General features: G+C 44.4%; 1 protein-coding gene and 2 long non-coding RNA genes across 11 annotated transcripts; 2 read left to right on the top strand and 1 right to left on the bottom strand.

Annotated features, from left to right (window-relative positions):
• Positions 1–33,630: 33,630 nt before the first annotated feature.
• Positions 33,631–307,724, top strand: GRIN2B (glutamate ionotropic receptor NMDA type subunit 2B). 9 transcript variants are annotated; one of them, XM_069001950.1, is made up of 21 exons: positions 33,631–33,786; positions 59,454–59,536; positions 61,426–61,540; positions 69,020–69,223; positions 70,580–70,654; positions 73,056–73,183; positions 84,388–84,531; positions 99,618–99,784; positions 100,582–101,028; positions 136,185–136,613; positions 186,236–186,834; positions 229,685–229,799; positions 274,276–274,484; positions 274,803–274,974; positions 275,644–275,797; positions 277,333–277,458; positions 280,295–280,524; positions 296,525–296,685; positions 299,602–299,789; positions 301,581–301,819; positions 303,689–307,724. In XM_069001950.1, the coding sequence occupies exons 10-21, from the start codon at positions 136,203–136,205 to the stop codon at positions 305,594–305,596; spliced, it is 4,512 nt and encodes a 1,503-aa protein (XP_068858051.1). In that variant the 5' UTR covers positions 33,631–33,786; positions 59,454–59,536; positions 61,426–61,540; positions 69,020–69,223; positions 70,580–70,654; positions 73,056–73,183; positions 84,388–84,531; positions 99,618–99,784; positions 100,582–101,028; positions 136,185–136,202; the 3' UTR covers positions 305,597–307,724. The 9 variants fall into 9 exon arrangements, with proteins under 9 accessions (XP_068858051.1, XP_068858044.1, XP_068858040.1 ...); XM_069001943.1 differs by having other exon boundaries at positions 59,454–60,331; XM_069001939.1 differs by having other exon boundaries at positions 59,454–61,032.
• Positions 307,725–387,767: 80,043 nt separating this feature from the next.
• LOC138104700 (uncharacterized) lies at positions 387,768–393,826 on the top strand. The gene is made up of 3 exons (XR_011148225.1): positions 387,768–388,278; positions 392,584–393,170; positions 393,264–393,826. It is a non-coding gene; the product is annotated as an uncharacterized lncRNA (long non-coding RNA).
• A 24,708-nt stretch (positions 393,827–418,534) lies between these two features.
• On the bottom strand, positions 418,535–420,857 carry LOC138104699 (uncharacterized). The gene is made up of 3 exons (XR_011148224.1): positions 420,709–420,857; positions 420,087–420,121; positions 418,535–418,770 (listed from the first exon to the last, which is right to left on the bottom strand). It is a non-coding gene; the product is annotated as an uncharacterized lncRNA (long non-coding RNA).
• Between the last annotated feature and the right edge of the window lie 15,994 nt (positions 420,858–436,851).

Here is a 436,851-nt window from a genome sequence, read left to right as displayed (position 1 = left end):
CACAGTCAGACCAGGTTTCCTTACTGGTTTGACCCCAAGTTTCCCATAGCAGAGTCTCTGATATCTGAATCCTCAAAATAATTAAATCACGGTGCAGCAACAGAATAAGAGCTCAAGCTGGTGCATTGGAGGAGGCACCCTTAACAAAGGAAGCCCTGGGCTTTTATACCCTCACAGTCTATGTGCACTATAGTCTGAGGTCTTCCAGCTGAATTGTTGGCTCCTGCCATGTCTCAGAGTGTCCCAATCACCTGCCCAATGCCACAGGTTCCTTTGTTTTGCAAAGGGTTGCCACCAGTTCACAGCCTCTTGCCTGGGGCTCCTGCCACCCAGAGCTCAGTCTGCAGCTGCACTGCAGGTACACACTGAGCTACCTGCACTGAAAGTATTCGTCAAAAGATTGAGGGGCAGTATTTTAGGGTTTTGCCATTCCCTATGGTTTGCCTGATCTCTCTGCTGCATGTTTCCATTGCACAGCCAAGATGGAAGAAAGAAATGTATACATGTGCCCATAATTTGAGCAAATACATCTGCAACAGGGCTTTAAGAAGGGGTACTCGCCTGGAACTTGAACTGCTGAAATGGGAACACACAACTTCCTCAGCTGTATTTGCGACAGGCATGACAATTTCTAAGAGGAAGCGTAGCAGAAACCTGTAACCATAATGTCTTAAACTTTCATTGTTGAGCTACAGTGCAATACCGGAGTGTTTTCTCTTGAAAAAGGGATACTTGAATTTGAAGTTGAGTCTTCTGAGCTTTTGTGTACTGTGAGAAGACAAGCCATTTCAGAAGGAAAGTCCAGAACTATCCAGAAATGGACAGTTCCTATTGTTAAACTTGTAAATTCACTTCTGGTGAGCATGCATTTATATGCAGGGTCCTTGCATATAAATCCTTTGGGAGTCAATCATGAGTGAATGTTTTGTGGCTAAAAGATGTGTTTCAAGAAGACTGTGTATGAGTACAGCCGTCTCTTTGAATAACAGTTGGTGTTACTCCAAACTTAATTTCGTATGGAAGCCATTACAGCAATGTAGTTTTGTTCAGTGCAATGCAATTCATGTAGCAAAGGGAGAGTTAAGAAAGAGAGCTGGCACCAACCTCTTCTCTCTGGCAACCAGTGACAGGACCCGAGGGAACAGCATGAAGCGGAGTCAGGGGAGTTGTATTAATGTAGCTGTTCTAGGAAGTAAGTGCCCTGCTATGACATTTCAGATACCAGTAGAGGTAGCAGGATTGTACCCTTAAATCTGAAGTGCAAATAATATTTGAATGACAAGATTAGTAATTTGAGGAAGTGAAAATCCAGATTTTTGTCAACTACTCTTCCTATGACTAGTTATGAATTTGAAAAAGCAATAGCATCAGTTTATATTGCTCAGAATCTTTACAAGGAGAACGTTAAAATAAAAAAATTTAAATACCACAACTTCATCATCTTGTCTCTATTTGCAAAATGTGGGGGTTTTGCTCTAAAAGGAATGTGCAAGCAAACAGTACACTGGAGTTAAATTAAAAAGATATAAAATTTTAACACTATGAAAAAGTAGATATCAGTCTAGTTTCCTGTCTGAGGACTCTGTTAATGTGTTCAAGTATTTTAATGATAAACACAGAGGAAAAAAATGTATTCCTATGCACTTTACAAAAACAATGTTAAAAAAGGAATGTTTTATGTGCAACAGAGAATTTCTTCCTGATTTTCAATTCTCCGATGAACTTAAGGCTTGAAGTCTGCATACAATATTTAATTTTCTTGTTTCTAGGTAGTGTTATAGGACAGCTGCAACCTATGAATGACATACCACTAGAAAGCTGATTACATAATCCTTCTCTCTGTATGTAAAATTGTGTGAGGAGTATGATATTAACACCATGAATATTTTCAAAATATTAACTCTCCCCATATAATTTAATAATTGTTAATGGAGACACTGTAGGGTCACAGTGGGAATGATAAAAGGAAGGAAGGAAAGTGAGGCACAAAAAATGGTGCAGTTCTCAATATGAAAATGTACATTTCATATAAAGACAACTGTTGACTTTTAATAAAAAAAAACCCCAGGATCATAAATATTTAGCAAGAGAGAAAAAGTAATTTTACTGATTTCATTTTAAAATAATAACTGAAAAATGTGTATTTAAAGAGCTCACCTTGCTAAATGGATGACACTTTTGAGCCAGTAAGATTTACATTAATTGGTTTTTGGTAAATCACTAGATTAGTAAGTATTTCTTGCATATTAATTGCCTAATAGGATGAAATGACTACAATGTATCTGATTATAAACAATTCCTACACAGGTCAAAAGAAACACCATAATACCAGAAAATAATTTCACTAACAGAAATATTTCTGGTAAGTAGAAAAGAAATCCTTATCTGACAACCTGATCTGTGATTTGGCAGTGTTAGGTTAATGGTTGGACTCAGTGATCATAAAGGTCTTTTCCAGCCTTAACACTTCTATGATTTCAGTCTTCAAGAATTTCACTAAGAAGGCTTAATATATCACTGATAAAGAAATTGCATGATAACTTTCTGGTGAAGAAGAACAGAAGGCTTTTAAAATTCCTTTTTCATACAAGGGCTTTTTTATTATTATTTTTTAAATACAGAAACCTTAAGCACATCTATGAAATTATGTTAAGATATTTCGGAAATCTTTTAAATATATTAACTTCACAGTGTAAGAACAAAGAGCAGAAACATGGTGAATATAACCAAAATACTTGAGGAAATGTTACTGTAATGAATCAAAGCTAGTTAAGGCATTTGCACTTAGGTTACTTTTCACAGATTAAGTACCTTCCTGCAATGTGAATTTTGTAAAATATGCTATTATTATCTATTATCTTTAAGGCTAATAAGATGATTTGGGGGAACTCCTAAATCTTCTCTATTCCTCTCTGACTTTATGTTAGTTTTAAAAAATAAATTTTACTAATTATGAAGTAAATATTCTCCTGCTCAGCTATTTTGTGATCAAATGTACTTTGTTGTGACTTCGGTGTAGTAAGTAACTAATTTATTTGCTGAGCAGACATACTTAGTTTAAACACGTAGCATTTTCCCCACTAAGTTGTCCTCTCTTCGCTACTTTTCACCTCTGCCATAACAAATTAGATCTAACTTAATTTCTGGTTTTGATCAGAAAATCTTACTTTGTAGCAGCAATATTTGTATAGTTCAGTGGTAAGCGCAGAGTTCAATTAGTGCCAGAAACATGTTTTTACAGCTTGTTAAATTTGTTCTACCAAACGATCAGTCTTTTGAGATACAGGCAAGTATCTGTCAATTCTTACGCTTAACATCTAGTAAAGAGTCTATCAGACTTTGAAAGAAAAAAGTAATTTTAACTACATGTGACCTGAATGACAACTGGAATCTATTAAATGAAGATACTTTCCAAAAGGATCTAAAAGTCAATTCTGAGCACCAATCAGGAACATTTTTTTGAAAGAATATCTTGTGTCCAATTGTCTCATTTGATATGAGAAAATTGTGAAACATAGTTGTAAAAACAGTACCTAATATACAGGATATAATCACTAGGAGTATTCATGGGGTGGCCATGAAATAAGCTGGTTGCCATTAAGTGTGTTGACTGAAACTTAGTTCCTGAACACAGTTCTCTTTCCATTACTTCAGGAAAATTGCTCTAGAAGTAGCCTGGTTTGGAAGATATCTTTCTCCCTCTAAAAATGCAAAGTAATACAAAGTAGTGAGGTAAAGTAACATTGTTATTGCAGCACAGTTTGAGGAATCAGTACTCAGTTTTAACTCCCATAATACTTCTTAGATGCAGGATGCTTTATCTTCAGACGTCACAGTTTTTTGAACATATGTCTCTTAAGTTTTATCTAATATATTTTAAGTATTTTTAGAATCTGCTAAAGAAATGAAAAGAATATTTTATATGATTCCTGCGGAAATATGTTTTGACCTGTTGGAAGGAATCTGTCTGAACATGTCTGGAATGTAATGCATATCGGATGTTTTCAGTAAATAAACTGATCATCTCATCTGCAAATCATCTGAAATGTGTGCACTGACTTTTGTCTATCCTAACTTAGTCTAAATAAATGAAAAATAAATGAAAAATACTGACCTTGAATGTTGAGCAATGGAAATATTTTCTTTAAAAGAAAATGTTGTATACTGGTAAAAAGGCTTACCCTCAGGGCAAATCATTCTTCTCTCAGTTTTCTTATTCTCAGCTCTAGCCTTAGGCTTTTTTCAATGTCACACCTGCTTTAGATCTTTCTAGAAAGTGGAAGACTCATGGGTTAATTAATTGAAGTGGTAATAGATGTACCAAAAGTTTCAATAAATAATGTGTATCTGGAAGAAATTGCCAGTGAAGAATCAGATGCAAAATGATTTAGTAACAACTTAAAAAGGTAAAATACTTGGGCTTAGCACAGTGAACTTTTCAAGATTATGTTAATTACATAAGAACTGGGACTTACAGTATCTCATTATCTTGATTGTATTTTAAAAGGTCTCTTTTCTTTTTTCTTCAATCCCAGTATGATCAACTTTCTACAGACTTGCTGGAGACTTTGTAAATAAAAAATCAGCTGACAGAAGACGGGTGGAATGTAAAAAAGAGCTTGTTTGGATGTATTTACTTACAATTATCAGGTTTGTTACTTCTGTATTTCCTGCTTGGGTTGTATTTTCTCCATGATGTCTTAAAATAGAAATGAAGGGTAACTTAAACCTTACTGTATTTGTACAAACCTAAAAAAGCGATCATATTTTAAAAAAAAACCAAACCAACCCAGCAAGTTGGCGATTATTTTTGCTAAAAGTCATTGTCTTCCTTTAAAGCTTCTTCTTAATTGAAGTTGTCATCTGGTATTTTTTGGCCAGATTCTAAGTACTTTTTCATTACTTCCTCCTGTAGGGTTTTATTATGTGGTAAACAAAGATGAATATTTCTTGTATAAATATAGCTTAGAAAATATCCAACTGTTCTTCCAATACTGAGGCACATAACTAACCAAAACACATGATACTCACTGATACTGATTAAAGTCATCAACAAATGGAGAAGTCAGCACTGCCCATTGACAGTTACCACCCTCTTACCTATCATATGTTTAATTTCCATGACTTAGTAGAATAATTTTAGATGGTTTGTCCAGAACGTTGGTGTACTTGGGGAAGTGAGAAAAGAGGGAAGGAGGGAAGGCAGGCAGGCAAGGGAGGGGAGATGGAAGGAAGGAAGGAAGGAAGGAAGGAAGGAAGGAAGGAAGGAAGGAAGGAAGGAAGGAAGGAAGGAAGGAAGGAAGGAAGGAAGGAAGGAAGGAAGGAAGGAAGGAAGGAAGGAAGGAAGGAAGGGAGGAAGGGAGGAAGGGAGGAAGGGAGGAAGGGAGGGAGGGAGGGAGGGAGGGAGGAAGGGAGGAAGGGAGGAAGGAAGGAAGGGAGGAAGGGAGGAAGGAAGGGAGGAAGGGAGGGAGGGAGGGCCCACTGATGAGAAAAGATGAGAAAACCTAGTTAGAATTTGGCTAGGAGGCTAACATGTACATATAGAAAAATCATATCCCTCTACCACTGGAGCAGAGCCCTCTCACAGAGACATTCCCTATGATACAGGGACCTGAAATCACAGACACTTTTGTCATTAAAATATACATTAGTCCCACATTCTCCACAAACTTCACTTACAACATGAAAAAAAATTCCCCATATCAAAGTTACACCATCATGACACTGGCAAAGGTGAACACTAAACACAGACAGTAAATCTCCACCACTTTTCCCTTCACCACAGCAAAAATTCCCTTCACGAGTATCGAAGCTCCCCCAAATTACTCCACTCCCTGGCAATGTCCAGTTCAAATTTTGTGCATTGCCTCTTCCAATTACTGTCACTAATTGCTTCAGCCACATGTTGGACAACAAAACAGACTGTGGTGGCTTAGCCTTGTTTAACAGTCAGATCCCCACCCAGCTGATCTCTCACTCCCCCTCTTCAACAGGACCAGTTGGAAAAAATAGGGTGGACAAGCTTAGGATAGTCAAGATAGACAGCAAAATCACTTAGCAGTTACTACTACTGGGAAAACAGACTTGACTTGAGGAACATTAATTCATTTCCCATTATAATAGATTAGGGGAATGAGAAGTACAAAAATTAAACCACCATCTTTCTGCCTCCCCTATCTCAAACTAAGAAGAGCCCAAGGTTATTATTGTGTAATAAATCATATATTTCCCTTTATTCTTTGCCTTTTGATAAAAATGCTGAAATGTTAGTTCCTTTTAACACAAGCTGGTACAGGTTCTTGCTTTTTTTCTGTTATTCCACTATAGTCTTTCAAATTGGAATTTTAATGCCTTCTTGACATAGCTCATCATATAAGTCAAACAATTATTAACAAAACCATCTTTTCAAATGTAGCTCATTTGTCTCAAAAGGGGGCGAACAACTTACAAAAATTCAAAACAAAACATTATATATCTCATCATACTCATTATGATTTTTTCATTATGATAGGGTAGGGCCATATTTATAAAGGAGTCTTTTCTGTGGGAAAAAAAATATCCCTGTTGGAGCCAGGGGAAGATAAATAGCTCATGCAAAAACCCCATAGATAGAAGGAAGATGTTATGCTGTCATTCACTTGAGAACATCATTTAGTGGTTTAGTGGTGAACATGGTGGTGGTCCTGGGTTGATGGTTGGTCTTGATCTTAGAGGTCTTTTCCAACCTTAACGCTTCTAGGATTCTGTGATCCAACAGCATGTTCTTGCTTATAACATCTTTGAGCAAATTCACTCTTTATTTTGTATTTTCACCCATCTTTCAGATGCCAATGCTACTCTTTAGAATTTATTTTGAAAGAAAATAATGTTTTACTTTAAGTTGTATTATATTAATACCACTTAATGAAAACTATTTAAAAATGCAGACTTTTTTAACCAATAAACACTCATTGTGTGACCTCAGTTTATCCCGGTCTCTTGTTTCTAAAGAAAAAACATACAGAGATGTCTATAACTTCACACCCTAACCAGAGTTTAATAGCTCACCCTTATGATGCTAGTGCTGAGTTGCCTGAAATTAGAGGAATGCATAATTTTTAATGTATCTGATAGTAACACTGTCAGATACCAAAATAAAACTTTCTGTGTGATAGATGACAGAGAAGTAAATATTTCACAACACTTAACATACCATCCACCCAGTGTTTGATTAACAACAGACCTGGACAACTACAAAAATAATTGTCAGAAATACCACTTGAATACTGGATACATTTTGAAAGAATTTATCTATTAAAACCTGCTTAATGAATGAAAATTATTCAATTATCTTTTCTTTCTTTATATCCTCCTCTTCACAGTCACTCTTCCATTCCCATCACCAAATCTTGACCTACAACAATATGAGATTGTATTGAAACCTGGTCACGAGTCACTGTCAGGGGACAAAGCTCTGAACAAAAGACATGAAACCCTCATGTAAATAGTCATCTCCTTTCAGATTACAGAGGTTTTTAGGTGCATTTCTCTCCAGTCTTCTGTGTAGTTCTGCATTTTGTACTAGTCTCGTGCTAATGCCCAGCCCATTTACTTCTGAGACATGTCCACAAGGCATGTTTCTGTCTCACCTGTTCCAGCAACTCCAGGGTCTGGTATCTTTTTTGCCTTACCCTTTCCCAGTGTGTCCATAGCTTTCCACTTCTGCCAGAAACGTGAAACTGTTCAGGGCTTCTCAGCTGAGAAAAGCACAGGTTCATTCACAGTTTTGGTGACCCAACAGCAAAACCAGTGAGGAACTACATAGCTACCAATTGGCAAACCTGTAAGCTACAGCATTGGAGCAACGGCAGAAAAACAAAATTGTTTTATATATATCTATCAAAACTGTGAGAACTGGAATTACCCTACAATAATACTGAAAAGGAGGTGAAGCTATTTATGCAGGAAAGCCACCTACCTGTTGCAAAGGGGTCATAGGTTTGTGCTGTTTCAGATTTTGCTTGGATGAATAATTTTCTTGTGCTTTGCAGGGTTTTTTTCTTTTTTTTTTTTAGTGGACTTGCTCCCTCTAATTTTAAAGTGGCTTTTTCAAATTACTCAAAAGTAATGTCCATTTGCAAGAAGGTTTTGGGTTTCCCTTATACCATTCTGCTTCTTGCCAAGGATTAGCACCATGGTTTTACTTATTACTTACTTGCTAGTTCACTGGTAGAGTGGTAAGAGTAGTTTTCCTAGAAAAGGGAACCAAATGCTTTTAGGGACTTATTTTCCACTCAAGATGATCTCTTCATGATGGCTCCTTTCTGGCCGTGCACAGGCGTGTGCAAGCACATGCACAAACACCCTTCAACTCTCCTAAGTACCTTTAGAGAAAACTAATTCCACCAACATACAGCGTTCATGGAAGTAAAACAAAACGTCTGCCTGTTGGCTGAACCGCGGCCACAGTGAGGTGCGTGATACTGGGTTGCGCAGCCCACCTGAATGCCCAGGTTCTGCTTTTAGTGAATGAAAGTATGAACAAGATGTTTTCATCGTGTTTTTCAGAGCCATGGAGTGGCCAGTGGCCCCATAACCGTGTAGGGCAACGCAGGGAATGCGGCCTGGGCTTGGCGATCCGGCCTATGGACGGAGCCCCAGCGCCCCACGGCCATGGCAACCTCACAGCGGGACCCATCCCGTGGCAACGCGTGAGGGATTCGGCGTTGCCTGGCAACTGGGGCTCGGGACATGAGGTGCCTCCGGAGAGTTCGGAACGTGGCAGGGAGCGTGGGGGGGGGCGGCGGGAACCTGCCTAGAAAAGAGGCCGCAAACAGGGCAAACAGCAGGATCAAGGATCTGCTGAGGCGGAAGAGGCACAGCCAGTGTCTGTGGGGAGGTGCTGGGTGTGCCCTGGTGCCGTGGGATCTGGCTCCGGGCGTCCCTGGGGATGGCTCCCGGCAGGCACAGCTCGCCCTGCCAGGCTGCTCTGTGCCCTCCTCTCCAACGCACAGACAGGGGAAGCTGAGAGACTGCTGCGATGTGAAAGGGCATTACAGACCATCCCTGCCCCAATTCTGGTTCTCCTGGTGGAGACGGAGATCAGAAGCACCTGATTAAGCGTATCACTCTCAGGCAGTGGAGTTGCTCTCTAAAATCAGGTCACCAGGGTTGTACTTACCTTTTATCAGTAGCATTAGTAATGGCCAACAGGTAAAGTACAGTTCCCTCAACCAGAATGTGTTTACAGAGGCTTGCTGAGATCTAGACTTTGCATTCCAACAAAAGAGGTCACAAAGTGAGAGAGGTCCAGAGGAAGCTAATGGAGAAAGCAAGATGTCTGCATAACGATAGGTAACTTTTTTTGGTTTTCTGTCCTAGATGTTCTGAAAATTCATGCCTGGCTCATGCCAAATGGGTAGAGTGGCTAAGACAAAAAATACAGAATACAAGGGTAAATATTTATGCATGCATATGATGTGTCCCCAGCCAAACTGGGGCACCCCAGTTACAGTTTTATGCAAGGTTCTCATGCCTCTAATCACTAACGCAACACTACTGATTGCTAATCACAGTAAAACTCTGCAAAGCAACTATATTTCTGCAGCATTGTGGCTGCTTGTCTGTTGAGTCACAGACAAAACATCGGTTTTGCTATAGTTACTTATAGGTAAGTAGGCTGAGAGAATTGGGGTTGTTCATCAAGAAAAGGCTACAGGAAGACCATATTGCAGCCTTCCAGTACCTTACCTATAGGAAAGATGGGAAAAGACTTTTAGCAGAGCCTGTTGTGATAGAACAAAGCGTAATGGTTTCAAACTGAAGGAAGGCTGATTTACATTAGATATAAGGAATCAGTATTTTACAGTGAGGGTAGAACATGTTGCCCAGAGAGGTGGTAGGTGTCCCATCCTTGGAAGCATTCAAGGTCAGGTTGGATGGGGCCCTGAGCAGCCTGATTAATTTGAAAGTGTCCTTGGTTATTGCAACAGGTTGAACTAGATGGCCTTTAAAAGTCCCTCCCAACAAAAACCATTCTGTGATTCTATGATTATATTCTCAAAGATAAATAAAAATGTATACACTTTTGATCTTCTTGACTTTTGTTCTACTCTGGGCATTAAACTTGTGTCTTGCATCCACAAGAGAAACCAGTTTTGAGGTTTTTCCCTTACTATCAAACTGTGTAATGGGAAAGTATTTTTTCATTGTTTTGTTAAAATCCCTACATGACAAGCTGAATTTCTGGTACTAGACCTATTCTACAGGACTTCTGTTTAGCATTTTAGAATTGCCATTTTTGTATCAACTTTCCTACTATCTGTGAAGTGGGTATATTAAGGAGCAACTGATGGGGAGCCAGGCTAGAAGCAAGTACCTAGGCAGATTCATTGCCATAGTCTAAAAGTAAATTTGTGAAGCCCCAGATTTAATGCTCCCTCACTCCCCAGTTCCTGTGCTGCGAAAAAGCACTAACTACCCCAAGTTCTTCAGCCATCAGAATTCTACTGTAAGTACAAATCACTGTGAGTACAAGTTCTTTTTATGATTCATGAGCACACTTTATAGCATTTCTAAAGTGCAGAATTTTATTCCTGGTTTTTAGTTGTTGTGATAAATTTCCCTGCCTTTCTGTCTCCTTCTGTATCACTATCATCAGCACCCATTGGTCAAATTATGGTCTTCTGCATTAGAAAAAATGTATACTATTCTTTATAAGATATATGGAAAAGAATAATTCCATCTGTAAGGAGACCTTACTTTACACTCACCTTGAGCTGAAATTGAAAACATGTTTAATATCAAGCACAGAACAGTAACATTTTTATAGTCAACTGTTCTATTTAAAGCACCATATTTTATTTCATATATCCAACTATTGCATGTGCCCTTGTTTGCTATTTAGCAGTGCTAAACAGTTACATATGAAGGTGAGAGTTTCCTCTGCCCCTCACTTTACCATGTGTATTGATATATTGATTTGTTAATATACAATTCTGATTTTGTAAATGATGCCATAAACTTCAGGATAGTGAGACCCTGAAACCCATAAACTTCAGGATAGTGAGACCCTGAAACCCATAAACAGGGTACTGAGAAAGCTGGACTGTAGATCTTTACACTGTTATCTGACATTTGCACTAACAACAGAACATTTTAGGAATAAACAGGCTATGGATCCCTGACTCAGGAAGCTTCAGGTTTACTCAAAATCTTGTGTCGTTTTACATCACCCACAGCTCACATACTGCTGATGCAGTGCTGCTGCCTCCCCTCACTCTGGCACCCAAGATCACTCATGCCTGTCTGCCATGTGGTGAATCAGGAGTGGACAGAGCCATTACTCCATTAGGAGTAATGACAGGCCATGTCCATGACACACGTCTCTCAATGTGCTGTTCTTCCCAAAAGCAGATTCCCTGGCTACAGCCTGGGATGTAACTTGTCCCTTCTCTACTGAGAGAACTTGGCATGGGACAAAATGTAGATCTTCTCCTTTGAACTGGAGGGTTTACTGCAGCTGGCCTTCAGAAGCTGAGATGCCGGTGCTTGAGGAAAACATCGGCTACTGGGGGTTTCAACTAAAGCTGCCATACTGTGCACTAAGACAATTAGCAGTGATGCTCTAGTTTCTGAGCATCCTAAGCTGGGTAGCTCTACTTTATGAATTAAAAGCTGGTTTTACTGTTTGGCTGCAAAATAAATAGGTCATTGCTTAGGGACATATAACTAAAGTAACTGCCTTTCATTCATGTGAAAAGCAACAGTCATACCTCTTTATATTAACTCATAATTTCATTGTATGTTTTGGAAATGCAAGGTTTTGTGGCCAAACACCACGTTAGGGATCTTTTTATTCTGTTCCAGTTTCAAGATAGAATGTGACTTGCATGCATCTACAGTCAAGTGAGAGATGGAAATAATAAATACTGGAATTATATAGATTAAAAGTAAGATATAAAGGGGAAAACATCCTATTACAGTATCTTACAAAGATGTATTACAACAAATGTTGGATTTACTGTAAATCCCTTCAGTAAAAATCAGGTGGGATTTACTAATTCTCAACTCTGCAATTGAAGAAAACGGCTAATTTTCGATGATGTTTTTCTGCCAGACAGATTTCATGTACATGAATTTTTCAGTTGCCCCCAGATTCTTCTTTTTAATCGTTAAAAAAAAAAAAAGTACAGGAAAGGTGTTTGTGTGGGAGACAAAGAGGAAACTTTCATAAATAATTTTCAAGCTCTTTTATGCAATGGTTGCAGTTAAATGTTCTATTGTTGGAATTGTTGAAAATATTTAAGGCTTTACAGTGCACTAACACCTTCATTGTGGAGTGTAAGGAATGCTTTATTTAAAGAGTAAGATAGATGTGAAGGACAAAAAGGATAAAAGTAGAGCAAAACAGTAGCTGTGATGTTTTTGGTTCCATGATTTCTGTCTTGGTTTTTCAATTTCAGGGTGTGCCTTTATATATATGTCTGTCTGCTTTATATGTCAGGGAAAAAAAGGAAGGGCTTAGTTGCAGGAAAAACAAAGAGAATGAGAGTTTGTGAAGGACCACTGGAGATAGGAAGTGCAATGTCAATGAAAGAAGGAAGCGAGAGCTGTAAGGGAAGCAGTCCATCAGACAGGCTCAGGAGAGTTAAGAACAAAGTGCAATGACATCATCACGGCACCCACTGAAATTACTTCCGTGTCTCTCAAACCCGAACTCTGGTGGAGTCCGTACAGGAAAATGCTTAGCCTTCCCCTTAGCTCATATAAACACTGAGTGGTGGTGGCTAAGAAAATGACTGCGTGGAAACTTCATCACTGAATGATCAGGTGTGAAATAATGATTTTTCTCCTACAGCAAGGCTAAACTATAGCTGAGAATAGAATGCAGATAAAAAGAACCTATTTGCCAATGTCCCCACAATTCTACTTCTGCGTATTTTGTAATTAAAGTAGAAATGTGTGGTTAAGTAAGTTAAGATACGCATTTACCAATTCAGGATGCCTTTGCAATGTCACCTCTGTTGTGAAATCCCACTGTTTACAACAGTTCAGTTTTAACAACACGTTCCTCTGACTTCCTCTCCTGAGAGGCAAGAAAGGTAATGCAGTCTTGCACACTGCATACTCTCCTGCATTACATTATTGCATCTGTAAGTGGAAGGTCATATATTCAAATCCCTTTCACAGCTGCATGCCTGCACAGCAGTATTAAATACTTACAATAAGTCTCTCATGAGTGACTTCTGAAGAGACTTACTTTGTAAACTACCAAGTCTAGTCAGTCAATTAACTTCTAAGCCTATGTACTACTGTGCTCACCTTTCCTGCATGCAATAAAATTGGGTTAATATACCTATAAAAACATGTATCTTTGAAGTATCCAAACCAACAAAGGCTTAGCAATATTTGTGATCATTACATCACCATATACCATTACATCACTCATCCATGAACAGACTTGTTTGTTCCTAATTGGACCTTCAGCAGGTGTCTCACATAGGTAATAATTATTGCATGGGTGGTTCTGTTTTATCATGGCATGCCTAAATATGTCATGCTATTGGTATGAACATCATAGACAGCTGAGGAATGTTACAACAAATATGTAACATATCATTTCCACCACAGACCAATTACCACAGTACTTAACTTCTAATGTAGAAAAACTCTCATTCTGTAAGGGAAGCATGTATGAAGTGGGATGGTACTGGACATTCCTGTAATTTTTCCCTTCTAAAAAATACTTCAGGGTCTCTTTTAATCAAAGTTTTTAAAATTAAAAGCATGGAGAAAAAAAATCTAGTCTTTTAACTGAAGCAAATGTGTTTTCCTTGGCAGTTTCCTGTATAGGCATGCTAGCAGGTGAGAACTGATTAACTTGAAACCCAACATAAGATCCTTAAAAATGAACAGTTCACTCTTATAAATATCCAACATCAAGAGGCAGAGAAGAGACAATGTGGAATGCAAAGACCAATTGCACCCTGTCTCCTGGTTCCAGCCAGGACGGGGTTAATTTTTGCAGTAGCTGGGGAAGGGGCACAGCCAGGACCGGGCAGCTATTCTGTGCCACTTCAGTCATTCCTGGGTTGCTGGGGGCAGGGAGGGGGAAGAAATTCTCTTGCTTCCAGGGGAGAAGGGGTTCCCGCTAGTCAAGCAAGCATGATGGCCAGAGCGGTGGGGTAACACTTGTTCTGAGCTGAGGGAGTGGCATGGCGTGGCTGTGGTCAGGTCAAGCTCTGCACTCTCTTTTACACACTTTTGTTATTAATATTATTGTTGTTGCTGTTTATTTTCTTATTTCAGCCTGTGATCTTTGCCTATTGTGCCTCCAATTCTTCTCTCCAATCCACTGCAGCACGGAGGCAGAGAGGAAAGGGGGGGAGTGAACTAGCAGTGTGTGGTTTGGAGTTTCAGTGGGAGCACTATATTGGGGAGTGCCATTCCTGCAACACCACGTTAATACTGGGGTATCCTACCAGTTGATCAGCGGATATAACATTTGCCTTCTGATCTTAAACCAACAGATGACAAGATATTTTTAATTTTGAGACTGCCATATTGAAGGCAAGAAAAAGTGTAAGTCCATATGAGGCAAGATCTGTTTGAGAATTTAGAAATATAGTGATGCTATTTGTATGTGTACCTGAATCCAAGTCACTTTTTCTGGAAATATTTTTTGAGGGGCAAACCACCAGCTTCCTTTCCATATTACAAATGTAATTTGCCTATCTCCTTCCAAAGAGGTGCTTTTCTAGAATTATGTGGTGTTTTCCTTCATGTGTCTTGGTTTCAGCTGGGTTAATTTTCAGCTGGCAGAGTTAATTTTCTTCGTAGTAGTCAATAAGTGCTGTGTTTTGAATTAAGTATGATAAAAATAACATGGTTAAACCATGACACCAGGAAAAAAAATACACAGAAATCAATGAATGTATATGACAGGAGAAAAACCAAAGAAACAAAACCAAAACAAAAAACCAAACCTGGTTCTGGAAGGCAGTGGTAATTATAATGCCCAGGTTCTAACATCAGTGTACACCTCTTAAACTAACATGACTAACAAAGAAAAGGCTTGGAAGACATTTAAAACCAGACCAATGAGCCAAATTGAACGTACCATTGCCTTAGAAGTGTTTCATCTTTTGCCTTAGAGAAAACCAAAGAAAAACTAATGAGTCAGTAGGACTCACATAGTTTCAGGAAATGGCTTTATACCCACTGCCAGATTACATCAAGAGGAGATGATCATTACATCCGAAGACCAACAAAGAAGAGACCTTTGTAACCTTCCTGCTGGTTTCTGGCTTCCCACAGCAACACTGACAGATATATCCAAGAAGCTGGCTCTGAGTCATCTCACCTGTTTCGGTGCAATACACGTGAGAGTCCTGCGCGACACAGGGTCACACTGAATCCATGTATGTTTCAGATAAGCCATTCTGCTGCCTATCACTCTCCATCTGGTATTCCTCCGCACCTGGATAAACTTCTCCATTTACTTGTGTACAGCTTTCTCCTGTTCTCAAATCATATTGACCTGATGTCAACCTCCTGTCTAAACACCAGTGCACCATGCATTACAAGTGTTTGCAGTTACAACTTGTTTACGAGGCTATGCAGAAAAGGGTACAGACCTCCTTAGAGTGGCCACACTTTTCTCTCCTTTTGTGCTTCAATATAGCCCCTGATCCCCCTGACAGATCCCTGTTCTTTTTATGGAGGATCCTTCAATCATTAGGCCTCGCTCAAGCCAGCTGCGAGATAAGCAAGGGGTCCAGCTCATGTTTTTTTCAGCCAGCCTCATCAATTCCTCACCAACTTGGAGCAACACTGCACAATTCTCATCATTTACCACAAGGTCTGAGTGTGCAATTACAATCACAGCTGCAGATTCCTCAGATGCTCTCCAAGTGAATATCAACTCTGTATAAGCTTGATAGTTGTGTAGAAGTGAACTGCAAGTAAAAAAAATATGTTCTTTTCAAGTGCACTTCAAACTGGGAGTAAAAATCATCAAAAAGTGATAAAGAAAAGAAAACATCATCTTTGCTGGTGCTTGGCCTAGTCTTTGGGCAATAAAGATTTGTTCAGTTTTTTTTTTTTATTTCCACCAGCATACCTCTATAGATAGAGGCTGTCACCTGCTGAGTAGCTGATAAAGCTCCAAGGAAGAGAGAGGGATGAAAGATAAACTTGCTAAGCTCATATCTGCATCTCAGCAAAATGGCCAGAAACCTGACAAGAGAAGAAGGCAGGTATTTCACAGCCCTCCTGTTAAGGAAACTTTCCTGTCTGACCATTCAGGAGCACTCTGGCAGGCACACTCTCACCACCAGAGACTTTAACTAATGGGACCGAGGCCCCTTTGCAGTGAGCAACTCCAGTGAGCAGCCTAATGCCCTACACACCTCACTCTCACACAGTCAGACCTGGTTTCCTTACTGGTTCAATCTCAGGGTTCTCAAAGCTCTCAGCTCCTGCTGTGTCAGGCTGTTTTGTGACTTAAATATCAAAGTAAAAAACCCCAACAACCCAGGATCTGGAATACTGGCTGGCAGGCTTACAGGTTAAAGAATTTGTTTTATTCTTTTGGTTTTTTCTGACGGAAATGGTGTTATGATAAGTCTCCCTTGACTATGGAGAATTTTAAAGAAAATAAAATTTAACCATTCTTGAACATCAGGGTTCAAACCTCCTGCCTTTTGTTTCCCCCATGTTTTTTTTTCCTGTACTGTCAGCAGAAACTTGAAGGGGACAAATTTGTGTTATTACATCTGAGGTACATATTTATTCCTGAACTATTAACTGAAGACAATCAGGACATGAACCAATGGAGATTATCTATCAGGATGATGAAGAAATTGTCAAAACCAAAGTCTACAAAATTTCCTGACATGCTCAGGTTCTCAGCTAGCAATGCTAAAACTGAAAAGTGTTCACACAGCACCAGAGCATGACAAGTAAACATCACACTACAATTTCAAGATGTCTTTGGTTGAGATACCCTGCTAATGGAAATTCAGTGGTTCACTAACAGCATAGGAGAAATGGTGCTTAGCAGTTGAAATCTCTTGAAAAGCTGTATGGGTCTATTTTAAAATCTGGGCTAAAGTAATTACATAGGATCCAGAATTCAGAGTATAAAAACCAGATGGAAGCCATTTCCAAGACACAGTGCAGTGAAATCTGTTCCCCACTGAGCACAAGCACAACCCTCAGCGGATGAGGCTGGTTAAGAGAAAGACATGGCTGAAAGGAATTCACTGATCTGATGCCTCTCCTTGACATAACTGTTGAAGAAGAATAAGCCTAACTAGGTGAAGCTGGAAGAGCTGAGATGGATAGTTTTCTCCTAGGACCCCAGCTGAAACCCTTTCTTTGCAGAACAGAGCTCATCTCAGCCTCTTCGTAGTTCATTTGACCCTCTTCAAATCCCTCTCTGTGTGACTTCTCTCCAGTCTGAAGCAAAGAGTCCTAACCCCTCAAATGAGAGAGGTAAAATCTGCCACATTACAAGAGGTCTCCTGACCTTTGTATATGGCTTATGTTTTCCAGGGACATTGTGTGCTTTTGATAAATGGCATTTTCTTACAAAGACACATTTTCAATGCTCCTGCAAGGGAAATATATGGTGTATGTCAAACAAGAATCGGCATACATTTTTTTTTGAGCCCTTCTTTCTCTGTGATTGACATATAAAAGAGTGAAACTAAGTCAGACTTCATCTCTTCCTTGTGCTTCCAACTTTACTTCCATCTTGTAACACTGGAGAAAGATTCAAGGTCTGAAATTTATCCAGCAGTATTTTGTAGTTTTGTTTGCACCAGGAAAGGCAGATAAGATCTGGGTTCCTTGCAGTCTAAGGATTGTTTTAAAACGAATTTCCCTCTGATTCGAAATTACTTCTGACAACCAGTATTCACAGTTCCAGGGTAGATAAATTTGCTGGCACTTCAGGCCTGAATAAATAATAAAAAAGGTAGAATATTTCTGAAATGACCCCAGGAGATCTTAAGGAGCTGAGAGGATAAAGTGTAAGATCACCATAATTAACTGGTGTTCTATTTATTCCCAGCTCAACTGAGAGAGGCTACTGGCAGGGAAATTTATGCATTATGAACCTGTGAACTTACCATTTTATGCACAGTCAGAATCACAGCTTCTAATCAGTATGTGTATTGATGGAAAGACAATCTGAAAAACAGGATAATTTAACTGTCAAAAACTGATACAGTAGAATCATACACTGGAGTGGTACTTGGAAAAAGTAATTTTGAGACTGGCTGCATCAATGTCAGTTTTTTTGTTCTGTTTTAAAGTAGTAACCAGCTTTACATCAGCCCCCATGTCAGCTATCTGCAGAGTCCTCAGAAGTCTATTTAAGTTCCCCAGGCATGACTTGTAGCATGAGGTGGATGTTGGGACTTTCTGGAAATGTAATGGCAAACCAAATTATATTATTTGGGCTCTACAGATCTGAACAAATCATACAACTTTTTTTATCTTCATGGCTAGGCTTCATGCTCTTTTCCATATGAATCATGGCTGATACTGTTGGGAAAGTGTGACTAGTGTTTGGACAGAACTTCTCAACACATACACGTTGTAACTCCATGAATCAAAGATAATTACCTGTCATACAGCAAAGGCATAGAAGAAACAGAAAAAGCTGGACAGTGGAAAAAACTATTTGGTTCACCACACAATTTTATAATTTATTTCGTTTTAATCAGAATTTGCACGTTACCTAAACTTCATGATGTTCTCTAGTTTCTGCCCCTCTAGACAACTTAGCAAAGAGTAATCTGTAACAAAGTAGTTTCTCAAAAAGGATGGCTCCAGATTTTTCCTAGCAGATGTAATTTCTTGCTGCTGGATTTCCCTTCCCCCCCCTAGGACATAGTGTTCCACAAGTACTTTTAGCACTCTTGAATTCTAAATGTGAGCATTCACAATGTGGAATGCATTGCATTGAAGTTTGCAGGACATTCTGTACATGCTCTGTTGACCTACAATGCCTTCTGGGGCTTGCACAAGGACACAAGGCAGCCCTGTTTCCTGCCATGAGTCATCACACAAGAATGATAGTTAAATAGGGGGGAAAAGGAAGGGAAAAAACAACTAACAGATTCTGGAGAAATGCAAGTAGCAGCCTGTCTTTTTTTACAGACAAAATTACAGGGTTTTTCCGTTTTAGTAACCATCCTAGGAAATCCAGTGAAAGTCAGAGCCTTGTGGTTTTTGTTACACTATATCTAGCCTGATGAGTGGAAAGACTGTATTAGAGCATAATGCTGACCTTGTCTAACTGTAGTGAAGTAGTCATTGTCCAGATGTTTGTCTCCTCTAGCATTCCAAAGAGAAATTTTAGGAATGCACACAAACACAATGCCATCTTATCAGTGAAGACAGTATTATCTTAAAAAAGAAACTTTTAGAATCTGGATCAGTTGTGTGATGAGTGTGCAAATTAACCTTTACAAATATCAGGTCACTCAAGTTAAATGGCCAAAAAAGTAAAGTCAGGTGAACACAAGCTCTGTTGGGACAAGGAGAAATATTAAAGAGACTTTTTCTGGGTTAGTTAGCTGAGTTAGTCCACAGGTTGTACCTTCCTCTGAAGCAACTAACACCAACTGCTGTAGGAAAGAGAATACTAGATTAAACCATTCTACTCTACCAAAGTAATGCTTTCCTTGCTGTAGAATGCCCAAAGAAACATCTCGCCAGAACCCAACTTTCCCTAACACTTTCTGCTTTGTTTCTGTCAAAGCATTTTTCTGTCTTACAGGCAAGATAGTTTTCTCTCTAGGGGCCATGGGTTGGCAAATGAAATTACCTACTTCTTTCCAATGTTGTCAAAATTTAATTTTTTTTTTGCTTTGTTTATTTTTTATAATAATTTTTGACAGCAACAGAAAAAAACCCCCAGAGGGAATTATATGATAATTAAGATATGGGGGAAGGGAGGAAAGAAGGTGAAGAACAGCACAGAAAAGAAATCAGACTCAGCTGGCTAAGAAAAATAAATAGAACATGGCAGATGAACAGGAAGAGGTAAAAGGAGCAGTGAAGGGACCTTCTTGTGCTCTTACTGTGAGAAGGCAGGGTGGTGCCACAGGTGTTAAAAAAACTGAACTAAAAAGATTAATAAACCAGAATCTGTCACCCAGGTTTTTCCAGCTGTTCTCAGGCTAGGAGTGACTGAAAAATGACAAAACACAAAGGGATTCATTTGCTTGGTTGTTCTCAGCAGCCTGTAAAAAATGAGCTAGCAGTTGTTTTCTGAGGAAGTCGTGTTCATATCCCTCTGCTTCATGTATTTCTTCTACAACACAGTTCTTGTATTGGCAACCTCTGCTGGAAGGCATATTATGGCAAAACCATGGCAACTAAACTTCTTTTTGCTTTAATAGGGGTCTTCTGGACCTCTCAGAGAAGAACCACAAGGGGAAGGAAAAAGTAGAGTAGGTGTAAAAGTTCATATACTCCTACCCACACTTCACCTCTTCTGAGATTAGACAAAAACTGTCACTGTCACTGTTCTATCCAAGGCTCTCTTTCAAAAACATCTGCAGGAAAAAGTACCTTATTCTACTATTAATAACACTCAACTGGAGGAGGAGGATAGCACCAGCTGCACCATTGCACCACAGGCTGGCTTTGGGGCTGATGATAGCTTAACAGGGATGCAAAGGTCAGCTGCTTGCTCCTACCCCTAGTTGCCTGCCACCCCTTTTCCTGTGCTGATAAACCCTTTATGGGGATGTACTTTACACCAGATAACAGAAATTGTCCATTTGAAATGTAATTTTACAGAGGGGAATATACTTTGGGTTGGTTTTCTTTTTTTTCACCCCCCTCCTCAGTGACCTAATTAACAGTGCAGCTTCACACACCATTGATCTGATTCACTGAGGAGGGATAAATTGCATTAGTGAGGGAGAAGTATGAGGAGGAATAAACACATTGAGGATCGGGTTCTGATGCTGAGAAAACAGTATTTGGAAGAACTGTTTTGGGTCACTTGCTGAAGGGCTGTCTCTCTGTAGGAGCACTGAGAGAAGCTGTGTCAGCTGAGGTTTCGAGGTCCTGAAAAGCTCTTCCCCATGACACCATCCTTGTTCATGGGCCTGGTCACCAACAACTCTACTGTTTTCTTAACAACTGTTTCCATGGCACTGCCATGCAGATAGTATTAGTCATCCTGGCTGGAGAAGATGGTGTACAAAGGTTCACGCTCCAGTGCCAGTCACCTCTTGTGGGGGAGGGCAGCAGAAGGAATCTAGACAGGACTGGTTTGATGAGGGTGTGGCCTCTTCCAAAAGCTTGTAAACACAAGGTCAATGTTCAGCTGCACTGGCTGCTGCTGTATGCATTCAACCCATTCTTTCACGGATAGTTGCAATAGTAACATAGTTTCATTTAAAATGAGATGGCAAGAGCTTAAGCCACAAGCAGTGGTTAGAGGAATTTCTATTGCTCAAAAATCTTTCCCCAGTTTCCTTGGCATTGAAGCCTGAAATCTGGAAAAAAATTTGACTACTTCTTTCATCCACTTTTGGAAGGACATGGCACAAGCAGCACTGCACCTAGGCCTTCCTGCAGTGCAAAACCAGGAGGCCTCCAGAACAGTTCTGGAGTGTAGTAGTGCCTTGGAGCTGATATACTTGTGTAACAGGTTTAGCTGGCTCTTACACAACACTCTTGGAGTTGTCAGCATTTCCAGCACAGTAGCCATCACCTCCTGGAAACTGTGAACTGTCAATATCTTCTTCCCCACTTGAAAAAAAAAAAAAAAAGAGCGTTACAAGGCTCCTCTGTATGCCTTCCTGTACAACAATCTGTGCATGGGATTGTCTGTCTCCACGGGCTGGGGAGAATCCTTCCTTCTAACAATAAAGAGCCAAAAAGATAAAGGCAATGGGAAACCTGTGCACATAAGTCTAGACCTGTGTTCTCTCTGAAACTGTTTTGATCTGCTGAGGCTGGGAGATGGCACTAATGCTGAATATTCTCAAATACATAACGTCAAAAACATTTGTGACTCAATACTTCTAGACCCAGGGCTCATCAACATGTCTGCTCAAGGATCTCTAGCTATGTAGTGCCAAGGAGATCTCTTCTTCATGGTTATCTGCATCCTCAGACCTCTTTTGGTCACAAGAGGAATGGGTCTGGCTTTAAGATGGGCCCAGAGGCAGGGGGAAAAAGAAAGATGGCTTGCAGACCTCCTCTCTGACACCTTACATACGTAATGCACTAATTGAGGTCAGGCATGGCCTGGTTCAGTTTCTTATCCAAAAGCATTGCTTGGATTCAGATTTGTATTTTCTAAGTGGAATGAATAAATATCTGCTCTTTGACTGACAAATTCCGTCACTTAGACTCTAAGTAAATACTTTATTAATACTTGCTTACACATGAAGCTATTGCTGATTAGATCCATGCATCGATATTTTTATTCTAAATAAGGAATATCCATGCGCAGTTATTTAAGAGCAGCCATTGCACTTTTAAATTCATCACCTCTCCCAACTCAACCTAACCTCAAAGTATGGTTAAAACAAACATTGTGAGAGTTTGTCTACCTGCCAATGTAACATTGATAATCAAAAACAGAATATGAGTGCTCTCCATGTTAGTTAAGAAGGGGTGAGAATAGCTGTTGTGCTCTTAAATTTACACCCCAGCTTATTTCACAGTTTTTCATTTTATACAGAGAGCCCTTGACCTTTTTTTTTTTTTTTTTTTTTTTTTTTGCTGTGTCACCCTAAAATGCTGAGCTTTGGTAGGGAAAACTCTCTTCATTCACACTTGCCATGATGACATGACATATCAAATGTTTATTAGACAAAAATGAATATTTCAAGGGAAAAACATATCTGAATGCTTATTTGAATAAAAATTCCCATAGTAGCCAATACCACTGGGCTTAGTTTGTTCATCTGTTTATAGATGTTTAATATTGAGTTTATTATATTGCCATCATGCTGCTCTCTGTCCAGCCATTTTTCCAGGTAATTTCCTTTCATCACACCTAATTCCATGGACAGGTCCTCTTGCAGTTAAACGTAAAACTTACCTGGGAATCAAAATATATTCCAAGCACAGTGTGTACACATTAACACAAATGCTGCAGTTATGGTTGATGATTAGTAGTGAGTGAATATTCATTGCCAAAGAAAAGACGCAGAAGAAGAAAAGCAAAAATATCCTTGGCTTTTATAATACTTTTCTAATACTGAATTTTTAATTTCAGATTTTGGAACTGTTCTTCCCGATTTCTTGGAGTTTGACTGACAAAGCTGAAGAAAATTCAGCCATCCCAGTCTCCATGACTAATGGAGCCACAGGGCCAAAAATTCAAAGAAGAGATGCAGCTATAGTGCAAAGAGGCACTGCTGACGATTTTTGTTCAAAGCAGGGGCAAAAGACCCTCAACTGCTGATAACATATCCACTTGCAGTGTCTGCTGGTAGAAAATGTAACTACTAAATAAACATTTCTTAGTAGAGGCCAGACCTGCTGTTAAATGCCCTGTGCCCAAGGACAACAGCGTAATCTTGGTGCCCTTTTATAAACCTCGCTTTTATTGATTCATGTGTTCTCTTCCTACCAGATGTAAACAGATTGCCTAAATCACATGACAACAACAATCTGGATTTGGCTTTAGGACTTGATTACATGAGAACACATGGACAAGTTAGCTGCCGTGACCTACTCAGCTTTTTGGGAGGAGATGCAGCCTCTTGATCATGATAAAGCCCTCGTGTAGGTGGGCACACATGATGGTTTTTATGAGATTTGCTGTACCAATGAGGAACAGCAAGTTCATCTTTTACATAGAAATCTGCTTTTTCCTGTGGCGAGTGGGGCAGGAGTGGGCAGTTAATGGTTGCGCCTCAGTTTTTCTTTTGAGCAAATAATGCATTCCTCCTGGCAGCTCACAGTCTGCTGGCGACCATCTCAGCTCTGAAATACAAGCTATGGTAGATGAGGGGAGGGAAGGTCAGTCTGGAAGGGTGTGGGAGAGAATTTCCATTCCAGACACAGGCTTTTGGTTAGAGCACTATTGTTCACTTGTGAGTTATTTGAATGATCAATGAGTAAAATTCTCCCTCCTTCCTCCTTTTTTTAGCAATCCTAATGTAAGCGTAAAGGAAAATAAACACTTTTTGATATTTTTCCCTGGTTTCATAGTCCCAATTGCATTAAGTATTTCACAGTAAGACTTCAAAGTACTTCTGCCTTTTCATTTTAGATAAGGAAGTACAGTTCGCTTGAAAATATGTGTCCTGCTCAAATTACATAAAGAAAAATTTGGAACTATGACATACGCCCATTAGCAAGACATAAATTAGTCATATTTCAAAATCTGCTGCAGTGTCTCATCAGTTTTCAGCATTTTTCTCTCACTCTGGGAAAGTTTTTTATATACCTCAGTTGGCATTTGGAAAGTTATTCCCTATGCTATCAAACACTGAACACTTTGTCTAACCTCAGCATTAAAGAAAAAGAACTCACAAACCACGAGAGCAAAACAAGAAATAACTTGTTTTAACAAATGAATTGCTGTGATAAGAGGCACTGTTTAAAAATATCCATGTGAAATCCATGACATTCAGTACATACATTCCTTACTTATAGCCAAGGGATACACAATACAAATATGGGGCAATGTGCGACCCAGAACTGGTACAGTATCTTATATAATTACCCAAGTTATTGCTCAAACTTGGAGAACTGTGATTTACTGCTAGTAGGTTAAAAACGACAATGGAAGCTGGAGGCTCTTTGATCAATTCCACGTCTTCAGAAAAACTGTACACAGTGGTATTGCCAGAAATCAGCAGGAATCTAATAACAGGAGACACTTTCTTAGAAAACCACTGGCAAAATAAATTTCTCCCATACAGATCTAATATTTGCCAATACATGCACATATTTGGTGACAGAAACTATTCTTTGGCACTATAAAAGAGTACAAACTTTTCTAATCTTGGCTGAAACAAGCTATTCGTTGCTTAATTAAAGTGAGATACTCTTCCAGCATAGTGAAAAATTAATGCTGAAAGTTCCTTAGTCCAGTTCAGGAAGAGAAGTATTACAAAGCATGTTCATTAAACACCCACCACCACCACCCATGAGTAAACTATGGAAATCAGAAAAATGTATTCATAAAAACTGTAACTCAGATGAATGCTATTGTCCAATCAATGAATTCCATTAAAAAGGTATCTCCAGGAATATTACATTACTAACCTTATCCTGGCTCTGAGGCAAAGCCCAATAACTAAAGACCAGATGAATCACAATTACTTGGTCATTTCATACCTTAAAGACCTGTAAACTTGGATGTTTATAAACCATAGTCTGCACTGCTGTACCAAGATACATCACGTTTTGTGCTATGAACTCTAAGCTAGACTATGCCAATCAGAATTTTTTAACATTTAGAAGATAAATCTGTGAGAAAAGAAGCAGACCTCATACTGAAGTCTGTGGAGATATTCTAACCTCCGCAGGATTTCTGGAAGTAACACTGCAAATCTACTTGTTCGTTAATTCCTGCTTTTTGTCTGTTTGTTTTATTCTTCATTTAACCTTCTTCCTGGTTTATTCCTTTCCTCTGTCTCAGGGTTAATTTTTTAAAGTATTCTGGAGGGGGCAGTACTAGGACCCAGAGGTTATTCTATACCACCTCATATCATTGCTGGGGCAGGGGAAAGGGACTATCTTCCAGGGACAGAGTTTTCCTTCTGGTTTAGAAAACAGGGCAGAGGGAACCATCCAGTGTTGTCTACTATCATTAATTTTCTGTGAGAATAATTTATTTTCTTATACCCTCTGTCATTAGTATTGTTGCTGTTCCTGTTCATTTTCTTTATCTCATTGCTGTTTCCAGTAAATTGCTCTTATCTCAACCTGTGATCTTTGCCTTTTGTGCCTTCAATTCTCCTCTCTATCTTATCACAGTGGGGAGGGGGAGGGGGAAATGGGGGAGAGAGAGGAGTGGAAGTGTGGTTTGGAGAGTCTCGGTGGGGATGCTGAACTGGGGAGTACAAGTCCTAAACCGCAACACTCTGCCAACCTCCATCACTTATTGTCTTTTTTCAATCTACAATCCTTTTGTTTTTCCTCCTATGCCTTGTGTAATTTTTCCAACCTGTTCTCTTTTCCCATTCTCTTCACCATAATTGCTTCTCTTCTGGTGCTGTCTCACAGGACCTGTCCTCAACTCTTCTAATTTTATGTTTCACTTTGCAAGAAAGGAGACAGACGTAGTTTTGCATTCTTCTCTCCCTCCCTCCTTCCCTCTTTTTGTCAAGTTCTGAGTAATCAAAATACTTCAGACTGTAAAAAAAAAATGCATTCATGACCATGCTGCCATTTAAAATTAGGAAAATACGTAATACCTCGTTAATGTAGATTCTTAATCAAGACATCTACAGAGAAAGAGGTGTTATTAATTCCTCTCTGATCTTCTTCAAGCAACTTTTCAGAGGTAGTCAGGTCTGGATGTGGCCATCATGTGAATGAATCAGGTGGTGTGCAGCAGATCAGGCTTCCCCCTCTCAGGTAACTTAAGAGAGACTGCCAGAGAATACCAATTGTAGGTCAGACAATTAAAGAAAAGACTAATGATCCCCCAAGCCTTTCCAGTAACTATTCTGTTGCAAATAACCACAGGCCAGAAAACACAAACGGAAGTTTTAGAGCATGTGACCTCTGGAGAAAAAAAATCTAAATCCTAACCTTTAAAATTTATTTCGAATCCCCATTATTAGTTAATTGTGATTACTTTTATTTTAACAGACACTTGCTAATACATCATTACTGAGTATTCAGAATAGTTTTAATTACAACAGATTTTTATATATGGGGCTTTTAAAAGTGTTTTTGTGTTTTAGCTGTCCACATTAGGCCTTGAGAATTTTCCATTATTAATTTCAGCTGGAAAGTAATTTTAAATGCTCCAGCAAGATTAACTCGCCTGGATTTTGTTTGTTTTGGTGTTGGCTTTCATTGTTGTTTTGTTGTTTTTCCATCTGACTTACCAGCACAAGAGAATAAAGCATTTTATTCCCTAAATACATTACTTGCCAAGGTTCTCATTGCTGTGATCAAGAACCCAAAGTGGAGAACAATTTCTCTTGCTCTCAAAGATTTGGAGAATTTTGGAGCCACAGTAAACTTGCCCTGCAACCAGACTACTTCTGGTCTCAATTATCCCAAAGGACATAACACTCCCTTTTCCAGTGGGAGGTAATTAGAATTCCCTAAAGCAAGTGAAAAAATGAAAAAGTTTTTACTCTAGCTCCAAAAGAAAGCTAGATTATAATCAAAGAACTACATGTGAAGTTTTAACACAGGTTTTTATCTCTAAACTGCTATAGAAAATGAAGCAAACATAATAACACAGATAAACAATTACTCATTTTAGAAGTATATCCTATTGTCTGTATTTTAATCCTCAACAGTAACAAGGTGCAAAGCATTTCCTAAATGCTACAGTACAAAGAATTTAATTTATTTCGTATGCATAACAAAAATGAAGAAACCTCATTGAATTCTTAAGAAGACAGAGGAAGCAAAGAAAATGTCAAAAAAGTAGTGACAGGATCAGTATGTCCCCAAAGAAGGGGAAACAACATACTGTTCTAGTGTTGTAAAGATAGGAACTATCAAAGAGCCCACATTTCTTTGTGTTAGCAGTAAATTCAAAACTGACCAAACACTAACAGAATGATTCAGGCTTTTTTACAATTAAAACCATCAGAAGCTATTAGCCAAGGCCCAACAAATCTACAGACTTCACAAGGTGTAAACCATTAAAAAACATGAGCAATGCCTAGACTAACGGTGGTGGCCTACCACACAACTGCTATCTCCATCAAAAACCACAAGGCTTTTGTGGCTGTTTCCTATATTGTATAATTTCAATTAATTCTGTATGTTGCACATGGCCAAGATCTTGTGAAAGAAAAGAACATGTATTGGAAGTGTGGGAAAGAAGTACTGGAAAAAACCTCTATGATCTTCAAGTCCAGCCATTAACCCAGCACTGCCAAGTCCACCACTAAATCATGTGTCTAAGTGTTATGTGTACATAACACCTCCAGGGATGGTGACTCCACCACTTTCCTGGGCAGCCTGTCCTGAAGCTTGAAAATCCTTTTCATGAACAATTTTTTCCTAATTATCCCGTCTAAATCTCACCTGGTGCAACTTAAGGGCATTTCTTCTTGTCCTGTTATTGTTACTTGGAGAAAAGACTGACCCCCACTTGCTACAGCCTCCTTTCAGGTAGTTGTAAAGTGAAAAGGTCTCTCCTGAGCCTTCTGTTCTATAGACTAAACATCCCATCTCCCTCAGCCGCTTCTCGTAAGACTTGGGCTCCAGATCCTCCACTTCTGGTTATCCCTAGGAGGTCTGTCTGCATAGTTAAAATTCAGCCAGATTTGGGGGAGAACAAAGTACCTCTGTAACTCTGCAAACACATGCTGTACACCACAGTGGCTTAAATCTTGAGCTGACCAAACGTAATTACACAAACTGAAGCTTGATCAAGATGTTATGTTCAAAAACAAGACAGTGACAAAAAAGAAGATGCTCTAAGATCTTCTGGAAGAATATTTTGTTAGTTCTGTGGTTTTATACTCCATTAAAAACATCACGCAAATTGAGAACGAAATAAATTCCATTTATAAGTATTCAATTTTACTAAGCAGTGCTTTACAGTATGCTTGAATATGTAGAATTTACACTAAAAAGACTGTATTTCTCTTTCGCTTATCTTGCAGGACCCATGTTCAAAGTTTGTTGTTGCCTCGGCAACAGTGGATAAAAAGCAATGAAAGCAAAGTATTTCCCTGAGCATCCTATATGGCTTTAGACACTTGTGGTATTCTTAATTGTGCCTACAGATATGGAATCTTCAATTCTAGTCTTTGCAGATGGGTGAAAAATGACTGCCAATTCAATTTATTTAAAAATGTAAACCCCAGTAATCTGAGAAGAGTAGCAGAGCCTAGCAGTTAGCTGTCAGATGATGGATGTCCAGTGCATGACATGACTTGCAGTGACCTTCAGCAACTCTCCTTGACTCATTCTCATCTTGAGTGAACAAAATTTTTTCAGGCCTACCCTATAAAAAGATCTGTGACAAAGGTGACACACTGTTGTTCCTTTAAAGTTCCAAGACATAAACTCACCATGCAATGCATTAACCACAGCATCTAAAATATGCAAATAATGAAGAATCTACTTCATATTTGACTCATTTATTTGACACTCACTCTTATGGTTACGCCACAGTGCTATAATAAACACTCTGGGGGAGATGTGTGGGATAAAAGAGGAGAGAAAAATGGTCTTTTGTAATTCAGACACATTTTTTTCTAATAAAAATTCAATATACTTCAAACATGACAAAATTAACACAACAAGTCTGATTGAAACAACACATACTCACCAATATTTAAGAGACACAGGCAGGAAACAGCTTATTCATTGAGTCACACTCCTCAAATCAGCGTGGGTAAAAAAATCTGTCTGCAACAGGAGTTTACAGTTCTGCACTGGAGTCATAGATAATCAAGTCTAACTTTCTGAAGTGCAGAAAGGCTTCAAGACACAATATCCATGAAACTAAAGAACAGAAATGTTGGATTTAGTCTCTTTTCTTCCTCTGATGGGCCACAGGTACACATTTTAAAAGAGAAAAAATACTCCAAAGTAGAAGCAGAGCTAGGAGAATAAACTGTCCCATGCATCTCAAAATAATTTTAATTCCACAGCACATGAGGGCACCCATCCTTTGACAGTATGGAGTTTCAGAATAGGACAGCACAGCTAACTTACCTTAACCACCACAATTGACTGCACTGTGGTAACCAATATACATAGTAACAACCTCTCTTGTTTCGTTCATTTTTCTATCATAAGGATCAAAAGTACCTGCTACTAAACTATATTTACTTGTGCATCTTCTTGGAGAGAAAAAAAGGATATAAATAACTGGCAAATCCCTTTTACTAATCCCATTGAGCTGAAATACAAACACCTCTACCCCAGTGACTTTGTCCACAGTTAATGCCTGTAAAATTTGAATTTGTACAAATCAACATATGCTGATTCCTCTGCACTTTTGAAGAACAAAATACACCTCCTATTGCTTCCTACACCCTTAGATTCTGCCTGAGCTAGATTATGTCCTGTGACTGCTTTAGAGTTATCAGAGCAGCTCCACTTCTGGCAAGATCTGTGACAATACTGCTGTGTGGTCACAATTTTTATCAATGACGTCTCTAAATTGATTTACAGAAACTCTAGATGAGTCAAATAACTAAGCAAAAGAGCATGTTGTTTGCATCCCCATTCCAACCTCTGCCACAGCTCTGCCAGCAATGAAAAACTGACATGGTTACACACCAAGGAACAAAAACCACCCCAACGCAAACAATTAGTAAAACCACTGTTAATGATGGACAGGTGGATAGGGAGCAGCACCCATTTATCAGAGTTATCTGGAGAACAGTATAACCCAGTAGGAGAGGCAGAGATGAAAGACTGAAACTAGAGGGAGATCAAACGCTCATGGGGAGATTAAAGACACATGAAGAGATCTGAGCAAATACAAAAAGGGGACGAGGCTGTTTTTTTGCTCCTCAGTATGATGATTAAATGATTTGAATTAGCTATTAAGCTGATACACCACGGGCCAGTGTATATGGCTCTTACCAGCCCAGCGTGATGGAAAAACCTAAAAGAATATAAAGACCAGTAATAGTTTGTTGCCATTCAAGTAATGGGTACAGGTGAAAAGTGTACTATTTGTTAGAAGCTGATGAACTTACAATGCTGTAGATCGCCATTGAAATGGATTTAGAAAATACAATGCAATTAACAGTAACTTAGGCTGAGAAAGAATAAAAAAAAGCACCTTCTACTAGCTTAAGTATTAAAGCGTGAAATTGTTACCCAAAGAAAAGTCAGGAGTCTGTGGCTCAATGCTCCACTGGCAAGACGCTTTATTAATGAGATTGTATCAGCCACGGGAGAAAAACCAGCAAATGTATTTCAGAGGACATTGTTGCTTCCCCTACAAAAGGGTTCAGATGCCATTTTGTACTTTGAAAGGTATAGCAGCAGATCAAATGTAATGTATTTGCAAACACAGTGGAAAAGGAACCTAGAAAACGGGGATTTCAGACCAAAACCCGGCGCCTAAGGGTAACCGAGAAAACCCAAGCTCTTTTCTCCATGCATGACCAGCAATCCAAAGGCTCCCCACCCCACCCCACGATATCTCAGCGGCGCTGCCCCACAGCCTTGTCTTCCCTGCAGCACGCCGGGCACACCCCGGGTCAGGACGGCGCCTTGCTCCCGCCGGGCAGGGGCGAGATGTGCGCAGTGGGACCCGCACTGGCGGCTGCGGGCACCTCCCCAGGGACGGCTGGGCCGTGTCGGGTTGCCCGCGGCAGCGGCCCCTCAGGGCCCGGCCCTGGGGCGCCCTTCCCCCACCGCTCCCCTCCCCCGGTCGCACAACCGGCTCCTCCGGCTGAAACCCGACACCGGGGCCTCCTGCCCCGCCGCCAGTCTGGAGCCGCGCGGGGCGCGGCGGGAAGCCAGGAGCGGATTGCGCCTGGAGGCGGCTCCAGCTCCCGGCTGCGGCGTGGCCTGGCCGGGCCATTCCGCGGCTGCCGGCGGTGGGGCGGTGCCCCGCTCCGAGGGCTTTGGCGATCCGTCCCGGAAAGTAGCGCCCGCCCGGCCTCAGCAGCTGTTGTGTCGTTGCAGCGCCCCAACCGGCTCAAACCGGCTCAAACCGGCGCAAGCCGGATCTGCTTCAGTCTTCCCTAGCAGTCTCCCGCCTCCTCCTCCGTCTCTCCCCCCCTCTCCTTGGCCTCCCTCTCAGAGGCACCGCAAACTTGTGCTCCCTTGTGGCTTCCCCACAGCCCGGCACGGCCCCCTGCCACTGCTCTGTGTCTGTGGGGCTGCTGCTGCTCCTGAATCCGTACGTTCTCTTTCTGCCCTGGCTTCCTAACTCCAGTTCCTTTTCCTCTACAGTCAGGGAAGTCCTGTCTGTTTTGAACATTTGGGGTTTTTCCACTTAGTGGAACAGAAGTGAAGAAATAAGCAGAACAAGCTTTGCCGTTTTTTGTGAAAGCTGCCTAGCTGCAGGGACATGGCTGCACCTGGGGTGCTCCCTGTCCCTTGTTCCCCCACAGTTGTCTGCAGCTTTCCTTCCTGCACGTCCTGTGCTTGGATGCGGCTTTTTGCTTCCCTGGCACAGGACTCCAGCTGCTCTGTTCCCTTTTGTCACAGCCCTAAAAGCAGTGTGGCTCCATTGCCAGCTGCCACCATGGCAAAGAAAGGCCTCCCTGCGTATTTCCATTTTCCTCCATCACCCCCATTAGTAAAGGAGAGGAACCTGGGTGTTACCCTCTCCCTTCTGCTTCACGCAGATACCAGAAAGATAAGCACACTCTATGTCAGCCCATCAGAAAACACTGCTTCTCCTTTTCCTCCTCCCCCCACCAGCACTTCCTCCATTTTTACAGATAAAAGGAAACCAGCCTACTCCATTTTAGAGAAGCTTGTCTGGAGGTGTGACTTGCATTTCCTACAGCAGCATCTGGAGCAGAAGGGAGACAGCACGCCTCACCCTGGAGGTGCTGTGTGATGTCTCAGCTGTTTGGAGGCAGTGGCTAGCACAGCTTCTCTGTGGATAAGTGGTTTTGTCAGGCATGATTTTATGCCGTGCTGGATCGGTATGTGTACCTGAGTTTTAGGCAGCTCTGCCGCACTTTTAGCAGTTTCAGTGCAAACTTCGTTTTCAGACTTCCATGCTTCTGAAGGCATTGAGGCAGCAAGCCTATGCACCTCAGAGGGAAGAGTAGATATATATGAAGGCACTCACTTCCCTGGCTTTGGTTTCATCTTCAGTTGAGTAGATGTAGCAAGCAGCTGCTGCTGAAGATATTCCCCACTTTCACCGGTGCTAGCTCTGGCATTTGTCAGACATCTCATAAGCCAGTTTAGTTCAATGACATTCTAGAGGCTATTTCCATCCTTCAGGGGAAACATTCTGCCAGATCTGTGAGTTTAGCTGGCTCACCAGAGTCCAGCAAAATGCTGCAGCCAACTGTAGAGTAGGCCTGCTAGACAAGTGGGGTGTAGCAAAGGAGTAAACAACCCTGTTTGTGGCACCAAGCAATGGCAAGCAAGGTTAATTTGTTTCACTGTCAGGCTGTTCCTGAACAATTCCTCCTTAAGGAGAAAAGGCAACCATGTGTGCCTGCAGCTGAATCTCTGGAAGTTGAACATTCATCATCCTTAGAGCCATAAAGACTAAGTGTAAAGATTTCTCCCACAGGCCTTTCACAGCCATGTCTGGATGTAAATATATGTTTTAAGGATGGCACAAAACCCAGGCAAAAGTCATCTTCTTGGTATGTTGTGACAAATGTTTGCAAAATGTAGAGATTTGACTAGGAAGTAGAGTTTTTCCTCTCATACTCTGATCCAACTACTCCCATACTCCCCATCCACAGCAGGACGGTAGACAGTGTTGAGCAATACATTCAGTAGCTTAGTGTGTAGCTGCAGTGCAGCTGCTGGTTGAGCTCTGGGTGGCAGGAAATAGCTGGAGCACCAGGCAAGAGGCTGTGAACTGGTGCCAACTGTTTGCACAACACAGGGTACAGGGAACCTATGGCCCAGCCAGGTGACCAGACACTCAGAGACACATGAGGAGCCAAGGTCTCATTTGGAAGACCCCAGACTATCATGCATAGGGTGAGTATGTAAAAATCTCGGGCTTTGTTTGTTTGTGGTCCCTCTTCACAGGACCAGTTGAAGCTGTTTCTGCATTACTGTGCCAGGCAGAGGACTTAGCTTTTTTTTTGGTGAACTTTATGAAGTTTCTGTTGACTTATTTTTCCAGTTTGTCAGGACTACTGCTGAGCGACAGCCCAATCATCAAGCACATTGACCTCTACTATTCCAGTTTTCTGGCCCTAGCATGAGAATTTCCTTCACCAGCTGTGGTGTTTTACAGAAGGCTGTTCAACACACTGTCCTCACTGCCTGCTGAAGGAAATGCCACCACTCACAGCAATGAGAAGTTTATATGTGTGCAAACTTGCACATGTACATGCATTTGTGTGCATGCACACACACACACACACATTACCAAGTTAATGGTAATTTTGAAAAAATTTGAAAAAAGTGGAATTAATGGAATTCATTACACTGTGGTGGCTTGCAGTTATGCTGCATATTTCAAGGACTTCCTGCTCCAGGAGTAGAAGAATGCTGCTTTTCAAAACACGTGGTTCCTGCCTAGCTGTAAAACAGATGATTTAAGAGAAAAAGGGAAAAAATCTCCTGTTATCTCACAGGAGGATGTGTGCAAACAATTGTCTCTGCTAAAAGGGACTAGCCCCTTTGTAGAAAGTACTGCTTCCCCTTTCCCCACCTCATCCATTGCCTTCAGCCTTCATGCCAAAAGAAAATACTTGCATTTTCACTTCTTTTTTTTACAGTTGAAAGTATCCCCTCATTTTCACACCTTATTTATAATTTTCAAATGTTAGCAGACCTGGCTGTCGCTCTGGAAGGCCATTCCAACAAAGGGAAAGTCACTCCTCTACGTCTCTGCCCCGTTCCCTTGCACTTTCTCCCTAGTTTCCTTACAAAAGACAGATCAGAGTGTCTCTGAAAGACTCTAGGGAAGGGGTTTGAGTTTTTATCTGTAACTGCAAGAATAAGACTAGCAAATAAAGTAGAAACCTTCAGGAATTTAAGGAATCAGGAAACCCTTTTGCATTACAACAGAATATGGATTATTTCGTAACAGGCTGCCGGCCTTTTTTGAAACAGGACTTGAAAAAATTTTGTCTAATGCAGTATGTCTCATTTTGGATCAGCACCGACAGTCCTGATTTTGGCTGTTCTCATCTGTCTCTCTCTCCTGGCCAATGGCAGTTATTTTTTTAGTGAGGTTTTGGGTAGGGAAGTCTTTGTTTGGATTTTGTCCAAACACAAAGAACTCAAAGTGAGTATGTGGCTTACCAAAAGATTTTATGTGTACATACTGGTTCCAGTGTATTGAACAGCTAAACAGATACTTAGATATTTACATATTTAAAAACTCATCTCTGCACTCTTGGAATGAAAACATAAATACCACCATATCTCTGAAAATGAGCCAGAGGAAAGGGGGAGTGCTTATTTTCAGTCAAGCTCAGGATGCTGGAATGATGCCAAGAATAGTGGAGCTGAGAGGTGGATGCATTTCTGAAGAGGTGGTGACAGGGAAAAGAGCTAGAGTCAGTCAGTTTAAGGGAATTTGACAGTTTGGGTATAGTTAATTGATTTTTTTTCTGGCTTTTAAAGGCTTAGTATTGACATAATACTCTGCAGACTGCCAATATTTCCCTTTTGCTTTAATCAGTGATATAAAAGAAATGTATATTAAAAAAAAAGAATTCATTTATTGTTGTGTATGATGAAGAGCCTGGGAACAGTCTGAGGAGTACTCAGATAATACGTAATTTTCCTGCTCTAGTTCTGACAGTGCCTGTTACTGAGCAGCAATATTCTTCTGACACTAAGGCAAAAAAAGGAAATGTATGGCCATTGGAAGCAAGATCAGGCGACATGGGAGGACTACAGAGGTGCTGTTTGCTGAATTGGAGTTGAAGCTGGCTAGTACTGTGGGGGGCAATAAAAAGGGCTTTTTAAAAAACGTTAATCACAAAAGGCAGACCAGAAATAACATTGGTCAGTTACTTGATGAGGACAGTCACTTCCCAAACAGGGACATAAACTAGGCAGAGATGTTTAATGATTTTTTTGCCTCAGCTTCTACACTGAAGATGGGCTCTGGGACCACCCTGAGCTGGAGGACCGCAGCTGCAAGCATGATTTTAGATTTTTTATTTTGGTTGTTGTTGGGGTTTTGTTTTTGTTGTTAGTTTTGTTTGTTTGTTTTTGTTTTTCATGCTAGCAATAGTATTGATGCATTCAGGAAAGTAAAGGACAGAACTGTAAAAATGAGTAAGTGTGGGGGTTTAAAACCAGCTGGGAATTAAAGTTCAAATAAGCCACTCCCCTTCTCCTCTCTGGTGAGAAAGGGACGAATGCAACCCCATGGATTGAGATAACAATCTACTGAAAAGAAACAGCAGTGGGATGAAAATATGAACAGTAACAGCAACAATTAACACAAGTATACAAAAGAGAGGGTGATTTACACATACAGAGGTGCTCATCACCATGGCTCAGTTCCACATGGCCTCCTGAGACAAAGACAAGATGGTGGACAGCACCATCAACAGCACCATGTAGTCTTCTGAGACAAAGGGGAAAATGGCAGCCGTTCCTGCAGCCTGGTGTTTGCCTCCCCTGAGCTCAAGAGAACAAAAAACAACTGTGAAAAAATTGCCCAAGCTGGACCATGCTGCTGGACCACACTGCTCCTGAACCACAGTGCCCTGCCCAGACCGACTGCTCCTGAACTGCACTGCATGGTGGACTTGGCTGCATTCAGTAGTATTTGGCTAGGCTTGGCTGTGTTCACCACTTGGAGCTGAATTTCTCCTGAGGGATGGGAAGGAATGGACAGCATGGAAAGAGGGACAGAGTCCACAGTGCTGCTCACTGCCAGCTTCCCTGAAGAAAGAATGGAACAAAATGGTGCACTTGTGGTGTAGGTTCATCTGTTTCTTTCCCCCAAACCCATGCCCCCCAGTGATGACTCTGGGATATAGAATAGCAAGCTAGCCACGCCCACACAGTGCTAGGCTCTGCCCTCTTCCCAACACCTGCAAGTAAAACTAGGACAATAAGGAATGTCAGTCTTTGAGTTATAAGAAAGTAGCCAATTGGAACATTTTTTTTATTTAGAAGGCAAAGGGAAAATTGAATTAACATGAAAGATCAGATTCATATTCACTTCAGAGAATATAGGGTGAAGAAGAAATGTAATAAAATCTCAGACAATTCTGTCCCAGCGTTTCTGTTTAAAAAACAAAGCAAGCATTCAGCAACTGTATTTTTAATGAAGAGTATGCCCATGTGTTTTCTGAATGGACAATATCTATTCCCAGAAAATACAATGTACTGGTAAATCAGAAAAAATCCTTTAGAAAAGCTCGATATAAAATAGTTTTTTAATTGTCCTGGATTGTCTTGTGGTAACTCTTCAACATTTTCAGCTTGTTAAGCTTACTCAGATTTCGTACCCTGACATAACTATGGGATTTTTTTAACATGTGTTTTTTTTCTCCATACTTTTTCATAACTGAATACTTTCCCTTTAGCAACAAATATTCTACTATGGAAATCTAAAAGGAAAGAAATGTTCCTGAAAGAAGCCTCCCTCCTTTGTTCAAAATGGTTTAGACTCTCATTGCACTGCTATTTTAATCTGGCAGAAGTACGGGTTGCTGTTGAAAGCAGCAGGCTGGCTTTCCTTCTCCTGCTGTCTTCTGCCACTTCCCACCACTTCCCGTGTGCCACTCGTATGCCTGTGGCTATGTGATGTCTTGCTTGAGGGTATCAATCCGGTAGAAAGCTAATTTTTCTTTTACTAGCCTACTTTTCGTCACTGTGAGGAGTGCAAACAGTAATGCCAGCCCAAGGGCACCAACAGGAAATAGTGTCTAGAGGCAGGTGGGGAGATGAACAGGATTATTCTTTGGTGTTTGTTTAATGGTCAGTTGAAGCTCAACAGGAATTAGAAAAGTCACTATTTGCTAATTTTACAAAGTACTGATAACTTAATTGAAAACTTGATTTTCAGTTGAATTAATTAATCTGTTTTTTGCACTCACACACCTTTTGTTTTTTAGTAAAAGAAAACTTGCCTGAGAACCACACAATTTCAGTTTGGATAAACAAATAAATTGATACAAATGTTGGGTATATAATCTTGGCAAGCCTCTAAGGATCTGTTGTGATTTAGGAATGGAAACCCCAATTCAGTGCCCCCACCAAGACTTTCCAAACCCACGCACCACTCTCTTGCTCCCCCACTTTTCCCCACCCCCTCCTTCCTGTGGCACAATGGAGAGGAGAATTGGAGGCACAAAAGGCAAAGATTATGGGTTGAAATAAGAACAATTTACTGGAAACAGCAATGAGATAAGAAAACAAACAGTAACAGCATCGATACTAATGACAGAGGATACAAGAGGAGAAACAATCCACACAGAAACCCTCTAACAGTAGACAACACTGGATGGCTACCTCCACCACATTTTCTCAACTGGAAGGAAACCCTTCTCCCCATACAAGAGTCCTTTCCCTCACCCCTGGCAGTGACATGAGGTGACACAGAATAAGCTCCGTGTCCTAGCCATGCTCCCTCCTGGTTATTGTAAAAATAAAAACCCTGTCCTGGCCGGAACCAGGACAGGATCTAATGGAGATCCAGGTAGGCTGTGCCTGCAGGATTCAGAAGTGTCTTGGACTGTATTAGAGATCCATAGGACCTTAATCTTTGGCAGGTGACTTAGAGAGTTTGCCACAGCTTTAGGTCAGAGTGGTTTCATACAAAACTGCAGGACATTCTTGCTGCCAAGGCCACCTCTGCCACTTTGGTTCTGTGTATTTGCCAAAGTTTTAGTTAATGTGTGCATAACAGATGTATAGTTAAAAGAGTAAGAAACTATGAAATGTACTAGTATGTTAAAAATAATAGATTTGAAACCAGTACTCAAATAGGAAAGACTGCAACTTCAAAATTCACATGCGTTAATGTATGTAAAAATTTTGTTTCATACTGATGTGTGAATTTGTCTTTGTTCTTTATTCCTATGCTTTATTTCATCTTGGTTTGATAATTCCATAGCATCTGCCATGATTACAGAAGTTAGAACAGGATTTAAAGTAGGACAGGTATTTGAATCCCTATGTGAAAGTCTGATAATACTCCTGGAAACCTGGATTTAGAGGATAGTGAGAAGTTGGCATGGCATCATTCTGCATCATCTCTTTTTAGATTAGTGATACTGTCATTCTGAAATGTCTTGAAAAATCCTCAAGATGGTCAGTGAAATGTTGGCTGAAAAACATACATAGAAGTGGATGCAGTGCTGCTAAACCGTTTTCCAGCACTGTATTTCAAGTGAAAGAAACATACAATTTTATTCATGAATCTAACTTCATCACAAAAATGTGGATTAAAAATGTAGGGATGAGTATTGGAAAAAGAGAAAGTCTAATTTACTGAGTTTTTTCTGATAAGCTTTCTTGGGGAAGTGTTCAGTTATATTCAGGAAGCTTGGAAGCAGAATAGGTTGATCAGGTGGTGCAAAATAATCTTCAAGAGAGCTGAGAATTGAAAGGGAATGGAAGTTGAGATGCAGGAGAGATGAAAAGGTGAATGAACAGGAGGTAGGGAATTGGAGAAACTGAGTTTGAAATTTTCTCTTGGCAAGTGAGGAAACCTGCAGAATCTGTCAAAGGATGCTTGCTGAGAGCTGAATACACTTGCTGGTTGCTGGCAGTACAAGAAAGCTTCCTGGCATGCTCCTGTACAGCTGCTTACATAGGAGTAGTAATGTTGGTCCTATACTTTCCTACAGCATAGCTTGACTCTCAGAAAAAGAGCAGAACAATTTCTAAATCTGGAGAGAATAGGAATTTTCTATTAAAAACAAAATAAGCTCTTGAAAAGTAATTGTGCTTTCCCATCCTTAAATTGACATATTGCCTATCACTCCCTTTCTTGAGCTTGATGGAAATAAAATAACCTTTTTGCTTGCATGTTGTTATACATTCACAGTCAAATTCCTGTGAGTTTATGTTGAGTTATTCAAATCAGAGTTTATGTTTCATTTGTTTTACAGGCAATTAGCTTAAGAGCTTTGCATTAGTCAGATGAATTCATGCTATATGTTTACTTTTCATGCTCCATGACATTTCTTTCATGTTAATTTCAGACATGGTTACAGGGAAAAGATTTACATTCTAGAATGACATGTAGGGAGATAGTAGTATCCCAAAGTCTGACACTAGGTTAATCAAGAGAGAGAATTGTTACACATCCAGTCCTAATGGAGCCAGTTCAGCCTGTAGCTGGCATGGGTGACAGTTGGCTTAAGTAACCCAGAATCGGCCCAGCAAAGTAAACCAGAGAGAAAAGCTGCTCTTGTGTGATTTAAGAACCTGTAAGCAGAATGGAAGGAGATAAAGAAGCTGAAGAGAGTATCTTTGTAAGGATTTAGAAAAGAGGCAGGAAAAACAAGTACTGAAGGAGGGGAAAGAACTAAGAAAAAGTATAAGAATTACAAAAAGAAAGGACTTGTGAACACTGAATATAAAGGAGCTGCATTTGCATGGATCTCTGCATTCTACCATCTCTGGCTGCTCAAGGCTGCTGGGATATCTGATAGCTAGGATTAGTGACGTCTTGTTAACAATGGATAATGGATAACATTACTGGATAATGGATAACAATGTTAATGGATATGGTTTTGTTTTGTATAGTTGTATCCTGTGTATCAGTAAGGCTTGTCTGTTAGATGATGGAGCATCTGTCTCAACTGCTATCTGTTTTACTGACCCTCCCCTGATTTACTGCTCTGGTAACCACAAGAAGACAGACTGTGCTCTCTGCCTCTTTACAAGCGTCTTGGTGAGCAGGGGGAGGTGGGAAGGCATACAACAGAGTCTGCACCCAGGCTTACAACATCAAGTTGTTCACATCTTCAGTGTGAGAGTCAAGGGAGTACCTTAAGCGCACATTATTGATGTTCTTATGTGCAAGGTTGTAAATCCTTTGCCCACCAGATTGATTTATGTTGCTTAATGTGGGAAGCACTCATCATCTGTTACATGGTTTTGGTGTTCCTCTTGCCTGTGTTGGACCTCAACTACCAAAACAGGAAATGTTGATAATTTTCTTTGTTACTTGTGACCAATGAAGGTGACACACTGACTCTGTGGTGAGTCTCTGTAATTTTATTGGATGAATCATGTAATCATTTTTGCCATTGAATTCAGGTAACTGCTTTTCTTCTCCGTAAGCAGAAGACTCTGCTTGTGGGAACTCCTTATGCCACCTTCTGTGAAGATGAGTGGGAGACCCACACACTGCGGGCTACTTGTTAGGCTACTCTATGGTAGTGCTTTTATTCACTTATATGTTCTTAATGAGTTTTATTCTTGTGATCTTTCTTCAGAAAAAGGAGAGCAAAAGTTGAGCTTAGGGATTACTGTGGGATACTTGGAATAGCTCCTTGCCCTCACAACATCTTTTTAGCTCTTCTTGACTGAGGGGACCTGGGAATGTTTCCCAGCTCCTGGGTTTAGCTGTAAGTTAAAGTGGAAGAGAACAGGAGGATAGCAAGATGGAAAAGAGAAGCAAGTGGGAGTTGAAAAAAATAGAATGTAAAGCTCCATAATCCTTAGTACAGCAGAACAGTCATGGTTCTGTCTGGAGCAGCCAGTAGGAAGCCAATATTTTCATGTGTGAATTTAAGGTTTGCTATAAGGGTGCATTCCCTCCCTAAAGTTAAAAAAATAAAAAACTATAGTGAAAAGGATGGGAGTTTGAAAATATTCTATGATTTTGAAGACAGCACTGTTGCTTTTGTGGGGAATGATGTGATACAAGAATTTCGTATCCTGGTTTTGACATTATGAAAATGAAAATACTTAGATGGAAAAAGTAGTGAGTTCTTCATGAGAGATCTGTGACCAGGATTGGATTAACAACTACTGATTGCAGTAACAACTAAGAGGCAGTAGAAAAGTGGGAATAGGAAAAAAAACCCAGCGAGATGTAGCATAACAACCTACTGGACTGGATATTATGTTTAAAAAAGCTTTATTTAACAATACAGTTCTCTCATGGCCAGCACCTGTAGTATCTAACAAGTCTAACAGGTCAAAGGAAGTAAATTTGATTGGGGGATAGCTGGTTGTTATTTATAGCACAAATTGCTGAGACTTCAAGTGTTGCCCATATCCTCACCATCCTTTCTGGAAGCATCACAACAGGTGTGTTTTTCAGGCTCTATCCTCTCCTGTTAATGCAGTTTTGGTTGGCTCAGATCACCTGAGATTAATTCTGCCCTTTTGAAAATGCTTGAGTTTAGACACTACATATTTGAATAATTGCAGAAATAATTGCCAGAGACTTGGGAGGCCGAAACCTTGTTCACCTGTGTGAAAAGGTGAGGGCCTGTGTGCTCCTGGGAATTTTGACTATCTACATCTGCATTTATATTCACTTCACAATGTCCTCCTTTCCTGTATTACAAATGAAGAAGGGATACTATGCAAGATTTGGATAATTTGGGGTATGTTTTCTTGTGTCTGTGTTAATGGAACTTCTGAGGCAGGCGTAAGATTTTGGACAAGATTGCTTAATGGTGTTTTATATTTCTCTGCTTAAAAGACAGCTGTAGAACAACAATGAAAGGAAAGATGTGAAGCTCCCCACATAAATGCTGGTGAAATGACTAAATTAAGAAAATAAAATCTGTCATCTTGAGAATTATGCTTATCATAATATGTTTTAAGGATAGAGATGAAAGAAAAGTATCTCTGATGTCCAGTTTCAGCAGCCTGTAGAACTACCCTCCACGCTTTTTAAAATCAAGCTCAATAGTTACTGTTTAAAATTCTGAAGTAATACTCATTCTTGAATTAAAGATTTCAATGAATGTCTCTAGAAACATTGTTTCTATTAATAATTTACCTGTTAGATTATATTTTGTACTGCTTCGTGTTAATTTATGTTCAACTCCCAGCTTTCAGCATCTCTGTAACTGCTTTGCTGTGAGACTAAAGGACACTTCACTAAGAAAAAAAATCTCACCACATAAACACATCTCCGTTACTGTGAAACACATTCTTATCTTGCATAGCTGCAAAATGTATACTTCTAGAGAAAGAAATGATCTTAGTTAAAAATAGAGTTAAGAAATAAAAAGTTACAATGTGATTTAAATTAAGAAATTACTTGGTAGCTAGTATGTAGTGGGCTTTTAAAAAATTACCATAAACAGCATATTATATTTTAATGAGTATGTGGCTAAGAAATATTTTAAGTTTGAATAGCAATAATAATGTCACTTTAAAGAACAGTGTTACATGAACATGTGAGCGAAGGTCTGGCATTTTCTAATGTTTAAATAGTGAAAGCACTGAAGTGGGATTACCTAATTATTTTAAAGTGTTATTAAAATATCAGTGGGACACTAACCCTATGGGGCATTATATTCATCTTTTTAGTAAAAAGTAAAATAAAAAGTCATTCTCTTTCTAGGAGTAGAGAGAAGACCTTTTTCTTTTTAATTAAGATTTTATTTTACTAAGTTTTTGAAAGACCACTTAGCTTTATGCACCACACTAGCTTTCTTTCATTTCTCTTTGGGAAACACCAGTCTTATAAAACCAGTGAAGAGCCTTTGTAAAGTGGCTAATCTTTAAAACTTTTTTTTTATTCAGCAGTTATGCTGCGCACAAGATGTACTTCTATGTTGTAGAAGGAACAAATGGTGTTTTCACCAGCATTATGGTAAAGTGCATTTCCACAGTTTCTGTGTGAGAGAATATTTGTGTTAAAGTTGTTACCTTTTTATTGCTACGTGGTTAAATCTAGGTAGTTTTAGAGCAACTGATGGCTATTCAAACTGTTTTATCAAAAGACATGGAGAGAAACCTGTTCTCTCTTTAAAAAAAAAAAAATCACTTGACCAATGTTCACAAACATTTGTACTTTTCTGCTAAATAGTTCAGGCAATTAAAATACTCTCTCTTAAAAAAACACCCTTTGGTATTTTGGCAGTATAGTCACTCCACACTGTCAAAGTCTTTTCATCATTTAAAAGATTTGTGGTGTGCTTCCAGGAGAACAGAAATATGGAAGAAGAGGCAGGCAGTGGTGCCTTTGTTGTTAGGCAGTTAATCCAATGTGGTGTGGGTTATGGGTTATCAAGTTTTTGTGATAAACAGCTTTAATGACTTTGATCAGGAAAAATCAGGTCTGTATAGTATGCACTCTTGGGATATTTCTTTATAATTACAGCTAGAAGTACTCTCAGTGTTGAGAATACCATTATGAAATGTGCAGAGTGCCTTGGAATTAGAATGATGTCACAGCAGTCAGAAATCAACCCAGCACTGGCTGTTTTGTTATTAACAGCGTTTGTGTCTTGCATGGAGAAATACAGTCACACATCATGAGTGGTTAGGATTTCAGAATTTCAAGAAACAGTGCAGGAACCCAGCGATCTCTTTGCAGGGATAACTGCATGCAATATTTAAAAAAATTTTCCCCCAGTTAATTTATAATTCCAAACACAGCAATTTGTTAAGTGCAGGGTTATTTTACAAAATTTATATGAGGGTGGACTATCCTATGTAGAATATTTTTTTCTGTATTATCTTTATAATCTTTCTGCTCCCATTTTCAGTGATTTAGTGAGTTTTCATTTTGTGTGTCCTAATCTACATTGTAAATTTCTTTTGCAATGACTTCCTTTTAATTTGTGCTTTTGCAGCAAGTCTACAGTTAGATAGAGTTCTGATTGGAATATTGGGGGCCTACCGTAAGGAATTACTATCTTTATTGTACATGTAACAGCAGTGTGACTGGCAGTTCTAGCCTTTGAAAGCTGGCCTGTGTTCTGGTAGGAAGAGTAGTAACTCTCTCTTTTCTAATACTTCTTTTTTTTTACCACTCTACATTTGTACCGCACATAAACAAGATCTGCAAATCGACAGCGATTCAGGGAATGCTGAATCAGAACATTTTTGAGATTGGGGATTTAGCAGCAATGAAACAATGAATTGAAGGAGTCTGGCTCAGCACCGAGAAGGGAGAGGCTGAGCCCAGAGATGCTTTACCAATGCTGCCATCTCTTGGCCTTCTTGGGTATTGCCAACCCTAAAAATTCACGGGACAAACGGTCAGATTCTTAAAGGCAAATCCAAGACCCCTCCCTCCAAACGGTGGCGTTAACAAATGACATCATCATAATTTTTTTCCCTAAAGCTTCTCAATTTTTATGTAAATAAACTCCTTAAACACATACCTTCATTTACCTCAAACAAGGCTACTTTCAGTCTTTTATATTTTTAAAAACTTCCTTGACTGGGTTCCACTAACTTTGAAGTTGTTTTGAGTTGCTGTCATTCGCATTAAAAATGAACACTGAGAAACAGAGAAATCAAAATCGTCAGAAAAATCAAAACAACAGGTCTATCCATTAGTACTATATGCTTCCCGAACTCCTAAAAGGTCTCTTAGTCTCTTATTACTGGAAGCCATGGTGGGAGTAGAGACTACAAAGTCTTTTTCTGTGCTCACACAAGTTGAAACCCCACTTTCTTTTACTAAGCAATGGTTGCTTTAGTGTTTTTAGCTTGGTTTCCAGTGAGCCATCCAAAATGTTGATTCCAAATGATAATTCTGTGTGGAGATTTTATTGGTTTTGTTTCTTTTTTCTTCTTTTTTTTTTTTCACTTTTCTTTGACCTGAAAAATACCAGTTTTCATACCTGAATAAATTAATGGGAAAGTGTGGATTCCATTAGTCTTGTATTTTTCCAGAGCTTAACAAAAAGGTTAGTCTGGTTTTGGTGTTTTTTTTTTTTTTTTTTTCCTCTCCAGTTTATCAGTGTTTAAAAATATACAAGTTTAAGATTTCAGGTTAAAATGACGGTTGTCTTTAAACGAGTATATATGAAACCTACTGAAATCTGAAAGTATAATTTTGAAATTGTTGAGATAAAAGGTTTCTACAGAATTATTCTGAAATTATTTCTGAGTTTTAAAAAATAGCTTAGTTATGTTTTGATCTGTCATAAAAATTAATACGGTTAGATAATAATTTGAATGGAAGATAACATTTCTCAACAGATCCAAGCTCTGCTGCCAGATGAAAATGAACTTATTTCTAAATATACTCCCTCCTGGACAGCTGGTGTGATTATAGTCCCTGTCTTGGCAAATGCATTTGGTAGGTAAAGAAAATTATGCCTGTCTAGCTGTTTTCACAAATGCTTGTTTAAATCCTTTTAAAATACCAAAATAAGTGGTAAGCAAATGCAGGTTTTAATTTGTATTTCTTCTGGTTTTCCTCTAATTTTTACAATATAAGGTGGTACATTTCCAAGGAGAACACTTTTTTTTTTTTTTTTTTTTTTGAGAACTGGTCTGAGATTTCCAATTGTGCTCAGAAGTTATGTGTTATAGAATACTGGTCTGAACTGGAAGAGAACTGATGGTTCAGAAATATTTGGATTTGTAATACAATTTCCTATCAAGCCCCTTAGGAAACCTCACTGTAATGTCATTCTGGAACTTTGCTACTCAGGCATTTTAGTGGTGGCGGAAGATGACTGGGTTCATTTTCACATTTGTTTTTTTATTAGTGTTTTTCTTTGACTCCTTCTGGTTGTGGTGCTCTTGGCTAGGTAATTTATGGCCTAATAACAAGCCCTGGACAACTGTCCTGGTTGCCAGAGGCATGACGGTCAGAGCTGAGAAGTGTTTTAAAGACAAGTTTGGTTTGAAATTGCTTTTCTGTTCTTTCCCAAATGAAACCCTGCTGCTACACACATTATTTTTGGATTGGGAGAAGCAGTGGAGGAGGGATGGTGTGTGTTTATAAAGACACCTAAAAATCAATGCTTTTTGGAAGCTGAAGCTTGCTGGGGAAATGAGAAGTGGGCCACTTCCATTTGGAGAAGAGGTGGAATTTTCAAAGACTGGGATGGGTGTTAGGGTAATACTGCTGATGCCATGCCTACCATTTGCATTTGTGCAGGCTGAAGTTGTTACCCATGTCTCTCCTGATTCTCTGAATGCACATGCTGTAGCCCTGGGCATGCTGCTGTCCTGAGGTCTGCTGCAGAGGAGCGTCCTGCGTCCTTCTGTGATCCTGTAGAGATGCCTGGCTCTGTGCTGCTGCCCGTGTTGTGTGTGGTAGAGCTCCTTACTCAGTGGGTCCCAGTGGCAGTGTGGCTTCTGCCATCACCATGCTCTGGAACAGCGTAATGGTGGCATTGATTGAGGACTCTTTAGAAATGAAACACTTTTTCTTTGACTGGTTTGTTTGAAAGAGAGCAAGGAGAGTAAAAAAAGGCTTTGTGTGTGTGTGAGATACAGCAAGTAGAGTCAAGGCTCTGGTGGTTTCATGAAATCTTGTGGTTTAATAAAATGATAAGCTTTCTAGGGAGATCTAGAGGGAATCCTGGTAGCTTTTTGTTCCTTTTCTTCTTGCTGCTGCTTTCAAACAGCAGCTCCTAGGTGCTCTCCCTTATTTTCTTTTAGTTTAGTATGGTATTTATGAAAGCTCCCATCCAGCTCCTCAGCTGATCTTTGTCGGTATCTCTGCTGCAGAATTTAGCAACCCAACCTGTTTTGCCTTTCTCACCTGGTTGCACTCTAGACTTCCAATCTCTGAGCTGTTTTTATTCTGAGGAAGGCATGATGTGTTTGTAACAAGCTATGTGAACTGATGGTGACCTCTTTGTAGCAGCGCTTTAGCTGTCTCCTCTTCCCATCAGCTATTCTCTTTGTACAAAGCAACTTTGTTTCAGCTCTGTGTCTTGTAATTGTCTTCCCTGTTCTAGATCGGCCAGCTCACCTTCTTTGCTGACCACCAAACCTTGTCCCTTCATCTGCATTCTGTTTCCCCTGCCATTTTAGCAGTCACATGTATCACACAAATCCCATTTTTCTTTTTAAACATCTCGTATGCTTCCATTCTTTTTTCGTAGTGCCTCCACTTGGGAGAATATCTGGTCCCCTCTGAAGAACACAGTGTGATTTCCTCTCCAGTGTTCAGAGTGTGCCTTTTGCTGATTTTTGATCTGGGCCCTTACCCCAGAAATTAGGATAAATTCTTTCATCACTTTTGGAGCCCTCCAGAAACTGAGGTTCAGATTCCCATAAAATAGGAGTTTTTTCTCTTTCTGAGGTTATGGTTGTGATGTCTTCAAGCTGAATTATCTGCCCCCAGGCTGAATTTTCTCTTTGTAAATGTAACTGATACCATCAAGGTAACTTCTACAATGGAAGTTGCTTGATGAAGAAGAGAACTTTGTGTTCCAAGCATTAAGTAAGATTTCGTCACACAAAGGAAGGGGATGGCCCTAGTAGCAAATGGCTTGAGGGAAGATTGACCCTTTAATACCAAGTGTGTTCAGAACAAGCTACAGACGAGTTAGTTCTCAGCCTGTGCTCATCTGGGCTAGGCCGTGCAGTAGCAAGCAAAGAGAGTGAAGCAAAGACCTCTTTCCTCAGGGAATCACTGTGTCTGTCTACATGGTGTATTATGGACCAGTATGAGCTTGTGATACCAGAAATCTGTTGCATAGTCATACCTATAATAAGTTGGTCCCTGAACATGTACGTATTTAGTATGGCAGAATGTTTGCTTATTGGAAACAATGCTACCAACCTAAATATACAGAAATCCTGTGCCAAGCCTCCCCTCCAAAATGTGGTTGCCTTTAAAATTACAAGATTAAACCACTACCAATAACAACTAAAAGTAATACATTTTTGATTCTTTTTATTTGCTGTGCAGTGTTGGAACATTTGTTGTCTGCTTGCAAGTATGCCATGTTGTATTATATCTCAGATTCTAGGGTAGTTAGTTGATTACAACCTTGGTAATACTTGCTAATACTCATCAAATACCACAAGAGTTGTGCTGAGTGTCACTACCCAGAATGGTGTAACTAGGGAGATTCACACCTGTGTGCTGTGAGTAACCTGAATTTGAATGCTAGGGTGAGATGTGTTGAGTAGAAATGGATTTAGAGAATGTGTGAGATGTCTGAGGATGTCCACGGGCTTTCTTTTTTGTGTCTAGGTAAGGTAATTTAAGAAGTTCTCATCCCTAACTGCTCAGTTTCCATCAGTGCTGGAGATTTCAGTCTCCCCAGCTGAGCTGGTGCAGTTGGAAGGATACTGCAGTACATTGTCAAATCATCATCTCCAGCACCTTAAGCTCAGATAATGGGCTTTGAAGAACAGTAGGTGAGGAATGCTTGCACCTTTTGTCCTCCTGGCAGTGGGAGTGAGGATCCTATTGTTAGGAGTGAGGAGACTGAGAGTGGCATGCATCTGAGGAATGCTAATGTCTTAAATCACTTCCAGTTCTCTAGAATAAACGTGTGTCTAACCCAAGGCAAGGCTGGAAAGGTGCTGGTAACATGGCGTGATATTACAGATACTGAAACTTCCTGCCTCTGAGGGGCTTTCTGCTTGCTCAAGAGAGATGGCATTAAAGTGTAGTGTGGGAAGGAGTGTGAATGACAAGATCAGGTGTCCTCTCACTGAAATTTGTTTGCCCTCCAGACTGAGGCTGAGCCACTGAAACAGTTTTGGGTTTTATTTCAGCATTAAGAAGTGCTATGTCAACTGGATAGTGATATGTCATCTTCTGCTCCATCACTGCTCTGCATCTATCCATGATTAAATCCACATGGAGCTGTCTCATCCCTGTCCAGCTGCTGCTATTGCTTTGATTTTAATGCCCTGTGTTTGGAATCAGATCCTAATCCACATCAGAAAGCAAACAAATGCCAGGAGCTGGAGTGCAGTTGATTTATTAAGATAGGCTGACTGGGTGTTTGCTCCATTTCTGACATTTATGCAAGGCTTGCTCTTGTCCTGGGGATATTATTGCTCAACAAAAGTATATAATGCACATCTAAGGATCATCCATTTTATATACATTATAATTTTAACTAATACTTGCCTGACCTCATGTGTGGGGAATGATCACAGCTGTTCCTGAGGATATTTGGGGTTATACACTCCTCCATTCTGGCTGTCCTGTCCCTGCCCTTCTGTCAATGAACCAGCAAATGGCTTTTGTGTTGGTCTCTCTGCCAGTCTCCAGGAGTTCTCAAACCAGGTCCCAGGCTGAGATGGAAAGAGGGAAAAAGTGCTTATCTCTGACCCTGTGTTGTAAAACTTGGGAAGCTATAGGAGAGATATTGAGGAGTGAAATCTAAAGGCTGTTGAAAACAGCTGGGTGGAAAATAAATTACTGTGGCAAGAAAAACATTGCTTTCAACATGATGAAGTTTCAGAAACTGAAGTTCTCTGTTCACATCCATTACTGTGTGATAGAAAACCATGTGCTGCATGAGGTTTGCGTAAGTTTGTCATGTGAGATGAAGACTATTCAAATCTTTTATCCTTGCAAGGAAAGAGGAAAAATATTCCTAGGGTATGTGTTTTTGCCATTCCTACCCAACTTTTCCTTGTCTTCACTGTTGGGAATGTGTGTCCTGGAAAAATTAATAGTCTGAAATGAACATTTTCCCCTTTGACTTGTTATTTGCAGTCAGATAAGGATTTTGTTTCCAAATAATGTTCAGCATTCAGGCATGTTCTCAGGAGGAACTGGTAATATTTTTGTGATACCTCAGATGTGACTGTGAGCATTCCCCAATGTGCAGGAATGCAAAATTGCCTGTATGTGATGGGGAGGAGGGCTGATTTTTCAGGGTGGCGGATGAGGAGTGTTCTTCTGTTCCATCCCACCGGCACCACTCTGATGAGCCTATCAGAGCACTGAAGATGTGTATGAATGCTAAGCACATCGTGCAAATAAGCACAATAATAATAATAATGTTGAAGAGAGGAAATGAATAATTTCTCTAAATGAAGCTTGGGCAGGAATTCAGATAGAAAGTATGTAATTAAACCAAGCTGGAACTTGATCAAAATACTGAAATGGTACTAGGAAAAAAGAGGAAAGTTATTTAATGACTATTAGCAGGAAGAACCTTGACTTTCTACTTCATCCGGAAAGAAGACAACTGCCAGCTCCAGAAAAAATTGAATCTCCAAGAGAATGTCCCTCCTTCTTCCATGTGATTTTTCCATGGAGAATTTCTGTCTTGGGCTGCCAGGATAATACTCACCAGTTCTGGAGGCAGGGCAGATATTCGTGCAGGAGAGAGACTGTTGGGCTTGGGCCTGGAAGGATAGTGGGATGGCTGGTGGCTGAGCTAAGCATGGCCGGTGCTGGTCCTGGCTGAGGTGGCAGGGAGTGGCACGTTGTCATGGGTTGATGCTGGCTGAATGCCAGGCACCCATGAAAGCCACTCACTCCCTCCCTTCTGCAGCTGGACAGAGGAAAGAAAATATAACAAACGGTTCATGGGTTGAGATAAGGACTTGATCGCTCATCAAGTATCATCACAGGCAAAACAGGCTCAACTTAGAGATATGAAGTGAATTTATTACTAACAGAATCAGAGCAGGGTAGTGAGAAGTACCTCACCCCTCCCTCCTTCCCCAGCAGCCCAAGGAGACAGGGAATGGAGGTTATGGTCAGTTCATTACCTGTGGCTTCTCCCACTGCACAGGGAGAGGAGTCGTTCCCCTGCTGCACCGTGGGGTCCCTCCCAGGGAAGACAGTTCTCCATGAACTTCTCCAGTGTGAATCCATCTCATGATCAACAGCTCCCTGTGAACTGCTGTAACATGAGTCCATCTCAAAAGCAACACTCGTCCTCAAACCACTGCAGTGCGGGTCACTTCCATGGGGTGCACTCCTTCAAGGACAGGCTGCTCCAGCCTGAGAGCAGGGCCCCTCTCTCCACGAGTCTTGCATGGGCTCACAGCCTCCTGTCAGTCATCCACCTGCTCCAGTGTGGGGCCTCTCCATAGGCTGCAGGTTGATTTCTGCATTCCCTGTGGGTCTTCATGGGCTTCAGGGGGACAGTGGCTTCATCATGGTTTTTACCGTGGCCTGCAGAGGAATCCTGGCTCTGGTGCCTGAAGCACCTCCTCCCCCTCCTTCACTGACCTTGGTGTCTGCATAGTTGTTCTTCTCACGTGTTCTCACTCCAGTTAAAACTGCAACCACTTTTTATTTATCTTTCTTCTTAAATGTGTTATCACAGAGGAGTTACCACCATAATTGACCCAGCCTTGACCAGTACATCCATCTTTGGAACCATCAGGGATTGGCTTTGCTGGACACAGAAGAAGCTTCTAGCAGCTTCTCACAGAAGCCACCCCTGTAGCCCCCTGCTACCAAAAACCAGGCCATGCAAAACCAATACACAGGTTTAAATAACTGGTTCTACTGAAGTGGATGAAATGACTGGTTACACAGTCCTGTGCCCATCTGGACTCTGACCAGATCAACCTTTTCTTAACTTGGATTCTCCAGTATAGACAGTCCTCTGACAATCTGTGGAAGAAGGATGAGCAACAAGGATCTTTACCCTATCACAAACCACAAAGGCCCATCTGCTACTGTGTGATAAAAACTCAGAGCTGCTGCTGGCTTTACTGGCTAGTGATTGCTCCCTCTTCTGCTCCCATGGCTAGAGGACATCATAAATTACCAAGAGAGCACTCCTCTTAGCTGGGGAAGGAACTTTGGTTGTGTGTTTGTGGAGCTCAGTGCACAATTAACCTGGCATAGTGCACAGTTCACTGAAGCATAGTTCACAGTAAATCCTTACACAGTAAATGAATTGTAATCACTACATTTCAGTGATTACTGAAAGGCACTTTGAAGACTAAATAAAGCAGGATGTTGAAATTTCAGGCAGTAGGTATTTTGAAAGGATTTGAGGCAAAAGGAGAATACCTGCAGTTCTCTGCAAAGCTTGTGATGTGGCTGTGTGCGCTAATGGGATGGTCAAGCAGTACATGGCTGCACGGGCTCATGGGGAGAAAGGAAGGATTGAGCCTTCATTCCTGCACTGGAGACAAAGGAGGTGGAAATGCATTGCCAATCATGTCATGGACCTGTGCTCAGTAGTGTACCAGCCCATTTTTTTTCCCCCCCAATTTTCATAAAAGGGATACATTGCTTAAAGCAAGGCTTTGTCCCATAGCTGTCTTGCTGCTCATTTGACCCTACTAAAGCCAGAGTGTCGCTTAGCTGTGCTCTGGCTATGAGGGACAGTTTTACAGCCCCAGGCACACTGGTGTCTGTGTGAGACTCAAGGGGTAAGGAAGAGTCTGCAGAGAAAGGCATCATTGAATGCCACAAAGCTTTAGTGGTGTTAAGGTCAGTAATCTTACAGGAGCTTCTAGCAGCTGGCACTCTGCCCCTGGCTCCCAGGTGATGGTGGTCCAAGGCTGTGTGACTCCCTGTGTCTGAGCTAAGCCTCACAGAAATTAAAGCAGCAGGAGCAGAACTGCTCAGGCTGGGACAGCTGAGGAAATGGCACCGTAGTACATGCCAGTTACTTAGGAATCCCAGGATGGGAGGAGTGGGAGTTTACTGTGGTGGCTTTTACAAGCTGATCTATGATTTAGACCTGGTTGAGCGTGTGATCATTGGTCTGTAACCTTCTCCTAAGTTGTGGAGAGGAAATCTACAATCTGAGCTGTGCTTGGCTCCCTGCCGTGAGTGCGTGATGCGGGCTGCACTGGAGACTTGCTGTGCTTAAGGTGCTATGAATTGGATCCAAGCATGATATAAGGTAATTTTCTTCTAATTCACAGTCAAGCAATGGAATAGATCTGTCTTCTGAGAATCAAAAGTATTAAAAACTCCCTTAGACACAATTTGGAAGCAAATGAATACCTACATTTTTTGCTGAATTTGAGAGCATTATTTTACTGTACGGAGATGAGCTCCATTAGCAGAACACATGAGTTAAAACAAAGCATCTTTATTTGCATTTTGGTTAACTGTTCTTGAGACAAGAAAGCTCATCTAGTTGTGAATATGTGGCAACGAAGATTATAAATGGTGCAATGGGGCTTAATCTTTAGGTTTTATATTTCTACAAAATGGCTTTCGTACAGAAATATTTCCTTCTTACCTACAGCTGAAATTTGTCACCATGGTAACCTTCTGAGTTTGGAGGGGTGGGATGCTCTAGCCAAATATGTGGCTACAACCTCAGAAATTGTTACCCAAACTGAGTTTCATTTCTCCTCTCTTTCTTTAACATCTATGAGGTTCTTACACCCTGGACACTGCTCATGTAACCAGATCAGAGAGAGGCTGTATGGATTTAAACTCTGCTTCCTTTTTTTTGAAAGGAGCAGTGTTTGGGGTATTTTTCTCCCTTAAGTCAACTGGCTCCATTGTTCCCTGACTGCAGGTCTAAACCAGTTTGGCTCTCCAGGAGTTGCTGGACCATGCTCTGCTCTGATACCTGCAGTGTCACCGACTGTTGCTGGGGAAAAGCAGAAATCCTGAGCTGGGGCCCCAGCAACGCAGCAGTGGGGAGCATACTGTTAATTTATTGGCCTCAATATACACACAGCTCTATTTGTTTTGTTTTACATACATGTCTGAGAGCAAATTCAGGCCTTAAACCTTTTTTTTTTTTTTTTTAATTATTTTTATTTATTCTGAAGAAGAAAAAAACTCTCACACAAATGGGATTAAGATTTCTGAAGTTAAAGTTATTAAAGCCATGGAGAACCCTTGCCTACAATATTGTGTCAATGCAATAGTATTTGAAGGACATGTCAACATCTTGATCATTTAACTTCTGATTTTTATTTCCCATTTATATGTCAAACTCCTTCGCACTGCTTGCCCATGTTCTATTTTGGGGTTGTAGGAAAATGGAGGAGTTTATGATTAAAGCTCTGGACAAAGGCTGTGCAGACTGAAGTTGCTATTAGTGAACTACTGACTCTGCCACTACCTCTTGACATAACCATGGCTGAGTCATTCCATGTCTTTCTGCCTTAGGTCCTCATCTGTAGACAACACCCTTTTTCTTCTTCTCCTTTTGCTTGTTGTGTAGGCATACAGCGTGGCAAGAGCTGGTGTCAGGGATATTCCTAATCTGTGCAGTAGTGCCTTGATTTTATCTGAGGCTTCTTGGTATAGCTAATAAACAGTGAATAAAAATGATTCAAGGGAGTGCAATAACAAGCAAAGTGGTGACCCTACCTGTTTATTTGCTTTTTGAGAAGCTCCTGGCCTGCCACAGGAGCCCCCAGTAAAAAAGGCCCTGTTACTCACGCCTTTCTTCTCCCTGTGACTGACGTTTACATCTTCTTTTCTTTCCCCTGTAGGGTGGAGCAATCAAAAACATTCCTTCAAGTTAAGGCAGGATGTGTTTGAAAGTGTTGTCTGGCCTGGGCTAGCTCTGGCTTCTGTGCCTCTCTTTGCTCCTTTGAGGCCACCTGCTAATGTGAAGTACATCACCTTTAACTAGGAAGATCAGGTTTAACAGCCTTGGAGCCACTGGCAGGCTGAAGAATCCTTCAGGGCAGTTTGAGCAATAGGTCCACTTCCTGGCATCTAGCACATGAGGCTGAGCTGACTATAAATATGCAGCCACCCACCACACTGCTGTCCCAGTAGGAACTGGGGGCAGAAAGCATCATTTGGGAGATTTTAGAAGGCAAAAGAATATGGAGCACAAAAAATAGCTGCATTCACAGGTTACCATCCATCATCTCACTTCCTTTACACTATCTTCTCCTATCTTTGTCAAGAGCAACACAGCATGAAAGGCGAAAAAGACACATGCTGAAGCTGCAGTAAGCTCTTGGTGTCTCCTACCTTCTTTCCCCTCTTCTGCTGTACACATTCCTTCTTTCATCTTGTTTAGGGTGGAGTGGTGGATTCATGAACAGACTGTTGTTAGGAGAAGGACCTTGCCATTCAGGTGCTTATAGACTCATCCCTCAGATTACTGCGTCTTGCGTCTGCAGAACTGGTTAGGGAAATTTGTAAGAACGTGTTTTTCATAGAGAGATTTTTGGAGACATCTTCCTATCAGATGTATTGCACAAAATGGGTCCCTCCAGAGGAGGGAGGATCTCTGAGTCAACTTCCCCAAAATTTAAGGCAGGGAGAAAGGTGAAAAGCAATGATTTCCAAAATTATCTGAGCACTTTTTTCAAGTAACTTAAATTGTGTACAGGCTCAGACTGGCATGGGGGATGAATGGAGGTTGTGCTGGGTGCCTGTTGCATTCAAATAAATTGCTCCTCTCCCCAGAGCCGCATCTCCTCTGTGCAGCCAAATCATGTATGTTTGCAGGAGACGGTATGCTTGTGTTTCTCCCACGACCCTGCTGGCTCATTAGTGTTATTTCTGGAGGTCTTGTTTCCACAGTAACAAGCAATTACCATTGTTCCTTGGACTGCCAAAGTTACCACCAGCAACGCAGAGGAAGATGCGTTATTCTCTATATTGGGATAAAATGCCTTTATATGTCTTGCTGTTCACTGAATGCCAATCCTGACGCAGGTCCTGTGCAAATAGCGTGCTCCACCCCCTGCCAATGCTGCTTTCGCTGGTATTAAGACATGCCAAATTCTGAAAAGATCCAAAATGATCTCCTCTGGTCTGTGGCTACACTGGCAACGACAGGGTCAGGATTTCAGCAGCAGAATGACTGTACCAATGGTAGCTCTGGTAGGAATATAAATAGAATAGCTTGGAGGCAGTTCTTTTTGCAGTTGTGCTTAGCCCTGTTCTAAGTAATGCTGGCTAGTGACGTCAATGAAATATACTCTCTGTATTCACCCTATAGCTCCTACCAGTAGTGTGGTAGAGCTCCCACACAGGAATCTGGTGGTCTTGTGCTAGCAGCAGCTGTGTCTGTATTCCACAACCCTTCATCATTCCCAAGGGGCAATGTGTATGCATCGGCTTCAACCATTTCTTCCATCAGTGGCTTCTCCTTTCCTGTTTATGTTTGCATTGCACACAGACTGATTCAGCTAAAATGGTCTTTGAACCTCTTAGAACATATCCCAAATTTCATGCACATTATCAAAAGAGTAGGCAGCTGGGAAGCTGAAGGAATATGGGCTTTTGTAGGTGAGAGCAGTGGGATACTGGAACGCTGAGGCAGCTGGATCAGGTTTCATGGCTTGGTGAGTTTTTCTGGCTTTCAGTGACTCCAGTTTCCAAGTGTGACTACATATTCTAAAAAGCTCTGGGGCCCTGTTGTAAGCTCTGAGCTCCTCTTAACAGAGTTTTCTTGTGAATGGGTGTATGTATGGATCTATATATACACACCCACTTGCCCAAATGACTAATAGCAGGTGTTGGAGGGAGAACACAGCCTCTAGCTTCCATAAACCAAAGCACAAGGAATCTTGCTCCAAGGTAGCTGAAGCAGAGAGATGAAGAGAAGCATTTTAAAACTGATGAACTGCCTTTTGTGAAAGGTCTTGGAAACACCTGCACTAGAGATTTTTAAAACCTGGACTTACCAGAGAAGGTAGAAGACGGTTTCATATCAGGTCACTGTGTGAGTGTATGAGGTGACAACAAACAAAAAAAGGTGCTGCTTTGACAGCTACCAAGATTGTACTGCTTTAGATGCCCTTAAGGAAATAAAAATTCAACAGCAAGCACACTGTCTTTTCATAGGACGGAGAAAGGGATAGGCAGAAACGATTGGTGATAAGGTCCTTTGTTCTTTGTTTTGGTTAGAGTCCCACCAAAGGTTGTCTGGGAAGTGATAAAAAAAGGATCATAGGGAATGAGTTACTCATGATGCAGAACAGCCATCACCTTGATGTGAAATGAAGGTGGAGGAAAGAGTTGAACATAAGTGGAAGGACAGCGCCTGTATATCACATATCTATTCTAAAGGCTGTGCCTAATTTTTAAGTATCTCCTAATTTGCAGGACTAAAGTGTTAGAAAGTAATTCAGTTTGCTTGTGGGCTTACCATGAAGGCAAGTCAGCACAAGAGAAAGGTTAAGAAAATATCCTTGGGTATATGAGAGTGGTTCTACCTAATTCAACAAGCTTCTCATCTCCTCTTTTCTGTTGCATCCTAAAGCCTTGGATTTTAGCGCTGTCTGTATGATGGGGCAAAAAATAAATATGTTACAATAATCTTATTTTCCACATGTAAACCAGAAGCTGGTTAGTTCTAGGTGACAGCTTGGGTGGTTCAAATGAGCCGAAGCTTGGTTTTGTATTGTAAGGAAAATATTCCCACCTCAAAAATAAGCCAAGGCTTTGCTCTTGATGTGGGCTCCAGGGCACCCCTGGCGCCCCAGCCTTGCAGCGGGGTGTTGTGCCGAGCTGGCCGGCAGACACTAGGTGGAAGCCTTGGGTTGCGGTTCCACTGCAGCTGCTGACGGCAGGAGGAAGGGGACTTGTGCTTTCAGAAGGGAGATCTTTTTCTTTTCTTCTTGCCTTCACATGCTAGAAAGGGAAGTCCAAGCTCTTCTGGTGCGCAGTGGGGTGAGCAGAGGAATGGAGGAGAAGTGTCAGTCCAATCCCGGGTCCTCCCTGCAACAGGATCTTGTGAGCAGGGCTGTGGTGGGAGCCTTGAAACCCTCTGTGTTCTTGGGTGTGGTTGGGTGGCAAGATTGATTTAATTTATCCTGATTTATTTTATCCTCATTTATGTATTCTGATGGGGAAAATTTTGAGATCCCTGTGAATGCATAAAAAATAATTAATATTGGGATGAAAGTGAGTACCGATTAGCTGCTTTATCTTGCAACAAATGCTGGTAGAGCCAGCTATAATAAAGTGCATGCTGAATTTATGATGATTGCTTTCGACAAGGCCTCCAATCTGAAAACTATTCCAAATAGGGAGATTTAGAGTTAGTACAAAGAATGAATCACAGGTTAAGTGAGAGCCAGATGAATCTTGAAATGTTCATTTGAGAGAAATGTCAAAGTTTATGATTTCAAGGTGTCTTGTTACTTCTCATGATAAAAATGCTGTTTTCAGTGTATTCCTAGGAACTAAAAATTATGAACATTTCCATTAAGTACTTTTAGAAAAATAACCGATATTTTATTTTGAAAATTAGTAAAGTTTTGGTACCATTTCACATATCAGTTGGAATGCAGTTGTTATGCCAAATCAAATCTTATATGAGGCCATGTTATGCAATCCTACCAGTAACATAACATAACATGCATATAATAATTAAATATTGTTATATAATTTAGTACAGGTGATACTTTATATTCAAAACAAGTGACTTTTCTACAAAGTAATGAGTTTTCTATCAAAAGCAATAGCAGCCTTATTAGTCTGTGCTGAATGAAACAATTTAAATTTTTGCACTTTGAAATGGAAACGTTCTGGGTACTAGTTAGGGACCAATTGTTTTTAATATCCTAGAAACCTGATTCCAGGCTAATGGCAGGATATTGAACACATCAGTGTCTCTCATTATTAACTGAAGAACGTAAAAACAATACAAGCAGAAAAATACGTTAAGAAAATAAAAGTTGCTTTCAAAAGTAGTATTTTAATTTAAAAGACAATCTGTCATTTTTTTCCTTAAGACAAACTTTTCAATACTGAAATTTTTGTTTCAGCCTCCTTTTATATAGGGATTTTTCATTTGTACTTAGAATTTTTTGAAAAATGTTGATTTTATTGAAGTGGTATTTTCTGGTTGAAGACTGTTCGATTAAAATTTTCTCACTAGTGTGAGCTGTTATGACACACTCCTCCTCCACCCTCTGAGCTGTGGTAAAAGGGTGAGTGAAGTTATTGATTTATCTTTCCTTATTTTTTTTTTTAGTGCAATGACTTCAAGAGCTTCATGGCCGTTCTGCAGACAGATGCACAATTGTGAAACATCAATATGGACTGCAAATCTCTACTGTCAGTCAGCTTCTCTTCCCCTCTGCATAACGTAATCCCTATCTCCACAATGTCTGCACAGATACATGTTAGCAAAGATGTTTTTCTGGAGATAGCGTGCATAGCGAACACTCCCTTACTTGTTCTCATCTCTAGCAACATTATACGGAGTTTCAGTTCACAGTTCCCTGTGTTCCCCCTCCTACCACTGAAACACAGCCAACTCTGAGCTGCGGCTATTAAACATCACACAAGCAACACCACGAAACAGATTGTGGAAAGCACAGGAATTCAGGGAAAAGGAACAAATTGAGAGAGGTCTGGGAAGTGATAACAAAGGATCATAGGGAATGAGTTACTCATGATGCAGAATAGCCTTCACCTTGGTGTTCAGGTGCTACCAGCATGCAAGGGCAAGTTTTTGAGGGTAGCACAAAGAGATGTCACTAGGAGCAGTCAGGTTTCAGCCAGGGAGACGAGCAAGTCACCTTCCTTAACCACTGAGTTTTGTCAGTCTGTCAGAGTCCCAAGGAAAGGGCTGAAGGCATCATTGCTTGAGGGTTTTAAAACTGGTCAGTTTCAAGACAGGTCAAGGCACTTTCAGGACAGATGAATAAAACAAGATAGAGCAAGTACTGTATCTATTACCACTTTGTATGAGTCTGAGAAAACAGTTGGGAGAAAGATGGAAAGGTCTGAAGGAATTACATGTACAAAGTAAGAAAACAGTGTGAACTGGTGTGATAATAGGTGTGACTTGGCCAGGGAAAAGCTTCCAAAGACAGTGCTCTTCTTTGACAACATGATAACCTTAAGGTGAGAAAGGAGGAAAAAGGGGAAGATGTGCACTAAATCAGAGGAAAGAGAAATGTGTATGAATGTATGTAGCTGTTTATGTGTGTGTAGCACAACACGATTCTCATTCATATTGGAAAAAGCATCGTAAGTATCTGCATCTCAGTTTGCTTACACTAGTGGCTTGAAGAGGGCACCTTGGCACAAAACCTGCACATGGATTCTTTCTGCTTTAGGTAAAGTGATGAGTGGGAAAGGTAGCCAGACACTTTCACTGAGCATTCAATGGACAGCTAAGAAGCAACTGCAAAAGTCTGTTCCCAACTCAAGTTGCATAGCAACACCAAATTGTCAGATTGCTGTTATGTCAGTCCCTTACATTATCCCCATTATTACAGCCGGTTTTAGGAATCACGCAGTACGATATTACTAGCCCACTTCCCAGCTGGATATGTGACCTTTGTCTCTTGCTGAATGATGCCATGTAATTTGCTGCAAAGGTGTCTCAAAGTAGTACACCAGAGAGAAAAATCTTTGAGGATTCACCAACACAGACCATAAGGAGCAAAGGATGGGCCTGTGCAGGATGGGGCAGGAGGGGCGGTTCAGGGCGCATCAGTATCCTCAAAGAAGTCTAGTGTCTGCCAAACTCATCAGGATGTGTGTTACCCCATCGCTTCTCTGAACTGAGTCATTGATCCAGTTGAAAGCCTGTATTAAGGGTGAGCCACAGTTACTCGTAAGATGTGTTTCGAAGGCTTCCAGTGCCTGCTTGTGCTTGGTGTTTGGATCTCTCCTGTGGACCATTGTAGCTGTGCAATCCTAGCTTCCAGCTGTTTACTGCTTTTCACTGAAAGCACCTTGTGAGCTGTTTCCTGGTGGAGATTCTGAAATACAAAAGTAGTCACAACATCATCATCCTGTGATGTTTCAGACACTTTCAGTCTCTGAAATAATACCTAGAAGTCTGCTTCTCTTGCAGGATGTTTCTAGTAACCTGCATAATGTCTTTCCTGGATATCTTGTGTAGCACAGCATCTTCCTCCCTTTTTCATTCTATTGCTGCTTCTTTTGCTGGCAAAAGATCTTTAAATGCCTCTGCTATCTCTCTGCAGCCAAGGCAACCAGGGTCGCTGGATACCAAGGTGTGGCCGGAGTTTTAAGGATGCTAATAAACTGAATGAACTCCTTTACTGTGAACATCAGAGTGACGTGGACTTAGGACACCAGGTATAATGAAAATTACCTTACAGGCCTTTTGCACTGGATGATGGGGAGAGTGACCTGCTTAAGCAAGTAATTCTCAGTGATGTATCTCCTTTCTGAAGAGTGCCTGGTTGTAAACTCTACCAGCTTTTTCAAGATCACTGCTGCAAATTATGAACCAGCAAACAGACCTCAGAAGGACAAGATAGACTGCCCGTTCCCTCTGTATAGAGTAATGGAATTATTCTGCTTAATTAAAACAACTGATGAGAAAACAAAGAGCCTCAAGATTCAGTTCCTCTGTATCTGTGCTCAGAATGCAAAGTAGGCAAGTGGCACAACACCTGGACTAGGACCTACAAGTCACTCTTGCTTGATAGCAAGGAGACTGAGCTCAAAGTTTACCACAGCAGATGATAAACATCCACGTAGGATTAGAAGAGATCTAATGGCTGTGGAGTTACCCTTAACAAATGAACATCTCTTTAATGCAAAATGGCTTAGCAGTTCTTATGAAAAAGGAACAAAAGCTGTTTGTCTGATTTTCACCTTTCTTCCTTTTAGTACTCCCCTGAACTGCTGGATGGGCCACTCCAAAAAGCTTATTTCCTTCTCCAGGAGAGAGTCTTCTCTCTGTATTTCCGATTTATATCGCTTCCCACTGAGGATGAGGGATTTGAGATCATTAATGAGACAGCAGGTGTTGGAGTGGTCACTGGCACCCACCAGCTTTGTAGCTCAGTTATCCTGAGGACCACTCTCAGGAGGGGTTTATCCAGGGGCTCTGCAGAGCAAATAGACTTCCATGACTTGTAGCTGCTCTGCATATGTTTGTTGACAGCCCTGTAGTTCAGTGAAGGAGTCAGCACTGAGTTTTAGGCTGTGTCAGCCAGACTGAAGAGTTTTGTGTAACCTTGCTGCCATGGACTATCTGGAAGTACAGATCTGAGAGACCGTTCCACGGGGCCAATTCATGTTTGATAATTAATATGGCTTTTCCTTTTTAACTTGGTCTTCTAGTTTATGGTGGATAGGGCTGAGGGTCCCCAGAGATGAGTGGAGGATTCTTTTGTCAGACTTTACACTATGGTCGGACCTCTGTAAGATTTCTCTACATATATCTCTATCAGTTTCAGTCTGTATGTGTTACCAAGTACCATCTTTGCAGTGCCTTAGCTGTATTTGACAATCTGAGTTTCCCATGACCTTTGAGGATAACATTTGCAGGTTAAAATGTGCTGAATAAGGGACAAATGAGAAATGGAAAAGAAGTGAAAATAGTCAGGTTTTAAAGAAAATAATCTTCTGTCAGCATTGTTTGCATGTGTGCTCATTTCTTATAAACATTCAAGGACCCGAGTTTCCTATTGCTAGTATATATGGAAAACAAATGTCAAGACTGCACATGAATACTTTCCATAAATTAATATTAAATGTGCAGACACATTTCATCTCAAAGTGCTTGTACACTCCTCTTGTCAGAAAGCAGAATAAATGATGATCAGAATCACCACCAAGGCCTGGCTATTTCCATCTGTAGTTATGAAAATGCTGTACAAGGAAGGTCAGGATCATAGCCTCCAATTTTGCAAATCGGACACAGTTCCTCAGTAAAGCCACTTGTCTGGCAGTCACAGAGCTTCCACCTCTCTACTGAACCTGCAGAGGCAAGTGTAAATGCACATCTGATTATTTTCTCTTCCGTCCTTGGCTACCCCTTTTAAAAGGAGTCACTCACCCTTTCATTTATTGCTCAGGATGTGAAGCTGTCCATCACCACCCAGCACAGGCTGCCGTCTATCCTGTGAGTGCATGTGTGCTTACTGGCATGCATTTTCTCTCTGTCTCCCTTCCAAGGAGGAACTGAAGGCCTTGCAAGCGTGCCTTTCTGCTTTCCTTCAGGTCACCTCTGCTTCTGCCTTCAGTGCCCCTCATGGCAAAGGATCTCTTCTCCCCTGCATCTCTTTCCAGTTTGCCAGAAGCCACCTTCAGCAAATGTCCTGGCAGAAGAGTCCTGATTGTGTGCTTGAGTATTTTGTACCTTTCCTACTGTCCTTGTCTTGTTTGTAGTGGTCTTTCATTTTCCAGGGCTGTCAGAGGAAGATCTGTAGTCCTGAGTCCTTTCTGCTTTCCTGTGTGGGTTTTCATCCTGACAGTCCCCCAGACTGTGCAGAGGTGCAGGAGGGTTATAGGGTGAGTGTGTTGTTTCCTGCCAGAGCAGATTTTGCTAATGCATTTTACAAGTTTCCCTGGGAGGATGAGTTTGGTAGTGGCTTCAAGAAATGAAATTCAGTCAGAAGGGACTTGATCAAAATGTTTGAAGTAACATGTATCAGAAGAGGTCTTGTTGGGAACAAGACCTTTTCTTCGTGTCTTTCCAGAAACTAGCAAAAGGCAATTCTGAGAAAAATTGGCAAATGCAGTACCTGGCTACTTCACACAGTGGTGATTAATCCATGAGGCGTGTTGCCACTCTGTGTTCTGGAGGCCACAAATGGAAGTAAAAAAATCCCAGTAGCTTTATGGAGTAAGCTGGCTTCCAAATGCCTAGGAATTAAAATGTTCCTTGAGCTGCCTTGTACAGCTTCTTCTCAAGGGCTCTGAGGACACCAAACAGCCCTGATTGTCCTTGCCCAGCATTTCTTGGGGGTTCTTCCACCCTGCCCAGGTCCCAGGCCCTCAGGCCCGCAAAGCCATCAGCCTCTGCCCCAGTGATGCTGCAGGGCTGCTCTCCAGCTCCCCACAGCTCTGCCCTGCCTGGCCATGGCCCTGCTGCTCCAGTGAGGTACCTGATGCCATGGGATGGGGTTGCCCCTGCTTACTCCCAGATGCTCTGCTTCTCAGCTGGGCTGTAGGGATGTCCCTGTGGAGCCCCCAGCCTTCCTAGGGCCCTGGCACTTACACAGTTTTGTAAGCCTGCAACCTACTTATTTATATAAATGATATACCATCACATGCCATAGCCAGTAACATTTCTAAAGTGGATGATTCTCTCCCAATATACTTCTTTTATCAAAAGCAAAAGAGTTAATGCCTGCCAGGATACAGAACTGATAGCAGAGACTGCAAATGCAATACTTGGACTAGTAAGTCATTTTACCAATGCTCTTCCTCTTAAAAGTGATCATTGTTAGAAATCATTGATCTTTTCCTTGTCCTCTTAGTCTGACAATATCACAGCTCCAAAATGGAAAGCCTTGCTGTGTGAGCAGAGATACACAGATCAATATTCCTTCTTGTGGCAGCAAGTGAAAATGTGTGGTGCAAAGGTAGACTTCCACAGTCCTGTTAGCAGGAACAGCTTGGATACAAGCATCAAATGTCATGGCAGGTGGAATGAAAAAGTGAATATAGATGTTTATGACATCTTCTTTGGAATTTAAGCATTATTATTTGGAGGATAGTTGCAACATTTAGTTATAAAACTTCTGGAATTTCTAGGGAGAAGGAGGGGAATGAAGCTAGAAATACATGTCAAAATAGTTGTATCTCACAGTGTTTGGGCATATTCATTTCAGAAAGGCAGGTAGTGACCACTGGCTGGACTGGAGGGAACAGCCTGAAGTTGTGTCAGGGGAGGTTTAGGCTGGTATCAGGAAAAGGTTTCTTCACCCAGAGGGTGTCTGGGCACTGGAACAGGCTCCCCAGGGCAGTGGTCACAGCGCCCGCCTGACAGAGCTCAAGAAGTGTTTGGAAAATGCTCTCAGGCACAGGGTGTGACTCTTGGGGATGGCCCTGTGCAGGCCAGGAGTTGGGACTCGATGACCCTTGTGGGTCCCTTCCAACTCAGCTTATTCTGTGATTTGGTGATGCTGTAGTCAGTCAGAAGAGGCTAAGGGATCCATGCTTTTATTAACACACACTCCTATGCTTACTGAAACAGCAGGCTACAATATCTTCTAGATTTATTAGCAGATATACTGCAGCTCAATAACCAAAGTCTCCAACACCAAAATCCACAAACTAAATTTTGGCTTTGGTACAGCCCAGGTAAATTTGGTTCTGGCTCTTCCCTTAATGAGATATTTGAGCAAAACGTGTTGCATTCATTGTGAGGATTTTCTTGCATCATGCAGGACAGAGGGATCATGAACAGATTCAACTTTTTTTTTTTTTTTTAAAAAGGAAATGAGCTATTAAAATACTTGTGTCCTGACTTCCATCACTTCATTGTGTTGGGTTGTGGGAGGGGAGTTTTTTTCCGCAGTAGAAGATCCTTCTTTTGCTTTTTGGTGTCAATGCCTAGGGCAGATTCATGGCCTAGCTGCTTCTCATGCTTAGCAGGGGATGGCTGGGCTGCCTTTCTTGCATGCTGCTTCATGGTGGTGGCAAATGTGGGATCTGACTGTGCATCAGGTCTGAGGAATCCCATAGGAAGCCTTCACACAGAGGATTTAACTTGTGATTAAAAGCAAGACAAGGCTGCATTCGTATTAACCTTCTCTCTGCAAAACTCAAGAAGGTCTCCCAACTTTCTCCTCCCCAAACCTCCACCACTTTTCCTCTTTCTTTGATTTCTCAGCTAAAAATAGGGTGACAGAGGGACTGTGGGGTAAGCAGCTGGAGTAGAGCGGAGCCAGTTGCCATAGAAACCAATGAGCCACTTAGCAGCACTTGCCTTCCTCCTTTGCCTGTGGATTTATTTTTCCCTCTTGTTCATGGAGGGACAGTGTGGGGTGGCAGGAGAAGTCCCACACCAGCTGAGATGCAGCTCCCTGCCCCTGTGGCCACCTGAGATGCCAGCGTTCCCTCAGGATCTGCCTCTCACATGAGGAAGGGGAGAGGGAGGATGGACTTCAGATGGAAGAAGGGTCTGAGCTTCAAGACTTGTACATACGCTGGGTTTTTCCCCTCACCCTGGCATCTTGTTTTCCTGTTATGCTAGATAGCACTTGGATGGTGCCCCAAATATTGCAAGAGGACTCTCCAGGCCACTTGTGCCCTGCCCTGTCTCTAAAGATGGCAAATAGGAGCAGTTGGATTTTATGCATGTAACCACGTGCTATATTTCACCCCAGGCTTGAGTCGCAAAGACAGTAGTTTGGAGGTGAACATATGGGTTAGAAGAAGAGAATATTCCTTTCTTCCCAGGCTTTCCTCCCATAATGAAAAATTAACATTTGAGTGATTATTTAAAATAGATGTCCAACCTACTTTTGGTTCACATGGGGCTAAAGTTGTTTTAATTTCACTGCATATACATTTCTCAGTGGGGAAAACCTATTTCCTTGAAAGATCAGAAGCTCTAAATGGAATACCTGAAACATATTAAGCTATAATTTGGTTATACCTGATTCTGGCTTGCAGTACTTGATATTCAGTAGTTTTTTTCTTTTTTCTTCTTTTTCCCTGAGACTGAAGAGACATACATTGTTAGGTAGCACATACTTCACTAAGTTTAAAAATAAACTTAGGAAATATTATCACTAGCAGAAAAGTACTAGATTGGCAGCTCTTGGAGAATGAAATCTTCTCTTCAGCCCTGAAGTGACAGAGCCAGTTTTGGTAAGACCTTCCCACACTGCTCCTCATCCGTATGCTCCAAATATTGCTCCCTCGTAACCCGAGTCATGTGAAAGAGCCCCAGCTGCTCACACCTGGATGCAAACCCAGGTGTCTGCAGGCAGGGGCTATTTTCTTTCTCACTCTGTGCTGTGTGGAAGTGGTAATGGGAAAGACAGTCATGCATTAATGGGTGCTGCAAATAAAGCTGTAAGGAATTTGCCAGCATGCCTGGTAAAGCTTGCTGATGCAGTGCTGCTCCTTCAGGTTGCACATTACCGGCAGTTCAGAAACTTAGGAGAAAAAGTCGATTCTCTAGAAATTGTGGTAGATAAAATTGAAAGCAGTTTCTAGAAATTTGGACTGGATAGTTTTCCTCTGGGTAGTCTGCAATTGGGTTTTTGTGTTTGATTCCTCCTCTGAACATGAATGGAGGACTCAAAGATAATAAATGGCATCACACAGCAGTACATACAGGGAAGTGTAAATGTTAAATAATGAATCCTTATGACATTATGAATGACAAATAATGAATCCTTATGACAACCCTAACCCTAACCCTGCAAAGTCAAATGTATTATTTAACTTCTGCTCATCAGAGAAGGTCAGGCAAGACATGTGTGACAGAGTTAGAACTGGATCAAAGGTATACCTGGGAAGACCTGAAGACCTCCTTCACTGAGAAGTGGCCTGGCTATCCGAAGGATGCCATTCTGCAGCTGCTTAGAAGAGGTCAGTTTGACTCTTGATGCTGACTCTTAGTATTACATGTCTGTACCACATCACTGACTCCAGCAGGACCTACCTAGGCTCTAAAGAGCTGTGTGAGCACTTGTGCTGCTGGGTGAGTCCACTTCAGATCTGTGCAGACCCATAATAGGGAGCATGGCAGAAATATGGGCAGGGTCATGCTGTGTTCTGGTGTTGTCCTGGTTGGCACAACAGTCTTTTTGCAGCCCTTGCTGTCAAAATAATGCAAAACAACCTTGGGGTTTCGTCATGTGTCACATCAGGGTCATTTATTTAGTCACCCGTGCTTGCTTCTCTCTCCTTATTTTTGCCCAGGGTCCTGTGCAGTAGTTCACGTGTGATTAACTGCTTTCCAGCATTTAAGTGAGACTGCAGTGCAAGAATTTGATCTGAATTAAAATATATCCCCAGATTTAGGCAGCTTGATCCAGGTTTGGTGGTGGCCTATTTCTCAGTGAAATGTGTAACAGCAGACAAGTGTCTTCTCTTGTATATTATTATGTTTCTTAATTTCACGGTGTGTTTTCTTTGTTTGTTGTAGTAGCCTGAAGTCATGCATCAAAACTCTTCCTGTATTCATGAAAACATACCAAAGGCGAGCTTCACTGGCTAATTAAATCTTCTCTGTTGCACACTGGCATGATTAATATATATTTAAAACAAACAAAATTTTCTATTATAAAACTTCTCCTATTCTATTCACCTGATGTTATTAGAAGGGTGTGTCCCAGGAGGCAGGATGTGCTGAATGCTACACAGGAAATAGGAGGAGCAAGAATCTGGGGCAAGTGGGTACAAAAATAAAGGGGTGTTTGTACACAGAGGAGTTCCTGTATGCTAGAAGCAAAAAGGTAAAGGTTACAAAGCAAATTCTTCCATCAGCAAGATCGGAAGCTGCATGTCTTCTGTCCTCTTTAGGAGTCATTCAGAGCTGCAGCTTGTTGGCTGCAGAAAGCAAATGAGATTTGGGAGGAGAAGAACCGAACCCCACAGCAACAGCTTGTGGTGGAGGGGAATAGAGAACTGTCAAGCACGCTGAGCATCAACAACAGATGGGCTTTTGTGCAAAACATGGCATCACGGTTAGACTGGGAACAGGAAATGATGGCTTTCCATCTCTACATTAAAGCATTCAGGAAGAATAGGTGTGTTCTTGATGGTTTGAACTTACAGGTGGGGATTGGCTCATTTCTCCTTCCTCTTCTTCTGTCTTCCTAAAGAAACCCTTTCACTTTTTCTCTGCTTCCTCAGGACCTTCGTCCACACAGAAAATCCTATCTTCAGCCTCTAAGGGACCGAGATTTTGGCAATCTCCAGTCCCTAATACCACTCATTTGTGCCGGTTTAGCTGAGCTGAGTTTAATGCCCTTTCCTTCAAGTCCACAAGCTGATGTCCACAGACTACTGTATAGAAGCATTGCTGGGAAACATGTGGCAGTAGATGGAATGTGCTGGGTAAGCAGAAGAGATAAGAAGTGACTGGGAAAGAACCAGCCAGGCTGGATTATTTGCAGGAACCAGGTCTGAGATGGCCTTGCCATCCAGCTGCTAGAAACAAAACTCAAGACCCAATGACTGGGTTTTAATGCTGGTGGAAAACCCCTTACTTTGCAACGGGCAATTTGTAGAATTCTTAAAAAAAAAATTATTTACATATAAAATTATAATGTTTTGGTTAATGTTGTGTTCTTCTCATTAATAATATTGAGGTTACATTGAATTTGTTTGGCACAGCATCTCTCTTTTCAATGTGAAATGAGTTTTTGTACTGGTTGCTGTACACTGCTGAACCAGCCAATGGGGGAAGCAATGAGAGAAGCAATGGTAACTTGGGGTTTGGTAAATCAGCCACTGTGTGTACTGTCTAAGGAACCCCTGATTTGTTCATCTGTTTTCTCCATTAATGGGAACCTAATAGAGCTAATAATTTTGTTTTAATTAGCATTAGATGCCAGTAAGGGAAAGGGAAGCTTTGATGCCTTTCTCACATGTACTGACGTGCCACAAAGCTGGCTCAGGCATAAAACCTCCCTGGAGGAGAATGGAAGAGGGGGCATCCATGCTGATTGTGGGTTTTCAGGAGGGCAGCATGGCATCAGATTACATCTGTTTGGTATTTTAAGGTTTCTTTACGATCTTAGAGTAGAATGTCATTACCTGAAGAATGCAGTCCTGCAGTTAAAGAGGAAATAAAATGTATTCCATAGAAAATTCTGCTGCTGTGGAAAATGTGGGGCCTTGTCAGAAACCCTCTCACCGAGGGGTGAAACTGCACTCCAGACTCCATTATATTAAACATGAGGGGAATGGGTTCAACTCTCTTGCCCTTTTTGGTGAGATTGCAGCTGACAGTTCAGGCAGGAGGATCTGTGCAGTGAGTAGTGTGAAGTGGGATAATGCATACTGAACACTGCGTGCTGGGAGACGTACATACGGCTCTTGTTCTAAATAGTGCCTTCAGACATAGCCTGTGGAGTATGTGCATAATGGCCCTTTGCTGGAATTTTTGCAATGTATAATCTTTGATGGGAAGTGGTTGCTTCTGTATAAAACTGCATCTGCCATTGCAGACTGCTAGGTATGTTCTGTGCATAATGTTGTGGTGTTACTGCATGTGTACATTGCTAATGCCTAGACACACTTCTGAAATGATGAATATTTTTTTCTTCATTATGATTTGGTGCAATGACAATTCCTCACCAAAGTGTCATCTCAACTACTTGCACTTCAGTAGTGCAAAAAGATCTGATTAATTATTTGTTTAAAGGCTGTAAATATACTTTCTTCCATCTCTCCCCCTTTCATTCTCAGATAACTCAGGCATAATGTCTTTGAAAATTTTTCCTGAGGCTCGCCAGAATACATCATCACTAGGATGAAGCCCAGGTATGTGCAGTCGTGCTTCAGAACCAAAGGAACTGTTTGAGATTTGTTTATTTTGCAAACAAAACAAAGCCTGGCTGCTTTCTGTTGTTCTCTTTTCTAGGCTGTTAACTCTGGGTATTGTTCACTGTCAGTGCTAACAGAAAATTAATAAATTTAAAATATGGCTCCTCTGAGCAACCGAACAGAGAAGTTTAAAATGAGAGTCCCTTCTCAAAATTACTTACTGCAAACCATTCAGAGCTTGCTAGACTGCTCTGTTTTCTATGGTGCTTTGGATCGTGACCGAAAGAAACTGTGTAAAAGTAAGATATTATTATTAGCTCCATCCATGTTCAAGCTGACTGATAACATCAACTGTCCTCTCCTTTCATTGATGTACTTGTGAGATCCGTCAATCAAGGCTGTGTCAGCAGCACACGAGGGGGAGGGTGCAAGTGTATTTATTTTTACTGTCAATTGTATTTGCTAATGAAACTGGAGTCCATTACTAGAGAGGGAGCCTATGTGAGTTAGTGACTGAGTCAATTCGTTATCAAGTGCTGGCTCTTGTGCCAAGAATTGCTGGGGAGAACTGAAAATCATCACTCCTCCACCCCCAGCTCCCCTCTGTCTAACCTTTCACATTCACTCCTGATATTAACTGGAGATCTCAGCTGCTGGGAAACTGGCAGATACAATTTTACAAATGGATGTTGTCTGATGTCAACCTTTCCTCCTCCCCTTCCTGAGCCTCTGACATTTCTCAACCAAACGGACAGATGATAGAGCAAAAGTGGGATTATTTCTTTATGTTTGTAATAATAGTAATGACTTATTTTCAAAGTGCTTTTGCTCAGTAAGGAGGGGGGATAGAATAGCGTTTATCCAGCTTGCGTTTTCCATCTCATCTGCTGGTTTTTTCTGCCCCTCAACATCCTTTTATTTGAGGATCTTCTCCTCAAGATAAGATCTTGATCTTCTCCTCTTTCTTCTTCCTTTTTACCAGTTCTGGTCCCTTGCACATCACACTGCTTTGGTGGTGCCCTCCTCCCCTGAGCTCAGATGTGGTCCTAGACCAGCCTGGCTTTACAAACCACTGCTTCCTAGTCTTTTCCTGAACTGACCATTTTCTTGACCCAGCCGGCCTCTCCACAGGGCATATTTCTTATGAGCTGGGGAGACATGTTTCATCCTTACTTGAAATAAGAGTGTTTGGTAGCTGCCCTTGGTGTGAGCAGAGTTACCTGCGAATGCTGGGTAAAAACATCAGTCTCCCATGCTGAGAGCTCTTGGAAACACTGCCTCACCACTGCTTAAAGCAGGCAAAGCCTCATTTTGCATGAGGCAGGGCTTCATAGTCCTAAAAAAGGATGAAATCATGAAAAACTCTAAAACCTAGGGAAGAATTTGGGGCCATCTGGCAGACAGCATCCTCAGATACAGTCTTTCAGGGATGTGCTCATCCAGAGCTGTCTCTGGTGACAGAGCGCTGTCTGCAGAGCCACCAACACAGCTCCTGCTTTTCCTCATGCTGCTCATCCACTACTGGCCAAATCCAGTTGGGCTGTTTCTGTGGGAACAAACCCCAAGGTGGTGTCATTACATGTAGGATAATGTGTGACCTGCACATACCAATTGTCTCAATTGTACTTCCAGAAAAACCCTTACTTTTTAAATGCAGATCCTCTTTGTCCATTGCAACATCTTTCTCCAGGTTTGCTCTCCTCTTCTCTCCAATGGAGCAATTCCTATGTGATTCAGGAGGTGATTTTTGCATTGTTTCATTATTTCACACCCTTTTCTGACCTTGCCTAGCCTGCCCACCTGTCTGGTCGAAAAAGGTCCCCTTATCACCTCACGCTATTTCTCTGTGGTGTGCGTCTGTGCTGCCTTACATCTCTGGACAGTTCATAGCTCTCAACCATGACCCTAGTTTCATTGAGGAGGTGGCTACTATTTTTTGGTGGATTCTGAAAAAGACTGGAAAACTGTTTTTAAACTGGGAGGAAGGACAGTGGACCTCCTGTGGGCAGATGGTGGAGGGAACAGATACTCTATGCAGTGCTCCTTCCTTGTCACCTTTGGGTAAAATGGGTTGACTTCCTTTAATGCCACTCACTTTTAGCATTGTAGATGTGGAAAAGGGAAAAAATGAGATTCCAAATGCTTCCCTCCCCCTGGCAAGAAAGAATCCAGGAGGTCCTGAATGCTGCTGAGGTTGTGTAGTTTGACCCCGCCCTATTCCACCTTGATTCACTGCAACCTATGTGGTAGGCTGTGGTAGGGGTTGTAGAGGAAGGAGGAATCTCAGCAGAGGCAGGCCAAGAAATAAGGGGGAGAAGTAGGAAGTAACTCCTGTGAGCTGGGACAACATCAGGAGAGGTGGGGATGAGAAGTTATTAATTCACTGCTGATTTTGCAGATGAGGAGGTGCATGGAGTAGAGGGAATTACTGACACTTGTGGGGAGGAGCTGGATTTTCTGCATCTCTAAGCGGCCAGAGTCACTCCAGAGGTGATCCAAAATCACCATCTGCTTTTGGGAATGCTGGTGAGTCTGTGAATGTTACATGCTGGGGAGCTGGGAATCAAGCACTCCAAAGACTCTTCAAACATAGCAGCCTTTCCAGAGGGAAAAATATGAAGACCTTGTAGTGACTTTTCTGGTGTCCATCTCCTGGATTTTTTCACTGGTTGTACTGTACTTACATTCCTAAACTTCTTCACACTATTAATCCTTACAATACCCTGTTTGTAAGTTCCACCCCCCCTCCCCCCAAATGCAAAAGCTGTCCTTTAAAGGAATTTAAAGGACTTGCCTTCAGACTCAGCATGAGGCAACTTTATGGTTCAGGTTCCTTGCTCTTGTCTGTTATATCTTTTAGACCATAAACCACTTCCCACCCCTCCCCTTGTGTACCACCTTGCTTTCTTCCACTTACCTACCACAGTTAGTGTGAAACCCTCCTCTAGTGTTGATTTAGCCATATAAGAACAGTTTTCCTGCTTTTCTGCCTCAACTCACTGCTTTTTAAAAAATTTCAGCTGAAAGTGCATCTTCATAGCCTACGCTCTTGAATTTTTCTCTTCCTCTGCAATTATTTACCCCTCAAAAGTGGTTTTATTTAGCTACAGTATGTACATTAAATATGAAAACGTGGTTGACTTATTTAGAATAGTTATTATTGGATGATTTCAGATTGCATGATGAACATGAAGTAAATAAGCCTTGCTAAGTAGGTAGACAGTAATAGTCAAGGGTCACTTCAATATCTCAAAAGCATCCGACTTTAGTTGCCACAACCTTTGAGGGTATAGGCTAGAAAGTAAACTTTAGTTATAATTTGCCAGTGGACATTTTCAGGTCTCTGTCCTTCTTTTGTAGTTTCTTCAGCTCTTATATGTTGTGCACTTGGCTCTCAGCATGATTTATGGCACAGCCCAGAAGGTTGGTTGGTGAGGCAACTTTTGTCCTGCAGAGGGGATTAAAAAGCAATATTTTGTACTTACCTGGGTATATGAGTACAGAAAAATACCCAAACTGCAGACCTGGAGAATATGTCTCCAAAATTCAAGGTAGTTAAAAAACTTTCTCAGTTAAGCTTGATCTAAAAATTGCTGGAGCTGTAATTTAGATCAGATTTCAGGCAACCAGAGCCAGTTTTGCTGAGTGGGTTCCAGCCTTATGTGTAACAGGCTTGGTAATTGGCTGGATAGAAATACAGCAGATATCTGATGTCTGTGGCAGCACAGCTGATTCTGGGATCAGTTTATCTGAGCTGAAACTGATTTGAATTATGAAAAAAATGTTTGCTTTTACTGCTCTGATGTAACAACATCCTTACATAGTGGACAAGCATGATTTGTCCCAAGCACTGTTCTCCCCAAGGTTGGTTGATTGCCATTCTGTCCAGTCTTCATCAAGAGCCTGCAATGGACTGCATGTGCTAATCTCGTTAATATGTTTGTAAATTGTATATCTACTTCATACTATGTATATATAATTTTCTACACTTCTGCATGCTTTTCAGTATCTCAGTTCATAAGGCAGCAAGATTCGAACCCTCCCTTTTATTTGGTAGGATGTTAGGACTTCCAGCCTGGAAAAGAGATGTCTGAGTAGGGCATGACAGGGGTCTAGGGGGATCACAGAGATTGGTAGGAAATTACTATTATGAAATTACTTAATATGAAGAGTAGGAATTCCCAGTAAATTTATCAGTCAAAATCGAAAAGAGGCACTTTTATTTCATCTGGTGCATGCATCAATTGTGGAATTCACTGGAGGGTGTGAAGGGCAAAATTATAAATAGTTCTAAAAGCATCTTGACACATTTATGGAAAAAAAAAAAGAAAGCTGTTAAGATCTACTAAACTCATTGACGCAGATGTGATCTTTGGCTCAGGAAACTTTCAGCCACAGATATCTGGCTGCTGGCAGAATACAGTGGAAAGAGGATCACTGTATATTTGTGTTGTCTTTTCCTAAGCCTTTGCTGGTTCTTGCTGTATTCAGAGCACTGGGCTGGGTGGTCCTTTGGGTCTGGTACCAGACATATGCTTTGACAGTCTTAGCAATATTTCTTTAAGAATATTAAAATGGCTTGTTTGGAGTCAAGTTAAACATTGGTGTTTAACTTCACCAGCAAAGAGGTTCTTTAACTATCTTGTCAGGAGTTGTTCCTAGATATGATCAAGGGACAACAACAGCATCTCTAAAGTTAGGACAGTCAATAATCATTTGGAAGAAATGTTAACATCGCTTGATTAAATATTAATGTTATGAGTCATAGGGAGTTCTTGGAGATTGAGGAGTATGGAAAGAAGCCTTAACTCTTGGCAAAACTCTGTGAGGGAGCTGTGTACTTAAGGTAAGTAACAGATCCAGTATGTGTCTGAGAAAAACCCAGGACAAGGGTCTTGCCCGAGATTTGGATCTCTAGTGCAAGGACTGTGTTCTGGCATCTTTAAAGCTGGATGATGCAGAGAGTGAACTTCTGGCAGCTTAACTATAGCAAAAGTCTGGTTTTCTGTCTCTAAGCTTAGCAATTCTACTTTTAATATACGGATAGTGGCAAATACACTATATCTTTAATTTGTCTCTTTGTCTGCTATTAGAAGTGCCTTCAGGGAAGGTTGAACTCCAGAATCTCTATTCCAAAGGGAATGTTGAACCATAAACCACTCTTAGGGTGTCCTGGGATGAATTCAAGCTTCCTCATTAAGCTTTCTGGGCTTGTATGAGATCTGGCAACACAAGATGTCAATCTGAGAAAGATTTTTTTCCATCAAGAAATTTGCACAGACTACCATTAGCATGAATTGAAACAGTCAGATGAGTTTCTGAACCTTAAGGCTCCTCCATGAGTTTACAAAATCAGGCCAAGCAAATTTTGAAATGGTTAGGAGCTGCAGTGGAGGCAAATCTTGGAGAAAATTAATGCAGTTGGAAGGGAAAGAATGCACTTTTTTTTCTGCTTTTAATTACTGTGCTGCTTTTTTATTCTGACCAGCAAAACCTCCTTCTTCCTTAGAGTTAGCAAAGACATTTGTTTTGAAGAGAGGGCACCAGTACTGGTGTGGATGAAGGTAGAGGTCTGGTGTAAGTAAAGGCAGATTTTGTAACCACTTATGATGATCCTAATGTCTGTTTAACTTGACACCTGGAATACGTCATGAAAGTAATGAACATTTCACAACTTCCAGTGACCTGATCTTTGATTCATGCTCACAGATGTGCCATGGGAATCCCAAGAACCACACATACCACGTGCCCCAGCTTATTGCTTCCCTGTCTGAATTCCTTTCAGCTGTGAGCTCTTTTGCCTTTCTCTGTTTCCCACCAAAAGGGCTAACCTACCACCAGACAAGTGGTTGTGTCTGACATGATACCCATCTGCCCTCTCCCTTCCCTTCATCACGCAATATATATATTGAGCAGATTCTCATTATTGTTCTCTGGTAACTAGGCAACCATGAAATGTCAGCTTGGCCTAAATAAATAAGGCATACATATCTTTGTGATATATTTGAATCTACATACATGTCGTCATTAATATATGAGGTCATTTGAGCATGTCTGTACATGTGTGAAATCTGACTAAATGTAACAATACTTGCAATTTCACCCATGCTCTTGTGATTGAAATATTATCACTACCTCTAAATGACAGGTAAGTAAGTGAAGGTATAAAGAAATAAAGTGACATTTCAAGGTTGCAGAAATACCCAGCTGAAGATGCAGGAACAGTTTCTTGAAAAACATGTGCCTGAATATCCTGTAGCGGTCCAAATTCTTCACCCCATCACTATTTCCAGAATCGCAAACAGCAGACTGGCGTCTCCCTGTCATTTCGCTGTGCATCTGCTCCTCTTTTCCTCTCTCATTTTGCTCACTCATTGCATTGCTGTTGCTGTTCCCTAGATTTTTCCTATTGCTCCCCTGTGACTGTTCCCCTTCATCAGACATCCTTTTACTTCATGTAGAGACCCTTTCCTTAGACCCTCTCTGGCTTATTGTTCCTTTCTTCACTGCCACATCTCCTTTCTGCTCTCCATCTCTACTCCAGCCTGCTCTTCTTCCACCCTTCACCCACATATACAGAACTTGGCAAGATGCAGAAAATAGTCATTCCAAGAGAAACTGGTGGCATGTTCTTGGAGCTGGGAGTGGCCATAGGCTGCAAAGAAAAGCACTCCCAAGTGGGAGGTGGAGAATTTCTTTCAATGAGAATGAGAGGCACAAGGATTACCTGGGGAGGAAGGAAGAAAAACCACCGAATTTTGTAGCTCCTCTCCTTTCCAGAAGAGAAGGATTTCAGGAAGTTTGTCCCATGTGCAATGCATCTATGCAAATATTTGTTATAAGCCAGACATGAGTCCTTGCTCTGGCAGTGCAGGACTAGTACCTTGTTATTTCAGCACCCACCAAAGAATTTCATGATGTTAAAAAAGCCCTTTTGAGAGTTGTGGGCTGTTCTCAACACCCTGTCTACAGGTTAAGGCCGGAGCATCGTTGTGCACTGACAGTCCTTTGTTGCCATCACAGACCTTTCCCAGTATCAGTTCCGAAATAAAGCTCACCTCCCCTGTGAGAGCCTGGGAATTCCCCAGGATCTGTCTGTGTCCTGCTAGTGTGTGTTTCCTTGAGGCTTAACCCAAATATGATTTAGATGCTGTTCAAGACCCAGGGCAGAAACTGAGTCAAGCAAACATAAAGTCTCAGTGAATCTCTCGAGCTCTTCCTTGATTATCTAGGGAAGAATTCAGGTTTCTCAGGCTAATGATCACTGCACTAAGTTGTTCAGCACTGAGAGAAACCAGATCCCTAGTTAAAACTGGGAATCAAGGGCTAGAAAGTGAGGGTTTTTGTCCATGTAATGTGTGCCTGACAAACAATAGCAAAGGGGTATACGTACAGTTGTATGCTGGGGGTCCTGAATTTTGGTTAGGGATGTGTTTATGCAGGCAAGAGGTTTGCTCTAACATAACTGCAGCTTACTCTGTGTAAATTGAGTGGGCTTAAAAGATGAGTGGGAGGAAAAGAACTGCAGCGGAGCTGGAGGCAAAAAGGGCAGGAACAGCTACCTTAAAGCATGACTACTTAAAATTTCCTGACCCACGTGGGCACAACTCCTCTCCCTTAGCTGAAAACACACATTCAAGGCTGTGCATCTGCACAGATCTTCCATCACCCACATTCAGCCATGACAATCTTCAGCAGGCCCACTGTAAGACAGGATATAAACCAGGACAGATCCTCAGCTGGCTGCAGACACCAAAGCTGCCCCAGTCCTTTCAGGGCTGCATCCAGAGTCCATTGCTAATGGCAGGCCAGCAGCAGGCAGATGGGACTCGGTGGGTGAACATGTAACAGATGCAGTCTTTCCAGGAAGGAAAAACCTCACTGCCTCCAGCTCCCTGCTTCCCCTGAGGTTTGATGGCTTCTTGTCCATGCACAGTGAATGCTGAGGGAATGCTGCCCTCCCATCCCACCCATAGCTGGTGAACAACAGCAAATGCTGATCTTAGGAGTCTCTGTGAGAACACCAGGCAGAGTCAGGGCATTGGATGTCCTGTGATGATCCCGACCATCACACTGTTAGTGCAGCCCCCAAAACATATTTAGGCTGTGCCAACTTTCAGGCAAAGCCTGGCTCCAGCTCATGGATGGCTTTGTCCAGAGAGGTGGTTCCAGGAAATGTGAAGGGGTAGAAGAGGAGGGTAGCTCTAGGAACATGAGTCACACTGGGCCACTTGCCTTGAAAATGGGCCCTGGCCCATTTTAGCTCTTAGGATTGACTGAGCCCCATAATTGCTAGTGACAGAGGGCCAGGATATGTGTAGAAATATCTGTAGAAAGATCACAAGGGAAGGCAAATGAGCCTCATCCCTGACTCGGCCAGCCAGGCTAGGTCACCCAATGACATTAAATTGCTCAAAAAGAGAAGTAATGGCTTTTAAATGATGCTTCCTACAGTAATTCCTCCTTTGCCTTCTACAGGGAAATATTCGGGGCAGCTGGTGTTGTAGCTCCATCTACCAGGAAGCAACAAGTCAGGCTCCACTGTCAGTCACAGATGGTGTAATTAATTCTTCTAGGTAGTGTAATTAGTCCGTCCTATCAGCTACGTATTTTCTCAGTTAAAATTATGCTAAAGCTAATAATACATAAAACACAGAAAACAAAAAGAAACCCAAAAAAAGGGGAAGCGATAATGGGAGGAGAAGGGATTAGCACAAAATTTACCAGTGTATAATTTTTTCTTGTTGTACATTTCCTCTTCCCTTCAGCTTCAAACACAATTCAGAACAACTGGTGAATGTAGTGAGCAGAATGAATACAAATTGGCTTACTTTAAATAGCAGCATGTAGGACTTAGCCAAAGTCTGCTTTCAGATGCTGAGGCGAGATAAGGCACAGATCCTGCAACGAACTCTGGGCAGGCATTGTCAAGGCTGGGCTACTGCACCGTGCTCTGCCCCAAAGTTGGGGGATAGGAAGGCAGTGTGCCCACTGCCCGTGTGTGCTCCTCTTTGACTGGGGTCCCAGCAGGGCACACCTGATGGCAGGGCTGTGTGGAAACCTGGGTATGTCTCCTGCAACGCAGTGCAGGGTGCATTGGCTGTCTCTGCTTCTAAGCAAAGAAGCAGCAGTCACAGATTTGGAAATTGGTCCCCAAAGCAGGGAAGGGTGGGTTACCTGGGACAGTACCCATAAGAGAGGTATCATGTCCATGCATGGGTGGGGGGACTGGAGCTCAGAAGACCCTTGTGGACTGTTTCCTTTCTAGCTCAGATGCTAGTGCAGAACAGTCCTCTCAGATCCCCAAAATGTAGCTGCTGGAGTAATTTCCTTGGGTCTCAGATTTGAGGGTTGATCCTAGAGAGAGAGAAAACAAAAACTGCTAGGTGAAACCTTCCTCTACAGTGACATGAATTGTTTGCCCAGAGATTGGGCAGGCATGGGGAGGAGGTGATAAGTGGCCTGAGCTAACTGGAAAAGGGGCCTGTGGGGCTCTGCAATGAGCTCTGCTGTTTTCATGTCACCCTGACTCCCTCTGAGCTGTTTTGGCTCCCCAGGTTGCCCAAAGCATCCCGTGGACTTGCAGTAGCCAGAAGGGGAGAGGATGGAGGGTGATTGTGAGGGGGGGACAGGGATGGTGTAGCGCAGCTAGGGAGGACTTCTCGGTGAGCAGGACATGTCTGGCTCTCTGTGGTGGGAAGGAGGGCAGTGAGTGATTTTGCTAAAAAAACTGGTGCTGAGAACATGAAGCTATTTTGGGCAAATAAGAAGATTCAAAGCAAACTGCACGAGTCAGTCTTAGTAATGAGACACTTCTGAGCATGGTCAATCTCTGTAATCACTTCTGTGTGAGCTCTCCAGAGCTGGGCAAGCTCACGAAGGTCCTGTGTAGCTCCAGCACAGAGACCAGCACATGTTGCCTTAGAGCATCCTGTGCTCGCAGAGCTCCAGACCTGGGGTGGCCCTAGGAGCCTGATGCCCCATGGTGCCTGGGTGCCTCAGCCTTGCTGCTGAGTGACCCCATAGCAAAAGGAGAGAGGGAGCTGGCTGAGTCCCTGTGAGTGCTGAGAGCCTGTTTCCCTGGAGATAGAGCTATCTCTTTCTAAGAGTGGATTTAGCCCAGATGGGAAAAAATTGCTGAGCGGGAACAAAGTCCTTTTTTTAGAGCTTGAGGAGGCACAGCCTTCCCTAGTGCTGACCCTCAAGTCTCTGAGAGCACCCTCTCCTTTGGGAAGAGGTGGTGAAGCAGCCTGGCTATTCTCCCTGATCCTAAGCCTGCCACCAGCAGGAAAGGCTGCAGCATAGTGTGTCCTGGGCGAGGGTACAAGGCTCTGGCCCTGGATGGGGCCAGTCCCCTGGGCAGCTCTTGGCATCATGCCCTCCAACCCTCCCAGTGGCTTCAGTTCAACCAGCTGAAAATCAGCTATGGTAGTGCTCACTTGCCATTCCTCAGTGGGCACAGTGAGAGCTGCCTCATGGCTACCCTTTGACAGAGCACTTTGTGCTGCCTGGTGCGAAGCAGATTCAGGGTAAGCTCATGCACTGCAGATGACAAAGCCTTTGGTCACAGATGAGTTGGTGCTGAGCTTTCGACATGCACATGAACCCACGGACCTGCAGTGTGGCTTGAGAGAGCTGAATGTGTCCCTCACCCCATGAGAAGTGTTCATGCTTTCCCAGGAAGGCTGAAGTGCAGAAGGGACTTTGCTCCCCACGAACTTTGTCCTTCAGAAGCTCAAGCAGCTTCAGGCATCGCATCTTTCTCTTAATCTCCCTGACAATTTAGTTTCTGTCTTTCTCATCTCCTTTTGCTTCAGCATCTCTCCTAACACCCCCCCATCCATCCGTCTGTCTTGTTGCTAGGTGAAAAACTTGGAGCAGCAGCCGTGGAAGCTGACTCATGGCCCATACATGGGAAATTGAGTACTGTGAGCTTCTGCCGAGCCCCACTGCTCTGGTGGGCTGCAATTGCCCTGAGCACCTCACCTGGAACCCCCACCCTCACTGCTCCTTGGCCTTGGGGTGCCCTCTAGCCTCAGCCTTACTCTGAGCCTGAGCTGTGCAGTGAGCAGCAGAGCTTTGATGAATCTTGCTGTTTCCTGGACTGACCTTGGACTTGATTTGTGGTTGTAAGGTGGCTGCTGTACTGGCTTTGCTCAGGTGCTGTGCCTGTGTTGGTGATGGTGTGGTCCTGCAGCACCCAGCTTTTCTTGCTTTTCCTTGTGGAGCAGCCTGCCCCTTCTGCTCCCTGAGAACCTAAAGGGTCTTGCATCAGGGACCTCCCCCAAATGCGGCACTTTCCTCTTCTCCATCACAAATACTTTTCAAGGCATTATTGAAAAGAGCAGTGGTATTTTTTGGCTTTCCTTACGCCACTGCAAGAGCGTTCAAAGTGTGGCTATAAGGAAGTGGCTGCTTAGCTTCTTCCTAGAGACCAAAATCTCAGTATAGCTATGAGCCTCATACTAATTTTCTGGCAATCTTGATGTTCTTGCTAATTCTGGGTTGCCATCCTCTGCTAGTGACCTGGAAACCTTCTGCAGCAACAAGGGTGATGTTTCATCTTGGACCATGTTTCTTGTACAACATGGTGGTGCAAGGCAGTGAATACAAGGGACCAGGAAGAGATGGGACTTGGGCACTGTGATGCTGAATGTTTCCCAGGAGAAATATACAAGGTGGAGTGTGGGGGGATCATAGCCAGTAAAAATGGTATGTAAAACTCTTCAGATTTTTCTTCAGAGCTGAAATTATGCATCAATTTATAGTGTCCATGATGATCTTTGTTCACATTGTTAAAGAAGACCTGATCATCTCTTAGCTTAGCATGGCAATGTTTCTTTTTGGTACATAATGACAGGCATTTAGGGTGCTGTATCTGTTCAGGTTTCACATATCTCTAGAAGACTGGTGTGACAACTAACCACCAGCTCTGGAGCTGTCAGTCTGGCTTACACAGGCTATTGGAGGGGATGCAGGAGCATATAGCTCTCCATTATAGCTTTCCACTCCTGCTTCTGATCTCATCTGAGTACTAAGGGTACTTCAAATTCATACTCTTAAATCTTCCTAGAGTGCAAGACCAAAGGCTTGATTTGGAGGCAGGTTAATTTGGCAGAATAATTACTGTTCTCAGTATCATGAGAGGAGCCAATGATTTATGTGTGTAATTTTGGGGTTTTGTCCTGACTACTCATTGCACAGGACAGGAGCTCATTACATGCTGTGAAGCAGCCTGGGCAGAACTTGGAGAGATTTGCACGAAGATCAAAGAATTGACTGTTTTAGGGTTTTGCCCCACTCTGGGAAGAGCAGTGCTAAAGTGACGAGAGTATATTGGCTCCCACTGCGTAGTGACTGGGATAGAGCACCGAGAGTAAGACCAGAGAGGAGGTTGATTGAGGGAGGAAGGGCAGTCCACTGTCAGCATAGCTAGAGATCTTCACTTGGGTGTGTGGCACTGTATGCTCTCTTCTTTCCCACACGCAGTTCTCCTGTTGGGGTCTGTGGTGTGTCCTCATACATTGACTGTGGCTTTGAAAATGGACCAGACCTTAACTGTTGGTCAGCTCTGTAGATGAGAACAGGATCTGTTCCTTGCTCTGAAAAAGGACATTAATTTGGCTCTTCCATGAGGTGCAGTATCGGGCTGTATTACATTTTGCATAATAAAATGAAGCCTGTCTCTTCTCTTATGTGTATAGTATGCTGTTTGAAATAGTAGATATTTTTAATGTTTCAATAGCTTTTTATTAAAGGAAAATGGAAATGGAAACCACATTTTTTAAATGAATTTTATCTCTATAGCAGTTCCAGCGATTCAGATCTGTGTCAGTGCCAGTTTATTGCAGTCTATTTTCTCCTCAGTGAGCATCTGCTTAACAGTTCAGTGCAGATACAGACAGATAGGAACATTCCAGCACGCACCTAACTCCACCCTGGGGCATGGTAGAAGTTACTTAGGATACTAATTTTTCTTTTTAAAGCAAAAATATTTTGGTCAAGCAAGATTTTTTGTCCACTGAACAGGTTAAAATTGTCTTGGAATAACAGAAAGCGAGGATTGTGTGCTCTCCCTCCCACTGTTTCCTTAACTTATTTTCCCCTAGAAGCAGTATTTAAGCAAGTTGTTGCATAAAATTTATATTAATCTTTGTATGCTTTACCCTGATCTACATATCATTCATTGGTCTTGTGTTGTAATGTAACCTAAGTGCTATGACCTATTATGACAAGTTGCAGAGCAGAAAGCCATGAAGCTCCCCCAACTCATGTTTTTTCCCTTCCTCCTCCTCTCCACTGCCTGCAGGATTCAGGGTTTTTTAAGGTTTATTCACTTTCAGGTCAAGAAATGGATCTTATTATCAGGTAGAAAATAAGTACAAGATTGAAAGCAAAGTGCTCTTGTCTGTGTTTATGGAATTGTTTAAGAAATACCATTTTGGCTAAGCAGAGCATGGAAACAGATATAATTATCCATGCTATCTAGACTGGAAAGACTGCTGCGAGGGAGGAGGAGGATGGCTTCCTGCTCCAGTAAAGGCAGGGCGGTTTCCCACAGTGGAAGAACTGCCCTTGCTCCTTAGCGGTGCTCAGTCGGCCACAGACTCATAGAGCAAAATGAGGGCAAGGTTTTTTAAACAATAAAGCACAAAACAAGAGTCTTCTGTTCTTACCTTTATGCTCCTTAAAGAAATAAACTTCTTTTTGAAATGTTCCTCTATCAACAGGCTTTGTTGGAGCAGTGATCCTGGAAGGAAGGATCTGGTTGTAAGGGTCTTGCTGCAGGGTTGGGACATTACTTGAAGGGTCCTCCCCGGTCACTGGGTTCAGTCTCACCACTCTGAGGGGCCCTCCTTCATACAGGCACACAGGTAGGTACTTGCTGATGGTGATGGTTTTTTTGGCATGCCTGTGCATGACTACACTACCTATAGGGGTGCTTGCAGAGCTGGAGCCTGCGTACTTGGTGGGGGAACAGGGGTGTGTCCAGAGCAAATGGACCCTTTTGCTTTCAAACAAACAAGAATTGTTTTGTCAAATAAATAGTTCAGACTTTCAACTGGAAAAATGCATGATTAAATGTGCTACAGATAGAAGATTTCAGAGTAATTTTCAGGATTCCTATTGCTGTGTCATGATCTCATCTCAATGAAGGGAGCTGGCTGTTGTCTCCCATGAGAGGCCATTGCAGGGACACAGCATTATTTCTGCCAGCAGGAGGTCTGACTATGGGAGCTGCATGATGAAGCAGGGGAAAATCACATGGGTGGCTTTGGGGCAGTGCTTGGCAGCCCTAAGAGCAGCCAGACCAAGGTTTTCTGCTGTACCTTGATTTTGATTTTTTCCTCCCTAAGCCTTATCTTACTTTGTAATTTTTGTTCCTTATACTTGTCACAGCAGGGGGAAGCAACAGGGACTTTATTCAGCTGTGTCTCTTCCTGTCAGACAACTGAGATACCTATGCCACTGCAGCCCCTGACCTTGTGGGGGTTCTTTGAAGTCACCATTCTCTGGCTTCTGATGAATATTGCCTTAGCATTGCCCACACTGCTGGCTGCGGCTTTAGGCACACAAGAGACCTGGAAAGACTGCCACCCGCTTCTCTGCCAAAGGTGTGGTACGACTGTCTGCAAGAGCAATTAGGCTAGAAATCCCTCTGGACAGGACAAGCACTGATGAAGATAGAGTAGGGTCCCCACAGATGAGGAGGGACCTTTAGGGCATGTGTTTTGGGCACAGTGATCCCTCTGGGAGCTGGTGGCGGGTTCTCCTCCGTGTGCTCCAAAAAGCTTTGAGGAGAAAAATAATTTCATCTGCAGAGCCTTTAGATAGCACTCACCCCACAGTGACTTGTAGTGGGAGACTGATGTAGGGAGAGGCTCCCATGGGAGGTGTGTGGAAACCCAGCCTCCAAGCATCTCTGGCTGAAACACCCACAGCAAGAAGAGTCTTTTAGCTCCTTGTGTCCCTGTGACCTTGGTTTGGCACAGAGTGAATACAAAGCGAGGAGCAGCTTAGTGCTCAGAAGTGTAGCTAGCTAACTACAGCTGTCTTAGATCACCCTTCCCTGAGATCTACAGATTGCAAGGCAGGAATGGGGGTGGGGGGATAGGATTTAGTCAGCCGACGAGCCTGGCTTCTATGTCTCTTTTAAGAAAGCGGATTTATTGGTATTAAACATGTCTCTCTTAATGTGGGTGATTTAAAATGGAAATTGCCTTTGAAAGGGGATTTCCTATTAACTAGCTGAGAAAGAAAAATAGGATAATACCATCATCCCTATACTGGGTCCATAGATGAGATGCTGGAACAGAATTATTTGGTTAACTGCTGCTTCTTCAGAAATTGTAGCTTCTCTGTAAGAGCGAGACTTGCTCAAATTCCTCCATGAGGAATGGTTGTATAGATGCTTCCATAAAGTTATTTTTATGGAAAAAGCAGCAATTTTACTGAGTCCTTTGGGCTTCAGGTAAGAAAACAATAAATACTAATTCTGAGCGCAGGTTCAGGAATGTGTCCAGCTCTTCCAAGTGTTGTATTTGAGGCCAGATGGAGACAGAGACACTAGAAGACTGGACTGAGTATTCACTTTTGTTACCATGCAGTTAATGCCAGTCAAAGCTTGGATTAGTTAATGATTTTAGTAAGAAAAATAAAGCCTTGTCTATACCCAATTTGCACTAGTTTAGTTCAGGTTGGCCCAGTTATCAATTTAATTAAGTCTATGCAGCCTCTTTATGTGGAAGGATTGATTTACTTAACCTGAACCCTTTCAGTTAGCTTTGGTTAAAATACATCTGTACAAGGGCATGACTGTACAGCCAGTGGAGATGGAGGTGGACAGACCAAATCCACAATTCCTAGCAGCAAACTAGTGCACATGGCTGATTAATGGCAGAGCAATGCCACATTGGCATCATTATATGCCACAATTAGGATTTTCTAATGTCAGTGTACTATATATCATGGAGCTGTGCAGACATGCCCTGTCAAACCTAGCAATCACTTTGGAAACCAGCATTCTTCCCCAAGTCCCTCAGTCAGGACAAAAGGCAACGTGCATTGGAAAGGAGTGGCCTTTAAGTCTTCTGTCCCTAGATGGTCAACTTGGAACAAACCATGGAGGTGATCCCAGCCCCTAATGGTGATGCACCTGGTAAAAACAGCGTGCCCTTTAGCTATTGGGGCTGCCCTCATACGGCCACACATGCCAGGCTGATGGTGCCAGCATGCAAGCCCCTGAGCTCAGCCTTCTCCTGGGGTGGTTTCTGAGATTGCCCAAGGCAGCCTGGGGAGCCCCTTTTTCAGCTGTGCTGAGTGAAGACAGCAGTTGGCTCATCCTGAAATCTCCACCAGCTCTAAACTCAGCTGACTGCAGGCAGCAAGGCCAAGTTCAATTTCTCCTGAGTGCCATGAGTGCCTTCCAAGAGTTTACTGCCTCTCATTTGCTCACAGTATCTGCTTAACAACTCCAGGAGAGTGAAGCATAGAGATGACCTTCTGTTTCCAGCTTCCTTGTACAGGAAGTTATGTGATTGTGAGACAAGGAATTTGGTGTTTGGGAGCCACTAGTGCTGGTCCCAGGAGGTGCTGTGACCAGCACCTGAAGAAAAGCAAAAGAGACAGAATAAAGAGCAGCAAATAGTCACTTGTGGATCTTGCTGCTGTGTGTTTGTTTCCTGCTTATCGTGCTTTACAGCCCCTGAAGAGCTTGTTCCAAAAATGCCCAACTGGGGTCTGCCTGCCCTGTGGCTCTGGTGGCTGGTTGAACTGCTGTCCTCTCCAGGATGATCATGTCATTGCATCTGCTGAAGGTTTGCAAGAACAAGGTGTGTTTCCAAAGGCAGATAAAAACATTTTGCTTCATTTGAAAGATTGGGGTGAGGCTGGAGGAGATACTCTGTGTTGCAACAATCCTGTTGAGTGGAAGGAGGATTTAGGGCAGGTAGTGGGCACTTGAATAATTTGTCTTGGTCTGATGAGAGGGAGCTGACCTTTAGTATGTTGCATAGAATTATAACTTAGGTTGGAAATGGCAGGAGTTCCTGGGATGGTGCTCTTGGTTGATGAGGGAAGAGAAGAGGATGGATCTGAGTGCAGCTGAGCTATGGCTGGATGGAAGAGATGCTAAGAGACAAAATGGTGTCAGGCTCATAAGCTTTGGAGTGGGTTTGCAATGGGTTGCTGTGATCTGCCATGGTTGGTTGCTTGGAGGATTCATGTTGCTTGGCAACCCTGTTGTCACCATTCAGATGCAATATCCAAGGAGGGGACAATTTGGTGAATGCTCCCTAGGAGGAGAAGGGGGAGCTGGGGGACGAGGGTGGGTACAATAAACACAGTGGAGATAGAGAGCTGGTGAGCATCTTGATGCTGTGCAGGGATGTGGGCAGAGCAGGTGATGAGGAGGATGGGCACCCTGTCTTGGTACTGACCAGGGTTTTGAAGAGATATGTGGGACGTGAGGGTGTGGGGATTCTGGAGCAGGCTTCCTCATGACCTTGTGAAGGCATACTGGTAAACAAGGGGGCTGTCCTTCCAGCCAACATGGTCTTTCTCAGAATTTTGGGCTCAAAGACCCTGTGGAGCATACTTCCATGCTTCTGCAGGATTTGACTGAGGACAAGGAGGGCAGTAGGACAGATTGCCCAGAGAGGCTGTGCAGTCTTCATCCTTGGATATTTTCAAGACTCATCTGGTTAAAAACCTAAGCAACCTGTTCTGATCTCACAACTGACCTTGTTTTGAGCAGGAGATTGGACTAGAGCCTCCTGAGGTCCCTCCCAGCCTGAATTATCCTGTGATCCCATGACTGCTGGCTGGTGAGGAGGGGCTGCTGTTACTTTGTCACTGTGCTGTAAGATGCCCACAGGCTTCAGGTCAATATAGCACCTCTGCAGTTCACTTTGCAGCCATCAAGAGAAGCTTGAAAATAAAAATGTCACAGATGCAATGACAGTCAGATATGTAGTTATTATCAAAACCAGTTATTCCTATTCACTTCCTCGAAGGAGATTGTACTTCTTTGATTGCAGCACACAGAGGCACCAAGCAGTTCTGAACTCTGTCAGATTTCAGAAGAAAGAGCAGATTTTTAAGGAGACAGTCCTTTCTGATGAAAACTCTGAAAGTGGTCTTTTGAGCAGTAACTCCAGAGGACATTTATCATCTGTACATATACAAGATGCCTGCTATCATACAACTTGAGGCCTATCATATGACCTGAGATTGTGTGATTAGTTATCTCAGTTCTGTGCAGTAGAGCTACTGGTAGAGAAGAATAATGCAGATCCTGGTGACAGTTTGGGGGGATGGGACTGTCACCAGCCTGGTATTGCTCTTCTGTGTCCTGGGAAGTTACCCAGTATCAGTGGGCTCATCATGCTGTTTCCATTAAGCAAAGAAAGCATACAACTCAGTGTATTTTTTGGTGAGCCTGTTTATTTACAGCTAGTGTGCCTAAGGACTTCTTTCCTGGATTACTGTAGAGGCAGATGATCCATAACCAGTTTCCCTGCTCACTGCCTTACCAGTCAGGGGATACCTAAGTCTGCTCCATGTCAGCACCGTGTTCAAGTGCACCAGGGCTTCTCAGGTAAGCTGTCCTTTCAGATCACTGGGTTTTGAAGCAGTGGTATCCTGTCTAGTGGAGATCTACTCAATACTAGCCTGCCTCGAGCATCTGATGACCAGAATGGTCCACCTGTGTCTAGTGCCCTCTACCACATATGGCCATTTCAGATGGGGATTCCTGCAGCCACTTGCACACTCCTCCTCACTTCTTCCTTGAAGATTTACATGTTTAGAATAATGACAGTTGAAGTCAGACTTTCTCTGCAGTAGTTATGGTCCCCTAGTCTTTCTTCAGTATGCTCAGGAAGGAAAAATACTCAGCTTGCATTTTTAGGGGATAAAGATTGAGGGAGACAGTGGGAATTGCCTGAGGAACAGAGAATAGGTTGAACTCAGCTGTTAACTTTATGTTACCTGGATGCCTGCGCCCAGCCCCCATCATCTTATCCTTTTGCATGTTTTTTGTCAGGAATCCTATGATGTGGGCTGCTGGCTTTTTTTCTGGTCTTTTCCAGGCCTTTTCCAGAATCCTATATATATTCTCAACTCTGGGACCCAGTATATCTGGACAGAGAGAAAAAGCAGTTCTGGCCCTATTGTTTTTGAGGAGATATTTAGATTTTTTTTTTCCCACCTGCAAGTGACTAACAGATTCCTGCCTCCCTGCTGTAGACCATCAGTTTTGGGAGACGGGGACTAACACTCCTATGGGTCCATGCTGTTCTCTGCATCTGGGAAGGCCAGCAGCAGCAGCAGCAGGTGCTTGTACACATGTGAAGATCTTCTGAGTTGCTGTGCCGTGAATTTGCACGTCCAAGACTGTCAGCATGCAGCCTTTAAGGTCAAGGGTGCAGAGGGACAGCTGTCAGCTTCTGTCGATGGGTAGCAGCCACAGTTCATCACTGAGGCTGTCATAGGAGGGGTAGGCACTGTCATGGTGTTCACTTTTTATCCCATCGTGATATGCCCCATGTCACTGCACACCTTTTAGTGTCCCAGAGGGAGTACTAACAGTTTGAGTCAAAGAAATTCTCCAGCTGCTGGGCCCATGGCTCTACAAATTGTCAACCTGAAGCGATAGCTCACCAAATGAAGAAAAAGAGGTCCTATGCCATTATAACAAAGGGACTATGTTATATGATGGTTGAATAGGATGTTTGGCCTACTCTGTGGGCATTAATGCAGGCAATATTGCATGTGTGCTGGATGCCTGCATATTCAGAAGTTCTCTTTGTCATCTTGGCCAGGTCAGGCTTTTTTTCTGTCTGTGGACAATAACTTTTTTTAGCACACTGCCACCGACCTGCATTCCGAATGATGCAGCTTATCCTAATTCTTGCATCTCTTTCTGGCCATATCTTGCCATCATGGACATTGCACTAGGCCTTCAGATCCTGTTGAGTTGTCATAATGTGCATGTTCAGTGACTACCTGTAACAGCATCCCGGGGTTTGCTGACATTTCTGTAGCCTGTTCTGGACACCACAAGACAGGTCAACAAGGAGCCGTTTCATCAACACTGGATTTGCTGAAATCAAATCTACCTTTGCTCAGCCCAACCACGTCACCAGCATTGGGTGACTCCTGGTAGGTAAAGGTCTCGTGTTGTCCAAACGCTTCTGGAACTCTGTCAGACTTGGTGCTGTGACCACTGCCCTGGGGAGCCTGTTCCAGTGCCCAGACACCCTCTGGGTGAAAAACCTTTTCCTGATATGACACCTTAATGACTCCTGACATAAAGTCATAGCTTTGCCAAATATTGATCTCTTCATTACCCTCTCCCAGCATCTCTCTTCTCTCTGCAACCCCTGAGCTGCCACAAGGAACAATGTAACTGAGACACAGACCCTCTCTAATGTTTCTGAAGACAAAAATATCCGGGAAAAGTGGCATTAGTGATACGTCTCTTCCCTGTGCTTTTACTTCATTAGGTTGTCAATTGTCCCTTGTGTTGTCGGTGCCACTGAGATGGTGTCCTCTGCAGAGGCTGTGCTACAACAACAAAGCTGTTAGGCAAAAGATAGGGGCCTAAGAAAGTTGAGTCATGCAAGAGACACCAGTTTATGAGAAAAAATTATACAGTTACTTCAGGTAGCATGAAAACACATGGCTGTCCTTGGCCTATGGTAAGAGCATGACCAACAAGGGCACAACAGCCTGCACGTTCCCTTGTCAGCATGAGAAAGCCTGGTAGCCCATCAAGCCCAGGGTGCTGACTCCTGACTGACATAGGGGCTGAAGCAGAGGTGTCCAGCTGCTCTTTTGCCAGGGGAACAAGCCATAACTCCACAGGAGTTTTATGTAGTTGCACTTAAAGGGCACAACAAATGACAAATGTCCTTGTTGTAAACCCACAGAATACAGTCACAGATTTCCCTCTACTCAGGCAAACCTATCTACAAGGCCCAGAGGAAGCCAAGATTTTCACTGTGAGCTGCTTTAAGCTGTCCTTCCAATAAATATTGCCTTGCTGTAATGCCCAGCCTCTGTCCTTGGGCTGGGAAAGTTGCCAGAGTGTGGCCAAAGCTCTAGGTGGACATTTTCTCAAGATGATGAGGCAAGAGGGACAGAACAATGTTTGCTTTCTGAATTCAGTGCTTAATAAGGAGTAAGGAAAAGGCCTACTCCATGCACAGGAAGGGTTCATATTTTACATTTTCCCACTGACAGGGCATAGAAACACAACACTTGAATCCTGGAAGTAACATGGCAGGGAAAGGACATACTTACAGACTTGCTGGAGGATGGAGCTGGTCAGCTGAAGATAGCCCTGGCTCTGAGTTCATAACCACTGTGAAGGTGAAACAGAACTCCTATTTGAGTTGAGTTGAGTTGAGGCCTGGTCTTGGGATCAGGTTTACAGCTGCTGTATGGAAAAAAAAGAGCATGAAACATTTTGTGGGTAGTGCATGCCATCAAGATGCTGAGGTTTGAGTTTGGGTCAGACCTAACATGAGAGCAAAAACGGACTGCTGAGCTTCAAAGCTGTTGAGACAAATGCCTCCATTTCAGTTTGATGGTAGATTAAAAGATGCAGCTGAAGTGTACCAGAGGTGTTTTGCTTATTGCCTCTTCCTAGATGTCTAAGTAAAGGAGAAACGAAGGTGGCAGTTTTCTTTAGAATATAGAGTAATCTGACAGAAATCTTAATGTTTCTTCCAGCCAGAGGGCTGAATTATTGAGTCAGCTGGCTCACTTGGAAACAGCTCAAGCAAAAGAAATCTATCTCCATTTGCATAAAGTAATTTGCCAAGGGTAGGTCTCTTTTTTCAGGAAGGTGGGGTGGTGATGGAGCAGCAGGATAACCTCAGTTGCTGTAGGTAGATGTTCTCTCCCAGCACTGTGAATGTTCAGGCTTAGCACATGCTTTTCCATCTTCTCAGTTAATGACACTACTAAATAAATGGGCAGAGGAGCAGGTGACCCTGATGCTGCTGGCTCTCAACTGACCATGGACACCGTGATTTTCAGAGCTTCTTTTAAGCTCATTAACATCTCTCTTCTGTTTGCCCCCATGCAAAGAGCTATCTTGGGAGACCACAACAGCATGCTAACAGAGCTCATTTTTCACTTTAAAATGTGTCTAAAGAAAACATTTGTCTTAAATTAGATGGTCGATGCAAATGTACAATAAATGCTGTAGGGAACACCTAACTCAAACCCAGTGAGAACATCTCCAGCTCATAGGCTCTTAGCTTGCTGGTGAAATCACTCTTACTTCTGTTTCAAGGAATGCTTTCAGGCTTTTTTTTTTTTTTTTTGTATTAGAAAGGTGATCCACTTTTCTAACGCCATGCTGCTCCTTTTTCAGAATCCTTGTCAGTATGAATAGTATTTTCCTTCTCTACCATTTCTTCCCCTGCACCCTTTTGGTAAGTTATTTGTAATACCATCTGCTTTACCTGAAGGAGAAATGAGACGAACAGAGAGCGACTCGGTGCTGTTATCAGCCCTGAACTTTTCTGAACAAAAGCAGGGGATGTTAGGATGTTGTGAACTATGGGATTTTCAGAACTGTGCCAACAGGGAGCCCAGCTGGTGACACTAACCAGTGCCTCCTCTTTGCCACATCGACATTAAAGGGAATCGCTTCGCTGCATATACCCCCTCTGTATGTACTTGTGTGTAATAAATGGTGTCAAAAGTCCTGACAGAGCTTGCAGGTGAAGGAGGGCATAGGAGGGGGGTGTGATTTTGTCTTTGCTTTGTGTACATTGTTTCCCTGTGTTAAGGATTGAAAAGAATCCGTGGAGGAAAGATAGGAACCATGTGTTTGGAAGGAAAAAAGTAGTGATGCTTTGGTGACAGTATTTTTATGTCATAAGGTGTTTAAACAAAAAAATATATTCTTTAGGAGAAAAACAAATATTTGTGTACACTGCTGCTGTTAGATTTGGCCTCGGCAATGGCATGTATATTTTTAAGAGTGAAGGATTTATTTTTTACCCGCAGTAACTTAATGTTCCAAGTGAGTTTATAATAGCATTGATTAACTGGTAGCATTTAGTTTGAGTGAAATATCAGCTCTGATGTCTCTCTGTACTCTTCTTTGCTCCAGACACTTTTATCAGTTGTGGAGCTATTTAACTTTACTTATTCTTTTCATAGGAGGTGGTTCATGTTGTAGCAATGTCCCATTGAACAAGCATTAAGGATTTGAAGCTGCATAAGTGATGTTAAGGTATTCTGGGTAGCCTTAAGAAATCTGTGGAATAGCAAGTAAAAAGCTGGAAATGTCCCATTGTTTTGTCTGGAAGCCATCAAAATGGAGTAGGTCTTACCTGCCACTTCACTAGCATGTAGGCCTTCTGTGTAAGAAAAGTAAATGTGCTTATTTATGATAGCACCAATGCTGTAGAACTTTGACCCAACTGTAGCACACAGAGCAAAGAAGTGGCACGTTATTAACTATTGTCTTATCTACAACAAAGTAAGTTAAAAGGTGGAAAGCCAGGGAGCTTAAGTGATCGAAACTTATTGCCCTGTATATTTGTAGTGGACAGTTTCCCTTTTAATACTGGGAGCTGGGAAGCTAAGTTTCTTGGCATGTGACTAGTTGAGCTTTTGCCTTTATATGGATATTGTGTTAAAGATGAGACCATCTAGGTAGAGCGGATCCCTGAGGGTGTTTGCAGCAGCTCTCAGTAGCATGAGCAGTAAACTAGATAATTGGTGTGTTGGTTCTCATCCAATAATAATTTATTTCCTGGGAGCAACTTCAAAGCTTAATCCTAGAATTAAATCCCCTATTCCTCCTTGGGATTTTAATTTAGTTTTGAATGCTCTGATGGATTGTCTGCTAGAACATTAAAGACAGCTTTCAGACATAAGGGTGATTTTTCTGGCTGCTGTATGCCCTGTATGGAGAATAGGTGAATGCAGGTACTTTCCTGAAGAAACTCTTCTTTAGCTTTTCATCACGATAAGCTGGCAAAAGCCATACTTTATCTCTTACTGAAAGCGGTTTTTCAGTTTCCTTTAAACCATGAAGGCAATCTGCCTAATCCATTTTGCAGCTCTTCCAGTGAGGAGAGTCATCACTTGAATCTGGAGAGAACCAATAAGATTTTCATCAACCAGAAAGTTGATTTTAGAAAAAAACCCCCAGATAATCTGTTTGTCTTGTTAGAGTTGGAACAGGATGGAGATGACTGTCGGGAGGGTTGTGGTTTCCCATTCATTCAAGTGTGTCAGGAAACTGTATCTTGTTAAGACCAGTGAGATGGGACAAAATCTCCAGCCACTGGAATGATCTTTGCACCCCAGAGGTGGAGGAGAAAGGCATCTTCCTCAGAGTGATGCAAGGCAGTGAGTGCTTCAGCCTTTCCTTTCTGCTTCTGAATGGCAGGGTAAAAGGGATGGCATCTATGGCTGATGTTTGTACTGTGCTTTGATGAAATACGATGATAATTACTATTTATTATTATGCTGCCTTTTGACAGACAGGTTCTTCAGTCTGGGTGTGCTATAGGTAGAAGAGCTATATATCATCTTAGAAAAGTGACAGTGTCAGTTTGAAATCCTGTCTGTACTTGTGCATTTCAAAAACAACACATTTCCATTTGAAAGAACAAACTCCACCATTTCTTAGTTTAATGTGCCTGTATTTCATACATAAATGACCATCCAGGAAAACCAATTTCAGTGAGCCTGACATTCCATACTCAAAAGAATAAAACAAGACTATAAAGACACAGAGAAAGCTATTTCTCCTTTAATCTGCTTCACATTGTCTTTGATTCTGCATGACAAAAAAACCAGTCTTCTAGTTGTTAGGATTTCTGGGGGCAGACTGACCATGGCAGAGTCAGTAGGGGATGCTGCAATTATTGCAATGTAAAGTGATGAGAGCTCAGCTAAGTGTCCTGGTATGACAGCTGAGAGAACATGTGTAATGCTTCAAAGCAACTGCAACAGTGTTCACAATTCCCTTCTGCTGGGCTGCTGGCAGGATGAGTGTCCTCCAAGTAGCAAACAAAGTGATCCTTATGCCTAGGTGTCTTTGCAAAAGACTGATGAGATCTCCCCATCCAATGGCTTCTGGCTCAATCCTGCTCTAGCATCTCTTGGTCCTGAACCATGTGCAAAAGAAAGGAAAAAAGGTTTCATGCCAAAATTTAGCTGAGTCCTTCAGCCACATGGTTGTGCCACTGTCAGGTTTGTATGCTTGTTTCTCCATTTGCTTTCCCTTTAATCAGCTGATAAAATGTCTTCATGCTGTTCTTTATACATCATGACATGACATCCTTGTTTGTGAGCCTGTGTGGCCAGTGTTATGGTGATCTTCCAAAACTGACACAGGCCTGGTATCTGAACACCAGGACATGGGCAGAGATGTATTTGGCCACTTTATAATCAGACTGGCTGAGTAGAGCAGGGCACAGAGCACTGTATAAAAACAGCTGGAGTCTTGGTTACCATGCTCTGCAGGCCATGTGCAAACACCCAAAGGAATGCTACTATGAGAAACCTTTTTATGGTGTGAATTATCCAGAACAATTGATCCATTTCATTGATTATAAGAAATTGCTTTTCATAGACATGGTTTTTCTTCTACTAATGCAAGCGTGTCTGTGTTTGAACAGAGGACCTATGAAGGGGCAGTCTTTTCCCTTAGCTGCAGACCCCATTTATCTAGGGCCCTGGAAATAGGTTCTGATTTTTTGAAGTCAGCGGTGCATTTACTGAGGGTTAAAGCTACTTTAGGGCCTTTGGTCCCTGTCAGAGCTGGCAGAGGCTATTCTGTGGTGGCAGAATGGCTCTCCTGGATTGCATCCTCCCCAACATCATCACTGCCCCATCCAGCTCTGGTCGCTTTTGATATAAGAACTTTAATCCACATTCTTTTATCTTAGGCAGGTCAAGAATAATATAGCCCTTAATTTATAGTAAACATGGACCCATTTAAAACAAATTCTTCAATTTGTCTTACAAATAACATTTAAGTGTTTTTGAATTGAAGAGATGTTTGAAAAACCATTTCCTAACAGAGATGCTATTTGTTTCATTTTATGCAGTTCATTCATCTAAGTTGATTGGAGAAAAAATAAAAGCCTACTCCAGCTAGTGAGAGTAAACCCTGGCACAGTACTGTGCTGCTGCAGATTTTGCAACATTTTTTATTTGGAGCTAACCACCACACACATTATTTACCATAACTATTACATCTTAATATACAAATAATTTGGGGATTAGATGCTGTGCAAAATCTCAAGAAGATAATTCTGAAGCAATTGGCATTTTTATGTGCCTGACTTCAAACTTGTAATTGAGCCTGATTTCTTTGGTCAAGGGGAACGCACAAATTTTGTCTGAAAAAAGTGCTGAATTGGGCACTCAGGCCCCTAATCACTACAGGGAACTTAGCCCTTATGATTTATTTAAGAGAGAATTATAAATATACATATGTATTATGTTTATGTAAGATGTGCATAGACATCTATCAAGTAGAAAGTCAACTAGTCTCATCCTTAAAATAAACAAGACTTTCATGTACCATGTAACCGTGGAGTTGTGTAGTTTTATAAAGAAAAATAGCTGATGAATTCCTTCATCTTACGATCACAGAGAATTATAACCTTAAATATTGCTGACTTGCTTAAAATGACTGCAGCCCCTTGTCAGAAATTATTCCTAAGATACTTCTTAACCCTCCATTTTGTGTTTCTAAGTAATGTGCTAGATAAAAACCACTCCCTCTCTTTTTGTCAAGCTCCTTGTCCGCTTGTTTCATCCAGAAGAATGCAGGAGGACTTGCACAGTCATAGTTTATCCCTTCTTGCCATACAGAAAGGAAAAAACATCCCTTGGCCAAATCATGTCTGCTATTCCTGTATCACTATTATCAGTGAAAGGAATGGCAAAGTCAAATGACTAATCTCTTCAGCTATTAGCAGCTTCTCTATGTAAGTATCACTCTACAGTTCTTTCCTCCAACTGTTCTGAGATAATTTCAGATTACTTTAGGCTTTGGCTAATATGTCTTCCATTTTTACTGAAATTAGAATGAAAAATATCATAGTCACTTTTTTTTAAGCATGCCTAAAAATGTTAGGAAAATCATTCTAACAGAAGAACAGCCCTTACCAGCACCCTCAGGAAGATCCTGGCTGTCAAAATGAAAATACTGCTGTCTCCTCTTGTCAAAGAGCTCAAGCACAGTTTGGTATTGCTTGTGGTCACTGCAGCTACATGAAAAATATCACTGTACACACCCTAGACATGGAAACAGAAATGCATTCAAGTTCCAGATGGCATATTGATATGTGTGCACGCAGTGCTACAGCCACATTACTGTCCATAACCTTCCCTACAGACCAGCAAACTCTATTTGGACCATGAGGTACCAACTGACGCAGGACCTGGGGCTTAAGAGAGAGTCCAGAGCTGCTGTGGTTCTTTTAGGAGGCTTTCCTCCCTCAGAAACCTTGGCCATATGCATGTTTTGCCCTGCAAATACATACCTGGAACAAAGGCCCAGCACTGAGTGCTTGTCTGCTCGCTGGAACACAATTTTTGGCATGTGGGATCCAGCCCTCCTTGCCTGTCTTTTGAGCAGTACGTTCCTCACTGCTCCTGGACATAAGAGCATGCTAGAAAGGCCCAGGCAACTGTGTTTTCCTTAGAGAGTGCTTTCAGTGAGAGGGATGCAAAGGCTGGACAATGCAGTCTGCATCAGCACTGAAGCAGAGCGTGTGATGTTTGGCCTGGGGTCTGATTTCCTGCAGGACAAGTGTAGCTGGCAGGGATGCATGGGGAGGGCTTTCCTCACTGCTCTTGTTCCTAGGGGTCACCAAGGACCATCTGAGCTCTTCCAAATCTCCTACCAACACTCAGACATTGGCAGGCTGGGCATTTGCAACCCTGGAGTGACTACATGTCCTGAAGGCTGCATTTGACACTTCTACCTGGAAGGGGTCTGCTCTGTTACCTACTCTGGCTTTTCATGGTAGGGGGTATGACTTACCCTAGGACTGTTCTCTAGTGCTGAGGAGGGTAGGTGGGCATGCTCTGCTCAGGCCACCCATGGCACAGGAGGGGACAGGGACGGATCTGTGACCACAGAGTGGATCGCCCTGGTGGGGCGAGGCTGAGAGCACCATGGGCAGCAAGGGTGCAGGCATCCATGGGCAGGGCAGGATGAGGATGAAGACACGTGTTCCTTTCTGTTCAGGCTGATTTCACGTTGCTTAGCTTCCAAGGGGCTCTGAGAATGGCAATTAAAGCACCGGGCTTAATTGTGGAGTATCCAATTTGGATATTAGCGTTATCTCTGCTCTCACTGCTTTCTTTTCGTTCAGATCCAATTCTGCTGCCTGCCTGCTGGCTGGGTGCCTGTTCCTTTCTTCTCGTTATTACTATTTTATGGTTATTCTTAAATTTTTTTTTTTTTTTAAGCATTTCTTCACTTGGTTGCTTCCAAACGCGCGGGTCGCGGTCCGAGAGGACGCCGGACCCACGGAGCCCCCGGTGGTCCCCGCGGGGCTGCGGCGGCGGCTCGGCCCGGCCCCGGCCGCAGTGCCGGCCCCGGCCCCGGCTCGACCGGAGGCACAGGTGCCGCCCGGGCATGGGCTCCCCCTTCGCCCCCGCCGGAGGCCGAGACCTGCTCCCTCCGGCAGTGGGCAGGGGTTGGTCTCCCGTTGCTCGTACCGTCCTTCCTCCTCCTTCTTCTCTCCCCCCGTTTCCCCCACTGCTCACTCGAACAGCTTCCCCTCCCCACCCCTTGATATTTCCCCCCTCCCCACCATTTTCCGCGGGTATATTTAATTATTACTAATTATTAAGCTGCTTTATTAATTCACCTTTCCATGCTTTCCCCACCTCCGGGAAGCGTTCTCGGAGCTTTTATATTGCAGAGAATTTTTTTTAAAAAATGTATTTTTAGGGTGATGCTCTGAGCACTTCCCCCTCCCCGCCCCGCATCTCCCACCCGGGCAGTACCAGAGAAGAGAATGAAGAACTTGAGCATGTCTGAGGCGGATCAGCCTTGCAGGCAGAGAGGGGGGCAGTAGATACTCAGAACAGCCCGAGTGCTTGAAGCAGGATTTACTGGTATGTATGTGGGTCTGGATTTTATGACAGCTCTAAGTGTGAATCTTTTTCCGAGCGAGATGGGAGGGGAAAAAAAATAAATACCTACGGCTTCATTAAATAAATGCCTGCATAGCTGTAAGCCCTGTCCGGCTGTGCTGGAGGTGGTGGTGGTGGGGACACTCCCAGCCATCCACCCACCCCTAGAAAAAAAAAAAAAAAAAGCGCCCAAGCAAAGCCCGGAGAGCCGAGGGTTGTGTTGCCGGGGGCGAAGGAGGCGGGGGGCGCGTAGTGCAGGCCGGCCCCGTGGCAGGTGAAGCAGCCCCCCCGCGCCCCCCACCCCCGTGGCGGTGCGTGTGCGTGTGTGTGCGCCCAGCGCGCCCCGCGCTGCCCGTGGAGCCGAGCGCGGCGGGCAGCGGTGCCGGCAGCACTGCAGAGGGGTGGGCACGGCCCTCGCCAGCCCTCGGGGGCTGGGCCCGGGGGTGGGCGAAATGCTGTGCGTGCATGGGGAGGGGGCCGCGGGGGGGGGGGGGAGTCGCTTTCTCTCCGCGATTCACATCGCGCCCGCTTTCCCGTCTCGTATGCATGCCTATCCCGGGAATGGTGTAGTCAGCCCGTAACTGAATTATTTATAGACTCGTGCCAGCTGTTTTTTTTTTTTTTTTTTTAATTTTTTTTTTAAATTCCGCTTGTGTGCACTATTGGGAAATGCGTTTTGCCTTCCTTTCTTCTCAATATATTAATGTCTTTGTTGGGGAGCGGTTTTTATCCCCTTCAGATCCCTCTAATACAAAATTGATGCTTATTTTTCCCTTCAGGAAGGGGACGCTTTGAGGATAATCATGCTTCGCAGAAGAACGGCACCGACCTCCAGTTGCATTAAACACAACCTCCTCCACTAGGGCTCCAGGAAAAAAAAAAAGAAAAAAGAGAGAATAATTATAAGAATAATCATTAAAAAGGCGAAAGGAATGCTTACTCTGGAACCTGCATTTGACGATCCTCACCACTTGCGCTGAATATCCTCTGAAGTGATTCTCTCCAGCTTTTGAATTTGCACCGCTTCAAGACGCAAGATTGCCACAAAGAAACCTCTATTTTTTTTTACAGCCAAATAGGATTGTTTTTTAACTCATTCCCCCACGTTTGCCCCCGACCCTTATTCTTCTTATGTGGATATGCAAGCAAGAAGAGGAGACTGGACATTCCCAACATGCTCTCTCCCTTGATCTCTCCGTCTAGAGGTTCTGCTTCTACAAACCAAGGTAGGGAAATTCCTGTTTCTGTGGTTTTTCTTGCAGCTCATTTTGGTACACGGGTTTGCCCAGGGAAGATCACTCACGGTAGAACAAAAGGTTTAGAGATGGTGCTTTTAGAAGCAGATACAAGGAAAAAAAAAACCCACATTCACCAGACATGTTGATTCCCTCTTGGCTCATCAAATAGGACATGAAGAGAAGGCAAAAGGGTTTGAGTTAGATACCACGTTGTGAACTGGGGGAAAGTCCCTTGTGATTTTTTTTTGGGGGGGGGTGGGCAGGTGGGGTCGGGGGAGACACGGGAGGAGGAACACGGGTTTGGAAAGGGGTGAAAACGAAAATAATTTTCATCCATCCACCCGCAAATTGCCTCCTCCTTTTCACTGGTCCAGCGGCTCCTTGCCATGCTTTGATGTGAAAGCAGAGCTCGTTAGGAACAACAGGACATAGAAACCCGCTTGTTGCCGAGGAGGGTGGTGCATTACTGAAAACCCACGCCGGTCTCTCGATCGTGAGCGGCCTAACGCGGGGGCCGGGGCCGGGGCCCGGGGGGTGGCCGGGGCCGCCCCTGGCACCGCGGCAGGAGCCCGCCCAGCGCCGGGGCGAGTGCGCCTGCTTGCGTGGAGGTGGAGGGCTATTTTAAGTCCAAGCACGTCAAGCGACTTAGCCTGAACCTACGAGGCGCTGTATTCAGGGAACTTCACGTGTTTTAATTTATCCCCGTCCCCCTGGTGCTATGAGCGGGCATCGTGGCCCCTCTCCGCCGCGCCCCATCCTTCCCCCCGCCATCCACCGCGCCTTGCACCCCGTGTCCCCACCAAGGCAGCCCCTTCCCCAGCCCACTCGGGAGGGATGCAAAATGGCCATCGTGCCGCTCGGCTGTAGATACGCGAGAGATACCGGTGCATCCCGACCGTAACGTGACATGTGAGTCTTTCCGTAAGATGGTGGCAAGACAAAGGGAGAGGAGCCACCGGGGGGTGCGGGAGCGCCGGGCACAAGGTGTTGAACGTCTCGGGGTTATTTTAAGCCTCAGCCCATGCCCGCCGCGCCGCTTCGCCCGCCACGCGTGGGTCTGCGCGCTCCCACACCGGGAGAGGCGGGGGCAGGGGTGAGCTGCTGCACAGCCCCCCCTGGGGGCGGACCCCCACCACCCTTACCCGCATCGCCAGCCCCCCGCCCAGGCTCCCCCCGAGCCGCCTCTCCCTTCCAGACCGGAAGCCTGGCAGTGGGCGGGGGGCGGCAAGAGGAGCGAGAGGCGCACCCCACAGCAGAGGGAGGAGAAAGGGGGGGGTCACCCTCCAGCCCTGCTGCGGGGTGAGGCAGCCTTGAGGCACCCTCAGCCCTTGAGGCATCCGGAGCATGCTGAGGCCGGGGCGCGCCTTTCCCACCGCCTCCTTTGCCTGCATCCTTCCAGTAGCTGCTTGCCACATTTCTGAGGGGGTTTTGTCGGCCTATTGTTAAAAACCAGGAGCGGTTCCGCGTGAAGGGGTTGAGAGCCACCTTTCCTGACATATTCTGGCTATGCTTCTATAAATATCTAAGGCTTCCCAGGGTTTATCCGCGCCTGGATCCTCCCTGCCTGAGCTCTCCCTCCCTCGCCGCAAGTGGGAGTAGAAAGTTTACCTGTGCGGGGAGGAGGGCGTGTGGGAGCCTTTCCCTCGTTTTCCGAAGGAATTTCTCAGGCCTCGCAGATCCCAGCTCTACCGAGGACCCCAGCACCGAACGGTTGGGGGATTGTAGCCCCTTTCATCGGCTATCATTTACCCCTGAGAGCCCCTAAAAGCGCAAGCCTGGGGGGGGATGCACGGAAAGGGGAGGGTGGGCTCAGTCCCTGCCCCTCTGCCCGCTGCTCTGGGTTTTGCAGGCACATGGGACGGGGAGAAGGTTTTTTGCGGGCACAGAGGGGAAGGTTTCCGCGGATGCCTGTCCGGGGTGGCAGTCCTTGGCAGCGGGGCCAGGCTGCCTGCTCCCCTGGAGAGCAGAGCCCAGCCCTGCCTGCCCGCTGCCTGCCACAGCCGCTAGTCCTGCCAGCAGGGCACCCGGCCCCAGCGGGTGCCGCATCCCTGCCACAGCCCTTCCTAGCCATGACCAGGGCCAGGTTTGTGCAGAGGTGGAGCAGGGCAGGTGGGACTTGAGGAGGGGTCTTAAAGCTTTGATGCTCAGCCGTGGGGGCCGGGAGCACCGGCCCACATCCTCACTCCTCTTTACTGCCCAGTCTCTCTTGCTGCTACCTTTACCTGTGACTTTTCCTCATCTTCTCTGCAAGCTCCAGTATGGGCAAAAGGAGGTGCCCACTAACACTGCTTTCCCCACCGTCAAGCACAGGTATCTCAGGCTTTGTGAGCAGTGTGTGGAGGCAGCTGATCCCTCCTGAGCTGCCCCTTGGGCAGGCGGGGAGGGCTGGGTATGCAACACCCCCCGCTCATGGGGTGCTGTCCCACTCCCCAAGGCCTTGGAGAGCAGAGCAGGAACACAGCACCCTGCTGTGTTGGCTGACCTGGTGTGCCCCAGCTGCAGCTCTGTAGAGAGCAGCAGTTTGTGTGTGGGTGCAGGGTGCTCTGCAAGAGGGGAGGTGTGGGTATGGGCGATTTTCAAGTGCTCACCCACGCCACCCCAAAGCAGCAGCTCTTGTCGCCTCCGTATATCCTGCTTTGCTTTGGTACCTCACCACACCAGTCCTGGGTGGAGGTCTCAGAGGGTTGAGACACGATAGAACAGGTTGAGGGCAGAATCAGGAAACAGCCTGGGGGTGGTGAGATCTGCTTCAGCTTCCTCTTGGCTCAGCCAAGAGGCAAATCTCAGCAGGGAAAAGGAAAGAAACATGGTCAAAGCCACAACTCTTCTTCCCAGGGACCATGGGCTCTGATCTGTTGGCACACACGTGCTGCACTAGCCAGTTCAGCCTGCGTCAGTCCTGGTGCCCCTTGCAATTCCTGTGCCAGTGAGACCATTGCTGAACAAAGGAAGGTGTCAGCAGTGGCACCCAGCCATCCTGTTCTGGGCAAGGGTCTCAGGATACCAGCATTGTTGGCTGAGTTCTGCATTGCACCTGTGCATGCCAGAACATCATGCAAGAGATTATGGAGAGGTAGAAAATACAGAACAGGGGCAAAAATCCCAGCCTGCCATCCCCCAGCGCTTTGACTGACGCTTTGACTAGTTTTATCCTCATTTTGGCTTACCAACTGTCTCTGTGTAAAAAGTCTATCAACCTATGAACCAGCACCTGATCCCCAAACCCTAACCTACAGGGGGAAAAGGTGATGGAATTAATTTATATTTCATCTTCTGTTGGGGCTCAGCTGGAGCTGTTTCCTGTGCTTGGTTTGGAAGAGGGCAGGTGGACCTTGCTTCCGGTGCCCGAGCTATGGAGCTGCTCTTGGATTCCCACACTGGACTCACATTGCCTGGGCTGGCACCAGGGATTTGTGTCTCTGCAGTACCATGTGGGAGGTCTGGATTTGATTCCCAGTGCTGTTTTTTCCTTCCCCCAAGCTGGCAGAGGGTGGGAGCGCTGTACAGATAGCACTGCTTGTATCTGCAATGGGCTCCATTCCACATTCCCATCCTTAGGATGTGCAAAAGCTGCCTATGAGTTAGTCCAGACTGAGGACTTGTCCCTAGAGGTTTAATCCTCTTTGCCTTTAGGGAGGCCATAGCTCTACTCTGCCTGACTCTACTTAGCAGCATGGTTTGGTGGGCAGTGGTGAAAGACAGCTACCTTGCAGCTGGAGAACATGCAGAGGGTTTTTTTAATTTTTAAAATTTTCTTTGTGTAAGCTGCAATTTATCCCAAATAAATGGATTAGTTAATAGGAAAGATGGACTAGATGATCTTTCTGAGCAAGATGGTTCAGTGTATTGTGATTGCCTAATCCACCATGGAATGCTCGTAGTATCCGCTCTGCCTGACATCAGGGCTCTAGGCCTGCCTGACTCTTCTGCAATTCAGTGATTAGCTTTCTTTGATATTTATTTATACTTGAGAGAAAAGCACAAAGTGGTTGGGAGAAGCATGGCTGATCAGTTATCTGCTATTACCCTGATCTGTCCTCTGTTGCCCCATCCACAAGAACTCTTTACACCAAAATGAGTCAACTTATTAATTGTCGCTTTGCTGCAGTCAGACAGACTCGCTGCTGCCTTGGGTACCTCGCTGCGTAAGATGAAATGGCAGTTTGAAGATCACAGCACTGAAATATGTGGAAGGGGAATCAGAGGAAAATAAGATATTTGAAGCTAAGCATGGCCCACCTGCTACAACTGCCTTGTCCCTTCTTATGAGTTTTGTGTTTCTGCTTCTGCGAAGTGCCTTGTAACGGGAACTAAAAAACCCATTTCTCCCACCACAAAGGGGGCTCCATCATCCCTCTGACCTACCTTTATTGCTTGTCTGTTTATCTAAAGACAGGAAAGAACGTTCCTGGCAGGTGTGGACTGGTGCTTGCTCTGGCAAAATTAGTGCCATGATGCTAAGTGCCTGGGAACCAGGAGATTGACCCAGCTGATTAAATGTTGAAGCTACCTTTCATGTTGGGAAAAAAAAAATCCAAACAAACCCACCCTTTATGGTTCAGGAGCTCATTGCTTCCTTAAGCTGCAAACCACAAGCTCCCAGCTAGAACTGTACATCGGGGTGTGAACTGGTGTGTGTAAAAGTTGACCAAGTGCAGGGTGGTGATCTGTGCAAACCAAGCAGCATATCTCCACGTGCCTGAGGTCACTGCAGAGAAAAAATCCCCTCTCTGTGCACTCAGAAACAAGTGTGTGGCACAAGGCAGTGTGCAAACTGTGCAAATTCAAATTCAATTCAAACCATGGCTAATTTGGACCTCTCGGGGCAAGGCTGCCTTTTATTCAGTGTTCTCCTGGAAACAGAAGAGAACACTGACTCTGGGCAGGAGAAGGGACAGAGTTCTCTTTCTAAAATTTTACATATACATTGAATATGCTTCGTGTGAGAAGAATAAAAATACTTCGGGTATGTGTTCTGACACTCACTGCCAGCTCATTCTTCCTAATACAGCTGGTATTTGTAGACTGCAAAGTATGCTGGGTGGCTCTCTTCCCTTTCTAACACAAGCAATTGAAGACCATGTTTTATATCTATATATATAATCTATATATATCAATACAGATGAACTGATTAAACATCTGGGGAAAAAGAGAAATTTTGAATGAGAGTGTGGTTATTGGCTCAAAGTGAAAGGGATATTAGGCTGAGATCTCTGCAGAATTCACACCCTATACCTCAAACGCCATCCGCAAGGAAGGTTCAGAACTGAAAAGAGTCACTGAAAGTGGCTCAGGTAAAAGATTAGGTTGCCAGCTCTGAACACTGAAGATGTTTCTGTATTCCTAAAGCATGTACAGTATCACTAACATTGATGTGCATGGCTGTGCTGAAACATTTATAGGAAAGAAACACTCTAAGGGAAAAAAAGTGAATTTGATCTTCATGTTTGGTGGCTTATCTCTGCTGATTGCTCCTCTGCTAAAACAGGTGCAGGGTCACCAAGTTATCTGGCCTGAATAATCCATGGGATATTATTCTGTCACTCCTGCACACTCCTGGCATGTTGGGCATGTAGGAGCTCACCTCCAATTAACTGTCCATGTGACAAACTCTTAAGTTACTTCTCAAGGTAGCAGTCAGCCTACACTACTTTGTCTGCGTGTAGCTATTTAGTTGTGGGAACAGTTCTTGCCTACTGTACTTCCAGCCTGGATTTTCAACCAGGCATCAAGAAATGAAGCATTGTAGCTACCACCCTCCTCCTCCAAACCCACTGTCCAGCCCATGTAGCTCTGTATACAATCCTCATTTGTTCAAAATACTGAAATGATCTGTCTAGAACCTATTTACAGATGTGGTTTAGCTCTGCTTAGGTAACTATATTCTGTTTGAGGGCAGCACTTCTAAGAGAGAGAAGGACTGGGGGGAGTGTGAGGGAGTGAACTAAGACAATGATCACAGAGCAGAGAAAACAAGACCTGTAAAGAAAGGGTGAGAGAGCCCGGTAAGCTCAGTCTGGAGAAAAGACAACTATGGGTGGATCCCTAGTTGTCTGCAAATATATAAAAGACTGTTACAGAAAGAGGACAGGGGCCAATTATTCTCATTAGTCACAGAGGACAGATCAGGAAATAAATGACTTTAAGATGAAGCAGAGAGAATTCACATTAAACATCAAATTAAATGTTTACTGCACTAATGTTTTAGTGACAGTAGAAGAGCTGATAAATTTGGCAGATTAGCTGCTACTGACAATATTTAAAGCTAGATGTAGGTGCTGAACTATCAGGATTTTGTATCTAATAAAGTCTGTCTCCAGTGAACCTCAGATCATGATATTTGCACGCCTAACCAAACAACTTTGGGAGAAAGATAAGGAGATTGATTTGTCCTGTGTGCAGGAGGGAGGAACTGTCCCATTGGAGGAACCTGGTTGGGTTTGGCTCTGTGCAACAAATCTCATATGGTACCTGTAGGAGTCAAAATGATGGTGTCGACTGGTGGCACAGTTGTGCATATCAGGAGCTCCCCAAAGATGCCTGGTTTACAAAACCTCTGGTATGTTGTGACAGCTTATACTGTCCAGAAGACTAGCAAGGGCTGCAGTATGGAAATCAGGCAGAAGAGGCTTAGAAACATGTCCTGTGTGAATGATGCTTTTGCATTTGCAAGCACAGTTCTTGAATCCTGGGATAAGTTGAGCTGCTTAGATTGAGACCGTGTGTCTTTCATTCAGAAGCTTCACCTGTCTGTAGCCATTGCTTTCAAAGCTTTACACTGTCACAACATCTGAACAGCTAGTGTGCCAAAACCTGATACTGCAAGGGGAGGGGAGGTTTACCGTCACATACTGAACGATGTGAAAATTCACACCTTGCTATTTCATGATGTCATTCTTTTGTCTTGCAAGATGAGATACAATTTAAAAATACCTTCTGTTTACTCCTCTTTGCTGCTTCTAGAAGATAAAATGGGATATGGGCAGCCATGATCATCGTGGTTTCTGAGGATCATCATCTTTGTGCTCTGAGTTGGAGGAGCTTCCTGTGCCTGGTTGGGGTTTGGATGAGCGGCTCTGGCAGTGGGTTCTGTGAGGGATCTTCCTACCTTGGGTCAATAGAAATTCCCCTGCCGGTAGCTGAGATGGCTGAAAGGGCTGTTTTGAAATTGTGAGTTTGGCCAGCATCGGGAACGTGCTCTGTGGCCTAAGGCCTATGCCAGTGTATATCCTCCTGTGCATCAGCAGAAGTGGTGGCTGTGGTGCAGCCCTGCTGGTAGATTACACGATTTTAAAAAGGAGTAACAAGCATGTAATCCTGACCTCTGGTGTTTTTTTGTAGGAAGGAGGAGTTTTCTATACAGGTGTCCAGGACAGACTCAGACTCAAATTGAGGAAATGACACAATACACTCTCTATTTTATTATACTTGGATTTAACATTTTTATTTCACTTCTTCACCTAATCTCTTAGTTAGGGTTGCCATGCACTGTTGGGAGGTAATATATACAACTCTCTCACATGGACGTAGTATGACCTCTGAAGAATTTGGAGGATTTTTAAAAAGGAAACAAACGTAAAACTTATTAAATTCAGTACTTCAAAACAGACTAGGAGGTGAGATGGCTACATGGAGCCAGCTGAGGCAGATAAGATCTGGTGTCATGAGCCTGATGATAATTCACTAGTGCAAATGCCATGTCCTACATCACAGCTGGTTGCCCAATTAACAGAAAACTATTTTCAGGTGATAGGCATAATAGTCTCATGATAGTTTAAGACTGCAGTGGTCCTGTGTTGTTACCTTTGGCTGTGGGCCATGAGCAGGACACAGTGGGGCACAGGTAGGTTAGAGACTGAAGTCTGCTGTAACAAGGGACTGTGGTTTCCTTGTGTCACGTGAGACTTCTGCTACTCCAGTGTTCACATCTGGAAATGAGGTACTGGAGATACACAGGGGCTGTTTGGAATATGAAAGGTGAAGGTTCTAAATCAATACCACCTGGAAACGAGTTGCAGAAGAGCTGCTAGGATCCTAAAGCCAAGGGCAATCCCAACTCTTCACAGCATCTGGGGGCAGGTGGTTTTGAAGCTCGTGCATTGAGAAGAATGGCTCCACTGCTACATGGAAAGGTGTCAGGATGCTGCCAGCTGCTCCAGGAGGAGGATGGAGAAGAGTTGCTGCTGTAAATGTCTTTGTGTCAGGTAAAGCAGGATGTTGTTTAATTGTACACAGCTGGATTGCTGGGGAATTTCTGTCACAAGGCTTTGCTTGGAAATGCATTTGAAGTGCATTGTTGCAGAGGAAATGCACTAGAACGCACTAACTCGCGGCTACTTGCACGTAGGCATAGGCTTGTATGGAAAGCACGTGGGAAAGATCTGCATATCCCTGCACCCCTCTCTCTCTTCCTCTATAATTCTCTGTTATTGCTGGCTGCTGCAGTCAGTGGCCTAAGTATCTCAGGGGAGATTCCCTCCTGTCAGACGTGTGTTTCGGCAGAGGCAAGCTGAAACATCAGAGGCTGACAATCCCCAAGGGAGAGTCTAATGAAAGCGACTGAATGACATAATCTGTTCTCATAGTTTCTCCCTTTCAGCTCTCCACGTTTTCAGCGCAACTTGAAATTACCCTCTAATTTATTGCTGAAAAGGTGACTATCATATATAATTGAAATTATATAGATAGTGTCCTGAAATGTTGAAAGTCAAAGTATAAAATCGGCGTGGATGTGGTCTGCGGTACTCTTTCTGGGAGGAAGCTTTTAAGACTCAATATGAAAGTAACAGTGGTAAGTGCCACGAAAAGTATAAACAGAATCTTGGAAAAGACATTGCAGTCATTTCATTAAGTGATGGGGCACCGGTACCCTAAACAGGAGGAGAGAAAAATTTAGTAGCTTAGAAAAATAGGGTAGCTGTGGGATGGCTGCCTTGAAAGATGGCTGCTCTTGCAGAAGGCTCTTTGAACCCCTGGTTTGAAAGTTCACAAACTTTCAAACCAGGGGTTCAGAGTGAGTCAAAAGGGTCACACATTAACCATTTTTAATTTGCTTGATTTCTATGTAGACTAAATGAACTTCAGAACTCAGAGAACTTTGCAGGAGCTGAGTGCCTGTACCTTGGTGGTCTCTGAAGCAGGAGCTGGATTTTCACAGCGGGTGTCTTATATGAGCGACCCTTTCTGTGCAATGGCCTTTTTTCTTACTGGAGGGAGTAATAACTTTCAGAAACCAGGAGATGTATAGTAGGAAATGAATGCTGGTTAATGACATGCCTCACCTTAATAGTCTTGTATTTTTTTTTTTTTTGTTAGGGCAGATTGATTCCTGACTTCAGCTTTTGATGTTAGAGGTGATGAGTAAGGATTTTGACAGAAGAGGTTTGGAAATGGGTTAACTGCCCCACCAAAAAAAAAAAAAAAGAATTTCAGAGGGTTTGGTAGTTCTGCACTGAGATTAATTAGAGTATTTGATGTGTTTTCATGAAAAAGCAGAGAAAAGAATAGCTAGCAGCCTGGCGGGCAGAAAACTAACTGGGTTTTGTGTGACGCATCATTATTCTGCATACTTCGAAGAGGGGACTTGTCCCTGAGGTTGTCCTAGCCAAGATGAGGGCTCAGACTACTGGGTCCTCTGCAGTAATGCTTTCTCAGTTGGAGCTTTTCCAGTTGGAACTGTTCTACTTTATATAAATGCCTATTCATTGTGTTGGAGAGGGAGTGCTCTAATGACTGGACTGTGGAGGTAGTTTGTTTCTTTGGCCCGATATAAAGTAATTACTTATAAAAAGAGAAATGATTTCAGCGTGAAAGAAATGGAGGCACAGGCTCTGTAGCCCAGAGGCATTGGAGTCCTCTGAGACATGGGAGACATGGGAGCTAATTCTTCCTCCAAATTAGTCAGTACAGGTTTGTTGTTCTGCTTTGGATGCATTTGTTTTTTCCCAGTGACATGACAACAAAATGTTTCATTTAGCATTGAGCTCCAGTGCTGATTCCAGGTGGGGAATAGAGTAACAGGAGGAGGTGAATTCCCAGGGAACAAAGACCTGATCCTCAAGCAAGTGCTCTTAAATGAAGGATGAGGGATGAGAACTATGGACTCTGTGACGGGAAACCAGAGTTACTGCTCCAATGAAAATTTTTATGGTTTCCTATAATGTGCAGGTAGCTCTTTAAAATTGTCTCCAAATCTTTAAAATCACTTGGGATTTTCATTCCTGCAGTTCATATCCAGTTCGTATCCCCTCTCAATTGTTCATTATACATTTGCTTTTAAAAGCTTGGTGAGATGTTTGATTTCTATATGGAACGGGGAATTTTTCCAGAAGTGAACACTAGCTGTTGGAGACTTGTTTTCAGAGGAACTCCAGGAAGTCAGTGGAGAAAGACCAGGTTCTTTGAAGGGCAGTGTAGAGCAGGAGCCCCATGGATGTGCTCCAGTGTACCCTCTAGAAAAGCTAATCCCTATTGGCTACAAAGGTAGCCTACATAGATGAGCTTTCTAAAAGCTTTTAATTATCTCTTTTGTTCTGCGTGTTTGCATTTTAAGGATGTTCAGGGTTGGCGGCTAAAAAAGACAAAGAGTGTATTAAATTACTGCTCTTTCACCACACAGTTTGGAAAACAGTCACGTTCCATGAGGAATCCAAAATCTCCTAATGTCTGGTCCTCTGTCGTGTGTTTTTCCACTGTAAGAAAACTGGGTACCTGATAGTCCATGTCCTTTTGAGCGCGAAGGCCTGGAGATTCCTCAGTCTGGGTCTGATGGAAACGGTTCTCAAATGTAGTTTGAATTTGTAAGAAACGCCAGGGTCCCGTTAGGTGAGCTGAACCACGATCTATGGATATCTCAGACCTTGATTTCAAACCAGACAGTGGCAAGTTGGTGCATGAGGTCTGTTGACATGACCAGGTAAAGGGCTGGTCTGTGGCACCCCTCAGAGACCTGTTTCTCTGGATGCTCCAGGCTAAGGAGAGATGGCCAGGGCTTGCTGCTTCTCTCACCACTGTGTCCCAGGAGGGAGCTAGTTTAAGAATGACATTTTGTTATATGTCTTTGTACATTTTTCCTGCATGCATTTAGAAGCATTGCCCATCTCCATCAAGGCATATATTTCCTAACAAAATATTGCTTGCATGATGAAGCATAAAAATCAAACAAAACAGCAAATTAGAAGGTTTGCCCTGACAGTCTGTATCCTTTTAAGTTGCACAGGGTAATACAGAAATCCATGTGTCTTCTCTGACATGACAATCTTCTGTGATACTGCAGTTCAGCAACTGTGGCAGGACAAATTGCAATGTGTACCTGTACAAGGGTGCAGCTGCAGCCCAGAGACTGGCTCCACTGTCCCTTTGAAATGGGGAATCTTGGTATAGGTTGTGGATTCAGCATCAGATTGGATTGAATTTGGATGTCTGCTCTGGGGTACGAGATGCAAGGGCTTCCAATATTTGTTTGAACCAGCTTCATTTTGATGTATTTTTGTTTATAAACTTGTTCACTTTTGTCACTGGAGGAACATCATAAAGAGCTATTTGAGGTATTGTCTAGGCTGCTCTTTCGGTGCCTGCAATGAATGCTGCATTAATGCTTTGTGTTAATACAAAGGGTGCTATTTTTTTGTCATTGTGTTTGATGATTTCCTTGTTTCTTGAACATTAAATACATAAGGGTAGCGACAGATTCTTAAACACTTCTTTTCCATGTAAGTTTTCAGGTGTTTTCTTGATCATGTAACGTATTGCTTTTCCTGCAGTATGAAACAGGAGTAGGTATAGAATCTGGTTGACGTTTAGTTTTGGGATCAGATTAATTTGTGTCGAGTTTCCTCCCCCAAATCCTGATGGACTGTGCCTGGGGGAGAAAAATCAATGCTCTCTGGTAGAACTGCTTAAAATTACTGTATTTGCCATAGTTGAAATTTCTACTTGAACAGAATTTGAGACTTTTAAAGCAAATTAATTGTCTTTTCTCATAATCTGAACTACTTTGAAAGAGTAATATAAAATGGTTTAAATGTTACAGGACAAAACTTGATGGAGAAATCATAGAACTTGATTTTACTGTCAGAGATCCAGAGGGAGAGGACGAAAAAGCATTCAAGACTTGAATTCCCTGTAAAATTTCTGATTTCCTTATAGGATGTCTGAATATTTAGTGGCAAAAAGACAATATTTGGTCCAATGCTCCTCCTGGATAGAACAAATCTATGTGTTATCTAGTTAAAGCCTTAGGGGTTTAAAGAGTTTGTATGCAAAAGACTCAGCTTGAACCTTGGCTTTACTGAAATGCCACATTTATTACACCAGCTAAAGAAATACAGAACTTGGATAAAATCATCTGGAGACAGTATGTTCCATGAAAGATCAGAGTAGCCATGTAAAGAGAAGGCAAGCTGCAGTTGGGAGGAGGAGGTTAAGCTGTGCCTCTTATAACTGGAAATGAGACATGAAACATTCATACCAGTAAATGGAAGAACGTGCTGGGGAATAGCTGTAGAACCTTGAGCAGAACTTGCGGTGCACTGAATGGATGGAGTTCCTCAGTGCAAAATGGAAGGGCTTGGAGAAGATGTAATTGGGAATCATCTTGTCATGTGCTAGACTGGGAAGGTAAGAGCCACACTAAGCTTTCTCTTGGCTGTAGTCAACTCCCTACTGGGTGAAGCCAAGCTGACCACCTCCAGCCTGGTTGAGCTGGTCTAGTATATGCTGGTCAGCATTTGGCAGAAAGTGGCCATCCTTGGTCTGTGCCAGGAGATACATTCCGGTGGTTTGGATGGAGCTCCTCTGCTTTAGATATATGCATAGGTCTGGTCTTTCTTTTCAACTAGAAGCACACTGGTGTCCTGCAGGAGGACCCTTGGGCTTCAAGTCAGTGCAAAGTGTGGGAAAGGTGTTTGTGTGCATCTGTGCCATCTCGTGTTTTCTGAACATACAAAGGAGGACACAGGTTTGTATTTTTATGCAACCCTCTTTGTTTTCTTTCTCTGCTCAGACAGATTCTGTTACAAACATCTTTGTGATGGTGTTAACGACTGTCATGAATCCAGTCAATTCACACATGTTGTGGCTTTTCAAGTGACTTGAGTTGTGTTAAGCTTCTTTTGTCCCTTCTGAGCCTGGAAAGTTAATCAGAAAACCTTCTCTTGATGCTGGTGAGGAGGAAGAGGGCTGACATTGGGTTATGAGAATAGGTTGTGGCCAGAAGACAGATTTATACACCTTGTTGGGCTTTCACTGGCAGTAAATTTCATTCTGGTCCTGCTAAAACCTGGACCATGAAGGACTGAGAAAGCTGACACACTTACCCACACTGACAGTACATATTCATGGGAGAGGGTGGGAGGAGTAGCCATTGCTTTATTTTGGACCTCTTTTTTGGGAAGAGGGAAGCTGATGCTACAACCCACTCAGCGTGCTAGACGTGCTCCCTTCATCTGGGTCCCAGTGCAGAAGGGGAGCAGGCACAGTCAGAGATAGTGTCAAGGACCCCTCTACTTCATTTAGACACTGCTGAGCCACAGCTGCCTTGTGGCTATCAGAAGCTGGACTGGGCTGAGCAGCATCTCCTCCATGGAACTGAGCAGCTGTGGAGGCAGTGAATCAATGCAGCCCAGGGCAGGCTCCCTACCCACCCCACCTTTCCCTTGTTCCTCCATCTTCTTTCCTCCTCCTCCAGTGTGGACAAGCTCAACTTGCTTGAGCAGAGTAAAGCCAAGCTTTACAAGCTTGTTTACTCAACAAGCTTTATTCTATCAGCCCCAATTCAGGGCCAAGGCAGTCCTACAGGTGGGGAGGCAAAGCCACGGTGTCTTAGTGCCTTTGAACTACTTTGGGAGTTATTGGAGGCTCTGGTATCTGGGAGCTGGAGGGGGCAGAAGAGTTTTGAAGGAGACTTCAGAAGGACAAGTTTTGGAGGAGGGAAAGGGTTTTTTTCCTTTTGCATCCTAAAAAGTACTCTTTGCACCCAGGTCCTGCCTCTATGACTACTCGATGCTCAGGCAGCATCTGGTGTGCTTTGCACAAATGTGATATATCACAAAAAGGCTTTGAAGTAGCCTCCTGTCTCCCCCTTCTTTGGGATGAAGGAGGAGGGAAGGCTTAGGCACCACTGTTTGGAGGAAGCTGATGTTCAGACTACTGGGAAGGTGCCATGCCCACTTTGAGGGTGTGCACGGGGAAAGGCAGAAATGTGTACATTTCTGTAATGTGTACAAAAATACGGTGTACAGAAATGTACCACAGCAGTGGTACCTTGCAGTGATGCTTAAGCAGCACCTGCTCAGTGCTCCCAATTGTTGTCACAGGGCCTTGCCTGGGTCTCCAGGGCCCACTGCTTTTTCTGAGAGCAGCAAAGCTGTTACACAGTGGCCCAACATTGGTCACAATCAAAGCAAACTGAAGCTCTTGAAAACCTTTTGGCAGTTTTTGGTGAGGGACTGATGATGGGGACATGTCTGTGAAGAATCCATATTGTCTTGTGAATTTAGGGATGTGCCTTGGCTTTACTCTGATGACATGCCTTTGCTTTGTGAGAGTATTTCCACTGGAAATCAAAGAGATTTGAGATACATAGCTAGCTAAGCAGTCATACCTCAGAATAGGATTTGGGGATTAACAGAGTGGATAGTAAATTGAATAGTAGGAGTTAAAATCAGACTGTGCTTGGAAAGAAAGCAGAGATGAGAGGTACACCCCTGGAAAGCAGTAATGCTGGAAATGACACTGGGGTTACACCGGTTAGCAAATGAGATATACGCTTACAGTACAATGCGGCAGCAAAGAGGCTGATGTGATTTCTGGATTGCATAAACAGAACTGTTGTGTCTTGAAGCAAAGAAATGTTTTCTGCATGTTTCTAGTCATGTTTTCTTCATATGCCTGATCTGAGTGTACCTAGGCTAATTTCTTGAGAACTTAGTGCCCCAAAGATGGCAGCAAATTAGAACAAATTCAGTGGAGCAACAAAAATGATTAAGATGCTGGAGGGATTGATCTAAGAGGAAAGATTAAAGTAACTAATTACATTTAGCTTGGCCAAATGACAATTAAAAGAGAGACGTGATGACTGCCTTAAAGTGTGTGCTTAAGAATGTAAACAGAGAGGAGAGAGAAATAGAATGAGGGATTGTTTAGTGCTGTCGGAGCGGCCATTGGTCAGATGCCTGCTCTGCACTGCTACCGGAGTTGTGTAGGAGCCTAACCAGAGACTGAGAAGTAGCTGTAGCCAAACAATAGCAGCAAATGAACAAAAGGAAGTGCTGAATAGACAGCACAGATCCTGCTGTGAAATGTGGCAGAGGCTAAAGTACTGTTTCCAGGGAAGTGATGGTAGACTCTTGGAGCCTTGCTACAAGTAGTGTCCAGGATTCTCCTGGGGAGGAGGGAAAGGATGTGGTGTTCCCACAGAAGTCCTCCCCCTCTGATTTGCCAGACCCATAGATAGTTTCTCTCCTGTCTTTTTGTCTGTGAATGTGTAGTGTTGCATTCATGTCAGGGTGTACTGTTTTTAAAAAGATAGTTTGCAGGCTGGAACAGGAGCAAGCAAGGGGATGGGGTAGATGACAGTAGACACTAAATCCTGTAAGAAATGCTGAGAGAGCCAGACATGTTCAGACTAGAGGAAAGATAACTGTGGATGGAAACCAAACAGCAAATCTGTAAAGGACTGTTATAAAGAGAGGACAGGGGCCAATTATTCCCTTTGGTCACTAAGGGCAGATCTAGAAGAAAGTGGGCCCTTAGCTGAAGGTGGGAAAAGCAGGACCTGTATGAAGAAAAAGCCTAAGTGTTGGGTGACAAGGAGGCTGGGCGGGGTGGGGGAATTGTTATGAATGTAGATGGCCAGGGGTGAAATTAAGCACTTGTTTATCACACAACACAGGCATTGGGAAACTGATCTTGCTTCGATAAGTTTTCATGTGATTCTGTAGTCTCTAAAAGCTTCTTGAGCTTCTGAACAAGAGCTGTGGTGCTTTTTCTTGCAGGTTTTTTATTCCTATTATGTGTATTAACATGTTTATTAATGTTTCTGTTTATGTTTTCTTTGATTATGGATCTGTTTGAATGCTGTCTTTTGCAATGGAGGGACTATGGAGGAAATGTACACTTCTTACAAAAAATGCAATGAGGAGTTAGTTCCAACAAAGTGTGGATTAGCTGGGTTTTTTTGCCCCTTTGGTGTGAATGTTTTTTTGAGGAATAAAATAGCCTAATTAATTTAAAAAAAAGTGTGCAGTTCTATATCTCCTCATTTTGACAGGCATGGGAAAATTTGAAGCAAGAGGTCTTATCACAGTATTTCTCATCGAGTTGTACTTAAAAAATTCTGCACATTTTTCATATAAAGCCCATTTTCACATGCTAGGCTATTTCCTACATGGAAGTATTTTATACCTGGAAATGTTAATTTCCTGAGCTGCTTTTAAGACTGAGTGCATTTCCAAGTGAAAGGAAGAGGTGAGGATAAGAAACAGAGCCATTAGCTGGCGCAGTATCTCAGCTGGTGGCTCCAGTCTCTGGGTGAATAGCTCTGTTGACTGTGATGTGAAGACCATCCTAAACATATCCTTTTGGGATACCTGTTTGGAGGGCCATTTGTAAAATAAATGCTTCAGCACAGTTCCTTGTAGGACAGTGACTGTGTCCTGGTGTCACAGCTAGTTCCTGGGCAATTTTAAGAGGAATTTTGAAGAGTGACAGGAGCCCAGCATCAGAGAAACGGGTTCTTGCTGCAAACTAGTAAGGGCACCTTTTAAGGCAAAGGCTGAAGCGCTGTGTGCAAGTGTGGCTGTGCTGTCCTGGGCTACAGGGAAGACTCAACTTGTGGTAAAGACAGGAGGCAAGTCATCAGGGTCCTCCTGTCGGACTTCCACAAATTGGTTTTTATTCAGTTAATCAAGAGCTGTAGTTGGTAAAGTCATTCTCCTTCCTTGTCCCAGCAGTTTTTTCCTGCAGCAGGTCAGTGGTCTGGCAAGCCCACCTTCATTGCTAGTTGAGGATAGCATGTCAGGCTGTCAGCTGGAATGGCTGAAATGCAGGCACAGGTCTCCTTCTGCCTTGCCAGATGCTTGCAGTACCTTCTCACAAGCCTGGCAAGCTGGACTTGGACAAGTCTTAAGCAGAGCAGGATTTGTCAGAGCCCATGAGCAAGTCACTCAGCCTACTTGTGCTGCTGTGAGCTGGGATGATGAACACTGTACAGCTGTATTCAAAAGTCACACTTTCTTTTGTGCTTGTGAGGTGCCACTTCTCAGCTGATGATGCCACAGAATCATACTTACTCTTTACTTGGTCTTGGCTTTCAGAGCTCTAGCCTTGGCATTCTTCAGTGGTTTGGCACTTACTGAAAGAAAGAAAAAAAGCAAAAGCACCATACAGAGCAGAAAAGCACTTCACAAAGCATATTCTGATGAAGTCAGCTCCTTGAACAGCTGCAACAGGGACAGCAAAGCAGCCAGAAATACAGAAGGGGGAATATGATGGGAGATTTATGCTGGTGAATCTATCGAAAGATCTGCAAGATCTGTGCCTAGAGAAGGTCGCAGTTCTGTCTTACCTGTGAACCCCTCATCCCAGACTTTCAGTGCTCTGCAGCCAGTGTTAGATTCGCAGATGTCTTACGTGATATGGGTTCTGGATACAGTAAAGTCCCATGTCCTCTGAAATAAGCGTGGAGCATATTGATTTTCCCCTAGACTTCTATCATGGCTTTCCACTTCTAATGCATTTATTTATATCTATTTATTCTTTTTTTGGAAGGTAACTACTGGGCTCATGCAGTTTGTAACTTGTCAGTGCCAGTGCACTGAGTCAACAACATGGCCTGGACCTGTAGAATTCTTAGGAAGAGCTGTACTCCTGTTGCTGCAGTATTGGATGGTGGTGAGGAACTTGGTCTGAAACTCACTATAGCAGAGCAGAATATTTCTACATTTGTTAGTGTTGGCAAATTTAAAATGTTACATTATACCTAAATAAACAACCCTCTAAATGCCTTCTTTCTAGAAACGAGTGGATTTGAACAATACAAAGGATTGAAAAGAAAGTCTGTTTCTTTCCCCAGAACACCTCTGAGTGGTCAGTTTTGACTCTAAATTAGAATGGAGTTGTACTTTTAAACAGCAGAAGCTTTGTCTAAACACAATCCTTCTCCTTTGCAAAGCTCCAAGAAGCCACTGTTTGGGAACATAGCTCAGGTGCTGGCTCGGGAACACCAGAGCCGACATGACAGCAGCGGCTCTGAAAGTTTTATGGGTAGAGTCAGCAAAGTGGGAGACTGCACTGGGTGTGCAAACATACCCATGTGCAAGCCCCTGTTAGCAGGTGGCTGCCCTGTTTCCCCTCACGATGCTGCAGTAGCAGCTAATCAGGTTTCTTACCCCAAAGGGCTGAGTACCTGCCTGCACCCCAGCTGCCCCGCTGCGTTCTCGGTGCTGGCATTAGGACACACGTGTGCAGGGTGTTCTGACCTGCTTCAGGCCCAACAGACGGTGGAAGCTGAATGCTGGAGGCAGCCTTTGGTCTGCTCTCAGATTGGCTTCAGGGATTACATGCAGGGAAGTGTGAGCCAGTAGAACTGCAGCCTTGATGTACCACGCTTCTGTGTGACTTTTTAGTGCTTGAGAGACATGAACTGCATTGTGTGAGATCTTTGCAGCCGTGTGTTCTAATTTCTGAAGAAGACACTTGGCATGCCCACCTTCCACTTTTCTCTAGATTGCAGTGGGTGCCAAAGTACATAAACAGTGCCTTTCCTGTAGCCTGTTTCTGATGTTCCTAATATGCAGTGACAACATTTTTTCCCTGCACAGTGCTGCAGGTTGGAAAGACTGGTGGCACCCAAGGTGAATCACAACATGTTGATGTATTTACTCTACCTGTTGCTCTGTAGAAGCCTGAGATCCAGACACTGAGGTTTTAATGGCTCCCTGCCAATCAGATTAAATATTTAGCAGCAATAGGTTCTGGGCATCACGTTTCTGACAGTGTATTCCATGCATCATTTGCTGTAAATGTTGGGAGATTTTTAGCTACTGCTTGCAAAGTAACTCCCTCTCCTCTTTCTCTCCCATTATTATCTCTTCTTTTCACTGTCCCTCTCACTTCTCACTTTTCTTCTTGTCCTCCCTTTCTCTGCTCTGCTGTTTCCTTTCCCTTAGCTTTTCTCCACTTTCTCTGATCACTGTTCATGGGTATGTGAGTGTGTGCATTGCACCTGGCCTGGATGTCAGCCTGTGATGAAGGAGTAGAGGGACTGCCTGCATCTAACTGTGCATGGCCACTTCCTTGGAAAAGTGTGCACTACTAGAGGAAGAGTGCAGGCTGATGGGCTTTTTGGGGAGTGGGAAGCACCAGAGGACAAGAAAAGGCAAAGCATCTCTGTCATCCCTCTCTCCATAATGCAGCTCTGTCTGCAAGAACTATCTGCTTTTACTGTTAGCACATCTGCTGGTTGCTCTGAGACTGTGACTGTGGGGCAGCCCTTTCCCTTTTAGTCCTCTTCTGGCTGAAACTTTTGTAGGAAAAGGGTGCATGGGCTCAGTCATCCAAGTGAAAGCGTGGTCACATCCATCCCCACGGGATCCCCTTGTCCCACCAATTGTCTGCTTGCAGCAGACTTCTGTGTCAGCTGTGCTGACATCTGGCTGATACCCTGGTGCTGGGATAAGGCCCATCAAAACCAAAAATCCAGTGAAGGTTATAGAAAAACAAAAGGGGTATCTCTAGGTGAGGTTTCAGCATCAGGTGGTATTTTCTGTAATGGCAGAGGGTTGTCTCCTGGAACACAGCAAACAGTAGGTAGAAGTCAAGGACCTTCCTTGGCTTCCTTCAGGTGCTAGACAACAGGTACAGGTTTCATGTGTACTAAGACTTCACATGTACAAAGTACAGTTGTCTGATGGTCATCTGAGTTCTCAGGCATGATGTCTAAGGAGATGGCCCTTTAGGGGGTCTCTGTGAAACAAGGATTAGAACTGCCACTAGTGGTCGTTCTGGGCTGATGCTGAGTTGTGTGAGATCTGGGCTAGCGAGCTCTGTAGCCAGGCTGGTGCCCTGCGTGTTTTATGCTGCAGAACCTTCCCTAGACCTTGCCCTTCTTTCACCCATTGCTTGTCCTCCTTTTATGCTGTTCATTGTAAGCTGTGGTCAGATGGTTGGACTCTTCATTAGCCTGCTCCCTTGACTCTTTGGTACGTGCATTTTTTCCACTGCTCTTGCTCTAAATGCGTTGTCTGCTGAACATGTCATTGCAGTCCCAGAGGGAGCCTGTCGTTCTTACTGCCTCCATGTTTGCCCTATGTGATTGCTGCTCTGCATTCCTGTTGTCTCACATCTGGTACTCAGCCCCAGCTGCTCCATCTGTCCTGCACTACCAGTCCAGGAGATGATGGTTAGTGCCAGGGCCAGGTTTTTCAAGCATGTTTCTCACCCTACTGTGACAAGTCTGAAGCCATCTGGTGAAACATCAGCCTCTTCTTTTCATATTTCTGTTGGCATGGGACATATCCCCTCTTCCCACCAGTGGGCTTGAAGGCACAAGGGAGACAGGACTGATGTTACCAAAGGGATGCTTGGAAAGATGTGTTGCTTTGAAAGCTGGAATGTGTATGAGATTATTTTTCTTTATGAGGGGACTGGAGACCCTCTAGGTAGAGGGAAGAAGTGAGGGAACCCATAGATCACAGTAGCTAGAGAAGATGGCTCTTCTGCTCTGATCCAATGGGCACTGAAGCCTTTCTGGGTGAGAATATGCTGGGCTGGGGTATGGCAAGCCAGATGTTTTGAAGCAGGTACTGGGACATTTGGGAAAACACCTGTAAATTTTGTAAAGCAGAATAGTTAGTCATGAACAAACCAGACTGCTTAATTTATTGATTTATTTCTCTTGCTCGCTCTTTTTTTTTTTTTCCTCCCTCCCTTCCCCATTGCTCTGGGCCCCTGCAGTCCATTCCCTGCATCTGGTGGCTTATTTCCCTACAGATGTCATCTCGGCAGTAACTCAAACCTGAGTACCTCCCTTAGGGAGTTGATGCACTGCCTGAGTGCTTTTTCTTTCCCTAGTGTCTGGGTATCTGATATTTTGGATTTGAGTTTTTTTTTTTGTTTGTTTGTTTTTGTTTTTTTTTTTTAATATAGGCTTTTAGAAAATTGCATTTAATAAATAAATAAAAATTTTAGCAGTGGGAGGAAGCTGGAAGGCAGATGGATCTGGAGAGGATGGTCCCTTAGCTGCAATCCAGGCCAGCCTGGGTAAATGAATCACCTGGAAGGGCTTGCCCACAGCTTGCCCACTGACTCACCTCAGCTCCAGGGCTGGGAGATCACCTGAGGTCTGTTAAGTCCTCTGTTCTCTTTAATTAGGAAAGAAGGAATGATAAATGGGTATTGTTTTTTCTCTTGCTGAGGTATCCCTGGCCTCTGGATGAAGTGGTGACAAGGCTGTGCTAGGAATATGATCAGGGAGGTGGAGAGTCCCTGAAGCTTTGCAGGCTCTGAAGATAAAGTACAAACAAGAGGAAGGGGATCCCAGAGCAACACCAACAATGTAATCGGTTGATAATGCATAAGTGTCTTATGTGTTCCAGCTTTTCCCCTTCTCCCCTGAGATAAATATCACTGGGAGTGTGGCATCTCTCTGGATGTATGCTCTGTATGTAGATCATGAACCTCCTCCTGTGGTACGAAGTGCCTCACAAAGGTGCTAACACCTATGCAAAGTAGGTTTAAGATGCTGCCACATCAGGGGCTTTACACCCCTCTGGCACAGGGGTAGTGGAAATGCATAGTGCAAAGGCCTCTGAGAATTTTAATGTACTTTGGCATCTTCATAATTATAACAATTGACATGACTGTGTGCAGAAATGCCCCCTGGCTTGGAAACAAGGTCCTGCCACAGTGTCATCCTGAACAGGACACCAAAGCAGGGCTATGTCAGAGAGGTTTTGCAGGAAGCATTCATGGTGTCTAAGGCTGATATTTAAAACCTTTTTTTTAATTTGAAACTGGGGACCCCATGGGGCTGAAGTTCACTTTTCTGTGGCCTGGACCTGGCCTGAAGAAGAATCAAAGCTATGTTGAGTAGAAGAAATATGAAAACTGCAAAGTGAGCATAGCCCCAGGAGGTTAGAGGGGGATGAGTGGTATGCTCAGGGCACTTAGGGAGGCAGTTCATATAGACAACTGTGTTTGCTTTATCTACATCATTTTGGGGATGGGTATTATTTGCAGCATGTAGTCTTTGGCTATTCAGGATGTTGATATTGGTACTGCTGTATAGAAACAAGGGTGAGACCTAGGAAAAGGCTGTTGCTAACTGACTGCCTTAACATGGTGGTTATTTGCCACTATAACCTCAGGGTTGTGTAGAAGTCCTTCAGGAGGCAGGACTGGCACCTCAGTGCTACTGCAGCAGTTCAAGATGGGCAGTGTTAAGACAGCCCTGACACTATATCCCCCTAACTCCCACTCACTGTCTGAGTAGTGCCTCTTCTTCCACCCCAGAAACAACTCTTGGGAGGGAGGACAGCTGCTTTGTGCTGGGTGCTGACCCCTGGTGTAGCAGCAAGGTTTGGGTTTCTAACTTAGAAGCTGATTTCCTTCAAGGGTCATCTTAGATGTAAAAGGGATGCAACTTGAATGTTGTCTCCATCTTTTATTTTTCTGGATGTTTTTTTGAGTTTTCCCATTTTCAGGAATACATGGATTTAGTGTGTTTAGGAACTGGTGTCATTTCAAGCCTGACAGGAAAGGGGTAAAGAGCTGCCTCTCTCACCTGTGTTCCACCTTCAAAGATATGCAGACTTGTCTCCTGGTTCTAGATGAGATGGAGTGCATATGTACCCTTTAAATTTATATAAAAATAAACAATAATAAAACCTTTGTATTTATATATAAACAAATATACTCTGTGTGTGTGTGCATATAAAAAAAATACACCCCCCCCCCTTATTTTACCTTATAATTAATTCTATTACCTTATAATTAATAGTAAATATAGTGGGAATGCACTAGTCTTTCAACATTGCTCTATGGCAGTGTAACCCAGGAAATGATGGGAACTGAAAGAAGAATTTCAGTCAGGGTAGACATCTCTTCTCTTGACTCCAGGACTACTCCAGCCTTCATATCTGTCCCTGCTCAAGAGAAAAATCCCCTAAAGCAGAGCAGTTTCTCCCTGTAAATTTGTCAATGACAACCACTGCCCTGTGGCTGCCAGAACCCTTTGAAACCCTTTTTATTCTCCCCAGGTGTCACTCAGGTGCTCAGGCACAGTGCAGTGCAGTTTGTGAAGTCTGACAGAATCACAAGCCTCCAGGGTGCAAGAACATTTTCCAGGCAGGGGGAGTACCTTCAGAGGTAGAAACTTTCTTAGTCCAAACTTAATGTCAAAATTCCCTCCCTCCCCCTGCAAATTCTGGGATACTGCAAGTTCAGAGGTACCTGTAAGAGTGATTAATTAACTGTGGTGAAATTGTCACAGCAATATTTCCTCCCCTGGCTCCCAGGGCTTCTAGCTGTGGGCCACTGTAACTCTTGGCCTGGTTTAAGGGCATGGGTCCTCAAAATTACATGTGAGGACTTCTCTATGAATCCTAGATTTCTGGCACCTCTGACCCTGAAGCCCCAGACAGGACTCTTGGGGTCTCCAGGCTTCCAGATTTTGCTTAGGAGTGAACTGGAGCTCCCAAGAATTTTTGTCCATACTGTAAAGCCTGGTGACTCTGGCCCGCCCACCTTCCCCCAGATCAGTTTAAATCCAGGCTCTCTACTTTGGAGACCCGTGCCTAAGAGATTTCCTATGTTGAGTTTCTGCAAGTGAATTGAAATGGATCTGGGCTTTACATTTCTGCTATCCAAGAGCTGCTGGAACCAGACCTCCTAGATCTGTGTCAGACCCCCAGGGCAGATCTCTAGATGAAATAGGAGTTTTCTAGGTCTGGTTTGAAGTTGCCTTGTTTTTTAAATCTCCACCCCAGGCGCTGAAGGCTGGCTACCCATTGCAGTGCTGCCTCCCTCGCCAAAGCTCCGCATTGCTCTTGCTCTTCCTTGCCAGCAAGGAAGCTGCCTGGGACTAGGTGAAATATGTCATTTGTGAGCATAAGCTTAACAAACCTGTAGTTGCTAACATGTTTCATCAGAAGCTACAGATCAGCAGTGTTTTGCAATTTGAGTCAATGTGGCAAAGTCGATATTGAGTATCAGGAATTAGCTTGGCAGCTGCCAAGTATTTGTGGTATTACAGGATTTCCTTTCTCTCTGGTCCTAGCTAAACTAGGATTTATTGTCCTGAAGATCTTGGACATACAGGTTTTAATACACTCTCTTGGGATCCTGTGAGTAATGTTGGGTATGATCTCACAAGAAGACATTGCTGCCTTCGGGTAAGTGCAATGGAAAGCAATAGTAATAATCTCAGTTCCTGTAAGCTTCTATTGCTTGAGAGTCAAAAGTACTTTAAATACCACAAATAATTAAACATTCTAACTCTTTGAAGCAGAGAAGATGCATCTCCACCTTTCTGATCAGGAGAATAAGGCAAAGGATGAGAAAGAAAACAATGACATTTATACTTTTAAAAAATGCTTATTGGTTTTAGATGGTGATATGAAGGATAAGAACAAGACTTCACTTGTTGTGGTTTGTTCCCTCCATGCTTTTAAGATTTAAAACTAGACAATGAATGGTGTGAATATGAGTGAGCTAAGAGGTAACAAGGACGGACCAAAAATATGACAGTTCCTAAAGTGAGAAATGGTTCCATGAAGAACAAAAAGTGGATTGGAGATAAATGATGGATGGAGAAAACTGAGAAGGGTGGTAAAGTAGAAAATACATTGTAGCTTGAAGGAAGTTGATGGGGAATATTGAAATTCTGGATTTTTTTCTTTACTAAGCCATCTTATATTGTCTCAAAACTAAACTGATCTTAAAGCATAAATAAGTCGGGGCTACGCTTTGTCCATAGTATTGATTTTTTATTTACTGGTATTCACTCTTGTGACAATTGTCACATTCTGGTCATGCTGTCTCTCACTCTTGCTACTAATGCTTCTTTTTCCTGCTGCAGATGTGAGCTATAGTGATTTTTGTGTATATGATATGTGGTCCAAGGCAGCTGAACTGCACCCTCATGAAGTCAGTGGTGGAGCTGGGCTGGGAGGTGGCATGGGCTTGTACCTCCTTGTGTGCATTCACTGGCATGAGGAGGAGTAAACAGCTGAATGAGCTGCTGGGAAAGGTGGCTGAAGCAGCTGGCATCAATGAATTTGAGAGGCTGGAGAAAACAACAGAGGAAAAAAATGCATGGAAATGGCATTCAGCTGAGCCAAATCTGGTCTGTTTGCTTGCACTGGATTGGGTCTTCCCATCACTGTCCCTGAAGCATCAACACCCAGTGATGAGCTGTGGTCCAGACATGGCTTTGCCTGTGTATCTTTCCATCACTGCAGCTCTGTAAATATGATCGAGTGCTGAGCTGAGGGAGAGGTCAGTGGCTGCTGGGCTAGGTTCCTCCAACCGGGAGAGCTTTCTGGACACTGTTGATTGAAGGTCTCACTAAGATGAATTGGCCCTGACCTGTCATACAATTGCAGGCACAGCATGGTCTGGTGCACAGCACTAATGTACTGTGAAAGCATATTGTATCCAGCTGCTCGATGGCTGGTGCCTTACTGGTCATTGAACTCAGAGCGAGAAAGTTAGGGAAAGGGAAGAGTGTTGGGTTGGAAGAAGAAAGAGGGAAAGGAGAAGAAAAATGAGACTACCAAAAATTTTTCTGATTTGCAGTTATCAATTCTCCATTTATCCTGGCTTTAGTGTTTATTGTAAAGATCAAGTTTTTCTAAAGGGATAAGTGTTCTTTGGGATGGTTCTGGATAGGGTGTGTACAGCTCCAAATATCTTGAATGGCACCCTTTTAGGTGTCACACGTTTGTCTTCCCTTGTTATTTCTCCTGGGCAGACATAGTTTTATTTTTCAATAAGTAATGATAACAGGAACAGGAAAGTCCTTTACCAAGGATCAGAGTGAGGAGAAGGGAGGGATCAACAGACAGGCAGTTAAAAGGAAGGACACTCAAAACAAAGTTTTCTGGGTACTCCTCTATCATTTTTAGTGGTCTGACCAGAACCTGCCTTTGACTCTTCTTGGCTTCAGTGGCTGGTGTCATGCCTCTTTCCACATGCTAAACCCGTATCTCAGTCCCTTTCACTTCCAGATTAATTCCCTGTCTTATTTCACAAACAAGGCTGGCATTCTCATTGGGTCCCTTGGTGACTAAACCTCATTTTCCAAAATGCTACATGTCAGTGGAGACCAAGAGACCATGAGGCTCCTGAGGGACGCTGGGGGATTGTGAAACATGGCCCATCCACATCTGCAGCACTGCAGCTTTGTCCTGGACCAGCTCACAGGATGCATCTCTCTCTCCACCCCACTACCTCCACTTAGCACCTCTTTTGTCCTCATCACCTCGTGGTGCTTCAGGCATCAAGTCACCTTCTCTGCCATTTCTGCTGTCTGTAACACCTTCATGAGAGTCTGATCAGGCCTGGTGAACCCTGGCACTCTGCTTTAGGGCTGTTTAAGATTTGCTATAGCAGTACCATCATGTGCAGAGGCGGTGCATATTTTCTCCTAGCTTGTCCCTGCTGCATGGGTTCCAAAACTGAAATGTACACCCATGAAGATCTTTCTTAAGGGATGGGCAGCTTTGTGTTTTAATACTGTATCCCATGTCATACATTATATATGAGAAGATAGGCAGCAAACAGGATGACTGTGTCCAAAGTGCAAGTTTAGTTTGAGGCTGTCTGACTCAGATGCCCTTTCTAGATTCTCAGCCTTGTAGAAGAAGGAATCACTCAATTTTGGCCTAAAAAAAAGGATATTTTCTTTCCCACTTATGGTATGTTTTAAAAAACAGTTCTGAATTGGCTTTTACACTGTTTACATCTGGCATCCAAATAATTTAACACTGTCTCTTGATGTGAGACTTCGAGTAACCAATGGGGATCTCTGCACTAGTGTGGAATTTGGCAGCTGCCGTCAAGAGCCAGTGCAGACTCTGTTTACCTGCTCTGTGTTTTTCCTTTAAGGAAATGATGCAGGGAATGAGCAGGTACTGAGTGAGGTGCATGAGAGAGTCTGGGAAATGGGAAAGTCCTTCCATTCTTGGAAATGAAAATTCACCTTGTTTTTTAAATTTTGAAATTCAATGTATCAATGTGTCAATGCACAAAATGCAGAGTTGATTAAAGTTGAATGGAAAACCTCAAATTAATACATCAAATAATGAGAAATGCCACAGATGTGCTTTTCAAGCCATCCAAGTGAAGTTAAACGTGTGTTTCTCATGGTTATTAATGGATCGGAGGTATGTAAATCCCTAGCTTTTAGAAATTGCGGTCTTTAATATCCTCATGTTATTAATGTGCTGTTGATTCCTGCTTGGAAATGAAAACTGGAAGTGGAGAATTAAGAAAGGAAGGAAGGAATTGTCCAATGGCTTTTCAAAGGGTTTCAGTTCTATTTAAGAGGCAAACCTGGTGTTGCTCTGTGCAGCATTCTGCTGCCTGTTTAAACTGAGTCTTGCACTTCAGGAGGCAAAGCTGCTTTCAACCCTGCTGAAATCCTGTCGAGGGGCCCCACATGCAGCAGCATGTCCCTTGATTTGGGTGGTCTCCTCTGAGCCCAGATCCAGTTCTGAGGTGGGGCAGACAACAGTTGCAAGTAGGAAATGGTTTATGCCTCTTAAGCTTTGAAAGCCCTTGTTTCAAGCGGAGCATACGCATGCATGGAGTGACAGCTGTGGCAACTGAACCCTCCAGGTGGTGAGGATATTTCAGTCTCTGGCAGGGAGGACCTGTCTCAACCCTCTAAACTTCTCTAAGCGGGATGCTGGGGGGAGGGTGAGATCCTGGCAGGGGAATAGTGGCTCTAGCCTGGCTCTGCAAGCCAGGCTTGCAGAGAGGGGTGGCTGTGCCAAGCCTCTCTGCTCTGGCATTTAGAAGTTGGCACTGGGCAATGCCAGACTGACCTGCTGTCTCTCTTAATGGCTTTTGTGTGTGTGACACTGAGTCCTGCAGCTCTGCACGTGTGTGCCAGTCTGGGTAAGCAGGTCAGACCCGCTCCTTTGCTCCCTCGCCCAGCCATTTCCTTCATTCTCCCTTGCTCATCCTGATGAGGATCCAAGGTGACTCAAATTATGAGGAGCAATAAACACAGCTGAACTTTTGCTGCAGCAGAGCAAAGTCTCAAGGGGTGATCAGATAACAACCTACAAGCATTTTCACGGTGGAAACGGTGAGTTAAGAGGCAGAAATGATTTAGGCTGAATGAAGGAGATATTATTAAAGTTACAGGATAGCTGAGCAAAGGGGAAACTTAGGCTGAGTTTAGGGAAATGTTTCAAATGTGAGCCATCTCCTAGCAGTGGTAATCTTACTGTTTGAGTTGTTTCAGAACAGGTAGTGTGCTAAAGCAGGTGCTGTAGACAGTAATCCTGAAGTGACTGGAGGAAGGGCAAGACTATTAAGCAGAGGATTTCAATTTTTGATTTCTATGAATCATTTGGTGTTGGTCTCAACAGAAGCTTGCAGGCTGTGGCTGTATCAGCTATCACCCGTGATATGTAAAATATGTGGGTGAGAGGAAGTGGGAAGGACACTGGGAACTTAGCCTTGGGCAAGCTAACAATAATGAGACATAGTTCTTCATCTGTTGGGAATGATATGGGTCTAATTGATGATCAAAGCGTTTTTTGTACTGCCTTAAGTGCAGGGAGAGAATTGCTCTTCTCTTTTGCATGGGGTAGAGACGTGGAAGCACTTTGTCACCTTATTCTTGGATACACCTATTCGATAGATGGAGGCAAACTAGCCTCTTATGTATCTGACACAGCCCAAGTCAGGAAGGAGTTTGTATGTAGTTTAATAAAGAAAGAACAGCTTTGAAGAAAATAAACAGAGAATAGAAGTAAACACATGTGGTACTTTCCACTCAGTGTCTATGGAAAGAGAGCTAACAGTGAGGTAATGAGAGAGCTCCAAGGACTTTGAAGGCTTTGTCTGGGGGTGTGTGATGCCTTCCCCAAAAGAACAAGGCTGACTTGGGAGAAATAAGGGAAAATTGGAAACATTTTGTATATTAGATAGAAATGGATCTGTGGGACATTACAGGCATGGACAAAGGTGCATACGGGAGAGGGAGTGATTGTGAAGAACAGAAAGAAGACCTGCCCAAAAGGCCTTGGAGAAATGTTTCTGCCACTGTCATAGGAGCATTTATTTATAGCTGAAAACGATAATATAAGTGATGTTCAAGGCTAGTTAAAATAAACTAAACCATACCAGTTTTCATCTCAAACTACTGAAATGCCCTTGGGGGGCTGTTTACTGAGGGTCACCACAATAAACCCTTTTGGTCCAGGTGCTGGGTTGTTGCATTCACCACTGTGTATGGCACTTTCCATTGTCTGTAGTCTCTGCCATCTTTCTGCTCTGAATGTATGGAGATTTTCCTGGAGCATCATTCATTCTGTTTATCAGCACCTGAAGTGTGCAGGCACTTTCAAGACACATCTATCGTGCCCCAGATCCATCCTCCTTTTCTTTGTGTCTGTTGACAAAATTCCTGTAACAACAGGGCTGTGAGCCAGAAGAAGATTTATGGGCACTTATGTCATCTACATGGTAAGCAGTAATACGGGAAACAGCAGCACAAGAGTTGTCAGTGTACAAACCACCTGGGCTGAAGGTATGGTAGGGCAATCGTTAAAACAGTGTTAGAAAAAGAGGAATGCTTCTTCAGAGGTATACAATATGCAGCATGTCTACACTGCAGAGTAACCATGAGATTGGGAGCAAGTCCTAAGCTGAAATTGGGTCGTCAAAAATCAGAGAGTTGGAGAAACTTAGGTGTAAATTTTGGTGTGATTTATAGCTTTAAACCCCAGCTCTTAGGAGTAGCAGTTGATGAGGTTCCAGTCTGTCCTCCCTCTTTTTTTTTTTTTCATGGGTCTTCTTAGCTCCTCCAGTTTGCCCATAAGGCAGATGGTAGACAAAAGGATCAAAAAGTCACCAGTGGTCTGTCATTGGTAAATACAGAAACAGTGTTCCTCTTTGATCTGGACATACTTGTATTTCCTTGTGTGACAGCCCAGTAGCCATCTAGTGCAATGCTGACTTCCCTACAGCTTCTTCTGGTGCACTTGTTCTCCAGTGGTGTGTTGGATACCAGGCCCAAAGCACCTTCGAGGTTTATAAAGTATTTCCCAGGTGAGATGGACTTCTTCCTACTTCCAGCTAGATCCTGAAACAGAAGGATTGCTTCTGGATTCATTGTCTGATACTACTCAAACTGTCAGAGGAATGAAGGCAGTGTGAATTAAGATGCTGTCAAAGGTGAGCAAATACCAAAGGGTAGTGCTGATGTCTCACAGTGGGTCTGGCAGGACATCTGTCTTTAGGTAGTAATGGGACTGAGGTGGTGATAGTGGTGAGGCCTGGAATTGGGCTGGTGATGAGAGTAAGGCTGGGAATTAGAATTGCAGCTGGTGCAGATACAAAATTTGCTGTTGAATTCAGATTCTGTGGCCTAAAGTCTAAGCAAAGCCCAAAAAACAGTGGGATAGGAACTTCCTTGTGGCTCTCCAATGAAGCATAGGAGGGGGAAGCTGGAGGTAGGCTTTTCATTCTCCCATATGGAGCCAATATTCCTGTGAAGTTCCCTTTGCTGGTGGTTTTGGGCATGGTTCAGCCTCCTGTCCCAAGCATTGTCTTCCTCTTAATTAGGAAATCTGCCTTCAAGACAGCTTTTTGTCTGGAACTGCAGTATTACATGACTTCCTTTCCTCTTGCTGTCTTGAGCTTGGAGATTGGATTTGGGGGAGCCTGCAAACACCCTTCCAAGAGGGTATTGTGCTAGGCTACCTAGATGGCATGACTGCAGCAGGACCAGTGTCAGCACACAACAGAACTACCCCGATAAACCTGTGACCAGCCTTTGTTCTGCCTCAGTTTCCTTCTCTGACCTGAAGATTGCCTGGCTTTGCTGTACACTGCCGGAGTAGTAGTCTGTTTACAGTTAGCCTGGTTGAATGCACAGTGACCTATTTGTGTACTTTCTGTATTTTGAAATATCATCCGGAAATATCTCTTAATGCTGAGCTGTATTTTGCCTGTGCAGCCTAGTAATTTTCTATTAATACTTATCTTAGGTCTGATCCGCGTAAAAGTGCAGTGTCAAGTAAGGTTCTCATGATATTTTTAAGCAATCTAACCTTTGGTCCTGGCTAAATTCCAATTGGAATAATTACTGTCTGACTACCTACATTCCTCATGCATTTTCAATTGGAGAAGTTAGCTTTCACTTCCCATTTTGAAAGTGATTGTGTAACATTGCTCTGCAGTGAGTAGATGCTGCATTCCTCTACAGTGGTGAATATGTTTTATTGGTAAGTAAAATAAGATTATAGAGGTATAATGATTTTACTGGCATGTTTATACCTAAATATAGATATGTCTGTAAAACCACTTCATCTAATGGCCCTCCCATATATTATTTTCTAGGGAGTAAGAGACAATATCATAGTGTGCAGTTATGTGTAAAGGATTTTACACACCAGTCTGGAGTTTGGGATTTACTAAATTGTTTTGCAGTGCCAAAATCACAGAAAATACCTCCAACACCGTGTTGCCCCACACCACCTCTAAGGGAAAATCCTGTTCATGTAAAATACTTGGTAATAAAATATACTTGCATGTTTTTATAATCATTCTTGACTGGTGAAATTATATTGTAAAATTATTAAAATTTCTTGAAACAACAAAGGGTAAAGGTCCTGTTTTACAGCTGCATCCTTGTCAGGTGCTTACAAATTTCTTTGTGTGTGAATTTCTCCATTCCCCTTTTTCACTGGAAACAGGAACACACTTAGAAGGAGGTCCGTGTGCTGCCTCCAGTGCTTTCTTGATTGAGTACCTCGAATGTTTGCACTTAAACACTGTAGGAATTATGGACAAAACTTCTTGCTCTGTATGCAGAAACACATTTTCACAATAGTTCTGGGCTCCCCTTAGTCTGATAATAAGTCTGTGGTGGTTCACCCCACCTTGTCTCTACTAGCACACATTCAAAAGGGGCCTGCAGTGAGCCAGACCAGAGGAGGAACGTGAGGTGAGGTTGGTGTTGGGGTGTCTGTCCCTTACTCTAACAGCCAGCACATGCATGTGAGCAGGTGTGTGAAGAGTGGCTACTGATGTGAACACGAGTGAGCCCCAAGGAGGGAAGGGATTGTAACACCATGAGCACTCCTGTTTCAGTCTTTGAGCAGCTCACCCCTACGCTGCCTTGTGGGAGCTGAATGGTGAAAACCACACTCAGCCCTGGGTTGGGTGTGATTTGTTGATGTTCTCCTGCCTTATCACATCCCCAGCTGCCATCCTACGAGGGGACCTGGTACCTGCTATTCCCTCAGAAGAACACTGCTGTCTGGCACACAGACTGCCCATGGAGCACCTGAAAGACATAGCAAGCATGACAGACATGTTATGTATGAGCGAGAGATGGAGAGAGAGGTGTCTTGGTTGGTACAACACAGGTTACCTATGCATTTCTCTGCCTGATCCAGAGAGGGCTTATGGCTGAGGGTCCAAATTGGAAATTGTGGGTTGGCTACTGAGACCCAGACAACCTCCTCTTTGTATTATCTACTTCCTAGCCCTGGCTGCTCCCTGAATATCTGGCCAAAGCTTGAGGATCTGGCACTGTTCAGGTAACTCAATCTTGTGTTGAATGGAAAAATCTGCCCGAGTGGGGCACAGACACCCAACAGATTGGCACCTATGTGCTCTTCAGGATCTGGGCTCTTTTCTCCTGCTTGGACGTAGATGCTAGAGATTTATTGGCTTTGATGCAAATGAAGAGAAGGGAATGGGTTTCTTGTCTGCCATTTTTCCCACTGGGAGAAGCATGTGCTTGGGTGTGAAGTCTGACAGCTTCCATGACTGTCTGTATAGTTCCTGCATGAATGCTATCCAAGCCCTGGGTTGAAAGGCCCTGTAAAGTATTCCTGGTGGGAAAGGGGCTGGGAAAAACCTACACTCTCCTCCCTGGGCATCACAACTAGCCATTGCCTAGCCAAGCGTAATATACTGTATGAGTCGATGCAGAGGGACCGCAGGAGACATATTTTAAGAGAACAAATATAGCATTTAAGTGAGTGAGCAAGAGAGTGAGAGACAGAGAGTGTATAGAGTGCATTAAAGTTAATAAAGCATTGCAGAAATGGGGACTGCATTTCACTGTGAAGGAATCTAATTTAGTGACTCGTAATTGGAGGATAACAGTCATACTGGAATGAAGTTAACTGTTCATTTTGCCAAACTCTCAAAGTCTCTTGGTTCTCCTTGTGAGCATCTCTCAGAAAGTGAATCCTTCAGAGAGTTTAGAATCGATTGGTGCTTCACACCCGCAGTCCTTTTCAGCTTCTTAAGTGGATTTGGTTTCTCCAGTGCATATTTATTATCTATTTTATTATCTGCTTATTTATGTGGTAATATCAGTGCAGGATACATTCTCTCTGCTTAGAATGACAATGAGGGAGCAGGTGTTGAGCCTGTGTGTTCTCCTGGGCAGGGCAAGATGGGGCTTCTTGGGTCTTTTCCCTGTGGGTGGCTGGTGTCAGCAAGGGCTCTTTTGTGGACTTCCTGCTTCCACAAAGTTTTGCCAGCATTGTCCCTGTTGCTGTGACTTTCTGTTCATTTGATAGAGGTGTGTGTAGCAATGAACAGTATGGAAGGGTCCCATTCTTGGACACCCAAGACCAGAGGTGTAGCACAAAGAAGCTCAGGGCTGATGTATTTATTTCAAATGTGCCTGTACTGAAGAACAGAATTATGGGCACGAGTAGCTGAGCAGAACCTGTTGTGTTGAGGGAAAGTCTTCTTTAGTTTGAAATGCCTGAAATCTCCTTGGGACATCAGTGTGGCCCTGGGTGGGCACACTGAGCAGTGCTACCTCCCACAGGGGTGGTGGGCAGATGGGCGGAACACTGCTCTGTTGTCTCTGATATTTACACTGCATAGGTGCTGTAAGAATTAGTTCATTAGTGTTTGTAGAGTGCCTTGAAGATGAAAAGTGCTGTGGAAATGTGAACTATTATTAAAGTGCAACTCAAGAAAGAGCGAGGAACAGTCCTGCAGGGACATGTCCCACTCAGGCAGGGGCTAGAGAGATGACTTCATCAGGTTTTTCCATTTCTACTGATGTGATTACAAAATATAGTGGACATGCTCAGGGAGAAGATTGATGTAACATGCCTGGCTGTAGTAGCTGAGGGTGAACCATTGTAAGCTCTGTTGGCATTTCTACTTCCGTGCAAACATAGCTGTCAGATGGACTTGGAGGGTCCTGATCCGGTTTTGACCATGACCGCTGGGAAATTTTGTATTCCTGGCTTTTAAAAGAAAAAAAAGAATCTGGTATTGGTGGGAAGCATATGACTGTGCTACACATGGGAGCTGTGTGTGCCCTGGTGATGGTACGAAGGTTGTGTGCAATGGATACGCACATACATGTACATCCAATGACCTTGCCCATTTGTCCTCACTTTGTTCTGGAGGGCCTGTGCTGAGAAAGGAAAAGGGAGTCCTTATCTGCCTGGTCTCCTCAGTCTCCCTGCCTATACCTCCAGCACAAGTCCAAATTGATCGCAAGCACCAGTCATTCCTTTGTGTTGAGGGTAAGCACTCAGACATGGGCTTGACATACGCAATTAATTTCACAAAGACAGCGGATCAGCTGTCAAAGGACCATTCTCTATCATTTTTGACTTGGGTCTCAGAGTGACATGGGACCTGAGAAATGACACGATCCCATCTTCTGCTGACAGCTGTTCTCTAAAGTGATTCCAGACTCTGAAGTAGGGGCTGGACTGGTCTGACCCCCCAACAACAACAGCCCCTCTGAATGTAGCCAAAGGGCTAGGTGTCAGACTAGAAGGATTGTTGAGAGGAGAGCTAGTGGCTGAGGAAGATCAATGGATCTTCCTTGAAGGCTGAGTGCATGATTGACTTGTCAATTAATCACTTTGTTTTGCTTTCCCCCTTTCCTTTTTCTCTTCCTCTCTCAGGGAGTGTAAGAGCTGAAGATGAGGCCCAGGGTGGAGTGCTACTCTCCAAGGTTTTGGCTGGTGCTGGCAGTCCTCGCAACAACAGGGAGCGGGGCCCATGCCCAGAAAAGCCACCCGAGCATTGGCATTGCAGTCATCCTGGTGGGGACCTCAGACGAAGTGGCCATCAAAGATGCCCACGAGAAAGATGACTTCCACCACCTCTCAGTGGTGCCTCGGGTGGAGCTGGTGGCCATGAATGAGACAGATCCCAAGAGCATCATCACCCGCATCTGTGACCTCATGTCAGACCGGAAGATTCAAGGGGTGGTATTCGCTGATGACACAGACCAGGAAGCCATTGCCCAGATCCTGGACTTCATCTCTGCCCAGACCCTCACTCCCATCCTGGGCATCCATGGAGGCTCCTCTATGATCATGGCAGATAAGGTAAATTTAAATGAGCTTCCTTCTATTGCAGACCCGTGGCTCCAAACTTAAAACAAAGAGAAGTATCTTATTCTGTGATCCTCAGGTGGTGTCTCATGGGGCCAAAGGCTTGGGGGATTAGACAGCTTCAGATTCAAAGACAGATTAAAAGAGCTGTCTGTGTGTAGCACTACTGAGAAGAGCCTATTAATCATGTGGAATTACCTGCAACAGAGAAAAACTGAGGAGGAAAAGAAGCAGGTAGAAGAAACCTACAAAAGAATCAGCCCTTTTCTTCTTCCTTAGGAAGGGTAAAGAGCCCCTGACAATTGTAATTTTTTTAAGGTTTTATTTTTGCCTGTATTGTACCTTAGAAGAGCTAGGGATCATAGCCTGGGATTTTTCCTGCATGTAGCTGGAGGACATTGTGGTATTTTCAGGGATGCTTAATGCAGCTCTTACATCTTAATTGGAATATAATTGAATCTTTAATAAAGCCATCCTCTCTATAAAATGTTCATTAGCTCCTGAAGTTAAATAGGTGTTAGCTAAAGTGACTAACCAGTCTGAACCAGTCCAGCTAAATCTTTCTTTTTTCCACTGCACTACTTTATTCCTTCATATCACAGACATTTCATTGTTTTCCCAGGCCCTAGCCAGTCTTCTGAGGAATTACTACACAAACAAGCCATCCTGCTACTGCTTTTGAACAGGGCAAGATGCAGAGAGGGAGTAGCATCTTTCCACCTTCAGGAACAGGATGTGCAGCAATTCACACCTGAGTGTGCATTTGGCCAGACCGTGTGCCTAACAGTGGCCTCAGGGCTACTGTTGGCCAGTGGGAACATGCGAGAGGAGCTGGCTGTCCCTTGCCTTGCAGGCTTGAAGCCAGACAGTCAGGGCCAAGGCTTTTATTGAGAAGACCCTCTTGACCATTCTTTGTGCATCCCAAAGAAGTAAACAGGGACACAAGCTGACAGCCTTTTTCTTTTACAGATGGCTCTGAAGTGAATCTGAGACATTTAACTAGGCAGAATTAGGGCTAACTGAATGAAGGGTGAGAATTGACCTGGTCACTATAGCAGCTTTTCCTCAGAAAGAGATCTAGTGAGATGAGAAATCCAGGCACATTCTGTTTTATTTACCTTGCAAGTAAATAATCCAGTGCAGGGTATTGAAGGTGCTAACAAATTATTTTCTCACTCTTTGACCAACTGTTCAGTTGCCAAATAACACACAGTTAGTATGCAGAGTTATTTTCTCATATCGGCCTTTAAACTGAAATAGTCACTGAATAATCATGGGCCTTTTTTCTCTCACTCCTTGAACAGTTGCACATGTGCTGAAGTTACCTATTCCACTCACAGTGAAGCTTTTCTGCCTTGGAGGCCATGCAGGCAGCAATGCAGCATCTTGATGATCTCCTGCCTGCTGTGTTGCATGTTTATCTATGTCTGTGCAAAAGAGAGTTGGAAGCAGTGCTCAAGTGCTGCATTTCACACTTGGGGTGACATTTTACATCTTTTGACAAGTGTAAGAGTTACTGACACAAGACCTCCTGAACACTGGGAAAAGGTCCTTGTGACTTTGAACATGGCAGGCCAAATTCTGATTTCTGATTCCCGCAGTGTAAATCCAGCATAACCCCGTTGCTTTTGGCAGGATTAGATCAGATTTACGCTGCTGTAATTCAAAGAGAAGTTTGGCCTATTGAACTTCGAAAAGGTTTTTCTTTCTACCTGTCCCTAGTCTCTCCTTGGGAAGGCAGCATCTCCTGCCACTGCCCTTTGTACCCCACTGGCTTTCTTCTAAAGAGCGTTCTGGCAGGCAGGCAGCCCACAGGGAGCTCAAAGGTGAAAGCCTTATGAATGGAGACTTCTGTTTTACCAAACTCCTTTTTTTTTTTTTTTTTTTTTTTTTTTTTGGGTTTTGCAGACAGGAGGTTTGCAGGTTATGTACAAAGATCTGCAGTTTTAGGAAAGGCCAAGGTTTCTTTGAAACATAATTTGAAAAGGCTGACCTTTACAACTTCTGATCCACAGGTGTGTAATCTTTAATGGATAATATTTATTTGATGAATTGAATTAAAATATGGTAGAGAGTAAATACACTGAAATTCTACTAAAAATACTGAAGTCAGCCTGGTAAGTCCTTAAACAATGTATTTCCCACAGAAGGTCTTGACAGAGGCTTTGCTTTTAGTGACTCTTAGTCATATTCTTTGCAGATGAATTGTGTGGCTGAGGTTTGATCCTGCAAGCATGGCTTGCTTCTTTCAGCATCCCCTCAACGCCCACAGCAGTCAGCTGTGATTGAACTTGCTCAGCATTTCACAGGTTCAGATCTGCACTTACAGCTTCGTTATGCTCCCCGTGTGTTTGCGATCAGTAGCGCCAATGCAAACTTAAGGAATGCTAGAAACCACTAATGCCTTGGTGTGACAGATAAGTCCCTCTTCACTGGAGTTTAATGCACAAAATCTCCCCAGTCAAACCACATTTCCTGAAGTAGCATGTGAAATTCTGTTTCACCTTCAGCGAGGGTTTAATAAGTGTTCTGTTAGGAAATGTGGGTCATGTGTAAAAAGGGCTTTGTAATGTACTATGCAACTGGTAAATTGAGACACAAAAGGGCAGGCAAAAAGAAAAAAAATTAGGATTTCAAGCCTGAATTTTCTTTTGTCCTGTATATAAAGACAGAAATATTGTATAATATGCACTATAAGCTGGCTTTATCTCAGTTAATATTCATCTAGAAGTTTACTACCCACCAGCTGGAGATCTAGGCATCAGTGGTAAAGGAGGCACCACCTGAGGACATTTCACCCCACTCAATTCAGGGTGCAGTGAAATGCTCGTGGGACAGTCTTGTGTCTCCTCACTGATTACTGCAGAAGGCTGTACCTCAACTTGTTCATGATGCCTCCAGTTAAATGCCATGAATCCTGCTCTAGGGTTGACATAACAGGTGGAGGTATGTTGCTGAAAGTGGAACATCTCTTTTTCCTGATTGTTTTGTTCAGACTCACATTGTTAAATATTGCATTTGATTAGATTTTGTAAATAATGTTTACATATTTTTGTTTCCCCTGTGTTTTGCCTTTTTCCTCTGAAAAATAAGTATACAGGAATTTACATGTTTTTGCTGTTTTCACTCCTTGGTGCTCGTCTCTAACTCCACCTGCTTACCTGTTACAGAGTATTACATTTAATTTCTGCCTAATCTGGCATAAGAAGAAAGTGACCAGATGATCTGTGCACACTGTGGTCTGGGTTTAGTTCCAGGAGAACGGTGAAGCAGAGACATGTGATGTGCCTCACTCGAGCTCTGGAGAGGCCGCTTTGCCGAGTGAGAGTTCTGTCATAGCTGGTTCAGTCCCTTGAGTTTGATAAGCATGCCAGCAGTGACACCAGATGGAGTGAAGTGCAGCAGTCCTTTTGTTGGGGCTGGGTGGCCTGGGAGTGATGGCTGAGGGGGTCTGACAGACCCCATGTTTGTTCTGCTCAGATGGGCAAGGCCGTAGCTCTGGGACAGGGTAGTAGAGTGCTCACACTGTTTCAGCCATGTAAGAAAGCACCTTATTTTGCTGCTGATTTCTTGAAAAGGACTAGGGCAATAGCATCATATCGCCAGGGTCTATGATGAGAAAGGGAATAGCATTGATCACTGGTGATCTGTGTTTAATCCAAAATAGATGAGATGGAGAGGAGAGAAATGTGCACCATCACCAGTGTTAGGTTTCTGTGGTCCAAAAACTTTGATGTGGAAGATTGCTGGTCTCTTCAGTTTGCCTGATGTTGCTGCAATGACCTGACTTTGAACGGCTTTGTGTTTCGTGATTTTAAGCATTAGTTTGTATTGTCTAGAGGACTGCAATGCACTTTTGACCAGAGAGCATATCTGCTGGCCTTTCAGCATTTAAAATAATTTCTTGTTTCTCCCCAATTGTTTTGAAAGCAGAAATTAAATTGTATGAGGATGCCCTGTGTTAGGAGACTGATGGTGAAAGTAAACCTTCAAGACTGCAAACCAAGCTTCAGTTCAGATAACCACACAAACCAGTATCTTGGGTTGCAGACCCGCAACTGGAAATCTGGACTAGGCTTTTCTTCATTCTCTTTTCAATATTACCTAAAATGAGTTCTTTCCAGACCTAAAATTAGTTCTTCAGAGGTAGAAGGTAAAGGAACAGTCACAAAAAAAAGGAAATAACATTTACAAATGTACATTCAGAGGTATGTCAAGAGAAGGGTGAATTGTTATTCTGATTTACAAAACTTACTGTGTTGGAAGAGATTTAGTTTCTTGCCTAAAAAATGACCACACCATTTGGCTGACTGGTCCATTGTGTAATGACAGACTATTTATTTGTTTTAAAATAACAGAAGAAATCAACTTGGTGATAATGAATGCAGAAAAGGTAAGAGCAGAAAATGCCTTGGGTTCTCTTACAGCACAGCTGGTGGCCATCACTTTTGCTGGAACTGTTCCTCATTACTTCTTCACAGTCACGTTATTTTGCCAACGTTTCTTGTCCTGGGCAGCTTTATAGTAACACAATGGTGCACAGGCAGAAGAGGAAAAAAGTATTGGAAGAAGAGGATGGTTATGTTTTCCCAGGTGAAAATCAGTCTTCTGTGTCTCTGCATCCCTTGCTATTTTCTCCAGGGCTTGCCCACACAGGGATACATGCAGTATGCATCAGCATGCTGATGGAAATAAAACGGTAGGGAAGAGTGATCTTTCACTGGGCCGTGCCAGTAATACAATTTGTATAAAAGCTACATAAAACTAACCAGAAATTTAAAATCCTTCCTTCTCCTTCCTTTTTTTTCACACAGTGTGGAGCTGGCTTTTCTCTGACTCCCTCCACCACTTCGTTGTTTTTTTCCATTTATTCTAAGGCTGCAATATTTTCCTCTGCCTTTTTATCCCCACTTTATAAATCCCTTTATTTTTGTTTTCTCTAAAACGTCCAAGACACATTGTCTCTCTCTTTCAATGCTGAAGGTTGCTGTGATCACTCCATGTTTGGGCCATGCTGCTGCAGCAGTCATTTCTTTGGTCTTTGGGTGAGGAGCAAGTCCAAAGTTGGACAGTGAGGGTAAAGCACCAGGGAAGGAGAGTAGCTGTTGGCCAGAGTGCAGCAAAGTGATGCTGCAGGTACAGGCAAGCCAAAACGAGTTGGATAAGCTGAGCACCTAGATACGCACTGAAACCAGGACAAAGTCAAAGACACTGGGACAGTGCTGCTAAAAGCAGAACATCTGTAATTAAAAGGAAAGCACTTTCACACTCAGGTTTTCAAAGGTTAAGTAATAGGGATGCATGGGGAATGAAAACCTCATTTTTTGGGTGCAAATTTGTTTCATTTCCATTACGGATGACATCTGAAATTTTTCAAGCCCTTGTGTGAAGGAAATTCAGTGGGAAAAAAAAAAAAAAAGAAAAGAAAAAAAGATAAAGTTCCCTTTGAATGGATTATATGAATTGAAGTAAAATAAATTCCAAACAAGATGCTGCTTAGAAGGGAGGAAAAAGGCACATTTTGGTCTGCAGACGTTGAAAGATTTCTATCCCTTTTTTCCCTCCAAACAAATTTATATGCAGTTCATGTAATTTCACAAAGTGTTTTCATTTCTCTGAAGCTGCATTTGATGATAGTAATAGTTTAAATGTTTCTTAAACTAATCTAATGATTAGCAAAGATGAGTTTGATTAAAAAAAATAAAATAAAAAGAAATCAGCAGTTTCCTTTCAAGCTCTTAATAATTTTATTACGGATGTGATTAATACACTTCTTTTGCTTTTGGTACTCTGTTTCCTTCTGCTGCCAAAATAATGCTCCCTGTAGCTCACAAATAATGAACCAAATATCATGTGTCCTCAAATTACGAGTCTGCTGCAAAGGTTGGGGAAGGAGAATAAAAGGTAAGTCACAGAGACATAGGCAATAAAAGCCAGTATTGTATGCCAGTGTTGTTTTTCCCTTGTATACACATGTAATAAAAAGCCAGGTGGGTCTGTAATTTATGTTTACATCTGTGTCTAATTAACCCATACAAAATAACATTTTCTTTTATTCATGTAAAGAAAGGGAGTATAGGCAGCATATTTTTGTGAAGTTTAACACCTGAGAATTTCCCTAGCACTATTTTTATTACTTTACAAATAAATTACAGCACTTAAGAACCCTCAGATATTAGGAAACTGGGAAATGAACTTTTAAGAGCTTTAACCTCTCCCCAGGGCCATTAAATCCTTCAATGTGAACTCACATTTTTTAAACAAGAGCTCAAGTACTCTCATTAGTATTATTTCAATGAAAATATGACTTTTCAAAGAAATGTATAATTTCTTTTATTAAATATACATTAAAATAGTGTTGGGGTGTTTTGTTTTGGTTTGGTTTGGTTTTTTTTTTTTAATTTTTAAAGCTTCCTTCTACTTCATCTCCAATTTTCTTGGGAGGAACTCCATTTCAAGGCCTTCGCTTTTTCTGGGGTATTGTTTTCAAGAGTCACAGGAAAAAAATGTGGAGTTGATTCCTTTTTTTTTTTTTTTTTGTTTATCGCTTAAAAGCAACAAGAAAGCCTCTTTAAAAAAACAAAGAAAATAAAATTCTTATGGAAGTGTAAATTTCCATGAAATATCCCTGTCACTTTTCCCCTCCTAATAATTTATACTGGATGCACTTCATATTTGCCCTGAGCCTTGGACACCTGATGCTCGAAGGTGTTTACCTGAGTTTGACTGTCACAGAATTGGGAAAGAGAAAACCTGGTACCCTGGTGAGACTCATGCCCTGCTAAGGTGCCCTGGGATGCTTCTGGGCAGAAGCAGTGCTGAGGGAGAGGATGACCACACAGAGGTGTGGGTGCCTTCCTTTAGCAGAAGTTGTCTCAGGCAACAAATGTAAAGCAAAAGTGAAGTCTGATTCCTTTGCATCAGCCTTCTGCAGCTATTTATAAGCTGTTTTGTTTCGGGTCATAGGATTTTTCCTTCAGTACAGAGTGTTAGTTTTCTTCTGTTGTTATAGTGATGTTTTCTTTTGAGGGACAGAAGACCTTTCCTTCCCTAGCTCTGCACGCAACTTCTGCAACCCACCTGAGGTAAAGAGAAGGTGAATTAACCTTGTCATTACTCTTGCTTAAATGCAGTGTTGCCACTGTCTACCTGGAAATAGAACTGTTGAAGTGTCTGTGAGGAAAATGTTCATTTCCACCTAGCTTGGACCTGGGCATCTGTGAAAAAGCTCTTTCTTGATCGATTTCTAACCTTGATTTTCACACTAATGATATTTAGGTAGATCTCTAAATCTGTAAGCACTTACCTAAAGAAAATCTGGAAGCTTGATGAGCTCTGACCAATAGTTATTTATAATCTTTATCTCAACCCCTTTCTTCAAAACAAAAAAAGCCAACAAAAAGGTCTTAAATCAATTTGTGCCATCCCCAGCCAGACAAGAAGATTAGTTTCTTCAATCTGGACAGGCAGTCCTTTATTACAACCCCAAGCAGTAACTTGTCTCACAAAATCTAAATTAATTACACTCAAACTTGTCCCTACCCTAAACTGGCCTCAAAATGAAATTGAAAACACGGAGTGTGAAATTGCCCAATGCTGCTGCTTTAGATCTGCATATCATTCCCCAGTAACTGCAGGAGAGAGAGAAACGATTCTTTCCAGGGAATCTCTTATTCTCTTTGCCTTTTATTTGCCTCATTAGCCAAATTTGGAGGGGATGGGTTATGAAGGAAGCTAAGGGAATTACAGATACACAGGCTGGGAAAAAACAGGGTACAGAAGAAGACATAGTTGTAGTCTGTGACTCTGTTAATGGTCTGGAGCAGTTGATATATGAAGAAAGAGTGAAACAGCTGTATGTGCGTAGTGTAGATTGGCTGAACAATGAGTCAGGATGTGATTTATATACTCAATGAATAAAGGTAGACTAGAGAAAAAAATGCTTAGTGTAGCTGCCAGAAACAGAATAAGAATGACAGGATAAAGTTAGGGAAATATATTAAATGATGTATTATGATACATTAAATGATAATAATAAATGATATATGTATGTATCAAGGAAAAGGCTCAGACACTGAGTTTTATTAGGAAGTACTCTAGACTTCTTAGGGAAGAAATGGAAACCATGTTTCTTCAGCTGTGTTCGAACAGGACTGAACTGGGTGCTGGAGAAGATGTTATATAGATGAAACAGAGGAGAAAGAGGATAAAGAAATTGAAAGACAGATAGGAAAACTTCTCCTGAACCTAGGATCATGGGGAGAAAATTAAGGAAAAAAAAGAGTAAGTTCTGAGAGTGAGAAAAAAAATACCTTAAAGGCTCTGTCCAAGTGATTTCTCTCTGTGCTTGGCAATAGCTTTTAGCTGTGTATCTGTGAGGTTCCTGATAATAACAATAAATGCAGGTTTCAGAGGAAGGGGGAAGACAGGAATGAAGGATGTGGAGAGTCTGAGGGCGAGCAGGCAAAAAAGTAAAAGAGGCAGGTACGTGCAGTGAGGAGAGTTGATCTAAAAGGTGCCAACAGAATCCAGCAGTTCTAATAGACCCACGTCCTCACTGCAGCTCTGCTATAAAACATGACTTTAAGACACTTGCTTAACTGCTGTCTACAGCACTTTGCCCTTTACAAGAAGACCATAACAATGTTTTTGTAAAATTTGAGCTCTACAAAAGGCAAAAACCTAATTACTAGGAAACAATTAATGGATTTTTCTGACTGAAGTAAATACAATGCTTGAGATGAAAATCTGGGCTCCAGGAGGAGAAGCTTTAACCCCCATTAGAGGTGGTGGCTGAATAGCTGCATCATGCTGGAGAACTCATTTTATGCAGGGCTGATAGTACCATCTATTGTAAGCTTGGCCAGCATTCCCATTATAAAATCCTCATGGGGGTTTCCTGTAATTTTGCCAGACTGTGACTGTTTGAGCAAAATTTCCTATGCCAGGTGTATGCCTCAAGCTGACTGATTTATTTTGCTATTTATTTGGAAAATAAAACATCTCTCTCTGAAAATGTGGCACGGGACGATATGTGATATATCTATGTTGCAAGTGCTGTCACATTTTCCTCCAAAGGTTCTGCCTGACCACCACATGTTCTCAGAGCAAGGACACGGGGCTGGAGCAGGGGTGTCTTGCAGGGAAGGACATGTAACCAGAGATGTGCTTTTGCTACCACTGCATAGGCTGCCCCAAGTTTGGCCTTCCTTGTTGTAAGTGTAAGAAACTGCGGATGTACCTAGAGTCTTTTTAGATGTTTGCCACGTCTCTTGGAAAGAACTTGTCTTTGAAAACTGTGCTTCAAAACTGCACCTGGCTCTGGGGGCTGCACAGGCTATGCTGGAGCTGGAGTTCTCCTGTGGGATCCTGGTGGGATCCAGCCAGGAGAAATGTGCTGTGCAGCAGGGAATCTGGGCTGAGATGTGGGTGGAGTGGGGGGGCATGCAGGGTATTCTGAGGAGCCAGAGCAGAGGATGAGCATATGGAAGAGATCCTGATACAAGGAGATGGGCAGGGGGACTGGATAAAAGGTGGGAAGCAGGAGCTGGTGGATGGGAAAATGGAGAGAGCGAAAAAGGTATACCTGACCAGGTTATGCTTCCTTGCTGGCCACAGGAGCAAGAGCCAGGGAGCACAGGGGGTGGCAGAACTGCTGAGCAAATGGGATGAGGAGTGTGAAATGAAAGTGGAAAACCTGTCAGGTGGAAACTGCGTAGTAGAGAAGACCAGACCTGGGCCAGGGCAGGGCACAGGACAGTGGGATTGGGCAGCAATGCTTCCCGAGTGTGCTGCTTCCCTCCAGCTGGGCAGAAATATTCCTTTCCCATTCTGCCCTGAGCCACAAAGGAAGTCAGAAATGACTGTGGGGTGACTGGGACACTGGCATCTGTGCTTCCCACTGGGGGAAGGCCAGCGGGTCTTCCAAAGTGTGCCTGGGGCTGGCTCAGCTGTGCACTCCTTCAGCCAGCATGCCCCGTTCCAGCGCCCCAGGCCTCATGGGCAGGGGGAAAAGCTCCTGTGAGGAGGGGGAAAGGCCCTCACAGCCTCCACCAGCTGCCTGGCTTGGGGCCAGCATGGTCACTGTCTGGGCTCTGCGCTGGAGGGGATCAGCTCCATGATGGAGCTGCCAGCTCCTCCATGTGCGAGCACCTGCAGCACAGCGCTTTGTCCTCGCTCCTGCTTCGGCTCAGCTGCTTTCTGCAGAGGCAGAGCTGTGTCCTTGCCCCCGCAGCACTGAGGTGTGCGCCAAAGAGCCAATGGCCCTGCCATGGGGCTGGGCTGAGCATACCCCAAGCCACCAGCCCTGCTGGGTGTCAAATCCTGCTCTGTACCTGCCCCCATTCCTGTCTTCTCCCTTCTCCTGCTTCCCTTCCTCTCACCTTCTCCTGTCTGTCACTCTACCCATTTCTTAATTCTTGTTTGCACTGTGCTTTGAAAATGAAGAGTGCTGTATAAATGTTAAGTGTTATTATTATTATTTCTCCTTTCTAATTGGCATCCCTCACTCTCCTCTTGCTATTGTGGCTTCCAGAGAGAATGTGTGGGCTTACATTATTTATAGCTGTGTGAGAGTAATTACAGAAATGATTTAATTACTCAGTTAATACTGTTCTCTACATCACCAGCTTGACAAGCTAGTGATCCTCTCACCACAGCCAAACATGCAGACTAGCATCCATGTCACAGATGAGTGGGTAAGGGGAGGCAAAGCCTGGGGAATGATTTGTTACAGCCCTGCACGTTGCTGGTTACTCCCCCTGGGCTAAGGGATGAGGCTGCTGATCTCTCAGGGGCTTGGCCAGGGGGCAGTGTGTGGTGTCACCTCAGCAGGGGCAGAGCTGCCCCCAAGGAAGTGGTGTGCAGAGATGGTTCATGGCTCTCAGATAACAGGGGCTACCTCCAACACAAACCTGCTCAAGCTGAAGATTCAATGTTTGGTGTGCTGCATTAACCAGCTCTTCACATTTATCAAAGATCAGAGATCTGGCACGGTTTTGTTTTCTCAACTTCTATTTAAGCCTGCCAGATCAGAAGGTAGGGTTCACGCACCCTGCATGGGGTCAGAGTGTGAGGTAAAATCACCATTGCCAGAAATGTTCTTTCTTGCAAGTGGCCATGTGTAGATCTGACCCTCTTTAACTAAATAAGCTTTCCCTCTGAAGGGGGTGGCTTCTTCTTGCTGAGACTCATGCCATTGGAAATGAAGTGTTTCCATCACTTCCAGTTCACAAAGACTTGTGAAGAGCGGGGAATGGAATGTCCTGTTTCTGGTGCAGTATGGAAGGAGTTTGAGCGAGGAGAGTACGTGCTTTCCTTCAGGGCATGCACTGAGCAGATGGTTACCAATACCTTTTAGTTATCTATCAGAGTCAGTTGAAAAAAGCCACACAAACCACCTCGTGAGCTCAGGAGAAATGTAATGAAAAAGATTCTTTTCTGACAGCACTGTAGATAAAAATAAGGGGTCAGTGAATTCTTAAAGGAGACAGTTGCTTGAGAAGCGGAGAGAGAGGCTTTTGTTGGATAATGGGGTATTTGTCAGATAACAGTGTATGGGGAGAGCATCTCAGAAGTTCCTGCTTTCCATGTCTCCAAATTGCCTGTATGCCTCCATTTGGGCTCCTTCATGGCCCGGGCAGTGGGCCAGGTTCAGACTGTTCCTCGACATGGCAGGGCTGGGTGGGCGGCGGGAGGGTTTGGGAACAGGTGGCATCGAGGCTGGTGGAGTGGAGCGCCTTTTCCACATGGCACTGCCTGCCAAGCTGCAAGGCACAGGACACCTGGTATCTGAATGGGCTCTGCCCACCTCCCAGGAAGCGATGGCAACCAAAGAAGTAGGCTAGAGTGTTTTAAGTGGGAACAGTGAATATAGGTCCTTTTTTTTCAACATCCAACATGAGACAGGTTAAGGCAGCCAACATTTGAGAAAATGCTGGGCATCTCCATTTTCTGGAAGTTCAGCCTTTCATGCTGTATCTCTGAATGGACATTCAGAGTCCCTCCCTCACGGCTTTTGCAAATGCTCACTAGAGGCTTTTATTTATTTTTTTCCCTTCTCTGACACACTCAAAAGTGAATTTTATGACCTAATATTGGAACAGGCTTGTTGAGAAGACAGTGAGTGGAAGGGCAATGGAACAAGTAATTTTGTCAGCTCCCAAATGAATGAATCCTGTTTTCACTGGATTTACATCTCACGGTTAATTGACTCTTTAACTGAATTATATACTAATGTGAGCTCAGTCCATATTAGACACCAGAGAATCCACAGAGGTGAGAACTTGAGCTGGGTGAAGATATTTCAGAAGAGTCGGACTCATCCTTCCCCCAGTGATGAAGGCCAGGAGCATTAAAAGGGTCTCATTTTTTCACCCACTGTCCTGTATCAATTAGAAGATGTCCAGTCCAAAAGAGTGTGTGCACCCACAGCAGCTTCAGTTTTTCAGGACCTGTCTACACCTCCTCCCTATAAAAATACCATTCTCCTCAGATCTCTTATTGTTTTTCTCCCAGTTTCCACTGTGCCTTTTATAGTCACTGGCTGGCACAGTATATGAGAGAGCTGTACTGTGGTGCCCCGAGGCTTCTGTGTATAGGGGCTGTCCACCACAGGCATGCTGCCAGGTCAGGATGAAGTCTATTTGATTGCCTAGTGAGCCTTGGACTGTGAGTGGGTGAATCATGCACACTGCTGTGGGGTCAGATAAAGGCTTTGGGACTGCATGCAGTTGCAGGCTGTATTTTGTACAGCACTGTAAGAAATTAATTCTCCTTGAGTCCTCTGCTCCTTTGTCAAATCAGGTGGAAACTGGCCAGCAGGTTCAAGAGGCACTGGGAAGCCTGACTCACCTATGCACAAACACACACCCCCCCAGGTTTGCAAGAGTCTTGCTTCCGAAAGGAAACAAGCTAAAAACGCACACAGAAGGTGGGCGCAGCCCTGCGCCGGAGCGTCTCGGGAGCCGCGATGCGGGCACAAGTGACCCGTGCGGGCAGAGCTCGGTGCCCGCGCTGCCCTGCGCTCCCGCGGTGACTCACCGGGACTCCCTCCGGCGGGCGTGCGGAGCGCGCTGCCGCCTCCCGGGGCTGGCCGTTCGCTCCCGCTGGCACGGGGCGCACACGTGCGTGCTCTGTGACTCACGCTGCCGCGCCGGGCTGCAGCAGCACGGGAGGCACAGTCGTTGCTCAGGCTCGCGTGCTCCTATCGGTGAGCCTTTGAAGGGGAGCCTGGCGCGAGGCTTGGAGGTTTTAATATTTCTGTCCCACGACAGACCTCTTGAGAAAAGAAATTAGCGTGATGACAGCAGCAGTAATTGGATTATTCCGTTAGTATCCTCTGTGGAAGAGAAAGACATGTGCCTTTAACTATATTTTCAATGCAGACTTAAAAATTGCACTTAAAATGTGAATTGTGCCTTTTTTTCTTCATAACTGTCAAGCAGACATCTGTTTTCTGCCCCACTTTTTTTCTGCCTTTTGACTGGCTGAGCTTTCTGTCTAGCTTTATTCTTAGCCTTGTGGCAAGCCTACAGCAAACTGGTGGTTTGAGTTCCTCAACTGGTGCTGAAGAAAGATTAAGGCATACTCTAATCACTGAGTGCCTTGGGTGGGCTGAGGAGGAGCCAGCCTGAAGGTGAAAATAAGGGAGGATGTGTGTCTTGATCTGAAGGAGGGAGTGTGCTGAAAGGGCTGAAGCCCTGGGAAGGGGAGGGATGGGGAGATGTGAAAGGTATAATGAGATGAAATTCAGGGCAGGAAAGTGCCCAGCAAACTTTGGCTCTACCTCTGAGCAGTTAGTCCTCTATGGCTCTATGGGCTAATCTCTGCAGCTGCAGTCTGGCCATTGAAATGACCTGTAATGGGACTGACAAAGTTTTGGAGTATGTGCATGTCTGCAGGGGACAGCACTGCTGAAGTGGAGGGAGATAAGGTGGAACTGGACAGAGGATGAACCAGTCAGTCATCTCTGATAGTTTTTGTCATTTGAGAGACTTGCCAAACTTATGTGGCCTGCTTTTATTTTGTTGTATAAGTCTATGAATATCTTTTGGTAAACTTTTAATTATTGTGAAACTGTGGGGTTAGTTTTGATGTGTTTTGGGCACATCCAAATGTTTGACACAGCCATTACCTACCCAGAGATTTAAATTTTTTTTGCTAGTCAATTGGTTCTTTAATTTGGATTTAATAAGTCACTTTGTGCTCCATTAAATAGGCCTTCATGCAAAATGTTTAATGCCAAAGTGTGCTCGCCTGCAGATGGTGGAACAGCTTCATTTAGGGAATGGCTGGAAACCTCACCAGGCTGTGCTGGTGCCCATGGTCCATTTTCCCCCAATGAGCCATGCTGCCATTAACCTTTGCTGTCTCCATGTCCTGCTGGGAGACCACAGGGCTCATCTTCACCAGGACTTGTCCTAGCCATTCTCTCTGTTTGATCCCTCTGCCCTTGTCTGAGCTGCCTTGGAAGATTTTATGTGCACATGTGGATTTGATGTTTCAACTGCTTAATTGGTATAAACTGAAGCTGTGGCCGGCAGCTTTCTCACCAGAGGCTGGCAAAAAACGTGCTGTGATACTGACCACTGGGAGGAGAAAGAGAGGTTGTGAGTAATATTTGTCTCTTGCTGTGCTTAGGATCACATTTTTGTATGACAATGTCACTTACTGGTCTCTGTACTGGTCCAGCAGTCTGTTGCTCTATGTCTTGAGGTGTGCCTATAGTAACACTCAGTAATACACAGTACAAGCTGTGGGGAAGCATTTTGTGCTGCCAGAGAGCCCGTAGCCAGCCAGCAGCTCATGCTGTGCTGCTCCTACACAATACACAAATCTCTTGAATCATACTTTGAAGGCTTTTTTGTTTGGTAATAGTGGAGTGAGTTTAGTTTTTCCATTTTTCCCTCTGCTGGTCTAGTCTAGACTGAAATACTAGGGAGAAGATTATCTTGCTTGGCTTGTTTAGGTTTCTGTGGCCAGGGAGAAATGGCTTGGTATAGGAATGGGTAACAGCATGTAGAAGACGTGGCTGTGTCTCTGTGTAACCATGCCTGTGCAGAAGCATGTCCTGTCCTCCACACTGCATGCATCCCTGCTCTCAAGGAATCCTTTTGGCCAAATGTTTTGCTGCATTTGATGAATAAATTGGATAGGGAAATGAGGTGACATGAGTAGCTTATACATGAGTGACTAGGATGTTGCCTTGCCAATCAACTTATTTCTTTGCACTTAGGAATCTGTAGGGGATGGTCCTCTGGGAACTCATCCACTGGGAGTAGTACCTTCAGTTACGAGGAGGTAACCTCCAGAAGATAAAATAATTTCCTTGCCACTCACCTGGTCTTACTATTCTTCGTACTGGTGCACTTCCTTGTACTAGGTCCCTGTGAGGTGTAAGCCCCTGCAGACTGGGTGGGACCTCTCCTAAGGACTGAGAAAATGTAACAGAACTGTGCTGGGTAAGAAAAGAGATGAGAAGTTCTGCTGAATAGGTGTGTTTGCCAAAGGGCAGCAGTGAAGCGGAAGGGTACCCCAAGCGTGAGGGCGAAAGGAGGCAAAGGTGTGGGATGAGGAAATTTGGTATGATATTCAAAGTAATTCATAGACAAAGCAGATAGAAAGGACTCAGGGTGAGATCAGGTAATTAATTAACAACTGCAGGGATTCATCTTCCTCTCTCAGCCAGCAGTATGTGCATTGTGTGACTTAAAGGGAGCATATCACTCCTGCTGCTTCTGTCACTTACCCCATGGCCAGATGTGCTCAGCAACCCCAGCTCTCTTACAAATATGCCATATGTGCTTTCTCAAGGCTGTGGATCAGAGGCTGGAGCTCGTGGTGGTCACTGCCACCCTGTATCATGTTGCTGCCTCCTTGGTGACATGTGCTGCCACCCTGCAGTGTCCCCATGTGATCTGCCATGCGTTCCCAGTTTCTGCCTCATCCTGGGAGGTCTTGGTAGGGGACTTTAAGGAAAGAAACAGAGGTTCCAGTTGCCTTTCCTCCCTCTGTTTTCCAGTAGGCAGGATCTGGCCCCACTGCTGATGAACACCAGGCTGGGGAGGGAAGGCAGTGCATGCAGGAAGGAGTGACTCATTCTCCCCAAACAAGCAAATGCACAGAAATGTCTCTGCACCTAAGGATGGGGGGGAAAAAAAAATACAATTTAAGACTCAAAAGGTTCACTTCTGTTTCCAGAGTACCCCCAGAGGAAAGCTCTTTGTTGCCAAATACTTTCCCTTCCACGGCCCCAGTACTTTTTTCCCCTTAGTATTTTCTCTTAATGGTTGAATCGTTTAACACCACATATAAAGTCGTATCTGGCTGCTCTGGGGCGATTCTGGGTTGCCATGGCAATGAGCCCTGTCTCTCCAAATTAGGACATTTTTCCTGCTGCCTTTTCTATGCGAGGCTTTCTCTCATCTCTTTTTCTCTTACTCTCCCTTGATGTCTAAAGTGCTGAGCGCTGCCTCCTCTTTTGCACGCTCCCTGAAAGGGATCAGACTTTGCCCGTCTGAATTAATTCCTCTGAAGCCTGTGCCAGCTTGGCGTGGACCAACTCTGCGCTCCACAATGAAGCTGCTGCGGGATCAGGATCAGGGCGAGGAGGGGTAGGAGAGGTGTAAAGGTGGTGAGGTTAGCAGGGGACAGCAGCGTGTGACCACGGCGTGCTCATTCCCTGCTTAGTACACCATTGCCTCATCTCTGCCTGGGTGCTGCCAGGGCTGTCTGGAGCTGGGTGCTGAGGTGAGAGCTGCTTAGCTTAAAATATATCTTAGGACTAGAAAAGCTAGTGGAATAAACCTGCGGTGAATGTAAATGTGCTAGCATGCACAACTCAGTTGGACAGCCTTGGCTCCCCAAGGTCCCATCCTCTATGGGGCAGGCACCTGCAGCTGGAGGACCATAGGAGTCATTTGTCTCATTGGGGAATTGTGAATGCTGGATCTTGTCCCCTGGATACACTGAGCTGTACCTGGTACGTGTCAGTGTGCTGAAGCAGGCAATTGGCTTTATACCACTTCTGCACCTGTATATTCCCCTCGCTGGCTTTGGATTTGGCATGAGTCAGACCCACCTCAATTTATTCTGGCTGCTGACACACTCCCAGGGCCCCTGTGGCAGCTGGGATAAGTGTGACACATGGATGCCCTCAGCCAAACTGTCTTCCCTGGGCTATGCATCTGACCCAAGGGAGTAGGAAAAGAGTCGGCACAGGCAGCACTAGAAACTTGCAGAAATGGAGGCATGCCCACATTGGGCAGGTCTGGGTGGCTGAGTACTGTCAGGAGCTGGGAGCAGATCCACTGTCCCAGCGGAGTGTCATCCTGACAGTGAGAGGTGATATGTGGCAGAGCAGTACAGTCCAGCATTTTCTACCCATCAGGGCAGAAATGAAAAGGTGATGAGATAAGGTTTCCTTGCTCATTCTTCCCCTGGCCCAATGGGCTACTATCCCAAGACCAGTTTATAACCCTGTGGATTATTTTGGGAGTTTTATGTACAGCAGAGGGTAGAAAATCAGAGGAGGACAAAAATAATGGATTGTGCGTATTTGGAGTGGAGATTAAGGTGTAAGTTTTGTTTGAGAAAATGATTGGCCTCAGAGCATGTTCTGTCCTGGCCACGGTAGAGCATTGGTGTTTTTCATAAAAGATGCTTTGAAGCTGGGGGCAGTTGCCTGTGAAGTGAAGAGCAAAGCAGAGTGATGTTCCATGGCTGAAGTCCTTGGGCTCAAACCCAGGTGCTCTGCATGTTTGGCTGCCATGGGACGGTGGTAATGTCCTGCCTTTTCTCCAGGGAGCCAAAAGCCTTCTTTCTGTTTAAAGATGCAGTGTTTAAATAAAAAGAGGTGGGTGAACATGTATATTGGTTTGACCGATAGTGGTAGGAACTTTGCTACACTGTCCCTATAGACTTAGAAGTTGTCCAGTAACGTTAAATATTATTTTAGAAACTTTTTTGTAATGATGTGTTAACTTGTTTATGTCACAAGGTAATTTAGTCCAGCATTTTGCATTGCACAGCAATTGATAGAGGATCAATTAGAGATACTTCCTCAGAATATTCTCCAAACATCCCATGAGTTATGACTTGGAACTCTCTAAGATTGTCAGTGCGTCTTTGTATTTAGGAGTGCTTGATGGGTTTTTCTTCCATTCCCTTACCGACATGGAAATTCTTGGCATTTGTGGACCTGGGCACGTTTTTAGCATCCAAGAGACAAAGAGTTTCACCACTTAACTGCTCATAAGGTGAAGAAGTTCTTTGTTGAAAACTTGCTCCTTGGCATTCTTATTTTTATATCATTCTTTGACAGGAAAAAGAAGTAGCTTAACAGTTATTCCCTCTTCACCTTCTCTATCCAGCCCCTAACCTTAGAAGTCCTTACTTACTGTCACTGTTCTTCAGGAAAACTGTAATTTATTCAGTTGAATATCAGGAGGACTTTTCCAGTAGTGTCATCCATCCGCATACCTTTTTTTATGCCTCTTCTGCATCTCTCTGTGGGAAGATATTTCATAGAGATTCTCCATTGGAAATGAGAAGATCTATAGGCCATGGGATTTACTTGCAGTGTCTCACTGAGCTGGCCGTAATGGAGACACAACATGCCCTGTGCTGTCCTGAGGGACTGTTTTTGGCTCTGCCCTTTGAGATGTGGGAAAGAGGTGCAGGTGTCCATCCCTGATTGAAGGGTAGTTACAAAGATGATGGAGCCAATCTGTTCTTGGTAGTGCCAGACAGTATTATGGAAGGCCATGGTAGGTCCTTGGACAAAAGGAAAAAAAATTCAGTAGGAAGGTAGTACAGTGTTGGAACAAGGGCCTTGAGGCCAGCCACAGCTAAGCAGATCTACTGCTGGTGATGGCCTTGTTGTGAGGGGATCCTTCAAGCCCTGTCCTGCCCATGTGTTCAGTGTGATGCCATGAAGTGATGCCCCAGAGATGATACATGAGTGTAAAATGCAGAAGATTTCTAGAATTGTCTTTAGGGTACAAAAACTCGTTGTGACCCTTTTTTTTGCCCTCTGAGTTCAGTTTACATTGGCATTGATCTATTAGGTTTTTGTCCGTTTCCTGCATTCCTCTAGGAAGCATGCAGCAAGATTTTGGGCTGTCATGCTGAGCAGGTGGTTTTTTAGTGCCCAGGAGCAGTTACTGTATCCCAGGGAAGCTGCAGCATGCCGAGTAACTGCTGCAGGAGTGCCCTGGGGTTTCCATCAGCCCACCTGCCCAGCTGCATGGGGATGCTCAAACAGGCCCCAGTAGCAGAGAACAAAGTGTGGGACATGGCTTGGTGTGAGTTTGGCTTGCTGAGCAGAGCAGCAGCTGGGTCACAGGGATGGATGCAGCAGAGGTCTTGTAGAAACAACTGACCCCTGAATCATTGCATACCTGGGAGATGGAAAAGCCCACTAAAACAACAATTAAAAAAAACAGAACAAAGCTCCTAAGAGCTCCTGTAACTGCAACAGATGTATCTGAATCTTCCTCAGATGATGTGCCGGTTTTGGTGGTGTAAGCTGGCTAAAAACAAGATGTGCTGGGATGGGAAGCAGGATGCTTCCTAAACTACAATTTTGCTTCCTAAACTTTCAGTACTCTCTTCTTCTAGTTGTTCTAAGATATCCTGAAACATTTTTTCTTGTAATGCTATTCTGTTATTTCAGGTGCTTGTCCTGTCTGATAAATCCTGCTGGGTTTAAAGGCTGAATCTCTAGTCACCTTGCTTTGTCTGCCCTGACCCTACTGCTTCTGGTCACAGCACCTTCACTCTTGTGCTGCTCTTATATATTATAGAATATTAGGATTGAAATGAGTGGCAAAAAGGAAAAAGTATCTGAAATTAATAAAATAGCAGTGGGGTGTGTGTGTGTCTGGCAGAGGTTGTTGTGAAAACAATTTGTTCTGAAATGGTATGGGGCTTGCAGAATGGAGGAGATTTCAAAGGCTTTGTTTAACATTAATAATTCTACATTATACATGTAAATGCCATTATTAAAGGCTTCTGGGTATTTCAGTGAAAAATTAGAAGGAAAACTTTGGGGCAACTGTTATAAATCAAACCAAATGAATGAGCTGATGGCAAGAATGAATATTTATTCCCTTGGCTCCTAATGCATCCCGCCTTAATTTCTGTGGCATCCTTTCCCCTATTCTAGAATGAACAAATAGCCCCAGAACAAAATAAGAACAAAACAAGAGCACGTGGTGCTCTGAGCATCATCTGGAAAGAGGCAACTGAAGTTCTCTCTCTGAGTGTCTGGGAGAAGTAAGGGAGAACTAAGCAAAAAACTGCATGAAGAAAGTCTCAGGCCTTCCTAGAAGTGCAAGGAATTTAAATTAGTGCTTGTAAAATGCAACAGTGAGTAAGACAGGTAGGTAAAATTCTCACATGTAATACCAAACTACTTGAAGTTTTTGCCAGAGGGGAACATTTTCACCCTCTTGCTTTCCTTGAGAAACAATTCCCTTTAAATTGGATTGAAAAATGCAAGATGACTCTTTATGTGTGGATTACTGCTACAGGATGACTGCCAAAACAGTCAACTACAGTGAACAAAGTAGGAAATATAATTATTGCTGCCATTTCAGATCACAGAGAAAGAATTGTAGCTGCCTCTAGGAAAAGCAGAAATATAACATTTGAAGGAAACAAATTTTTAATTTTTCCAGCCATGGAGTCCCACAGGAGAGAGCTCATGGGGTTGAGGGGAGCTTTCAAAAAAAGATGAAGTTGAGACTGCAGTCCAGTATGTACGTGCAATATCCACACTCTTCTGTGTGACAGAAAGTGTACAGGGATGGCACTCTTGGTTTCTGTGTGCTGATATAATGCTGATATAATGTGTCTACAGCTTGTCAGCAGATCCTTGTGAACTCCAGTGAGGCTCTTCACAAGCATGGCAGAAGCTGCTTTGCAGTCAGCCATACGATCAGAGCAAGAATGAAAATTAGAGCCCACCTATGAGTTTCTCTTGCAAAAGCTTGTGCTGATCATTTGTCATTTTAACTGTGATGGGCATTTTAAGGGTCATGTTTTACCTTTTCTTTTGAGACAGGCACTTAAAGTATCTGCAGATTACGGAATGCAAATAGCATATTAATATATGCCCAACATACTGGTATATACAAAACGTTTCTAAATGTGTAGTAGAACTATCTGGAAAGTTTTCCTGTGGAACAATTTTCTGCTGGAAATTGTTGATTCTTGTTGGTTGTTGTGAATGTGTCAGGCCTGTCACAACTGTGGATGGCAATGAGGCAGGTTGGTTGGTCTGCAGAGAGTCTGTGCAGCTCTTCCAGATCCCTTGCCTGCCAGCTGAGTAGATGACAAGCTAAAAAATGTGATCTCCCAAACTGGATTTTTTTAAGTATTTATCTTCTGTAAGTTTTCTCAAATATTTGATTTTTCATACATGTTAATGGGAGAACTTTCTGCTCTCTGACTCCTAACAGAACAGCAATTCTGTGTTCTTGCCAGCTCAAGATATGCAGCACAATTATCAACACCCTTCCAGCTACAAAAGCAAAGCACAGCACTGTGAGGGCTGCTAAGGCAAAAATGAACTCTATCTCAGTCAGACCCAATACACCCTTTCAGACAAAACGCACTTCCGGAATGCCCCTCAACCTGCTCTTGTGCCTTTCTAATCAGCAAAAGCCCAAAGCATGCATAGCCTATTGCTATCAAATCTCTCTTTCAGTCCTTTTAGGCTGCAGCCTTATTGGCTGCACCCCCGCATCACCACCCACTGCACAGATGCTTCCCCATCCTGAAGACATATTTAGGTGCATGGTATAGGGTGGGATGGGGCAAATGAGAAGAGCTACCTCCCTACAGAAAGCATAGAGGATGGAGGAGAGAGGCAAGAAATTTTTATGTATGATTCCTGTGGTGCTTCTTTCTCCTCTGGGAGTCTCCTCTGTGGTGTGGGACTCGTCTGAGCCATCTCTATCTCCATTGCACCCATTTGCTGAGGACACACATTGCTCCTTCTGAGGGGCAATGGTGGCCTGTGGGGTTTGTAGGGGGAGAGAAGGGAGTTGTGGCAGTGGGGACTTGTAAGAGCAGGGTGATACAGCCTGTAACAGCAATACTGAGGAGGGAAAGGCTGTGTTTACTAGGAACAGCAAGGGGACATCAAGCCGAAGCTGTCAGAAATCTGGGGAAGGCAGATGGGATGGGGGGGCAGGACAGGCTGAGAAGCAAGAGGTTTCCATTCTGAGGACATGCACATGTTATGTGGAGAGGGGCTGTGCTTGGTGCTCAGTGCTGACTTCTTGCGTAACATCCTATTCTGTTGCGTAAAGTGGGAGCTTGTGCAGGTCCAAGATGTCATGTCTGCATACTTGTTCCTGCAAATATATCTCCAGGAGGCTCCAGATAAAAAAAGGAGCTTTCTGACTCGTCTACGACATGCTGCTGTTCAGGGCAGTTGGAGCCTTTCCCCATATAGGCCTGTGTTCTTCTCTCCAAGTCCTGGTGGGTAGCACAGTGGGCAGGAGAGGTGCCTTGCTTGGACTCTATATGATGATTGACCAGGATGCTTATAATTTACCTTCTGCAATTGGGCTAATCTGCAATTTGTGAGCAGGGTGACCTTTGCAGATCCTCTTGGTCATCCTGCAAAGCAATGCCAGTCCAAAATACATTGCTACAGATAATTGGGGGATTATTGGGGTGCAGAAGTGAAAACTCTGTGAGGAGAATGGCTGATAAAATAACTGAGCCAGACATGCCTGTTAAAGGAAGTCCATCCTGAAGCTGTGTGGGTGTGACTAAATCTGCCTCCAGTTTGTAATGAGGATGGCCAGTCACTCCCCAATAGCATCTCTTTTTGTTTCTGCATGACCAGAAGCCCTTGAAAAATGGAGTGATCACCAGACAGTTCCAAGAAAGGTTTGTCCATCACCAGAAATGTATTCTAAACCAGGCTGTATATGGTCAAATCCCACACATAAGAGTAATGTTGATTTGCAATGAGTGCCTTCTTTTAGGAAACTTTTGCCTAGTCATTTCTGAGCGGCCTGGGCAAGCCCTTGCACAGAGGACACATTCTCCAGGATGCTTTGGCACGACCCAGCTGTAGCCAGCTCTTGTGTTACTGTTAGTCCTGTGAGGCAACCTGTGAATGGATGCTGGATGAAGCTGGCTCCTTGACTCTGAGTGAATACTGGAAAATACATAGCACCAGGAGTAAAATGAGATAAGAAAACATGTTGAGTAAAGAACAGAGCAGACAAAAAGCCTTGCCATAGCTGAGTCTTTGGGAGTGCGGGTGATGCTAGGGAACACTTGCATGGTAACTGACTCTAAACCTGAAAGCAAAATAAAAAGTGTGGATAGCTAGAAGTATGGGCTTTTCTCAGGGGTTTTTGTCCCATATGAGCTTTCATGTGGAATGGGAGTGCATAAATGGGATGATCCTGGAATTACTGTAAATTCATCCTGTGGTTTTCAACCAGAGTAAAAAAGAAGACAAAAAACTCAAGAGGGGCTTGTGAAAATGGACAGGATGAAGTCTTTCCTGTCTAGCAATTCTGAGATGTTAAACCAGTCCCTGATGGAAGACTGGATGGTGCTAGAAGGCGACAAAACTCAGTGAGCGTGACCAGAGAGAGAACCTGAGCACAAGATTTTCTATGGTAACCCTTGGAAAAGTCTCCTGAATTTCCTAACAGGAGAAACCACTGAGTCCAGTGAAAGCCTGGATTTGGTAAGGAACCTGATATGCTGCGAAAGAAGAAATCTGCAAAAAGCTATTTGGCCACCTTCCCTTTTCAAAGTCAGCATCCACCATAAATGACACAAAGAACTACTGATGTTGCAGCAAACAGCAATAACCAAGACAGTGCCGACATTTGAGAAAAGGGTGTAAGAACTGCAGTGCTGTGCTTTCTTTGCAAAGGCAGTCCCAATATAGTAATGAAGATGCCATCATCATCAGTAAAACTGGGCATTTCTTTGTAGCTGCAAAGAACAGTTTTGCAATAGCAGATGATTTTCTTGTCAGCATCAAAGCAAGTGGGATACTGCTTGAAGTGAACTTGCACAGGAGTATGTTAGTCTGATGCCAGAAAAAATGACATTATCCTTGAAAGTAAAAATAATGGGAAGAAGCGATAAAGCAGGGAAGTTTAAGATGTATGGGAATGCGTTGGTCTTTTGCAGGGAAGTGGCTGAATTGAAAGTATGGCTAAAAGCCCAACAAACTTAAGAAGGAATGGTCCGTAACTGTAAGGCTCAAAATCAGCTAACCCTTCTCTTCCAGGAACCATTTGAGGATGTTTTCCTGGGGTGAGGGAAGCTGCCTAGCTATGGGGTAGAGTGGTAGGAACCAAGTCAGTTCATGATTCATGACTCTAGAAAATTCTCTTTTGATTGTAAGTGGAGAGTAAATAAAAGATTTTATTCCTCTGGAAATCATCAGGTGATGAAGTGAAGTGTGTAAAGCTGGACACATACGATCTTAAAGAGTAAACAAATGTTTAAAAATAGATCAGTTTCTGCTACTGTGAGGGGAAGAATTCTGATACAAAGGGCATGAACATTTAGGTAGTGGAAATTTTGAGCTGCATTTAAACTCCATAAAGCCATTATCAGATCTTTGTGAGGAACCAGTACCGATGTAGTGTAAATGACATACTGTGAAGATTTGTTAATGCAGGTAGATCACGGTGTCACCAATACTGCCCCAGAGACAAGGAAAAAGTACCACAACTTTGTAAGAAATTTCAGTGCCTCATTTAGTTCCAACAACCCAGGTCTTGAGAGCACTTCTGTGCAAGATGTCCAGTGAATACAAGATGAGAAACTGAAGATTATGTGAAGGCAATTTAGGGATTTAAAAGGAACTTGAGAGGGGCCAGAGAGGTTTTATCCTGAACTCAGAAGAGCGGTGATATTGAAGAGGCTGTCAAAGCTTTTCACACACATACCAAAAATGTAAAATGTAGGCCACGTCAAGTGAAAGAGTTAGTGGTACAAGGAAAAGTGTCCCTTTGCTGCCTGGAAAAAGAAGCAAAACAACCAACACAAAAATAAAACAATTCAGTATGTACTTGTCCTAAGCTATTATTCTCACTTCCTCGAGTTAACCTTATTAGGAGACACTCCAGCTAAGTAGGTGATCATGCATACCAAATTTGTTTTTCCAGACATGGTACACCTGACTTACTTAGTAACATCTGACTATAGGCCAGCTTAGTAGGCATGAATTTTAAGTAGCTTGCATGGATTTTGACATGTAACTGCTAGTTTTCTTCATCCATGATTTAACAGATGGTTTGAAAACCTCATTAAAATAATAAACAGAGTGAAAGGGATGTGGGTTATAGTTTGATCTGTATTAAGCTCTTTTAAATCACGGCATGGCATCAACAGGGTGAGACTTGCTTCCTGCAGGCTTTTTGTTCAACAGAAAATTGGAGCCAAGGACTGGGGTCAAAATGACTTGGGATTTGTGGTTAGTTATATGAAGGGACAAGTAAGGCAAACCAAAAATCTGAAAGCATTTGTGGTCTGAGAAGCTTCCTTTCTTCATGAAATGATTTTATACACACAGGTGCTGGAGAATAAGAACTAGGGGTGGGCTTGGCAACACAGGAAAGTACTCTGTTGTAGGAGACTGTCAGGTCAGGTGGACACATATGATGGAAGACAGGCGATCTTCACGTTCCACGTGGGAATGCAGCAAATCAGTCATTTTGCTCAGCAAGGCTTCAGATGAGTTACAGCCACAGCAGGTGAGAGATGTGACCCTGGTCACGATGTGACTGATAGACTCAACACTGCTCTGCACATGGAGAGGAGCTGGTTCACATGATAGCACAGGTTGCCTCAGAGAGTAACTCAATGTACTTGTTTGAGTAGGCAGTGGACAGGTTATAAATTTGCAAAATTTGGTATTATGTTGATATTTGTTGATTCTGGTTATTCTGATACTTGCTTGGGAAAGGATGATGTGACAGTCTGTGCCCTTGATGGTCTCTGACCTAAGCCAGTTAGAACTGGTCCTTTTCCCATTTGGAGGATTACTTTGCTCCATGCATGTCAGATGACAACTGCCATTTTTTACAGTATATAAAGCATCTCTTTATCATTGGTTGTGGGTGATTTCCAACTCACTTGGAACAAAATTTTCTGGGCTATCCTGGTAATGCAATATCCTTTTCTGTAGCTCTACCAGAGACCAGGGTGTCGGTAGAGCAGAGAGACTAGATTTCTCTCTCTCTCTGGATATGATCCTTCCCTCAGGACCCATGATGGAGTTTAGTAAGAAGAAATTTTTGCATTTTGCTGCCTATCAGTTTGATCCTGACTCTCCCTTGCTTCTCTGGTAGTGTCCCTCTGAAATTTAGACGGTTTATCCATTCCTGGGATAGAGGGTCTAAGCACTACAACTCAGACTCCTCATGATTTCCAAGCCTGCTAAAGACTGACTTATCAAGGTGCTAGGTGGACCTGTGGTCTTCTGGCCAGTGGACATGGCTTCTAACACTCATAGGCTGTATCTCTTTGAGGTGCTCAAATACCAGTGACATGTGCGCTGCCCTGTGCACTTCCTCAGGCACTCAGTGGATGCAGGGAGGAAAAAACACCTTTCTTGCATATATCTATTGTTTGACTTATCCCTCCATCTTATGGAGCCCTTGCCATGAGTATTTTTCAGTATGAACCATGGGATAGGAAACAAAAAAAAAAACCTCCAAACCAGAGGAGAAGATTAAGGGGAGCCTGTTCTACATTCTAACAGTTAATTAAATCCTTCACTTTTGGCAGCTGGTGTTCCTGGCAGACAAAGGAAGATAAAAGAACCCATTGCATGAGATTATTGTGTTTGCACCTTAATATATTACCAGGTGAAATTTTACTTGTGCAATTCAACTTGAATTTTAACTGTAGCCTTTTCTACTTTTATGCATGGAAGAGGGGGAAAGAAGTATGCTGTGAATGTTTTTCTTCAAAAGATACTTTTTCACATTATGATTCACTAAGAGGCCAAACAAGGGGTCATGCTTTTCCTATGTACTGCACCCTTTAATCATCAGAGGCACACAAGGAGGTCTGGGGGCTTGTAGTGTGGAGGTGGGTGCTGGGGAGGAGCAGTGAGATGCTTCAGCCGCAGAGGGGCCTGAAGGCACAGATTCGCAGAGTGCTGTTTCCATGGCAGTGCTATGGAAACCAGGTTCTGCTGCTCACTCCTGCTCAGGGTGGAATTTCAATGCTTCACACAGCCCTGGTACCCAGGAAACAGCAAACCCACAAACAAAACCTCACCAAACCTGTAGATGCCTCATTAGAGCACAGTTTCTCATTCAGTCTGTACGCCCTACCCGCCACCCAGGGGGAGGAAAGGACGAGCAAGCACAAATCAGCTAAAATTAGAGCTTGTTACACACTTGTCCCCCCCCCCCCCCCACCTCCATCTGGGCCCCTCAGAATAGTTTTGGAGGTTCAAGTAAATTTGACCAACTCTAGAATCTTTGATCTGCTGTTATATGTGAGCTGATGAATGCAGTTTGGAAGCCCCTGGCAGCGCTACAGTCTGGAGGCAGAATGGCTGGAAAGCAGCCCAGCAGAAGAGGACCTGGGGGTGTTGGTCAACAACAGGTTGAACGTGAGCCAGCATGTGCTCAGGTGGCCAAGAAAGCCAATGGCATCCTGGCTTGTGTCAGGAATAATGTGGCCAGCAGGACAAGGGATGTGATTGTTCCCCTGTACTCAGCAGTGGTGAGGCTGCACCTGGGTGCTGTGTCCAGTGCTGGGCCCTTCAATTCAGGAATGACATTTGACATTTGGTGATGCTGGTGAAGGGGGAGAGGGTAAGTTCTATGCATCATGGCTGAGGGAATTGGGGTTGTTTAGCCCAGAGAAAAAGAGGCTCGAGGGGGACCTTATCACTCTCTACAACTGTCTGAAAGGAGGCTCTAGCCAGCTGGGGGTCAGCCTCTTCTCCCAAGCATCCAGTAACAGGATGAGAGGAAATTGTTTCCAGTTGTCCTGGGGAGGTTAAGATTGGATGTTAGGAGAAATTTCTTCACAGAAAGGGTGATTCAGCTTTGGAATGGGCTGCCCAGGGAGGTGGTGGAGTCACTGTCCTGGGAGGTGTTTAAGGAGGTACTGGATGTGGCACTCAGTGCCATGGTCTGGTTGACAAGGTGGTGTTTCATAGCTTGGACTTGATGATCTCAGAGGTCTTTTCCAACCTAATTGATTCTGTGATTCTGAGTGTGTTGCAAAGAGTGGGGATGCAGAGGACTGAGGAAGATCCAAAACAAGAAAAGCTCTCCTCCACTCTTGGCTTATCTTCATGATGTTCTCTGAATCACTTTGGTTCCCCATGCCTCAGTTTCCTCATCTGTAGAAGAGAGAAGATAATGATACCGTCCCATAGGCTGGGCAAGTTTGACTTCACTGGTCTGTGCAAGCAAGTCCTTGCAGGATTTGGGCTACTGTGAACGTTATTTAGCTAATGTTTGGAAAGTAGTTGGAGGCCCTCTGGTGAAAGTGGTTGGATAACTGCCAAATTTTGCCACCCTTCAGATCAACAGTCTGTAAAACAATTTTACGTAAAGCTTATACAGGCCTCACCCTCTTGTTCCCTCTGATCTGTGTTTCTCCTGCAGGATGGAGCACTGGTACTGTGGTTCAGTGCATGGAGACTGCAATACAGCAATTTTAATAGTGATACTGGGATCATTAGGTCTGCAATACCAGAAATGTCCCTTGCACAGAAAGGGAAAGGAAGATAGCATAAAGGTTGATCTTTGATTTTACAACCTTTCAGTGCTGGCTGACTTTGTCCAGTGTAGCTTGAAACCCAGCAACGAGTTTAGCCTACTTAAAATTCGTCGGTAATTTGCCTGGAATGCTGCTATGTCCCTATGCCAGTAACAATTTCCAAAAGCCTTTTGGTTGGTGGAGGCAGAGTCAGAACAAGCCACAAGAGGCAACCTTCTACCCTTTCCTATCGCACTTCTGTACCAGCAGTGCCAGTCTTGGACTCTGCAGCTCCTGGATGTCACCTCCTAGGAGCCTGTATTAAATGTATCAATCTCAAGTTCTCTGGGAGCTGCAAGAGCATCCATGGGTCACCCCACTGCTCTCTCTGAGCTCTCCCTTCTGCCATCCCAGCAAGTACATCCCAGCTGCGTCAGGTCAGCAAGAGCAGCCCATGCCTACAGTGAGGCACTGGCTTCTGAGCATGTGCTCTATGGAGTGGAAAAGCACAAAGCTGCCTGTGACAGCACGGTCATGCACAGTCACAGCTGTGTGGTTGGCGATGCTGCGTGGAGGTGGAGAGGAAGCAAGGAGGGAAGTGTGGGTGTTGAAGGTCCCACATGCAGGTCCACTGCTCTTCGGTTGCCTTGGGGAATGCTCCCCATCCTTCTGTGTTTCCGTAGCACAGCACCTCACAACCTTTGAGGGCTCTCAGGATGATAGTAATAACAAGCAATAACTTGCTGCACGAGCTGTCAGCCTTCGAAACACCAAGCCTGTGACAGTAATAACAGGATGGTCCTTAGTCACATGTTGGGGAGACGATCTTGGAGAATCCTTGGGGGCCCTGGCTGTGTTGTTAGAGCAGCATCCCCTCACTTGCCAGGGGTGCAGGCAAAGCTGTGGGCATCTCTTATCCAGAGACCAGCTTTCCCTTTGGAATCAGCTGCCCCTCTCCCCCTGCAGAGGAATTGCCTTCTGCTTAATAAACGTCTGCTTGTAATATTCTGAAACAAGGAGGCTAATCAAAGGCCCCATTCTGTGGAACAGGGATGCTAAGTGACAAGATTAATTTCAGTAATCAAGCAGCTTAATTTGGACATTTTTTTCCCCTTCTTCTGTGTTGCTGATGGAAATTGAGGCAAAACTCATTCTGGAGAGACACTCTTTCCCTGCCTGATACCATCAACCTCCAGTACTGAGAATGCTTGTGTAGAGATGGGAGAACAGGGAAGAAAGAAGAGTAGGAAAGGGTCACATAGGACAGTGTCAGCGAATGTGTGTGGACTGCTATGACTGATGTTTCTTGAGCATCTTTCCTCTGGAAAGCTCCCAAAGTGTTTTATAGACTGCATTGCAAAGGCTCCAGTCAGCACTGAAATGCAGTCATCTTGGCTGGATTGCAGCAAGTCTTTGAAAGGACATGGAAATTCAGCTGGTTAGGAGAAGGCAGGCAGGCAGGAGGCTGTGGTACCACCAAAGGGAAATCATTAGATGTGAAACTGTGTGATGGTGTGGAACTTATCTGAAACACACCTGTGGCTCAAAGGTCTCACCCCTGCAATGAAGAATGAATTAGTCTTCATCCTTCAGTGCTATGGAGCCCTGAGGACCCCTTTCCTCAGCTCAGGGCTGGTGCCACCATCACAGACTCTTACGATGCTGTGACATGGTTGTCACTCATCTGCCCCAGGTCCTCAGAAGCCACTGCTGCTGCCTTCTCACCTGCCCCAGGTCCACCTGTGGAACCTCACCAGACATGATGTCACTGAGCTCTGCTATCACTGCAAGCTGAGAATGTTTGTCAGGGATCACCCGGGGGTCTCAGCCCATTTTGTCCATTCCCTGGTCACAAAAGATAGCTGGTGAGAGGGTTGGGGAAGAAATCCCAGAAAATGTGATTTATGGTGAGGCAGGAGGAGCTGAGTCCCTGCTCTGGTGTCATGAGGAAGCCCTCCTCCTTTAGTTGCAATTTTGACAGAGGAACACATTTCCGCGTGATGTAGCAGAACTCAGGACTGGGTAAAGCCCTTTGGATTAGGTAAAAGTGGTATTTTTCTTGGGGGTAGTTTTATGCTGGCCTAAGGCTGAGGTGTGTGCGTGGGCAGGCAGGAGAAGTCTAATAATAGCTATTTACTCATTCAAACGCCTGTGATCTGAGGAAGCCTGGACAGGCACCCAGTGGCGTGTGACAGAGCCCTCCGGAGCCAGCGGAGTGGGTTTAAGGGAATGACGTCCTTGCCCGAGGCAGTGAGGTTTCAGGTCTGGCAGCTTTCCACGCCAGTCTCTCCAATCCCCCTGCCGCTGTCAGCGCGCTCCTCCGCTGCTGCACCTCTCCCTTTCACTCCCTGTGGGGGGCATCTTTAACTTGGCTGCACCCCCTGCCATCTTCTGGCAATCAGTTTTTCGGGGACAATCCGTGATGTTTTCCTGACCCCCCTCCTTTCCCTCTTCTCCTTCCACTCTCTCTCTCCCTCCCTCCCTCCCTCCCGCTGACTTGTTATTATGTACTGCAGCTGCCCGGAGGATTTTAAATAGACCCATAATCGCGCAGCAGCTCCTCTTGGAAGTTTAAATATAACCTCCTTGTTAATCTCGTGTGTGGCAGCAGCACAGCACCTGGGGAAGGGAGGAATGGACGAGCACTAACCCGTGGCTTTACATCAGAACAGGGAGGGCTTAGTGAAGTTATCAGGAAATTGCCTTGTTCATTTTAACCAGAATAGTTCTAAGGCTGGTACAAGGTGCCAAACTGATTGTTTTTGCAGCACAAAATTAGTTTCTTAGTTACCATCCCAGGCACATCACAAAAGAAGGCTGCCCTGCAGCTGCCCTCCCACTTTCCCTGGCTTGGGTCAGGGTCTTACCCCTGCTCCAGTACCCCATGAGGCAGTGGACAGCTCAGACCTCCTAAACCCTTTGCCTTCCTGCAACAGTGTTTGCTGTTGTTCCTTCAACAGTTGTGTGTTTGGTGCTGAAGGAGGTGTTTCAGGGGGAGACCCTGCAGCTTACTTCCGAAATAATTTCATGGTAACAGACTGATTTCAGTATTATTTCTAGTTCTCCAATTAACTAATTTAGCCCTCAGACTGGAGTATTGTTTGCTGAGCATCATAGTTTGGGGACACTACAGAAGAGATCACAATTAATAATGGATTTTCCCAAAGGACCTGTTCTAAAAGAGCAAATCTAGTGCTCACTAGTCCATAAATGTAGTGAGACGCTTTCAAATAGGAGCTGTTGCCTGTTGGTTTAAGCTAACAGGATCCCTACTCTTCCTGCATCTCAAATGCAGCCATCTTCTCATACAGAGGGACAAGGGATGTGTGTGAGGGATCATGTCCTAACTAGTTCTTCTGCTGTTGCTGGAAGGAGGATCCAGCTGGCTGTTCACGGATGTGGGTTGTATTTCCCCCAGTCTGCTAAGCTGGTGCACACCAGGAACTTTGACACCCATTGACACCAGAAAGGCTGTTTCTTTATTTTCTCCTCTGTAAAAAATAGAAGTAAACCAACCCAAATCCTAACCAAACCAACCAAACCAAACAACAACCCCCAAACTCACAAAAAAAACCCTGAACAAAGAAAATGAAACAAAAACCTGTCTTTTAATTGATGCTGAGCAATACCCAGAAAACAAAGTAGTACTATTGATGCTAAATTATCCATCCATTCTAATAATCCAGCCATAGTAATTGCTGAGCTGGTGGACTAATTTACAACACATAATTTATTCAGTGAATTTAGCTGCTTTTTCTGCTCATGGAATATCAATTGTGCAGATCATAATTTCCTCAAATTTATTTGGATTTATTCAGTGAACTTCTTAGAAAATATTTACTCTATGGATTGATACAGGCTGCTTTACTTAATTATGGTTGGTCAGAGAGATCTATTTGGTATTGTTTCTATTCCCTTGTTGAATGAGCACACAAGCACTTCTGTCTTGAATACTTGCATATGAACGTGGTAGATGTACACTTCTGCAAGTTTTTGCAAATTTCCATACATGAATATGCAGATAAAACTCCTATATGGTAGCACTGACAGCAAACAAACACAGACAAGCTAGGCTTAAGTAATTTTGCATTCAAAAAAGGAATTAATATTTTTAAAGGGCCTAAATTACTGGGACAAAAGTCTTATTTTACAGCAAAGTAACCTAGTCCTTGGTAAACATCCTCTTGAATGGCAATAATGGAATGTTGAATCAGAACCTAATAATTTTCCTCTTTGCCTCTTTCTGCTGATCAGTGCAATGATTTCCTGTAGTAAAAGGAAAGCTTGGACATTTATTGTATGAAGACTGTTTCTTTTTTAGCTGGCTGTATTCATGTGACACTTGCTGTAAATGTGCTTGTGTCCTTCAATGGGTAGTGCTTGTCTGAATGGGAGATGTGATTTTCTCACCTCCATTAACTATCTGTTTCTAACCTGTCTTCCTAGCTCCCTCTTTCCATCTCAGAAATGAGATGTAATGTGGCTAAACCGAAACTTTCTAAATGACAGAATTGTAAATGTTTCCAAATCTTTGGCTGTGGTTTATGGTGTAGAAGTGTGAGACATCACGTTCATGAGGACATTTGTGGACACTTGGGAGTAAGTAGCGTAGCGCGATCAACACGGAGCGTAATAGGTAACAAACAGGAAGAACGGGACATTCTTGAGGACTACAATGCAGAAGTAGGCTGAAATGCACCAGTGTGAAGTCTGGGAACACGCAGCTAGACATGTGTCTACAGTGCCTGTTTTGGAGCCTTGGTTTGGCTAGAACCCACACTAGATCTTAAGGACTTGAGCAGCAGAAATTGTTTGGAGAGTGCAACACTAGCATATTTCTATTTCTTCTAACTGGTCTGGATGACTTTGCACAGTCTGCTAGCCTGTATGGAAAGATTCTTTGTTATTCCTACTAATTGATCCTAGAAACAATGGGATTATCAGTTTTAAGCAAATGAAAAAGAGAAAAAGTGGGAGTATTATTTACTGATGTGATAACTGAGCTTTCAATATGAGACATCAGCATAAAAGGCAATTATATTCCTAGGTGCCAGGCAGGATATTCCCTGCCAAGGCAGGGAAGTGTCAGTATCATTGTAAAAGTCTCTACTGTAATTTCCTCTGTGTATAATTCTGTGTATAATTCCAGTTATTCCAATTAAAGCAAAGTGGAGCCAGAAAAGTATCTGGTTGGTAGAGAGAGGGGAGAATGCATTTTGCAAGAGGAGAGTAAGACACTGTAGCTTATCAAACCTGGAAAAATGCAGTCTGAGAAAACAGAAGAAGCTGCCCTCCACAAAAACAAGAGTGAGATGAAAATACCCTGGCAGCAATAGTGCTCTTCAAAGTAAAGAGCTACTGGTAAAGGTAATGACTGGCTAGGAAGGGGCTTCAGCAGAAAGTCATCAGTACAGCAACTTCCAAATCACAGGAAATGTGAGAAATGTAACTTCCCTCCACTGAGAGCATTATTGGTTCCTGAAAAGAGTAATATGGAAAGACTCTCTGGGAGACCGGAGTTAGGACATCCCTTCCAGACTGCTGTTCCTTAATTATATCAAACCCCATGTAAGCACTCTGTTCTTCAGATTTAAAAGGACCTTAATTCAGTTTAGTTCAATTTTCTTCTATGGTTGCTTTAATTTGGAAGAACTGTGTCCATTCAAGGCTAATGTGATTTAATGAATTCATGCTAAACTCACAATTTAAGTTAATTTGGATTAATTTTCCCAACTGTTCCTCAGCAGACAACCCTTAAGATGTAGTAGAAATGGCAAAGAAATCATGAGCACTTCAGTCCTACTTGTGATTCAGTTCTAAGCTGGAAAGTAGCTTTTCTGACTGCAGAAGGCCTGAAGAAACATCTGACCATGACTAACATGCCTCTCCCTGGAGAGGTGCTGAGGAGGGTGCAAGGTCCCAGGCCTAGTGTCTCGACTGTTCTCTGGTGTTTTCCTTCCCTACCATGGAGGCCAAGCAGAGCAGCCTGGTGATATCCTTGTTTGGAAAGAGTGTTAGTGCTGTCCCACGGGAAGGTGGGCTCTGGGACAATCTGTTCTGAAAGGTGGAGTTGGGTTTGCTTTGTAAGTAGCATTTTGCAGTAGATCAAGGGGAGTGAGGGCTGTTTGGCTGCATGCTAACGAGCTACCTGCATGTAGAAACAAATACCTTCTTTTAATTCCCTGAACTGCACTCCATTCCTTATGCTTGCCAGTTTCTAGGAAAGAAAACGTGTTTCTCTGTAATGCTTCTCTAAGGGGTTTACAGCTCAGCTGCGATGGGAGGTGTTATTTCTGTCACTGCTATTAGTTGGCGCATCTTTATTTGCCTCTTTCCGGCAGGCATATCGTGAGTGGGAAATCTGTGAGCCCTAATCTGTCGGGCTTTGGAAGGTGCATGAAGGGTCACTGCTGGCAGCCCCGGCCGTGGAGGGCAGCGGCGGGAGGATTTAGCGGTGTCGAGCACGGAGCACGGCTGCTGCGGGAAGGGACCGTGCTGCCGCGGCTCTGCACGTTGCCATGGAAACAAAGCTGGATCCTTAATCGGGATGCGTGTGGACGTGAACCCACCGTCTGCTGTCCTTTTGGCCTCACCTCCTGCTGCCCCAGTCCCAGCGTGGTTGTGACTGCCCTGTGCCAAGTGGGTGGGAGGGAAGCTGGTGTGGAGGGACCCTGTGGGGCTGAGGGTGCGGGAGAAGGGTCCAAGGAGAAAACGTTAAAGTTGTTCCCTGGGTCCTGGGAGTGGAAAACACCTCTGCTGAGGTGGTGGGGGCAAAAGGGAGCCTAAGGAGCAGGCAGCGAGGGTAAGTCTCCCATGGGAGCTGTGGTGGGAAGCACTCTGAGATATTGGGGTGCCGAGACGCTGCAGGAAGGGAGTGAGTCTTGAGAAGGTCATTGCTACATGGCATGATGTGTGGACCCTTAGGTAGCACCCAACAGGCTAGCTCGAAGCATGGTACAACTGTATCATCACAAACTTAACTCAGGGACCACAGTGAAACCACTTTCCAGCTTCAATGACCCAAGGTAATACTTCTGCAAGGTGTTGCTGTGCCTTACGGTCTTTGCAGGTTGTTCAGGTTAGCTCTGGCATTTATGAGGTAGGGATGTGGCATTATACAATATAGGCATGGTTTTGAGAGGTCTGAAAATGTGAGGAGGCTGTTGCTGAGGAATTAAAGAAATTGCATAGTGCACTTAAAATGAGCTTATACAAAAATGGGTGAGCAAAGAGATCTCACTTACTGTATTTTCTCTGCACTGTGAGTATCAGTTGAGAAGAAAAATTTGCTAAATGAAAATCTTTTCAGTTGTAATACCTAGCTCATTCAATACCTAGAGGGGAGCATTTCAGGGAAACCTAGAAGCTGTAACAAAAGCTCTTGACACCTCAAGAGGCAGTAATCTGCCTTCTGAGTCCATAAAGACTGCAGGGTAACTGATAAACTCTGAGGTGGTGGTTTGGTGCAAGCAGTAGGATCGAAGGGGTTTCCCACTTGCAGTCCTGAAAAAATCCCCTACCAAGCTTCACCATCAGTGGAACTGTTTTATGTCTGCTGTCCGTATCCCAGCAGGAAGGATTATGACCAGCCTGCTTAAAGTCCTCCTGACGCTTCTGTCTGAAATGCTGTTCAGGCTAAGTTTAGACTGTAAACTTGCACAGCATCACTGTACACTGTTAAACTGCTGCTGTCAGGGTTCCCAGAGGGCTGAGGACTTCCTTTGTCCAAGACACACAACTGACCTTGTGTAAGGAAGCAAACTGCCCTGAGAAGGATTGAGTCCAAGATTGGGAGAGCTTGTATGATTAATCTCTGTTGAAGAAGACATGCTGCTGCTTATGGAGTGCAATGAAAATCTTCTGGGGACCCAACAATTGATGCATAGCAATGAAACACAGAAATTACCAATGGGCTGTGCAACTGCCCCCCAGAAGACAGCTGAAGGGGAATGCACAGCCCATGGAAAGCTCTCTTTAAAAAAAGATTTAGGATCCTCAGCCCTTTATATAGGGATGGAGTATGTACATTGTAAAACATACAAATATGTAAAAATATTGCATACTTTTCCTTCCTTGGATATTCCTTCCTTCCTTCCTAGAGTTACAGTATAAAGAGAGATTCCGTAGGAAGGCCAGTGAGGGATATGTGGAAAGGCCATGTTTTTCCACTGATGAATGGAGGTTTGTCCATAGCCCACTGCTGAATACACAGGGAGCCTGAGCATATTTTCACTTCCATTTAGAGAGTATGATGGCACTATGAAGTTAGTGGGATTAGCCTGAGGAGCAAAAGCACAGAGATCTACTGTCAGCCCTTAGAAACTGCTGGGTAGCATAACAAGAGCAGTTGGACACCAAATGAGCTGTAGAACACTGGGTTGATATTTTCCATGTGGTGTGCTTCATTCACTGAGCTTGCCCAGTCTGCAAGGCTGCATGCCTTGAAGAGCACTGACACCAAGATAACAAATGTACATAGTTCTTCAACTCTGCTCCTTCTACTCTTAGCACATAGAAGAGGAGAACATCCTCTGAGATAAAGGGTGCACAGCTACTGCTGCAGGCTCCTACGCAGTCCAGACCAATGCCTAGTGCAGGAATGCACACATCCTGAAGGCAGTGAGATAATGAAAAGGTTGAGCTCCTTGCACTAGCCACCACTCTTGAAGGAAAATTTTTTCATCTCAGTGCGTCTCAGGAGGAGATATTCAGGTTTTATATGAAAATATAAATATGAAAAATATTGCTTCCTACTAGCAAAAAAAAATTATCTGGAAGCTAGATGACCAGAATGATGACTTTGTATCAGCTTTCAGAATTGCTTAGCTGTACCCTGAAATAAACCTTCCTGTGGCTAAACCCTTGCCACAAACATTCCCTCTTACGACCTACCTAAAGAAAAGACAATTTTGGTTTTGTTTCATTTTTGGTCTTTTTTTTTTTTTTTAACCCAGATCTTCCCGGTGTATATTAATTATGTGACTACTTGCCTTCATGGAAGGTGAGTCCTGAAGGACTGTATTTTTTCGGGAAGAATAAGGTCTCTTAAAACCAAGTCTTGAGTGTTATCACCCACAGTTTGAAGGCATGCAAGCTGTCTTCCTCTGGGCTGTGGCCAAGGCTGCGTAGTGAAGCAGCCTGTGTATACCCTGGCTTCTCTCTGAGAACACTAACCAGAGGCTTAATTAGCTCTGAACGCATATGTGGTGATGCAGACACTGCTCTTCAGTAGGTCTGGGAGGCACCATCACCTGATTTCATAGGGATCATTGTCAGATGCTAATCCACTTTGGGTGCTGCCAGCCTGAGCTGGAGTGTAGCTGGCATACTGACAGTTTGCCTGTCTTGAGACATCAGGCATCTAATTGCCTTTGTACACATGGACATGTATATGTCTATATACACACACACCTGCATGCAGAGAGAAACTTGGAGTGCAGGAAGACAGAAAATGAGTTGGAGTGATACAAAGTGGAAGGAAAGACAAAACACCACAGCCTGTGTCCCTTGCAGCTAGTGCAGTGCTGGACATGACTTTTTGTTTTCTGCCCTCATATGGTCCTTTGTTCATCTTTTGTCACAGGCCCCGGCCAGGCGATGTTCGGACTGAATAGCTCATTTCTCCCCTGCTTGCTCTAGCCCCTGATGATGCTTCCATCTACGTCCCACTCCCCCATTGTGCCAGAGTGTGTGATTAAGAAAGAGGACAGACAGGAGATGCAGGAAAACAAGATGCATCAGCTTTGCCTTTGAGTCAGTCAAAGAGCTATTTCTATACCTAACACATCTCACTCTGGCTTTTATTCTCTTAGATGCTTTTGTAACTCTTATTATTAATGACCAGCAGAGGCAAATTCTTTTGCTGCTCTATCATTCCCTTTCTCTGCTGTGCCGATCCTCGACAGAAATCTCAGTGTCTCATGTGCGTGTGTGATCTTGAAAAAGATATGGCAGTTCAGTCTCAGCCTCGGGTTTTGTTTAAAAAAGTACAAAGCCTAATATAGATAGAAAAATTTGAATTCAAGTACAAAAAGTATCTTATTTATTATGCTGCTGCTTTCAAGTTATGTCAAGGGCATATTGAATATATAGGTATATAGATGGCACCTTCTATTAATGTGCAGGTAAGTATAGAAAGAACCTGAATTCAATTATGTGTGCTTTGGCACAGAGTTAAGCTGACTGGAAATGGGCTTCCTGACTTTCATCGTCCAAGCAAAAAAAAAGTACAAAACTGAAACTTGTATCACCCTTATTGCAAAGTCAGATGGACCGATTCCCACTTCCAGATCCTCTTCATCAAATCCTGAGGAGTGTAAATGTTCATGTGCTTAGATCCTGGAAGTGGATAGAATGGTCCTTACAGCACCAATCACTGTTGCAACCATGAATACTAAGTACTTCAGGAACTGTGGAGAAGATTTCAGGCTCTACCTCTGCAAGTCTCCCGTGGGCCAGTCTTTCACCAAGAACAACTTCCAGTTCCTTGGAGTTCAGAAATGGCTGTTCTATCAATAGGGATTTTGCCACAATTTCAGTCTCAGTCTCATAACAACAAGAGCCCTGAAAAAACAGCTATTAATCATCAGGGCAAAGAAAAGGACTGGAAGAGCTATGATCCCAAACAAAAATAATAGAAAAAATCAATACAGCAGCTGTGGATTTGGCAGAAGATCCTGCATATGTTTGGATGGGCATGTGTGCATGCAGGAGACTTCATGTATTTGTGAGTGTTTTTATCTGTAAAGCTGTAGAAAACCTCTTATTGAGTTTTTGAGACTTAATAGATGGGAGCTCAAAAAGATTTGAGAAGGGAGCTTCTTTTCAATCTAGTATCTGTGTAAATAACTCCATTGGTCTCAGAGTTTCCAGTGGGGATGAGGAGAATCAATAATCGTTTAAAATTTGTGAATCAATTTGATAAGCAAGACAGACGTGACAGCAGCTTCCCAACAGGGGCACTCCTCAGTGGTTGATCCGGAAAGAGAGTGGGTAGAGAAAAGGTAGGTGCTGTTTTCATTCATCCTGGAGCACAAGAAGTAACTAACTATGGCCAAAGCAAGCTCTAATGGGGATCAGGTCTTCAAGCATTTTGAAATCCCTATTGATTGTTTCAGCCAAGGACTCTCACAACACACTTCAGTGATAGCAGTAGCTTTCCAGAGCAGGGGCTTAATCCAGAGGCCTGGTCCATTAGGTCAGGAACTCATCTTCTCCTCAGACCCGCAGAGTTCCCAGCTAGATCTAATACCAGAATAAGGGTCACCAGGATGGTGCAGGCTGGGATTTGAACTAGTTAGCTCTCCTGATTTGGCAACTCTACTGGACACGAGCTGGAGTTTCCACACAGTGCTGATGAACAGATGCCTTAGGGCCAGTGCATGGTTTCTGTGCCTCCTGTTGCCTGGTGCAGACACACATTCTGTGCTACTGAGACAGCTGCATGCCAGCAACATGTCCAAACAAAAATGGACCAGGGTACTGTTTCTTCATTTTATGCCCAGATTATTTCATCCAGTTCTGAAAGTATAAGGCAGGGGGTAAAATCCCTCTTAAAATAAAACCACACAGAGCTGCCTTCTTGCCTGGTATACAGAGCAATGATTTGACATTCCTCCTGTTCCAGCCCTTGCTGTAAAACACAAGTTGGAGTGAGCTGAGGTGAGTCAGGTTTGGGAGAGCTCAAGGCAAGAAAGAATTGTACTCTGAGCAAGCAGCATTTCCAAAGTGATGGAATCTGATCTGGAGGGTGCGGTGGAGAGAATTGTGGATACTGACGGACTCAGAAAGCTGTGAGTATGAAATGGCTGAATGCTTACTCCGAGGCTCAGGAGGAGAAAACGTGGGCTCACTTCTTTCCGAGTGGCCCCTCAGTCCCTCTCCCCTTCCCGAGCATCTCCGCAGTCCCAGCACGCTGTCGGGGGATGAGCCCCGCGCTGTGATTTGGGTAGTGGCGCCCAGCCCCAGTCTTCGCAGCTCCTACATCGACGGGCCGGGCCGTGCGGTGCCGTGCGGTGCCGGGCCGTGCCGGGCCGGGCGGTGCCGGGCCATGCCGTGCCGGGCGATGCCGTGCGGTGCCGTGCGGTGCCGTGCGGTGCCGGGCCATGCCGTGCCGGGCGATGCCGTGCGGTGCCGTGCGGTGCCGGGCCGTGCCGTGCCGTGCCGGGCGATGCCGGGCAGTGCCGTGGCGGGCCGGGCAGTGCCGTGGCGGGCCGTGGCGTGCCAGGCGGTGCCGTGCGGTGCCGGGCGATGCCGTGGCGGGCCGTGCCGTGCGGTGGCGGGCCGCAGCGCCGGCGGGCGCGGTGCCTCCCGGCGGCATGCCGGCGATCGGAGCTTGCGGCCGCGGCGGCATTTCGTGTGCGCTGTTGCCAGGGAAACTGCTCTGCCGAACTGGGACCAGAGCGGGGGGGCAGAACAGGTTTCCACTTCTCTCTCTCTCTCTTTTTTTTTTTTTTTTTTAAATTTATTTTTCCTTTGGGGTATACTCAGAACATCAATAATGACTCTCTTAGAGAAGAGGCAGCCAGGTATGAGGTAGTGGGAAATGTGGAGTCCGTGCAATCTAGTTATAACTCAGCTCTTGGTTTTGTCCACTTGCTAGAGAGCTCTCCGGTTTTAAGTGAGTATTTTGTTTTTCCTTCGAGTAACAGAATCGCCTATTTACTATTGTCCAGGATGGATGAGGCTGAAGCCTTTTATTGCTCCTTGCCTTAAGGAAAGCAGAGGGCACATCTACACAGACTTTGCCTTCAGCTGCTTGCTCATTTGTACTCTAAGGCAAGCCAACTCTGATCCAAAGGGTATGAAAGTTATATCGATGCATTACAAATTATCTAAACTGGTTAATAATGCCAGCCTATGAGAACAGATAAAGCCCTGGCACAGTATTACTTTAACTGACTACCTTACTTCAGCTGTGGTCAGTCCGTCTTAGAGCATAGGCAGAGCCAACTTCACTCTGCCCATAAAGGCTGACTAGACCTTGGCATCATCAGGACTGCAGGTGCCATCTGTTAGGACAGGGAAAACAACTAACAGCTTAGCCTGCAGAAGGTTAATGATTAAATAAGCAAGACAGAATTTGAGAGAAAGGGGGTATCACTACTTTATGAAACAGAAGAGGAATAGAGGCACTCAACAGACATGCTCTGACCTGTCCACAGCTGAACCATGGTGAGAAGAGATCTTAAGCTCCTGAGAGGCTCAGGGGGCATTGGATGCAATGCTGAACTTCGAGGAGTTATCTAAATTGACTCTGTGAACCTTTGGAGGTTCAGCTTATATTAAGGTTTGCTTATAATAAGAGACCAAAGGTATACTTGATGAAATGGAAGAGCAATTAATTTAGAAATGATTAAAAGAAATAGTATTTCACCCAGGATAGTTGATTTGAGAAATTTATTCAATGACATCTTGCCAAACACTGTGACTGGACTTTTTAAAAAGTGCTGGATAGTTTTATGGCTGCTATTGATTAATAAGGCTATACCAATGACATCCCATTCAGCTTATAGTCAAAATTCAGTCCTTAGTCTGGAGGGTAAGACAGCCAGGAAAGAAGAGCCAGGCAAACACCATGATGTAATTGGAAGGATGAGTAATGGGGCAGTCTGACTTTCATCTGTTTTGGGCTGGCAATGTCAAGATATTAAGTGGGCTTCTCTGAGTTGGGAGAGGGAAGCTGGTCCTGGGCTGTCCGAATTGCCAGCATGGCATAATGTCACCTGGTGGGCGGAATCTACCCAGCGTGGTCAGTGGTCTAATCCATCCATGTACTCTCATCAAACAAGGAAATACACACCTACAGAGGTGAAAATGGAAATGTAACAATCCTGGTGGGAAAACTGTTTATCCTGGCAGCTTGCTAACTACTGTTTCTCCTCTGTGGAAAAATGCTGTCATCTATGTATGATGCCCTAAGAAGCTGGTACAGCATACCATCATATATTAGCCTGCTTTTACCTGTCATTGTTTATAAAACTCACAAATGTCACCCTCTCTTTAGCCAAACAACTGAATTTCTCTGGATTGTATATGTCAGACAATGGCCTTGGTATGTTTGACTCTTTCATCTTTTTTATTAACTTAATGTGGTATGGAGTGAAACAATACCCAAGATCAAAATTACAGAATCTAGGTTATCTTGTGTTTCCTCTGTTGCAAAGTCTTTTGAATGAATTATTTCTGCAGAACCTTAAGTGGAAAGTGGAAATCACTTAGCTGTTTTCAGCCCTTGAGTCATCTTTAATTGGAGACCTTTTTATTGCAGCTCTCAGGAACTCCTTGGTGCTGGAGCACTTGGACTGTTGCCCCTGGGTTAGGGCTCTGCAGCAGATGTGTTTCCACTGCTACAGAGAGATTAATGTTCAATCCATGGCTGGGATCTGTGTATACGATGATATTTATATGTGTAGTTACTGTTATTATACATGTGAATTTGGTATATTTGTTATAATTTACCAGGGTAACAAAATTGAATTGTCCTAACAACTCTAGATTCTTTGTTGCAATTAGTAGCCATCAGGAATTGTGGCTTCCAGAGAAGACCTAGAGAGTTGACAACCGTTCTCCTAATTAATTTATCACAGTATATCCTGTCTTCTATCAGCAGAGACACTGAACTGGGTCTCTTGCTACCACTCATCCAGCAATTTCTGTAACCATCATGTCTGAGCTATGTACCCTTCTGTCAAATAAGTCTAGTGTGTTCAGTAATTATTGCAAGAACAAGGGAGGGAACTGATAAATGATATGGTTATATAAACCACATTTGTGCATCTAACAAATTTGAACTTCCCACTGATAGTACATTCCCAGGGCAGCTTGCAGGATTTTCACTAAGAACGATTCACTCATCAGTGAATCAGAACATGGGAAAAGGATTGCAGGAGGTCATCTGCTGTGCAAGCCAAAATCATTAGTAACCCACGGAACCTATTTCAGTAAAACACGAAAGTTTTGAAATCCTATTAAATAGTATCAACTAGGAGAGTCATTAGGAAATGACACAATCCAACATGCTCCAACTTTACGTTGAGTAGGTTTTGCTGTGAATGTATTTGTGGAAATGTGAGTGTGTATATGTGTGTAAGAAGCAGAGATGCTGTTCTAGATGCCAAGTGTGAGTGTATATGTGTGTGTGAGATGCAGAGATTCTGTTCTAGATGCCAAGTGTGAGTGTATATGTGTGTGTGAGATGCAGAGATTCTGTTCTAGATGCCAAGTGTGAGTGTATATGTGTGTGTGAGATGTAGAGATTCTGTTCTAGATGCCAATTCCACCAGGAGGACATAATATTAGGTCTGTAGTGTCACCATGTTCTCATAGTCCCTAGTGCGAGCATTCAAGAAAGGACTCACACAGCGTGATACAGCACGTAATATAAAAGCCAGAGTTTTATTGTATTGAGTTGTTGAAAACTAAATAAAAAAATTAAATTTGGAGAGAAAAAACCGAACAGACAGAGGATCCTGACTGTAGGCTAGCCTGAGGCAGTAATGGATTTGTGGTAAGATAAACAGAAGTAAATGAACACTTAAGCAACAAAGATCCTGATTTCCTGTCAGATATGTTATAACAAACGGGACTCAGACATATAGAAAACTTAATTACAAGACGTTGAACTGTTGTGGCATTTTCCATCATGAGCAGTAAAACTCCCAGTGAATCAAGTATCCCACCAGGACTGTGACAAATAGGTACACAGTGGTGGTTCAGTTTTGAAGAAAAGAAATACATAGGTAGGGAAATGAAAGCCTGTGTTGTCCCAGAAGTTATTTGCTGCTAGCTCACTCCTTTTTGCCCCCCTTGCCCCCCCAGTTGTGTGGTAAACAGGACTGAAATCTAAACAAGAGGAAGCCCTGTGTGATCTGGCTGTTGGTCACAGAGTAACTTTGCAAATCAAGACTAAAGACACATGAACAGCTTTTCTTCTAAATCAGGAAAATGAGAAGAGGACTTTGGACAGTGATAGTGGCCTGAATCATTATGATCTGATAGGATCCCCTCTACAAGCTGGAAAGGAAGGGCAGACCCCAGTTGTTGAATTATGGATGCACAGGAAGCTTAATGAAGCAGCAAATGGGGTTAAATACACAGATGTTCCCAAAAACCTAATAAGAAGGGGCTACTACCCTAGCAGCACAAACTGTATTTGTCCTGCACCTCTGGAGACAGCAGACTAGGCCATTCTGCAGTGACATGGTATATTTCTCAAAATCTGAGAAGAAAACAAGTGCTCTGGACTTGCTCCTTTCTCAAATTCCTTGTGCATAACTTGACACACCTGGCCTTTGTGGGGTCTGGCACTTTGACTGAAGCTAAAGGAGCTTGCCACCAGTAGCAGAAATGTGTTCATGGACCAGCCAGCAGAGCATGGAGCACAGAACCAGATTACATTCAGGCTGCACAGAGGAAACATAGCATGCTGATCTCCTCAGTCACCAAGTCAGCAGTCAATACCATGGCTCAGTGGAAGGCTGGCCAGTTCCTCAACATGAGCAGACCACTGCAACTGTTTTTGGGGATCTTGCATTCCCCTGCTTTGTGGATATTTCCCAGTCTGCCCCCAAGAAGCAGTTTTGCTCTGGATAGTAAGATGCTGTTTGTAAGGCAGTAACTGCATTTGCTTGCCTGGGGAATCTAGAGTGCCTGTTAGGAAGGAACTTGTGAGAAAAGCTCCCTGGGGACCTCTCCTGCCACGTCTGAGGTAAATGGCTCATTAAATGGTCGTGTTTGGTTTCAAATGGTGCAGCTGCAGGAGGGCTCCTGGGGGAGTCACCTGCAGCCTTTCCAAGGGTTCACATCTTGGGTGAGGTGTGGGTCAGACCTGGCTTGGCTGCAAGTCTGAAGAACTTAGAAGGGTTGGTGATAGTACTTGGTTGCTCTCTGAACTTTGTCCTGCCTCTGCAAACCCTCTTCCATCCACCTAGGAACTCACTAGCCACCGGTCTCCAAGAGGAGGCTTCATGGTGAGTGTGTTTGCACCTCCACCATGTGCAATCCAGCCTTCTTATTTGAGGGGTTAAACGTGCAGGAGGAGGAGGCAATACTTGTCCCAGCATCGGTAAACTCAGAGCAGATTTTCTGTGGGAAGCCATCTGTCAGCTGGGGAGTGGTGCTGTGTCAATTGATCAGCTCCACCTCCAGTTCAGCTCTGCAAACTACAGATCCCTGACCTTGTAGGGTGACACTGGGGGAGTACTGGGATCTCTGGAAATATTGAGATCCTGTAATGGAGCCTCTGCTCTTTCAGACTCTTTTCAGACAAGGCAGCATCTTGCTGTCTCTTTCAGCAGGTAACTATGGAAAGCCTGAGCTTGCAAGTGAAAGGGCTGTAGGAGAAAGACAAGCTTTTTCCTGTAGCCAGGGGATTGTATTTCACCTGGATGATGTGCAATGTAAGGGACTTCTGATTAAAACTCGACCTATCCCTATCCCAAACTTAAATCTGTCTCTCAGTGGCAACGTTGGACCATGTTTTGGCTGTTTCAAGGTAAAAAAGGTGGAGAGTGTGAAATTCTGTCAGGAGAAAAATAGGAACTTACAGTATTCTGTAAAAACCCGTAATGTCTGGAAGGGTAAAATACTCCTTTTTGGTTTTAGACTATAATAAAGCAATAATGATTCTATAGGGTATATGTGTGTAAAAATGGTAAAACCTTCTTAGATTTAGCTCCTAATTTAAAAACTTTCACCGTGACACCACAGTGAAATCAAATTCATGCTCTGTCTGATAGCCCCGCTGTTCTGTATCTGTTCAGCTCCTTCTCTTTTTCCTTGACTTTCCATCAGGCATGCCCAAAAACAAGATTGGGAAGAAAATTGTGGCTTTTGGACATTTTTCTTAGTTCTCTTTTTGTTCCCCCAAAAAGGTGGTGACTGAGATTTCTATCCAGCTCTATCAGCAATTTCTCCTGATTTATTATGAGAGGGACACTTTCTTCTATACTGTTGTCTGTCCTTCCTTCTTCACCCCTCTCTGAGTGCTGAGTTGGTTAGGGAATGAAGAACATTTGGCTAGCCCAACTATTGGGGTGATTAAGTGCCAAGAGACATCTTGGCAAACCAAAATCTGGACTGGCTTGCACCTCCTTAATGCTCTCATTTTGAATATAAGTTGCCTCTTCTTGCTGCTTCTGTAATAGAAATGCCAACAGTTGCTCAAGAGCAATTATTGCATGCACAGCCAAGTGGCCTGTGCTGTTTGATTTAAGGTGGGGTGCTTACATTTCTCAGTGGAGCAGAATTGTTTTGCTGGGTTGTGATAAAGCTGTCTATTTGGTGTATTGATTTTTGATGTTCTGATACACACTTGTTAGTGAGGAGCTCCAAATTTTCTCCCTGAGTCTTTTGGGGCTGAATTCCCTTCAACAGTTAGGCAGTGCACTCATGTGGAACGAACTGTCAGCAGGCATTTTAGCTTGACCCTGTTTAAATCACCGAGGGGCATTACTTCCTGCACCTCGCTGTCATGCCTACTAACTCCTGAGAGTGTATGTATGCAGCCTCAAAACACTAGTGGATTTACCATCTAGTGTCCCCTATTTGTCACTGAGGAAGCAACCGGACAAGACTTCCAGACACTGTGTGTCAAATGTTCCTGTAATTCAATAACCAGGCCCTTCAGATCTTGGTCTGTCTGCTAGAAATGGTGAAAAATTGCAGTCAGTTCAGAGGCTCTTATGCATAAATATAGAAAGGCTCCTGCTGAACTTAATATAAAAATAAATACTAGTCATCGGTGTCGCTGTCTTGCCTTTTCATGTTGCAGTAAGGCTGAGTCTTCGCACTCTACCATTCAGTTTGCTACAAGTGGCTTTCAAAGGCACTGTGCAATGAAGGGTGTTGGAGCTGCTTGTTCAGGCTTTTTTTTGAATTCTGGCAGATTCTGTGACAATAGTTTGATTTTTTCCTCTGTCTTTTCTAATTTTCTGCATAAGCTTCAAAGACACAAAGTATCTCTTTATTAGAAGAGTAAGTTCTTTTCATGAGTGTAGGAACCCAGAGTGTCGAGAATATTTCTCTGCCTGTTTTTAAGGGTTCTTTCACATGAGCAGTTCTGAGAGAAGGGGGTGAATTCCAGTGATAAAAAGTGTGAGATGTTTTCCATGTATTAAGTGGCTCCAGTTGCTGCTCCTGTTTTGTTTTTTTTTAACTTAACTTGTCTTCAGTTTGTTGCTGTTGTCTTTTCCTTTTTCTTTTTACATACACTTATTTTTCTACTAAGCAAAGAGCAGCCCTAAGAGAACTTTCACATGTGGGTGGTGAGCTATATGGAGGAAGTTTAATCACCAAACCTCGTAATAAAGGCATGGGGGTCTGGGAGCAAGGACTCTTTCTTATAGGATGTGACCTGTAGGGAGGTCAGGGAAGAGAAACAAACAGCTTAAGACTGGGTATGGGATCATACCTTTTTTTTTTGGTAGTTGCTGAGCTATAGCATATTTTGTCAATATAGAAAATGGCTATAGGTAATCAAAACCAAGATTAAAGCATGAATGGATGATTGATTAACTGCATCCCTGCTGAAAAACAGCTTTACCTGCCAGGCTGTAGGAGACTTAATTTGGTAGAGAGCTGTTCTAAATCTGACTATCTTGAGGTAATGTCTTGAGGCACAATGAATTTTCCCAGGTCTCAAACTCCTGAGTACGTCCTTTTGTATCTCTGGTCCAGTTTTCCAGGCTTATTAAAAGAAGGTGGGGCTGTTCTCATTCCTAAAATCGGTGCTTGGATTTGGAGAACTTTCTTATTATAATGGAAATCTCTACACAGAGAGATATAATTTAATTCTGCTTTTTTTTTTTTTTTTTGTTTGGTTTGGTTTTTTCTTTTTTATTTTAAAATATGTGGTTGGGTTTTTATGATCTAATCCTACTCCACAGAAGTCAGCAGGAGCTTGCAATTGATTTTAAAAGATAGAAGCTAAATCCCTAAGAGAGCATATTGGCAAATACTATTTTCCATTCCTTTCCTTCATGAACTGGGCAAAAGCAGGGATTTGCATTTTTCTGGATCTGTCACAAATTGAAAGCCTGGTATCTGGTGAAATGCCAGGACAAAGAAGATGCACACTATGTCATTGGAGGGCTGAGATCTGTATAAAACTCCCTTGGAGTCTTGGAGGTTGTAAAGTGGTACATGTTCTGATTTTTGCAAAGATGGACTTAGCATGGTAGAAGGATGTGAGAGCAACACCAAGAGAAATACTGAGCTGACATTTCTATAAAACATGGTGTCAACAAACCTGATCATAGTTTAGAAATCTCATTTTTTATTTTAATGTATTTTATGTTATTCTGAGACTGAGCCTTCACAGTTGTAGAACTCTGTGCTGTTGCTCTCTCTGAGAGGAGCTAGCAGTAGAGATTGTCAGAGCTATTTGTATTCAATGCTTTTGCCTACTCTATTTGTACTTTGGTCTGGATACTCAAAATAAAGTGACTGTCCCAAAAATCAGTATCAAAGCTGCTGTGTATCCTGTTTATGCTACATATAAGGTTATGATAATCCTGTGATTAAAGCTCTTAATTTCATGGAAATATTTTGTACATATTTTGTTTTTCTGTCCTCACTTGTGTACCACTTGTTCTCTGTCTGTTAGAATCAGGCCTAACATTTGAAACCTTTAAGTAATTTTGGCAACCTGCCTTTAAAAATAAAGTAAGGACAGCTGGTCATAAAAAGGATTTTACTTCCTTCTCACTTGCTTCACTTAAATTTTAAAAAGTTGAAAATCTTTAAGCTCTGGCCAAGATAGGAAGTAAGATTCTGTGTGCCGACCCCTTTATGCTTGATGGATTGACTAGGAATGCTGTTTATTTCCTTTGACCTATTCTTGTTTTCTTTTTCTCTCTCTTCCTCTCTTTGACTTCCTATTCTAGGATGAGTCATCCATGTTCTTCCAGTTTGGCCCATCAATAGAACAGCAAGCTTCTGTCATGCTCAACATCATGGAAGAATACGACTGGTACATCTTCTCCATTGTCACTACTTACTTCCCTGGTTACCAGGACTTTGTGAACAAGATCCGCAGTACCATTGAGCACAGCTTTGTGGGTTGGGAACTGGAAGAGGTCCTTCTGTTGGACATGTCCCTGGACGATGGGGACTCAAAGATCCAGAACCAGCTCAAGAAGCTCCAAAGCCCTGTTATCCTCCTCTACTGCACAAAGGAAGAGGCCACCTACATTTTTGAGGTGGCCAACTCAGTGGGTCTGACAGGCTATGGTTACACGTGGATTGTGCCCAGCCTGGTGGCAGGGGATACAGACACAGTGCCATCTGAGTTCCCCACTGGGCTCATCTCTGTCTCATATGATGAATGGGACTATGGTCTTCCTGCCAGAGTAAGGGATGGAATAGCCATAATCACCACGGCTGCTTCTGATATGCTGTCTGAACACAGCTTCATCCCTGAGCCCAAGAGCAGCTGTTACAACACCCAGGAGAAAAGGATTTACCAGTCCAACATGCTCAACAGGTAAGGGAAAGAGCTAGGCCAGCCTTACAAAAGGGCGGTCAAAGATGACCTCTGATACCAGAATATTTCTGCTAGGGCATGTGGTGCTTTGGGGCAGCAGGTGGTGTTGGCCAGAACCTGGGCAAGGGGGGGTGAGCTGAGGGTGGGGCCCATGTTGCTGTGCATCATGAGTGCCAGTGTTGTCACCCCCTTAGAAAGCCTTCATACAACACAGGGGGCACATGAGAATGAGGAAAAGGAATAATGAAGGCATAGTGTAAAAATTTGAGTGTGCCCCTCAATGCACAAATTTTTGCTTTCATAACAGCGCTGAACTTCTTGGAGTGTCTTTGCATGAGCAGGTCTGCAACTCTCAAGTGGGTTCTTGCTGCAAGCAGTGGGAATGCTCATGTTGATGTCTAGAAGGCACCAGCTTCTGTTCCAGGCACTAGCACTATATGAACAGGTGTCCCTTACGGGTGATGGTAGTGTAACCTATTTGGAATAGTTTCATGGCAACTGTTGTCTGAACACCAAGTGTCCTTCTGCTGTTCATTAGCCCTGAGCTACAGGAGAAAAGGAAGTGCAAAGAGATGTGGAGAACTAGAGATGCAAAAAGAGTTAGAGCCATCAACTCTGCTCAGATCCTCCTTCATTCTCGAAGCCTTTAAAGCCCTTGGATGTCTTAAGAATCTGGTTTACCTCAGAGGAGGGCTTGTGCTGTCACCCTGCTCTTTGGCACTTCATTGGGTGTTTTGGACACCATTCTCTCTTGTGTACCTTATGCAGAAAGCCTAGTACCTTGGTTGGAACGGCAAGTTTTTCAAAATTGAAAAGGGTATTTAAACACTGGGAAAACCTGTTTGAATAAACATCTTCTTTGTATCCAAAGTCAGATTTTCCTAAGAAACACTGCTACGATGTCTGTTTAAGGGCATAGAGGAAGCTTGTGGTGGAACAACCTCTAGAACAGCGCTCTGATCACTAAATGTTCCTTTTTGTCCCACATGGAGTTTTAGTGTGTAGCAAAGCAACCCAGATAATTAGACATGGAATTCAGATGCCCCCTGACCTGCTCAGCTGTCATTGTCCAATGTTTTACACATAAAATCCTTGGATATGTTAGATCCTTTGTGGTGTGACAAGGACAGTCCAGGCAGTAGCCATCAGGCCACACCGAGCTCAGTGTCTTTGTTCATTTGTCATGTTGAATCACTGAGCAGTGCAAATGTGATGGATTGGTCTGCATGCTGTGACCCCTTGCTGTCAACTGTCCTAGGCAGACAGAGGTACTAGAGGACAAGAAAGCAGATTATTGCTTTGCCCGAATGTTGGGAACTGTAAGAGAACTTTATTCTTTGGCCCAATAGATTATCCATATTGCTATTTGTTCTTTGTCTCTGTGATCCATTGGCATATTACCAGCTCTTATTGTTTTTACTTCCTCCTCCCTATGCTGTTTTTTTTCTCTATGTAGGCCTTGAAACTACCAAAGGTGCCCAAAGCTTTTATCTCTTTCCTTTCCAGCTAGGCTTATGGGTAAGGGTTTTTTGTGCTGCTCTTTTGAGTCATCACTGGAATGATTAAGCAGGGAAAATATATTTAGTGTCTACAAAGTAATGAGAAGTAACATCAAGGCAGGCTTTTGTTTTACCCAAATGAAGAGGGATTTTGGGGGGAGCTCTATTGTGTCTTTTCAGCAGTTATCTAGAAAACAAAACACTCCCTGCTATGTGATGCAGCGTTCTGCAGAGACCTTCTGCTAATGAGTTCTGTTGACACTGTATTAGCCTATGCATAACATCATACCCATATAACTACGCTGCTTCAAGGACCCAACATAATCTCTCTGCACAGCACCTTTTTGCATTGTTTAGAAGTTGCCAGCTCAGAGACTCTTGAGTGTAGATGTGACAGTACTGTTGTGCCGTGTAGATATGCCCTGAAGCCTGGGCACCCCACATGAAAGCAGTTCTTGTCACTTTTGAAGATCCTAGCTTTCTTCTCACCTTCATGGCCCAAACCATGCTGTTTCTGCTCCTTTGTCTGCTTTGGCTACAGCATTCACAGGAATGAGTGCCAGTACGTGTATATACACCCAGCTTAGTTTGGGTAGTGACATCAGTCTCACTGAGAAGCAGAGTCAGTCAGTCCGTGCCAAGCTCTGTTCTGCCACTGTGTAGATGGCTGCAGGCACCTGAGCTAACTCAGAAAAAATGATACTTTTGCAGTTGTGAGCACAGTGCAAATATTCGCTTTTCTCCACGTGGTGCTGGCCTGTGAGGGGGTTCTGACCCTGCCTCCTTCTCCCTCCCACTTGCCCATGTTTCCACCCTCTCTGTATTTCCAAGTGAGATGGTTAAAAAGTTTGACTTCAGTGAGTTAGGTGCTTAGTTTTTTATTTAAGTCAAATTACTTTCAGGCACCTTTCTTAGAAGCTAGTGGTGTCTGAAATAAGCCATTGCTTTTACAAATCCAAGGGTTCAATAGAAATCAGAAGACTTCAAGCTCAGCCTCACGCCTGAAGTCTGTGCAGGAGGAGAGGTAGAGGAGAAACACAAGATGTGGAAAGAGGCAGTCATGAAGATGTGAGTTCACCTTACTGAGCCAAAACCCACAGAGATTAATAGCTGTAATCTGTGTTCATACCTTCAAGTTCCATTGATTTTGCTGGAATTTACTATGTGCTAAGATTTAAACCTCTCTTGCTATGCTTTTTCTGTCTGGGATATTACAGATTCTGCAGACCTGGCTACTCCATACTTTCCCTAGCCCCTTCCACCTCTTAGGATCCCACAGTACTTGTGCACTGTGCACACCAGGTAGCAGCAATACCTGCCTGTCTGGAACATGGTTTGGCTCATTTTGGACTGGACTGCAGGTTCTGGAAAGCTAATTTCAGCCTTGCTCTGGACCCAGCAATACTATATTCAGCCACCTGCAACTTACAGTTCCCCCTCCACATGCCTACACAGAACAGAGAAATGCATGTATGTGGGCTTGATGTCTGGGGAGACAAAGTGTATGTGTATGTGACCTCAGATAAGGCATCAGCCTGTAGCTACTGTTTAAGAAACTCTTGAAGCTAACCCAAAGTGGTCCAATTTACTTCAAATCCATAGCTGGGAGGCAATGCAGTAAAGGAATTTTCCCATTTTATTCTTTGGAGAGTGACACATCCAACTAAAAAAATGTGTAATTTAGTTCAGCTGTGGCACACTATACACTAAGACTGTGAATTAGTCATTTCCCAAGATCTGCCTTTAAACTCTGACCATTTCTTACTTTTTTTCCTTGTCTTTCTAAAAGAGCAGTTGTTCTGAATGCAGCTAAAATCAAATGGTATTGCTCAACAAGGTATCAGTGTTTGATCTGGGTGTATAATGGAGTAAGGAGAAAATGAGCTGAATGTTGTTCAGATTCTCCATATCTTTCCTCCTTTTTACACTGACACTTGTTCATTTTTGCAAGAACTTGTGCAAACAAAGTTTTATTTGAAGTATGGCTGCAAGCACAAAAAGAAACAAGACAGACTGTTATCTAAATGCCATTTCTTGACAATGTAGGTGTTTGGTCTGCATCTTCTTGTAGCACTAATGGTCTCATAGCAACTGTTTCTGTCTGTTTTGAAACTGGTTCTCTTTTGTGTTAGACTGGAACTGCAGAAGTATGATCACGACCATTGAACATTTTGGATTTTGTCCAATAAGTGAACCTGCTGATGAGATAACTCTACTAAAGAGTAGTAAAATGATACTTTGAGAGAGGTTTGTTTTACAAGGTTTGTTAGTTATCTTTTTGAATGAATTTTGAGGAATTTTTCCTCTAGTGAGGGATTTATCTCAATTTATGCTGATAATAGGCTTAGGTGGTAATTTGGAGTCCAGATATCCAAATGCTGTTTCCCAGTTCAGTTACAGGCTTTAATTCTTTGTTCTGTTTGTCATAATTACCTATTCATTTATTCTTTCATTGTCCCAGAAAGAAATCTGGTCTGAATATTTCAGTCTACCGAGTTTATAGTTATCCCAATATCTGGTCTTCTGGGCACCCAGCAAAACCACTGTGTGCTCTGCTCTTTTCTACTGAATGAGAAGATCTCAAAGGTTGGGAAAGAAATGCTCAGATAAGGAGTTCTTAACTCTTGGCCCTTCCTAGGAGAGTTGCTAGGCTTCTAGGCATCCTGCAAAGCTCATCTTTTCTTCCTTCACCATGGCTGCTGAGGAGTGAGTGGGCAGAGGTGGATGTGTTTATAGGCAGCCTTCTGCTTATTTCGTTATTTTAATTGATGGGACAGATTTCCTTGAGCTCTGGATTGGTGCTTCTCATTACAGTTTTGAAATGGGAAGAAATAACTAAATGACAGGAGTATTCTTAGGAGTGGAATTCAGAGATGAGTCATAAGAAAGGAATATAATTTCTGGCACATATTTGAGGAATGGAAGCTCAGCTGTTTTGTATGGATATTCACAGTCTTTGGGCTACATAAGCTGTGGTTTTATTGTAGCCTTCAATGAGACCTGGGTTCTTTCTACTTGTTGTCATGGCTGCTTTTGAATGCTGGGCCATAACTACTAGTTTGTTGTTGTAGGGTTACTAATGAGTTCTCCACTGATTGGCTTTAATAGTCTCTCATTTAACACCAGGCTGCACACACCAGATTTCATTTTAATAAAAAGTGCAGTGGAGCATTTGCTTTGGAATTAAAATACAAATGTGGAATTATACCACCTTTGCAAAGAAATACTTTTAGAGGGAAACAAAGTTAAGGTCAATTCTGTACCTCAGATTCTTCAAATAGGAAAACAGCTGGCACGCTTGCTCAGTGCATTGTTTGGACATGACACTTCCACTCTGGGGGAAGTAACATTCATCTGTAGCTTTACCTTGCCAAACAGATAAGAAATGCAGAAGAACCTTTGATGAGTGCTTGGAAACTGTTTTCTCTGAAACAACCAGGGCAAGCTCTGTTCTCACATGGCCGCACTTCCCTAATAGAAACTAGGATTTTCTGGGGCTTAGATACCTGAGCAGTGAGTCAGTGAGCAGAGAAAGTTCTTGCAATTGGGTTGTACAAACAAATTGCTTCCCTGGAAACTCAAGACCATATGGGCTGTACATATCCCTAAAAAAGTGCAGTACTCCTTCAGGGTATTGTATCACCCTGATACCTGTCAGCAGCACCATGCCCATAGCACCCTGGACCTGCTTTCCCCAGGTCAGTGCCAAGGACAGTGCCCAGGAAACACCTTTCCTTGTTTCTCTGGTCTCTCTCAACCCACCCTCCTGCCCTCTCCTCTCCAGTCATAGCAGCCATCGCCTTCCAAGTCAGACACAGGGGTCATCATATGTCATTTGCAGGTACTGCCATGGGGCCACTCTGTGTTTTGTCCTAGTTGAGTGGGCCACGCACCATCACATGGTGCAGCTGGGGAGTTGAGGGCAGGAATGGACAATGGACCATTTGCATCACTCTTTCTTAATTCACAGGTTTGTTGAGTTACCCTCATACTAAGAGACAGGAGCCCTGTCTCACTTAGTTTGGCAGGGCTACATCTACCTGCTTGGCAGCTGGCTGGGAAGCCCTGCTCCAGCCCTTGAATCCTGTGGTGCTCCAGTTGTGGGAGGCACAGTGCTGGGACTTGCTTCTTATGCTGGGGAGGTGGTGAGAGAAGGTGTAAGTGGCATGTTCCCAAGGATGCAGAAATTGCCCTTTTCAGAAACTTGGAGGATGAGGAGGCGTATGTAACTTTTGACCTTTTGGAGCCTTTAAGCTCATGTCTTGTTAGCAGCTGATTATGTTCCCTCTGGTTGGTGTGTCCTGCTGCCATCAGGCTTGTGCAGACTGGCAACACGTGGCGTGAGCGCTGCTGAGAGATTAGAGATCCCTGCTGCTGAAATCTGCTTGTTCCTGTCACTGCTCCAGCAGCAGCTGGAGGCTGGGGCTGGCCTGTACCTCCTGCCTCTGTCAGGGTCTCTCTGCCTCCCTGCATCCCTTGTTGTACATCATTCAAGTCTCTGTTCATGCATACTGCCATCGCTTTTTTCTGCCCCGGTCTTGCATGTCCTATTGCATTTCATTGCCCTGCGTGCATTGCAGTGGTGCAGTGCTGGTGAAAGGTGCTGGGTTCGTTGGTTTGGGGCTACTGGTTATTCATGATACCTGGTCAGGAGGTGAACAATCATGTGCCACCACATCTTGGAGGAAGTGTTGGCTTTCTCTGACTCCTTGTTTTTCTGTCACTGGAGGGGAATGCTGAGGGCAGTTTGTAACATGCTCTTGATCCAAACCTCCCCCATACAGGTGGGCTGCTAAGGGTGCCTGATACAGAAGGGCAGTCTGCATCTGGCTGTCCTTGCTCTGCCCAGCTCTTAAGCAGTCCTGCTTGGGCAGTGGGAAGCACAGCTGTCCTGCAGCGGAAGGTCAAACGTCAAACTAAGTTGTATGCTGGTAGGATACTGGAGATCGCTGGCTTCTCGGTGGGAGTATATGATAGCACAGCAAAAATGTTTGTTCCTCAGCAGGCACCACAGGGTGCCTTAGTCCTGCATAGCTGGGATTTGTCAGCAGGGGAGAGGAGGCACTTGTTCTGAGCGGACAGTTGGGTGTTTCACCCTCTTTGCAATTAAAATAGGATCACAGAATCACAAAATATTCTGAGTGGAAGAGACCCACAAGGACCATTGAGTCTAACTCCTAAGTGAATGGCCTGTGCAGGGATTGAACCTGCAACCTTGCTTTTGTTAGCACCTTGCTCTAACCAACTGAACTAATAGAAGGGTTCACATGAAGTGGTGGGTTTTTGGCAAGGGTTATCTTTTGATTAAAGGACATACCCTTTCATAAACGCCTCCAAAATCCACCAGCTGGGAATGAATTTTGGTATGCACCACCAGTTTCCAGATGGGAAAATGTCCATGTTCTGCTTCCAGCCCTCTGAGACATCTTCTGCTCTGCAGCCAAGTCCAATTAGTGCTAATACCGTGGCAACTTCACTTGCTGGTGACAATATGTTTAACGTGTGCATTCAGACTCTCTCCACTCCTCATGGAAAATGAGTCAAAATCCTCCCTCTGTGGTGGAGCTTTGAAACCACAAACCCGGCTCTGGCTAGAGTTTAGCACCAGCTACGCCATTGCTGATCCTGCTCTGATCACAAAATGCAGTTAGGGCGCTGTGGGCTTTAAAGCGCCTCAGGGAATTTGAAATCCTGCTTTACCAGAGCAGCAGAGGGAAGGTGAGAAATACCCTCTTTCCTTCAAGAACTGGCTTGATGGGGCAATGGATATTTTCTGGCTTGCACACCTGCACACTGATGGCTGGCCATATGTGGCTTCATCACTGGCGCCAATCAGGAACATGTGCATTTTTTTTCCTTTCTGATAGAAACGTAGGGGTTTTTTGGTTTTTTTTTAATTCCCCCCTCTCTCCTCCCCTCAGACTTAATGTTCTTACTATCTTTCAAGTTTTTAAAAATAGGAACTGCCATGTTGCTATGGCTCCCTGTGCAACTCTGGAGCAGCTTTTTCTTCTCTTTGATGCAATTTGGGTTCATGATTCGGTTTGACAAGACACCATTGCTGCTTGCACCTAGTGCTCCCTCCTGGAAGGTGGGGAGGGGGGAGGCATGACAGCCTTTGTGTTGTCAGAAATTCACTAAAAAAAAGGAAAAAAATTAATTTAGGTGACCTTGCTTGGAAAAGAGTGGAGGTATTAACCCTGGTATGTCTGGGATGAGATTTTTTAATGTTCTGCAGTTTTAACACTTCCTGTGGTTTAACTTTCAATGGGGTGGTCTTTTCCCCTTTCTGTCCTACATGCTTGTGTGATGGAGCTGAGCCCTGTCAAGCAGCTGCCTGCTCCCCTGCAGAAGCACCTGCTGTTCAGTGGCTTTTGCCATCTATGCTTTGTCCAAGAGATTGTGCGTGGTCAAGTGCTTTTCTGAATTGAGGCTTAGAGCACTCCTGACTAGATGCTGCTGATGAAATTCCTTTCAAAATCATTGCTTGAAGGGTTACTTGAGTCTTGTATCCACATTTTGGGAAAATGTGGATCTGCATATCTGTGGGGCAGCTGAATACTTATCTGAAAGGGACCCAACCAAATTTGCACAGGTAACAGGTTTTGAATACCTGTTACCTGTGCAGAATCCAGACCTCCCTCTGCAGTGCACAGACCTCTTCAATGGCCTATTTTCAAGTAGCAATAATTTTTAAAGTACATTTTGTTTTACTTTGCAAATTTTACTTTCATTCACAGTCCAAAGGTGAACATTTTTTGAAAAATCTGAGCAAAAAATCCCTGTTCATCCAATTTTGAGTTAAGAGAGTGTGAAATGAATGAATTTGTTCTGCTTTCAAATAATTAGCCAGCAGTGGGATTTCTGTTGGTGTGGACAAATAACTCAAAGCTAGCTTCACTTCAAACTTCAGGCTTGCACTGTTAGACAAAGGATTCCTGCTTTGCTAAGGTTAGAAAATGTGATTTTGAATATAAACATTCGAGGGTGATGTATGTTACCTTAGTGTAATTTTTTTTGTATTGGACATTCACCGTGCACTATATTTCTTGAAGTATTTGAATGAAATATAATCTAGAAATGTGGTATTTAAAAAGCTTGAATGTGAGTGAAAAAATAACAAAGAAAATAGAAATAGCAGAGACCTGTCAGCTTGCTCAGTACACCCTGCTCTATCATTTCTGCAGCATGTTCTCTCCTGATTTAAGTAATAAAAATGTCCCTACTCAAGCCTGCAAGCACCTTAATAGATGAATATTAAAATCTAACCATAGTTGCCCTTGAAATGATCAATCAGGCTGAATGCTGCCAGCCATCTTCATGCAAAGAAAGCTCTTTTCCACCCCTGTGGAGAGACTTCTGAGCTTGTTATATCACACCAAACAGGTCTCTACACCTGTCTTGATTGAATAAAGATGCTAAGGTGATTAGGCCTCCCCCTTGCAGTAGTGTACCATGACAAATGGTGGAAAACCAGCTGTGGTGAACTTATTGATGGTCTTTGTTAAGGATCTGGAGAGACAGCAGATAATCAGACAAAGAGTTCATCCTCTTGATGGTGTGGTCATGGTGGAAGAGAGCTGCCACAATGGACTGAAAACCCATGAATCTCTGTAGTGTGACAGTGGCTAAAAATGCACAAATGCTGACTCAATGCTGACTATTTTTCTGGTTTTTGAAGCTGTATTAAAACAAGATGGAAATGAGTTTTCAGTGTCTTGCCCAGTGTTCTTCCCTGTATTATTAGTGTCACAAATGAAACCATTTTTCAGCAAGATGGCTACCTTCAGTAGCAGCGTCAGCATCTTGCATTTATTTATGACAAGCCGTAGCATCTTTTATCTGCAGTTCCAAAGCACTTTACAAAGTAGAAAGGGATGGCTTAATTCACCACAAAAATTCAGCCATCTCTGGGGCGAAATAGAGCAACTGTTTAACAGAATAGAGTATGAAGTAGAGATGAATACTGCACCTTTGCTGAGCTGCACGAGGAATTTCAGCTGGCAGAATGAATTTACTAGAGGTGGATTTTCGCCAAGACATTGGGGGTGTTTAATGAGAGCAAGATATTAGCGGCAGTGCCACACATGCCTCTCGTGTGCCTGTGCGAAACAGGCAGCCAGCAGCTCCAGAAGTGGTTTCAGGAAGGAGGTTAGCAGCTTTTCCAGCATGCAGACTTCAAGAGCAAATGATACCTAATTTCAGTGACCTCCTTCATTCCAAGAGCATGACATGTTTTGAGATGATTTATCTAGATTCTACATTGATTATCTGCATATTTGCCCTGGAGACAGCCCTGGGCAGAGGGAGACGTCCAACAAGGCTGCTGTGTACTTGCCACTGGTTACAGACGAGCGATATCCAGAACTGGATGGGGAGCAAAAGGGTTGATGGCAATGAAACTCTGAGAGGATGCAGCCACATGGGTAATAGATGTCATATATAAAAGATGGTCCTCCCAAAAGCTTTCATTGCCTTCTTCCCTCTTAATGTGTCACTGACAGATTAGGCCCTGTGAATGACATGAGGTACCTCAAACAGATTGCTGCAAGCAATGCTTTCCACCTTCTTCACAAAGATGCTGATGTTGTCCTTCTGCATCTGAGTGGTGACGTAGGGCATGGTGAGACGATACAAGAGCTGATGCTTAAGCCATGACAAAATGCTCTTCAGCGTCACCAAGGGACTGTGAAGACTTTGAGGTGCAAAATACAGATGCTTACAGCCTCTGAATAAATCTGAACATCGAGCAGCTGCTCTTCAGTATGCCTAGTATGTATTCATGTCAAAAAGCTGTTCTGCAGGGCAGCGTGGGATATTAGGCTTTCCAGCATTTGACTTGCCCAGATCCAGGAAGTGCAGCAGAACCATTATTTCAGAATTCTTCATGCTCTGCTGCCCTTGTCTCACTTTCCTTTTCCTTTCCTTTCAGGCATGTAGCTGAGATATTGGGGGGCTTTACTTGCAGATCTATTTTGGTTTTAATGTAGCTTTGAGATGGAGAAGGTCTTGCTTTTTGCAAATGTGAGACTAGAGGTCAGATGAATCATAGAATAACAGAATGGTTCGAGTTGGAAGGGGACCTTGAAGATCATCTAGTTCCAAGCCCCCTGCCATGGAAGGGATATCTTCAGCTAGGCCAGATCGTTCAGAGTCCCATCTGACCTGGCTTTGAACATCCCCAGGGATGAGGCATCCTCAGCTTCTCTGGGCAACTTGTTCCAGTGCCTCACCCCCCTCACAGTAAAGAATTTTTTCCTAATACATAATCTAAACTTAGTCTCTTTCAGTTTGAACCCATTCCCCCTCATCCTGTCACTGCACGCTCTTTTAAATCGTCTTGCCTCATCTTTCCTGTAAGTTTCCTTCAGGTACTGAAAGGCCACAATTAGGTCATCCCAAAGGCTTCTCTTTTCCAGATTGAGCAAACCCAATTCTCTCATCCTTTCTTCACAGGAGAGGTGCTCCAGGAAATGCCCTGGAGGTGGCACCAAGCCACAGTTTCTCTGGTGGCTGTGGAAAGATGATAGTTCTGGAAAAGGCCCCAGTTTGACTGTCTAGAGTGAGAAGTTTACTTAATTTACTGATTTGTATTTTTTTCTCCAAGCAATTTTGCATGGAAGGCTCAAGTTTGAATTGATGAAGGCACAAGCTTTGCAATGCTGTGAAATCGATTTGGAATAGTTTATTATAGTTCCATGAAATTGCTTAACAAGAAAGTTTGGCAGAGTGAGGGAGCCAGATGAGAAAAGCATGGCATTCCTAACAGTGGGGGGCACTGGGAGTATCATGTAAGCCAGTAAGGAGGGTATGTAGGCATTCAGGGGTAGGATTAGCCACAGGGGAGAGGAGAGCTGCCCAAGTGAGAGGCATCCACCAACTTGCATTGCAGATCAGGCTGGTTTGCTTTGTTGCTGATTTTGTCCCTTTTTGTCACCCACTTCTGGATCATCACAAAGCCTGCAGAAGGGATTCTGCCTCTTGGTGCTCAGCTGCAGCAGCTCAGAAACATTTGTCGCAGCCATCAGTTGTCAGTGTGGAAGCAGGTCCCCAGAGGAAGGCACTGACAGAAAGGGAGTGTAGGGATGTGGTGCAGCTGGAGGACCACTTGGGGAAATATAAAGCATCACTGGGCTTGGTTTTAGAGCACTCACTGTGAAGGACATGCAGCTGGTTCTCTGAGTGGAGGGCTGTGGATGACACTGACTTTTATTCCTCTGTGTGGTTTGCAGCTTGCCTTGCCTTTTCAGATGCCACAGGTCAGAGCAGCAGAAGTACCCAAAGCTAGGTAGTTGCATGGATGCTGTGACTTTGGCTGTGGCTATTCTGCTGAAGCTGAGCAGTGGGAACTCCTATGCCAGGAAATCCCTGAACTTCCCCTTGTCACCTGAGAAGTCAAGGGAAAGCAGCCATATAAATTTGTCACATTTGTGACAGAGGTTCATGCTGAAAGTTTCTTTAAGTATCAAAACAAGCTGTGTGGTAGCACCTAGGGGTCTCCTCTGGAGATGGCTGAGTGGAAAACAGTCCTTGGTCCGCTCCCGTCACCATCATAGAAGAAAGGAGGTGTTGGGCTGGTCAAGGAGACAAGCACTGTTGTGCCTTAGGCTATTTACTTAATCACTACACCTCTAGGAGGCTGCTGCACAAGACCGTGGGCCTCAGCACTGAGGGTATTGAGGGTGTTCTCAGTGTTGCTGTAGTCTGGTGGGGTGTCAAGGCTTGGTACCACCAGGGAGCTGTGGAACAAGTTTTTCTCTGGTGGCAAATGCTGGTGGGACTGTGAAAGATGGGGATAAACTGAGACAGGTCTGTTTTACAAGAATGGCTCTCTGGTAACAGCTCACACCTTTACTGATGTAGACCTATGCCAAAAAGCTTGTTTTCCTAGTCAAGTCCTTATGCCTTGGTTTTGCAATGTCTGTCACGTATTTCACCACTAAAAATGCTATTTCTTTATGTTCCTTCTTCAGGCCAAGAATCCTTTTTTTTTTCCCCCCTTTTGTCTTGTCAGCAGGCATGAGAATGGTGGGCTTGTTCTGGCCAGCGGGTGCAAGAGGAAATTTAGAATATATTCTTTGGCATTATTCAGAATCTGTTCTTCTGCAGTGCTTCTATAGAAGGATGTAAATGGTGGGTAGTCAAATAGAGGAACAGAGAGGATGGAACAAGTACTTAGATGTTTGAACTAACAATTTTTTTGCTTCCTCCTCAACTCACTGATCCTAATGGGTTTCCCACTGTTTGCCTGAGAGACCACTGAGAGGGGTTGGGAGTGGGACGTCTGTGAGCTTGCCAGATCAACAGTAGTCCTTGCTAATTGACCTTTTATCCTTCTTTTTCAGCATAATTTTTGGGGCAGGCTTGCAGGTTTACATTGTGGAAGAAGAGAACAGGAGGTTGCAGGGGAGGCAATAGCCCATAGGGAAAGCTTATTGTACTGGTATTTCCATGATTCCATGCTCATGGTGTTTTGCAAACAGCTAGGGATGAACCCACTGCTCTTGTTATCAGTCATGTCCCCTTTGTGTGTCTCTATGTCCTTCCATCACTCCCATCTTCCATTTTCTTATCCTTCCCTCAATACGTGATTCTTTTCTATAGAAATATTAAATCTTATCTTAAAACAGAAGAGCCACCCCATTTTTCCTAACCCCTTTCTTTTCCTCTCTTTCATCTTTTCTTCCCATGGAAGTGTTTGAAATAGCACAAGTTCCCAAGAAAGGCGTTTTTTTTCCCTCCCTTTGTGCTTTGGCTCTGTGTCCCTTCTTCATTATATCTTCCCTTTGTTATTTTGTTCTGTCTTCTTCCTCTCTCTGTTTTCTCCCCATCTCTCAACCCTTCTTCAAGGCTCTTTCTTCATTAATATGTTAATTTTTAGCCCAGGAATGCTTCTTGCAGCTCACTGTTCACCAGGGAGAGCCAGAGGAGAGAGCCAGGAGAGAGAGAGAAAAGGGAGAGAAAGAGAAAGAAAAAGGAGTGAGTCAGTAACTTACAACAGGACAGGACAAGGGGTGATAGCAAAGGAGAATCTTGCACTGACTGGTGTCATGATGCCAGGGAGAAGAGGATTATCCACCGTTTGGACTGGATTGGTCTTTGTCTATTGTTTTGACATTTTCAACTTCTGAAGCTTAGTATTAGTAGGAAAAAAAAGTTGAAAACTAAAGAAGCTCTGAACTCTTTTCTTCAAGAAGTGCCTTTTTGGCAATGTCTAAGTTATCTCTCCCTCTGCACAGAATTTTTTTAAACATCAGCTCCTACTCCCACCCTAATCTGGTCTCTTTGTTTCATTTGATGCAAACTTGTTGTCTGTATGGTCTTTGCATAGGCTTTGGGCATATTTTGCAGGCTGAACAAAACCATACCAGAAATTCTCTGAAGGGAGTTTTACCCCAAAAGGAGCTTTCAGGTGAGAAGTTGGGAATGTTTAAGCTGCTGTTCAGGTAAAGAGGTATGAATAGGGACTATACTACAGAAGTTATACAGCAGTGAAAATGTTAGGGAACCTGGGGTTAGAAGGAGCATGACAACTGCCATTAGAGACAGGTGTGATGAGTCAAGGTTTTCCTTTCTGCCTCCCACCACTACAGTTACTGGGTGGAAGGTTGCAAAGAAAGAAGAGATGGAGGCAGGCACCTCTGCATCATGCACCAGATCTGGGAAGGATGCAGAAAGCAAACACTATTGCAATTTTGCCCTGAAATTAGGAAACCTCTAGCTATTGTATTTGCTGTTTTATATCTAATGAAGCGAGACCTCTGTCTGTGCTCGTAGTCCTAGGATCATGATTGCCCAAGCAAATAATTAACAATGCAGCAATGAAAGCCAGTGCTGGGGAGCTGGCAGGGTGGGTGGCTGCAGGTGAGGAAGCAGTTCTGAGGAAGGGCATGTGGTAAAGCAGGGAGACAGGAAAAGACAAGCTCTGATACAGTGCTGCAAAACTGGTATGAGCTGGAAGCAAAATAACCGGGGAGGAAAACTCAGGGGGACTGCTGCAATGTTCTGTGAAGCCCAAGGCCCCCGAGCCAAGAGCCTTTCATATATTATGTACACACAACTGTGTCAGAAGAATATTTAGGTTGCAAAGGCAAGCACTTCAAACAGAAGAAAATGCCAGAATTAAGGCTGCAATCTTAATTTGGCATTCTTGTGTCTATGCATTACAGAGCAGTGGTTTCAGTACTATCTTTCAAGGTAGGACCCCTGCCTGCCTCTGTATGCAGGATGGGTGACATTTCCTGACTGAGCAGTGATTCAGTATTTTGTTTCCTTTGCCTTGCCTAATGTGTATCTTTAAGCTTTGTATTGTGTCTGCTTTAACAGGCTGCTGAGAATTGAGGATTCTTGGTCTCAAGGCAAATCTGTGGCACGTTAGGCCAGTATCTCAGCACATCATGAAGTTCATAGATTTTCACCCTACTCCTACGAGATGAGAGGACACAAGCTGCTTTATGTAAATCTACTGTATAGGTGGGGAACTGAGGTGCAGCAAGATTAAGGTCAAAAATGTCTATTAATTTTTCATGGCCCATCTGAGACACCTAGCATCTCATTATTCAAAGTACTGATCATTACAGAATGCTTTCAGTGTTCAAAGCAAATTTCTCTTTGTCTTCAACTCAGCAATTCTTCAATTGCCCCCTGCCAAGTCTTACCTAGGACTGAGCACCAGTTTTCATTGATTTTTTATTAATGTAGAAATACAGATTTGGTGACATACAAGTTATATGGCCTGTTTGTTTATACGCTGTATAATTGTTTGTTTTGCAGAAATAGTCTTGAACCCAGGAGAAAAGCAAAACAGCCTCCAAACCATTTCCTTTTTTTAATTTTAATTTGAATTATTTCTTTCAATATATTTGAGATGAAACACTGAATTTCGAATTCAAATTAGTTTATGACTTCAATACGTATCTTCCTTTCATTTGAAAAAATGATGTTCAGATTCAAAAGAAGACAGGCTGAATATATGTATATCTTCTTTCAACAAAGTCAGAACTTTATACTTACTGATTTGCCAGAATTGGGCTCTCAGTACAGTACTTATTTTTGTTTGGAATTGCCAGCAGACCAAAGAAGAGGGGCCAGAGGAACTGTCCAGCTTTTGTTAAGCATCCAGAAAAGGGGGTGCACAGATTTAGAGACTGCTTGTGAAAAAATATGGTTTAAAAGATTTTACTGATCTCTTCTCCCTGGTATCCAGTAATAGGATGCATGTGAATGGTTTGAAGCTGTGCCATATGAGGTTTAGACTGGACATTAGGAAGGTTTTCTTTGCTGAGAGGGTGGTCAAACACTGGAACGGGCTTCTCGGAGAGGTGGTCAATGCTCCAAGCCTGTCAGTGTTTAGGAGGCATTTGCACTAGATGATTGTTGTTGGTCCCTTTCAACTGAAACATTCTATTCTAATTCTATTCTATTCTATTCTATTCTATTCTATTCTATTCTATTCTATTCTATTCTATTCTATTCTATTCTATTCCATTCCATTCCATTCCATTCCATTCATACCACCATGGCCTTTTGCAGAGGCAGGGACAAATCCAGCTTTGCAGTACACCTTTCAGCTGGTGTAGCTATAGGATTTTCCTGTTTTTTTTCCGTTCTCAACCTCTCACTTGATTACTGCCCACTTTCCAAACAGCTAAGTTTGATTCCCAAATTAATCTATCTAGTGCATTCAATGAGACCAGGGTCCTGCAAGAAAAATTGTTGATTTGGGACCGATTCTTAGTCGTTATGCAAAATGGATGCAAAATGCATTCAATTTGGCTGAATAACCATAATGCTGATGTTTTCTCTGTTTGCAGTGTTTGATTTTGTGTAATGAATAAGCCAACACTTTGCCAAACTCCATGGTTTAGATTTCCTCTCCCACTGCTGACCTCTTTTGTCTTGTCTCCACCAGCTTGCCTTGTCTGTCCTGCCCTTCTGGCTTCTTGTCCCAGTCTGGTTCTCACCTAGCAAAGTTAGAATCTACCTTACAGACAATTAATCTCAGGTCCAGAACCTGGATCTAGAAAAATCCAGCCTCCACTGGTGGACTGTGCCACTTATTTTCATCTATTTCCACTTACCTCACATTCTGACTCCTTGTCCAATCTGTCTTCCCCTCCCCTCAGCTCCAACAAGTCACAGTCTCTTTGTCCAAATAGTACAGGTGTCACAGCTCCCAGTTCTCTTCTCCCATGTAGCATTTTAGCCCCATAGTTCTCGCAGTGTCCCAAGTCAGTGTATCCTGATCATCCTCCTAGCTCTTTCCTACTGCTTTGGAATTAGCCAGCCTCCTTTTCCAGTGATTGCTATGTGCAGGGAGCAGGCACGATCATGGGAAATACAAACCCAAGAGGTTCCTCCTTCTTCTGCTTCCCCAGTCCAGTTATGTGTAGTTCCTTAGACTACAGAAGGCCCAGTGAAGAGAGGATTTAAAAAGGGCTGGGTTTTTTTTGAAAGCTCTTTTAATTTTTCTTGAACGACTGTAAATTGCAGTTTTTCCAAAAGCTTATGGCCTGTCTAGGTTTTCACAAGTACGGGAAAAATCAGCATGAAATGAACATTTGCTTTCCTCTCTCATCAAAATTCATGTCCCTTGAAAGCAGAGAACTACTGGAGCTTTTTATAAAGGTCACTATCTTTTTCTTAATGTTGGTAAAATAGCTTTTTTCCTCTTGCCTGTTTTTGGAAAAGAACGGACCATTTTAACTTCAATCTTCGTCAAATATCAGACATGACATGAACATCTGATATGGAAAATGTCAATCTTAAAGATAAAATTTGGCATAGCTAGAGGAATCTATAAGGAAGGAACCTTGGGAAGAAGAGGACAGTTTGAAGAGATGGTGGTACCAGCTCTAACAGTGTAGATCTCTCCTCTGTCTGTGGGCTTCCTGGAACATTTTTTAAAAAGGAGGTCAAGATAGATCTGCTTACTGGCTGAATATGTTCTTGTAGGGTCTTAAACCTGGGTCTCAGTCAGCAAGCAGAGACACTGTTTTATTTCAGTTTGAATTGAAAATGATGTTTCTTAAAAAAAAGAGAAAGTGTCTACCCCAGGCTTTCAGCACCTTTAATGTTCATTTAAAAACGTATGTCACACAATGAAAGAAAATCAGTGCCAGTCCCTAGCATGGAACTAAAGCCAACCATCCAAGCAGTTAGAAAAAACAAGTGAAAGAGTAGAAAAAAACCCAATCCTCCACAGGCTGTCCTTTTCTTTCTCCTCATTCTCTCCCTTTCTCCTTTCTTCAGCCATGGGTGTTCAGCTATATTTTGCAGTTCTACCTTCACCAAAACAGATTAACTCATGCAGCTCATGAATCATCCCCAAACATGGGAAGCCTTAGTGATAAGGAAGCACTGCCAGAGATACTGTTTTGTCTCAATTTTTGTAAAATGTTTCTTGGAGCCAAGTGGCATGTTGAGGTTACAGGCTCCAGATGAGAGCTCTAGCTGAGAGCTACAGAGTATGGCAGACTGGAAGAGGGGGCAAGTTTGGGGTCAGGATGCTGGGAGAGATTTGGCAAAGATTTGGCCAAGCATCTTCTGACACTTGATGCATCCTCCCTTGGTCTCTTCTTGGAGAAAACACAGTAAAAAGTACTGGTTCTCTGGACTCCATGACAGGCATTCTGTGTTCTGGGAAGAGATTTCAGAACAAGATGGTGCAACCCTGAACCTCACCACTAGCATTAGCTGTATATTCATAGAATCAAAGTATTATTTAGGTTGGGAAAGACCTCAGAGATCATTGAGTCCAATCACTAATCCAGCACTGCCAAGTCCACCAGTAAACCATGTCCGTAAGTGCCACATCTACACATCTTTTAAATACTTCCAGGTAGAGTGGCCATACCATTTCCCTGGGCAGCCAGTTCCAGTGCTTGACAACCCTTTCAGTGAAGAAGTTTTTCCTTATATACAATCTAAACCTTCCCTGGCACATCCTGAGACCATTTTCTCTCATCCTATCATGGCCACTTAACAGCAATGGTGTAGGAGTTGTGAGAACAAGGTATCTCAGTTCTGGTTCAGAGCTGATAATATCCCTCTCCTAATGCTGTTCTCAGATAGTTCTTGTGAATTGTCCACAGCAGAAGGAGTGGAGATTTGAGTGGGGCTGAATTATGAACTGCCTTCTCAAGGCAGGGAAGTGATACTTCCTGGCTGACATTCAGCAGGCAGTGGAGTAACTTCCCTGGCTGATGCCCACTTTATACGTTTCTCAGGGATAAATAAAAATCTCCAGGGTTATTATGATTCCTCCTCACATGAGCCTGAAATGTGCTGATTATAAATTGAAGAAAAAGAGCTGGAAAAAACACCAGCATCTCAAATGATGTGCAAGAGGGCTGGTGCCTGTGGCACTGCATGTATTCAATTTCAGTGTGCTGTATTTACTTCTGTTTCCCTTCTGAGAAGACAACCTCCAGGCACTTCACTAAATGGATTGAAAGGTTTGTCTGGTTTTAATGATGCTTCTGAAAGAGCTTGTGTGTTATTCCTCCACTCAAATATTCAGAGAGACTTTGCAATGCCTCTTGGTAAATCAGAACATTATGAATACTTTGGCATTTAGGGGGTAGGCAATTATCTGTTCTGGGACTGCTTTAGAAGGAGTGACTGGGGTTAATAAGATAATGTTTTCTAGGAGAGGGTATCCTAATCTGGGAGAGTATGGGAACAATCAGTGGATTAATTAAGATGTGTGTAATGGCGTGGTATGAACATTTAACTTTAGCAATCATAGGAATTGGAAGCACAGTTGCAGTCTCAGGTGGGATCCTTTAGGCACACAGAATCTGTTTGCCCCTTGAAGTATGATTGCCTGTAAACTTTTACAGCAAACCTTTCTTAGTGGAGACAGATTCAAGCTTGTGGTGGTTTCACTGTGGCTGGGCTCTGGGTGCCCACCAAGCTGCTCTGTCACTCCCCTTCTCAGCTGGACAGAGAAGAGAAAATAGGATGGAAAACGACTCGTAGGTTGAGATAAAGCAGTTCACTAAAGCAGAAGTGAAAGTTTAGGCAAGCACAAAGAAAGAGGAAAAAATAGGTTGATTCTCTACTTCCCATCAGCAAACAATATTCAGCCACTTCCCAGGAAGCAAGGCAAACATTATAAATAATGAATACCCCCCATTCCTCTTCCTTCCCTTAGCTTCTGTATCTGAGCTGATACAATATGTTATGGAATACCCCTTGGGTCAGTTTGGGTCAGCTGGCCTAGTTGTGTCCCTTCCCAGGATCTTGCCCATCCCCAGCTCACTGATGGGGAGGAGATGTTGAGGTAGAGTGCTGATGCTGTGCCTGCGCTGCTCAGCAGTAGCCAAAACACTGGTGTGTTATCAACCCCTTTCTAGGTACCACTGCAAAGCACAGCAGTGTGAGGGCTGCTGTGGGAAAATGAACTCCATCTCAGCCAGACCCAATACAAACCCCTAACCTTAATTATCATGGTATAAATCTGTAATATCAGTGTGTTGAAGAGGGCCACGGAAGAACTGGGCAGCAGAGGAAAACTAAACAGAGTCACAGGGATTTACCTGCACAGTTGAGATAAGATTTGGCTCTATGGCTTTGCAGCAGAGAGGGGAACTCAGTGATCTGGGTGTGAAAGTGAAAGGTTGTAGTTCTGGTTCCTCAGAGTGATAGTTGTGAACCAGCATCCAGGGAAAAACATTAGAGCAAATTTTTTTTCCTGCTCTCCAACTCTGCTGGTTAACAAAAGTCAGAGGGTCCACAAAAACTCACAAAGTTTTATTAGTAAATTACGCACTTGGCATAGAAATTGGTATGTTAGTCCCTGACCTACCATATAAGCACATGACAGTGAGTTTTGAATAAAGGGGTAGAGTAAAAAGGAAGAGAGAAAGGAAGAAATTAATTGAGGTGGGGGAGGGAGGGGATTTGTAGAAAGAGAGAAAGTAAGAATGAAAAAGAAAGGAAGAAAGAAAGGGATCACTGTTCCTGGTTCCAGTGTCATCTGGCTGATGGGATGTGAGTCCTAGTTTCAGCATGGTGATCTGGATGATGGGATGTCCAGGATCCTGGAGGTGCTGCCTGGGCTTGGTGGAGGTACCTTTTTATAGATGGTTTTGCTGCCCTGAAGACAGGTTTCTCACTCTCTATGCAAATTGGCTATCATGTGCAGATCATTTTCCACACCTTTTTGAAAATGGGTCGGAGGGCTTTGGAGGGCTTGGGTGGTCTTGAATCCCCCTTACAGTCCATAGCTGCTTCCTGGCCTCATTCCTGCACTTACTCTGTACTGTGTTGTATTATCTCCAGGAAGCACAAGGATCTTTGTCTCCCAAGTGCTGCCCTACTTCCACATGGCTCCTTCTCCAGCCACTCCTGTTTTTTCCCATGCCGTGTTGTTACCAACAATCCTCGACTGGCTCCACAGCCAGGGGCTACAGGGATGCTGTGCAGGTCCAGGGCCAGCTGCTGTCCTGGGGACCAACCTGGTGCAGGCAGTGGGGTGTGATGCAGGGGTGCTGGAATGTCCTGTGCAGAGCCCTGAGCCACCTCCTGAAGAGGGCCGTTGCATGGGGACAGCTGTAGGTGAGGGCTTGCATTGCAAACCCTCAATGCAAGTCCCATGCCAGCAAGCTGTCCTCCCAGCAAGTGGCCCCCCGATGGACTCAGTTTCCCTTAAGTCCCTCTTCACATCTTCTCTAATTTGGTAAAAACATTCTGCCTCTGACTCCATGCCTGTGCCCCCAGCAGATCCAGATCATCGGCTGGGGGTGTGTGTGGTTGAAGGTCTGAGTGTTCTGCCCACGCAGAGTATTTTTTTATAATATAAAATTACTTCTGGAAAAGGGATTTAGAGAATTTCTTCTGTATCAGTATATATGACATCTTCAAATTTAGGGCACCTTCCTAGGGAGACTTTGGTTGACATCCTTATCTGAAGTCAGGCATTTAGGATTTGAGGACCCAGTGCTTTAACTACTGGGTTTAACTAGTGGGCTTTTCTGGAGAGGAAAAGAAGACCGTGGTGACTGAACAGAGGAGGGCAGTGAAGAGAGCAGAGGATATATGCATCCAAAAGACTGTGAATAATAATGTAGAAGAATGGACATGAATTGTAAAAGCTCTGTCTCCAAAAAGCATCGCCTTCTCTTGAGCTCTGAGAAGTGTCTGAAAACACTTTCCATCTCACACCTTGTAAAATTTGAGCCTAGTGTGTGACCATTATCTTTTAGAAATGGTCAGCAGCTGAGCCCAAATTCCTCGTGTGCCTTATAGTACCATGTGGGCATAGAAAAACAGCCAGCACTGGAGTGCATTGCCTGGTTTTCACTCAAGCGAAAGATATTGATGCAGATAGCAGTAGTTACTCTATTTCTAAGAGGTATCATGTTAAAGAGCTTGTTAATACCCTCCTACCTCCTTGCCATCCCTTAGGCAACCAGCATGGGCAGCAAGTATAAATAAGTAAGGATATGCAAAGGGTGAAATTTCATTCCAGCTCAGGGCATGTTCTGTGATGCCACGAATAAGCACTTAGAGGGAAGGCTGGGATGGAAATCTGCAGTGCTCCTTTCCCAGAGCTGGAGATAATTGTTAAAGGCAGACAGAGTCGGGGTGTGGATGGAGCTGAGTGGGACTGCACGAGTGGGAGAAAAACATGCCTGACTGACTCTGGCAACGGTAGGGGGTGCCTATTCTGGCAGCAGGTGGGTGAGTGTGTGGGCTGCAGTGAAAGTGTGGTGAAGATGCATGATTGAATTATTAGTTTGTTATGCATGTGGCTGAGGCAGTTGGGGGTAGGAAGGTGGTCAGTGGAGCAGACTTCTCCTGTCCTTCTGGTCATGGTGCGAAGAAAATACTGAAGTCAGTATTTTGATTGGACTGTGAATCTAGAACTAGACTCCCAGTGAGCAGCAGCTTAGCATTGAATCCACCTTTTCAGCTCCCTGGGACATGACAGCATCCTAATTCCCTCTTGGGCTTTGCAGACCAGTTTTCAGCTATTGTAAATTGCTGCAGGGCAACAAATCCATTTACATCTGGGTAATAGAAAATATAAATTTTGTGCCATCTTTCTTGCCCATCCATCTGTCTTACTTTGCCACCCTTTCTGCTTTGTCTTTGTTAGCTCTCCCTGGCTGTCACTTGAAGCTAAAACCAACTTTCTGGTTTCCCCCATTGGTTCTTCCTTTCAGATATGGTTAGCAATGATCCTGGATTCTGGGCCATGTATGACTGTGCAAAGAGGCTGCACTGTGCCTTGGCGAGAGGGGAAGGCAGGGCTAGCCAATATATGATGAGAAGCACCTAGAAACCAGGGTATAAACCAGTCAGAAGGCAGTGGGGATAGCTCTGAGCATGCATGCTGGAGCCAAAGGACTGGTGGTGACCAGACTCAGAGCTACACAGAGAGGAGTCTGGGGATTAGGGTCCTCTCCTCACCTGTAGGGGATTCTCCTTTTGGCCCCTGCTGTGTCTGAGGCTGCTGTGCTGGACCATGGGAGCTAAAGGCTGTGCCGCTCTCAGTCTCTTGAATCACAGAGGTTGTAGGGGGAGAGCCTCTAGCACCAAGAGTGGGAAAGCTGAAAGCTTAGGGAGTAATGAAGAGAAATATATACGGGGAAGATGTGGGTGTTCCCACCCTGCATGTGCTTCCTACATGAATTGTGTCTTCTCTTCAGTTTGCAGTGACTGGCTGTGTGCTTGCTCAGGGGCTGGAGATGGCTGGCATCAAGAAAGCTGCCCTCATCCCTGAAGCTGGAGAGGTTGATGATTTCTGGGCTAGGACCAGTTTTGTTCTCAGTTAAGCACTCCTCTGTGCAGAGCTCTTCTCTTTAGTCTATGGTTTGGGTATCTGCTCCTCTTTCCAACTGTGGGAGGCTGATGGGGTGTGTGGTGCGTGTTTCTGCTGTGTGTATGTGAAGAAAACACCGCACCCAAATTGGCTTCTGAGCAGCAAAAGGCTCTAGGGCAGGAAAAGCGATGATATTAACCTTGTGCATTCTTTAGCTGTTGGTTTTCTTTTACTGAATGAATATCACATGTCCTTCCTTCCTGCATCATCCCCCCACCCCTCCCCCTGTTCTGGGCTTTACATCAGCCTCCTTAATAAGAAGTGCTCTGTTTTTAGTCTTAAGTGAGTGCCAAGCCCTTTGCTGCAAGGCTTACTGTTGCCTAAAGCTCTCATCTGAAATATCTAACTGGATCTTCAGGCATGCTGCACACCCCTGAAGAGCCAGCCCTATCTGAGCTACTCTGAGTTGTGCATGGGGACTCACAGCCCTCTCCCACCCCACCTCCACTCCTTCTATTCCATATCATCAGCAATGACTGGGAGATAGGAGTAAAAAGCAAACTCTCCTGGGTTGTGGCTTATAATAAATTTCTTCAGGGAGTCAGCTGCCATACCGACAACTCTGGAAGAACCCCACAAAAAATCATGGGTAAGAGGACCCTGTTATTAAAGGAAATTGGCAAGGAGACCTCTGCTAAGCTTCACTCAGGACTGCCATGAGCGTAGTGGGAAAATGTGTCCCTGTCAAGTGGCACTGATCTGAGCCCACACCAAGAGGTGCATCCTTTCTCTCACCTATGTGCCCCCCACTCCATGGTGATGCCTTCTGCAGGGTGCTCATGTATTCACATGTATTTCCTAGTCTGTCAGATGCCTCCACCTTTATATTTGAGAGTTTGTTGATATTTCTTCCATCTCAGTACTAATTTCTTGAGACTTCCTTGCTTGACCCTACCATGCCTTCTTCAATATTACAAGTGCAAATAGTGTTTCCTGAGGTAAAATATGTGAAAGGCAAAAGACTAAAAGGAGAAGACAGTGCCTAATTAAAATATGGAATAGCTGGAATATTATGGCAAATAGCTTAAAAAGAAACCAGAATGGATTAGCTAGCTTTCTGAATAGGACTAACCCCAGCTATTACACAGTGCTTGATAGGAGCAATAAAAGCTCATGTATCAATTCTGCAGAGACAGGAAGTTCGTTTGTACAGTGATAGGAGGGAATTGCAGATGCTTTCATAGCTCTGTTCCAGGTTGGGAATCCTCAGTCACCATTGTCATCGCTATTGATGAAACTGATGCACAGGGCAGGGCTCTGAGGTGGAGAAAGGCTCATCTTTAAACGACTCAGCCTGGCCCCATGCTTACCACTCACCCTTTCATCCCTCTGTTTTCTACCGTGCGTCCTGGTGCAAGGAAAGGAACCATGGCTCCCTCTCCAATGTCTTCATCGGCGTTCCTTCATTCTTACAGCTGTGCACTTGAGCTGCTTCTGCCATGGGTCCCTCTGCCTATGCCTAGGACTACCTCTTCCCAGAAGTGGTGGGAGAGCAGATAGAGTAGTCAGGGACCCCAGCAGGGAGCTGTCACCCATTGAGGCTCTGTGGAAAGGAGACTCCAAAAGCAGGGAAGTTCCCTTCAGTACCTAAAACATGTCTGCTTAGCTCAACTGCCCAGGCACATTGGCTCTGAAGTGCTGAGCTAGAAAACTTAGAAAAACTAATCCTTGCTCATGAAGTTTTTTATATTTCATTATACTTCTATCACAGATCCAAAGGTTCCCCATGCCGCAACACTCCACCTCTCCATCCAACCATTCTACAGTCACATTTTTTGCCCTTTACTCTTTCCTCTCTTACTTGAACCTTCTTCCTACTCTTAACCCATCAAGCCTAACTGCAGGATGCTTTAGTGTTTTTGTTCAGTTGTTTTTTATTATGCTATTTGTTAGAGTAACTGAAAAGATCTATTGCTTCTTTTTTGAAGATGGAGCTAAAAACGTCTCTGTGTCTGTCATTTGGCTGTGTAAGAGTGGGTGACTGTGACATGAAACAATAGGTGACAAGTAAGGTAATGATCATAGTTTGATGTTTGGTTGCTTCATTGTAAAATGGATGGGGAAAGATTACCTAAGCTGGCCCTCTTTTGAGTGGAGGGCTGTGCCAGGTCACCTGCAGAGGTCCTTTCTAACCTGAATTTCTCTGTGACTGTTAAAATCTTGTTTGCTGTCCTGATATTTGCATCCTGAGGTATGTTTTTATTTGCTTCTCTCACAGGGCCTGGCATGGTGGGACTGGACAGTATCTGGAATATTGTTGTCTAGGCACAGAAATCCAATCAAGTGTTTCTTCTTTCATGGCCTAAACAAATCTTATTTTGCAGGAGAGCAAAAAATGACAATTTGAAGAGCTCATCTGTAGAACTGTTTTGCCCATCAAGGGCTGCAATAACAAGGAGGGTCAAAGCCTTTAAAATTTCAGAGAGCTAAATGAGGGCTTGCAGCTGGAACTAAAAAGCTGAAACCGAACCTATATGTGAATTTTGAAGTACAGTTCCCCTTTTTCCTGTCCAAATGGCTCCCTTTGCAAATCTCTGTAGGCTGCATTAGGTCTTCTTAGTCTCTGAACTGCCCATCATAGCACCTCAGCTTCTTCCTAGAAACTCATATTTCTCACATGACTTTTCCCATGTCAGAATAAAATGAATTGAAGGGGGACATGATGGCAGCTTCAGTATTCCTAATAATTGAATGTTCTCGTTCCAAGACACTGTGATTAGCCACAAGAGCTTAGATTCTGGCTTTCTATAAAAACTCTGAGAAGGATTTTCAGGGATATCAAACAGTTTGAAATTTTTAGACATTAAGAATGCAGGGTTAAGAAACCCTATTTTGAATGACTGGCTACTTGATGTGCCATGGCAATTGACCCTCTGGAGGCTCTGCAAGCCTAGCTTGCCTCTGATGTCCCTTCTCATCTACCCCTGTCAGAACTGCTCCGGAAGGACTGAGTCTGGGATTGACGGATGACATTTGCAAGTTGAGAGGCCAGGGATGCTCAGAACATTATTCCAGGGCCCACTCCACTAAGCTGTGTCCCTGCACAACCTCAGCTGTGTAAACTTCCTCTTTTTCAGTCACTGACTACTGGTCTTGGTGGCAGTGTTTGTGCGTGGGATCCAGGAGTCATGAGGTCCCTACCCCAGCTCTCAGTGTTCTCCATGACCTGCCCAACAGACCCCAAAGAAACCTGCAGCTTTGCCACCCTCTCTCAAGCTGTTTTCTATCACTCTTATCATCTGTGGCTGTTTGGTAGCAAGCTGAGGCAGCATGTTTTGGAGTGGGTCAGCCTCCCCTCTTTCACAGGAGCTATTGGAAGAGCTGACTGCAAACAGATTTTCACTGCCCCAATGTGGACTGATGTCAAACAGTGCCCAATGAGAGCTGACAAGCTGACAGACCCAATCCATCAGTGGAGGATGAGGGAGGGGGGAAGAGAACATCTCTTGTGCACGCCTTCAAGACACACAGAGCAATTTCACAGATGGGCCAGCAAAGCTGCTGTAAGTGATACAAGTCCATATTTAATAGCCTGTCCATTTCCCTGGAGGCAGGTGCAGGTGCAAGGGATACAGCAATAAAAAGTTCAGTGCCAGGCACAAAGTAGCTGATAGGAGTCTGGCTTCCAGGGGCAGGCTCCTGTTTGGTACTGCCACTGATGAGTCAATAACTGGGGGTGAGCTGGCTGGGAGCCCTCACTGAGCTCAGAAGTAGAAGGTCTCTGAAACAGACTTCAGGCCACAAGAAATAAATCTGTCCCATTTTGACTTGTGCATCCAGTGTTGCAGAGCATTCCTGAAGAGTAATTGCAACAGTGAAGTCAGAAAGAAAATACTTGATATTGGTTCCTTTTATTGGTGCACGGTTATCGTTGTATGCACAGTGGGCTCTGGGCAGTGCACTGTCCTCTCTTCACCTTTGTCTGAGGCTAAGATACAGCTTTGCTGCCCTTTGAGTAGGGATCACAGTGTTTTCTCATCTAGTGGGACCCCCCCCATGCCTTTCTCCTGCCCATAGGGCATGGTACTTTGTCCAGGCTCCAAATCAGACTACATCTCACAAAAATGACCCAGACTTGAACTCATCTGGGCCTACTAGCTTTCCCCAATAGCATCCCCATACTGGCCCACAGAATGACTCCCAACACCTTACTTCAAGATTTCAAAGGGGCCTTGCCTGAATAGAAACTCTTCTTGTGAGGTCACCTGCTTGAAATTGGTCCCAACTGAACAGATTTGCCAGGGACTTCTCAATACAGACCATAGAATCATAGAATGGTTTGTATTCAAAGGGATCTTAAAAATTACCTAGTTCTAACCCACCTGCTATGAGCAGGGACACCTTCCTTTAGACCAGGTTCTCAAAGTCCCATCCAGCCTGGCCTTGAACACTTCCAGGGATGGAGCATCTCACAACTTCTCTGGGCAACCCATTACAGTGCCTCACCTCCCTCACAGTGAAGAATTTCTTCCTTATATCTAATTTAAACCTACTCTCTTTCAGTTTGAAGCCATTCCCCCTTGTACTATCACTCCATGCCCTTATAAAAAATCCCTCTCCAGCTCTCTTGTAGTCCCTTTAGGTACTGGAAGGTGCTATAAGGTCTCACCGGAGTCTTCTCTTCTCCAGTCTGAACAACGCAAACTCAAGCTGTCTTCATAAGAGTGGTGCTCTTCCCTTCTGACCATCTTGGTGGCTCTCCTCTGGATTTGCTCCAACAGATCTATGCTCTTGTTGTGCTGGAGACCCCAGAGCTGGATGCAGCACTCCAGGTGGGGTCCCACCAGAGCAGAGCAGAGCAGAGCAGAGCAGAGCAGAGGGAGAGAATCAACTCCCTCACCCTGCTGGCCACACTGCTTTTGAAGCAGCCCAGGATATGGTTGGCTTTCTGTGCTGGAAATGCACATTGCCAGGTCATGTTGAGCTTCTCGTCAAATCTTGTCAGATCTGGAAATCAGCACTGAGTTGGATTTGATTTATTGGTTGTTTCACAGTCAAAGTCCATGTAAAAAACTAATCCTGTGCTGTCTCTTTTCTGCATTGACTTCTTTACTGCTTAAGCCTTTAACAGGTCATTTTTATAATTTCCTTTATCTTCCTCCAACTGGTTTTAGGTCCCAACAACAGTTGAAGTAAGAATCTGACCCATTAGTGATTTTTCACTAATTTTCAGCCTGATGCTGAGATTATGAAGGCCTTTTTGTAGTATATTTGTATCAGACACACAGGAAGTTAGGAATCTGAGAAGAGTCGGTCATCTGTTCTTCCCTCATCAGGAAAGTTGGGAAAGTTCTGCTACTGTCCATGCTCATTTTCTTTGTCCCATATAATGTGACTAGATAATCTTAGAAGTGGTCTGGAGGCCTTGGCTTGGGCTCCAATCTCAATAATAAGCAGAGCAGTGCAGATGAATCACTTGGTGCCCCAGCAGAGCTGTGACTGGGCTCAGAGCACTAGGACAAGGATTTTTTCTTCTGCTGGAGCATTGTCTGCAGGCTGGTTGCTTTATTTCATCAGTGCAGATCATTTAGAGAGATGAATGATCAGAGCATAGAGCACTTTGGGATCCCCAGCTCTGGAATAAATGTGGGAAAACCAAGCTGCTTTTACAATAAAAAAGCTACTTCTTTGGTGCTATACTACAGTAGTAATCCAAACACATAACTTAAAAGCATACAAACCAGGCCCTTTCTGTTTGGTCCGTGTCCTTTTCTGTGATGAGGTGGAAACTGGCATCTCCTTGCTTTATAACTGCCTGATTTGCAATCTCTCTTTCCCTCTTCCCCCACCCTCACAGCAGCCTGTCCTCATACTACTGATTCATTGTGCAATCAGATGGGTGATAACAGATGCTTCAGGAGAAGGGAATCTTCCTCCACAATTTGCTTAGCCAGTTGTGTGGTTGGAGTAGGAGTCAATTCCTTCCTGCCGTCTGCAGCCGTCTGCAGCCTAAAACGACTCATCCATCCCTTGCCATGCTAGGGGTACAACTATAAATACTAGCACGGGTTCATAGAATTTGCCAGCCCCTTTTAAGTTCTTTCTCCAAACTCTATGTTTGACCATTTCTTATGGCACTAAAAGGCTTCTGATAAAATACAGTGTGCAAAGGGGTGTGAATGGTTGCTCATTCCACCGAGTTGCCTGCCCTCCAAGTGTTGCAGATGAGGGTTAGAAGGCAGAATTAACTTATTTTCACTGTGTACTTCGTTTCCATTAACAGAATCTCCTCTAATTTTTCACTTGTGGCATCTGTCATGTTTTACAGATAGGTTGGCACATATGCTGTACTGAGTGGGACAGACACAGCTGAAAGGGACCTGGCCTTGTGCAAATGTGAACCCGACAACAGCCCTTCTCTTTCCTCGGTAGCTAAGTTTGCAGGGAAGTAACATTTCCATCTTGATTTCAGTGATTAGGAGTGACATCCTCTTTCTACGGCCATCTGGGGTGTGAAAACAAATACATCTGTGTGGTCCAAATCAATCAGAAAGGTGGAACGAAAACCAAGGGCTATCAGAAAAATTAATCCCTCTTTGCCTCACTGCTTTTCGCCCTCTCTGGTTGTTTCGTTTGCTGATTTGTATTTCCTCCCACTCTTCAGCTGGGCCAAATTTGGCTCTGTCTGGTGGCGGCAAGGGCAGAAGCAGTGTCAAGGCTGTTGGGGAAGGGGGAGAGGAGTGGGACCAAGGTTCTTGGGGTTGAGGTAGCCTCAGGGCTGGCAAGGTGACTCCCCCAGCACCTCCCAGGCCCCACTCCAAGTCCATTTCTAGGATCCTGACTGACTTTGGCAGTTGGCTGCTGATGGAAGAGGGTTTCCATGGCAATATACCAGTGCTGCTTGCTCCCTCCTCAGCACTCTGCCTCCCATTCCCTCCCTCTCCCTCTCCTCACCCCCCTCCCCAGCCCTCCTGTTTCTCAAGCCTGTTGCCATGGAAAAGTCATAATCCACAAAGAATTTCAAATCCCCCCACACCCATTGGGGTTTGGGTTTCTGGTTTGGTTTTTTTTTCATGTTTTTTTTTCAACGTTTGCTCTTCAGTTTAATGTGTGGGTAGGGAAGGCTGCACCTGCCTCTTTGAAAGCTTGTGCCTGGGCAAGAAGGAGGTCTTTATCTTGGAACTGGAAGTCCTCCTGGAGGGAGGGTGGTGTGAAGCTCTGGATGGGACCTCCAGCTAATGGGCACCCCATCAAGGTTATGGCTTTGAGAAGTGCTTACATGACATTGGAGTTTATGACCAGTTTTTTGAAGCAACTGTGTTGTTTAGCATCTGGAGTCTGAATCAATGATGTATAAGCACCCAAGACACGTTGGAGAAAAAGGAGGAGTGAGAGATTTCTGAAAGGTGCCTCCTCTTGAGGCAGCTTTTTCTGAAGTGATTTTAGTGACTGCTGCCAACAGAAAAGGGTGCAGACAACTCATACGCTGCCACAATATGTGCATAGCAAGAGCTGTGGGAATGATGCAGCCGAAGGTACTGAATGAGACCAGAACTGGAGCCCACGTTATTCCACCTGGTACTCATGCTAATTCCCAAGCTTTCAGGGTATGTTCACAATCTATCAGGACTTGTGTACGAGATTTGTGGGTTATGTTTTAGTTCCTTAGCTTTATTACCAATTAAAGGTGAAAATAGTTAAATATCTGAGAGCTGGTTGAACTGGAGGGAGCTGTGGTATGGTAATAGATGTGGAGATTGATCCTCTGATGCACTTTCCATGGAACTGTTCTGGTCTCACTCCTGGGACACTTTTTTCCATCCATTGTGTGTTCAGACTTCCCACAGTGGACACCGTAGCCTGGAATGCTCAGATGCTTGCTGGAAAACCATGTTCACAGTATTTCTAGGACCAAGGAGTCCTGTAAGTCTCCTGAGCAAAGAAATATTCTTGTCAGATTTCCCACTCTGACTTTCAGGAGGGAGAAGTAAAAAAGTTCAGATAATATATCCCAAATTTGGACCTTGTACTTATTTCAGACCTCCTGAGAGTCTTTTATTGGATGCAATGTTAGTATCATGCCTGAGGCTTCTTTAAAGTGACCTTTTCTCAGAGAAGAAGAGAAGTAATTCAAGATCAAATGCAACTCTAGAATAAAATGGCACATTTATTTCGCTGGAGATGAAGCCACATGGGCTGAAGTTGACTCTTTTCTTGCTCAGGAAACACTGAGGATGCACGCTCTAGTTCATTTTTATAAGATGCCTACATTCAGGTGGCCTGCTGCAGTCTCCTTATCTACTCATCCTTGTTACCTCTCCCCATTTTCTGTGTGTGCCAGACGTCTGAGTCACTTGCTTCTTGCCTGACCTTAGATGCCATAATAGTCATGGAGTCTAACCTGGACATGTGGAGCAGGGGATGGAGTATAACATTGAGTCTTTTCAGACTATTGGAAAAACTACTGGTTTACAAAACCATAAAGTCACAGTGCTGGGTCACTGTAGAGCCTCTCCTTTTGGATGAATCCCTGGAAGGTGATGGATTTCCAGCTGCCACAGAATGTGTCTGTTGCACAGACAGCAAAAGGCCTGATCTCTCAGCAGTGCTTGCAAAAAGCCTGATCTGTCAGCAGAACTCCACCTTTTTCCTTGGCAATATGCCTTTACCCTGTTCTGGACAAACATAATTTCTTCAGTCCCATGCCCTGGGTTGTTTGTCTACTTCCATCTTCAACCTCTTTTCCAACACAGCTGAGGAAGAAGCCTGAGAAGTTGTAGTGGCATGTTGGGCATCTATGAGGTGGACCCCATCTCTGTGTTTCACAGAGGCTTCTGAACATTTAGCAGCGATTGGGAAAATTATTTATTCACTACCAATCTGGTCTAGAAGTTGAATTATTGACCAGAATGCAAATATTTCCCTTCTTTTTGCACCTGTCAGGCCTCAGGGATGGATCCCAAAAGGTTTTCCAGAACACTATATGAGAATGTAGGAGTGCAATGATCATATCAGCAAACACAATCACCCTTCTTGTGCTTAGCAAGACTTTGTGTAGCCCCAGATCTCTCGCTCTCTTTTACCAAAAGGAAGAGAGAGAGAGAGAGACATGTAAGTTGATTTAACAGAGCCTGGACTACAAACTACATCGCAAAACACTCTACAAAGTTAATAATACAAGGCACAAGTCGGATATGATATAAATGATGTAAATGTGTGAACTCTGAGTAGGACTTTGGCAGTGTTCCCAGCTGTGTTCAAAATGTACCCATGATATTTCTATCTCCCATATTGGGAACCCACTAGAGACAGGCATAAAAGACTTAGGTTGGGTTTATTATCCATATTTATCATTCATTTCAGAATAGCATCTTCCTCCCACACTGATCCATCCTCAAGGCACTACATATGCACCCAGCTCAAAGCAGGATTCTTCACACCCTGGCTTTTGGGGCAAGAGTTGAGAATGGTGAGATAGGCTTGAAGTGTGTGTTGGGAAACCCAAAATAGATGGTGCAAGGGAATATGGACTCTGTAGCTATACAGGGGGAATTAATGGAAGCAGTTTGCAAGCTGTCAGGACATGGGACTTTGGGGCAGAAAGGAGGCATGCCTGAGGGTAGGAATCCATGTGAAAAACTGGAATAAAATTCTTGGGGTTTATCTCTTTTATATTTTCCCACTGTTTGAAAAAAGGATGATGTCAGTGAAAGAAGAGCACAGAGGTGTTACTGCTGTGACTTGGGTGGGTATAAGCAAAGGCTGAGGATTTGCAGGGTCATTTTTGAGCTAGGACCTGAGGTCCAGGGTGCACCCAAATGGGGACATCTTGACTTTCAGAGCCTTGTTGTCACAGTCAGAGCAGAGAAAGGGCCAGTCGTGCAGTTGAGCTGTCTGCAGTGAAGGCAGCAGTGTAACAGCAGTGGCTGTGCTGGAAGTACTGGTGAAAGTGGCGGATGCCAACAGAGAGCCAAAGGGAAGGATGGCGGAGATGGCAGATTGGGTGAGAAGCAGCCGCACAGGGAAGGTGCTGCTGGTGAGGAGGCTACTAATTGCACCGAGTGTTGTTGGAGTGCTAGCTACAAGTGAGGACAAGGATGACTAATTATGGACAGGATTGTGAAGAGGAAGAGGAGGCAGGCTCGAGGAGGAGTGGTGAGGTCTGTGATTATGGCACTTTGCAATGAAGAAGATGCTGATCACTGCATGACTACAAGGGTTTCAGCTCTGGTATTAAGCAAAGCCGTGTTTTTCGCATGTGCCAGCTTGTGGTTTTCTTGCTTCTCCTTCTATCTTACTCTTCTCCTTCTATCTTACTCTTCTCCTTCTATCTTACTCTTCCTTTTATTTGCTACTGCAGCATTTTCCCTCTTTGCATGTACTGTGGAGAGAAACGCGTTAAGGGTTTCATGTAGGAAAAAAAAAGGAATTAAGAAATCTTAATTTAGACACTACCCCACTGGTGATGCATCCTATGCCCCTTGTCAGACAAATGCTGGATGGGAGGCCTTCTTGGAAAGAAAGAGGTTTTCCTAATGCTGCAAGGAAAAAAAACCACAAGAAAGCTTAAAGGAAAGGGAGAAATAAAAAAAATGAACCCTAATAATTCTGAGACTTACCTCAGCCCAAGGAAGGGTTAATGCTTTAAATGCAATGTAATTTCAGCGGCACTAAAGAACACGTTTCCATGGAAACATCAACCCACAGAGGGAGAGAAAGAGGGAGAAAGGAGAGGGAACAGCAGCAGAGGGAGAGTGGCTCCTCTGGCAAAGGAAGAGCAACCTCCAGACCCTCCCTTCCCAGTTACAGACAGGAGTGATTATTTGTTTACTTTTTGAATTGAATTCCCCTTGGAGATGTGATAGGGAAGAAAGTGATAGCGTGCCAGCTTGGCCGAATGGCTACAGACCCAAGAAAATGCAGTCACACTTTTTGGAGTGAGTCTCCTTGCAGGCGTGACTCTGCTCCTGCCAACACTGTGAATTCATTGCCCCTTACAAATGTGTGAATGCTTTCAACACTTGATAAACTTGAATAACCCCAAAATCGCTAGTGGTTTCACCTTGGGTCAAAAAAGTTGAGTTAGTTTGCTGTTTCTGAGAATATAATAAAAGGATTTATTTCAGTCTCTCCAACTGGTTTAGCCTTACCTGGCTTCTGTCAGTGAGATGGACCCTTCTGGCAGATTTGAGTGGTTTTCCACAAGCAAAAATATTCTGAAAGCTCTATAGGAAAACTGATGTGTTCACCTGTTTGCTGGTCTTGACTCTCAGGATAGAAACTGGATTGAACTCTGGGTAAATAGGAAGATGCCCTGATGGCTGACTCGGCACCAGCATACCAGCCACATTCAGAAGACCGAAGAGGTTGTTGATACGCACATCTGCTTGGCCAGTTTTTTTAAGCCGTGGTCCACAGCCACGTGAGAGATTTCAAGGGGATGTACAAAAATTATTAAGAAAAATAGGGCTGCTTTCAGCAGGATTAAATTCACTGCATAGGGACAGGAGTTCAACTGGAATATTTTTTTACAGCTCTTCAAATTGACAGAGCTTGAAAGACATCATCCTGAGTGAAAAATCACTGAAGAGCCTCATTTGACTTCTGTTCTGTGACTGCTTCTGCTATCAATGATTGTATGACTGTGCCTTAAGACAGATAAATGGATCTGAAGGACATCTCCCAACCTTTCAGTATTTGCCTTATTCTAGTGGTGTGGCTTTCGTCAGTGACCTGTTAGTTGGTGCCAAGACATAGTTATGACCCATTGTAGGCTGTTCAGACAAATGTAATTTTCCATGCTTTTACAGCCCCATGTAAGCTGATTTTTAGTCCTTTCAAATGGGAGAAATACCTTGAAAACCAGTTTTGCTTTGGAGAATAGTGATACGTTATCTGTACCTAATGAATAAGGAAGGATGTAAAGGTGTAGCAATAAAAAAATAATACCTTAAAAAAGTAATTGGCAGGAATTTAATAACTCTGTAAAGCTTCCCAGCTTGATCCAATTTTGGACTGAACATTTAGTTTTTATTTTATCCAGTGACTGTAACAATTCTGACCTTAAAGCTAATTTTCTATTAGCTATGTTCTGTTACTTAAAGGTTTGGTGAGTCAGTTCAGAAGTATATTTGTTTTTATCAAAACTTTTCTGGCTAAAAAAACCTTTCTGAGAATAGACTGATTTCCTATGACATTAATAGATATTTCCAGCTTTAACTAGAGTATGCTCTTAAAACACTTCTCCTTATTTCTGTTTTATTTCCAGTGGGGCCAGAAGATGTAGAGGTATATTCCCTAGCTACTTAGGACTGTGTCATTTTCCCAGGAAAAAAAAAAAAAAGACAAAAAAGATACGAATTTAGAAGAAATCAGTATTTGTAAATCAAGTATTTTGGGTTTAAAAAGGAATATTTTGACATGGAAATCCTATATGCTGTCTCTTGTGATTAGGAGCATGGGAATTTTATATTCCTATTTCTCCTTCACGAAACTTGAACTAAATCTTCAGTGATATTCCTTCCCCTTTTGAGGTGATACTGTTCCTTGTAGGATTCTTTCCATGTGGCACATCACAGATATGTTTTAATTGGAACTCTTGTCCACAAAAGAAAAGGCGGGAGGTGTCACACAACAGACCTGACTCTGTGGGAGTATGATGGTACCAGAAGCTTCATCTTCTGTCCAAAGTTACTACAGTTTTCAGATCTTATGTTTCTTTTTATTTCTAACAAAATGCTGACCTCTTCATGAGAAAATGTTGTGGCCACATTCTTATCCCTCTTTCCCATTTAAAAAGTGGTTTTGCCAGATAATTTTTCATGGCTCTGGCATTTGTGAAAATAGGTTAGTCAGGATGTCTGTGAGAAAAATTGTCTTTGGTTGAATTTTCAAGATATTGCTGTGACCAGCATAGCACATGGGACAAAATGAAGATTTATCTTGCTCTTTTTCCCATTAACAGGTTACCTCACCCTATTGTATATTTGTGTATCCTACAAGTCACATGCAGTTTGGCTTTGGTACTATCAGCAGCACCCTGTCAGAGCGAGTGTGAGATGCCACTAGGCCTGAATGGCTCATCTTTCCCCATTTGTACAGAAGGCAGCGGCTGCGTAGGATGAAAAGCAAATGGGAGATCAGGTCCTGGATGACATTATGTACATGGAGGAAAAATTTATTGTGAAAACTCTGAAGCTCACTGGACAAGCAACCCTCCACCTAGGTGTCATTACTGTCATGTCTGCCCCAGGTTGGAGCTGACCCCATGTTCCCTTTTGAGAGGTAATTTGGTGACCCTGCACAATGACTCCCCCACCCTGTCTGCTTCCTGATGGATACCTGTGAGGCAAAACCCTGTACTGCGGTGATGAGTCTCCTCTTAAATTCTCAGGAGGGAGGCTTGGGGCTGCACACACTGTGGAAAGTAAGCTTTGCTTCTCGTTCTCAGGAATGGTCCCGTCTCATTAGGATCAAGCAATGTGTGTAGGAGAGCAGCCCTGCCATTGCTGTGGCTCCCTGCGTCCTTCAAGGATAGATATATCCTCAGTCCCTAGGAACTGTCAGCTCAGTCTTTCTGAAATTACAAATTCATGGTAGATAAATAGAAGAAATGGGAAACAAAGTGGAAGTACCATTTTTTTTAAGATTAAGAGAGGGATTGATGGAAAACATTCATCCTTCCACTGTACATAGGAGCTTTCCCTTGGAAGTCTCAGCACACATACACATTGTTTTCAGAGCAACTTTGCTAAATATGTTGGAGGAACAGTAGAAATTTGTTTTCTACCAGAAATGGTTATTTCAAGAGGTCAGGGTCAAACAACAAAAAAATTCATCTTCCTGGAGGTGAGGGGCCAATCTCAGTGGATTGAACTGTATCACTCCGTTGATGTCACATGAATATCTCTGATTTATTCCAGACCAGTGGCTGCCCTCTTGTTTTCTAAAAAGGTGTGGATGGCAGAGACAAACCAAATTAATCTCTTATATCTCTGTTGTCTTTTAGCCTGAGGGATATTTCCTAATCTAGATGATCTCCTAACCTTTTTGCTTAATGAAAACAATCTTGAGCTCTGGGCATTTCTCTAAGACTACTGGTCAGATTGATTCCTAGAAGTAATTTAGGCTGCAGCCTGGGAAGATTTTCTAGTGGAGGATGCCTGCACAATTTGGAATTTGGTAGCACTCTTTTCTACACTTTCTTTCTTGTGGTGCATCTTCCCATATTCAGTGGTACCACTGACAGTGAAAGAGAAAGAAACAAATGCAAAAGAGTGAGATACCATTCCGTTAAGATTTAATTTTCCTAGTCAGTGATTGCTTCTATTTTTTTTTTCTAACTTGTTTTGGTTTTGTTCTTCATTATAGCTTCTTGTTACATAAAATCAGCTGCAGTCATGCCCCTTGCATGGAATCCTTTTGCTCTAAATTGTACCTGACACCAAACAGATGTTACAGATACAGCCAGATGTGCCTGCCTTTCACAGCTCCACAAGCCACTGGCAGCACAGCAGTGTGAGGGACAGCGCAGGGCAGTGAGCAATGGGAGAACCTTTAAAAGGCTCAGCTGAGATCAGGACCAGCCATAGTGAAATTTGATCAAAGGCCCAGGCAGATTGATTTGATCAAAGGCTCACCATTTTGGGGGGTAAGCAATTGGGTTTAAAATCCTGTGGACCTGTGTTACCACAAGAGACCTCATGCACACACATCTGGGTCTGGATGGCTCTTGTGTGCGAGCTGGCTGTGCTCTGAGTCAGAGGCAGCCACAGATATTTTGAACAGTGGTATGGAGAAATAATATCTGTATTATTTTAAGCTTTCCATGGGTTTGGAGAATGGAGGTGTAAGAAATGAAAGGGATCTATTGTGGTTTCCACATTAGAAAAATCAACACTATTTCAGTCACTCAGATGAAGGTATTAACAGCATAGTTAGTGCTGGTTAAGTCTTTCATCTGTCAATCACTTGCCCCTTGAAGGTCAGAATTCCCATTTGTAGATAAGTATACTGGTCCTAGACTCCCTTTTCCCTGTCCTTTGAGTCCACCCATCTTTTTGTCTGTCCATCCTTGTCCAGGAGCAAGTGTGAGGGATGGGCAGGACCCTGCTGCAGGGCTGGATTGATGTACTCTGGCCCTGTTGTTTGCATCAGGTGAGGCTGGGTAGGTCTTGCTGGTGCTGAGAGAGGGAACATGGTTTGGAGCTGTGGGCACTTCTTCTGAAATGCAGTAACATGCCTTTTTTTTTTGCTCCTTCCTGGGCATGAAGTAGGTCTGTTCCCTGATACCTCAGACTGGTGGATTTTTAACACTGTCCCTAGGGGTGAAAAAAAGGCTATTTCACCATGCAGATTCTGTGCGGTAAAGGCCTTTCGCTACTTTCATCTCACTGGTGTTGTAAGTGGCCTCAGTGTTTCCCATTACAGTGAGATTCCTGACAGGATGATGGTGGTTTGCATCCCCATCCCTTTATCCTGCATCACATTCCACCTGCCTTTTACCCTGCAAAGGTAAAAGGTATCTCACAGCTTTTCTTCCCCCACTCTCCACCTACACCCTGTTTTTCCCTCGTGTGCTGGGCTGCTGAGATGACTCCCCAGTGCTGACTGTGGAGAGGCTGTTTTATTTATATGGTCTGTCTTATTCAGGGAAGCAATCGATGTAAGGATAATCACACCATTTCAGACAGGCTGCTTGTCTCACTGAAGCATAATAAGCACTGACAGGACACAGGGAGTGTGTGTGTTTGTGTGTGTGTGCTGCACACATGTGAGGCAGGGAGTGTGATGGAGTGAACCGATGCCATGTCCAAATTTTCCCATCTGGTCAGCAGGCTCAGGAGGAGCTGATTCCAAGCAAGGCACTGGAGGCAGAAGTAGGAGTGGCTAGTGCTGATTTCAAATACATCTCCTTCACATCTGTCTCTGGGGCAGAAAAAATTTGGTTAGCCCTTTCTGTGTTCCCTCAAGCTCCCTGAGCCCACCACATTTGCCTCTCCAGGCTTTCTCCATCACTGGCTGAAACCATTTAAAATGTCATCATCTCTCTGCTGGTCCTAAATTGGCCATCTGATGTGTTTTTAATGCTCTATTTGCTATGCCAACCAGCCTTTAAAACACTCTCCTCTAACTTGCAGGGCTAACAGCCTTACATCTAGGATAGGTGATGTTACCTCAGAGCCCAGGATGGGGACTTAGGTCCCCCTGGGTCTAATTTGCTTCATGCCCAAGGGCACGTCCCTTTGTTCCTGACCGCTTGTCCGTACCACAGGGCTCACGATGTCAGCCTGTTTCCACAGGCTGTGTATGTTTTGCTCTCACCCCTCTGAGTTTGGGCATTGCGTCTGCTGCATCGCCACTGGGCTGGCGAAGGGATCAACCCTTCTGTGCTTGCATCAAGTAGTTCCAAAAATTCCCACATAAGCAAAATCTTTTGCTGAAAGGTGCTTCTAGCAACTTAAATTAAATTGCCTGTGTCTGCCCCCACTGTGCCCCCTTTCTCTTTCCCTAACTCTCTCCATCTTGGAGTTTCAAACATGCAGGGATTAAGATTTTTACAGGCACAGCTTCCTCCTGGTTTACCTCACCTGCATGCACAACCTGCTGCCCTCGTGTTGTGCCCCTGTTACAGCTGGTGGCTCAGCTCAGCCATGTCAGGGAGCCTCTCAGCCCCCTGCTTGCCTGTTTAGGGACTGGAGTGTGTGTAGGCTGCAGGGAGGAAACAAATCCCCCTGGCCAGAGCAGACAGCAGTGGTGCTGGTGTACCAGGGCAGCAGTGCTGCTGAAGGGGATGACTGCTGCTGCAGTAATGATGGAGGGCAGAGCCACTCGAGTGTGGCTGCCTTGCAGCATGCTGCTGACTCGGCCTGCCGGGGAGTCCTTCAAGCCCTGATGCTTTGTCACATAGGCTCAGTGCACCGAGCAAGCCCCGCAGCTCCCTGTGAGCTGCTTTCACCCTGCATCTCTGTGTTAGGTGGCAGGATCCAGTGAGGTACGGGAGAGCAGGGAAAGCTGGGGGGGATGCCACTTCTTCTGCACTTCTCCTGAAAACTTTTGTAAACATATTGCTAATGGGTTGGAGAGAAAACACTCTGAAGAGTTATTTCGCTGAATTTGGAGACTAATTTCAGTCATTAAGGTGTGAAGCAAGGGATTTTAGTGCTGCTTTAAGTGTAAATCTCAAGGCATCTCCGAGGATCGGAGTCCTTGATGATCCTGCCTTGATTATTATTAGAGGTTCTAATCTTTCCAGTGAAAATGAGCATAAATGACACCCTCTTGTCTCATATCTGTTGCTGATTTCTGTGAATTCTTCTTGTCAGGCTGTGCAAGGGAGATTCCTGTAGTGGAATCATTCTTGGGTGTGAGGGGAAAGGGTTGAGAAATGTTTAATATTGGTGTTTGTTTAATTAGATATTGGCATTACTTACTCATTACTGACATATAAAGCTGCAACTCCCATCACGCTAATGGCATCCTCATCTTCTTGGAGCCTTTCTTTGTCTTTCCTCAGGTGGCTGGTGCAGAGAAGTCATGAACTTATGATCTTGGTCCACTGGAAGATCCCTCCCACAACCAGAGCCTTAACTAAGTCTTGTAGGGTGCATATACCTGGCAATGGTCCTTGCCTGACATTCTTCAGTACCAGAAAAATTCACACAGCTGGGAAAAAAGTGCCAGAAAAAGAGCATGTGTGGTCCTGACATGGGATGTTTTATGCCATTACAAACAATAGCATGGCTAAGATTTTCCAGGTGGAGGATGTTTTGGGGTTCTCTCAATATTTGGGTTCCAAATGGCTTTGGTTTTTGGAAAATAACCAATAGTCTGCCTTTGAAAATTGTCCTGTTGCAGATGTTTCATGCTGGGCTCCCTTATGGCTGTGTTTCCAATGCTGAACATGTCCCTTGAAGGTCACAACATGGCGCAAGTGTGGAATTTCCTTTAGAAATAAACATAATTGCTGATTGCACTTGGCAATGGAGAGTTAGGAGATAATTTGGTTGATTAATGAACTTAGAACAAAAAAGTTTGAAAAAGGAAGAAACTAAAATCAAGACCTGCTTTTTCATTTGTTTGAAGAAGTTTCCCTGATACAATGCTTTCATTAGATTAGCAGGGAGGTCTCTTTGTGCAGATAGTAGGAAAGCGTGAACCCACTGAAAGAACTTTTTTTTTCTCTTATTTATTTTCTTGAAATTGGTTCAAATTGAGTTCAGAAGGGATAAATTGAAGCTGAATATTAGGAAATGTTTCCTGATGTCATGGTGTAATAGAGCAGAAGAACCTCTCATGTCTGTAATAGAAATGTTGCTTGTGTAATTTATAGAACTGTGCAAAGTAGGGGAGTGCAGAGTCCAGGGGCTAGCCCTGCAGGCAGCTTGGTCACCTCTGCCTCTCGTGGTGATGTGACGCTACTGGTGCCAGAGCAGATTTACAAAGGTAAAATCTACTTCATGCAACAGGATTGTGAATTGAAGTGAAATATATGAACAGGGGAAACTGTCAGAGTGCCACAGAGATGTCATATAAACCACTGAACTGTGAAATGTGTATTTACCTCCTCTTCCCTACAGTGTATTTCTAGATGGTCTGACAGTTAAGAAAACAATAGACCTGATTCTTATTTAGAGCAACACCATTTTAACATGTTCTCACAATGCAGCAAGGCCTTGAAATTGAGTGTAGCTGTAATCTCAGTCCACTTAAAGCTCTTCCCTTTTCCACAGCTGAGTAAGGAGGCTTTAGGATAAATGAGATTGAAGCCTGGACTGTTTAACTGTCCATTTGTACAGCTGACATGAGATGCCCCAGCAGGGAGTGCCTTCTGCAGAAGTGATGGGGCTTTTCCAGACAAAGAGAATTGCTGATGTTGGCTGCAGGGCTGATCACCCTTTAGTTTGATCTTACTGGGTGTAAGGCTCGACTCTGTCCCTAAGAAAAAGGACTTTCACTGGGCTCTTTCCACATCATTATTCCTATTCCTAAACTCCTTCATGGGATCATTCTGGGTCCCATCAGGTGTGCTGGCTTTGATAGGGATACAGCTTCTTGAAGGTGTGCTGCTCCTGCCTCTTCTCTCCACTGCTTCCCTAGTCATTACCTCAATATTTGGGCCGGGGGGAGGCTGTCTCCTTTGCTTCACCTGTAGGTCATCACTGTTCTCCAATGGCATGCAAAATCTCCTTTGGAGACTGAGCAAAGTGTAGGCTGTGGAGTGTGTTTACACAGCTGATTGCTATGGATCCCTCTGCCCTTTGAGGCAGGGGAAAACCAGGGACTGTGGGTATATATGTGTGTGACTCTTAGACGTGCTTTCAGGATTTCATTGAGAGTCAACCCAGTACATCACTTCCCTGTCTCAGTCACAAAATGGGGGCATTTGCCCTGCCTTGCCTGATTGTCTCCATTCCTGGAGTAATTGTCCTGTTTTTCTAACTCCCTTCCTCTTAGATTTTCCATTGTTTGCACTGTGCTCCTACCCTCCTGATGTGAACTGAAGAGGGAAGGCAGGCTCTCGTTTTGGGTTTGGTTTCCAAGCATTAATGTTCTCCTTGCTCTCTTCTCTCTCCTGCAGGTACCTGATCAATGTCACCTTTGAAGGCAGGAATTTGTCGTTCAGTGAGGACGGATACCAGATGCATCCCAAGCTGGTGATCATCCTTTTGACCAAGGAGAGGAAGTGGGAGAGGGTAGGATATGTTTGGTAATTCTCAAACTGCATCAGGGAAGAAGATGGGGGAAGGCTTCAGGCAAATGATCCCCCCTGCCTTTCTGTACTTCTTGTCAAGGGCTGGCAATCTGCTTCTTGTATCCCAGACCACTGGTATCTCCAGTGCCCAGGCTGCTGTCTTCTCCATGCAGGATGCCATTACAGTCTTCCATTAGCATGCATAAAAAATTCATCAGCTTCCTTTCTGCAGCTCTGAACATAAGTTTTCCAGCCTTTCAGAGAAGAGACCTCCTCTGTGCCATGAGTTTCAATGGCTGGGACAAAAATATTTCTCTGTATGTATGGTGGCAGTGAAGTTCTGTATGCTAAGTGGCTGTGATTGAGCTACAGCCACACTTAGTAATTTATGCCAGAGTTAATTGTGCCTCATATATCTGGCCAGGGTCCCTTGCAATTGAATGGTGCATTAAGCAGGATGTAAACGTGAGATCATATTGAGTTGTTCAAAGATCCAAATTTGCATATTTTGGAATAATTTGCATGTAACCCAAAGCACCATTTTAGAAATGGTGTGAATTTCTGAGTTAGTGGGAAGTTTTGGTTCATTTCACCTCCCACACAAATGTCAGTGGTCCAGGCTCAGAACAAGCATTCCCAAAGGGTTTCAACTGAAGCAGAGGGGGTAGTTTAAGGGCTAAGAAAATGAGATATAAAAAAGTTATGGGGGTGAGAAGTCAGAGCAAAGGAAGGAGAATTCATCAGAACAATCAATAGATTTGAAGCAGAAGTTGGTCTGGATGTGATCATGTGTATGGCTTAGAAAAATGTCCCTTTGTCCCACGATGCACAAAGCTTTCTCTCCTTGCCTGCTTGTTCCCTGCATGGACTTGCAAGTGGCCTGCTTGGTGAAAGCGGGGAAGAAATTAATGGGGAAATGAGAATGAAATGGGGAGCTGTCAGGAGAAGTGTATTCAGGAGAGAGCTGTAGGAACAACTTGTGGATGAGACAGAAGAGCAATCACATTAGTGCTTGGCAGGCCCTAGGGTCTCCCAGTAGTTGCAGGAGTTTGGGAAGAAGGTAAAAGGCCCCAGCTTGTGCCTGGTTTCCAGAAGGACCTGTCTACCTCATGGTCTTGGCCCTTTGAAGACCAGATGAGGGTGTATGGTCTGTTAGAGCTGGAGGAGGTCTCAGTGGGTCAGGAGTGTGAGGAAACAAATGGCATGGCATGGCATAGCATAGCATGTGTGGACAGCTCTTGGACATAGTTGAAGGCAGGCTGTCTAGATACTGCACAGGGCGTGGACATGCAAAGCTCAGGCTGCAGAGACCTCACGTCAGGCTCGGTCCGTCGCTCAACTTCATTTATACTTACCAGGAAAAGTCCGGGAGGTTTTGTTCCTAGGTGGCACCAAATTTGTTCTCACGGGGGAAAATTCCTTTGTCAGAGAAGGAAAATGAGGCAGTAGCAGCATGAATCCTCCTAGGGATTATTAGCTGGGCTCGCTGTGGGAATCTGTTGCTGGAATGCTTTGCAGTCCCTGGGGAGGCACAGCTAAACACAGTCCTGTTTTTATCTTGCCTGTCACATGCTTCACATGTCGCACCCTCAGTGAAGGCTCAGTGGCTTCCATCAGTGGTAAGAAGGGTTGTTCAGCCTCTGAGAGTGTATTTGTGGTCTCTCAGATGAGCCAGACGATTAGTGGAAGGGATCCTGGTGATCACAGCTGTTGGGATTAGACCTGGGACCTGCTTGAGCCTTGCTGTCTGTGGGGACTACTTGGTATCCATTAAACCAAAACAACTCTTCATTTCATAGGAGTTGGGGATGGACTGAAATGAGGCTACGATGAACTGTGGTATTAGTGCTAAGAAAAACATGTAGTGCTTCCTGGACACATATGTTTTATCTTGAAGTGGATGTCTTGCTCAGAGAGATCAGATTATTACAATCAAACTCTGAACTGGTTGAATTTTACACTGGCAGGTTCTTCCTGGAAGACACCAAGGTAATCTCCAACATGTTCTGATGACAGACCAAAACCTTTTGTACTTGGAATCTCATGCTCTTTTTCTTATTTTTTTTTTCCATTCAGCAGAAATGCAAACATTAAAATATAAGTGTGAAGCAGAGATCTTTGTGACAAAGATCATAGTTTTGTTCCATGTTTGCAGAGTCAGGCAAAAGTGTTGGCCCTTAACAACAGCTCCCAGGCAATGCCACAATACAAGCCACAATACAAAAAATTATTAAAATATTTTTAGCACATAATTCTAGTACCTTTATAAGTGCATTGCTTTGGAACATCATCCAAATTCTCACTAATTTTATGTAAATAGCAAGGTGCTTCATCCTGGCAACTTTTAGGCAAACACTCAGGCAGTAGGAGACATGAGATGAAGGGCTGCATGCGAAACACTGATTTGGTCCAGTTGCATTCACTATAGCTCAGTCTTTAACTACACACCTTTATCCATAATCAGATACTATGCCTGGAAGGAACATCGAGAGGTCATCTAGTCCTTCCCTGTCCCCAAGAGAGGGTTCAGCTAGACTGAAATTGTTCCTGACAGATGTTTGTCTCACCTATTCTGGGAGACCTTCGATGCTAGAAATCCCATGAAAACCTGAGTCAATCTCTTCTATGGCTTCTTTCTCCTTACCCTACTAAGTTTTTCTAATGTCTAACCTAGATTTCCCTGGCTGCAGTTTAAGTCCATTAATACTTCATGTCTCCCTAATGGACATAGGGAATTGTTTATTCTCTGCCACTTCTTATCTTCCCTATGTGGGTTTGAAGGCTTCTATCATGTTGTCTCCCAGTCATCTCCGGTGTAGGTTAACAAGGATTTGTTCAGTCCCTCTTGGTAGGTCATGTTTTCTAGTCTTCTGATCATTTCTGTTAGCCTCCTCTGGATTTAGTAACACGGTTTGCATCTCTGTACAGCTTGGTGCATTCAATTCTTGAAAGATGGCAAATTGATTTTGAGGGTATGTCTCATGGAGTAGAGATATATAAAAAGATATGTTTTAAAATAGGTGTGAAGTCTTCCATTTTCTGAGCAGCAAAGATCCAGACAGTGACTGAACTGTTTCAGGATTTCAGGTCTGTGAAATCTTTTGTGATTTTGATTTTTTTGTCCCAATTTGGGAATAAATATCTTCAAACCTCACCCGTTATTTCAGAACAGGAATTAATTTTCCAGAGGAGCTGCAGCTGCCCCAGACTCTGATGATGATAAATCTTCTCATGAGTGCTTCAGACAAACTGAAGCCTTGTAGGGCTGACAATCATGAAAGAACAAGAGAAACCACTTTCTACAAGGGGGCAGTAGCTTGAGCTCCCCTGTTTGTCTTAACCATGAGTGATGATTCATCATGATAAGCAAATGTGCTGAATTTCATTCACTTCTCTGTACTCTGCTACTTGGGGGCAGAAGGCTGCATGCCTTTCCTCACTACCTTTTCATCAGCTGGTTAGTAAAGCTCTTTGCTTCACTGGCCAGATAGCCTAGGTGTGTTTTGATGCCTAGATGCCCCTGTTGTATTTATCATAGAGGTGCAGGTATGCAGATGGAGGTGGTGAAGGAGGTCTGCTCTTATGCTCCCATGAAGGGCCATACCTCAGTGCAGTGATGAGTGGGAGCCAGATTCTTGCAAAGTGAGACAGAGGCTCAGTACTACACTAGGTTTTGTGTCATTGGGTTGTGATATTTTGTGTGGGAAGAGTTTTCACCCAGTATTTTTCTTCACTATTTGCCTTTCTCTTCTGCTCTCCTATGATCCCACATATGATGAGGACTTAATTCTGGGTTCATGATCCCTTTGTGAGAGCTAGCAAGTGCTGCTATCTCCAGCTCTTTTTCACATCCTCCTTCTCTACTGAGTCCTACCCCACTAGCCCCACCCCCCCCAGCAGTCCTGTCCCTTTAGCTCCCAGCTCCTCCCATCTGCTTCCTCCCTTTCCCCCAGCAAACCTGGGCATGACACAAATGTTATGAACTCTGAGGCCCTCTTTCAGATTCTTTCTCTACTTTAATTACTAGTGAGTTTTGCATCACTTCTATCACTACGTTGTGCTCAGCCTCTCCATTTTGCTGATGCTTCTCTGCCTCTTCTCTTAGGCGTGTCACTGGGGATTCAGAGCACCTTGCCATGAGGCTCATGACACCAACTTCTTGTGCCACCCCACAGAGCCCTTTGATTTGCAAGCTCCCTCCATCTCTTACCAGGCACTCCCCATTAAGTCCTCTTCCTGTCTGGACAAGCAAAGCCCCAGGTGATGGTTTTGGTCGGGGTGCCACTACAAGCCATCTTAGAGGACAGATGGGAAACTTAAGTTGAAAGATTCATTCTCCCTGCAGCATGTGCTAATCCTCTGCCCCTATCAACCTTCACCCAGCTTAGCAGATAAAATGTTTGTCTGCTGCTGGTGCTATAATTATCAGCATTGACTTTTGAACTCTTCAACTCTAGCAGGGTCTGTTCTGCTTCCTCCAGCCATCAGTGTGGCCATGATTACAAATTCTTGGGCAGGCTGCTCTTTGCCTGTACCCTTACAGCATTGCACACATTAGTGCTCCCTAGGAATGGGGCCATTTGCTGTGACATCCTGTCAGCTGCCTTAGTGACTGTGGACTTCCAGGACTTCCTAATGCTGCAACAGGGTGGAAAATAGTGCCACTACTCTCTGCCACATGGGCTTTCCAGAGATGTGTTCAGCCTTGATCACAGTCTGCATAAGATGAGTTTGTGAACTTCTGTGACCCTGTTTCCAGCTTGGGACAGAGCACCATTATGCCCATGCATGCCTGGGAAGCATTCCCCTGGGATGTGGGAGGGAGATATAGGAAGGAAAGAATGATTTAGAAGAGAAAAATTAAAAATGAAGATTTCCCTTATCTGAAAAAATTATGAAAGAGAGCAAGATAAATCTTTGGACACCTAAATGATTGTTGAAAAAAGGACATAGTGGTCAGCTGCTTTTCATGCCCCAGTAGGGAGAAAGAAGTTGTCTGGCTAAATTTTCAAGCAGAAAGATTTCAGTTAGATATGTAGGGAGCCGTCTAATTATTGGCATGGTGAGACATGGTGAGGCTCATTTGCTGGTAGAGGTTCATTTGCTGGAGGACACAGAGAAAAATAACCAACAATGCAGGATCTCAGTCTATCTTGTCCTGCCTCCAAGCTGGTGGATGCAGTAAGTGATCTCTTGTGGTGCTCTGCCAGCCTACATTTCTGTGACTAGATGAGCAAGACAAACCTGAAGAGTGTTTCACAAAAAGCCACTTATTTCATAGGAGAGAAAACCCAGGTTATGGACAAGCTGATTAGCAAAAACTTCAAGCCTGGCCCAGTGAGGACATAATTTCCGCAAGCTTCTACCATGAACCTTTAGTACGAGCAGGCAGTTGGCATGTGAGGGCTGTTGTGGATGGCTGCGAACAAAAGCTCTTATGGGGGCACTTGTCACCTCCTAAGTCTGCACCTTTGGAGAGCTGATGAGCACCACAGAGACGCTCAAGAGGCTGTAGCATTTGATGATGATGCAGCCTTCAGGCCTGATCTCAAGTCTTTCTGTGCATTAAAAGAAATATTCACTGTCGTCTCTTTGTGTGCTTCAATGTCCCAGTGGCAGAAGGAACAGGGGAGAGGAAGAAGAGGACTGAAAATACTGATCAGTATTCTTGGCTTTTAGTAACGTTTCATGCGGTACTGACCACCCCATGAAGAATCAATGTGAATCATGTTATCCTATCTGTTATATTGCTTAGCAGAAGGAAGGACTTCGATTTTTTAAATTTCACTATCTTAGAGAATAAAAACCTCCTTAAAGAAGGCTCTTTAAAAATAGGAGAGGAACTGCAGAAAACTGCAGTTGTACAAACCCAAGCCTTCTCTGAAGGGCCTCCCCTGCCTTTGGAAAGATGACTAGATTGTTTGAGACAGTTTCTTCCTTGTGTTGTCTGGTGCCCACCTAAGCAAGCCTTTCTGATCACTTACACATGCATGCACATGTATGCTGGCCTCCATGGGGTAGAAGTTACTGCCTTTGGTTAGGTTCTGCTCTGTGTGTGGAGTTCTGGCATCTTGCCTGTGTGTCCAGGGAGGAAATGACTTTTTATTCCACCGACTCCTTTTACAGTGAGACAAGATTGGATTGTTTTTGCCAATCAGTCTTGTTTTGCTAATTTTGCTGTGTACATGGGGATTTATGACTCATTGTCCCTGGGGAGAAATGGCATAGAAGTTTGTTTAAACCTACTCAGAGTAAGTGACTGATTCTGTTCCCATAGAACCAGTTTTTAGAATAATATAGCTTCTCTTAGGGCAGAGGGACTGTTCTGGATTCAAGCACACATGGCTGAAATTAGAACGGGAGTCTGTACATGCATTTTCCCTCTTATTTTTAAAGTGTTCTTTCTGGACATGTCTCTAAGAGACCATAATTTGCTGAATGCCTTACTTCTCATTAGACAGCAGACTTGCATCAAAGAATACATATTTTATGGATATCCCACTCCCAAGTGAATGTCCCTTAGATACCTGATCTAGGTCACATCTGATGGGTCTGTTTATGACCCTGATTCAATCAGACAACCAGATGGCTTTATTTGTGCACCTATGCTGCACCCACTGCCAGGATTTGGCCTGACTTCTCACAGTTGTCCAGGATCTAACGGCATGTATTTGTGGCTAATTATGGCCATGTTAATCTTACACTGACTCCTAAGGAGAAGGGCAGATTCAAGTGCCACACAAAGCCTTCATTATCAGAGGATAAACAGAAAAATCTTTATGAAAGAGCCTTCTACGTAGATCTTGTGGACATGCATAAGCTAGTCTAGCTCTGACTGAAGAGAACATACTGGGTGTCTCTTCCTAACCACTGTATGTTATGTCATTATAAGCTGTTCACTCTCTTTGCCTCTTGCTGAAGCAGTTCCTGACTTTGCTTGAATTTTGGAGTGCATTTGTATGATTCATGAGCCTGCAGAAAAATATTCTGGCTCTTCTCCACCAGACCCTACTCCCTTGCCACTGGAGGGAATTCTTACATTGAAACAATGACAGCTTCTTGGAGAGACCTTGTCCTCTTATGCAAATCAGATATTGGAATATCTGGAGATCTTTATTAAGCCCAGGCTGTAGTTAGAATGCTTCCTACCATTTTCTGAGCTGGTGTGGCTGATGAGGGTGATAGCAGCCATCTGACCTTTACTGGGGTTGCCAACCTAACTCTTTGGACAGGGGATCCCAGAGGATTGTGCTCAGTGTACTAATGTGACAACAACATGCAGCCACAAGAGAAGACTGCCCTCACCTTCATTGTATTCTGGATGAGAACTCTTGTCTGGGGCTTTCTCTCAGCTGACTTGCCCATGTCACACAGTGAGAGGTGCCACTGTAACCCTTTGCCACATGTATATGCAATAATCTCTTGAACATCATCATTGCTGTCCCCAGCACCCAGTTATGGACTTGGGACTCTGCTCTGCAGGGAGCTGAGTGAACACTAACAAAAAAGGTGGCTCCTACCCCAAAGTGGTTACACTTTAATTAGAAGACAAAAGGTAGCAGATGGGTACAGATGGACCAACGGGGGAGTACAAGGGAACAATCAGACAACATTAGTCAGCATGGTAGGCAGCAGGCTTTACACACCAACTGCCTAACTCTTGTGAAGGCTTTGATAGGCAGTGGAGAATTATAACTGGCTTTGTGCAGGCTTATGGGAGCCTCATCGAGAGTGTGAAGGGCAGACAGGGAAAAGCAGTAAAGGTGCTTGGAGAGCTGCAGCTCAGAGAAGGTGCAACAGCTCAAAAATACCCAGTGCTGCTGGAAAATTTCCAGTCTTCTTAACATCTGAGGGGATAATCCTAACTTTGCAGAGAACCAAAAAAACCCTGGTAAGGCCACATCTTGGAATGCAGCACAAACTCCCAGTGCAGAGCTGGTGTGCTAGTGCCAGAGCCACACTACTTCTGGTTGAAACCCCTTCTGCTTACCAGCAGCTTGGAGGTTTCCATGGCATCTCAGATGCTGCTGTGTATCTGTGTTCCTTTAATCATGAGCATTTCATTGACTGTGGGAATGTTTCATCCCAGCATGTTGGGGAATATAAGCATCCATATTTTAATGCAGGAGATAGCTGATTTGCTATGGGAAGATGAGCTTTCAGGCATGGATGCAGTAATTACATATTCCTATCACAGCACAGTATCAGGGATCCATCCTATCGTCATCCCTGATCAGTCCACAACGTCCTCAAAGAAACCCAAAACCCCAAAAAACCCCAAAACCAGGAAGGTGGTTTGATTTAGTCCCTAATTTCAATCTGAGCACAAGAATTAACTTTTTCCCCAAATTCCATGTATGAGTGAACTGACTGAAATGGCTGAGGTCACTTGGCTTGTTCAACCTGGAGGAGACTGAGCAGAGACGTCATAGCAGTCTACAGCTTCACAGAATCACAGAACATTCTGAGTTGTAAGAGACCCACAAGGAACAAGTCCAACTGTTCCTCACGAGGGGAAGCAGAGAGGCAGACACTGATCTCTTTTCTCTGTGACCTGTGACAGGATGCAAGGATATGGCATGAAGCCAGGGGAGGTTTAAGCTAAATATCAGGAAAAGTTTCTTCACCCAGAGGGTGGTTGGGCACTGGAACAGGCTCCCCAGGGCAGTGGTCATAGAATCAAGGCTGCCATAGTTCAAGAAGCGTCTGGACAACATTCAGGCATGTGATGTGATTCTTGGGATGGTCCTGTCCAGGGCCAGAAGTTGGACTTCAGTGATGCTTGTAGGTCCTTTCCAACTGAGAATATTCTAAGATTCGGTAATTCTGTGACTGTTTATGAGCCCAACAGTACTTACTTCATCTGTACACCACTCAGGAGTGACATGAAGAGGTTATGTATCCCTCAATACTGGATAGATACACAGCATAGCCACTTTCACTTTCCCTTGCTTTGTGCCCAGTCACATACTGGAAATCACTTCAGGGAGTCTGTAGCAGCGAGGAACCACACAGGTGCCATTGGAAGAGGAAGTTTATTTCCTGTTGCTTTTGGTGGCCAGACTGTGCCATGAAAAGGCAGATGAAGGAGGCATGGGAATTTAGGCAGCTTTAAGATTTGAAATGCATGAAGAGATGAGGGCACAGAAAGCTAGCAGCCAACCAAACTGAGTCTGGAGAAAGCACTAGCAGAGCTTCAGCTGAAGGAGACTCACAGTGAGTGAATGTGCCCCCAGTGCCTGAGGGTGTGTTTTCATCTGTTCAGTTGCATTTGCTTGAGACTGTCTCATGTCAACGACATCTTTGCTTGGCCTGTGAATCCTTTGCTTTTTCTATTTTTACATTATCTGAATGTTATTAACTGGAGGCTCTCTTTTCCTTCCATGGGGCTTGAGAGAAGGGAAGCGTTGCATATTCATAGGACCCTATGTTTTTCTTTCTTTTGCCTTTTTCTTTCTCTTCCTCCTCCTTCTCTTCTCTATTTGTTTCTGGTAAGATTTTGGCAGTTTGCTTTTCCTTCAGTAAAAGTCTGGCCACATTTGCTTCTGAATGAATTTGAAATAAGGTTTTCTTAATATGAAATGGCTCAGACTTTTTTTCAGTAAGAAATAGCTTGTTTGTTGTGTTTGGCTCAGTTTGTTTCTCTCCTCTGGTGTTGGTTCTGGCCGGTGTTCCCGTGCTTGTTCTCACATGCTCCTTGTTTTGTGTTTGAACCCTGGTTGTATGTGGTTGACTTGGCTTGATGCTGAACTGCATCTTGACAGTATTTTTTACTAGACCAGAACAGTTTTTTCCCTTGTGGTCTTCTCTGCACTGTTATGTGTTAACTTCTCTGCTGTTTTTTCAAAGGTATTTCAGTGTTAAAAGTGTGGTTATCACTGGAGCTACTCTGTGCTTGAGTTACTCTTGCTGCCCATGAACTCTGGCATGTTCTCAGTCTCATCGATTTGAGCATACAATATGTTCAGCATCATTTGTTTTCCCTGTGCCGGAACTGTTTTCCCCGAGTCTATAATTTTTTCAGACTGCCTTTGGTAACGTCAGATCCTGGCACTGACTCTTTCGTTGCCTTGCAGTGTTGTCTGAGTTTCTGTGACCATCCTTTGGCCTTTCTTCCTTGTGAAAGGACCTGGCATTTACTGACCTGGGTTTAATTCTAAAATGTGCTGGGAGTTGTGCTGTCTTCTGCTGAGTCAGCAGTTTGACAGTCTTATTTAATTTCCTTCTGCCGGGCTAGCTGCATGCTGCAATGTCTCCCACCATGCCAAGCCTGAAAGGCTGCTTGACAGCCGTTGTCTTGTTCCCGTTTGAGCTTTCGAATCGGTCTGCATTTTGTGTGACAGTTTCTGGTGCTTGTTTCCCTTAGGTTTATTTCCTCAGTTCCCGTACACGATAATGACTTACATTTCCATTGTTCCTTCCTTCGAGAAGGATCCTAAGCGCTTTGTGAAATTAACATAGAGGCAACATTTCACTGTGAGTAACATTCAGCTGCTCAAGTGGTGGAATGGGTTTAGGCTGTTTAATGATGCAAAATAGCGCTGCACAGCCATGTAAGGTAAGGAACAGGAGTCTCAAACAGAAGGAGGCGAGGAATTTTTAATTAGGTTCTGGCCAACTTTGTCCACAAAGTCTGTTTGTGGGGAAAATGACATGGATCATTAAATAAGAGGAGTGATAAGGCCTGTGTCCTTCCCTTTCCAGATGACAATGCCCGAGCCTCAGAAATATGGAACAAATTTCCATATGTGTGGAAGAACAAATGGTGGGAGGAACAAATGAGTCTGTGAAAAAACATAGTTCAGGATCAATGAAAACATTAATTAATTTTGGCCAGATATGGAGGATTTATTTTGGAAGTTTTATTGCTGTAAATGAAAACTGACATCTTGGTGTTTTCATGTAGACTTACAAAAGCCTTTAGATACCATTCACAAAGGTGATGTGGAGGAGAAAATGGCAGCATCTTCCCCCAGAACCCAGAGCCTCGCTGGGATTTTATTTTTTTTTAGATTTTTTTAATTGGTACTTCGTTGCTAGTGAGTATTGACGTGTCTCTGCAGATGTGTGTTTCGATCCAAATTTCCATCATTTTTATTATTCATGTCTGGTAAAGAACATGATTTTTTTGTGTATGTTGAATGACTGAGTTTGATAAGTGGAAAATTCTAAAAAGCAAACAAACCTGGGTTTAGATTGAAACAATACCTTTAATTTTTTTTTTTTTTTTTTTTTTTTTTTTTTTTTTTTTTTATTGTTCATAGATTGCTTTGAAAAAAATCTTTTTTTGCACAACTTCATCAGAACACCATTTTGGCCAGTGGTGGAGCCTGCAGTGTGGGCACTTGTGTGACTGGAGAAACTGCACAATGCAGTGCCAATGCTAATAGGTGTTGCACATCTTTTTGTTCTCCCTGTAGATCCATCCTGGTTTATGTAATCATGTGGTTTTTGAGAGGAATTAGTCTTTGCTGGTAAATCAACTTATATTGGGTGCAGCACTGGACAGCAGAGGTGTGCTGCAAGTTTTCCAGTCTAAACAGTGTCATGCAACAGTCTCACCATCCAAGATGTGGAAAAAGCAGAAAGAGTCCATTCTGCAGTCTGCTGCCGGAGATCAGCTCTGGCACGCTGAATTTAACTGTTTGCTCTAAGCATCATCTGAGTGTTTTAAAAATTCAGGATTGCTCAGGTCACTTCTTTCAGGCTAGTCCTTTACTTTTGTTCTTTTTTAGAAGTGGGAGCTATTTGCTTTCCTTATTAGATGTGTGCTCATTTTCACTGAGGCCAGAGTTCTTTGTATTGCTGCATTAAATTATGTTTGCTTTGTAAAGACTGCTGGGCTTATGGCAGCATCTCATTTCTGTAGCTTTTTTCGCCTTTGACAGGGGCTACTTGTGGACAGCTGCTTTCCTTGAGCTTGTCCTATGCCTATAGATCAGCCTGCATTTGTAGTTTCCACCAGCTTCATGCCCTGTTCCTTTTCTTACAGGTGACTTCTGTTTGAGGTCTTGGCTTTTGGAAAGTCTGAGGAACAGGCCCGTAGAGAACTCTCTGTGTCTCTGTTTGAACATTTGTTCTATCCATGCTCTGTCTCCTGTTTGGGTCCAGAATAAGTCCTGTGTGTGTATATATTTTCCCGTTCATTGCTCAGACACCTTGATCCAGCCTGGGACTAATGGAGACACTGTCTTACAAATAAAGATTAAAAGAGTACAGTCTAGTGAAATTGGCACTAGGAACTTTCTCCATTAAGAAGTCCCCTGTCTCAAATAAACACTCTGAAGAATTCCCTGGGTTTGTTGTGCAGTGTTACTTGAACTTTAGTTAAAACCTGCTTTCTCTGGCTCACCTGTATTTCACTGGACCCTTGTCTGGTTCCAGAGGGTAGATTTTTCCCAAATATATATTTTTGCTAGATAGGGAGTATGATAATTTTCTGCAAGTGTTTGAAGGGAATAATCAGTAAGAAAAGGAAGCACTTCTTTAATACAATCCAAGTGAATGTAATTAAAGAGTAATGGGGAGGCAGGGGGTAGACCAAAAGTGCGTTTAAATGTAATATTGGGGAAAGAGTAGGTTCTTTTAGAAGATTCAGAACAGTAGTCTGATGGATGTGCTGGGAGCGTGGTTGCTGTAGCTGTTGACTGTGGGACAGAACAGACCACATGGGAGGGAGATGGAGAGGGACTGACAGCAGAGACATCCACTGAATTTTTCATTTTCATTGTTCCATGTCTGTCAGTGTGTTGCTCTGGAGGGAGAGCAGCACAACCCTCCCTACCCCCAGGAGAAACCCTCCCTCTCCCAGATTTGCTCTTCCCCCAGCAGCCCTGCCTGCCTTCCTATGGGCAGGAATGTAGAAGAAATTTCCTTTGCTTGATGGGAGCAGGCCCAGTTGGTGCCATGACAGAGAGAGGTGGCTGAGAAGCCCCTGGTGCCCTAAGGAGGCTGGCAGGTCTCTGCACTGCCTGCTTTGTGCCTGCACGGGTGGAATTTTCCAGGATCATCCCCCTCTGCCACCACCACCACTTTGCAAATTCCAAGAAACGCAACTCATGAAAATGCATTCTTAGCACACAGCTGACATGGTCAACATCTGCTTTCCAAAGAGAGTGCTGTGAGAGATTTCAAATTGCTGCACTGTGGAAAAAAATGACTTGGGGTAATTATAGATACCTAACAATACTATTTAATTTCTTCTGCCATATCTTTCCTACATAGTGTATCTGGTAATGCTTCAGAGAGCTGAATAATTCTGACAGAGGGCAGTGAAAGGGGTAGGTAAGGGAGGAAAAAAGTTCCCCGTGATTTCAGCTGGGATCTGAGATGAAGGAAATGTGAGCAAAAGATTAGGTGTTTTCAAGTCCTGTTCCAGAAAGGGGATCTCTGCCTTTTTTGTGCAGTGCCTGCAGGAGTAGGTAGAGGATGTGGATGATGAGGGCAGCTGAGAAAAACAGGACCTCCAAGCAGTCTCACAGGACAGGGGGAGCTTAGCACAAAGCCTCACTGGTAGCTGGGGTGCTGCTTGATGCCACTGTTTCTGAGAAGGATCAGAGTTTGGGATCCCAGGAAAAAGGGAAGCAAAATTTACAAAGTTGGACCTCATTCATGAGGTGATCAGTCATGAGACTGACTCTTCCAGGAGGCAATTCAAAGTGCCTAAAAGTCAGAAACCTGCTCAAAGGCACCTTTGCTTCCTTTGGTACAGAGGGAGCCTGAAAAGATCAGCCTCAAACAGGCCCAAGTAGGACAAGTGTGGGTCCTGGCAATGTCTCCTCTCTGCTTCACAGGTGCTGTCACTCTGTTGGCACTACTTTCCAGAGGTCCTGGATAAGCTGTGTGTGTCCACAGTAAGGACTTCTCCTGGCAGCTCAGGGCCAGCTGCAGTGATGACCTATCCCCCAAAGAGTGTTCACATTCCCTGAGGGCTGCTGCAGTGGAGAGGGCACCGCAGGGACGACTAAAGAAGAGGCTCAAGAGCCAAATGGGTGGACCTGTGGGAAGGTCAGAAGATGGTTTAGGAGAAGCCCTCAGAGACTAAGTGGCACATGTGAAGTATGTGAAGGGGCACAATGAGAAACATGGAGAGCAGAAGTGGGGAACAGTGGGCAGAAATAGAGTTTGGGGATATTAGATGTCGGTTCTGGAATCAAAATGGAGGCACCCAGCAGAGGGAGGCCTTGGGGATTATTGAACCTTTCTGTAGAGCCAGCACAGGAGAAGGATGTTATGGGGGGTTGCTGTTTGCCTTGGCTTGCTATGCATCCAGGGTCAAAGTAGATAAAAAAGGATGCAAGGTGAAGATGAAGCCCATGTCTCAAGCACTTGGGATGTTGTGTGCTACCTTTCTGCCCTTGTGCTGGGTGCTCTGTCCCACCTCAGTTACTGTCCCTGAGACGAGTACAGATGTGCAGAGTTGAAGTGAAAGGCAGTGAAGGTTTTCTAAAGGGATGATAGAAGGTCAGGCAGAGACTTCAAGCTGAGGACTTCTCAATTAGTATGGCTTCTACTGGTAAATTGTCCCGTGAAGGCAAACTCGTAAGTATAATTTCATGTAGACAAATGCACCAAAAGGGATATAATGAAGCTCTTCATATTATGGAAGTGTGACTATTATCCTGGAAGAAGCACTGGTTTGTCCATCCTGCTCACGGGGGCTTTGTCTCAGGGATATGTAACCTGAAGAGCTGTTGATGCTGATTTGTTGCAATACGTAAGTGCAGGTCCTGGGAAAGAGGCCTACATATGCAAACATGTATTTGAGTTACTCTGGCCTAAAGCAACTCCTATTGAATTAACTTGCAGTTAATATTTAATATTTAATATGTAATAATTAATAGTTAAATATTTAGACAGCATCACAACTTTGCAAGAGGGTTCCTAAAAATTAAAGCAAAAAAAGAAGTGTTCTGTTCTTGAAAGGCCTCTCTCACAGACCACCCAGATACCATCCTCTATAGTGACATGTAAAGCTTGTGTCTTTTCCTTGCTGCCTTCTGCCCTCTCCCACTTCTGTTGCTTCTGAAAGTTTTTCTGGTGGAAAGTTAGTATTTCAATTTTTTTTTTTTTATTTATTTGAAGTGCTTATTTTCATTGAGACACCCTAGCTTTTTTGAGAATTCTGAAAGATTGAAAAGTGACACTCTAGAGTCTTTTATGGCTACAAACAGGCACATATTTTTTTTTGTTTGCTTTGTTTTTTATTTCAAATTTTTGACTACTATTCTATAATTTTCAGCAACAGAAGCTATGTCAGGGACCTCGTCTCATTTCTATTCAAATGGATATTTTTGTGTGCTTCAGGAAGCCAGAAACATGAACCAGATGATTCTGGTATTAAAAAAAGAACATACTCTTAGCCACTGTACCTCCTTCAGAGGAAATTATCATCTCTCTCTGCTCCAGAATGTTCTGCAATGATAAAAGCAAAGCTGTGCAGATGCTGATGGAATAACCAAACGTTGGTTTCTGAGGAAAAAGCTAGGGATGGAAATCAGTTCAAGGTTGAGATCCTGAAAGTGTTCAAGGACAGTTGGATGGGGCTTTGAGAAACCTCATCTAGTGAAAGGTGTCCCTGCATGTGGCAGGTGGGTTGGGACTGGATGATCTTCAAAGTCTCTTCCACCTCAAGCCATTCTGTGATTCTGTGATCCTGGACAAATCTGAAGCTGCAATCCCTATTGAGGGCTTATGAAGAGTATGGTGAACATGGGCACAGCTGTGTGGCAAGAAGTATACAGAAATTATTGGAAGGAGATATAAGAATGAATGAGAAATATTTAGACAGCATCACAACTTTGCAAGAGAGTTCCTAAAAATTAAAGCAAAAAAAGAAGTGTTCTGTCCTTGAAAGGCCTCTCTCACAGACCACCCAGATACCATCCTCTACAGAGACATGCAAAGCTTGTGTCTTTTCCTTGCTGCTTTCTGCCCTCTCCCACTTCTGTTGCTGCAAACCAGACTATTCTGAGTTATGTTGATGCTGTAAAAATGGTACTGCAGTTCCTGACCCAGCCCTTTCTGGGGAACAAGCACAATCTCTGTCATGTGGTGGGTTGGGACAGCAGCTCTTGCCTGGTTCTTCATGTGAGATGTACATGCTTAGGAAGTCTTTTCATGGTCTCCCAGCATTGTCCCTCCAGATAGTGCTGGACAGGCTTGTGGTAGAAAGCTCAGCAAAGTCAGAAAAGGAAGATAGCCAAGAAAAGGGGGAAGAGGTGGGAAGGGTTAAAATAAATGACTCTCATGAGATCCGTGTTGAAAGAAAATTGACTGCATCCTTGATTACAAACTTGTATCTTGGGGAAGAGACTAAGCCAAGGTTATTTCTGCTTGAAATTTTGCAGTTATTGGTCATCTATTTCTGCAGCACTTTGCAGAGCAGTGAACTGAATACTGACTGCCACATGGCCAGTCAACTATCTACGTGCAGCATAGCACTGGCAGCACTGGAAACTGGAACTGATTTCAAGGATTTTCTGACACCACCATGGCCTCTATAGAAAGAGAAGGAGACAGGTTACCAGCCTTTTGTGAGAAGATCTAAGAGATACTGCAAACACCTATCTTCCAAAGTAGATGACCTCCCCCTTTATTTGCCTGCCTGTCAGAGGGTTTCCTTGCAGGTGAAGGTAGTTTCTGAGTTGCCTGTACAGAAGTAGATCTGAAAAACCTCTGATTTTCTTCACCTATTTCAGCTTAGGTTTGGGAACAGGGAAGCTGTGAAGGTTGTAATTACCATGATCCAGTTGCTGAGTCAGATGCATGCTTTTCATTAACACCTCCATTCTGTTCACTTCAGCTTCAGGGTAGTTAGAGGTAATTGCTTATCTATACAAGGGTAGCTGGTCTGGGGGATAAAACCTCCTTGTGAGTGTGAGTGGCACTCACACGGAGGTAGTTTTTGGTAGTTTTCAAGGCTCAGACTTCACTGGAAGAGGCCACAAGGGCTCAGAAAAGCACTAGACTGTGTTCCAATTTGCCCATGAAATGAGACTGGATGGCTGATCTCCCAGTACCAGGGTGTCCCATCTATTTTGTGTTGGACATGCAGACAAGAAATAGCACCACAGCTATTTTAAAATGTCTTTGTTTTGATTTTACTTGTTGTGTTTTGTTCCCTTCTTACTGCAGTCATCATCTCTCTTGCTACTGGGTGTATAGGAGCCTGTGCCAAAGTCATAGTTAGGTTAGAGATATTTCATTGAATAGTGCTCATACACGGACCCTACAGTACATATTGTTTCAGGAGTGGATCTACCTTGTTTTGTGTTTCTGGTGCAACTGAAGGTACTGAATCTGTTCTTCAGAGCCCTCTGTGGCTTTGCATCCTCAGTATTTTATAGGTTTGTCTTTCAGCCTGGATTGAAATCAAGTTTGTGCATGTAGCTTACAGGTAGTGTGATCTTCACACAGGGTGCTAGACACTGATACTTTCTTCTGTGCTCTTGGTAAAACCCAGGCAAAAGGTTGCTGACCTTTAAGACAAGTTGCACTGCCTGCCTGCTTGCTGAGGCTGTTTCTCAGATGTTTTTCTTCTTTATGGGCTATGGAGGTCTCTAATGTCATTTTTTCTGACCTTGTGTTAATTGGAAGTGTTTCCATGGATGTTTTTCAATTTTATTGCTATTGCACTTGGAGAGATTGAAATAATACACAATAGAGAATGGGAAATAAATAAACCTAATGATGTTATGAGGTTTGGCAAATCTTACATCTGTGGTGCCTGGAGCATCCTTGTTGCCTAATAAACTACTTGTCCTTCTTTTTCTGGCTTCTCTTCTGGAGAAAGTTTTCTCATAGGGCTTCTCTCTTGCACCAAGTGAGTCCCAGGACTGCTAAGGAATGGGAGGGAGGGCAGGGGACAAGGGCAACACACTTCGACTGGAGGAGATGCAGGATAGTAGGGAACTGTGAAATGTGGAATACACGAAGTGACATATCAGAGTGGAAGTTCACTCCATTGTTAATCAAGATTTCAAAAGAAGAGGAATCAATCAAAGTGGCCTTTGCCTGGGTTAGGACGATTCCTTAGCTAATTTCTTTAGCAAGATGACTGATGGATTGTGGTCAGCCTGCCAGAAGAAGTCCCAGGAAGTGGGACTTGGTCAGTAAGGGAGGAGCACTCCAGCAGCCTGGCGAGCTCCTCAAGCCCTTGTACTGCAACAGTGCATGAGGCGAAGCTTCCTCTTTCTGTTGGTGCATCTGCAGAAAGAGAAACCTTCTGGCTTGTGGATGGACTGACCTACAGAGACTGCTTTCATCAGCACTTGTTGAAAGGGGAGCCTCATGCTGTGGAGGCAATACTTTTCTTCCTGTTTATGTTATGGTCATTTGGACTACTTGCAGTTGTGTGGCCATGGCTATGAAAGAAGAGTTCAGACCAAAGCTCACAATGATGTCTGTTACCTCTTGCAGTTTGCCACATTCAGAGGAAGCTCCTAAAGGGTCTTGCTGCAGGTCACTAAAACTGTCTGTGATGATCTCTTTTCTAAATCCACCTAAGGAAGACACAATTTTATTTGCTTTGATTTCCATCCTCAGTCTTTTGACAATATAGTTTACAAAGGGGCATATTTCTGGTATAAATTGGTTCAATATTTATTGTCCCAGAATGAGAATTTCCTCTGTACAGCCATTCCCAACAAATTTGTTTACTTGAGAAAAGGAAAATTTTGACAGCTTGTAGTTCTCTGTCTTGAAGCCATGCTGAGTACCAGTGATCTTCTGACCTGTGGCCGTGGGCAAGTGTTCTTTTCTTATTACCTGTTTTACAGCAGCAGTTTTTAATGCAACATTGTAAGGTGCAGTTGCCTCTGCAAGGGTGATGCTTGATTGTTCTAGGTCCTTCTTGTAGTACCCCTGCAGCCTGTGATGGATGGCATGTGGTATAGACTAATTCATTCTTAAATCTGTGCACAAACTCCGCAAGAGAAGCCAAGGGAGGAGAGGTGGAGCTGTCCAATGTGACAATTTTCCCTCCCTCCCCTGAACACAGGAGCCAATTTTCCTGGCTGCTGAGGAAGGTGTATTTTGAGAAATGGCAGCTGAAATTAAGCTGTGGCAAGAGAAAGGGGTAGAGAGAAGTACTTTTTGAAAGGTGTTAAATCCTAAACATCTCCTTCAGTCCAACGCCTCTGCCACTTAACTTCATGGTGAAGACAGATCAAGGGACTTTCACTGGTAATCAGAAATAATGGGGTTTCTTTCAGCAGCTGCTACAAAACCTCTGCTCTATGCTACAGGCTTTTCTCTCCATGGCTAGAAGCGTAACATCTCCACAGCAGGTCGTGTTTCAGTGTGGGCAATAAATGATGTGGGAGACTTCAGAGTGGCTCAAGACATAATGTCCCATTTTCTCAGTAGCAAGGCAGGACTGCTTCTGCTTATGCTTTCTGGAGAGCAAAGTGAATTGCATCTTCAGGCTGTCCTTCCAGGCTCCTCCACAGATGCTGAGAACTGTTAAAAATGCCAGTGGACTTATTTAAGTGTCCAGTGATTTGGACTTAATGTATAAGGCTTTGTCCCTTGGATATTTTAAGTGTGGGGTCCCCTGGGGCCCAGGAAAAGAAATAAAACTGTTCTACAGACAAGCATTTTTCTGGCATAATTCTATGTTCAAAGCTGTGTTCTTTCAGAGTTTCCTGTAGGCCAGGACAGTCAGCAGAGGTAAATTTACTTGTGGAATGGCTTAAACATAATTAAATGATATAGACTCCCCATCAGTGTTATGTCTTCAGGGAAAAGTCTAAGTTTTTAGTTTTGGGGTGATGTTTTTTTCTATCCTCTTTATTATCTTGTTTTGGCTGCAGTCTGGGACTTCTGTTCAATGGCCAAAGATCTCAGGCAACCAAAATGCCAGGTGTGAAAGTATGATGCAGCAATGTTGTGTTCTGCTTGATACTTATCATCCAGGCTAGCTTCTGGCTTTTGTCTGCTTCTGCACCCAATACACCAAACATAAGCCTGGAAATAAACCTCAACATGGCTGTGAACAGGGAGTGGTTGGTACTAGGTGGGAATCTTGACCATTTTCCTAGTGTTTCCAGGAGATGATGCTTCTGTGAGGTGCTGTAGGGCAGACAAAACTTTGCATGTTACTCTTTGATGGGCATAGGTGAGTGATGTTTGATGTCTGCAGAAAGTTGTGTATGTGGATAGTTGGGCTTAACAGGGTAGATATGGAAGTGTACTGGTCCTGTGTGTATTTCTGTGCATGAGTTAAGAGATATTGGTCCTTGCAGTGTGTGTGGAGCACTGCCTTGTTGTGTGTGTGTGCAGGGCCTAAAGCCACCATCGCTTCTTTCAGTCTTGATTGACCACAAGAGTTTTTACCACTCCTATAAATGCAAGTTTCTTTGTCTTTGCTTCTTTCTAATCATTGCCATTGCAACTTTGGGAATAGTTTCTAAACCTAGGAATGCTCAGTTCTTTCTTCAGCATCAAGCCATGTTCCCTATTGTTGTGCTATGACAGCAAGTTCCATAACCTCATGCTCTAGTTTGTGGAGAAGTATTTCCTAGGTCTCAAAGCATGTATGTGTGATCCTAAATGAAAGATACTAGTGAAAATAAATTTGAACAAACTTGTAACCACTTTTTAAAGACTCCAGATTCAAAACATAAGACTTCCTTTCTTTTGTGGATTGTGAGCAATTTGATTCTGGTGTGGTCTTTTATAATTGTATGTAGTCCTCTGTAGTCTCCTAGTTTAGAAAGCTCTGCCATTTGGGGATCATGGTGATCCAAAATATTCTTATTCTGTGTGTGCTTAACCAAACTTCTTCAAAATTTCAAAATTGTAACCAAAATCTTGAACAAAAAGCCTTTAGAATTTGACGTTACTAAGTATTTTTCAAATTATATTACTGTGAAGAAAAAAATACCTCTTTTTAATAAAGACACACTTTTTAGTGCTAATGTAATTCTGTAGTTGGTCAAATTTTAGCTTCATGCTTGTTAAATGGCTTGGGTGACGTTTCACATCCAAGGAAATCTAGTTCACAAATAGAAACGTTCTGAGTGATTGTGAGACAATGTTACTTGAGATCACAGCTGTTCCTTGAGATTTCGTCTCATTTTCTCTTTTTGAAAGCACATCAGCTGTGGATCTCCTGAGAGATATGCACCTAGACATGCAATTTTCTGGAGAGTTGTGCTTCATATCCAAAACAATGGTGAAGATTAAATGCTGGCTATAGCCAACATTCATGGTGTATTGCAGTGGATGCATGGGCTTGTGCTGTTAGGAGACAGTCTTCTATCACATCTCTGTGTGAAAATGTGTTTTGATAGATGGGGTGGGAGTTTAAATGTTGGCAGCTCATTTGGGGTAAGGGCTGTCCGTGCCTTTCCCTAAATGGCCATTGACACAAAGGAGCGTCGGGTGTTTCATAGTCCACTGAGCTGTGCCATAGTCTATGGCTGCTCTTCGTAAAGCTGTGAAATCCATTGAGGTCGGGGGCAGTACAGTGGTCAGGATGTGGTAACAGTGTTGCTGGGGCAATGATGTGTCCTTGGCTTGACCTGACTCCAGTCCAAGGTCTTCTCTGCAGTCCTGGAGCTGGCCTCAGAGGGTATGGGCAGCACCCTGAGGAAAACAGGAATTGCTCTAGAAGGAAAAGGGTGATACTACATGAGTGATACTATGAGGCATCAAGGAGGCCTTTCCTGCACCATGCATGATTTCCTTTGTCAAGGGGAAGGCTCTTTTCTTTTCTCTCTCTCTCTCCTTACTTCCTTCTCTCCCCCCCACCTCCACCTTTCACTTTCCTTCTCACTGGCTGGGTTGCTAAGAGCAGCCCAGTTGGGACTGAGGTAGAACTGCAGACTGGCCTCTTGTTCAGTTCTCCTAAATGCCTTTTCAAGCAAGTTCAATAATTGATGAGCTCTTGAGTCCTTGTCTGCACTGAAGAGTGCACATGGTATTTAGTACATGAAAAAGCTATTTTGCCCATCAGAGCTCATTGCTGGAACAGCACTGTTTCCCAGGACACCAGTTAATTGATCTCTCAGCAGTTATGGAGAAACTTCCTTTCTCCAGTTGTCTCAGCTGCTTCACTTCTTCCCTCATAGAACTTGTGCCTGCTGTTGACTTCCACTTGGCACACCAAGAGCACAGTTCAGTTGCCTTCTTCCTCCAGTGGGTTATTCCCTGATCACTCCTGTCCAGCCTATCCTCTGCTGTAACTGAAACAAGTGTAGCAGACCTCAGATCATCTCCTGGGTTTCCACAGCCTGGGTTTTCACACTGAGACATTTCACAACTTGTTGCCTGCCCAGGATTAACTGCTTTTATTGAGGTGAAAGATGCACTGACACAGCTGTGGGTGCAGGAGAAAGCAGCAAGTCAGGGTTGAAATGTCTCAGAAGAGATGGAGAAGGAGGAGGAAAGAGTGAGTGTTGTGGTTTAATGCCAGCAAACAAGTGTGTACCAAGCAGTCCCTTGCCAACCTCTGCCAGTGGGATGGGGAGGAGAATCAGAAAAAGATGACTCATCTATTGAGAGAAAAAAGTTTAATAATTGAAATAAAATAAAAGATAATAACAATAGTAATGAGAAAGAAGATAGAGAAAGAGAGGAATAAAACCCAAGAGAAACAAGTGACATACAATACAGTTTCTCAGTGCCTGCTGACCAGTGCCCAACCCATATCTCAGCAGCAAGTGGTGACTGCCAAACAACTCCCCCCAGGCATGATGTTCTATGGTATGAAATGTCCCTTTGGCTTGTTCAGATTAGCTGTCCTGGCCATGCTCTCCCCAATGTTCTTGTGCACCTGCTCACTGGCAGACTGGAAACTGAAAAGTCCTTGACTTCATGTAAGCCCTACTTAGAAACAACTAAAACATCAGTGTGTTATCAATAATATTCTCACACTAAATCAAAACCACAGCACTGTATCAGCTAATAGCAAGAAAATTAAGTCTATCCCAGCTGAAACCAGGACAGTGGATGAGAACTGTCATACCAGGGAAAGTGCAAGCCATCAGCTTAACATCAGTCCCTGCTGAGCACACAGGTTGGATAGGGTGAACAGGACAGAGTAGCTGGGGATGCTGCTGAGCAGGACAGAGGCATATTGAAAAAACTGAGTGTGGATTGGGAGGAAGGACTGAAATAGTTGAGGTGCTGCAGGTGGGGTCACAGAGACACTGACTAAACTGCTTATTGCTGTCAGGGGCTGGGATGACAGGATGAGCTGTGAGCCAGGGCTGTAGGATGGGAGGTCTGGTGCATGTCAATACCAGTCTCCACTCTGCTGTCAGCCTGACAAGGGAGACTTGCACAAGGGCATGGGTGCGTGTTTCCCAAAACAAGGTAACAACCTCCTTTCTCCTGTTGCAGCAACACTTTACATACCCAACCTGCTCCATTTTCAAAGCAAATTTGCAGAAAGGGCATTTGCTGAAGGCACTACATTGGATCTGTATGTGTAAAGCTGACCCCAGATGGTATTTGCTAGATACTGGAGAAACATCAATGCCTGTGTTTAAAAAAGATCAGAGAGAGCAAAAGGAAAAGGAGCTCGGGAATTGTAGATTTATGGAATCACTGCTGCTTAACCCTGGTTCTCAGAAAGCATATGACATGAATTATCAACTGAACTCTGCCAGCACCTGAACAATGACATGGAGACTTGTAGAAGTCCACCAGGATTTGCTAAGAACAAGTCATGTCAGACCAATCTAGTATCTTTCTGTAACAGGGTAATGGGCATTTGTGGACAGAGGTGGAACTTAAGGTGTCGTCTACTTGGACTCCAGTAAGCTTTTTCATCTCTTTTATCATATTTTGCTAGCAATCTAGAGGAACAAGGTCTTGAGGAGAGTTTTGTTATTTGTGAATAACAAATGCATGCAAAATGAGTAAGAATGTCAAAAGAGAACGGAGAATGGACTGGTGTTCTGTGAGGGTCTGTCCTGTGCTCAGTTCAGTTCAATGTTTTCTTTAATAGCCTTGGTGGTGGATGTAGAATTTTCACATTAAATTTGAAGATGACAGAAGGCTAGGGGGACTATGAATTTGTTGGAGAACAGAGTTAAAATTCATAGTGCTCTTGATGAACTGGAGGTACACTGAAAAAGTGTGATGTAATTCAATAGAGACAAGTGCAAACTAGTGTACCTTGGCAGGAATAATAGACTACATAAATACAGCACAGAGAAAGATCAACTAGATCACAGTTCTGCAGAAAAGGATTGGGGGAAAGAATGAAAGAGGATCCCAAGCTGAGCATGGTTGTGTATTGTTGAGAAAGAGGCAAATGCTGTACTTGGACATATAAACAGGAGTTTAGCCTGCAAGGCATATGATGTAATCTCTGTGCTCTGCTGGGTGATGGCAAGGCTTAAAATCTCTCTGCAGTTCTGTGGATAGCACGTCTCAAAAGGTCTGGAGAAACTAGAATGACAGTGGGGGAAGCAGTGAGGGTAATCAGGGATGTAGAAAAAAAGTCTTATGAACCCGATTTAATGAATTAGCATTGTTTAGTTGTAATTTGGAGAACTGAGGAGAAAGGGGGAGACACAGGACAACAGGCAATGGACTCTGAATCCCATTTGCATCAATCCCTTTAACAGCACTAAGTGACAGCCTCAGTGACTGTGTCAGCACTCTTACCTGGTCCCCAATGGAGGAAGCATTTCTGTGATGTGGTTTGTATGGTTAGAGGTTCAGGTGGTTCCTGTGTCTTTGAACAGTTCCTTTAGACTGTGGTCAACACAGTGGCACTGGAGGCTGTCTCATGAAAGAAGGGGGGCAAGGGAGCAGGACTCATGAGGAATCTCTCCCACTTGAAACAAGTGGGTGCATCTAGGCCAAGGGTCTGCTTGGGCCCAAGAGCTGCAGTCAGTCACTGTCTGTGCTGTATGCCAGCTGATGTCTTCAAGGTGAGGTTGGAAGGTTGGCAGGTGATCTTCTCCACAGCATCTGTAACCCTGGAAGAAGAATAAAGGCTACATATATTCTCTTCTGGTTTTTTTTCTTTAAGCCAGGCTTTTCTCTTTATTGCCTTACTTGGCCTTATCTTTCTTTTTTTCTTTCATCTCTATCTTCTGTATGTACATATGTCTGTCTATCTTCCTATCTATCACCAGTATATATCCACAGTGATTTAACTGCCTCAACTTCCACTCTTCTGGGCTTCTTGTATGTGTCTTCTGGGTTACTGTAATTCCCCAGGGCTTTCATATATCAACTCTCTCATCTTTAATGTCATTATTATGGTGTCTTGTATTAGGCACTGCAAAGACACCTCCCAGAGGTCAGTCTCTCAAAGTGTTGAAAGAAGATGTTGCACACTACAAGTAGATAAATGAAACATGCTTATGGAGAGAGTGGGGGATCTTGGGTGCAATGAGGAGGTGAAATACCTGTATTATGGCATAATGAATGGTGTTTGTAACTTGCTGTCTGACTAGCTCTTGTAGACATCAAAGCTGAAGAGAGTTTGAAGGCTGAATGTCATGGCATTTAAAATGATGTCTAGATTTCATTGGATGCCAGAGTGCCAAATCCTGTCTTCTAAAAGGAATTGGGAAACAAATTTAGTCTTCCATACCTGAAACTACATCCTATTAATTTCTATTTTTTAAATTTCAAGTGTATTCACCTCATACTGCCTTGACATCCTTTTCTTTTTTTGGGGGTGGTGGTGGTGTAATATTCATATACAGTTATCATCTGCATTACTTTTAATATATGTTATGAGACTGAGGCCCTGTGAGCTCTTTGACTAGCCCTGACTGGTAATACTTAGGAGCTATATAAAACAACCTTGAAATGCAGAGGCAATATTTGGGCATGGAAGGACAGGTGTTCTTAGTCTTTTGAGAAGATCTAAAGTCTGTAGCTGAAGATAAAGGGGGCAGGAAAGCAAGCTCCTAGGAAGGCAGAAAACAGAAACACAGCATTTTTATCGATGAATGAGCTTTTATGAAGTTGCTTTTAAAAGGCAAAATTATATGGCCATTTGCACTGCCTCTTGATTGCTCTGTGCGCCTGCTATTCTTTATGCTGCGTGCCATTTTCTGCCTTGTATTTAACTTCACAAAATATTCTGGGATGCAGTTTTCATAAAGATGCCTGTATTAACACATCTGTACTGTTTCGTACTGTTAGATGGGGGTAGGATTTCCTCCAGGGGTACTCATTGACTTCCAGTATTTCTTGCCCTTATTTTATGCCATAGCTGAGCGCTAGGCTCAGCTGAGTTAGCTGAGCTCTAGACTTGAGTATGACAGATGGCTATTCTGGTGCAGCCTTTTTTGGCCCTTTTTCTCCTCCACTCACGCTATAGCCGCAAGATAAGCTTTGAAGGCTCATTATCTAAATCATTGCATAGAAAAGTCCTTTGGAAGCCAAATTCACCTCTGGCATAAGTGCTGCAATTCCACTGACTTCAGAGTAGGTTCACTACTTGACGTCAGGAGAAAATTTTTGCAATGTAGATATCAAAATGAACAGGTCTAAGACATAATGGACTGCTTTCTCTCCCCAAAATGACCCATTCACAGGCTTGGTTTGGCTTGTTGTCAGTGCTGCACTCCATCCTTGCATATTGAGGATGCCTTTTCTGTTCGTTTCTGTCCTGGGACTTTCTTTACTGCTCCATGTTGTATCCTCCCAAATGCCTTCAGATCTGCTTGTCTGTAACCTCACACTTCCTCTTCTTGCTCTTTGGAGACGGTAGTGCTGAGTCCTTGCGGCAGGTGTTGTTGAGACAAAGCTGAAATAGCTGTCCCAGGATGATCATTGCCACTAGGTGTTAGGGGGTTGTGGAAGATGTAGTCTGAAGTCCATAAATGCTGTCTCATAGCTATTGCAGGCCGAGACTCTTGTATCTCCCTTACACAAGGGAGCAAAGACAGGGAGGACCCCTGGAAGCCTGGTGTACAGTAATCTTACAAACCCGAGGTATTTTCAGCAACCCATACACAACTCCTGGTATTTAGAGCCTTGCAACCACTCTGGAGGGGACAAGTTGTGTCAGCAGCCCCTGGGATGGGGGAGGACAGTAGAAGTGCAGGCTGGCAAAGCCTGAACTGATTGACTCTTATTGGCAACGAACTATTTTTGGGAGCCAATGATGAGAACAGCCTGTACTGCTGCAAGTTTGACTCTGCCTTGCAAGGTTATTATCTGTGAGTTTAATCAGTCTGTCACATGCATGGAGTGAGTAGCTAGTGTCTCAAAGGGTGTGTTTTGTGCTGGGATAGGGGGAAGGAGAGATAGGGGATGGGGAGAGAAGCTTTTGAGGTATGAATGGAAGAAAATAGACACTCACTTCTTGAGTTTCTGCCGTTTTTTCAAGTGTCGTTAAATACATATAAATTACTTACATAAATTCAATTCCCAGATACCTAGGAACTTCTTGTGGTCAGGCAAAGGCAAATCAGTGATTGCAGATCTCTTATTTTCCCTGAGCCTAGAGGGTCCCCTGTGAATGAACTCTGTTCACAGAGGTTGCTTTGCCCTCTGTAGAGATGTAACTGTACCTTTTTGGGATGAGATGTGGCAGCTGTTCATCAGTGCAAAGCCATTTTAACCAGCTGTTAGGAAATGTGTGAAAATGGAGGAGTAATTAGGAAAAGAGACACTGTAATGAATGGCACTTGGGCTGCAGTACAACTATCATTCTGTGTCATACAAGAGACCAGCCCTGGTTAGTTTGATTTATGAACTGTGCAGAACAAGCTTATGGTTATTTTGATTATCTGTGTTACTGTATTCACTGAAAAAGCCTGCCAATAACCAGTGCCCTGTTGTGCTGGGAGCTGCACAGAGAGACCTAGATGATGGCCGTAGCCACTGAACACTTACTGGGTAACTATCTGCTGAGAAATCATGGTCACGTAGGCAGATGAGAGCGTCAGTGCACAGGGAATGCAGGTAAGTTAAGAACAGTAGTAAATAACCAGGATTCTCTTGCTTAGCATACTTAGGGAAAGGTCTCTAAAGAGATGACATATTTTATCCACTGATGGCAGTGAATATTTTTGCATTGACCTGCTAGGGAAATATGAAATGGGGAAGGACTTTAAGTTTTGTGGACTATAAGCTTAACATATTAGCAACGTGACTGTTGCATATTATCTACAGCTTTCTGGGCAAAACTGAGACTTATGGTAGAGTAAGACAAAAAGCAATGGCATAGCTTCACTGGTGTTCATGGGACCTCCCTCAAGAAGAAGGCCAAAACTGAAGAAAACTGTGGGTCTCTCAAAAGTGACTGAGGAAAGTGGAGCAGGTCAGCATTCCCATTTTGTTGCTGACTGAGGGGTTAGAGGCATCCAGTGTCTTGGAAAAGAGGCACTTGATGCAGCTGAGAAGGGAGGCAAAGGATGACTGAAAAGAAAGGGGAAAAATTATATCAGGCAAACAGTTTCTGAAGCAGCCTTTAGAATGGATGTGCAGGGGAGTGGGACTGAGATGCATTTGCCACAGGAAAAGTGAAAACATGGTAGAGTAAGGAAGGGAGCAGAACCATTAATGTCAGTGAGGGACAACAGACCTGGGTCCTAATCCCAAACCTCAGACCTGCATCTTTGATGACAAAATGGGGTCAGAAGCCTGGCTGTGTTCCCCTACAAAAACCAGTCTGTCCAGAAGCAGGGTTTGCTTTCCTTCACCCAGGAGGTGGAGCATGGAGCTCTCCTTCATGCAGTCCTGCTGTGCTGCTTGCTGTATGGCATTGGACTTCTGTTTTTTGGAGATATCATGTCCACTCTCATGAGATCTTACTTCTTCCTAATCTATAAGATTACAGGCACCTCTGACAACAGCTTTACAATGACACAGTTGCAGAAGTGCAATAACCTCCTGCAGGAAGCAGACAAAAGTTGTTATGTGTAGATAAAGGCATGGATAGTGAATGAAACTCATGATCCTGTCAAAAATTCCTGTTTGTTCTCTATATTAGTGTCTGTTCTGTTTGGAAAGTCTGCATTTTTTAGGCAAGAGAGTTCTGTAAAATGAGAAATGAGAGGCACGGGAATATACACATATCTACTGCAGTGCTGACAGGCAAGGGTAATCACAGACAGGGAGAAGGTGATGGGTGGAAAGGGCTTGATGCCACAGAGAAAGCAAACTGCAAGGAACCTGACAATGCAGCAGCCACTTTGGGGAATCATCAGCTGTGATGGCTGTGAAAAATCCCAAGGGCTCCCAAGTGCACAAATGCAGTTATGATTTGACATCTGGATGACTGGATTGACATCTTGGGAAGGATGTTTTCATTTTCCACTCTGCTTGTAGAGAAGTGGGAACAGCTGGAGGGAACGGGCTAAACTCTCATGTTCAGTGGTACACACCACATTGACAGGGCAAGTCTGTCTACTCCCCTGGTGGATACTGCTGGCTCTTCTCACTCTTCAGATTTCTGAGGGACAAGGGCTTCTCCCTGTAATGGAAGAAGGTTGCCTAGGGAAGGAGGTAAATTTCTAGATACTTACTGCACAGAGTTCAGATAAAGAAACATCTCCTCTCCCATTCCTCTTGAACATCCTGGTTTGCCTATGTGCAAAGGCTGGGTTTTTTGATTTCTCTATGCAGAATGGGTACGTTGTTTTGTCATTATCAGTAAGGAGCTTTTAACCCAAAGCATCTTCCTTTTCTTAAGAAGACTTAAGAAAGTTCTTGCTGATGGTTTGCTTCCTACCACAACTCAATTAGCAGCCAGAATTTTTTTACCTGGAGGAGAAAATAGTACTAGTGAACCTGAAAGGGGGCCTTCCTTAACCTTTCCTGCTCTCTGGGGAAGTGAAAAATCTGGGACATACTCCTGAAGGAAAGTTCTCCAAATCTCTCTGAAGTGTCACCCTCCAAGAGCTGCATGCCAGTGCACAAAAAATGCCCTCCTCTGATAATACAAGTGGTCCTTCAAGTCTGCTGGTCACTGCTGTGGACTCTGTGTTTTTTGCTTGTGTGCTCTGCAAGAAACTGTCTCTTGACTGATTTTCTGAGAGCTTTTTAGCTCTCCTGGTTACGTTGGGAAGCATACAAATAGTATGTGGTTTCCTAGGGTATAGCTTATTTTATATGGCTATTACCCTTCAAACTGCTGTCTTACATGGGTGACATAAGGGGCCGGATTTATACCCTATTCCCTATAATGCCCATTTTCAGAACAGTGTTTCTCAAGGAATCTAGAAAAATCCAAATATTATTCTTTGGTATCTCATAGAGACTTGTGAAATCTGTAGTGCTGTGGGTGTAGGCACAAATAATTCTGTGTGGATGAAGGATCCATAAGCTGGTGAGCCTGGAAGGAACTCTCAAAGGAACCTCCTGGTACCCAGTTCAGAGGGCAGAGGAGCAACCAGGTCTGGGTCTCATGCCTGGCCTCTCTCGGTGACAAACCCAACCAGTTCTCAGAGATGAGCCTCCAACCTTCTCCTGGGCATTCAAGGCCTCTTTCTGGAGTATGACAACAAACCAGGAAAACAATGGAGCAGTTAAAAAAGACTTTAAAAAGTTATTAAAAAGACTCAGCATTAGTAGTAAGGTTAATTAGCTGTGTCTGTGATGTTTCAGTTAAATGCTCTTTCCTCTATCAGCTTCCCAGTATGGCACATTCTTGGCTTTTGGATTTATGCAGCTGTATTAACACAGACCTATATTATATCAGCTCTGGTCTCAGGGTGAAAACCAGCCCACTGTGCTGGCTGGGTCAGAGAAGAGAAAGGGATGGTTGTGTTTCCAGTTCAAGCCCTCAACACTTGTCTGCTCCCAGCCTTCCAAGCCATGCCTCTGTTCTTTGTCCTCTGTGCCCTGAATACTGCAGGCAAGTCCCTCACGTGCTTTTCTGCATCTTCTGTGGTTTAGTAGCTACTTAAATATTTATTTATGTAGAACTTGCCCCTAGAGATTGTCTTATGAATGCAGAGGAGGGGTATTGTGAGAGAAGGAGGGAATGAGCAGTCCTTAGAGGGCTCATTGTTGTCTATTGCCAAGAGGCAGAAACTGCACCAACAGGCTTGTCCTGGACAAAGATTAATGGGTGAAAGAACAGGCACACACGTGTGCACACAAACACACACTTACACATGTATAAATACAAACAGAAAACTGGCAACCGAACACAAAGAGAAGGAAAACATTTGCATGAGTCAAGTGATTAGAGTCAGTCTGATCTGTTCAGTCATGGAATTTGCTCTCTTTTGACCCATAGGACACCAGCATTTTTACAGATCTGCCATCCAGAAAATGCTGCAGAAAGATATATAAGGCAGCAGGGATGGCCCGAGATGCTGCATTCAAGAACAGGCTACCATGAGTTGAAGGACAGGCTGTATATCATCAAATATATGTTTCCTGAGGTTTGCAAGCACGCTTGAATTTGCCCATTGATTTAAATGTTAACAATTTCTTTGTAGATAGCACATAGGAAAAGCTGGAATCTTTTTTGCTGTTATGATTGATATTGCATGAACTTTAATCATATGCAAGAGGCAGCTCAGCTTGTTGAATTCATTAATTGCTAAGGCGTAACATATTCCCTTAATTGGATTCTCTGCTAGATAGAGATGTATTTATATGTATTTGTATATGTGGTTACTGTATATATTTAGCTCCACAAAAGATGATATTAATGGAACGTTCAGCTTGCCTGGTGAAATAATCAGCAGACTGGAAGGGATAAATGTTCACTCATAAGCACGATCTTTCCTATTGCAAAAAAAAGGTAAGGCCTGGCTTACTGGCTATTCTTGGCACAGTAAAGCAACTAGGCCTATAAAGTTGGCACTGAGGAAAATTTGCACTTGTATGTTCCTTGGGCTGGCTGTGGGGCTCTGTCCCACCACTGTGCCTGTGTTGGTGTTCAGTCTTTCTCCAAGACTGTTTCTCCTGCCCTGGTCTAGAAGGCTCCCTCCATTTCCTTGTGGAAGACAGCACTGCATTGGTGAGCCAACATCCCTCAGCCACAGCTTGGGGCCATCCTTGGAGGTGGGCTCTGAGTAGTGCAGGACAGGAGAAGCAATGCTGCCATCTGAGGAGGCTGCAGCGTCCCTTCCTTCCACCCACCCACATCTCACCCCTGTGTGTGGAGAACTACCGTGTGGGACCCTGGATGGCACAGTGGCTGCCTCAGAGCTATGAGGAAGAGCTGTGGCCAGGGGCCTCAACTGATTGAGCTCTATGTTGAATGTGGGAGATGAGATGCATCTGCTTCCTGGAGGCTGGAAGGGGCAGGGCTGAGTGGCACTGCATCAGCCTGAGCATCGCTGTGCTCCATTTTCCAGGAAAGGTATTTTCAGAGAGCGAGGAAAGACAGCTGCCTGGTCACTTGCATCGCTTCAGCTTCCAGAGCAGGTGGAGAAAACCCAAGAATATTCTCTTGAGCTTTAGTTAATCTAAAATCCTGCTGTTCCTTTTACAGTTGCTGATCCACGTGTCTGACCTGCGGTACTGCTGCTCTGTCATTAATCAGCACGATTTCCACTGCTGGCTGCCGTCATGCACGGCTGCTCTACACTAACCACCACCCTTCTACAGCAGAGGTCCTTCCTCTGATGTGGGGCGTGAAGGTGGTGTAGGTACAGCCCTGAGCTGCACAGTTCCTCTGGAGTGGATGAGCTGAAGCATCTCTTTACTATACTGACCCTTGTCATTGCTCCCAGCTGTCAGGTCCCTGTTCATGCCCCTTGCAACAAGGGACCCATTATTCAGAGCCTTTAACAGAGGGAGAACTGAGCTTCAGGAAGCTTTGGTGGTTTGCTTAAGGTTACAGAGTAAGCACAGGACAAGATAACAGCCAGCACTTGGATCCCTTCACTCCTGGGCATCTGAGGAGAAAGCATCTGCTCTCTGCACAGCTGCTGCCCAGCTGCTTAGGGCAAGTTCGCCCTGTGAAACCCAGCTATGCCTTGCCTTTGCTGGCATATGCTTGTGATGGTAAATCCACACAGTGCAGAGCAGTGCCACAGGGGTGCATCAGCACAGCTTGGTGCAAGGCAGCTGTGTGAGCCTGGCAAGCTGCCTCAGCCCTCAGCTTAGCCTTACTAACTTGGCTACGTGGCATCTGGACTGTAACTGTCCCCATGCCATCTACCCCTACCATGGTACCTCTGCTCTGAGGTTACACAGACCAGACCACCTTGGTCCTGTCGTCACCTTCCATGCAGTACAGCCCTCAGCCCTCTCTCTCTCTTAGTCTGTTATGAGCGTGTTGCTGCAACATGAGAAACCTGTGTGCGGTGTGATCTGCCTGGTTAGTGCCTTCCTTTCGTCTCACCTTCTGGCCACCAGGACCATGAGGGACCTGCCAGCTTCACCCTCTTCCACTTCTCTCCAATGCACCTTTTCCAATTTGGCTTCTGCTTTCTTAGCCTCATTCAACCCCTTGGCAAGGTCAGTGCTGCTTTTTTCATCATAAAACAGGATTGCGTAATCTCTACACTGGTTGATTTTCTTGCTGTCCATTGCTGTTTCTTCATTCCTCTTTCCTCTGTCAGTGCTTGGAGATTCATGGACAGCTCTTTCTCCATCTTCACTGATATTTTCTTGGCCCATTTACTGGTTTTGTAAGAGCTCGTGCACATTCAGGCTGTAGAAGCAATTACATACAGAAAATAAAAGAGCAGTGATTCAATTTTTAACTTGTGAAGTTAAGCTAGAAAATGCCAGTCTTGTTTTCCGGGCCACCTTAATTCTACTTCTTCAAGTTTCTTTGACGTACAAGGGTTGAGAGAGGGACTCCATGGAGAGAGTTGCATGCACTCATTAATTAAAACTTGAATCAAAATGTCCACACACAAGTGGGATGGAAGAAAGGCTGAAAAGGAAACTGTAAACCTGCCATTTTCTAATACTTCAGCTTAAATAAATTACCCTTAATGGAGTTTGTTTTATGGCTTGGTGGTGGGTTTTTTATATGTGCTGTGTTTTTCTTTGTTTTGTAAGAGGAAACCCCAAAATCTTTTTTGTAAAATACATTGTTCATTCTCATGCATGCTGAGCTTTCAGCACTGAGTCTGACTGTTCAATCCAGTGACTAACCTGTACTTGTTTCACAGACATTCATGAAAGCTCAAAGTGGTTTGCCTTTCTTCTGCATCCTGAATAGTGGAGTGCAAGTGACCTTTTCACAGTGAGGCACATTTAAACAGATAGAAGAGAACCTGGATGGTTTGTCCACATTTTGTGTGTAGCCTGATTGGACCTTTGCCTTTCTCTTGTTCTACCAAAGCTGAGGTGTTGTACTTACCGTGGTGCTGGTGGGAGTCCCCACTGATTCACTGAGGTGTTGGGTTTAGCTCTTAAAATGTTTATGCTCAGATGCTGTTTGGGTTGTCTGCCAGAATTTCTGCAAGAAAGTGACAGAAAAGAAGTTATGATTATTCAACAGTTTACAATGCAGTTAAGAGTGAATTAAATTTGATGGAAGTAAAAATCGTGCCCTTAGCCTCAGGGTTTTTGCCCTGCTGACTTTCAAATGCCTGTTGCAAAACATGGAGAAGTTGGTTTTTCTCAGGGAACAGGCCTGCAGACTCTTGTAATGGAAAATGTCAGAGAACTTAATTACAGGCTTACTACTAATTCCCCTTATAACAGAGGTAGCTATGCAGTACACACCCATTTAAATACATGAAGTCATCCAGCTACTTCTAGACTGACAGAAATCATCCCACGTGTGGACTTACATGTCATCATAAAAGATATCCTGCAACTTGCTGAGAGCCTTAGCTTCGTCTTATGTCTCCAAGACTGCCTTTGTCATGCCTGTTCTCCTACTTCTAGGCCACAGAAATGGTACAATATCTGTTTTGTGTTGACATGTTTATGCACAAAATGACAGACATATCTTTGAAAAACAGATGTGCCTGAGGTCCATCAAGTCTGAGAGAAGGGGAGAATTTTATTTCTTTAAGGCCATGCTCCCAAGAAAAGAGTTCTTGGCTTAACTCTTCTTTGCTAGCTGGGGTTGGCAAGTACATAGCTTCCTCTCTCCTTTCCTAATCACTGATTTCAAGGTTACCTCTCACTCTCTCCACACTCATGTCTGATTGTGCTCCTTTTGCACAGAGATGCCTTGCAGCCCAGATGGCCTCAGCTGGGCCTTTGGCAATTCTGCTTGGACTCCAAGCTCAAATTGGCTTAAGATAACTGCTGCTGGGGGGTACCTCTGTGTGTGAGTATCTGTGTATGGGATGGGAAAGGAGGAAAAATCTTTGGCAGAATCACTCCCTGATGCTCACAGAGCACTTGCTGGCTACAACCAGCGTGGCAGTAATGCACACCTGTGCCATGAACCAGCTGTCCTGCTGGTGGGCTCTGTCCTGGTTGAGTCTTCTCTGTAAGGTGTAGGTAGAGCTGGCAGGTCTTGTCTAGTACTCTACCCAAATTTGGCAGAATGCTGTGGTTTTTAAGGAAAGCCCAGCACTTGGCTGTAACAGTGGGTCAGGTGGGGGTCCTGCAGCTCATGGGTTCTCTTTCTGGAGTTCTAGTTCTCATCCATCAGAGAGTCTGAAGCCTTTAACCGCACATGGGATAGAGGGAAAGCAGCAAGGATGTCCCTAGTTGCTCCTATCCCACAGCTTTCCTTCCCATTCTGTCCCTTTGCAAAGCTAAGAAAAGAGACCCGGCAGAGAACCAGGATGCAGAGCAGACCTGTTGTTTCAACTCAGTTTGGAGATCTGGTGACAACTTGGAACGCTGTTTCAGCTGTCTGCCCCTTGAGATGGCCCTGGTACACTGTGCAGGACTCCCTGCCATGTGCTAGGTTGAGGGGGGCTGCAGACATGCACCCTGAAGGTTTGGAGGCAGTGGGGCTGGCTGTGGCTGTGCCAGTGTGAATCCAGACCCAGCATCCTGACTAAGGGTGTTCTGTGGATGCGGACAGCATTTGCAGTCACCAGCTCAGTGCTGTCAGTGGTGGGAGAGGAAAGAAATGGGACCTTGCAGCTTTGCAACTGCTAACTGCTTTCCCTGGAATCTGGCTCCCAACATGTGCAGTAATTCCTCTGGAAGAGGTTTGATCCTCGCCTTTCCAGCAGTGAGAGAAGAGCCGAGAACCCCGCATCTCTCTGCCAGAGGGGCGTGTGTACAGCCGTGCCAATGCTGCTCTTGGCAGGTGTGCACCTCTGCACAGGGGTGTGGGGCTGCCAGGCAGAGGGCAGGGGCTCTGGCTGCTGTATGTGGGGTGGGGAGGTGTTTCGCCTACTGTGACACGCCCCACTGGAAGCTGAAGGATCTCTCTCTGATATTCTCAGAGATACTTTTCAAGCAGTGCCTTCGCTCTTGCTTGCACAGCACAGAAAACAGTGAGATTTAGGTAACTCACCCCCTCTCTCTTTAGGTTTTCTCCTCTCCTAACCCTGCTGGGGCCAGCTTCAACATTTATCTTTTCTCAGCACAAGGAAACAGTTTTGGCCTTCCTTTGCATCTGCATTTTTGAACATTCCTTCAGCTTCAGGTCCCAAGAGATTGTGGGAGAGATATTCAATCAGTGTAAAGAGTAGGTGTCACTGCACACGTGTCAGGGTTTTGTACACCGCTGTACTGGACCCACTTAGCAGCCCAAGCTCTAAACTGTCTCCCAGACTGCAGTGAATTGGCAAGCAGCCCTCCCTCTGTGTAACATGCTTTAGGGGGAGAAAAAAATTCTGAGTGAAAGAAATGAAAGCTCAGCAAAATGAAACTCAAACCCAGAACTCAACAGGGAAAGCCAAGGGGAAAAATCATTAGATAGGGCATTACATGCATGGACACGTACTGGATGCAGACACACACCTGCACAATGCGGATGCACTCCTAGAGACCGCAAAATGCTTACATAAAGCATTTAGATGCCTATACATGCACATAAAAATACACTTTTTAAAAAACCTTTGTGACTCCTGAACCGCCTGGGACACAAAACGTGCAATCTTACCAATATCCCTGCTACGTTTTCCCCTGCCCCCCAGATCTGCAAAGGAGAGCAGTGGAAATGCTCAAGGTGAAACCTTCTTTCACCTTAGATGAACAATGATAGGGACAGTATAAGCTCCCTGGCTTTAGATTTTATTTACCAGACCGGGATCAGAACAGACTGATGTTGCTGGAATTTGGGACATTTATTTAGCTCCCCTGTCCTCACACAGTCATTTCAGAAGGGCATGATGGCTCTAAGTATGCAACACTATTAAGTAAGAGTCTGAGTCAGGTGCTGTCACTGCCTGTTAGCTGAAGGTGGGTTGTGTTGGATGGTAGTCAGTTTTCAGTGTTTGTTAAGATATAAATTTTGTTCTAATTCTTCTTCCCAAATCCTAACACCTGATTTGCCCCTGCTAGAAGCTTAGAGTTACATTCTCCAGCCTACTCAGATCATAGCCCCCGCTACCATTAACAGCTTCCTCTCCCCTCATGTCTCCTATTTATGCCTGTGCTGATTGCAGTCTGCATTTCCATAAATCATGGTTATGTATACATCAGGTAGCATTGAGGTCCTTGAATAACTTTGTCCCCCTGGAGTCCCTCCTGCTCCAGCATGAGCCAGCCTTGCCTGGATGAACCACTTTCTGGGCCACCAAGTTAATGCTACCAGCAAGACCACCATCATCTCCTGGAGGGGCTAGTTTTATACCTGTATTGAATTCTTTGTGCCTTCTGGTTTGGAGGAATGATTTAGCAAGGCAAACTCTTTGGCATTCTCACAGCTCTGACCTTTTTGTGACACCAGTGGAGCCCCATAGTTCACTGACTTTGCAGAAGTCAGACATGCTCAAAGTATACCTCATTAACCTTCTCTGGCTAATCATGGCAGGGGACAGGACCTTAGCAACTGCAAAAGGCATATAAATGCACCAGGAAAGAAATGTTTCAGCAAAAATGGCAAGAGCTGTGTAAATGCCAGACCTCAGTGAGATGGAAGACCATGTTTCTGCAAAGAGCTTTTATTCCCAGAATGAGTTGTAAAGCAGGAGCAAGTACCTCACCCTGTCTGTATTCTAAGCTCAGCCTCTCTCTTTCTGGCATATGCTAGGTGCTGTATAAATATAGAGAGGAAGAAAATCACACCATCTCCTGCAGCCTACATTTTTAATTGAAAGGCTATTAGAAGCAATTCCAGCTTCTGCAGGTGCAGTCAAGAAAGCAGCCTTCCCCAGGTGGTTGTGGAAGGTGAACTTGAGGTTCAGGAAGGAGTGTTGTTTTTGTGTTAATTAATTTTGCATGTGGTGCATTCACAACCATTTCTTGTCTGCTTTGGCTGATGTGGCTAATTAATCACCTTAAAGTGTCTGTAAACAGGAGATTTTTGCTCTTTGTGGCATCTCTTCTCCAACTGCTGTAGACCAGCCTGTGTGAGGATACAGACCTGTAGCATCACAGGGATTGTACGTTTGGTAATGGGTGTGATGCCAGCGCCGTAAGTGTGAGAGTCATAACTTAACCGGCTTCCATGAAAGCTGAGGAATGTTTTATCCTCAGGGCACTAGAGAAGGTGTTGCTGCTGAGTGAGGGAAGTAGGAGCAAAGGAGTTGGAGGTATCATTAGCATGAGTCTTTGTGTTCATGTGGGTTAGCTGGGGGACAGAGATGCGATGATTGAGACTGAGTTTTGACATTTGCAGACTGAAAAATTGAAGGGAAAAGGCTGAGTGGAATTCTTCCTCTTGCTTTTGCTTCCTTATAGTCACTGGACTGGAAAGGCTCATCTGGTCCCATCCCTCTGCTCTGGGCAGCAAAATCATATAGCCCTTTACAAACCAGTTGTGCTTCTTCTTGACCCCATTTTAGTTGCTTTCACAGCTACTTTTGGGCAGCTGTTTCAGAACTTCCCCCTCTGATGGTTAAAATCTATCTTATTTTCAAGGCAAATTTCCTTACAATCAGTTTCTTCTTTTACCAGCATTGTTTTTCCTGCTTAAAAATCACTTTCTTTTCTCCCTTGTGTGTCTGTCCCCCCTTTATTTATACAGAGCAGTCATATCCCCTCTTAGCTTTCATTTATCTAGGTTAGACAAGCTTTTTAATCTCCTTCAAGACAGGCTCTCTGTTCCCCCAATCGCTCAATCCAAGGTTATTTCTGATAACTAGCTTTTCTCTAAGGTTCCTTGCTGCTTTGCCCAAACTGAGTGTAAAACATCACGACCTATTGCCTGTTGAGTAATTTTGGGGTAAAGAAATATGCCAACTATCAGATCCAGAAAAAGAAACATCAGGGTGCTGCTGTTAAAATTTGCATTTGTTCTCCATCTAATCTCTATGAAGCTAAATACTCCCATAATAACTTAGTTCCTGATAAAATTTCTCTTTAGAAACAGTAATGACATCTCTATCCAGACTGAAAGCCAAGACTGTGGAGCTACAGTAGATCTCTGTAGTTTGGTCCTCATGGAATATCTTGCACCAGCCTTCCAAAACCTATTTCAATCCAAAATGATTCTACTTTATTTATGCATGATTTATTTCTTCACAGTCTACTGCAGCATTAAGGTTACAACAGCATCCCCTAGGTCCACCTTTATTTGATGTACCCTGAGCAATGCCTGCTTCCATTGGCAGTGTCCCAGTTATAGCTGCTATTTCTATGGTGCTTCTAGAGTGGCCCTTTTCAGGTCCTGCCCAGTTGTTCTGGTTTTCCCATGTCCTCATTCAGGATCTGTACCAATTCTACTGACAAGACTCTTATTTCTCCTTGGACTTGCCCTGCTTCCCAGAGGGGTTAAGTATGCTTCTCCATCATCTGTATTACCAACAACAGTCCTATTTTTTGCCCCTTGCCCAACATCCTACCTTTACCTTTTCTATATTTGATCTTCCATTTTTCATGTATTCAAATCAGGTGTAAAAGTTATGTAAGATTTTTTTCAAAGATTAAAGACAGGAAGTTTTCACCTTTATAGCATTCATAGATGCATGTTGTATATGTTCCCTCGTCTAGCTCTAGACACACGTGTATGTTGTCTCCTCACTTCCACAGTGTCTGTGAGCCTCGTGACCTTTTCTGTTTATCTACCCAGTGCACCCCAGCTGTAAAAAACGTGCCATTATCTCAGTTTTACACAATGTGGAGCCACAAAGGTGCAGATCAGGTTACAGAGATTCTTGGTGGAATAGGGAAGGAATTTCTGCCTCCTAATTCATGCTCTCTGTTGTTGCTTTAGTGCTTCCCCACTGGAATGAATAAACTCCTTAGCTCCTGGGGAAAAAAAAAATAAAAGAACCAATAATAAGGGAGGAAACATTGAGCTTTTGGGAAAATGCAGAAAGCAGTTCAAGTCCTAAGTGAGTTTGGAATGGTCTTTTTTTTTTTATTCTGCAGATGAAACCAAATCCCTTTTGTTCCTTTTGCATTTCTTCTATAGCAGGGTGGGGGCAGGAACTGAGATAAGATTGTAAATGAAAAGAGAGTGGTGCAAGGCATCGTGCAAATAGGAGCCTGAGTAAAATAATAACTATCAGGAGACTTTGCCTAGATAGTTTTCTTCCAGCCTGTTGAAAAACAAGCATCTGAAGATTCAGGCTCTCTCCTGAACCTTCACCCCAGATACCACTGCAATGCTGCTGAGTATCTTGCCTAAGAAATGTATCTGAACATTTCTGGTTTAATTCAGAACTGTATTCTCCTGCCTAATCCTTGAAAACCAAGTTTCTATAAGGTTTTAGTTTTCCATCTGTTGACACTAGTTATGGGTCTCTCCAGAGGCTCTTGTGTTTTGAGGTCCTACCTTGGCATATTAGGAGGAACTCAGGGATTGACTTCTGCCTTTGTTGGAACAGATGATTTTGGAAATTCATGAGAGTAGCTTGTACTTGTCCATACTACCCATCTGGGTAAGGATTTTGTAAATGGTGAGACTGGATGCTGCTCATTTGAACAGGGGTCTGCTTTTGCCAATGTAATTTTTAAGATAGCCACTGAATGAGACTATCAGCTCCTCTCTGTTATAAATATCTTACTGACCTGATAACACTGAAAGGAGCACATGTAGGAGAATAAGGAAATACACTTTCCTGGTATAAACTGCAGCAAGAAGATTTAGGTTAAACATCAGGAGAAAAAACCTCACTTTTTAATGGAGAGGACAGTTAAGCACTGGAATAGATTGCTCGTGGAGACCATGGTCTCTCTGTCAGTGTAAGGACAGGTTAGGGAAACATCTGCCACAAATGGCTGTTACAAGCCTTAGCTTCCCTTGGGAGGAGAGAAAAGCTTCTGTTAAGAATTAGTTTCAAGGAACTAATGTGATGCACCTTTCATTAAAGATGCGCATTAACATACTGCAGAACTCTTTTATTCTGGCTGCATTATACCGCGGTTAAGGCAATTTGCCAGCCAGCTGGAAGCCTTTCAGAAGGCTCCCACTTGTTTTCCCCTTGCATAGGCAATCTCACCTTTTGTCTGTATGGGATAACTTATATGCTTAGACAAATAGCATATATGATTAACTTTTTGTCCTACAATAATTTTCCCTTTCTTTCTTTGCAAATGTGTTGGGCTTCTGCTTCCAATCTTGTTATCCAAAACAGGATTTTATATTGAAGGTAGAAGTTAGCTACTCCCCTGCCTCAACACCTCCAAAATCATCCCCAAACCAAAGTGACTGTACTTTCTTGATAAGATCAGACATGGTACAGATAGAGCAAGGGGCAGTTAAGGTGAAATTCTGTTTCCTAGGATCTGTGTCCTGATATAAAGTAACATTATATAGGGATTGGAGAATATGATTAGAAAGGAGTTTTTATAGATCCCTAGTATCCTTACTTTTACTGATTCTGTGACCCTTCAGGGCTCCTAGTGGAAGTTTGGATGACTAGACTGATTGGAGAACACCCAGTGGGTCTTGAAACTGCAGGGTGACCAATATGAAGGATGCCTGGGGTAGTTTATTTTTCCTCTTTTTGCTGAGGCAAGCACTCAGCAAAACCCAAGTAATAACAGTTCACAGGCTGTTAATACAAAGTACCCTGAGACTTTAGAAATGGCTTGCTCTGCTCTGCACAGCTTGGTAGGTTATATTCTTTAAGTGTAGGCATCTTTACCTCGACAAATCTGTGACATTTAATTCTGCTAACCTCTGTCCCTACAGTGAATTGCTCCTTCCCTCTCATGGCAGATTATCTAGCATATGATACACATTTGTGTATTGTTTATCTTGCATTGTCTCCATCCTCTGCACATGTGGTGTTTCTTATTGCCCACATGTTGCTTATGACCATCCTTCTTTAACTATGTGCATATACATTTGACCTTTGCATGCATAAGCATGTAAAGAAGTCTGCCCCCTTTTAATTCACTATGATTTTCTGACTTTTCTTATTAATATCTGTACATGTATGGAGGTATATGGCATGTCTGATTGTTCAGGTTAGCAATAAAATATAATACTTGCACATATTTTTGAGACAATCCATAGTTGATTTGGAGATTTAGGTCAAAACATTTCCCTTCATCCTGTTTTTCTTCCTCTTTGCACAATCTAGAATGATTTTATTGGGCTAATAAGATCGGATGTGTACTACTGTATTTGCAGGTTAGGTGATTTAGTGCACAGAAGGCTGTGGCAATGCTGTCATTGTTATCCTAATTTCTTAATGTTTCTGTGTAGTACAACACTGTGAGACGTGCCTGGCACACAGCCTTATGAACTCCCCTTTCTGTCCCAGAGAACTTTTGGGTAATTATGGGTTGGGTTTGCCTATCTGATCTAATTTATCACTTAGGGGGTTATATCATGCCTGTTACTGAGATATCTAAATACTGCTGAGATTCTGTGAGATGTCACTTTCATCAGCCACTTATTTCTACTATAAGTTAATGTTGCTGAGCTGAAATCTGGGCTGTTCTGTGCAGCATCTTAATCACTGGTCCCTACTGAGCCCCCTGTGGCAGTTACTACTTTTGGGGATTTGAGGTCAGTTACTTGAGAGCTAAAGTGGCCCTGCAGAAATCTCTGGCTCAGATGATGATAAATTGACCTGCTTGGTGAATGAGTGGGAAGTCCAGGGCTGAGCAGACCCTGGATAAGCATGTGAGTCTATGCTCTTTATTCCCTTAGAAATTCACTTTCCACATCCAGGCTTAGATATTAGCATGAGTACAGACCATCTCCATGGGTGCAGGGAACATTAGGGGCAAGCTCTCCTTGGCATTCTCTGCCTGTGGGAAGGCAAGACCTGCTGTCCAGACACTTCGCCCACCTTTTTACAAACCCCCCACCTTGTGTTCACTGGGGTGCTGTGTTCACCCTGCACAGGGATGGACGATGGATGTGGAAACTGCTGTCTCTGGGTGATTTCTTCTGCCTTTCTTCTCCCCCCCCAAGCCCTCAGAGTGGATTTTTCTTTCATGGCTAGATGAAGTGTTTGTTTGCTTTGAAGGTGACAAGTGTTTTATGTGAACTCTGGATACTCTCAAATGCCAAACCCCAGCTGGGCTTTGAGTTTCACAGATTAACCACTGACACCTAATGAGCCTTTAATAAGTGTTTCTCCCTCCCATTCTTCCATTTACATAAATAAATGCCTGAAATTTGGGGGCGGTGGGAGGGGTGTTGGATTGGAGTGGAATGAAGCTTTTCTGTTTACCCCAAGCAGGTACACTGCTAAGAGCAGTCATGCAAGCCTCCCACACACCCACACTGCCTCTGCCATCAAGTCAGCATGTCTCAGTCCTGGCCGGGAGGACTTGCTTTGAGGATCATGTAGGAAAGCTTCTTCTAAAGCCCAGTTAGCTTCTTCACCCTCTCAGCTTCGGTTGCCAGCCAAGGTGCTAATTACTGTCAGCTGTGATGGTGGAGGGGGGGAATGGAGAACAAAGGCGAGACTTTGAGAGTTGAAAGTACAGTTATGTTCAAGTTTTCTCTTTTCCTGTTTTTTTTTTGCAAGAAATGGTCTACCTGAGCAGTGGGTGAGCTTACATATATTGTCTCTTTAAGGACTGCAGTGGCTTCAAAACAGCTCTCATTTGTACCAGTAGGTATAAGGCAATTGAGCCCCACCTCCTTTTTTTTGACTACTGAAGATACGATCTCTATTTGCTTAGGAAATGGAAAATTAAGTATTCTAAAATTGCAATAGAAATTTATGAAAGTTATGAGAAGTAGGGAGAAATAGCAAGATTTTTAAAAAATCATAGATGCTCTTTGGTATTAATTTTCATGCATCAGAAACATAAAGCAATTCCTTGTTTCCAGCTAAGGTATGTAACCAAGTCATTGTGTTCCTATTGTTTGGCTGAAAATTCTGAAAGACATTAAGTCTGTTTGACCATGGTTACAGTATTCCCATGGTTATCCACTCACTCTCCCAGAGGGTGAGACCATCACAGAGTTGAGACAACTTGGACATCTTTCTTGTTTTCCGCTTCCCCCTCGCTTGAATCCACTTACTCAGAGCCTTCTCCCCAGAAATGTCCCCATCTCACATGAGTCATGAGCTTGGGCACTCCAGAGTGGTCCTCTTACCCAGTCCTTCAGTAGCTGTGGTTGATGCAAAGGGATGGGACAACTAGAAGTCTACCTTCTGTGGTTTGTGTCTCCGCAGGTGGGGAAATGGAAGGAAAAAAAGTTGCAGATGAAGTATTATGTGTGGCCACGCTTTGAGCTGTATCCTGACTCTGAGGAACGGGAGGATGATCACCTGAGTATCGTGACCTTGGAAGAGGCACCATTTGTCATTGTGGAGAACGTGGACCCCCTAAGTGGCACCTGCATGAGGAACACGGTCCCTTGCCAAAAACGCATAGTGACTGAGTATGCACCCCTGTATTTTTCTGCTCATCTTGGGCTCTTCATTCTCAGCAGAATGTAGAGTGTCTGTTGGGCCAATACCATCATAATCTGACAATCTTTTTTAGAAAATTACGTCCATTTGCCCAGCCTGTCTCATGGCCATTCATGATGGGCCCCTTTGGGCAAATCATTGTAGTGTGTCCCTTCACCCTCCAGCACAGATAGCACAATATAAATTGTCCACATTATATTGTGGGAGGGGGAATGCAAACTGACAACAGAGGGGAATTACAGGAGTTTCTCCCAGTCTTTTAACCCATTATTGTTGTGATGGTTCAGGAACAAAACTGATGAGGAGCCAGATTACATGAAGAAATGTTGCAAGGGGTTCTGCATAGACATCCTCAAGAAAATCTCAAAGTCTGTCAAGTTCACCTATGACCTCTACTTGGTGACTAATGGCAAGCATGGAAAAAAGATCAATGGGACGTGGAATGGAATGATTGGAGAGGTCAGCAGCAAAGGGAGGGCATGGTGGGCTTCAACCCTGGGCTGGGTGACATGTGTCAGGTCTAGCCTCCCATCATTATTGGGTCCATTTCTGAGGCAGAGACAGAGGTGACCCTAGAAATGACTGGCCTGCATTCTTTCTTGGCACTGAGTGAATTAATCTGCTCTGACACTCCGACCATGACAACCTTTCTTGTCTGACCATTAATTATTATTCTCTATGGTCTCACAAATTTGGCCTACACAGTCTTAGAAAGAGGCTGATATCCATGCACCACGGTTGCTGCAACCTAGATTATGCTTAGGTTGTATATAAGGTGAATAAAGAATGAAATAAGACTTTGCAGTGTTAGAGGGAGGATAAAGCAAGGACAGAAAAATGAGATAAGACGTCTTCTCCGTGGATGATGTGTTTATCCTAAGACCTCTGTGGATTTATTTTTTATACACATACCAGCTTTGAGGGGAAGATTAATGTCTATAGGTTTCCTGAAAGAAGAAGGTGCCCTGATGAAAGTTTACAAAGGAGAGATGTTACAAACAATATAGGGAATGGGATTACAGGAATAAAAGGATTGTGTTGAAAGGCAGGAAGATGAGAAGGGGCTTGACCGTGGTTCTTGAGGGCTGCCTTGTGTCTGTGTGTGATCTCTTTCTTTTCCTCCTCCAGGTTGTCACCAAACGGGCCTATATGGCTGTGGGATCCCTCACCATTAATGAGGAGCGTTCAGAAGTGGTGGATTTCTCTGTGCCCTTCATTGAGACGGGAATCAGTGTCATGGTGTCACGTAGCAATGGAACTGTCTCACCTTCTGCCTTCTTAGGTATTGTTTCAATCTAAAATTAAAACTTCACCCAGTGGTCATAAAAAATTGGGTGAAGGTTGCTTGTGATTCTTAGCCTGAAAGCTCTTTTTGGGAGTACCTGTGGGACAGGTGTATAAAAATATACTGTGATGTTTTAGAACTAAATCCCAGGCAAGGAAAATCCAGGCAAATACAAGTGCAAATAGGTGCTGCCTATGAGTTCCAAGCCAAGACATTTTTTCAGCAATTGTATGCCTAATCCAGGAAAAAAATGGGCTCACTCAGAGTTGTCACATACACCTCAGCACGTGGTTTCCTGGTGACTCAACTAATAGTATGTTTAAGGAGTGTAGGCCAGAAGAAAATTGATTCAAACCTTATAGCTGGGGTACCATAACACTTAGTGATAGCAATTAGCAATAAATTGTTGCACATTCAGAGACATTCTTTGTAAAGACGTTGTTAACTTGACCCTCCCTTGACACCTAGCAGAAGTTAGAGAACTAATAGACCTTTTCAAGAACAGTTGAGCCATCGGCTCTGTGCTGACACCGTGTCTTACAATAAAGGCATTTCTAATGTCCTTCAGTGATGGAGGGTGATCAGAGAATACGGAAATGATACTGCATTTCCCCGAGACATTCATGTCTTCCTAGTATCTACTATTTGGCTTTATAAAATGCTTTATGATGCAGCAAACACAGTATATGAGTTATATAATTACTGTCTGCTCTCCGCCAGAGTCCTGAGAACATTCGCAAACAGAAATACTTTTATATGGGTAATGAAATTTTCCCAGACCTTTTTAAATATGAGTATCATGACTACTAACTCTTTGGGAGTTTTTGCCCTTAGCAAGTCCACCAATATTGCTGGGGTGCGTAGAAGCAATGTTAAAATTATCTCCAAAATTTAAATCTCCAATTTAACTGAGTTTGCAATATTGGCTATACTCTGGAGCAAAATTCTTTATTTCTTTGATCTGGTTCAGTCCCATCTTTTTCTGTTCAGGCTTGGAGATGGAGAAAACCTGGCAGAGATCAAATACTTGCAGAACATGAACACTAATATTTCTAGAATGAGCCAGTGTTCCCATTGCTAGAGGGATGGAATACTAAAAAACCTACTGTCTTTATGGCTGGAACCTTAGAAATTTGGAGATGCTCTTTGGCTCGATAGCATCTTGAAAGCTGGATGTTTGTCTGAAACTCTGCCAGTTCTGCTTGATTTTCCCCACTCTCTCCAGATGGTGCTGGAGGACTTCCTGGGAACAATCTTTTATCAATGCATTTTATTTTATCAATGCGTGCCACAATGGCTGTGTGTGGTTCCAGATGGAGCCATGTGTCACGAATGTAACAGTACGATGGAATGCAGTCATTACAGAGACAGAAACTGCAGTTTTCCCAGTTCAAGAAGTTTTTCAGAATCAGGTCGAAGACATTAACTTCTGCTTTTCCCCAACCCAGTTTGCCCCACACTGGGCTTCTCTGGAGAGCAAAGGAGGTGGGGTGTTACCAGGTCTTTCACTATGGTTTTCTCTTCCTCTCCAGAGCCTTTCAGTGCTGATGTATGGGTGATGATGTTTGTGATGCTGCTTATCATCTCTGCGGTGGCTGTCTTCGTCTTTGAGTACTTCAGCCCTGTGGGCTATAATCGGTGCCTTGCTGATGGCAGAGGTAAGGAGAGCTGTTTCTTGCTATGATCTCCTCTGGTTTCCAACCTCCGTTCCTTTGTTGGGGTGTTCCTTTGCTTTGAACGCGATACGGATCTAGCCCACTCTGAGCTCTGCATTCAGACTAAAGAGGGCAGGGATGGAGGCGGAAAAAAGGCTCTGAAGAGAGCAGATGTGGATAATGGATAATTTGCTTGGCATGAGAGACGGAGCTGTGTTGCCTTTCATGTCTAAAACACATACCAGCTCCAACTTGTTTCTCATTGAGGGAAAATAGGCCCTGGTAGCCAGTGCTGGCAGGGCCTACAATGCTGCACTCTCTGAGACAATCACAGGGCTCAGCACTGTCAATCCATCCTTCAGTGCATTCTCCCTGGAGAACAAGCTGGCCTCCCAGCATAGTGCCATGTCCTCCAGACTCCACATCTGTCACCTGGTCAGGTCCTTCCCCTGCTTGCCTCTCTGACTTTCTAAGACCAACTGAGAGAATGGGAAACTCATTTCCTTGGGAGTGGGTGAAGAATTATTTTTTAAAGGGCAGCAGGAAAGATAGGAACAAGCAAGTGATCCATCTCTGTGGTTCTGATCTTCAGAAGGCAGCCACATGAATTAAAGAAAGGCTGTCTGTCCTTCCTAAGATACAGCCTTTTTTTCCTTATTGACATGAAAACAATTAGCAAGTTGAGTCTTTTGTCATCTGCATATCTTCACCCCCTGGTGAATCAGCCCTTCAAACCTTTCTGAATTTATTGGTTCATACAGAATAGTGGGAGAGAGCCAGTTATTGGAAAATGCACTCATTTGCTCCCAAGTCTAGTGCTTTGAGTGAATTCATGCCGTCAAATTAGAGAGGAGTGAAAATAAAAAATGTTAGTGAGAGTGCAAGCAGAACCACATACATGGGGAAGTGGAGAACTTGTCTTTTAGCATGGAGCTGTGGAGTGCCTTTATGGCACCTGATCATAACCCCATCGATCTGTGGGCAAAGTACTGATAAACCTGTGAGTATCTTAAGAGGTATTAATACAGATGTGGAACTGGAAGCAGTTTTTAGTACAGGTGTGCAGTTGTTAAGTTAGCTGAACTGCAGCTGCAAGTATCAATATTTCTGAGTAATTATGAAGAGTATGGCATGATCAGACAGATATTATCCCTGAGAGATGAAATATGAAGATACAGAAGTCTGCTGCAGAGACTGCAATGCTGATTTTGGTAATGAAAACCTTGGCTAATGTTACTTTGGCTGCATTTGAACTATGACAGTATGCCCCTGACAGCATGCCTCGCACACCCGCATTTTCTCTTTACGGACATCAAAACTTTTGGATTGGAATCTCCCATTACAATCTTGGTTTGTGTCTAACCAAGTAACCATGAAAGCACATGAGGTGATCAGTGGAGAGAGGAAGGCTTTTGGAAGGGAGCTTCTCAAGATTTCTTTCCACCTTACATTTCCCACTGATGCTTTTCAGGACTTTCACCTGTATATCTTAGGGCAGATTAAGTAGAGAGGGATGTAAAAATGCTCCGGCATATAAAAAGACAAGGACTGCCAAACCATGTTTCTCTTAGGAACTTTGTCTCCCTGGAACTTAAAGGCACCATTTTTGCCAGGTGATGATTCTGCTCTGAACTTGGTGTGCAGTTCCCTGGGTGAAAAATGAGCCCCTTGCATTGTTCAGTTGTTGTTCAGTTGTATTTAGGGTAACACGGTTGGTGCTTTCAGATGATCTATGCTATTTGCTGCTCAGAGGTTTGGAGAGGTGTGTCAAAGCTTTCCTCCCTTTTGCTGTTCTGCTGGAGTCAACCACAGGCAGCAGCACTAGGATCCAATCAGCCTGCCTGAGGAGATAAAGCATGGGATGCTGATCAGGTTGGCACCGTTGGAGAAATGACAGATGCTTGAACTGTACTGTTCATCCTAAGAGGATCTGCTTGGTGTCCGAAGAGTGATTGCATCTGTATTCTCCCTCTCAGCTCTTCTTGTGCTCAAGTTGAGGGAATTCTGGGTTAGGTTCCCACTAATGGAACCAGCATGTGCTGGGGGTACAAGATTTCTGGGAGACAGGTGCCATTTCACAAGTTTTCAGATCTAGTGCTTCATTAGCACACGTGGCTTCTGGGGTATGAGTGACCTTCCACAGTGAAAAGTGAGTAAGGGGAAAATAGGAGCTATTAAAGCACAGGATCTGCTCCTGGACTATCTAGGGCAGACCTGCAGATTTTCTTAAGGTTGACCAGGTATATGTCACTGTCATGTACCTTAGACACAAAATATGGGGAGAGAGAGCTATGCTCTTCTCTGGTTCATGGATCTTCGACAGACTGAGTAATGAAACACTCTTGCAGAAGTATTGTAGAGCCCTGTTATTTCAGATGGTGCTCCTCCTTGTACCTTTACAAGTACAGTGAGAGCCATGTTTTACACAAGTGTATGCTGGGAGTTTGAGGGCATCACTCTTGAACAGCTGGAAATGAGGATAGAATGTTTCTGAGCAAATTCTATTTCTGAGGACAACACTTCAACCAAAATTAAGTGTTTAGGCTTCTAGATACTTCAAATCAGATAAAAAAAAATGCCCTCATAAAAGGTTTCAGTGGAAATCCCTGAGACAGAAAAAACCAAGAAACCTGAGAATATTTTTAAAAAATAATTTTTCAGGTTGCACTTTGCTGAGATATGGTAGCATGAACTTAGGGGAGTGCAGCTGCAGATATTCACCTCACAGTGGGAATAAATTCTGCTCTTAACTCTGAACTTAAGATGTGTATGTGACTGGAAACACAGACCACTTACTCTCAGATGCTCACTGTGCGATCATGTTTCTCAATCACTCTAGAACCAGGAGGTCCCTCTTTCACCATTGGCAAAGCTATCTGGTTGCTGTGGGGGCTGGTGTTCAACAACTCTGTGCCAGTACAGAATCCCAAGGGTACCACTAGCAAGATCATGGTGTCGGTGTGGGCCTTCTTCGCTGTCATCTTTCTGGCCAGCTACACTGCCAACCTGGCTGCCTTCATGATCCAAGAGGAATACGTGGACCAGGTGTCTGGCTTGAGTGACAAAAAGGTAATGTATCCACCCAAACCTTTAAAGCAGCCTTTTCCACAGAAGAGGCTGCTCTACCCTCTCTTCTTTCCTTTCACAGGGAAAGTGTGCAGGTGTTTTCAGAGTCACATCATAGCTTTAGACTCCAGTTTAAATAGCACAACTGTTCTTCATTGGTATTCAGTTGCACTTTTACATGTGTTAAGCATTTTAGGAATGAATTATAAACAGAACTGAACTGTGCTTGCTTGCATGATCCCAAACCACACCTTGACTGTCAGCAAGAAACAAATTAATGGAGCTTTGGAGACAATGTGTATAATGGCTGTAACCTGCTTTTTCAGGATGAAATAATTTGTCTTGGGTAGGAATGCTGGCCATTAGGCTAGCAAATATGATCTGTTAATTTAGTCTGAGAACAAGTTCTGTCCATGGGGGTAAATCATTGTGGCTTTGATGTTTTACTATTGCTTGCATTTGAAGTTATGCTGTCGTTTTTCAAGGTGTTTGGAGGCTTCACATTGTTTTTTGTTCAGACTCTGAACACTTGAGGATTTTGAGAAGATTGCTGACACATGCAGGGTAGTGCTGTCTGGCTGGTGAGGGTATAATGCTTTGCACACTGCTTTATTTTTGTTTTGTGGTGAGGCTACTCACAAGGAATTGAGTATTGTGAGGCTCAACTGCCCATGCTGAGCTTGTTACTCAGTCACTGTGGCTGCTAAGGGGTCATACCATTGCAGGGCAGCCAAGTAGCAATGGGTTGCATGCACTGCTATTGGGATAGCAGCAAGAGGAGGACTGCAAGTGTCAGTTGCGGCTGCTGGGTTGGTTATAGTTACTGATTCTCGTGTCCCTCATGATAGCCTGGAAATATTTGTGGCCTGGCCTCCTGTGTATACAGCGTCCTGTTCAGTGGCCTGGGAATTCTGCGATAGATTAACCATAAGAGTTTTTCTTACTCATTTTGGTTTTGGTTTGGTTTTTTTTTTCCTGGATGAAGCATGGCACAGAGTAATACAATCCATGCAGAAGTGCTCCTGTTATTTGCGTTAATTTTGATCTCAGTTTATTTCACACTGTCTCCTCATTTGCAGTGTGCTGTGCTGAGGATGGGGTGGAGGGGAGTAGCTTTTCTGTCAGGTCGAGGTTGTTGCAGAGACCCCTTAGAAGCTGTGGGCTCCTTCAGATTGAAAGATACTGTTCAAAACCAGCCAGCCCTATCAGAGGTAATATTAGTGTGTCATCATTAGGTTTTCAACTGTCTGAGCTAAATGGGATAGTTCGTTCCTGTGATCTATTGTTTCAGGCTGTGCCTAGGATCATGGAGAGATCCATGCTTTCATTCTCACGTTTTTCAAGACAGTCTTCATAGCTGCAGAGATATGTGCATGAAATATCATTTGAAAGCAGTGACTCCTGGAGCTTCACAGAGCCTTTGGATACAAATTTCTGGGCCTATTTTAGTTGATTTCACTGTAGGGCCACCTGTGTGTATTGGATTGAGGCCATTTTCTTCTACTTTTCTCTGCCAACATACCTGTATTTACTTTTGCTATGCTAAAGCATATGTGCTTTTTTTCCTGGGGGAAGAGAAAGGCCACAGTACATAGAGAATTGTGGTATGCCTCAAACATAGCTGCTAGTGCAAGTACAATATTTGGGTAAGATGACAATCTACCAGAGCATCTGGAATCAAATGAAAATTGGCTAGAGAAACTGAAGGCCAACAGCTGCCTTTGGACCATAAAGGCAGGTGGGACTAACTCTATCCAAAAGATGTGAGTGAATGAGTTTGATCTACTGGGCTTATGGATTTTACTCTCTGAATATGCAAAAGGCCCTGTAGGCTTTGGGAACAGTCATCCAGACATTTGTCACGCTGCTTCAAGATCCCCTGGTTTGGGAGGAATTCACTCCTCTGAATCTCATCTTTTCCCTTTTCCAAAACCTGCATGCTGCTTGTAACTCACTCATCCTCTCAATGCACCGATTGGCCAGGATGAAGGGCACAGGCACATGTGCTCTACCGCCCTTCTCTTGCCTGCTTAAAGCCAGTTCAGACTTTCAAAAGAGGCAGTCACTGTTCAAAACCAGGTGGGAAAGACCGTTTTCCAGGAGGAAAGATTGTTGCTTCCAATCTTTTTTATCTCCAATGTATGATCTGGTGTCCAGAGCAAAAGTGAGGCAGGTTAGTCTCCGGGCCTTCTCCATCAGCTGGTAAGGGCATCTGTGTCCAGCACAAGGGCTTAGCAGAGGTTGTAATCCAAGCCGACAGGCAAAGTGACAGTTGTTTAAAAGGATATTGTTCCTACTTGCCTAGACCCAGATCTGCTTGCAAATGTCTCTGTAGTACGACAGTACCTGGGGAAGGTGTCCCACTGACACTGTAGAGCAGCCAAAATGCCAGATGCACTCACAAAATCCATTACTATGCCTGGCTGGGGTGCACTTGTCAAGGTCAGGCTGGCTACATTCTGCAACAGCTACTCTGAGGGTCTCCTTGGACCCTCTTCCTTGGGTCTTGCCTGGGAAGAACCACTCCAAGAGGTGCCTACAGCTGCTGACATGCTGCTTCCCCAGCAAAACAGACTGAAACGTTCCAGATGCCTCAGGACTTGGATGGTGTCTTGGCTGTGCCCCAGCATTTACTTCCTAATGGCATGCAAGACAATGACTAACGTCATGTCCCCACTGTGCTTGTGTGGATGCCTGAGCAGGTCTGTCTGAGCTGGGCTGGAGTGGATGCCTCTGTGCCAGGGTACTAGGTTGAGCTGAGGGTGTCTGGAGGCCCCCTGTATGCACTTAGTGACCTCTGCCACTCTCTCTCTGTCCCAGGTGATGCTCACCTTGCAGAATGCCACCCTTTGGGCACAGCTGGCTCAAAACAGGTGCCAGAGCTGATGCAGGAACCCACCTCATTATGGCTGTTAGTTCTCCCATGTTAACCTTTGGAGCTGCTAAATCGTACATCAAGCTTTAGCTCTTAACTCTGGGGCAGCTGTGGGCAGTTTGAAGGAGGAGAAACCTGCTGCTGCCTGAGAGCAGCACTGGCCCTGTGCGTTCTGCAGGAAAAGTCCTGCTCTTGACAGCATCTCCTTTCCATCTCTCTGTGCTTGTGGCATGGTGAACCACTTTCCTCCTGCGCAGGTGCCGAAGCAGCACCTTCTGCCTCCACCTGTCCACTTTGTGCAGCAGAGGGGCTGGAGGTGGTCCTGGCAGGGGCAGTGCCATGCTGGCCGTGTCAGCTCCCAGCAAGCCCATCTGGAGCATCTTTGCGTGTGCTGCTGGGCTGCATCCATCCAGGATCCATGTGGGGGGCTACTGCTGCCCTTACCCCTGCAGAAGCCCCAGTGGTAAGAGGGCCTGTCGCAGAATACTGCAGTCAGCTCCCGGGTCTGGATTTCATCTGAGTGTAATCAGAAGATATAACCCAATTTCCATTAGTGGGAGAGCTTCAGACGCATTAGGGAAACAAGCGCCCGCGGTATTTCAGTCTAACGAAGGCAATAAATACAGGAAAGATTATACAAAATGAACTAATGTGTGAAGTAATCTAATAGCTATACGTAATTTGCATTCATATACAGTAGTAATAGAATAAAAGCAAATGTGGACAGCCAGCAGAGCATTTAAATAAAATGATTTAGAAGGCAGTAGGTTAATAATAATAAAAAAATAGTGTCCTTTCCTATAAATTAGTTGGAAATGCCAAAGAAGCTAATAAAGTATCGAAATGGTAATTTTGTAATTGACATGAAAAGAAGAGAAATGGATTTTTGCATGCTTGCAAATTAATATAGATCGCTGAAATTTCACACGTATTTGACTTATTTGCTTTTTAAGATGTTAATGAAATGTTGAGACAAATACAGCATAGGTCAGTTATTTTTTCAATAGATATAAGTTTGTTCCTTTCTTTAAAAGGTAAGTTTGGAAGTTAAAACTGGGCAGTATTTTTACTGAAAAAAATCTGTGGAGAATATAAGAAGGCAGAAGAAATTCCTGATATTTTCCAAAATAGCTCATTTTAGTATACTTGATACAAAATACTTTGATATTTCTGAGGTGTATTTTGACATGTCGTTTTCTAAAGGCACTACTCATAAAATTGACCTACATTTAAGGGGAAAAAACAAGAGGAAAAAAGATTTTTTTTTTGTAACAAAGGAAAGGGACAGATGAAGATAATTGGAAGACAAAACAACATAGGTAGATCTGAGGTGAATGGAACATTTCAAGTTGATACAAAGCAAAAGCCTCACTGAAAAACCTACAAAAATAAAAGGATTTGCGCTTTTCCAGCAGTAATAAATGCTTGGCTGTGAAACTGAAAAATGAAATATTTCCCACATTGTACTTTGCAGCACATTAAATTGAAATTATACAAGGATCCCAGATATGCAGAACACTTAAGCATGTGCTTAACTTTGTGCTCATGAGTGGTGACATTAAAGTCAATGGGCTATTATACACATGATTGAAGTTAAATGCTTCCCTGAGCTTGCAGCTTTTGTACAGCAGTTGCCTGTTCTGGAGAAGTCCAGGGGAAAATGCAGAGCAGATATCTTCAGCTAGACATTTTTGAAGAGGACTAAATGTGGGGGTCAGTCTTGTGCCTTGTGAGCTCTGTAAGGGGAAGATTGCCTAACTGGATGGCTTGGAGGCGGTAAAAATCTTCCACGGGATTAAACATTTAGTGTTAACTGACATTTGTGGTACTTCCACACATTTTGGAGGATACAAAGGAAGTTTTATGTGGTGGTGTCCACAGGCAGAAGGTACACAATCTTTCAACAGCAGTATGATTTTTATTGTCAGGACAACTCTGTGGAGATATGAGTTAGGAAGACAAAAGAAGGACCATGCCACTTTCAATTCTGTCCTCTTGTGATAAATGATAAATTGTAACCTTTTCCAAAATGTGTAAATCTGGTGCACCTTATTTGACAAAAAGACTCCCCAAAATAAAGAAGTTCTTGAGTCTCCAAACCTTATGACATGGGGTAGAGTTGAATTTCTTTCCACAGTGCTTTCCTAGGCGTACATCTCCCTGTAAATGAGTTGAACAGTGCCTTTTGCTTAAATATGACCTCTATCAATAATAGTGGTATTGACTAGTGCTTAATATAAGAAACACTGGCTCATAGTGAAGTGTAGAAAACTCAGAGCTTTGATAGTCTGAAATTTTATGTCTCAAAATCTGATTATTTCTCTGCATCTCCTTGTAAATCATCAGGTGCTATAGTATGAAGTATTTACAAGTGCTATATACTGTAGCTATATATTATGTGTAAACACACATAACACATGTGTACTCTGTGTAATTACATATTATGCTAAATTTTCATATTAGTAAATAGCTATTAAATAGTTACAGCATATGATAAGCTAGTAATAGATCTTTCTAACTTGTGACTTACATTTATTGTGTACATAAGTGTGATCTCAGATAAATTTTTGCAGTTGCAGATGGGTGTGTTTATCATAGGTTTAGACATTCTCCAGTCTTTGTATTGGGATGATTTTTTTGCTTTTTGAGATCTTTGAAACAAACCTCTGTGCCTGTGTGCTAAAATGTGATTTGGTAGTTTTTAAGACTATAAATGTTTAAAGTCAGTGGGCTTTCAGACATGTTTCTCACCCCCACCCCCCCGCTTCAGTCCTACTTTCTTTGTCATTCTCCCTCTTTTCTTATGATCAGCACTCTACAGTAAGAGTGGCAAGGAAGCTGCAGTGTGCTTTAGCCTTCACTTGGTCTCCCGGGATTCACTTTTTTTGTTCATCTGAAGGGACTTCCCTGGGATCAACACACAGGCTGAGGGATGAAAGAATCAAGAGCAACTCTGCCAAGAAGGACTTGGGAGTGCAGGTGGACAAGAGGCTGGACATGACCCAGCAATGTAAATTCACAGCCCAGAAAGCCAATTGTATCCTGGGCTGCATCCAAAGCAGCTGGACAGTAGGGTGAGGGAGGGGATTCTGCCCTTCTGCTCTGCTGAGACCCCGCCTGCAGTGCTGCACCCAGCTCTGAGGTGTTGTCTTCTGAACAAAAAGGAGATGGACCTGCTAGAGTGAGTCCAGAGGAGGCCACCAACATGCTTAAAAGGATGGAGCACCTCTCCTTACAAGGAAAGGCTGAGAGGATTGGGATTGTTCAGCCTGGAAAAGGGAAGTCTTTAGGGTGACCTAATTGTGGCCTTCCAGCACCTGAAGGGAAACCTACAAAAGAGGTGGAGAGAGACTTTTTAACAAGAGCATGTAATGACAGGACAAGGGGTAAGGGCTTCAAACTGAAAGAGAATAGGTTTAAATTAGGTATTAGGAAAAAAAATTCTTCTGCATGATGGTGGTGAGGCACTGGAACCAGTGCCCAGAGAAGTTGTGGGTGCCTCATCCCTGGAACTGTTCAAGGCAAGGTTGGATGGGGCTCTGAGCAACTGGTCTAGTGAGAGGTGTCCCTGACCACGGTGTGAGGATTGGGATTAGATGATCTTTATGGTTCCTTCCACCCCATTCTATGAATTAATGAGAGTAAAATCCTGTAATGGGACTATTCAGGATTATTGCCGGTTAAAATGCAGTTTAGTTGGGAACTTAAGCAGGTAAGATGCAAGGGGAGGGGATACTTAGAGTCAGACTGAAGGCTTAATTCATCCTTTCTGTAAAGGAAGAAATGCAGACCCCTGGGCTTTGTTGGAGGTGTGGGTGAGAGTCACTGGATGAGGGACTTTGGTGATGAGGCCGTGGCAAAGTCCTGAGCTTGCAGCTTTTGCATTCCCCCTCCACAATGCCCTGGCGTTTCCAGGCCATGTCCACCAGTGACCCTTTCTTTTCATCTTCCTTTTTACCAGCTCTTGGAGCTATCCCCCTTTGGAGGTAGTGGTTAAATTTGGTTGCTTCTGTGCTAATTTCTTGGCAGTCTGGAAAAAGCTGTCTTTGGAGAGTTACGTAAGGGGGAGAAAGAAAGAGGGAAGCAAAGGATTGTCCTGCTTCTCACATCAGTATAAGTCAGTGGAGAGGGAAACAATGAATATTTTTATTTATTATTTATATGGTGCCATAAATGTACTTGGCACTTTGCAGTCAAATAAAAGACGATGGCCCTGCCACCAAAATTTGGCAGCCTGAGAGATGAGAGCTGGCCTTCTTCAACTGAATGATCAGGGCTGAATTACTGGTGGGCAAGGGCTGGGAGTATGAGATCTACAGGATTCAAAAAACCCACAACAGCTGTACCCCCACACTTTCATTGCAGATGCCTAGTGACCATGACATTTAGAGTTATATGTACATCCATACACTTGATAAGTATTTGGCAGGTTGTATCTTTCCAGGCATTTTTACTTCACTGCAGGGAAAGAAGCCCTGCTTCTCCCAGGCATTGGGCTACTCAAGGTCAAACTTCCCCTAAATCTCAGTGGCCCAGTAGACTTGTTTACTGAAGGCGTAGCTCAGTACCCCAGGAGTCATGTGGGAGTGATATGGTTTTCATTTCTCTCCTGTCTTTCACTTGCAGGTGGGAGGCAGCTTTCCTCAGAAGGTTAAAGGAAGGCATTATCTCCCAGCTCTGGGAAGGTGCTAGAATGATCCAGCTGCCCTGTCTGAAGTGCCCTGCTTTCTTGCTTTGCCTCCCTGCCCTACAGACATGCTTAAGAAATTGCACTAATGTGATTGCTAAGCTTTTATAATTACTTGGATGAAAATTCTGGCCCCTGTAAAGTCTTTTGGAGGTTTGCCAGGCTTGCACAGGGTTTCACCCTGCTGCCCAGTGGATAGTACCCACATAAAAGTAGGTTGGCTACTGTTACTACCCAGAAGACAGAAGGATGTGACCTTCCTTTGTTAGTGAAAATGGGTGAAAAATGGAATTGCTCCCCCACCAAACTACATCCTCTGAATTTCTCAGAGTGTATTATAATTTGTTAACCAGCTGTCTCATGTGCAAACAAAGCAGATTTCAAATTCCTCTGTAGTTAGCTGCCACCTCTCATCTCAAGGTCTTTTTAATCAGTTAATTTTCTCCCTCTGAATGAACATCTACACTTCTAATGATATTAACATGAGTGTAGTAACTGGCATCTTTCTACCTCGCTAATTTCTGTTTTGTGTTTGCCTGGGATCATTCAGTAGGTACCCTTTTTCCCACTGCATTTAGCTTTCAAGGAAGCTGACTTTCAAGAATGAAATACATGGCACAATTTGATGCTGGATAAACAGATGATCTCCATCCTCTACATGCATGCAACCAAAAGTTAAGTGTACGGTAGCTATGATTTTGTAGCCCCCTTCATTGCAACAGATATGACTGGGGTGTTCTGATATCACACATACTAACACTTGAGCTGTGCAAGGAGTTTTTGGCTCTGACTGGTGAAGCTCAGTGATTCCACTACAGATGTCTTCTGGTCAAGCTTGAGGGACACCTAACAGTGACTTGAAGCCTATATACTGCCATATACTATGTGTCCTGAAGAATATTTAATATTTTTCTCCACCTGTTGGGTGGAGAAACTGCACAGAGCCTGTATAATGCCCACGCACTTGGCCGACCCAGAAGAAGCCTGGTGTTCTGGTGGTGGGTGGGCTCTGTAGGTGATGGTCTGATCCTGAAGTGGCCCCTCAGGTCTGGTGTATCTGTAATGCTTGGGTCAGCACAGGTAGGTGTGTTTGTGGAAGACGTGGGATCCCCGACATGCCATCTGTTTGGGGTGACGCTGCACTGCCCAAGGTTTTCAGTCTCCTGCTCTGTGCAGAAGCAGCACAGAGCAGGCCTGTACATAGCAACGCAGCTCGTAAAGAGCCTGCACAGTCCTACTGTGTGCATTGCTCTGGCAATAACCACATGTCATGGAGGCTTCTTCCACCAATTGGATCTCGGCTTTCATCTCAGCTATTTTGCAAGGACAACTATTTTTAAAGTTGCTATATTTGAACTCCTTTCTTTTGCTTTCACCTGCCTCCCCCCCACCTCTGCATTGTCACTAGGTTGCTCTGTTCCCTTCCCTGACCTGCACATGTCCATATTTCACCAATAGACATTCATAGATATATTTCTTTCTTGTTTGTGGGTCTGACCCACACTACATCTTCCTTTAAAAGGGACTTTAATCGAATTCTTTGCCAACTTTGCTGCAGTCAGTTGCACTAACTGATAACTCCTTTCTCGGACTTAATCTAGAGCAATTCATGGGTGAAAGCGCTATGCAAAGCAAGACAGAGAATTTGAAACATCACTGGGTACTGAATAATAAGATAAACCACAAAGTCAAAGTCTGAGGGAGCACAAGTTAATTTTATGCCCTCCCTAAACTGATATAATGGATTTGGTGCTGTTTGGTCCCTTTTTTTAAAACTTCTTTTTTTTTTGTTTGTTTATAAATCAAGACATGTATTGTTTGAGTCGTGAAGACAAGAAACTGGGGTTTCACCACTGCAGTCTTAGTGTTGATTTCTGCAACTGGTCCACAATCAGGAAGAGTTGGATGTGGCAACTGGATTCAGAGCTGTGACCAGTCCCAGACACTGCTGAGGAGGCAGAGAATGTTATTGTGAGGGAATGCAGGAGGGAACTAAAAAGAGCTAGAGCAAAAGGATGATCTGAAAACTTATAGTCACTTAGAAATGGCTGTGAGTTCCACCTTGAAAATAAAAAATGTCTGTAATGTCAAAACTACATGACTGTGCAGAGGGGAGAGGAATGCTTTAGGAATGAATCTCAAGAAATATCTGTATGAGAGAGTCATTAATAATAGAGAATGAGCAGCACAGTCACTTTAGTCTGCTCTCCTCACAGACTTGTACCAGTGCTATGATTTAGGTTTGCAGTATGATTTTCTGCCTGTGCTGCTGGGCTGGCACAGCTGGTGCACTCCTAGCTGGGATGCAATTTTGTCAGTGTTAAAGTGCCTACAGCACCATGCCACCAACAGTTGCAAGTTCCATGCTCAAAAACTGTAGAGCACTTCCTCTACCAGGGTAGGTGACTGGGGGCATGGGTTTGTGGATGTGCCTATGTGCACCATGAAGCTGCATAAAGGAATACAGTAAAAGTCCTGAAGATGGTGCTGGCAGTGATGATTGACATTCCAGAAACAAACTGGTCACTACCTGAATGCAGATCAGGACAGAGGTACAGCTTTGAAGAACTTGCAAGCTGAAAATGAAGGATAGACAGAACACAATATAATATAGAGAGACCCTGAGAAGAGTGATAATGAGCATGAACTCTCACTAGCATTGTTTTTGTTGAGTTACTGCAAGCTTTTTTAGTATAATATTCTCTCAGCATCTTTGCGTCTTGATTGGATTGTTCTTGATATGGTGGAGAGCATGTTCACCAACCAAAGGTAAGTCAAGGAAAGACCTACAGGATACAGCCAAAGGACAGCAGCAAGAACGGCTGCAGGTCCATATAATACAGCTTGCAAAGGAAGACTAAAGAAACTGGGCTTCTTCAGCTGCAGCCAAAGAACATGGAGAAGAAGCAGCACAACGGTCTTCAAAAACATAAAATGCACCTTCAGAGAAGAAGAAACTATTTGGATTTCCCTGTCCATGGACGAGATAACAGAAAATACTGCAGTTGTATTGCAGCTGGAAGGCTTTAGTTCAGATACTTGGAAGAACTTTCCAGTAGTAAAGCTGTGGTGGGGATTGTCGAGGGAATGGAGGAGTCTCCAGCACCAGCCGTCTTCCACAGTGGACTGGATTAAGAGCTGTCAAGAATGCTGATGTCCAGGAGAGACTCACCAGAGAGACAGAGGTGGAAGAGACATCTTCTCAGGGTCAAATTCAGGTTTGTGATTCTGTGGCATTATTCATGGTGCAGCTTGAGGACAAAAATTGTATATTTTGGCAATATGAAAAGAGCAAGCTTCTTCTCTTTGCGAGTCATCCATTAGCTGTGAAGGAATTCATTTCCTGTCTGAAACAGAGGACATAGAAGGCAACTAGGGCAAGACATGCTGCTGTGGACATGTGTAGCCTATCAGGACTTAAGTATAGGCATAGAGCTACCTCACACTTAGACCTGAAAACCACTGGCCCACTCTTCAATTTTTAAGGTTCTGAAGGAAGCTCTTGTGCAAACAGCCTGGCTAGATTTTCAGGCAATGAAGAAAGGTGCAAGCTGACTGCAGTTATATGCAGCTGAACCAGAACAAGAGGACACTATCAAGGATATTTGGGCAATGTGGACAGATTATGCATTAAGAGGGTGGTGGGCACTTTGGGCTTGCTGCTACCCATAGCAGTTGGCTCCCTGTACTTTTGGTGGGAGAAGCTGTCCTGAGGGCCAAATGGACCAGTGGCTAGATTCACTTGTGCCAATGTAGATGTCTAGAGCCATTTTAGGTGTTCTGGAGTGTCCAAACTACCCTCAGGTGGCTGGCAAATTTGACACAGCGGATATGAGAGACCTGTTCCCAAGGTGAAATTCCCTTGGCACCTCAGCTTGGCACTTACGTCTGGGCAAATGGAGTGAACTCAAACTATCTAGCATGGGCTTAAGCTCTTTTGGACTTGCAGCTAGCTGAGGAGCTGAATCTGTGGCTCTTAGTTTGATGGGTCAGAGCTGTGGAGCTTTCTGTGGTAGAAAACTTTAACTGGGCATCTGGGCCTTACGAAGTGTAAGGAGCCCTCCCAGAGAAGCTGTAAAGCACTACACACATGCACCCACACACCCACCCTTGCACCAAGTTCTGCCAGCTCATTACGTTATTCAGCAGTGGATTGATTTGGGCTTTTTTTAAGCAGTGTAAAAGTAGATTGGCTGATAAAAAAGAGCCTTTTTGTTGCGAGAGCTTGCTGAGTTTGGGAAACTGCTTTCAATGCTATTGGCAAACACTTTACAGTGTAAACAGGGCCTACATCAGGCAGATAAATAAGTGCAGATGTGCTTTTCTGTAGGATCCATTTGGTGATAGACAATATATTGAAAAAAAAATTCTCATCAAATTAATTGTGGCCAATTAGACATAACCCCTTCCCCTCATCTCTGAATCCCCTCCAATTGCTGCTGCATGAATGGGAAGAGCTCCTATCACCTGTTTCATTATGCAGATTGATACTCGAACATCTGAGAACAATGCTGCTTTCTGCACGGCACGGCTCCAAATTGCTAATGAAACAGCTCTGCCAGCCGAGTCACTTAAACCCGCTTTCACTGCTGCTGTCGACAGCTCTCATGGTGAGATGTGGAGGGGAGAGGGAAAGGAGCTCTCCCCCCTGAATGTGCTAACAGCTCCCAGCCTGTGTGTTTATCGCTCTCCAGAGAAGGAAGATTTCTGCTCTCTGACTCGGAGAGGTTACTTTTCCAAAGCTGGGGTCTGCTTTGCACTTAGTGCTCCTTGATTTCAGTTTGTGGACTGAGGGGTTGAACAGGCAGGCAGCCACTGGGTTCTGAACATAGACACCTTATATCCCAGAGCTACCCCAGCCCTTCAGGCATCCTTGGTGTCTGCTTTCCACCCCCATCTCTAGCATCCACCTTCACAATTGATGTGAAGCAAGTGGGACTTCTTTCATGGGTGAAAGGATGTGCACATCACCTTGAGTACATAAAAGGGGAACATCTCACAACAGAGGTTCCATGGTGAATGAGTGGGAGGATGCAAGTGGGATACACCTCTGCCTGGGGCTCTTTGGGTGCAGGACTGCACCTGAGCCCTGCTGGTTCCCTCACAGGCAGTCACCCCTTGAGATAGGTAGATCTGGGCAGCAGGACAGGTCTCCTGCTACAGGCAAGTATAACATGGGGCTCCTACAAGTGTGGACCCTGTACAGCTGGGTTTTCTCAGCAATTGGTGTAGTTGCTTATCTTCCCTTCCCCTATTACCACCACATTTTTTTTGCCAGAGCCTCAAAGGACTCCTCTTTGCAGATGCCTGGGGTAGAGTAGTTGTGACTCAGGGCTCTGACAGGAGAAATATTTCCATGAAATAATGGGACCATTCTCTCACTGATCTACATTCTGAGCCTTTCTGTCCATATCTGTGGTTGATTCCACAATGTTGTCAATGTTTATTGCAGCACTGAGATTACCTCTGCACAGGCTTTCTCCATGTAATGGCCCCTGCATTGTTCCTCAGCTTCTCCCTCACGTCTCAGACTCCTTATTGACTGATCTGCCAAAGAGCTCTGCTTCCCTGGGGATGATACTTATGATCCAGGCCCACTCTCCCAGCCCCTGGGAGAAATCAAATAAGTGGCTTTCCTTACTAAACTCTTTGACCATCTGTCAATTAACTGTCTTCCTTATGGATCATCTCCAGTTTCTCCACACATTCCTCTACTGTGTTGCCAGGAGGGGACACACTCCTTTCCCATCTGTCCCATGAACTTTCTGGGAAGGCTTGCATGTCTTCTTGTTCCCTCAGTATGAGCTGTGTAGGACAGAAGCTAGTGTAGTTAGAATGATGCAATAGTTTTTGACGCTGGAGAGCTCACTGGGGATCCCTCCATGCCTGGACTGAGCTGCGCCTGCTTACTGCCAAGACACAAATGTGGGGCTTTTTGAACTGCTATCTCCTGTCAGAAAGCTGCATGCATGTACTGCTATTACTTCTCAAATATGGAGAAGTAGCTGCTTATCTCTGGCTCCATGGACTGTGGAGTCAGCTGGACATTGGTTGCTTTCAGCGTTGTAAACATCAAGCCAGGTTAGCTGGGGATCTGTGTTCCTCTTAGGCACTCAAGCTAAAATTGCCTGGTGTGGGCCCCATATGGATCCTTTCATATCATTTCCTGTCTTGCTGTCCACCAAGCTATGGCTGAAGTGTGTGTGCATGTTGGTGTGTGGAGAATAATTTGCATTTGAAGATCTGTTCTGACTAAGGAATGAGCAGGAGGTAAGGATTGGTAAGTGAATGAGTAGTATGTGAATTTGTAGAAGTCATCAACCTGACTTCTTTCTCTAGAAATGTGCTTTTCCAGCTGCTAGAAATAGGCATTTCCTAAAAGAAATGTTTTCATTTATTTATTAATTGTCCAGGAGATTAAAAATTGAATCTGGAGCCTTTTTCCTGTGGCTGCTATTATGGGCTCTGGAACACAGTGGGGACAAAGGATAGTTCAGAGTTGGGATTGTTTCCCTTACTCCAGCCCTGCCTGACTTTGTAATCCTTCTTACTCTAGTTTGTAGACATTGTGATGGAGGTAGAGATTGTGTCACTGGGAATGGGGGGTGGAGGTATAAAATGGACATGCCAAAACTCAGTCACACCAATGTTGGTCAGGCCTGCCTGATGCTTGTACTCTTTTGGAGGGCTCTGTGGGAATGGGAATGTCCTGTTTGCCTTCAAGGCAGGGTTCTGCAGCCTCTGGGAAAGCAGGTTGCCCACGCTGCAATCTCCTGGTTTAGCATGTCAGGGGAGAGACTATGTTTCTTTGTGTCTGGCGTGGCAGTGCCCTCCTTGTGATGGGTCCCCTAGGCTGCTGCTTTAATCAGCTTAGTAAAAAAGAATAATTTTAGCATGCTGTGGTGATTTTTCTCCCATCAAAGTTTGCTTTCATTACAGTCTTTGATAGATGTGAGTTTGTCTTCATCTGTAGAGGGTGTGACAAAGTTCTAAGAGACACCTTATTGTCTGTTTTATGCCATGTGAAACTTCTGTTTTCTTGGTGATGCACTAACCTGAGTTCAGAAAAACAGCCCTGATGTTTTTTACTGGCTTAAAGCAGTAGGATATGTGTTCTCTCTCGCACTCTCACATGCACATTCAAGCTCATCTTGCCATCCAGACTGGAGAGATGAATTGTCTAGTACAGAGAAACAGGTGAAAAGTGTTGCACACACACAGCTTCTAGCTGTCCTCATGACTGAGATGTTATGAGCGAGATATACTCCTTTAGGGGCTCTGGCCTCCTCAGTTGAGTTGACCAAGTTCCCAAATGGCTTTAAGCAGAGCTCAAGAACAAGGCTCATCTGCATGTGTTTTAAGCTAGAACTGTCTGTAGATTGCAGCCCTGTAGAAGGTGGTAGTGCATGACTCCACATATTCATGTACCAGGTGAACTCCTGGCATTAAATGAGTTTGGTCTGACCATTAGCATGTTGTCAGCGTGGTTCTCAGGATCATGCAAATACACAGTCACAGTTGGGAGTCAAGAAAGAATACCAGGCAAGCTACTGCTTGATATATCCAGAGAGGAGGAGGCTTCTTTCCATTTAATCTACCTTTGCATCTTTACTGCTTATTCACTTCCCGGTTTGCAATTCTGTGCTCCTTCTCATCTGCTGGTTCTAGGGGTTTTAAGCAGTCTTGATAATTGACAGTCTAAATTTTACTGCTCGTAAAATCCCAGAGAGCATTGATTATGACTTGACTTAAGCAAGTGGCATATAAAATCTCACAGCCTTGCAGCCGTGGGGGAATGTTATGATGAATGTATTTCTTGTGAGCGGCAAAAGCTTTGGAGTGTTCTGCCAGCTCTGTTCTGGGCATCAAATGTTACTAGTAACTTGCAGCCACTAACAGCATTTCATTTGGGACATTTGCCCAAAACTTTGAAAGCTGATCATTCGTTTGGTGAAGTGGATATGAGGTGTGCTGAGAGGCATCTCTCCTCATTAATTACTTTTCTACTTCTGTCAGAACTAGGAAGTGCAAAGGCATCCACAGAGCTGAAAAAGATACTTCTTAGGAACTAAATGACAGTTCTTGGATAAAAAAGCACATCACATAGACTTTATTTTAAACCTTTTCTTGACAGTGTTCCAGCACCACTGTTACATTTTCCCTTGCCTTTCTCTTTTTATCTAACCTCCTATTTAATCTCTGATCACTGACTATTTCATGCACTTAATCCAGAGTAGACAAAAAGAACAGCTTGCTCAGATTTACTTCTTAGGCATTAACAGGAGATATTTGTGTTTGAAAACACTGAAATATAATGTCTTCTCAATTGTTTTCTACATGATAGTAAAATAAAATCAGAACTACCTTCCGATGTTCCCCCAACCAGATGACTGCTTCAATCTGAAAGATTGTGAGAATTGTTCCTTTTTCTGTCTCTTCAGTTCCAGAAACCAAATGACTTCTCACCCCCTTTCCGCTTCGGGACAGTTCCCAATGGCAGCACGGAAAGGAACATTCGCAACAACTACCCTGAAATGCACAGCTACATGGTGAAGTTCAATCAGAGGGGGGTGGACGATGCCCTGTTCTCGCTGAAGACTGGGTGAGTCTTTCTTACATGCTCCTTTACCACAGACTTTTTGCATGCTTGTCTGGAAAATTTTATTTTTAAGGTTTGAAAAATTAGCCTCTATTATCATTCCATGGTTAAAAGTACAGTAAGACCACACATAGCACAGTAGCACAGGAGAGTAACTCTGTGGATCTTTTTGCCAGGTTTTTCTATTGACATCTGTATAAGAGTTTCTGGTTTTGCTGTGTTTATAAGAATACAAAAAAAAAAAAAAAAAAAAAAAAGAGCATCTACTGTATCCCTGTGTACATAATCCATGTGTGTATTGGTCCCAAAGACCTTGCTTCATCAAGATGTTTCATGCTGATGGGTTTTTATGCATACAGAAGAAAAGCTCACGGATCTCTGTGGACAAAGTTTTTTTCTGAGCATTTATATTGTCATCTGGAAATTCCTTTGTTTTCCCTCCTTCTGTGTTTAAAAGATTATGCTAATCAGGAAGCTGTCAGACTAATCCCACCCCAGTGTATCACCACTTAATATAATGTAATGGAAGGTAGGCTTGAAGCAAGTAGTTTGGAAGTAGCCTATTCACTGGAATATTTTAGTATCAAGGGCTAAACAAAACATTATTTGAATAATAAGGACGTATAAAAAATGTAAGCATTTCCTTGGGTAATTTTGGAAACGTGGGAAAATTTGTTAGTGAAAAGCATGCTTGAATAGCTCATCCTATTTTAATAACAGCGGATCTGCAAAGGAACTAGCTCAAAATGGCATTTTGCAAGCCTTTGTCCTTTATAATTAAAGACCTCCTCCCAGAGCTGACCATTTTAGTTGTCAGAGCCCAGCCCCAGTGAAAAAAAAAATTTTTGCTTACACTCATGTTGCACTATGAGAAAGTTCATTCCAAAGCACAACTTAGGATGTTTAGCCAATTTAATTACTAGATTGAATATTCCTAAACCTGTTTGCCAGGTTCAGAGGCACACAGCCCATTACAAATGGTTGTACCATTGTTGGATATCATCCTGGGAAGATGCATTTGCCAGGATAGTCATCATTCAGGAAATAAATATTCACTGTCCTGGAAATATATGGATGAAATAGAGTTCATCACTTGTGATAGATGTCATCCTGGCTTCATATTTACCCTTGGACAGACTTCCTCACAGATAAGCACTTGAACTGAGATAATCACCATCCTGTAAATGTATGTGCAGGAGGTGTATTGTAAACATAGTGTGTGAGAGAGAATGTGCAACTGGAAGGTCTTAGGTCAATTATCAAGAAGTGTTTCATTTCAGATCTAGTGGGAGGATTTACTCATCAGCTGTCTTTGGGTATGTGGAAGATGGAACCTCCTGAGGCTGCCCCCCACATCCAAATCAATTTATTGCAGTGTGAAAAGGCTCTCATCAGGCTGTTGTGCTCTCTACACAGCCCATAATGGGGATTTCTCTGTGTGGAAACAGAATTTTTGTTGTGATTTTCAGCTGAACAGTCTTTAACAAAGACCAATTCAGCATGGTAAACCATAAAGCTGCTGTTGTAGCCACTTGACATTGGTAAAGATCTGGTAGTACTTTTCACAGTAACTGAGGGGTTAAACATAATGTCCTGACTATATTTGATTTGAAAAAGATACATTTTTCTCAGCTAAGTCATGCCAGCATTTGAATTGGAGAAAATACTTTCCTTACTTCAGTCCCTACTTTGCTATCTAATATTGATAAATTTTGTAAGGCATTTTAGATTCTTTTGAGATGAAAGGCAGTACAGAAATATAAGCTATTCTTAAGAATATAGATCCCCTTGACTTCCTCATTCATCTTTATCTTGCAGTATGTTTGTATTCCAAATTTTCTTTCAGATCAGAAATTATGATTACCAAAAAGTCAGAAAGAAATAGATGATCCTCATTTAAAACCCAGATTCACCTGTAAGACAGCTTTAGGCTTAGATTTTATTTAACTATGGTGAAGGTGAAGATGACACACCTGAAGGATAGGATACCATCCAGAGGGACCTGGACAGGCTCAAGAAGTGGGCATATGGGGATCTCATGATACTTAACAAGGCCAAGTGCAAGGTGCTCCACTGGGGTCAGGGCAGTCCCCAGTATCAACACAAGCTGGGGGATGGATGGATCAAGAGCAGCCCGGCTGAGAAGGGCTTGGGAGTTCTGGTGGGTGAGGGGCTGGACATGACCCAGCAATGTGAATTCACAGCCCAGAAAGCCAATTGTATCCTGGGCTGCATCCAAAGCAGCTGGACAGTAGGGTGAGGGAGGGGATTCTGCCCTTCTGCTCTGCTGAGACCCCGCCTGCAGTGCTGCACCCAGCTCTGGGGCCCTCTGCACAAAAAGGACATGGATGTGTTGGAGTGAGTCCAGAGAAGGCCACCAAAATGCTTAAAAGGATGGAGCACCTCTCCTTACAAGGAAAAGCTGATAGAATTGGGATTGTTCAGAAGAGAGGGCTTTAGTGTGACCTAATTGTGACCCTCATGAAGAGAACCTACAAGAGAGCTGGAGACAACCTTTTTATAAATGCATGTAGTGACAGGACAAGGGGGAATGGTTTCAATCTGAAAGATTAGATAAATTAGATATTAGAAAAAAATTCTTCCGCATGATGGTGGTGAGGCACTTTACTGTGAGGTGATGAAGTTGTGGATGCCCCATCCCTAGAGTGTTTGAGGCCAGGCTGGATAGGGCTCTGAGCAACCTGGTCTAGTGGAAGATGTTCCTGCCCATGTCATGGGGGTTGGAATTAGATGGTCTTTAAGATCGTTTCCAACCCAAACCTTTCTATGATTCTATATAAATATTGCAGTCCATTGGAAAAAGGTTAATTTCTTCCTTAGCTACCTAAAAGCACCTTTGAATTCATACAGATTTTATGTTTTCTGTACTATACCCTCTTGTTTCTTGCATCTGTGCAGGAAGTTGGATGCTTTCATTTATGATGCAGCAGTGCTAAACTACATGGCTGGCAGAGATGAAGGCTGCAAGCTGGTGACGATTGGGAGTGGGAAAGTGTTTGCCTCCACTGGCTATGGCATTGCCATCCAAAAGGACTCAGGCTGGAAGCGCCAGGTTGATCTTGCGATTCTACAGCTTTTTGGAGATGGTAAGTGAGAAGAAAAAGAAGCACTGAAGTTTCCTAAGAAATACCAAGTTTTGCGTGTAAGAAATGAAAGTTTCTAGCTCTGGTGCTTCAGATGTGAGTTGAGAACATGAAATTATTAATGGGGTTTTTTTAGAGTAGTCACACCAAAAATGTGAGGATGTCACTTCTTTCATGTTGTTGATGCAGGGTAGCGGTATCATCAAAAGCAGTGCCAAAAGCACTAAAGTTTTCATAGAACAAGCTCAGATGTGTGTTTGAAAAAACATCTTATGTGAAGAACGTCTTGTAAAAACAAGATTTCTGGTGTGAATTTTTCACTACCTTTGAGGTTCTGCCATGACCAAACCCACTAATTATACTGGACTGTCTGTGGTTATTCCATACTTTATAGCTCTAGACAGGATAAATCCATGCAGGGTTTACAGAATTAAAGGATAAATATTTCTAGACGAACGAGCTAGATCAGATTTTCCAAAACCTCAAAAAAAACCCAAAGCAAAACAAACAAAAAAAACCAAACAAGGAAGAACTTTTGACTCAGAAGCATATTTTGGAATGAGTTTTTAGTTAGAAAATTGTAGTTACCTAATACACCTCTTAACTTACAGAGAAATTGCTGGTGTTAACAAAAATTATTTATGGGAAAAGAAATTCATTCTTAGGAAATATTTTTCCGTCTTTCCATTTCACATTACATTTTCCTGTGTCCTTTTTTATGAATAAATAAAATTCACAGGTTATTTTATTTATGTTTTTTCCCCAGAAATCTGAAAATAACATCATATTGTAAATATGGAAAGAACATAACTTAACATACTTCAGAAAATTGGCCACCTGACAGATAGGTTGTTCTGTTTCTTAAAAAGCCTAATATGTGCTATTTCAGAGAAGGACATAAGTTCTCCACAAAGCTTCAAAGACTCTGTTATGGTACTACTTTAATACATGGGTTTTTTTCCCCCCGCCACTGGACTGGAGATTGAAAATGTGAAAAACTAACTTGCCTAACAACATGAAACAATTTGTCATCCTGCAAAATTAGTTTGTTCTGAATGTCTCAATGTATGTGTGTGTGTGAGCGTTTACCTCTCTCTCACCTCTCATGAAAGGACCATAATGGTAGTAAGTGGTGTATGAAATTAGAGTACAGAACCTTTGCTCCTAGCTGATACAAATTAGTAAAATTTTTGATTGGTCAAAGCCCTTGGAAGTGTTGAATTTGGACAAAATTGAATGGAAGAACAACGAGTAAAAATACTCAAATATTTTTTGGAACATTGCACCTAGTTTTAATGAGCTGTGGATATGATGGAAAAAAAATTGATTGAAAACAATCATTTTTATGAATTCTGAGTTGGAAGTATGCAATGTTTTCATCTAGAAATGATTAATTTTTGTCTACCAGTATCAGTCACTAATTTTTCCCTTCATTGACTTAATGGAAGTGGAAGTTTGTGAGGCCAGGTCTTCAGTCATCTGGTGGACAACTGTTTCAGGATCTCAGTGTACACATCCAGCAAGTGTCGTAGCTGTGTCCTGTATGTGTGTAGTCCTTGTTATGGCTAATATTGGGCTGTGGAAAAATCCTGTTGACTTTCCTGTGACAAATGGCACTTGCCCCCATCGGAAGGGCAGTCAGGATATTTTATGGATATTGTAGATGTAGAAAAAGAACGTGGGGACTGGAAATTACATTAGATCAGCTTCTTGCTTTCAGTCTGCCCCAGTTTGAGCTCTTTAGCCATTGCAGGATTATCTAATCTGTTTCTTTCCTCCTGTCTATCTTTCTAGGGGAGATGGAGGAGCTGGAAGCTCTCTGGCTCACTGGCATTTGTCACAATGAGAAGAACGAGGTTATGAGCAGCCAGCTGGATATAGATAACATGGCAGGTGTCTTCTACATGTTGGGAGCAGCCATGGCCCTCAGTCTCATCACCTTCATCTGTGAGCATCTCTTCTACTGGCAATTCCGCCACTGCTTCATGGGCGTCTGCTCTGGCAAGCCTGGTGTGGTCTTCTCCATCAGCAGGGTGAGTTCCATTAACTGTCAGGGAGGAACAGAGGCTTTATTCAGACAGTCCTAGGTACTGGAGATGGGAATATCCACCAAGACTGTCTAACACACAGATGGCATAGGGTGGCAGTCTGCACAGTGTCATCTTTGCACTGTTAATGCTGCAAAAACATGCTAGCTTTTTCTGTGACATCTCAGGTCACTGCTGGATTATGGTTAAGGAAATGGAAATTTCACATGGAAAGGAAAACACAGTAAAAAACAAGTTAACTGTTACTGCTTTCTTCTCCAAAGTGAGTTGTGAGGAGGCCAAATTTGGGGACCCCCCCAAATGTAATCAAGTAATGATGGATAATATGATTAGAAATTTGGGAGTTTTACATTGTCCTCTATATGACAGCTTTTCAGCTGACCTTTTGTTAACTAGAAGTGTGCCTTCATTGACAGTCAGAAGTCCTTAACCAAAAGCCATGCCCTGAACCATGTAGAAATCCTTCCACAGAGGATGACCACATAAACTTAGCAATTGCTTTATGCAAATCTGCCTTAGAGTACAACATTCACGTTTAAAGCAGATTCTAGCCATTTCTGAGTCATCTTCTCCTATTAGTGTTGCTAGCAGTATCCCATTTGGAGCTTTATTTTCCTTCTTTCAAGCCTCTGGCCTTTCTCCTGATCCATTCTGAAGTGAGGTCAAATCTTGGAATTTTTTAGCTCAGCATCTGATGTAACAGAATTTACTTTGATTGTACAAGGAATATATAATTGCTGCATAACATATTGAACAGAAATGACAAAGGCTTTTGAGTGCAAAGGCACAGCCTCTCTTCTATACTGTTAGTTTGTAATGTGGTTTAGTCTGGAGATGAGATGGGGCATTGTGTTTGGTGACCCTTAGCTAAGAACAGATTCTTTCATTCTGTGGTTATCTGTTAGACCTGGGCCAGGTTGATGTAAGATCTGAAAAGTGTTAATCATCTGCTAGCTGCTGAGAATCCACGATAACATGATGTGATGGTGTCCATTTCACAACTGACATTAATCATCAGGCACCATTTGGCAGGTCAGGGAATAAAGGAGCCCCTTTCATTCTGTTCTTAGGGGTAGCCCTTGCAAACAGTCTGTGTCATGGGTCAAATGAGCTTGTGGAGAATGTGGAGGAATTGGGCCCTTCTGTTGTCTGATTTGAGGTTGAATAGAGGACTTTTGCTTTCAGGGACGTCAATTTGGAGCCTGATATCACTTTTAAATTTAACAGAATGCAATTAAAAATTCTATTGTACCTCAGTCAACCAGACGCAAAAGACCTAAATACCTATTCAACAGTTCTGCTCTTTCTCTGTTTCCTTCTCTAATCTGTACTGGTGATTAATGTAGCTAAGTTTATGACAAACGAAGCTGTTCCCTTTTTAAGATAGCTCCTGTCTCATTGATTCACTGATGCCCAGATGATTTTCAAGGGCCAAAACAGACTTTGATCCTCTCATCCACACAGAATTGTTTGTCTTGATTCTTTTATTCCCAAGGATATTATTGTGCCCATTTGCAATTCTGTGTTATACCTACTAGATTTGACTAACTCTTAGAGATGCAAGCAGGCATTCCTGCATTCTGGAGATACGACTTGAAACAAAACAGAGGGAGAGCAATGGAGAGAAAAGAAAAGATGTGGTGGTCAAGAAAGAGGGTCAGAACAGCAAGGTAGAGCAGAGTCGGTAGAGCAGATCGGATTTCATTTGATTTGATTGTGCTTCATGATGGAAGGCTGATAGGCTCTACTATCCTACAGGAACACGCTCTTGATGCACACAATGCTTCCCAGTTCAGGTCCCCTTCTGTATATTCTTTGCGGGACCACTCACCTTCTTGCTTTCTCTCATTTCAGGGTATCTACAGCTGCATCCATGGCGTAGCCATCGAAGAACGCCAGTCAGCAATGAACTCCCCCACAGCAACTATGAACAACACCCATTCCAACATCCTCCGCCTGCTTCGGACAGCCAAAAACATGGCCAACTTGTCAGGGGTCAATGGCTCACCACAGAGTGCCCTGGACTTTATCCGCCGCGAGTCATCTGTCTATGATATCTCTGAGCACCGCCGCAGCTTCACCCACTCAGACTGCAAATCCTACAACAATCCCCCCTGTGAGGAGAACCTCTTTAGTGACTATATTAGTGAGGTGGAAAGGACCTTTGGCAATCTCCAGCTGAAGGACAGCAATGTGTATCAGGACCACTACCACCACCACCACCGCCCCCATAGCATTGGCAGCACCAGCTCTATCGATGGGCTCTACGACTGTGACAACCCGCCCTTCAATGCCCAGTCGCGCTCCATTGGGAAGAAGCCCTTGGACCTGGGGCTACCCCCTGCCAAGCACAGCCAGCTGGGTGACCTTTATGGCAAGTTCTCCTTCAAGAGTGACCGTTACGGGGGCAGCGGGACCCACGACGACCTGATCCGCTCGGATGTGTCTGACATTTCAACTCACACGGTCACCTATGGCAACATCGAGGGCAATGCAGCCAAGAGACGGAAGCAGCAGTACAAGGACAGCCTGAAGAAGCGCCCAGCCTCTGCCAAGTCCCGGCGGGAATTTGATGAGATAGAGCTGGCCTACCGCCGGCGCCCGCCCCGCTCACCTGACCACAAGCGCTACTTCAGGGACAAGGAAGGGCTACGGGACTTCTACCTTGACCAGTTTCGGACCAAGGAGAACTCGCCTCACTGGGAACACGTGGACCTGACGGATATCTACAAAGAACGGGGAGATGAGTTTAAGCGCGACACGGGAGGAGGAGGGGGTGGATCCTGCACTAACAGGGCCCATCACAAGCATGGCTCAGGCGAGTTTGGTGGAGGCAACGAGCACAAGCATGGCGTTGTGAGTGGGGTCCCAGCACCATGGGAGAAGAACCTGACCAATCTAGACTGGGAAGACCGGACCGGGGCTAATTTCTGCCGCAGTTGCCCTTCTAAGCTGCACAACTACACGCAATCAACGGTGGGGCAGAACTCCACCCGCCAGGCCTGCATCCGCTGTGAGGCTTGCAAGAAAGCGGGCAACCTATATGACATCAGTGAGGACAACTCGCTCCAAGAGCTGGACCAGCCGCCTGCCCCCGTGCCCGTGGCCACCAGTGCCACCTCCTCTTCCAAATACCCTCAGAGCCCTTCCAATTCTGCCTCCAAGGTGCAGAAGAAGAACCGCAACAAACTCCGCCGGCAGCACTCCTATGACACCTTTGTGGACCTGCAGAAGGATGACTCAGCCCTGGCCCCCCGCAGCGTCAGCCTCAAGGACAAAGGCCGCTTTTTGGAGGGGAGCCCCTACGCCCACATGTTTGAGATGCCAGCCAGTGAGACCACCTTTGCCAACAACAAGTCCTCAGTGCCCGCCACCAGCTACCACCACCATAACAACCCCGGCAGCAGTGGGGGCTACATGCTCAGCAAGTCACTCTACCCCGACCGGGTCACCCAAAACCCTTTCATCCCCACTTTTGGGGATGACCAATGCTTGCTCCACGGCAGCAAATCTTATTTCTTCAGGCAGCCTGTGGTGGCAGGAGGGCCCAAAGCCAGGCCAGACTTCCGAGCCATTGTCACCACCAACAAGCCGGTGGTCTCAGCCCTTCATGGGGCTGTGCCAGCCCGTTTCCAGAAGGACATCTGTATAGGGAACCAGTCCAACCCCTGTGTGCCTAACAACAAAAACCCCAGGGCTTTCAATGGCTCCAGCAACGGGCATGTTTATGAGAAACTCTCCAGTATTGAGTCTGATGTTTGAGTGAGAGGGGAAGAGCGCGGGGAGGGACTGGGGGTGTATGTGGAGCATGGGAGGATGGGGTGGGATCTATCCCATCAGCTACTCTCCTGAGTCGTCCTTAGTTTGTGGGATACTGGAGTTGTGAGTAGTGCAGCACTGGTGACAAGTGCCACCTCTTTGGTTTCCCCTCTTCCTCCTCCTTTCCCAAGCCTCCCGTTTTATCTCTTTTTCCATGTTCTCGCTCCTCCCATTCTCCTCCATTCCTGGCCATTGCACTTTACAGTGATGTTGGAGTTGGATATCCTTGCTCGTGATTTCAGGAAGCAGAGAAAAAGGCAGGGAAGGGGTGGGCTGAGGAGGAGCAGCAGTGACTTTAATGTTCACTTCTGCTGGCTCCCAGCAGGGAAAGGCATGTGCGCACACGTGTGTGTGTGTGGTGGGAGGAGGCAGCAGCAGCAGTGTAATGGACATGCAGGAAAATACGCTTGCTCAGGCAACTCTTCCTAAAACTGCCTAGAAAAGAGTAGTGTTTAAGATGTGGAGAAAGTGAAGGGAGAATAACAAGACTAACTTGATGATGCACTTATATGTTAGCTATATTGAGGTTCTTGTTACATTATTTTGTGAAGACTATGGGGGTTTAGGGCTGAAATATATATATATATATATATATTTGCGTATATGCTGAGAAATTTTACGCTAAAATTTTGAATTGTCTGCTGGGGGGTGTGGAGGGAGGGAGGGAAGATTTGTCTGCAGGTCAGGCTAGCGGTTTCACTATGGCTATTACAGCCATTGAATCTATGGCAGACCAGTGGTAGAGAGAGAAAAGAAGTGGAGTCTGAGTTTGAGAAAGCTGATCAGCAGCCTGCCTCACTCCAGGGTTGGTTTCCCAAACTCAGACAAAAGATGCTGGTTTGCACTGAAATAAGAAGAATTTGAGGAAAGAGGAACAGGGTTGGTTCGTTACCTGTGAGCTGCTCAGTTGTGACATTCTTCAAGGGTGGGAGCAGTATATAGTATGGGTTTGCCTACATGCGAGTATATATGGTAACTTTATACTTGAAATGTCTGAAGAAAGCAAAATAAACCCACTATCCTATGAGGTGTCTGGAGAACAAACACAGTAGAACAGAGCTTAAGAGTAGGGAAAGATGGGGAGTTTTTTCCCTGTCACTTCAGGGGACACCAAACCCATTTTGGCATGTCCTTTCAGCAAGGAGGGGTGAGAAAAAAGGAGCTTAATCCTTCTGCTCTCTCTACCCTTGGCCAGCAGGTTGGAACAAAAAGAATAGGGTGCCCTCTGCCAATGCTGGAGAGGAAAAAAGAAATGCCATAGAAGGGTGTGTGTGGTGGCCGTGGTGCTGATGGACTGTTTCAATGCCTCCTTGCACATGTGGAAACGGGAGGAGGGTGTATGCACCCATGGGAAATACATGTGTATATTTACTATTGAATGTACAGAGGAAGTACCCAGCTTGTCTTCCTGGGAAGGGATGTGCTTGAATAAATGCCAGAGAGCACAGAAACTTGTGCTGAAGACTGAAGACAAGACGTGCAAAGCTGAGATGTGTGTGTACATGTGCGTGTGCCTCTGTGTGAAAGAGAGAGAGATACTAGCACAGGTGTAAAGCTGGAATAGCCTAGGGTTTCCCATCCCTGCAGTTGTAGTGACAGCTTTCCTGGTGCACTTAGTATCGATAAGAATGTTTTTTCTTTCCATTGTATCATTTTAAATGCAAGTTAAACTAAAGGAAAAGGAGCAATGGTAGGAGTGAGAAGCTGAACACACCTTTCATATGTCATCTATCTCCTGAGGTGGGAGTGTGGACCAGCCTCTCCCATCCTGAGAGATATGACAAAGTCTCTACTGCTTATCCTGGGTCTATCCCAGTGTCTCAATCACCATGGCTCACCAGGGGAAGGGTTGAGAGAGTCCTGTACTGAGAGCATGGGGACACTGCTGAGGATTGACTCTGAAGGGAGATGGCAGCCCCGTCTTTATGAGCCACATTTCTTGGATCTGAAAGCCACCTCTCTCACATTCCTCACCACACCATGGTTGATTTTATCTTATCTTTCTCTTTTTAAGCCAACAGAAGGCCTTTTATTTATTTACCTATTTATTTTATTTATTTTTTAAGCTGAGGCGGGGGGAGGGTGGGATTTACCTGTGAAGTCAAAGCGTGTGAGGAGAGGGTGGGCAGGGTTGGTGAGGGGAATATTTTCTTATATTTCACTGAGGAAATTAAGGAGGAAAGAGGGGAAGAGTCTTCGTAATGCCACCCCCTAGTCTTTGGGGTAAGGGAACTTCTTACTCTTTCCCTCTTCTCTCATTACAAGGACAAAAAGGAAAAGAAAAGAGAAAAAAAAGAAACCAAACAAATTAACAGAGCGATCTGCAATCCAGAACACATGGCAGCTTGTCAGACACCTCTGATAGCGGCCACCAAGAAGGCGTTCCTTTCATTTGTAAATATTTCTTTTTTATTGCGTTTTTGTATAAATTGGTGTTTCTCTTCTCGTGAATATTCAGGTCGTGGGGTGGGAGGGAGGGGAAGTTTGTTTCCGTTCTGTTTGTTTTCTATGACTTTTCAGGCTGCATTTTTGGAAGCGGTTTACGCAGGTCGAGGCCGTATGAATGAGGAAAAAAAAAAAGAGAGAGAGAGAGAAACCCATGTGTGTTGTGTTCCCCCAAGGCCCCCTGTATTGCCCTGTCACCTTTATCTTCATGAATGGAAGACGCCGGAACGTCACTTCAAGCCTTGCCAGCAGGGTTTCATGTTTTGATGGGAACACCCCCAATTCCTTTTTGCATATAAACTCTCTGTACCAGCATCTCTCTGTGGAGTTTGGGCCTCAAGGCACTACACTGTCTTGATAGTGGTGGGGTGAACCATCAAGTTGGCCACTCAGGTTGGACCATCACTTTGACATTAAGAGACTTCTCCAATGCTACTTTGGTGTAGAAATCTTGGACCTGGGAAAGCTTGTGATAATTTCTGGTATTTCCTAAGGGCTTGGGGTTGGGGAGCTTGACAGCTGACGAGGGCAGCTAATCTCTTTGGCGGTTATCTCGGTACTTTTCCGTCCCTCCCCACCTGGAACGAGGAAACCTGGAGGGTGGCTCTGCAGGGAAATTAAGCTGAAAACAAACCAAAAAGAAGTTAATGGAACTTTTTTCAAATCTCTTCTTAAAGGTTCTGATTTTTGTGTTCCGGGTTGAAAGTTGGTTCGTATTTTCTCCGAACTGGTCTGTCCCTTGTTCCACTGATTGGCAAATGATAGTTTGCCAAAATCATTATCTAGTATTCTTACTGTTGTAGCACTGTTAACACTCTGAGTGCTCTGCAAATATTAACTGTGCCACAAACCACTCAAATAAATGCTCTAGGGCAACCAGAAAAGAAGAAATGGAAATTCTGGACTGAACCACTGGTCTAACCACAGGAGTCTGGTATTTTGCCTTCTCCCATAATATATTAGGCCACGTGTCCATCAGGTTAATCCTTTCTCCTATAAGTGATCTTTTCTGGTTGCTTTGTTTATTTTAGTTCTGACAGGTCAACAAGTTTTGGGACAGAGATGAAGGGGAAGGGGTGGGAGGGGGGAGGGTGTAATTCATAATCCAGAAAATAAATCAATGATGTTATTAAACTCTGATTATATATTTAGAATTTTAGATTTGGTGTATTTTCATTGTAAGTATTCAAGTGAATCAAACAGGTAATATTAGCAGCAGGTGTTGTTTATACTAGAAAACCACCCATGTGCTGTTTATTACCTGTCCAGAAAAGAATGGGATTTCATACCAGAGCCTGACAAAACTCCGCATTCCCTACCTTACCATTTCTCTCTCTCTGCTGTAGAAACACCAGTATTTTCTGGGGCAGTGGCTGGGAACATTTCCTCTCTCTGAAGTTTTCTGCACACAAGAATACTGAGCAAAAACCATTGTGTCCTCTACAGTTGGTGACCTCTACTGAATATTTGCAGACAGCCTCCCAGGAAAGATTAGGCACCTTTGGCAATGTTTCTGACATTTACCTCCTCACTTCTAGCCCCAGGCATGGCTCTCTGAGAGGTATTTTTCTGAGCCATGTTCTTCTGAAGTGGTACTGGAATGTATGTACTCAGCTGAAGGAGGATGTCTATGAAGGAGATGGAGGAAATATTAAAAAAATATCAGAAATGTGCCATACACAGTGGAAAGCAACTGGCAGGTAGAACTTGCAGCCATGGATTTCCACATCATAAACCTTGTTGGAGTATTCACACCAGCTTTTTACTGTAGTGCAACACAACACAGGCTGGTGTAGTAGTTCTCTGTCTCCCATCATACCTCCCAGTGAGGGCAGTATCAGACCTTGCCGTGTCACATCCTAAGTAGGCAAGAAAAGCTGCAGTCAGAACTTGTTGTCAGTTGAGACAATGAAGCACACCGTTCCCACCTCAACAACAACAAAAATCCCATTCTCTCTGAAATCCAGCATGCATTGTCAGAACTCTCCAGGTGAGAACCCCAGTGGGTTCAAAATGTTCAGCAATATCAAAGCATGAACTTTGCCTGTAGGAAATTGATACTTCAATTTCCAGCATATGGGGGGAGGAAGGTTCCCTTGTGATGTTGCGAAGGATTTGAGGGAGGGGTTATAATTTGCCAGGGTGGGCCTCTTCTTCAGCAGTGCCTGCTGATGGGGAGTGCCTCGCTTGAAGAAGACACTAGCATCCAGCTTGAATAATGCCCCTTTGTACATTCAGATCAGGTTGTTGCTCACAGCAAAATTGCCAGTAAAAGAGGGAGGGGGAGATAAAGAATGAATATGATGGTGGTGACAGGTTAGAGTGATCAGAGATACCTCAGGGATCTTCATAGGCAAGTCTTTGCTATAGAGCTTTCTATCAAATACGGCATATCCTCCCACCTCCATTGCTTATCAACAGATGGAAGCAAGCCTGGGAACACAGCCAATGATCAGACTTAGGGCTTTCACACATCCTCCACTCCAGTCAAGCAACCTTTGATGAGCCCTTCTCATGGAGAAGGGTGGGAGGTTGCACTTCCCCACGCATTTTTGGCTGCCTAAAAGAAAGGGAAAATGGAAGGGGATAAAGATCAGGAGTGTTGATGAAAGGACTTTGTGCTGACCCTCTGTGCCCTTTAAAGAATTAAACTTCACCCTTTCTTCTCAATCCAAGCTGGCAAAGGGTAGAGTCCAGTTATGCTTCCTCTCTGTGGCATATGCCTGGGTCACCACAGGAGCCCCTGGGAGCTGTGTGCGAGAAAGGAACCAAATTGCTGGCAATGAATGGGGACAGACTCCAAGCCACGATCCCCATCTACACCCACTCTTTCCCATAAGTGCTTCCCTGCTGCTGAACACACCTGGCGTGTCCTCCTGGAACACACCTACCATGCTGCTGGATGCTGCAGGGCACATTGAGATAGTAACTAGTGGGACCTGATTGTCGTCCCCACAAGGGCTTATTTTCAATTTGCAGCCAAATAGATTTCCAAGCCATAGACCCTCGCTGCATTCACCTACACTTCCCTGTGGCTTCCTCTCTCCTCCCCCATCAAAGGCAAACTGGGGTGCCGAGTGTCTCACTGGCAATATGAGTACTATTGCTTCATCTTCATCACGGGCCCTCTGGATCTCCCTGGGGCTGACTGCGGACAAACCTGGGTGTCTGCCACTAGAACAGCAACAATGAAAACCACTTTGCAATTGGCTTTGAGTTTTTCTCAGTTTCTTGAGCATCCCCAAATTCCTCTCCTAGCCATGCCATTTGAGTGAATTCTGGCACCCTTCTGCCATTGCTGACAACAAAACTGACACAGCATAAACTTACTTGTGTATAGAAAAAGACAGTGAAACCATATTGCAGAGAGCAGGATTTGTGTCTGCCAATGTCAAGGGTACAGTCCCCTGAGTGCTGAGGTTAAAGGAGGATCTCTGTGATGTGTTAGTAGTTACAGATCTCTTAACCTGCTGGCTTCCTGCCATTAAAGGTTCACAGCAAGCACTGGTATACACTCCAACAGGTCAGAAAATAATTCCATGCTGTGGAACAGGGGTTCCTCTGGGCACGCACACACATAGGAGACATACTGGGGAAGTGAGACATACATGAACAAACCTGAGACAGCAGGAAGCTGTGAGGTTTGCGTGCCTGTATGTACACACACACACAACACACACACATGACACAGAGTACATTGCAGTACACTTAATGACTCTGTCCCACAACACATTTTAGCCAAGTAGGAACAGCGTGACCTTTCCTAATGTTCTGCTGGTAGTTATTTAATTTATGTATTCACTTTGTGACTTTTACATCATCTGCTTTCTTGACTGCAGCATTACTGTGTAAATACGTGTGTATATATGTACAGAAACTAGCTCAAGCAATTATATTCAGGTTGGGAAAAGGGTGGGTTTTATATATGTACAGTATTTCCTTATTAAATAATGGCATGGGGGGGGTTGGGAAAGTTAACTTCTAAATTGTGGTTTTATTGGTCTGTGGTGTTTGAAGTTGTTTCAGTGGTTGCTTTTGCTGGTTCGGAAAGTTTATCTGGATGTTATATGTGTGTGCCAAGAAAGGGTCCCCAGAGAGGGGAGGTTTGGGATTGGTAAGGGGTGGTGGGTAGCAGAGGGTGTTAATAATTTCCTGTAATAAAAGCTGTGTTGATTGCTAGGGACTGTTTGTGTGAGGCACAGGGCTGTTTCCTTCTCTATGTGCTTTGCTCTTTGATTACTTCCTCTTCCCTAGTCCCCATTGTCTTCTCCCTGGGATGTCAGCAGAGTACATTTGTTACTGTGGATTACAGGGATCTCCCTTTGGGCCTTCATCTCCTGGCCAACTCTTCCTTCTCGCTCTTTTTGCGGCCTTTCCAGTACCAGTGAAAGGGGAGGTGGCATGGTCTCAGACCCTCTGTGCCATTCTTGACCACTTTATTTCCTCTGCTCTTTATCCTTCCTCTTAGCAGAACCTCATTTTCAGGTGTTTTGATCTCTCCAGCAGCTTACTGCTTCATCTTCCTGGCCTCTTACCTACTTTCCCATCTTGCACTGATTCTTCAATTTCATCTCTATGTCTCTTCCCTCAGAATTACTTATGTTGGCTGTTTGCCCACTCTCCTTCTCTTATTACTGTCTTGTTGCTCTGTTGTCTTCATCGGCCTGTGCAACGCTGATGAGTGAAGGACAGGCCTCCACTTCTCCTCTCCTGGGAAATTCTAGCTATGACCAGATTTTTAGAAAATGATATTTAGTAGCTGTTTTTGACTCCTCTGTCATGTTCACTGAGGTGGTGTTCTGCTCTTGCACACTCAAGAGGTAAGAAATTATCAGTATGGCAAATTTGCCTGTGCAAGGGAGCAGTGAAATTGTATTTTCTGAGAAAGCCCAGAGAAAGAACATAATTTCTGTCCTTGATGGCTGACTGGTAAATTTATAGCAGGGGCAGATACAGTTTTTATCTACTCCAGGTTGACCCATATCAGGATCAGTACAGTTTCTTTGCTTTTACTCTATGTGAATTCAGCAAGGCTGCTGGAGAGAAGTATGCTATCTTTTAAAAGCACAAGGCACTTTATTGCCTAGAGGCTTTTAAAAACCTACATGAAGTACTTCTGTGTTGTAGACCTGGGAGTGAATGCCCGGTAGTATTTGGTCCCTTTCTGTCTGACAAGTCAATATGAGCTGGTACTTGGCATTATCTGCTAGACTTTGTGGTCTGATGTCATAGCAGTAAGGAGAGTGATAGGATGGTGAATAAGCATAGAGACAGCCAATGTGAGACTGGTAGGGGCTCTAGGCAGATGCCAAGACATCTCCTTCCTTCCCTTTTTGACAATTTGCATTATTCCATCAATTCACTATCCTCAATGTTCCTGGCACTGGCTACTTATTCCTGAAGACACAAGGGTCTGCTGGCTACGGTCTGAGAAAGGGCTAGTCAGTCTCTCCATGTGTGTAGTGTAGCTGTATGAAAGCATATGGGCAGTGCAGGGAGCAATGCAAAGGGTCAGCATGGCCAGAGGTTATTCAGAGGAGCAGTCTTCTCCCAGCTGCGGCTAACTCTTGCTCAACCTGCCATTCCATTGCAGGCCTGTGTTTCTGATTTCTGGGTGAGAGAAACCACCACAGCCACCTGAGAATGGATCTCTGCTCACAGGTGTGAGGAGGATAGTCAGGCTTCTGATGTACCCTTGCTATGATGTTGGCATAGCTGTCCCAGCATGGTCCACAGAGGTCTGTGTACCTGTGAATACATGGCTACAAATACCTCCAAGTCTGGGAGGAAGTGTATGTTTGTACATTTGAGTAACTCCTGGCAGAACTCTAAACGCAAGTGGAGTTGGAAATGCTGGCCCATTCAGTGCACTACACTGTTAGTGTGGTCTAGTGCATCAGACTGCAATGATGCATGTAGGTGTCTTCTTGGGAACACATCCCGTAGATTAATTTAGGGCCAAATAGTGAGTTACCTCTCTGAACATCACCTGGCCCTTTGCTGTGTTTCCTTTGCTTATTCAATGTGCCAAAAGTACAGCATCATGGCAACATTTGCAGGGTGTCCAGATCCATTACATGAGACTTCTCTCTAGGCCCTTGGGCACTGGCTGCTAAGTCCCCTGTCAACTGGAAAAAGGTTATACCTGTCCCTGAACAGACAAAAATCAGTCAAGGGGATAAGATTCAAGCTTTGTACTTTCTCCCTCTGCTTTCCTTCCAGGCCTTGTAGCCAGATCCATCTTGACAGGCAGCTAAACTCCTGTGAAATTCAAGGAGCTTTTGGAATAGCTACTTAGGGGTTTAGATGCCTGGAATGGCTTTTTTGGATTCTCTTCCTTGTGTGGGCCTCTTTCTGCAGTGCATTTTGCCAGGATTCATCTCCCAGGAACCTACCATGCTTGAACATAGCTTACAAGGGTTCCCTCTGCTTGGGATCACCATGTGTGTGTTGCATGCTTGTTGCTACTTGTCTGTATTTCTTGCACGTGTCTACTTGTGGGGGGCAGGGGTGGGTTCATATTGGTATTTGTATTTATGCAGCCTGCACACATTTGTATGTGTGGTGCCACTGTGCGTGTGCTTAGGTGTTTGTACGCATGTGTTTGAGCTGAGACAAAGGTGATGGGAGCCGTACGCTGCTAAAGCCAGATGGTGGGTACCTGCAGGTAACTTGGCAACCCTCTTGTTCCCTCCTGGTACACCCTGGCACGGCTGCTTTCTTTGGATTCCAGGGGACCAGCTCTGAATCAGCAATGAGGCTGGGATGCAGACTCCTGTAGAGGGTTTGACTATAGAACCAGAAACCCATTCCATGTGTTCATTCACTTCTGTGCTTCATCCATTGTGCCACATTTCCAAACCATTGTGCCACACTCATTACCTACTTTGGCCTTAACTGGTAGGTGGAGCAGGAAGACAATCACGCACTGACTGGTAAGGTCTTTTGGGAGAGATCTGGTCAATCTGATCTGTGACTGTAACAAGAGACTCCCTTGCTATTCATTTTGCTGCCTCCTAGGGCAATGCAAGCACTGAAATGCCACTTGACAGAAAACACTAGCCTGTCCTTTCTTGCTCTTGTGTCAGATAGACACAGAAAAAGCTGAGCTGAGGTGAATTGGTGTCCCATCCCACTACTTGGAAGAACATCACTGTTGCTCCTTGGAGCTGAGTAGGGAGCTTGCAAATCCCACACTCTGTAGGGATTCCATTTCTTCAGAGGGGGCAGGGAAAGGGGAGAGTGGGAAGGAGTGAACTTTCCGCAGCCATTCTCCATCCCATTTGTTTCCAGGAGAGATCACAACACTTGTAGCACCAGAGAGGATGATCTGCTGGGAGGGCCCTACAGTGCCAAGCGGCACAGCACTTTAACTGGCCAAACTGCTGGACAAGACACTGCTGTCCTCTGTCAGCAGCCAGAAAAGACAATCAGGACCCAATGAAGAGATGCCATGATTAGTCAGACAAGGAAGGAGCAACATTTAGGGGCTCTCATAATTTAGCCTATCCTAAGTTTGCTTAACCAGCCCTTTAGTGCTGGTGTCACTGGGCCTCTTTGATGTTTCTTTTTCTTTATATATATGAAATGTGAGAATAATCTGTGGTCTCCAATGACTCATTCTATCAGACCACATCCGTCCACCTCCTCTGCTTTCTTCCATGTCCAGCTGCTCTTTCTTCTCCATCAAATTGTATCCTGTGCTCTGCCAGGTTTGTCTTTTATGGAAGAGAAGATATATGTGTGTGAATGCTTGTACACGTGCGTGTGTGTATTTTAGATATTATTGCTATTATCAACATGCTATACACCTAAAAGCTCCTAGCAAGCTGGAGCCTTCAAGAGGTGCTGTAGGAAATGACCTTCCCACTGGGCAGCAGTCAGTGTGGAGGTTAGCACAGAAAGCTGCTAGCTTTGGAGGCCTCTTTGCCTGTCTGGTTGCTTTTCCTATCTTTGGAGCAGGCTGTCTCTCACCTGTGGTCAGAAACACAGCAAACTGCTCTTTTTAGCTTTGCATTTTCAAAATTTCTAACATGGTTGGGGTGGGGGGGGGAAGGTTTATTGTTTAGCTGTTGATTTATTTTGTATGTATGCTTGTTTGTTTGTTTACACAGTCCTTTTAGTGGGCGCAGGGAGGTGTTTTCAGCAATACAACTTTCCGAGACCTCAGTTCTGTGCGGTTGTTGTTTGTATGGTTCAGCTGTATTTGGAGTCTTTCCTTTGTACATGTTTTTCCTGAATGGCAGGGCTATCTTGAAACGTCTCTTTGCCAGTGACCAAAGCACCATCTGTAATTGGAGGTGAGGGCTGGTATATAGTGGAGGCAGCAGCCTTTCGGGAAGTAGCTTTTCACTGACTTCCCTGTGGAGTCACAGAAGACAAAATACTTAATTGTTGCACAAGTGGGCTTTGGAGGTTTTTGTTATAGTTGTGGGGGTTTGTTTTGTACTCCCTCTCTTTCCTTCCTTTTTAAATTTTTCTCTTTTTTTCCTTGAAAAACCATTAAAACATTTCTTCAGTGAGCTTTGGCCATTGCACCAAAGGCTGCTGCAAGGCAGGCAGCCTGTCTGACCCTTGGGTCCTGCCCTTCTGAAGCCATGCAAGATTTTCCAGGTGAGGATGGAATTGGCAATTTCCATGGCCCTTCTTGGGACAAGAACCCTGTAGCAGAGGGGCCTGACCCAAAGGGAATGGTCATCCACAGCAGATCATCCTCTAGTATGTGTGGGTTGTGGGTCAGGCTGGAGGGCAGGAAGGGGAAGATGGTTCACTGGCCCCTGCACAGTACTTCCCACACTGGAGCAGGAGTCAGGCATGTAGGTCTGCAACAGGGATTAATGAATGACCCTGAATGGGCCAGAGGTGTTCAGCCTTGCCTCTCCTGACCTATTTACAAGTGGGTAGGAATGACTCTTGACTTGGACATCATTCAAGGCTGAGCCAAGTCTCACAGACCATGAAGTAGGAATTAAAGGTGGTGCATGGGCAGCTGGCCAGCTCTTGATATCATGACACCTAAGGGAAAACCCAGCACCTTCATCCTTTGGCACTTGGAAGTGGCTGAGGACAGTAGTGGAGGACTGTTGTGTCTACTAGGGTTGGGGCAGGTAGCGTCTCTAGACCTGGCACAGGTCAACTTCAGCTGTATTTGCTTTCTAACTAATGTACATTTACTTTGGAGAGCACCTTTGATGAGCTCAGTCTATCAACCAAAAGAAAAAGAAATACTCACCTCTAGTCTAAGTCTTCTACTGCCCAACACTGCTACCTCCTCTTCTCTTGAGCTGTTGGTACCTTGCGGTGAACCTGGCCACCCATCAGGCTGTTGAATACAGCAGATATATCCTATCCACTTCTGAGACCATCTTTGCCTAAATTTTGCCTCCTCTTCATACCCTTTATGCATGCATATGTGTGTGCACATGCTCACACACACACGCGCCCACCTCCAGCCACTTCACTGGTGAAAATCAGAGCCACAGAGACATGAGTGCCAAATGACTTTTTATTTCTCAAGTAAATGATATAAAAAGTTTTGTTATTTTTCTTTTTTTTTTTTTACATATGCAAATGTAAAAGGGAACCGACAGTGAATTGGTGGTGGCGAGAGGAAATGGGATGTTTTGTAACCCTAGCTGCAGTAAAAAAAAAGAAAAGAAATAAAAATACATTAAAAATATTTAAAAAACACAAAAAGAAAAAAAAAACTTGAACTATTTTGGAAATATTGTGAATAATTTTTTGATATAAAAACTAATTTTTATGTAGCATGAAAACCACCAAAATAAAATGATCAAGAATAAAAGCTGTGCAAAGGGTGTTTTTGTTTAGTTACTGAGGGAAAAGAAGGAAGAGAGAACCAGTGGTGTATGAGAGAGGGATTCTACAGTCATGGCTTTTACTGTGAGTTTCACAATACATAATGTTTTTCTTCAGTCTTGGTATTCAATCTTGCTAACTGGTATCTTGTGATTATGTAAATGAAAAAAGGAAAAAACACAACTCATTTTATATGAAAAGATATTTTTTATCTCTGATTGCTGGGAAGAAAACCCTAAAAGTAAGAACAGAATGAATCCCAAGGACTCAAAAGACCAAAAGGCAAATTGAAAATGGCTATGAATTGCTTTTGAATGTTGCATTCATCATTATTTTTTCTTCTTGATTTATGATTGTTGAGTAGTTGAGGTATCAGTAGTGGGAGATAGGTATGAAGGAAGCAAGACATTAATGAAGGACTGAAAAAATTTTGCTTTTTTTTGTAATGTGAAGCACAGGAGTTAAACTAGGGGCTCTTCACATTTCCTTCTACATAGGAGAACAAGGTAGTGTCCTTTTACAGGATATATTGCTGCCATTCTTCACTCCTTAAAAAAAATTTACTCCTCCCCCAGGTTTATTAAAGGAAGCAGACTGCCTCTTCCAATTCCAGACAAAACAGTATGTCATCTCAGCATCCCAGAGCCTCTTAGAAATAATGGCTGTGATTCTCTGCTCCCCTGAAGGTGGTGAGGAGTCAGTGCTCTTTTTCTCCTTGGGGGGCTCTGACTCCAGGTGCTGGAGCCTTTGAGGAGGCGCTAGCACTCACCCCACCCTGCTGTGGATTATGGTGGTTCCTCAGCACGTGCTGTGGATCCTTCTTCCTCGGAAGACAGGACATGCTGGTTTCTGGAATGGTCAAGGAAAGTTGGTAGGTTGCTCTGTTCGTTTTGCCTTGAAGGTATTCCATGTGCCTCTGGGAATCAGATCTCCTGCATATGAATTTCAGCTCCCCTCCCTCATGCTCCCGTCTCTCACAGAATCATTAAAACACTGCCCCACCAGCTAGCAGGGGACCTTCTCTGTTGCTCCCATCATTTTTGTCTGGGTGTCTTCTACACTGTAGGCTGGAAGGAAAGAGGCAAATAGCGTACCATATAGCTTAAAATAAGCTGTTAAATAAATTGTGTTCACCACTGACTGAAAATCGGTAAAGTCTCGATATCAGCCTAGGCCGCACCTCTAGCAGTGTGCGGAAAAAGAATCCTGGATAAAAATCTTGTCTTGTGCTCAAGTCAATATAGACTTGGGTGAAGTAGACAAGGAGGACCTGGAGGCAATGGTGGTATAGACCAACTAGACTGGTGGGTTCTTGAATTTGGAGCCCCAGATACAGATGTGAAAGCAGATCCATGGGAACATTACCTCTTGGTGGAAAAAATAGAGGGAGAGTCCTGTTAGCATAAAAAAGACCAAATTGTGAAGCATCTTCTTGGCCTCTGTGAGTCTGAGTTAGCCTGTCTCTTCCTGTTGCCAATCCCTATACCATGCACTATCTGTGATTGCTTTTTGACTCCTACAGGGAAGAAGAGACTTCCTCTGCCTTATGAAGATTTTATCATTATTAGTTACAAATCTAGACTGTTCCTCCAGTGAGTATCTGGCTATTTACCATTCCTCCCACTTGTTCTGTTTGCTAGCCCCATCCTTTTTGCCCTTGTGACCTCCTGCCACTGCATGTTAAGAAAAGGGGCCCTTGCTCCTTTATGGGAGACTGCTTTGTGTCCTTCAGTGATTTATGAGAGCAAAGAAGTCATTACAAACAGCTAACAGGTATTGTTTACCTTACTTTGCTCCAGTACCTTGAAGATTCCAGTTGCTTCCGTACAAAGAATATGGTATCTTCCACCCATGACCATTGTGCACTAGCTCTGTGTTTGTTACTGGCGGACACATAAAGTGGAACAGAGTTAAAGCAGATGCTTGGCGAATGCCTTGAACATTCAGATTTTCAAGCATAATGTCTCAGACTCTGGAACCAGGGCTGTGGCAATGTGCTATGCTAGAAATTCAGTCAAAGGCCATTCTACTCTAGCCCCTGTACTCGCTCACCTCCCCTTCCCTGGAGTGAAGCAGCAGGCTCATCTTCCCCTAGACCCACAGGGCCTAAAGACAAAGGGGAACAGCTTTCATTTTGTTCACCTTGTCCCTGCACCAAACTGCTCAGGTGTCAGGTCTTTCAGGTAGACATTCAGCCATGCCAGAGGGAGGACAGAACTCCTTCCAGTACATATGTACAGCAAAGGCAGGAGTCTGGAGGTTTTGAGCACACAGGCCCTGGATACTCTTACTGAAACATCTCTGTCTTTGTTCACGTGAGCGCTGCTGGGTTTGTTTGCCCTCATAGATGATTTGTGTGGCCCACCAGGAAGCCAAGATTATATCAGTGAAAAACAGCTATTCAATGTCTTTTTGACATTTGAACAAGGGAATAGGATTATAGTTACAGAAAAGGCATCTGCAGAGGGATATTTCCCATACCTGGGGAAGATTATCTGATGTTCTTTACTTATTGAAGCAAACAATTTTAGGGTTTCTCCTAGGCCTTTCACATGTAAGGACTTTTCCATGTAATGAAGGCACTTCCACAGGTTCTGGTCCTTTCCTGCACACAGATACTTCTTTTTCAGCTCTGGAAGCTGAACATTGCTGTGCTAAGATACAGGTAAAAGCATCCTATTTGGAACGAAAAAGAGCTAGCTGTAATGAACTAGCCACTTCTCCTATCTTTGCAGCTTCACATTGCTTAGGAACTAACTGTTCAGATGTTCTTCCTCCTCAAGACACTTCAGGGTTCTCTCTGTGCTGCAGTGGCAACCCAGTTTGCTGTTCCTGCTGACCTTCCTCATTTTACATGCAGGGAGTAAGGGCTTCATGGCCGCTTTCTTATCTGAGGCATTCAATTAAAACTGGAGAAGCATGACGCTTTGGACCTGTCTCTGTGGCTCTTTGATTAGTTATCCCTGCTGAGGAGGCAAGACACCGAGGCCTGCCAGCTGCAAGGTTAAGCTCTGGGTAGGCGCTTGCCCTTCGGCAGCGGGCTGGAATGCTAAGTGACTTACACCGTGCGCTCACCACTCCTTCAAGGCACTTGTGTAGACCCGCATCGAAGCAGAAAAGAGGGAACTGGTTTCTTCCCTCTCTATTTACCCAGCTCCCAAGGGAAAATTTCCTGGAAAGGAGAAAGGGAAGGTTCTTCCCTCGCTTGGAAACTCTGCTGTCTCTCCATGTAGAGTATTGTTTTGCAGTGGTAGAATAAGGCAGATCTTTGACTGGTGTTCAAACACAGGTTGTGGGCATGTTTCTACATCGTTTTTTTGAGGGAATAGAATAGTTTCTGCCACAGAGGGCAGGGCCAGTTTTTCTGCCACCATAGTCTCAAGGGATGAGCCCTGAGTCCAGAGTCTCAATCACTTAAGCACTTGCCTGGCTCCATTCAAGTCACCCTACTAAACATCCTGGACCTAGAGCACCCCAGGCACCCCCAGATGTGAGCCATCAGCTCTGCGTGTTGGGAAGAAATAAACAGTTAATGCTTTGGCCATGTTTGCATCACATAGGGAAGGATTTTTAGAAGCACACAAGAAATTTATTAAACCAAAACCCATCTCATTGAAAGCCAATAGTGCTTAGACGCTCAGATACCTTTAGAAATTTCTATTACAGAAGCTAGAAATGTTTATTCTTTTAAAAAATCTCTTTATGAAGGGGCTGGAGTATTTAATACTGAGGTAAACTAGTTGAGTTCTCTTGAGGGAGAGAATATTCTCAATATTCTCAAATACTGTGATATTAATCCCAACTACCAACTAATCCTGGAGGATGCCCTGGGTTGAGCTGAGGATATGAAGATCCCTTGAGAAGGTGCAAAAGTTCCCTCCTCAGTAGCACCTGTCACTGAGGGGGAAGTAGGTAGCATGTTGGGCAGGATTTCATCAGAAAGGTATGCTTGGGGATGCACATTGAATGCAAGCAGTGACTGGTGGCTTCAGGGGTAATTCTTTGTTGATCAAAATGGCTCCACCTCTCCTAACAACACTATTGCTGTGGAGTTGGACAGTATCGGTAGCAGTCATTAATTTGGGAAGCAGCAAGTGAAGTGAAATGCTGTGCCAGCAGGGTGAAACCCTGACAAAAAATTCATCAAAACCATTTAGGTCCTGTTTTCAGACAAGATTTGGCCATTTGATGCTTCACTCTGCCACAGTCCTCACTTCAAAGAGTTTGTGATTTTGATGCTAAACTGAAATACATTAATATTAGCATTTACATTAACAAGTAAATTGACAGATGCCATAGTTTACATATATTATGCAAATGTCCTGAAATCGTGCATGCATTTGCATCTAATTTTCTTGAGGTTAAATGAGACATACATTTTATAGAGGAAATCATTGAGGCATGCAGACACGTGATAAGCTAGGTGACTTGGTATGACTTGTATGAACAGGGGTAAAGACTAGGAGCAGAGGAAAAGGACATCTGGCATTTTCATTTGCAAAAGTATTATGTTTGTGGTTGCTGTTTGGAGAAAGCAGTATAGGAAACTCCTTGGATGTAGTCAGAAGTAGTGCAGGAAGTTTGTGCTGGGAGACTTGATTTGGGATGTTGACAGACCTCAACCTGAAGGGCCAGTCAGGTTTTTTGTTTGTTTCTTTTCGAGATTTGAAAGAGAAACACTCGTCTCTTTGCAGCACTGTGCACATACCCCTCAACTGATATCCCCCATGCTCTAAAGGGATTAGGTTTTCCTATGCAGGCAGGGGAACGGTGAGGAGGTGAATCTGTGATCCACCCAGGAGCAGGCCACAAGACTCCAGAGTTGCCTGTCACCACTTCAGTACCTGGAAGGATGTTTTCTTCTTACACCTCTGGAAACCATGAAGGGATGGCAGCATGCCCAGGGCAATCAACTTCTGCTTCAGGTGAGTTTGGTGAGAGATCTTGCTATTCTGGCAGTTCTCTTGTTTTCCAGCTTCATTTCACTTCTTCAGTTGAGCAAAGCCTTGAGGATGCTGTAACTTATCCCAGCCTTGGACAAAGAGAACCTGAACCACAAATTGTGATTTCTCTGTGCATTTTTGATCAGCTCTACTTTTACAGGTAGCATGGCAAAGTGCACATATGGACCTAATCCAGAGAGGTGCTGGGCTGTACATGCTCTCTGAGGATGTGTGCAGTACACGGGGCTCAGCCTCTGCTGCCAGCTTGACCTAATTTCTCTCAGCTGAAGCTCTACTAGGATTCAAAATACAACTCATTTCCCTTCTTGGGAAACCTGCACATCAAGGTCTGATTGTACTCCTCACAAGTAGTCTTGAGCAGCCCTTTGCTGCTTTTGTCAGGCTGCTACAAGCTTTCAGCATTTACAGGGCAACTGTCAAAATATTGTATAGAAAATAATTCCCTTTTTTTGGTTCCACCAGTGTGCAGTAACACCTCAGACTGTCACACTGGAAAGGCTTCATCAAGAACCTCTTTGTATTGTGCAAAGGGCTCATTCAGCTTGGCAACTCTTGATGAATTTCATCCAAGGCATCCTGGTCTGTTTGAATAGTGACTGAACTTTCTGGCCAGCTTCTTCTCAGGCATTGCTTTCAAACCTCGAACAATGCTTTGATGTGCAAACGAACATGCAACTGGACAGAGGCTGACGCAGCTTCCTTTTGTTTTCAAAAGTCTAGGATGATAAAGCCAGCTTTCCTAGGGTTACAGTTCAGCTTAGTTCAATTTCCAGCCTAATTAATTGCTCCACAGTTTTAGGTCCGTCTTGCCAGAACCCCTTTAAATTATGCATACTCCTACTTACACAGTCACTGCCACTCTTCAAATATTCAAGGGTTCCTTACATTTAATTTTGGATGGTTTACTCTCTCCAGGGAGGAGGCAGTGTTTTAAAAAGAAATTGCTGATGGATAAAGTAGAGTTTACATGACTTGCAGCAAATAGCAATTTGAGTTCTCAAGAACATGCATTTCTTGGACATGTAAATTTTACTCATTTGCATTTAAAGGACACATGTGACATACAACACTGCTTTCTCATCCAGTAACATTATCATCTAGTGACATTAACTTAATGGTTAATGTCAAGTTTTTATTAACATTTACAAGCACATTGGGAGATTAATTTGTTTACTTGCATTATGCAAAACTGATTTAAGATCGTGGTTTGCATTTACACACATTTACATAGTGTTTCCTGATTAATACATTATAATACACACAAAATCATGTGGAAATTGCAGGCTCACATCTGCAACATAAACTTCATTTTCTATAGTGTAAAATTTGACTTATCTGGCAGAACTTTTCCAGCAGGTTGCAGTTGAAGTCAGGATATTGTAAGGAGGGAAGGAAGAACGGGGATCAGAGGTGGATTTTCTGTGAAGTCTTCCCGTAGCACCTGTTACTTGCCAATACACTGCAGTCATGAAACAGAAGGAGAGGGTGCCAAGGTTAGCTGGCAGCAGGATGAGTTTCATGTAATGGAACCTGTGGGCCTGGAGTCAGGCTCCTGTGAACACACACAGTTTAATTGAGCTCTCAGTGACTTTAGACTGGGAGTGAAATGGGTGAGCAGCAGAAGGAGCCACTGGGGGGGGAAGGGGCAGCAACCATTGCTGCCAGTCATGGATCCGTGTGAAGGGGCTCAGCTGGGTGCAGCGGAGACCCTTGAGGCACTCCACCCTGCTCCTTGTAGTACCCTTGGCTGCAGATGTCCAGGGCTGGCGTGGGAAGACCAGTGGAGGGTGTGGGGAGAAGGGCAGCGATGAACACTGAGCACCTGGTGTGGGGCTGAGACAGGATCCAGTAAGGCAGCACCCTTGCACTGAACATGGGGGCAAGGGGACACTGGGGGCACTTCCCCAGTGTAGCGTCTTCCTAAGGGAAAGCGCGGTCGAACTCAGGCTTGCCTCACCTCTCCGAGGCCCTAATCCTACTATCTGTTCTCCACCAGTCACAACCTCATCCTCCTCTTCCCTACACCCTCACCCTCCTCCGGTTCTTCTTTCTGTAAATAACTCTTTCTGATTTTGGACAAGCAGGGATCAACAGATTCTGGAGGGGGGTGGAGAAGACACTGTTTTGGTTTTTTTTTCCTTTCTCTCTTGAATTTAGGTGTTTGAACTTGAAAAAATAATATCTATAAATATAAAAATATATGTATTTAAGCAAATGGATTTCCTGGAGAACTATGAAAGGAGCTAATTTTTTTCCCCTTTGATTTCTCTTGTTTCTCACTGGGGTTTGTTTTTTGGGGAAGAGGGTTTTTGTGAACTGTTGAGATTTCCAGTTCAGCATTGTTTAAAGGATGCGGAGAAAAAAAAAAGAAGAAAAATCAACAAAAACATGAAAACCTTTGTGATGTACAAAACCTGTAAATAGTCAAAGATACTTTCTCTTTTCTAACAACAAATTATTTCTGTCACTTTATATTCAAAAATAAAGAAATGTACCACAGAATATCAGGGTTAAAAAAAAAATTGGAACCCATAATCAGAATACTTTCTTTGTTGTCTTCATTCATTTTGTTCTTAACTTGGACAATACTTGGGAATTTTGCTGTATGAGTGATGTTTTAAAAGCCTGAAATAGAGATGAGTTGAAATTAGGATGACAATGTTACTTGAGAGCGGCTCTTGCCCTGGTGTTCACTATTAGCTGTGGGTTGAGGCTACTGTCTTGGGGTTACATGATGAGAGTGAGTGGATGAAGGAGCCTGATCATATTCATGGAACACAAACAATACTGAGGCAGAGATAGGAATAGGAGACTGTGGCAATGGGTTGAATCTCCCTTTATACTGCCTGAAGATGTTTCTGGGGGTTGCATGATGAAAGCCACCATGAAGTTGCTGATATCACTGCTGACCAACCTGTAAGACTTCGGAGCTATCTTGAGCCACTCCTGCCAGCCAGCAAGTGACAAGGCTTTGGCACATTGTCTACATAAAACAAAGCCCAGATTGGGACTAGAGAGGAGTGGCAAAGACAAGAGTGGCAAAGATGGTAGGGAAGTCTTCAATGATGTCACCATTTCTCGACACCAGCCGTTAATCACGACCCCCAAGACTACAGGAAAGTTGAGGGAAGGAGTTGCTCTTTGCAGAGGTTACCCTGGTCCAAACAATGGAAAAGGCTCAAGAGGTTATTTATAAAGAAGTGCTAAGAAGTGGCAGGTTTTGGAAATACAGAGATGTGCATCACCTTTAATGGTGAGAGGGCAGTCAGTTATTTTTAGGGAAGCTAAAAATAAAGAAAATGGACTAGCTGAGCTAGTCAGAGGATGCTAGACTACCTGTGGGGTGCAATTAAAAGTGTGGAACATAGCAGAAACACTCAGATGCACCAAGTCAGATTCAGAACAGGAAAAGCAGTGTTCAGCCAAGAAGCTCATAACAGCTGACACAAATTAAATGTTAGTAAATGAAGATAATTCATAAGGTGAGCAAAACTGTGAACCAGAGAGAGAAAATCTCCAGCTAATAAACATAAAGGTTAATAGGATTATATATACACAAGCCAATGCTCATTGAAAATCCTGAAAATAGACATTAAGTACTAATGATGAGAGATAAGTCAATAACAGCACAGGAGAGACTGAAAGGCTCAATACTCAGTTTTTATATGAAGCTGGAGAGACAAATGGGTAATGTCTGCACTGCTGTTCATCACCAAAGCAAGTGGGACGTTATCTGAGACCCAAAGAGGGGTGCAGCTCCAGGCCTCCACTGTAACAGCTGTACCCCTTGATATACCTGCTCTGTTTCCTTATCAGCTGTAAGTCACTGGGCTTGCTGCAGTGAAATGACTCAGCTGCTGCTTGTGTGGATAGCCTTGTGACAGTGGTTCTTCCCAGTCTCAAAATCCACCGGTGCACTTGTGACCTTAAGGATACCAGAAGGCAAAAAAAGGGTGAATATTGGGCTTTTGGTTTTCAGTCTCAAACCATGTGCTAATATAAGGTGCTCACCCTTATATTTCTGAGTTCCAACATCATTTTGATGGGTAATAATTACTTTTTTGACAGTGGCTTAACGCAGAAATGAAATGTGATTTTTGGGCCAATTATGCCAACACCTGATATTTTTTGTTAAGAAAACAAAATTCTGTTTTCCAGGTCTGGAATGGAGCTGCATTAATTCCCACTCAAATGCAGGATACTGTAATCAAAACTGGCTAACTTCCAACACTTAGCTGAAATATCGTATAGTTTATTCAAACTTTAGCTCTTGGCCCAGGTTCCTGTGCCAGAGGAAGGCAGGCATTTCACTGGATTTCACTCGCTAGCCAGAACTAAGTCTTGGCTGGAGGTGCAGGGGAAATGAACAGTTCAAAAGTTTCAGTGTTTTGAGCTTTTATCTTTTCAAAACAGAAAGATTTTATACCTTTTCAATACTGTCCTTAGCATTTACTCCTTTTCTCATTATTTTTAATTGACAGGTTCTGTTTCGAAAAAAGAAATGATGACCAATTTAATTTCAGGTTTGAAAATACTCACCTTTTGGCCAAGCTGCACACTTGAAAACTCCTAATAGACTACAAATAATCCAAACAGAAAAATAAATGGAGTGTGTGAGAGAAAAGTAAAGATAATCATCAAAAGGGATTGAAGAAGCATTTGAACAGTAGAAAAGTATTTCTCAGGGCATTTTTACTTCTGTAAATTTCACTGAAATAAAATCCAACCACAGCTTTTCAAATGGCTCAACTGACAGTGCTTTAGCTGAAGTGAATCATTTTTAAGAGGTCTAGAGATGCTATCAGTGAATGGGATAGCAACCAAAAAATCAGATTCCGTCTCTGAATCTCCCAGATGGACAACAATGTGCTGAAACTGGGAAGAGACTGATTAACTTTCCTTCATAGATTTTCCTCTTACTTTCACTTCAGCCAGAATCTGTTGACCTGGGACAAGGTATGAAAAAGCAGGTAAAAATGCATGGGAAAATAATCACATTATCACTGGCCTTATGATACTCAAGTTTGACAAGCATAAGTTTATTCTGATCCTACCAGCACTTAGTGACCCCTTTGGTTCTTTGAAGAGCCAAGGTTTACAGAAAAACTTTTAAACACAGCACAGAAAGACAGTGATAGAAAAGAGCTATTCACTGCTCCATCCAGGTTCTGCTACCCTCGCCACGTAGACGGAGATGCATCTCCCTAACAGGGACACCCTAACCAGTGTCTAGCAGGGGATATCTCCAAGCCTCTTTCCTCCAAGCAGTAGGCATTTCTCAAACATAAGCTATGCTGGCCCAAGGCCCGTGTAGGAGGCACAACTGCCCTTGGATGAGCATTTCTTTGATAATTGTTCAGATGATTGGCACTGAGTGTGTGTGTGTGTGTGTGTGTGTGTGTAGGGACTCACCAAAGCTTTAGGGGTTCAAACCTCAGCTGTATGCTTAGGTTTCGCTGCCATCTAGACTCTGTCTAGTCAATGGACTATAGAAAAGAGTTTACATCCTCTCCAAACGGAGATCTCTTTTGGCTCAGAGAAATCTCCCCCCAGACTCATTGTCTGGCAAACATCTGCTGGGAGCTCGGACCCATGGGCATCTTCAGTAGAAGACAACTAAGGACAGATCAACCAAAGCCCACTTCTTGTGTTTAATTGAAGATGGCAGACATGACTGGGGGGTAAATGCCTCCCTTACAGGTGAGTGGCACTGAGTGACAGGCCCTGAGGACAGAGGTGGGATTGGAATTCCCTTCTGGCCAAGTTCTTTGCTGCAGGGTAGCTGAAAATGTCAGGCACAGAGGAGGGGAGGGCTGAGTGATGTAAAATGGGAGCACAATGGACTGTAATGAACTCTATTGTCTGAGGCATCTCTTGGCAGGCTGTACTCAATGGCAGATCAATAAGCGGCAAAAAGAGTCAGAAAATAATGTATGTCTGGGGAAAAAATGTAGCTGAAATCAAAGGTACTTATGATTGCAGTGGCTGACATTGTCTTCAGTACAGCAAGGGTCCCCCCACATCTGTCCCAGAACAGAACCACTCTGCCACCCTTCAGGACATAATCCCTGACACTCTCCAGGGCACTTACTGTGCAGCTGCAGTTGAGAAGGACCTTTGCTCTTGCACTTGCCTTGGGGACCAACTCTCCTCTGCTGGGTGCACCACGTCTTGTGGGTGTCCCTCAGAAAATGCTGGCAAATGGACTCAACCAATCAAGAGTGGGCAGGTTTCCCAACACCTTTTGTGTTGTATGCACTGCCTTCCATCTTCCTATTTGTCTCTTTTCAACATTAATCCCAAGGTATGCAGAAATATGGTTGCCCCAGTAAAGGTCCCGTGCCAGCTGCCACATTCCCCTGTGCAGGGTGAGGGGCATGAAATCACTCCATCCTGTGCCAGCAGTGAAATTATTTGGAACAAAGAGGGTCCCTTTCTGTACCAGACAAACAAGTTTAGCAAGCAATTAAAATATTTTAGTGTCCTCCCCAACCTCTACTATCCTGGGCAGCCCTCTTCCTTGACTGGCCTGAGGGATGTGAACCCTTCAGTCTTCATTATTCTCAAATTAGGAAGGCTTATTAGAGGACCCTAAAGCAAAAGTCATCACTGCAGTGCCTTGCATAGAGCAAAGCCTCATGGGGAGGGGCAAACCAGGATCCTGCAGGAAGATCGATTGGTGTAAGAAGTACTCACTGCTTTCAGTCAGCAGTGAAAAAGAAGAATGAGGTTGTCAGTCAGCTGCAGTGTTGTGTTTCCCCTCTCGTCCCTCCATTTTCTGCCACATGAATTGTAAATAAAGCACTGTACATGTAGAGAGCTTACAGGTTCCTGAGAATTGCTCTGTGGTGTCAGCTGCACAGGGGTGTTTTCTGTATCTAAATCCTGGTGAGCCCTCTTCTCAGCTGGTGTAACATTAGCACAAATGCTACAAGAGCATGAAGGACAGTGGTGCCTTGTACTTAAATGCTGTGTTCTGCCTTGTACTTAAATGCTGTGTTCAGTCAGAGATTGGATCCCGACTGATTCAGCAGGGTCCTAGATAAATTGCATTCAAAAGCATGATGTCCCATGACAATAGGACCAGGGTGACCCGGAGGGGCTGTGCTGGCTTGTTCCTGCTCTCAGAGGAAAGTTGTGCTCAGCTTTGTGCCCTGTGACTCAATTTGCTACAAGCATGTTCAAACATGATAACGTTGTGTAGTATAGAAAAGGACAGTATCCTGGCCAAGTTCCAGTTTGTATAATTAATTTCTCCTTATCTAAATATTCTACCTGTAATTTTGAATGAGTGTGGATGGATTTTTTAATCTTTTCCCAACTACAGCTTCAAACCACCAACTTCTTTTTTTTTTTTCCCCTGTGACTTCTTAAATATTTTGTCTCCTTTATATACATGTATGCATGCATATTTATATCCCTCTTTTTATCTTCTGTGTTGTTCCGCCAACAAAAGCTGTAATTCACTTTGCTTAAATTATTGCGTGATCGTGTGATGTTCTATAAGGGGCTATATGCAATAATACCCTGCCAAGAAAACAAAAAAAGAAAGATTGAGCATCCATATGTTGAAAACACCCTGCACTATCCAAATCTCCTGAAGACTGACTGCTTATTACTGCATAGTGTTCCTTGCACCAGCTATCTGAATGCTGCTTTTTATTCAGTAATCAGACATGTGCTCAGCACTGCCTATCCATTTGGAAGTGTCTGAGCTCAGGAGATGCAATCAGAAAAAGATTATTCTGTGAGATGATATCTATTCTTTGCAGAAATATTCTTTAGTTAACAATGTGGAGGAAAATGACTGTTCCAAAATTACCAAAAGTCCTTGTTTTAGTGCCTGACTGAAGGGCTGTTGTGCGTATTTTCTTACTTGAACCTGCCATGGGGAACTGCTTACTTTGACCCATTCATAAGAGTGGAGGAACACAGCAGCTCAGGCATGGCAAAAGTGCTCTGCCCCACTCTGTTCAGCAATGTGCTGTGTAGTTAATGTAGCCAACACTGAAACTGTTCACATTAGCATAGTTGCTGTGCGAGTGATAGTGTTAAACATCTTCTAGTGAGGAGATGCTTTGTTTGCCTGCAAATGACACATGCCCAGAAAGTGGTGTTTTCTTGAGCTGTAAGGGTGCTCTCCCAAATCAGTTAGATGTGTCCTTCTGTACATTCTTCTTTTCACCTCTGATGCCAGGTTGTGACAACCTGAGTACCTGGATAGCAGTGACTGTGGGAGGTGGTTGTATGTTAGTGGTGAATGAAATGGTTTTTGCATATATGTCCCCTTGCTGAGTTTGAGACAGCAGAACTGCCAGTGACCCTTTTGCAAGCCCAGTTGGTACTTAGACTTGATGTTCAGTTTGTGGAGGGTGTTACCAATGGCACAGCAGATCCCACCACCGGGCGGATGGCAAGGGAGGGTTATTCAGAATGGCTGAAGAGTGCGGAAATGGTGTCCATGGCTGGCTTCCTTAGCCTGTGGACAGTGTAGAGAACACGTTTGACAGTGATGTCACTGCTGGTGCTTGGAGCAAACAGCTTTAAGCATCTCTCCCAAGCCCTGTCTCCTTCTCTGTGTGCATCACACTGGGAAGGAGGCTGTAGCTTTTCTCTTCACCTGCCTAGTGTTTCTGTTTCTCTGCTCAAACCCACACAGATATGTGGTGGTGATGTTTGTGGCCAGGTGGGCCTCTCCCCTCCCTCAGCTCAGTCAAAAGGCAATGTGAATGTGTGCTGCACTAGGTGACTGCGTGTCTGAGCCAATTCCTCAGTCAGCAGTGCCTGTGTAACTAACATGGCACTTTGACGGCTATTCAGCCCTTACCAACTAAGCTGTTTCAACACCCTGTCATCATGTGTTGCCAGGTGGTTGTAAAACAAGCAGAGGTGTGCCGATACAAACAGAAGAATAAACATAGGAGGGAAGAAAGGAACAAAGGAACAGTGTAATTAATGAGGAGTGCAGAAATCACGGAGGTCCAGTGAAGGGCAATTCAAATGATCCAAAGCAAGAGGGGCTGGGGAGATGTCAGGGGATGAGCAAGGAGCTGATGCATGGTGAGACTAGGGATGCTGGAGACTGAAGTGTAGGTAATAAACAGGTGCATGACGAATGATCAAGAACAGGCCATCAGACACTCCAAGCCAGCCTGGTACAAGAGAGGAAGTCTTAAAGGCTACATGCTTTTCCTTTTCAGAGATTAAAGGCACTCACATTTCTCACCCTGCAATTAATCAGTCCATGGGATTTGTTCTTTTTGCATACATCAAATATATATAATGCAACAGATTTTGTGGAAAGCCAGGCAGGTATTTATTAACACCAAGGCTCCTGGGCAATGCTCTTAGAGAGACTTGCAGCTCTTTTCCACATCACTCCAGCTGGCTGGAGTTCTCATGGCTCAAAACACACCTCAGAGAGGAACAAATTCATCAATTCCCACCTGTCCAGACCAAAACTACTGTCACAGTACAGCACAAAGAATAGTAAATTTACAGATTAGACATTAATGTAGGAGTGTTGAGCCCCAACAAGAACTTGGTTGAAATTTACCAAGAGCAAAATTAAAAGCATAAATTAATCTCTTGTAGGGAGAGAAAGACATTAGAAGATTATACAATTATAGATAGTGTAGAGCTCAGGTAGGGAAGAAAAACTACTCTCTCTCCTGTTGCTGTGTCTTAGGCCACAGGAAAGACAAGTTGCAGAAGAAGGAGGGTCTCCTCTCTGAGGGATCACTCAGGTGCACTGAGAAAAGGAGGATGAGTCTAAAGCAGCCACCTAAAGCATGCTGACTGTTGGTATCTGCACGCAACATGAATGGCATCCACGATATTGCTTTTTCACCATAAATCCTTGAGTGGAGACCGTCAACGTCTGTGATGTGATTCTGTCACTGTTGACATTAACAAGAGGATGCTGTAGGTACCCTTGGGTGCTAGACCACCTAGCAAGGACCCTCCATGGTTATGTAAGCCATGAAGAGGGAGGAAAGGCAGCTGGAGCAGAGGAGTGTATCTGCTCCTTCTCCATCTTACTCTAAGGGTCTCTCTAGGCTCAGACTTTTCTTCCTGTGATAGTTAAACAAGTCCTTGAGAGGGGCTAGGCAGTGGGTATGCCATGACCACAGATTATCCCACTGCTGAGCAGTCAGGAAAGCAGAGAAGCTGCCAGGGCACAGGGGCAAGGCTTGGGAAGGGGATCTCTGCTCTGGGTCTCTGTGTTGGCTCTCCTGTCTCTTCCCCAGCTGGTGGGCTATACCTCCTCTGGCAGTCTTGCTGTGTCAGCAGCTTTTCACCATGTCTGGTGTGCAGGACTCATACGGCAGGAACGAGCTCTCGTCTGTGTTCGTGCAGGAGCAGGAGGGGACTTTGCTCTGTGCTGAGGTTGTCTCCAAAGGTGTGCCACAGTACAAACACAGTGTGAGCCTCTTGAAATAAAACAATATATTTTAGCCACCTACATCCCATTTGTAAGTACTTCAGTGGGGACTCAATCCCTAGTGAGGCTTTTATCTTCCAGTGGAAGAAAAGCAGAACTCAAAAGGGTAGGCTAAATGTTTTTAGAAACAAACAGCCATACAAAACCACATGGGCACTCTTGGAAATTAATCCCAAAACAAAAGCAAACTCACAAAGTGGGTTAGCAACCAGAGGCAGCTCTGCATGGGAATTTCTTGCTCTTAGGGGTAACATTGGGTCTATCCTCCTGGCAGGGAATATATGTGATCAGGCGGTAAGTGCTAGAGCTGATTTTCCTATTTGGATGGATTTAGACATTTTGCTTGCACTCCTGTACTGTTCTTACACCTAGACTTCAGCTGCTTTGCTTTGTTAAACGCTGAGGGGTCCTGAATGGAAACACTGGAAGGGAAGAATATTCCAAAGGGAACTGACACCTGGCATGAAGTCCCCTGGCACTGCTCTTCTTGTGACAGGCACAGAGGGAACATGAGCCAGTTCCATGCTCTCCTGTGTCCTTGTGGCTGCAAGGATGATGAAGCAGGTTTGTGTGTCTGCTTGAGGAGAGCTGCAGCAGGGACAGTGCAAACAGGCCTGATGACCAGTTGTATCTGCCATGTGCACAGGTGATCCAGTCACTCAGCTATAAAAGTGAGTGGTCTGTGGATGTGCAGGAGGCAGAACTGGTAGGGGAAGAAGTCTTAGATTTTCTTAATCCTGTAGAGGGGGTGCAAAGGGGCCTTGAGACATATAAGCCTTTCAACCTTACTGCTTTCAAACACAAGGAAATATCTGTGTGCCTGAAAAATCTCTCTGTCTTCACCAGACTGTTTTCACACTGTAATATGGGAGTATAAGAGGCTCCTCAGTGACACACATTCTGGTTCCTCTTTGTTAATGTGACATTCTGTTATTTTATTAAAACACTGAAGAGCATATCAAGCCTGTAATCAAAAATACTACCAGAGATAATTTCAGTCTAGCAAACAAGAGTCAGACAGTGGGAAAAGGAGATTATTCTGATCAGCAAACCATTCCTGGTTTACCAAACTTCCTCTCTGGGCACTTTGGCTACTGGGGTGTTTGCAGTAGGTGGAGAACCTCATTTCATGCCACAAAGGACTGAATTAGTTCTGCAGATGCAGAGCAGCACTACTGACATTGTATGAGTCCTGGAAAAGGAGGTGCAATCTTCTGTTTCTGTCAGGGAGGTAACTCTGAGGGACATCGCAGACATGCAACCTAGATGTGGGTGACAGAGGTGTTTTACCAGTCCACCTTTCTAATTTCTTTCAAAATCTATTTGCCCTGCCCTTGGACCTTCGATCATGCTGTGATTTCATCACTGGCAGGCTGTGTTTTAAACCAGACTCATGAGCAGCCTTCTATTTCAAACTCTGTTGATGTAATTTGTCTTTATACAAACATGTCATGGTCACTTTTGCCACATGGTCTCATTTAGTGGTTATGACACATCTAATTCTTTCTCATTTCTCTAGCAAGTAACAGTTTGACCCTCTTTTTAGAGAAGTCTTCTGGCACGTAGGTTTATTTTGTAGCAACTTCAGTATTAATTAACCTTGGATCCAAAAACTTCTTAGACAATGGCAGAATTCCTGTTCAAGAATCTCTGAAATGGGGAGTCTCATAATGTGCTGTCAGATATTTTGTTCTGTGCTAAGACAGATAACTTGAATCCAACAGGACTTCATCTATCCAGCGCTCTTGTCATTTGTATGGATTTCTCGTTTACCCAATTTGACTCTGCATTGATGGCGTGCTTGGAATGACGCATCAAAAAGGAACACACAAACGAATCACTACTTATTAGGAATGCACCCAAAACTTGGTACAAAACCTGCGCAATTTTTTACTTTTATTAACCCTCATTCCTTGCTGTGCAAAGCTTGCTTCATAGAAATGAGAATAGTTTTTTCCCATTTCATTCAGTCTGAACAGTGTCTGGACCATGGACAATCAGTAACCTCTAGAAACATCATGGATCCTTTGCCAATTTGTCTTTAAGATTTTGGTTGATGCCATAGATTGACAGCCTTTCCAACAGCCCCTTCTCTGTGATTTCATACTAGCTAACACCTTGGACTCTCAATCTTTGAAGAGTATCTTTGGCATCTACTTTTATTTCTCCAAGGCTTTTCCTCTTGCCAGTTAGGTTCACAGAAGCACAGAATGTCTGAGGTAGTGTCTCGGTTTGAAAGACAGGTGTCTGCTAAGGAAGGCAGAAGCCTCCCTTGGAGTGGCAGATGTAACCCCTTTCCCTCTGAGTTATTATAATTTTGAAATCAAGGGTCTTTAGGCAGAGATGTGGGAAAATAGGAATAACAGTTCTTTACTATATATATATATATATATATATATATATATATATATATATATAACTAGTCAAACAAAACAACAACAACTATGACAGTAACAGCAAACACAAACCCAGTCCCGGCCTTCTCGGCTGTCAGGCTATTTCCCCTCGGGTGCAGTTCCGCTCGCAGCCGGCAGGGGCGCTGGCGGCTCCCGGTGAGCAGGGCAGGTGCGATGGTTCCCCCGCGGCTGCAGGGGGCGCTCCGGAGCGAGCTCGGGGAGCACGCGGCTGCTCTGATGCCCTGGGATCCCGGGGAAGGATGGAACAAAGGAGCTTCACAAACCGGTGGGCAGCTGGTCCCGGAGTCTCGGAAACAGCAGGCTGGACTGGTAGGCTGGAGCGGCAGGCACAAACACAAATCCCGGGTGGCAGACGAGATGTATCCAAAAGGGGAACCCCCCGGGGCTCCAGGCAGGCAGGGTAAGCACGGCTACAGCGTAGCGAAGGCTCGAAGCAGCAGCGGGGCGGGCGGCCACAGCCCAGCCTCCAGCAGGGCAGGGAAAAGCAGCTTTGGGATCCCCGGTGTTGTTCCCAGCAGAAAAGAAAGACGCCGAAAACGGGAACCAGCAGCTCTTCTCTCCGCGGCTTCTCTCTCCAGACGCTGAGAGCGAACTGAACTGCCCGCCAGGTGAGAACAAAAGCCTGGCCGGGCCCTTTTGTCTTTCTTAAGTATGGCTATCTCCTCTCAAGTATGGCCATTTATCTCCTAGCAACATGCTATGGGAAAAAATTCCTTTAACAGAAAAAAACTAGGACTAAACTGAAACCCCAACATTATCCACCCCGAATTTTTTTCCATACTAACATGTTACATGAAACTTAACTTTTTAACCATATAAATACAAGCATCACCTAAATTATATACATATGTACATGCTGATACTGATACAAGTACAGAGCCATGGGTAGTTCACCCTAAAACAAGGTCCCCTTGAGGTATGCATCGGGTCTCTCCATCCCTTTGCATCACCCACCAGGTACAACCTGGTCCCTGAGCAAAAACAACCCCACGGATGGGTTTGTCTTTGCTCAAGGCAGACTTTACCCAAACAGTTTTTCCAAGCATACCTCTCATGTGCACCACTGGAACCTTATCCCCATCTGTTGTTTGTAGGGGTTCGGATTGGGCAGGGCCGGCTCGGCTGGTGGAGCCTCGGGTGTTAACTAACCAGGTGGCTTTTGCTAAATGCACCTCCCAGTATTTGAAACTCCCCCCACCCAGTGCCTTCAAGGTGGTTTTAAGCAGTCCATTACACCGCTCAACCTTCCCAGCTGCTGGTGCATGGTAAGGGATGTGGTACACCCACTCAATGCCATGTTCTCTAGCCCAGGTGTTTATAAGGCTGTTCTTGAAGTGAGTCCCATTGTCAGATTCAATCCTCTCAGGGGTACCATGCCTCCAAAGGACTTGCTTTTCCAGGCCCAGGATGGTGTTGCGGGCAGTAGCGTGAGGCACAGGGTAGGTCTCCAGCCATCCTGTGGTGGCTTCTACCATTGTGAGCACATGGCGCTTGCCTTGGCGGGTTTGAGGCAGTGTGATGTAATCAACCTGCCAGGCCTCCCCATACTTGTATTTGGACCACCGCCCACCATACCACAGGGGCTTCACCCGCTTGGCCTGCTTGATCGCAGCGCATGTCTCACAGTCATGGATGACCTGGGAGATACTGTCCATGGTCAGATCCACCCCTCGGTCTCGTGCCCACTTATAGGTGGCATCTCTGCCCTGATGGCCTGAGGCATCATGGGCCCATCGAGCTAGGAACAACTCTCCTTTATGTTGCCAATCCAGGTCTATCTGGGACACCTCTATTTTCGCAGCCTGATCTACCTGCTTGTTATTACGATGTTCTTCATTAGCCCGGCTCTTGGGAATGTGAGCATCTACATGACGGGCCTTCACAGATAGCTTCTCTACTCGAGCGGCAATGTCTTTCCACTCCTCAGCAGCCCAGATTGGTTTTCCTCTGCGCTGCCATTTTGCCTTATTCCACCTTTCCAGCCAACCCCACAGAGCATTGGCTACCATCCATGAATCAGTGTAAAGGTAGAGCTTTGGCCACTTCTCTCTTTCAGCAATGTCCAGAGCTAATTGAACGGCTTTGAGTTCAGCAAATTGGCTCGATCCACCTTCTCCTTCCGTAGCCTGTGCAACTTGTCGTGTGGGGCTCCATACAGCGGCTTTCCATTTCCGGCTAGCGCCTACAATTCGGCAGGAACCATCAGTGAAGAGGGCATATTGTCTTTCACTCTCTGGTAGCTCGTTGTATGGTGGGGCTTCTTCGGCACGCGTCACCTGCTCCTCTTCTTCTTCAGAAGATAACCCAAAAGTCTCACCTTCTGGCCAGTTCGTAATTATTTCCAAGATCCCAGGGCGACTTGGGTTTCCAATTCGGGCGCGCTGCGTGATGAGGGCGATCCATTTGCTCCAAGTAGCATCAGTGGCGTGATGCGTGGAGGGAACCTTTCCTTTGAACATCCACCCCAGCACCGGTAGTCGGGGTGCCAGGAGGAGTTGTGCCTCAGTTCCAATTACCTCTGAGGCAGCTTGGACTCCTTCATAGGCTGCCAAGATTTCTTTCTCTGTGGGAGTGTAGTTGGCTTCGGACCCTCTGTAGCTTCGGCTCCAGAATCCCAGCGGTCGGCCACGAGTCTCACCAGGCACCTTCTGCCAGAGGCTCCAGGACAGACCATTGTTCCCGGCTGCAGAGTAGAGCACGTTCTTCACCTCTGGTCCTGTCCTGACTGGGCCAAGGGCTACGGCGTGAGCGATTTCCTGCTTGATCTGGGCAAAGGCTTGCTGCTGTTCAGGGCCCCAGTGGAAATCGTTCTTCTTGCGGGTAACCAGGTAAAGAGGACTCACAATCTGGCTGTACTCGGGAATGTGCATCCTCCAGAAACCTATGGCGCCTAGGAAAGCTTGTGTTTCCTTCTTGTTGGTTGGTGGAGACATCGCAGTGATCTTATTGATGACCTCAGTGGGAATCTGACGCCGTCCATCTTGCCACTTCACTCCCAGGAACTGGATCTCTCGGGCAGGCCCCTTGACTTTGCTCTTCTTGATGGCGAAACCAGCTTTTAGGAGAATTTGGATTATTCTCTCTCCTTTCTCAAACACTTCTGTTGCGGTGTTCCCCCACACAATGATGTCATCAATGTACTGCAGATGTTCTGGGGCCTCACCCTTTTCCAGTGCAGCCTGGATCAGTCCATGGCAGATGGTGGGACTGTGCTTCCACCCCTGGGGCAGTCGGTTCCAGGTGTACTGCACACCCCTCCAGGTGAAAGCAAACTGAGGCCTGCACTCTGCTGCCAGAGGAATGGAGAAAAATGCATTGGCAATGTCAATAGTGGCATACCACTTTGCTGCTTTGGACTCCAGCTCATACTGGAGCTCCAACATGTCGGGCACAGCAGCGCTCAGCGGTGGAGTCACTTCATTCAAGCCACGATAGTCCACAGTCAATCTCCATTCCCCATCAGACTTGCGCACAGGCCAAATGGGGCTGTTGAAGGGTGAGTGGGTCTTGCTGACCACCCCTTGGCTCTCCAGCTCACGAATCATCTTGTGGATGGGAATCACAGCATCTCGATTTGTCCGATACTGCCGGCGGTGCACTGTCGAGGTGGCAATTGGCACTCGTTGCTCTTCCACTTTCAGGAGCCCAACTGCAGAAGGATTCTCAGACAGTCCGGACAGGGTGTTCAACTGCCTAATGCCCTCTGCCTCCACAGCAGCAATCCCAAACGCCCACCTGAGTCCCTTTGGGTCTTTGTAATAGCCATTCCGGAGGAAGTCTATGCCCAGAATACACGGGGCCTCTGGGCCGGTCACAATCGGATGCTTTTGCCACTCCTTCCCAGTCAGGCTCACCTCAGCTTCCAAAAGGGTCAACTGCTGTGATCCCCCGGTCACCCCAGCAATGGATACAGGTTCTGCCCCCACATGTCCCGATGGCATTAAAGTACACTGTGCCCCAGTATCAACCAATGCATCATATTTTTGTGGCTCTGATGTGCCAGGCCATCGGATCCACACTGTCCAGAAAACCCGGTTCTCCCGTGCCTCTTCCTGGCTAGAGGCAGGGCCCCTCTAGCCCTGGTTATCATTCTTTCCCTGGGCATACATACTAGAGGTACCTTCGAGGGGATCTGACATATCATCCTCCTGTCTGTAATACCTGGCAGCTCGGTCACGGGAGGCTGAGGCTACTTTCACCTTAGCGGAACCCCCTCGGTTAGTGCCTCCCTCCTTGAGTTCACGCACCCGCGCTGCCAGGACAGAGGTAGGTTTCCCATCCCACCTTCTCATGTCTTCCCCATGCTCACACAGGAAAAAACCACAGCTCAGCTCGTGGGGTGTACCCTCTCTCTCTAGCAGGGGGACGACGGGCTCTGACCTGGGGGCCTGTGACTCGCACTGGTGCCACACTGACCTTCCTCATCTCCTCCCTTATCTCCTTTATCTCCTCTTTGAGGTCCTGGACCACAGCAGAGACATGAGTTTTCAGTGGACCATTGACCATACTGTCATAATTCCTGAGCTTGTTGGCAACAGAGCCCACTGTTTCTCGGTTATTGTCAGCATCAATGGTTGCAATGAAGGTGGTGTATTGCGATGGCCCTAGTCTTGCCAGGTTCCACATCATCTGTCCTGTGCACCTGACCTTATCGGGGTCATTACCGTGCTGTCCATCCCTCCCAAAGAGTACCTCTAATACTGCCACCTCTCTTAGCTGTTGGATCCCTTCCTCAAGTGTCTTCCACTGCATTCTATGATGGTACTCCTGCATTCTCTCTTTGTGAATGAACCTTTCTCTCACACTCATTAAGAGCCGGTCCCAGAGAGAAAGGGGTCCTGGCTCCCTCACAAATACCTGGTTCACACCTGGGTCCTGGGTCAACGATCCCAGATACCTTGCCTCACCACTATCCAGTTGCACACTTGTGCCCATAAGGTCCCAAACCCGAAGCAGCCAGGTGGTATAAGGCTCACGCCCCCTTCGCACAATGTCGTCTCGCATACCACGGAGACTGTCGTACGACAGGGACTCAATGATGATTTCTGGCTCTGGCTCCCCTGCTGGTTGTGAGGGCCCTGGTTCCCCATCATCATTAACTGGTCGTACTGATTTGGTCTTACACTTCCTCCTTTGCACAGGGGCGACTGCTGCTGGCTGTACTTGTCCTTGGGGTTCAGCTGAAACCTGGGCGGTTGTAACATCTGTGGGTTCCACTGCTGCACCATCGGACTCACCCTCTTTGGGGCAGGGAGAGGTTTTTTCACTAGCTGAGGAGGTGTATTCCCTTAGCAATTGGCATATCCCCTGGTGCACCTGGCCCATCTCCTGGCGCACCTGGCCCATCTCCTGGCGCACCTGGCCCATCTCCTGGCATATCTCCTTGCGCACCTGGCCCATCTCCTGGCACATCTCCTGCATCCCTTTCGCCAGTACCCCCACCCATTTCGGGTAGTCCATTTCTGAGGTGGGCTGTTGGGCGGTATCAGGCTGTGGGGCAGGGTCTCTAGTGTCTGGGGCTGTGTCAGGCTCTGGGGCTGAATCAGGCTCTGGGGTAGGATCTCTAGTGTCTGGGGCTGGTGTCTGGGTAGTTATCCAAGCCAATCTCAACTTATCCTTGAATGCTAAATAGAGTAGGCCTACCAGCAGCAGGTGGTTAGTATTCAGAGGGAATCTAAACCCTTCAAAAATTGATGGGGTGGGTCCAAATAACTGGTTGAGGGGTTGGGGGAAAACTTCCCCTGGTGTCATTTCCTCACAGAAGGTACCATTGTTAACATAACCCCAAAAACATGAGCTCAGTGTGTGATAGCCGTTTATCCACGTGCCCACATTCCGGAGGAAGTTAAAAACCCATGAATTCCTCACCTTCTCGACCCATAGCACAAGCTGGATAACAGCAATGGTAGCCTTAGTGAGAGGACCCATATTCAAGTAGGGAGCTGCAAAGGGGAAGAATATAGCCACGGCCACATGCCACCCGAACCAGGGCAAAGTAGACCACATAGTGCTGCCTACCAAGGTTCCTATATCCAACACACAAACTTAAGTTATTCAGGAACTGTTATTCCTTTTTCACCTCTCTCTCTTAATGCCCTCAGGCCCCACGGTTGGGCGCCAAGATCTGTCTCGGTTTGAAAGACAGGTGTCTGCTAAGGAAGGCAGAAGCCTCCCTTGGAGTGGCAGATGTAACCCCTTTCCCTCTGAGTTATTATAATTTTGAAATCAAGGGTCTTTAGGCAGAGATGTGGGAAAATAGGAATAACAGTTCTTTACTATATATATATATATATATATATATATATATATATATATAACTAGTCAAACAAAACAACAACAACTATGACAGTAACAGCAAACACAAACCCAGTCCCGGCCTTCTCGGCTGTCAGGCTATTTCCCCTCGGGTGCAGTTCCGCTCGCAGCCGGCAGGGGCGCTGGCGGCTCCCGGTGAGCAGGGCAGGTGCGATGGTTCCCCCGCGGCTGCAGGGGGCGCTCCGGAGCGAGCTCGGGGAGCACGCGGCTGCTCTGGCACCCTGGGATCCCGGGGAAGGATGGAACAAAGGAGCTTCACAAACCGGTGGGCAGCTGGTCCCGGGTTCTCGGAAACAGCAGGCTGGACTGGTAGGCTGGAGCGGCAGGCACAAACACAAATCCCGGGTGGCAGACGAGATGTATCCAAAAGGGGAACCCCCCGGGGCTCCAGGCAGGCAGGGTGAGCACGGCTACAGCGTAGCGAAGGCTCGAAGCAGCAGTGGGGCGGGCGGCCACAGCCCAGCCTCCAGCAGGGCAGGGAAAAGCAGCTTTGGGATCCCCGGTGTTGTTCCCAGCAGAAAAGAAAGACGCCGAAAACGGGAACCAGCAGCTCTTCTCTCCGCGGCTTCTCTCTCCAGACGCTGAGAGCGAACTGAACTGCCCGCCAGGTGAGAACAAAAGCCTGGCCGGGCCCTTTTGTCTTTCTTAAGTATGGCTATCTCCTCTCAAGTATGGCCATTTATCTCCTAGCAACATGCTATGGGAAAAAATTCCTTTAACAGAAAAAAACTAGGACTAAACTGAAACCCCAACAGGTAGGAAGGGACCTCGGAGGTTATCTTGTCCAGCCTCATTGTTCAAGCAGTGCCAAGGGCCACCTTGAGCCAGTTGTCCTGGACCATACCCAGATGGCTTTTGAGTTCCTTCAAGGATGAAGATGCTGCAGCCTCTCTGGGAAACCCGTGCCAATGCTCAGTTGCCCACACGGTGAAGAAGTGTGTGTTCAGAGGAAACTTCCTGCGTTTCAGTTTGTGCCCATTGCCTCTGGTCAATGTGCACCACTGAGAAGAGCCTGGTTCCATCTTCTTTGCACTCCCCTTTCAGACACCTGTGCACATTGACAGGATGGCCCTGAGCCTTCTCTTCTCCAGGGTGAACAGTCACAGTGCTCTCAGCCTTTCCTTATATGAGGAGTTCAGTTGCAACAACTCAGCTGCAACAAAGCAGAAAGACCTTGTGTAAGTATTACTTTACCCATTATTTAAAGTCCTGTATTTTAGCAGATTTTTTTCCCATTACTTACATATTTCAGGATTTTTAACTGCTTTTTTCACAGCAGTTCTTTTTAAATAATCTTATTCATTTGTTTGTTTATGCTCCATTAAACAGTCTTATCTTGGCATGCAGCACAGAAAAATGCATAAAGTTCTGTTGATGAGAAAAAAAACAGAAAGAATTTTAAGAAAATACAGCCAAAATCCTTTTGGTGGGTGCCAAAGGGAGCTCTATTTCTCTGTGTAACATCCCAGGTCAAGCAGTAATGTCTTCACTGGCAACTCATTCTGTAAAGTACACCCAGGTGAGGCTGCCTACTACAAACTCTACTTTTCTAATTAGTCTTGGTGAAGGCAAAGATGTTAGGCTTAGTTTTGCTACGTGGACCCCCTGGGAGGCTATTTCAGAAAATTAATTTTATCAAAAGAAGTGCTTGCTGTGATGTAGATGTGCTTGACTTGATCTGTCATGTTTCCTTTACTTCTTTGTTTCTTTCTTTCTGTCAATCACAAACCAGTTTGTGGCAAAGGCTGGTTTCAAAACAGCTATTTAAATCATCAGCAGGGCTTTGTCCTTCAGAGACATTTCGTTAACTCATTTTACATTTCTTTCTGCTGAGAACAACATTTCTCTCCAATGGTTTTCTAGCATGCACGACGCAGAGCCATTGTGCCTGGATGCTGTTCTGCTGTGCTGAGGCTGTCTCTGCTGTAGCGCAAGGCAGTGTAGCCACCGCTGCGTCCCTGCCCTATTTACCATGGCTTTTTTAATTAGGTGTGTATTTGTTCCTGCAGTGTTAGCTTGTGCTTCCGTCTGCGCAGTAAGTAACCTTAAGCAGCTGTCAGCTAGAGTGTTAAAACATTTATTTTTCACAAGGGCTGTGCTGTTGTGGCCACTGCTACAGATGCATCTCAGCTGAGAGTTAATCTTAAAAAGCAAGCCAGCTCAGGCCCGGCAGTCATCTGATTCTGCCCATCAGAAGCACAGTCCTCACTGCCATTACAAGTACCCACGGTGATTCCAAGGTCAAGCGGTCAAGTGCCCTTCAGCTATTTTTGTGAATTAATAATATCTCAGACAGCCCAATACTTCAGATTTGTACAATACTGTTTTATTTCCCTACAACTTTCTCTAATGGGATCATCAATGTTGTAGTCTGCTAGCTAGTTTATGGCAGAAACAGGGGACCTTTCCCAAGTGACATTCTCATCCAGAGCAGAAAATCCACCCAACAACTTCTGCCTTGCTGTTTACACTCACTGCTGAATGGCAGTCCTGTTGTCATGCACATGCTGGCATTGATACCTAGCTTGCAGTGGTTTTTTTAGTGCCTGTGCATTTTTAGGCAAGATCTGTATTGCAGGCCTCCACTGCCTCTCAACCTTCCAGGTCTCACCTCTGTCCATGTAGCTGTACAGGACATCTCCATGACACAACTTGAAACTGGAAATGGGACAACTTTGCTATAATCACCAACCCTGTGAGGATCAAATGTGAGCCCTCCAGAGTGGCTTTCGTGACCCGGAGGGTTGCAGTAGGCTGTAATATGTGGTGTCCTTTGCACACTGGCACAAAGACACTGTGATCCCTAACTTGCCAGAGGTTTACACCTTCTCCTCCACCTGTTCTCTCTTCCAGGAAGAGATTCATGTGACCTCTCCTCCATGTGGCACTGCAATGATGAGAGCTCCTCTGTTTCATAGTCTGTACATTTTGAAATGGTCCCTGTTGCGTGATGGGAATTGGGAATACAAATGTGTGAACTCCATTTGCAAGACCAGAGATCAGTTTCCTCTTTTGGCAGCTTCACATATCCCTTGCTGAATACTGATTTCTTTTATTGTATGTTACAGTCCAGGGTCTCATATCACTGACATGGCTGCTGAGTATCGTGAGCAAGCTTCAGTCACCAAAAACACAATTGCAAATTTTCAAGGCACAGGATCGTTATAAATCTCTGTGTCTAACTTTTCTCAAGGAAATTAATGTTTGTGACAGAGGCAGAAAACAGTGACCTACCTCTCCCTCTCCCAAAAGCTGTCTGGGCATGGGAAATCACTCATTACTCTCTTCCTAGGTCAAAAGAAAGCTCTGTCGTGTGACTCTTGGAGTACAGTGAATGACTGGCTACGTTGAGAGCTGGACTTACCCCTGCACATGCAGCCTCTACATCTCTTTTCCCTCCCCATACCTCACAAGCATTTGGAATTCCCCAGGTGTGCACTTCAATTCTTTCTCTTTTTGCCTCACTGCCCCGTGCCTCACATGCTCTGAGCCATCTCTGCACCCAGCTGACACACAGTTATCACTGCTGCCAAATCACCACCCGCACTGAGTTCAAACCGTCTAAAAGCACAGCTCTTTCCTGGCCACGAGTGACCTTGCCAGCTTCAGAGCCCTTCAGTACCCACGTGGACCTACATCCTCCTCAGACGAGTGTCTTTCCGGGCTCTGTAGGTCCTCAGGGCTGTTTGTGGGCTGTAGCTTCTGCAGCTGGCTGCAGGACCCAGAGATAGAGAATGCAGGATCTAATTATCCGCTTGCAAAATCGGCTGCTGTAGCTGCGACATGACACAGATCTCCTCTGCTGGTAGATTTCACAGCCGCAAAGCATCAAGTAAGGGCAGCTCTGCTGTCTGCAGCTTTGCACGCTGCAGTGCTGTGAACAAGCTTGGGACATGGCTGCTGTTCTGTGTGACAGCCCTCAGCTCTGTCAGCAGCAGTGTGAGCAAGTGCCAGAGGCTCAGGGCACCAGGGCAGCTGGTCTCTAAGCAAGGTGAACAGTGTGAGAACAAATGCAGTCTCAAAAGGACCAAGTCCCTAGGTGACCTGCTTGCTTGTATTACTGTATATGCTGGCATGTGAGAGCAGGGGTTCAGTGCTGGTGGAGGTGGTGCAGGGCTGCAGAGGCTCTTATTGAGGCTGGACTGACAGCAGGAGCACAAAGTCCACTTAAACCTCAGGTTCTCTTCATACCATGGTTGCCTCATCCCTGCAAGGGAGGACTGGTCTGGCTGATCAGGTCAGTGCTACTTGCAGGAAGGAGGTTTTGCTGTCGTGGTGAAGAAAGTAAAAAAGGGACAAATCCCCATCCCATACACAACAAAAAGAAGAGAGCTCATGTGTTAAGAAGGCGAAAAAATGTATGGTCTCTTGGCAGGAGGGGGAATGCTGGCAGGGTGAACAATGAAAATCCCAGGCAGGATGAACAATCTGTGTAGGGGCTGAAGAGCAAAGTGTGTATGGAGGTCAGACGTGGGTTTCTGGAGCCTTTACCCAAACACCACAGTGCTGGGGCTTCCCTAACCACCTTACTGTGGTGCCACCAGCCCTCTGCTGCCACAGTGCCTGTGCTGTCTGTCTCCATCAACAGAGTTCTTTGAACAAAAGGTTTTTGAGGTTGGACATCCTCCTGGCCTCTAGCAGTCATGCTTTTACAGGTGCAATCTAGTGGCTTTTGCAGCCCTCCCTCGCCCACACAATCTGGAGAGCTGGACTTTACTTCACCCATTGTGCCCTGCTGCTGCTGTAGAATGACCCCACAGCAGTAAGTATGAGGCAAATCTTCAAGGGACTAAGCTGTGGAAGAGCCATGTAAGGCAGACCTATAACTTCGACCCTAGCCTCCTGCCTGCTGCAGCACTCAAGCTTTTCTGTGCAGTCTCCTCTCTGAGCCCCAACCCTATTTTTCCTGATTTCTCTGGAGATTTGGTAAGGTGACAGCCCAAGGGCAAAGAGCTTCAGCACACAGTCTTCTGGAACAACTGCTTCAAAGCTGCCTCCAAGGCTTCCTCATTAAAAACAAAATATATGTTACATGGGGCTTCCATGTTGACAGTTTTTTCCTGTTTTTCTTTTTTCATATTTCAAAATTGCTTGCTATAAAGGCTGATTCCTGGTTAGGAAGATGCTGGTGTGGAGAAGCCAAACTTGATGGACATTAGGCTGGAGGAAACCCGTTTACAAAAGGAGATGTATCACTGTGTTTTCCAGCCTGGTATTCCCTTGGCCTACAAACATGAGGGGAACTGGGACAGCACAGTGCACCAAGACCCAAGACATAAACCTCAGAGCATGGGAGGGTGTGTGTGGATTTCATGCAGTATGCCCTCCCATTATGCCAGTAAGAGCATGTTATAGCATATTCCTTGCATATGGGAACAACAGGAAGGCCCTGGCATGAAAATGTGCAGAAGTATTTTTACAATCTGCCCTGAATACTGTGAGTGATTGATTAAGTCTGTTAAAGCCACTAACATCCCCACTGACCATGGCAGAAGAGCTATCCTGAACAGTTCTCACAGAAAGAAAACCTTGAAAGTCAGAGAAGAGAGCTCAAACCCGGGAGGAAAGGATCAGCAGGAGAGATAAAAGCTTTACTGAGGAGTTCTGAACAGACTGGAGGAGGCAAACCAGTGGTGGCTTGGAGAAAAAGGGCTGACACTAGCAGAGAAAGGGTCATGTGTGTGCCCATGTGTCCTTTGAACGTCTCAGAGGTGAGCTTATGTCATCATCTCTGAGGAGCAGGAACAGAGGCGACCACCAGCATGCGGGATCCCTCTGCCTTCCATTCCCGCAGCAGCTGTGACCCGCAGAGCTCAGCCCGCCCCATGCGGTGGCTTGTAGGATGTCTCTCGCCAGCACGCCTTTAACTGCCTTTACCTTGGGGGATCTGGCCACTTGGGCTGGGCTGGCAGCTCATACACATGGAGATTGCTCTGCAAAAGGGATTTTGGCTCCTATCCAGAGTGTGGCTTACTTTTAAGTCTAGAAATGCATAACAGAGCATGAATAAATAGCATTCCCTTCCCCACTCTGCTTATTAATGTCTAGGTGGCTTCAGGAGCAGACAGCTGAAGTCCTTGCAAGACACTGGCAACAGAATGAATAGGCTGCCTGTGGAGAAGCAGCTCAGACTCTGTTTTACCACCTCAGAGTTCTCTCTTCTCTCTAATCCTTCTTTTATCGTCATGAGTTACAAATGAGAGCCCTGAAAATGAAGGCACACAGCTGTACCAGAAGACAGAAAACTTAATTCCTTATGAAGAAAGATGAGGGTCCAAGTCATGGATTTAAAACCATGAGATGATTTCCACCCTTGAGACTTTACTTGCATTGTAGGCTCTCTGAGAATGTGCAGGGATTTGGGGCTTCATGAAGAATTTTTTTGACACTGTGTTTCTGTTAGAAAACTGACTCATGAGGCTCTTGTTGTTTGGCAGGAGTGTATCCAATTGGAAATCCACGGATGGGACTCGGGCATGTTAAGTATTTGTTTAGAAAAGCAACTGGCTGCTGTGTTGCCCCTCACCTTGGCTTCTAGCCTCCTGCCTTTGAGTCCAAGAGCTTTAAACAGGCTAGGAAACTTGTTTTGTTTTTGGTTTGGGTTTAGTTTTTTTTTTTGTATCCAAAGGGTAGTTATCCCTCAGCCTTTTTCACAGAATCACAGAATGGTTTGGGTTGGAAGGGACCTTAACACTCTGAATGTTTCATTTGGCAGAGCCAGAGGTTTTCCAAATGGTGAACCAGAGGATTTCAGAGCCTTCAGCAGATGTTGGTGCCTCTTAGATGAATTCCCATACCTAACTGTGTGCTGACTCCTTATCAAATATATTGCAAGGTGGGAAGGATTCACTCACACCCTCTCAATGGTCTCTGCATGCTTTTTATTCATGGATACACAAAGGAAGATAGTTAACAGTGATGGTATTTTGCAGCAGAGAGAAAAATCAAGGGAGAAAAGATTCCTTAGCCTGGCTAAAGGCAGTAAGTGCCTGGGCTCTGACCATGCTGACCTGGCTCATCTTGGGTGTGGAAACAAAGAATCTCTGACTTGTCCAGCACTCCACACATGGGAAAAGATTGGTGAAGTTATGAGAGATGTAGGAAACAAACTGGAAACACTCGATGGTAGTTTGGCTACAAAGTCTGTGTTAGTCAGACAGGCTCCATCAGAGCCAGTGAGGTGACGGGTGGGAGGTGGGGTGGAAGCCTGCAGTGGACGGAGTACAGAGTTGGCACAAACAGCTGCACCAAAAGCCCTTATTCTTCAGAGTTCAGAGCCCTTGACTGGCTATAGGTGAATGTGCCTCCGCAGAGTATATAAAGGAAGGTTTGTCATGGCAGCACTGACAAACCAGGGCACTGTCAGAGCTGCATGAAGTGATGGACATGAGCTGCTCTGTGGCAGCTCACGAACCAGCTCAGTCGTTCCCAGCAGTTCTGGGGCAGTATTTATAATTGAAGAGCTCTGGGAGGCTTGCAGGCTTGTGGTTCTTCATCAATTAGGACTAAAAGGTTCCACTTATTAACAACTGGATTGTTTAAATAACCGCTCCCATCAAGTACTTTGGCTGTTGAGCACTCAGAAACTTGAGTGCTCAGTGAGTTGTGCAGTGCCTCGCAGATGCCTCTCTCTGCAGCCTCTGTGCCAACCCCACTGACCCCTGCTCCCCTCCAGTGCCCTGCTGGAGGACACTGATCCCTGCCCACTGCCCACCACCTCTTGCCCCCATTTCCATAGGACTACTTTCCTGTCTGTACACATGTAGACCCACAGCACTTCCCCCATGGTAATGTGCTCACACTCCTGTGCATCAATTAGGCTGCTTTTTGGAGGAAAAGTGGATTTTATGTTCAGTGCTGGCACTGGAGGGACAGAGGCTGGATCTTGATGGAATAGATGATGGGTCACGTTTTGCTTTCTTCTCCCCTAGTGCTCCTGGGACACACTCATGCAGTGCTTGTACTGTTTTTACTGAACATGTTTTTCCACTCTTTCCTCGCATTTTGCAGTTTCATTGCTCTCCCCACAACCAGAAAAATAAAACAAAGCCATACTTTCAGAGTAAAGCTTTCACCAGAGCATGTTGAGGTCTGACCAGAACCCGCATAGATAGAGTTCCTGCCACAGGTTTTTCAGGCCAGAACAATAGTACATCACAACTTAGGGGTGTCTACAGCTAAGAGAGAATCTGCATCCTCTTCTACCTTCCCTGGGCTTTGTTGCAGGTTCATTGTGCTAAGCTCATGCAGAGTGCTTCACCAGCCAATTGAGGAACAACACTCCTCCAGCAGTCAGAATCACCACCACATCCTGGACTTGTGAAGGCAACAACTGGAACTTGAAAGAAGCAGGGAGTCCATTTGCCACAGCACAGCCTAGGAGCCTCTCTTGATTTGTGGATTCCCATGACAGGCCTCAGACCATGTAATCAGCTGTGTCAGGCCCAGGAGATCCCAGGATGGGGGTAGAGGTGAGGTGAAGCTGGGACAGAGGAAAGAAGCTGTGTCGTCTTCAGGTTTGCTGCAAGAGGAAGGGAAGAGGTGGAAGATTCCGGGTTGCCAGACCCTTGTGGCACATGCGGTGCCCTCTGTGTCTGGCCATCATCAGAGTCCTTCTGTCCCCTTGCTCTTCACTCCTATAACAGGCTTCTCATTTCTCTGTGTGCACCCAGTTTTTTGGTGTTTTGGAGTGTGTCTGCTCCTGTTAGTGTTGAGTGGACAACCTCTTGAAAAGGGACTTGCAATGGTCCCAAAATGGCCAGTCCCAACAATGGTCTGGTTTCTCTGCTTTTCTGGATGGATGCAGCCCTCAGTGCTGTGCTTTTGCAGAAGGTTGCTGGTATGCCGCCAGTGCTGGAAGACTTGGCATGAGAGGAGCTGTTTGACTGTGAGGCCACCTGACTCTCAGGTCCATTGTGCAACTCTTTGTCCAACCTTTCCATTCACAGGCTCTTCAGTGAGCACAGCAGTTCCATTTCTCTCTCTTGGGTATCCCCACTATCTGTTCCAGCAAAATCCATTTGTTATTGTGAGCTCAAATAGGCTCAACCCTCTGCCAGCTCTGCTCCTCCACTGCTCCCTCTGCTTCATCCTGAACCTCTCCTGTGCACAAGGGACATTTTGGTATGTCCTACACTCTCAGGCCCTGGGGAACAAAAATGGAACTGAAGTTTATTGATAGAACTAGTGAAGGATTTCTTTTTCTCTCCTTGAATGGCAGTGAATGAGAGAGAGGGAAAAGTCTAATTGTTTTCTCTGGATGTACTGATAATATTTCATTCATCTGTGGAAAAGATAACACTTAACATACTTCAGCCTACCTGGTGCTATGTCTTCCTACTTCCAAACTAAACTCCCTTATTCCTCTGCTCTGAATACCAGCCCCTGGAACTTCATAAAGTGTTTAACATCAGTCATGATTTATATCTCTGCTACTCTCTCCTTCAGTCACTTTGGTGGATGGAGCTGGTTTGTAAGGACAGGTTGAAGTGCTTGTGTTGTGTTTGTCCTCTTAATCCAGGTGCTGTGGGTGAGCTGCCTCCAAAGACATCTTATTCTTACAGAAGCCAACAGCTCAAAGATCATGGGTCAGAGCAATGAAGCAGTGTGAGAAGCGTAGATGGTAACAGCCTCATTTGGTCTGTGTTTATTTTGCAGAGTGCCTGCTTTTATAATTTATTTGAGGTAGAAGTTAGAGACTGCAACTAGGACCTTAGAGCTATCAGTAACCCCAGAGACCGATGAAAGTTGTTGAAGTTTCCTTGCTTTGCTTTTTTAAGTGCCAGGCTTGGACTCTTCTGATTTCATGAAATCTCCAGTGGTGTTTAGAACATAAGAAGTTAGATTTGGTGATTGAAAAAGAAGGAAAACTTCCCTAAGCACATCCTCAATGAACAGCCTCAACCTGCCTTGGTTCAGTGTATAGCTGTTATGATTACAGTGCAAACCCCACAGGACCATGACTATTTTCTGAATGCTCTAGGGGCAGGAACAGAGCACCTGCGATTACCCCTATCACATGTACGTCCCTGCACAAGTGAGTGTATGTGAGCTGGAAGGGGATCTGAGCTGCAATAAATGAGGCTAGCATGTGGCCAGAATTGTCCAATGTGTGCCATTTGTGGAGAATCTCCATGGATGCATGCAAAGAAACATAGCTTATATCTCTCGTCCTGAGAGACAAGATTGCACACACACCCCCCTTGTCTAGCAGTAAAATATTCCTTCAACCCCAATGGACCTCCTTGGAGATCTCCAGGTTCTGACTGGATTCTCTTGCTTGCAGCCACTGCCCAGGCTCTTATGACTGCATATAAGATGAAGAAGAAAGTTATGCAAATAGGGAAATTATTGTTTTCCAGCTCTGTAAGCTCATTTTCACATGGTCAGCACACGTGCTTATGCACATACAAAACCAACGGCCTTCTGCAATTGGAAATAACTGTGTTCCTGCTGGAAATGTCTGAGGAGATGCCAGAGGTGGAGCAGTCTGGCTTCCCTCAGACAGCAGTGCTGAAGCACCAGGGGAAGAAGGTTGCTGTACTTCTCCCTAAATAGGATTTCATTCTGACCATCCAGACGCAAATATTCCTCCCTGGAAACCAGCAATAATCCTTCCTATGTAGAGGAGGGCAGGGGCTCCTGAGTTGCCACTGTTCACTTGCATGTGGTGCCTGTTAAACAAAGACCTCTTTGGGCCCCTCCAGAACAGGATATTATTTTTTTTTAGGAGTGTCTTCTTAATTTCTCTGTGAAGTACTTCTTGGGCACCGTTTGTGGCACAGCTCCCCTACCCTGCACTTAGCTGCCCATCAAACAGAGAAAAGGCAAATAATCACTATAATTGCCCTTCGGGCTGTGCTGTTGGTCTATATTCCCAGCTACAGAGGCTGCCATGACCTTCTTGGGTCAAGGCTAGCAGACCCAGAAGAGCAGAGAAATGAGAAAATGGGGCTGGGCAGCACAGAGCATTAGCTCCTATTTGGCATGGAGGGTGCCTTAAGTGATGGGATAGACAAACTCACTTGTCTTGCAAAGGAAATGATAACTGCTTGTTTCTTGCCTCTTCCACTGAAGGTTCTGGTGGTTGTTAGACTCTGGGGCTTTGTCTACAGGGTGTGTGAGTAGTAATCCTCTGCTTTCCACAGCTGGCCTTTTGCTGGGGCCATGCTGGGCCTTGGGAGGAGAGCACTTGGGCTTTTGAGCAAAGTCTTGATCTCGAGTGAAGGCCAAGGCAGCCCCATGGTCTTCCCCTGGGGTGGCAGTGGTCCTGAACCTGCAGCTAGCACAGCATCTTCCCAGATATATGGGCTTTAGCACAGGGTTTGTGCCACTGGTGTCCTTGCTGGTTTTTATTGCCAGGTCAGTTGTGCATTTACGTGGGTAACTGAAGCCTTTAAAAGCTCTCTAGCTGTGGGGAGCAAGTTTCTCTCTTTGACAAAAAATGCCTACCACAGTGCCAGGCTCCCCTTATATCCATGGGAGAGGAAGGGCACGATTTATCTCATCCTTATGTACCTATCTCAAATAGATCAAAGAATCACAGTGTAAAAGTAGCTGTCTCTCCTTTGACTGCAAGCAATTCTAGCTCCATTTTCTATGTTGTGCTTTTATCTGTGCTTAGACACCAAAAATTACATAGCATTAATCACACCTGGGCATCTAGCTCCTTCCTCACATCAGGAGTGCATCTTCTGCCACTTCTGTTGCTCTCATTTTCAAATGAGAGCCTTTGCCTCCTAATATATATCAAAAATATCCCCTGCCAAGCTGCAAGTGGTAGAAAGCATGGAGATGCTGACCACAAACAACCATTTGTCAGGGAAAAAAATTCACTTTACCCTGCCCCTGTCGAGAGTTTTTATGGAAAACTGGGCCACCCTTGGGGTTGTGGGCTCAAGGGGTTTTTGTTTGTGTCTGGGACCCCCTGGCAATCCAAATTGTAATTGCCTTCAAGGTTTCATTGTAACATCTGAAGTCCTGCATATTAAGGTCTCTGTGGTGTGAGGGGTTACCCTGCTGCTGCACACCTCAGGGAATTTTGGTGCCAAATGCAGCTTCTCTTAATTATGCCCTTGCTTGTCAAACAGAGGCCTTGCTTTCTTTTGATCTCCTGAAACCTTGTTTTGTGCATGAAAACACAGGGCATGAATTCATAGAGATATTCAGAATGGTTTATCTTGTTTCTTTCTTTGTCCCTGGAGTCGGGTTGGTTTTTTTTTTTTTTTTTTGGTGTGTCTGGTCCTTTTCACTAGCCTGGGGCTTGGTCAAGCTATCTGTTTCTATTCCTCCTCTGCATATCCTACCCTCCGACTCTTCATGTTTCTTTTCTACTCTTGCAGCTTTTTTTGTTCTTTGCCAAGGTCAGTGTGTGTTCAAGCTGGAAGGAGGAGCCCAGTATTCCCTGTCTCTTAGGCCTGCAATGATGATTCCTCTTATAAATTCTCTGGAAGTGTCCTGAACAGCTCTGCACCACTCTTCTGAAGGATTTGACAGTCTCCTCCAGTACTTGATAATGCTGGCTAAATCTCTCATATATCACATTATGCCTCCCAATAAACTGAGCATCAAAGGCTTTCTTCACCTTCTCATAATATCTTTTTTCGTCTTTCCTTCCTGGGAATGTCAGCAGCATTCCAGTCACCACCTTGGGCTGGGAGCTTACTTGAAGCCATTTGTATCCCAGATGAGACCTGGTGTTCCCTGAAGTGCCTATGCCTTCCCAGCCAGGTGATCCAGTTTTCTGGAATTCTGCCATTAGATGTCCCAAGGGCTGAACTTGTTACAAGAAGTGCAGGTATTGTATTTGTTATTAAAAGAACAAGTTATTATGCATAAGCAGGAGCTTTTCTAAGGTTGTTCTCAAGAGCTGTGTGCTCCTGTTATTCGCTGCCTGTGGGAAGGGCTGGATGATCAGACATGGCCATTGTGTCTAACCCTTCCCCTCTCTGTTTAAAATCTCCTGCTGAGAGCCACAAAGCCCGTGCCACTTTCCTGTGAGTGGTGATAGGGAAGGGATCACTGTGAACAACACGCATTTTTTTACTTGTCTTTGCCAGTGCAGTTGGCTGAGTTGATAAAAGAAATTTTGGTATGGTTCATATGAAATCCATGGGAACAGTTCATATGTGGCTGTGCAAGATGGAGGCACAGGAGCCTCCCTGATTTTGGTAATGTGTTCCTGTCCACATCTGCCCTTTAACAGGAGCTATGCATCTAACGCTCCTGGTTAAAGGGTGAGCACTCTCTCCAAATCTCGCTCACCACCAGCATCTGCTGTTCTCTTGCCTGTCTTTTCTTGAGCTTTTTCCTGCTTTGGCTACATTTAATTGATTCTAATGCTGGATACTTGGTACATCTTTCCTCAGCCTTTTTTCTTCTTGCTGCTTTAACACAGTTTCTGGGATGTGCTCTGGATCATCTCTACTCCCATTCCTTTGCTTTGTGTGCTGTGACCTCTGTGGGCTTTTTTGTCCTCATGTGGGATATTTTCTTTTTCCACTCAACATGTAAAGCAAAGCTGCTTTTTCTCTTTATTCTTCCCTGCTCCCTTCACTGACTCAGGCCTTTGCAGTCAGGTTGCTGCTGCCTGGTGGGCACTGAAGAGCACAAACTCCTAAGGCAAAACATCTGTTACCAGGATGATCTGCCAGGAAGAGGCATAGCTGTGTCCTATTGCCTCTCTTGGACCTGCCTTCCCACTAAGCACTGTGTGGATTGCAAACATCAGTTCCTGTCCATGTCCCCTCTGGGAAGCAGATGCACATGAGGCAAATAGATGTGGTTCTTTCTGATCAAGAATAAGCATGCTTTCTCTGCCCTTTTTCCCTGCTGATACAGGACCAGTCTTAGTAACAGCTCTGCCTAAACAAAAAGCCTGAGAACAGAGAAACCATTCGTATCCTCTGAAGGCTTCCCTGAACGATGCTTTCTGGGTGGATGGTGCCAGATGTGCAGAGTGGGGGGGAGCATTGACCCTTCTCTCCCATGTTCAAACCCTGTTCTCCCCACTGCCAGACAGACTGGGACAGGAGCTCTGCTTAATTAATCTTCATTGAAAGAATTTCTGTCTCCAGACATTATCTTCTGTATTTACCTGATGACAAAGTTCCCTGTACAGTTTCTTAATTACAGGCCTGTTCCAAGGGAATTAATTTGTTGGAAATGCAAAGGGGGTAAGAGAAATCTTTGAAGAGCAGGTAAGAAATTTAGGCCAAATCTTTTTCCATTTTAGGGAGACAGTATTAGTGCAGATCTGGAATGCTAGGCAGAGTGCTTCTGCTTGTTCTCCTATAGGAGAAATTGGAGAAAACCAAGACTGAGATTAGTGACTACATCTCCTCCCAAAGACCTCATCACCACATCTGAAACTACTCTGGATTTTTGTGGCCCAGAGCAGCTCATGCTATCCTGCTTTCCTGGTGAGGCAGGGAGCCATCAAGTGTGCTGCTTGCCTGTGCTGTCCACAGCTTGTCCCTGTGGCAGGGAAGTGGACAGAGAGCAAGGCAAGAGGGGGACCATGCCAAGCTCATGATTTCCCCAGAAGCCTCTGCATCTGTGGTGCCAGCATGCTGGGGCTGTCTCCTGAAATGACACAAGAGGCTTAGCAGAGACTGAAGACCCTGCATGCTTGACTTCCATGCTAGTGCTCCATCCCTGACCAACAGGCCACCAGAGGTTAATGCTCATTCTGCACCCCTACCCCTCTCCAGGGAGTCCAAACAAAACATCTGTGTCAGTCTCTGCTCCTCAGTTTGTCCTGTCTGATGGATTTATCCTTTAGAAAATCCCAACTTTCCTAATGCACATTGAAATTTTTCAGTTTCAGAGAGGCTTTATTGAGGCTCTGTGCTATCTTCAAATATACTTCATTTGCTCTTCAGTTTTCAGCTTCTTAATACAGCAGGGGAAAAGCCTCCTCTCTTTTCTGCTTTATCACTTTATTGGCCAAAGAGTAGCAGGACAGGCGTCGGTTATTTCCTTTCCCTGATCCATTCTTTTCGTCCTCCTTGTCTTACAGTGAATTTAAACAGTCATCATGTGAAGAGAATTCAACATCAACTTGGTTGAGCCAAGGGAAAGTTGCTGTGGGTGCACTTAACCCAGATGTTAGCTCTGTCCCGGGGACTTCAAGGACATTGGAGGGTGCCTCCGCTGTGTCAGCCTCTGCAGCTTTGCCATCTCTGCTGGGCATGGTTCAGAGACAAAGCAAGGAGACAACCTGCCTGAGGTAATCCCCGGGTAATGCAGAAAAAGGGGCGGGGATCTGGGGCTGCCTCTTTTTCCTTGCAGTCCACAGTGGTCCGTGTGTTGGATTGATGGACAGAGATCCTGTATTCTAAGTGCCTTCTCCTCTGTCATGTCCATTTCTGCTTTAATGTCCTGGGACCCCTCTTGCTGATCAGGCAAAGGGTCACTTTATTTCCAGGGGCCTTATGTTGCTTACAACAGAAGGAAATTTTTCATACACAGTTATTCAAATAGTTCTGGTGCTGGCAACCAGTCAGAGCAGCTTAGGTGAATGATGAAAGAAAGTGGAAAGAGGAAAAGTAATCCAGCATAATCTAAATGCTCCTGTTGGAATTAGATGAGAAAGTCAGATTAGACATCATGTGATGCGCACTTCACCCTCTGGATCATAAAAGACTCTTCTTCATTTGGTCATGAAAGAAAAAAAATTAAATTCCACAGGGATAATGTATTTACTGTCTTCACAGGATGAGAAGTTCCCTCCCTTCTTCCCTACATCACTGCAAAACTGTGTCTCCCCTTGCTGACCAGTCCTGCTACTGCTGTGACATCTGACAAGATCAGAGTCCAGGTGGTTTGGCTGCAGGCAGAATAATTCTTCCTTTTATGGAAATTCCTCTGCTTCTCCCCTGACAATGGCCTTCAGATCCCTGCTTAGTAACAGAGGAGATTTTTCTCCTTCTTTAGAGCCCTCACAACAACAATCTCACCCACGTAGAAACTGCCTTGCCTTCTGCATAGAGCCACTGCTCCCAGTTGTCTCACTGCAAGAAGGTTCCAGCTGTTAGAGAGGTGGAAATGGGGTGCACAAGGAAGAAATACCCTTCCAGTCTCCTTTACTCATCATGCGGCTAAAGCCACTGGTGTAAGGACAGGGGTGTTAATCTGGGATCTGCTGAGTGAGACAAGCAAAGGATTTTCCAAGCCCCCAGATCACTTGAGTACAGTATTTTGCTGCTTCTTATAGACCATGGCATAATTTGGTGGTAGCTACAGCTAAGATTAAAGTTTACTTGCAGAATGTGTCAGTGGTACGTACACCACTGATGATATCCATACTCATAGAGCCAGGGAGGATTCGCTTTCCCATCTGGCAGCATCTTCACCCTATTTGTTCTCTCACATTATGGTGATGCTTTCCATCAATCTGCCAGCTTCTTCTTTTAGGCTGAGATGTGATTTTATGCTACAGATTCAGACTTTTTCATTTAAGCACCATCCCCTCCACCTACACCCCAAAATAATACTCATTAAAAAAAAACCAACCAAAAAAACCAGGGAAGGGATCTGTCCTGCCTACGTAGGACTGGAATAGCTGTCGTGATTTCACTTAAATGAAATCATAGATGAGCTGGGGGAAACCAGGACAAAGAAGCAGATGTGATTCGGCAGAGCTTGAGCCCTGCTGGGTCTCTCTGGCAGGTATCTGCCATTGGAATGGCAGCTATGGCTTGGCTGTGTGGCACAGAGACAAGAGGCATTTCTAGCATGGGAAGGGCATGAGAGCAGAGGCTACAGACAGTAGCTCTGGAGACTGCTATGCCCTGCAAGGCTCAGATCAGGTGACTGCTCAGTTCTGATTTGCTGCACCAGTGAAAAACACAGGTTGGCTGCAAGACCCTGACAGGAGTACAGGATGCCAGTCTGCTTGCTGGGAGCACTGGCCCAGGATCAGTTCTGAGCTTCAGGGGATAGAAATGAGGTGAGGCTTCACATGTCAGGCTTTGGGGAGGGAGCATGGCTCTTTAATGTGATGCAGACAGATTTAGCTTTAGCACTGACTTGGAGAGAAGGCAGCATGTTCTAATTCATCAGCAACTGTGGGATATTCTTTCATGTTGCTTGTATTTGAGCTCTGACAAGATCAGAGCTTGAGGGGTAGGGGTGCACTGTGCTTAGGTAAAGATGTTCCCTGGGGCTCAAATGAGCAGTATCTATGCTGATACATTCTGCTGGTTGACTTGTCCTCCAGGCCAAACTGGAAACTCTGGAGATCTGAGTTTCTATTTATCTGGCAACAGCATTTGCTTTGCAGTTTCCCTGCCCACACATCACTGACATCATGGATGTCTTTTCCTAGCTGTGGAAAGACCCACTGCTGGGACAAAAAGGCAATTTGGTGACATGGTATCTCAGCTGAATGGTCTCTATCACGTTATACCCCCAGGGCAAAAGGCAAACCTCTGAACACATTTATGGGACTCTGTATGATGTAACATTTTGCTGAGTGTCTGCTTAGATATCTCTGTACTAGACTGCATGAGAGTTACTCTTGGATTCATCTAGGATGTTTTCCTGTGCCCTTTTAAGTGGACCTGAGAAGTGCCTTTGCACACAGGTCACCAAACAGGCACTCATCATGAAAAGGATTGCTCTGTGGGACAGTATTCTAGGATGCCTTGCAATGGCAGCTCTCAATGCCAAGCACTGTAATGCTGTTGCTCCCATTTGCTGGAGCTTCCAGGGAGCTCACAGATTTCATTACAGGGCACTGAACATCTCACACGTGTGTGCCATCCCTCCTAACTAGCAGCTTAGAGAACCACTTTGAGGTTTTTGCTTTGCAAGCTCAGATCCAAATTCATGGTCTCACTTTTGCTCTACCCTGAGGATTACCAGCTTGAATTGCTCCTTGCTTGTGAGAAACGTGTGGTTTGAAACAATGCCAAGCAGCATCCCACCAGTTACTCAGCCACCCATTGCTCAACTGTTCATGATTCAGTAGGCTGTCAAACAAACCTTTATCTATTTCCATTTCTCCATGTTGACCTCAATGAAAAACAGGGGAGGCCTGGCTGCAAAACGTGGTTGACTATGAGCCCTCAAGTACTAAGCACCAGAGAAAAGAGGTGGATTGAGTTTGGATCTCAAGTGTTGCATGCCTCCACATATATGCTCCTTGCATTCAAGGCCACGTAGGGAGTAGTGTCTGATTCTGGTCCATACCTGGACTGTGACATCCCTCAGTGGATGTCACAGATGCTTTGCAGTGGGTTGCCACCCAAGGATATGTTTTTAATGCCAGCAAGGTGGGGCTGTGAAATGAGTGGGTTTTGCTTTTGATCATACAGATTTTGCTTTTGATCATACAGGATAGATAGTGGGAAATCTCAGAGATTAAAAAGTTTTTAATCCTATAGGCAAGCTGGGTCAAAACCTCTTATTTTTTTTCCAGTGTATAAAACCAAAAGGAATGGAGTAATAAAAATAGTATGAAATCTAGATGAGAAAGAAGGAAGTGGAAAGAAAGGATCAATTAAATGATTAAGCTTAGGGAGCCAAAGAAAAAGGTCAGTAAGCTTTAGAAAAGGAGGAAGCTGTGTTAGATTTGCTATGATGCTTTCTGAAGCAAGTTTTCATGAAAAAGTTTATCAGCAGTTGCATTAAAAATAAATCTTTCTTATTCTATCATGGTCCAGAATTACTCCTGAATGTTTTCATCCTGTACACAGCAAGCTTGATGGAAACAATTTGTTGGGTTTCTCATAAAGCCTAAACTTGTCTCATCTAGTGTTAGATACTTAAATATTATACTGAATTAAATATTGTAGGGCCATCTCATAACTAATGGGGAGATCAAGTAGGCAAATTACCCTCTCTCCTTATTTCTATTGACTGCAAAGGGAGGCAGTGTGATTTGGTTTCTAACTGGCAGATGAATCTGTGCACATGTGATTGCAAAAGGAGGCAGAGGGTTTTGGGGTGAAACCAGAAGAGGATGAAAAGAGAGGGGGGGATGGTAATGTGTTTTTCTGAAGCGCTCAAATTGCTGTCAAGGGGCCAGGAAAGCTTGGAAAGTGGCCCATGCACTTGTGTCTGCAACAGACAGGAGGGTGCCAGATTCCACAGGCCATCAGCTCCTGTGCAACATTTTTCATGGTGCTTTAATCTGGCACGCAAAAGAAGCACTAGAAAATGGTCCAACTCATTTAGAAATGGTCCCACATGTTTTGTCTGTGACAGGAAGGAACAAGAAGAATTGGGCTTCTGCAGTTGGCTCCACATGCTTCTCTCCTTTTCAGTGTCATCCCTGTCGCACACAACATGCCTTTTGCTGTAGATGCATGGGGTGCAAGGGAGGTCAGAAGCTCACAGCTTCCTCGCTTTCTCTCTGTGTGTCTTTCCCCCTCTCTCCCTTCTCTCCGTCTGCTGTTTTTCTCCTTTCCTTCCCTTTTCCCTGTTGGCAGCAAAATAATGTCTTGTCTCTGAGTAACATTCATGGTGTATAATTTACAGCCTATAAATAGATGACTGTTATTAACAAAAAAAAAAAAAAAAAAAAAGGCTTCCACATATTTTATTCCCTAAGCATTAACCAAAACATTTCAGACATAGAGGAGCCACTTGCAGTGTGAAGTGTGTGGTGCCCAGCTGAATGGCGGTGTCTTTTTCTTCTGTGATTTCTCATTCAACTTGTTCCACTCCTACTCTTCATCCTCTTCTTCCCTCCAGCTTTTCCTTTTCCCTACCCTTGCCCCCACCACAAAGTCCCTTCTCCACCATCTGGAGCCACTGCCTGTCTCCACCACTGTGCTCTCTGCTCCTTGGCCCTGTGGTCTCAGCTGGAGCTCCAGCCCTGGCCAACCCACAATGAAGCTCCTACTTGAACAGGAAAGCAGGAAAGAGAGAGGAGGGAAGGGAGAAAAACTCAGGCAAAAAAACAAGCAAGCAGAAGAGCTTGCAGCCAGGAGCCACACTGGAAAGCACTAAAGCCTTGAGGCTGAGCCCCTAATCCAGATCTCCTGAAGTTGCACTCTTCATGTGCATACCTTGCTTTGCCTACAGCAATGCTTTCTCCTGCACATGACCTCCTGTGCAATGGACCTGGCGTGTCTGTGTAAGGTGGCTGGGCAACAACAGCAAACCATTACCACTTCTTCAAGGTTTTCTCCATCTTGCTGGCACCTCCAACCTTCCACAAATCTGTGGGAAGGGTTCCCTTCTTATCTCATATCTCTTCCAGGAGCTTTGTTTTCTCTCTGTGTGTCTCTTTTAACCCTTGTCCTCTGCAGCCACCCACCGGTGTGCTTTCCACAAAACCAGCCGCCCCTCCCAGGCCTTGGGGAGGCCCTGTAGAGGCCAGTTTGTGGTGCCGAGGAGGAGCAGCCAGAGGCAGGAAAGCTGGAAAACAGGAGACATCTCCATGTCAAGGGCAGTAGTCACCCAAGGGGACCCCCAGGGATGTGCTGGCACATGCTGAGGGCAGCTGGGAGAGGAATGGGGAATGTGACAGACTGCCTGGGGGTCGAGGGTAAAAGGCATTTACAGGATAAACTCTGCAACGTGGCTGCCAGCGTAGAGGGGTCAGAAAAAGTGGCAGAGGGATGTTCCCTTTGCAAGCTCTAAAGAAGGGATGGAGTGACCAGGCTGTGGAGAAATAGGACCAAGGGTGCCTCGCACTGCCATAGTGCCTTGCATGCCCAGGAACCTCATGGGAAATACTTACACTGCACTCCACAATGCCCTTGTTGGCCATCAGGGACTCATGTCATATCTTGAACCAAGTGCAATGCTGGCCCTACAGTCTTCCACTACACCCCAGGCTTTGAATGACTGGAGTGAGCTTTGCACCCTCTGTAGCTTTTCGAGGACTAAGTGGCTCACCTGGAAAGTGGCTGAGAAAAAAAATAAACAGAAAAGTAAAGGGTTTCATCCCCTCGGCTGAGTCACCCTGGGGCAGGGCTGTGACTCAGAGAGGTGCTCCCCATCCTCAGCACCCACTCCAGGGGCAGGCAGCTGAGTCACTGTGGTGCAGTCCAGCCCCAGGGGGCAGGGATATGGGTGCCCATCCTCTGTGTCAGGACATGCACCCAGTGCAGCAGCCGTAGTCACAGGGAGGCAGCTTGAAAGGCCAGTCCTAGGAAGGTGCACCAGTGCAGCACAGGACTGCATAGTCCTTGGAGATCTGGGTTATTTTGGTTTTGTTTTTAAATAATATCTTGAACCCTCAAAAGGTTTTCACAATAGGAATTGTGTAGCCTTCTTATTTTTCTATCTATGTTTTATTATATATTTGTGTATTTCTCCGAGTTACAGGATTTAGCATCCTGCAGTCTAGCCCTGAGCTGCCTTCTTGGGCTCTTGAATTTTAATGCAGAAGTCTTGTGGAATAACTGCCAGAAATAACACACTGAGTCACTCTTAACATGGATTACAGGGGTTTCTCTCCTCTCCACCTCCAAACGTATTGGCAGAAGAAGGGAAGAAGCCACAGTCCTGAGGCCAGACACTTCATCTTTGCAAGTGGCATGTTTGCAAGAGACCCTGGTCCTGGCTACTGGGCATGGCATGAGACCTGGGTGCAGACTCCAACCTCCTCCTGAAGCCCAGGTAGCTCTGACAGACATCTTTTTCACCCTGTGAGCTGAGGGTGGACTCCTAAATGTGTCAAGAAATCTGGGGAGTCTCAGTGGAATCTGTTTCAAGGGGGGTTATTAAAAAATTACACTAAGAGCAAATTAAAAATTAAAACAAAATGTTCAGAGTACCAAACAGCTATAGTAGTGGCTCAGCAGGGATTGATCTGGGCTCCCATCTGGAGATGGGGCCTAGAGATACCCTTTTCCAGCTATCCTAAGATGGTTCTGGCCTTTTGACCTGGTATAGATTTATTGCCTTTTGCATTTAGACAACTGCCTCAGCTTTCAAATTTCAGCTCTGACTCCTGTGTTGTGCTCAGTGAGAAAGAGTTTCAGTACATCTTGTGGAGAGGGAAGATATTCAGAAAGCAGTAATGCCTGGGTTTGGAGAAGTGACCCATGTGACAAGTTTAGACATGCCTTTAACAATTTAGCGTTCTTGTGCTGGGCTCTATGTGTGTGCTCTGCCTGCATTTCTGCCTTTCAGATGCCTGTGAAAACTCATCTGGCAGTGTGATATATCATACATTATTTTCACGCAGAGGGGTTGCTTCATTTGACTAAGGGCAGATATTAATGTGCAGTAGAGATACCGCAGCATCTTCTATTACTGCTGATAGCTGGGCTGTAATAACTAATTGTGTGGATGCTAATAGCTCATGACAGATGGGAAATAAAACATCTCAGTTATCATCACCAGGAAAGTGCATCTGCACAGCTTTTCCACTGGCCAGAGGAGCTCGATACAGCCAGGCTTGTTGGGCTGTTGTTCCAGTGCCACCAGATGTAACTGCATTTCCAGTATGGTTAGCAGAGCAGGTAGCTTGCAAAAGAGCATTCATTCAAAAGCCATGGATGGCTCTACTGGCAGCTGGACTTCTGCAGAGAGATCCGCTGCAGTCACCTGAACCCACTGTGCTGCGCGCCTGAATTGCATTGAAAACTGAACTGATTGTTGCAGACACATGGCATCCTCTACAGCCTGTCTAAAAGAGCCCAATCCACCTGTCTTTCCACCTGTGTGTGAGCCCACCCAGCTACAGCATCAGCATCCCACTGGCATATAACAGATAGGTAGATAAAACCCCTTTGGAAAATACAATAAACTGGTTAAAACCAAGAGAACTTTACTGCCTGGAAGCACTAAAAGTAAATCAATGGGAGTCCTAATGTTCCACATGAGCTATTTTACCTCTGAAGGCTGTGGGCCATGCAGGAAGATCATTAACATTCCCGGGTGACAAGTCAACAAATGCAGAATTGACAAATTCCAGCCTCAAGCCTTGGTTTTGCATCCCAAGAGGTGACATTCAGGTGGGAGGAAGGAGGAGCAAGGTCTTTTAATTTTGGGATAAACCCTCTCTATGTAAAGTCAGGGCTCCTGATGGCTTCCAGTTACAAGATCAGGCAGCAACTGTACATCTGTAGCCTCCACACAGGCACAATTCTGGAGTGAGGACAGGACCATCTCCTCCTCCTGCTCCAGGGCTGAGGATCCCTGGGTGGTGCTCCCAGCTCCTGTGGGCTGTGTGGAAGAGGTGGTATGGCACAGAGAAGCCTGGTGGCAAAGCAGTGATGCCAGAGTACCTCTGACTGGTCACTGAAACACTGCCGACACCTGTTTAAAAGTAGAGTTTAAAGGAGCCAGATGTTTTTGTGGGCCTGTGAACAGAGCAGGATTCTTATGGGAATTCCAAGGAGAAAACATGAGGAAGAGGACTGGAAGAGGCAGAAAGGGATGAGAGGGAAAGTAAGAGAAGGAGGAGAGAAGAAAACATGATAGAAACAAAGGGAAATGGAAGAAAGAGGGGTGACATAAAGAAACTACGGCACACAAGTTTATTGACACTTTGGGGTCTTTTTCTTTTCCCCCTGCTGGGCTTGATAAAATCTCTTTTTAAAGTTGACTCTCTCCCAGCAGTGAGGTGACAAAGAGGTAAGATTATGGGGAAGGGAGAAATGTCAGTGTGGGCTCTGGGCATCCTACCTGTCCTGCTCTCCTTCTCGTCCTTTCCGAGGAAAAACTCACGGCCAGAGCTGGAGTGACTGTGTGCACACCCAGCATCACACTTAGCTTGGCTAACTCTCATATGGGCCATGACTTCTCCACCCTTCTTCTCCTTGGCTTCATAGTCACACTTGCTGGGCATTTCTGAGTAGAGAGGATCTGAAACATGTGGCAGAAGGAGGCCAGAGTGAGAGATGCTGAACCTAGACCTATTTTTTTGACAAATACTCCATCCCACCACTGAGCTGAGGGCTGTTGAAGTGGTGTTGAGGATGCAGGGCTCCTCTTCTCTCTGAACTGTGACAAGCTGGCATCCCATTTTGATTTGTCTTATCAGCAGAGGATCTGGATGCCTCTCCAGAGCTCATCTGAACCCACTCAGTTCTCTTGCCTGATAAAATTTCTGTCTGAAATTAGACTGATGAGAGTGCTTGACTGACACCCTGGGAAACTCACGTTTCCCTTTCATCACCCCTCCAGATAAAAGCTCCAGCTGCAGCAGAGATAATGTGCACCTCTCCTGGCTGACCATTTCCTGGAACAGGAAGGAAGTTCATTCTCTGTTCTAGCAAGTCCTTTGCCTTCTGGGCTAAAGTTACCAGCAAAAAGGGGAATTGGATTCAGTTTTTGGATGCCCATAAGTCACAGCACCAACAGGAGCATGAAATGACCATTGCATTTCTCACTGGGCACTACAGCAGCATTTTGTCACTAACTGTATGAACTGCAGGTGAAAGGCCCCCAAGCATTATCACCCCAGTCTGTTTCACCCTTTGACCCAGGGAAGAAATAGTGGAACTTCAGCTAGACAGAGATCTATCTCTGTACTGTGCCCATTTCTTCCTGCAACCAGTCACACTGGTAGGTTTCCAGCCAAGATGCAGAGCTCATAAATTACTGAGACATCAATAAATGACTCAATGATTTTAGAGTGACTAAAATGAAACATATCTTATTTATGTTAATGAAGATGACTGACATCTTGAAGAATCACTCAGTGCTTTGCAGACTACATACATTCAGCAATCATTCAGCCACAACTAAATGCAGCTACCTCTGGGATGGATTGTGTCAGATGCTTAATAATGTCTGGAAACCCAGCAAAGATGTATAGAAGTAAGCAAAAACAACACTTTGTATGGAAGCCAGTAGGGCAAACCTGAGGTAGACAGTGTATAGTGACAAACTAGGATCTAATGAGATTCTAACCTTCTTTCTGAGCAGTGCTTGACACTGAAATCACAGGACTTTGCTGTTAGGAAGTTGGGGAATGAACTCCGTCACCACTGGGGCTCTTGTGAGGATACTGCATGCTTACTTTACGTGTGTAATGATGGCAGCTTTGCATTCAAATGAGGCTGAAAAAGTGTTTGCTCCTGCAAAATGCTTGGTTTATACAGGCTCTCAGCAATTGCAAATGCCGTTTCAGAACTGGGCAGGCAGGAATGCATGTGCCTCTGTGCTCTGCTTCTGCAAACCTCAATGAGCTGTCAGGCACTTGGCTTCCCGTGTCATTCAAAGCCAGTATGTTGCATATCTTCCCTGTCTGCTGTTACTCACAACTGTGAAACAAAGAGGTAGAAAATTAAATGTTTTACCAGGTAATTAAGAGACACGTTTATGGGTTTGCTTTCAAGTCACTTCTGTGAGTGCCACCTTAGTAAAGCTGTAGATTACTGTAAGGTAAGATAAAGAATGTGGCTTGGTGCATGTGCATGAATCGCATTGCAGGTGCTGGAGTGCGTGGGGGAAAGTTGGGGGAGGTGAAGAGCCTTCTCAGTTTTGCATTCCTGCCACTTAAGAGCTCTTCATGTGAGGTCAGTTACAGCCCTAACTATAAAGGAAAGAGCTTTAGAGGTTTGGGAGGTGTAAAATGACTGTAGCACTGCCCAAGTAAAGGCAGACTGACCGTTTTACACCAGCAGAGCACGGCTGGGGGATGCAGGTGTTGAAGGAACAGAACCAGAACACAAATCTAAGATCTTAATGTATAAATGGGAATTCATGTAGGGAGGCAAAAGGGTCTCCTCTGTGCCTGCTGCTGGAGACTGTAACACACAGGTCACTGTGGAACAGAGGCTGTGTTAGACCCCTCAACAGACCACTGATACAGCTTGCTCTCCTCGAATACAGACTCATCTTCTCCAGCTCTGCCCCACAGCGTCAGGACAAGGAAAACTCCCTCTAGAGTAAGGCAAAAAACTACCCCACCTTGTCCTCTTCAGAAAAAAAAACTGGATGAGAAACAGCTGTGGGTGCTTTTTGTCCTTTTGCATCTGGAAGCAAGGAAATGGCTGCTGCCCCAACACCATGGTGAATTGAGGGAGAGCCCAGCAATGCTCACTGAGGCGCCTTCCCAAGGAGAAAGATGGCACCATTTCCCCTGAAACGACTCACTGACTGCGGCACACGCTCTGGATGGATATATACAGCTGCTTTAAAGCAAGCTTCCTCCTTTTTGTATGTTAATGCCTTTTGCTCAGCAGACGCTCTCTGGAGCATGCAGTGTATACTGAAGGGTGCAGACCATGATTCAGTTGTAGGGGGATAAGTGTGTGTGTAACATTCCTAGCACGCTTGCCTTTCCTAGCTCCACATCGTGTGCGTGGCCAGCCCCTGAGCCATGTCCCCCTCCCGACACACGCAGGTGTCCCCGCACAGTTACAGATTCCCAGGCACGGCTGTGCTCCGCTCACACCCTGCCTGCAGAGCAAGTTCAGAGGGCTACATGATGCAGAACTGGCAAAGATGTAAGTCAGGAGAGCGAAAAGGAGAGAAAGGGAGGGGAGGAGAGAAAGGGAGGGGAGGAGAGCTGCGGGAGATGCCATGCCACCCGGCTGCAGTCCTCATCCATTTCTTGGTTTGCAACTCAGGCAATGCACAGGCTTCACCTTCCACAGGTTTCTCACCTCTAGTCTGCCCAAAAGGATTGTAGAGGAGACAACTGGTCACTGCTAATAACTAAGACAGCCAAATGAAGGTAGAGACAAGAGGCAGGGGAGCTGGAAGAAAGAAATGTCAATCCAAAGAACAGGGTGCCAGGGTCTTAGGCACACTGTCTTGCCCAATCATCACATCTCTTTTGCAGCCATAAGAGCCAGCCTGCTGTCTGTTCTCTGACACAAAGCTAAACAGCTTTTGCTCTGCAGGTATTGTGGTGGGAAAACAAGTGCTTGCCTAATTTTTGGCTGTCTTGTAATCCCTCCCTCCCCACCCTGGATGAGACCACAGCCATCCTGACAGCCTGAGAACTGGGGGCAGCATCTTGGCTGCATCATGGTTCCTTATCTTCAAGTGAGATAGCACAGAAATTTTAATGCACAAGAATCTTGACACCCAAAAAGCCCCCTGAAGCTCAGGCTGTGTTAGGTCAAATGCAGCCATCTGACACCAGCTGAAGAAGAAATGCAGTAAGTGAGGCAGCTCAAATGCAGTGGACCGTAAAGATCAAATTGCCTAATAATGGGTGTGAATGAGATAAGAAGGAAGATAACAATTATGGGTCTAAAAACCTCAGTAAATAAGAGCTTAGATGGATCTACTGCCAACAGTTCAGGAATTAGATTAAGTTCTGCCTCACTCCTCCCCAGATGCCTTGATTTTTCCTCATGCCAGGTAGAGGATTGCCCCACAAACTGTTGCCCAAGGGCTGCAGTGTCTAGATAAGACCTGTCTTGGGAATACTCAATTTAAAAATATCAAAAACCGGTCTTCCCCTTTTGGCCAAAGGATCAAGGTTTGCTTTCAGTAACAGTGCTTTCATAGTCATTTACTCCTGATTTACTGTTCAGGAAAACAAAACTGGGTTGTGAACACTGGTGCCAGTACCACCTGCATTTGCAAGAGAGGAACTGGACATGGTCTTCTTGCTTAAGAACATCTTCTGTCCTCCTTTCCCCCATGTCAGCAGTGTGCTGTTGGTTGGCTTTTGAGTGAGCCACAGGAGTCACCCTCCTCAGCCAGAAATGGTTTAGCTGCTGCATCTAAACTGGAGCGTCTCCTGCAAATTAGAGCCAGTGTTCCTACTGCCATGTACCTTATAGGGGCCAGGCAAGCACTGCGAGATTGTCCCCGCTGGGCTGTGAGGTCTGTGTTTTCTGCAACACCTGAAGGTGTCCAGCCAAGGGGGGGCCGTTCTTTTACATCTCTTGTTCACACTTGGGATTTAGGTCTGCAAGCTTTTCCTGCTGTTCAGACATTAACTAACTGAAAAACCTGGAGAAGGCAGCAAGGTAGGTGGTGCAGGGAAGGAATTTGTGCTGGAGTCAGAGGATAATATATATTTTAAGACCGCAGGGAAGCTGTAGGACATATGACCTTTAGTAATCTCCTTGCTTTCAGGCTCCTTTCCTCCCCATTGAGAGCCTCTCTCAACTGTTCCCCAGGGGATTTCAAGCGTTGCTATTATATATAATTGCACAAAAAAGGAGAACGCTCTGGCCCATGAAAGGAATAAGAGGGATAAACTAATTAATTCCAGGCCACAGAAGTGGAAAAGAAAGCAAATACTTGGCAATTAATCAGGGGCAGCTGAGCCCTTCTCTCCTATCAGATATGGCGGAAAGTGCTAATTGCAGAAGATAAGCCACACAGTGGGATGCATGAAACTGCCTCTGAACTGGGGACAAAAATAACACATTCAGCTGCCAGTACATAGAGGAGAAGGAGGGGGAGCAATGGGCACCCTCCATCACCGTCACCACAAGTTGTAGTGTGGGAGCAGCACATCGTAAAGGGTCTGGGCTGCTCGTAAGGATTTGGGAAGGGCCGGGGAACCAAGGTAGTAGGGATCTGGATGGGAGATTTCACAGTGAAATAGTCCACGTCTCTGTGCATCACACCTCACATCTGTGAAATGGGATTTATGGTTCTGTCCCTGGGCTGGCTGTGGCCAGGGAGTGTGTGATGCTGAGAAGAGCTCATGAGAACCCTCATAAATCCGCCAGTACGTCTGGCTTCAGCAAGGGTCTGCAAAGCCAGCAGAGAAGCTGTGACTCTCGGGGCAGGTAGTGTGGCAGTGAGTTTGGTAGGGTTGCTTGAGGCATGCAGCAAGCATGGGGCAAGCATCAGGTTGGCTGCTGTTGCTCGAGTTTGGCTTCACTGGGTTTGGCTTCTGGCTGAGGGACTTTCAAAGGGGATTTTCCAAAGTCTTTAATCACTTCAAAATGAAGACAGTGTAGATGACAGTGAGGTTTAGAGGTGCCAGTGCAGCACTAATTTCAAGCATTAGAGCTTGGGAAATTCTTATGCTCCTCTCTGTAGCAGGAGAGGCTTTCATATCTCCATGTTTCACATCCCTGGAAGTGTTTGGGGCCAAGCTGGATGGAACTTTGAGCAACCTGGTCTAATGGAATGTGTCCCTGCTCATGGCAGGGGGTTGGAACGAGATGATCTTCAAGCCAACTCTTCCAACACATAGTCATCCTATGACTTTCTGACCTGGGGAAAAACAGGATGTTTCAATGACTTGGAAGACTGGGAAAAGGCTCTTGGCACCTGACCCCTTCTCGCTTGTGCCTTTCCTCACTGTCATCTTGCCCAGCCCTGACCATTCTCCCCCTGCTGGACAATATAGGTTGCTTTCTCGGATGCGGGAGTTGATAGAGCATTTAAAAAGAGGTCAGTAGCTCTTTTGGGAAAGGGCTGTGGTTTGGGACCACTGTATGCAGTGATGTTAGAGGCCTTCTATCTCCATCTCTTCCTACCTGAACGCCAAATGCTCAGGAACAGCCACGCTGCTTCACTTGGAGGTCTGTTAGCAATCCTCACCTCTTTGATATTCCTCACTTAGCACTCGGAGTCCAATTACATACAGAGACTAGCAGGCATCGTTGCTTTGTTCCTCGGAGTATGCAAAGAAAAGCACAGTTCCCCAAGTGTTATGGGTTGTTGTTGGTTTTCGTGTTCCAAGTGCTCAGATCCCCTGGGGGCAAGTCTTTTACATCAGACCCGGAGGGGACTGATTACCAAGTTGTTATGCGTGCTTTATTCCTGCCAGAGCCCATGGAAGTTGGACATGTGCAGCGATGCCTGGGATGGCAGAAGGCACTGTGGAAAACTACATGTATAAACCTCCCTGATGGGAGTGTAAATCTGGAATAACTCCCTTTTAGCTTCACTAGCCACAGATTTACATCTGTGCTAACAGTAGCTTGGCCCTCCCCTATAATTCAAGGCATAAATTCTGTGTAAATAAGCTTCCTACTTGGGCAGCATGTTTTTGCCTCTTGCTTGGGGAACTAGGAGGGTCGGCACTGCTTGGGGCAGCTTTCCTGCCCTGCTGCCGTCTGTGCCCGTGCGCAGAATCAAACATGATCTGGCAGCTGCTGCAGCAGCCCTTGTATTTTGCTGTCCTATCCCTCCTAGGATTTCAACACATTTGCATTCCTCCTGCTGAAGATGAACTGCAGGCTTCTTCTCCAACAAACCTTCATTTAGGGGAGCAGAATTCATCAATATTTCATGCTGAAGGGGGAGAGGAATATGTATATGTGCATATATACTCTTAGAGAAGGGAAAGGTTAGTGCAGTGAAAAGAAGCAGATAAAGCTGAGTAAGGAAGGAGGGAAGTTTAAAGGATCTATTCCTTCCTTTTTTGACCTCTCCTTGGTTACGCGTAATCCTAGGGAAGGAAAAATCCATGTGGCATTGAAGAATCCTTTCTTAATCATTCTTTTATTTGTAGACATCAGTGCTGCTGGTATTTCGTGATAGCCAGGCAGAGACTGCAGATCTGGATAGGTGAAGGGAGAAGGCGAGACAGAACAAATGACATGGAGAGAACGAGAGACAGTGTGAGGGAGTAAAACACGTGCACACATGGACTGGGGGGATTTTCAGCAGCAAGGCTCCTTCTGCTAAAGCCCTGCAGCCCTTACTCAGCATAATGTGGCTAGTCGAGTGAATATGATGCTTTTAAAAGTCTCTGGCAGCTCTTTTATTAAAAGCTTGACCGCGAGGCTGGGTTATAAATAATTTGATATTAAACACACATGTCAAAGAAAAGGGTGGTGAGGGAGGAAGATTGTTTTCAAGCCACAGAATAATTATTCGGGTATATAATTTTAGCTCCAAGCTTCTTGGGGGATGAAGAGGCAGCACAGGGCGAGGGAATGGTGAAGAGTAATGGTTTCAATATCAAGCAAGACTGCGTTGGTGCTGGCTGCAGCACAAGGTGGGGCTGCCAGCTGGCTGAGGTGCTCCCATGTACTGCACAGGCAGAGGCTCTGCTGGCTGTATTTTACGAAATGGGCTCAAAAATAAGTGTCTGGGCTTTCACTCACTGCCACAGAGCCCGTGTGTGTTGTGCACCTCTATCTACCCTGAATGCACACACACACACACACACAGGATTCACACCTGGGTCTAGCCTGCACACATACACACACACATGTCTGCATGCTGCAGATGCTAAAGGAGACTCTTCCAGCCAGGACTGCTGATGCTGAGGATCTGCATTGCAAAGGACAGGCTACAAGGGTTAAAAATATCTCTTGGAGGGGAAATACTCCGTGTGGGATTGTGGGGAAGGAGACAGACAGCTGGGACGATGAGCAGCCTTCAGAACCTGGTTGGAGGAGGGAGGAAATATTGTGGGATATGAAGTGAGCCTCCCCACTGGCATGCTCCAAGAGGGTTTCCTTGCACCTGCATGCAGGGAGCCCAGCTAACTCACTGACCCACCTCTTGGTCCCCACAGGATGGGGTTACTTGAGCACGGCCCACACAGGGCATTTCCTTCAGCTGGCTCAGTGTGACATCATGCTTTCCCAGTGCTGCTTGGGGCTTCTTGCCAGGGACAGTGCTCACCTGCAGGCTGCCCAGTGCCTCCCAGCTGTTTGCAGCAGCTGGCTGCCTTCTGCACAGCCCAAAGCACTGGGTGCTCGTTACCTTAGAAACTGCTTTTCCTCTTCTTCCTACTGCTGTGCATTAGTTAAGTGATGAGTACAGCAGGAAGAATGCAGGCTTCTGCCTCCAACAGGAGAAAAGACCCAATGCTCTGCAGAGTGGTCTTATCCCTCTCTATAAAGGTGCTCCTGGCTCTGCTGCCAGAGTGAAAAGTCCTACTTTTCTGCTATAGCTTGGCCAAGGTGACTGTGGAGGAGGAGGATGGGCTTAGAGTTTTTGGGGTGCTGGATGCCATTGTGGATGCTCTTGTCCGTAAGGCAATTGTTTCTAACCCGGGGCACACATTTTTAACTAAAATTGGATTAACTGCATAAACAAACTAAGCTTTATGTTAAATAAATGTGACCTTCATACTTTCTGCAACAGAGAAACACTTCTCCCTTGTCTAAGGGTTTTTGGACTGTTAGAATGGGATGGGGACTTGGATTTGCTCTTAGATGGGCATTCATAAATCTGGGGCTGGTAAGGTAATCAGTGTTTATGACCTTGGAACTGACAGGTTTTTTAACCCTGGGGTAATGATGACAGTGGCAACAGATGTTTCCCTCTGAAACAGGCTGGTGGATCTCAGTCTGGTTTCCAGGTAGGAAGAATGGGACCATATCAAACTACCATTTAATACCTAAATGCAATCTCAGCAGGAGATCAGGGATTAAATAGCAGTGAACAGTTGATCAGTATTCCTCACTAGTTCCAAATAGAAGTCACCTTAGTCTTTTTAGAAAATGGATGAATAAGCAAAAAGATCTCAAGCCCATTTTGTGCTCTACTGACATTCTTATTCCATAATTATCTGAAACCGAGGTTTAACACAAATATTTATTTACTACCAGTTTTTAACTTTTTTCACTGGCTCATTCACCCCTGGGATTGGGAATAGGTGTCCATGGATTCTGGGGAGCTGCAGGAAGAGTAGGGTGGTGTCATTTTTCAGAGCACTTGATGCGTGTGGATCATATGTGGTAGGCAAATTGGAGAGTGGAGAGCTCAGTGCAGAGCTGTTTGTTTGTTGCAGGTTGGGATTTTATATTTGTTTGCTTTGTGGGTGTTTTCCCCCCCAGTCCCCTTGAGCAGATTTCAGCTTCTCCATTCTAGCTACATGTGGCTTCAATTACCCTGAGCGTTTGTGTGGCTCAGTGTTCAGGAAAGGCTCCGGATCATTACTGTGAAATGTGTTTGATCTCCTCTCGCCTTTCCATTTGAAATGGAAATAGCTGCTCTTGTTAGCTCCTCAGGTCCCCAAGTAATCGTCCCACCGGTTCCTTCGGCAGACTCCCTCCCCCTCCACCACTCGGGAGAGCTAATGATTAGCCTACTCCACCTCAGCAAGAGTTTTTTTTCCCTTTCTCCCGGAGTCATTTTGATCCAGATTTGATAATTTCTTGTTCCTTCCGCTGCCAGCAAGATCCTCTTTTCAGTGATCTCTGCTATCGCCCTCCTGCCTCTCAGGGTTTGCTTAGCTTTGGCACCCCTCAGAGCAGAAACTCAATTTCCTCCCTTTACACTGAGACTCCTCAGGATTGTATGAAGAAACAAGAGATCGCCTGGAAATTCACTCACCCATCTTTTTACTCGGTCTTCCCTTCACTGGCGAAACTGGTTGAAGGTGGTCCTTTTTATTGGTGGTTGGTTGGTTGGTCGGTCATCCTCTTCACTGCCTTTTTGTCTCCCAGCCAGAAATTGTTCAATAGTCCCAATTACTGTATTCCTCCAGCTCAGGAGCATGGAGAGGATGTGTTTGTGGGTTAATCTCTCCCACTCAGGCAACCTTTCAAAAGAGGTCTGCTACAACTGCAAGCCAGGGAAAGAGAAGGGAATGAATTTGTGGTGCTGGAGAAGAAGAGCGTGACTTTGCCCACCATCATTTTTAAAAAATCTAACTGTCACAGCATTTGAAAATGCCTAATGCAAAAAGGCCCACCAATTTCTCAGTTTCTCTAGGGCTCGCCAAAAAGAACACTTTATCCCTGTAGTGTCATCTTCTTCCCACCTCATGATCATCTCCTTGCTTTTTCCCTCACTAGTCCCTTCTTCCCTTCCTTTCCCCTCACAGCCCTCCCCCCTTATGCTGCTGGACCTGCTTTCTGCAGTATCCATGGCTCCCATGGCATGGGAGACCATCGGCTGGGGCACATGCATTCTGCAGCCTGCCTCCAGCTCCACAGCAGGTCCATGTGCAGGGCTTCCTTGGGCTGCACATCAGCATGGAGGAGCAGCAAAGGAGCTGCCTCAGGCACAAGAGCGTCTGCTGCAACCCAAAAGCCTGATATTCACCTCCACAGAACATAATTAACTCTGCTCATGAACACTCTCTTATCTGAAACACAGAAGAAAAATGAGCTGCGGGGAAGGGAGATGGGAGAGGGGAAAAAACGAAAAATAAAAGGAAAAAACCTCTCTCTCCCTGTTTTTTCTTGGCAGTGTAGCAAGGCAGCAGATGGGCAGCCAGCATCCCGTGGTCCTGGCAGGCACAGACCAGCCGACCCGTGCTGCATCCCCAGCACTTGTTCACAGCCAGGCGGGGTCAGGCCCCCTGCTCCCCTTCGGGGTTTGGAGAGCGCTGATGCTCAGCGAGGCAGCTTGTGACTGATGCCTCCTTCCTGCTGTGAGGTCCTGGCTGCATGTAGCATCCTTCTCCTAATGTGGGAGATCTTTACTCCCTCCCTCTCCTCCCAACACAGCCTGTCTTTCTTAGGGGAGGGTTCCCTCCCTTTCTCCAAAGATGGGGATGCTTGCCTGTCTGAAGTACCTGTAAGGATCTGCACACTGCGGTGCACATGGTGGTGTTTCATGTGCAATATTCTTTCCTACTCGGGATACACACCGACTTTCCTGACTCCCTGGTTGTTTGAAAAAAAGGCCCCACCAGCCACTTCTAGCAAACAGCGAGTCTATTTTTGAAAGAATATGGTCGTTTTACTTCTTTTCCCATGGCTTTAGAATAGTTTCTCTTGGTAGTTTCCGTCTAAGCAGGTGTTTGTTCCTCTGGTGGCAGCGGGGTGTGCTGGTCTTTCCCTCTCCAGCACGCCCGCCGCAGGATGAGGATGAGAGGCCGCATGGCTGAGGCTCGGCACATAGGGATGCGGCACTGGATGCTTCTCCGGGATGTCGGAGCCACTGAGCACATCGGCTTCCCGCATGCTCGCTGTGTCACACTTGCCAGCTGAATTCACGGGAGCACCCTGTGGGCTGCCCCTCCGGTTCCAGCCCAACCTGATAATTGATGCAGTAATCCTCTGGATTCCCTCATTAGCAGCCGCTAATGGCCGTCGCGTTAGCAATGAGCAGTGCGAGCAGGACCGATTCAATTAAGCCTCTAATAAACCCATTGTAAACGGCAATAACCGCGGAGTTCAAAGGCAGGATTACAGAAACTCTTCCCAATGGCTTCTGACAGCAGACGGGGTGTGCGACTCGCTCTGATTAATTGACTGCAAGGGACTGAACGACTTTCTTGGAAACCCATTGCACTGACTGGTGGGAAGACACGGGGACGTGAGGAAGGAGGCAGGCGAGGCTGGCATTCCTGCACTCCGCCCGCCAGAGCCCTCCCGTCCCTCGCAAGGCTTCAGTCCGCGTGTGCCGGTGCAGCGAGGCTCGGTGCGGGCGGCAGCTCCCCCGCTGCAGGCGGGCAGTCACGGACCGCGCACGGCACAGGAGACTGCGGATTGCTCAAGAGCACGTCGTGGTTTCCTCGCACACTTAACTTGAAATGATCTGGCAGGTGATTTCCATAGATAATTTGTGGCCTGTCACTCATCCTGAAAGACACTGCAGTGAGCAAGCCTAGGCAGAAGTGTCTCACTGAGATCTTCATTTCAATCGTTTTGGGTTTGTTTCTTTGTTGTTTTGCTATTTCCTGGATAAAAGCTGAATGAATCTTGTAAAATTCCTTTTTGGAAAACGTGAGATAAGAAAAACTTAAATACGAAAAAAAGATTTTCAGAAAATGCCGGAAATGCATTTGAAAATATTTTTTTTTTTGGTTAGAGATTCTTCTTCACTACTTTTTTTCACATTATTTTATGATGTGAAGATTATACATGCTGACATCTTCAGAACTTACTTAAAAGCTATAAAAAGTAACAAAATTGGAAAATTAAATTGAAAAGAAATATGAGAACTGAAAACATGATTTTGAAACGTTTAAGTAATTGAGACATTACCAAATTCTATTTCTTGAGAAACACTGGCATATTCATTTCAATTTCTAATTGTTGTAATTATTTAATTCTGCATTTGCACTGATTAGACTGGACAGGTAGGTCACATGATAGGTCTTTGTTCTCTTGTTGGATGTGTGTAATTCTGGAATCAAGTTTCTCATGTAAATCGTGACTATAGAGGGTCTGAAATCTCTCTTAACATGTCTCTTTTAGGACTCATTTAAACGTTGCTGGTTCTGCAAACACACTCACAACTGAACTCATGCCCTAGAAACCTTACGAAAAGACCACAGATGGGCTACTAACATGCAAAATGGGGTACTAACATGCAAAATGGTTTTATAGTTGAAATTAATGCTTCCAGCCGATAACCTTTTTGCCTCCCCCCCCTCCCCGCCTTCTTTGGTTCTGCAGCCTCTTGGTTCTACAGCCTTCAGACTTTGCATCACCTTGCAGACACACCTTGCGTGAGCCAGAGCTCAGGCAAACACAGAGGGAGCCCAGGGCCACGTGCATTGCCAAGCTCCCAGCTTTTGTCCAGGCTCACTGGCTCACAGCTATGTTGTCTACACCAGAAGGTCTGATCTGATGGTGCAAGGGTTTAACAGTAGGGTTTGCCCAGCCATGCCCAAGGGTGAGTTGGGAAAGAGCTGTTAGCATTAAAGAGTAGATGGACTTGATCTGTAGCAAAATGCTACCGAATTAATTGGACATTCTTTTTTTGCAACCCAAGGATTTCAATACCTCTTACGGGCATGGGATGGAAACGCATTATCATGCAGTTCTTCTTCCAGGCTTGATAATACAATCACCTTCTCTGGACAATTCCCAGTACACAGAGAGAGTTTGGAAGGGCTGTTAGCACTTGGTGAACCTGCTCTGGCTGGGATTTCAAGGTAATGGCTCCCTGACACCTCCTCTGTGTCCCCAGGAGAAAAATCTATTTACCACTGCATCTGATTCAGCCCAGGAATAACAGCAGCCTTTTATTCTCTGCTAGCTTTGCCCAGGGCAAAACTCTTAACCTCCTTGTTGATGCATACAAATCTAAAAAGACTCCATAAGAAGCAATGTAAGTTTTCCATAAAAATGCAAGGCCTGCACATAGCAAAATAGAAAGAGAGAAGGAGAAGAAAAGGAGATTGACAAGAAGGCAAGTTGGTCCAAACCCAGCAGCAGGAACCTCAGCTCCACTTGCCACAAAACTTAAAGGCAGGTATAGTTCTCCTCACTCCCCCTGTGAGAAAGTGAGGCTCTCTGTCTTTCATACATGCTCTCACACTTTCTTTTCCTACCACTCCTATCTTTACTTAGTCATTCTGGCTGCAACATTCTTAAAATTATGATTGCATAGTCTTCTGGATTTTGAGGGACCCCTTTGTCAGAAGAATTCCTGGGGATGTAACCCCTATTTATTGAAATTGAGAGTTGAGCAATTTGAGGATGTTGACTAAATTAACAAGAGATTGAATAAAGATACAATTTTCTGTTAATGTAGAAATCTTGTTTTACTACTTTTAAGGAACTCTCCAACCAAATGTGTACACTTGCACAACCATGTTCTTTTATTTTCTGTCAAATAAGATTCTGAATTTATGTATAGTGATCTGTGTGTGCCTCACTGGGATTTTGGACCTTAGCCTGTGTGCTTGCCAACCTTGACCTTGGAGGTCCTCAACATGTAGGCACCATTTGAATTTGTTTCTCCAAATCCCTTTAATTGTTCATCACTGAGCATACATGTGCCTGTCAGTCACATGCAAAAAAGCATGTAATACAGAGGAGGGAGGGCTGCAGCAGTAAGAGAAGTTCTCCTTGGGTTGGAAAAGCTCAACGTGCTGTGTCCACCCTAGAAAGATGGTCTGGATGCTGCACAAGCATATCAGAAATCAGGGCAGAACAGATCAAGGGGCCAGGCAGGATGGTGACAAAGCATAGGAAGGTAACTCTTTCTTAAATTATACCCTTGGAGTGCATGTCAGCAGGGACAACACTGAATAACTCAGTTGTAACCTTGCCTCTGGGTGCCTGTCACCACCTCCAGTTGCTGTCTTGTCTTTTTTCCCTTTCTTTTACCCTCACTTCCTGCACTCTTTTGTTCTCCTAATTCTTGCTTCTGAAGAACACCGCAGCATTCATATGTAAATTGCACCTAGTGCTGCAAGGGGGAGTGTGTCTCAAGGAGAAATACATGCCATCCTCCTCCCGTTGCATTTTCCACTCCCTGTGGGCTCCTCTCTCAGTCTAGGAAAGGAGTCAGGGATAGGACGTGTGCGGGATGGGGAGATCCCACGCATGGCCTCCTCCTGCATTTCCTTTGCACCTCTGCCTCCATGCTCCCTGTTTCTGCAGTTAGCAATTAAAGCTGTCATCTCTCACCGCGCCCACAGCGTGTGGGGCGGTCGGCACTGCAGGGACCGCCCTGCACCAGGGTCATCCCAGGTACCAGTCTGTCACAGCCCAGAGCTGCAAGGCTGTCCCATTCCTTTGACACAAATGTGATGACTGTCATAGCGTCATTGTTTGTATAGGTCTAAGTCAAGCGGAAAAATCACATACAGGCACACACATGGAGTGATTTTTAATTTTGGTTTTTTTTCCTCCCAGGAAAGGGATTTTCAGGAGAAGTCTCCCCCAGGGGACTGGAAACAGAATTTCTTCATGTGTAGGCAGTGTGCTGGCAGGTTTTTGTCACTTTCATTCACTCCCTAGATAGGTTACTGGGGGCTGAGAGCTACTGCTCTTCTCTTCCCTGTCATTTCTAGCCAGATAATCAGCTTCAAAAATCAAAGATTTCTGTCCTGCAAGTCAATGGAGCAAAGCCATGTAGTGCAGCCTGAAAAAGGAGAAGAGATCTACCTGGACAGCTTTCCTATTCCACTGGGTACTGACGCATTTATTCTCACCACACACCATAGTCCAGATTTAGCTTATTCAGCCATGGCAACCCAGCTGCCTGGGACTTGGGCTGTATTTTCTCCCAGGCTGTGTATGACGTGTTCCTTCTGCTCTGCCCCTCCTTGCCCCTTGTTGAGGAGCTGGCTCTGAATTCGGCACAGGTTCAGGAAGGTTTCACACCAGCTACTCACCCTTTCAGTCAGTGCTGCCAAGGTTTCTGGACTGAAATATCAGCACAGCTGGTTGGAGACATTCACCTTTCTGAGTCCAAGGGATTGTTGTGCAAAATGAATGAGGTATTGCTTTATGAGGATGCTGGCTTCCCCAGCAAGCACTGCTCCATGCTGGAGCGCTACAGGGGTGAGAAGAGCAGCAGCACCTGCAAGCCCTGCACAGACCCAGGGTGCCATGATGAGAAATTCTGGATGGTCCCTGGGATCACCCACTCATCCATTGGTAGCATTAAAAAATCTGATGTTGACTATTGGCAACCGTTTTGACTTTTGTTGTTGCGGTTGCTGGTCACTGGTGTATCTGATGGTGGCACCTAATCCAGAGCACCTTCAGGTTAGGGGAGGCTTCCCTTTGTGTTTAGCTGATTCTGGCTCAGAGGTGTGCTGCTGGAAAGACAACACTGGACTGTGCCTTGGCTGCTGGGGTGGCTAACTCTGCCTCTCTCCCTCCTTGACCCTGCTGACAGTGCCTGAGCAGCCCTGTGGTGAACCTGCAGGATATAGGACTGATGCAAAGGGGATGCACCAGTGGACCAGTGGAAGGGGTGGAGGTGATGCCATGAAGATTTTTTGCCTTTTCTTTTATACCCCTGTTATACCTTTTTACAACTTCTGTATTCTTTTTGCCTACATTCTTGGACTTGTTTGTTAAGCTAGGAGACGAAACATTTTAGAAGTTTTGTAGTTAGGGGTTAGTGTGCCCCAGGCCCCAAGATCCTCTCCAGAACACATTCTGTAAACTAAGATAGAACCATCCAGGGGAAGGTTCCTTGGGGAGGGGGGGGGCTCCTTCAAGCCTCTCATTGGGGAATCTTTGATAGATATGCTAATTAGTAAAACCTATAATGTTATACCAGATCTTTTGGGGGTGTGCATTGAGGTGTGCATTTTGGTGCATTCCACCTGGACATAGTGCACCTAAGGATCCTTAAAATAAATATCAAGGTAAAATCCCTTTTTCCCTTCTAACCATGTTTGACTCTTGATTTTAAGACCAGGAAAAGGCATCAGAGGGATGTGAGCAAAGGGTTTCATCCTGCAGTAGGACTGAGATCAGCTTTTGATGAGTGGATGGATGGATGGATGCAATAGAGTAAAGCCCTTTTCTCTGCAGTGCATCTGAGATAGGTGAATGAGAAGGAGCAGCTTTTGAAAGGATATTTCTCTGCAGCAGGGCTGAGCACAGCTTGCATGGCTGGATGCAGAGATGGGGCAGCACTGCCTCTGGTTACACTGAGAGCAAGGAATGGAAGCAAGCTTGCAGGGAGATGTGATTCTCAGCACTGTCAGGTGTATGAAATGCCCATTCATTAGGAAAGAAGCAGCAGTTTTATGCTTTTGATGTCAGCTACTGATTTACAGTGATTTATATCAACAGCTACAACCTGTATTTACATAAGATTTCTCACAGGACTGTCAGGGCTCTGTAGAGGAGAGGAAAAAATGGTCTTAGGCTAAAATTGTAAAGCCAGAGAGCCAGGTTCTTTGCAGGACTCTGCCAAAGCCTCCTGTATCCATTTAGAAAGGTTACTTTAAACTTAGCCCTTCATGCCTGAGTTTCCCTGGCTCTGAAACAGGGACAATAACACTTTTCATCTTCACACAGAGGGGTGGGTGATGGAAACTTCATGAGATGTAATTAAAAAAAATAAAAGCTTTAAGACCTTACAGTAGGAAATGCATGACTCCTAGCAATAATATCCCTTGGGTGAAAGAGCACACTAAAATCTTTAGTAATCCTGCCTTGCTCTGGGCCTGTCTCCAATGAAGAGACACACTGTCTCAGTCTGGATTAGATAGATACACCCCGGCCAGGATGCATCCCTTCAATCACTGCTATTTGCATGACCTGATACTTAAAGAAGTAAAAAAGGACAGGGCGGGGTCACAGCCCCAGCCACAAGGATAGGGCTGTCAGGGCCCATGCATAGCTTCGATCTCTACTAGAAATTGATGTGCACACCTAACAGCCCCCTTGTGCCTGCAGAGCTTATATTCTTCTGTTTCTGTTGGAGCCCAACACTTAAGAGGCACCATTGGTCCATGTCGGAACCCTCACTGACAAACCTGGTCCCTTTGCAAGGTGCCAAAGTATTGGAAAGGGGCTGTGTGTGTCACAGGGAGTGAAGGGTGTTGTTGCCCAGCCAGGTGGTATGCAGGAGGGGAAGGCCCTGTCCACAGCTCACCCATGTGTCTTCCTGCTGGGATGTTTGACTATTTTTTTTTTTTTTACATGGTTGTATTTTTGTGGGTTTTTTAAAGCCCCACTGAATAAATTAACCAGTTTGGAACATCAAACATGATTTACTAAAACAGAACCAAGAGAAGACATTGTTTTTTGCTCACGATAGCCACAGTTGGACTTTCCCAGTATAAGCAGGGGAAATGAGCAATTTTCCTTTACTGTGCCAGGTCCAGAGAGGAATCTCTCTTCTCATTTCAGGATGACAGTGAAAAAACACAGTGAGTAAGAACAGATTTGTCGAGCTCAGCAGATCTTCCTTTATCTTATAGTCCAGATTCTGCGAGCCCAGAAATTACTTGTCTGAATCGGGCCTTTTAATTACTCCCTTTGAGCAGTTTTGGGAGTAGCATCCCAAGTTTAAGATACTTGATGGCATTCCAGCCTGCTGCAGCTCTTACCCACAGTAGATAGTGTCTCCAGCCAAGAGAGGTGAGGCTGCTGGCTGCAATGAGCAAGCAGATACACGTGTTTTGTCCCACAGTGAACTGTGGTGAAGATACAAGAGTGTTATGTGATACAAGAGTGTTATGTGAGGCTGTATTACGATGGTATTAGATAATGGTGTTCTGCATAGCAATTCTTTCTCAGGCACAGAGCTATGTGGCTCAGAGCACCACACTGGCTCTGCATCATCAGAAATGCTAAACAGATGAAAGGCCTTTAGTCCATATGTCTTGAAGTTGGCCACAAGTAGAAGATATCGATTTGTGGTGACAAATTTAATTTCTAAATTAATTGAAGAAAGATATCATTCTGCCTCAAGCTGTTCCATTTGTATAAGAATGAGATCACCTTAGACAAGAACAAAGAGACCCTTATACATAGTGAATTGTGCAAAAGCCCCCACAAATTAGCTGGAGGTGGGAGAGCTGAACAGCCACTGACAGGACAAAATTAGCTAGTCTGCATCGTAACTGTTATAGAAACAACACGGAGGAGAGAAAACAGACCTTTGAAGAAAACATGGATTTTTCTCAGGAAAATAGACTCATGAAGTACATTTTGGTACACTTCACTTGATTAATAAATGACCTAACAAAACATACAGCACTATCTGCCTGTCCTGTTCTTGGTGTAGTGCAGAACAATTTGTTTGCAGAACACTTTAACATCCGCTAGAAAAGGTGTTCCAATCTCCATTTTCACCCATAGGTCTATTTATTGAAATGTTTATGTCCACGCAAGATGCAGGCATTTAAGTATCTCTGACACATGGCCTTCATAACTTATTATCAGTTATAGGCATCTGATTTGGCAGATTTTACTGTGGGCTGCTGTACATTCAACCTTCTAGGCTACAGCTTTGCTTTAGCAATTCCCAGCAACAAACACAGGCATAGGCAGTTCTGATCAACACAACCTGCAAATATTCCTGGGTGCACATAGACACTTAGCAGCTGGGCTGGAGTGAGCAAAGCTCCCCTGCCTCCTACTAAATCCACAACCAGGATAACTCAGGAGCAAGCTTTTCTCTCAGCCCATATGCTGCAGCCTCTTTCCCTAACACTTGCTTTGAAACAGTGCTTGAACACATGCTTAGCATGATTAGTGGATATGCTTGTCTCTTGTAAGGTCACTCAGGAGGTCTGTGGCAGACCTCAGAGTTGGACCCAGGTACCTGGGAACAGACCCAAATTTAGGGCTGGAGCAGACCAAGGTGACAGCTAGTAGCAGAGACTAGCTATGCTGCAGGCAGCTCTTCCTCATGTTTCCTTTCTTCATGCACACACACACACACACACACACACACACAGAGCCTCTCACCTCATGTCTAAACTCTGATAAAAAACTGTTCCTGGCTGCCAAACAGACAAATTTCATAGGGATGGGGGAAGGGAAAGAAAAAACAAAAAAACACCAAACCCTTATATTTTTTCCAGGGCAAATGTTTGCTCAGCTCTTCTTCTGACTATGACTAAGAACATTTCATACTCAAATAATCCATCACACTTAATGCTGTTAACTTTTCAATACCAACCATACAACCCACAGAATATACAAAACCCCTTCTGGGACTTTTTATCATCACAGCAACAACTACAGAAGACATTTGTCCTGTTGGTGAAAGGCATTAAAATCACATGATCATCTAAAGTCCTTCCAGCCTTTTCAGGCCATGAAAGATATTCACAGGTGAGACAAAGCCTCATTGTTTCTCTCTTTATGCGGTTCTCCCTGCGAGTTTCTTTGTAGAAATAGTGTGGGTGGGGGTATTAACCACCTCAGAGAGGTGGCAGGTATTTAGGGAAGCAGTAGGGGACCCTTCAACTAATGTCCGTCTGAAATCATCTTGTTCTGGATTTTTTTCGTTGCTGCATTCTCCTACATCCTCTTGCCCTGGCGGTAACTGCTGCCTCTGGAGCTGTGTTTGGCACCGGGAGACTGCTCCGGGCTGTGCAAGCTTGTTGCTCAGGGCTTGGGAGGCAGAGAAGAGAGGAAGGCTGCTACTGGGCATTTGGTGGCTGAAGAAACTGTTGTTGGTGGCCACTGGCTGTTCTTCCCAAGCCCTCTGATTTGGTGCTGTAAATGTGTGCATGCTGGCTGCCTAGCCTGCTCCTGGGTGGGGGAAACACATCTTGGGTTGTTTGGGAATATTTATCTAAACTGGTTTATATTAGCAGAGCCGTGCTAGGGAGTGCCAATGATGCTGCTCTGCTGCCAGGTCTGGAGCATGGTGATTTCTTAGTCTCCCTGAACTGTGCCCATAAAAGTGTGTCCAAGTGCAGCTTTTGGGTGCCTATGGGAGTAACTGTGGCTCAACTCCATTTAGGAGCACACAGATTTGTCTGGGTGAGGCTGCTGCTGCTATATGTGAGTGCCCAGGCCTTGTCATGAGTGGCAAAACTTGCACATGAGAAACTAGGGGAGTGTGTGGCTGTTTAGCAGATGGACATGCTGTGACCCAGCTGTACTGGTAACAAAAGCTGAGCTGACCCAGATTAAAGACCTAAAGGGAGAAAATATTAAGTTCAAAGGAAATTTAGCATTTTCTTAAGTGTGAATAATGCTGGGATATGCAAGTGCTGTATGGGTCTTCTCTGTTGACTGCAGTGATTCATCCAGTGATCCTATACACAGGAAATCCATACACCTCTTAGATGCCAAAAACCTGCTGTGGCTTCACTACAAATCATAGTGCAAACCCTGAATCCACATCCTTACCTCAAAAAAGGGCATTTCACTAGCACAAGCTCTTCCTAGTACTGACTTCTAAATTGATTTAAAATAGATTTAAATAAATGTTTGGCATGAAAATAATCTTGGGCAAGACAGACTGCTTGAAAGAGCAAGCAGGAGCCTAGCTTTTGTTTTGACCAAATCTCTAAGCCATGGGCTATTACTGCTGGTTTTTTCCTTCCAAATGGAGCCTGACAATGCAGTGCTTTCCTCACAGCTGAAGCTGGGGCAAGCAGAAGAGTGTGGGACCAAACCTTGCAAGGAGCGGGTCCTGCATCCAGGCACTAGCTCGCTGCTGTAAGGTCACTCTGACATCTACAGGAAGCTCTCGGCTGCTCTCCTGAGCAGAGAATATTGAGGTCAGACCTGCAAGACTTGCTCAGGAAGGAGTTGCACCAAGATAACTCTTGAGTCCTTTGAGAACATTATGCTCCCTGATTTAAGTGGGTCCTACAACTCTCATATACAAAATCTGTCTGTGATGTCCATAGGTGCAATTTATCCATAGGCTCCAGTCTGATTCATGCTATGAGAAGTCTCTTCAGGCCTGACTTACCAACAGATGCTCAGCTGAAGGTGAAGTGGGTCACTCTGGCCATTGAAGCTGTGGGGGCTCCAGTAGGAACCTGACAGGAATGCAGTTTGGGCTGGGTCTTGGGTAGCGACTCAGCACAAGGGAGGGCATGTAGGGAGCATCTGGATGTAGCAACTCCTTCAATCGTATCGCGTATCTATATGTAATCCTTTAAACTTCTGGAAAAGATGTTCACTTGGCATAACCAAACCTGCGAGATCTTGCTGAATGCTCAAAGTTAACCTGGGTTTTCAAATTACAGGTTGTGTTTACTGCAAGCAGTGGTAGCAGTAGGACTTAAGCTATCCAAATTGTTAAATGCAAACCATTAGGTAAATGGTACAAAGATCAAGCAATGTAGGCCATCCAAATGAGTATCGTTTTAGGGCACTGACAATTAAACTGTTGCAAGCTTAAAATATTATCTCAGTCTTCAAATGAAAAGGGAGATATAACTCAGTACCGCTTTCTGCAGAAGGTGTGTTCGGATCTGGCTCTTTACATTGGTAAAGGTGTAAGTACAGACATTGTCAGGATCCCGTTGTGTTAAACATTTTTCTCATCCTGCATAAAAGTGACCCTTTTCACTCTCATGCTATCTCAGAGCACACATATAAAAGCTGCCAGCTCAGGTGCCCGCTGCAGGGGAGGGGAAAAAAGTCACGAACAGGAACCAGAACAGCTGATACAAATTACCTCTCAAATTGGAGCAAATGCTCCCAGAAATGTCACCTATTAAAAGATCAACTAATAAGTTCCTGCTGCAGCCCAAATAACTCAAGAGAAAAAAAGAATATAAAAATTCTGATAGTCCTCAGGCTCAGGTTTTTTGTGAGCTTTGAATTCTGAGGTTTATTGGTTTTGTGCTTAGTGCAATTGATGAGGCTCTGAGCAATATTTATTTAAAAAACCTGCTGGATCCCCTTGAAAACCTGGACTTATCTGGAGAACAGACATGTGCCAAATCAAGATGAGGACCACAGCAGATAGCCAGAAACCGCTGGATGCCAGGACTGGGGGATGCTTTGCTGGTTCTTCACATGCTGATTTAGTACAGGTTAAGTTGAAAAATGCAGTAAACTTCCCAATGTACTGGAGCCTGAAAGAGCAGTATGGTTTGGATGAGGTTACAAGATGAACATCTCTTGGCTGCAAATGCTTTAAAATAAGTATGGTTTGACTGTATCCTAATGGGTAGATTTAATTTTCTTTGACTGACTCCTGATCACTTTTCAAAGTCATGTGTGTAATCACTGTGAAACCTACAATTTTCATAATTATAAATATTGGCTATTTTAAGGTTTATGGAATCTTCCTGTCACATATTTCTTGTTTTCCCTGAGGAAAGTTAACTCCTGAGGCTACTAACTGTGAACTTGGAAGGTCTTTACCATCCTGGCACAGGTAAGGATCTCTTTGGTAAAAAGATTATTTAACAATTTTTGAAAAAATCTATCAGATAATGACTAACTGATAAAGCAAACCTCTGTAGAGGCTTCTTAGAGCTAATGATAGTGACACCAAGCCCTAAACTGGAGGCCGTAGAGTCCAAATGCCACTTGAGTCCAGCTGGTTGATAGGACTCACTCTTGGGGTTAGACTAGCACCCACGTAACCTAGTTTTAAGTCAGTGGGGATGTTCCTGCATGGGTAGCAGTTGCACCTGTATGTTGCAGTGCAGATGTGTCTGTAATCATGAAAGGGTTGGAGGGAGATGTGTTTCTTCTCCTGTGGCGTAGGAGGGTAAGATGAATGATTGTTTGAACAGACTTACAGCTTTCTGTGTGGGTGAATTGCTGATGGTGTTTATTGTTAGAGTTACACCTGGGGAGAAGTATCACAGCAGAGACTCTTCTGTCTCCTTCCAAGCACCATGCAAGGGAAACACTGCCAGAAGATTAATACTTCAGTACCTCTGGCCTGCTACCCTCTCTGACATACTCTGTGTAAGAGAGCATTCATACAGACACTTGCAGAACCACCCACAAGGCTTGCTGCCATTGCACCCTTTGAGCACTCAGTTCCAGGTGAACTGAAAGCCAGATTTCAGGAGAATTGCAAGTGGGCCTAATACAAGTGGCTCTGGTCTTGTCTGACCCTAGACCCACCAGGTCACATAAACAAGATGAATTGAGACCTAAGCTTACCCATGAAAAAAAGAAGTGTCGTTTATTCAGCAAAGTATGCAGAACAAGATGCTCTGCTTTTTGTGCTTTAATGGCTAGATAAAATTGGTTTTGCCCAGCAGAATGGTGGCCACTTGCCTTCCTGATGTGGTATGGACAACAGGTGGCCACTGGAACTCCATTTCTCTCTAAAGCTTTTGTTTTAGCTTTTTGACAATCCGTTGCACAAATAGTTGACTGCGTTGGGGTACTTCCTGGGAAGCTACTTGTCATACAATCTCCAAGCTGGGTTATTCTCAAGCTACTATCAAGGAGGTCTTGATTGCCCTATGGCCAATCTGCCAGTCCTGTAAGGGTGCCTTGGTGATCTTAGAGTGGCACATCCTGGAGTGAACAATGCAGTAGCAGGGGACGTCCCACACCATCCTGGAGATGACAACGGGGTTTGTACTCCTGATTGGGAAAGAGAATTTTGACTAGTCATCTGGGGAAATGCAATTGTTTGCCACCACTTTTTCCTCCAGATCCTTGCCAGTACAGGAACAAATAATTTGTTCTCTCTCTCTGTAGTGATGTCTCTGCCAGGGGCAGAATAAAAGGGAAATAACAGGGTATACGGAGCCAAGAGGCAGGAGAGTGTCTGTGCTGTGCCAGACAAACCGACCCAGTGCAATATATTAGGGCAGGACTAGAGCCAAGAGCTCTAATCCACAGTAGCTGTGATGCACCATGTTTCCAAAGGCTTGTACAAAGACTCCTGTTCTTCAGATCAGCCTGCTTCCATGAAAAAGGAAAACTCTGAAGGCTCTCTGTAGTCCCTGTCTTTATAGTCTCTATAGGGACATTTCTTGAGGAACACAGTTCTTTCTGTGAACATTAAGCCTCAAAGTTGGCTGAATGAGGGTAGAGAACAAGGTCATGGCCTTCTGCTCCCCTCTCCTGACACTCTCGCTTGACTGACACCACAAAGCTAGATGCTAATAAATCAGAATCAGCCATGCCCTTCTGAATAATCTTCTGTTCCCCTACATTACATCTTCTAACATTGGCGATTTCATATAATTAATGCTAGACAAGAGAAGGTTTGGAATTCATGGCCTATAGGAATGCAGGCTCTTTCCATGCAAGTTTCCCGTGCATCTGAAAGAACTCTGCCTTAAGTAATTGTTGCCCTGATTTTAGGATTACTGCTGGAATAAGTTAAAACAGACAAACCGAGCTGCCTGATGCATGGCAGAGGGGGCTGGAGCCATGAGGTCTTTGCTCTCGCCTCGCTGCGCTGATAATGTTTTACACAGGCAAACTGTGCTAATCCCAGAGCGGCTGGAACTCTCGCCGGGAAGGACACTGCCTGCCACTTCTGTATAATGGAGATGGAGTATTTAGACACACGCAGGCTTATATAATTTTCCTGACTAAGTGACTTCCTCTTTGATAATGTATAAATCAGATGTACCTTAAATTGCTGTCCTGTTTTCATGAAAGCCTGCGCAAAGCTGTACAAGCTGGGAATAATGATCCCTTGATAAATGAGGGAACTTAACTTCCCAGGAAGGGGGGAAATGGCCCAGGCAACATTCTCATGAAAGGCAAAGAAAAAGCCTTCACAAAGACTCACCCAATATCCCAGTACTGGTTTTGGTTACAGTGCAGTCTTCCCGTGGAGAAAAAGGATATTTTGGTGGGGATGATTTCTGCCCCACTGACTTGGAGGGGAGGCAAATATGTGTGCCTAAGGAGTGGGAACAGCAGTACTTGCTGAGCCATGACATGGTGTTAATCTCTCTGTCCTCTTCAGTGAATATCTGCTTTTCTATCAAAAATGCTCATTATTCTAAAAGGATGGATTTGGAATCTGATGGTGTATGGGCTTAGGGAAGCATTGATTGGTGTGATGAACATCTGGTTAAATGACACAGGCAGAGATGCTGCAGTTCTCTACACAATATTCCTGCAGAAGAGGTCATACTTTATCCAAAGGGAGTTGTGTTCAAGCCAGTAATGCGTCCATAGATCTCAGGAGTTTAATTTGTAAAATGTGTTACCAGACATTATAAAAAGGCTGCAAATTGATGCCAGGCTACTGCATTTGTTGAGCTTCTTTGGGAAAAGGGCAGCTGTCACCAGCTTCCTGAACTCATCTCCATCATGGCAACAGTGTCTGTTGGCAAGGGTAATGGCTTTTCACTCTCTTCTGTTTCCCCTGTTTTGCCTCTGCCTGTGGTGTTAACTCCCAGGGAGAAAGGTGAAGGGATCTTTTGATGTGGGTTTTCTCTGTCATATTTTGGAAGGCTCACTCTGTCTGTTTCGGATCTTGCTCAGATGTAAACTATTTGTTTATCTCTCCACCAGTGTAAAGCACAAGGTTTTATGGATGTAGAATCAGTTCTTTACAACTCCTTAGGCAGAAGGTTTAATCCTCTCTTAAGGGTATGGAAAGGCACATAGATAGAGGTTCAATGACTGACTGGAGGCCTAATTATGAGTAGAGAATAAGCCTGAGATTAAAAATAAGGTTTGAATTCAGCCCCTTAATGAACGGTCCTAGAGCTTGCTGCCTCATTTTATGCAAATGTACAAGCAGCATATGTTTTACACAACAGACTCGTCGTGTTGACTCATTGGAAGGAACAGAAAAGGACTGTTTCTGTATTATCCACTATCTGCCTTTTGCGATGCACTTTCCCTGTCTCTGTATCTTGACCACCCTCCTTGCTCTGGTCTCAAAGTATGTGTGTGTATTCATGAAGCCAGATGGAAGTCTATGCAATCACACTTCAAAGGAAGGGGTAAAGGTGGAGAGGGAAGGAGGGGATTTTGGCAGGATGGAGCCAGCTGAGGAATCTGCTCCCTTGCCCTAGGAATGGCGCAGATGGGAACACTGTCTGCCAGAGCCTGGACTGCATGTTCTGGGGGGGAGAAGGAAGCCTATAAATTAGGATTTCTTCTTCTCTCTATTTTAACATTTATTTATTTGTTCCTCTCTTCCCCCTCATCCCTCCCTGCCATCAACAACAAAACTAATGGCATCATGTCAAAATCTGTTAATGCATCTGCTCTGCAGGTTCAGGTTATCAAAAGTATTAGCTAAGCCAGTCTGCAAACACTTGGCAAACATCTGTCTGCCATCACACAAAATACTCCGCGTGGCAGGGAAAATTAATAAACCTAATTGGTTATGAAGCAGTATTAGACGTTGACTAATATCACATTGGAATACTTCCAGTGTCCCCAAAGCTGTTGCACACACTCTCTGTGCATGGACCATGACTGTAAGGGAGTCTAGGAGAGACTTGCTTTGGATTTTCCAAGTCTTACATATTGATCGTTGATAGCATTAATCTGAACTTCTGATATTGCACCCTCTTCTCTCTAATGATTCCAGCGGTGATGGTGATGAGTGACTTTCCCCAGTCCATGGATGCTTAGAAATTGGTAGTGGGCCTGCTTTTTGTTTCTCCCACTAAGACAGTATATGCTGTCTTTGAGCCTTTTTGCCAAGTGTGGTAGAATCCTTGTTTCTCTGGGTAGTAGATGCTAACCATGACTCCAGTGCAAATCCTGTCCTCCCATCTCCCCTCAGAAATAAACTATAATTATCCAGGCTGAAGATAGGAGAAGGATTCGTGAGAAAGAAACCAAAGATGAGGTATCTTTTAGCAAATCGATGGATTTCTGAAGAGTTGAGTAGCGCAGTGAGAGCTGTTGAAGGATTGGCAGAGAGGATTAACAACATGAATCCATCCAGGATGAGGCACAGCCACTTGCATTAACTCAGTCTCCTGGCTGCTGCTAGAAAATCAGAACAAGAGGAGATAAAAAGACATTCCAAAGCTGTCTCCCCTGTGGAGGGTCATATACGGTGGCTGAAAATCTGCACTCCACAGACTGCACTGTAGACCAGGTTCTTACTGTTTTCGCACCTCAGCGGACCATGGCTGCCTCAGGGAAAAGGGGAATGTAAGCAGCACAAAGAGGAAGCACTCCCAGGGAAATTGTGAAACAGCAGTCATGAAGAAGCAGCTGTCCTGTGTGGCTGAACAGGGGATCCTACTGCATTAACTCATTTTCTGCTTCTGGATCACCTGGATGAGGTCACTTTCCCAATCTGAAGCAATCTGGGACTTCCTTGCTAGATCCTCCTACCTCTTCTGTGTGGTTATGTCACAGGTTAGTGACTGGTTCCTCTTTGTGGTCCAAAGCATCTTGTCTCAGTTTAATGGCCTAGTGGGAGATGCTAAAGAATCTTTGCTTTCTCCACAGACTGGAGAGAGGTGGCAACACTTTGATCCTCAACCTTGGATCTCCACCAAGCCTTGGCTGCAGATGGACTGATCCCGACAGGCTCCATACCTGGCAGCTCCAGCAATGATGCTCAGGCTCCACTGAGGTTTCTGCTGTGACACTCTCTGCTTTTGCAAACAGGCTAAAAACACTACTGGACTGAGACTGGTTTTTTTATTTGCTTTCAGCATCCCATTGGTGGCTGTAGCACCAGCATCCCTGTATGTTAAGCCATTCCCCACTGGAAGGACGCTAAGTCTTCAGGAGACAGCACTTTATGGTCAGCTCCACAGTCAACACTTGCTTGCTTCAACTCTTGCCAGAGCTTATCAGTGCCCTGAAACCATAACTGCTCCTATTCCTTCACCTCAATGTTGGCTTGCATGCTGGGAATGTCTCTGTTCCATCTGGCAGCCTCTCCCGTGGTCCTGGTGCTCCCAGTCTCCTTGTCAGGCTGGGCACATAGAGTTCTGCTCCCCAGGTAGTTTTGTTCCTTGCCCACCTGAGTGCTGACGCTATGGTAAAAATAATTCTGCAAGGAAATGAGAGCACTGATTGGGATTTAAATAAAATTTACATAAAACTCTGCCTTGAGTACTAATTAATTAGGTGTTAAAAGCCCCTGAAAAAGCAGAAAGGGGGGCTGGTCTGCTTTGCCACATGGGGAGAAGCTATTAGGAATCATAGAATACAGAATCATAGAATCATTTAGATTGGAAAGGACCTTTTAGATAAAGTCCAACTGTTAACCCAGTACTATCAAGTCCACCACTAAACATGTAAGTTTAAGTGCCTCATCCACATGTTTTATAAATGACTTCAGGGGTTTTGACTCCACCACTTTCTTAGGCAAGCTGTTACAGTGCTTGACAACCCTGCTGGTGAAGAAATTTCTCCTAATGTAACAAGGAAAAAAACTTCCAATCTGAACACCCTCTGTCAAAACTTGAGGGTGTTTCCTCTTGTCCTATTGCTTGTTACTTGGGAGAAAAGACTGACCCCCATCTGGCTACAACCTCCTTTCAGATAGTTGTAGAGAGCAATAAGGTCTTCCCTGAGCCTACTTTTCCCCAGGCTAAACATCCCCAGTTTTTCTTGCCTTAAACTCACTGGCAGCCACAGCTGAGGCTGTGGTCACCAACACTGTGAGTGGCCCAGATGAGTATGGTGTGGAGGGAGCAGTGTTAGTTGCCATGCTGTGCTCCCCTTGGCATGCCTTTTGCTACAGCAGTGTCCCTGGAGCTCTAGGCTTTATGGCTCTCAGAACCCCATCTCTCACCCAAAACAGAATTGCAGCCTTCAGCTGTGCCAGAGGTGCTCAGCACCATGGCTGGCCCAGATGAGAAAGGCAGGGAGAGAGAAATGCTGGGCCAGTGCTGTGCTCCCCTTGGCATGCTCTATGCAGCACCAGTGTCCCTACTGCTGTGATGGGGAAGTGCTTCCAGCCTCATTTGGTGTCTCCAGGCCTCCTTCTTGTGCAGGCAGTGCTCACAGAACGGGCCTCTAGCTTGTCCTTGTCCACTACCCAGGGCAGTAGGAGGAAAGTGCAACATCAAGAGGAAGAGGGGCTGTGCTGGTACTTGTGTATGCTCTCTGGTAGCCCCTCGAGGCAACTTTTCCCCATCTATTACAAATATTACAAGGGACAGTCTGCTGCTTGTGGTGACTTACTGGTAAATTAAGCAATGAGATGTACCAGCCTGGGTGACACCACCAATTAACTTGTTCTTCATACTGTCTATCTAATTTAATCTATGTAGGATTTTATAGAATGCTCATGGCCATGGAGAGGCTGAGGGTAGGGAGGCCTCTAAATTTTACTGCAGTTTATAGTGCTGCCCAGAACCCCTGGGCCACCATTAGAAAATGGGTCACGTAAATGGACAACCAGGAATGCTCAGTTGCTTGAGCCATTTGAAATGGGATTGAACCAGCTTGTTGTGTCAGAGAGAACATTAGATTCTTCCTAGACATATTGGCCTTCTCATGTCCCAGCTGGCCCTCAGAAAATTTCAATAGGCTGGGTTATGAGGCTTCCTTACTCAGTAGCTCCTTACTACTCAAAAAAGTCCTGCTGTGTCAGACTGGTTTCTCTGCTTTCAGGATCTTTCTGTTTGCAGGACCATGGAGCAGTTTTGATCCTAATGGGTGTTCCCATGGAGGCTGCCTGCCAGGTTGGGTGTACAGTTTGTCTGGTTCCTGGCCTCTCTGGGATATATTCCTTTCTCCTCTTGAGCCCACCTGAGCAGCAAATCACCTTTCACTTGTACAGAGATAGGCTTTCTTGGTCTATTGGCAGCCTGCTGGTTGGCCTGCTCAAAGCTAAGAAGACATACCTTCCTGTGAAAATTGAGGGTTTGTTCCAAATTGGACACCTCGCCTCCAATAGAATTACAAATATTTAAATCATCTCCAGAACAGAATTTTCTCTCCTTGCCCAGTGGTGATCTCAAAGAGTGCAACAGGCTGCTGTGCAAATCTGGAGTTAACACTTTATGTGAGTCAAAAACCTTTCCCTGCTCAGCTTTGATGGCCAATCTCTTCTAGCTTTTTTCTTTTCATTTTTCAGAGAGGTTTGGAGCTCACAAAATCCACAAGCAGAGGAGAATCCCCTTGTTTTGCCATTAATTTTTCTTCACAGATGATCATTAAGTACATGGGAGCTGCAATAAGCCTCACTCTATTCCAGCCTTGGCATACACTACACACCTTGAGATGATAAAAAATCTCCATATGGGAGTACCTTTTCATCCTTTCCATTCCACAATCCAAAACCAATCATACAGACTCTGCAAATATTTTGCTCAAACTCTCTTTCTCAGCATTTTCCCCTATAAACATCTGTGCCCCCAAATATTTTGAAACTTCCAATGTCCCTGGCACAGAGATGTGCCTTTCTGACTTGTTTTTCTGTATGTAATGGAAGGAGATCTGTCCTGATCAATGCATGGATGTGGACCTTTCAAGGAAAATTAAGTGGGTAGCCACCCTATGGTGAGCATGTAGTGGATCACCTGAGCTTGGGCCACTGCAGTTCTGGAAAAGATGGGAACAGAGACCCTCATGCTTTTTTCAGTGCTGCAGAGGTTAATTCTGGTTCCTCTAATGAATTCCAGGTAACGTTACATGCCACTTAGCTAACCTTTTCTTTGCAGCAGCATTTGGCTATTGCTGTGTTGTTTGGGATTTTTACCAGAATGGTAATGGTCAAAGGCCTGGAGAGCAAAGTCTAACAAACCAGGTTAGAGTCCTTCAGTGTTGGGTGCTGTCCAAAGACAGGAAAAAACAGCTGGAAACTGGTTTCCTCGTTTCTCTTCCCCTGTCCCAGTTCTTATTCCATTTCAACATATTTAAATTGCAAGTTCAGGCTGAGCAAATGCATAGTTAGCATAGCAGGCTACATATAGTCTTGGAAAATATCATTCTTCCTAGAATCTCAGATGCATTCAGCTTCCATTTTCCATATGTATTCTGCCCGCCAAGCTAAGTGTAAAAGCAGAGCTGCTCTGTTCTGTGTGGGTATTAAGGACCCCACAGTGTCTGTTGTTCCAGGAAGCGTTTTTCCCTTTCTAATGTCCAGAATGTCTTTGTCCTACAATGCACAACACCCTGACAGTCTGTGTAGTGTTGCTGCCATTCTACCAATCACTACTTTGGGTTGGAGACACCATTTGCAACACTCACTTGGGATTAATTTGTGTGGATGTGAAGCTATGCCGGAAAAGTAACATCTCTCCACAACTGGGTGACATGTTCTGTAACCAAGGTGGGATTGGTAACCAAGGTGGGGTGACTGAAAGCAGCTATGTCTGCATGCAATATTCTGATTTCAAAGTGTTGAAATCATGTCTAGCCTTCTGGATCTTCGGCAAGGTATCCAGTCAAGATCCAGAGCTCATTTTATCTCTAGTCTTATCTTCACCACTGAAATATTTGAACCCCACTCAGTAGTATATTATGTTAGAAGCTTGATAAGCATATCCATAACTAAATAGGTGCACTTCTGAAGAGAGGAAATAACTTTGAAATATGAGTACTTAACTATACATTGCATTGTCTTTTCAAATGGGAGGGAACTCAATCTCTGTTTCTGTTATATCTATCTTGTGTCAGGCTTATATTCAATGTTTCTGCAGTTGTCAGGACTTAAAAAGGCTTTATTCCTCCTGTCTTCTGAATTTTCTTCCTTTTCCATCTTTCTCTACATCTCTGGAGACAGTCATAGCTCAAGATAGGATGTAGATCACAAAGTTGCAGAGCTTCAGATACCTTTGATGTGTTCTGCTTACAGGCTCAAGATATTTGTTGAGCTTATTCATTTTCCTGCTAGATGTCTGAACCCTTTTTAGGCCTTCTCTGAGGAAGCAAGGATGCTGCCTTCTAGGATCACCTGGGAATTTTGTTTAACAAATTACATTTTAATGCAGAAATCCACAACAATGACAGCACTTAGGCTCTGTCTAAGCTCTTCTAATGCCACATTACAATGGTGGCATAATATGGGTCCTAAGTTTGTAACAGTTTGGTGAAGCATCCTGTAGACCCTAAACTGAGCAACACTTTTGTGACTGACTGTGATGACCAGGCAGCAACGTCAATGCCACAGCTGCTCCGATTTATTCCTCTACAGAGCAGGACACCTGCCCAAAGCTCCTCATTGACAGATGTTAGGATAGTCAGAATAAGATCAGTTCTGCATTCCCATACTTCCCAAGAGATCTTAGCTGTAAATGTAATTATCTCAGCCTTTTTATTCATATCCTCTGTTTCCTAATGTCATGCCTCTAATACTGTCCCTGCCCGGCTCCGTGGGGTGCCGCGTGCCCCGACAGACGCAGGGGTGGGCTCACTATTATAGACGGTAGCAAAGAGCCGAGAAGGGCATTTGTGTGCGTTCCAGCACGAGCATTTATTGCCGCTACACTGTCAGAGGGTGCAGAGGCAAATAAAACCTGATCCCAAAGCTCACAGTTTTATCCGAGGGCGGGGAAAAGGCAGGACTAGGGAACAGGGACCAATGGGGAGCTCTGGGGGAGCGACGAGGTAGAGGGCAACAGCCAACCGGGGAATCCAAACTGGGATAGATTAACAGAACAGAACAAGCATCCCGGGAGAAGCCCCCTTGGCCACCCCAACACAAAGTGGTTCTTGTGGTACTAGGGACCTGTCTTACTGAGAACTCTCTGTCCCTTGTAATGTATGTTCACCAGCCACCACACGCCTCCTCCTTATCTAGAGAAAATTCATATATTTCCTCTCAGTGATGGTGACCAGAGAGAGTAGGCAGAGTGGTAAAGGCTCACTGCCTACAAAAGAGCTGCATTGTATTTGATTCATTTCAGCCATCTCCTATCATTCTAGTGATTTCAAGAGAGCTAACTTGTTCTGAACTCTATAAAAAGCCTCAAAACTGCTTTAAGTTCCTGGGTGCTGCTGGTTTTGATTTATTTTTGTTTGTGAATCTAAGCTCTTTTTTTTTCATATGTGTTCCCCTACATGTCTTCCAGGTTAAACATTATTTTGAGTAAGATTCTTTAAATTTTTTTAGGGATTTCTACTGCAAAGAAAGAAATCACTCTCCCATATATGTGATAAATTCAGTATTCCAAATTTCTGAAAACAGTCACTATGTTTTGGGGTCAAACCTGTAGATTCAGGTTGGAAGAAACTCAGGAGGTCTTTTAGATCTTGCTCAGGCAGAGTCAGTGACCTGACTTATTTCACCTCACTGTCTTATACACACTGTAGCCTTAACTGTAATGCTATCTGAAAAAACCCAAAAATAGTAATAATAAAAAACCCAGACACAAATCTGTCAACATTATATGCAATTTTGAAGCACTGTCACAAACACTGCCTTTTTTTCTCTGCTAAAATACAAGGAATCTCATCTGCAAGTGGTAAACCATCACATTCCCATTTGATAGCACACTCTCATAAAAATCTCTTGCACACAACCACCACTGTTTTCAGTCCAGATCTGGTTCTATATTTTGAGTTGCTGGGAAGTGCTGGAGGCTGAGCACAGGGAGCTCTGTATTCAGGGAGAGGAGCTGTGTGTAGTACATGGTAGCTCTGGTGAGACAGTGCAGACATCAATGTGAGACTCTACTTAAGGACCCAAATCCTACACAAGTAAATTTGTCCCAGATATTCTGGTCTGTTAGGCACCTGTCCTAAGGGGTGGAGGGATAAAACCATCTTTCCTGAAGTCAGTGGTCTCACCTCTGCACTGCCATGGCTACCAGGGCAGCTCCAGCTATTGGAGAGGGTCCAGGGATGGAAAGAAGCTGTAGTGATCTCATTCCCGCTCTCAGCTTCTACTGTGTGCAGGGTAAGTCCTTGGGAAATGATTTACAACAGTATGTAGGTGCCTGCCAGGGTCATACCGACATTTTCAGAAACTCCCAGGCACCCAAGTACGTCAGTAAATATGTACCTCGTTTAGTAAATATGCACCTCGTTTAGTCCCTCACAGCATGATCCTGAATTTACCTGTAATGAGAAGCTACTGGGTGCCTGGTGGGACTCCACTCTGGGGAACAGAGCTCTGATTAAGCCCGGGGGGGGACCTGAGCAGCAAATGACAAAAATGATGCAGTTCTGGGAAACTCAACTCACCAGAAACCTTTCCCAGCCTTGCTAGCTAGATGTCTCACTCTTCCAGGGCTCAGCCCAGCTGCCCAAATAGAACAAAAATCTACCTGTCAGATTTTTTTTTACTTGCCCAAATATGGATTTACCCCCTCCCCCCGACCACTCCCCCTCTTCCTAATTACTCTGGCCTATAGTCCAGATTTGACACTGGCCAGCCAAGGGACAGGTTTTCTACACATCCATGTCTCTTGGTAACTGAAGTCATGTTGATGAACTCTGTAGCAGGTTACTGTGCAGTCAGAACATACTTCGTACCGACACAAGAATCACCAATGAGTGAAGTAGCTTTACTTCAGCTTAATATGCCATGCATTTAAAATGTCTGTCTTCTATGATAGGATCTTCCAGGCATAGTGATGGAAGGTGTGTGGGCTGTGACTATGCCTCAGCCAGAGATATCGTAGAGATCTAACAGAAACTTTGAGAGTTGAATGGATTGGCATGAACAGCACCAGAGAACATGGCAGAAGAACAGGAATGACAGCTGTTGATCACACCTAAGTTAGAAGATCATCAAGATCACACCACATCTTGCAGCTTCTCAAAACACCCAGACTGGGAATGACGCAGAAGACAGACTGAAGCCATTAAGAGGTAAGATAAAGGACAAGCCTGGAACCCTTAAAGATATCCAGGTAAGGAAACTAAAGAGAATATTTCCTAATAATTCTGAAAGATGGAACTGGGTGAGTAGACAAGAGATCACAACCACTGTGAATCCTTAAAGTGAACAAAAGATCCAAATCCAGCCTGGCTGCCTGCCTGAGATGAACCCTAGAGATGTGGTGACATATTATATCATGTCCCATGCCCCCCTGTCTTTGGAAGGAGTCCTAGCTAGAGCACATTGGCATATACCTGTTGGTGCGTGAGAAGATGTGGACATGAAAGAACGAGTGTGAACAAAATCAGGGGTTTAAAATAAAATCATCTTCTCTGATAAGGTCTCTTATTCAACTCTGCTGCATTAGTTGAGATTTGTGCAAGAGCAGAGCACTCTAGTTCCTAGCAAAGGAGTCAGTGTGAGCTAAACCCTAAAAGATGTTCTGCAAAAGAAATATGGAATATTCACATGCAGCTTTGTGAAGGTAGGTGTGTGTGCTCCAAAGCTTGTGGTTAAATTAATTCTTAAAGCTCCTCAATTTGACACTGCTTTCCTCTCCATAAAGAATGTAACTGAAGGAGGGATAATTTTCTCTCCTCCTCTGCTTCTTTCTTTCTCTACCACCTGTTCCCACATATGATGTCTTCTGTCATCAAAGACTATGCATATTATGTTGAATGAACAAGCCCTGATGCAGGGCTGTAGTCCTGAGGCAAAGGTGTGCAGGGAATATTAAGAAGGCAGGCTATGAATGGAGAGAAACCTCTACAGATTATATAAATTCTTCTTTGTCTTCATTTCCCTATAAACCCTGGCTCTAACTCATGTGTGAGCTGCAAGACATCTGTCAGACTGAGCACTGCTTATTGAATATATTTAGTGAGGAAAGAAGGGTTGGGCTAGTGCAGTAACAAGAAGCAAAGCCTTCATCTCAGTTGACAGATGGCTTGTGGCTACTGGCTGGACCCAAAAGTTCGTCTTCCCAGGGACACTGGAAGTGACTTCAATTTTATCCTTCCTTCTGTACTCAAGCACCTCAGGGTGCCTGGATAACAACAGCATCTGAAGTCCCTATGCACCTTTCCCCCCATCCCATTTTCACAGAGAGAGTGGGGATACCACCTGAATGTTAAATGGCTTCTTTATTCCTCCTGCTCAGCCACAGACCTGCTGGCTTCAAGCACAAGTCCTGCTTGTGTGAGGCTACAACTGTAGCTAACATGGGAGCAGTTTGGTGGCTGTATAAAGGAGTCAGTGTTTGAAGGGTGCCTGGATCCTGCCCGTTCTGCTGCCTGCCCACTGTGTGCACTGAGGTGTGACTGGGTTGGAGGTGGGGATGGTTTACTGGGACTGGACACCTGCAGGTTTTCATTTGTGTGGTCTGTCTCTGTATAGGCTGGGCTTGGCATGAAAGCATGCCCACTGCACATGGTATAGGTGTGACAGAAAATGTAATGACCCACTGAGTCAGAGCAGTGTACCCCATAACTCAGCTCTCAGTGCACTATGGTGCCAGTAGGAGATGGTATTTTGGAACAGTATGGGAGCCTGACTGCTCTCAGCGGTGCCTTCACTGTGTACACCACCAGAACCACAGCATTTGGTGAGCAGCAGTTCTGTTGTCACCTTACCTACCAGACTTGGGGAGTCTGTAAAAGTTCCTAATATCTTCCTCTCAAAGCAAAGAGACCAGCCATTTCGTCCTCTCCTTCCACAGTGGTTGCCCGAAGCAGGGACCAAAACTGCCGACCATATCCCAGAGCTGCACGCATCTGGATTTTACATGGTAGCAAAATGGTACAAAGGAAGAGGACTGTACAGTGGCATCTTGTTCCACTCAGGAACCATCAACTTCAGCCAGCGCTACCCTTGACCCCTTTTCCCATCCATTCCTGGCACTGGACAAAGCTATTTTCACCAATCACTTTAGCTGTGATATTTCCCAACCTTTCTGTCTTTATAAATGTGACACTAATCAGGGAAACTTTCACACAGAGTGTGTAAGAGAGAGACCCTAACTTCTGGTGCTGCAAATATGGGGACAGCTCAGCTCAAAGCTCAGGCGCCCCTCCAAGCAATGCAGTGAAGGAAGCACGAGTGGATGAATCCTCAAGGAATATGCAGCCACCTCTGGGCACGAAGCTACAGCAGCAGGGTGTGGTGAACCAGGGAAGTGTGAAGGTGAGGGCTACTGCTAATAGAAGTGGCTTGGGGGAATTTTGAGACAAACTGCATGAGTTAGCAGTTGCCTCATGGGGAGTCTCTCCTAAAACAATCTTGCAGAGAGTCCATCAGACAATACTTCTGATGACCTTGCTGAAAGGTCTGCTGTGAAGCAGAGGAGCAAGAAAGGAGGAAGAAGGACGGACTTTCCTGACTTTTCCTGAGTGTGAAATGCTAATTCTAGATAACTTTGAATTTTAGTGGAGAAGAACAAAATAGCTAAAAATAAAATGTCCCTTCACAAGGGCTATACTCTGTTTAGAAAGAATTGTAGCATTTAGAAACTGCATATATTCTCCAGCATTTGCTAACTGGACCATGGCAGGACTTCAGAACATCATTTTCCACTCGTAATACAGCTTCTAGCACTGTCAGTGCAGTCTTTTGCCATTTCATCCAACAACTTTCAGGTGGGAAAACAGGAGAAAGGAGAAGTCTCTGCTGTACTACACTGCATGACTATGGCTTCGGGAAACCTCCTTGGGCCCTGGTGGCATTGCATTTGCCAGTTGGATGCTCTGGGGGAGACGGCAGCACACGAGGGCCCCACCAGACAGGGGAGGGGTTCTCAGCTGGTTGAGCAGAGCACAGGTGCTTGTGGGTGGACTTGTGGCACAGCAGGACTGAAGCATCCTGTGCTCAGCTCCTGAGGTATGTCTGGGTCAAATGCACATTGTCTGGGAGGGAGAATACCCCTCAGAATGGTGAAACAGCCAGGAAAACATATTTGCCCATTTTTATCCTGGTCCTTTAGCTGAACTCACCTCCACAGCAGAGACAAGTAACTTGAGCCTTCTGAGTCTTAGTGTCACCAGCTATAAAAATGGGGTTAATGTCAAGCTTACCTACTTTCCAGTGAGTTGCAGCTAATTAGAGTTAGTGTTAGTTAATGTTTGCACATTACTGGGATGTGAAAATGGTAATATCATGTTAAGTGTTACTCCTGGTGCCTAGACACTGTGATTCTTCATAACCAGAGCAGTCAATTAAACTAGCTGAAAGTGCAGAGATACAGCAGTGAGGAAGGCAGAAGAAATATACAAACTTAATACTGTATGCATGATGGCCTGCAGCTGCAGAGGGCAGGGAAAGCTCTGTTCCTGCTCCTAAGGGAGCCAGAGAGATAGCTGTGTTTGTGTAGGAGTGCAGATGTTCCCCAACAGCTTTGGGCTGCACTGCAGCAGTCCACTGGCTGAGGAAGCAAAGGGTCAGTTCCTGACAGATTTTTGGGATAGAGGGCTCTGTTTAATCCTCACATGGCTCTTGCTCATGTGTCAAGGATGCTGATTTCCTGTGAAGTCTTCTGGACAAAGCAGAGCAGCCCTTCCCAGAGAGTGAAGGCCAACCCTGCCTCACATCTGTCAGCTAGCAGCATCCTTGGGGGGGAGTAAGGAAGACTCATCACAGTGTTCAGTACAGTGTTTCACCAGCCACAATACAGAACAGCACTGGGCATAACACAGTCTGATAGATACATTGTCTTGAACAGGGGAACCATTTCACCCATGCCAGCTGTAGGCATGGAGCAGACACTCAGGGACTGTGGGAGAAGTAGAGTGGAACAGAGCCATCTCTGTTCCCAGCAAGACACTGCTCTGAAGTGAAAAGAAAAATCATTGGACTTGCTTGAAGCCCAAAAGGGGGAATGTAGAAGTGTGTGATGCCATTTCCCAAACCTGGATTTTGTCCAAGACACTTGGATTAATACCATATTTTTTGGTGATTGATCAGGACTGACTAACTATGTCAGGACCAGGGCTTGCAATCTTTCAAGAGCCATCCCCAGCCACACAGAGGTCTGACCACTTTTAGAGGCGTGACCCACCCGGGAGGCAGAGGGAGGATTGTCACGCTCTGGATCGGCAGTGCCATTTCTTACAGTTCCCTGGTGCTAACCTACGTATTAGCTGAGGACTTGGCTAGAGCTCCTGGCCAGCTTCCATACTCTGCAATTGCATTCTGCTGCCTTGAAATCCCCCTCCTCATGCACATGCACACCCCATGGTTTAAGAGGGACACAGAAGCTGTCACTGCTTTCTGTCCAAAATTCCTGCACAGTGGTGGAGGTGGCTCATCCTTCTCAGGATTCTCACTGCATTTCAGTGCCACAAGACACGAATTATGTGCCTGGAAAGGTTATAAAAACACTTTGGGACCCTTTGGAAGGAAGATGCAATCTTGAGATGAAAAGTGATATTAAAATGTCACTCGGTTTGACTTCTGGCATGAGCAGGGCCTCAGGCTGACTAGGGAGAGGTGTCCTCGTGATGCTGGGAAAGACTGCCGACACTAAGCATATTCCATTTATGAAGTCATAAAGATGTCTGTACTGGGTAACTGATTTAGGATTTTGTTCCTCCTTTCTCCTCCTTTCTCTGTCCCGTGGTTTTTCTTCAGCCTCCTCCTCCTCCTCACACTCTGTTGTCCTCCCAAAGAAGCCAAGTAGCTCCTGCCGTCAGAATGATTATTCTCCACTGTATTAGAACAAATGATTAGTGTTTGTCTAGTTGCCTCCATAATTAAGTGCTGCATGAAAGAATATTTTTATAAGTTACCAAGGCAGTTGCTCCCTCTGGAGCTGTTGGGAGCATGGCACAGCTCTCCATCGGCTTACAGGCAGAGAAGTGGGTGTCCTGCGTGGAAACGCATTCACACCCAAGCCCAGACACAGGTCCTGCATGCCCAAGCTATGCTTGTAGCTGGGGCATGCACCTCCCCAACAATGCTGTGTGCACATGATGATCCCTTTGCATTCCTTTGTGGGCTGCTACAGATACCCCACCTGACGAGTGTGTGCACAGGGGCACAGACTCAGCCCCCTGGTCCAGGTACCCTGTAGTGTAGGTTTGTACACTCCTGACTCAGGACTGAGCCTCTGCACACCTCCAGCTTGTCTTTCTCCTTTCCCTGACTCAACCATCAGACTAGTCCTTTCCTGTCTCTGTACTCCCTGGATAACGTCCATATTAAGAAAAGGCTTTTGAGGGAGGGCTGGGGTAAGGGGAGAGGTTGTGAGTGGAGAAGGGATATTAGAAATAAAATGTAAAGAACACCCCACCCTTCCTATAAATATCCCAACAGCTCCTCTGCTTCCTAGCAGCACTAATGAGGCTCAACAGGAGTGATGAAGGGCAACAAAGGAATCACTGATGAACAATCAGAGATGGTGCTTGGCTGCTAATCGGCCTAATGAGCTGCTTTGCATAAGATGAGAAGGAGGGAGGAAGATAAGCAGATGGGCGCTTGGAGGGAAGGCCAGTGGCAGCAGGAGCGCCACGAGGAGTGCCCTGCAGCACGGCAGTGCTGGCTGCTGTCTCTCTACTCCCTCCTGGCAGGAGACACTGACCATGAGAGGGGCCAGCACTGGGCAGCTCTGCCAGAGTGGCTCAGGCACAACTGAAAGCCTGGTGTGAACCACGACTTATCACAACATGCCTCAACCCACATGGCAGTTCTTGTATCATCCTTGTGCATCAGAGAGGTTAATCCAATCATTTGCTGAGGAGACGGGGGACACATCTTTTGTAGCTGCAGTAGCCAAGACACAGACATGGGGAATTCCAAAGGACAATTCATACTACTCTTAGAGATATCCAAGCCGGAGTAGAGGTGTTAAGACTCTGCAAGTATGTTTAGCATGGAGGGCTGGATTGATTCTCTGCTTGTCTGTCTTCTGAGGGATACCAGCTGACTAGCTCATCAGACACATACCCTGGGGGTTATTATTCCTATGAAGGGTATTAGCATCTTGTTCCCTACTTTTTTCCAATAGGAACGGGGGTCCAAGTGGAGTTGAGAAACTCAGGTTTCACAGTGAGTTAGCAGCTGTGTTACTGGTGAGGGTACAGGAGAAAACGAGAGACAGACATACACTGCAAAGGAGATATGCTAGTCTGTGCTTCCGTCAGCCATGTATAGGCAAGCCATAGCCTAATCTCAGCCCACATCAAAATCTTGACAAAGATTTTGTGATTTAAGGGACTTAAGTGCCTGGTGCATTCCAGCAATGCATGGCAGGTACACAAAAAGGATTTTCCAGCTTGAGGATATGACACAGGCAAAACACATTTGAGTCACTTTTCCTTGGTACTTTAGTACCACTTCTACTGTGCCTGCTAATGGGAGACGGGAGAGACTATGGTTCCCTGTTTTGCTTCCTACACCTGACTGCTGATCCATCCAGCACTGCTAGGTGAGAGCAGATCTACCATCTCTGTCATTTCATTTAAGTCCTTGGCCATTTTTCTGAGGCTGTGGGCAACCACACAAGTCATGATCTCTATTGCAATCCAGACAAGCATCTGCTAATAGCTGTCTGAGGTCTGTTAATGTTTCCCTTCCACAGAAGCTCCCCGAACAGCCAGAAAGTGGTGATGACCGTGCAGCAAGAGCAGCAGGTTAGAAAGGCTGCAGCATTGCTCTCGTTTGAATTCAGAAGCAGATGCTATAATTTATCTTGCAAATGGAACTGTACGAATGATTTTCTGCCTCGCCTCCATAATTTGCTGGCACTTTATCTAGGTGCACAGCTGTGGATGGGGTGTCCTCACAGTAGGGAGAAAGCACTGAGCTCTCTGCCCACTTACCAGCTTGTACTGGGAGAGATGATTACGGGCTGGGTGCAGCTCCTCTAGCAAAGAGGAGCTGATGAAAACCCTATTTCCCCTAGGGCAGGCTGTGTGCAAGGCTGTACACTGGCTCCTACTCCTGATGCTTCTTCAGTGCAAGGGGCATCTCTAGCATGAGATAGACCTAGAGAACCATTTCTGTATTCAGAGAAGCCTATGAGCTACATAAAGCCACCAGATATTCAGATGGTCCTTATTCTTCCGGAAGTTTTGCAGGGAAAGGGAATAATGGAAAGAGATAAATCAGTACTGGATAGATGAGAATTACAGTGCCATGTTGTCTTGAAGCCAGCCAGTTGGGATGCCCTCAGTGCTGGGCCAGGAGAGACTCCATGCTGTGGGGGTGTTCACAGGGGAGCTGTGCTCCAGCTCTCATCAGACCTTTTCCAGCTGCTGCTTTGCCCCTCCAGAGTCCTGCATGTTGAACTCCAACCTGTGAACTCCCTAGCCCAGGAGGACGTGATACCTACACTTAAGCACGGAGTTCTGAGGTGAGCTGTGAGGCTGATCACTTTGGCTCTTTGTGCTGCTTGTGGGATATTCAATCCTGTCACACTTGTCAAGTCTGCATGCCCAGAGTCCTGCACTCTGACTTGCTGTGAGTGTCCCTCTGTCCCTGTAGCCCTCCTGTAGCCTTCCAAGGGCTGCTGAAAATGCTTCTCCTTCTGGCAGCCTTGTAGAGCTGCAGAGGAGCCCTGCAGAAAAACCCTGAAGGTTTTTTTTGCATGGAGAGTACGGCAAGGAAGAGAAATAAAAAAGACATGCTTGGCTCAAAATCCAATTCCCTTCTTCTGAAATGGTCGCCCTGCTTTTCTGAAGCCTGATCAAGGAAAGAAATCTACCTCTTTGTTAATGCAATGTTATCCTTAATGACTATAATGACATGAGGCTAAAGAAGGCCAGAGCCTCATGGATGCGCAGATGAAGATATATAAATCCTGTGTGTTCCAAGAGTGTACAAAAGAAATCCATGAGAGATGACTGGGGCAGAACATGAAAACACAATGGACAAAGTGCCACGTGAGTTCTGCAGTTATGGTTGTCACTGCCAGTGGCACTGGATTAGGTGGGATGAAAGAAGGGCTGGAGGCCAGTTTGTAGCACTGAGGAGGGAAAGCATTGCAAGGCAAAACTGCAGAGAGCGATGGGAGGATGTTGTCTATGGCCATCAGTCTCTGTCTGGTCTGCTTTCTGTAACTGCTTTGCCAGCTTCAGGCTGTGATTGGCATTTACTGCCAGCTCCTTTCCTGAAGTGAAGAAAGGGTACTGCTGTCCAGGCCTAACAATTATGTAAGTTTTTCCCTTTAGGATCCAGAGGTGCTAAGATTGCTCACTTGGAGCACAGTTTTGTAACCTGTTCCCCTGCTGCTGATCCTGGCATCAGAACCTGAGTGCACCCATACTTGTTTGTTCTATCTATTGGCACACTTCAGTCTCCACCTGCCTCATCTCCATATTTATTTTCCCAAAAGTTAGTCAGGCAGAATCAAAATGAGGAGGAAGGACACCAGACAGACCCATCCAATAGAAATTTTCCCCAGCATGTCCTTTCATAGTCTGGTCCTTAAAATACCAGACAGGGTGGTTGTTGCTCCCTAAGTGAGTATATTGGAGCTGATCACTGTAGCGATATCTTCCTTCCAGCTGGTAAATGCTCTCCTGCTTCCTCTGTGTAATAGGCTATTATGGCAGAAGGCTGCTGGGTTGGGGTTTGGTGTTTTTTGGTTTGGTTTTGGGATTTTTTTAGTTTTTTGTGGGTTTAGGTTTTTTTTTGGAGGGGGGGTGTTTTTGTTTGTTTGTTTAGTTAGTGCTGTTTCTAGCTTGGGAAGAGAATGTCTTTGCTGAAACCATGGTGGGCAGAGGAGCGTCTGTCATGTTCCCATGATCATGGAGCTGTTGTGCTGCCTGTATTTATTCCATCGGTACGATTATGCTGGGTCTCGGCAGCTGAGCTGCATCTGCAGAATTCTTCAACTGAACACCTGGAGATATTACTCTGGAGATATTTATATCATTAAACATTTGAATGGAGGTCAGGAGCTGTAGGTTCAACCACTTCTATCACAAACTTTCACTGCAACTTTAGACAAGGTATTTTAACCTTTTGCAATTCATTCTTGCCTTCCCTCTACAAAATACCTAAATCTTTCTCTTACCCACTTGGATTACAACATGCATAACTGCCTCTCTTTCTGCTCCTGGGCATCACCATACTACAGACAGATAGTTTTAGTATTACAGCTCATCATTTTTAGTAAGGGATGATCCAATGATGCTCTTCACAAGAGGGTGAAAGCTATGTTTGGAGTCCTGTTCCAGTTCTTCTCATATCAGTATTTTTTGTTTCTCTTCAGTTCCCTCTTCTGTTTCATATTCCCTTTATTTTCTCTTGAATTCTTTCATGCCATGCCACTGTGTGGCAAAACAGCTACCATGGAGCACCTCAGCTTTGACATATGTATGTGAGAAATAGGAGGTGACAGTTGGAAACAAAGTTCTCTTGTCTTGGATGAAAAACTGCAACTTCATATTCCAAAATCTGCAGTCAAGAACAATTTTAACTCTTAAGTTTCTGTTGATACCTTGAGCCATATTCATACAGCAAAGCAGCATCGTGGAAGGCCAAAACACCACAATGCACCCAAACCTTCACAGTCATTTGGCCTGCAACAGTCACCTACACTTGCCTCGGAGCTCACTACGTCATCTATGGAGACATCCATTTCCAGGGGCTGTGTAACATCTGAGCACTTAACACACATCAAGTAGAAAATTTCCAAATGCACCCAGTTGAGGAAAGGGGTTTCTGTAATTATCTTTCACTTCATTGGCATACCTAACAGAAAGTCCTCTTTCTCTTGTAGATTGCTCCAGCAGAAGCACCATAGGATATGTTGCCATGGAAACAAAACCTTTTCCTTCTCGTATTTCAATAATGTGTTGAAGGTTTTCAGGGCCTTTTCCCTTCTTTTGCTCTGCTTGGCCTTTCAGCATTTACTGTGCATCATATTGCCGGAAGTGCAATGCTCTTATTCTTCAAAACCCAAACAAAAAACAACTCACAAAATTGTTCTTCCATCTAAACTGACTCTTTGCCATCCTCCCCTCTTATTCCTTGTCTCTGTCATTTAATGGCTTTCTGTGACAGTCTAACTCCGATTCAGCAATTTGCTTTGTGTGATACAAAGTTCCTCTGCCTGTGCCCAAGGGCAAGGGAGAAATCCTGCTGCCGTGGATCTGTCTTGCAGATGAAGTTTTTCCCTGTTACACAATGCAGTTGAATGTCTTTTGGGGTATGGGGGGTGAGAAGGAAGGAGGTGTAAGCTTTTCCACTCATGGGAAGAGTGATGAAATGTGCTTTCACAGCAATGACTCCTGTCTCTGCAGATTCAATGCCTTGCAGTCTCTGCACAACCACAGCCTGCTCGCTTCATTGCATAGCGCTGGGTTGCACTAGCGTATTGGAGTCTTGGTTGTTGAATTGCATAACAGATGAAAGAAGAGATCTAGGAGCAGTCAAGCTCTGAGAAGATGGTCCTCACTATGTTGTGCAGCTGCCTGTTTCCTTGCATGCCCTACAGTTCACTCTAAACAATGTACGTCCCACTGCAGCTCCTCCCTTACAGTCCACAGGTGACTTGCAGCTTGTGAAAACCTTTTGAAAAGCCTAGCAAAAGGTCTTATATTGGTGGCCATCATCTTACATCCCATCAGAATTTGTGGGCTGCATGTCAGATAAACATTATTATGAGCACACTCCCCAGTCACAGCTTCCCTCCATTCTTTCCCTCCAGAAAGACAGCTTTGGGTACCTCTGTCCTTACGTGCTAAAGCTGACTACAAAGGATGTAGTTTTGTTTGTGTTTTGTTGCTCCTGAGTGTGTGGGAATAACTGTCAGCTCTAGAAGGCAAACAGTGTTTTCTAGATGATTAAAAAAAGAAAAAAAGAAGAAAAAGGCAATTTATTTGAATGCAGCAGGGGTTGGAATGGCTCTGAAGGCATCCTCTGACCCTCCAAAAGGATAAACTAGGACACCCAAAAGCATGAGAGAATGCACAGGTTTACTGCATTTGACTGCCAGGAATAAGAAGAGGAGCTGCATCTCATAGCTGAGATAGTGAGATGAGAGGACATGAGAGCAGATAACCAACAACCAATCTTACTGTGTTGGGCTTGCTGCAGAAAGAGAAAAGTAAAGGGAGGGGTTCCTCTGAATCAAACTGTTCCTCTTTGGTAGTTTGGGAACACATGCTCTAAAATCAGTCATCAACCACCATCACTAACTTCCTACAATCTACTGCAATTGACCCACTCCAGGAGAAGGGTCAGAGGGGAAGATTACGAGACCCCAGTGTGTGCACTGCTGGAAGGCTTAAGACTGCAATAGCACAGTAAACACGTGTGGCTTCCTCCCAGGGAGATTAGTCTCTGCTGTTTCCTTATCCGTGCTCTCAAATAGGAGTCAGGTTGAGCTGTCTCTTTATTTGTTTAGGAGACCCCTAACTTGTGCTCGAAAAAGGTTCTAATGGATTCAGAATTGGTGAAATTCGCCCCGAGGCCATGGAAAATGTTGTTCACAAGGCAAGGGCGTGCTTTGGGAGGTGCCTTCTTTCTGGGGAGCAGAACCACAACACTGAGCACTTGAAGTTGTGGAAGACTTTGCTCTCCAGGTTCAAATGACATAGGGAGACAAAAGTGCTAAAACACACTCTGAGTTCACAGCTTAACAACAGAATTGTCTACCACCAAGGAAAGTGCTTGAGATTAAACCATTATGCAATTGTACTCTAAACTCATAATTACTTCTAGCATTTCCTTCCAAAGATGCAGGGCTGAACAGTGCCTCTTATTTTGTAGCAATTACTGATAACAAATGGTTTAGTTAAAGCTTAGTAAAGATACTTTTAGTTGAAGCCTCTATTTTCCCACTGTGGACTGGGACTTAATATTTTTGGCCACAGCCCAAAGAGGTGACATTTCGAAGTATGAATAAAACTAGCATAAGAACTTGCAATCGTGCGAAGGCAACTAAGATCTACAATTCCTTTAATTCCTTCTGTTGTCTGCTGCTTTTTCTCATGATCTCCATTTGGCTAAACAGCCAAATAAAAAGGGAAGAGCCATCTTTCTGCTACAGTTTTATCTAGTGCCTTACACAGGAGCTGTTGGGGACTGCTGATGGGGGATGAGGAATGGGGCCCTACCAGCAGAGATGAGACTACTGCTGTGATGAGATGAGCAGAGATGGACTGCACAGAGCTGGGAGGGTGGTCCCATGGGAAATATAATCATCACACTGGTGCCAGTCACAGCTAGTAGCACTGGGGCTTAAATCCCCATCATCATGGTTATCAGAGCTGGCAGGAAAAGGGGAGCAATTTAAGCAGATGGAATATCTCTAATCTTCCTACTAGTTGTGTTTGTGCATTGCTGCCATGAGGGCAAATAATCTGGGCATCTAAATCCCTTGTCTACACTTGGAGTGTATCCAAATGGATGTCAAGGTAAACAATCACAAATCCTGGCTTGGACTGTCTGCTCTTGAGGCCTCCAGCGATGTCACCAGGCTGGGTGGTTGTGGATTATGATCCCTGCCAAATGTACACAGGGCTTACTCTGAATGTGTCCTTTGGAGCAGAGTTCCCTTCCTAACACAGCTCTTAGGAGCCAACCCCTGTGCTGGCACCCAAGCCAATCTGCAGCTTTGTCTTGCAGTGGAAAGGGGCTATGGGACTGATAAAGAGCAAGAATTTGGGACAGATGGGAGAGCACGGGTGACAACCTCTCCCATGAGATTTCGTACGCACACCATTTTCCTCAGGGGAGGGTCTGCCCTCTTCAGACAGCAGCAATGGGAGGCCGTGGGGGCTTGGCTGGGCTCCTCTGCGGTACTGACATGCTGTGCAGCTGTGCTCCATGGCTGCCTGGCTTCTAGGCCATAATCAGCAGAACTGCGTGGCATGGGCTAGGAGGCCAGGCTGCTCTCTGGGCAAGAAGGTGGCTGCCTCTGGGTGCCATTTGACTGTAGTAGTAGCAGGCAGTGGATGCCCACCAAGCTAGGGTTCTACTTAGGGGTGCTTCCTCCAGCCACTCACCCCAACTTGGCACTCCGGCCTCTTTCATTCCAGAGCCCATAGGTCTCACACTGTCTCAGAGATTAACTGGTTCTGCTTCCCTACCTGGCCAGAGGCTGCTTCCTATCCCCGTCCACAGACCAGCCCCAGCCCACCTTCCTTCTGTATAGCCCTCCTAACTCCTTCAGAGCTGCCCACGTGATACAGGAAGTTTGCTGTCTCCCATCCTCCCACTGCCTTTTTTTCAAATGTGTTCCTTTTTCCTTCATTTTCATCAGTGGCAATTCCTGCTGCTTAGTGTGACTGCTCCAGCCACCCCCCACCTGCCTCCCCAAGGGAATGACTGCTCCAGTGCATCATGCAGGTGTGCAAACAGCTGGATCTTGGAAGCACTTGCCAAAATTTCTCTTCTGAATGAATCAAAGACCACAAAAAGAGATGTGTCTAGGGAAAAGTTGACTTATGCTAGTCCTATTGTTGTTGACTTCTACTAGGGGTACAGTAATTTTGTCTTACTTTATTTTTTTATAACTCTGCCATGCATTTGTTTAAAAAATGAAAGGGTTTTGGTGGAGGAGACCAAACTAATTGGGCATTTGGGCCAAGTTTGAGAGAAGATACCGGTATTTTGAAACAGTTAATTTTGGACACAGATAAATTTTGATTTGGGTGATTTTGGAATAGGACTTAAAAATACTAACAAAATACTAACATTGCTAAAAAAAAGTGACCTTGCTGAAAACAAGAAAATGGGAACATCTTTTCAGAGTGATTAAATAACTCCAAACTGTAAGATAGGTCAGTTTGGAAAGAATGAAAGAGGTCAGGCTGGATCCAGAATAAACTACTTTGCTTAAAATCTGCTTAAAAATATTGCTCTGGGTCGAATCTTATTGAAGGTTATATAAAATAAATAAATGTCTCCCCAGTTCTACTTTATACAACAGTGAGAGATGCTAGAGGTGGACTTGCATACTTTTGAATGGAGACAACCCTATTTTTGTACAGTACAGCAAGAAAGAGACAGTCATGGCACAGCAGAATGTACAATCTCTAAAGAAAAGAACAGAGGGAAAAAGAAATAGAGAAAAGATATGTCCTGTCAGCAAAAAGGAAGCCTTGGTAATATATATTTGTTTTATGGTGATATGTTTTATTAACAACATTTTAACCACTGCTTGGGCTTGTTTAAACACCAGTTTTATACAGACTTAACTAAATCAGTTTACAAAACAATTGAATTAAGTCAGGCAATATCTGAGAGCACAGGCACCTGTATCATAAGTGTTTATATTGGCTTAGCTTGTGTCAGTAAATCATCCTTCCTTTGCTGCCTGGCTTCTTCCCACAGCAGTCGCTTGATTGCATTGCAGGTGGCTTTGCCTCCTTCTCTCCCTCTGGAATTTGACCCCATCCCCCTGCAGCAGCACAGCCATAAGCTGGAAGGACAGGCGCAATGAAGGCCTGTTGCCCGGTGGGCTTTTTGGGAGGTGGTTCCTGAGGAGGGCAAAGAGGCAGAGGGGATGGCTAGCAGCTTTGCAGATGCAATGCCTGCATCGCCTCAGAGATGCAGCTTGCAGCTGACTACAGGGGAGTGCTGGCCCACCCAACAGCTGTTTTAGCTCAGACCCACGCCAAAAAGTTGTGGGGCTTTTTTTTTTTTTTCAGAAAGTGAGCAGTGCATGTGAGGATGCCACTTCTTCATGTTTTTCCCCTGTGCAGGCTAATTCCCTCCTGACCTAAAATGTTTTGTGAAAATGTTTTTTTGCCTAGGTCACAGTGATACTGTTTTTAGACAGCTTCCTTTGCCTCTTCACTGACTACTGCAGTGCAGGCCCCAGAGAAGTGTGGAGCAGCGAGTGCCCCTTGAAAACCAGCCTCTGTTGGTCAACATCCCTGACATTTTTGTATCTTCTGGCACTTTACTTGTTGCTGGACCTGCAGGTCAGCAGGTGACATGTCAGCCTTGACCTATGGCTGATGCATAAAGAGGAAAAGAGTGGCTAGGGTCTGTGGTGGAGACATACCTGTCACGGAGGATCAGCTGCCTGGCACTCAGCGTGTCTTCTGGTGCATCAATGAGGGTGCTGCCCATGTCCAGGTGTTCACAGGTGATGTTGTTGTGTGGAAAAACAAGCAGCAGCGCTTTCCTGAAGGATGACAGGCACACACTTGTTAAAAAACACTTGTGTAGGCCTTCAGCGGGGATAGAGGAACATGTGAGCCCCAACATGTGACCCTGAGCAATGTCTTTGCAACATTATTTTTGTAGTGTCAATTTTGCAGTGACCAGTTGCAAATACCCCCTGCAGTGCAGTACTGGTGCCAGATTTTGCACCTGGGACGGGGCAACCCTACTGGTATGGTACATGCAGACTGGGGAATGAGGTGCTGGAGAGCAGTGCCATGGAAAGAGACCTGGGGGCCCTGGTCAATGGCAAGTTGAACATGAGCCAGCAGTGCCCTGGCAGCCAGGAGGGCCAAGTGTGTCCTGGGGGGCATCAGGTACAGCATCGCCACCGGGCAAGGGAGGAGATTGTCCCCCTCTGCTCTGCACTGGGGTGGCCTCACCTTGAGTCCTGTGTGCAGTTTTGAGCACCACAATAAAAAAGATATTAAGAGAACGTCCACTGAGGGCATGAAGATGGTGACCAGCCTTGAGCAGAAGGTGTATGAAGAGTGGCTGAGGTCTCTTGTTCTGTTCAGCCTGGAGGAGACTGAGGGGAGACCTCACTGCAGGTCCTTGTGAGGGGAAGAGGAAGGGCAGACACTGATCTCTTCTCTCTGGTCACCAGCAACAGGGCCTGAGGGAATGGCCTGAAGTTGTGTCAGGGGAGGTTTAGGCTGGTATCAGGAAAAGGTTTCTTCACCCAGAGGGTGTCTGGGCACTGGAACAGGCTCCCCAGGGCAGTGGTCACAGCGCCCGCCTGACAGAGCTCAATAAGTGTTTGGACAATGCTCTCAGGCACAGGGTGTGACTCTTGGGGATGGCCCTGTGCAGGCCAGGAGTTGGGACTCGATGACCCTTGTGGGTCCCTTCCAACTCAGCTTATGCTGGGACTCTGTGATCCAAGTGGCAGCCGGATCCGCCGGCCCCTGGGTGGCGGCGGGGCCCTGCCGGGGCTCAGCGCACACGGACCGGCCCGGGCCCGGCGCAGCCCCTCAGCGCGCGGGGCGGGGGCGGGGCGGGGCTGGGGGCGGGCGCACGCGCCTCCCGCCGCCGCAGGGGCCGCGCGGGGCTCACCGGGCCGGCGGGCGCCCCCTGCCGGGCGCGGCGGTGCCGCTCCTGTCCCTTCGGTCGCTTCTGCTTCCACTCCCCCTGGCCGCGCCTCGCCGCCGCGGCCGTCCAAGAGGCTCTCTCTCACTAGGCCATCCTTCTCAATCTGGTACCTATCAAGCTAAATGAGGCATAATTAGGAATAATTATGACATGACATGGTCTGGAATGAGAAGCAGATGGGGCTTCCCCCAGGATGCACCAGGTTGGATTTCAGGGACGAGAGAATGGGGACAGAGAGGGGACATGGCAGTCTGTCATGGTTTCCTACCTGTTGTCACCTCCGCTGGCAGGGGCTGGAGACACTGTCCCAGCCAGCAGGGTGCTGCAGCAGGACCTGTGATATGGGGACTGTGCTGTGAGACACCTGTCATGGCCATGCTGGCTGCTCTGTAGTGGCTTTTTCCATCCTCTGTTAGAAGAGTGAAGCAGCACCTTAGTTTGGCCATGTGTACTGTCCCTCTGACTCTTCTTTCTATGCAGTATCAGTCCTAACTTTGCAGTAGCATATGGAGGTTTTCTCTAGGAAGAAGTTTTCTCTAGAGAGAGGAGGGAGGAGTGTTGGCTCTTTGGTACAGGCAGAAACCTCTGGTGCTGAACTGTTTGAAACAAGGAAGGTGTTTTCACACATCCTTTGTGTCCCCTCTGAAGGACATTCAGCTGCTCTGTGTTGTAGGCTGGACTGGGCAATGACACTGGAGAGGTTCTGGATACTGATAGGAAGAGGGATATTTAAAGGAAACCTCAGCCTTGGCTCTTCAGGTCAGATGCTCCTTTGAAAGGGCATAAGGAGGGGGCATCATGTTTCTGGCACATTTATTCACCATGATGCCTGTACAGGGGCAGAAGGGAATGTGGGTTTAGACTGGAGATGTGTGGCACAGTGGATCAACATGGATGTGTTGTGGAAGGGTAAGAGTATGAATTGTCATGTAAGCATCCATTTCTCATTAAAAAACAATGTCATTCACAAAAAAATCCAGGACTGACTAAAGGAAGAAACCACTCTCTTCTCCCATTACAATAATATGAGATGTTGGAGGGCTTTTCTCCTGTCATTTTGTTACACTCTTAACAAAAATCTGGGTACTTCCCCCTGAAGAGAGAGCCAAACCTTAGCACACAGGAGGTGGTGCTGTCAGGAGTGGACTTCAACACCGACTGAAGCACTGCCTTTAGGTGCCTCTGTCTGCCTCGCTGTCAGGAGCATGAGGGCAGACTAGCCCAGACCTCAGATCGGGATGTTGGGAGTCAGGACACGTGGCAATAGAGGAGCGTTGTGCTGCTGTCCCCTTCACCTGTCCTCTGCTCTCCAGCTCCCAGCCATGCCCCCGAGGCAGTACCTGACATACAGAACGATAAGTTTTCTTTAACCCCTTTCTGTGCAACCTTGGCTGCAGAGAAAGCATCCAGAGGGACAAGTTTCTTCCCTTCCTTTCAGGGTAAATCTTGCTTGTTGCTGAGAGGCATTTTTCACTTAGTCTTTCAAGCAGCCATTCTTTAAGCTGTTCCTTCTTCTAGTTACCTTAATTATAGATTTGCTTTTTCCAGCAAGAAGCCTTTTCTTTTTTTTTTTTTTTTCTACAGAATGAAGACAAAGCAAGAAATTTCCTAAGAGTTTTATGGGAGATGGATAGGTGCACCCAGGAGTACTCAGGAGCTACAGACTGGTTCTGCTTGGACATATGGTCATCCTATGTCTGTTTCTGTTCTGCTAGTAATGCTTGTGGCATCTCCAGTACCTGGAGATTTCCTGGAGACCTCCATGGTTGAATTCAGCCTGCTGACCACTACTCTTGCCTCCTTAGGGTAAATTAGTTAGCATTGGCTCTTTTTGCTTGTTGCAAGGTGTCTGCTATGTCTCATATGTAAACAAACAGCCCAGTTCAACAGTGGACTTGCATAATAATTCCTCCTAAGGAGCTGCCTTTGTGCTGTGATAGTGATGGCTGTAGGCTTTTAGTTTTCTGGGGCTTGGAAGCTCTGGCTTTACCAAAGTTGATGGGCTTCTTGACATCTTTCCTGTGAGTGGGAATGAAAAGCAGTATTTCTGATTTTTCCTCTGCAGGGAATTTTCAAAAATGAAACTGAAGAATTACTTCTGGAAAATCAGTCTTGTCATCTCAGAGTTCTTTAAAAGTGCCATACTGTTAACACCTTTTCATGCCAGAACAGTTGAAATATCTATTATTCTCATTTCATTTTCAAAACCACTAAAGGGAGGATTTTTCTTAGAATCTCTTGAAACCTCTTTTCTAGAATAGCTGCTTCTGTTTCTTTTATAGCGAAATATTTTAACACACTGATAGAAAGGGAAGGTGGATTCATCTCGTTCAACTTTACTCATGGAAAAGTTAAGCATTTAAGCACAGTTTGTCATTTGGGGTCCTTTTGCAGTCAGGGAGAGAAACGTAAATCAACAGCATGATTTAGTGAGGTCATGCTGTAACGAGATATACCTCCATCTCACAGAGCACAGAGCAAGTAGTACTGCCCCCTTCTTGTCTGTTTTCTGATCAGACTCACTGAATTGCCCTCTGGATGTTTCTGTTTCTCCCTTTTTTTTGCTACAGAGGGAACCCAAATGAGTAGTTTTGCCCAGATGCCTAATTATTAGAGACCTAATATTAATGTGATTAATAATATTAATGAATGTTACCTCACATTTCTAGTTCAAATTTGAGAAAGGAAATGAAATATTTATGTCATTTGGACATTTCCAAAAGTGTCCTCACTGATAAACACAGTCATCAGTATGCTCCATACCCCTTGAGTCTCCATGCCCCTTGAGTGTACATAACTGAAGCTTGGCTACTCCAGGAGATATTGCTTGGCTTCTCAATGAGACATTGCTCATGAGCATAATGCTGTTGTTTGCTTATACACTGTGACACATGCTGTGTTCACACGCACTGATTGTGCTCCCCTTGGGCATCCTAGGTAGCACTTTTTCTGTGATGTCATCTTTTATCATGTCTAGTTTTAAGAACTATCTTTATCAGCAAGACAAACTGGGAAACATTTCATGCTAGAATCATTCTAAGACTAGAAATCTGCTGGCTATCTATGCAAGATGCCTCCTGGGTTTATTGCCTTGTGGGCTCTTCGATCCTTTCTTGGAAGTATAGGTAGACACTTGCTTTGAAGCAGATCAAACTGGAAGACTCCTCTGTGCTGCTGATTCATCTAGCCCCACAGGTTATAGATTTGTAGCAGTGTATGTACCTTAACTTTGCCCAGTGCTGGGTTCTGACAAGATTTCTAGATGAGTGTACTACAGTTTGTAGTAACTGAGACAGTGGAGTCAATTCACATGAATGGTGGCTGAATAATCTTACCTTCTCTGGACTGCTGGACATCTTAGGCTCAGCACCTGTAATTTAGATACAAATCAGATTCAGAAAAATATGTATGCCTAAGGTAATATGATAATGCAAACTACTCCCCTTTCTCTGTGTCTTCTCCACATTCGGCACTTACCAGCTGATACAGGGGCATGGCTCTGGTTGGAAAAGTTGGGAGAAAGCACAGCATTAAGCATTCACTAATCAGATAATGTAGAGGCTCCTGGTTAGTGGCCATTCCCATGGTGGCTTTATTCTCTCTTCACCATCCTCAGTCATAGCGGCTGGTAGGATGTGCACCAGTAAGGTTTTTTGCTGTTCAGCATGTGGCTGAGTTTCACCCTGAGACCTCAGTTGTCAGCATTTTAAAGATTAGATGCCACCTCTCTGAGGTGAGTGTCAGAATCACTGAGAGGTAAAAGACATAATCCCTTAGGAGCATCTCATTGATCCTCGCATGGTTCCCAAGCAGCATGTAGTACTGCATAACTCTCTGTTTCTCCAGATTAGCTGATTTAGTTACACATCCCTTGGGCTTTTCAGGGGGTGAATTTGTATCCTTGGAAGATGCAAGAGTCAAATAAAAGCTACTCCAAACCAGACCAAACAACATTACCTGCTTCAGCAAAGTGCAGGTGTCCCCTGGGTTTGGAAAAGAGCTATTTCTGTTGGTCCTGCTGAAAGCAGCCCAGTTCCACTGTCTCCAGTGGAACTGTATGCTATGCATTGAGATTATTCCTGCTGGCATTCAGCAAGGGGTCTAAATGCAGCCATGCTGGAGAAAGATCTTGAGGTTTTTTTCCAACCTAAATGGTTCCATGATTCTATGACCTATGTCTTTACCCAGATTCAGAGCATCTGTGATCACAATCACCCCCCCCCCCAGCCCCCTGGTGAATGGGTGTGTCTACATACAGCACCTTTGGGAATTGTTGACAGATGCTGTGCATATTGCATAACCGATGCTCTCCCAATGAAGCATTCTCTTTTCTCTTTATTTGCTTTATTCTCCCCCTACTCCACCCTCCACCCTTTCATGTTTTCTAAAGTGTCTTGTTTTCTGATATTCAGTCTGTGATGATGAGGTGGCTTGTCCTGACTGTGAAGGCATGGAGGCAGCAGCAGTACTACCAGGGCAGTATTCATGGGCATTTTCTCCAAGGAAAACCATTGAGAACAGTTTTTTCATCTTTTTGTTTGTTTGTCTGTTTGCTTGCTTAGTTGCACAGGAGAAAGTGCAATGAATGGGGAGACTTGCCTGGTATTCAGCATACACAGTCATTTTGGTATGAATTAAGGAGTCAATTTCAGCTAGTCATTTATCACATATGTGCAAAGCCCTCTGGTGGTCACTGAACATTTTGTTTAAATTTTCTGATTTTTATCCAAATGTATATGGCCATTTGTAAGACTCATTTTATGTGTGTGTGTTTGTAAGGGGGGATTTTGCAAATGTTGGTGTAACATTTTAAGAATAGTTTTCCCCCGCATTTTCATCAGTTCTTTCTATTAAGGATGGTATTGTTCAGTTGCCCAGTAATGGTTTACTTGGAAAATTGGCTTGGCCTGAGAAGTGCCATATTTACTCTGCAGGCAATGGAAACTGATGGAAGCTTTTGCTGTGCATTTAAAGAAAATCCAGGGAGTGTTTTTGAGTTAGAATTAATTTCAAATTATCAAGTACCGAAACATTTACTTTGCCAAAGGGCTTCCTTTTAAACCTCCATCTCAGAAGCAAATTTTAACAGCTCTCCAAGGGTGGCTGAGTCTCTGGAGTAGAACAGGGGAAGTGGTGAAAGGGGAGAGGAGGGATACATGAAGAGCCATGCAGTTCTGCTGCATTTTCTAGATGCCACCTTTCCTTCAGCCTTTTCTTCTTAAGCACTTTAGCTGTAGCAGCACCACTCACTGTCTGTCTGGTTTCTTCAGACTCTTAAGAACAAAAAAATTGGCTGTGCTTGGTTAGACCAGAGGGACATGTCTTCTGGTGTCATGCTTCTGAAAGATGTCACGATCAGGAGTCAGTTCCCCTGGGTTAGACTCACATCTTGCTCTCCTGGTGTGCTGATCCTTGTAATATCAAGTTATGGAGCACCTCTCTTTTTGCATCTGAAAACCAAACCTTCTTCATGCTGTTGTCAGACTTTGACACAACCACAGTCTAAAAGACACAATGGATATCATCTCTGCAGATCCATCTGGAGAACAGGAGCTGCTCTACTTTAAGAAATCATTGAGTACAGACAATTATGATGTAAACACTCCTCTCAAGATGTCTGTCATGCAGGGTCTCTCATCTCTGTGTTCCCAGCACATCCCAGAAACCTGGAAGAAACTATCTTCTTCTGAATGAGTGGGGCTGTGATTCATGGGCTGGACTGAACAGTGAAAGACAACAAACAATGGAAATCCAGAAGGAAACAACGAGTTCCTTTTTTCCCAGCTGGGGAAGGAGGCAGCTGTCCCTTGTGAGGAAGAGGCAAGAGTCAGCTTGGAAGGAAAGAAAGTCTGACTTACAAGGGGGAAAAGAGCAAATACTGCTTGAGAGGGCATATGTGATCTTTTTGGTATTGAACATGCAGTAAGCTTTAGTGTGTGTGTGTGTGTTCATGTGCATACATACCCAAGGGATCTTAAAAACCTATTCCCAGGAGGTTCAAATAAACTCAGGCCTTCTTATCTTTGGTGGCAATGTGACCATGCAGTCCCTTTGGGGTGCTGGCAGTGAGCTCCTTGCAGGATGGAATATGAATGATGCCATGTGTCCAAGGCCAGCCAAGGAGCAGCTAGAGAGGAGAACTTGCTGCAGACTTGAGGTCAACCTGATGCTCCTGTCATCATATTGAGAACTGCAGCAGATTTGGATTGCTTGCTTTCTGGACGGGCACCACCCCAATCTGATTACTGAAATGCTGTCAATTTGCACATAAGTGGGTAAAAGAATTATTGTGGTCATTTATGAAATTTCACTCTGGCAGATAGTTTGTATAAATTGCCTTATAACATGGGTTGAGTCTTCATTTTGTTGCTAAGTGAAAGCTATAGGGGTTAGGAGGACACCTGGGAGCCAGGCTGTTCTCAGATCACTGTCTTGATTGTAATCTAAGTGATTTCTCAGTCACAATTTCTCTCCTGCATTGAACAGCAATAATAGTCATTATCTGCCCTGCCAGGCTGCTGAGACAATTGAATAGTTAATCAATTTGATAGCATGATATTGCAAGGCAAGCAGATCTGGGCCTGATCTAGCTTTGGTTGAGAGGTATGGGTGATACAGTAGACGACATTAGGATCCTGTCTGTGACATAGTGCAAAGTTGATGGATTTGATGGCCCTTCTGTGATCCAATAATTTGTATCAAGCAAGAGAGTTCCCTTCCTATCACAGGCTCATTAGCATTTTCACAATGGTTTGGCTTGGTCTGAACTGATGGCCTTGCATTGTTTTAGTCTCCTAAACCAGCCCCTGATATATGCTAAAAAAAGGTTTTTTCTTTTCCAGTCTCAGAGAGAATAAAAATCAAATCCCTGTAGAACAAAGGACTTTGAAGCACTACAGAGCCGTAGGTAGCCAAGTCAAGCTATTGGATGGCAGGAGAACTCTGACAGCCTAGATTAAATTGCCAACTTGCTGAAAACCCTCCTGAAGAGAAGAGATGTCACCTTTCACTCAGAGGTGGAAACTTGTTCTCCTCAGCGTGAGCATGCACATGTAAGAGAGGCAGGCAAGGAGGGGGAGGAACAAGGCTAGTGAAGCACTACAGACTCCTATCAGGAGCTGAGTGCACTGAGTTAAGCAATTTGCAGCAACTGAGATGATCTGTGCTAATTTATGAGATGCAGAAGAGGCTTGTGCAAGTCCTCTAGCACTGTTGTCTGGAATTAGGGGCTAGTGTGCCACTGAGTTTTTCAACTGGAGTGTGCAGAAGTACTGTAAATTGCATCCTAAAGGCAAATTGCCTTATATTTGGAGATAGTAGCCTCATCCCCAGAATGTATGTTCCTTTTCCATGAATTAAAACTTCAGGATCCAACTCATAAAAAAGCTCCTTTCCCTCCCTCTCTTCCCCTATAGCCAGGCATGATCTCATTTTCTCACACTGATGAGAAAAGCTGGGTACCTATCTTCAAAGTGATCTCTGTCACCCTTAGCTCTGCTCTCCCAGCTGCTGTGGGGCCAAGGGCTGCTGGAACAACTGTAGTGCTGCCAGCCCAGCTCCCACCAGGCAGGCAGAGCCTCTCTGTGTTCAATAAACTGTGCAATAGCCTTAAGCCATTATGCTGCGACTGCTGCTCTTGGTGTGTGACACTGAGGTCACCACTTAACTGCATTCACATATGTGTCTCTGTAGGTCAATGCAAATCAGCCCAGGAGGAACTTTTCGACTGACATATCTGGAACTGGGGGAAAGTGCTACTTTCACCTGGGGTACAGCGAGGAATTGCTCTTTGTAATCTGCTTCCCTCCTTCTGCTGCATGGAACTGGGGCAGGGGTGGGGGGAGGGCCCTCTTCCAGCTGAGCAACAACAGAGGATTTGGCCTGTGTATGTTTTAGGGCAGTCACACTTATGATGGTTTTCTGACAAAGCTTTTAATTCCTTTTATTGATGTAATAATTGATCTCCTAACAGTGAAGCCTGAGATGCTGCCAGGCATTTCCAATGGGCTCAGATTAAATAGCATGCAATTCCTGCATTCAGCTGTGATAACACTTCTCTAGAATTATCCTCTAGATGAGATCAGGGTGAGGTAAGCTACCTCTGGCTTGTGTGTAGCAATTCAGGGGAAATGGGAGCATCCCAAAAGACATTGTTCAAGGATAACCTTCCTGGAGGGATATTTCTGCTTAATCCCTGCCACTTGGAATCTGGTTTTTATACCCTGCAATACACACAAAGCTCCTAAAAATTCCCATCCATTACAAGATGCATGAATCCTGTTCTATATTTTGCTAAATTCTTAACCTGAATGACATCTTCCAACAAGAAATTCCACAAATTATTTAGATGCCATGTGGAAAACATTTCACTGTACCTGCCCCTATCATAATTGAATCCCCTTCCATTTCCTGCACAAGGCAATAATTTTGCCTTCAACTTCTTTTAATATTTATCTATTGCAACCCTCACTTATTTATTGCCTCTCGAAACTAAGCAAAGACAATCATTATTATTTCTCTTTATGCCTCAGTCTCTTTACTCCTCTAGGTTTTTGCTCCTCTGTTCCTAGTTCAGTTTCTGTTATGTCTTTCTTGATATCCTGGTCCCACTGAAATTTGAGGCAAAATGAGTGGATGGCTTTATTAGTGCCTGGGTTTCACATTAAAACTTGAAGGTAGAGTGCTGTTTCAAGTGGAGGTGCATCACAGTTTTCTCTTCTGAGGGTACTTGCCCCCTTTGCAAGTTACTGATGCTACCACATGTTTGGGTAATTTCATACTCTTAGAGGAAGAAATGTCTAAGAGCTGTGATAACTTTAATTGCTTGTCAAGGCATTTGCAAAACTTTAATAGTAGCTGCGGTTTGGCATCCAGAAAGTACACTCAGGTTCCCTAGGATGAATTATGTTGGAAGAAGTGAATTTGTCATCCTTACCAAAATTATCAGCTTGCATTACTTCCCATAAAGATAATGATTTCAATGCAGTTAAATTATTTCTATTTTTCAGACCTGAAGTCCCTCATGCTCTCCACTTAAATCCGTCACATGCTTGGCATTGGACTCGGAGATGTTACAAGGATGAAAACTTGCATTTACTGTGGTTAGCTCTTTTGTAAAGGATAGCAGACATTGCTGTGGGTGCCTAGGTTTCTATTTAATTGAGGGAAACAATACTTGAAAAGGTACGGTTGGCTTCATCTCTGTGATATCTGAGGCACAGAAGAATGAATCACCAGGGTGGAAGAATTGCTTGCTTTTTTTTTTTTTCCTGATAAGTCCCAGCATTGTGTCAGGCTGGAACTTGAAAATTTATAGCTTCAAATCAGCTGTGGATATGTTAGATGCCACGTGGATTCCCCATTTACTTGCAGGTCAGACTGCACGCCTGGCATGCCATGAGTGGGCTGCTGTGGATACAGGAGCACAGCTATTTATGAATTCTGAGCTGGTTTTCTGACCTCTCCCTTGGTTCATCTACAAAACTTCCTTCCTCTCTCCTGGCAGTCATGAGGCCTTGGGCAATTGGTCCTTAACAGATCTGGAGTAAATACACAGTAAAAATACTGATGAGGAAAAAAACCAAGGAAATAAATTCTCTTACAAATAGTAAAACCAGAGTCTGAGGACAAAGTTTGATGTGTCCATGAATGGATATGGGTGGGTGGGTAGGAGGCTGCTGAGTTCATGATCTGTCAGAGTGACCAGAATTGCTTCATTGTCTCTTCTTATTCCCCTCCTGGTTGGTATCCATCTGTTGTCTCTTGTCCTAGCATATTAATTTTGGCATGTAACTGAATCCCATCATCAAAAGGAAATAAAAAGGCTTTTAAAATAAATGAGTGTTGGAATTTAACCCCATCCACAAAACACTCCAATCCTCTTGCCATTCCTCAGCTCTGGTCCCCAGTCTTATTCCTGGCTTTGCTGCTCTGAGATGCCTCTCGGTATTTCTCACTTCACTTGTCCTAGATCCTAACCCTCTGCTCCTATCTTCTTGGCCAACATGTCTCATGTCGCTGGCTGTGCACTGCCTGGACTACTCCTGAGCAGAGCTGGGACCTCAGGAGCATGTGATGTGGTTTTTGCTCATGGAGGTCTCCTTGAGCTGTCATTGTTCTCCTGTTGAAAGGCAGTTGGCAGACACCAGTTTTCTCTTGCAGAGTGAGCGGCTGAGCATCTACTATTTTCCTGCCCTTTTCTCCCTTGGTAGGCTTCTCTCCATTCAGCCCCATGACCTCCCACAACTCCTGAAATAGTCTCCCTCCTGGGACCCTCCCAAGTCCCTTCCCTTTGAGAAAAGTGCTCCTCTTGAAGACACTTGATCACTTGTAGATTGCCTGGGGAGGAGATGGGCATTGGTCACCTTTATCCATATAGGTGAATTAACCCATCCTGTCAGCAGCTTCCTCACCGGTGTGACTCACAGTGTGGAAGAAGAGGAGTGCACAGAAGGAGTGGGCAGTTGCCCCTTTGCCAAGCTGTCCTGAGGACTTTGCTGACTGCTTTCCCTCAAGGCACCGTGCTCTCACAGAGGAGACAACTGGGTGACTTGCTTGTACTGTGAGGGCTTGAAGAGTCTCATTATGCACAGGGGCTCCCAGGTATTGCAGAGAGGCTGAGAAAATGGAGATGCTGCCTCTGGAAGACTTGTTGGTGGATTGAGAGGCTCCAGGCAGTGCTTGATGCTTGAGTCAATTGGACTACATGTACCCTGTGGGTCCTAGAAGGCTCTGAGACCCTTGAGAACCCTTACTTTTCATTACTTCCAGTTGGGAGTCCTCAGAGTAGGCTCTTCAGTCCAGTGAAGGTTGTGGTGTTGAGGTTTGGCCTCAAAAATGCTTCTGGGGGTTGTGTTGTGGCAGGATAGACCCATTCTCAGACCCAGTTCCCTGAAAAGCTTATGTTCGTACTTAGCTCTGTCATTGCACTGCAGGATACTCTAGACTGTGATTTATGAAAACCCTTAAAGCTGTGTTTGAGCACTGGTTGGGGGTTGAGAGGTGAATTATACAATTAGAGTTATTGTGAGGGGAAAATAATAATACAAGGTATATTTAAACATGTGGGGAAATGAAGTGGGCGTGGAGTTGGGCAGGAAAATTAACCCAAAGTGCAGAGAGTATTTCTGAGGCACTCAGATACTTGCAAGTGCTTGTGTAAAAAAAAAAAAAATCTGGAGTAAGCATTTGGTTGTGGATTCCTTTGTGGCTTTCATTGCTGTTTGTCACAGGGGATCATCTCTGCATTGGAGGAAGGCACCAAAATAATCGTTCAGTGTAGAAGGTGGAGAATGTCTCCACTTATAAAAGGTCTAAAATGGTTTGATGTGCTGCAGATGCAGGATGAGTGACAACTAAGGCTATGGTTTTGAGTAGCACATGCTGAAGTGCTCATACTGCAGCTGCATCCAGGATGGAGAAGGGCTGGCATTGGCAGGAGTAAATGGCTTATGCGTAGTGCTAAAAACTGGTGCTAGAAAACTGGTTAAATCTACTGCAGAGAGGGTTAGGATTAAAAGTGGGCTAGTCAATGGCTGCACTGCTGCCAGGGTTTGGCAGGGCAAGGATGAACGTCTTGCACATAGCTAACCACAGCTGGTTAGCATCTCTGGGCCCAGGTTTGTTTCCAAGCAGTTGAGCCATCCCTGAAATCAGCTGGATCCTGTGGCATATCTTGTCCTAATACCCTCTTTCCAAAATAGCTGGTGATATCAGGCTACTGTCTTGCTCTTTAGAATCCACATATAAGCCAGGACTGTCAGGTCCTGAGCCCTGTGCATGTGGCTGTTGGAAATAAAATGAGGTAAGGGCTTGAAGGAGTACTTAAAGCACTGATAATAACAGGTATGAATGTGTGCCAGCTTAAAGTAAGCATTAGCTAGAACACTGCAAAATTAGTGCATCTTGGGAAAGAAATATAGAGCTGAAAAGTCAAGATAACCCTAAAATAAGAGAGTCTGTGGTCCTGTTTGGTCACCATCAACCTCAGTAGTTAATCATAATTTTGAATTAGCCTGTCATTTGCAGAAACAATTCTAACTTAAGAAACTGAGATGGTATGGGGGAGATGAATTAAATTAAGCTTAAGGATGCACAAATAGTTTTAAAATTGCTGGGTATGAATTTCCTATCATGTACAAAGTATTTTATCTCATTTGCCTCTTCCTCCTTCTACCCGTCGACAGCTACTGATCTGACAACTACACTGTTTTTTGAAAAAAAGATAAAGGAGGAGCAAGTGCTGTGGACAAGACACACGGACGTGTGCTTTGCTGACAAATCTGAAGCATGTGTGTGGTCTGACATGCAAGCAGGTGGGCTGGCTGCAGGCAGGGGCAGAGCAGGACATTTCCTTGGGAGTCAGGCTGTCCAGGGTAGCAGAACAGCAGGATCTGTCACTGCGAGGAGGGACTGGTACCATCCACTTAAAGAACTAGGCACTGTGAGTCTCAGCCTCCTTGCATGGCAGACAGAGCAGGTCAGCCTGGCTGGTGTGTCTGCCAGGAGCAGGTTTGGTTGTATTTGGTCCTTCTGTCTCCCTGCGTGAGGTTTGTCCCAGTATCAGCTGTGGCCACTCTGCCCCAACAGAGTGGCAGATCCTGCATGGCCAGCATATCATGTTTGGTGCTGTCACTGCTGCCACGTGGGTCTGATCTCCTGCCACAGAAGAAACCTTTCGTTCTGGTTGTCAACACTGAATTTTGCTTGTGCTGCTAGGCATTTTTAAATTAGCTCTGAACCTCTCTTCACGGGCACACACATGCATGCTTGTACTTACGCAACACCCATTAACAGGAAAGAACACTCAGTATGAACACATACACACACAGAGCCATATGGACACATGCTTATTAATTGAAACCAGGCCCATGTACTGAATCTCTTCGTTAGCATCCAAATCCCGGCCAATCTGCCAGTAGATTAGGAGATGCAAGACTGGATCACTTCCATTGTCTGTCACTTAAAAGCTGAAAATTATTTCATTGGCCCCTTGCCTTTGCTTCCATATTCTTTGAGAAATAGCATTGACGTTTTGTTTGAATGCACACGTGGATAAATCTATATTTTATGGAGTATACTACATGTAAGCTATACCTGATGCTTACTACCATACAAGTAGTAAGTAACAAGTAGTTACCTTAAGATAACTTAAGATGGTTATCTTAAGGCATACAAATAATTTGTCAGATCCAGTTTAAGTGGCCAGAAGCACAGTGAACTCCAGAGCAGGGAATTTCTTCTTAAAAGTCTACTTTACACACTGGAAAACAGTCTTTTGATGATAAAAAGATTTGATTACCCAGGAAATGTCACAATGAAGTTCGGTGTGAAACTGAATTACTGCTTTGGCATCCCAAACAATTCACTGATCTTTAAATACAAGAGCACATGGTGCTTCAACACAAACCTCACTCATCAGGCAGAGTGGAAGCAGCTTTAGGAGAGGTCAGAGATCAGTGGCAGTAAGTACTGCAAAGGGCAAAGCCTTTTCTTAGTGAAGAGAATGAGGTGGAGGTCCCCAGGCTGGACACAGAGATACCTCCACATTAAGTCTGTTTAATGCTGTCAGGACAATTTAGAGGAATGCCTGAATGTGCCATAACTTTCTGTGTGGTGTTGTGGGGGGCAGTCAGATTGCTGTGGCCATTTGCTGAGATTAAGTTTGTGTGTGCCACTTCACCCTCTCATCAAAATAGAAAAGCTTTTTATGCAGACACATATAATATCTCTCTGGTGTTTAAGGTCTGGTCCTGTAAACAGATCCCCGTGTCCTGCGTCGTGCTCTGTAGGCAGAAATTGCATCTGGGTCTCATGTCATGAGCACATACATCTGGTCATGACTTGGGTGTGTAAAATTCTGCCCTGAAAGCCAGGTCTCCAGCAGCCTCTGTGGTGAGCAGCGCCCAATCTTCAAACAGACGAGACTCTAGCTTCTCTTCTTGAGATTGTTCCAAAACTTTTGGTCTGAATTTTGTTGCTAAAAGATCGTTTCTTTGAAGCAGGCAGGGAACTGCAGTGACCAAGAGTGGAGCAAGCAAGCCAACTCTGGCAAAATCTTTGCCTGGTGAAGGAGAAAGTGCAGGGCATGGGGACTTGGGAAGGATGGATTGGCAAGAAAAGCTTACTTGCAGGCATTTTAAGTCATCCAGTTGAATCCATGCTCTGCACCAATGTTGCAGACCATAATTTTCCTGAGGACTTGGTATTTTGAAACTCACTATATGTGTTTGATCTGTCTTCCCTCTAAAAGACCATCAGGAAGATTTGCCAGTGATTTATTGTGCCTGTACTGGGGGGAGGGAAAGCAGATCATTAAGCCTCGAATACACCCTGCCATCTGGATGGGCTCAATGCTCAAGAAGGCGTAAGGTTGGGATGCAAATGTGCAGCACTTGGTCCTTAGCCAAGGCAGAGCTTGTGCTCAATTGTTTAAAGCAGATCTGTGCAGACATGACTTGCTGCAGGGAAGGGAAGGGGCTGAAGGCAGCCCTTGGGGTCTGCTTTGCAGAACTCACTGCAGCTGAAACCTATGGGAGCTGTGCTTTGAGTGCATAGAGATTTTTATACAAGGGCTATTAGTGTCTTGACAGAGGTACCTAAGATTAACTGATCCTTTTGACATTTGTCTTTGTGTTCTTGTGTTACCCAACCAGAGGATTTACATTGGTGAGAGGTTTCCTGGTGTTCCCCAGATTGGGAATCTGGACATGAGGTGACTGGTGGCTTAAGGAGAGGCATGCAATCTTCCTTCAACCTCCTTATGCAGGCAAGAAGACTAATACATCCAGCTGTATTGAGAACATTACAGTGGGTTGTAGAAATACACTCTTCTCTCTCTGCCTTTACCATCAGCTCTGAATGTGATGCTGAGGACATCACGCACCCCCAATTTTTCAGCAGTGGCCATGAACTATTTTGTATCTAGAGGCCACAGTGGTGGCCAAAATTAATGGTCAGCATTGCTGATTTTTAGCTGTGATCTGCCTATGAATCAATTCCCCTGTTTCTAAAATATCTGTGATAATAGTTTGGTTTTGTAGGGGTGACTGGAAGACAAAAGTCCTTTTGAGTTTGGGAATGGCTTGATGGTGATAATAATGAGGCAAATTGAAAAGCCCAGAAGGGAAGCAGAGTTCCGTATGCTGTGCAGTGCTCTGCTGGCGTGCAGATAAATACGGCCACAAGAGTGAATAACGAGGATAGCCTCATCCACAGAGCACTTCTGTGTGCTGAATGAGGCAGGGGGTCCAATAGAAAGGGGAAGAATATAGGATCAGTTAATTAAAACTGTACCTCTATTATTATTTCTGTTTCTAGAGGTTGCTCTCTTTCCACAACCCGTTCGGTATCAAATCAAGGATGGGTAGGAACAAAATGTTTATTTTTAGAGACTCTTGTGGGGTGGAAACTTAACATTTGATATCAAAAGCCATTTCCTGTCCATATTTGAAGTTGGTATCAAGCTATTCTGCAGCAGTTGCTAGTGGAAACTGTTGAAGTGTTGGTACACTTCCATTATCCATTGCTCTGCTCTGCAGTTCGGGAACTGGAAGGCATGCAGGTGGCTTCATTTTAATGTCTATTTAAAGTGTAAATGGCTGTCTGCAGTGCTCTTTGAAAAGGCAAGGGCTGTTGGAAGCTTTCAACACTGGTGGGAGCTAAGAGTGCACATGTGACAGAGAAAAGTGGCAAACGTGTTGCAAGATAATTGCTGATGGCTTTGAGCATTAAAGCAGGACTTTTGCCCTTTGAACACCAGTGGGAGCTCTGGAAGGTGGCAGCACCGGGAAGCAAGAGGAATGCAGTCCCCAGGGAAGCAATGTGGTGGGGGTGTGACAAGGCATGTATGAGTCAGCCCACCCCTGGAAGGGCTGGGGATCAGACTGGGAGAGGGGTGCTTTTGGTTAAATAATGTCAAGTGGTGCCTATTTTGTGCCTGTTAGTCTCGCTGTCTTGAAAGTCTACATAGCCTACATATGTCTTGGAATTTACATAGTAGCCTTGTTTTACTTGTTGGAAACCATCAGACATAAGGTTTTCATAGACCCAGAAAGCAGAGGCAGTATAATTTCTCTGTCTCATACTAGAAATCTCTCTTTCCAGACCTGCTGGACATGACTTTGCAGCCATGCTTTCGATTTTTGTAAAGTAGGTGATGTGGAACTGTGAAAGCTGAAGTAAATCTATGTATATGAAGAATGCTGTTATAATCAGGAATTCCAGACAGTGAAAGAGAGAAGAAACAAGGGCTCAGAGTCTGGGCTTCCCATCCATTGCACGTTCTCACAGAGAGAGCTGTGACATGATGAAAGAAGAGCTCCGTTTTACTTGAATCCCACTCAAATCAGAGATTCTGGGGAAAAGCGTAAATTTACAACATAGGGACATAGATTTATTCTCTTAGCTCCATCTGGCATGACACAAGCAGGGCTATGTAGTGTTTTCCACTTGAATTCCAAACAGATCTGACTCTACTATGGCACAAAAGCTTTGCTGATATTTGGATACGTGTGCAACACAGTTGAAACTGGCAAAAAGTTAAGAATGGGCTCATTTTCCTGATTGTGGATTCTCTGAGCAAGTAGTACTTTTATCTCTAGCATGTGTGTTGGCCTAAGTGGCACTGTGATATGTATTATAGTCATGATTCTCAATTATACAAGAGGGACCACTGGATTTACTGCACTGCAAATACAAACTTTGCCCTTATTGCATCAAGGTCATTGCAAATCTTCTGGTAGACACATGGAAAAAAAAAAAAAAAAAAAAGAAAAAAGATACTTCTCTTTGTCTCCCTGTTGTAGGGTTTCAAGGTCTCTACTGGATGCCTGTGTCCAATTTTTTTGTCTTGGGTGTTTGAAGCGAGATACTTAAACTGATGGACCTTGCCGAGCCTCTGCAGTTTCCACAGATTTCACTGGCAACTCATCAGAATTAAAAGCACACCCCTGAAAGCTGGTTGCCTTCATACAGGTTTAGCCACTGATGTGCTGCAATCAGTCTTTAGGAACCTAAGGCTTGCTCTTTGCGAAACTGAGAAAGACCCTGTTTTCTTAAGATTCACTGGAGGTGAAGGGGAGTTAGCTAGAAATGGTGCCCCCCTGAAGCAGGAACTGTGGAGGTCCTAAAGCTCTGAAGTCTTTTCATCTGTAGGCCATCCCATCACCTCCTCCATTCTCTGCTTCCAGTCTGCTTCCCCCAGGTCGATGTTATTTCTTTGCCTCAGTTTCTCTGCCTGTATGCAGCAGAGGGGTTAGCATTAACTGTAGGAGAAAAGGGCAAACCCATTTACCTCTCTGAGTCCAAAAGAGCTCTCAGTGGCCAAAGGGAATTGAGCCATGGTCACCTGTTCCAACCTGGTGATTCCAAAATTTTTGCTGATTCCCCCATAGAGTTTCTTCCTCCATTTCCATTTGCCCTGTAGGTTTCTTATTGGCAAGAAACACTCCCATGATGTCACCTCTTATGTGGGTCAAGATGCTGCATTTTTCTTTTTCATGACATGCCACAGGCTAGCAGGGAGCCCATCCGAGGGCTGCCGAGTGGGGCTGGGGCATGCTCCCGTTTCTGAATTATACTGTGATAAATCAGCACTGTCCCTGCCCGGGGATGCCCATGCCACATAGAAACATAAATTCAGCAGAGGCATTTTCTGGGCTTGCACTGACCTCTAGTGACAACACAGGGGACCAGGGCCTTCAGCCACCAGTGGGCTGAGAGGGCGTGTCTGGGTCGATCCATCGGTGCTGGATGGTTTACGATAGTACACCACAGCTTTTGGTAGGACTGTGAACGTGAGCCTGTGGTACTGCCTTGGGGAAGCAAGCTCTCTGACTGATGAGGGTCTGACTGCTTGGTAGAAGACTGCTGTGGGTCTCAGGTGTCCCAAACTCCATACCATTCCCCGTTAAACTGCTTGTCCTCCCCAACCCACCAGTGCGGTGATGGTCTTCATCTTCCACAGTGTTTGTTCTTCCTGTCCATCTCATTCTCTCTCCTGTCCCTAAATTTGATATCTGACTCCTTTTACTGCCCCATTCCTTCATGGCATCTGATCACTGCCAGTCTACCCAGGGGTGATCCTGAGTACTTTATCTCTGCCTTTGACCTCTGCATCCCCTCCTCACCCCTGGCTCTCTTGCAGAGCCTGCAAGTCCTTTCCAGAGCTAAGATGCAAAGGGCCAGGGTTCTGGTTTCTTTGCCACAAAGCTGCTTGCTGTACCACGTCATGGATCATCCTCTGTGTGATGCACATGAAGCATCTCCTGCTTCTAAAGCCATTTAGAAACAGAATCCCCTAAAAAATATGCACAAGCTGTGTTGAGGTTGTCGTTTACTTCTCCAAGTTTGTAAATGAAACCAGTCCTGTGAGCTGCTAGATGTACCTCCAAAATGCTAGCCAGACTCAGCTTTCAGGGACACCATTAGGACTCATGGGCTATCAGCAGTTCCCAGGGAGCCCTGCATTCCCCAGGAGCATGGGGGAAACCTTCCATGGCTGCAGTGTGAGAAGCACATGGAAGCACACTCTTTCACAGCCCCCCGCCACATGCTGACCCCACCCCTCACAGGCCATGCCCACAGCAGCAGCCTTTGTTTTCTTGGCTAAGCAGCCCTGGCTTGTGCATTTATGGTTTCTGGGTTCTGATAACAAGACAGTGCCTCTTTCAGTTGATACTCCTGTCTCTCACAACCGTACATTCCCCCATCCTCCCAAAGCCCTAGGAAGTGCTCTTACTCACCAAATTACAGCTCAGCTACTCCAGCTCCATGTTTTCATCAGAGCAAGGCCCAAAAAGTCCTGCAATGAGCGCATCAATGAAATGAACCTTTTATTCTGGTAGTTTCTTCCAGAGAAAGAAATAATCTATGATGCTCCACAAAACTCTGCATAAAAAGTCCCATCCATCTGTGAACTCCAAAAGCTAGTCTTCTGTCCACCTATACACTTATCTGGAAGGTTGACAGAGGCAGGAGCATCCCCAAAACCCTCTTCTTAGCACCTCTGACTGTGTTATGCTCTTCAGGTCATCTGTATGAGAGTTACCATATTCACAGGACAGAGCTCCACAGCACTGCCTCTTCCCTTAGATAGATCCAGTTCTGTCATGCAAACTCTGATACTGAAATTAGCCTGAGAGATCAGTTGAAGCATCTTGGCTTCTCATAAATCTCTGCTGAGGAGCATGCTTTCTGTATTTGCCTTGAGGCATCTGCTATGGATTGACCCCTCTGGTCTCTGGCTAACCGGGTTCACATGAGAAGCCTGAGAGGGGGTGGAACATAGGAAGGCTGCCAGCTACAGCCTTCCATGCTAGGCTGAGCAGAAAGGCAATCAGGTTTCCTAAGCACTGTAACAGATGACAAGGTGTATATTTATACCAGATACCCACATACTTTGAGTGAATTGTGCAACATGAGATTTGTCATCACGCATCAGATCACAGTGTATCTAATTCAATACTATGGTGCTGACAATGTTGGGAGAGCTGAGCTGCCTGCAGTGATGCACCTCACCAACTGTGCAATGCGGGAACAGAGGGTTTGCGATTAATATTCCTCCCCAGTTCCTCCAACAATCAACTGGTACCTCGATTGCTCTTATTATCTGAGCAGGCAGAGCTGCAAATATAAATAATCACAAGTTTAGGCAGCCTTCTAATTACTACTAGTACAACCACAGCATACATTTCTAGGCTGCCCCCTGGACTGGATATGTTTTGAGTGGGATAATACGTCATGCTGATTTCACCTTACTTTCCTCTGTTAAAAGATTCCTGGGCTAGTTGCACCCAGGATTTCAGCAGTGAAGAGTTATTCTAATGCTGGGAGCAACCCATAGTCTTTTACACTACTCCTGGCATCATCTTTGATACCTCCCATGTGCTCCTCATTCCTTGCACACTTGATTTTTGTTTAGTTTTGTCTGGTTTTGGGTTTTTTTTTTTTGTATTTTGCTACTGGTGATGGTGGTTTGGTTTTTCTGTTGTCTTTGCTGCAAAGGAGTCAAGCCATTCTTTTGCTTTGGATGTGCTGGCAGTCAGCCACATTCTGTAAATGCAGCAGGTGCTGCTGCCTTTGTGTTCACAGTGCTGTCAT

Source organism: Aphelocoma coerulescens, chromosome 1A, assembly GCF_041296385.1.
Source record: "Aphelocoma coerulescens isolate FSJ_1873_10779 chromosome 1A, UR_Acoe_1.0, whole genome shotgun sequence".
NCBI lineage: Eukaryota > Metazoa > Chordata > Aves > Passeriformes > Corvidae > Aphelocoma > Aphelocoma coerulescens.
The sequence above is the reverse complement of the archived record's forward strand: the minus strand, read 5'-3'. Positions and strand labels throughout refer to the sequence as shown.

What these genes read in the sequence shown, in the direction of transcription:
- GRIN2B (XM_069001965.1), top strand. Translation starts at nt 136,203, where the DNA reads ATGAGGCCCAGGGTGGAGTGCTACTCTCCAAGGTTTTGGCTGGTGCTG. An exon ending in AGGAGAGGAAGTGGGAGAGG is followed by an intron (nt 229,800 to 274,275) that starts GTAGGATATGTT and finishes GTGTCTCCGCAG; the next exon opens with GTGGGGAAATGGAAGGAAAA. An exon ending in TGGTCTTCTCCATCAGCAGG is followed by an intron (nt 301,820 to 303,688) that starts GTGAGTTCCATT and finishes CTCTCATTTCAG; the next exon opens with GGTATCTACAGCTGCATCCA.